The sequence below is a fragment of the Chlorocebus sabaeus genome, chromosome 5 (assembly GCF_047675955.1).
Source record: "Chlorocebus sabaeus isolate Y175 chromosome 5, mChlSab1.0.hap1, whole genome shotgun sequence".
NCBI lineage: Eukaryota > Metazoa > Chordata > Mammalia > Primates > Cercopithecidae > Chlorocebus > Chlorocebus sabaeus.
The window spans coordinates 21,142,188-21,714,699 of record NC_132908.1 but is presented as its reverse complement, the minus strand read 5'-3'; the positions used below and the strand labels follow the sequence as shown (position 1 = coordinate 21,714,699).

The 572,512-nt window shown below is 46.3% G+C and overlaps 11 protein-coding genes and 1 long non-coding RNA gene across 30 annotated transcripts; 6 read left to right on the top strand and 6 right to left on the bottom strand.

The window, feature by feature from the left end:
- Positions 1–40,395: 40,395 nt before the first annotated feature.
- CHP2 (calcineurin like EF-hand protein 2) lies at positions 40,396–44,540 on the bottom strand. The gene is made up of 7 exons (XM_007988063.3): positions 44,221–44,540; positions 43,607–43,679; positions 43,412–43,492; positions 43,144–43,274; positions 42,899–42,960; positions 42,019–42,141; positions 40,396–41,801 (listed from the first exon to the last, which is right to left on the bottom strand). Exons 1-7 carry the CDS (start codon positions 44,285–44,287, stop codon positions 41,748–41,750), a joined length of 591 nt encoding a protein of 196 aa, XP_007986254.2. The 5' UTR covers positions 44,288–44,540; the 3' UTR covers positions 40,396–41,747.
- A 40,660-nt stretch (positions 44,541–85,200) lies between these two features.
- On the top strand, positions 85,201–108,447 carry ERN2 (endoplasmic reticulum to nucleus signaling 2). The gene is made up of 22 exons (XM_007987977.3): positions 85,201–85,431; positions 87,500–87,605; positions 87,969–88,002; positions 88,268–88,340; positions 91,762–91,834; positions 91,981–92,088; positions 92,407–92,508; positions 93,654–93,918; positions 96,399–96,477; positions 96,564–96,711; positions 96,828–96,949; positions 98,003–98,158; positions 98,416–98,578; positions 103,109–103,193; positions 103,659–103,848; positions 103,926–104,025; positions 104,117–104,316; positions 106,758–106,905; positions 106,999–107,126; positions 107,668–107,791; positions 107,876–107,943; positions 108,030–108,447. Exons 1-22 carry the CDS (start codon positions 85,339–85,341, stop codon positions 108,240–108,242), a joined length of 2,778 nt encoding a protein of 925 aa, XP_007986168.3. The 5' UTR covers positions 85,201–85,338; the 3' UTR covers positions 108,243–108,447.
- A 276-nt stretch (positions 108,448–108,723) lies between these two features.
- Positions 108,724–127,826, bottom strand: PLK1 (polo like kinase 1). Its single transcript, XM_007988045.3, has 11 exons — positions 127,724–127,826; positions 120,688–121,506; positions 119,783–119,951; positions 118,885–119,029; positions 117,773–117,866; positions 115,822–116,041; positions 111,485–111,640; positions 110,373–110,450; positions 109,699–109,853; positions 109,414–109,596; positions 108,724–109,230 (listed from the first exon to the last, which is right to left on the bottom strand). Exons 2-11 carry the CDS (start codon positions 121,093–121,095, stop codon positions 109,027–109,029), a joined length of 1,812 nt encoding a protein of 603 aa, XP_007986236.2. The 5' UTR covers positions 121,096–121,506; positions 127,724–127,826; the 3' UTR covers positions 108,724–109,026.
- DCTN5 (dynactin subunit 5) lies at positions 122,820–159,092 on the bottom strand. Of its 4 annotated transcripts, none has more exons than XR_012092930.1 (7): positions 158,950–159,092; positions 157,517–157,585; positions 141,261–141,379; positions 138,650–138,761; positions 133,853–133,955; positions 127,724–132,544; positions 122,820–126,297 (listed from the first exon to the last, which is right to left on the bottom strand). XR_012092930.1 is itself a non-coding variant. In XM_007988057.3 (6 exons), exons 1-6 carry the CDS (start codon positions 158,995–158,997, stop codon positions 132,447–132,449), a joined length of 549 nt encoding a protein of 182 aa, XP_007986248.1. In that variant the 5' UTR covers positions 158,998–159,092; the 3' UTR covers positions 122,820–132,446. The 4 variants fall into 4 exon arrangements, 2 of the variants coding, with proteins under 2 accessions (XP_007986248.1, XP_072871342.1); XR_012092931.1 differs by having other exon boundaries at positions 122,820–126,232; XM_007988057.3 differs by having other exon boundaries at positions 122,820–132,544.
- A 115-nt stretch (positions 159,093–159,207) lies between these two features.
- On the top strand, positions 159,208–195,934 carry PALB2 (partner and localizer of BRCA2). 9 transcript variants are annotated; one of them, XM_037989743.2, is made up of 14 exons: positions 159,211–159,430; positions 162,002–162,135; positions 162,467–162,526; positions 162,648–162,750; positions 163,782–165,251; positions 169,344–170,170; positions 170,535–170,606; positions 173,094–173,255; positions 175,408–175,493; positions 176,256–176,417; positions 177,916–178,032; positions 184,669–184,756; positions 190,860–191,008; positions 195,432–195,934. In XM_037989743.2, the coding sequence occupies exons 2-14, from the start codon at positions 162,064–162,066 to the stop codon at positions 195,640–195,642; spliced, it is 3,579 nt and encodes a 1,192-aa protein (XP_037845671.2). In that variant the 5' UTR covers positions 159,211–159,430; positions 162,002–162,063; the 3' UTR covers positions 195,643–195,934. The 9 variants fall into 9 exon arrangements, with proteins under 9 accessions (XP_072871339.1, XP_037845675.2, XP_037845673.2 ...); XM_037989747.2 differs by lacking the exon at positions 190,860–191,008 and having other exon boundaries at positions 159,209–159,430; XM_037989745.2 differs by lacking the exon at positions 173,094–173,255 and having other exon boundaries at positions 159,210–159,430.
- Positions 195,935–201,421: 5,487 nt separating this feature from the next.
- On the top strand, positions 201,422–213,569 carry NDUFAB1 (NADH:ubiquinone oxidoreductase subunit AB1). Its single transcript, XM_037989749.2, has 5 exons — positions 201,422–201,634; positions 208,274–208,396; positions 210,359–210,446; positions 211,895–211,994; positions 213,408–213,569. The coding sequence occupies exons 1-4, from the start codon at positions 201,467–201,469 to the stop codon at positions 211,984–211,986; spliced, it is 471 nt and encodes a 156-aa protein (XP_037845677.1). The 5' UTR covers positions 201,422–201,466; the 3' UTR covers positions 211,987–211,994; positions 213,408–213,569.
- UBFD1 (ubiquitin family domain containing 1) lies at positions 204,359–237,045 on the bottom strand. Of its 5 annotated transcripts, none has more exons than XR_012092929.1 (8): positions 236,840–237,045; positions 236,328–236,657; positions 234,915–235,123; positions 232,346–232,411; positions 231,889–231,994; positions 230,509–230,579; positions 227,549–227,631; positions 204,812–204,918 (listed from the first exon to the last, which is right to left on the bottom strand). XR_012092929.1 is itself a non-coding variant. In XM_073015234.1 (7 exons), exons 1-7 carry the CDS (start codon positions 236,862–236,864, stop codon positions 204,835–204,837), a joined length of 903 nt encoding a protein of 300 aa, XP_072871335.1. In that variant the 5' UTR covers positions 236,865–237,043; the 3' UTR covers positions 204,359–204,834. The 5 variants fall into 5 exon arrangements, 3 of the variants coding, with proteins under 3 accessions (XP_072871335.1, XP_007986128.1, XP_072871336.1); XR_005237699.2 differs by lacking the exon at positions 204,812–204,918 and adding an exon at positions 224,282–224,389 and having other exon boundaries at positions 236,840–237,044; XM_073015234.1 differs by lacking the exon at positions 230,509–230,579 and having other exon boundaries at positions 204,359–204,918; positions 236,840–237,043.
- A 146-nt stretch (positions 237,046–237,191) lies between these two features.
- EARS2 (glutamyl-tRNA synthetase 2, mitochondrial) lies at positions 237,192–281,818 on the top strand. 3 transcript variants are annotated; one of them, XR_496311.3, is made up of 10 exons: positions 237,197–237,402; positions 240,995–241,150; positions 249,776–249,965; positions 258,207–258,679; positions 260,760–260,868; positions 263,592–263,745; positions 263,857–263,987; positions 267,779–267,914; positions 268,705–269,646; positions 269,740–281,818. XR_496311.3 is itself a non-coding variant. In XM_007987904.3 (9 exons), exons 1-9 carry the CDS (start codon positions 237,264–237,266, stop codon positions 268,786–268,788), a joined length of 1,572 nt encoding a protein of 523 aa, XP_007986095.1. In that variant the 5' UTR covers positions 237,197–237,263; the 3' UTR covers positions 268,789–281,818. The 3 variants fall into 3 exon arrangements, 2 of the variants coding, with proteins under 2 accessions (XP_007986088.1, XP_007986095.1); XM_007987904.3 differs by having other exon boundaries at positions 268,705–281,818; XM_007987897.3 differs by lacking the exons at positions 268,705–269,646; positions 269,740–281,818 and having other exon boundaries at positions 237,192–237,402; positions 267,779–268,138.
- Positions 281,819–282,818: 1,000 nt separating this feature from the next.
- Positions 282,819–329,853, top strand: GGA2 (golgi associated, gamma adaptin ear containing, ARF binding protein 2). 2 transcript variants are annotated; one of them, XM_007987896.3, is made up of 18 exons: positions 282,909–283,008; positions 291,013–291,122; positions 298,284–298,368; positions 299,671–299,746; positions 300,585–300,683; positions 302,236–302,359; positions 305,253–305,356; positions 307,028–307,108; positions 307,669–307,806; positions 310,813–310,894; positions 313,012–313,137; positions 313,919–314,041; positions 314,658–314,686; positions 315,069–315,202; positions 318,832–318,989; positions 323,983–324,152; positions 325,155–325,265; positions 326,495–329,853. In XM_007987896.3, exons 3-18 carry the CDS (start codon positions 298,304–298,306, stop codon positions 326,603–326,605), a joined length of 1,731 nt encoding a protein of 576 aa, XP_007986087.1. In that variant the 5' UTR covers positions 282,909–283,008; positions 291,013–291,122; positions 298,284–298,303; the 3' UTR covers positions 326,606–329,853. The 2 variants fall into 2 exon arrangements, with proteins under 2 accessions (XP_007986083.1, XP_007986087.1); XM_007987892.3 differs by lacking the exon at positions 291,013–291,122 and having other exon boundaries at positions 282,819–283,008.
- Positions 329,854–337,771: 7,918 nt separating this feature from the next.
- On the bottom strand, positions 337,772–340,436 carry LOC140711661 (uncharacterized). Its single transcript, XR_012092928.1, has 2 exons — positions 340,337–340,436; positions 337,772–337,877 (listed from the first exon to the last, which is right to left on the bottom strand). It is a non-coding gene; the product is annotated as an uncharacterized lncRNA (long non-coding RNA).
- COG7 (component of oligomeric golgi complex 7) lies at positions 340,275–403,981 on the top strand. Its single transcript, XM_037989750.2, has 17 exons — positions 340,275–340,638; positions 346,403–346,551; positions 347,188–347,304; positions 349,762–349,930; positions 357,561–357,643; positions 358,612–358,734; positions 367,325–367,523; positions 373,131–373,258; positions 374,854–375,008; positions 378,208–378,324; positions 381,411–381,476; positions 385,299–385,485; positions 387,726–387,866; positions 393,413–393,496; positions 398,534–398,648; positions 399,717–399,860; positions 403,386–403,981. Exons 1-17 carry the CDS (start codon positions 340,470–340,472, stop codon positions 403,550–403,552), a joined length of 2,313 nt encoding a protein of 770 aa, XP_037845678.1. The 5' UTR covers positions 340,275–340,469; the 3' UTR covers positions 403,553–403,981.
- A 6,904-nt stretch (positions 403,982–410,885) lies between these two features.
- SCNN1B (sodium channel epithelial 1 subunit beta) lies at positions 410,886–498,115 on the bottom strand. The gene is made up of 13 exons (XM_007987867.3): positions 497,982–498,115; positions 445,493–445,811; positions 441,471–441,744; positions 439,062–439,252; positions 426,613–426,716; positions 423,128–423,291; positions 422,720–422,827; positions 418,748–418,865; positions 417,389–417,464; positions 417,243–417,300; positions 415,750–415,811; positions 412,332–412,407; positions 410,886–412,081 (listed from the first exon to the last, which is right to left on the bottom strand). The coding sequence occupies exons 2-13, from the start codon at positions 445,801–445,803 to the stop codon at positions 411,701–411,703; spliced, it is 1,923 nt and encodes a 640-aa protein (XP_007986058.3). The 5' UTR covers positions 445,804–445,811; positions 497,982–498,115; the 3' UTR covers positions 410,886–411,700.
- Positions 498,116–572,512: the final 74,397 nt, after the last annotated feature.

Sequence of the window (572,512 nt, the reverse complement as noted above, 5' to 3'; positions counted from 1 at the left end):
GTATTGGCCTTAGGGTCACATCTACCTGAGTTCAAATTCCAGTTCTGCTACATACTAGTTTTGAAACTTTGACATGTGTTTGGGTTTCTTAGGGCTGCCTTAACAAAGTAACATAAACTGGGTGGTTTTTTAAAAATGAGCTGGGCAAGGCGCGGTGATTCACACCTGTAATCCCAGCACTTCGGGAGGACAAAGCAGGCCGATCACTTGAGGTCGAGAGTTCGAAACCAGCCTGGCCAATGTGGAGAAACTCGATCTCTACTAAAATTACAAAAATTAGCTGGGCGTAGTGGCGGGCACCTGGAATCTCAGCTACTTGAGAGGCTGAGGCAGGAGAATCGCTTGAGCCCAGGAGGCAGAGATTGCAGTAGGCTGAGATTGCACCACTGCACTCCAGCCTGGGCGACAGAGGGAGACTCCATTTCAAAAAAAAAAAAAAGAGCTGGGTGTGGTGGCTCACACCTGTAATCCCAGTGCTTTGGGAATTGGAGGCAGGAGGATCACTTGAGCCCAGGAATTCAAGACCAGCCTGGGCAACATAGCAAGACCCTATCTCTACCAAAAATAAATAAATAAATAAGTATTGTTTCAGTTTTGGAGGCAAGAAATCTGAAATCAAGGTGTCGGCCAAGTCATGCCTTCTCTGAAACCTGCAGGGACTCCTTTGCTTCTTCCCAGTTTCTGGTGGTTTCCAGCAATCTCTCCTTGGCTGTAGATGTATCACTTCAATCTTCCATCTTCACATGGCCTTCTCTCTGTGTCTCTTATGACATCTTCCTCCTATGCCTATCTCTTTTTGTGTCCACATTGCACCTTTTTATAAGCACGCCAGTCACATTGGATTACGGCCCACCCACTCCTGTACAACCTCATTTTAACTAATTACCTCAATGACTCTATTTCTAAATAAGCTCACATTGTGGGGTGCTGGAGGATAGAACATCAACATATCTTTTTGTGGGCACACAATGCAATTCAACAGCATAGTCCTTCACCTCCTAAGCCTTCATTTAGTCAAGTGTAAAATGAAAATAATTATAGCCAGCTCATAGGATTGAAATATTCTGACATAGAAAGACACCTGGGGCCAGGCGCGGTGGCTCACACCCGTAAACCCAGCACTTAGGGAGGCTAAGGCAGGCAGATCATGAAGTCAGGAGTTTGAGACCAGCCTAGTCAACATGGCAAAAGCCAGTCTCTACTAAAAATACAAAAATTAGCAGGGTGCTGTGGTGCACACCTGTAGTCCCAGCTACTTGGGAGACTGAGACACGAGAACAGCTTGAGCCCAGGAGGCAGAGGTTGCAGTGAGCCGAGATTGCACCACTGCACTCCAGCCTGGACGACAGAGCAAGACTCCATCTCAAAAAAAAAAAAAAAAAAAAAGGACATCTGAGATATGTCACTCATACTAATAGGAAGTTTCAGAGTAAAACACATGCCATGAAATGCCAGTACGGAGTCCATTTCCCAATGTGTTTGGATATGCACAAAAAATTTCTGGAAGGATATACGAGAAATGTATGGGTGTTATGTCTGGGGAGTTGCAGTAGTGAGATTGGAGGGAAAGGGGAGGACGTGCTTGGTCTTTCCCTTTAGGCTCCTTTGGTTCTGCTTGAATTGCTTTTACAGAGATACATTTTATTTTCATAATTTAATAAAAAGAAAAGGAAATAAACCACAATAGCATCTGCCTCTTTGGGTTGTTGTGAAGATGAAATAAATGCGGAATGGAGGCCACGCAGCACAGTAAGTGCTTGGTGAGCAGTGACAGTGGGCATTCTCATGGCAATTTTCACCGAAACATCAATTTTAATAGAGAGAAACTGGAAACAACCTAATTGTCCAGCTAATGGAAAAGATTTATTCAGGAAATTACAGTACATGCACTTCATATATTAGTAAGCAGCATTAAAAATGATATTGGCCAAAAATCTGTAATAATAATAAGGAATACTGATCACAATATAATGGAAATGGAAAAGTAAAAAGAAAGCAGGACAGAAAATATCAAGTTTTGTAGCATGGTTTGGTTTTGTTTTTGTTTTTGATTTTTTATTCCTGTTGCCCAGGCTGGAGTGCAATGGTGCAATCTCTCACTGCAACCTCCACCTCCTGGGTTCAAGCGATTCTCCTGCCTCAGCCTCCTGAGTAGCTGGGATTAAAGGCACGCGCCACCACACCCAGCTAATATTTGTATTTTCAGTAGAGACGGGTTTTGCTATGGTGGCCAGGCTGGTCTTGAACTCCTGGCCTCAAGTGATCTGCTCACCTCAGCCCCCAAAAGAACTGGGATTACAGGCCCAGCCTATGGCTTTAAAAATTATGTAAAATAAACATAATCAACATAGGAAGCGGCTTTGTTAGTGTAGCAGAAATATGAGTGATTTATTTTTCTTTTTTTTGTTGTACTTATACTTTCTACATTTTCTTTAAAGACATGCCCTAATTTTACAATGAGAGAAAAATATTATTATTGGAAGGAAAAAAAGATTAAATGTGACATTATCTCTCCTTTGGAAATATTTCGTATCCTGGTGAACAATTACCCTCCCACTTTACAGAAATCTTCATTTCCAGAGATATCACCTCTGAGAAGCAACGACTGCAAATCTGCAAGGGTCATCCCTTGAGCCACAACACCTTTCCCAACATTTCCTTCTTTCCTCTAGCTCCACCAAATCTATTTTAAACTGTTAATGTCACACACAGTGGATCACACCTGTAATACCAACACTTTGGGAAACTGAGGCAGAAGCATTGCTTGAACCCAGGAGTTCAAGACCAGCCTGAGCAACATAGCAAGGCCCCATCTCTACCAAAAAAAAAAAAAAAAAATAGTCCACTGTGATGAGGCACATCTGTATGCCCAGTTACTTGGAAGGTTGAGGATTGCTTGAACCCAAGAGTTCAAGGCTGCAGTAAGCTATGATTGCACTCCAGCCTGGATGACAGGCCAAGACCTGTCTCTAAAATAATAATAATCTTTTAAATTTCCCCTTTCCAGAATGTTCCAGAGAGTCTTTTTTTTTTTTCCCAGACGGAGTCTCACTCTGTCGCCCAGGCTGGAGTGCAATGGCACTGTCTTGGCTCACTGAAACCTCCGCCTCTCGGGTTCCAGCAATTCTCCTGCCTCAGCCTCCCAAGTAGCTGGGACTACAGGCATGTGCCACCACATCCTACTAATTTTTTTGTATTTTTAATAGAGACAGGGTTTCACCATGTTGGTCAGGCTAGTCTCAAACTCCTGACCTCAAATGACCTACCTGCCTCGGCCTCCCAGCAGCTAATTCCCTGCGGGGATTACATGTGTGAGCCACTGCACCCAGCCATGTTCCAGAGCCTCTTTTCTTTCTTTGACCCAGGAGCACTTGTATTGAGTGAATGTATTGACTGAGAGACAGAGTCCATTTCCCAAGCTGGGTTTTCCATGTGGATGGCAGGCAACCGGTCACACAACCTTGGTGTTCCTGGTGGTCTAGGTATTCTCCGAACAAACCCAGAGCTGTCTACTTCTTGAGTTATTATTTGAGATCAAAAAGGTCCTTACTGTTGGAAATCGAGAAGCATCCTTTTCTTCCCTCGGTAGTTTACCGAATCCTGAAGAGTGTCCATCTTTATTTACCCCTGACCACTTTTTTGCATCTCCTGTGACTGCTACTAAGACAGAGTTCTCCCAGGGGTAGCTCCTCAGGGCCCTCTCAAATGGGAGCTTTCACTAGAAATAACTCCCAGTTCCAGGCCCTTAAGCCCAGAGAGAGTTCAAGTGGCTTCTTTCACTCCAATCTCCCTTTCCACCCTGGATTGCTGGCTCACGTCTATTATTGTGAAAACATATAATTTATTAAGTGTTTACGATCCAAAACCTTAGTTCCAGCTTCCCTCCTTCCCTTTCAAGAATCATCTGCCTTTGAAATACTTGAGAAACATCAGTTTGTATCACATCCACTCTGTAATTAATTTATTAGCAGCTATTTCCCTGCATCATAAACTCCTCCCCCTCCCCTGAATCAATCAAAATATGTCTGGTTGCAAGTAACAACAACCAAGAAAAAAAAAACCCAACTAGCGAAGATTTAGACTGTGAAGACATTTCTGGTTTTCTCAGTGAGAACCTGGAGCTAGGTAATGAATCTAATCAGCAGTTTATGCACGGCTGCAGTCTCTGGGAGATCATCTGTAACCATTCGCTTGGCCTTTCTCTTAGGCTTATCACCTCAAGGTCACAAGATTGCTGCTGCACCTCCAGCCTTCATGCCCTCTCTCTTTTTGTCCCCAGCAGAAAAGAAGACAATGAAAATGCAAAAATGCTCATAAAAGACTCCAGAAAGATTTTCTTTTACATATCATTTCTCAGAACTGGGTCACACGGCCACCCTTATGTGCAAGGGAGGCTGAGAACATGGGTATCTGGCAAAGGGGAAAAGGATAGCAATGGTTGGCCTACACAAGTCATGACCCATTCTTGACAACTGGGCACATTACAATTCCCAGTGGAATGAAGAAAAAAGCCGGCCAGGCATGGTGGCTCATGCCTGTAATCCCAACACTTAGGGAAGCCAGGGCGGGAGGATCATTTGAGCCCAGGAGTTTGAGACCAGCCTGGGCGATATAATGAGACCCTGTCTCTACAAAAAAAAAAAAAAAAAAAATACAAAAATACAAAAATTAGTCGGGGGTGATGGCACTCGCCTGTAGTCCCAACTACTCTGGAGGCTGAGGTGGGAGGATTGCCTGAGCCCAGGTGGAAGAGGCTGCAGTGAGCTGTGATCATGCCAATGCACTACAATCTGGGTAACAGAGTGAGACCCTGGTTCAAAAAAAAAAAAAAAAAAAAAAAAAAGGACTGTGAGAGGCAGAGAGAAGACAGGCCAGTTAAGAACCTCAGGACTCAAGGAATGACATATTGCTGAGTTCTCTGGGTTTTCTTTTTGCCTGATATAGCCTAGACTTGGAGCTGGGGAAGCCAGCAACCCAGAAATGCCAAGAAGTGCAGATAAATATGCTCTTCCAAAAGTGTTCTCTCTAGCAAAGGGAGCAGGAAGAGGCAGCCTAGCAAGATAGAAAACTTTTAAATGATAATTACTCTTCTCCAGGAAATGCCACAGGGGAAAAAAAAACCGGAATGTACCCACACCCATGCAGCAAAGCTGAGTGAATAGCCTAGAATTCCGCCCTCCCTAGGCTGTAATGAGAGGTCTAGAAGTGGTGTCAGAGAAGGGCAGGTAGGGAGCTGGGGCTTTTATCTCCACAAGGCAGTAGCAAGGTCTTCTCCCTCTCTGCTGGGTGGGGTCATAGTAGGTCTTGTGGAAAGTTAGGATTTTTATGGCCTCCCAGCAGTCATGAGAACAAACCCACCCATCCCCCAACTTCCTATCCCCCCAACCCTCTACTCTCCTATCTCCCCACCCCACCCCTGGTCCACGATGTCAGTAAAAGCCATGTGGGAAGCAGTATGAAGCCATTCCTGCCCTTTCGAGGAAGGTATCCGTGGAGGCCTAGTGGGGAGCAAGAAATGCCCCTCTTGCCCAGAAGTAATGGGGATCCCCCAACTTTTGGTATCCATGCATCATTGCCTATCGGGCTCTTCCTGTGCACTGCACAGAAAAAAACAGTTCACTGAGACTGTGATATCGCAGTAAAGAAATGGTTGAATTAACGTGAGGTCGGCCATGTGGGAGAACTGGAGTTCTCACTCAAATCAGTCTCTCCACAGGCTCGGAGGTTAGGGTTTTTCAAGGATAGATTGGTGGGTTGGGGGTTAGGGAATGGGTCCTGTTGATGGGTTGGAAACGCAATCACAGGTGTGTGGAAAACGGCCCTCGTGCACTGAGTCTGTCTCTCGGTGGGGGTCACAGGACTAGTTGAGTCATGGGTCATGGGTTCAGTAGGAGTCAGTCCCTTCTTTACTCAGAATGTAAAAGCCTAAAAAACATCTCAAAAGATCAATCTTGGCCAGGTGCAGTGGCTCATGCCTGTAATTCCAGCACTTTGGAAGGCTGAGGCAGACTGATCACTTGAGGCTGGGAGTTCAAGACCTTCCTGACCAACATGGTAAAACCCCATCTCTACTTAAAAAAAAAAATATATATATATATATATAGCTGGGTGCAGTGGCACATGCCTATAGTCCCAGCTACTGGGGAGGCTGAAGCATGAGAATTGCTTGAGCCTAGGAGGCAGAGGTTGCAATGAGCCAAGATTGCACCACTATACTCTAGTTTAGGTGATGCAGTGAGACCCTGTCCCAAAAGGAAAAAAAAAAAAAAAAAATCAACCTTATATTCTACAAATAGTGTAGAGGAGCAATTAGCAAAGTCTCAAATCTCGTGGCCTCTGGTTACATGATACCAGAGCAGTAAAAGGATTATAAAAACTGTATCTACATTTTAAAATTTAGGCCCCTCCCATAATCTTAATCTTGTGGTGTTTTATTAACCTTACAAAGACGGTTTTAGCCCCTGAACAAGGAAAAGATCCATTTTAGGGTAAGACTATTTTCATCCTTGCTTCAAGGTTAAGCTGTAAATTAAACTCTTCCCATGGTTAGCTTGGCCTATGCCCAGGAATGAGCAGACATCCAGCCTGTGAGGATGGAGTCAGCCACGTTAGACTTCTCTCACTGTCTCATTGTCATAATCTACGCAGACTGAACATGAAACTACTCTGCAACCCAGCAATTGCATTCTTGAATATTCATCCAAGTGAAATAAAAATTTATATTCACACAAAAACCTCTACATGAATGTTTATCACAGCTTTACTCCTAATAGGCAATCACTGGAAACAACTTGTGATATTGTAAAATTATATTTGGTCTTGGACCCCATTTGCTGGCATACAACTCCTAAAATGCTTAGAATCCTTAGAGTACAGTGGCACGATCTCGGCTCACTGCAACCTCCACCTCCCAGAGTCAAACGATTCTTGTGCCTCAGCCTCCTGAGTAGCTGAGATTACGGAAGCCCACCACCACGCCTGGCTAATTTTTGTATTTTTAGTAAGAAATGCGGTTTTGCCATGTTGGCCAGGCTGGTCCTGGCCTCAAGGGATCCGCCCACCTCAGCATCCCAAAGTGCTGGCATTACAGGCTTGAGCCACTGTGCCCGGCCTATGTCTTTAGTTTTAAATACTGCAGTGAAAGAGCCATGTTTGGGTTGACCCACAGCTCACTATGAAATAATCACAAATGGTTATATGGGAGGCAGACACATACGGGGTTATTTCCAAGGGAACAGCCAGCCTGGTGGACTGGATAAAAGCCACTGTAGGCTGGATATTGTGCCTTATGCCTGTACTCCCAACACTTCGGGAGGCAGAGGTGGGTGGATCACTTGAGCCCAGGAGTTTGAGACCATCTTGGGCAATGTGGCCAGACTCCATGCCTTCCAAAAGAAAAAAGAAAATTAGCCAGGCATGGTGGTGCACACCTGAAGTCCAAGCTATTTGGGAGGCTGAGGTGCAAGGATCACTTGAGCCTAGGAGGCAGAGGTTACGGTATGCCAAGATCACGCCACTGCATCCAGCTTTGGTGGCAGAGTGAGACCCTGTCTCAAAAAGAAAAAAAAAAAAAGCCACTGTAAAGCAGCTGATGTGTTTCGTATGCAAGTCGTGTGGGCCTGGCTTTATGAGGATCAGGATATTCACCAGCTGAATGTGTTCACTGCCAAGGTCATAGTAAATGCTGTGGTTCAGGGCACCCCTCTAATGTGGATGCCCCGTATAACCTTGCTGCTGCAAAATCAAAACGTAGTTCAAGAAGCTTATCATGTTTTCTGGGCCAGTCACGGTGGCTTACGCCTGTAATCCCAGCACTTTGGGAGGCCTAAGTGAGCAAATCACTTGAGGTCAGGAGTTCAAGACCGGCCTGGCCAACATGGTGAAACCCCATCTCTACAAAGAAAATATAAAGAAAAATTAGCAGGGCGTGGTGGCACATGCCTGTAGTCCCACTACTCAGGAAGCTGATGCAGGAAAATCACTTGAACCTGGGAGGCAGAGGTTGCAGTGAGCCAAGATCACGCCACTGCACTCCAGCCTGGGTGACAGAGAGAGACTCGGTCTCAAAAAAAAAGGAAAAAAAAAAAAAAAAAAAAAAACCAGATTAATTAATAAGAGAATGGGGAAAGGCAGACAAGAGAGTCAAAGGATTATCCCAGAAGGTGGAAAACAAATTCATCCCAGGAAGGTGGAAAACTCGAAGACTCGAGTGATGTCAGAGAAACACCGGAATGAGTGTGACACTGCGCAGCGGAGATCCATGATGAAATGGAAACGGTTTAGCAGGATCATTCTCCCTGGGGAATGCGAGGAGGAAATATATACAGAGAGCCTCTTTTCCCCTCGGATAGACTTTGGAACGGTGGGAGGGGTTGCTGGATTCTATTGTCACTTGAATAGTGCCCTATGAACAGTTCTCAACTGACAGCTCCTTGGGGCTGGGCATAGTGGCTCACGCTGGTAATCCCAACACTTTGGGAGGCTGAGGCAGGAGATTGCTTGAGCCCAGAAGTTGGAGACCAGCCTGGGCAACATGGTGAGACCCTCTCTCTACAAACAATTTAAAAATTAACCAGGTGCATGCCTGTGGTCCCAGCTACTCAGAAGGCTGAGGTGGGAGGATCACTTGAGCCCAGGAGTTCAAGGTTGCAGTGAGCCATATTCATGCCACTGCACTCCAGCCTGGGTGTCTGGATGACAGAGTGAGACCCTGTCTCAAAAAGAAACAAACAAAAAAACACCGCATAGAGTGTGGGTGACAGTTCCACGTTCCAAGATGAATAGACAACATCGTATTTGGGAAGATGCCACTCTGATCAAAGAGGGTAAAAGCAAATCGGCTCAGTGGGCTGAATTGCATGGTGGTTTCTGAGCAGTGATGGAAAGATTGAACAGCGATAAAAAGTCTTTGTGTTGGGGTTTTTACTAACTCATGGGCAGTGGCCAGAGGCCTAGCCATACTCAGGTAGGAGGGCATGGAAACCTGGCCTGTTAAAGAGATGCCCTTCTAGGGCACAGCCGTATGGAAACGTGAGAGTGCATTAAAGTAAGACACGGGCTGCCCATCAGAAGAACCTCCTTCCGGGTTTGGAAGCTGATTGGAACCGACAAGCAGATATCCCCATGTGCTCCCTTGTAGGGGCCACCTGGGTCTCTGAGACAGGGGCACTGCAGCAGTGCAGAGAGGGGCTGAATCTAGACATGTTCCTCTTGTGCCCTCTGAGGTACAAAACGCCAGTGAGACTGTTCTGTTTGTCAGCAAGAGAGACAGAAGCTGCTGAGGGCTATGGGAAAGATTCCTTGGTGGGAAGACCCTGAACGTAGCTGGCAAGTGAGACCGATGCTGGTAGCCCTGGGGGACCACAAGTGGCTCTTGACAATAATAGACACTGACTCTGCACTGCGCCTTGCTTACCCAGTGGAAGATGCAACTGTTCACGATGCCATTAAAAGACAGGACCAAAAATAGTACATGGATTTGGGCAGCCAACTGTCATTTCTTCAGACCAAGGGGCACACTGTACAGGCTGGAGCGTCCAGCAATGGGGAAAGAGACATTCTCCTGGAGAAGTGGAACTGGCTATTAAAATTTATTAGGGCTGGACATGGTGGCTCACACCTATTATCCCAGCAATTTGAGAGGCCAAGGCAGGAGAATCGCTTGAACCCAGGAGTTCGATAAAAGCCTGGGAAACATAGTAAGACCTCGTCCCTATAAAAATAAGGGGAAAAATTAGCCGGGTGTGGTGGCATGTGCCTGTAGTCCCAGTTACTTGGCAGGCTGAGGCAGTAGGATTGCTTGAGCCCAGGAGGTGGAATCTATAATGAGCCATGATCACGCCACTACATTCCAGCCTGGGCAACACAGCAAGACTCTGTCTCCAAAAATAAAATTTAAAAATAAAAAACAACATTTATTGGTTGTCTAAAATGGGTTGAGGCTGGGCATGCTGGCTTATACCTATAATCCCAGCACTTTGGGAGGCCAAGGACCGCTTGAGGACAGGAGTTTAAGACCAGCCTGGGAAATATACAAAGACCCTCATCTGTACAAAAAGAAAAAAAAAATAGTCAAGTATGGTGGCACACATCATAGTCCCAGCTACTCAGGAGGCTGAGGCAGGAGGATCACTTGAGCCCAGGAATTCGAGGCTACAGTGAGCTACAGGCATGTCCCCACCACACCTGGCTAATTTTTGTATTTTCTTTGTGGAGACAAGGTTTCACCATGTTGCCCAGGCTGGTCTCAAACTCCTAGGCTCAAGCAATCTGGCTACCTCAGCCTCCCAAAGTGCTGGAATTACAGGCGTAAGCCACCACACTCAGCTTTGAAGAGAGAAAGGGCAGGTTGGGTTTTATGCCACACAAGCTCTTGTTACACAATAATCATGCATATTCAGCAGGTTTGGGAGAAAGCTATACATATTTATGAGAGGAGCCAAGTGCATGAGCAATGGGTAAACATTGGCAGCAGAAATAGGACCCCACATTTGCTTCACGGGCAATCATTAAGCACCTACCATGTCTGGGCTAGATTCTGGTTATTCAGGCAAAGCGCAGGAAGGGGAACCCGCAGTGGAATGAGCCACCGCACCCGGCCTATATGCTTGTTAACATTCTTAATCACACACACACGGGATGTAACATACATCCCATGTTCACTTCGGGGCCAGGTTTTAGCATTAAAATGAGGTGGAATTTTAACACCTGGGCTTTTAACCATTGTCTTATTGAGCTCTTACCCTGTGCCAAGCACTGCTCTAGGAGCACTCCCTTAATGTCTACAGCAGAATTAGGCCTAAGAAGTTCCCCTTCATAGGTCTTCTGTGACCTACCTTATCCTCCAGAATGTTCCTTCCAGCCAAAAAAAAAAAAAAAAAGTTGTGCCCACCCCAATTTTCTAGCCCCTTGGACAGAGGTCTGATCTTTGAAATTCTCATCAAAGTGAGACAGGAATAATACAGGTTGGTCACAGGAGAACAAAAAATTCCAGACAGCACTTTCACATGGCTAGGCAAAAGGCAAATGTTCAAATAGCTGCAGAAGCTAGCGGCTGATAAGACCCTAAAAAACCGGGTGTGGACCAAGCTGGCTAAAACCAATTGAACTTAATTGGCACTGGATTTGACCTAGGTTTCACCTAGAACCTCATTGTATGCTCATTAACTTTTTTTTTTTTTTTTTTTTTGAGATGGAGTTTCATTCTTGTCACTCAGGCTGGAGTGCAATGGCGTGATCTCAGCTCACTGCAGCCTCTGCCTCCTGGATTCAAGCGATTCTCCTGCTTCGGCCTCCCAAGTAGCTGGGATTACAGGCGCCCACCTTCACACCTGGCTAATTTTTGTATTTCTAGTAGAGACAGGGTTTCACCATGTCGGCCAGGCTGGGCTCGAACTCCTGACCTCAGGTGATCTGCCAGCCTCGGCCTCCCAAAGTGCTGGGATTACAAGCATGAGCCACTGCACCCAGCCTATATGCTCATTAACATTCTTAATCACACACCCACCAGTGCCAGGACAGTTTCAGGAGCACCCATATTTGATGTAAAAATTGGTGGCACCATAGCTCTGGAAAATCTCCACCTTTTTCCAGGATTTTCATGAATATTCCTTCTCTTGGTATGTCCACACTCCTCTCTCTTGAGTATGTACTCAAGACCCTACTACCATGTTTCTATGCTTCCCCCAGCCCATCGAGATTCCCTCCCCTCAATGAGAGAAGAGAGTGTGTGTAATAAACAGATTCTCCCAGCTCTTCAGATAACTACTTTTGCGTTCCTGTACTCTCGGGACCACAGTTTTCCCATCATAATGTCTTGATGGAGGAGTTTCTATCCACCTTCCAGCCCTTTGTTGAGATCCTGTATCCCCGGGAGTATATAGAGAAGCATTGAGGTGTGAGTGAGAAGGGAGGGGGATAAGCGAGTACAATTACTCCTGGGAACATTCCCTTTCTTTGGGGAGAGAAGTGGCATATCATTGACACTGCTGGATCTCATCAAACACCCAAGCATCCCTTAAAATAATTATTTGAATCTACAAAGCTAATGAGCAATTGCCAAAGCTCCTTTCCTGCTAATGGGGCCGCATTGTGTTCCCACTAATGAGTGCTGATTGGCACTCCAAGCAGATGCAAACCTCGGTCTTTGTTTCTTACAAATAGCCTTTTTTTTTTTTTTTCCTTTTAAAGGCATACTCTGGGGGTGCTGAGAGTTTCAGCTTGACTGCAAATCTAAAATGGGATTTGGGATTTGATTCCTTCAATTCCCATCCCAAATCTGCCTGCTAAGCCTCTTCCCAGTGTCATCAAAAACTGCTCTTTTGAAGACCTTATATTTAAAAGAGATGGTGGGCTTGAAATTGGATAGAAGAAGGTGCAGTTTCTATAACCACCTGGTGAGAGGAGGTAGTGTCTGCATCAGCACTGGTAAAGCAGCTGGTTATTATTAAGAGATGTCTTCTCCTCCCCTCTTCCCTACAAATCTCAAGGTCTTACTGTCTTGCAGCTTCTAAGTGCCTTTCATCTCAGTCTTTAATGTCCCTCATGTCAACATGTTCCCTTGTTGAAAACGTACTTTAGAGAGCAACTGTTCCCCGTCCTGCACTTTACTTGAATAACCACAATCTAGCCCAGATACATTAGGTGCTTAATGATTGCCCATGATGCAAATGTGGGGCCCTATTTCTGCTGCCATCCATTATCCTTTCCATCTATTTCCTACAGTCTATGGAATGAGATCTCCAATACAAATCTGAAGGTACAGAATCCAGTGCAATGGCAGAATTGTTCGATTCATGAGAATTATTCCCTTCAGCATTGCAAGGGCTGCTAAGTCCAGCTGGCTGCACAACCAATGGCTGGGCTCTATGATGAGTGGTCCCTGGAGGAGGCTGGTTAAGTGTCTCATCTCCCCTCTTCCTTGGGCTGAGACACAACAGTCCAGGTCTGAGGAAGGAAGCAATACAAGTAGCACAGGACTTAAGGCACAGGCTTCATCACCGTATAGACCTAAAGTTGAGGCTGCGCTCTGCCCTGTAGCAGCTGTGTGACCTGGAACAACATCCTTAACTTATCTAACCATCGCCAGTAAAATGAGGATAATAAGAGTATGCAGCTGGTTGTTTATAAGATGACTACTGTAATCCACCCCCACCCCGTGTCCATATCTTGAGAAGGTCACTTCTATGTATAATCTGATGTTAGTCATGTGACTTGCTTTGACCAATGGGACATTAACCAATGCGATGCAAGCAGAGGCTGGAAGTCTTCTTACACATTAGGATTTACTCTCTTGCTGCTGAGAACTTTCCTACCATCATGTGAACCAGTGTGGGCTGATACTGACAGACACATGGCTGTCGCCCCAACTAACATTGAGCCAATTGCCAGATACGTGAGCAAGATAATCCTAGGCCATTCAGTTGCAGCCAAGCTAGCCCAGATCAGAACAAACTCGCAGAAAATTCATAGAACTGTGAGAAATAATAACGTCTATTGCTTAGTCAATTGCAGTGGCTATGCTTATAGTCTCAACTACTCAGGAAGCTGAGAAGGGAGGATTGCTTGGGCCCAGGAATTCAAGACCAGCCAGGTCAATATAGCAAGTCCCCGTCTCTAAAAAATAGTAAAAAAATAAAAATTCAATAAAAAATAAAATAATGCCAGGCACAGAGGCTCATGCCTGAAAGCCCAGCACTTTGGGAGGCTGAGGTGGGAGATCACTTGAGCCCAGGAGTTCAAGACAGCCTGGGCAACATAGTGGAACCCTGTATCTACAAAAATTTAAAAATTATGTGGGCATGGTGGCATGTATCTGTGGTCCCAGCTACTCAGGAGGCCAAAGCAGGAGGATCACTTGAACCCAGGAGGTTGAGGCTGCAGTGAACCATGTTCACAGCACTGCACCCCAGCCTGGGCAACAGAGCAAGACTCTGTCTCAATAAAAATAAAATGATGTCTGTTGTTTTAAGACACTTAAACTTGGGGAGGTTTGTTACACAGCAAAAGCTAACTGATACACATTGCCCCAGTCATAGTGATGTTTGAGTTTTAAATGTATGTAAGGTGCTTCAACCAGTGCCTGATACATAATAAGTATTCAATCAATGTTGATCACATCATTTGATCTGTGAAGTCAGGATACTAGGAACCTTCCGGGGTGATCTCTGCTGAAGCAGAGCACATACAGAAAGAAATTATGCTTAATTTTGCCAGCCCATATTCTGGTTCCAAGTCTGGTTCCCTCCCCAAGGAAGGGACTCCAGACCTTGCAAAAGCACCATTAGTCATTGCTATTCTGCATAGATCATGAATATCTCATTCCAACACCATTTTAGTGAGCAACAGCTACTTCAGAGTTAGCCAGTGGGAAAGAAGCAATCCCTTCTACTGCAGTAACACCAGCAAAAACCTGTCACTGCTTATGCCAGACCCAGTGAGAAACATTCCCACCCACCCCAGGTGGCCCAGCCCCTTCCCCACTAGTCAGCAGGTCTATGGATTATTAGTTCCAGTGGATTGATATATGGAACATTTACATGTATTCCTGAATTACAATGCCTCTGGGCCTCCCACCTGCACCCCATTCCTACTTTCAAAAAGCAACCTCATATGCACTCACACACCAGTTTTCCACTGCAATCTAAAAACACAAAAATTGCCAAGTTCTTTCTCTCTCTGGCTTCAGATTGAGGTGCAGGAAGCCACATAAACTAGCCACAGCTGAGAGTGTCTCTTTTGAGGATGCCTGTGCTGGTATTGAGGTACCATCTCCCAGTGCCCACAAAGTGACCAGTTCCGGGGGTGCCCCCGTTGAGATGGATTCTGTACAGGACCACCTCTTCCCCATCGCGGCATCAATCTTCCCCATCAATCACAAAATCTCTCATCCAAATGGTTCTGCAGACAGCATTGTTTATAAAAGCCAAACGTTGGAAACAATGCAAATGAGTGTTTTTAATTGTCATTTATTCACACGATGGAATACCATAGAACAGTGAAAATGCACAAACAATCTACACAATAACAAGCCTGAATTTCACAGATATAAAGTTAAGTGAAAGAAAACCCTCATTTAAAAGTATTTTTGTTTGTTTGGCTTTGGGGATTTGGGTTTGTTTTTGTTGTTGTGGTTTTGTTTTATTTTGTGTTTTTGAGACAGAGTCTTGCTCTGCTGCCTGGTCTGGAGTACAGTGGCATGATCATAACACGATCATTCAGTCTCTACCTCCTATGCTCAAGTGATCCTCCTGCCTCAGCCTCCCAAGTCGCTGGAACTACAGGCATGCAACACCATGCCCAGGTGATTTTTAAATTGTTCATAGAGATGAGGTTTCACCATATTGGCCAGGCTGGTCTCCAACTCCTGACCTCAGGTGATCCACCCACCTTGGCCTCCCAAAGTGCTGGGATTACAGGCGTAAGTCACCTTTCCTAGCCAAAAAAAAAAAAAAAAAAATTTGAATCAACCTATATTATGTTTTAAAAACAAACAAACAAAAAAAACAGAGTAAGTCAAATGGCATGGTTTAGGGATGTATTCTAAGGTGATAAAAACATATTTAAAAAGCAAGAGAGTGATCACTAAATACTAGGAGCTTGGTTTCCTTTTGGGGTAAAGGAAAGGTTTTGAAAGTGAAGAAACATCCAATGGCTTCCTGGGGCCCTGATGATGTTCCCTTTCTTGGCTTGGGTGATGGTTACCTACAAGGATGTTTGCTTTATAGCAATTCTTTATGCTGTCCACTTATGTTTGATGCATTTTTCTATATAAATGTTATATACTCCCACCCACCTCCAAAAGAAAACATTTTTAGAAACAATTCTATAGTACCTGTCCTCTACACTTTTCTTTTCTTTTCTTTTTGTGACAAAGTCTCGCTCTGTCACCCAGGCTGGAGTGCAGTGGCAAGATGTCAGCTCACTGCAACCTCCACCTCCAGGATTCAAGCAATTCTCGTGCCTCAGCCTCCCAAGTAGCTGGGATTACAGGAATGTGCCACCAAGTCCAGCTAATTTTTGTAGTTTTAGTAGAGATGGGGTTTTGCCATGTTGGCCAGGTTGATCTCAAACTCCTTACCTCAAGTGATCCTCCCACCTTGGTCTCCAAGGTGCTGGGATTACAGGCATGAGCCACCATGCCCAACCCTGATACCTCCGTTCTATTCCAGTTATGCAACAATAGCTCCATGACCATCACTGGATGCAAATGCATATTGGTAATGGTGGTGGATGGAATGGAAAGTAGGTATTTATACTACGAAGTCTAATATCTACTTCTGCCAGCCAGCATGCGGGTAATAGTATTAGTCGTCACAGTAGTAGTTGTAGCATTCTGCTTGGATATTGACCCAGGTTGGAACAAATCTAGAATTTACTTATATGTCTTAAGCTGAACTTCCAGTCACCCTTGGTTCCTTCTCAGCCTTAGCTCAGAGGCAGGGTCTCACTCTGTCACCCAGGCTGGAGAGCAGTGGTATGAACACGGCTCACTGCAGCCTTGATCTCCTGGGTTCAAGCCATCCTCCTGCCTCAGCCTTCCAAGTAGCTGGGACCACAGGTGTGTGCCACCACCCCGGCTAACTTTTTAAATTTTCTGTAGAGACAGAGTCTCATGATGTTGCCCAGGCTGCTGTCAAATGCCCAGACCCAAGCAATCCTCCCACCTCAGCCTCCCAAAGTGTTGGGATTACAGGCACGAGCCACCGTGTACTGCCTGCTCAAAGCGTATTTCACTAGTAGACATGAGTTCTCAAGTCTAAAGAAGGGATGATTTGTTCTGTGTCTCATCAACCAAGAGTGATGAGAACAGAGCCCTGAGGAACACCAGCATTTAGGGGAGAAACAGATAAGAGAAAGCCTCCAAGGAAACGAGAAAGAGCATCCAGGGAATGGTGCTCAGGAAGCCTAGAAGGAGTCAAGTCTCAAAAGCAGTTTGGCCAGACTGGGCGACAGAGCAAGACTCTGTCTCAAAAAAAAAAAAAAAAAAAAATACAGTTTGGCCTTGGTCAGGCCCAGTGGCTCATGCCTGTAATCCCAGCACTTTGGGAGGCTAAGGCGGGCAGATCACTTGAGGTCAGGAGTTCAAGACCAACCTGGCCAACATGGTGAAACCCCATCTCCATTAAAAATACAAATATATATACATATATATAATCCAGATGTGATGGTGCACACCTATAGTCCCAGCTACTCAGGAGGCTGAGGCAAGAGAACTGCTTGAACCTGGGAGGCAGAGGGTTCAGTGAGCCAAGATTGCACCACTGCACTCCAGCCTGGGCAACAGAGCGAAGCTCCATCTCAAAAACAAAACAAAACAAAACAAAACAAACAAAACCAGTTTGGCCAATGTCGAAATGCAGCAAAGTCATATAAGATGTAGATCGATTGAATCAGCCCATTCCCAGAGATGGGATTTTCTGAATCCACCATTTTCTATAAATTATGCATATCAGCACTAAAACCCCATTAGTCCAAACTGAATTTTGCAAAATAGCTCTGGAAAGAGGAAAGCAAAACTACTAACAGTGGTTATTTCTGGGCACTGAGATGAGTTGAGCGAAGGAGGGATTCTCACCTTTTTACTTCGTGTACTTCTGAATTACTTTAATTTTTACAAGGAGCATGAATGCATTTGAAAATTTCAATTGAAGCAAATAAATGAAAATAGCTCAGAGTTAACCAATACTAGCATAATAACGTTGGGAGAAGGGAAAAGCGGTTTTTGTCGATGGAAGGGGAAAGAAAATCTATGGCGGGGGGGGAGTGGTGTTGATGACAGATGAGGGAATTTGGCAGGCAAGGACTGGGGATCGGTGAACTGACAATGTGGGAAGTGAGAACGTGGTAGGAGATGCTGTGGTCCAGTAATTGGGTAGGTAGGTGAAAATACAATAGCAGGAGCAGTTCCCAGTTAGAAGTTGTAACAGGCTCCTCCACTGACCAATGGTCAGGTAAAGATGGTCAGGAAAAAACAAGCGAAGGGAGGGGCGTGATATTTGGGGTCTCACTGGCCCTCCAGGCTAGGGAGGCACTTTTGTTGTCAACTCACTTGGGGCTGCCTTCCCCAAGAGTCAACTGGGTCACCAGTAGTCTTAGTTACTCAGGAGGCTGAAGTGCAAAGGATTGTTTCAGCCCAGAAGTTCAAGACCAGCCTGGGCAACATAGTGAGAACTCCGTTTCTAAATAAATAGATAATCATAAAAAAAAAAAAAAAAAAAAAGTCAGTGGCAAACAAAGAGGAAACTATCCCCCATCTACCCACCGATACCCCCAAGGCAAGACACACAGAGCAGAGCAGAAAATAGAGTTGGGGCCGGGCGTGGTGCCTTACGCCTGTAATCCCTGCACTTTGGAGGGTCGAGCTAGGTGGATCCACCTGAGCTCAGGAGTTCAAGACCAGCCTGGACAACATTGCAAAACCCCATTTCTACTAAAAAATTAGTCAGGCATGGTGGTGTGCACCTGTAGTCCCAGCAACTCGGGAGGCTGAGGCAGGAGAATTGCTTGAGCCCAGGAGGCAGAGGTTACAGTGAGCCAAGATTATGCCACTGTACTCCAGCGTGAGTGACAGAGCAAGACCCTGTCTCAGAAAGAAAAAAAAAAAAAAAAGAGAGAGAGAAAAAAGAAAAGACAAAGAAAACAGGGATGAAGATAACAGCACAGAGTTAAATGTAGTCAGGCTGGGTTCCAATTTACTTAACATCAGAAATCTACAAAGTGCCCTTTTCATCATGTCCTAACAAGCATTGATTGTATCTTTTGTTTTGTTTTTTAGTCTTTGCTAATCTGATTGGTGAAAAGGACTTTATTGTGACACAGGGGATGTCCTATCTAAATTGCTTGCTTACCCAAACCTTTGAGGGTGACACAGTGATTTTCATCTTTCCAGTCCCAGCATGTCACTTGACCTAGAATTAATGAATAAAAGTGCCGTAGCATGGCTGTTTTTATTTGTATAAAAATGTGATGAAGAAAGAGTTGGCTGGGCAGGCATGGTGGTTCACGCCTGCAAACCCAGCACTTTGGAAGGCTGAGGCAGGAGGATCACTTGAGCCCGGGAGTTCAAAACCAGCCTGGGCAACATAGTAAGACCTCGTATCTAGAAATAATTTTTTAAATCAGCCTGTATGGTGGCTTGCGCCTGTAGTTCCACCTACTTGGGAGGCTGAGGTGAAAGGCTCACCTGAACCCAGGAGGTCAAGGATTCAGTGAGCCATGTTCATGCCACTCCACTCCAGCATGGGTGACAGAGCGAGACTCTGTCTCAAAAAAAAAAAAAAGAGTCAAGCATTTTCCTCATCGGTTTAAGCACAAGGAAACCTTGGGGCTTTGTGGCTTACAATAATGCCAATCTAGGGATGAGATAATTGGTGGCTGGCTCTTGTCATCACGAAAGGTTTACCTAGGCTATTTCATTAATGTTGTAGCTGAAACCCTGCATTTGATACAACTGAACACTTAGTGCACTGTGGAGAAGTTACAGCATAAGGTAGTCAGTTTTTGGTCTGAGATGTCTCCAACTAGGAGGCGTCTCTATACCTCTAAGAAGGGTCGGATAAAATAAGTACAAAAAGGAGAGGATAGTGTTTCACAGTCAGATGCCTGTGATCAGTGAGCCAAATCTGCCTGCAGCTGTATAAACAAAAGATTTATTGGAACACAGCCAGGCTCATTCACTTTTATTTTGACTATGGCAGCTTTTGCCCTACAATGGTAAAGTTCAATAGCTGAAACACTAGCTTTATAGCTCTCAAAGTCAAAACTATTTACTATCTGCTTTTTTTTTTTTTTTTTTTTTTTGAGATGGAGTTTTGTTCTTGTCACCCAGGCTGGAGTGCAATGGCATGATCTCAGCTCACTGCAACCTCTGCCTCCCGGGTTCAAGTGATTCTCCTCCCTCAGCCCCACAAGTAGCTGGGATTACAGGCATGTGCTGCCATGACTGGCTAATTTTGTTTTATTGTTTTTTTGTTTTTTTGGTTTTTTTAGTAGAGACAGGGTTTCACCACGTTGGCCAGGCTGGTCTCGAACTCCTGACCTGAGGTGATCCTCCCGCCCCAGCCTTCCAACATGCTAGGATTACAAATATGAGCCACCACAGCCAGCCTACTCTTTGCTCTTTTACGGGTAAAGCTTGCCCGCCTTGTTCTAGACCCTACCCCTCTCCAGAAATGGTCTGTGGAAAGAACCCAACTTGAGGAAGGTTTACATCAATAGATATAGAGGAGCACAGAAAGGTGGGGGCTCATTTGATCCTCACAGCAACTCTATGAGGTAGGTACTATTATTATCTTCACTTTATAGATGGGGAAACTGAGGCACAGAGCAGTCAAACTAATTTCCCAGAGTCACATAACCAATGATTGTTGGAACTGAGATTTGAACCCAGGTAGTCTGGTTCTAGAGTTTGCACATTTAACTGCCACCAACAATGGCACCTAGAAGTTTTCAGAAGTGGAGGAAAGAAACAAAATAGGCATATACAAAAACTAATAATCTTCAAGAGCATCATAAGAAGCTAGAAGAAAAATGAAGCAATACTTTCCTTTTTTTTTTTTTTTTTTTTTGAGAGAAAGGATATTTTCAACCTAAAATTCTAGACCCTGACACCTAACCATCAAGCATAATGGCAGAATAAAGATATTATAAATCACGCAAGCTCTCAAATATTTTTCACCAATGCACTCTTTTTTTTTCTTTTTTCTTTTTCTTTTTTTTTTAAATGTAGTCTTGCTCTGTCACCCAGGCTGGAGTGCAGTGGTGCAATCATCTCAGCTCACTGCAACCTCCACCTCCCAGGTTCAAGCGATTCTCCTGCCTCAGCCTCCCATATAGCTGGGATTACAGGAACCTGCCACCATGCCTGACTAATTTTTGTGTTTTTAGTAGAGACAGAGTTTCACCATGTTGGCCAGGTTGGTCTTGAACTCCTGACCTCATGTGATCCACTCACCTCAGCCTCCCAAAGTGCTGGGATTACAGACGTGAGCCACCGCACCTAGTCACCAATGCATTCTTTCTTAGGAGGCTACTAGACAGTCTGCTCTATCAAAATGAGAAATTAAAGCTATAAAGAGGAAAACAGGGGGTCCAGGAAGCAGTGGAAGCAGGAGAAAGGAAAGGGAATCTCTAGGATGAGAGTAAAAAGTGGCCCAGAATGTACAGCAGGTCTGTTCAGACTGAAGCAATGAGATGGGATCCAAATAGGAGGTTGTATCAGTTAGCTATTGCTGTGTAACAAATGACACCCCAAAAGTTAGTAGCTTAAAACAACAAATAAATATCATCTCACACACTCTCTAAGGGTCAAAAATCAGGGAGCAGCCTCTGGTTCAGTCTTTTATGAAGTTGCACTCAAGTGGAGGCTGAAGTCATCTAAAGGCTTGACAGGGGCTGAAAGATCTATTCATTCACATAACTGCTGGCAAGATCCCTCAATTACTTACCACCTGGGCCTCTCCATAGGGCTGCTCCATATGGCAGTTGGCTCCCTCTAGAGTGAATAATCAGATAGAGATGGGGATGAAGCAAAGACCAAGACAGAAGTTACAATGTCTTTTATATTCTAATCTTAGAACTAATATGCCCTCACTTCTGATCTATTCTGCTGGTCAACAGAGATGAACCCTGGTACAAGGTTGGAGAGGACTACACAGGGTGTGAATAACAGGAAACAGGGATCTCTGGGGGGATCATCTTTGTGGCTGCCTACCACAAAGGTATTCCAGTTATTACAGCAGTGTAGCAAAACCTAGTGGTGAAATTGGCTGGATTGCAGTGGCTTATGCCTGTAATTCCAACACTTTGGGAAGCCAAGGCAGGAACATCACTTGAGGCCAGGAGTTCAAGACCAACCTGGGCAACATAGTGAGACCCCCATCTCTACAAAAATAAAATAAAAAATTAGCCAGGTGTGTTGGCATGTGCCTGTATTCCCAGCTACTCAGGAGGCTGAGACAAGAAGATCGCTTGAGCCTAGGAGCTTGAGGCTGCAGCGAGCCATGTTCACAACACTGCAGTCCAGCCTGGACAACAGAGCAAGACTCTGTCTCAAAAAACAAAACAAAACAAACAAACAAAAAACAAAACAAAACAAAAAAACCCTAGTGGTGAAAAACTATCACTTATTATGCTCATGGGTTTTGTGGGTCTGGAATTTAGGGTGCAGAAGGGATGGCTTGTCTCTGCTACCCAGTGTCTGGAACCTCAACTAGAAGACTCAAAGACTAGGGGCTGGAATCATCTGAAGGGTTGTTTACTCACAGGTCCGGTGGTTGATGCTGGCTGTCAGTTGGGGGCCTCAGTTCCTCACTGTGCACTCTGTCCATGTGGGCTAGTTTGGGCTTTCTCATAGCAGTGACTGGGTTCTAAGGTTAGGAGCCCTGAGAGAGAGAGAGACAGTCAAGTAGATGACACGCTATCTTTTATGTCCTCGCTTCAAAAATCACAGTATCATTTCCACCGCCTATTTGTTGAAGCATCACAAAATTCCACTGAGGTTCAAGGGAAGAAGAATAGTTTCTGCCTTTGTTTTTTATTTTATTTTATTTTATTTTATCTTTTGAGACAGAGTCTCACTCTGTAGCCCAGGCTGGAATATTGTGGCACGATCTCAGCTCACTGCAACCTCCACCTCCTAGGTTCAAGCAATTCTTGTGCCTCAACATCCCAAGTAGCTGACGATTACAGGTGTGCACCACCATGCCCAGCTAATTTTTGTATTTTTAGTAGAGACAGGGTTTCACCATGCTGTCCAGTCTGGTCTCAAAACTCCTGACTTCAAGTGATCCGCCTGCCTTGGCCTCCCAAAGTGCTGGGAATACAGGTGTGAGTCACTGCGCCCAACCAAAAAATGCATTTCTGTTGTTTATCAGCTACCCTGTCTATCATATCTTGGTTTTACTGCCCAAATAGACTAAGACAAATATGTGGAAAACTAATAAAGTAAAATAAAGGAATTATTCACTCGAGAAAACAAAAGCTTATGCAAGAAGGAAAGGTAATCATGATACACAACTTGGCTCAGCTTACATAGCATTTACAAAGTCACAGTAATGCAAACACTGAATATGGATTTAACCAAACCTTGTAATGTGGTTAGGTCTAAGATGAGAAAGGAAATTGGAAGACAGTGTGAAAGAGTTGAATTCTCACCTTCCATAGTAAGAAGTTAGCAAATAATGTCTGTAAGGGGAAAGATAGATGTATGTTTCTAAATATGGAGGTGACTTAGAGAAGAAATGGCTAAAAGAATTTATAGAGGTTGCAACCAGGCACACCTGTAATCCCAGCACTCTGGGAGGCCGAGGCGGGTGGATCACTTGAGGTCAGGAGTTTAAGACCAGCCTGGCCAATATGGCCAAATCCCGTCTCTACTGAAAATACAAAAATTAGCCAAGTGTGGAGGCGCACACCTGTAATCCCAGCTACTCAGGAGGCTGAGGCAGGAGAATCACTTGAACCAGGGCGGCAGAGGTTGCAGTGAGCCAAGATCATGCCACTGAACTCCAGCCTGCGCAACAGAGCAAGACTCTGTCTCAAGAAAAAAAAAAAAAAAATTATAGAGGTTGCCTCTCTAGGCTGGAACTGGGGAGGAAGAGAGTGTGGCAGGGACTGCTGGTTTCTGGGTTGAGTTTGAAGCATAACTGGGCTTTTGTATTCAGTCTCTGTCTGTCTTACCACACTTAGGCCTCTGCAATCTGTGGCCTTCAGGAGACTTGTCACTCTCTAATGCCTCTGATTAGACCCACTTAGACACCCTCAGGTCATAAGACATACTGTCCAGTTCAGCTATTCCAAGGGGCACAGCCCCCAGCCTCAGACTCCACATGCCGGGAGCTGGCCTCCCCCTCCCACTAGGCCCAGAAATTGCTTCCAGCCCCAAACTTGGAAAGAGAGCAAAAGTGTCCCCTATAAACATGGGATTTGTCCTTGCCTTGTCCCTGCCCAAAGCAAAAGAGCTCACCCAGATGGCCTTTCCCAAAAGAAAGGAACTGTGTACTCCAGGCACAAACCCAAGCCTCCACCCTCAATGACAGAACCCACATCTACTTTTTAAAAAATAAAAGTAATAATGAGCCAGGCACAGTGGCTCAGGCCTGTGGTCCCAGGACTTTGAGAGACCAAGGTCAGGAGTTCAAGACCAGCCTGGCCAACATGGTGAAACCCCATCTCTACTAAAAATACAAAAATTAGCCGGGCTTGATGCCAGGTGCCTATAGTCCCAGCTACTCAGGAGGCTGAAGCACAAGAATTGCTTGAACCCAGGAGGTAGAGGTTGCAGTGAGCAGAGATCCAACCACTGCACTCCAGCCTGGGTGACAGAATGAGACGTTGTCTCAGAAAAAAAAAAAAGTATCTGCATACAATGCTTATAACTTTTTAAGTGGCCATTTGTAGAGGTTTCAGAAAAATAATAACGTCCAGTCCCTACTAGACTCTCTGTTGTGTGAATACGAAAAATATCTACAGAATCCAACCATGTTTCCATCTGCACTGAAGGATTTCTGTCCTCAACATTGGAACAGAAACCAGTGTAATTCTTGGCACCTGGAGAACGATAATCAACCTCTTCCATGTTATCAGCTTTAGCTAATGTTAAAGGCATAGTGCTTAAAACATCAAAATTTAGGAGACTGCACAACAGTGACATACTAAAAATACAAATGCTTGTTTTATTTTGCTGACATATGTTGGTTGAGGATAATGGAACCAAAAGTAGATTCAGAAAATATTTTCTAATACACCGGATTTGCATACCACAGATAAATTATTTCTGGGCAACTTCTCCATGCTCTGCTTGGAGGAGAGTGGGAATGCAGGGACAAACTCTGGAAATTATAGCGTAATAATTTTTTTCTAGAATTGGTATGGTATCAGATAGGAATTGTATTCAACTACTAGTAACAGGGCTCCAATTATTATAGATTAAACAATTTAGGGTTTGTTCTCTGATATAAAAGGCTAGAACTGGCTGGGTGCAGTTGGATCACGCCTGTAATCCCAGCACTTTGGGAGGCTGAGGCGGGTGGATCACTTGAGGTCAGGAGTTTGAGAACAGCCTGGCTAACATGATGAAATCCTGTCTGTACCAAAAAGTACAAAAATTAGCCAGGTGTGGTGGTGTGCACCTGTAGCCCCAGCTATACAGGAGGCTGAGGCGGGAGAATCGCTTGAACCTGGGAGGCGGAGGTTACAGTGAGCTGAGATCATGCTACTGCACTTCAGCCTGGGTGAGAGGGTGAGACCCTGTCTCAAAAAGAAAAAAAAGATAAGATAAGAAAAAGAAAAAAGAAAAAAAAGGCTAGAACTGATATAGCAACTCCACAAAGTTATTTGGGATTCAGGCTCCTTCTCTTAGTCTAAGCATGTAATTTCAAAACTCAAGGTTATTCACGTTCACATTATGTATATGGAGCTCACGTAATGGAGAAGCAAAAGAGGTTAGCTACAAAGGAAACTAAGAAATGTTATCTTTTCACCAGACACTTTACCCCAAGTAAAATTGGCTTTCCTTTATTTAAAAAAAAAAAAAAAAGAGGGGAATGAATAGGCTACAGTAGACAACTAGCAGTCTCTGCAATGGGCACTCACTCAAAAAAAATTACTTTGCTTAATTAGGCACAAAACTCTTCATTTTTCCAAACATATTGATCCCTAGAAATCCCTAGCTCTAGAAATGCTACCATTCTCCAACCACATGCTCAAACCAAGAACCTACAAACCATCTCTGATTCTTCTTTTACTTTAGCCCCACGTGCAAACCATGAGCATGTTTTCTTGACTCTACCTCCAGAATATGTCCCATGTCTTTCTAAATCTAACCCCTGCTGTCACCACCCTCCTCCCTACCTAAACTATTGCCATAGCCTCCACCTAGTCTTCCTCATCCTGCTTTTTTAAAAAATAAATGTTATTTTCGTTTCATAGACAGAGTCTTGCTCTGCTGCCCGGGCTGGAGTGCCATGATGCAGTCATACTCACTGCGGCCTCCAACTCCTGGATTCAAGCCCTTCTTCCACCTCAACCTCCCAAGTGCCTAGGACCACAGATGTGTACCACCACACCCCGCTAATGTTTTTAATTTTTTGTAGAGACAGAGTCTCACTACGTTGCCCAGGCTGGTCTTGAATTCCTGGGCTCAAGCAATCCTCCCATCTCAGCCTCCCAAAACACTGGGATTACATGAGCCACTCTGTCCAGCCTGAACTGACTTCATCATACATTTATGTATTGTGTTATCTGCCTACCTCTCTAGAATATAAACTCCATGAGTGGGATTGTCTGTCTTGCTTATCCCTGTGATACCTGCTTTTATTTAGCTCCGTATCTGGCATGCCAAAGTGTTCATGAATATTAATTATGTATTAATGAATATTAATTATGTATTAATTAATCATTTGCTCAAAACAGAATCTGAAAATATTGCTCAGAGTTGGGAAAGAGTTTGGTAGGGCTTAAAATGAGAAGTTGATCATCCAAGTATTAAATTAAGTATCTTTTGTGAATTATTTTCATGCTAGGAAGCGACAAACAGACCTCTTAAATATCAAATTAGCATACACTGAAGTCTAATTATGAAAATTCATACACAAAATTGTGGGAAAATCAGAGGGAATGTTTAATTAAAAGAAAAATGTATGTGATTGGAAACCAGCAATTTCTCAACAGACTGAAAAGCTTAATGACTAAAAGCAAGCACTTCACCACTTACTGACTGCATGACCTTGAGAATATTACTTCATATTAATAATGTGGGGTTACTAAAAATACCTAACTCAAGGGTTTATTGTTAGAACTAAAGGAGGTTATGTTTGTGTAGGGTTTAGCTCAATAGGAAGTGGCCATTACCATTATGCCTTTATCATTAAAATTTGGTTAAAATACATACATACATACATATATATATTTCACATTTAAAATGGAACCATTTAAAGCAATAAAGCTATTTTAAAACTTTGGTCATCAGGCCAGGAGTGCCTGCAAGAGTTGATGGAAAGTCTGGAGACAGCAGTGTGTTGAACCTGTAAGTGGAAAGCAAGAGAGAAAGAGAGAGACCTGTGGGTCAAAGCCTTTATTAAGGTCCTCGGTACGGCCGGGCGCGGTGGCTCATGCCTGTAATCCCAGCACTTTGGGAGGCTGAGGTGGGCAGATCACGAGGTCAGGAGTTTGAGACCAGCCTGGCCAACGTGGGGAAACCCTGTCTCTGCTAAAAATACAAAAATTAGCTGGGCGTGGTGGTGGGTGCCTGTAATCCCAGTTACTCAGGAGGCTGAGGCAGGAGAATTGCTTAAAACCGGAAGGCAGAGGTTGTGGTGAGCTTAGATCATGCCACTGCACTCCAGCCCCGTCTCACACACACAAAAAAGGTCTTGGGTATTATCCCAGCAGATTTCCCACAAGAAGTTCTAATTGGTGGGTTTAGAGTAAGCAGGCAGGAGCTCTGCAAAGTCACACTGTGACTTAGAGGTAGTCACTGTAGCATATCTGTGCAACCTATGCAAGGTGTAGGGGCCAGAGGAGTGAGTCAAGTAGATGGGGTGAGACAAGTAGGTTGTATCTACACCAGGAGGAGATATAAGGCAGGTATCTGGATCAATCACATTGAGGAACTGGGAAGAGGTGAAGAACTGTGTCCAGGGTGACTGGGCCCTGCGTCTGATATAAGAAAGTCTAACTTATATTCAAAATGGGTACTAAAGCAACATAAAACTATGGAAATTCACCACACAACCTGTGGATCTCAGTCATATGCAGACAAGTCTATATTCAAAATAATATGCAGACTTGCAGGTCCTGCTTCTGGAAATTATAATGTAGAAGATCTATAGTGAAGCCCAAGTATCAGTATTTTTGTAAATTTCCCAGGTAATTTATTTTGATGTTCAAAATAATTAGTTTGGGGAACTATTGAGCTGCAAATCACTCAATAAAGCACTACCAGAAAATTATTATTGAATAATAAGGAGGAACTAATCAGGCAAAGGTTGGGGTGAAAGACGGTCTATCCAAAGAGAAAAGCCAGAGTCATTGAGAAACAGCAGAGCATAGAGAGGAAGAACCTCAAACAGCTGATGTTCCTAGAATATGAAATGACATGCACGTGGGAGTCAGAGATGAAACTGGAAAGACTGCATACGTCATCTACATTGCGGAGGACCTGGAAGCTATGAAAATACTTACATTTGATCAATTACGTGAAACTATTTAAGAATTTTTTTTTTTTTTTTTTTTTTTTTTTTGAGACGGAGTCTTGCTTTGTCACACAGGCTGGAGTGCAGTGGCGCGATCTCGGCTCACTGCAAGCTCCGCCTCCTGGGTTCACGCCATTCTCCTGCCTCAGCCTCCCGAGTAGCTGGGACTACAGGTGCCCACCACGCCCGGCTAACTTTTTGTATTTTTCAGTAGAGACGGGGTTTCACCGTGTTAGCCAGGATGGTCTCGATCTCCTGACCTCATGACCTGCCCGCCTCAGCCTCCCACAGTGCTGGGATTACAGGCGTGAGCCACCGCGTCCAGCCAGAATTTTTTTTTTTTTAATGGAGTACAATGGTGTGATCTCAGCTCATTGCAACCTCCACCTCCCGGGTTCAAGCGATTCTCCTGCCTCAGCCTCTTAAGTAGCTGGGATTACAGGCACCCGCCACCACGCCCAGCTAATTTTTGTATTTTTAGTAGAGATGGGGTTTCACCATGTTGGTCAGGCTGGTCTCAAACTCCTGACCTCAGGTGATCCACCCGCCTTGGCCTCCCAAAGTACTATTTAAGAATTTAAAGGAGATTAGGAAGGTTGAGGCAGGAGAATTACTTGAGACCAGGAAGTCAAGACCAACCTGAGCAACACAGCAAGACCCTATCTCTACAAAAAAAAAAAAAAAAAAAAAAGAATAGAAGAAAACTTAGCCCAGTATGGTGACACACACCCATAGTCCCAGATACTCGGGAGGCTGAGGTGGGAGGATTATTTGAGCCCAGGAGGTTGAGGTTGCTGTGAGCTGTATTGTGCCACTGCACTCCAGCCTGGCAGCAGAGTAAGACCCTGTCTCTAAAAAAAGAATTTAAAGAAGAGAAGTGCCCCAGATTGACTTGTTTTTACTTAAAAATATAACATCTTAGAACATAACCCCTCAAAATACTTTTCTTTATATGTTTATATACGTGTTTGCAAATTAGTTTATGTTGTTTATATTGTTTTCTTAACGATGATAATATTCATCTATGACATCATTTTAAATGGCTGAATACCATTTCATTTTATAAATATATCATTTTATTTTTAACCGATCCTATTGTGGTAGGTTTATTTAATTTTATTTAACTTAGCAAAACTGGAACGATATTTCCAAGAAATCCCTTCTCTATGGTCTATGTTATTGTTGGCCATGAGAAAAACGTATGCAAGATTTGACAGACTGGCTGGGTACAGTGGCTCAGGCCTGTAATCCCAACACTTTGGAAGGCTGAGGCTGGAGGATCACTTGAGCCCAGGAGTTCAAGACCAACCTGGGCAACATAACAAGATCCCCCATCTCTACAAAAGAATAAATAAGTAAATAAATATAAATAAATAAATAAATAAGCCAGGCATGGTGACATGGGCCTGTGGTTCCAGTTACTCAGGAGGCTGAGGCAGGAGGATAACCTGAGTCTAGGGGTTTGAGGCTGCTGTGAGCTATGATTACCACTTCACTCCAGCCTAGGTAACAGAGTGAGACTGTCGCTTAAAAAAAAAAAAAAAAAAAGGATTTGGCAGACGGGACTGAAGTTGCCGCAATTTCTATGCTCTGAGCATAGGTGCGTGGCATTCTTGACACACACAAGTTGCAGCTAAGCTGAAGCTTCACCTGTGGGTGTGAGGCAGCAGCCAGGCCTGTGGTGCCCCCCGCTCCTCCAGGTCTCCTTCAGCTTCTCCAAAGCCTAGACCAGGTGCCCGGTTCCTCCTGCCAGTCACTCACATCATCAAGATTGGAGGTGGCAACAGACTCAGGTTCCACATTGTCCTTGTAGGTTCCTGTTGGTCTTTGCATCCCCTACTTCATGTACATTTTTTCCTGCCCAGCTGCTGGCCCTGATGACTTCAGGTCCAACATTAGATTCAGAAGAGCCATCGCCTCGCATAGACTGATAACTTGCCCCCACAGTTGCATGAGGACTAATCCCTGCATGTAGTAAGTCTCTCATTGCATGTCAGCTATAGTGGTTCTGCCCTTCTGATCAAACTCCAACTGAACGCTAATGCAGTGTGTTAGTTGGGTTCTCTGGGGTAGTATCAGGTTTATTGGGAGTAACATCCATGAAAGATAAAATGGTGAAGAAGGAGGATTGGCCAGGGAGAACCTCAGATTGAGATGCAGATCTGGAAAACGTTCATCCAACGCAGTGGGGAGTTCTGGAGCAAAGATTTCCCACCAAAGGAATCCCACAGTGAGCTATAATCACTAGTCTCAGTGCCTTGCTCAGTCCTTCACTAGGGCTGCCTGAGAACAGCACAACCTCAGCTTAACAGGTGAGGCAGAGGCCAGGTGCAGTGGCTCACACCTGCAATCCCAGCACTTCGGGAGGCCGAGGTGGGAGGGTCACTTGAGCCCAGGAGTTCAACACCAGCCAGGGCAACATAGTGAGACATCATCTCTAATAAAAATTTAAAAAGTAAATTAGCTGAGTGTAGTGGTGCACACCTGTAGTCCCAGCTACTCAGGAGGCTGAGGTGGGAGGATCACTTGAGCCCAGGTCAAAGCTGCAGTGAGCTGTCATTGCACCACTGCACTCCAGCCTGGGCGACACAGCGAGGCCCATGCCTCAAAAATAGAAAAATAAAAATAGCTGGAATCTGTCAGCTCCCAGCATTCCTCACAGCTGAAGGGCAAGTTCCTTCTTGAAGGCAGACCCGAATGGCACACCCTAGAGCTGCCCCACCCGTGCTGGCGCACAGTTGGATGACTCTGATAATCCACTTTGTTTGTTATAAACAAGGCTTAAGGGAACAATCTGGTAGGTCATATCTTTTTGCACATCCTTAATTATTTGCTTAGGATACTTGCCTAGAAATGAGGATCTGGGTCAAGTAATCTCCCCATTTTTAGGGCTTTTGACATCTAAAACTAGACTGGGCCTCAGAAGAGGTGTGGTTTTAATCAGATTTTAATCAACATTGAGGTTGAATGTTTTCATATGCATTTAGACATTTATATTTCTTTCTTTCTTCTTTCTTTTTTTTTTTTGGAGATGGGGTCTCGCTCTGTTGTCCAGGCTGGAGTACAGTGGCACGATCTCGACTCACTGCAACCTCCGTCTGCTGGGTTCAAGCAATTCTCCTGCCTCAGTTTCCTGAGTAGCTGGGATTACAGGCGCCCATCACCAAGCCCAGCTAATTTTTTATTTTTCAGTAGAGACAGGGTTTTGCCATGTTGGCCAGGCTGGTCTTGAACTCCTGACCTCAGGTGAGCCACCTGCCTTGGCCTCCCAGAGTGCTGGGATTACAGACATGAGCCACAACGCCCTCGAAAGAGCTACTTATATGTAAAATATTGCAACCCATTGTCTGATGTGCATGATTCAAATAATTCTCCAGTTTGTCTTTTAACTTTAATTTTTTTTTTTTTTTTTTTTTTTTTTTTTTTTTTTTTTTTTTTTTTTTGAGACGGAGTCTCGCTCTTTCGCCCAGGCTGGAGTACAGTGGCCGGATCTCAGCTCACTGCAAGCTCCGCCTCCCGGGTTTACGCCATTCTCCTGCCTCAGCCTCCCAAGTAGCTGGGACTACAGGCGCCCGCCACCTCGCCCGGCTAGTTTTTTTGTATTTTTTTAGTAGAGACGGGGTTTCACCGTGTTAGCCAGGATGGTCTTGATCTCCTGACCTCGTGATCCGCCCGTCTCGGCCTCCCAAAGTGCTGGGATTACAGGCTTGAGCCACCGCACCCGGCCGACCTTTAATTTTTTTAATTTTTAAGTAGTCAACACTATTAATATTTTACTTTATGATTCTTCTTAGGGAAGCCTCCGCATCTCAGAATTACATTAATACATTAAAAATCACACTTTTTTTCTTTTTTTTTTTCTTTTTCTTTCTTTCTTTTTTTTTTTTTTTTTTTTTTTTTTAACAGGATCTCTCTCTGTTACCCAGGCTGGAGCGCAGTGGTGTGATTACAGCTCACTCCACGGCAGCCTCAACCCCCTGGGTTCAAGCAATTCTCCCGCCTCAGCCTCCTAAGTGTCTGGGACTATAGGTGTACACCACCACACTCAGCTAATTTTTGTATTTTTTGTAGAGACAGAGTCTCATTATGTTGTCCAGGCTAGTCTTGAACTCCTGAGCTCAAGTGATCCTCCCACTCAGCCTCCTAAAGTGCTGTTATACTCCTTTTCTTTTCCTTTTTTTTTTTTTTTTTTTTTTTTTTTTGAGACAGAGTCTCGCTCTGTCACCCAGGCTGGAGTGCAGTGGCGTGATCTTGGCTCACTGCAAGCTCCGCCTCCCAGGTTCTTGCCATTCTCCTGCCTCAGCCTCCCCAGTAGCTGGGACTACAGGTGCCCACCACCACGCCTGGCTGATTTTTTGTATTTTTAGTAGAGACAGGGTTTGACCATGTTAGCCAGGATGGTCTCGATCTCCTGACCTCGTGATCTGCCCACCCTGGCCTCCCGAAGTGTTGGGATTACAGGCGTGAGCCACCACACCCGGCCTAGAGATGGATTCTTACTCAGGCTGGAGTGCAAGGCATGATCACAGCTCACTGCAGCCTGGACCTCCTGGGCTCAAGTGATCCTCCTGCCTCAGTCTCCTAAGTAGCTAGGACTACAGGTGTGCACCACCAGCTAATTTTTTATTTTTTAGAGACATGATCTCACTATGTTGCCCAGCTGGTCTCAAACTCCTAGCCTCAAGCGATCCTCCCATCTCGACCTCCCAAAGTGTATATATTTTTTTAATACTGTAATAGTTAACTAGATACTTCACATTATTTATATACACAAAGCTCTTTTACATCTACCTATTTAGTGCTTTGCATTAATAAGTATGAGAAAAATCCATTCATAAAGCAGTCTACACAGAGTTGCCTAAACTTTAGAGGCTTCCCAAACCAACCATTTTATTTATTTTGGTTTCATGATAAATGATCGATGTTAACTGGTAAGATAACGCCCACATTATTATTCATTTTTTTAAATGTCTACTTTCCTTCCCTGCAAGAAAATTATGCACCCCCACCTGTAGCCACAATGTCAGATTAAAGATGACCATAAATTCATCAGTACTTCTGCCATCCAGAGATGGAGTGTAGATTTCCTCTTCTGTGTGCTCTAGGACTGTTTTGTCCCAATTCATTTTTTTTTTCTTTTGAGACAGAGTCTCACTTTGTCACCCAGGCTGGAGTGCAGTGGCCCAGTCTCAGCTCTCTGCAACCTCCATCTCCCATGTTCAAGCGATTCTCCTGCCTCAGCCTCCTGTGTAGCTGGGATTACAGGCACCTGCCACCATACCCGGGTAATTTTTGTATTTTTAGTAGAGACAGGGTTTCACCATGTTGGCCAGGCTGGTCTCGAACTCCTGACCTCGGCCTCCCAAAGTGCTGGGATCACAGGTGTGAGCCACCAGTCCTGGCCTGTTTTGTCTCAATACATTATAACAAAAGTGACATCGTGCCACTTTCTCAGGCTTTAAGACACTGGCATCTTCCACTTCCTGTTTCCCAGGACACTCTCTCTGGAAGCCTTTTCTAGACACTGTTCCTGTGAGGATGTGATGGCTAGAGCTATGGCAGTCATTTTGTAACCATGAGTCAATACACCTGAGCATTAAAAGCCAACATACTGAGGAATAGAAGGATAAAACATCTTGGAGTCTCAATTACATTGTTGAATCATTCAATAACTCTAAGACTGCCTACCACCAGAGACACCTTATAATGTGAGATAATTGTTTTAATTATTTAAGCCACTGTTAGCTGGTAATTCTGTTATTTGTAGCCAAAAACAAACTGACTAGTATATAGTTATCTGTTGATTTTGCCTGTTCAACATGCAGCCTCCTTCTTCCCATAACAACAATCTGATATTCCTTTAGGGTATCAACACACACACACACACACATATGCACGCACACACACACACACATTGCATTTGGTTCAAGTGGGATTGACTTCAGTCCGTAGTACTGGGACAAGCATGTGAACAGGTCTGGATAACCAGAGTGTTGCATTTACCTGGCTACAACGGATGGGCCAATGAGGTTTTGTTCTGGGACTTTTGACGGAACTGTTGGAAAAGAGAGACTCATTATCCTTAGCAAAGTAACACAGAAACAGAAAACCAAATACCACATGTTTCACTTATAAGTGGGAGCTAAATGATGAGAACACATGGACACACAGAGGGGAACACCACACACTGGGGTCTTTTAGAGGATGGAGGGTGGAAGGAGAGAGAGGATCAGGAAAAATAACTAATGGGTAGTAGGCTTAATACCTGGGTGACTAAATAATCTGTGCAGCCACCTCCCATTACACAAGTTTACCTGTGTAACAAACCTGCACTTGTACCCCTGAACTTAAGATAATTTTTTTTAAAAAAGAGAGAGAGGCTCTCTTTTTACTGGTATTTTATTTTACTGCTTAAGAATGAAACCAACACACTGGCTGGGCGCGATGGCTCACACCTGTAATCCCAGCACTTTAGGAGGCTGAGGTGGGTGGATCACTTGAGGTCAGGAGTTCAAGATCAGTGTGGCCAACATGGTGAAACCCCATCCCTAATAAAAAGACAAACATTAGCCCAGTGTGGTGGCACAGGCCTGTAATCTCAGCTACTTGGGAGACTGAGGCAAGAGGTTCCCTTGAACCCAGGAGGCAGAAGTTGCCGTGAGCCAACATCACACCACTGCCCTCCAGCCTGGGCAGCAGAATGAGACTTGTCTAAAGAAAAAAAAAATGAATGAATGAATGAATGAATGAATGAATGAATGAACGAATGAACCAACACAGAGGACAGCAGAGTTGAGAAATGAAAGACTTATTTCTGGTAATATCATTGAGCCTTTGGGACTCACCTTTGCCTGGTGTACCTTTGGACTTTTCTTTCAGCTATATGAACCAATAAATTTCTATTATTTTATTAGTCAGTTAACAACTGAAGAATCCTGACTGGTGCAGGCCAGAGTCCAGGCTTACAAATGAGGCCAAGGGCCTCAGCTAAAATAAGTAGGTTTGAGGGAGAGTGGGAGAGAGAAAGGATAAGATACAGCTCCAGAGGGCAGCTGCTAGTATCTCTCTCTGTCACAGATGACAGAAGCTAAGGCCCCGAGGGTTAAAATCACTTACCCAAGGTTGTACGCCAGCTCATTATAAGGGTCCAAATTCAAACCCAGGCCTAACAAAACTCAGCTATACCGTATCGCCAGTGTGGTTTTACTAAACCACACTAATTCTCAGGGTAGGGCTCTACCAGGAATCAAGACTGTATGTTGCCTCTTAAACATTAAGAGTTTTATTGGAGCTGGGTGTGGTGGCTCACGCCTGTAATCCCAGCACTTTAGGAGGCCAAGGCAGGTGGATCCCCTGAGGTCAGGAGTTCAAGACCAGCCTAGCCAACATGGTAAAACCCCATCTCTACTAAAAATACAAAAATTAGCCAGGCATGGTGGTGGGCGCCTGTAATCCCAGCTACTCAGTTGGCTGAGGCAGGAGAATTGCTTAAACCTGGGAGGCAGAGGTTTCAGTGAGCTGAGATCCCACCACTGCACTCCAGCCTGGGCAACAGAGTGAGACTCCATCTCAAAAAAAAAGAGTTTTATTGGTGTTGCTTAGGTAGGGCTGAGGACTAGGTCAGAATTCCTAACTATTTTCCTGATCAGTTAGCAAGGGGCAATGGCGGCATAGCCAGGTCTACCCAACATCACTACCTGAAGGGATAGAAAGTGAAGACTCAACCCAAGTTTATTTCCTCAGAGTGTCCTCCAGGCAGTGGTTCCCAAGGTATGGGAAGCGCACCACTCACATACACAAGATGATTCTGGGTAGTAACAACACAGCTCGATAACACTGAATCGCACAGTGAAAAGGTCATTTCTAACCAGGTGCAGTAGCTCACACTTGTAATTCCAGCCCAGGCAATATAGCAAGACCCCATCTCTACAAACAAAGAGCTAAATTAACCAGGTGTAGTGGCATGTACCTGTGATCCCAACTATTCAAGAGGCTAAGGTGAGAGGATCACTTGAGCACCGGAAGTAGAGGCTGCAGTGTGCCAAGATCACACCACTGCATTCCAGCCTTGGTGACACAGCAAGATCCAGTCTCAAAAAAGAAAAAAAATGTATACCCTTCTCAATTATTTTTTGCATTCTTCAGATCACCAAAGAGAAATCTCTGTTTTAGGCAGGTTTGTCTTTTAAAACTCTTTAACACTTGTTAAATCTTGTTTAACACTTGTTAAATTAACACTTGTTAATCTTCTCCCTGTAAAAAAAGTATTATTTTTGATTGACATATAATGATCATACATATTTACAGAATACAGTTGATGTTTTTGTTTTTGTTTGTGTTTGTATTTTGAGACAGAGTCTTGCTCTGTTGCCCAGGCTGGAGTGTAGTGGTGCAATCTCGGCTCACTGCAGCCTGGGCAGTGATTCTGGGTTCAAGCAATTCTCCTGCCTCAGCCGCCCAAGTAGCTGGGATTACAGGTGCCTGCCACCATGCCTGGCTAATTTTTGTCTTTTTAATAGAGATGGGGTCTCGCTATGTTGGCCAGGCCGGTCTCAAACTCCTGACCTCAGGTAATCTGCCCACCTCAGCCTCCCAAAGTGCTGGGATTAGAGGCATGAGCCACTGCGCCCAGCTCAGTGTGATATTTTGATACATATATACAATGTGTAATTCTCAAATGAGGGTAATTAGTATATTCTTCACCTCAAACATTTATCATTTATTTGTGTTGATATTCCCTTATATGTGTATTTTTTGTTTGTTTCTTTGCATGTACTATATTTGTGTAGTTATTTTATTTATAGTCATTGATGCTGCTTTTATTTTATAGGAGTGATAATGGATGATTGGATGCAGAAAATATACTTTAAAAAGAAAATAAAATTTATAGGAGTAAATACAATTTCCTTTATATGCTCAAATGTATAAATTTTAAGTGAGTCTGTTTATAGACAACGAGTAACAGTACAGGACACAGATGCTGTACAGCAACAATAATGAAGATGGTAAACAAATCACTAAAAATTGTCAACTGCTGCTCACAGGAGAGGGGCTCCTCATCAGGACCCCTCTAGAACAATCCACAGGCGTCTGCCAGACTTGACATCCAGAGGGTGGGGTTCAGCAGTTTCTGCCCAGCAGCCAGACTGCAGCCCCTCACCTGCATGGCAAAAGCCTCCCCTCCCGAGGTTGGGTGGGATCTGGGGCTTCCGTGCTGAGAGTGGTTTGTGCCTCCAACCACCAGAACAATGAGTGGACCCGTGGGGATCCCTCAGGCCCTCTAGTAACTCTTATGAGATGAGGAGCACTAGTGATTGGTACTGAGTTCCTAGAGAAGGTGTGGGCATGAATGGATGGGGAGACCTTTCTTTAGAGCCTATGGGCCCGGCGCTATGCTCAGTGCCTTATGGCTGTTGGAGACCTTCTTATAGATAGCAGTCACTAGGAGCCTGACTGGAAGCTTTAGGTCAATGTTTTCAAAAAATGTTTCCTTCATCTTCTGATATCAGAATCACTTATTTAAAAATATATAAATCTAGGTTGGGCACAGTGTCTCATGCCTATAATCCCAGTATTTTGGGAGGCCAAAAAAGGGGATTCAGGTCAGGTGTGATGGCTCATGCCTGTCATCCCAGCAATTTGAGAGGCCAAGGCAGGCGGATCACTTGAGGTCAGGAGTTCAAGAGCAGCCTGGCCAACATGGCGAAACCCTGTCTCTACTAAAAATACAAAAATTAACCCGGCATGGTGGTGTACGCCTGTAGTCCCAGCTACTCAGGAGGCTAAGGCAGGAGAATCATTTGAACCCAGAAGGCTGAGGTTGTAGTGAGCCGAGATCACACCACTGTACTCCAACCTTGGCGACAGAGCAAGACTCCATCTCCAAACAAACAAATAAACAAAAATTAGGCAGGCATGGTGGTGCACACCTTTAGTCCCAGCTACTCGGGAGGCTGATGCAGGAGAATTGCTTGAACCCAGGAGGCGGAGGTTGCAGTGAGCCAAGATCACACCACTGCACTCCAGCCTTGGTGACAGAGCAAGATTCCATCTCAAAAAAAAAAAAAAAAAAAAAAATTAGCTGGGTGTGGTGACACACACCTGTAGTCCCAGCTATTCAGGAGGCTGATGCAGGAGAATCGCTTGAACCCAGGAGGCAGAGGTTGCAGTGTGCTGAGAACACACCACTACATTCCAGCCTGGGCTACAAAGTGAGACCCCATCTCAAATAATAATAATAAATGTTAAAAGTTGAAATGTGGTTAATCCACATTTCACATTATGGTTAACCCCAAACAATTCCAGGTTCCTGGGGCCCCAAGGTGCATCATATTTACATGACCTCAAACTTCTAAAATCAGAAAGTGCCAGGAGCTGTGCAGCGCTTCCTCAAAATGTTCCACTGAGTACTCACAATAATGGATGAGTGTGAGCTTGTGTTCTGGAAGATCTAGTGTCTCTCTGGTTGGGTTTTGCCAGAAGCACCCTGAGGTTTGACAGTAAGTTTATTTGTGAGGTGATCCAGGAAGCATTAATAGGGAAGTACGCCCGTGAGACAGAAAAGGAAGGAAGCTAGGACAGGGTGGGTTTTTGTTGTTGTTGTTGTTGTTTGTTGTTTTGGGGTTTTTTTGTGTTTTTTGAGACAGAGTCTCACTGTTGCCTAGGCTGGAGTGTAGTGGCACAGTCTTGGCTCACTGCAACCCCTGCCTCCCAGGTTCAAGCAATTCTCCTTCCCCAGCCTCCCAAGTAGCAGGATTACAGGTGCATGTGACCACGCCTGAGTAATTTTTGTATTTTTAGTAGAGACAGGGTTTCACCATATTGGCCAAACTGGTCTCAAACTCCTGACCTCAGGTGATCTGCCCACCTTGGCTTCCCAAAGTGCTGGATGACAGGCCTGAGCCACTGCACCCGGCCAGGACAGGGTGATTTAACAAGCAAATCAATTAACGCTGTGAGCAATCCGGGCTCAAATCTGCTGGAAATTTCTGAGAATTAAGAAAACATGTATCTAAATTGTGCCACCTGAAGGATGAGGTAACTGGGTATTTATCCAACTGATTTCCATCTGTCACTAATTGAGAGCTACTCCTAATGTCATTAACTCCCTGGCACTTCCATCCTGCCCCTTGTACAGGCTGAATATGTGCAAAGCCCTCGGGCAAAGCAACACAGTGCTTCGAAAAAGAAGCCACTAGCATGTATGGCTGGGTGCGGTGGCTCACGCCTATAATCCCAGCAGTTTGGGAGCCTGAGATGGGCGAATCACTTGAGTTTAGGAGTTCAAGTCTAGCCTGGGCAACATGGTGAAACCCTATATCTTTAAAAAACAAAATTAGCTGGGCATGGTGGCATGTGCCTGTAGTCCCAGCTACTCAAGAGGCTGAGGTGGCAACATTGCTTGAGCCCAGGAGGCAGAGGTTGCAGTGAGCTGAGACTGTGCCACTGCACTCCAGCCTAGGTGACAAAGCTAGACTCTGTCTCAAAAAAGAAGAAAGAAGGGAAGAAAGAGAGAAAGAAAAGAAAACGAAAAGAAAAGAAAAGAAAAGAAAAGAAAAGAAAAGAAAAGAAAGAAAGAAAGAAAGAAAGAAAGAAAGAAAGAAAGAAAGAAAGAAAGAAAGAAAGAGAAAGAAAGAAAGAGAAAGAAAGGAGAGAGGGAGGGAGGGAAGGAAGGAAGGAAGGAAGGAAGGAAGGAAGGAAGGAAGGAAGGAAGGAAGGAAGGAAGGAAGGAAGGAAAGAAGGAAATAAGAAAGAAAGAGAAAGAAGAGAAAAGGAAAGAAACCATTGGCATGCTAAGTAATGGCAAATGTCTAGCAGGTGGTGTGCAGATAAATGTTTAACAACTGGCTTTCCAGGAGGAAAAAGCCTTAACTTGTCACGTTTACCAATGTCTGTGGTGTAAATATTCCCACTATAGCCAGTTTCAAGCTACTAACACATCATTGAAAGCAGAGTTGAGATGTTATGAGCACAACTGGTTCTCATGTGTTGATACAAGACAACCAAAGACCAGATCTGGGAGGAAGAAAAACAGCAAGGCAGTTACAGCGTCTCCCACAAGTGCAACCAGAGTGCTCTGCTGCAGACAGAGTCTCATGGTTTTATGGGACATCCTACTCCATTCCGTCTTATATCAATGTCTGAATGTCTTACCATGAAAACAAGCTTACTCTTAGACTCTTCGAACACATTCACACTCTAGGAAGGTATGTATTGTTTATTATTTTTACATCAACTCTTCCCTACCCCATCAAGCCCGATCATCCTAGCATGCACCCAGGAAATCAGCAAAAAACCCATTTAAGAGTCCAGACTTCAAGGGTCCCTCACAGTAATGGGCATCTCTTGTTTTGCCCAAGCAGAGCAAACTACTCATTTCCCCTTATTCTGCTAATTGTATTTCATTTTCCTTTAAGCAACCACTTTCACCCCATCCTGAATCCTCAGACCTTGTTTCCTTGGCTCTAGGAATTAGCACATGACACAGGCCTGGCCTGTGAACACTCACAGCATTCCATTCCCCTAGAAGTAGGGATGAGACCCCAACCGGGTTAATGACTCTCTCCACTTGGAATTACTGGAATAAGAAAATCTCTTCCCACTGGGTTACTAGGTTAGTAGGATAGAAGCCTGGAGCTGGTAGTGGTCATCTCCACCACTAGGAAAGAGCCTTCCTGAAAATGAGGCTTATGGACAGAAAAAGCTGAGCTGGGAGATGGAGAATAACTGGGGTCTGATGACATCGTTTGTGCCCTTGGGTCCAGCTGTGCCTAAAGTAAGATATTTCCAGACTTTTTAATTACATGAGCTCTCAAAATTTCTTTCTGACTTAAGTCACTTTGAGTTGGGTTTTCAGTGATTTGCAACCAAAAGATGGTTGGCTGATTCACAGCTCTGAGACCAAATGAGCTGGACCTGGCATCATGTCTGTGGTCCATTAGGAACCGGGCCGCACAGCACAAGGTGAGCGGCAGGCAAGCTGAAGCTTCATCTGTATTTACAGCCACTCCCCATTGCTCACATTACAGCCTGAGCTCTGCCTCCTGTCAGATCAGCAGTGGCATTAGATTCTCATAGGAGCCCAAATCCTACTGTGAACTTCACACCCAGGGGATCTAGGTTGTGCGCTCCCTGTGAGAATCTAATGCCTGATGATCTGTCACTGTCTCCCATCACTCCCAGATGGGACCATCTAGTTGCAGGAAAACAAGCTTGGGGCTCCCACTGATTCTTCATTATGGTGGGTTGTATAATTATTTCATTATATATTACAATGTAATCATAACAGAAATAAAGTGCACAATAAATGTAATGCACTTGAATCATCCCAAAACCATCCCCTGTCACCCATCCGTGGAAAAATTGTCCCCGATGCCAAAAAGGCTGGGGAATGCTGAGCTAGACTTTAGTACACATCCTTCCAGCTTTCTTCCCTTGGCCCTAAATAGAGTTAGAAGCAAGAATACAGTTTATTGGCGCCCTGAGTCCATGGGGGCTTTGGATGAATTCCAAGGAGATACTGGTTGCAGGAGCAAGCCCAAGGCACAAACGGAGTCACTTTAGGATCCTGATGCTCATTTTTTGCTCAACGTCCATCTTCTCTAAGGACTGAGGGAAAAACGAATGACAGGCAGACGAATGGAGACTCTCAACTCTCCATGCTCCCAACCTCCTCCCCCAGGATTCTACTCCTCTGGCGGGTCCAGAGACCCCATCATTCCCAGGGAGCCCCTATCTTTCCACCCTCCTCCGTTGAACATTTCCCGTGTCTGTCTGCCCCAAGGACTCCTGATCTCAACTCCCCAGTCCCCAAGGGCACTCTGACCTTGGTGAACTCCACGAAGGACACAGCCCCATCCCCATCTTCATCAGCCTCCTGCACCGTGCGGTCAGCGATGTTCTCCAGCTGCTCTTCTGTCACCTGTACCCCGACCATCAGACGGAGAACCTGGGAGACGAGTGAAGAGGCAGCCAAAAAGAGGGGGCATGAAGGCTGCTACTCCCCCATTCCCTAAACCTTGCCCACCTCATCCCAAAAGTTATTACTAATTTTATAATCCATCCTTCATCCATTTTTCACCATATCCCCCCCCAATAATTTTCCCTACTGCTTCAACAACCAATCTCCTGTCTCTCCCTCACCATCCCACGCTACCCTCAGAATATGCTCAAACTCATTACCCAACTTTATCACCCAACCTCCATCCATCCTCCACACCATTCTCCACCTCAGCCACTAAGGGTTTCTAATACCATCCTCATTCCATCACATCTGTTCCAGAGTTTCTCGATCTTGGCACTATTGACATTTGGAGCCAGATAACTCCTTGTTGGAGGAGGCTCTCCTGGGTGTTGCATGATATATAGCCACCTTCATGACCTCTACCCACTAGATGCCAGTAGCACACTCTCTCCCCTGTTGTGACAACAAAAAGCATCTCCAGATATTGCCAGATGTTCACTCAGGGAGCAAAATCACCCCCAGTTGAGAATCACTGATCTATTCCCAACCTCACAGTCAACTGCTCCCCACTTTGACTCCCAACAAACCCACACTCCAACTCCACCCATTCCCATTTCCCAAAGAATACCCCAATTATCTGCGCTCCAGTTCCCCAATCATCCCACCCCATCTCTCTCACACCACTGCATTTAACCATCCCATCCTTCACACATCACATCTCTTGCTCTCGCTTTCTGCCAACCTGCAGCATCTCATGCCTGGAGATCTTCCCATCGCGATCCAGGTCATAGAGCTGAAATGCATCTGGGGAGAGGGTGGGAGGGGGAAAGGAAGGTAGGTCTTCCCTGGCTCTCTTCCAGCAGAAGGCCACCCTGGAGGAGGGGGGAGGTTGTCAATGGGCTCAGGAAGGGAATGGGAGATTCCTGGAGCCTGTCCCTGGTGTGGGTACATCTGCGTTCTCACTTGGGCAGGTCCTCACAAACTCACAGTGAAGTTTGTTCCTTCTGCTGTTGAGAGGTTCCGGTTTCTTGGGGTCTTGGGTTTCTGTGTCCTCATCTTCTACAGGGCGAAAATGAGCCAGGACCCTGACAAAGCCTGGGAAATCAACTTGCTGGCTCCTGGGGAGACAGGGGGCAGAATGGAAAGAGGTGGTGGTCACCTTGGTCATCACTCTGCCTCAATCTCTAAACTCCCCTCCCACCCACTCACACGCCGGTTTTCCCGCCTCCACCTCCCGATGCCCAGCAGGCCTCACCCATCGGGGAAGAAGCTTTCTATAATGCGGTCTCCCAGGGGGTTCACGGCCAGCGCCCCTATCTGCTGGAGATCCATGCGGCTGCAAAGCCAAAGTTCAAAGAGGGTAAGGCAGAGATGCCAGATGGAGAGTCAAAGAGGGACACGGAGTCAGAGAGACAGAGGACAGAAGTCATGAGGTCAGCTCCCCCCTCACCTCAGGTAGCCCTTCTTGTTCCTGTCCAGTGCCCGGAACCGGTGGTGCAGGCGAAGCAGGCTGGCTTGGGAGACTGCGGGAAGGAGAAAGGGGTGGTGTGTGACCCTGCGGGGCCCGCTCCAGAAACCCGCCCCAATCGGCCGGGAAAATGGGCCAGGGACAGCGGGGCCTGCTGGAAGGGGCAATCATCCCGGGGAATCAGGGGTGAAGCTGGCCGGGGTGGAGGGAGAGTGACGCGACCCCGCGAAGATCCAGGTTGGAGACCTGGGCGGCTCGCAACCTCCCGAAAACCAAAGTACCAAAGCCATCCCTTCCATCCGCCGTCAGCTCTGCCTTCAGCTTCGATCCGGGCTCGAGGACACCTGGGTGCCTGGATTTCTCCGGACTCCAACCCCTTGAACCCGGATCCTCCCCAAACTTGGAGGCTGGGACCCCTAGGTTAACCCGCCCCGAGCCCAGAGATCCCAGGCACTGGGGACTTGGTCTTCCAGCTCCGGGGAGCCCCGGACCCCAGACTTGTAAGTTCGTCCATCCTTCAACTCAACCCCTTCCCTAGCCCCGGACGCCTGAGTTCGCCCGGTCCCTTCCGCAGCCGCCGGTGCAGGCGCACTCACAGCCGGTCTCTCGCCGAATACTGTCCGCATCGGGAATGACCGCGGCGTGGGAGCTGCGCGACCCCATGGCGGAGCTGGAGGCGGGAGGGCCGGAGCAGCCACCCAGACCCACGCGTTCTCTCCTCCTGCCGGAGAGGCGTGGCCGCCCCAGTGGCCCCAGGGGACGAAGGCCACAAGCCTGGCGCGCGGCCAAGCTCCAGAACCCCGGCGTGCCTCGCCTCCCACCCGCGACCCGGGCGAATGGAAAACAATGTCCAGGGTGGCGGGTCAGAGGGAAGCTGAGAACAACTGGCTGTTTCAGTTCCGAGATTTTGCCATCGGCGTGGGAGAGGCTGGTCGAGTCCCGCGCCCCGCCTTTCCACGCCCCCCGGGGCCGGTTCCCACGGTCTGCCCCGACTCCTGAGCCACCACCTCCTTCGCGCGCCCGGGCGCTCCCAACCTCAGGGCGCTCCCCGGCGGCGGCGTTGAAGCCTGGGAGACCTGACCTCCTCTGTAGAGACCACGCCCTGCTGGAAGGCGGGTGGCCTGTGAGGAGGAAATCCTCGGGGAGCGGGGAGAGGCGTCGAAGGACTTCCGAAGACGGAGAAGTGGGGAGGGGCGGTGAGATGAAGGGTGTGCGTTAGGTTAAGTAAAAAGAGCACTGGTTTGGGAGTCCTTATTGGAATCCCAGCCGTGCCCCTGACTCTGGGAAAGTCAGTAAATCTTGGTTTCATCCCTTTTGTTCCGTCCACATTGCCTTATCGTTGTTTAATTGAGCCACTGCTTAAAATTCAGGAGATTTAACCCAAAATCCATATTCTTGGCTTTTCCTGAGAAATCAGAAGTTCTGTCACTACCAGGCCCAGAGCTGTCTTCTGGCCACAGTCCCTCCAAGCCCAGTTCACTCCCTTAGGTACCTACTGACCCCCTAGAGCTCCAGACTGGGAATACTTAGTCCTCTGAGCAGCCCTCCAGAACCACGGGACTCCTTGGCCCCAGAGAGGGTTACAGACATCACTGGGACTGGGCTTAAAGCAAGAATGACAACAACAAGGGCTCTTGTTTACCACGCTTTGCTAAGCACTTTATGTGCATCCGTTCACACATTCCTTGTAGGCCCTGCTGGGCTGCCTTCTTCTGATTTTATGTGATGGAGGCTGCCGGGGGCAAGTTGTGAATTAATTATGTAAAGTGTGCATTCTCAGTGCGGTCTCTATCACACCCCAACGGGGCAAAAAATAAAACAAATTTTTTATGTGTAAAGCACAGCATACATACAGCACATAAACAGATATACAATATACTGTGATATTGAAATTTCAGGGCAGATGTGGTGGCTCATGCCTGTAATCCCAGTACTTTGGGAGGGAGAGGCAGGAGGATTGCTTGAGCCCAGGAGCTCAAGACCAGCCTAGGCAACATAGTGAGACCTTATCTCCACAAAAAAAAAAAAAAAAAAATTAACCAGGTGTCGTGGAGCATGCCTATGGTCCCACCTACTTGGGAGTCTGAGACAGGAGGATTACTTGAGCTCAGGAGGTTGAGGCTGCAGTGAGCCATGATCACGCCATTACACTCCAGCCTGGGTGACAGAGTGAGACCCTGTCTCAAAAAGGAAAGAAAAAAAGAAAAGAAAAGAGGTCGGGCATGGTGGCTCATGACTGTAATCCCAGCACTTTGGGAGGCCAAGACGGGCAGATCACCTGAGGTCGGGAGTTCAAGACCAGCCTGACCAACATCTAAAAAAACAAAATTAGCTGGACGTGGTGGTGCATGCCTGTAATTCCAGCTACTCAGGAGGCTGAGGCAGGAGAATCGCTTGAACCCAGGAGGTAGAGATTGAGGTGAGCCGAGATCGCGCCATTGCTCTCCAGCCTGGGCAACGAGATCGAAACTTGGTCTAAAAAAAACAAAAACAAGAAAAGAAAAGAAAATTTCATGGGTGAGGTGTGAGGGTGGGGAAATTAAAAAGACTCAGGGAGGTATTGATAATGAAAAAAAAAAAAACAGGTTGAGAAACACTTCTGGACAAACACCAGAAGTGTCCACTTTTGAAACTATCTTTAAACCCTTTCCCCCATCATAATTGCACTTACATACACAAATTTCCCAGGGGGAAAACATGCAAAGAGTTCATTAAAAGGACTTAAGTTCATATCCCCCCTGGAGAGAGAGCAGCTGGAGAAACAGTCTCTCCTCCAGCCCCAGGCAGAGGCCTGCATCAGATGAGCCTTGAAAATATTGATCTAAGAAGTGCTTGCTTCCCTTTCAGATACCCCCAAGGATTAAGCAACTGGCATGAGGAGTGCTTGATTCTCTTTCAGACTCCCCCCAAAGACTAAGCATGCGGGAAACCACACTCCTCCCTAATGAAGCCCAGCAATCATTGCAACCCACAGCTGTGAGTCAGGCTGTGCATGTAGTTTGGGTTCAGTTCTGAACCCAGAAGGAGATGAGAGCCCCTAAGAAGCTGTGATAAGCATGTCAGGCCAGCTTGGGATGCTGATCTTGGAAAGGGCTTCTGCAGCCTTAATCTTGGAGTCAGTGCTACACCAAAGGAAATGAGGCTGGAGAGTAATTAGGAACTCCCATGCGCATATCACACACAAGCTTTTAAGAGAGGGCTGGGCCAGGTGTGGTGGTTCACGCCTATCATCCAAACACTTTGGGAGGCCAAGGCGGGCAGATCACGAGGTCAGGAGATCAAAACCATCCTGGCTAACATGGTGAAACCCCGTATCTACTAAAAATACAAAATATTAGCTGGGTGTGGTGGTGGGAGCCTGTAATCCCAGCTATTTGGGAGGCTGAGGCAGGAGAATCGCTTGAACCCAGAAGGCAGATGTTGCAGTGAGCCAAGATCACACCACTGCACTTCACCCTGGGTAACAGAGCAAGATTCCATCTCAAAAAAAAAAAAACAAAAAAAAAAACAGAGAGAGAACGGGCTATGCTAGAGCTCATTTCTGTTTCATGTACACAAGTGAGATTTAAATCAACTTCACGGTTTTTTCAGGTCATTTAAGCAGGAAGATTCTTTGAGGAAAATTTTATCTGCAGAATCTGTTAGACTAGAGTCAGGGTGAGTATTTGGTTTTTGCTTTTTGGCTATGTAAAAGTTGCTAGTGATTTTTTTTTTCTTTTTTAATTTTTTGAGACAGAGTCTCACTCTGTTGCCCAGGCTGGAGTACAGTGCGCCATCTCAGATCACTGCAACCTCTGCCTCCTGGCCTCAAGCGATTCACCTGCCTCAGCCTCCCTAGTAGCTGGGATTATAGGTATGCACCACCACACCTGGCTAATTTTTGTATTTTTAGTAGAGACAGGGTTTCACCATGTTGGCCAGGCTGGTCTCGAACTCCTGACCTCAAGTGATCTGCCCTCTTCAGCCTCCCAAAGTGCTAGGATTATAGGCGTGAGCCACCATGCCTGGCTGCTAGTCATTCTTGACGAAGGTTCAACTAGAAAAATGAACATCCAGGAATAGTCAGGAAAATACAGAACAATTAGCACTCAATAATAAAAAGATAAATGACCCAACTTTTTAAATGGGCAAAGGACTTGAATAGACATTTCTCCAAAAAAACATATATGTTTAGCAAATAAGTACATGAAAAGATTCCCCACATCATTCGTCATCAGGGAAATACAAACCAACCACAATGAAATATCACTTCATACCCACTAGGATGGCTGGAATTAAAACAAACAAAAACAAGTCTCAATGAGGCTATGAAGAACTTGGAAGCCTCATTCATTGCTGGTGGAAATGTAAAACGGTGCAGTTGCTGTGGAAAATAGTTTGAAAGTTTCTCAATACATTGAACAAAGTTACCATGTGATCCAGCAATTCTGCTCCTAGGTATACACCCAAAAGAATTGAAAATAGGGTCTTAGGCCGGGCACAGTGGCTCACACCTGTAATCCCAGCTCTTTGGGAGGCGGAGGCAGGCAGATCACTTGAGGTCAGGAGTTCAAGACCAGCCTGGCCAACATAATGAAACACTGTCTCTGCTAAAAACACAAAAAAATTAGCCAGGCATGGTGGCATGTGTCTCTAATCCCAGCTACTTGGGAGGTTGAAGCAGGAGAATCAGTTGAACCCAGGAGGTGGAGGTTGCAGTGAGCCGAGATTGCGCCACTGCACTCCAACCTGGGCAACAGAGCAAAACTCAGGCCAAGAAAGGAAGGAAGGAAGGAAGGAAGGAAGGAAGGAAGGAAGGAAGGAAGGAAAGAAAGAAAGAAAATAGGGGCTCAAACAAAAATCTGTAGTGAATGTTCATAGTGACACTATTCATAATAGCCAAAAAGTGGAAATAAGCCAAATGTTTGACTGATGAATGCATAAGTAAAACATGGTATATTGATACAAAGGAATATCATTTGGCCATAAAAAGTAATGAAGTATTATATATGCCACAACATGGAAGAATCTTGAAAACACTATGCTAAGTAAAATAAACCAGTCACAAAAGATCACGTATTATATGATTGCACTTACATGAAATGTTAAGAATAGGCAAACCTGTAGGGACAGAAAGTAGATTAGTGATTGCCAAGGGCTAAGGGAGGTAGGTGGGAGTCAGGGATGATAGCTAAAGTGTACAGGGTTTCTTATTTTTTCTTTTTTTTTTCTTGAGACAGGGTCTCCTTCTGTCACCCAGGATGGAGTTCAGTGGAGTGATCATGGCTCACCACAGCCTCAACTTCCTGGGCTCAGATGATCCTCCCACCTCAGCCTCCTGAGTAGCTAGGACTATAGGCACATGCCATCTAAACAGGTCTTTTTTTTTTTTTTTTTTTTTTTTTTTTCTCCAGAGATGAGATCTCACTTTGCTCCCCAGGCTATCCTGGGCTCAAGTGATCCACCCGCCTCTGCTTCCCAAAGTGCTGGAATTACAGGTGTGAGCCACCGCACCTGGTCCCAGGATTTCTTTTTGAGGTGATGACTATGTTCTACAGTCGACTCTGGTGACAGTTTGGTCGCACGTATCTGTGAATGTAATAAAATCTATTGCATTGTAGGCTTTAAATAGGCAAATTGTATGGTATGTGAATTATATCTCATTAAAACTTTTTTCAAAAGAGAACAGCACAGAGAAGACAGTCAAACTTGACTCTCTAGAGGAAATAAAAGTTGCAACAAGATTTCTGTAGGTGAACCTACAGAGGGATCTTCTTGTCTTCTTAAAAACAAACTATAAAACAAAAAAATTTTGAAAGAAAAAAAGTAGGCAAACAAAAAAATTAAAAATTAAAAAGAGAATAACCAGGAAAACCCTTGGACAAAAAGTAATGAGGGTGGGTGACATCAACATCATTAGTCATCAGGGAAATACGAATTCCTCTACCAGGAATAGAGAGGTAAGAAACAAGGATAAAGGGCCAGGCGTGGTAATCCCAGCACTTTGAGAGGCTGAGGCAGGCGGATCATGAGGTCAGGAGTTCAAGACCAACCTGGCCAACATGGTGAAACCCTGTCTGTACTAAAAATATAAAAACTATCCAGGTGTGGTTGTGGGTGTGTGTAATCCCAGCTACTCAGGAGGCTGAGGCAGGAGAATTGCTTGCTTGAACCTGGGAGGCAGAGGTTGCAGTGAGCTGAGATCACACCACTGCACCCCAGCCTGGCAACAGAGCGAGATTCTATCTCAAAAAATAATAATAATAATACAGACAAGAGGCCTTGTGTAGTGGCTCACACCTGTAATCCAGGCACACTTTGGGAGGCTGAAGCAGGTGGATCACTTGAGCCCAGGGGTTCAAGACCAGCCTGGGCAACATGGCAAAATCCTGTCTCTATAAAAACTACAAAAATTAGCTGGGCATGATGGTGCACAGCCTGTAGTTCCAGCTACTCAGGAGGCTGAGGTGGGAGAATTCTTAGCCCAGGAGGTGGAGGTTGCAGTGAGCCGAGATCGCGCCACTACACTCCAGCCCGGATGACAGAGCCAGACCCTTTCCCATGTGAAAGAAAGAAAGAAGAAGGAAAGAAAGGAAGAAAGGAAGAAGGAGGAACGATGGAAGGAAGGAAGGAAAGAAGGAAGGAAGGAAGGAAGGAAGGAAGGAAGGAAGGAAGGAAGGAAGGAAGGAAGGAAGGAAGGAAGGAAGGGAGGGAGGGAGGGAGGGAGGAAGGAAGGGAGGAAGGAAGGAAGGGAAAGGAAAAGAAAGAAGCAGAAGCAGAAGAAGAAGAAGGAGGAGGAGCAGGAGGAGGAGGAAGGGGGGGGAGGAAGGAAGGAAGGAAGGGAGAAAGTCAGAAATAGACCCAAATATATATGGGAATTTGGCATTTGATAAAAGTAACATTTCAAATTAGTGACATTCGAAAATGTCATTTGGGTCCTCTGTCTTTTGGGAGAAAAAAATAAGGCTGTATTTTACCTTTTTATACCAAAATATAATAAATTCCAGATAGAATAGAGATTTAAATGCAAAATGAGACCACATAATTCAAGAAAAAATCTTGGGTAGCTGTTCTTATAATATTAAACAGAAGAAGGTCTTCTAAACATGAAACAGAACAAAGAAATCGTAAAGAAAAGATTGACATGGCCAGGCGCAGTGGCTCACACCTGTAATCCCAGTACTCTGGGAAGCCAAGGAGAGCGGATCACTTGAGCCCAAGAGTTCCAGACCATCCTGGGCAACATGGGGAGACCCTGTCTCTACAAAAAATACAAAAATTAGCCGAGGATGCTGGCACTCGCCTGTAGTTTCAGCTACTCGGGAGGCTGAGGCAGGAGGATCGCTTAAGCTGGAGAGTTTGAGGCTGCAGTGAGCTATGATCATACCACTGCACTCCAGCCTGAGTAATAGAGTGAGACCCTGTCTCAATTAATTCATTAATTAAAAGTTTGACAAATTTGAACTACATGAAAATTAAAACCCTTATATGGCTATGTATATATATACACACATATGTATATATACACATATGTATATATATACACATGTACATACATAAAAATATGTATATGTAAAAGATAAAAGACAACCCAGTAGGAAAAATAATTGGGATAAGATGTAAAAGAGAAACGGCCAATAAAGATAAAAAGATCCTTAACCATACAAAGTCTAAAATACAAACTGAAACAAGGGACTATTACTATCTTTGACATGCTCAAAACAAGCAAGCAAGAGTCATCTTGTAGGGTCTTTTAGACCAAGAGTGTGATAGGACACAGTAGTAGGGTTTTTGTTTGTTTGTTTGTTTTGTTTTTTGAGACTGAGTCTCGCTCCAGTCACCCAGGCTGGAGTGCAGTGGCGCTATCTCGGCTCACTGCAAGCTCCACCTCCCAGGTTCACACCATTCTCCTGCCTCAGCCTCCCGAGTAGCTGCGACTATAGGCACCCGCCACCACGCCCGGCTAATTTTTTGTATTTTTAATAGAGACGGGGTTTCACAGTGTTAGCCAGGATGGTCTCGATCTCCTGACCTCGTGATCCGCCTGCTTTGGAGGATGAGATAATGCAATTTCTGTTTCGCTGTTGTTATTGTGTTAGAGATGGGATTTCACTCTGTCATTCAGGCAGGAGTGCAGTGGAATCTTCTCAGCTCACTTGCAGCCTCAAACTCCTGGGCTCAAGTAATCCTCCTGTCTCAGCCTCCTGGGTAACTAGGACTACAGGTGCACACCACCACACCCAGCTAATTTTCTTATTTTTTGTAGAAATTGTGTCTTGTTATGTTGCCCAAGTTGATCTTGAATTCCTGGCCTCAAGCAATCCTCCTCCCCCAGCCTCTCAAAGTGTTGGGATTTGGGGCGTGAGTCACGGTGCCTGGCTCCAATTTCTGTTTTAATAGCATCACAAGAATCACACTGGCTGCTGTATGTAGACTTCACTGGGCAAGATGAAAGCTGGGAGACTATTGCAATAATTAAGCTGAAAGATGATGGTAGATTGGACGAGGGTGCCAGCAGTGGAGTGGTGAGAAATGGTCAAATATGGATCCTATTTTGAAAGAACAGCCCGCAAGATTTGTTTATATATGGAATGTAGGCTGTGAGAGAAAGAAATCAAGGATGACTCCAAGATTTTGGTCCTAAACAACTGGAAGTTGCCATTTGCTAAGATGGTGAAGAGAGCAGAAGGAGCACATTTCAAGGGGAGAGTTTTTTTAAAATCCTTGAGTTCCCTGTTACACATTCCAATAAAGGTATGAAGTAGATTATTGTATATGGGAGTATCGGCTTCAAGAGAGAAGTTGGAACAAGAGCTATATATTTTGTAAGTTGTGTTTTTGTTTTCATTTGTCTCAAAGTATTTTCTAATTTCCTTAAAACTTCTTCATTGATCCACTGGTTGTTTAAGAGTGTGTTGTTTAATTTCTACATATTTGTGGATTTTATACTTCTCCTTCTTTTGTTGATTTCTAATTGCATTCTATTGCAGAAAAGATACATTGTATGATCTCGTATTTTTAAATACATTGAGACTTATTTTGTGGTTTAACATATGGATTATTCTGGAGAATGTTCCATGTGCACTTGAGAAGAATGTATGTTCTGTTGTTGTTGGATAGCCTGTTTTATGTATTTTATATATGTCTGTTAGTTCTAGTAGGTTTGTAGTGTTGCACAAGCTCCCTATTTACTTATTGATTATTTTGTCTAGATGTTCTATTCAATTTTGAAAGTGGGACATTGAAGTCTCTAACCATTATTGTAGAGCTGTCTCTTCTTTCTCCCTTCAATACTGCCAATATTTGCTTCATAGATTTTGGGGCTCTGTTGTTTGGTGCACATATGTTTATAATTGTCATCTCTTCTTGGTGAATTGACAAGGCTATATACATGTGGGCGTTAACATTGTATAGTTGGTATTAAAACTATGGGACTGGACAAGATCACCTGGGATGTCAGTGAAGAGAGAAGTCCTAGGATTAAGTACTGATGACCCTCCAACATCAAAAAGTTGGGAAGAGGAGAAGGAGTTGCCAAAGGAGCCTGAGAAAAAATGGCCAGCGACAGGAGGAAAATCAGGTGTGTGGTTTTTCAGCTCAGTAAAGAACACCAGCCTGGTAATAAAAGTCAATACAAAATCCATAACTTGTAGTTTATGGCTCAAATATGAACAATTATGGTAATTTCTGGGATCATGTGTATGATGTGGTTTTCCAAATGAGGACTGAAAACATCCATCTCCCTTTCACTTACTAATGCCAAGCTGGGTGCTACAGGGCAGTGGTGGGGTTGGTTCCATTAAGAGTTGCATTCTCTGTAGGGCTGTGCTCAGTAAAAGACTGATACGTTTTCTCTTCAGAGCTCTCCAGGAAAGCTAGAATTTTGCATCAAGACTGGTATAAACCAGAACCCAGGGGGCATACTGTCCAGAGTGCCTCAAGGCCTAATAGGATGGCAACACACAAAAAAAAAACTGGCCATATCCCAGTAGTGCCAAGTCATAATTCTTCTAGATCTTCAGAACTTTGCCCATCTGGGAAGGAAAGGAATCCCTGAACTAAAATAAACTGGTTTTTTACGAAGAAGACTGGAGAATCAGGTTTGCAAAAAGCATGAACTAGGACAGTTTTGGGGGAGCTTGACAGCAGGAGTCGTCACAGGAACAGTGCAAGAATGACCTGGCTGACCCAGCAATTCCCTCTTAGGTATATAGAAAGAAATAAAAACATATAGTCACACAAAAACTTGTACACGGATGTTTACAGCAGCATTATTCATAACAGCCAACAGTGGAAATAACTAACAGCTTCCTCGAGTCTTTTTTATAAGGGCAAAAGTCTCATTCATGAGCACTCCACCTTCACAACCTAATTACCTCCCCAAAGCTCCACCTCCTGATAACACCACATTGGGGATTAGGCTTCAACATATGAGTTTTGCTGGGGGAACATGAACATTCAGACCACAGCAGATGCATTCCAGGTGAGGTGCCTATTAGACATCTAAATTGGGTTTAAGAACACCTCCAAGGCCGGCCGGGCACGGTGGTTCACACCTGTAAACCTAGCACTTTGGGAGGCCAAGGCAGGCAGATCACAAGGTCAGGAGTTTGAGACCAACCTGGCCAATGTGGTGAAACTCCATCTCTACTAAAGGTACAAAAAATTAGCCAGGCGTGGTGGTGCACACCTGTAATCCCAGCTACTCGGGAGGCTGAAGCAGGAGAATCACTTGAACCCGGGAGGCGGAGGTTGCAGTGAGCTGAGATCACACCGCTAAACTCCAGCCTGGGCGACAGAGCGAGACTCTGTCTCAAAAACAACAACAACAACAACAAAAAACCACCCCCAAACATTATCCCTTCCTTTCCCTTCCCTTCCCTTCCCTTGTCCTCTCTCTTCCCCTGTCTATTCTCCACAGGGCAGCCTGACAGCTTTCTAAAGAAGTGAAATCATTTCACAATGGCCAGTGGTTCTTAAGTTAGGAAACTTTTGGGTTCCAGAGGCAGAAACCAATCTCAACCTAGATTAAAGAAAGGAGAGCACGGATGAGCTCAAGTCAAAGGGAATTCTAGGGGGATGGACCTCAGGCACAGCTAGATGCAGGTGTTCAAACAACACCATCAGGTTGCTGTCTCACTTTCTTTCTCCATTGGCTGTGCTTTTCTCATCTTCAGACAGACTCTCCACCTGCCTATAAAGATGGTACCCAACATCTCCAGGCGAAACTGGTCCTCAGTACCTTGGATCTCAGAGAGTAAGAAGTGTCTCTCTCTCTCCCTCAGGATCGAAAGAGTCCCTGAAAAGGAACTCACATGCCCACGTCTAAACCCATCACTGAGGGGCCAGCTGGGGTCTTACATTCACCCTTGTGGTGGGGGAGGTGAAGTCTCCTTTTTTGCATCCTGTTTACCAATCCTCATTCCTATTGGAACCACTGTTGTCCCTTCTTTTTTTGTGCATCTTCCAGAGTTGTTCATACATATGCAAGAAAATATAAAAGGAGGCTGGGCACAATGACTCACTCCTGTAATCCCAACACTTTGGGAGGCTGAGGCGCACAGAACACTTGAGGTCAGGAGTTCGAGACCAGCATGGCCAACACGGCAAAACCCTGCCTCTACTACAAATACAAAAATTAGCCAGGCGTGTGTGGAGGAAAAGTTAAATATTGCATTTGAACTCAGTTGAAAGTGGACACAAACAATGGTTGCCAAGTCCCAGAACAGGTTGTATGAGCCCCTTGATGCATTCATCCAGCGCTGTTTCGGAAAAATCTCTATTTCAATCTAATCTTACATGTTAGTTATTGAAAAACAACAGAGAATCGCAAAAACAAGTTGATATTTCTGTGTTCCTTGAGTCCAGTCGCAAAGGGCCCTCGTGACTGGGCCTCATGCCAAACAACTCGTTACAAAAAGAGATAGGGTCCCAGACTGCACCGAAGCTTCTTGAGACCTCTACTCGTCGGTGCACAGATGGGTGGCCGACTCTGGAGCCCAGGCTGTTGCTTCCAGGTCTGGTGATGAATCCTCCATAATCTGGTGAGTGTAAATATATGTATCTTTTCCCTTCTCTTCTTCCCATTGCAATTTGCTTATTATATCAATTTGCTTATTATATCATTTGCTTATCATATCTGCATTGCCATTCATGTGGGGTAAAGGTTGTTTACCCTTAAAGGTACTGTGTGTGTCTTTTCTTTTCCCTTTGTGCGTTTCCCGCACAGAACAGCGTGGTGGCAGGCACCTGTAATCAATCCCAGTTACTTGGGAGACTGAGACACTTGAACCTGGGGGACAGATGTTGCAGTGAGCTGACATCACGCCACTGCACTCTAGCCTGGCCACAGAGCAAGACTCCATCTTAAAAAAAAAAAAAAAAAGAAGACAGAAAAAAAGAAAAAAGAAAAGAAAAAAAGAAAAAAGAAAAGAAAAACAGGAAATAAAATATATAGGGATGCTTCCTAAGAAAAAGGAATCTTTTCCAAAAGTCTCTCCCAAAAGACCTTCCCTTGCCCCTCATTTGCGGAGGTTTCCTTACACGCTCATGTAAAAAGCAATCATGAGCAAGAAAAATGTGCAACACGAGAATCACCTGGTATGTTTAAAAAATACGAGATATGGGAGCCCAATCTCAGACCAATTAAAGCAGAGGCTGAGTCAAAGGGTTCAGAGACAGTGACAATTAGCAGCAAGACCGAAAACTGAAACCAGGTCATCCCCTGCAGAAAAAGAAAAAGGGGGGCGGGGGAGAAGCGGAGTGGAAGAGAAGAACAAAACGGGTGGGGAAAGGGAGGAGGAGTGAGAGGATAGAAGGGAGAAAAAGTAACTATGTCGCCATCCTCTGGTGGATGTAAAGGGCAGGTCCTCAACGCTGTTCTTTCTACTTATTCATTTAAGAAACATGTATTGAAGGGGAATGTGCTGGACACCGAGATTAGAGCAATGGACAAAAGAGACAGGGTCCCAGACCCATAGAACTGAGTCCGATGGAGGAGGTAGACATTAAATACATTCAGTCATTTATTTATTCAACAAAGATTTACCAAGCACCTACTCTATGCCAGGCACCATCTTAAGAGCTGTGATATGAGCCTGGTGTGGTGGCTCATGCCTGTAGTCCCAGCACTTTGGGAGGCCACGGAGGGAGGATTGTTTGAGGCCAGGAGTTCAAGGCCAGTCTGGGTAACATAGCAAGACCTCATCTCTACAAAAAATGTTTAAAAATTAGCTGGGCATGGTGGTGTGCACCTATAGTCCCAGCTACTTGGGAGGCTAAAGTGGGAGGATCACTTGAGCCCAGGAGGTCAAGGCTGCAGTGAACTATGATCATGCTACTGTACTCCAGCCTGGGTTACAGAGAGAAACCCTGTCTCTTAAAAAAATATAGATAGATAGATAGATACAATAGTTTGCATTAGAAACAAAACCAATTATCAACATTCCACAATGTTATGGTGACTATACGGTTTTCATGAACTGGCATTTGTTAGTTCTTTGGAAAGAAAGAAATATTCACTCCAAGAATCTCCTCCAAAAGTACTCAGTGTCTCTAACCCTGGCACAAAACACATGGCAATTATCTCAACAACAGCAAAAAAAAAAAATATTAAACTTGAAGTTATTTTGCAATGGATATGCTACTATTTGTGAATTTGTTAGTATAAGACAGGGATCAGCGCACATTTTCTGCAAAGGGACAGATAGTAAATATTTTAAGCTTGCAGGCTGTATGGTCTGTATTACATCCACTCAGCTCTGCTTTGCAGGGCAAAAGTAACATAGACAATACACAAAGGAATGGGAGTTCCAACACAACTTTATTTACAGGCCCTGAAATCTGAATTTCATATAATTCTCACGTGTCACAAAATATCATTCTCCTTTTGTTTTTTTCTGATCATTAAAAAATGCAAACACTATCTTAGCCCACAGACCACACAAAAACAGGCAGCAGGCAGGCCACACTTCGCTGACTCCAGGCAAGACAGATGTTACTTGAGATTAAGGCATGAATTTCCCAATGTGCCTTGACAGGGAAACTGAAGAGACACCTGGAAACCTTTGATATCAATAAGGGATCACTCCAGGTATGACAGGTACATTTTTATTCTACAGAGATAGGGATGGAATTTATCCTTTTTTGGGGGGGGGAGGGAGGACTACAAATTGAGTTGTATTGATTCTAAATGGTATTTGAGGATAAAAAAAGATGTTTCCAGCCAAGCACGGTGGCTCACACCTGTAATCCCAGCACTTTGGGAGGTCAAGGTGGACGGGTCACCTGAGGTCAGGAGTTCGAGACCAGCCTGGCCAACATGGTGAAACCCCATCTGTACGAAAAACACAATGCTGCCAGGCATGGTGGCACACGCCTGTAATCCCAATACTGGGGAGGGTGAGGCAGGAGAATCACTTGAACCTGGGAGGTGGAGGTTGCAGCGAGTGGAGATTCCTACCACTGCACTCCACTCTGACCAACAGAGCAAGACTCCGTCTCACACCAAAAAAAAAAAAGAAAGAGAGAAAAGATGTTTCCATGTTGTACATAGTTGTTGTGTTAATTGTCTGTAATTGGCTGGGAGTGGTGGCTCACGCCTGTAATCCTAGCACTTTGGGAGGCTGAGACAGGCAGATTAGTTGAGGTCAGGAGTTAGAGACCAGCCTGGGAACATGGTGAACTCTCGTCTCTACTAAAAATACAAAAATTAGCTGGGCGTGGTGGTGCGTACCTGTAATCCCAGCTATTTGGGAGGCTGAAGCACGAGATTGGTTTAAATTCAGGAGCAGAGGTTGCAGTGAGCCAAGATCATGCCACTGCACTGCAGCCTGGGCAACAGAGAGTCTGTCTCAAAAATAAAAATAAAAAAATTGCCTGTAATTAATACGGTGTTGGTCCATATGTCATGTAGCCTTGGACAATTCACTAAATCTCTCTGAACTTTAGTTTCCTTAACAGTATCGTAAATGGAGGGGGAAAATAGTAGCTGGTACCTAAGAATGTGTTCAGGAGTAAATGACATAAATGCCTGTGACTGGCTTATCACAGCATCTGGTACACAGCATGCACTTAAATAACTAAAGCTGTCACTATGGCTGTTGTTTGATACCACTCTGCATTGCCTTTTTTTTTTTTTTTTTTTTTTGAGATAGAGTCTTGCTCTGTTGCCCAGGCTGGAATGCAAAGGCATGATCTCAACTCACTGCAACCTCCATCTCCCGGGTTCAAGCAATTCTCCTGCCTCAGCCTCCTGAGTAGCCAGGACTACAGGCACACCACCACGTCCCGCTAATTTTTGTATTTTTAGTAGAGATGGGGTTTCACCATGTTAGCCAGGCTGGTTTCTAACTCCTGACCTCAAGTGATCTGCCTGCCTTGCCTCCTAAAGTGCTGGGATTACAGGGGTGAGCCACTTCGCCCAGCCTGCATTGCTTTTCAATAGCAACCATCATGAAATATCAAACTGGAGAAGAGGATATAAGAGTTAACACATGTCAACAGTTTTGTACCTTAACCACTAATAAAATTTATTAAGGATTGTTAAAAATCATTCTCTTTTATATTTCTTTTTTTATTTGAATATCAGGTACGCACAATCGGATTATTCACAATAATGAATACCCTTGGCTCAAGGCATACTCTTCTCAGGGTTTTGTGTATGGCCTGCCTTTATGTTGTTAGTTAGCAGTTTTTAATAAGGTACTTAGCATCCCCAAAACCACTCACCCAAAACAAAAGCCAGGAACTTGGTAGTAGCCAACCTCTAACCACATGGTTCCCCCAAGTAGGGAGCCATCATCCTGAATCCCATATTCATCATTCGCTTGCTTTCCTATTTATGTTTAGTTCATTTTAGTTGTATTCCTTAGAAGTGCATATTTTAGACCAGGCATGGTGGCTCACACTTGTAATCCCAGCACTTTGGGAGGCTGAAGCAGGAAGATCCTTTAAGGTCAAGGGGTTCAAGAATAGACCAGACAACATAACGAGACCCCATCCATACCAAAAAAAAAAATCTAAAATTGACCAGGCATGGTGGTGTATGTACCCTTGGTTCCAGTGACTAGGGAAGCTGAGGTGAAACGATTGAGTTCTTGAGACCAGGAGTTTAAGGTTACAATGAGCTATGTTCACATCACTGCACTCCAGCCTGGGCGACAGAGTGAGACTGTCAAAAAAAAAAAACAAAAACAAAAACCACATTTTTATCTTGATTGCTTTTTTATTTTATTTGTTTGTTTGTTTGTTTTTTAAAGACAGAGTCTGGCTCTGTCGCTTGAGTGTAGTGGCACAATCTTGGCTCACTGCAGCCCTGCCTCCCAGGTTCAAGTGATTCTCCAGCCTCAGCCTCTCAAGTAACTGGAATTACAAGCATGAGCCACCACGCCCAGCTAATTTTTGTATTTTTAGTAGAGACAGGGTTTCACCATGTTGGCCAGGCTGGTTTCGAACTCCTGACCTCAAGTGATCCACTCACCTTGGCCTCCCAAAGTGCTGAGATTATAGGCCTGAGCCACCGCGCCTGACTTCTTTGTATTATTTTTTATTGTTGTTATTTTTTATGAGTTTTTTTTCCCAAATATTTTCAATCCAAGGTTGGTTGAAACCACAGATACAGAACCCACAGATAGGGAGGGTGGCTGTATTCAACTTGAAGAGACAATGCCCAACTGTTTTCCAAAGCATTTACATGATTTTACACTTCCACTAGCAATGTATATGCATGCCTTCTATATATTTCTCATCCAAATGCTGGGGATTTGTTGAAGGAAATGAAATACATTACAAAGAAGGTATTTTAGTATAAGGATCAGAGCAATTTCATGGAAACCTAGAGCAAGAAGTTCAGCTAACCAGCCACCTGGCACTCTGGCTCTCTCTTGTTCTGTCTCTCTCTCTCTCTCAGTCTCTCCCCCCACCCTTCTCTGTCTTTCGGCGCAGATCATCTCCCTCTCTGCTTCTCTCTTTCTGGGTATTTCTCTTTTTTCTCTGTAAGTCAGTGTCCTGTAAAAGGCTCCCAGAGGCCGGGCGCGGTGGCTCAAGCCTGTAATCCCAGCACTTTGGGAGGCCAAGACGGGCGAATCACGAGGTCAGGAGATCGAGACCATCCTGGCTAACACGGTGAAACCCCGTCTCTACTAAAAAATACAAAAAACTAGCCGGGCGAGGTGGCTGGCGCCTGTAGTCCCAGCTACTCGGGAGGCTGAGGCAGGAGAATGGCGTGAACCCGGGAGGCGGAGCTTGCAGTGAGCCGAGATCTGACCACTGCACTCCAGCCTGGGTGACAGAGCAAGACTCCGTCTCAAAAAAAAAAAAAAGGCTCCCAGAGTCTGTCTCCTCCGTAACTTGGACTTGCCCTTGACTTTGGGGCTGGGTGCAGTGGTTCATACCTATGATCCCAGTACTTTGGGAAGCCGAGGCAGGAGAATCCCTTGAGGCTAGGAGTTTGAGAACAGCCTGGGCGACAGTGAGATCCCATCTCTAAAAAAAAAAAAAAATAAGAGTTGCCCTTGACTTTGGGTTCCCCAGTGTCAGCTCTGACCCAGATCCTACAGTATCTTACAACTCCAGGCTTCCCAAACTCTCCTGCCATCAATTCAGATTTTAAAGAGAACAGATCTACTTGGCTTAGCTGGGGTCAAGTGTCCACACCTGGTCCAATCAGCGGAGTCCAGGAGTTCAAGACCAGCCTGGCCAACATAGCAAAACCCTGTCTCTACTAAAAATACAAAAAATTAGCTGGATGTGGTGGCGCACGCCTATAATCCCAACTAGTCAGGAGGCTAATGCACGAGAATCACTTGAACCCAGGAAGCAAAGGTTGCAGTTAGAAGAGATTGCACCAATGCATTCCAGCCTGGGTGATAGAGAAAGACTCTATCTCAAAAATAAATAAGTAAACAAATACATACATACATACATACATACATACATACGTACATACATACATAAAATGAAGCATCTAATTCGACTTCAGCCTTAAGAGAAACACAAACTAAAATTACACAGAGATACCATTTTTAATTTTTGAGAATAGGAAAAAAATTCTGAAGTTGGAAAAATACACTGGTAGTGAGTCTCTCAGGACCTAGGCACTCCCATTTCAGTTTCTCCCTGTAGAGGGATGTGTTCATTGGTATAACTCCTGCAGAGGTCATATGGATGCTATCCATTAAAATCCCAAATATATTATATGGACTCCTAGACTTAGCAATCCAACTTCTAAGAATTCACCCTACAGAAACACTTGCATGTTTGTAAAATGACGTGTGCACAGGGTTATCTGATGCAACATTGGTTTTTTACCTAGCAAAAAAAGAAAAAAATGAAACAGAAACCATCCAAGTGTCCATCAGGTTAAATAATGTACAGTACCATGAAACACAATGAAGCTGTAGGAAAGAGGGAGGGAGAGAGAAGGAAGGAAGGAAGGAAGGAAGGAAGGAAGGAAGGAAGGAAGGAAGGAAGGAAGGAAGGAAGGAAGGAAGGAAGGAGGGAGGGAGGGAGGGAGGGAGGGAGGGAGGGAGGGGGGGAGGGAAAGAAAGGCAGGAAAGAAGGAAGGCAGAAACCTTTCTACAAACTCATATAGGAAGATCTCCGAGACATATCACATGAAAAAAGCTAGTTGTAGAACAATATGCATGATTGTTCTACAACTAGCTTTTTCTGTTAAAAATACAACAGAATGTGGCCAGGTGTGGTGGCTCACACCTGTATTCCCAGCACTTTGGGAGGCCAGGGAAGGTGGATCACTTGAGGTCAGGAGTTCAAGACCAGCCTGGCCAACATGGTGAAACCCCATCTCTACTAAAAATACAAAAATTAGTTGGGCCTGATGGTGCACACTTGTAATCCCAGCTACTTGGGAGGCTGAGGCAGGAGAATCGCTTGAGCACGGGAGGTAAAGGCTGCAGTTACCCGGGATCACACCACTGCACTTGGTGACACAGTGAGATTCCATCTCAAAAAAAAAAAAGGCCGGGCACGGTGGCTCACGCCTGTAATCCCAGCACTTTGGGAGGCCAAGGCGGGCGGATCACAAGGTCAGGAGATGGAGACTATCCTGGTTAACATTGTGAAACCCCGTCTCTACTAAAAATTAAAAAAATTAGCCAGGCGTGGTGGCGGGCGCCTGTAGTCCCAGCTACTCAGGAGGCTAAGGCAGGAGAGTGGCGGGAACCCGGGAGGCGGAGCTTGCAGTGAGCCGAGGTCGCGCCACTGCATTCCAGCCTGGGTGACAGAGTGAGACTCCATCTCAGAAAAAAAAAAAAAAAAAAAAAAAAAAAAAACCCGGAGAATACAAGAAGAGAATACCAAGAAAGTGCATATCTATATATACATACATATGTGTATATATTTGCATAAATACATCCAGAAGATGCCTAAGAAACTTATTTTGAAATGTGGGAGGGCATGGTGCATTTATATGAATAGGGAGCAACAGTTAAAGGGTTTACACTTTATACGTTTTCATATGGTTAGGTTTGAAACCATGTGAATGTATTACTTACTTAAAAATTAAATTAGGCTGGGTGCGGTGGCTCACGCCTGTAATCCCAGCACTCTGGGGGTCGAGGTAGGTGAATCACGAGGTCAGGAGATGGAGACCATCCTGGCCAACATGGGGAAACCCCATCTCTACTAAAAATACAAAAATTTGCTGGGCGTAGTGGCGGGTGCCTGTAGTCCCAGCTACTCGGGAGGCTGAGGAGGGAGAATCGCTTGAACCCTGGAGGCAGAGAGCTTGCAGTGAGCCGAGATTGCGCCACTGCACTCCAGCCTGGCAACAGAGCGAGACTCCGTCAAAAAAAAAAAATTAATTAATTAAATTTTTAAAAATTAATCCAATGTAAAAGAAAAAAACTAGCATCCAGGACATAAAGACAAATCTCTATGTGCTGGGTGTGGTGGCATATGTGTGTGTGCGTGTGTATATATATATATATATATGTCAAAACTTCTCAAATCATGCTCTTTTATATGTGCAATTCATTGTCAATTATGCCTCAATAAAGCATTTTAAGAGTTAATTTTATTTTTTCATTTTTAATTTCAGTTTTGTTTTGTTTTATAACAAATAGGACCAGAATTATGCAAACAACTTATAAATAATTATATATATATGTATATATATTTGAAGGTGCAGGTTCAAAATTTTCTCACTAAAAGAGGCTTGTAGTTACAAATGCGTGGCAACTACTGGTTGAAGCCAGTTTCAAACCCAAATACAGAAGCGAAACCCACATGTTTAACTGCTACACTCTACTGCCCCCTGCTGGAAGCAGGTTTTGCATTAGGCCTTTAATTGGCTCCTCTGGGTTAATGTCACAAATTTAATGAGGAAAGATTTACCAAAGATCTACTTAGAACCAAACCCTTCTAAACCACACACACGTGTGCGCGCACACACACACACACACACACACACACACATAGCAGGAAGCAGCCCCAGATCTTTCTGCCACACCAGCCTCGAGAGAGAAGAGAGCAACCTTTCAAAGTTGTGAAAGAGAAAAAACAAAAACAAAATATCAGGCCAGAGTCCAAACTTTCCCTAACACCTAATGCCCCCTCAGGAGGCCATGGATGGAAAGGGGTCTTCCCTAGAGGCCAAGATTCCCCCTCACCCTTTCTCCAGGTAACTAAGAGACTTAACACCAAGCCTCTGGCCAGGAATGGTGGCTAATGCCTGTAATCCCAGCACTTTGGGAGGCCGAGGTGGGAGGATTGCTTGAGCCCAGGAGTTCGAGATCAGCCTGGGCAACATAGTGAGACCCTGCCTCTACCAAAAAATAACACAAAAATTAGCCAAGCCTGATGGTGTGCACCTGTAGTCTCAGCTACTTGGGAGGCTGAAGCAGGAGTATAGTTTGAGCCCAGGAGGTCGAGGCTGGAGTGAGGTGTGATCATCCCACTGCACTCCAGCCTATGGCACAAAGAGAGACCCTTTCTCAAAAAAAAAAAACAAAACAAGGCTGAGCACAGTGGCTTACGCCTGTAATCCCAGAACTTTGGGAGGCCGAGGCGGGCGGATCACCTGAGATCAGGAGTTCGAGACCAGCCTAGCCAACATGGTGAGACCCAATTTCTATTAAAAATACAAAAATTAGCAGGGCATGGTGGCAGGTGCCTGTAATTTCAGCTACTCAGCAGGCTGAGGCAAGAGAATCGCCTGAACTCAGGAGGCAGAGTTTGCAGTCAGCCAAGAGTGCAGTGCCACTGCACTCCAGCCTGGGTGACAGAACAAGACCCTGTCTCAAAACAAACAAAACAAAAGCCAAACCTCTTGTCAGCCAGAGAGCGAGAGTTGCAAGGAGGAGTTGCCAGAATAGAACTACTCTGGCCGTAGTCCAGAGAGCTACTGTGAGTTCTGACAAAACCCACAGGCAGACCCTTGAGGACCTTACAAATGTCTCTTTAGTGGGTTTTTTTGTGTTTTGTTTCATTTTCAGACGGAGTCTCACTCTGTCACCCAGGCTGGAGTGCAATGGCACAATCTTGGCTCACTGCAACCTCTGCCTCCCAAGTTGACACCATTCTCCTAACTCAGCCTCCTACGTAGCCGGAATTACAGGCGCTCGCCACCACACCTGGCTAATTTTTGTATTTTTGGTAATGACAGGGTTTCACCATGTTGGCCAGGCTGGTCTTGAACTCCTGACTTCAGGTGATCTGCCTGCCTCGACCTCCCAAAGTGCTAGGGTTACAGGTGTGAGCCACTGTGCCCAGCCATCTTTACGGTTGTTTCCAAAGACTTCTAAAGTAAGTGAGCTCATTGCTTCAGTTTCAGCCACACTATGACACATGGTCAAGAACTCCCCTCCAATCCAGTTCCCATTTCAAACAATGTTCTATGAGGGTATCCACCCAGACCTGGGATCTGGACTGCAGGATTAGGCAATACACCCAGGATAATCCCAGAGCGTAAGTAGACAATTCCATGATCCGAAATAAGTCACCACCCTGCAAATGTTACCACTATTATCATCAGTTTCCTGCTTCCACTGAGATCTAAAACTCACAGCAATATCATTCAGTCCTAGGGAAAAGAAAAAAAAAACAAAATGTGTCCAAAGGATTTTCTCTGAAACACAATATAGCACGGAGGTTAAAAACTTCGGATTTGAAGTCAGGCAAGGTTCAAAGCCTGGCTCTTTATTTTATTTATTTATTTATTTTTCTTTTTAAACACAAGGTCTTACCATGTTGCCCAGGCTAGTCTCGAACTACTGGGCTCAGGTAATCCTCCCCCCTCAGCCTCCCAAAGTGCTGGGATTACAGGTGTGAGCCACCATGCCAGGCCCTGGTACTTTTTTTTTTGAGACCAGGTCTGCCTGGTTTTATACTTTATTTTTTTGTTTGTTTGAGAAGGAGTCTCGTCCTGTCGCTAGGCTGGAGTGCAGAGGTGCTATTTTAGCTTCACTTCAATCTCTGCCTCCCAGGTTCAAATGATTCTCCTGCCTCAGTCTCCCAAGTAGCTGGGATTACAGGTGCACGCCACCACACCCAGCTAATTTTAGTACTTTTAGTAGAGACAGGGTTTCACCATGTTGGCCAGGGTGGTCTCAATCTCCTGACCTTGTGATTCGCCTGCCTCAGCCTCCCAAGTGCTGGGATTATAGGCATGAGCCACCGCGCCCAGCGCCTGGTTCTATAATTTAGCTTCTAAGTTGTGTGTCTAGGGAAAGTTAACTCTATACTTCTCTGAACCTTTTCTGTGACTCAATTTTGTCATAGATGAAATGGGGATAATAGTAGTAATTACCTTGTAGGATTGTTGTGAGAAATACATGACACTGTATATGCAAGGCTCTTTGTACAGTGCTTGGCTCATGTCAAACACCCTGTATCTTTACTCTTATTGTTGTTACTATTACTGTTACTGTTTTTGTTTTGTTTTGGGTTTTGGGTTTTTTGTTTTGTTTTTTTTTGTTTTGTTTTTGTTTTTGTTTTTGAGGTGGTGTCTCGCTTTCTCACCCAGGCTAGAGTGCAAGTGGCACAATCTCGGCTCACTGCAGCCTCCATCTCCTGGATTCGAACGGTTCTCCCTCCTTAGCCTCTCGAGTAGCTGGGATTACAGGCATGCACCACCACGCCCGGCTAATTTTTGTATTTTTCGTAGAGACAGGGTTTCGCCATGTTGGCCAGGCTGGTCTCAAACTCCTGACCTCAGGTGATTCACCCACCTTGGCCTCCCAAAGTGCTGGGATTACAGGCGTGAGCCACCACACACTTGGCCTGTTATTATTCTTCTCTACCGTCTGTCTTTCTTCACCATCTCAGTTTTTTCTTTTTTCTTTTTTTTTTTGAAACAGGGTCTCGCTCTGTTGCCCAGGCTGGAGTGTGATAGTGATCATTGTCCTTATGTCGGTCTTATCCTCTCCAGCTCAAGCAATCCTCCCACCTCAGCCCCCTGAGTAGCTGGGACCACAGGTGTGTACCTCCATGCTCAGCCATTTTTTTTTTTTTAAGCAGAGATGAGATCTTGCTATGTTGCCCAGGTTCGTCTTGAACTCCTGGGCTCAAGCAATCCTCCCATCTTGGCCTCCCAAAGTGCTGGGATTACAGGTGTGAGACACTGCACTTAGTCCATCTTGATAGACTGAAAGAGCTCACTCAGATAGGTCGGTGGATCATGTGGGTTCTTCAAGGCCTGAGAATTGGGTTATTTACTTCAACCAGAGTCGTGATGTCTCACCATTCCAAAGTTCTAGAAGTCAATAGAACTCACAAGGATATCTCAGGACCAGTTACACACCCCCAAATTTAGAAAATACAAGCAAATATCAGAACTAAAGATGACCATTGCAGCTGCTTAAAACCAAAGCACTGATGATTTCCTAAAATAGCATTTCCCAAGCCAATAGCAAGATTCAAGATCCCAAAGTCTAAAACCATGTCCCTACTGTCAGCCAAGGAAAAGTGTATAGATGGAGAAGGTAGAAGAGGGAAAAAAAGGCCAGGCACAGTGGCTCATGCCTGTAATCCCAGCACTTTGGGAGGTGGAGGTGGGCAGATCACTTGAGGTCAGGAGTTCAAGACCAACCTGGCCAACATAGGGAAACCCCATATCTATTAAAAATACAAAAATTAGCTGGGTGTAGTGGTTTGTATCTGTAATCCCAGCTACCGGGGAGGTTGAGGTGGGAGAATCACTTGAACCCAAGAGGCAGAGGTTGCAGTGAGCCAAGATCACACCACTGCACTCCAACCTGCGTGACAGAGTGAGACTCTGTCAAAAAAAAAAAAAAAAAAAAAAAAAACGGAGAAGAAACCATGTAGGGTAATAAATATTATTTTTAAAAAAGAAAAGAAAAGAAAAGAGGGAAAGCTTTCTGGCTTTCAGTTTTTCCAAGATGCCAATTGTCCTCATTTCCCCACCTGTGTACTTAAAACCCATGGGAGAATTCCTCCATCAAGAAGTTAACCCCCTCGTTCTAGGGGAGAAGTGGAGGGATATGTCTGTTGCCTGGGTGTTGCATCTCCCCGCTCAGAGAATACTATCTTATCACACTTAGACTGGTGGTTCTGCAACTCTAGGATGCATCAGAATAGCCTGGAGGATTTGCTAAGGCACAAATGGCTAGTTTCTGACTCAATAGATCTGGGGCGGGACCAGGAATTTGTAACAAGTTCCCAGGCTGTGCACCAGAAACAAGTCTCAGCCCTCATCAGCCAGAAGAGAAATGATTTGCAGAAACTCAGCCCACTTGAGATACAAGCTGACTCTCAAGTACAGGCTTAGTCTCAAGAAGTCCTTTGATTCTCTCAGGTTTGCTTCTCAAAGCCTGGGCATCCAGCACATTTTAAAAATTATTTTATTTTATTTTTATTTTGTGAGATGGAGTCTCGCTCTGTCGCCTAGGCTTAAGCACAGTGGTGCGATCTCAGCTCACTGTAACCTCTGCCTTCTGGGTTCAAGATATTGTCCCACCTCAGCCTCCTGAGTAGTTAGGATTACAGATGCCCGCCACCGTGCCCGGCACCATGCCTGGGTCATTTTATTTTATTTTATTTTATTTATTTTTGAGACGGAATCTTGCTCTTGTCACCCAGGCTGGAGTGCAATGGGACGATTTGGCTCACTGCAACCTCTGTCTCCCGAGTTCAAGCAATTATCCTGCCTCAGCCTCCCAAGTAGCTGGGATTACAGGCACATGCCACCATGCCCGGCTAATTTCTGTATTTTTAGTAGAGACTAGGTTTCACCATGTTGCCCAGGCTGGTCTCGAACTTCTGACCTTGTGATCCACCAGCCTTGGCCTCCCAAAGTGCTGGGATTACAGGCATGAGCCACCGCACTCCACCAAACCATGGTATTTTAGTTTGATTCCTCTGGAAGCAGAGCCTGAGACAGGGCTTCCGATGCATGGGGTTTATTCGTTTATTTCTTCTGGAAGCAAGTGTAAGGGAGTAAAAGGGAAACAAGGTAAGTCAGGGAGAGAGATGGAGCAAAGATGTAGTCTCAGGAAAAGTCTAGCCTTGGTCTGATCAGTGAGGGTTTCTAGGGCATAGGCTATAGTGCAGAAAGGTTCTTCCTGGAGAACAGGGGCGAAGCTTTTCTGAGGACCACAGGGTTGGGTAACTTCCAGGAGAGGCAGCTCGCATCATCCCAGGGCAGTGTTCTGAGGAAGGGAGACCACTATGGGCTGTAAACAGCCAACACTCACTGCAGTTGGGAAATACGGGTGGGATCCCACTGTGTCCACTATGCAAGGCAACTTACTTGACTCTGCAGACATTCTACTCAACAGGTTTGTTGCTCAGCAAGCTCGAGGCTGAGATGCAAGGTTTTGCTTGTTTTAGTAATTAGGTTTTCTTTTTCTTTTCTTTTGCGGCAAGATCTCTGTCATCCAGGTTGGTGTGCAGTGGTGTGATCACAGCTCACTGCAGCCTCCACTGCCTGGGCTCAAGCAATCCTCCCGCCTTAGACTCCCAAGCAGGTGGGACCACAGACATGTAGAACCATGGTTTGATTGTTTGTAGAGTGGAGTTCTCACTGTGTTGCCCAGGCTGGTCTCGAATGCCTGGGCTCAAGCAGTCCACCTGCCTCAGCCTCCCAAAGTGCTGGGATTACAGGCATGAGCCACTACACCCAGCCAGGTTTTCTTTTCAATGTTTGTATATTTTATTAAGAAAATTAAACAAAACCATTGTTTATGAAATCCATCATATTTTTACCATAAGGGCATAAATCTATGTGTCTGCTTCTTCACTGGTTTTTAACCTTTTATTTGAGTATCACGTATGATGTACTAATAGACTTTTAACAACTGACTCTCCAAGTGTAGCTCCGACATGCATGTTTGTTGATATTTTTGTTTACATAAACAACTAGGAAGAGAAAAGTGAAATGAAGTTTTTTTGGAACTTTACTCATTTTTCAATGATGAAAGGAACGTCTTTGTTGAGTCAGATAATAGATTTCAAACACAAGGAGAATATTTCCTTGATTTTTTATGTCATTAACAGATACAACACTTCTAAAAAATATTTTTGGCCGGGCGCGGTAGCTCACGCCTGTAATCCCAGCACTTTGGGAGGCCGAGACGGGCGGATCATCTGAGGTCAAGAGTTCAAGACCAGCCTGGCCAACGTGCTGAAACCCTGTCTCTACTGAAAATACAAAAATTAGCCAGGCGTACTGGTGCATGTCTGTAGTCCCAGCTACTCAGGAAGCTGAGGCAGGAGAATCGCTTGAACCTGGAAGGCAGAGATTGCAGTGAGCCAAGATCACACCACTGCACTCCAGCCTGGGAAAGAGAGTGAGACCCTGTCTCAAAAAAAAAAAAAAAAAAACAGTTTAGGGGGTCAACAAAATATAAATCAAGACCCAACTTGTAGCATCTGCTGACTTCCATGGTAAAAACACTTGCACCATAACTGATTCCAGGATGGTAATGTGATGTCACTGGCATGGAGTTGGGTTATAATTCTATGTAACCCACCATTCCATATTAATAGTATTTCCACCATACAGATACCATAGATAGAAAGAGTCCCAAGTGTGCTCAGAAGCAACAGTAAAAGAATTAGAAAATAAATTTTGAGTATTTATTACTTTCGTCTTTAATGTATTAAATTGTAAGTGTGTATACGTTCATTGTTAATGATGTCTGGACGTGATGGCGCCTGCCTGTAGTCCCAGCTACTGGACTTGGGAAGCTGAGGTGGGAGGATCGTTTGAGCCGGGGAGGTGGCGGTTGCAGTAAGACAAGATCGCACCACTGCACTCCAGCCTGGACGGCAGAATGCAACTGTCTTTAAATAAATAAATAAATAAATAAATAAATAAATAAATAAATAAATAAATAAAGTGTTCATGCCCCCTCCATCTGTATCAAGAGATACAATGCAGTTAGATCCCCCAGGAGCCTCCCTCCAGCCTCCGCAGGGTAGCTACCCCGTTTCTTTCCCCCTCTCTGGCTTCTCCGTGGGTAACCAATACTTCCAACAGCTTGGAACCCTTGACTTGCTTTTGTCATTCCAATGGAATCATGAGCCTGCAGTTTGAAATGTTACCACTAGAGGCCTCTCGTGAGGCAAAAACAGAAATTTACAGGACTCCGCCTCTGAAAAACCCAGTCCCGCAGGACTTCGGGCCTTCCTCAGACGGGAGGAGATGGTTACTCACGCCCGGGGCGGGGAGGAGAGTGAAATGACTGAGCTCTGACTGTGCGTGGGTGAGTCCTTGGAGGAGATATGCGGCCACAGTGTTCCCTGGGGGAGGTAAAGGGACCAACTTTGGCCTTAAACCCCAGTGTTGACCGGGACTGGTGGCTCAAACCTGTAATCCCAGCACTTTGGGAGGCCGAGGCGGGCGATCACCTGAGGTCAGGAGTTCAAGACCAGCCTGGCCAACATGGTGAAACCCCGTCTCTACTAAAAATACCAAAAAAAAAAAAAAAAAGAAAAAGAAAAATTAGGCGTGGTGGCGGCCACCTGTAATCCCAGCTACTCTGGAGGCTGAGGCAGGAGAATTGCTTGAACTTGGGAGGCGGAGGATGCAGTGAGCCAAGACTCCGTCATTGCACTCCAGCCTGGGCAACAAGAGTGAAACTCCGTCTCAAAAAAACAACAACAGGCCGGGCGCGGTGGCTCATGCCTGTAATCCCAGCACTTTGGGAGGCTGAGGCGGGCAGATCACAAGGTCAAGAGATCGAGCCCATCCTGACCAATATGGTGAGACCCTCGTCTCTACTAAAAATACAAAAAATTAGCCGGGCGTGGTGGCAGGCTCTTGTAATCCCAGCTACTTGGGAGGCTGAGGCAGGAGAATCGCTTGAACCCGGGAGGCGGAGATTGCAGTGAGCCGAGATCGCACCATTGCACCACTCCAGCCTGGGCAAAAACAGGGAAACTCCGTCTCAAAACAAAAACAAAAACAAAAACAAAACCGGGTGTTGTGCCAGCGAATTAGCATAGCCCAAATGAGCACCAAGGACTGCTTCTGCCCAGGCAACAGGAGCAGCTCCTTTATTTGAAGCCTAAACCTTAATCAGCTCATTAGTTCACACCACCCTGATCTAGAAGAAGCAAACCCATGGAAAAACATATCAAGGGGAAAATAGAGGTAAGGAAATAGAATGTAGAGATTAAGCTCGCAGACTCAGGAGTCCAACGGACCTACGTTTGAATCACAGCCGCATCACTCACTAGCTTTGTAAATCTGGACAAATTACTTAACTTCTATGAAACTTAGTTTGCTCATCTGTGAAATGGAGGCAAGAAAACCTTCCTTGCAAATTAGCGATTAAGTAAATCACATATGTGCAGCAACAGTGACTATTTTGAGGAGGATGAAAGGAAGACTGTCATTTGGTTTCCAAAGACATTCCAATCCACTGAATTTATGATGTGCAGAACTGGCAGGGTATGCGAACATGGGAATTAAAACTGCTCCAGGTCAGGGGCAGTGGCTCACGCCTGTAATCCCAGCACTTTGGGAGGCTGAGGCAGGAGAATTGCTGATTGCTTGAGACCTGGAGCTCTAGACCAGCCCGGGCACACTCCAGTCTGGGCAACAGAGAGAGACACTGTCCCCAAAATTATTTTTTAAAAAACATTTATGCATAATAGTATAAACAGCTCTTTCATTTGGTCAAGGACATATTTGCATATTAGTGCATACATGCATATCACATAGCTACATCTAATTTTATATAAATGGGATACATAATTAGAGTATTTTCTATTTTTAGTAGCTTTTTTCTTTATTTTTGCTGGTTTTACTCCTTTACTAGTATAATACTCCCTCCAGCCTACCACAAAACCCTTGTTAACAAACCAGTATATTACATTCTGTATTTTTCTCCATGCTCATATAAAATAACTTACAAACACATTGCAAAGTTTTACAAAAAGAAGTTCCTATAAGGCTGTTTTCTCATCTTGCAATTCTCAATGTGACTCAAAGAAATTCTTCTGAGTCAATGACTGTACTCTACTTTTTTTTTTTTTTTTTTTTTTTTTTTGAGACAGGGACTCGCTGTGTCACTCAGGCTGGAGTGCAGTAACACAAACGCAGCTCACTGCAGCTTTGACCTCCTGGGCTCAAGCCATCCTCCTGCCTCAGCTTCCCATGTAACTGGGACCACAGGTGCATGCCACTACACCTGGCTAATTTTTTAAATTTTTTGTAGAAACAGGTTATCACTTTGTTGCCCAGGCTGGTCTCAAACTCCTGGGCACAAGTAATCCTCCCTCCTCGGCCTCCCAAAGTGCTGGGATTATAGGTATGAGCCACCACACCCAGTCTCATATATATATGTTTCTTTTGGAGACAGAATCTCACTCTGTCGCCCAGGCTGGACTGCAGTGGCGCGATCTCAGCAGCTCACTGCAACCTCTGCCTCCTGGGTTCAAGCAATTCTCCTGCCTCAGTCTCCCAAGTAGCTAGGATTACAGGCACTGGCCACCACATCTGGCTAGTTTTGTATTTTTAGTAGAGCCAGGGTTTCACCATATTGGCAAGGCTGGTCTCAAACTCCTGACCTCAGGTGATCCGCCCACCTTGGCCTCCCAAAGTGCTGGGATTACAGGCATGAGCCACTGTGCCCGGCCTCCAATATGTTATTTTTAATGGCTGCATAATACTTCAAATTGCAGATGTTATACAGTTCAGGCAACTATGTCTCTTATTTATTTATTTATTTATTTATTTATTTATTTATTTATTTATTTATTTTTGAGACAGAGTCTCACTCTGTTGCCCAGGCTGGAGTGCAGTGGTGTAATCTCGGCTCACTGCAACCTCTGCCTTCCGGGTTCAGGTGATTCTCATGCCTCAGCCTCCCAAATAGCTGGGGCTACAGGTGTGCACTACCACACCCAGCTAATTTTTGTTTTGGTTTTTGTTTTAGTAGTGACAGGGTTTTGGCATGTTGGCCAGGCTGGTCTCGAACTCCTGGCCTCAAGTGATCCATCCACAACAGCCTTCAGTCAGCTATTTCTCAATTGAAGGATACTTTCATTGTTTCCACTTGTTTGTCACTAAGAACAACGCTACAGTAAGCACATTGATATTTCTACCATTATAAACCTGGTGCTTTTATTTTTGTGGAAAAGATCCCTGAGAGTGGGGTTTCCAGGTCAAAGGAGTTAGGCATTTTTTATTTTTACCAGTTGTTAACAGATGCCTTCAAATATGTAACAGGCCAGACATGGTGGCTCAGACCTGTAATCCCAGTACTTTGGGAGGCCGAGGCAGGAGGATCACTTGAGGCCAGGAGTTCGAGTTTCTTGCCTGGACAATATAGCAAGATCCCTGTCTCTACAAAACATTTTTTAAAAAACAAAAACAAAATAACCAAATAAGTCTGTAACAATTTACATTTCCACCAGTACTATGTGAGACTGTGTTCTTCCCCATATCCCTGACTGCAATAGGTTTAGCCTTCTTTTTGTTTGGGTTTCCTTTTCTTGTTCTTGTTACTTTTTTTTTTTTTTTTTTTTTTTTTTTGAGACAACATCTCACTCTGTCATCCAGGCTGGAGTGCAGTGACGCAATCATAGCTCACTGCAACCTTAAACTCCTGGGTTCAAGTGATCCTCCTGCTTCAGCCTCCCAAGTAGCTGGGACTACAGGCACATGCCACCGTGCTCGGCTAATTTTTTTCTTCTTTTCTTTATCTTATGGACATTTTCAAACATTTTGAATGCAAACAGAACAGTATGATGAACCTCCAAAAACGCATGGCTTAGCTTCAGCAATTTTCAATATTCTTTTATTCCCGCAGGCTTCTTTTTAATTTTTGCAAATTTATGGGCATAAAGTGATATACTTGCTGTTACTTTTTTAATCTTGTTTTTACATTTCTCTGACTGCTAGTGATTTTGAGCACATTTTTACATGTGTGGAGCTGATATTATATAAGAGCCTATTCATAGACTTTGCATATTTTTTGGTTGTTTGTCTTTTTCTTGTCGATTTATAGGAACAGTTTGTATTTAATAGATGTTAATCCTTTACTTATCTTCCATGTTGCCAATATTTTTTCTAATCCGATGTTTGTCTATGGTGTCTATTCTAAAGTTTTAAATTTTTATATATTTCATGTGTATCTGTTTTTTCTTAAAGCTTCTATATTTTCTGTATTGCATAAGAAATTCCCCACCACCACCACCAAGTGCAATCTGGTAGTTTAGAAAATTGTTTGGCAAAATGTACTGAAGCAGAACATACACATTTCCCATGACCCAGAAATTTTGCTGCTAAGTATATACCCAACAGAAATGCATAGATACATTCATGTACAGACATGTACAGCCGGGCACCGTGGCTCCTGCCTGTAATCCCAGCACTTTAGGAGGCTGAAGCAGAAAGATCACTTGAGGCCAGGAGTTTGAGACCAGCCTGGACAACATAGTGAGACCTCTGTCTCTACAAAACAATAAAATAATTAGCCAGGCATGGTGGTGGCACACACCTGTAATCCCAGCTTCTTAGGAGGCCAAGGCAGGAGGATCACTTGAGCTGAGGAGTTGGAGGCTGCAGTGAGCTATGATCAACATACTGCACTTCAGCCTGGGCAACAGAATGAGACTTTATCTCTAAAAATAAAATATAAAATAAAATAGGACAAGAATGCTCATAGAACTATTCATAAAAGCCAAAAACTGGTGGGAAAGAAAACTAATGCCCATCAACACTACAATGGTGCAGCCATAATAAAGAACAAGATCATCTCCTTTGCAGGGACATGGATGGAGCTGGAGGCCATTATCCTTAACAAACTAACACAGCAACAGAAAACCAAATACCGCATGTTCTCACTTATAAGTGAGAACAGATAGAGGGGAGCAACACACACTGGGGCCTTTTGGAGGATGGAGGTTGGGAGGAGGGAAAGGAAATAACTAATGGGTACTAGGCTCAATACCTAGGTGATGAAATAATCTGTACAGCAAATCCCCATGACATAAATTTACTTATGTAACAAACCTGCACTTGTACCCCTGAACTTAGGATAAAAGTTTAAAAAAATTAGAATGGATAAATAAATTGTGGCATAGTCATACAATGTGATGCTATACGGCAATGAGAATGAACTACAGCTACACATCTCACAAAAAATAATACTAAAAAGGAAGCCAGACATTGAAGAGCACATGCTGTATGATTCTATTTATATAAAGATCAAAACCAGACAAAAATAATCTATGGTGTGAGAAGTCCGGGTAGAGGTTACTCTTGAAATGGGGCACAAGGAACTTTCTGGGGGAGTTGGTCAAGTTCTGTTTGTTGATCTTTGCACAAAAAACAGAACACAAACAATCACAGTCAAACAGATGTGTTCACTGTAGGACCTGTGATTTGTGTACCTTCTGTAGGTATGCTGCACTTCAATAAAAAGTTTACTATAAAATACAAAATAAATTTCCCCATCTCCTAGCTCCTAGATCATTCACATAGTATTGTAAACCATCCTCAAAGATTTTTGTTGTCTTATTTTTCACATTTACTTTTAATCCATTAGAATGTATTTTGTATATTGTGGTAGGCAGGCTTCTAAGATGGCCCCAATGATTGTCACTTGCTGGTATTCATGACCTTGTGTCATCTCCTCTCTGTGAGTGGAGGCTGGAACTGTCTTCTGACAAATAAAATATATCAAAGTTAGACCAGGTGCAGTAGCTCATGCCTGTAATCCCAGCACTTTGGGAGGCCAAGGCAGGAGGATCACTTGAGATGGGTTTGAGACCAGCCTGACCAAAAGGGTGAAACCACATGTCTACTAAAAAAAAATACAAAAGTTAGCCAGGTGTGGTGGTGCGCACCTGTAAACCCAGCTACTTGGGAGGCTGAGGCATGAGAATCGCTTGAACCCGGGAGGCAGGAGTGGCAGTGAGCTGAGATCACACTGCTGCACTCCAGCGTGGGCAACAGAGCCAGACTCTGTTTCAAAAAAAAAAAAAAAAAAAGATGGGGGCTTAGAATATGTTAATAGGGTATCATTTCTGAGATTAGGTTACAAAAGACTGTGACTTCCACCTTGCCAGCATCTCTGCTTTCTCTATCATCTCTCTCTCTCTCTCTCTCTCTCTCTCTCTCTCTCTCTCTGATGAATTAACTTGCTATGTTATACACTGCCCTTTGGACAGGCCCACATGACAAGGAATCAAACAAGGGTGGACCAACACCTCTTAAGGAACTGAGGCCCTTAGTCCAACAGCCCACAAAGAAATGAATCCTGCTGTCAATCATGGAGTGAGCCTGGAAGTGAATCCTTCCCCAGTCCATCCTTAAGATGAGCACAGCCCAGGCAGACACCCCGAGGGCAGCCTTGCTAGACTTGCAGCACTGGGTCCTGCTAAGCCACGCCCACATTCCTGGCCCACAGAACCTGTGGAAGAAGAACTGCTGTTGTTTTCAGCCAGCAATTTTGGGGGTACTTTGCTCTGCAGCCATAGAAAACTAATGCACATGTGATATAAGAAAGAAATTTTATTTCTTCCTGATAGATAGACAATTCTGCCAAGGCATTCATCAAATAGTCCAATGAATTAAACTGTCGTCTGTAGCTGAGTGTGGTGGTGAGCACCAGCAGTCCCAGCTACTTGAGAAGCTGATGTGGGAGGATCAGGTGAGCCCAAATTTCAGGCTGCAGCGAGCTATGATCATGCCACTGCACTCCAGCCTGGGTGATAGAACAAGACCCTATCTCTAAATAAATAAATAAATAAATAATAAAAATATCATCTTTGACATTTATTCAATTATCACATACTGATATTTATTTCTGGATTCTTTGTTCAATCCAACTCATATATTTATTTATTTGTCAATTCCTGTGCTAAAATTATATTGATGCTGTGGTTTTGCAGTATGTTCTCATATCTAGTAAAAAATAAGCCCCTTTCCAACCAGACGTGGTGGCTCACACCTGTAATCCCAGTACTTTGGAGGCCGAGGCGGGCGTATCAGGAGGTCAGGAGATCGAGACCATCCTGGCTAACACGGTGAAACTGCGTCTTTACTAAAAATACAAAAAATTAACCGGGCATGGTGGCGGGCGCCTGTAGTCCCAGCTACTCCGGAGGCTGAGGTAGGAGAATGGCGTGAACCGGGGAGGCGGAGCTTGCAGTGAGTCGAGATTGCGCCACTGCACTCCAGCCTGGGCGACTGAGTGAGACTCCCCCACAAAAAAAAAAAGCCCCTTTCCCATTTTTCTTTATTCTCACACTTTTCTTGACTATTCTCAAGCATTTATTTTATTTCAAATTTTGCATCTTTAATTTTTGTGGGTACATGGTAGGTGTACATATTTATGATAGGGTACATGAGATGTTTGGATACAGGCATGCAATGCGAAATAAGCACATCAAGCATTCGTTCTTGCATATAATGTTTATTTTAGCCAATTTTTAAAACCTTGGATCAAAAAAATTACATTATACTTATATTTTAATTTGGGGAGAATTTGTTTTTTGGAGGGTTTTTTGTTTGTTTTGTTGGGGAGAAGTTTTTGTTTGTTTTTTGGGTTTTCTTGTTTTATTTTGTTTTGTTGTGCTTTGTTTTTGTTTTTAGAGACAGGGTCTCACTCTGTTACCCACGTTGGAGGGCAGTGATGCAATTATTGCTCACTGCAGCCTCAAACTCCTGGGCTCAAGTGATCCTCCCACTGCCACCACACCCAGCAATTTTTCAAATTTTTTTGTAGAAACGGAGTCTCGCTATGTTGCCCAGGCTGGTCTCAAACTCCTGGCCTCAAGCAATCCTCCTACCTTGGCCCCCCAAAATGTTGAGATTACAGATGTGAGCCACCACGCCCAACTTAATTCAGGGAGAATTAACATATTAATTATATAAAATCATCCCATGCAGGAACATCCCTTTATATTTGTTCACATTTTGTTTTATGTCTTTCATAAGATTTTAAGGTTTTCTTTCTGTAGGTCTTGTGCCTTTCTACTTAAATTTATTCCTAAGCGTTTTCCTTTCAGTGCTATTATGACTGGAGTATTTTTTGTTTTCTATTTCTTTTTTCTCTGCTCTGTTGCTAAAATAGGAGAAAAGCTATTGATGTGTGTATAGATCTAGAGATTTCAGAGCCCTTGAGCACACATTGAGGTGCAGGGAAGAAATAGAACTTTTTTCTTTTTAACTTTATAAAATTTATCAACTTTGTAAAATCTTATAGAACTTCATAGACTTTATAAAATGTAACTTTTATTTTAAGCTCCCTTTGTGCAAGGTGGAAGAAATTCAATCCCATCTGGCTCCTCCTAGCCTTTTTCAGGGTAGGTTTAAGTTCCGTGGAGCCTACACAGCACCAGCAGGCAAGAGGGCACGGGGGTCTGGTCACCATCTGTACCAGCGGGCAGCCCCTGAGATGCCAGTGGCCTCTGCTGCATCGCCTGTCCTTCCCCTCTGAAGTCTCCCTCCTCCCTCTTTCCCTCCCTCTCTCTCTCCCCCTCTCTCCTGCATGCTCTACCTCTCTCTCCATATATATATATACACACACACACACACATACACACACACATACATGTATATATGTATTGTGTACATGTATGTGTGTGTACATATACACACACACATGTATATTTGAGCACATGTGTTCTCTCTCTGCTTTTTTTTTTTGAGATGGACAGAGGGACTCTCACTCTGTCACCCAGGCTGGAGTGCAGTGGCGCAATCTTGGCTCACTGCAACCTCCGCCTCCCAGGTTCAAGCGATTCTCCCACCTCAGCCTCCCGAGTAGCTGGGATTACAGGCACCCGCCATCATGCTGGCTAATTTTTGTATTTTTGTAGAAATGGGGTTTCACCATATTGGCCAGGCTGGTCTCAAACTCCTGACCTCAGGTGATCCACCCTCCTCGGCCTCCCAAAGTGCTGAGATTACAGGCATGAGCCACCTCACGCGGCCTCTCTCTGCCTTTCTGTTTTGAGCACGCATGTTCTCTCTCCTCTTTTCTGAGCACGCATGCTCTCTCTCTTTACCTCTGTCTCACTCTTTGTTCCCTCTCTCTCTCTTTCTCTCTTTCTTTTAAGCATGCATGCTCTCTCTGTCTCTATCTCTATTTTGAGCACACATGTTCTTTCTCTTTACCCTTTACCTCTCTCTCTCTCCATACACATATATTTTTTGAGCACACGTGTTCTCTTTCTCTGTCTCTATTTTGAGCACACATATTCTACTTTTTTTTTCTTTTTTTTCTTTTTCTTTTTTTTTTTTTTTTTTTTTTGAGATGGAGTGTCGCTCTGTCACCCAGGCTGGAGTGCAGTGGCTCGATATCGTCTTACTGCAACCTTCACCTCCCAGGTTCAAGCGATTCTCCTGCCTCAGCCTCCCAAGTAACTGGGACTACAGGGATTACAGGCACCCGCCACCACACCTGGCTAATTTTTTTTGTATTTTTTGTAGAGATGGGGTTTCACCATGTTGGCCAGGCTGGTCTGGAACTCCTGACCTCAAGTGATCCACCTGCCTCAGCCTCCCAAAGTGCTGGGTTTATAAGCATGAGCCACCCTGCCCAGCCTCTATCTCTCTTTATCTCTATTTTGGGCGCACATGTTCTTTCCATCTCTCTCTACATATATATTTTTGGGCACACGTGTTCTCTGTGTGTGTGTCTATTTTCAGCATGCGTGTTCTCTGTCTCTATCTCCATCTCTATTCTGAGCACACATGTTCTCTCTCTCTAATTTCAACACACATGTTCTCCATCTCTATGTGAGCATGCATGTTTTCTCTTTATCTCTACCAAGCATCTCTCTCGCTCGCTCCCTCCTCCAAGCCACTCTCAGGCACTGAGGCACGTGATAAACATCCACCCACCCACCTCCATGTCACAGTGGACAGTGGGGACTCCTCTAATGGGCCCCTCTGCCCCAACACAGAATGCAGCTTCTCTTCTGGAGTCTTCCTGCTTTCCCAGGCTCTCCCCAGGAAGCAAAATGCAGAGCCCCTCTGCTCTTGGACCCCACAAACCTACATGGGGTCCCATCCTTGGATGAGGGACTGCAGGCCTGGGTCTCCCTTCCTCGGGGACCTGGAGCAGCTTCTCCCTGTTCCTTCCTATTCTCCTTCCTCTCCAAGTCTGGAAAATCTTTTCCAGCCTCATTTAGTGTCTGAAATCTCTTTTGGTTTTTTTTGTTTTTGTTTTTGTTTTTGTTTTTTTTTTTTTTTGAGACAGAGTCTCACTCTGTCACCCAGGCTGGAGTGCAGCTCACTGCAACCTCCGCCTCCAGAGTTCAAGCGATTCTTCTGCCTCAGCCTCCCAAGTAGCTGGGATTATAGGCACGCACTACCACACCCGGCTAATTTTTGTATTTTTAGTAGAGACGAGGTTTCACCATGTTGGCCAGGCTGGTTATTGTCTCAAATCTAGGCTCCTAACCTGAGTTTTCTGAAAACTCAAAAGCTAGAATTTTCATTTATCTTTCTGCTTCTCATCCATTTGCTGAGGTAACAAAATTTAGGGCTGACTTGCTTGAATGGAAGAAGGACTGTCCGGGTAAATGAAACTCTGGAGTGGAAAAAACATGTAAGTGTGTCAACATAGGATCCCATCATACATATAGGCACAGGGAGAAGAAACCATTGGCGGAAGTATGACAGAATGTTAAAGGGGTGCTGTTTTCAAACGGTGGACCCATGAATGGACTTTTTAAAAAATTTGTATTTATTATTATTAATTTTTTTTTTTTAATGGAGTGTTGCTCTGTTGCCCAGGCTGGAGTGCAATGGCGCAATCTCGGCTCACTGCAACCTCTGCCTCCAGGGTTCAAGAAATTCTCCTGCCTCAGCCTCCCGAGTAGCTGGGATTACAGGCGCCCACCACCACGCCTGGCTAATTTTTGTATTTTTAGTGGAGACAGGGTTTCACCATGTTGGCCAGGCTGGTCTCAAACTCCTGACCTCAAGTGATTTGCCCACCTCAGCCTCCCAAAGTGCTGGGATTACCGGATGAGCCACTGCATCCGGCTGATTATTATAAATATTTTTAAGATAATGTCTTGCTCTTTAGCCCATGCTGGAGTGCAGTGGTGCAGTCACAGCTAACTGCAGCCTCCAGCTTCTGGGCTCAAGTGATCCTCCCACCTAAGCCTCCTGAGTAGCCGGGACTACAGGTGTGAGCCACCACACCTGTCCAAATATTTTGTTATTTAAATTTTTCTGAATTTTACAAAGTTTCTAGAATGTATATTACTTTGATCATCACATAAACACACACACACACACACACACACACATTTATTCCAGTTCATTTGCAGTTTGTATTTTATGCAAGTCAAATTTTTTGCATGAGAAATGCCTGAATCCAAGCATAGTAAACACAATGTACATTTCAAAATAATGCAGAGTGTACAAAATATAGAGCAGAAAGGAGGGTTCGTTCACACACTCAATAGCTTGGGTTAGGTTCTACAGTGGCAAGCAATCACTTTTTTTTATAAAGTTAGGACTACTGGGCCAATTTAGGGATATTGGAACAGCTAAGCATGAAAGAGCAACCAAGTAGGGGCCGGGCGCGGTGGCTCAAGCCTGTAATCCCAGCACTTTGGGAGGCCGAGACGGGCGGATCACAAGGTCAGGAGATTGAGACCATCCTTGCTGACAGGGTGAAACCCCGTCTCTACTAAAAAATGCAAAAAAAAACTAGCCGGGCGAGATGGTGGGCGTCTGTAGTCCCAGCTACTCGGGAGGCTGAGGCAGGAGAATGGCGTAAACCCGGGAGGCGGAGCTTGCAGTGAGCTGAGATCCGGCCACTGCCCTCCAGCCTAGGCGACAGAGCGAGACTCCATCTCAAAAAAAGAAAGAGCAACCAAGTAAACCAAAGACGTCATGATGTACATATTTCTTTGTTTTTGTTTTGTTTTGTTTTTTATTTAATTATTTATTTTGAGACAAAGTCTCACTCTGTTGCCCAGGCTGGAGTGCAATGGCGCGATTGTGGCTCACTGCAACTTCCACCTCCTGGGTTCAAGAAATTCTCCTGCCTCAGTCTCCCAAGTAGCTGGAATTGTAGGCATGCACCATCATGCCTGGCTAATTTTGGTATTTTTAGTAGAGACAGGGTTTCACCATGTTGGCCAGGCTGGTCTCAAACTCCTGACTTCAGGTGATCCTCCCACCTCGACCTCCCAAAATGCTGAGATTACAGGTATGAGCCACCACGCCCAGCCTGTTTTGTTTTTTAGAGACAGGGTCTCACTCTGTTGCCCAGGCTGGAGAGCAGTGGTGCCACCTGCAGCCTGGAACTCTTGGGCTCAAGGGATCCTTCTACCTCAGCCTCCCAAGTAGCTGGGGCTACTAGTGCACACCAGCGTGCCTGGCTTATCTTTTACTTTTTGTAGAGACTGAGGTCTTGCTATGTTGCCCAGGCAGGTCTTGAACTCCTGAACCTGGCATGGCTTAGTGTGAAATAACTTTCATAAAAATCCCAACCTGTTCATAGGAAACCCAGCCTAAGACAGTGGTGTAGTTCCTTCAGATGGTCAGCTAGGAGGTCCAAGCTGGATAAGGACGAGGAAGGGGCTGACAGAGTGGGAAAGAGACCGAGGGATGAAGGTACCATATAGGTCAGGGCACAAGGATAAGGAGAATGAAAGGGTGAAACTGTTGCATGGAGAGCAGGCTGCAATCAGAGAAAGGGACGTTGGAACTAAGTGGTTCTGAGTGTGACAAGGGCCCAGGACATAACGTGCAATTGTGGCGTGAGAGATAAGGTCTCCAAAGAGGTACAGCCACTGAGAGGCTGCAGTGCTGGCTAGGCTGTACCTTGGACATTGAAGACACCAAGGAGAGTGACAGGATTTGGGGTGGAGATGAAGGCTAGGGGCCAAGCTACCAAGTTTTCAGTAACTGTGGGGATGATCAGGAGGGCCAAGGATGACAAAGAGGAGGGGGAGAAGGTGGCAGAGCTGGGCTGCATGACCCTCAAATCAGCAGGGATTTTTTTTTTTTTTTTTTTTAACATGAGGATGAAGGAGACATGAATGAGTCGAAACTTGCAAACAGGGTGGACCTTACCTTCAAGGACCCTGGCAGGCCCTCTCTGAACAAAATTGGAGACGTCTACTGGGAGCCCGGCCATTAGAAGGTGCCCTTCCGTGCCGCGTTGTCTTACATCTAAGGCATAGGCATCTCTAAGCTCTTTGAAGACAGGGGCCTCATCACTCTTGTTCACCAGGCAGGCATGTCATAGCTTATAATAAATACATATTTATTGGCTGGGCACAGTGGCTTACACCTGTAATCCCAGCGCTTTGGGAGGCCAAGGTGAGCGGATCAGTTGAGGTCAGGAGTTCAAGACCAGCCTGGCCAAAAGTGGTAAAACCCCATCTCTACTAAAAATACAAAAATTAGCCGGGCATGGTGGCCTGCATTTTTAATCCCAGCTACTTGCTAGGACCCAGGAGGCAGAGGTTGCAGTGAGCCGAGATTGTGCCATTGCACTCCAGCCTGGGTGACAAGATCGAAACTCTGTCTCAAAAAATACATACATACATACATACATACATACATACATACATATTTATTTATTTTATTTTCGGAGACTGGGTCTCTCTGTCCCCCAGGCTGGAGTGCAATGGCACAGTTATAGCTCACTGCAGCCTTGCCTTCCTGGCTCAAGTGATCCTCCCACCTCAGCCTCCCAAGTAGCTGGAACTACAGGTGGACATCACCACACCTGGCCAATTGTTTTTGTAGAGATGGGGTCTCACTATGTTGCTGTTCTCAAACTCCTGGCCTCAAGTGATCCTCCCTCCTAGGCCTCCCAAAGTGCTGGGATTACAGAGGTGAGCCACTTACTTGACCCATAATAAATATTTATTGAACGAATGACTGAATTCACCAGTTAATCTCTGTTTCCTGATAGCCCAGCGGGATCCGCTGGTGCAGTGATGAAGAGCGCAGGCTTTGAGATCAGGCGTATCTGTATTGGGACTGTGGCTCTGAGCCTCCGGTTGTATCTGCGGTGCAGTGAGGACTCCAGGAGCTGGTGATGAACCAGCACGGTCCTCGGCACGTGGTAAGTTCTCCACAGGTGGGCTCAGTAAAATCCCTCTCCCGGTAAAGCTCCCCGCAGTGTTTGGTGGGGTGCCTGGGACGCGAGGATGCGGCTGGGAGTGTGGTGAGAAGGGCGGGGACCGGCGAGGACTCCGGGCTGGGGTTGCAGGCCCAGCCAGGGGCGGAGTCTCCTCCGGGTCGGGAGGGGACCGAGCGCTCCCTGGGAGGCACCGAGGGACCTGGCCAACCGTGCGGCTGCCCAGGCACTATGGCGAGCGCGGCCAGGGGATCGAGGCCGTGGCCCCGGTTGGGGCTCCAGCTCCAGTTCGCGGCGCTGCTGCTCGGGACGCTGAGTCCACAGGTGAGAGCCAGGGACCAATGCCAAGTCCCCAAAGTCGGGTCGCAGGGCGCAGGGGGCGGGGTCGTGCTCAGGGCGAGGGCGCGGCGGGGCCACGGGGGCGCCTCACGCCTGGGTGGTCCCAACTCGGGCCCCGACCGAGTAAAAGCCTCCTTGGTTTGGGGAGCCGCCAGTTGCCCCCACCAAATACCTAGCTGGGGAGATATGCCAGCGTGGAAAGGCAAGAGTAGGCCGAGCACCCCGCCTCTTCTGCAGGGAGGGGTGTAGTCTCGGGGAGGGGGCACCCGGGCACGAAAACCAGGCCTCTTAAAACTTCTGGGGATCCTGGCTTCCTTTGAAAATATGATTGACTTCAGGGCCCTCTGCTGAGAAATGGGCCTGCACTCCCAGTTTTGCAATTTCAGAGGCTTTACAATGGGGTTCTCCTACCCATGGCTGCACCCCAGGTTCATGATAATAAACCTGGGATAAATGAGTTGGGAGTGTGAGTATCTGCTCCCACGTTGCCAGGAGTAGGAAAGTCTTAAAGAAATGCAGCCAGGAGGCAAAAGTCGCTTGGCCTAAGAATCCAGGTGTCCCGCCTGGAGCCCCTATGGGGCAAAAGCGATCAGGTAGAGTTAGGCACCCCTCATTCCCCGCTTCCACTTCATGGGTCCATCTCATGGTTGCCAGCTAAGAAGCAAGCCCAGTGTGGCCAGATCAGGTGTCTCAGAAAAATTAGAAATGAGAAAAATTTGAAATCTTGTTTTTTTTGTAGAAATCACCCAAGTTTTAAAAAAATTGGCAGCTAATTGAAAACAAATTTTTAAGCACTAGATGGTCAAACAAAATTCATTTGTGGGCAACCAATCTGCAGCCTCTTCTCCAGTCCGTTCTCCCTCCTGCCATGTGCTGCAGATGACAAAATTGAAGCCCAGAAAGAAAGAGGGGCTAGCAGATAATTTCTTGACCCTCCACTCAACACCAGTGGCTCAGCCCCAAACCCGAGGGTCCCGAAGCAGGATGTGGCCTTTGTAGGGGTGCGGCTGGGCGACCCGGATGTTAGGCCTCCTGCTGGGAGCTCAGCCTCACCCTGTTTGTTCAAGGAGGGGCTGGAGCAGGTGAGTGAGCCCAGGAGCACCAGATGTAAGTACGGGTGGCTCCAGCCCCCCTCCCACTGGCACCCTCCAGCCTTGGGTCAGGGGACCCACTGGAGCCTGGCACCAAAACCAACTGGGCTGGTTTGGGGAGGCAGAAAGGGCTATCCCAAAAGAGGCAGACATTGTGGCAGAGGAAAAAGAGGCCAGGCACAGGAATCAGAGGGATGGCAACTCAAGTCCTTAGTTTTGCCACTTATTATCTCTGTGGCTTTATGCCAATGACCTAACCAATGACCTAACTTTTCTAAGCCTCAGTCTCCCTCCCCTGTAGAATGGGTGCGGTGGCTCGTGCTTGTAATCCCAACATTTTGGGAGGCTGAGGCAGGAAGATCACTTGAGGCCAGGAGTTCCAGACCAGCCTAGACAACGTAGCAAGACCCCATCTTTACAAAAAATACAAAAATTAGCCAGGTGTGATGACACACACCTGTAGTCCCAACTACTTGGGAGGCTGAGGTGTGAGGATCAGCTGATCCCAGGGGTTTGAGGCTACAGTGAACTATGACTGTGCCACTTCATTCCAGCCTGGACAATAGAGCAAGACCCTATCTTAAATTAAAACAACAAGAACAATAACAAAAGAAAACAAAACAAACAATGGAGTCATTTTGTAAAGGCCTTTAGTCTTCTTTGGAAAACCTGAATGAATTGAGGGACGGGGTAAGGAATTGGGAATTTAGATACACTGGGAGCCAAAACCTTCCCTCAGAAACCCCTAGCTCCCACTATAACCCCTCTCTAGCTCCCACTATAACCCCTCTCTAGGATCAAAGAGATGATGGGTGACACCAGCATGTTCCCCAATCACCCTTCCTCCCCTGCTCTGTCCCCATCTGGGGGAAGGGGGAGTCATAGCCAGCCCTGCTTAGGACAGGAGCAAAGGGTGGTCCCAGACCCCTCAGAGAGCTGACTTTGTCTCTACCCCCTCGCAGGTTCATACTCTCAGGCCAGAGAGCCTCCTGCTGGTGTCCACCTTGGATGGAAGTCTTCATGCACTGAGCAAACAGACAGGGGACCTGAAGTGGACTCTGAGGGATGGTGAGCAAGAGATGGTCCCTCCTTCCTCCTTGAACCCATAGATTGGTGAAGGGGGAGTCACTGTGGCATAGAGAATAAGAACATGGGCTCTAGAATCCAATAAGCTGGTATCTACAGACAGCTTCACTGCTTACCAGCTGTGTGACCTTGAGAAACTCACTTTACCTCTCTGATCCTCAACATCCTCATCTGTAAAGTGGGGCAAAGGATATGACCCTATCTGAAAGAGTTTTTGGAAAGATGGCATTACATTCATGCCAAGTGCTTGACATTACAGTCATGCTATAGGTCAGTGAATATGAGCTGTGCTTTTCAGTGGAGTCTGGAGGGAGCTGCTTATGCTCTGTGTCCCTGTCCCTGCAGATCCCGTCATCCAAGGACCAATGTACGTCACAGAGTAAGTGAACCTGGGGCCTTTTAAGGAGGAGGCAGCTGGGAGATGGGGGACTCATAGTTGTAGAGAGTTTGTGTGTGGGATGGGGATGTGTTGGAGGTAAGGGAAGAGAATTGGCTCTGGATGTGATATGGGGAGGGTCTTGGAGCCCCAAGGTGTTTCCTCTAAGAACAGCTCCTAGTAGCAGGGAAGTTGGCGGGAATTTGGGGCCTTCATGAAACCGGGGGGCAAGCACCCACTGGTTTCCTTGTTCCTGTCTGCTCCACAGAATGGCCTTTCTCTCTGACCCAGCTGATGGCAGCCTGTACATCTTGGGGACCCAAAAACAACAGGGATTAATGGTTTGTATCCCATGGTGTTTGGGAATGGGTGAGGGCCAGGGCTTTCGTCAGGTGGAGCACTGAGAGGTGGAGAGGCAGTATGGTCAGTATTTCCTGTCCTGCAGAGGATGTAAGTCAGGACTCAGCACATTGTGAGAAGGCTGTCTGAGGGACCCATTGAAAGGGTGGTAAGGGGAGGTCTGGCTGTGTCTGCAGGGCAATCTGACTGTCAAACTGGGGGTATCCCAGGGGCTTCTCCAGGACTCTGAGGACTTTAAGGAGAAATGTATATACCAGTTAGCTTTTGCTAAATAAAAACCAACCCAAAACTCAAGAGCTTAAAACTCAAACATCACTTAAATTTATTCAACTCAGAATTTGGTGAGATTACAATTTAGACTGGGCTCAGCACAGTGGTTCTTCTGCTGGTCTTGACTGAACTTGTTCATGCATGTGTGGTCAGCTGCTAGTCAGCTGGATGGCTCTGTTTCTGAAAGTTGGTTGGTAGTTGGTTGGCTTTTGGCAGGGGTGGCTGGGCCATGTGTCTCTTTTTTTTTTTTTTTTGAGACGGAGTCTCGCTCTGCCGCCCAGGCTGGAGTACAGTGGCCGGATCTCAGCTCACTGCAAGCTCCGCCTCCCGGGTTTATGCCATTCTCCTGCCTCAGCCTCCCGAGTAGCTGGGACTACAGGCGTCCGCCACCTCGCCCGGCTAGTTTTTTTTTTTTTTTTTGTATTTTTTAGTAGAGACGGGTTTCACCGTGTTAGCCAGGATGGTCTCGATCTCCTGACCTCATGATCCGCCCGTCTCGGCCTCCCAAAGTGCTGAGATTACAGGCTTGAGCCACCGCGCCCGGCCGGCCATGTGTCTCTTATCCCTAGCAGGCAAGCCTAGGCTTGTTGACATGGTATCAACAAGGGACCCCAAAGCAGCAATACATAAGCACTTTTCAAGCTTCTGTTTGTGTCACATTTACTAATGGCTCATCAGCCAAAGCAGGTCACATAGCCAAGCTGAGAATCCAGTGGTGAAAAAACAGACCCCATCTCTTTATGGAAGGAACTGAAAACTCACCTTGTGAAGGGACACAGACACAGACATGAATACAAGATGAAAAGCAATCTGCAGTCATTTTTTGCAATCTTCCACATCAGGGCTCTGAATGGGGTGGAATGTGCTTTGTCAGAATCCCTTTTTTTTTAAATTTAAACAAATTTTTTAAAGACAGGGTCTCATTATGTGTTCAGGCTGGAGTGCAGTGGTATGATCACAAGGCTCACTGCAGCCTCGAACTCCTGGCCTCAAGTGATCCTTGCACCTCAGAATCCTGAGTGGCTGGGACTACAGGTGCACACCACCACACCCAGTTCTTTGTCAGAATTCTAACCATGTCAGGGGAAGCCTGCCAGAAAAGTCTTAAGTATATGATTTAGGAAGGTGAAGTGATAAGAAATTTTAGTGTGTGAATCAGGCAAGGTCTCAGCTGCAAACACATGGCATATTCAAATAGAATAGTTTGAGGACATTTTGTTAAACGTGTGAGCAGAGTATAGGAAACCACAATGGATAGTGCAGTATATTAGTTCATTCTTTCATTGCTATACTAAAAAAATTACCTGAGACTGGGTAATTTATAAGAAAGGAAGTTTCATTGACTCGTGGTTCTACAGGCTGTACAGGAAGTGTAGTAGCTTCTGCTTCTGGAGAGACCTCAGGAAATTTACAATCATGGCAGAAGGCATGAAGGGGAAGCAGGCACGTCTTACATGCCCAGAGCAGGAGCAAGAGAGAGAAAGGGAGGAGGTGCCACCCACTTTTAAACTACCAGATCTGGTGAGAACTCTATTACAAGAACAGCACCAGCTGGGCACAGTGGCTTAAGCCTATAATCCCAGCACTTTGGGAGGCCAAGGTAGGGAGATCACCTGAGGCTAGGAGTTTGAAACCAGCCTGGCCAACATGGTGAAACCCTGTCTCTACCAAAAAATACAAAAATTAGCCAGGTGTGGTGGCACATGCCTGCAGTCCCAACTGCTTGGGAGGCTGAGGCAGAAGAATCGCTTGCACCCGGGAGGCAGAGGCTGCAGCGAGCCAAGATCACACCACTGCACTCCAGCCTGGATGACAGAGTGATACCCTGTCTCCAAAAAAAAAAAAAAGAACAGCACCAAATGGAGAAATCTGTCCCCATGATCCAATCACCTCCCACCAGGCCCCACCTCTAACATTGGAGGGATTGCAATTCAACAATTTTTGTGGGGACGCAAATCCAAAGCATATCACACAGTATCCTTCGGTTTGTGACAGTGGGGTGACATTATCAGCCCTAATTCTGGAGGCTGGGGAGGGAGCAGCTACCACAGCCTGGAGCTGGAGAGAGCTGTCCCAAGAGCACCACCTGATGGGATCTCAGGGCTTCAGTGGAAGGACACAGCCAGCCCGTGAGGACTCTGTGGCAAGGACACCAGGGCATACTCTGATCTCACCCTGTCCCTATTATCCAAACCCAGCAGGAAGCCAGAGCACATGGTGCCCACAGACATAACCCAGACAAGTCCAGCTTTGGGGAGAAAGCAGAGTAGAGAAGGGTGAAGGATGGAGCTTCACTCCTAGCCAGCATCAGGCCATGGTCTCCTTTATTCTAGAACAACTCCTTCACTTCTCTGAGTCTCTCATGGCTGTTGACAGTTTTGAAGTATCCGTATCAGTTGTTTTGGTTTTTTGTAATTAAACTCCCCACTAGATGTGTGTGAGGTTTTTGTTTGTTTGTTTGTTTCATTTTATTTTGTTTAGAGACAGAGTCTCACCCTATCTCCTAGGCTGGAGTGCAGTGGCACAATCATAGCTCACTGCAGCCTTGAACTCCTGGGCTTAAGCAATCCTCCCACCTCAGCCGCACAAATAGCTGGGATTACAGGCACAAGTCACCATGCTCAGCAAATTTTTTTTATTTTTTATTTTTTATTTTTTTTTCTGTAGAGACGAGGTCTCACCGTGTTGCCCACGCTGGTCTTGAATTCCTGGGCTCAAGCAACCCTCCTGCCTCAGCCTCCCAATGTGCTGGGAGTACAAGCATGAGCCACCATGCCCGCCCCAGTGCAAGTTTTTGAGGAGGAGGTCAGGTCAGGCCAGGAGCAAGTGGTTCACATGGTACCTTGACACTGGGTATGGGAATTTCTGCATTTCCTCAAGAGGCTGTGTAGCACAATGATTCAGTGTGCTGGCTCTGGAGCCTGACTGCCTGGGTTCAAGCCCAGGCTCTGTCATTTAGTAGCTGTGCGACATTAGCCAAGTTACATGACCTCTCCAAACCCCAGGTTCCTTACCTAAAAAGTGGAAATGATAGTAATACCTGCTACTCGGTTGCTATGGAAATGGGCTCACCTGCACAGTGAACATTGTGTGTTTCTGCTCTTACTCCTTCCTGGAAATTTGCCCTCCTAGAAACTGCCATTCACCATCCCTGAGCTGGTTCATGCCTCTCCCTGCCGCAGCTCTGATGGGGTCTTCTACACAGGTGAGCATCTCTCCAGCCTGTGGGGTCCAGATGCAGCCAACAGAGGCAGGGATCTAAGTCATGACGGGCTAATTAGGCACAGGAGTGGCGGGACCACACCTCTTCCCATGCCAGCTTGAGAGCTAACACACTTTCCACCTCCACAGGCCGGAAGCAGGATGCCTGGTTTGTGGTGGACCCCGAGTCAGGGGAGACCCAGATGACACTGACCACAGCGGGTCCCTCCACCCCCCGCCTCTACATCGGCCGAACACGTGAGTCAGGCCCCAGCTATTCCTCAAGCTCTGGGCAGCCTCCCCTTTTGCTCTGCTGAGATCTGGCTGTGGCTAACCAAGTTGAATTCAAGACAGTCTGTTAGTCATCAACAAACATTCTACAAAGCTCTGAACTAGGAGCCAGGGATAGAGCTGTAAACAAGACAGCTCCAGTCTCTGCCACTGTGATGTTCACAGGCTTCCAGGTCTCTAGGCTGTGTGCTCAGGAAACCCCCACTCCTACAAGATAAATGGCCCCTGGGGTTGGAGGGAGCATCACATGGACGTTCCTGGTAATCTTGCTTCTGGGATCCCCAGAGTATACGGTCACCATGCATGACCCAAGAGCCCCAGCCCTGCGCTGGAACACCACCTACCGCCGCTACTCAGCGCCCCCCATGGATGGCTCACCCGGGAAATGTAAGTTCCATCTTTCTCTGGTCCCATCTTGGAGCAAGGTCCCCAGCCCAGGGAACCCTGAACAGCATCCACGACCAATTCCCAGCCACATTTTGACCCACTTGACCTCCCCAGGGACCCCATATACTAAATGGCACACCCCTGATGGCTGACCCTCAGTGACTCCCTCAACACCCAGACTGACCCTCCTGAACCCTGGCCAGTCTCTCAACCTCCTAACTCTTCTATACTCCAAGTGACCCCAATCAGGTAACCCTGGATGACTTCCCACATGCAGAGTGACCCCAAACAGCCCCTGAGCAATCTCTGTGTGTCCTAACTGACCCCTATATATAACCCCTGAAAGATGACCCTAAGTAGCCTCTTGCATAGACTGACTCCCTAGGCGACCCTGACCACTCCCCACCATTTTTTGTGAGATGGGGTCTCACTCTGTCGTCACCCAGGCTGGAGTGCAGTAGTGTGATCATAGCTTACCAAAGCCTCCAACTCCTGGGCTCAAGTGATCCTCTATCCTCAGCCTCCTGAATAGCTGGGACTGCAGGTGTGCACCACCAAGCCTGGCTCATCTTTTTTGTAGAGATGGGGTCTTGCTATGTTGCCCAGGCTGATCTCAAACTCCTGGGTACTGGGATTACAAGCATAGGCCACCATACCTGGCCTACCCTCTTGATATTATGACTGATACCCACCTGCCTGAGTGACCTTACAGGTGCCCCTAAGGCCCCCCCAAGCCCTGATTCCATCATTCTGCATGAGACCCGACCCTGGTCACCTCAGCAGAGGTGAGGTCACCTGCGCACCCCAGCTGACCCCTCTCACACTCTAAGTGACTCCCAAGTGATACACATGCCTCCAGGCCACCCTGATTGATCCATCCTAGGTGACCATCTGTTGACCGTGGGCAATACCCCACCATCCTAAGTGACTCCAACTGACTCTCACACATCTGAGTCACCTTTGAATGACCCTGACTGTTTGTCTCATTTTCAAAGTGACCCCATAAACTCCAACAAACCTTCTCATGTCCTGATAACCCTCCATGTGATCTCCACACACCAGAGTGACCCCCTCACCCAGAGGGCACCCTTGGACCCTCTTAGGAGAGCTTCCAATCACATCTCCCCAGCCACCTTTCTCGGCAGACATGAGCCACCTGGCGTCCTGTGGGATGGGCCTGCTGCTCACTGTGGACCCAGAAAGTGGGGCAGTGCTGTGGACACAAGACCTGGGCGTGCCTGTGATGGGCGTCTACACCTGGCACCAGGACGGCCTGCGCCAGCTGCCGCATCTCACCCTGGCTCGAGACACTCTGCATTTCCTCGCCCTCCGCTGGGGCCACATCCGACTGCCTGCCTCAGGCCCCCAGGACACAGCCACCCTCTTCTCTGCCTTGGATACCCAGCTGCTGTAGGTGTTCATGCCTGGGGCCTAGGGAGGGAACTGGCTGGGTCTGATGGCCAGGCGAGATGTTCAGCTGTGACACATCAGTACAGCTGAACCAGGGGTCAAAACATTTCAAATTGGTTACTTACCCAACTGGTGTCCTGTGCTGCCCTCCAAGCGTCCCCAGGACCCCCTGGGTAGCCCCCACTGTTCAGCACCTCATAGGGTAAGATCTGGCCTAGGAGGGTGTACTAGTCTGTTTCATGCTGCTGATAAAGACATACCCAAGACTGGGCAATTTACAAAATAAAGAGGCTTAATTGGACTTACAGTTCCATGTGGTTGGGGAAGCCTCACAACCATGGCAGAAAGCAAGGAGGAGCAAGTCACATCTTACGTGGATGGTGGCAGGCAAAGAGAGGAGCTTATGCAGGGAAAGTCTCCCTTATAAAACCATCAGATCTTGTGAGACGTATTCACTATATGAGAACAGCATGGGAAAGCCCTCGTGATTCAATTACCTCCCACTGGCTCCCTCCCACAACACATGGAAATTCAAGATGAGATTTTGGTGGGGACACAGCCAGACCATATCAGAGGGGGACTCCAGGTCTTAACCTGTTCTGGTTGGTAGGTGCTGTGCCTTATCGATTGTTGAATACTTTAAATAACAACCTTATTGCATCTAACACCTTCGTGTCCCCATCTTGAGAAACCAGTAGACAGCTTGGGAAAATCAGGGATCATCCATTCATTTCGATTCATTCTGCAAATATTAATTGAGCACTTACTGTGTGCCAGTCTCACTAGAGTCTGGGAGTACAATAGCAAATAACCCAGTCATTGTTCCTGCCTATAGGAACCCGAGTCTAATGTGAGAGACAGATATGTAAAGAGACTATTGCAACCTGATATGATAGAGGATGAGATAAGAGTAGTATAAGATGCCGTGGGAATGTATAGGAAGAGTACCCACATCAAGTCCGGGGACAAGAGGCAGTCATGGAAAGCTTCCTGGAGGAATGAATATCTAAATTGAAACCTAAAAAATGAATAGGAAATGAGAAAGAGGAGAGAGCATAGAACTCAGGGAACAGGAAAAAATTAAATAAGACTGAAATACAGACCTGGGAAAGGAGTAGGGTCTGAGATTATAAGCTAAGAAGAGATCTTGTAGGATCATTTAAAGGGCTTGGACGTTTTCTCCTAAAGTTAAAAAGTCACTGGAGAGTTTTAAGGTAGGAAGTGATTTGATCATATTTTCATTTTAGAAAGAATATCTTAGAGTGGTATATGGAAAGAAATGGACCATTCATGGAATATTGATTTGTTCAGGAAAGAAATGAAGATACTTTATCCTAGAGCAGAAACTCTAGAGACGAAAAGAAGTGGAGTGTGAGATACATTAGAAGGAAGAACCAGTGAAAATTTGGTGATTAGGGAGTTGCAAGAAGTCAAAGATCATGCTCAGGTTTCTAGAAGCACGTGGGTGCTGTCATTTTCAGAGGCAGGGAACACTAGAGGAGGTGGGGGAGAAGGAGGAGGAAGAGGTAAAGAATGATGTAATGAGTTTATACTTAGAAAATTGAGCTCAGCCGGGGGCGGTGGCTCACGCCTGTAATCCCAGCACTTTGGGAGACCAAGGCGGGCAGATTATGAGGTCAGGAGATCAGACCATCCTGGCTAACACGGTGAAACCCCATCTCTACTAAAAAATACACAAAATTAGCCAGGCATGGTGGCGGGTGCCTGTAGTCCCAGCTACTCAGGAGGCTGAGGCAGGAGAATGGTGTGAACCCCGGAGACGGAGCTTGCAGTGAGCTGAGATCACGCCACTGCACACCAGTCTGGGCAATAGAGCAAGACTCCATCTCAAAAAGAAAGAAAAGAAAAGGAAAGAAAAGAAAAGAAAAAAGAAAGAAAAGGAGGGAGGGAGGGAGGGAAGGAAGGAAAGAAAGAAAATTGTGCTCTTGAAAGAGGTCTCAGTTAGACATAGATTTGAAATCATGACTCTAGAACATGTATCAGCTAGCTTTAGCTGCATAACAAATTTCCCCAAAACAGATAACTTAAAAAACAACAATTTATTATTTTTTAAGATTCTGTGGGTCAGCTGGGGTGGGTGGGTGGTTTTTCTGCAGTCTGCTTGTGGCTTGGTTGAGTCTGGGGAATCTAGGATGGCCTCACTCACCTATCTCATAGTTGATGGACTATTTGTCCTATGGGGGATTAAAGAGGTCTCTCACGCCCCAGCAGGCTAGCCTGGGTTTTCTCCCATGGTAGTCTCAGGGTCTACAGAAAAATGCAGAAGGAAGCCTCAAGGCACAAGCACTTTTCAAGCCTCTACTTATGCCACATTTGCTGTTGTCTATTGATTAAAGCAAGTCTCATGGCTAAGCCGAGTCAATGTGAGAGGGAAATATACAAGGGCATGAGTACCCTGATAACGGAAACTACACATCACCAGCATTCATTCTTCTCTTCTTTTTCTTCTCTCCCGCTAGGATGACGCTGTATGTAGGGAAGGATGAAACTGGCTTCTATGTCTCTAAAGCACTGGTCCACACAGGAGTGGCCCTGGTGGTGAGAAGTGGTCTCTGAGTGGGCTGGAAAGAGGATGAACGGGAGAAGAACCTCCCTCACTCATGGCTCTCCATCTTCTGCCGTAGCCTCGTGGACTGACCCTGGCCCCTACAGATGGCCCCACCACAGATGAGGTGACACTCCAAGTCTCAGGAGAGCGAGAGGGCTCACCCAGCACTGCTGTTAGATACCCCTCAGGCAGTGTGGCCCTCCCAAGCCAGTGGCTGCTCATTGGTGAGATCCTCTGGGTAAAGTTGGGAGTAGATGAAGATAAAGAACCTGTGAGCCCAGCTTCTGAGCTGAAAAGCCAAGGTCCCCTTCAGCCCGATGACTTTTGCCCCCCACCTTAGGACACCATGAGCTACCCCCAGTCCTGCACACTACCATGCTGAGGGTCTATCCCACCCCGGGGAGTGGAACTGCAGAGACAAGACCCCCAGAGAACACCCAGGCCCCAGCCTTCTTCTTGGAGGTCAGTGCTGGCAGAGAGTAGGGGTAGGGAGGCCCCAGCAGATGGGGGAATAGTCCCTGGACCTTTTCCTCAGGCTGCTAAAAATAACAATCAGGGTGGGTCAATTGACCTCACACAATTTCCCAGAAGACAAACATTTTGTTGTCGTTGCTGTTGTTACGGCCAGAAACACGTTTGAAGTGTCAAAAAGTGGCTGGGCATGATGGCTTATTCTTATATTCTCAGCATTTTGGAAGGTCAGTGTGGGAGGATGGATGGCTTGAGGTCAGGAGCTTGAGCTCAGCCTTGGTAACATAGCAAGGCCCCATCTCTACAAAAAAAAAATTAAAAAATTAGTGGGGCATGGTGGTGTGTACCTGTAGTCCCAGCTACTCAGGGGGCTGAGGTGGGAGGATTGCTTGAGCCCAAGAGTTTGAGGCTGCCGTGAGCTATGGTCACACCACTGCACTGGATGACACAGTGAAACCCTGTCTCTTCCAAAAAAAAAAAGAAAAAAAAAGACACTGACTACCTAAATCATGAAACGTAGGTCATGTTTTCTTTATTCTTCTTCAGTGTAAAAACTGTAAAATATTCATTGAAAACAAAAACTATAAAAGCATGTGCCCCTGGGAGAGGGTTGGACCCAAATCACTAGTAAATAGCTCAAGGTTAGAAGGAACAGCCATGGCCTAGGGCAATAATTCTCAAATCCGGTTGCTCATCAGAATCACCTGGAAGCCAACTCCAGAGCTAACGCATTTAGAATCTCTGGGGGTGGATATCTATATTTTTCGTGACATTCCAAGGGTACCTGTGTTTTTTCGTGACATCTCATGAAATGCTGGTCATTGCGTAGAAATGAAACCATTCTTTTCTTAGAAACCATTCTTAGAAAACCATTCTTCTGGGCAACATGATGTTTCAGCACTGTGGAGAGTGCCACGTTTCCCACCATACACAGACCACTCACTGCCCCTTCAGCTAAGCCCAGCCCTGTGCGGGGTGATGAAGAAAGGTTAGGGGTTCCCCGGTGGAAGGAGGTGCTAAGAGTGATGGGCCCTTCATCCCCAGCTATTGAGCCTGAGTCGAGAGAAACTTTGGGACTCCGAGCTGCATCCAGAAGAAAAGATTCCGGACTCCTACCTGGGGCTGGGACCCCAAGACCTGCTGGCAGCTAGCCTCACTGCTGTCCTCCTGGGAGGGTGGATTCTATTTGTGATGAGGCAGGTAGGCCCATCGCCCTGACCTCAGGTCTGTCTTGGGGAAACGCTGCTCCTCTTCTCTGAGGCCACTCAGCAACTCTCTCCCTCTACCCAGCTCTGATTTTGCCCCTGCCTCCCTCCCAGCAGCTCCCCAGGCCCCTGTGATCTTGCTCTGTAAGTTCATTGCTGCCTGGTGAGGCCATCTCAGTCACAGATACTGGGCCCATCACAGGGCAGGGTGTGGCCAGGACAGAGCTCTCTTAGGCTCTCACGTTACAGCAGCAGCCGCAGGTGGTGGAGAAGCAGCAGGAGACCCCTCTGGTACCTGCAGACTCTGCTGACATCTCCCAGGATGCCCAGTCCCTGCACTCGGGGGTCACCCTGAGGAGCAAGAAGAGGCTTCAAAGTCCCTCGAAGCAAGCCCAGCCACTCGACGACCCTGAAGGTGAGCTTGAGTGAATGAGACAGGGCAGTCAGGAACAGAGAAAAGCAAGGGGCAGGTTTAACTGCAAAGCTGGTTTATTAAATGCCACTATAGTGGGGTGGTTAGGTCTACATGAATTAATAAGAGTGTTTTGAGTAGAGCCTGTTATGTAATTGAGCACTCTAGGAGTGTCTGCTGTCATTTTTTAATCACTATTTTTTTTGGAGACAGGATCTTGCTGTGTTGTCCAGGCTGGAGTGCAGTGGCACAATCATACCTCACTGCAGTCTCAAGCTCCTGGGCTCAAGAAATCCTCCCTCCTCAGCCTCTCAAGTAGCTGTGACTATAGGCATAAACCACCATGCAGAGCTAATTTTAAAGTTTTGTGGTTTTTTTTTTTTTTTGGTAGAGATTGGGTCTCGCTATGTTGCCCAGGCTGGTCTTGAACTGATGTCCTCTAGCGATCCTCCCACCTCAGCCTCCCAAAGTGCTGGGATTACAGGCATGAGTCACCATGCCCAGCTCATTATTGTATTATTATTTTCAAGGAACCTGGGTGTAGATAAAACTGGGTATAGATCTAAGGCTGCTCTCTGTTTACCTCCTTTGAGTTTAGTTTTTTCATTTGTCAAATGGGAATAATAACATCCAGCTCATTACATCATCTCACCATGAGAAGTCACAATCATTATCATTAAATAATACTTAGGTAATATTAATATTCATGTTAAAATGATGTTATATTTGGAAACAATAATAGTAAATGACCTTTGTGCAATTTAGTACCTTTTTTTTTTAAAACGCTTCTCTTATCTTTTCTCAGTTTTGGTCCTATAAGGACTAAAGCCCTTTTAGGTTGGGCACAGTGGCTCACACCTGTAATCCCAGAACTTTCAGAGGCCAAGGTGGAGATTGCTTAAGGACAGGAGTTCGAGACCAGCCTGGGAAACATAGGGAGACCCGTCTCTACAAATAATACAAACAATTCGCCAGGCGTGGTGGTGTGCACCTGTAGTCCCAGCTGCTCAGGAGGCTAAGGCAGGAGGATCACTTGAGTCCAGAAGGTCGAGGCTGCAGTGAGCTGTGAACCTTTCAAGGTTCCTCTGGCATCTGGAATGCTCCAGGGGCTTCTTGCATGCCTTTACCAATCAGCCCAGGCTACTTCTGCTTGATTGGCTCTGGGCTGGGCTCATGTATTTGGTTGTCTTTGTGAACTCGTGCTGGCTCCTTCTAGTCACTGCTCAAGCCACTTCCTCATATCTTGGTCCCACCCTGCCGTCACCTTCTCAGGCGGAAGTCTACGCTACACGTGGCTTGATGCTCCAGTGCTGTTCACAATGTCCGCCTCTGTGGTCACTGTGCCTTAGCCCAGAGGAAAACAGCTCCCCTTCCTCAGGGGTCAGCTCTTTCAGAGGGCCCTGCAGCAAGATTTCCTGAGCCCTGAGCTGTTGTAGTTTTTGTCATTTTACTGGTCCTGGGTGGGTCCAAGTAATACTCACCCCACTGTACCCCAAAACGCCCATCTCCCTGGACCTTCTGACTCGAGTTGAGTCTGGCTATTTACCTGGACAACCAGGACTCCATCTTTCCCCAGGGTCATTCTTGTCAAAGTCCTTATGGACTGTTTTATGGTTCACAAAACTACAGTGGAGTCATGGCCAACTTTCATTTAACTTGAATATATTTGGCCGAGCACGGTGGCTCATGCCTGTAATCCCAGCACTTTGGGAGGCTGAGGCAAGGGGATCACTTGAGGTCAGGAGTTCGAGACCAGCCTGGCTAACATGGTGAAACCACACCTCTACTAAAAATACAAAAATGAGCCTGGTGTGGTGGTAGGTGCCTGTAGTTCCAGCTACTGGGGGGTGACTGAGGTACAAGAATTGCTTGAACCCAAGAGGCAGAGGTTGCAGTGAGCCAAGATTGCGCCACTGCACTCCAGCCTGGGCAATAGGGCAAGACTACACCTCAAAACAAAACAAAAAACCCACAAAAAAACAAAAACAAAAACTTACAGAAATTCATCTACATATGCTTGGCTGGGCTCCCTCAGGACCTCTGGCTGCATCATGTATTCAATAACAACTGGATGCAATCCAGCCTGAACCAGAGATAACATTTATATAGCGCTTACTGTATACCAGGCTATACCAGGCACTGTTCTGAATCATTTGAATGCATTAACTCATGAGATAACATTCCTGTGAGGTGAATGTTATTATAGAATGCCCCTTTTATGGAAGAGGAAACTAAGGCAGAAAGGTCTAGTGACAATTCCCAACCCAACCCCGGCTTACAAAGCTAACAAGTGGCAGCTCAGGGGTCCAAATGCACGTGGCTGGCTCCAGCAGGTGCCCTAATTTCTGTGGGATGGTGCCCCTGCTTGAACAATACCCGGAAAATACCTGTGAAAGAATGTGACTGACTGTAAGTGTTCCCCAACCTGTGGAGAAGCAGCAGCAAAGTCCATCATGTGTATTCAGGATTTCCAGAGGTAATTCTGACTGTATGCCCTTTCTCCCTGACACGACAACTTTTGATTACTTTAGAGTTGAACTTGGGAGGCCGAGGTAGGAGGATTGCTTGAGCCCAGCCTGGGCAACATAGTGAAGCCCCATCTCTACAAAAATTAAAAATACAAAAAGATTAGCCAGGCATGGAGGCATATGCCTGTAATCCAGCTGCCTGGGGGGCTGAGGCAGGAGGATTGCTTGAGCCCAGGAGTCCGAGGTTGCAGTGAACCTAGATCACGCCAGTGCACTCCAGCCCGGGTGACAGAGTGAGCCCCTGTTTCTAAAAAAACAACAATGACAACAAAAGCTCCCACATTTGCTGCCTCTCCATTATAATTATGCAAAAGTCTGAGCAGAGTGATGGCAAATATCTGTGTGTGCAGACTGAGCCTCCCCAGCTCATTATATCTGCATTGAAGGCCTTTGTGGCCTTAAGTCTGGCATCTCTCTTCAAGGGTGCTTCTGAACATCTAACCCAGGAAACTCTAAGCAAGTGTTTACTCCATGCCGAGAGCACTAAGAGCAGACACACAAGAGCCTCTGAGTCCAGCAGAGCCAGTGACACAAAGAGGGCCCAGAAGGGTGACTGTCACCTGCAGTCAGATGAGCAGGGTTTGTTCAAGCAGCTCTGTCCCTGCTCGCTGATCTGCCTGTTTTTCCTATGTGTGGATGATGTGCTTCCAGCAAGGCCCTGCCTGAGCCCATTACTCCAGAAAGTTCAGTGTATACCAATGAAGGTACTGCCTGCATCTTGCTGACAGATGAGTGTGAACTCTAAGCAAATAATCCAGAGGAATGCTAAGGTGCAGCTTGGTGATTTTCTCACTGATCCCTAATGCTGATATTATTATTATTATTATTATTGAGATAGGGTCTTGCTGTGTCACTCAGGCTGAAATGTAGCTCACTGTAACCTCTGCTTCCCAGGCTCAAGCCAATCCTCCCACCTCAGCCTCCCAAGTAGCTGGACTACAGGCACACAACACCATGCCTGGCTAATTTTTTTTTTTTTTTTGTAAAGATGGGGTTTCACCATGTTGCCCAGTCTGGTCTTGAACTCAAGTGACCCACCTGCCCCGGCCTCCCAAAGTGCTGGGGTTACAGGTGTGAGCCACGGTGCCCAGACCTAATGCTGGTTTTCATTTACTCTTCCTAAAGCTGACTGTAAAAACTGAAGCTAGAAACTCTAAGTAGAATGTTCTCAGGACCACTGTACTGCACAACTCTAGGGGTGCCATATACGTTTTGCTATATGAATAGTACCCATTGGAGCTGAGCAGGACACAACCTGCCCAGATTTGCCAGGGTCAGAGTGAGACATCTCTCACAGACTGCCTAAAGGGAAGGGCAGTAACTGTCCCAACCTACAGATCTTTGCCCACCTGAGCCAACCCCACCCATCCTAATGGGAAACCAAGGACTCTGGGGGGCTCCCTGCTGCCCTGGAACTAACTCCGGGCAGGTTAGCATCCAATGCCCACTGCTTCTGTCCGGTCCAGTCTTTTTTCTGTGGCTACACTCACTCTCATCACTCTTCCAACTGCTGGAACTCACCTTCCCTTGAAATTGAAGCTGATTCAGTGTCAATTAAAAGGATTCAAGTTACAGCTGGTGGAGATGGTCAGAATGGCAGAGAATGTAAAGGGAAAATAAAACAAACCTGTGCAGAAGATGCTGCAAGAGGGAGAGAGATAAAAGAGGATAATATGGCAGACATCACCTCTACCCGTTCTTTCCATATATCCATTTAATCCTCACAATAATATTGTGTGGGCTCTTTAACCTTAGTTCACCGCTCTACAGATGAGAATACTGAGGGCACAGAAGTGAGGAATTTGCCTAAGTAGACAAAGAGTCAGTGGCAGCACCAGACATTGAACCCAGACAGTCTGGCACCTGGGCCCTTGCTCTTACCCACTGCACCAGGCTAAGCATGGGAGGGTGGGGGCGCAGAAAAGGTCAAGGTGAGTGTGGACTGGGCCAGTGGCAGGCAAAGGTAGGCAGAGGCTCCCTGAGTCACCACCCTCCTCTCCCCTAGCTGAGCAACTCACCGTAGTGGGGAAGATTTCCTTCAATCCCAAGGACGTGCTGGGCCGCGGGGCAGGCGGGACTTTCGTTTTCCGGTGAGTGGCAGCCAGGAGCCAAGCTGGGGACATGGCACTCACAGCCCTCGTGGGCACTGTCCCCAAGAGAGACATTCTTCCAAAGACTCCCCGAGGTGGGTACAGATTAATCCCTCACTCACCAGTCCTGCTCTTTCCTTTATCTGCTTTTTTTTTTTTTTTTTTGAGTCTTGTTCTGTTGCCCAGGCTGGAGGGCAGTGGTGCAATCTCAGCTCACTGCAACCTCCGCTTCCCAGGTTGAAGCAATTCCGGGCTTCAATCTTCCCAGTAGTTGGGATTACAGGTGTGTATCACCACGCCCGGCTAATTTTTATATTTTTTTTAGTAGAGACAGGGTTTCGCCATGTTGGCCAGGCTGGTCTCGAACTCCTGACCTCAAGTGATCCTCCCGCCTTGGCCTCCCAAAGTGCCCTTTATCTCGTTTCCCTGAATGCCCCCCTGCCCCCGCCATCACCCACTTTCCAGGGGACAGTTTGAGGGACGAGCAGTGGCTGTCAAGCGGCTCCTCCGCGAGTGCTTTGGCCTGGTTCGGCGGGAAGTTCAACTGCTGCAGGAGTCTGACAGGCACCCCAATGTGCTCCGCTACTTCTGCACCGAGCGGGGACCCCAGTTCCACTACATTGCCCTGGAGCTCTGCCGGGCCTCCTTGCAGGAGGTGAGTTGAGGGCTCAGGGAGGGTGGGTGGGAAGGTCCGGGCTGGAGATTGATGCTTTGGCCCTCACTGCTGCTCAGTACGTAGAAAACCCGGACCTGGATCGCGGAGGCCTGGAGCCCGAGGTGGTGCTGCAGCAGCTGATGTCTGGCCTGGCCCACCTGCATTCTTTACACATAGGTACCCGCACTACCCCTGCCTCCCGCTTCCTGTCCTTAGCGCCTGCCTTCCGCCCTCAGCAACCAGCTTTCTTTCTGCCCACCTCCCACAGTGCACCGGGACCTGAAGCCCGGCAATATTCTCATCACCGGGCCTGACACCCAGGGCCTGGGCAGAGTGGTGCTTTCAGACTTCGGCCTCTGCAAGAAGCTGCCTGCTGGCCGCTGTAGCTTCAGCCTCCACTCCGGCATCCCTGGCACGGAAGGCTGGATGGCGCCCGAGCTCCTGCAGCTCCTGCCACCAAACAGTCCTGTGAGTCTATCCACCAAGTCCTCCAGGCACACAGCTGCCCCAGGCTGCAGGAATCCGTCCCTGTCCCAGTTCCCCTCCTGAGGAGACTCCATGACACTTGCTGTGTGACTTTGAGCTGCTCCTCCAAGCTTGTTTCTTCTTAAAGAAGGGATAATTTGTCCTTCCTTCTACAGCAGTGTCAGGGACTGTTTTGCCACCCAGGGGACATTAGGCAATGTCTGGAGACATTTTTGACTGTCATGACTTGGGAGGGAGGGGCTACTGGCATCTGCTGGAAATGCTGCTAAATGTCTTACAGGACAGGACAGCACTCAACCCAAAGAATTAACACAAAGTCAGTGGTGCTGAGGTTGGAAAACCCTGAGCTAGAAAATGGTTTGCAATCCACTGTGCTTCACAACCGCTGCACAACTTAAAAAAACGATGCCCATTGCCGGGTGCGGTGGCTCACACCTGTAATCCCAGCACTTTGAGAGGCCGAGGCAGGCGGATTGCTTGAGCTCAGGAGTTCGAGACCAGCCTGGGTAACCTAGGGAGACCTCATCTGTACCAAAAGCACACACAATTTAGCTGGTGTGGGTGTGTGCATCTGTGGTCCCAGCTACTTGGGAGGCTGAGGTGGGAGGATCGCTTGAGCCTGGGAGGTGGAAGTTCCAGAGAGTCAAGATCAGGCCACTGCACTCTAGCCTGGACAACAGAGTGAGACTCTCTCTCTCAAAACACACACACCAAAAAAACAAAGAAAAAAACCCAGACCCCACACCCAGTGATTTTGACCTAATTGCCTGGGTCATTTTTATGCGGAGCTAAGTTCGAGAACCACTGGTGTCGAAGGTTTTGGAGGGCATCAGATGAGCTAATTAGTTGATACACAGAGCAGCATCTGACCCACACAGACAGACACTTGAGTTTGGGACCCCAGAATTACGGATTTTGAGTCACAGTGTGTGGGCGGAAGTTGAAGCCAGAGAAATAGATGCCAATCACACAAAAGGATAGTCACCAGGGAAGGCCGCCCCCAGTCCTAAAGTTGAGAGAAAGCTCAAAGTGGTGACTTGGGCTCAAGGACTAAATGCATGATGTCATGAGACTACAGTTTATTTTTAAATTAGTGGCCAATATGTATATATTTTTTTCTTTTTTTCTTTCTTTTTTTTTTCTGAGATGGAGTTTCGCTCTTGTTGCCCAAGCTGGAGTGCAGTGGCGTGATCTCAGCTCACTGCAACCTCCACCTCCTGGGTTCAAGTGATTCTCCTGCCTCAGCCTCCCTAGTAGCTGAGACTACAGGCAGGTGCCACCACGCCCAGTTAATTTTTATATTTTTAGTAGAGATGGGGTTTATGCCATGTTGGCCAGGCTGGTCTCGAACTCCCAACCCTCAGGTGATTCACCTACCTCGGCTTCCCAAAGTGCTGGGATTATAGGCGTGAGCCACTGTGCTTGGCCCTATATATATTTTTTTGAGACAGGGTCTTGCTCTGTCATGGAGTGCAGTGATACCATCACAGCTCACTGCAGCCTTAAACTCCTGAGCTCAAGGGATCCTCTCACCTCAGCCTCCCAAGTTGCTGGGACTACAGGCATGCAACATGGCACCCAGCTAATTTTTGTATTTTTTTGTAGAGGCAGGGTCTCACCGTGTTGCCCACGCTGGTCTTGAACTCTTGGCCTCAGGCAATCCTCCCACCTCGGCCTCCCAAAGTGCTGGGATTACAAGGTGTCAGCCACATGCCTGGCCCAATATTTTAACGTTTGAGAAGTTCCACATACAATTTGGATTTCTGGATTTTCTTTAAAAAATCAGAATCGCTTGAGGCCAAAAGTTCAAGATCAGCCTGGGTAACATAAGAAGACCCATCTCTACAAACAATTTTAAAATTGGTTGGGCATGGTGACACGTGCCTGTAGTCCCAGCTACTCAGGCCAAAGACTGCTTGAGCCCAGGAGTTTGAGGTTACAGTGAGCTGTGGTTGTACCACTGCACTCTAGCCTGGGCAACATGAGCAAGGCCCCAACTCACAAAAAACAAAATCAGCTCTGCCACCCTGGAGAGTCCCCTGGTGACAATGGGTTGGAGCTAAGGACCAGGTGCCCCTGCAGACAGAACCCATGCCAGGTCACCACAGTCCTCCTGATTGCCTTATTGCCTCATGTCTGGCACCCACATATGTTACCTGCCTACACCCTGCAGGAATGAAGCTTGGAAACCTGAACTAGCTTAGCAGGGGCAAAGGTTTTGCATGAAAACCATGGGACCCCTACAGTGGGGTGTGTGTGTGGGCAGGGAGCATCTAAGAGCCAAGGAGATGCTGCCCAGGAAGCTTCTTGAGTTCCATTCTGATCCAAACCCTTGGCTGCTCTATCAGCCCATGGGAGAATTTAGCCAGGCCGACTTCCTGGAAGCAGAGATTTCCTTCTTACGCCCATCTCTCTGGCCCCAGACCAGCGCTGTGGACATCTTCTCTGCAGGCTGCGTGTTCTACTACGTGCTTTCTGGTGGCAGCCACCCCTTTGGAGACAGTCTTTATCGCCAGGCAAACATCCTCACAGGGGTTCCCTGTCTGGCTCACCTGGAGGAAGAGGTCCACGGTGAGGGAGCCCTGGGCCGGGCAGAGAAGGGAGGAAGGGCAAGACACTAGGCAGGCCTGAAGCAGACTTTTCTCTTCCTCTTCCATCCTCCAGACAAGGTGGTTGCCCGGGACCTGGTTGCAGCCATGTTGAGCCTGCTGCCACAGGCACGCCCCTCTGCCCCCCAGGTGCTGGCCCACCCCTTCTTTTGGAGCAGAGCCAAGCAACTCCAGTTCTTCCAGGTCAGAAGGAAAGCTTGGGAATGGCCCCCAAAAGTCCTAAGTTTGGGTCCTGGGCAATTAGAAATGGGATATTAGATTCGCTGAGGGAAAACAGGAAGTGCTACCTCGTCCTGGCAGCCTGGCTCTTTCCCTAAACTGGGAGCCAGCCTGGACTCCTAAACTCCACCATCTTGGCACTCTCCGGTCCACTCACTGCCAGCTTCGCCAGCCCCAGCTTCCCTTTGTATGGGAATATAGCCCATTCCTTTCCACGTGAGTCGTCACTCATGCTGTGCCAGTAGCCCACTGCACTTGTGTGAACTTGAGCAAGAGACTTCGTGCCTCTGAACTGCAGTTTGCTCATCTGTAGAAAGGGGACAGCAGTACCAAGCTCATAGGTTGGTGGTAAATAACAGAGGCATGGCACAGAGAAGCTTCACACCCCCAGAGGCAATGATCCTTGTCAGTCACCCTAAATCACTCCCCTAAGTCAGACAACACACTCCTGGCTATGTGGCATTTGGCCCCAGTCACAAGGCTCAGGAGCTCTCTGGGGCCCCAGGATGTCAGTGACTGGCTGGAGAAGGAGTCTGAGCAGGAGCCCCTGATGAGGGCACTGGAGGCAGGAGGCTGCACGGTGGTCCGGGACAACTGGCACGAGCACATCTCCATGCCGCTGCAGATAGGTAGAGGCTACACTCAGGTGGGCCTGGGCGGTGGAGGGGAGCCCAGCAGGGACAGTTTCAGGACACTAAATTCCCTGTCCACAGACCTGAGAAAGTTCCGGTCCTATAAGGGGACATCAGTGCGAGACCTGCTCCGTGCTGTGAGGAACAAGGTATGTGTTGGGGCCTGGGTGGGCCTGGGTCTTGGGGAGGCATGGCTGCAGCTGAGCCAGGGTTCTCTTGCTCTACCTACCCCCAGAAGCACCACTACAGGGAGCTCCCAGTTGAGGTGCGACAGGCACTTGGCCAAGTCCCTGACGGCTTCGTCCAGTACTTCACAAACCGCTTCCCACAGCTGCTCCTCCACACGCACCGAGTCATGAGGAGTTGCGCCTCTGAGAGCCTCTTCCTGCCCTACTACCCACCAGACTCAGAGGCCAGGGGGCCGTGCCCTGGGGCTGCAGGGAGGTGAAGTGGGCCGGAGGCCACACAAATGGTCTCCATGCTGGCTAGCTGAAGAGCTGAGCCTGTGGCTGGCCTCAGAATCAGAATCAGAAAAGACTGCCAGGCTGGGTGCAGTGGCTCACGCCTATAATACCAGCATTTTGGGAGGCTGAGGTGAGAGGATCACTTGAGCTCAGGAATTCGAGACCAGCCTGGCCAACATGGCAAGACCCCACCTCTACAAAAAATTTGAAAAATTAGCCAGGCATGGTGGCGCACGCCTGTAGTCCCAGCTGCTTGGGAGGCTAAGGTGGGAGAATCGCTTGAGCCCAGGAGTTCCAGGCTGCAGAGAGCCAGGATCATGCCACTGCACTCCAGTCTGGTCCACAGAGACACTGTCACCCCCTACCCCCAACAAGACTGGCAGAGGCTGGGCAGCCTGGGGCTGATGAAGCAGAGATGTTCCCTGGATCCCAGGCCCTGGCACCCCTCAGGAAATACAAGAAAAAGAAGATTCACATCTGTTTAATGTGTATAAAGCCAAGGAAAGGACAGTTCCGAACTCAATAGAAATATTCTGTACAATTCATATGGTGGGGTTGAGGGGGAGGGGACGAGGCTGTAGAACCCACACCCGAACATGTACAAAAATAACTTACACAGCAACCCCCACCTGCAAGGATGATGCAGCTCTGCCCAGCCACCAGGGCTGGGGGGCACACTGCAGACATGGCACCGCAGGAGCCAACCAGTATGGGCCCCAGATGCAGGTGGGAGTGAGGAGGGCACCAGTCCGGAGGGGAGGGCGGCTATTAGGAGGCCTTGAGGCGGTTGCTGGCCGAGCGTGAGCTCAGCAGCTTGTCCACCATAGTGCGGGCATAGCGGAGCCGGCTGGCCAGCTCCTTGCAGCAGCCATACTCTTCCAGGAGACTCAGGCGGTACGTGCGGAAGTCCCGCTTCTCATCGATGTAGGTCACGGCTGCCATCAGTGGGCACAAGATGAGCTTGGTGTGATCCTGCAAGAGAAGAGGGGCAGGGATTGGTGATCCCAGACGCCAGTGTATGTTAGGGAGTAGAGGGAAGACACAACAGGTTATAGGTACCTGAGCCGCTCACTCCACACTCAACTCACATGGGCCACTGCCAAGCACGTGGAGCCTACCCCAGCTCTCTCCTGCCCCTGGTGACATCCAGCTCACCTGGAAGAAGTTGATCTGCACGCTGCCATTGCTGAGGTGCAGGATGATGGCACTGCGGGTGCGGAACCAGGTCCGCAGGTAGGGCAGCCGGGCGAGCTCATCACCTTCACGCGGCGTGATGTTGGCACCTGCCTTCAGCAAATGCTCACTCATGTAATTGCGGAAATATTTAAGGAGGGTGATCTGGATGAAAAGTAAGTGAGGGGTTCCAGAATTAAGAGTCTTGCCCTCCAGCACAGGTCCCACTCCCGCAACAGCACGCCCCATGGGCCGGACGGCACTTACCTTCTTCATCAAGGAGTTGGGATGGGAACTCACGGTGAGGTAGGACTCGGTGCCGTCACGCTCTATGTACTGCAGGCTGTCACCATCGTTGTAGAGGATGAGGCGTGTTGAGTCATTGAAGAGCACCCCCACGCTGTTATCACAGAGCTGATACCCTAGGGATCAGTGGAGAGAGGTCTCAGAAAGGGGGAATAGAAAGTGGGGAGTGGGGCTGGATGCGGTGGCACATGCCTGTGATTCCAGCACTTTGGGAGGCTGAGGGAGGAGGATTGTTTGAGCCTAGGAGTTTGAGACCAGTCTGGGCAACGTAATGAGACCTCATCTCTACAAACTATTTTAAAAATTAGCTGAGCGTGATGGTGCATGCCTGTAGTCCCAGCTACTTAGGAGGCTGAGCCCGGAGCCAGGCATAAGCCTGGAAGTTTGAGGCTGTAGTGAGTCATGACTGTGCCACTGCACTCCAGCCTGGGCGACAGAGTAGGACCCTGTCTCTGGGCAGTGGGGGAAAGAGGCTGGGAAGTCGGGGAGCACTGGGAGCTGGAATTGGGAGGCCTGGGATGGAGAAAGGAGGGCACTAAGAGTACCTGGGAGCTCAAAAAGGCCAGAGCCTGTAACAACTGAAAAGGTCACCTGGCTGTGCCTGAGTCACCCACCTGGTTCTGGAAGAAACCTACCAAGGCCGTACTTGTCCGAATAGTCCACCCACTTGCTGACCCAGAAGATGGGGATGCAGGCAGGATCCTCAGCCTCCTCTAAGACAGAAACAGACAATTGGTCAGGACCAGCCTCTTCTTCTCTGGTCCACACATGTGGCCCACACCAGGGAACAAGGAAGCCTGCTAGGCACACCACCTGGGCTCAGTTGAGAGGCCTAGGGCCCCAGAGAAGAGCAAAGCAGGGCCTCTGCTGCCAACAGGCTCAGACAAGCAGCAGCATAGACATCTCTACACAGAAAGTTTCAGCACAGCGCACCAAGTTTCACTCACTCCTTCATTCCACTGACCCATTTACTGAAGGCCTACTGTGCCAGGCACTGTTGCAGGTACAGTGAGCAACAGACAAAACCCCAGCCTCCACAGAGCTTACACTGTGGTTGCAGGGGCAAAGACTAATCAAATTAAGTATGGGGAAAATATCAGTGACTTCTATCATGGTAAGAGTCAGAGACATCTAGTTTTCCAGTTTGGAGTAATTAGGAAACTGTGAAGACAGAAGCCGGTTGCAAACACATTAAAATGTTATATTCAGTGCATGCAACAAACACCTTACTTTAAATCCAATCAAAGAAGAAGGACGTGTTGGACTATGTTGGGTGAGAAGTGTTATGGAAAACTATGCAGTGGGTAAGGGGATGAGAAGCACCAGCAGCGGGGCCAGGGAGATGCTCACAGAGGTGACACTGGAGCAGACACTTGAAGGAGGCCACAGTGTGAGCCATGTGGTGTCTGGAAGAAGTGCTTTCATGCCAGGGCCAGGGAGAAAGCCCTGAGGCTGCAGTACGTCTGGGTCTGTTATTTCAAGGGTCTTGAAGAAACAACAGGAACTTACTGAGCAAAAGAAACAGCGTGTGAAGGTGGCACATCGAGGTGCTAGAGTAAGAGACGGATCAGAAAAGGCAGCAGCAGCCACAGCAAGCAGGGCCTTGGATATCAGGAAATGGGGAAACCAATGGTCCTATGGAGACAGGGCCTGGACAAGTCACCAGTGCTTTGTTGGCCAAGGCTCCTCCTGCCTTATCCAGATGCCCCAAGCAATCCTGCCCCGCCCAGGGCCCCACAGTACCCACCTTGCCTGACCAGCCCACGCTCCGAGGGCTTGGAGGCATTGACACTGTGCAGCTGCTGCAGCATGTCACTGAGGTGGCAGTCGACCACCTCGCCTGTCTCTCGAACCACTGGTTCTTCCTTTTCCCGGGTACGCTCAGGCAGGGGGTTCTCCAAGCCTAGAAAGGTGACAAAAACAAGGATATTGGGAAGGGCATAGGACTCCCCTGCCACAGCTGAAACTCTTCCGAAAGAAAAATTCTCTTAGCTACCATTGCTTTGGGGAAACTGAGTCAGTGCCTGGTTATTAGAGCAGCAGCTGCCATGCTCAGGTGACAGGCACAAGTATTCACTGTGAGGCAACAGATCTTCAGATGCTCTGGCCTCTGACCCAACGATGTGGCCCTGCCCTGCAGGATACGACCTGCCACTCAGACAGACAGCTTGAAGGCAACAGCAGCTCAGAGCTGCCCAGCTTCGAGCAAAGAATTAAAAGCATCTTCAGCATCTGGGCAGATGGAAGGGCTGAGTAGTTCAGTTCATCCACAGAATGGATTCAGTTGGCATTTAAATAAAAACACAAGAAATTTTTTTCCACCCCAAAATTTGCTTTATATGCTTATTTATAACCAAAAAAAGCTTGAAAAGATACATGAAATTTTAATGCTGATTATATCTGGGCAGTAGAAACACAGATTATTTATGTTGTCTTTTTCCTTATTTATTTATTCCCCCACCAACATGTGGTAATTCTCCTTGCATAATATAAAATGTTTAAGTTTTCAATTACAAAACAATGCCATGATAGGGACTTAGGTATGAAATAATAAGATATTAGGGATTTGCTTTAAACACTCCAGCAAGGCCAGGCCCAGTGGCTCACACCTGTAATCCCAACACTATGAGAGGCCAAGGCAGGTAGACTGAGCTCAGGAGTTTGAGACCAGCCTGAGCAACATGGCAAAACCCTGTCTCTACTAAAAATACAGAAACTAGCTGGACATGGTGTCCCAGCTACTTGGGAAGCTGAGGTGGGAGAGTCACTTGAACGCAGGAGGCTGCTGTGAGTCATGATCTTGCCACTGCACTCCAGCCTGGGCAACAAAGCAAGACTGTCTCAAATAAATAATAAATAATAATAAATAGTACATAATAATTTTTTTAAACTCCAGTAACAAAAAAGGCAGGGAGGCTGGAATAAATAAAAAAAGTCTGTCCAAATGTTGATAAGTAGTAAAAATAGATGAAACATGGGACTCATCATACAGTTCTCTCCACCTTTGGGTAACTGAAAATTTCCTTAAGTTTTTAAAATGCTATATGAAAAATTAAAACTGAAAGAAAAAAAGTACGAAGCTGAGGCAGGAGGATCACTTGAGCTCAAGAGTTCGAGATCAGTGTGCGCAACAGGGCAAGACCTCATCTCTACAAAAAATTTAAAAATTGGTCAGACATGGTGGCACATGCCTAAAGTCCCAATTACTTGGGAGGCTGAGGGTGGAGGATCACTTGAGCCCAGGAGGTCAAAGCTACAGTGAGGTACAACTGTGCCACCGTGCTCCAGCCTGGGAAACAGAGCAAGACCCTATCTCAAATTAAAAACAATAAATGAAAACAGAGAAATAAGTAATCCTTTAAAATATAGCCCAAAGAATAAAATATCCATGAGTCTATTTCAGACATAACCAAATAAATAAATCAATGGGAGAGAAGGAACAGCTCTTCCTTACAGAAGAATTCCAATTATTAAATGTAGAGAAAGGAAAAGAAAAATTGCCATTAGAACATCACTGTAGGCAGGACACAGTGGCTCACGCTTGTAATCCTAACACTTTGGGAGGCAGAGGAGGATCACTTGAGGGCAGGAGTTTGAGATAAACCTAGTCAACATAGTGAGATCTTGTCTCTACAAAAAAAATTTTTTTTTTTTTTTTTTGAGACAGAGTCTTGCTCTGTTGCCCAGGCTGGAGTGCAGAGGTGAGATCTCGGCTTACTGCAACCTCCACCTCCCGGGTTCACGTGATTCTTGTGCCTCAGTCTCCTGAGTAGCTGAGATTACAGGTGCACACCACCATGCCTGGCTAATTTTTTGTACTTTTAGTAGAGATGGGGTTTTGCCATGTTGCCCAGGCTGATCTCAAACTCCTGAACTCAGGCAACCCGTCCACCTCGGCTTCCCAAAGAAAAAAATTTTTAATTAGCTGGGTATAGTGGCACATGCCTGTAGTCCTAGCTACTCTGGAGGGTGAGGCACGGGGACTGTTTGAGCCCAGGATGTTGAGGCTGCAGTGAGCTATGATTGAGCCACTGCATTCCAGCCTGGGTGACAGCAAGTCCTGAGACCTGTCTCAAAAAAAATTCCACTGTAGTAGCTGCAAGGTATGTGGAAACTCTGGGGAGTTTTTTGTTGTTGCAACTTTTCTGTATAAGCCTAAAATTATTCCAAAATGAAGTTTAAGAAAAACCAATACCTAAAAATTGAAAACTGAAAAATGAACTGAAGTTGTACATCAAATTGGTGATATATCCACAGAGCAAAAAAGTATTTCAAGTGACTTTTTAAAACTATGTATCCTTAGTGAAATATACTTTAAAGACAATTAGAAATGCAAGAAAATATCATTTAATAACAGGAACTCATATATGTTGAAAATTTTAAGCATATTAAATGTAAGGGAACAAGATTTTCAGTTTAAGAGAAAAGAAATATGAGTATAAACCAAACAAGTAAAAACAGATTAATATTGTGTCTGAATCAGACACTTAAAAATTACCAAAAGAAAAGCAGTAACTCCCCAGTGGAGGAGAAGAAAATCACTGTAAGACAGTATGTATCAATGTTAAATTTCCTGAACTTGGGAATTGTGCCAGGTATTATTGTTATGTAAAAGAATCTGTTTGTAGGAAGCATACACTGAAGCATTAAGGGTAAAGTGTAGGACGTATACAACTTTTGAATGTTCAGAAAAAAGAGGGCAATTGATAAATGCGAAAAAAAGTGTTAACTAGTGAATCTGGGCAAAAGGGGAGAATGGGAGTGTCTTTTTGGTCTCTGCTACGTTTTTCATAAGCTTACAATAATATAAAAAAATGTTTAAAAATGTGTGATTTGGAAATACCAACACAGACTCAATGTCAGTCTTCCCCCACTGCCACAAATGCAGTTCCTAATTCTGTTCTCTGAAGAGACGTAGAAGCAATGACAACCTAAGCAATGGCATGTGGTTTTTTGATTTTTAAGAAAATGTCCATCTTTTTTAAGAGAAGTATTCTGAAGTTTATACACGTATAAAAATGGCAAAGTGCCTGGGGTTAACTTTAATACTTCAAAGAAACAAAAATAAATGAATGAAGCAAACTTGACAAAATCCTGATAACTAATTATTGAATCTGATAAGTATGAGGGAATCCATTACATTATGCTCTATATGTGTACTTGAAAATTTTCATGCTGGCTGGGTGCAGTGGCTCACACTTGTAAACCCAGTACTTTGGAAGGCCAAGGCAGGCAGATTGCTTGAGCTTAGGAGTTTGAGAACAGCCTGGGCAACAAAGTGAGAATCTGTCTCTACAAAAAATATAAAAAATTAGCCAGGCATGGCAGCACACGCCTGTAGTCTCAGCGGAGATGAGAGGATGACTTGAGCCTGGGAGGCAGAAGTTGCAGTGAGCCAAGATCACACTACTACACTCCAGCCTAGGAGACAACCAGACCTGTCTCAAAAAAAAAAAAAAGGAAATTTTTATGTTTTTCAATGAATCATGAAAAAGTGTTAGAAATTTTTTTAAAGGCCAGGCGTAGCAGCTCATGCCTGTAATCCCAACACTTTGGGAGGTAGAGGTGGGAGGATCACTTGAGCCCAGGAGTTCCAAGACCAGCCTAGGCAACATGGCAAAACACTGTCTCTACAAAAACAAAAAAAAATTAGCCAGGCATGGTGGCTCATGCCTGACAGTCCCAACTACTTGGGAGGCTGAGATGGGAGGACTGATTGAACCCTAGAGTTGAAAGCTGCAGTGAGCTGTGATTGTGCCTCTACACTCCAACCTGGAAAACAGAGGAGAGACCCTGTCTCCAAAAAATTAAATTAATTAATTAAAGTGATTGGAAAGAATTTTTTAGGCTTGGTATTCAGTCCATTTTCTTCTTCTTGAGCATAGCAGGTTTATCCAGCCATGGTAAGGTCAGTCTTTCCCGGCAAGGCCAAGGAGCAGATGGGCATAGGAATCACGAATTTAAGGACAGAGGTCTGTCCTAAACCAAACCTGAGCTCTTGGGGCCAGGGACTAAGCCACACACACCCCTACAACCTGGGCTTTCTCTGGGGAGTCTGCTCTCTTACCCAGACCCTTGTTGTACCTTTATTGAGGACTGTGAGGGGCTTCCGGTTGCTGGGGTCCAGGCTGCTGGGAGCAATTGAAAACCTCGGTGGAATGGTCAGGCAGGTGATGGGGAGACGGGCAGGGATATAGCCAGAAGTAAAGAACTCGTCGTTAAGCAGCTCATTAATGGTTGGGCGGGCAGTGGGATCTGTCTGAAGCATCTTCTGGATGAGGGAGGCAGCCACGGGGTTGATGTGCTGGGGCAGAGAGAGGGACAGCCATAAGCAGAATGTGAAGGGGACCCGGAGTACAGTACGGCCTCAAAGGGGCTGCAGGCCAATAGACCACACGCAGTTCCCAGTCTCAAATACAGCCCAGGTTAGTGGTTCACAACTTGGTTCAATGCCAACTTCTCCACTGTCGGCTTTACTGAGCACCTTTGACAGAAGGGTCAATGGACTGTGGCCTAGCACCAACTCACTTTCCTGGCACTTACTATGTGCCAGGAAAGCATTCTAAGCACTCCTGTGCTTAGCTCACTTAGCCCTCACTAATACATCTAAGGGGTGGGGCTCTATTACCATCCCTTTTTTGCAGAGGAGGAAAGTGAGGCACAGAGAGGGTGAAGGCCTTGTCTAGTTGGCTTGATTCCATGCTGTCTCTGACAGTGAACTGACACTTTGTGATGGATTTACTATGTCCGTCCTTATGGTGACAGGCCTCTTGGCTTCACACAAGGACACTACACTTCAAACTGGCTGTGTGCTAGGCTTCTGCAGGAACCAGCTATTCCTTTAAATGCATTTCTGTTGGTGGTTGTGAAAATACACACCATGGCCAGGTGCGGTGGCTCACGCCTGTAATCCTAGCACTTAGGGAGGCTGAGGCGGGCAGATCACGAGGTCAGAAGATTGAGACCATCCTGGCTAACACAGTGAAACTCTCTTTCTACTAAAAATACAAAAAAAAGTAGCCGGGTGTGGTGGCGGGCACCTGTAGTCCCAGCTACTCAGGAGGCTGAGGCGGGAGAATGGCGTGAACCCGGGAGGGGGAACTTGCAGTGAGCCGAGATCGCATCACTGCATTCCAGCTTGGGCGATACAGTGAGACTCTGTCTCAAAAAAAAAAAAAAAAAAAGGAAATTGCACACCACTATGCCATTAGGAAGCCCTGGGATTCACAGTGATTCATAATTCTGTGAGCACTTACTACATGCAAGGCACTCTGTGAGGTGCTCCAAGGCAGGAACTCCACTTTATAGATGGGAACTATGGTTCAGAAGATGCAGGCCAGGCTGGGCATGGTGGCTCATGCCTGTAATCCCAGCACTCTGGGAGGCTGAGGTGGGTGGATCACCTGAGGTCAGGAGTTCGAGACCATCCTGGCCAACGTGGTGAAACCCCATCTCTACTAAAAATACAAAAAAAAAAAAAAAAAGCCAGGCGAGGTGGTGGGTACCTGTAATCCCAGTTACTTGGGAGGTTGAGGCAGGAGAATCGCTTGAACCTGGGAGGTGGAGGTTGCAGTGAGTCGAGAGTCGAGATCATGCCACTGCACTGGGGAACAAGAGTAAAACTCCACCTCAAAAAAAAAAAAAAAAAGAAAAAAAAGAAAAAAAGAAGATGCAGGCCATTTGCCCAATGTGATCTGGCTAAGTGGCAGAATCCATTTGAATTAAGATAATCCATTTCCAAAGCTTAAGCACTTTAGCCTCCTACTCCTTCCCACCTCCTTTGTTTTTTGCTTTTTACGCAACTTTTGGGCTACCCAATCTCTTGAGAATCTGCCAACTCTCTCCTCCTAGAAAAAATGCTTATGTGCACATACATGTCAAGTTCTGTATGTAATTTCAGACACAGGCCCTCGCAAGCTCTGTGGCTACCCTAGAGGTGGGATAGACCTATTTCTGGTCTTAGGATATTGCTGGGCTCCATAAACAGCTTTTGGGGAAAACAAAATAAATGTAAAGTTAAAGCATCACTAGTCACCTTGGGAATACTGTATTCATTCTTCTTGATCCGGAGGTAGGTCTCTTTTAGGCAAGAAGTCTCAAAAGGTGGTTTGCCCACTAACAAGGTATACCTGTAAGCACAAGGTAGGATTTGGCACCAGCCTCCCAGCCACAACCCAGACATAAGAGAAATCATCTCAGGGTCAGAACAAAGACCAGGCATCCTCTGGACACTCACTGTAACTCTGGGGCCCCTGAAGACAACCCCCAAGTCCATTGAGCAGCCCCAGGAGCCATGATATTGGCTAGAATGAGCCCTCAGCAGAATACACGTGGTGAGACTAGGATTCTTGGGGGCCAGTGATTTTTTAGCTGTGGCCTGTGGTCATCCAGGACTCTGTGCAAGGGCCTCAGAGGCTGCCTGTCATGCAAAACAGGTCAAAGGGCTACCTGCACTTACAGAAGCAGCTCTACCTTTAGCAATTCTGTACTTAAGTCTTCAAGTTTTCATTTGAAAAAACCCCACTGCGAAGATGTATGAAAGTCACTGCTACAACTCATTTCTAACTCTCCAGTACCTAGGCCCCAAACAAGAAAGGTAATACCTGAAAAGGCCCAAGCCTCTGCCTGCCACCAACCGCTGCTGATGGTCTCAATCCAGACAGACCACTGGCACGTCATCCTTCCATCTGTAACTCCTGGCCTAATTTCCCCCACCATGATCATGTTCATCAGTGTTTAAGACCTTATTGTGCACGGGAATTACCAAGTGACCTTGTTAAAAAATCCAGATTCTGACCCAGTCAGTAATCTGGGTCCTGAGATTCCGCATATAGGTTCCCAAATGATGGTGATGCTGCCCTGTGGACCACTCTAGCAAAGGACTAGAGTAAGGTTGTGGAGACGACTTCTCCTCCTCCTTCTCCTCCTCCTCCTCCTCCCCCATGTCCTAGGCTGCAGAAATCCAACAGGATACACCAGTGACAGGGAAAGATATGGCAGTTAGGCTTTGTTTGGGGGTAACCTGTCCCCTGCAGTAGGTTTGCTGTAAAGCAGGCTGAAAGGTCCACAGAAAAGGTCAGCCAGGTAGGATGTCCCAAAGTTGCCCCTGCTGAGACCAGGTAGGTCCAGAGATAACTCCCAACTTACATGATACACCCAATAGACCACACATCCACCTCGAAACTGTGCCCTTTCTTGCTCAGCACCTCGGGAGCTATGTAATTAGGAGTCCCGCACAGGGTCTTCTTCCTCTCCCCGTCATATTCGACTTTGGTTGCCAGTCCAAAATCCCCTGGGACAGAGGGAGGAAGAGCGGGTACTTAGATGCCAGCCTCTGCCATCTGTCAATGCAGAAGGCTAGTTAAGGTTTGACCATCAAGAACCAGGGCCATTTGATCCCATAAGCTTCTGCTCCTTGTACGCAGCAAGGCTTGTCCAGGAATCTTCCCGCCATGCTGACACCAGGGAGGTGCCTCCAGTGACCCTTCTCACCCCTCCCCTTAGAAAGGGGCTATGCTTCGAAACCGGAACTGGCAGGGATAGCAAAACTCCAGTGCCTTCAAGGATCAAGCAAGTTAACCTCCAAGACTTGGCAAGTCTGTGAAGAAGTAATAGGGAGGAGTAGAGACTGTGGCAAACAAGTCTGAAGGGGACAGCTGCTTTCCAGCCCAGCAAAGGGCTGCCCTAAGAAAATGCTGTCCTCGTATTACTGGAGCTTTCATGACTGTTTAAAAGGAGCTCTGAATCAAAATTTTTATGTCAAACCTTCCAATTTAAAAAATAAAAACAAATTCAAATTCTTTGTAAAAAAAGAAAAATGCTGTATTGGGGCACAAAAAAAATAATGCATCTGTAGGCAAGATACTGACTTGTGGGTTCTTTGTTTGAAATTTCTGGACTAAAGAGAGAATTCTAGAGGCAATCAACAGCCCAAACTTCCCACCATCTTCTTCCTTCCTCCTGGTCTCCTTCCTTTCTCCCAGCCTCCTCCAAATTCCAGCCTCTTGGAGTGATGTCAAGCACCCCTGCAGGCTCAGCAACTCACCTATTTTCACCTCCAGATCTTCATTCAGGAAAAGGTTGCCCAGCTTGAGGTCTCGGTGAATAACTCGGTTTCGGTGCAGGTACTGACAGCCAAGCACAATTTGCCTTAGGTAGTATCGGGCCTCAGGCTCAGTCAGGGCTTTCCTCCTCTTGTGCAGCTCCAGGAGAGACTGTGGATGGGAAGGAGAGGGCAGGAGGGATGGGGAGGTGGTATTGAGGCCGGTGGGGAAGGGAGAGGGTTACCAGGCAAAGGAAGCACAGGACTGGACTCTGGACTCCCAAAGGATGAAAGGGGGTCTTGGTGGGTTTCTCTCCTTCCCTATGCCCCCACCCCATTCCTTCTCCAGGACAACTGGCATCTGGACCCTGCCTTAACACTGTCCACAACCATTCACAGCACCCCTTCTCCTACTAGCTTTCTCCCTTACCTGGGGGTCCTCTCTCAGCCCCACTCTGGAAGTCCCCAGCAGCAGATCCCTTTCCTGACTCTTATCTCCCTCGGAAGGCCCGAAGTCTAGCTCCAACTACCCCCTCACTGACCCAGCTACACTCCGGAAGCTCCCAGTGCCCGGCATCACTAACCTGGGACTCCTCCCTGGCCACTCCAGGGCCCTAGCGTCCATTACCAGCACCCCTCCCCCCAAGTACCTCGCGTCCAGAAGCTGACCTCCCTATCAGCAACATGACTCAGACTCCACTTCACTGGAACCCCGTCCTCTAGCAGCTCCAAGAGCCAAGAAGCCCTTACCAAAGACACTTTCCATACCTAAGAGGGAGGCTCCCAGCACCCTTCTCTAGCAGCTCCAAGTCCCAGGTACTCCCTTCCTGGGCACTCTCCAGCAGCTCCAGGTCTGGGCGCTCCAACTGCCCCGCAGGCAGTTCCAGTTCCCCAGCAGCGACACTCACCCTCCGGCGGCAGAGCTCCAACACCACGAACACGAAGTCGTTGTCCTCGAAAAAGCCGTGGAATCCTACGACGTGCTGGTGGGCGAGGCTGCGGTGAATGGATATTTCCATGGACATCTTCTCCCTCTGGTGCGGCTTGAGCAGCAGAGACTTAGGCACAATCTTGCCCGCGAACACCTCCTTGGTGTCTGCGTCCGAGATCTCGAAGCACTTGGCAAAGCCACCCTTGCCCAAAAAGCGGCCCCGCACATAGCGCCGCCGGCTGCGTGGGTCCACTAGGACCTCCGGGATCTCTTTCGCCGGTGGGGCCGCCGCCGGAGCTCCAGGAGCTGCAACTCCGGGGACCCCGGCTTTCCCAGGGTCGGCCGGTGCCCGTGCCAGCTTCCCTGCAGTCACCGCCGCACTCATGCTCCCGGAGCTGCTCTGCTGACCTGGATCCGAGCAGACGCTCCGCACCGCTCCGCTCCTCCCTGAATTCAAACGCGGCGCTGGGAACGTTACAAAAGCCTGCGCGCCACTGATTGGCCGCGGGGATTTAAAATCCAAACCCGCCCGCCGCGCGGCACCATGGGAGCGCCCTGCGCAGCAGCTGCCTTTAAACCCGGACCCAGCCGGGGAAAAACTTGATTGACAGGGACGCCCGAACACGTGGGTGAGCCTGGGAAACGAAATCCGGCGTGGATGCGGAGACCCAGCCCCGAGAGGGGAGGAATTCCTTCGGGGTTTCTCCCTTTCTCGGGCGTCCGGGAAAGCTCCTGCAGTTTGCTGGCGCCTCCTCCAGGAAGCTTTTCCTTAAATCTTCCTCCACCTCCACCCCACCTAGAATATAAGCAATCTAAGAGTAGGGAACTGGCATGCCAGCAGGTCGTTTAAGAGAGCCTTAGCATCCGCCTCCCGATGCCGTCAGCTCTCAGCCAAGCCACTTTAGTTCACGAACTGAACTAAAATCTAAGTAAAAGTGTGCTTGCCAAACATACCTTCATGGCTAGTCTGCTCCTTCAAATAACTGCCGCTTCTGAGCTCCTCCGGATTACAAAGCAACGCTGCTTAAAGAAGGGGCCATGGAACAGCAGCATCGCCATCACCTGAGAGCTTGTTAGAACCGCAAAGGCAAACATTCAGGCCCTACCCCAGACCTCCTGAGTCAGTGTCCGCCTCTCAACAAGACTGCTCAGGTGATTCCTACACATCCTGAAGTTGGTGAAGCACAGTACCAGAGTCCTCCATGATGCAACGAAGCTGTCTGGCCTGCTCGCTACTGAATTTCCCAGGGCCTAAAATAGTGGACACTCAGTTTCTTGGTCAGAGGGACGGAAGGTTGGAAGAATGCCTAGCAAACTGGCAGGTCATAGCCAAATGTGTCTTGCAGGGTTTTGTTTGGCCTCCCACTTTTGTGTGTGTGTGTGTGTGTGACGGAGTCTTGCTCTGAAGCCCAGGCTGGAGTGCAGTGGCACGATCTCGGCTCACTGCAACCTCTGCTTCCCGGGTTCAAGCAGTCCTCCCGCCTCAGCCTCTCAAGTAGCTGGAATTACAAGCGTGCACCACCATGCCCGGCTAATTTTTGTAATTTTAGTAGAGAAGAGGTTTCCCCATGTTGGCCAGGCGGGTCTTGAACTCCTGACCTCAAGTGATCTGCCCACCTCGGCCTCCCAAAGTGCTGGGATTACAGGCATAAGCATCCATGCCTGGCCATTGTAAAACATTTACAGCATTTAAAAGAGGAGGTCATAAAAATTTGGATTTGTGGCCTTTCCTGAAAAAAATCAGCTCTAGCTACTTAACTCTGTGCCTACATGCTTTCAGTTTGCCACAGTTCCCAGCTACACCCCTTTGTTCTATAGGTGGCAACCCTGGAACAGCAAAATACCTAAGTTAGAAGCTCTTTCTCTGTGCCTCCTTAGCACCCTCTGATCCTTCATAGAGCCCAGCAAAAATCAACCATACTATAAGCATCCTTCACCTGCCTTGCAGCTAAGGGGAAGGGCAATGAAGCAATGATGCTGTCCTTTCCACCCCATGTCCCAAGCTCCCAGAGCAGTGCTTGGTAAAAAAAAAAAAAAAAAAGGGTACTTACTAAAATGTTGGCTGAATAAAAGGAAGACTTTGAAAAATTAAGTTATTTAGTACCCCTATGGTGTGAATAATTCTTTTTATTGGAATTTAATATACTTACAGAAAAAAATGTACATATCATAATTGTACACAGAGCTCAGTGAATTTTCACAAACTGAACACATCTGTAAACCACACCCAGATTGAGAAAGAGAACATGACAAACACCCTACAAGTCTCCCTTGTGCCCTGTGCCAGGGGTGCCACCACCACCTCCTAGTCTGATGATGTACTAGGAGATTCACAGACTCAGCCTGTAATCATACTTATGGCTATGATTTACTACAGCAAAAGGCTAGGAAGCAAAATCAGCAAAGGAAAAAAGTGCATGGGCAAAGTTCAGGGAAACCAAGTGCAAGCCTCCCATGGTCCTCTCCCAGCAGAGTCACACAGGACACAATTCCTCCAGCAATCAGCTGTGACAACCCATACACACTGTTGTGTACAAGGGAAGCTCATTACAGACTCAGTGTTCAGGGCTCTGATTGGGAGCTGGTCACCTCATCCTCTGCCTAACACATATGAAAATCCAAGACTCGCAGAAGGCAGGCAGATGTTGGGCATAATCCACATTGTTTGTACAAACAGTTTAGGCACAGTGAACCACTCTTATCATTTAGGGATTAATGAGAACCCTCCTGAAATCCAAGCTTTCAGATGCCAGCCAAGGGCCAGCCTTGCAAACAGGCCTGCTTTCTCATCTCTTTTCACACAGTCCATCTTCTTATTGAGGATTCTTTACAGCAAAATTATTATCAGTAGGACCCCATGCAAAAGGGTGAGACCAATCTGAAGTATGGACCTCAGTTCCTCCTGGTAGGGTCCTGGATTTAACCAGCTAAAATAAATCCCATTAACCATAAAGTCTATCTTAGAAATCCAGGTGGCTTCCTCCTTAATTCCTTTTTTTTTGAGATGGAATCTTGCTGTCACCCAGGTTGGAGTGCAGTGGCGTGATCCTGGCTTACTGTAACCTCCACCTCCTGGGTTAAAGCGATTCTCCTGCTTCAGCCTCCCAAGTAGCTGGGACTACAGGTACACACCACCACACCCAGCTAATTTTTTTATTTTTGTATTTTTACTAGAGACGGGGTTTCACCATGTTGGTCAGGCTGGTCTCAAACTCCTGACCTCAGGTGATCTGCCTGCCTCAGATTCCCCAAGTGCTGGGATTACAGGCATGAACCACTGTGCCCGGCCCTTAACTGCCATCTGAAACTTTTTTTTTTTTTTTTTTTTTAACCTGACCTGAGGCATCAATTCAGGCACAGTACAACTCTGGTCAGTAAGTGGAAGCTAACGCAAATGCTTTCCAGGGCTGAGGGGATATCATGAGAGTCATGGTCATGTACAGAAGCATAGTCCCAGGGGCACAGGTGGTACCCCTGGAAACAAAGAATTTGCAATATTAGGGCACCTCAAGCAGGACATCCATTAGTCAAGCCGTACAGGTGAACAGGCCTCCCACCAGGGGAGGTCTCCTGCCCTAGTGTTTCCAGTTCCATCTGAAAAGTTCCTGGAGTTCTTGGCTTCCAAGGGACTGCCTGAAGGCAGTGAGTCCCAAACAGTTTTGCTTGTTCAGGATACAAGTTGATCCATCTCATGAGCATGGATGACATTTGTGGGAGATCTTCATGGAAAGCATGGGAGCTGGACCCACTCTGTTGTCAGTCTGAACTCAAAGCACTCACAGCACATGGAAAGGCAGCAAGCATTGGGAATTTTCCTTCAGCAAGAGGTGGCTTCTAGGGATCGATCAAGCCTCCCCAGGTGCCAGGCTTTAATTATTTTCTCTAATGTTACAAAAACAGTCGTGCCCTGTTCAGCAATCATAACATTGCATTTTTTCAACCATCTCTTTCTCTCAGCCAGGCCTTTCCTCTGGAGGGTTTGTATGTAAGAGGCACAAAAGCATTTTTGTAGATAAACTTTTTTGTTTATTTTATTTTTCTTTGAGATAGGGTCTGGCTCTGTTGCCCAGGCTGGAGTGCAGTGGCACGATTTTGGCTCACTGCAAATCTCCGCCTCCTGGGCTCAAGCCATCCTCCTACCCTCAGCCTCCTAAGTAGCTGGCACTACCGGCACATGCCATCATCCCCAGCTAATTTTTGCATTTTTTGTAGACATAGGGTTTCGCCATGTTGCCCAGGCTGGTCTTGAACTCCTGAGCTCAAGCAATCTGCCCACCTCGGCCTCCTGAAGTGCTGGGATCATATGTGTCCATCAATGTGCCTGGCCAACTTTTTTTTTTTAATCATCATCCTAGAGTTCAAGTAGATAAATGTTTTTGTGCAACTTAACCAGAAAGACACATTCAGGAATTCGTAATGATGTGTGGAGGGTTGAACTGTGTCCCCACAAAAATTCATGCTGAAGCCCTAATCACCTGTACCTCAAAATGTGAGTATATTTGGAGATAGGCCCTGAAGAAGTAACTAAGTTAAAATGGGATTGTTAGGATGGGCCCTAATCCAACCTGACTGGTATCTTTCTTAAAAGAGACTATTAGGACACAGACACATAGACAGAGGGACCACACGAGAACACACTAAGAAGGCAGCCATCTGCAAGCCAAGCAGAGAGTCCTCAGAAGAATCCAAACCTGTCAACACCTTGTCCTGGACTTTCAGCCTCCAGAACTGCGGGAAAATAAGTTTCTATTGTGTAAGCCACTCGGTTTGTGGTACTTTATTATGGTATCCTTAGCAAATGAATAAAGGATGAAACTCTGAATTTTTTTAAATTTCAAAATGTGTTTACATAATCTTCCACCTCTTTTGTCCTGATTATTCAATGAGCAGCCTAAAAAAAGCCTAATACCTTTCTGGGGACAGCTACATTTCAATAATCCACCTACCTTACTAAGCTGTGTGTGCTGGGAGAAAAGTGAGGGAAGTAGAGTCAGGTTGTCAGTCCACTGTTGCAAGCTGCAACTAATCCCAAAAGCTGAATGCAACAAGTCAACAGCAGTGAGAGAAGCCCCAGAGAAGGTTCGAGTCTGATCTGTCAAAAGCAGGAGGAAGGGTCACAGTCCTTGTGATGTGCTCTTCCCCATCTTGCAGCTTTTGGCAAATATTAGAAGTTAGGACTGCAATTAGCCTCTGTATTAGAGTCAAACAGCCTATCAGCAACTTGATCTTAGATGGATCCCATTAAAGAATAAGCCCTTTTCAGCCAGGTTCCAGGATGTTTTCATAGTTTAGCACTCCACGGAGGGGGTCCTTAATCTCCAACGGCCCCAACGTCTAAGTCCTGGTCATTGAGCCTGTGTCTGCTTTCAGTTCAGCATAGCCCGCGTTGAGGCTCATGGCACACAGTAGCAGGTTTCAGCTTAGAGTCAGGGCCAGGCAATTAGGATCTGGGAATTTGAGATTCTGAACAAGCCAGCTTCTTTTCTTCAGCAGCAGTGAAGGCATGCTGTGTGGCCAGACAGCTGTGGTTCAAGTGACATGCAAGGCTGCCTTTTTATCTTGTTGGTCTTAGAATCCAATTAACCCACTCAAAAAAAACAATGCATATTAGACTAGACAATTATCAGCCTCTAAGGGTAGACATTTGATTTTGACAAGGGCTCATTAGCAATTTAACTGTATTTTCATTTTCCAAACAGATTGCTTCTCTTTACATGTTGTCTCCTTCCTTCCAGAGGCTCCAACAGGCATGAATCACAGCAAAAATCATCAGTTACAGGCCTGTTCTGGTTCCAATATCCGAAGAATTTAAATTCCAACCCATCCACTAGGGGCAAAAAACTAGAAAGCTGAATCCCACTAACACCTTTCGTATTTTATTTTTGAGAAGCTTTATTTGATTGGGGTGATTCCTCTAACATTTATGAAATTAACAAGCATAAAACTTTGTATTTAAGAGATGAGTAGCTGGGACTACAGGCGCATGCCACTGTGTCCGGCTAAGGTATGTTTTTTAAGCAATGAAATCAACCAGTAAAAACAAGTTTAAATATTTTTCATTCATACACTCAAGGCCTGCTGAGCACCCACTGCATGTATGTTTTACTTGTTCCATTAGAAATGTTTACTAAAAAATGGCCAGGCACAGTGGCTTATGACTGTAATCCCAGCACTTTGGGAGGCCAAGATCGCTTGAGCCCAGGAGTTCAAGACTAGTCTGGGCAACAGGGTAAAATGCTGTCTCTATTTAAAAAATGAACAAATACAAGAAAGTTAAAAAAAAAAAAAATGAGGATGTATTAAAGAAAATGCTCCTAATTCTCTTATGTCTTTTCATAGCTGTTTCCACATTCTCATATTCCCTTCTAATCCTTGTCAACATGGAATTTGTTTTATACAGTTGCAATTATGGTCCATTAATACAATCTATTTGTATGTTACCAGTAACAATAATACTAACAGTGAACCCTTATTGAGCATTTACTATGCGCCACACACAGGGCTAAAAGTTTTAGAGATGATCTCATTTACCTTGAGTTATTCACCCAAGGTTTATGGCCAGCAGACGGCAAAGCCTGAATTCCAACCCAGCTCTGCTGACTCCCAAGAACATCCACCTGCACACTGCCTCTTGGGCCTTGTTTATCTGGCAAGTCCTAAACCCCAGACTCATTTGTTCACTTGCTTGCTTCCTCCCTCCCTACCAAAACACAGTATGATCTATCGGTTAAACTCACAGACTGAAAACTCCGGGTTCAAATGCCAGCTCCTCTCTCACTAGCTGTAAGACCTTGAGAAAGTATTTAATCTCTTTGTGCCTCAATTTCCATGTTTATAAAATGGGGATAAAGTGCCCATTATAGTGCCCATTTCCTAGGATTCTATCCAGGAGATGATGTGCCTATTTCCTAAGGTTCTTGTAAGTACATTCTGCAAAGACAGCACTCGAAATAGTACAGGCACATGGGTTTGACACTTGTTTCTGTTATTATTGAAATAAAAAGAACCTGTACCTGTTCCCAGGAAGCTCAGAGTCTCTCACAGGCCTTTTCAGTTCCTGGGGCTCTCATATTTCCTCATTCTCCCAGACTCCTCTGACCCTACTCTTCCTCAGGCTCTTACTGCTCCTGTGGGAAATCAGAAAGAGCAGCCAGCAGACAACACCAACTGAGAAGAATGCAGCTGAAATGGCACAGGTCAGTACAGCCAAGAAACACCATGGGCTAATGTTCAGACCCACGGTCTGAAAGCCAGAGTGGGTGTGAATTTCACTCCCGTGTCTCTTTTCTTGGATGATTTTCATCTGCATGACCCATTTGCCCAATGCCCAGTGGATGTGAAGATACAGAAAAGTCCAGGTACTGCTTTCAGGGAAGTAAGATGTCCTGTGCCAACTCTTCTCACTTCAGGGTCCAAGTCAGAGTGCACAAGGAAAGCATGTGGGGCTGGCCCGCCAGCAAAAGCTTCAGGAGAGCAAAGGGTTGGCTGACTGGGCTGCAAGGGTAGTGTTCAGAGCCAGCTACCTTGGAGGCCAAGATACTGGAGGAGCTGCATAAAACATGGATTTTGCAGCCAAATAAGAACTGGCCTTGATTCCAGCTCAGCCATTTATTAGATGTATAACACTGGGCACATTTACTTAACCTCTCTGAATAGCAGTTTCCTCTGCTGTAAAACAGGCTGTGAAAATCCCTACTTTTTTGACAGTTGGGAGGATTAAATGTTTGCACCCCATAGATAACAAAACAAGGAAGGGTGATTTCTCCATCTCTTCTTTGTGGTGGACTGATTATAAAGATCAAGATGTTTTTACTTTTAAATTTTAAAAATATGTAAGAATATTATGCCTTATACTCTAAGGGGTTTTGCTCAAGGTTTATCACTTCCTAATAAAAGTAGGTATAACTACCATTTATTGAGCGCTGACCCTGAGCCAGTACTTATGCTTTACAAGTATAAATGCATTTCAATCCTTATAATAACCCTATCCAACTTCCCCGTTTTACGGAAGAGAAACCTGAGGTTCCATGAAGTAAGATAACTTGCTCAAAGTCACAAGGCTAGCCAATGGCAGGCTGGGATTTGATCAGCCCAACTCTAGCACTCACGCTCCTCACCACTATGATGGCTCTCAAAATGGGCCCCTCAGACCCTCTCTGTATTTTGATTCTTTGGCTTTCTCCCTCACTAAGCTGTGAGATCCCTATGGGCAAGAACTGGCTCCATCTCAGTCTCCACTGTATCCCCAGGACCTAGGCAGTGCTTGGCACCTAGTAGTGGCTTGGAAAGCATTTGTTAAATGAATAAATGAGTGATGGTGTCTCTTTTCTCTGTACAGAAAATGGTGAGGGGCCTACCTTCTTACCCCGAAATGCCAGCAAGCACATATTCTACTAAAAGCACAAGCCCATTGCTGGGGGGCTCTAGAAGTGTTTCAGTCATCATGTACTTGGGGGAACTGTAGAAGGTGGCAAGACATTTTGCTGAGACCGGTTCTGAAAAAAACAGGTCTTTGGACATGCTGTCCCAACACTGCCAGTATCATTTCAGGGGCCTTGCAGCTCCATAGAAGACCCCAGGAGACCAGCCAGCTGGATTTGACTACCTATAGTCACCATCCAGGTTGTCAGATGCCAATTTTTTTCAGGAGAATAGCTGAGGCTAGCCAGAATGTGGCTGGGCAGCACCCTCTAGGCTCTCACTGGATAGAACAGGATACGGAGAAAGGCCCCCTAGCCACCAAGACCTCTTCCTTATAGCTGAGAAACTTCCAAGGATATGTTAACTAGGAACAATGTTTGTCTGATTAATTTCAAGTCTGCCAGATGGGTGAGTGACTAAGAAAGGAACTGTGGCCTCAGATCCTGAGTGAACTGGTTCATGCAGAAGTGACTAATACAGAAGCTACCACCAACCCCAAACAACCACAAGGGTTCTGTGCAGCCATGTAAAACAGAATCAGTCAACAGGAGGCTCACAGGACAATCATTCACCTTTGTTTCCTGCACCAGGGGTCCTGCAATCTGAGACTTATCTGGAGCTGGAGTAAGGTCTGAGGCATGCTGGTGGGGTATGTGAGGGTTGGGGGTGAGGGTGGTCGCATCAAGGCAATCATTCTATTAAGGATGTGCTAGATGACCCACAGACTCAGGCCTGACTCCTCAGGAGCTCACAGCTAGTGGGGGTTCAGACAAGAACACAGGTACATAACTAAAACTCTATTGATAAGGGCCCCTCGGTAAGGTGCTATGGGCATCATAAGGAAGCAGTTCCATGGCCCAGTCAGCTCATCTGGAGGAAAAAAATAAAAAAAAAAGGAAGCAGTTCCAGACAGAAGACCATCTCCAAATGGTTCTTTATTGAACACCCACTTTGGCTAGGCAGTATTCTCCCCCTGCCCTCTAATCAGGTACCCCCAGTGGAGTATCCTCAGAAGGTACCTCCCAAGACCAGGAGTAATGAGAGACTGGGCAGAGGGTTAAGGGACAGCAGGGAGAGGGAGGAAAATGAAGATACCAGGGAAAGAGGAGAGGCCTGGACAGCTGACGCTTTTTCCTGCCCAGCACCCATTCGTCCCTTCAGGTAATATCATCTGCCACAACCACCAGCACCAACTCTCAGTCTCTGTGGGTACATGCCAGGCCTGTCCATTTGGTGTATTCCATCTTCCTGGCCACAATGATGACTTGAGGCTGGATACCTTCCTCGTCTGGACCAATGAGAACCAAATCCAGCAGTTCTGTCAGCAAAGGGGAGCTCTTTTTATCAAAAACTGGTGCTGTGGGGCCGGCCACACTGTGAAGCCCGAGAATAAAGCCAACTCAAATGAAAGCAGAGCTGAGAGCCAAAGAGACAGATCTCAGTTTGGAGTCCTGGGATGCAGCCTGAAGCCCAATCTAGCCCATCCTTTTCAGCTATATGAGCCATAAATTCTTTCTGCCCCAAGTGAACTGGAAAGAGTCCCAACCAAGGTCCTTCCCATCTGGCTGTTCTAGAAGTATTCTGAGGATAAGGAGATTTTCTTCTCTAGGGTTATAAAAGTAATTATGTGGTGACAGGCTGTTCCTAGGTCCCTGGGGTGAGAGCCACCATGGAGACAGAGTCCAGCTCGCCTTTCCTAGGATACACACTCACTACTGTCAACACATCTTCGAATACATCAGCACATAATTATAAACTCCTATTGTTTGTAGTAGCTACTGTTTTTGTCTTCCCACCATTTTGTTTCGGATGAAGAAAAGGTCATGACCCAGACTGGATTAATCATGTGGCCAAACACGCATGGCCATAGTGACTGACCCAAGAGGACATGGAACTCACAACAAACCACTGAGAACTTTGGGAATTTCCAAATTAGAACTGGAAGGGAAGAAACCTTTCATTCAGGGCCCCCAAGCTGGGAGGATGCAGGTCTGGAGCTGTCAGCTGTCGTGGCCCTAAATGCATGGAGAAGCTATTTATTTTGGTGGTTTTAATGTATAAACATTTAAAAAATGACAAGCTAGAAAGGAGTTCTAGATGGAACTAGTGGCAATGATTACATACAGCTATTCTGTTTTGCAACCCCCGCAACTGGATATTAAGTCAGGATAGCTCTTGCTAAATTCTAATCTTCAAGACTGAACTGTTCTGTGCTATTCACTTATGGATCAGAGCATTAAGCAAGGACAACCTGCTTAGCCTCTAACTTCTAAATCTTCTTTCTAAGCTAAGAGGTCAGAGCAGAACCAGGAAAGATTGTGCTATCTGGTCAGAAGGAGATGGTAAGAACAGCCCTAGCAACTTCATTTACTCCTGGGGCTCTGTGCCCACAAACTGATTTTACGAGCCCTTCATGTATATATGCGAATGGACTCAGAGTACAGACATTTTGGTGTGAATTGTGGAGTTTATAGCAAATACAGGGTGGGTTGAATGGTTCTAGGCCAGGGAGCAAGAGTTCACAAATGTGGTGTCTTCAATGAAATAAGGTAAGTACCTTGAGGCAAGCAGTAACTGCCTAATGCCTTCACATGAGAGACTCAAATCTAACACTTGGCAAAATTACAATCTGGGATGCTGAGGTCCCCACTTTTAGTGAAAGCCAAAGGCCCCAGGTCAAAATGCTAAAAAGTCTTTTACTAACTACCCTAGGACAGCTAAGGTCATTTTGGGAAGGAAAGAGAGAAACACTAATCACCCCTACCCTCAAGTTTTAAGAGCCAACAGGAATCTGGGCTCTGAAAAGTCACAAACACCTTTCCCAGGGTTATGAACAATTGCCAACAACTGGCCAAATGTGTTAGCAGCAGCAAAGCTGGGCATTACCTGTGTGAGAGGCTCTCAGCATGGGTAGTGTATGGCCGTGAGCAGCACACCAGCTACACAGCCTCCACACCGGAAGGGTGCTGCTGCTCTGCAGGTCCGTTTCAGGCAGGATCCAGCCATCCACAGGACCAAGGGGCTGGAGCGTTGGGAACAGATGATTCTGTGTTCCACAGATAATGGTACAAAGTGACTGTTCACAGATAAGGTGTAAGCACAGCATTTGAAGATAACTCCTCCAGATAGTCTGTCTGTTAGTAAATTCTTAAGAGGTTAGAGCCTTGAGGATTGAGAAATTCTAAAGAAATTTTTTAAAAGGAGGAGGGTGGTAGATGTCAAAGACAAGAGAGTTTTTTCTAGGTGCTGACTGGCTCACTTTGTCCTCAGGTTCATCTTAGAGCTCAAGCAGATTCAAGACATGAGGCAGAGATGCTAGACTTGTGTCAGCGGCAAAAACTTCTGGTAGTAGCTCTTGGTGACGTCAATCATCAGCTCCTGAGTGCACTCCGGGAGCTCCCCTGAGAAGAGTCCTGGGGAAAGAAAGACCCAGCTCTAAGAAGCTTAAAGAAGTTACAAGAGATTAAGATATTTCTCTGGCAATATCCCTCTCACTTCAATCAGATGCATGTCTGACAATCACTTAAACAATTGCTGGGGCTGTTCTGGTCCAGCGCTTGCTAAGAACAGCTAAACTTTTTCACAGCAGGACCCCAATATGGAGAAATTACTAAACAAAAGTCTTTCCTTCCTCCTCTGCAAAAGCAGAGATGTATGACACGGTAGAATGGCCAAATGCCTCCCCAAAGAATCTGAATGATGATTCTGTTCATCTTAGAAACTCAGATTCAATGATCTGAGAGATGAGATTTATTTTTTAATTGGAAAAACAATTAAACCACCCAGTGGTAGGTATCATATACTGTCAAATCTCTCTGTTCATATCATTTTCCATCTGTGAATTTATGACATGCTTCTGTATATGCTACATGATTTCAGCTGTGTAAAACAACATGGAGAAGAAGATACTGTCTTGGGGTAGGGCTAAGGCAATGTGAGGTTTTCTTCTTCCTTCTGCTTTTCAGTGTTTTCCAAGTTTTCTGAGAGAAGTATGTATCACTTTCGTTTCCTCACGTTTTATAATTTGGAACTCCAGGCTCCCGATGGGCTTTACTTGTGAGTATTCTATCAGCCAAGGTCTGGAGATAATGTATTAATATTTGCCCCTCTCAGGTATCCTCAAGGTATTGCTGGTCTTAGACCATGCTTTATACTAACTTTTCAGTCTGGGAATTCCTGGGCCATGTGGAATGTATAAATTAAACTCATGACCAATGTGAGGGTAAGCCCAGCATTAAAATTCTCTAGACAGACTTTTTCTACCCAGAGCCCAGGCCAGGCAAGAAATGTTTTCCTGTACATTCTCTGTGTTGGCAGCAGATTTGTTTCACATCGACTTTTCCTTGAGAGGGAATCCTTTAAGAGTTATCTGAGGATCTCTCTGTCATGTGTGGATCCAAAGCTTTATTTCCGTTCCAACATGAGTATCACCCCTGAAACCACTCTATGATGAAGAGAGCATTAACTCGTGCAATCTCACAGCCTGGGCTTAGTTTCCTCTTTGTGTTTGGCCCTTCATAATTTCCTTATTTTCTGGTGAACCTAATTATGCATTTAAACAGTTTAAATGTTAGGTAGCATTTCCAGGTACTTTGTACAGGTGAATTTCTAAGTTAGCTCTATCAACATATTGCCAGAGATAGGAATTGTATGCATTACTCTTGTGATGGAAAATATAATTGAGTTTTAGGAAGTTAAAATAAATCAACACACAAGGTTACCTGGGCAGCCTGAGAAGACAGTGAATGGTGGGACCACAGTTTCTGGAGGTAATACTGTGTTGTCAAGAATTTTGCAGCAGTCTTTCAACACACATCGGCGCCCCTGAAATTAAAATCTTGTTAATAGGAAATGGATCAGGAAATGGGAGTAAAAGTTGTCTAGTCTACTGTGTGAAAGGCTCCTTTCTATTTTCCCCATTCATGATATCATGTAATAGCCAGAGACAGTGACAAGAGGCTTGGTTGCAATTTCCTGCTTCAGGTGGTACCTGACGAGGAGGAGGCAGCAAGGTTGTGACAGTGTGTGTTTGTGTACATTTGCGGGGGAAGGCTGTATGCTAGAGACAGGACAAAATGTCTCAGGCATTACAGACTGAATTTCAGTCTTCCGTGAGCTCTGTTGAATTTTCCCTTTGATTTAGTGGACATTTGTGCTTTTGCTTGTCCACCATCCATTCCCCTTTCTTCTGGTAACAGAACCTGTATTTTCCTTGGTAACCCGCCCATCCCCATCTCATCCATGTGCTTCACCCCACAGCCCACACACCAAACCCCAAGCCTGGACACAGTAACAGGTGCTGGGGATCAGCATATGATCCCAATTAGTCTGATGGACCCCAACCTCAGGGTTTTTGCTGGGACTGCTGGGGAAAGCAGCACTTCCCACTGGGGTTTCCAGAGGACAGGCTGGAAGACTGGAATAGGCATCTTATTTCCATGAAGGAAGAACCTGTCTGAGAGTGAACCTCCCAGAGGAGAGCAGCACAGAGATAGACTAATTCTTACAACATGGACTGAAGCCCTGGAGCCATTTGGCCATGACATTAGGATCTACTCCTGTAGTCTTGGTTTACATTCACCACCCATTCCACTCTGCACCCACCAGCTTAAGGTTGGTTGGTTGGTTTGCTCCTTTGTCGATTCAAACTGGAAAAATCCTGACAAATTCATTTGGATATGAAACTATTAGTTCACTTGTTCTCCCACAGGTGAGTGATAGTCATGTGGATGTTTGAACCTCATCCCAGACTTTAACCACTGTCACCACTTTTCAATTCTGCCATGATCCACTGCATTTAGAGAGCAAGAAATAAGGTCTGAGAGACTCATCTGTTTCATGGGCTAAGGGAAAAGTAGGGCTTCTGTGTACAGTTTACAGCTGTACCTCAGACGCCTTGCTGAGGAAATGAAAGTTTTGGTCATTTTTGACTGCATTTACATCAGGACCTATTAGTTCACTGGTATCCTGGCTAGACAATCAGAAAATATACCTGACTGAGAGTGTGGAAATCTTTACAAATACCAGGACAATGCTAACCAGTCCAGATCTCAGATTTTAGCAAAGAACATGAAGAAGACACTTTGATTTGGTTGTGTTTAAATTTTTCCCCACTATTAAACACTTAAATCATATGTTTTTCTAGGAAAAGGTAGATTGCTAAATGAACTTCTTATGAAAGCATGTGAATTTCCCAAGTGGCTCTGAATTTCCCAAGTGGCTGATCTCTCTCCAGCGAGGTAGATAACAGCCCTGACGATACTTGACAACATCTTTAGCTCAAAAGCACATTATGACTATAGTTCTTCATTCTTCCTTGTAAAGTCCTCTTCCATGGGTTACCTGCTAGTGGCAATTTCAAAAATATGGCAACTAACTATCTTCCCTGGTGACCTCAAATTAACATAAACCCAAAGAATTTCTGTCATGACTAAGCTCCTACTAACTCAGATTAAGTTCATGAGGCACTGAGTAAAAGGACACCCAACGGGCTACGTGAGGCATGATATAGTCCCATGGAGGGATCCACACACAAAGGGCCCTGGAAAAGAAGACTAGTTGATGGGATATTTTCACTGTGTATACCAGCCACCATGCAGCCTGAAGGCACCTGCTCTGTCCACTGGTTGGCCATTTTGCCCACTTAAGAGAAATAATGCTTAACTGGGTTTCAGAAGCTGTCTGGGTAAACTGATCAATCAAATTAAACATTCAAAATGTAGGTATTTCTTAGGCATAAATGTACTGGCAATAGCTGAGGAGGTAAAAGTTGAAACCACTTTTTTTGGGATGTGGTGGTGGGGGGATGGAGTCTCACTCTGTTGCCCAGACTGGAGTGCAGTGGCATGATCTTGGCTCACTGCAACCTCCACTTCCTGGGTTCAAGCAATTCTCCTGTCTCAGCCTCCCAAGTAGGTGGGATTACAGGTGCCCGCCACCATGGCCAGTTAATTTTTTTGTATTTTTAGTAGAGACAGGGTTTCACCATGTTGGCCAGGCTGGTCTTGAACTCCTGGCCTCAAGTGATCCTCCTGCCTCGGCCTCCCCAAGTGCTGGGATTACAGGCATGAGCCACTGCGCCCGGCCTGAAACTACTTCTTTATTCTTCCCTAGAGAGTTTTCCAAGGAGTTAACAACTGCAGCCATGCTGCTAATACTACAGCTACCTATATATCCTGTGCAAGAAAGTTAGCATCTTGGAGCCTTGGTTTCCTCATCTGTGAAACAGAATGGAAAACCAATCTGTAGGGGGGTTGTCATAGAGAGAATAAATGTAAAACTCATAGTACAGCAACAGTGCCTATAAATATTGCTTGTTAAGCTTTTCCTTCAGGCATCTGGGCAATTCTGATGAACACCTCCATCTTCACATATCCAAACGGAAGTTAAGACTACCACATGGGATGTTATAGGAAGGATCTATGTGTGATGGGGATGGCTGGACTAAAAGAGTTACTTCCAGTGTTAAAGTTCTAGAATTCTAAAAGAATCTCTCCTGAGACTGAGTATTTGTCAAGGCTCAGCAAGTACTGCCAATATGGAACAATGACTATTATCATGAAGTGATGTATTAAAAAGTGGCATAAAAACAAGAGCACCTGACAACAGGATTAGAATTTCTTAAGCACTGGGAATAGAACTTGGATTTAACCTTTCAGACATTTTGCTCTGAGAATAAACGACAGGGTTATACGACTAGGCTACTGCGGTAATATCTTCACTTTGCTAAGGAAAATATCAGAAAACCCCAGCTGGAAGGCTAGTTTTTGCCAAGCAATTAGGGTGAGGGAAGAGGATGAACTTTACTAACTTTCCCCTTGTCCCAAAGACTTTCTGTTCACCTTTGCTGTACACTCATAGTTCCTGGAATGTGAACTGTTTGGTTTCTGCAAGTTTTTTGATATTTCAGGGTCTGAGTCTTATCCAGGGCAGAGAGCTGGCTCCATATTAATGGGAATGGTCATTAAAGAAACAGAGTCTTGGCTTTTCCTAGAATCTAGTCTGGAGTACAAATCTAAAATGCAGAAAACATTTTCCCTACACATGCTTCTCATAAATTCCATCTGAAATCAAGCTCATCATCTAAGAAATCACAGGAAATCCAACCTTGTTAAGCCTTGATTGGGTTAAATCAACCTATTCCTAGGCTCCAGTGGACCAGGGTCCTACAGATTCTGCTGAGCAAGGGGCCCGCTTGCACCCTGAATTACATGTAAATGCCTTTTGATGACTCGAACCCTTCCTTACGCATGCGAATCCCTTTCCTGAAATGCTTGTCCTCCCCCAATTTCAACTCACCCTTCAGATTTCCTTACTCCCATTAGACTGTAAGCTCCATGAAGTAAGGCAACAAGTAGGCCATACAGCAGCATAGCTAATAATCATATTGCCTGGGTTTAAATCCCAGGTCTACTGCTTTCTAGCCCTATCAAATCCCTTAACTTTTGTTTTTTTTAAAAAAGAAAGAATCTTGCTTTGTTGCCCAGGTTGGTCTTGAACTCCTGGGGTCAAGCGATCCTCCTGCCTTGGCCTCCCAAAGTGCTGGGATTACAGACGACAGTCATCACACCTGGCCCCAAATCCCTTAATATTTAAGGTCATCAGTCTTCTCATCTGCAAATAGGGATAACATGTAACACCTTTGAATGGTTGTGAGGGTTAAATGAAATCATCCAAGGAAAGCATTTAACATTATATAGAGGAGGCTTGATAAACGCTTGCCAGTATCAATGTCTAGAAAATATTCCAAATCTTTTTATTTATTTATTATTTTTAAGACAGTGTCTCGCTTTGTTGCCCAGACTGGAAAGCAGTGGTGCAATCTTGGCTCTTTGCAACCTCTGCCTCCTGGGTTCAAGTGATTTTCCTGCCTCAGCCTCCCGAGTAGCTGGGATTACAGGCATGCACCACCATGCCCAGCTAATTTTTGTATTTTTCTAGAGACAGGGTTTTACCATGTTGGCCAGACTGGTCTCAAACTCGTGACCTCAAGTGATCCACCCACCTCAACCTCCCAAAAAGCTGGAATTAAAGGCATGAGCCACTACGCCCGGCTGAAAAAAATTCCGTATCTGTCAAGAAAAATCCAACTTGGCCGGGCGCGGTGGCTCAAGCCTGTAATCCCAGCACTTTGGGAGGCCGAGGCGGGTGGATCCCAAGGTCAGGAGATCGAGACCATCCTGGCTAACATGGTGAAACCCCGTCTCTACTAAAAATACAAAAAACTAGCCGGGCGTGGTGGCGGGCGCCTGTAGTCCCAGCTACTCGGGAGGCTGAGGCAGGAGGATGGCGTAAACCCGGGAGGCGGAGCTTGCAGTGAGCCGAGATCGCACCACTGCACTCCAGCCTGGGTGACACAGCGAGACTCCGCCTCAAAAAAAAAAAAAAGAAAAATCCAACTATGGGAAGACGAAACCACTGCTACCCTGCTTGGTCACAGAAACAGGGTCCCATTGATGTGAGGGATAGGAGCTAGAGGGAAAGTGAGGCTGCTTTGCCAGCCAAGTCATCATACTCACAATCACACAGTTCTTCCCAACATGAACGTAGGAACCAATCTGAGCTGCGTTGACCACACAATCTTCCTCAATAAAGACATGGTCCCCAATATGTAAAGGAAAGAATGCAACACTAGAAGAGGAAAAGAAGATGAACAAAGAAAGGTCAAGATGATGTACTTTGGGTCAAGGTTTATAGAACTACAGATCCTAATCTGAACTTTATCATCTTAGCAAGACTGTCCCCAGCAAGGAAAGAAACCTCAGGCTAGAAAAATTATACAATATTGAAGAAAATCAATGTGATTACTAGTTCAAAATTGCAATAGTACACCAAAGAAATATGCAAGGAAAAACCAAGGCAGGAGGGGCAAGATCTTCAAAGCTAAAACAGCAGGTACCAAATAAAAATCAATGAACGTTTGTTCATTCCCACTTCCTTTGAAAATGCTCACAGATCACATTTTTACTAACCTGGCCTATAATGTTTCAGGGAATTGACATTAGGATCATGAGTTATAATTTCCACATTCAGCATTCTAAAAATTTATTCATTCACAGATTTCAGTGAGTGCCTACTATGTGCCAGACTCAATGCTAGAGATCAGGGCTACAACCATGACAAAAGAGATAGAACCCTGTCCACGAGCAGCTTACAATCAAGAAAAGAGATTAAATAGTAAGTAGTGACAACTATGATAAGGGATACAGAAACACAATATCAAGTTATGAGCACATATAACAAGGAGACGTTACCTAGTCCATGGCTTTAGGAAAAACTTAATTGACTTTGAGTAGGAGTCAGCAGGCTTTCTCCAGATATCTAACATCATTCCCATCCCATTCTCTAGGGTTCCTCAAATGTCACTGACAGTGGTTCTGTGATCACATTTGTACGTAATTTCTATACCTTGGGATGTAAAATATTTGGACTGGAATGAATATAAAGTGCTAGATGCTCATTAGCTCCTTCCAATTCTGTTCTATTCTGTTCAGAATATTTTTTCAGAGATGAGACCTGTCCTCTATGAACCTATAATTTGTTTAAATCTTCCTTAACCATTACTATTTTTGGTCTGTACCTCCTGTGCAGCAATGCATTCCTTGATCTCATCACGGTCTGTAGCAGTACTGACAGTTCTTTAATTTTTAAATTTAAGATTCCAAGTTTGATAGTATTATCTGATTCTGGTATGAAATGCAGGTAGAAAAAAATCCACATTCAGCTTCTATTCACGTTTTGCTATTTACACTTTCATATTTCTGCATTTCTCACATGTACTATTCCTACTTACACATCCCTTCATTCAGCAATAAAACCCTTGTTCACTCCTGGTGCTTTTCCTGCGCCATATCCAACCCAATAATGCTGTTAATCACCATCTCTAGTAGTGTTTCAGTCACACCGTATAAAACCATAAAAGGGTACCAGGAGGTTTTCTGGTTTCCCCCTAATAGCCTTCAAAGCTAATCATGTGAATTTTTTATAATGATTCCCTGATCCAGTTCTTGTATGTCATGGAAAGCCTAGAATCCAGTATCATTACTGGACATGTGGGATTATTTCTGCATGATATACTTCTAGGTATTATCATTAGTTTGAGTTAATTGCTCCCTTTTCTGTTCCTTCCTAACCGTGTTCATACCTCTGTGACAGGTGTATCACACCATATAGTAGCCGTCACATGTCACTATCTGATTATGTTAATTGTTTCTACAACTAGACTTTGGGAACTTTGAGGCAGGAATCTTATTTTATCTATCTTTATATATTCTCAGCTTATAACCCAGCTGCGGGCATGAAGAAGGTACTCAATAAATGCTTGCTGACTTATTGGATGAAATGCAGATGGGTGCCAGGAGGGCAATTAGCCAAGGAGGAGAGAGGTAAAGAGGCAAAGAGAATACTTTTAGCACCATATCAGCTATGGTGGTCAGTTTGCCTGCTCTGTCCATGCCTTTCTTGGATAGTCTTTATTCCCACTGAAGGATCAGTGGACCTGACTTGACTCCGCCCTTTGGGTCAAAGCTGTTCAGATCATGGATACTTAAGGTGAGCCAATCAGATTCTCTCTCTCAGGAGTTTGGAAATGACACATAAGGTCTCTAGTTGGTGTCTGCTGGAAGCCTAAATGGAGAAATGATATAAATTAGAATGTGAGTCAGCAAGGTAGTCTCCATGAACAAATGGGGCAGGTATCTGTGAGAGAGAAAATGGAAGTAGAAATGCAGAGAAGGGCAGTATAGAAGAAAAAATACAATTTCAGATACAGAGAGGGATAGGTAGACAAAACTGTCTTGATTCCAGCTAGCTGTCCAATTCCAGGTTCCGGTCCCTTGTGAGGCCTGGCTTGCTCCTTTTCCTGCTCTTAGGTTCCATTATATATGCCAGTCTGTTTGATCAGAAACCCCTTGCTTTTGCCAGTGTATAAGTGGATTCTGTTTGTGGCAACCAATCATCAACCAGACTGAGACAACCACCAGCAGAGTTGTGTTCATTATGGTGAACTCTTACTTAGTGCTTCAAACAACAGGATGGACCTAGTCATTATGCCACAACTTATGGTATATGGACCATACCACCAGTGGCAGCTTCTTGCCCAAGACTTGAACAAGTAATTAAATTACATACCCTTTGCTGAATTTCTTGAATGGTGGCCTTATGACACTACGACTTTTTACAACACAATGACGTCCAACTCTTACGTTTGCCAGATCCCCTCGGATAATACAGTCATTCATCACGATGGTCTGTAAGACAAAGCAAATTTTAAAAACTTAGCAACATAGTCTAAGACATAACAAAAAAGAGTAGATAACGAGATACTGATTCTGAGTTATGTTACAATCCACTCTGACAGAACGTTACAAATGTTCCGCCAAAAGGAGTAACTTGTAAGGTAAAAAGAGAACTGCCCTCATGACAGTGACTGCAGTTAGCGATGTTCCTAGTAAATCATAAGCTTTGCCCTTAATCCCCCATGAATAGAACTCACTGAATGAGCACTTAGTGAGAACACCTAAAGCAGATCTGGCTTATGTGTCTCTTTAGATTCACTCAGGTAGGTCCTTGTGCCTCCGAAGCCTTGGCTGCTTGCTTATCAAGAGTTCTGGCTGCTCTACCTTTGTCTTCTTTCTTAACAGTACTACCTCCAGCTCCATGCTCCAAGAGGTGGACCCAATGGAGTTCTGGTTCATCTCCCAACCTCTGAACTCAGATTCGAAGTGCTACACTGCAGCAGAGTGTAAGATGTGGCTTCCCCAGAAGTTGCTGAGAGGGCTGAGTAACACAACCTGTAAGTCTGGGAGGATTAATCCCTTATACTTGGTAAAGAGTAGGCACCCTCAAAATGCCTGCTGAATAAATAAATGGGGTTAAAAAGTGAATATGCTGGAGTTGTAACTGGAAAAAGTAAGCAAGGGACATGCAAGTAGATTATGAGGAATTATGTATGCTAAGCACAGAAGCTTAGGCATTTTTCCTAGAGGATATAAAGAGTCAACAAAATATTTTATTTCATTAAAAATTTTTTTCTGGCCAGGTGTGGTAGCTTACACCTGTAATCCCAACACTTTGGGAAGCTGAAGCAGGCAGATCGCCTGAGGTCAGGAGTTCGAGACCAGCCTGGCCAACATGGTGAAACCCCATCTCTACTAAAAATACAAAAATTAGCCAGGCATGGTGGCAGGTACCTGCAGTAATCCCAGCTACTTGGGAGGCTGAGGCATGAGAATCGCTTGAACCTGGGAGGCAGGGGTTGCAGTGAGCCGAGATCATGCCATTGCACTCCAGCCTGGGCAAAAAGAGTGAGATTTTGCCTCAAAAAAAAAAAATTTCTTTTTTTAAGACACAGGGTCTCACTCTATTGCCCAAGCTGTAGTGTAGTGGCACAATCATAGCTCACTGCAACCTTGAGTTGCTGGGCTGAAGGGATCCTCCCGCCTAAGCCTTCTGAGCAGCTGGTACTACAGGTGTATGCCACCACATCCCACTAATTTTTAAATGTTTTGTAGAGATGGGAGTCTCGCTATGTTGCCCACACTGGTCTTGAACCCCTAGGCTCATGCAATCAATCCTCCAACTCTGGTCTCCCAAAGTGCTGGGATTGCAGGCATTAGACACTGCAGTTGGCCCCAATATTTTAAACAGAGGATTAACATACATAAATTTCCATATTATTACTACTACTGTGGAAGCACCCTGGCATCTGCATGGGGGATACAGGTGAGAGACTTGAGGAAAACTGACCCTTTAGATGACTACAATGGATCAAGGTAAAAATAGATAATTAGTCTTTTTTTTTTTTTTGAGATGGAGTCTTGCTCTGTTACTCAGGCTGGAGTGCAGTGGCGTGATCTTGGGTCACTGCAACCCCACCTCCTAGGTTCAAGCAATTCTCCTGCCTCAGCCTCCCCAGTAGCTGGAATTACAGGCATCCGCCACCACGCCTGGCTCATTTTTATATTTTTAGTAGAGACAGGGTTTCACCATGTTGGCTAGGCTGGTCTTGAACTCCTGACCTCAAGTGATCCTCCCAAAGTGCTGGGATTATAGGCATGAGCCACTGCACCCAGCCTATGATGGATCTTATCTAAAGCAATAACTATACATATAGAAAGAAAAAATAAATCATAAAAATATATAATAATAAAAGTAAATTAATCTGATTAAGCCTCTAGATTTAATGACCAATTTCAAGGAAGGAGAGAGATAAGGACCTTATTAGGCAACTCCATATAGACATAATCAGCCAAATTCAGCAGCTGGAGAATTCAACTGGATAGTGATCCAGTTTCTGCAACATATAAATGGCATGGAAAGACAAAAAAAAGGGTTGGGAAAACAGAACTGTTACAGATTAAAAGAGACTTAAGAGACATATCAACCAAATACAATGTGTGCAGCATCATGTTTGGATTCTGCTTTGAACAAACCAACTGGAAAAAGATATCCTGAGATACTGGGAAGACTGAATATGGACTGAGGATTAGATGATATTAAGGAAGTACTGGAGTTTTTACAATATTAACATGATAACAGTGATACTCTACTCATTGTTGTTTGTTTATGGAGACAGGGTCTTGCTCTGTCACTCAGGCTGGAGTGCAGTGGCCTGATTATAGCTCACTGTAACCTTGAACTCCTGGGCTCAAGAGATCCTTCTGTCTCAGCCTCCAAGTAGCTGGGACTACAGGTGCATGCCACCAGATCTGGCTAATTTTTCTTTTCATTTTTTGTAGAGACATAGTCTTGCTATGTTGCCCAGGCTGGTCGCAAACGCCTGGCCTCAAGTAATTCTCTCACTTCAGCCTCCCAAGTGCTAGGATTGCAATTGTGAGCCACCATGCCCCACCTCTACCGAATTTTTAAGTCCTTAAGAATTAGTAAGACACATTGAAGTATTTGTGGGTGAAATAACATGACATTTGCAATTTGTTTTAAAATACTCCAGCCAGGAACAGTGGCTCATGCCTGTAATTCTAGTACCTTGGGAGGCTGATGCAGGGGGACTGCTTGAGCACAAGAGGTCGAGACCAGCCTGGGCAACATGGCAAAACCCTATCTTTACAAAAAATATAAAAATTAGCCAGATGTGGTGGTGCACACCTGTAGTCCCAGCTACTCAGGAGTCTGAGATGGGGGGATTGTCTGAGCATGAGGAGGTTGAGGCTGCAGTGAGCTGAGATCACGCCACTGCACTCCCATCCGGGTAACAGAGTGAGACCCTGTTTCAAAAAAAAAAAAAAAATTTAGCAGGGCATGGTGGCATGTGCCTATAGTCCCAGGTACACTGGAGGCTGAGGCGGGAGGATCACCAGGAATTCAAGGCTACAGTGAGCTATGATAGCGCCACTTGCTGCACTCCAGCCTGGGCAACAGAGTAAAACTCTGTCTCAGAAAAAGAAAAAATAAATAAATAAAAATAAATAAAAAACTCTAGCCTTCCCTACCCCACCCTAGTCAAACTAGGACTGAGTTTACAGGGTGAGTTTAGAGATGAAGCAAAGATGTCAGAATATTGCTAATTATGGAAGCTGGTAAACGACTTTATGGGAATTCATCATATCCACTCTACTTTGGTACATGTCTTAAAAGTTCCATAATGATAATGTTTAGCTATAAAAAGAAAAAAATAATAATCTGCTACTATACACAACAAGATGGATACATCTCAAAAACATTACGCTGCGTGAAAAAAGCTTGACATAAAAGAGCATATGATTCTAACCCAGATATCCATTAATGGGTGAATGGATAAAGAAAATGTGGTATACACTGCTTCTTGGCCTTTTGGCTAAGATCAAGTGAAGAAAATGTAGTATATATACATAATGGAATATTATTCAGTCATAAAAAAGAATGAAATCCTGTCACTTGCAGCAACATGGATGGAACTGGAGGTTATTATATTAAATAAGTCAAGCACAGAAAGACAAATATCACATGTTCTCACTCATATGTGGGCACTAAAAAAGTAGATTTCAAGATAGAGAGTAGAATGGTGGTTACCAGAGGCCAAGAAGGGTAGCGGGGAGGAGGGGTTGATTAAAGGGTACAAATATACAGCTTGATAGATGAAATAAGAAATAAGACCTAGTATTTGATAGGTCAGTAGGGTGACAATAGCTTACAGTAATCTATTATGTATTTCAAAATAGCTAGAAGGAATTTTTTTTTTTTTTACTTTTAAGTTCAGGGGTACATATGCAGGTTTGTTAAATAGGTAAACTTGTGTCATGGAGGTTTGTTGTACATATTATTTCATCACCCAGGTATTAAACCTAGTACCTATCAGTAATTTTTCCTGATCCTTTCCCTCCTGCACCCTCCCCACTCCCCGTTCCCATAGGCCCCAGTGTGTGTTGTTCCCCTCTATATGTCCATCATTTAGCCTCCAGTTCCATCCATATCCCTGCAAAAAACATGATCTCATTCTTTTTTATGGCTGCATTGTATTCCATGGTGTACGTACCACATTTTCTTTGTCCAGTCTATCATTGATGAGCATTTAGGTTGATCCCATGTCTTTGCTATTATGAATAGTGTTGCAATGAATATATATGTGTATATGTCTTTATAACAGAATGATTTATATTCCTTTGGGTATATAACCAGTAATGGGATTGCTGGGTCAAATGGTATTTCTGTCTTTAGGTCTCTGAGGAATCACCACACTGTCTTCCACAATGGTTACACTCCCACTAACAGTATGTAAACGTTTCTTTTTCTCCACAACCTTACCAGCATCTGTTATTTTTTTACTTTTTAACAACAGCTATTCTGACTGGTGTGAGATGGTAACTAGTGGTTTTGATTTGCACTTCTCTAATGATCAGTGATATTGAGCTTTTTGTCATGATTGTTGTATGTCTGCTTCTGAAAAGTGTCTGTTCATGTCTGTTGCCCACTTTTTAAATGGGATTGTTTTCTACTTGTAAATTTGTTTAATTCCTTTAGATGCTGGATATTAGACCTTTGTCAGACGCACAGTTTGCAAAAATTTTCTCCCATTCTGTAGGATGTCTGTTTACTCTGTTAATAGTTTCTTTTGCTGTGCAGAATCTCTTCAGTTTAATCAGATCTCATTTGTCAACTTTCGCTTTGTTGCAATCGCTTTTGGCATCTTCATCATGAAATCTCTGCCTGTGCCTATGTCCTGAATGGTATTGGTTAGGTTGTCTTCCAGGATTTTTACAGTTTTGGGTTTTACATTTAAGTCTTTAATCCATCTTGAGTTGATTTTTGTATATGGTGTAAGGAAGGGGTCCAGTTTTAATTTTCTCCATATGGCTAGCCAGTTATCCAAGCACCATTTATTGAATAGAGAATCCTTTCCTCATCGCTTGTTTTTGGCAGGTTTGATGAAGACCAGATAGTTGTAGGTGTATGGTCTTATTTCTGGGTTCTCTATTCTGTTCCATTGTTCTATGTGTCTGTTCTTGTACCAGCAACACGCTGTTTTGGTTACCATAGCCCTGTAGTACAGCTGGAAGTCAGGTAGCGTGATGCCTCCAACTTTGTTCTTTTTGCTCAAGATTGTCTTGGCTACCCTAGAGGGAAATAATTTTATTGTTTCTAGCATAAAGACAAATATTTAAGGTGATGAATATCCCAATTACACTGAGTTTTTATTTTTTTCATTTTTTGGGGGACAGGGTCTCACTCTGCCACCCAGGCTGGAGTACAGTGGTGCCATCATGGCTGACTGCAGCCTCGACCTCCAAGGCTTGAGTGATCCTCCCAGCTCAGCTTCCCAAGCAGCTGGGACCACAGGTGTACACCACCAAGCCCAGCTAATTTTTTTTATTTGTAGAGATGGGGGTCTCCCTATGTTGCCCAGTTTGGTTTTGAAATCCCGGGCTCAAGAGATCTTCCCACCATGGCCTCTGAAAGTGCTGGGATTACAGGTGTGGGCCACCACGTCTGACCAAAACTGATCGTATCTTTATAAATTTTATAAATGTATTATCATGTGCCCCCAAAATATGTACATCTATTATATATCCATAAAAAATTATTTTAAAAACGGGCTTGTGATTCTAATTATATGAAACTTCAGAAAATGCAAAACTAATCTATATTAATTTTATATTGGTGGTTGCCTGGGGCAAGGGTACAAGGGTAGAGGATTGACTGCAAAGGGGCACAAGGAAACTAGAGTAATAGAAATGTATTCTATATCTTGATTGTAGTAATGGTTGCACAGATGTACCCATCAGTCAAAACTTGTGCACACTCAAAATGGATACATTTATTGTATGCAAATTATACCTCAACAAAGATGATCGGTTTTAGTTCCATAATAAAATGTTTAAAAAGAAAAGAAAGAAGAGAATCTATATGACTTGGTGACTGTTCGGCTGTTGGGAGGTAAGACAAAGAGAATTTACCATAGGGTAAGCAATTATGAGGATTACCAATTAAATTTTGAAATATTGAATTTGAGACAGCTATGGGACGATCAACAGGCAGTTGTAAATAAACGTCTGAGGTCAAGGACAGAAGGTCAGGCTAGGGAGGTAGGTGGGGGAACTCCTGACATATAGGTGAATTTAGATTTATCACTAGCCTGAACACCTAACTCTGAAGGACACCAAAAAAGAAACAGACTCATACCTGGAAAAGCTTACTAATCTCAACTGCATATGTACCATCTACGAAACTTGTACTCATAAAAAAGAACTTCCACATCTGCTGCTGATTATGAACATTACAGTTCTTTTGGTTTTCTTTTTTAGTTTTATTTTTTGAGATGGAGTCTTACTCTGTTGCTCAGGCTGGGGCACAGTGGTGTGATCTCACCTCACTGCAACCTCTGCCTCCCAGGTTCAAGTGATTCTCCTGCCTCAGCCTCCTGAGTAGCTGGGATTATAGGCATGTGCCACCACACTCGGCTAATTTTTGTATTTTTAGTAGAGATGGGGTTTCACCATGTTGGCCAGGCTGCTCTCAAACTCCTGACCTCAGGTAATCCGCCCGCCTTGGTCTCGCAAATTGCTGGGATTACAGGCAGGAGCCACCATGCCCAGCCACTTTGGTTTTCAAAAGATGTACTCTTCAAGCTTAAACAGATTATCTATTTCTAGTATGAACTCCCTTCATCTAAGAGTCTTAATTTACTTCAATTATTGTTTTTACTTTCATGTTTCCACCTACGATCAGAGAAAATGGTTTCCTTTTCTTTTGGAGGAAAACAGAATTCCAAGAGTTCTGGGTATTTGGTGATGGTGGTTGTTTTATTGTGTTTTAAATAAGTACAACAAGCTTAATGTGGAAATAAAGAACATCCACGTAAGTCTGTTTGTCAGCCTAAACTATACACCAACTAAAGAAGCAAACACACACAAAGGAAGTAAATGGTATCGCAGGTGGTCAGAGAAATTTAGGAAGATGGACTCAAATCCTTTTCCTATTTCCTATTTCACAAGGAGTAGCGCTGAGGAAGAGAAGTCAGATTCAAAACAGAGGCAGTGGGGCGTTAAAATGAAAGAAGGTGACTGTCCTTCAGAGAAGCAAATGAAAGGAGATAGCTGCCCTTCACAGAAGCTAAGCAAAGAGTTAACTGAACTCAACAATGGGCAAGGCACAAGTAGCAAAGTGGAGGTTGAAGGACTATACTTGCAAATCTGTATTGTTTGGCTCATGCGGCATTTTTATTATTTATTTATTTTAACTTTTTTTTAGCTATCTTCTACAGGAAGGACATGTGGCATTTTAACAAATCATTTAAAATTAAACATTACTATTTGAGTAGTAGAACATCTTACATTTTAAAAATTGAGATTTCCAGTTGCTTTTGAAAAAGAATCAGAAGCTCTGGAAAGCTGATTGTTGCCACATGGGCCTGTATTCCCACACAGTAACAACCAGCTTGGGCTTAGATTGGTCACATTCTCCAGTTCACCAGGCCCCACCACTCCCTATTGTTCACACTCTTTCTATCCCTGCAGGCACTGTGACATCTGATTTATGGGCTCAGGAAAACAGAAATGACAAAGTTCTGAAAGAGAAGGGATAGAAATATAAATGGACTGTTCATAATAGCAAAAAACTAGAAACAAAATAACTTTCCACAAACAGGAGGGTGGATAAGTGGAACTGTACACAGCAGTGAAAATGCACAGACCGGCCGGGCACAGTGGCTCACGCCTATAATCCCAGCACTTTGGGAGGCCAAGGTGGTCAATCACCTGAGGTCAGGAGTTTGAGACCATCCTGGCCAACATGGTGAAACCCTGTCTCTACTAAAAACACACACACACAAAAAAGAAAAAAAAATTAGCTGGATGTGGTGGCAGCCACCTGTAATCCCAGCTACCCAGGAGGCTGAGGCAGGAGAATCGCTTGAACATGGGAGGTAGAGGTTGCAGTGAGTCAAGATCGTGCCATTGCACTCCAGCCTGGGCGATGAGAGCAAAACTACATCTAAAAAAAAAAAAAAGGAAAAAGGAAAAGAAAGAAAATGCACAGACCACAATGAATCTTAGAAATAAAAGCTGAGTACTGCCCAAAGCAGTCTGCAGACTCAATGCATTCTTAATAAATAGAAAAAATATCTCAAATTCACAAAGACTCTGAATAGCCAAAGTAATCCTGAACAAAAAGAACACAGCTGAAGGGGGTATCACACTGCCAGACTTACTGCGATGCTACAATAACCAAAATAGCATAATACTGGCATTAAAAAAAAGACACATAGGACAATGGAACAGAACAGAACCTAGAAATTAATCCACATATCTATAGCCACCTGATTTTTGACAAAGGTGACGAGAACATTCATCTGGAAAAGGACAGTCTCTTCAATAAATGGTGCTGGGAAAACAGCATATCCATAAGCAGAAGTAGACCCCACACCTGTCACCCTATACGAAAATCAACTCAAAATGAATTTTTTTTTCTTTTTTTTTTTTGAGACAGAGTCTCACTCTGTTGCCCAGGCTGGAGTGCAGTGACACCATCTCGACTCACTACAACCTCTGCCTCCTGGGTTCAAGTGATTCTCATGGCTCAGCCTCCTGAGTAGCTGGGATTACAAGCATGCACCACCACACACAGCTAATCTTTTTCTATTTTTAGTAAGGATGGGTTTCACCATGTTGGCCAGGCTGGTATTGAACTCCTGCCCTCAAGTGATCCGCCTGCCTCAGCCTCCCAAAGAGTTGTGATTATAGGTGTGAGCCACTGTGCCCGGTCTATAACTCAAAATGAATTGAAGATCTAAACGGAAGGCCTGGGACTATAAACTACTAGAAGAAAACATAGGGGAAATGCTTAAAGACACTGGTCTTGGAAAAGATGAATAAGACTTCAAAAGCAGAGACAACAAAAGCAAATAAATGGGATTATATCAAACTAAAATGATCCTGCACAGCATAGGAAACAATCAACACAATGAAAATATGGCAGAACATATCTTCAAACTATTCTTCAAAGACAGAATATCCAGAATATATTAATACAAGGAACTCAAACATCTCAACTGCAAAAAAACCCAAACAATCTGATTTTTAAATGGGCAAATGACTTGAATGGACATTTCTCAAAAGACAAACTAATGGCCAACAAATATATATTTTAAAATGTTCACTAAACATCACTAATCAGCCAGGCACAGTGGCTCACACCTTTAATCCCAGCAGTTTGGGAGGCTGAGGCAGGTGGATCACTCCCAAAGTGCTGTAATCCCAGCACTTTGGGAGGCTGAGGCGGGCAGATAACCTGAGGTCAGGAGTTCAAGGCCAGCCTGACTAATATGGTAAAACATCATCTCTACTAAAAATACAAAAATTAGCCAGGCGTGGTGGTGTCCGCCTGTAAACAGCAACTCAGGAGGCTGAGACAGGAGAATTGCTTGAACCTGGGAGGCAGAGGTTGCAGTAAGCTGACATCAGGCCACTGCACTCTAGCATGGGCAACGGAGCAGGACTCTGTCTGAAAAAACAAACAAACAAACAAACAAACAAAAAATCACTAATCATCAGGGAAAGGCAAATTAAGACCACAATGAGGTATCGTCTTACCGCAGTTAGGATGCTTATCATAAAGACAAAAAATATCAGATACTAGTGAGGATTTGGAGAAAAGTTAACTCTTATACACTGTTGGTGGGATGTAAACTAGTACAGCCACTATGGAGAACAGTATGAAGGTTCCTAAAAAACTACAAATACGGCCAGGTGTGGTGGCCCACACCTGTAATCCCAGCACTTTGGTAGAGGTCAGGAGTTCGAGACCAGCCTGACCAACATGGATAAACACCATCTCTATTAAACATACAAAAACTAGCCAGACATGGTGGTGTGCACCTGTAATCCCAGCTATTCAGGAGATTGAGGCATGAGAATCACTTCAACCAAGGACGCGGAGATTGCAGTGAGCTGAGATCACACCACTGTACTCTAGCCTGGGTAACAGTGAGATTGTCTCAAAAAAAAAAAAAAAAAAAAAAAAAAGAAAAACAAAATTAGCTGGCAATGGTGGTGTATGCCTGTAGTACAAGCTACTTGGGAAGCTGAGGTGGGAGGTTCGCCTGAGCCTGGCCTGGAAGGTCAAGACTGCAGTGAGCTATGACTGTGCCACTGCACTCTAGCCTGGGCAACAAAGTGAGACCCTGTCTCAAAAAAAGTAACAAATAAATAAATAAAATAAAGATTTTTAAAATAAAAATAAATCACAGGAAACCAAGTTAAACAATATATATTATTTAGGGATATGTGGAAAATTTGTTTAAATAATAAAGAATTTATGACGCAAAATCAGGACAGCAGTTTTCTCTTGGAGGGTGGCAAAAATAGGAATGGGGAGGAACATAAAAATAGTACTTACTGTACACCGATTATGTTCCAATTCTTCAGTTGGGTATAGGGTTCACTGGTGTTGATTTAATTTTATGCTTTATAACATATATGTCACATATATTCTTTTGTATACCCAAAATATTGCCAAAGTAAACATCTTTAAAAAGCAAAAGGCAGCCAGGCATGGTGGCTCACGCCTGTAATCCCAGCACTTTGGGAGGCTGAGGCGGGCAGATAACCTGAGGTCAGGAGTTCAAGACCAGCCTGGCCAATATGGTAAAACCCCGTCTCTACTAAAAATACAAAAATTATCCGGGCATGCAGGCACGCACCTGTAATCCCAAGTACTGGAGAGGCTGAAGCAGGACAATTGTTTGAACCTGGGAAGCAGAGGCTGCAGTGAGCCAAGATCCTGCCACTGCACTCCAGCCTGGGCAACAGGGCAATACTCTATCCACCCCCCTATCCAAAAAAAAAGCAAATAGCCCTCAATAGGCAAAACAATCTTATAAAAGTACAAACATGGAAGACTCATAATTCATGATTAAAAACTTATTATAGTAGGCCGAGCGCAGTGGTTCACACCTATAATCCCACTACTTTGGTAGGCCGAGGCGGGTGGATCACATGAGGTCAGGAGTTGGAGACCAGCCTGACCAAAACGGCAAAACCTGGTCTCTAGCATGGTGGCACATGCCTATAATCCCAGCTATTCAGGAGGCTGAGGCAAGAGAATCACTTGAACCTGAAAGACAGAAGTTGCAGTAAGCTGAGATCATGCCACTGCACTCCAGCCTGGGTGACAGAGTGAGACTCTGTCTCAAAAACAAAAACAAAAAAACAGAAAACTTATTACAAAGCTATAATAATCAAAACAGTGCAGTGTTCCATAAAGATAGTCATACAGACCAACCAAACAGAATTGAGAGTCCACAAATAAATCCATTCATCTATGACCAATTGATTTTCTAGAAGAGTGCCAAGACCATTCAACAGGGAAAGAATAATATTTTCAACAAACGGTGCCAGGATAACTGTATTTCTACATTCAAAAAAACTAAGTTAGACCCCTACCTCAAACCATATAAAAAAATTAACTCAAGCCGGGTACAGTGGTTCATGCCTGTAATTCCAGCACTTTGGGAGGCCGAGGCTAGCAGATCACCTGAGGTCGGGAGTTTGAGACCAGCCTGACCAATACGGAGAAATCCCATCTCTACTAAAAATATAAAATTAGCCAGGCGTGGCTGGGCGCAGTGGCTCAAGCCTGTAATCCCAGCACTTTGGGAGGCCAAGATGGGCGGATCACGAGGTCAGGAGATCAAGACCATCCTGGCTAACACGGTGAAACCCTGTCTCTACTAAAAAAAATACAAAAAACTAGCCAGGCGAGGTGGCGGACGCCTGTAGTCCCAGCTACTCGGGAGGCTGAGGCAGGAGAATGGCATGAACCCAGGAGGCGGAGCTTGCAGTGAGCTGAGAGCCGGCCACTGCACTCCAGCCTGGGCGACAGAGCGAGACTCCGTCTCAAAAAAAAAAAAAAAATTAGCCAGGCGTGATGGCACATGCCTGTAATCCCAGCTACTCGGGAGGCTGAGGCAGGAGAATCACTTGAACCCAGGAAGTGGAGGTTGCAGTGAGCCAAGATTGCCTGGACAATGAGAGGGAAACTCCATGTCATTTAAAAAAAAAAAAAAAAATGTAACTCAAAATGGATCAATGACCTAAACACAAACACTAAGACCACTAACACTGTTAGAAAAAAACACGGCAGTAAATCTTCACGGCCATAAATTTGGATTCTTAATATGACACCAAAAACAAGCAACAAAAGAAAAAACAGATAAACCAGACTTCAAAATTAAAAACTTTTGTGCATCAAGGGGATGCACAAAATCTACAGAAAGGAAGAAGGCATTTGCAAATCATATATCTGATAAGTGTTTAATATCCAGAATGTATAAAGAACTCCTAGAACTCAATAAGAAAAAGACAACACAATATAAAAATAGGAAAAGGACTGAACAGACATTTCTCTAAAGAAGATGTACAGATGACCAATAAGCAACATTCAAAGATGTTCAACATCATTAATCATTAAGGAAATACAAATCAAAACCACAAGGAGATACCATTTTATACCCCCTTGGATGGCCATAATCCAAAAAAAAAAAAAAAAAACAAAATAACTAGTGTTGGTAAAGATGTGGAGAAATTGGAACCCTGCACAATGCTGGTGGAAATGTAAAATGGTGTAGCCATTTCGGAAAAAAGTTTGGCAGTTTCCCAAAAAGTTTAACACAGACTCACCATTTGTCCCAGCAATCATACTCTTTTGTATATACCAAACATTGCCAAATTAAGTATTGAGTATTTACACTCCTAGGTATATACTCAAAAAACCTGAAGACTGGGACGCGAACAGATACCTGCACATCAGTGTTCACTGCAGCATTATTCACAATAGCCAAAGGGTAGAAACAATCCAAGTGCCTATCAACAGATGAACAGATAATGAAATGTGGTATATACAATGGAATATTACTCCACTATGGAAAGGAATGAAGTTCTGATGTGCTTTAACAAGGATGAACCTTGAAAACCTTACGCTAAGTGAAATAAGCCAGACAAAAAGGACAAATATTACATGATTCCACTTATATGAAATATCTAGAATAGGCAAATTCATAGAGACAGAAAGTAGATTCAGGCTATCAGCAATGGAAGGAAGTAGGGATGGGCATTTATTCCTTAATATGTAGAGTTTTTATTTGGGGTGATGAAAAAAGTTTTGGAAATGGATAGTGGAGATGGTTGCACAACATTGTGAATGTAATTAATGCCAATTAATTGTACACTTAAAAATTGCTAAGGCTGGGCGCAGTGGCTCACGCCTGTAATTCCAGCACTGTGGGAGGCTGAGGAGGGCAGATCATCTGAGGTCAGGAGTTCAAGACCAGCCTGACCAATGTGGAGAAACTCCGCCTGTATTAAAAATATAAAATTAGCTGGGTATGGTGGCACACGCCTGTAATCCCAGCTGCTGGGGAGTCTGAGGCACGAGAATCACTTGAACCTGGGAGGCGGAGGTTGTGGTGAGCCGAGATTGCACCATTGCACTCCAGCCTGGGCAACAAGAGGGAAACTCCGTATCAAAAAAAAAAAAAAAAAAAATATATATATATATATAAAGTTAGGCTGGGTGCAGTGGCTCACGCTTGCAATCCCAGCATTTTGGGAGGCCAACGCGGGTGGATCACTTGAGGCCAAGAGTTTGAGGCCAGCCTGGTCAACGTGGCAAAACCCTGTCTCTACTAAAAACACAAAAATCAGCCTAGTGTGGTGGCGTGTACCCGTAGTCCCAGCTACAGGGAGGCTGAGGCATGAGAATCCTTGAAGCCAAGAGGCGGAGGCTGTGGCGACTGAGATGGCACCACTTCACTCCAGCCTGGGTGACTTTCTCAAATAATAAATTTTTTTTTAAAATTGTTAAAATGGCAAATTTTGTTATATATAGTTAACCGTAACAAAAAAAGTCTTGGGCCGGGCGCGGTGGCTCATGCCTATAATCCCAGCACTTAGGGAGGGTGACGTGGATGGATCATCTGAGATCAGGAGTTCAAGACCAGCCTGGCCAACATGGTGAAACCCCGTCTCTACTAAAAATACAAAAATTAGGCCGGGCACAGTGGCTCACTCCTGTAATTCCAGCACTTTGGGAGGCCAAGGTGGGCAGATCACAAGGTCAGGAGATTGAAACCATCCTGGTAGTGAAACCCCGTCTCTACTAAAAATACAAAAAAATAGCTGGGCATGGTGGCAGGTGCCTGTAGTCCTAGCTACTCAGGAGGCTGAGGCAGGAGAATGACGTGAACCTGGGAGGCGGAGCCTGTAGTGAGCCGAGATCACACCACTGCACTCCAGCCTGGGCGACAGAGCCAGACTCTCTCTCAAAAAACAAAAATACAAAAATTCGGTGGGTGTGATGGCAGAAGCCTGTAATCCCAGCTACTCGGGAGGCTGAGGCAGGAGAATCACTTGACGCCAGGAGGTGGAGGTTGCAGTGAGCCAAGATCCCGCCACTGTACTCTGACCTGGGTGACAGAGCAAGACTCTGTCTCAAAAAAAAAAGAACCAAACAAACAAACAAAAAGAAACAGTATGTATGAGCAGCAATAACCAAATTATATTTCTTTTCCACTTAATTCCTTGGTATGACAGGCTTAACGGAGACTAATTGTCTTCTGAAAATATTTGTGATTTCTTGGTTATAATGAGACTATTTTCCTTCTGGAAGTTAGAGATGTAATATTTACAGAAACAGTAATTTCAAAATTGAGTGTTTCAGATGGCAGGAAAACAACTATGAACTTCACTGTTTGTCAAGCTCAAATATACCTTGTGATATTTTCTCTTCCACGTTTTTTTTTTTTTTTTTTTTTTTTTTTTTTTTTTTTGAGGCGGAGTCTCGCTCTGCCGCCCAGGCTGGAGTGCAGTGGCCGGATCTCAGCTCACTGCAAGCTCCGCCTCCCGGGTTCACGCCATTCTCCTGCCTCGAGACTCCCGAGTAGCTGGGACTACAGGCGCCCGCCACCTCGCCCGGCTAGATTTTTGTATTTTTTAGTAGAGACGGGGTTTCACCGGGTTACCCAGGATGGTCTTGATCTCCTGACCTCGTGATCCGCCCGTCTCGGCCTCCCAAAGTGCTGGGATTACAGGCTTGAGCCACCGCGCCCGGCCTCTTCCACGTTTATACTCGTCTCTTTGCTATTGTAATTTATTTGGATTACAAGATTCTCAGTCTTTCAGATTCCACTTTGCATATTTGTCTCATACTTTAATATCTTTTCTAATTGTCACATTCATTTTAAGAGTTTCAGTTAATAGTGAATTATTAATTTTTACTAAAGTGATAATTTTATAAGTATTACTTTAGTTTCTACCTTCAAATACTTCATTACCTATTACACTCTGTGCCTAGTAGTTTAACGCACACTACAATATCATAAAATAATGTCAGTTCTAGGTACCACTGTATTTTGTTCCTGGCATAAAAGAAAAAAGGTTTTCTGTTGCCTCTTATTGAACCTTTTTGCATTCAAGAGATCCAACTTAGGCCGGGTGCAGTGGCTCACGCCTATAATCCCAGCACTTTGGGAGGCCGAGATGGGTGGATCACTTGAGGGCAGGAGTTCAAGACCAGCCTGGACAACATGGTGAAACCCTGTCTCTACTAAAAATACAAAATATTAGCCAGGCTTGGTGGCAGGTGCCTGTAATCCCAGCTACTCGGGAGGCTGAGGCAGGAGAACTGGATGAACCTGGGAGGCGGAGGTTGCAGTGACCTGAGATGGGGCTACTGCACTCCAGCCTGGGTGACAGAGTGAGACTGTCTCAAAAAAAAAAAAAAAAAGGAAAAAAGGAGATCCAACATCCAACTTAGAGAATAAAAAATTTAAAAACAAGAGAATTAAAAATGTACAACAATAAATGGGCGATATGGCAACATTTTATCTGCCCTGCTATGGTGATAATTAGCAGAAAGCAAGCTAAAGTTTGCAGCCTGGAGCTGGCTTTGTCCCTTACCTTGCCATTGAGAACGATGTTCTGGCTTCCACACAACACTGACTGGCGACTGACTTTGTTCCCAGATGCCTAAAAGAAAACAACAGAAAACCGGGGACAGCAAACTTAATAGGTTTCTGGACTACAGGTTTCCGTCAAGAAAGCTCACATTTGAGAGAAAAAAACATAAAGTGGGGTGCTGTCCACAATGGAGTGAGTCCAGGATGTCAAAAAAGCAATGATGGATTAGGAAACTATGGCTGAGTGTGGTGGCTCACGGCTGTAATCTCTTTGAGAGGCTGAGGCAGACGGATCCCTTGAGGCCAGGAGTCCAAGACCAGCCTGGGCAACATAGTGAGACCCCCCTTCTCTAAAAAAAAAAATTTTTTTAATTAGCCGGGCATGGTGGCGCGTGTCTGTAGTCCCAGCTCCTCAGAAGGCTGAGGATGGAGGATCGCTTGAGCCTGGAAGGCCGAGGCTGCAATGAGCTATGATTGTACCACTGCACTCCAGCCTGGGCAATAGAGTGAGACCCTGTCTCAAAAAATAAAAAAAATAAAAGGAAACTAGGGACTCAAGGAATAAACTCAGAATTTGAACGTCTAGAGCTTAGTGGCATCAGCCCGACGTGGATTCAAATCCATTCACTTCCGCACTTGGGCTTTACGGCCTTAAAACGAGGATAATGACTGTATGAATATCGGAGTTGTCAGAATGCAAAGAAAACCAAAATAACAATAGTAACGTTAACTGACCACTTGCCCTGTTTCCAAGATTTTACAAACATGTCGTATACTGATAATAAAGAACCAAATCGGCAGGGTGCGGTGGCTCACGCCTGTAATCCCAGCACTTTGGGAGGCCGAGGCGGGTCGATTACCTGAGGTCGAGTTAGGGACCAGCCTGGCCAATGGTGAAACCCCGTCTCTACCAAAAAATACAAAAAATTAGCCGGGTGTGGTGGCGGGCGCCTGTAATCCCAGCTATTTGGGAGGCTGAGGCAGGAAAATCGCTTGAACCGGGGAGGCGGAGGTTGCAGTGAGCCGAGATCGCGCCACTGCACTGCGGCCTGGGCGACAGAGAGAGTCTCCGCCCCCCTCTCCCCCAAAAAAAGAACCGAATCGTTTTCGGCGCAAGTTACCACATTACAAAAGGCAACGTAAAAGGGCCCGAAGTTCGAGCTGTAATTCATATGAACAGGATGGTACTTGTCCTATCCTCCTGAAGGCACTTTATCCCTATGCGAAAATCAGGAATACATACAAAAGGCCTAAACTGGCCATGCGCGGAGTAAACAGCAAAAGCCAGACTGTACACGGGACGTCGCTAGATAATCCGGGACTAACGGCCAAAGGGACAGGGGTGGGTGGGGTAGGGGCAGATTGGGAACTCCGACCAGGCCTCAAAGGGACGCAGGCTTGAAAAGAGGAGGACAGATATCTGGACCCGCGCACCGTCTCGATGTACTCGGACTTGTTGTAGAGCAGCTCGCCCAACTCCATGGCCGCCGCCTCCTTCCCTCAGGCCCGGATCCTGTCAGAGTCAGTCGGTCAGTCTTTCTGAGGTTCCGGCTACTTCCGGCCGCTCCTCTACTTCCGCTCTAGATGGCCCACTGGGAGTCATCGACAGCTCGGCTCTCCTTTAGGCGGCCTCGCCCCACTGCTCGGCGGTCTCCGGCAGCGCGTGCGCAGGTCGAACGTTGGATTTAATTGGCCGGAGATTAGGGCGCGCCTGGCCCGCGTGGGTCAGCTGATCGCGCGCTGAGGGTGCGATCCCGGGCTCCCCATTCTTTCTTGGGGCGCCTCCCCGGCCCAGGGCCAACTGGGTCCCGGTGTCGGCAGGCCTGGGGTCGGCGACGGCTGCTCTTTTCGTTCTGTCGCCTGCCCGATGGAAGAGCCTACCGGGAAGCCCCTCAGCTGTGAGGAGAAGGAAAAGGTGCCACGGGGTGCGGGAAGGGCGGATGCAGGACTCTGACCTCGCTTTCCCAGGGTTTTAGGTCTAGCTTTGTGTCCTCGGCAGTCCGAGGGCAGCAGTATCGTCCGACGCCCCTCCCCCCGCTTAGGGCGGAGGGGGCACAAAAAATGAAAATGTGGAAATAGCGTGGTGCTCACGTGGTGGCGTTTAAAGAACAAATCTCATTACAGTAACAGTGCATTAATACAATGTGTAACACTTTATAGATAAAGCTGTATCGACACCGTTGCTCCTCCCCCGTCCCACACCCTCAATCTTCACTTCTCCCGCCGGACCTCCTCAAGTAAATCTTTTAAGTCTGGTACTTTCAGGTCCTTTCGTGTGTTAGTGTGTGTGGTGGAGGAGGGGCGTATCCCTAACCACCAAAAAGGAGTCCTATGTATTTTTTTTGAGAAGGGAATGTTCGTAAATGGTATGATCTGAATGGTTCTGTAGGTTCCGTTTTTCGTACCCCTGTTTAGCATTCCTGTCAGGACATGTTTATCTACCTTTCTTTTTTGAGTTCTAGACAGCATGTTGTAGTTTGGAAGTTTCTTTTCTTTTTTCTTCCTTTTCTTTTCTATTTTTCTTTTTTGAGACAGAGTCTCACTCTGCCACCCATGCTGGGGTGCAGTGGTGCGATCTCGGCTCACTGCAACCTCCGCCTCCCGGGATCAAGCGACTCTCTTGCCTCAGCCTCCCGAGTAGCTGGGATTGCAGGAACCTGCCACTGCGCCTGGCCTTGGAAGTGCCCTTGCTTCTTTAGACTGTACTTTACTGGTAGACTTTTAGTATGTTTCCAGTTTGTGCTGATGTTATTCTTATCCTGGCTTACCTTCTAGTGGAGGTGAGAAAGATCATTTGTAAGCAAACAAGATAATCCCCCAGACATTTATAAGATTGGTGGGTAGGCCAGTCTCCGTGGCTCACGCCTGTAATCCCAGCACTTTGGGAGGCTGGGATGGGCAGATCGTTTGAGCTCAGAGTTTGAGACCAGCCTAGGCAACGTAGTGAAACCCCGTCTCTACTAAAAATATAAAAATTAGTCAGGTGTGGTGACGCCAGCCTGTAGTCCCAGAGGCTCAGGCCTCAGAGGCTGATGCACGAGAATCGCTTGAACCAGGGGACGCTTAGGTTGCAGGGAGCCGCCGAGATCGCGCCGCTGCACTCCAGGCTGGACGACCAAGTGAGACTCTGTCTCAAAAAAAAAAAAAAAAGAAAAAAAAAGAAAATTCCAAGTAGCATGTTTTGCACATAGACTTTGTTTTTTTTTGTTTTGTTTTAGTTTTTTGAGACAGGGTCTTGCTCTGTCGCCCAGGCTGGAGTGCAGTGGTGCGATCTTGGCTCACTGCAACCTCCGCCTCTCAGGCTCAAGCGATTCTCCTGCCTCAGTCTCCTGTGTAGCTGGGATTACAGACGCCCAACACCGCGCCCAGCTGATTTTTGTATTTTTAGTAGAGATGGTGTTTCTCCATGTTGGCCAGGCTGGTTTCAAACTCCTGACCTCAGGTGATCCGCCCGCCTTGGCCTCCCAAAGTACTGGCATGACAGGCGTGATCCACCCCACCTGGCCTTTTTTTTTTTTTTTTTTTTTTTTCTGTTTTTTTTTTTTTTTTTTTTTTTTTTTTTTAGACAGAGTCTTGCTCTGTTGCCCAGGCCGGAGTGCAGTGGCACAATCTAGGCCCACCGCAACCTTCGCCTCCGGGTTCAAGCAATTCTCCTGCTTCAGCCTCCTACAGGTACCCACCACCACACCCAGCTTATTTTTGTATTTTTAATAGAGGCAGGGTTTCACCATGTTGGCCATGCTGGTCTCGAACACCTGACCTCAAATGATCCACCCATCTTGACCTCCCAAAGTGTTGGGATTACAGGTGTGAGCCACCGCTTCCAGCTGAGTAGGTCTTTTGTTTTTTTTAAAGGTATGTATGGAGGATGGAAATCTTGATGTTTTATTGGTTGAAAGATGAGTATAACTAAAGAGTTCCTAAAAAGCAGAAAAACCAGGGCTGGCTTTGCTGCTGAGATAATCCTTTGAACCAAAGAAGCCAGAGAGACAAGGGAATCTAGACTTTCAGAGAACAGTAATTTGATTCAGCCCAATTCACTTATTCATTTAATAAATATTTGTTAAATGCCTACTGTGTGCCTGGCTGGAGATTCAGCAGTGATAGCTCCAACCTCACTGGCCTGCATGTTCCTCAAACATATGTAGCCTATTCCACTGCAGAGCTTTTATATTTGTGGTTCCCTCTGCCTGGGGTACCGTTCCCTCTGATCTTCCCAAAACTAGCTCCTTCCTCATTTGGTCTTAGGCTCAAATGATAGTCCTCAAAAATGCCTCCCTGACCACTGTAACTAAAGTAGTCCCTATCAGTAGGCCAGTAACTCTCTTATATCACTCTGTTTATCTGTCTAGTTATTTATTACCTTGTAAAATCATCTTCCCTGTTTTCTTATTTATTATGTGTATCCCTCACTGTATGTAAATTGCATCTAGAATAGCTTCTGGAGCACTAATTGACACACAGTGGGTATCACTTATTATTCCAGGTACTAGAGATACCTGGACCATTAACTGATAAATAGAAGATTCATTTGTTGAGTGACTGAGGATGACAGTCCCTGCTACCTTCAAGGAACTGGATCATGGGGAGAAACAGAGAACACAGTGTGAGAATACTGTGGTAAGGAAAGTACAGAGGACTGATAGAGTGTCTAACCTAGATTTGGAGAAGGACCTAGAAGATCCTTCCCAGGGAAATGAAAATCTAAGCTAAGGCTTGAGGAGTCAGTAGGAATTGGCAAAGGAAGGAAATGTTCCAGATGATAGGAACAGGTTATACAAAGATCCTGAAATGGTCAAGAGCTTGGTGCTTTTTGAGAACCACAAGTAGATTGCCATGGACCAGTGCTACTCCCTGCCTCTTGCCAGGGGACCCCACCAAGCATTGCATCCCTTCCCTATGACTTCACCTTTCCGCTTGCCCAGTATTGTTGGTGTTTTTCTTCTTTCAGTTAAAGGAGAAATTAGCATTCTTGAAAAGGGAATACAGCAAGACACTAGCCCGCCTTCAGGTAAGTGAATCATGTTCTCAAATTAAGGTGTTACAGTACAAACAATTTAAAAACTGTTCTTGACTCTTTATATAAAGCTTTAAAGAAAACATATTTCTGGAGCTGTTTTTGTTTCCTCTAGCGTGCCCAAAGAGCTGAAAAGATTAAGCATTCTATTAAGAAAACAGTAGAAGAGCAAGATTGTTTGTCCCAGCAGGAGCTCTCACTGCAGCTAAACCACTCAGGTAAATCTAGACCATTCCCTTATGCCTGCTTTATTATTCATTTCCCAGGTATATTTTGGCTGTTGTTCTTTTTCCCACAGAGTGAAGATAGTGACTAGCAATAGACACTTTAATTTTAATTTAATTTTATTTTTTTGAGACAGAGTCTCACTCTGTCACCCAGGCTGGAATGTAGTGGCATAATCTTGGCTCACTGCAGCCTCTGCCTCCCGGGTTCAAGCAATTCTCCTGCCTCAGCCTTCCGAGTACCTGAGACTACAGGCACGTGCACTACCACGCCTGGCTAATTTTTGTATTTTTAGTAGAAACGGGGTTTCACCATGTTGGCCAGGCTGGTCTCGAACTCCTGACCTCATGATCTGCCTGCCTCAGCCTTCCAAAGTGCTGGGATTTACGTGAGCTACCATGCCCAGCAAAAGATTTTTTTTTTTTACTTTAAGTATATATGAACAGAGAAAAATTCTAGGTGAAAATATTCTAAAAACAATGGTCAATAAATTCAAGTAATTTATAATAATAAAATTAAGGGTTATTGAAATGGGAGTGTTATTAAAATTACTTGAGCCAAGATGGAAAATAAAGAAAGAAAGACATGGGCTAAAAAATTAGTTGAGATTTAAAAGTTAAGAGAAGAGATTGTGTGATAAAGAATACTCTGTTTAAAAAACATTTTTAGCACAATGCTATTTGTTTACATGTACTTAAAATTTCATAGATTGTTAGAATGTTTAAAATTAGAACTTTTAAAAATATGTACAGTATGGAGTATGTAGAGTTCCTTTACATATGCCTTCAGATAGTAGAAGTAGTCAGCACCTTGAACACCTTGAACCTAAAGGTAACAGTGACCTTACTACTCACAGCCTAAAAAATAGATTTATTTTACCTGTAAATTCATCTGCCTGAATGAAATGTCATTGATTCTTTCTTAAATAAATGTTTAGTAGTATTTATATGTAATAGGATAAAAATGAGTATTTTTTGTTTTATTTATAAGAAAAATATGTTATATACATTTTTTTTCTCCTCAGAACCTAAATATAAAATATGTGTTTATGACAAGTTACACATCAAAACCCATCTTGATGAAGAAACTGGAGAAAGGACATCTGTCACACTTGATGTTGGGCCTGAGTCCTTTAACCCTGGAGATGGCCCAGGAGGATTACCTATACACGGAACAGATGACACCCAAGAACATTTTCCCCACAGGGTCAGTGACCCTGATGGTGAGCAAAAGCAGAAGCTGCCAGGGAGAAGAAAGAAGCAGCAGAAGAGAACATTTATTTCACAAGAGAGAGACTGTGTCTTTGGCACTGATTCACTCAGACTGTCTGGGAAAAGACTAAAGGAACAGGAAGAAACCAGTAGCAAAAATCCTACTAGATCACCAGTAACTGAAATAAGAACTCATCTTTTAAGTCTGAAGTCTGAACTTCCAGATTCTCCAGAACCAGTTACAGAAACTAATGAAGACAGTATATTCATTCCACCAACTGCCCAACCAGAAAAAGGTGTGGATACACTCCTAAGAAAACCTGATTTCACCAGGGCAACTACAGTTCCTTTACAGACTCCAACAGATAGCAGTAGTAGTCAGCACCTTGAACACATTCCTCCCAAAGGCAGCAGTGAACTTACTACTCACGGCCTAGAAAACATTAGATTTACTTCACCTGTAAGTTTGGAGGCACAAGGCAAAAAAGTGACTATCCCTACAGATAGCCTCGTTGTAAACAAAGCTGTAAGTAAAAGTGGCCAACTGCCCACAAGTTCTAATTTAGAGGCAGATATTTCATGTTCTCTAAATGAACTTACTCACAATAACTTGCCAGCAAATGAAAATCAAAACTTAGAACAAAATCAAACAGAGAAATCTTTAAAATCTCCCAGTGACGCTCTTGATGGTAGAAATGAAAATCTTCAGGAAAACGAGATTCTAAGTCAACCTAAGAGTCTTAGCCTGGAAGCAACCTCTCTTCTTTCTGCAGAAAAACATTCTTGCACAATGCTTGAAGGCCTTCTGTTTCCTGCAGAATACTATGTTAGAACAACACGAAGCATGTCCAATTGCCAGAGAAAAGTAGCCCTGGAGGCTGTCATTCAGAGTCATTTGGATGTCAAGAAAAAAGGGTTTAAAAATAAAAATAAGGATGCAAGTAAAAATTTAAACTTTTCCAATGAGGAAACTGACCAAAGTGAAATTAGGGTGTCTGACATATGCACAGGACAACCAAGTTCAAGAACTTCTCAGAAACTTCTCTCATTAACTAAAGTCAGCTCTCGCGCTGGGCCCACTGAAGATGATGACTTGTCTAGGAAGGCAGTTGCCCAGGCACCTAGTAGAAGATACAGAGGAAAAAGAAAATCAGCCTGCACCCCAGCATCAGATCATTGTGAACCACTTTTGCCAGCTTGCAACCCATCGGTTATTAACAGGTCCAAAAAGGAAGTCACCTCACATAAATATCAGAACAAAAAAGCAGTTATTCGAGTGAAAGGTAAATCAAGATGTGTTTGATGATGATGATGATGATGATGAAAGCTAACACTATGTGCCTGGCACTTCCTTTTTTTTTTTTTTTTTTTTTTTTTCTTTTCTAAAATGGGGCAGGGTCGAGTGTGTTGTCCAGGCTGGAGTGCCATGGTGCGATCATGGCTCACTGCAGCCTCTATCTCCTAGGCTCAAATGTTCCTCCTGCCTCAGCCTCCCAACTAGCTGGGACTACTGGCATGTACCACCATGCCTGGCTAATGTTTTTAAATGTTTTGTAGAGGCGAGGTCTTGCCCTGTTGCCCAAGCTAATCCTGAACTCCTGACCTCAAACAGTCCTCCCACCATGGCCTCCCAAAGTGCTGGGATTACAGTCATGAGCCACTGTATCCAGCCTGCCTGGCACTTTCTAAATGTTGTACAGATACTAACTCATTGAATCATCACAGCAGTCCTACATGAGATAGAATCTATTTTCATTCTCACTTTACAGGTGAGGAAACTAAAGCACAGGGAGATTAAAATGACTTTACTTAATTTAATTAAAATCACAGAGCCAGGATTCAAACCTGGCATTGTGGTGCCAGAGTTCAGTGATAGAGCTGAAACAGTTCAACACTGAAAAGGAAAATGTATTGGTTGTTTCTGTAATATTACATATTCAGGTACAATACAATTCCTATCTATGGGTAGAAGCTTCACAGCTAATACAGAAAGTGTTTTTGAAGTAAAATGGAATGTGTACTAGAGTTAGACTATGTCGGGCTTGGTGGCTCACCCATGTAATCCCAACACTTCAGGAGGCCAAGGTGGGAGGATTGCTTGAGCCCAGGAGTTTGAGACTAGCTTGGGCAACATGACAAAACCCCATCCCTCCAGAAATATATAGAAAAATTAACCAGGTGTGGTGGTGTATGCCTGTGGTTTCAGCTACTTCAGAGGCTAAGGTGGGAGGATCGCTTGAGCCCAGGATGTCGAGGCTGCAGTGAGCTGTGATTGCACCACTGCACTCCAGCCTGGGTGATACAGCAAGACCCTCTTTCAAAAAAAAGAGAGAGAGAGAAAGAGTCCACTGACTATCTCTTTTAGAAGTCATCATGTAATGAAAAGGCCTAAGCAACTTTTTTGGATAAAATATCTAATGCAGTGTCTCTAAGGCCTCCATGGGACACAGGATTTTGGAGGCTGGGAAGCAAGGATACATTGTAATTTAAACTTTTAATTCATTTAACGAGAATTTAATCATATCTGATCAACTGAGCACAAAAACTGGGTAATTCATTGTGGCTCTAAATTAGGGATCAGCATACTTTCTAGAAGGGGCCAGATAGCACATATTTTAGTCTTTGTGCTCTGTCTCAACTACTCAGCTATGTGCCAAAGCAGCCAAAGTCAACTTGTAACTGTGACTGTGTTCCAACACATCTTTATGTGCATTTTACAGCCAAGTTCCTTAAAAAAAAACAACTTTATATGCAAAAATAGGTAGCAAGCTGCTCTGTACCATTGGACATGGACTTGGTCTATGAGCTATGACTAATTAATCCAAAAATTGTGATTTTTCATCTTTTAAGTGAACAAGAATGCATAGTCATCAAAAAGTAGGCAATCCAGTAATCTAGAAATATTGTTTTTTACACCATAGTTTTTTTCATTGTTGTCGAGACAGAGTTTCACCCTTGTCACCCCGAATGGAGTGCAATGGTGCTATCTCAGCTCACTGCAACCTCTGCCTCCCAGGTTCAAGCGATTCTCCCACCTCAGCCTCGTGAGTAGCTGAGATTATAGGTGCCCGCCACCACACCAAGCTAATTTTTATATTTTTAGTAGAGACGGGTTTTCGCCATATTGGCCAGGCTGGTCTCGATCTCCTGACCTCAGGTGATCTGCCCACCTCGACCTCCCAAAGTGCTGGGATTACAGGCGTGAGCCACCAGGCCCAGCCAGTGGTTTGAAATAGTCTGATATCATTTTAGTAACCTGCAGCTACATTTAAAAACTTTTTCTCAAGGTGACATTCACATGACAAAATTAACCATTTTAAATTAAGTGAACAAGTCAGTACATTTACAGTGTTGTCCAACCACCACCTCTATCTCATTCTAAAACATTTTTATCACCTCTAAACCCATTAATACCCATTAATACCCATTAAGCAGCTGCTACCCATTTCTTCTCCCCTCACCCCCTACTCCTTCCATGGACAACCACCAATCTGCATTCTATCTCTATGGATTTACCTGTTCTGGATATTTCATATATATAGATAGAATCATACAATATGTGACCTTTTGTGTCTGGCTGCTTAGCATAATGGGCTTGTTTGTTTTTGAGATAGAGTCTCTTACCAAGGCTGGAGTGCAGTGGCACAATCTCGGCTCACTGCAACCTCCGCCTCCCAGGTTCAGGTGATTCTCTTTCCTCAGCCTCCTGAGTAGCTGGGATTACAGGCTTCTGCCACCACACCTGGCTCATTTTTGTATTTTTACTAGAGGTGGGGGTTTCACCATGTTGTCCAGGCTGGCCTCGAACTCCTGACCTCAAGTGATCCACCTGCCTTCAGCCTCCCAAAGTGCTGGGATTATAGGTATGAGTCACTGAGCCTGGCCACTTAGCATAATGTTTTTAAGGTACGTTTCTGTTGTAACATGCATCAGTACTTTGTTCCTTTTTATGGCTGACTAGTATTCCATTATATTGTATATGCCACAGTTTGTTTATACATTCATCATAGAGGATATAGCAACATTTTGAATGGTGTGGGATACCATTTGCAATAAGAGCAATAAATTGCTACTCAGGAGGCTGATGTGGGAGGATTGCTTGAGCCTGGGAGGCAGAGGTTGCAGTGAGCCAAGATCTCCCCACTGCACTCCAGCCTGGGCAACAGAATGAGACCTTGTCTTGAAACAAGCAAACAAAAAGCAGTAAATTAACTCTTTGCTTCAAAAGGAGACTAAGTTTTCCATAGTGACAAGAGCCAGCATTTTATAGACCATACTCTGGCAGCCTGTTGAAATCACAGTTTTAGAGGTAGGAAAAAATGTGGATATTTTTAGTTCACTTCTCTTACGAGAGACAATGAGAAAAGGGAAAAGGAAATAAATCGATTTGCCTAAGGTTAAGCCGCAAATCAGTGGTTGAGCTGAGCCTTGTCCTCAGTCCCTTCTCCTAGTTAATATTTTTGGCCATACTCTGTTTTGTTTTGTTTGGATTTATTTGTTTATTCATTCATTCATTCTTTGAGACAGAATCTCGCTCTGTTGCCCAGGCTGGAGTGCAGTGGTACTGATGCAATTTCAGCCCACTGCAGCCTCCATCTCCTGGGTTCAAATGATTCTCCTACCTCAGCTTCCCGAGTAGCTGAGATCACAGGCGTGCACCACCAAGCCCAGCTAATTTTTTTTTTTTTTTTTTTTTTTTTTTTGGAGACGGAGTCTCGCTCTGTCACCCAGGCTGGAGTGCAGTGGTGCGATCTCAGCTCACTGCAAGCTCCGCCTCCTGGGTTCATGTGATTCTTCCACCTCAGGCTCCCGAGTAGCTAGGACTACAGGCGCCCACGACCATACCTGGCTCATTTTTGTTGTTTTTTTTTTTTTTTGTATTTTTAGTAAAGATGGAGTTTCACCATGTTGGTCAGGCTGGTCTTGAACTCCTGACCTCAAGTGATCTGCCTGCGTCGGCCTCTGAAGGTGCTGAGACTACGAGTATGAAGCACCGTACCTGGCCCTACTTTTTAAAATTTTTATTTATTTATTTATTGTTTTTAAAGACAGTCTCACTGTGTTGCTCAGCCTGGTCTCAAACTCCTGGGCTCAAGTGAGGAGTATATTTGAGTTTAGAAACTCACTCTTTGTTGGGTATTACATATATTTGCTAGTATATTTGAGTTTAGAAGCTCACTTTTTGTTAGGTATTATGTTTAAGAATGGTTTAACATGTTTCTTTGATAGGACTTCATTGTAAACATTAAGTTGATTCTGGGGAAATTATGTTTCTTTTAAATATGGGAGATCCTATTCTCTTTGTCATCAGTGAAACAGTTTGTCTGTTTTGTTGGGTTTTGTTACTATTTTTGTGACTTATTTTTCTTCTTTAGGGAAGAAAAGTCATCTAAAAGAAGATTCCCTTTCTTGGAGTAATAGTGCTTATTTATCCTTGGATGATGATGCTTTCACAGCTTCATTTCATAAGGATGGAATGCTGAGCTTAAAGCAACTACTGTCTTTTCTCAGCATCACAGACTTTCAGTTACCTGATGAAGACTTTGGACCTCTTAAGCTTGAAAAACTTAAGTCTTGCTCAGAAAAACCAGTGGAGCCCTTTGAATCAAACATGTTTAGAGAGAGACATCTTAAAGAGGGAAATTGTATTTTTCCAGAGGAACTGAGTCCTAAACGCATGGATACAGAAATGGAGGACTTAGAAGAGGACCTTATTGTTCTGCCAGGAAAATCACATCCCAAAAGGCCAAACCCACAAAGCCAGCATACAAAGACAGGCCTTTCTTCATCCATATTACTTTATACTCCTTTAAATACAGTTGCGCTTGATGATAATGACAGGCCTACTGCAGACATGTGTTCACCTCTTTTCCCCATCTTAGGTACTACTCCAGCGTTTGGCCCTCAAGGCTCCTATGAAAAAGCTTCCACAGAGGTCGCTGGACAAACTTGCCGCACACCCCAACTTGCTCATTTGAAAGACTCAGTCTGTCTTGCCAGTGATAGTAAACAATTCGACCGTTCAAGCAGTCCAGCAAAACCACATACCACCCTGCAGGTGTCAGGCAGGCAAGGACAACCTACCTGTGACTGTGACTCTGCCCTGCCAGGAACACCTCCACCCATTGAGTCATTCACTTTTAAAGAAAATCAGCTCTGTGGAAACACATGCCAGTGGTTGCATAAACATTCCATCGAACAGGTACAATCCATTTCCTTTGTGAAATTTTCTCTGAAGGAATGAAATGCCTTAGTGAATGTAAACAGCATGACTTGCTTATGCACTGGGCCTTCCACGTTTAAGAACGGTTTGACATGTTTCTTTGATATAACTTCATTGTAAACATTAAGTTCATTCTGGGGAAATTAAGGTTCATTAAAATGTTTCTTTAAAATTTGGGAGGTCCTATTCTCTTTGTCATCCGTGAAACAGTTTGCATTTGGAGCTTTGCTGCTGTTATAAGAGGAAATAAAGACAATATGAAGTAGACATTTTGATGAGTGGGTAATGCAAGCAGACATTATACACAAAGTGTAGACTAATGATGTGACTTTTGTTTTCACAGACTGAAACAGCAGAGCTTCCTGCTTCTGATAGCGTAAACCCAGGCAACCTACAATTGGTTTCAAAGTTAAAGGTCAGAAGAATATTCTCTTCCAGTGTCTTGTGTCTTACATATGAAAACTTTAATGAATTTAAAAGCATTCGGTCATATAGCTTCTTATTCTTTAATACTATTAAAGATATTGGTAAACAGATTCAGAAAAACAGATTTGGATTGTTTTTCCCAATATTTACCTCTGTTTATGTTTTGAGCTCTCCTTTTGAAGTTTCTATGCCAACTTGTTGGCCAGAATAACTTAGGCTAAGTAGCTGAACTTCATATCTAAATCTAAGTTAGGGAACTGGGCACAGTAGCCCACCTCTGTAATCTCAGCACTTTGGGAGGCTGAGGCGGGCGGATCACTTGAGGTCAGATGTTTGAGGCCAGCCTGGCCAACATGATGAAACCCCATCTCTACTAAAAATACAAAATTAGCCGGGCATGGTGGTGGGCGCCTATAATCCCAGCTACTACGGAGGCTGAGGGAAGAGAATACTTGAACCAGGAGGCAGACGTTGCAGTGAGCCAAGATCTCACCACTGCACTCCAGCCTGGGTGAGTGAGACTCCATCTCAAAAATAAAATAAAATAAATATAACTCAGGCATTTTGACAGAGAGTGAAATGAGAGTTATTCATGCCTCTCCTACTCAAATGGTGTAATGTTTCTAGAAGAATCACTTATGGTGATTTATAAGAAAATGGGGAGCAGTTCTAGTGGTTAATCTTTTCTATGCAGTGTGGTAACTGAAAATGTTGCATTACTAAATGTCCTAGGGGCAGGGGTGAAGATGGTGCAGATACTCTCCCAGAGAACCACTGGTGTGAAGGAAAGCACTTCAAATCCACATAAAGTTTTTCCCAGATCACTGGCTTTGTCACCTTGGACAAATTGTGTAACCTCTGAGCCCCAGATTACTGTTCTGTAAAGGATATGTGGTAATAACCTATGCTCTGTTTTGGAATTTATTCTTGAGTCAATTTTAATAACTTATTTTATTTTTATTTTATTTTTTGAGACAGTCTGTTGCCCAGGCTGGAGTGCAGTGGGGCAATTTCCAATCTCCACTCACTGCAACCTCAGCCTCACAGGTTCAAGTGATTCTCGTGCCTCAGCCTCTATAGTAGCTGGGATTACAAGCATGCGCCACCATGCCCTGCTGGTTTTTGTATTTTTAGTACAGATGGGGTTTTGCCACATTGGCCAGGCTGGTCTTGAACTCCTGACCTCAGGGGATCCGCCTGCCTTGGCCTCCCAAAGTGTTGGGATCACAGGCGTGAGACACCATGCCCAGTGTCCTAATAACTTAGTCTCTTAAAAAATCAACCATTTCATTCATATTTTCAAATTTGTAGGTAAAAAGTTACTTCTTATAGATTATTAAAATCTATGTATATGCAGTTAAGCCTCTCTTCCCCATTCTCCCATTTCTAAAATTATTGTTTTTCTACATTAGACTCAAGATGTGGCCATTACGTGGGTCTTCCAAACAAACTAGTTTGTGGTTGTATTAGTTATTAATTGGGTTGTGTTTTTTTGTTATTGTTGTTTGTTTTGTTTTCTAGTTCATTCTGTTTTTATAATAAACAAGATAACTGTAAATAATTCCTTTCTACTGTTTTTTTACTGTTCTTATTTTGTTCTTGTACTGACTTCCTGAGCTACATGCTTACTTGATTTTAATCTTTCTTGTTTTCTTATAAATGCCTTTGTCATTATGATTTTTACTGGACATTTCCAAATTTTCTTGGAAATACTGCTTTGGCCATGCTCTGTGGTTTGGATACATAGTGTTCCCATGGTCATAATAGTAGATAGTATAATGTATGTTGTTTCAATGTTATTCCCTCTGAGGAATAACATTGAAACCTGTGGTTTCAACCCATGAGTGGTTCATCAGGATGTTTAATTTTCAAATGGATAAGTTCTATGGAATATCTTTTTGTGGTTAAATCTGAATTTATTCCATCTGGACTATACATTTTAAAATCTTTCATGGGCTGGGCATGGTAGCTCACACCTGTAACCCTAGCACTTTTGGAGGCTGAGGTGGGTGGATCACTTGAGGTCAGGAATTCGAGACTAACCTGGCCAACATGGTGAAACCTTGTCTCTACTAAAAATACAAAAATTAGCTGGGTGTGGTGGCAGGCACCTGTAATCCTAGCTACTCGGAAGGCTGAGGCAGGATAATCGCTTGAATCCAGGAGGCAAAGGTTGCAGTGAACCGAGATTGCACCACTGCACTCCAGCCTGGGTGATAAAGTGAGACTCAGTCCCCCCCAAAAAATTACAATTAATAAATAAAATAAGAAATAAAATCTTTCATGATGTAAGTTTGATAGGCAACTTTTTAGGTACATAAGAACCACAAAGCTCTTTCTTTTCACCTGCATAAAACTTAAATTTTACATACCTACTGTTTCATTGAATTATAATTCATCACTTTGCATACTTATGCTTTGCATAAAACAGGCCCCCAGTACCACTTTAACAGAACTGTTGTTGCCATTGTATCAGAATCCTTCAGGTTCCTGTTCGGTAGATGTGAGTGCCATGTTTTGGGAAAGAGCCGGTTGTAAAGAGCCATGTATCGTAACTGCTTGCGAGGATGTAGTTTCTCTTTGGAAAGCTCTGGATGCTTGGCAGTGGGAAAAACTTTATACTTGGCACTTCACAGAGGTAAGTGAGAATCCCGAGCTGAAAAAGATCTTTGTAGCCATTTGCCTGATAATGTAGATAGGCAGCTTACCAAAATTGGGAGCTATGACCATGCAAGGCAGAACAGAGATGAGATTTTTTCCCCCAACATTTTATTATGAAAAGTTTCAAACATCCAGAAAAGTTGTATAGTGAGCACCCATATACCCACCATTCTGGACTCTACCATTAACATCCTGCTTTATTTGCTTTATCACAAATTTTCATTTGTTTGTTTGAGTCAGGGTCTCACTCTGTCACGCAGGCTGGAGTGCAGTGGCATGATCATGGCTCACTATAGCCTCAACCTCCCCAGGCTCGGTAATCCTCTCACCTCAGCCTCCCAGGTAGCTGGGACCACAGGCATGCACCACCATGTCTGGCTAATTTTTTATTGTTTTTTTTTTTTTTTCCTTCTTATTTTTGTTGAGACAGAGTCTTGCTCTGTCACCCAGGCTGGAGTGCAGTGGCACGATCTCTGCTTACTGTAAACCTCTGCTGCCCAGGTTCAAGGGATCCTTGTGCCTCAGCCTCCTGAGTAGCTGGGATTACAGGCACCCACCACCATGCCCGGCTCATTTTTTCGTATTTTTAGTGGAGACAGGGTTTCATCATGTGGCCCAGGCTGTTCTTGAACTCCTGACCTAAGGCAATCCGCCCGCCTCAGCCTCCCAAAGTGCTGGGATTACAGGTGTGAGCCACCGCATGCGGCCTATAGTTTTTATGCAGACGTGGTTTTGCCATGTTGCCTGGGCTGGTCTTGAACTCCTGGGCTTAAGCAGTCGGCCTGCCTCAGCCTCCTAGAGTGCTGGGGATTACAGGTGTGAACCACCATGCCCAGCCGATCCCAGTTTTATCTAGAGATGGGTTTTTTTTTTTGTTGTTGTTGTTTTTTCCGGAGACAGAGTCATACTTTGTCGCCCAGGCTGGAGTGCAGTAGGGCAATCTTGGCTCACTGCAATCTCCATTTCCTAGGTTCAAGCAATTCTCCTGCCTCAGCCTCCCGAGTAGCTACAGGCGCACACCACCACGTCCACCTAATTTTTGTATTTTCAGTAGAGACGGGGTTTTACCATGTTGGCCAGGATGGTCTCGAACTCCTGACCTCAAGTGATCCACCAGCCTCGGCTTCCCAAATTGCTGGGATTACAGGTGTGAGGCACTGCACCCAGCCTAGAGATGGGTTTTTACACTAGACCTGTTGGAGGAGCTTAGGATTTTATGTCTATTCTGACTTTGACACTTGCTGATATTTATACTCCTTGCCCTTCACCAAGGCATTATTTTGCTGCTTTTCTACGTGTATTTCCTTCTAGTCTTTTCCCACTATCATATACATCTTACATGCTTGCAATCTTAGTGTGCTTAAAAAATTTTTAGATCTGTCTTTTCTCACCATACGTATAAACATTTTTCTGGCCAGGCAAGGTGGCTCACACCTATAATCCCAGCACTTTGAGAGGCTGAGGTGGGTGGATCACCTGAGGTCAAGAGTTCAAGACCACCCTGACCAACATGGTGAAACCCCATCTCTACTAAAAATTAAAAAAATTAACCAGGTGTGGTGGTGCATGCCTGTAATCCCAGCTACTCGGGAGGCTGAAGCAGGAGAACTGCTTGAACCCAGGAGGTAGAGGTTGCAATGAACTGAGATCGTGCCATTACACTCAAGGCTGGGCAACAAGAGTGAAACTCCGTCTCAAAAAGAAAAAAAAAATTCCTTGTTTCTGTAGAGTCTTCATACTTGTATAAACCTCATTCTTGCTCTCCAAATATATACAACATCTAACACTGTGCTTTGCACAGAGGTGCCCAATAAATATTTGTTCAGTGAACATAGATATACTTTTAAATGGCTACATAAATATTCTTTTCATTCACATGCCAGAATATACCCCATTATTCCTCTATTGTTAGAATTATACATTGCGTTACATAAATGCTCAGTAAGCACTATTATGCATATAGTTTATTTAGATTTACAGCTAATAAAAAGTGTTTTCTGAGCCTTCAAATGATGAAAATTATTCTTGTACAGTGAGAATACAAAATAATGTGATAAATTTTGGAAAATCTGGATTAAACGAAAATGAAACAAACCAAGTATAATTTTTGGCTGCTTTGTTTTATTTAGGTTCCAGTATTACAGATAGTTCCAGTGCCTGATGTGTATAATCTTGTGTGTGTAGCTTTGGGAAATTTGGAAATCAGAGAGATCAGGTATGTAATTCCCAACGGGTGATTTGTTTTTCCTTCATCTTTGTTTCTGTCAGCTGGTTTTGAGTGCAGGTGATAACCTAGACTTGAGTCTTGAAAGAATCTGAAAGATCTGAAGAGAGAGAGATTTGTTTAAAAAAAAAAAAAAATCAGTAGAATGACATCACTGACTGAAGTTTCTATTTAAACTGTGAACCTAGGCTGGGTGCAGTGGCTCATGCCTGTAATCCCAGCACTTTGGGAGGCTGAGGTGTATGGATCAGCTGAGGTCAGGAGTTTGAGACCAGCCTGGCCAACGTGGTAAATCACTTGAGCCCAGGAAACAGGTTGCAGTGAGCTAAGATCGTGCCACTGCACTCCGCCTGGATGACAGAGTGAGACTTTGTCTCAAAAAAAAAAAAAAGGCTGGGCACGGTGGCTCACGCCTGTGATCCTAGCACTTTGGGAGGCCAAGGCGGGTGGATCACGAGGTCAGGAGTTCAAGACCAGCCTGACCAACATGGTGAAACCCCGTCTCTACTAAAAATACAGAAAAATTAGCCAGGCATGGTGGCTTGCGCCTGTAATCCCAGCTACTCAGGAGGCTGAAGCAGGAGAATCGCTTGAACCTGGGAGGCAGAGTTGCAGTGAACTGAGATTGTACCACTGTACTCCAGCCTGGGCTACAGAGCAAGACGCTGTCTCAAAAAAAAAGAGTGAACCTAGTCCTTTAATATTAAAAGATTACTCCTGACATCACCCTATTTTTCCTTATATTTGGCTTAGGACATTGCTTTGTTCCTCTGACGATGAAAGTGAAAAGCAAGTACTACTGAAGTCTGGAAATATAAAAGCTGTGCTTGGCCTGACAAAGAGGAGGCTAGTTAGTAGCAGTGGGACCCTTTCTGATCAACAAGTAGAAGTCATGACATTTGCGGAAGATGGAGGGTAAGAAAAGCATTGACTGATTTTTAACTATTAGATGAAGAATAATTTTCTCACAGGTTTCAGAGAAAGTTGGGTCACTAGGATCTTGTTTTTCTGTGCTGTGGGTATAATATAAGCATGTATGGCATCAAGGTTATGACATAGAAGCAGATTAGAGAGGTGGAAGCCAGACATGTCAGGGATGAAGTCAAAGAAGGGGAGAGGCTCAGCAAATGTAGTTTGTTCTTCAGTCTTCTTTGAAATCTCTGTGTGTCCCTTAAATGTTAGAAATACCTCTGCTGCGCACAGTGGCTCATGCCCATAATCCCAGCCCTTTGGGAGGCCAAGGCAGAAGTTTGAGCCCAGGAGTTCAAGACCAGTTGGGGCCACATAGCGGGGCCCCATCTTTACAAAAAATTTAAAAATTAGCTGGGTGTGGCAGAGCATGCCTATGGTCCCAGCTACTAGGGAGTCTGAGGTGGGAGGATCACTTGAGCTTAGGAGTTCAAGGGTGTAATACACTGTGATCACGCCACCACAGTCCACCTTGGGCAGCAGACTGAGACCTAATCTCAAACACACACATACACACAAACACACACAAATATTTTTAAAAATATATAGAAATACCTTAAGGCCCTAGACCCTTTCCTCATTCCACACACTTGGAGTCCATTGCTTCACTGACCATCTTGGTGCTGACTACTTGCAAACGTACATTTCTACCTCTGAGCTCTTTCTTGAGCTCTAGACCTGTAGGTTTATTTATTAGACATATTGGGAACACCTCGAATTCACAATGTTGCAAACTGAACTTAACAGCATCTTCTCTATCATATATTCATTATACTTTATTTTTATTTTTATTTTTCAATTACACTTCATTGTTATTATCCATCTGTCTTTTCTAAAAGTGGAGGGCAGGGAACTTTGGCTTATTTATTCATGATCTGTTGCAAGAGATGATAATTGTTTGCTTAAATTAGGAGTATGTTAGTGGAGATGGGAAGAAGCAGATAGATTTCTGAGAGATGAGAAGATAAAATTACTGGGACTTGGTGATTGACTAGATTAAGAGGAAGGAGAAAATATCAACATGGTAGAGTTGGTCACTTGAGTGGTGACCAAGCCCGAAATGTGGATATTTTCCTTGTCTCCTTCCTCCCAGTCTAGGTGGTCACTTGAGTGGTGACCAACCCTGAAACTTGGACATTATTAGATGGTGGTGCAATTCATTGAGATAGGAATGCAGAAAGAAACAAAAGGTTTAAAGAGAAACTTAAAAAGTTTAATTTTGAATATAATGAATTTGAGGTGCTTGCAGCATATCTAAGTAGATAATATGGAAGTAATGTATGTTCATTGTAGAAAGTTTAGTATACACGTTTTCTGGGTTAGATTTTTTTTTTTCCTGGTATTTGGTTAGTTTATATTATGCACAGTTCAACAATGTGGAGAAGGGCTACCTAGAAACTGCTTTAGTGCAAAGTACTGACTTTTCATACTATTTTAATTGCAGAGGCAAAGAAAACCAATTTTTGATGCCCCCTGAGGAGACTATATTAACTTTTGCCGAGGTCCAAGGGATGCAAGAAGCTCTCCTTGGTACTACTGTTATGAACAACATTGTTATTTGGTAAGTTTTCCCTCTAGGTCCTCAGTTCCATCATCTGTAGTATGAGGATACACCTCTCATTTTACAGGGGTGTTGTGAAGATTAAATAAGAGAGTATGTGTAAACACGATTGTGATTTTTTGTTGGTCTTGTTGTTTTTGTTGTGTTTTGAGACAGAGTCTCCTCCTGTTGCCCAGGCAGGAGTGCAGTGGTATGATCTCGGCTCACTGCAACCTCCGCCTCCTGAGTTCAAGCGATTCTCCTGCCTCAGCCTCCCGAGTAGCTGGGATTATAGGCATGTGCCACCACACCCAGCTAATTTTTGTATTTTTTAGTAGAGATAGGGTTTTATCATGTTGGCGACGTTAGTCTTGAACTCCTGGCCTCAAATTATCTGCCTGCCTCAGTCTCCCAAAATGCAGGGATTACAGGAGTGAGCCACCATGCCCGGCTAATTTTTGTATTTTTTAGTGGAGATGGGATTTCGCCATGTTGGCTAGGTTGGTCTTAAACTCCTGGCCTCAAGTGAACTCCCCGCCTTGGCCTCGCAAATTGCTGGGATTACAGGCGTGAGCCACTGTGTCTGGCCTGATTGTGGTTTTTTTGTATGATACTATATACTTGTCTTACCAACAACATCATATTAATTGAGATATACCAAAAAAGATCAGTCTGAGTAGACTATTTAAAAATAAATGGAATTCTGTTTTCAAAGATGTACACTTCTTTCTGCTTTTGGTTAGTGGTTGAGTAGCTTCTGTCAGACCAACTCTCTACCTTCAAATAACTATACACTCTGGACAAAATACAAAAAAAAACTTTCTAAAAGCACCAGAAAGCAAAAAAAAGAAGAAACATACTGGAGGGGTTTCTCCCTTTAGGTGAAGGGAATGGCACTAGGCAACATTCCTATTATGGCTTTAAGCTAGGAGGCAAGGCCCACTCTGCTCACTGGGTGACTGGAAGCCTAATAGAAGATCTGTCCCACTGGCTTAGAGAACTAAAGGACAGATAGAGTTCAGGATGATCACAGCTGCTAGAAAGGGAGGGGAAAAGTCCTAAAAAGGAGAGAGCAAAAAAAAAAAAAAAAAAAAAAAAAAAAAAAAAGAACCCTAACTTCTAGCTATAATGTTTACCTAAATATCTGGTTGACCCTTTAAACTGGATGTGCATAGGTCAGAGTCAAAGCAGCTCAGGTGAGACTGAAAGAACTGAACTTCACTTTCGGCATTTGGAGTTCGAGTTTAGCCAAGTTAACTGTTTACTGGGACAGACAAACTTACAACCAAAAAAATCAGGGCCGGGCGCAGTGGCTCATGCCTATAATCCCAGCACTTTGAGAGGCCAAGGCAGGCAGATCACTTGAGGCCAAGTGTCTGAGACCAGCCTGACCAACAAGGGAAAACCCCATCTCTACTAAAAATACAAAAATTAGCCAGGCATGGTGGTACACACCTGTAATCCCAGCTACTCAGGAGGCTGAGGCAGGAGAATGGCTTGAACCCAGGAGGCAGAGGTTGCAGTGAGTCAAGATTGCGCCACTGCACTCCAACCTGGGTGACAGAGCAAGATTCTGTCTCAAAAAACATAAATAATTTTAAAAAAATCAATAGAACTGTATTTAAAAAGTACTTACCATATTGTCTGGCACATAGGAGGTATTCAGTAAATGTTAAAATTTCTTTTCTAAAAATATTTTTAAAAACAAAAAACATCAGTGTTTTCCAGAGGAACCTAACAGAATACAAAGTTTTTGCAACATATTAATATCACTGGAACTAGGATACAGTCCAAAGTTACTCAGTATACAAAAAAAAGTGTGGCGTCTTAAGATACCCTGTCTCTAGTAAAGATACCCTGTCTCTACTAAAGATACAAAAATTAGCCAGGCGTGGTGGTGTGAGGCTCAGGCAGGAGAATCGCTGGAACCTGGGAGGCAGAGGTTGCAGTGAGCTGAGATCATGCCACTGCACTCTAGCCTGAGTGACAGAGTGAGACTCTGTCTCAAAAAAAGAAAAGAAAAAAGTGTGATCACACAGGAACCAAATTAACAAATTTGTGATAGGGAAACCATCACAGGAGTCCCCAGCCATCTCTTTTCTGACTACAGGGAGAACCATACCCAGCCACAGGCACTTGCAAGTTTAATTTGTATTAGGAGAATAGATTGATTTTGTTTCTTTTCTCAGAAGCCTTGTCTATTAACTGTTTCCTTGGGGCCAGAATGGGTCTTGGTAAGAGGAAGTTATGATATTAGTATGACCACTACTCTAGCTCTTCTGTACCATCCAACCCTAACCATTTTTTGTTTTTCTTTTTTAAATACTGTGGTAACTTACAACCCTAACCTTCTAGAAATAAACTAGAAAAGCATGGCCCCTGAGAGAAACAATGTGCCTTTCCCACCAGAAAGCCTCTGAAATTTGGCTGTGTTCTGATCTGCCAGAAGACCCTGTTTTCAGATGTCCTGATGTCTAGGGCGGCACTTGGCCACTTGGAGCACATTCACCAGGGTTTCTACCCAGAGGTGTTATTTGGGGACTGTGCTCTTTCAGAAGTTGTCTTTTCTGTTCTTTCTGTTATTCCCATAGTCCACACCTTCATTATGTGTCTCCTGAACTGTTAAAATAATTTAGTAGTTTGTCTCCTTGCCATTAATCAATATTCAAATTTCATTTTTTTTTTTTTAATTTTTTTAGAGACTGTGTCTTACTCTGTCACCTATACTAGAGTGCAGTGGCATGACCATAGCTCACGGCAACCTCAAATGCCTGGGCTCAAATGCAGGTCGTTTTTTATTCTACGACTTTGTAAATACTCTTTCTTCTAACCCTACCCTTATCCCTCAAAAGAAAACCTTTACAGGGGACCATGTTTGCTTTCCTTCAGCTTTTATTTCCCCTGTGCTCTAGTACAAAAATGTTCTCTCCAGCTCTGCCATTCTCCTTTCCTCCTTTTTTTCTTCCCATCCCTCAGTTCTACCCTTTTTCTATCGGTATCCTTTGTCGTTTTGTATATAAGAGGTCACAAAGGAATTTGAGGTTGGGGAGGGATTTCTTTCTGAAACAGCCTCACTCAATACCCAGGCTGGAGTGTATAGGCATGACCATAGCTCACTGCAACCTCAAAATTCTGGGCTCAAGGAATCCTCCCACCTCAGCCTCCTGAGTAGCTGGGACTACAGGCGCACACCATCATGTCCTGCTAATTTTTAAATTTTTTGTAGAGATGAGAACTTGGTATGTTACTCAGGCCGGTCTTGAACTCCTGGGCTCAAACAGTCCTCCCACTTTAGCCTCCCAAAGTGCTGAGACCACAGATATACACCACCATGCCTGGCTATTTTTCTTTTCCTTTGTAGAGACAGGGTCTTGCTATTTTTCCCAGGCTGGTCTTGAACTTTTGGACGTAAGCAACCCTCCCACCTTGGCCTTCTAGAGTACTGGGAAGTTTGGGAGGGATTTCTATGCTTGGCTTCTAAGTTCCCCTTAGGGGATATTTTCAGCCCTACAGTTATCTTGAGTTCTGTTGTACCATCCCAGCCTTCACTCATGTTTCCTTCTCCGAATTCATATTGCTTTGGTTGTTTTTTCGTTTTTGTTTTTTTGAGACAGGGTCTCAGTCTGTTGCCCATGCTGGAGTACGGTGGCATGATTATAGCTCACTGTCAGACTCAAGCAGTTCTCCTAACTCAACCTCCTGAGTAGCAGGACTACAGACTTGTGCCACCATGCCTGGCTAATTTTAAAAAAAAAAATTTTTTTTTTTTTACTTTTTTTTGTAGAGACAGGGTCTCTCCCCATGTTGCCTAGACTGGTCGAGAACTCCTCAATGCAAGTGATCCTCCCACCTCAGCCTCCCAAAGTGCTGAGATTATAGACATAAGCTGCAGCGGCTGGCCTGCCTTGATTTTTAATTTAGTATTTGCTGCTTTGTGTTGTTTATCCTCTCTGGTTTTTGAAGATAGGTACCGTTTCTCATATCTGTTCTTGGCACCTGCCTTAGCTTTATGTTTAGGGTAGTTACTCAAAGATGTATTAATCATATTGTCTGTCAAAAGCTATTACTTACCTTTTGGGCTCTGTATAATTTTATACTTACATGTAGTATTTGTTCTTATTTAACTCCTGATTTGTTAGATGTCTAAAGTGATTCATGTTATACTGAAACGTCAGGTGGGTTTTTTTGGAAACTATGCTGAAGGTCTAAATATTTCTTAAGTTTAATGTTTACAGTGAAGTCATACCAAATAAACATGTTAAAACATTCTTAAATGCTGAGGGGCCAGTGTGTAAGGAAGTCTTCCTGTCCATATTCACTGAGACATTTCATTTAATATCTTTCAAACATTCAGTAGATATCTGGGTCTCTACTTATGTCCCATTCTCTGTGAGAGATGCAGAGATGAATCAGATATGAATTCTGGTCCCAGGGCCCCTATAATCTAGTAGGTAAATAAGATGCCTTTACAATCAAATCCTACAATTTCACTAGAGTTCTTTTTACAATTCACACAAGGTCAAAGTGATAGATTTGGACAAAGTGATTTGGGATTTGAGGAAGGAACAATTACTAAATATAGACCATGTATGAAACTCTGTAGGACACCCATCTGGTGTCCCTGATAGGAGGAAAACCTTGCATATGCACATAAAAATTTAATTTTCCTTCTTCAGTTTTTATACACAGTGAGTGAATACATGATACAGTATTGCCAGTAGTATATTACATACCAAATGAGGTATATGGACAGAATTAAAGGAGAGGAGAAGACTGTGGACTGCTGCAGTCTCAAGTGAGTTCATGCAGCTTGGAGGGGGTGGGATATAACTAGGCCCTAAGAAATGGATGGGAATTCATCAGTAACAGGGACGGGAACTGTTCTGTAATGGGCAGCAGGGAGTTGGGGGAGCAGGGGTCATTGGAAGGCATAGCTTCAGCAAAGTCTAGAGTTAAGGAAATGCATAGTATGTTCTTCAGGCAGAAAAATTTTAGGAAATGGAGCAATGAGTGATAATGTAATATTGCACTACTGGATTCATGAGAGGTATAAATACCATTAAAATGAACCTGGGGGCTGGGCGCAGTGGCTCACGCCTGTAATTCCAGCACTTTGGGAGGCCAAGGCGGGTGGATCATCTGACGTCAGGAGTTCGAGACCAGCCTGGCCAACATGGTGTACCCCGTCTTGACTAAAAATACAAAAATTAGCTTGGCGTGGTGGTGCGTACCTGTAATCCCTGCTACTCAGGAGGCTGAGGCAGGAGAATTGCCTGAACCCAGGAGGCGGAGGTTGCAGTGAGCCGAGGCTGTGCCATTGCACGCCAGCCTAGGTAACAAGAACAAAACTCCATCTCAAAAAAACAAAAAACAAAAAAAAAAACACTTGGACTTTATACTGTGGCTAATGGGAGCCAACTGAAAGTTTTTCATCAACAGAGTAACATGAACTGGGTGCAGTCCCTTAAACCTGTAATCCCAGCACTTTGGGAGGCTGAGGTGGGAGGATTGCTTGAGCTCAGGAGTTTGAGACCAGCCTGGGCAATACAGTGAAACCCTGTCTCTACAAAAAATTAAAAAATTATTCAGGCATGGTGGCACGCACCTGTAGTCCCAACTACTTGGGGCAGTGAGGTGGAAGGATTGCTTGAGCCTGGGAGGTTGAGGCTACAGTGAGTCATGATCACACCACCACACTCCAGCCTGGGCAATGGAGCAAGACCCTAAGTTCCAAGAACAAAAAAGTAGAGTATCATGACAAAGCAGTTATCAATGTCACAAATCCTTAATAAAGCTGGGGAGTAGGTCAGGTGCAATGGCTCATGCCTGTAATCCAAGCACTTTGGGAGGCTGAGGCAGGCGGACCACCTACAGTCAGGAGTTCAAGACCAGCCTGGCCAACCTGGTGAAACCCTGCCTTTACTAAAAATACAGAAATTAGCCAGGCATGGTGGTGGGTGCCTGTAATCCCAGCTACTTGGAAGGCTGAGGTAGAAGAATTGCTGGAACACAGGAGGTGAAGATTGCAGTGAGCCAAGATGGTGCCACTGCACTCAGCCTGGGTGACAGAGTGAGACTCCATCTCAAAAAAAAAAAAAAAGAAAAAAAAAAACCGCTGGGGAGTGATTCCAACAAACTTTATCTTTTTTCTTCTTTATATGCACCCCTCTCTCTTGACTCCACCTCAGTCCTTCCTTCTATCCATTATTTTGGTCTAGCTGTAGTATAAATACATGTAATAGAGATATAATTATAAGTCTTTTTTAGGTGTAGTCTCTTGCCCTACCAAATTTGGTTTCCTGGCCATTGTCTTCCATGGAAAATTTAGACATAACAAGACGTATCACAAAATCATGATACTGCTATACCATGTGCCTGATTTCAATACCAGGTTGAATGAGATGATGAAACTTTCCTCATGGAATTTGGAGAGATTTATCCCTAGGGGCATAGTAGATTTAATCTATCAAATTAAACTATTAGCAAAATTAACCCACAGTTCTACTTTTACCTAAATCTATGACTGAACAAAACTAAGGAGCCCTTAGTTTTTTCCTTGGTCACCTCCTAAAGCATGCTATGATTAGTAAGAAAATATTTTCTGAAAACTGGTTTGTTGGAAGAATATGATCAGCTTATTTATTTTTGTTATCTAAGGAATTTAAAAACTGGTCAACTCTTGAAAAAGATGCACATTGATGATTCTTACCAAGCTTCAGTCTGTCACAAAGCCTATTCTGAAATGGTAAGTAATGACTGGTGGGACCACTTTGTGTTTACTTTGCGTGTTACTGTTGGTCTTATTAAGTGAGAGCGGTACGTCATAAGTAGTAATGAACAAGCCTTCCTGTGGCATCTTTTTTCAAAATTGGATAACGATGTTTGTCCGTTCTTGAAATTTAGGATGAAAATAAGTGTTGGTACAGTGATTGCTTAGTAAATTTTTTGGCTATAGGACCTGAGGGCAAGTATTTATTTCTAGCTGTGGATTTGAACTGAGAACTATTATGCCGGTTATCAGACTTGACTCCCAACCACATCACCGTGATTAAGTAGCCTTAGGAAGGATGATTAAATGATCCCAGAAATACTTTTTTTTTTTTTGAGACGGAGTTTCGCTCTTGTTGCCCAGGCTGGAGTGCAATGGCACGATCTCAGCTCACTGCAACCTCCGCCTTCCAGGTTCAATCAATTGTCCCGCCTCAGCCTTCCAAGTAGCTGGGATTACAGATGCCTGCCACCACGCCTGGCTAATTTTTGTATTTTTAGTAGAGATGGGGTTTCACCATGCTGGCCAGTCTGGTCTCAAACTCCTGACCTCAGGTAATCTGCCCACCTCAGCCTCCCAAAGTACTGGGATTACGGTGTGAGCCACAGTACCTGGCCAGTGTGCTTTACTCTTAGGCTTTAGTCTTTTCATACAGAAGCAAATACAGGTACTCAGCTGTTGTACAAATAGTCTTGGCTAGTGGGTACAAACATACAGTTAGAAATAAATAAGCTCCAAGATTCAGTAGCAGAGTAGGATGACTGTAGTTAGCAACAATGTACAATATATTTCAAAGTAGCTAGAAGAAAGGATTTGAAATGTTCCCAATACATAGAAATGATAGATTCTCGAGGTGATAGGTATCCCAGATACCCTGTCTTGATCACTATATACTTTGTGCACATAACAAATACATGTACCCCATAAATATATAAAATATTTTGTATTAATAAAAAAAAAACATTTTGGGAGGCCAAGGTGGGTGGATCACCTGAGGTCAAGAGTTTGAGACCAGCCTGGCCAATATGGTGAAAGCCCATTTCTACTAAAAATACAAAAATTAGCTGGGCGTGGTGGTGCACACCTGTAATCCCAGCTGCGTGGGAGGCTGAGGCAGGAGAATCGCTTGAACCTGGGAGGCAGAGGTTGCAGTGAGCCGAGATTGCACCATTGCACACCAGCCTGGGCGACAGAGCAAGACTCTGTCTCAAAAAAAAAAGAAAAAAAAAAATCTTAGCCTGGGCAACATGGCAAAACCCCATCACTATAAAAAATACAAAAATCGAGACCATCCTAGCTAACCCAGTGAAACCCCGTCTCTACTAAAAAAATACAAAAAAGTAGCCGGGCGAGGTGGCGGCGCCTGTAGTCCCAGCTACTCGGGAGGCTGAGGCAGGAGAATGGCGTAAACCCAGGAGGCGGAGCTTGCAGCGAGCTGAGATCCGGCCACTGCACTCCAGCCTGGGCGACAGAGCCAGACTCCGTCTCAAAAAAAAAAAAAAATACAAAAATTAGCCAGGCATGGTGGTGTGCAACTGTAGTCCCAGCTACTCAGGAGGCTGAGTTCAGGGCATTCCTGGAGCCCCGGAGGTCGAGGCTGTGGTGAGCCATGATCACACCACTGCACTCCAGCCTGGGCAACAAAGTGAGATCCTATCTCAAAAAAAAAAAAAAAAAGTCTTGGCCTGGAGCGGTGGCTCATGCCTGTAATCCCAGCACTTTGGGAGGCCGATGTGGGCGCATCATGTGAGGTCAGGAGTTGGAGACCAGCCTGGCCAACATGGTGAAACCCCATCTCTACTAAAACTACAACAATTAGCCAGATGTGGTATCATGCACCTGTAATCCCAGCTACTCAGGAGGCTGAGGCAGGGAGAATTGCTTGAACCCAGGAGGCAGAGGTTACAGTGAGCCAAGATCACACCACTGTACTCCAGCCTGGGCAACACAGTGAGACTCTGTCTCAAAAAAAAGCCTTGACTCACAGTCTAGTTACAATGGGAAAGTAGTTGTCTAGGAGTAATGAATAACTACTTGAGTATTCACCATTGAAGCTGTGAGCAGACAATAGCAGCAGGCTCAGCATTTGTGTAGAGACTGACTTGCCTGGTGATTATGGTGAGAGGATCAGCATCCAGAGGCTCTAAACACAAAGACTGCATCTTTCCCTAGCCTAGTAGGATCTGAGGAATTGAACTTAAAAATTGTGTGATCTTATGTAATCCATTACATAATCTTGAGCCTAACCTTTCTCCTCCTTTAAATGAGATACTTGTGGCCAGGTGTGGTGGCACATGCCTGTAATACCAGCTTCTCCAGAGGCTGAAGTGAGAGGATCACTGGAGCCCAGGAATTCAAGGCTGCAGTGAGCCATGATGGCACCACTGTACTCCAGCCTGGGCGATAGAGTGAGACCCTGTCTCAAAAATAATAGGCCAGGTGCAGTGGCTAATGCCTATAATCCCAATACTTTGGGAAGCCAAGGCGGGTGGATCACCTGAGGTTGGGAGTTCAAGACCAGCTTGGCCAACTTGGTGAAACCCCGTCTCTACTAAAAATACAAAATTTACCTGAGTGTGGTGGTGGCCGCCTGTAGTCCCAGCTACTAGGGAAGCTAAGGCAGGAGAATTGCTTGAACCCAGGAGGCGGAGGTTGCAGTGAGCCGAGATTGTGCCACTGCACTCCAGCCTGGGCGATGAGCAAAACTCTATCTCAAAAAATAATAATAATAATTAACTAGGCCAGGCATGGTGGCTCACGCCTGTAATCCCAGCACTTTGGGAGGCTGAGGCAGGTGGATCACCTGAGGTCAGGAGTTCGAGACCAGCCTGACCAACATGGTGAAACCCTGTCTCTACTAAAAAATACAAAAATTAGCCAGGCACGGTGGCGGGTGCTTATAATCCCAACTACTCAGGAGGCTCAGGCAGGAGAATCACTTGAACGTGGGAGGTGGAGGTTGCAGTGAGCCAAGATCGTGCCATTGTACTCCAGCCTGGGTGACAGGGCAAGACTGTGTCTCAAAACAAACAAACAAAAAAACAACAACAATAGATAGATAGATAGATAGATAGATAGATAGATAGATAGATAGACAGACAGACTGACTGACAGTTGAATTCATCAGACAGACAGACTGACTGACAGTTGAATTCATCTCTAGAATTCAACCTCCACCTCCCAGGTTCAAGCAATTCTGTGCTTCAGCCTCCTGAGTAGCTGGGATTACAAGTGTCTGCCACCACACCCAGCTAAGTTTTTTGTATTTTTAGTAGAGACAAGGTTTCACCAAGCTGGCCAGGCTGTTCTTGAACACCTGATCCACCTGCCTCAGTCTCCCAAAGTGCTGGGATTACAGGTGTGAGCCGCCACGCCTGGCCTAGAATTTACTTATTAAACATTTAAATAATGTTAAACCTTTTATATTACAACATTAATACCCACTTGATATTAAAACATTTCACATAGACGTGTAAGATAGTAAGTAAAAGTTCCCCATAAAGCCAGTCTTCAGAAATAATATTTTATGCTGGGCTCGGTGGCTCACACTTGTAATCCCAGCACTTCGGTAGGCCGAGGCAGGCATATAACGAGGTCAGGAGTTTGAGACCATCCTGGCCAATATGGTGAAACTCCGTCTCTACTAAAAATACAAAAATTAGCTGGGCATGGTGGTGCGTGCCTGTAGTCCCAGTTACTTGGGAGGCTGAGGCAGGAGAATTGCTTGAACCCAGGAGGCAGAGGTTGCAGTGAAACCACATCGTGCCACTGTACTCCAGCCTGGCGAAAGAGCAAGTCTCCATCTCAAAAAAAAAAAAAAAAAAAAGAACGTTTTATTATTCATTTCACTGTTTAGTGCAGGGATTGATAAACTTTTCCATATATGACCAGATAGCAAATATTTTCAGCTGTGCTGGCCTTACAATCTCTGTTATAAATACTCAACTCTGCCATTGTGGCCCCAAATCAGCCATAGACTGTATGCAAATGGCTGGATGTAGCTGTGTTCTAGTAAAACTTTATGGAGACTGAAACTTGAACTTCATACATTAATTTTCGCATGTCAGAAAATGTTATTCTTCTGATGTTTTTCAGCCATTTCAAAATTTGAAAAACATTCCTAGTTTATTGGCCATGGAAAAATAAGCACTGGGGCCAGGCATGGTGGCTCACAGCTGTAATTCCAGTGCATTGAGAGGCAAAGGAGGGAGGATTGCTTGAGGGCAGGAATTCGAGGCTGCAGTGAGCTGATTATGCCACTGCACTCCAGCCTAGGTGACAGTGAGACCCTGTCCCCCGCAAAAAAAGTGTTGGGCTAGATTTACTCAGTGGGCCATAGTTTGTCAGCCTCTTCTTAACTGTATAGCATTTAACGTTTTTAAATCGTCGGGTTTTTTTCCCTTTCAGAGATAGGTTCTCACTCTGTCATTCAGGCTGTAGATCAGTGGCTAACTTTTAATTTTTTTAGACAATGAGGTCTTCAGCTATGTTTCCCAGGCTGGTCTCAAGCTATCCTACTGCCTTGGCCTCCTGAGTCACCTCAGTTGTTTTCTAAATATAAAAATATTTTATTTTCATTAATAAATTCAGGGCCGGGCGCGGTGGCTCAAGCCTGTAATCCCAGCACTTTGGGAGGCCGAGACGGGCGGATCACGAGGTCAGGAGATCAAGACCATCGTGGCTAACACGGTGAAACCCTGTCTCTACTAAAAAATACAAAAAACTAGCCGGGCGAGGTGGCGGGCGCCTGTAGTCCCAGCTACTCGGGAGTCTGAGGCAGGAGAATGGCGTAAACCCGGGAGGCGGAGCTTGCAGTGAGCTGAGATCCGACCACTGCACTCCAGCCTGGGAGACAAAGCGAGACTCCGTCTCAAAAAAAAAATAAAAATAAAAAAAAAAATTAAAAAAAAAAATAAATTCAGTCATTCGGCTGGATGCCATGGCTCACGCATGTAATCCCAACACTTTGGGAGGCCGAGGCAGGCGAATCACGAGGTCAGGAGATCGAGACCATCCTGGCCTACATGGTGAAACCCTGTCTCTATTAAAAATACAAAAATGAGCCAGGTGTGGTGGTGCATGCCTGTAATCCCAGCTACTGGGGAGGCTGAGGCAGGAGAATCACTTGAACCCTGGAGGCGGAGGTTGCGGTGAGCTGAGATCGTGCCATAGAATTCCAGCCTGGGCAACAAGAGCGAAACTCCGTCTCAAAAAAAAAAAAAAAATCTGTAAATATATGTGTGTGTGTGTATATATATGTGTGTGTATATATACACACACACACACACACACACACACAGAGTAATATAATTATTAGAACCTATAATTTTAAAGCCAGGAGAGATCTTTAACACATTTTCCCACAGAAACAGCCACAGGTGATGGTATCTTTTTTTGGTCACCCTTACCCTTAATAGAGAGTAATAGTGTCAGGGTTTTAAATAGGCTATTGTGGGCTGGTCTGAGAAACCAGCCACCACATACAAGATTGTTTTTATGGGAAAACATGTTCTGAATGTTCAAAAACCAATTTACAAATGAATATTTCTAATTTGGGCACTCCCTGCACATGTATGTCCTCATTCTCTCTTTGCCAGTATTTCCCCAAATGATGAATGGCATGAAATGTAGTACTATCTAAGGGAAAGGAAATTGATGAATCAGATTCATGCCTGGCAGGACTGGCTAAAACAAACACTGGGAACCGGAAGCAGGAGAAGCTAAAGCTAGAAGTTGGCTGAGCGCAGTGGCTGACGTCTATAATCCCAACACTTTGGGAGGCTGAGTTGGGAGGATCCCTTGAGGCCAGGCATTCAACAACAGCCTGGGCAACACAGCAAGGCCCTGTCTCTAATTTAAAAAAGCAGCAGCAGCAGCAGCAGCCAGAAGTCCAGTCCAGTAATAATCTCAACAGTTCCTAGATGGCGGGGAAGAAAATGAAGCCAGTGGTTAAATCCTGGATACTTTAGAGCCTATTGATCATTGCTTTAAATGTTTGGTTTTTGTCTCTGCCAGATCTTTCTTTTTCCTGACATACTCTTGACGGTCTATTTGGATATTTATTTTTCTCCTAAATTAGGGGCTTCTGTTTATTGTCCTGAGTCATCCCTGTTCCAAAGAGAGTGAGTCGTTGCAAAGCCCTGTGTTTCGGCTGATTGTGATTAACCCTAAGACGACTCTCAGTGTGGGTGTGATGCTGTACTGTCTTCCTCCAGGGCAGGCTGGCAGGCAAGTGTGCATAACTGCTACTCTGTGGGTGGGACATTCTGAAAGGCACTGTGCAAACACAAAATTTAGATATTTTTGTGTCACTCGGAAGAATGGAAAACATGAAATACTATAGATCATGATAGGAATATTCAGAAGTAGGATGAAGGTTAATGGACTTAAGTCAAACACCAGATTCCCTGCATCCTGATCTCTACTAGTATGGGGTTATATCGGTTTTTAATAGTGTTTATTCAAGCCCTGTTTTTTCCCCTAAGGAAAATATTTTGGCAGGGCATGGTGGATCATGCCTGTAATCCCAGCACTTTGGGAGGTCAAGGTGGGAGGAGAGCTTGAGCCCAGGAGTTTGAGACCAACTTGGACAACAGAGCAAGACCCAGTCTCTACCAAAAAAAAAAAAAAAAAAAAATGAGCCAGACATGCTGGCATGCACCTGTAGTTCCAGCTACTCGGGAGGCTGAGGTGGGAGGATGATGTGAACCTGGGAGGTGGAGGTTGCAGTGAGCTGAAATCATGCCACTTCACTCAAGCCTGGCAACAGAGCAAGAGCCTGTCTAAAAAAAAAAAAAAGAAATAAGAAATAAAAGAAAAAAAAAATTTCATGTAAAGAGTAATGAATGTTCTGTATTTAAAAAACATGATTTATGTTCTTTCCCTAAACCTAAATTAAGGAAATTTTAACGTACCTTAGGAAGACATCTTTACGTTGAAATCTGACTGAGTTTGACTGAGCCTCTATCATGCAGGCAGTTTATATTTATCTACAGATAAGTGTTTATCTGGCCAGGCGGTGGCTCATGCCTGTAATCCCAGCACTTTGGGAGGCCGAGGCAGGCGGATCATGAGGTCAGGAGATCGAGACCATCCTGGCTAACATGGTGAAACCCCGTCTCTACTAAAAATATCAAAAATTAGCTGGACGTGGTGGCAGGCGCCTGTGGTCCCAGCTACTTGGGAGGCTGGGGCAGGAGAATGGTGTGAACCCGGGAGGCGGAGCTTGCAGTGAGCCGAGATCGCGCCACTGCACTCCAGCCTGAGTGACAAGAGCAAGACTCCGTCTAAAAAAAAAAAATACAAAAATTAGCTGGGCACGGTGGCAGGCGCCTGTAATCCTAGCTACTCGGGAGGCTGGGGTCGCTTGAACCCGGGAAGTGGAGGTTGCAGTGAGCCGAGATTGTGCCACTGCACTCTAGCCTGGGCAACAGAGCGAGACTCTGTCTCAAAAAAAAAAAAAAAAAAAAAAAAACCGGGTGCAGTGGCTCACGTCTGTAATCCCAGCACTTTGGGAGGCCAAGGCGGGCGGATCACAAGGTCAGGAGTTCAAGACCAGCCTGACCAACATGGTGAAACCCAGTCTCTACTAAAATACAAAAATTAGGTGGGTGCAGTAGTAGGATGTCTGTAATCCCAGCTACTCAGGAGGCTGAGGCAGGAGAATTGCTTGAACCCGGGAGGTGGAGGTTGCAGTGAGCCGAGATTGCACCACTGTATTCCAGCCTGGGCTGAAGTAAATCAAGAAAACAAGGTCGGGCTTTAATAACTCAAAAGGATAAAGGACCTTGACAGTTACAGTGCATGTTTTTTTGGACCTTATGCAAAGCTTATTTGATAAGTACATGTTCTAAAAGACATTCTCTGTCCCTGCACTTAGCCAGCTGTGGCACTTCTGCAGGGTCTTGATCTGTTGCCCGGGCTGGAGTGCAGTGGCACAATCTCAGCTCACTGCAACTCTGCCTCCCAGGTTCACGCCATCTTCCCACCTCAGGTTCCCAAGTAGTTGGGACTACAAGTACATGCCACCACGCTTGGCTATTTATTTATTTATTTATTTATTTATTTATTTATTTAAGAACCTCAGAACCTCAGAACATCTGCAGTATGTGCTTTCATGTACAACTTGCTTTCTTGGATTTGAGAGAACCATAGTCGTTGGCCCTAGAGATAAAAGATAAAGATAACTGCTTGGTCAAGCATTTCCTTTGTCACTTTTCAAACTCATCTGTTCAGGAATCCTTGAAAGCCTATTTGGTACCAATCATGTAGGAAGCATATCTTAGTCCTATCAGGCTGCTACAACATAATACCACAGACTGGGTAGCCTGTAAACAACAAAGTTTATTTCTTACCATTCTGTAGGCTGGGAAGTCCAAGATCAAGGTGCTGGCAGATTCAGTGTCTGGTGAGAGCCTATTTCCTGGTTCATAGATGGTACCTTTTCACTGTGTCCTCACATGGCAGAAGGCAGCTCTCTGGGGCCTCTTTTACAAAACCACCAATCACTTCTCAAAAGCCCCACCTCCTGATACTATCACATTGGTGATTAGGTTTCAACAGATTAATCTTGGGAGGACACAAGCATTCAGACCATAGCAAAACACTGCTATTTCTGGCCGGGTGCAGTGGTTCATGCCTGTATTCCCAGCACTTTGGGAGGCCAAGACAGGAAGATCACTTGAGGTCAGGAGTTCAAGACCAGCCTGGCTAACATGGTGAAACCCTGTCTCCACTAAAAATACAAAAATTAACTGGGTGCAGTGGTGTGCGCCTGTAATCTCAGCTACTGGGGAGGCTGAGACAGGAGAGTCGCCTGAATCCAGGGGGTGGAGGTTGCGGTGAGCTGAGATCTCACCATTGCACTTCAGCCTGGGTGATAGAGTGGGACTTTGTCTCAAAAAAAAAACAAAAAACAAAAACTGTTTCTAATTTCATGAGAACTAGAAGGGAAAACTAGTGACTGTTGTTCAGTGCACAAAATGCAATACGCGAAGCTTGCACTGTTTGAGAGCACAAGAGTGGAGAGGCAGGCACCTTAATTGGCAGTAGAGGGTTGGGGAGAGACTATCAAAGAAAACCTTAGCGAGTTTCCAAAGGTAAGTTAGGAGTTAGGTACACAGAGTCGGGTGGGAACCAGGGATAAAAAGTATCGTGCAGTTCATTCATACAATATTCTTTTGAGAGCTGGCCATGCCCCAGGCAGCAGTGATACAGCAGTGAATAATAATAATAGCTAATTTTTTTTTTTTTTTTGAGAGTCTCGCTCTGTTGCCCAGGCTGGAGTGCAGTAGCATGATCTCAGCTCACTGCAACCTCTGCCTCCTAGGTTCAAGCGATCCTCTTGCCTTAGTGCCCTAGTAGCTGGGATTACAGGCACATGCCACCATGCCCAGCTAATTTTTGTATTTTTAGTAGAGACGGGGCTTCGCCATGTTGGCCAGGCTGGTTGTGAACTCCTGACCTCAGGTGATCCACCTCCCTTGGCCTCCCAAAGTTCTGGGATTACAGGCATGAGCCACCAGGCCCGGCCACAATAATAGTTTTTTTGTTTTTTTTTTGAGACAGGGTCTCACTTTATCGCCCAGGTTGGAGTGCATTGGCGCAGTCTTGGCTCACTGCAACCTCTGCCTCCCAGGTTCAAGCAGTTCTTGTGCTTCAGCCTCCCAAGTAGCTGGGATTACAGGCTCATGCCACCACGCCTGGTAATTTTGTATTTTTAGTAGAGATGGGGTTTCTCCATGTTGGCCAAGCTGGTCTCAAACTCCCAACCTCAGGTGATCCACCCGCCTTGGCCTCCCAAATTGCTGGGATTACAGGTGTGAGCCACTGCACCCGGCTAATTATAGCTAATTTTTATTGAGCACCTCCTGTGTGCCAGGCACTGTGCTAAGCCTTTTATAGGAACTATTTCATTTAACCTCACCACAGTCCTGTGAAGTTTTGCTCTTAAAATCATCCCTACTGTACTGATAAAGTTAAATAATTTGCCCAAGGTTACACAGCTCTTACTTTGTAGAGTTAGCATTTAAACCCAGGTAGCTGACTGCAGAGCCCTTGTCTAAGTTAAAAAGGCAACCAGGTAGGTTTCTGCTTCATAGATGGCATCTTTTATGGGGGAAATACCCACTGAATATGGAAACAGGATAATCTCAAATAGTGAAAAATGCAATGAAGATAAAAACATATATGTCATAAAGATGGAACAGACTCCAGTATGCGTGTGCACTGCCTCAGATAGAGGATTAGGCATGACTTTTCTATAGACGTAACAGGCCTGAATGATGACAAGAACTCAGCCATGCTGAGAGCTGTGGCGAGAACCCGCCAGGGACAGAGAATGGCAAGAGCAATGACACTGAGTTGGGACTGAGTTTGGCCGGAGTGATGGAGAGTGGAAGGAAGGCCACTGTGAGCCTGCCTTCAAGTGGTACAAGATGCATCAGACAGATTGGCAGGAACTGGACATGTGATTCTGTCCAAAACTGCAACACAATAGCCAACAGACCTCTAAGACTGCAAATGTAGGCATTCATAGTTACAGGGATTTTTGCTCCTGTTGCTGGTTAGGGGAGCATGGTTTTGACCTTTTCTTTTTTTAATTGTTTTTTGGATATGTAATCTGAATTATATCTTCTTTGTATGCTATCAGGTTCCTGGAAGGTGACGTGAAAGATCATTGTGCAGCAGCAATCTTGACTTCTGGAACAATTGCCATTTGGGACTTACTTCTCGGTCAGTGTACTGCCCTCCTCCCACCTATCTCTGACCAACATTGGTCTTTTGTGAAGTGGTCAGGTACAGACTCTCATTTGCTGGCTGGACAAAAAGATGGAAATATATTTGTATACCACTACTCATAAGTTAGGGTAAAGCGAAAACACAATTTTCTGGATATATGGGGCCTCTTAGTATTTTTTGGAGTTTTAAATATAAAGGAGAATATCTGAATGACATTTAAAATAATTACTTGTATATGTCCAGACAGACTTATTTTTTATTCTGATGATGGTGGCACCACTGATCTTGGATGTACATTTATGTTTACTTTGAGAAAAAGGGTTTTAGGTTGATTTTTGTAATTCCCCACATTTGTACATGTGCTTTTAAAGGTGTACATAAAGCTTCAAATGGCAATAAATATTTATTTTTATACATTCTGCTTGGCATATTATTGTTTCCCATTCTTTCAAGATCACTTGCAGAAGCAAGAACTAATTATACAACTAGGATATTTAATCAATAGTGTTTGCCTAGTAAGTGTAAATTTCAGTCCAGTTAACTTACTACACTAATACGCAATATACTTTTTGTGCTATTTCTAATACTTTATTTTTACATACATACTAAAATAATATGAAACCTATTAAGATATCCAAATTTAGGAATACTCTTATTCTTTTTCATTCTCATGCATCCTTCATGCCAGTGCTGCATTATAACTAGAGTCACCTTTTTTTGAGATGGAGCCTCACTCTGTCATCCAGGCTGGAGTGCAGTGGCATGATCTCGGCTCACTGCAACCTCTGCCTCTTCAAGCGATTCCCCTGCCTCAGCCTCTCAAGTAAGTGGGATTACAGGCATCCACCACCACACCCAGCTAATTTTTGTATTTTTAGTAGAGACGGGGGTCTCACCATGTTGGTTAGGCAGGCCTTGAACTCCTGACCTCAAGTGATCCACCTGCCTCAGCCTCCCAAAGTGCTGGGATTACAGGCATGAACCACCACCACTTTTTTCTTTTTTGTTTTCAGAACGGAGTCTCCCTCTGTCACCCAGGCTGGAGTGCAGTGGGGTGATCTCAGCTCACTGCAACCTCTGCCTCCCGGGTTCAAGCAATGCTCATGCCTCAGCCTCCCAAGTAGCTGGGATTACAGGCGTGCTCCACCATACTCGGCTAATTTTTGTATTTTTTGTAGAGACAGGGTTTCACCATGTTGACCGGGGGGTCTGGAACTCCCGACCTCAGGTGATCTGCCTATGTCAGCCTCCCAAAGTATTGGGATTACAGGCATGAGCCACCATGCCCAGCCGAAGAAGTTTATATTTTTTAAAGACACATTTTTGGGCCGGGCACGGTGGATCATGCCTGTAATCCCAGCACTTTGGGAGGCCAAGGTGGGCAGATCACTAGGTAAGGAGATTGAGACCATCCTGGCTAACACAGTGAAACCCTGTCTCTACTAAAAATACAAAAAATTAGCCAGGCATGGTGGCACACTCCTGTAGTCCCAGCTACTCGGGAGGCTGAGGCAGGAGAATCGCTTGGACCCGGGAGGTGTAGGTACAGTGAGCTGAGATCACACCACTGCACTCCAGCCTGAAGGACAGAGCAAGACTCTGTCTCAAAAAAAAAAAAGACACATTTTTGGCCGGGCGCAGTGCTGTAATCCCAGCACTTTGGGAGGCTGAGGTGGGTGGATCATAAGAGGTGGGTGGTTTACACACACAAAAAAAGACACATTTTTATGATACTATAGTTTTTGCTCATTTACAAATTCTGTTTTTTTTTTTTTTTTAATTTTTTATTATCAAAGGATGACTATTATATTTTCTCTGAGACGGTCTCACTCTGTTGCCCAGGCTGGAGTGCAGTGGTGAGATCACAGCTCACTGCAGTCTTGACGTCCCCATGCTCAGGTGATCCTCCCACCTCAGCCTCCCCAGTAGCTGGGACTAAGGTATGGGCTACCATATCCAGCTAACTAAAAAAATTTTTTTTGTGTGAGACAGTCTCACTATGTGTCTCACTATGTTGCCCAGGCTGGTCTCGAACTCCTGGGCTCAAGCCATCTACCCACTGTGGCATCCCCTCCCAACATGCTAAGATTACAGGTGTGAGCCTCCACACCCAGCCTCCTTTACAAATTCTATACCCACAATTTTTAAACTCAAATTATTTGCTAGTGCATCATAGATACTAGAGAACTTTTTGTAAAGATTTAATTTACTCACGAACCTTGAGAAACCTGTATTATTATCTTGATAATAACAAGAGTTAACAAAACTAAGGTACAAAGTAATTCTAGGCAGTAATGGTTGCAGAAACTCTGAGCATCTACTTGACACAGTAGGTATGTAAATGATTGCTGTGAGACCTCTGTACTAGTAGGAGAGACTGTCACATAAAGCAGTCAGTACCGTATTTTTAATTTAAGGGGTATGTTTCAGACCCAGCACGGTGGCACACCCCTGTAATCCCAGCACTTTGGAGGCCGAGGTGGGCAGGTAATTGGAGGTTAGGAGTTTGAGACTGGCCTGGCCAACATGGTGAAAAATTCAAAAAGTAGCTGGGTGTGGTAGCACACACCTGTAATCCCAGCTACTCGAGAGGCTGAGGCAGGAGAATCGCTTGAACTTGGGAGGCAGACATTTATTGCAGTGAGCAGAGATTGTACCACTGCACTCCAGCCTGGGCAACAGAGTGAGACTCTGTCTCAACGTAAAAAAAGGAAGCTAAAAAAAAAAAAAAAAAATTTTAAGGGATATGTTCCAGGTGCTATTATGGAAGCTCAAAGGCCGAGCAGCTGGGACAACCCAGGAGTCCCAGAAAAGCTTCATGGAAGGTGGAAATTTAGCTGAGCCTTGTGGGATAAATAGATCAAAGCAGAAGCAAAGGATATTCTGAGCAGAAAGGACAGCCTGGATGAAATGGTGAAACCCAGTCTCTACTAAAAATACAAAAATTAGCCGGGTGTGGTGGAGGGCGCCTATAGTCTCAACTACTCGGGAGGTTGAGGCACAGAATCGCTTGAACCCAGGAGGCAGAGGTTGCAGTGAGCCAAGATCGTGCCATTGCACTCCAGCCTGGGCGACAGAGCAAGACTCTGTCTCAAACAGCGACAAAAAGAGAAAGTGTAGATGATTCCTTCAAACAGCTTGTCTATGAAAGGAAGGAGGAATGGTATTAGAGATCTATAAAAGGGTCAGTGGAGGGTCCTCTGACTTTGTTTTTAGGCTAAGAGAAACTCTGATGTGTTTATGGGCTCAGGAGAAAGAGCTAGAAGAGAGACCTTTGAGATGTAGGGAAGAAGAGCTAACTGGTGGCCCAAGATCCCATTGGGAACAGGAGGGGATGAAACTGCCATGCAGATGGGCGGGCAGAGGGAGGAAGAGATCATGGTGGGTTGGTCGGATAGTTTGTGCTGGGAAGCTGACAGCTTTTATGCTTATCCATCCTTTGATGGGAATGCCACTGAAAAGCACCGGTGTTGTCTTTTAACTCGTCTCCATCTGCTAAGGACATGATCTTAATATTGGGACTTTTTACCCTACAGGTCATGTAGGCTGATATTTTGTCTTTATTTGTTTGCTAAAGGGAAAAGCAGCTCTCCCAAATTATTTAAATAAGAGATGATTTGTTATGTTTGACCAAAAGGATTAAATGTAACATTGATGCCAGGCTCAGTGGCTCACGCCTGTAATCCCAGCACTTTGGGAGGCCGAGACAGGCAGATCACGAGGTCAGGAGTTTGAGACCATCCTGGCTAACACGGTGAAACCCTATCTCAATAAATACATATATACATACATGTAACACTGAAATACTAGATAGGTCATGGGAAGAGATGGCCCCAAGTGTGAACTTAGTAGGCTATTAGGTTCTTCCTAAGCTTAGAGCTACATTTTTTGGGAGACAGAGTCTCACTCTGTTGCCCAGGCTGGAGTGCAGTGGTACAATCATAGCTCACTGCAGCCTTGACCTCCTGGGCTCAACTGGTCCTCCTACCTCATCTTTCCCGAGCAGCTGGGACCACAGACATGCACCACCACGCCTGGCTAATTTTTTAAGTTTTTTGTGGAGACAGGGTCTCCCTATGTTGCCTAGGCTGGTCTCAATCTCCTGGGCTCAAGTGATCCACCTCCCTTGGCCTCCCAAAGTGCTGGGATTACAGAGGTGAGTCACTGAACCAGGCTTGCATGTCTGGCTTGCTCACTGTTGCAGCCTCAACAATGAGTACTTAACAGATATTCAATTTTCTTTTTTTTTTTTTTGAGATGGAGTTTCACTCTTGTTGCCCAGGCTAGAGTGCAACGGCGCAATCTCAGTTCCCTGCAACCTCCGCCTCCTGGGTACAAGCGATTCTCCTGTCTCAGCCTCCTGCCTCCTGAGTAGCTGGGATTACAGGCACCTGCCACCACACCGGCTAATTTTTGTATTTTTAGTGGAGACGGGGTTTCACCATGTTGTCCAGGATGATCTTGAACTCCTGACCTCAGGTGATCCACCTGCCTCAGCCTCCCAAAGTGCTGGGATTACAGGTGTGAGCCACCGCACCTGGCAGCATACCATTACATTTTATTTTACTTGGCTTTAACAAAAATAAAAAGAAATTGAGGTAAAACTGATGGCATTATTGGATTGTTCATTCAGGCAGATTTCAGAATTTGGAGTCACTATCCCATGTGTTTCAATTTCCATCAATATCCTTTGACTCCCTGCTTAAAAATAGGAATTCACCTACTTAAACTCCTCCCTCGCTTACCTATTTTTGTTAGCTATTGTAAGAAACATGGCTGTGCTTTGGTCAAGGATAGGCCAAGGTAAGATGTTTACATCCTGCATGACTCAGCAAGTTTAGACACAGGCATATAACTCCACTTGTTATCACAGCCATGTAGCCATAACATGGGAAGGCCATCACTTGGCTCTAAGCCACTATTTTCTGTAAAAGGTATAATTGCCCTGCTAATACTGTGTAGGCGTTCACGCCCAGAGAAAGAGTGAGAGAGCCAGAGCTGTCCATCTTTGCAGACAGACGTGGGGGAGCCAGAACACAGCTGAGAGAAAGAGTTAAGCTGCTGACCCTGAAGGCAAGGGAGAGCAGCCTCGCAGCTGTGTGTCGGAGCCACGGGACTAAGCAGCCGAGACAAGGTGGACAGTGTGAGAGAACTAGTGTAAGTAAGCTGCTGATGAGAGCTGCTGCTGAATAAAATCATCTTTCACCTGCCTACCGTCCCCTGAGTGTTCTTTTGCTATCTGCTCATCCACTCACTCACCTCAGAGCTCCATATGGGCTGGAACCTGGCTGTGGGCATGACAGTTGGCATAGTCGTGGACCTGACAGCTATATTATACACTGTCAAGTTTTAAAACATGTATTGTTTTAATCGTAATTCTCACATTTATTAGTCTTAGTTATGTATTGAAATTGATTATTTTTTCACATTATTTTTCATACATATATATATATAACCTATTCAATAAATGTTAATACTTGTGGAAGAATCGTGGAATCAAAACTTTGTCCTTTTTTTCTTTTAATCTTTTTTGTAACAGAGACAGAGTCTTGCCATGTTGGCCAGGTTAGTCTTGAACTCCTGAGCTCAAGCAGTCCTGCCACCTTGACCTTCCAAAGTGCTAGGATTAAAGGTGTAAGCCACCGCGCCCGGCCCCAGACGTTTAAATAGATGTATTTCAGAACTTTCAGATAAAAAATGAAAGTAGGTTTCTTGTGTCGTGTCGCTTAGGGAAAACGGCAACGTCTGCACAGTTCAGTTGTGGCACCAAGCAACTGTTCGTCCCGAACCTGGATGGGCTCCGAGGGCGCAGTGCCTCCAGGAGCCGCCAGGGGCCGCCACCGCCGGCGGTGCCCGACAGCGCTGCTCTGTGCGTCGCCTGCGCGCTGCCGGAGATGAACCCTGGGCCGGTGGCGGCGGCGCAGTGCATTCTGGGTCGGCGTAGCTATGGCTTCTCGTGTCCTTTCAGCCTATGTCCGCCGCCTGCCCGCGGCCTTTGCGCCGCTGCCCCGGGTCCCGATGCTGGCCGTGGCCCGGCCTCTCAGCACCGGTCTGTGCTCCGTGGGGACCCAGACGAGGCTCGGGCCTTTGCAGCCGGCCTTAAAGCTCGCGCAGGTGACTCGCGGTGACTTTTCTGGGGCTTGGCAGGGGTCAGGAATTGGGCCGGTGGGGGTGGGGGCCGGGCACCCCGGCCGCGCCAGCTGCCCTCAGGGGTGACCCGGGGGGCAGCCGGCTCGCTCCGCAGCCCCGCTGCCTAAAGGTGTTTAGTTGACCCCTGCTGGGAGGCCGGGTGACCTCGTAATAACTAGCAAGAGCACTAACTCGAGTCCAGCACCGCTGGACTGCCGCTTACCGAAACTTTGGACAAGTCTTCTAGCCTCGCTCACACTCACTTGCAAAATTGGGATCCTGGCCTCTACCTTGCGGAGTAGCAATGAGGATTAGATGAGTTAATGCGCATAGAGCATCTCGTACCGTCTTAAAATAGTGGTCACCGTATTGTAGTGAAAGCAATATGCAAAGGCAGCCACACTGGCCTACAGCCTTCTACAGAGCGGTTCTCTCTGCAGTTCTGTCCTTCCTTTTCCCTGCTGCACCTTCTGCCTGTGTCCAGGACTCCTGGAAGTAATTCTAGGAAACAAGTGCAGGTGACCTTTGAACAATAAGGATTTGAATTGCGTTGGTCCACTTGTATGCGGATTTTTTTCAACCAAACGCGGCCAGTATTTACGGGATGTGCCGCCCTGCGTGTAAGGAGGGCAGGCTCTTCCTATAAGGGGATTCTGCAAGGCTGATGGCGGGACATGAGTGTGCACGGATTTGGGTATAGTCAGGGGTCCTGGAACCAATCTCCTGCGCGAATACCAAAGAACGACTGTGTCTGTAGTATATAGCTTGAGCTGATGAAATCTGCGTGAGGCTGAAACGCCAGGAGGCAGTGCTTTTCAAACCTAGCTCCATATTCAAATTACGTGGGTAACTTGAAAAAACAGAAAAGCTTTTCCCCCTCCCCCTTCCTGCTGATTTATTCCTCTGGGATGCTGCCCTGCCATAGTGGTGGTGGTGTTATTGTTGTTGTTTTTGAGACAGAGTCTCGCTCTGTAGCCCAGGCTGGAGTGCAGGATCTCGGCTCACTGCAACCTCCGGTTCACGGCAACCTCCGCCTGTCAGGTTCAAGCGATTCTCCTCCCTCAGCCTCCCGAGTATTTGGGACTACAGGCGCCCACCACCATGCCCGGCTAATTTTTGTATGTTTAGTAGAGACGGGGTTTCCTCATATTGGCCAGGCTGGTCTCGAACTCCTGACCTTGCAGTCCACCCGACTTGGCCTCCCAAAGTGCTGCGATTACAGGCGTGAACCACCGCGCCCGGCCTGTTGTTGTTGTTCTAGGCTCTCCAGATGACTCTGAAGTGCAATTGAGAATAAAAATAACCTTCTTAAGGTAGGATAGACTCTCAAGGTCAAGTTATGAAACCCCTTTTCAAAGTCATAGACTTCAGGTAATAGGGTTTCAACCTTGACTGCATGTTAGTGTGAAAAATAAGCGTGTCTGGCCAGGTGCGGTGGCTCATGCCTGTAATCCCAGCACTTTGGGAGGCTGAGGTGGGCGGATCGCTTGAGCCCAGGAGTTTGAGACTTTCCTAGGCCACATGGTGGAACCCTGTCTCTACAAAAAAATACATAAATTAGGCCGGGCACGTTGGCTCACGCCTGTAAACCCAGCACTTTGGGATGCCGAGGCGGGCGGATCACAAGGTCAGGCGATGGAGACCATTCTGGCTAACACGGTGAAACCCCTTCTCTACTAAAAATAAAAAAAATTAGCCGGGCGTGGTGGCACGCGCCTGTAGTCCCAGCTACCCAGGAGTCTGAGGCAGGAGAATCGCTTGAACCCGGGAGGCGGAGGTTGCAGTGAGCTGAGATCGCCAGTGAGCCAAGATGCCAAGTCTGGCATCCTCCTTCCTGGCCACTCAAGGACTGAGTGACAACCTTTGTTATTGCATCAGCCTACAGATACTTCTGTCGCGGTGCTTGCCATATTTTTATTTCAGCTAAAATGATCTGTGGATTGGTCTTTTCCATTAGAGTGTAAGCTTCTCTGGGGGGAAGGTTGTGTCATAGTCATCTTTGCATTTCCAGCCCATTGCAGTTCTTGGCACACAGGTTAAGTTCCCAGGCTTCTGAGACAGTCATGTAAACAGATAAAGGCAAGACATTGTGAGAACAGGTGTGTGTAGTGCAGAAGCAAAAAGAGGTACTTGACCAACCTCTCAGCAAACGTGATCTTGAAGGCCTGTGCAGAGACCAGGAAGAGCCCTTGTGGTTGACTCTTAGGGTGTCTGGAAGGGAACATTGTTGGGGGGAAGAGAGTGAGCATATCATGAAGGGAGCTGTGTGCTGCAGTGAGGAATTGTGGATGTTCTCTGCCAAGGTCATAGGGAGTGAACATGAAGCAGGGCTTATTGAAGGAATAAGCCCCAGGTGGTGGAGAAGGAACAGACATCTATAAGCAGGAGTTTTGGAGACAGGTCAGGAGTTCATTTCCAAACTGTTGAGTTTGAGAGGTCTGGGCTGCCTATGTAGAGGGGACCAGTCGGCAGTTTGTAGTAAAGCCCTCTCCTTAGCCTCCTCTGAGTTTGCCTCAGGCAAAAGTGGGCCCCAGTGGAGTACCTGGATTCTGATGGAATCTCATCCATTTGAATTACTAGTCCAGAGGGCCGTCACTCTTTACCTGCAAACAGTACCTTCTCTGATGTCTGGGAGAGGTGGTTTATTTCCCATATAATTGTTAAGTGTAGATCTTGAGGAAGAACAATTAACACCAGAAACCTCACATGTTGGTTGTTGGGGAGGTGCTTGTCCATTTTGTATCCCTTTTATTTTTTCCCAGTCAACAGAGATCCAGCTAGAAGGAGCAACAAGACCTTCCAAGAGGCCATGCTGGAAGAACATGGGGGTGAGGGGGATAGCTAACCTCCCCCTGCCTCAGTTTCTCATCTGTAAAAAGGAGAGTGATAGTATCATGGATCTCACCAGATTACTGGAGCGCTAAAGGAAGATGATGTGTGTAAAGTGCTTAGGGCAATGTCATAGCTTGACTTGATAAGAAATCAGTGGAGGCCAGGCGTGGTAGTTTATGCCTGTAATCCCAGCACTTTGGGAGACTGAGGTGAGTGGATCACTTGAGACTAGGAGTTCAGGACCAGCCTGGCCAACATGGTGAAACCTCATCTCCACTAAAAATACAGAAATTAGCCAGGCATGGTGGAGCATGCCTGTAATCCCAGCTACTTGGGAGGCAGAGGCATAAGAATCACTTGAATCCAGAAGGCAGAGGTTGTAGTGAGCCGAGGTCACAACACTGCACTCCAGCCTGGGCAACACAGTGAGACTCTGTCTGGAAAAAAAAGAAAAGAAATCAATAGAGACCAGAGGCAGAAGCATGAGAGGGGAGTAGGATCAAGTATTCTGGGGCAACGCTACAGCCAAGGTATCAAACTAGCTGCTGCTGGTCATTGGTCTCAGGATCCTACTAAATAACCCAAAATAGCACTTACTGTGTAAGTGCCAGCCAATGTCCAAGCCCTTTACTTCATCTCTTCACAACAGTCCTGTGAGTATGGTACTGTTGTTTATCCCCATTTTACAGATGAGGAAACTGAGGTGTACAAGGTTAAGTAACCCACCCAAGGCCAAACAACTAGTGAGAGCCAGCACCATGGTGCAGGCATAGGCGGTCTAGTTTCAGAGTCTGAGCTCTTGCCCACTAACTTACTGCCTCATGCTGACCCTGATGCAGCACCCACTCTAGATGGCATGTGGCCTCCAGTCAGAGACTCATTTAATCACACGGTGCCCACCTGGCCCCTGTAGGTACTTGCCGGAGCTGCTGAGGACAATGCTGACAACCTAGTTGACCTCATAGGTAGCTGTGTACGAACATAGAATATACCCTCACCAGTCTCCCTGGGTCCAAGGTCTTGCTTTGTTGCCCAGGTTGGTCTGGAACTCCTGGGCTCAAGCAGTCCTTCCACTTTGGCCTCCCAAAGTGTTGGGATTACAGGCGTGAGCCACCACACCTGGCCTCGTACCATTTTTTTCTTTTTTTTCTTTTTTGGAGAAGGAGTCTCACCCTATCGCCCAGGCTGGAGTGTAGAGCCAAGATCTGAGTTCACTGCAACCTCTGCCTCCTAGGTTCAAGTGATCCTCCCACTTCAGCCTCCTGAGTAGCTGGGATTGTAGGCACACGTCACCATGCCCGGCTAATTTTTGTATTTTTAGTAGAGACGGGGTTTCACTATGTTGGGCAGGCTGGTCTTAAACTCCTGACCACAAGTGATCCGCCCACCTTGCCCTCCCAAAGTGCTGGGATTACAGGCGTGAGCCACCACACCTGGCCTCATACCATTTCTTGATAAGCACACAGCCTCTGTTGGGTCCCTCCACCTGAAACTTCTTTTCTGCCATTGCCATATTACCTCATTTCTCCCCCTTTCTCTTTATTCCTTTCTTCTCCATTTTATTTATGACTTGGAAACCTATTTGAGTCATTGTTAAGTAGGCCGGTGATGTGCCTGTATCAAAGGTCTCCTTAACCCATAATAGGAAAGGATACCATGTATAATAGGAAAGGAGACCAGACATTTAGACAAAGAAAAGTGCTCTAAAACTCTTGAAAGTACTCAGAAAGGCTCGGTTAGAATATCTATCATACTCTCCAACTCATCTCTTTAGCTTGCTGATTAAACCTGATTTTTTTTTTTTTTTTGAGAAGGAATCTCTGTCGCCCATGCTGGAGTGTAATAGTGTGATCTTGGCTCACCGTGTCCCAGGTTCAAGCGATTCTCCTGCTTCAGCCTCCTGAGTAGATGGGATTACAGGCACATGCTACCACGCTCAGCTAATTTTTATATTTTTAGTAGAGATGGGGTTTTACCACGTTGGTCAGGCTGGTCTCGAACTCCTGACCTCATGATCTGCCTGCCTCAGCTTCCCAAAGTGTTGGGATTACAGGTGTGAGCCACTGTGCCCAGCGTAAACCTGATTTTAATAACTGACTTCTTTTTCTTTTCTTTTCTTTTTTTTTTTTTTTGAGAGAGAGAGTCTCAGCTCTGTGGCCCAAGGTGGAGTACAGTGGCACGATCTCGGCTCACTGCAACCTCTCTCCTGGGTTCAAGCAATTCTCATGCCTCAGCCACCTGAATAGCTGGGATTACAGGCACACACCACCATGCCCGGCTAATTTTTGTATTTTTAGTAGAGACGAGGCTTCACCATGTTGGCCAGGCTGGTCTCGAACTCCTGGCCTCAAGTGATTGGCCCACCTCGGCCTCACAAAATACTGGGATTACAGGTGTGAGACACCACACCTGGCCCAATACCTGTTCTTTATGCAAGATGAATGTTTCTTATACAGAGGTTATACTGGTTTGGTTCCCTGGGCAGTATTTATTATGATTTTTCATGGACCTTTGTGAGTTTCAGGGACCTAAGCCCTAACAAGCAGCCCCACTTTCTATAGGGAAATGCCTTAAGAACTCCAAGCCTTGGACTTAAAATGAATTTCAGGAGGTAAACAAACCAACTTAGATTAGGGATTCCTTTTTTTTTTTTTTTTGAGACAGAGTCTTGCTCTGTCGCCCAGGCTGGAATGCAATGGCATCGTCTTGGCTCACTGCAACCTCTGCCTCCCACGTTCAAGCAATTCTCCTGTCTCAGTCTCCTGAGTAACTGGGATTACAGGCGCCCACCACCATGCCTGGCTGATTTTTGTATTTTTAGTAGAGATAGGGTTTCACCATGTTGGCCAGCTTGGTCTCGAACTCCTGACCTCAGATGATCTGCCCACCTTGGCCTCCCAAAGTGCTGTGATTATAGGCGTGAGCCACCATGACCAGCCAGATTAGGGATTTCTGTAGTGAGCAAAACTGCCAGATACCCTGTTTTGTTTTCTCTGGTTCTGTGTTGTACCTTCCACAGCATTAAACCCCCTGACCTGTAATTGCAGCTCATTCCACATTGGTTGAATGAAATCTGGTCAATACCCAAAATACCTAAACATCGAGCTGACTGATACCAGAGATACGTGAGAGATTGCTGTAACGTGGCAGAGGCCAGAAGGGCTCATGGTTTGGCTGGTGGCCACGAGGCAAGCCTTGCTGGAAGGGAAACAGATTGGAATATAATGACTGTAAGCTCCCTCATCCTCTCTTTGGGTGGGTGGCCAGCTTCCTTTGTCCTGGCTGAGGTCAGGGAGATACCTGCTGGAACCAAACTAGACCTTTCTGGTGTATGGTCCTCAGTTTGAATTGCCTTTGGGTTTACCATGACAGCCGTTTCCTTGTGGGTCTTTTGACTTGGGTCTGCCTATTAAAGGTGGCAGCACCCTATAGAGGCCTCGGGATGCTGAAGATGCCATGAGAAGACATAGGCATTCTGCAGACGCTAGACAATTTGAGTGGCAGTTAGTGTCGCAGAGCAGGATGAACGTCCAGAGCCTGAGGGTTGAACCCAGGAGGCAGAGGAGCCGGTCCTGGCTCCCAGGAAGGAGGCCTGAGATGCTGCCGAACTGTTGGGGCTTCTGCAATTACCCAGTCCTGCAACTTGGTGTGTCCTAACAGCCACAATGAGAATCAGATGCCGTGCGTTCTCTACAGCCCCAAAAGTTCTGTGAAAGTTACCTATAGGCTTGTGCATTGATTTAGAGGCATTTTCCGTTCAGTGACAGTGTTTCCTTCCTGCCCTCGCTCTAGGTTCCTGGTAGAGTTACACAGTTGTGCCGCCAGTATAGCGACATGCCCCCTTTGACGTTAGAGGGCATCCGGGACCGTGTTCTTTACGTATTGAAACTCTATGACAAGATTGACCCAGAGAAGGTAACTGATGGTGGTTTGAATTTTTTTCTTTAAATATAGAGTATTTAAATTACATGGTACAAAATGCAAAGGGAAAGATACTCAGTAAAAATCTCCCTGGCTGCCAGCCACCCAGGCCCATTCTGGGAGACAGCTAGCACTACCAGTTTCATGTATGTTTGCAAAGGTATTCAATGCATATGTTAAAGAAATATATGCATATGTGTGTACATTATGTGTATATTATATGTGTATCTCACCCTTTTTAAAAAACACAAGTGGCTGGGTACAGTGGCTCATGCCTGTAATCCCAGCACTTTGGGGAGGCTGAGGCGGGCAGATCACCTGAGGTTGGGAGTTCCAGAACAGCCTGACCAACATGGAAAAACCTCATCTCTACTAAAAATACAAAATTAGCCAGGCATGGTGGTGTATACCTGTAATCCCAGCTACTCGGGAGGCTGAGGCAGGAGAATCACTTGAACCCGGAAGGTGGAGGTTGCAATGAGCCGAGATAGCGCCATTGCCGTCCAGCCTAGGCAACAAGAGTGAAACTCCACCTCAAAAATAATAACAATAAATAATAAAAACACAAGTGGGGCTGGTCGTGGTGGCTCACGCCTGTAATCCCAGCACTTTGGGAGGCTGAGGCGAGTGGATCATGAGGTCAGGAATTCAAGACCAGCCTGGCCAAGTGGTGAAACCCCATCTCTACTAAAAATACAAAAATTAGCCAGGCGTGGTGGCAGACACCTGTAATCCCAGCCACTTGGGAGGATGAGGCAGAGAACTGCTTGAACCCGGGAGGCAGAGGGCGCAGTGAGCTAAGATCACGCCACTGCACACTGCAGCCTGGGCGGCAGGGTGAGACTCTGTGTAACAACAAAAATAAATGGAATCTGTTGTGTAGGTAAGGCAGTTTGTTTTTGATATGCATTTTTGAAGAATCATTCCTGGTGATCCTGAGGTCTAAATTAGAGTGATAGGGTGATAGTAAACACTTTGTAACATGAAGCTGCCTACAGTTTATAATCATAATGCCACTTAAGGTGTGGAGTCTAGGCCTTAGTTGTCAGTAAGGCAGCAAAAATACCCAAACTTCTTCAGATGTCATTCAGAGCAATGATCAGAGATCTCAGTAAAACATATAGAGTGGGCTGGGTGCGGGAGCTCACGCCTGTAATCGCAGCACTTTGGGAGGCTGAGGTGGGTGGATCACCCGAGATCAGGAGTTCAAGACCAGCCTGGCCAACATGGCAAAAACCCTGTCTCTACTAAAAATACAAAAAAATTACCTGGGCATCATGGTGGTGGGTGCCTGCAATCCCAGCTACTCAGGAGGCTGAGGCATGAGAATCGCTTGAACCTGGGAGGCTGAGTTTGTAGTGAGCCAAGATCGTGCCATTGCATTGCACTCCAGCCTGGGTGACAGAGCGAGACTCTCTCAAAAAACAAAAAACAAACAAAAAAAATACAGAGTGAAATTCTTCATTAGCTATGTATATATTGTTCACTTTAAAATAAAGTAGAATAAGATAAAGCAAACCATGTACATACCAGCACAGGTTACATATAAAATGTCAGCCATGGCCTCTGTATGTTAAAAAGAATTTGATATAGTCACAAGGACAGAAAACCAAACACTTCATGTTCTCACTCTTAGGTGGGAACTGAACAATGAGATCGGTTGGACACAGGGCAGGGAGCATCACGCACCGGGGCCTGTCAGCGGGTGGGGAGCTGGGGGAGGGATAGCATTAGGAGAAATACATAATGTAAATGATGAGTTGAGGGGTGCAGCAAGCCAACATGGCACATGTATACCTATGTATCAAACCTGCACGTTGTGCACATGTACCCTAGAACTTAAAGTATAATAAAAAAATTCGATATAGTGATTAAGTGGCATTGTACCACCCTGTTATCTTGGGAAGCAAATGCTTTCATGGATTAAATTTTGTGTTTGGTGCTCCTTTCTTGCAGCTTTCAGTAGATTCTCATTTTATGAAAGACCTGGGCTTAGACAGTTTGGACCAAGTGGAGATTATCATGGCCATGGAAGACGAATTTGGTAAGGCTCAGTCTTGTATCTATATACTGTGATTTTTGATTAAGGTGGATTAAACTGAAAGAAATGGTGGGAGGCTGAATTGGAGTTAGAATTAAATATTAGTAGAAACAGTAGTATCCACTGCCCTACACACACACCTTCCTGCCCACTTACCATCAGGTGAAGTAAGCTTTAGGGATGGTACATTTATTCAGAAAGCACCTTGCACCTCTTGGCCCAGTGTTGTGCCAAGAGCCGAATGACCAGAGATGGTTCCGGGGGACTGATTCTTCAGACAGAGTTCTAAGACAAAGGGCAAAAGCCTGCCCGGAACACATGCTGATGGCACGTCAGCCCCTCCTGAGCTCGGGTAACATGAACCAGGTAGAAGTAATGTGTGCCAGGACAAGAGATGCACCCAGAGCCTCTGGCCTTGGTCTCCTATCCTGGCTCACGTGCACACTCCAAGTTTGGGACGGTGTGTTGTGCAAGTGAGACCTTTCTAAGGCTCCATGGCTGTTTCTGCGTGAGTTAGTTGAATAGGAAATCAAACGACTTCTGTGCTATTCTGCAGAGCAGGGCCTAGTTAAAATTTCTCACAGATGATGCTGACTAGGATGGAATCCTTTGCCTAGTGCTTCACAGTACCAGGTCTGGAATTGAGCTTAGGTATAAGCCTGGACAAGTAACTATCTCTCAAAGCCTGTTTCTGCAGCTGTAAAGTGGGTGATAATAGTAGGATCCCCAGGATTGGGATTGCTGTGAGAATTAGAGATTATGTGTAAAATGCTCAACACAGCGTTTGGCCCAAAGTAAGCTAACTATCAAAACCCAGCCATTTATAAAAACCCAACCATCATGAAAAAAAAAAGGCATGGGTGACGTGTGTTACAGCACGATGACCCTCGAGAACGTGCTGAGTGAAAGAAGCCAGACACAGAAGATGACACGTTAAATACCATTTACATGAAATGTCAAGAAGAGGCAAATCAAGACAGAAAGTAGACGAGTGGTTGCCAGAACTAGGGAGGATGGGGAGTGACTGCTGATGGGCACTGGGTCTCTTTTACACAGTGGTGATGGCTGCACAATGTTGTGAATATACTAAAAACTACCAAATTTTATATATACACACACACACGCACATATACTAACAAATTTTATATATATACACACACACACACGCACATATACTACCAAATTTTATATATATATATACACACACACAAGGAGGAATTTGCTATTATATGAATTCTGTCTCAACAAACAAACAAACATACCTCCAAAGCATTGTACCCAACCTGCATGCATACTGTCTAGAAGCTAACTGGCCCACAACCTAAATGGCATTCAAGGTTGCTGAAAGTTTTGATATAGTTGTAGCTGTTGTAGAAGGGTCAGGTGTGTTCAGTTCTAAAGGATTTTTTTTTTTTTTAACTCTCTCACATTGTTGTGTATTTTTCTTTTAGGGTTTGAAATTCCTGATATAGATGCTGAAAAGTTAATGTGTCCACAAGAAATTGTAGATTACATTGCAGATAAGAAGGATGTGTATGAATAAAGTATCAGGTAAATAATTAGACTTCTAAAATGATGTTCACCCGTAGATTTAATTGTCTGTGGTTCTTCAATAAAGGAAACTCAAGAAGAAATAGAAAATGGAAATGCTTGACCAAGATTTTTCACTGCTTATAAAATGCAAGCCCTTTCCTGTTGTCTGCCACTCAAAGGGGCCCAGCTGTGGTGGTGATCTTTGAGAGGTTGAGAGCTATCATTCCTGGATAGAACTCCCTTGACTGTCAGCTCTCCTCACAAAAGCAGAGTTTTGTACAAAGCACTGAGCAGGGTAACCTGGAAACAGACCTCTCTCTCCCTCAATTACTCACCCAAGGCAAGCCCAGCCTGCTGGGTAAGACACTGAGGTGACCTGGCTCTTTTTTTTTTTTTGGAGACGGAGTCTCGCTCTGTCACCCAGGCTGGAGTGCAGTGGTGCGATCTTGGCTCACTGAAAGCTCCACCTCCTGGTTTCACGCCATTCTCCTGCCTCAGCCTCCCAAGTAGCTGTGACTACAGGCGCCTGCCACCACGCCCAGCTAATTTTTTGTATTTTTAGTAGAGACAGGGTTTCACCGTGTTAGCCAGGATGGTCTTCATCTCCTGACTTCATGATCTTCCCACCTCAGCCTCTCAAAGTGCTGGGATTACAGGCTTGAGCCACTAAGCCCGGCCTGACCTGGCTCTTAATTAGGCAAGAGAGGCCTCATGGGTAAGAGGATGGACTTTGGAGTCAGACACACCCAAGTTTATTTTCAGCTCTGCCACACTCTGTAAGCCTGGTGGTCTCAGGCAGACTGCTTAGCTCTGTAAGCCTCAGTTTCCTCGTATGTAATATGGGGGTAATGATAGGACCTACCTGGGGCTTTTGTGAAAGCAAAATTGCAGAGAGTGTATATATCACTTAATACAATGATGTAAAGAAGCCTCTCAGTAAATAGTAGCTCTTGTTACTTGGGCCCTAGAATAATCAAATAAGACTTTTTGCATTAAAACATTATATTAGTGTCTTTAGCTTTTAGTGACCCTGTCTTTTTGTTTGTTTGTTTGTTTGTTTAGATGGAATCTTGCTCTGTTGCCCAGGCTGGAGTGTAGTGGCATGATCTCGGCTTACTGTAACCTCCGCCTCCTGGGTTCAAGCGATTCTCCTGCCTCAGCCTCCTGGGTAACTGGGATTACAGGCGTGTACCTCCACGCCCAGCTAATTTTTATATTTTTAGTAGAGATGGGGTTTTACCATATTGGCCAGGTTGGTCTTGAACTCCTGACCTCAGGTGATCCGCCCACCTTGGTCTCCCCAAGGGCTGGGATTACGAGCATGAGCCACTGCACTCAGCCAGATGCTGCATTTTTAGCACCTGAAAGATGTCACTTACCATTAGTAAGAACACATCAAAAATAACATTGAACTTATTTTATCTTTTCCAGACCCTTTGGCTTTGGGGAGAGAGGACTCATATGATAGTGGCGAATGTCTGGCAGTGAGGACACATTTTCGCATTATTGCTGACTCTGACAGAGTGATTCTGATGGACGTGTATTTAAATTGTATAAGTGTTTTACTCTTTGAAAATAAATCTATAAAACCAACATTTTCCCCAGTCTTCAGTTTTTCAATGATGTCTATAAAGTGCTTTTTTATATTTTTATATTGACATTGCTTAATATTTTTAAAGGTCTGATTTGTCATTGGTATCAAGCATGTCAAAAACAATGGCTTCTCCAACCGTGTACTTGAAGTAAGGCTCTCTCCCCATCTTCATATCAGGAGTGAATATATTCATGGAAATGGACTTTCTGCTTCAAAAAAAAATTTGTTTTGGTTTCCATTAGCTTATTATCAGCTGACATCAGCAGGTGGGACTAGTTGTTCATCCCTGTCCTAAAGATCCCTTTCCAAATTAATACAGTTTAACAGTTTTGGAGAATGGGAGGCTCGCTTTCCTCCTGGAAGGTCAGTTTGACATTGCCACACATCATTATCAGTTCTGCCCCTTTTACTCTTTAGCACTGTGTTGGTTCATTGGGGTTGATGTAGATAATATGTACACATTGCCTAGCTCTTGATAAGGTTTAGTTTGAGAGTTACATCAAAATAATTGCTCTCCTTTTACTTGACATTTCTAGTACGGGGAGGGAAGAGGAACCAAAGGCCTACAGTAAGTAGTGTCTTTGAGGCAGAGGGACTAAGGTGAGGGGCCCTCAGCTAGCCGAGAATCTCATGGCTGAGAGATGAGGTGGTCGAAGGATGGGAGTCAGCTCTGGGATTGGGTCCACATTCATCTGCTTCCCTTCTTGCAGGTACCAATACGCTGGTTCCTTCTGGGTTGCTCTAGAGTTATTTCAGGCATGTTAGGCAGGCATATTCCTTTTTTTTTTTTTAAACTTTTATTTAGGTTCAAGGGTATATGTGCACGTTTGTTATATAGGTAAATTATGTCATGGGGTTTGGTGTACAGATTATTTCACCCAGGTAATAAGCATAACACTCCATGGGTTTTTTTTATTTGAGACGGAGTTTCACTCTTGTCGCCCAGGCTGGAGTGCAGTGGCCCGATCTTGGCTCACTGCAACCTCCGCCTCCCAGGTTCAAGTGATTCTCCCGCCTCAGCCTCCCAAGTAGCTGAGATTACACCCACTACCATGCACCTGCCACCACACCTGGCTAATTTTTTGTATTTTTAGTTGAGACGGGGTTTCACCATATTGGCCAGGCCAGTCATGAACTCCTGACCTCAGGTGATCCACCCACCTCAGCCTCCCAAAGTGCTGGGATTACAGGTGTGAGCCACTGTGCCCAGCCGCCAATGGGTCTTTTTTGGATCCTCACCCTCCACCCTCCAGTAGGCCCTGGTGCCTGTTGTTCCTGTCTGTCCATGTTTACTCAATGTTTAGCTCCGACTTACAAGTGAGAACGTGGTATTTGGTTTTCTGATCCTGTGTTAGTTCACTTAGGATACTGGTTCCAGCTGCATCCATGTTGCTGTAAAGGACATGATCTCATCATTTTTTATGGCTGCATAGTATTCCATGGTGTGTGTGTGTCTGTATGTGTATACACATTTTCTTTTTTTTTTTCAGACAGTCTCACTGTCGCCCAGGCTGGCGTGCAATGGCGCAATCTTGGCTAACTACAATCTCTGCTTCCCCAGTTCAAGTGATTCTCCTGCCTCAACCTCCTGAGTAGCTGGGATTATAGGCATCCGCCACTATGCCCAGATACTTATTTTGTATTTTTATTAGAGATGGGGTTTCACCATGTTGGCCAGATTGGTTTCGAACTCCTGACCTCAAGTGATCTGCCTGCCTCGGCCTCCCAGAGTGCTAGGATTACAGGTGAGAGCCACCACACCCAGCCTACACATTTTCTTTTTTTTTTTTTGAGACGGAGTCTGGCTCTGTCGCCCAGGCTGGAGTGCAGTGGCCCGATCTCAGCTCACTGCAAGCTCCGCCTCCTGGGTTTACGCCATTCTTCTGCCTCAGCCTCCCAAGTAGCTGGGACTACAGGCGCCGCCACCACGCCCGGCTAGTTTTTTGTATTTTTTTAGTAGAGACGGGGTTTCACCATGTTAGCCAGGATGGTCTCGATCTCCTGACCTCGTGATCCGCCCGTCTCGGCCTCCCAAAGTGCTGGGATTACAGGCTTGAGCCACCGCGCCCGGCAGCCTACACATTTTCTTTACCCAGTCTGCAGCTGATGGGCATTTAGGTTGATGTCATGCCTTCGATATTGTGAATAGTGTTGTAGTGAGTGAACACAGGCATGCATGTGTCTTTATGGTAGAATGATTTCTATTCCTTTATGTATATCCAGTAATGGGATTGCTGGGTCGAATGCAAACCTCATTTTCGTTTCTTTGAGACATTCACTCTGTCACTCAGTCTGAGTGCAGTGACACGATAGTGGCTTACCGCAGCCTCAACGTCCCAGGCTCAGGCCATCCTCCTCCCTCAGCCTCCCAAGTAGGCACACCACTACTAATTTTTTAAGTTATTTATAGAGATGGGGTCTCACTGTGTTACCCAGGCTGGTCTTGAACTTCTGGGCTCAAAAGATCCTCCCGCCTCTACTTCCCAAAGTACTGGGATTACAGGCGTGAGGCACTGAGCCTGGCCCCTTTTTAGCAATAGAAAGCATATCCTTTTCAGTCATGAAAATCATACATTGTTACACTAGACCTTTTTTATTTTTTTTCAATACTCAGCAACACATCTTGGAAAACTGCCAAATTGGAGACTAAGGTGCTTCTTCATTGTTTTTTTACAACTGTATTTATTTAACAATAGCTTGAGCACTTACTAAGCACTGGTGATCAAATCGGGAGTAAACAGGCTGTGTGTTATTCCTTTGATTGGAACGTCCGGTAGTTTAACACTGGGGATATTTTGGTGATAGTCCCCAAGTTGTTCTGGCTATTTTAAATCCCATGGCACCTGTACATTTTGCCAAAAAAAGCATCTGTGATTGTGTCTGCCTAAGATCACAAAGTCTGACTGTACTGCCACTTGAGTGCCTGCTTTGCTACTATCTTCAGCAGACGCCTGCAGTGAAACAGCCCATTCACGTCATCCAGTAGCTGGTGTAAGCCCCAAAGAAGCCAGAATGAGGGAAGATATTTACTGGATCTCACACACACAGATCATTCATCCCCAAGGCCATTTAGGGTCTGGTTGTTCAAGCAGTAGCAAAGGCCTTTCTGTTCTTTCTGCTCTAAGAGCTTATCAGAATGTTCTTCTGAGAGACTTCTGTGCCGCTATAGATAGGCAGCAAACTGGCCAAATGTAGCATTCCAAAGTGTGTGTGAATTCAAGAACAGGGTAAATGGAATTGTACGCATATGGTATTTAATAGCTGCTGAAGACACCTCTGAGGATCTGTGCCTGTTGTACACCGTTCCCACTAGGAAAGGGTGGCTTGTGAAGCCTGTCATGACCTGGTCCCAGCCCTGTCTCCAGCCATCCCCACCCTATCTCCAGTGGAGCTGCTTCTGTCTTCTCACTGTGTCCTCCACACAGCAAGTTCACTCACTCGCTCCACACACAAGGAAGTACCCATGGTGTGTTAAGCACTCCTGGAGCCTCAGTACAGTTTCACACCATATAGTTTGTCTCCCATCTCCAGGACCTCACCACCTTGTAAGGGAGATAGGTACAACCTAGGTGGAGGTTATCACACTCAGCATCACCAATGACCCAACAAGCCAACCTCCTACGCTGCTCCTGATGTGAGGCACCGAGGTCACGTCACCTCTGAGGCACTCCTGCGAAAATCATGGAACTTGAATCTGACTATGAGGAAACAAATCCGGAAGGTGGGACAGTTTATAAGGCCTGGACTTTAAAAAGTGTCATGAGAGGCCTGGCATGGTGGCTCATGCCTGTTCTGTTAATCCCAGCACTTTGAGGCCAGGAGTTTGAGACCAGCCTGGGCAATATCGTGAGACCCTGTCTCTTCAAAAAAATTAAAAATTAGCTGAGTGTGGTGTCACATGCCTATAGTACCAGTTAGTCCCAGATTTGGAGGTTGGGATAAAGAGAGATGGATTGGCAAGAGATTCTGGGAATAAAATGGCAGAACCTGGGAGGCTGGGTGGATCGATCACTTGAGTCAAGGAATTAGAGGCTACGGTGAGCTATGACTGCACCATGGCACTCCAGCCTGGGCAACAGAGGGAGACTCTCTCTCTAAAAAAGAATTGAAAAACAAATAGATGGGGTGCAGTGGCTCACATCTGAAATCCCAGCACTTTGGGAGGCTGAGGTGGGTGGATCACCTGAAGTCAGGAGTCCGAGACCAGCCCGGCCAACATGGCGAAACCTCTTCTCTACTAAAAACACAAAAATTAGTCAGGCATGGTGGCAGGTGCCTGTAATACCAACTACTTGGGAGGCAGAGGCAGGAGAATCGCTTGAACCCGGGAGGCAGAGGTTGCAGTGAGCCGCGATCACGCCACTGCACTCCAGCCTGAGTGACAGAGACTCCATCTCAAAACAAATAAAATAAAACAAATAAATGGCAGAATCTGATCAGTTGTGTCTAAGCTATCTCCCAACCTACCAGTACTGGGTGAGTTGTGGTCTAAAGCAGGGACCAGAGGATTGGATTTGATGCATTGAATTTGAGGTGTCTGTGGGATACCCGAGCAGGCAATGGATAATGAGCAAGAGCTCAAGAAAAATGTCAGGTTTGGAGTCTGAGCGCTGCTGAGGTGCTTCCCCAGTGCCGGCTCCCTCCTGCTAAGTTCTCACGGAGGAGTCCACTCACCCCACTCTAGGAAGTGGCTTAAGTGGGAATGATTGGTCCTCCGCCCCTGGGATGCACACTTAAGTACTTGAGCGTAATGTGAATTCTACTTCTTCAGGGATGATTTGGTGCTGGGGTTGAGAAGCTAGGAGAACTGAGTGAAAGACTTACCTATCACCTGAAATTCTTTATCAAGTGCATGCGTTACTGTTTTAATGTTTTAAGTGGTAGCCAGCTAATAAATAAAACCAATTAAACAAATTAACAAATTAACTTTATTAATACGCAAAGCTAATTAATAAAGCCAATAAACAAATGCCAAGGTTCAAAATTTTAAAAAGCAAGTCACGCACCCAGGTTAGTGCCCTTAGGACACACAGCAAAACCGAGGAAAGAAAAAATCTGAAAGCAAAATAAAGCAGCTGGGTTCTTTCCTAACTTCTCAAATACGAGGTAAGTATCTAAGAGCACAGACTTGAGCATCAGGCAAAGCTGGGTTCTGAATTGTAGCTTCACTTGGTAACAGGCATGTGGCGTTGGCTAAGCCATCTAATTGCTCTGAACCTAAGATTTCCTCTAGTGGCCGAAGCAGGGGTCACAGGAGGGATGTGGTGCGGTGTTGACTACATAATGCACATAACATTCTTCACACTAAGACATAAGAAAGGAGCTGATGTCACAGGACCTGAATGCAGAGTGTTTAGAGCAAGTACATGGTGGAAGAGCACCCAAAGGTGATGTCCACTCTTCTTCCCTCCAGGGCTGGACACCTCGAGAAGCAGCATTTGCCTGGCACATAGCAAGAGGTCAAAACATCCTGCTAGGTGTTTTTTTTTTTTTTTTTTTTTTTTTGAGATGGAGTTTCACTCTTGCTGCCCAGGCTGGAGTGCAATGGCGTGATCTCAGCTCACTGCAACCTCCACCTCCCGGGTTCAAGCAATTCTCCTGCCTCAGCCTCCTGAGTAGCTGGAATTACAGGCATGGGCCACCACGCCCGCCTAATTTTGTATTTTTAGTAGACATGGAATTTCTCCATGTTGGTCAAGCTGGTCTCGAACTCCCGACTTCAGGTATCTGCCCGCCTCAGCCTCCCAAGTGTTGGCATTACAGGCATGATCCACCACACCCATCCTAGAAGTGCCAGATAGCAGATACTCTACGTGGACCAGCCAATGTATAGCACGTGACATAATCCCACTGCTCCCCTTCCCCCATGTAGCAGTCAGATCCCTAAGCATCCAGCAGTGTTGTTTCAGGATTACGAGGCACTGGGAGAAAGTAAAGAGCTGACCCCCTCCCCCTGCCAGGAAGAAGTAAGACCAGCAGGGACAAACTCCATCATTCTTCATATACCAAGGATTCTGTTTTAGTCTCCGCCCTTTTTTTTTTGAGACAGAATCTCGTCTGCCACCCAGGCTGGAGTGCAGTGGCACAACCTCGGCTCACTGCAGCCTCTGCCTCCGGGGTTCAAGCGATTCTTGTGTCTCAACCTCCCAAGTAGCTGGGACTACAGGCACCTGACATCACATCTGGCTAATTTTTGTATTTTCTAGCAGAGGCGGGGTTTCACCATGTTGGCCAGTCCGGTCTCAAACTCCTGACCTCAGGTGATCCATCTGCCTCGGCCTCCCAAAGTGCTAGGATTACAGGTGTGGGTCACTGTGTCCGGCCGATATCTGTATTTTTTGTAGAGATGGGGCTCTTGCTATGTTGCCCAGGCTGGTCTCAAACTCCTGGGCTCAAGGGATCCTCCCACCTTGGTGTCCAAAGTGCTGGGATTACATGTGTAAGCCACTGAGCCTGGCCCATTTTTTGGTAACAGATTTTCTTCCTCCCGACTCCTGGGTCTTTATAGCTTGGGGCTAAACCTGTAGCTCCAATCTCAGTGTTTTCTAAAACATGTCCTCGAAGGCTAAATGGCCAGGTGGGGTTGCCCATGGCACTAGTCGGGAGGTGTGAGTACAGAGAGGCAGCTTCTCTTCCAACATGTGGAGGCCAGGACCGACCAGGGAGCAGACCATGCTACTGTAACAGGAGTGTGGCTCACTGGCACGCCAGTCACTTTCACCATTTTGCAGAGTAAACGTCAACTGTTTCAGCAGAGAATACATTTGAATATACTTAAAGCCAAGTAAGACCACAACTGGCAAAGAAATAGCTCTGGGCCCAATTCCAAATGTTGGTTAATCCCCAGTATGAATTAGGCGCATGAAGAATTGGAAGGAAAAAGAGACGCAATTAATTATCAAACTTTAATCAATAGACTAATCTTACAGGATAAACAATAAGACAGCTAGTCAAGGTTACACTTTAAAAAAAAAATCCAGCAGCGCAAATCTAATAGACTAAATACGTTCATCTCCTCCCAAACAGGCATTTCATTTAAAAACAGAAACGAGAACAGAGCGTACACCACAAGGAAACATGGTACTTACAAATATTGTCAAATAATTCTGCAGAACTCTTTAAGGAAAAAAAAAAAAAGGTTCTTAGAAATTGAGAAAGCAGTAGAACCACCCAGCCTGGCAGGTCAATCTACCAGATGCTCTGCACGTGAGAGGGCTCCCAACCACCTGTAACTTCAGAAAGGCTGCCAGGCACTATGATGAAGGAAACAGGTGCCGATCCTAACTGGAGACGACTTTATCACAAAGCCTTAAGACAAAGGGACCATCCTTTTCCAAGACAACAGGCGTGAACAGAGGCAAGGAGCAAGAGGCGAGGGTTCCCTCAGCAGATGGGTGGAAAGCAAGCCTGCCCTTGCACGGCCCTTGGCACACTCAATCTACCCCCTTTCCCTTCTCTGCCCCTGGCAAAGAAAGGTTGGGCAAGTGCAAGAGCCCAGAACGGCTCCTCCAGGCACATGGTTAAAGTAAGAGTAAAAGGAAAACGAGCCCCTTCTGGGTGAAATATGGCAACTTTTCTGAAACATGGCAATGAGGCAGAGTTAATCTCTTTGGCCCTCATTAGGTAAAGCAGCAACTAAGGAGCCTACTCAGGGCCTCACGTGGGCCCCTTCTATGCCCACAAGAAAGTGCATCCTTAGCTCAGTTCAACATTTAAAAAGAGCTAACGCTACTTGCAAAAGGCCCATCATGGATTCAAACACTTAATACCAAAGAGGTCCAGCAACTAGCGAGTCTGTCTGCATTCTGTGATCTGAAGCAGAGCTGAGGGGGCCTGGCTCACAGGGTCATGTTCTTCTGCCAAGGCGCCTCAGGGAGCGAAAGAAAAGCATGATGATGTCTGTGAGCCAGAACCTGCAGGAGGACCACTGGTACAGATTCTAGAAGACCAAGAAGCCCTCAGGGGGTTCTGAGAGGTGTTCAGTGTGTAAGAGATGGCCACCCCCTCCATCTCTGGCTTCAAGTCAATGGTGTTATGGTCACTCTCTGGAAACCAGCTCTTCCTTTATCCACCTGCACGACCCCTGCCACAGTGAGGGAAAGATCTGATCCCTCTGACAGTGAGGAAATTGTATAGAAATTATCCTGAGGGAAAAAAAACCACTGTGACGCTACCTAAGAGAAAGAGTATTTCAATTTGCTTACACAGATTTAGTCAGTACACTCCAGACTGTAAGAAATGTATGAAGAGACTGCTCACAGAACTCAATGACTGAACAGTGAATACTACCGTGACTCAGACACGATCGAAAACACTTCTCCCAGTGGCTTCTGGTGTTATGTCTGCTCTCCCGAGAGCTTCCAGCAAGGTCTTCCATGCAGACAGGGTGAGGAGCCACAGAGCTCAAGATTGCTGAAGCTGATTTAGTAAGCTCTGTAAAGCAATACTCAAACAGCTCCATACGAAAAGGTGTCATTTACATTATTATTTATATATAGTATCTCGAAGTAAGGAAAAAAGCACCATTTTACTGAAAATAAAAACACTCACGCAGGCTTTGGTCCTCCTGAAACGACACCAGCCTGAGTGAGAAGCAGTTGGCCCTTGGGCAGCAGGGAGATGATGGAAATGCTTGCTGTCACTGGCAAGAGGGGAGGCCAAGTGGCCTGGCAAGCCACAAGAATGGGGCAATAAGGGGAGCAAGTGAAGAGGCCTCCAAGAGCAGCCAGGCCAGCCTGGGGATGGAGCCGCCTGCTCTGAGAGATCAAAAGTAGGTGTGCGGCACTGTCAGGACAAGTCTCTAGGACTGGGGCATTGGCAAACAAAAGGGGCAGTGTCTGACCCGAGATGACGGTCTACTTAATGCATCTCATTTCCCCGAAACCTGTCACCTGCAGACAGAGGCTTGCACAAGTAGCTCAGATGCACTCTTTTCCTCAGGAACTGCAGGCCGACAAGGACAGAAAAGCTGCAATGACTGCTCCTTTCTCAAGGGATGAAAAACAGGCTGTTTCTTGGATGCTGCACTTCACAAATGTACGAATTGCCCCCAAAAAAGCAAAGAGTAGATTTTCCTGCCTAGATGCATTACTTGGCATTGAACACACCATGGAAAGCAAGAGTCTATGTGGGCTGGATTCCTGAACTACAGCTTAGAAGGGAAGGGCGTACAATATCATCATTAACTGGCTCACAAGAAATAGTCATCTTGGGCGAACACATGCTAATACGTTTCACAGAATGAGGGATGACAGCCTAGAATCCAAAATGTGACGTTTGGAACATTTCTCGCCAAACCTTACTATGAGAGCCTGCAACCAGTGAGAGGAGAACTGCAAAGACAGCAGCAGAGAAACAGCAAACAGCACAAAGGAGATCATTTACCAAGAGACTTTCCCTCCTTTCAGAGGCAACCAAGCCAGACGGAGATGACAGAAGTTCACGTGTACAAAGAACAGAAGGGCAGAAGGGCTAAAACCAGAAGAGGGTGAGCTAATCATGAAAGCAACTTATCCCATTTTTGTTGTTCAATAGCATTGGCCAACCTGCTAGGGTCAGATGTCTTCTTGAGAAAGGCAGCATCTCTGAACCTGGGATAAAGGACACTTGAACTGAACGCATGAGCAGAAGGACCCAATGGAGAAGCATAATTGAAATCATCCTTGGACTGCTTAAGAATTTCTTGAAAACTTCCAAAGAAAGAAGTTTATATCTGGATCTGCAGCTATATGGCTGTATAGTCTATCTTCTACCTGGCTCCTCCTGGAAGAGGCCTTTGTCTGCTTGGGAGCTGGGGTTTTTGAGTAGCACAGCCCAGGCACAACCATGCCAGGCTGGGCCTCTAGGCCAAGCTCAGAGAGGGGTGCAGACAATCATCCAATCAGCAATGGAACTCCTCGGAGATGGGGCCCAAAGGGCAAGACGTTTAAACAGGAGCCACTGGGAGATACTCTGCTGCTCAACGAACACCACAGCAAGTGTGAGAGCTCCCTGCCCAAGACCGAGCAGCTCTTCCTCTCCCACCGTGCGTTCACAGGCAGCAGCAGCACGGCGGGAGGGAGCCCAGGAAAGGAAGCGTTGATGAGGTACCAAAAGAGGAACTGACATCTTTGGGTTCTTAAAACAAAAACTCAAATCAAGGAAGCGAGAGAATGAAAAAGGGAAAGAATTAAATCTGAATCAATGGACAGAAATATATGGCTTACTAACCCCCCTCCATTTTGCATACAATTTTATACAAAAAAGGAAAAAAAAAACACCCCAACTCATTGCAATGCAGTCCAAATGTTTGCAACCAAAGATGTATGAAAATATTTCAATTGAAACCGCCTTTTTTTTAAAAAAAAAAAAAAAAAAAACAAAGCTTTTGATCATTCCCTTGTCAACATAATTGGCAGATCTACTCTCAAACACATTTAAGAGTATTCCACACAACATGTTCGGAATTCAGATTTATTGATTTCCATCGTATTGAGTTTAAAAATGGTATGAAGCTGACTACAAGAAAGGGAACTGGTCATTTTAAGTTAAAATTAAGCTAATGGTGAAAGTACATCACCTCTGGCTTCAGTCACCACATCACCTCAGACTGAATATAGATTTTTTGTGAACAAAGTTCCAGAACTCTGAAATCCAGGGATGCTGCAGGCCTCTCCCGGCAATGTCCTTCACTTTGGGTCAGTCTCCTGGGCCAGAGGTGAAAGTGCTTTCAAAAATACTGCCATTTCCCCAGCACAGTGTCTTTGATTGCATCCACATATTGAGTTGGAACCCAGTACACCCAGTAGTAAGAGGCTTCCGTGGGGCCCAACTGAAACGCCTGGAAGGGAAAAAGGAAAACCAAGCGGTACTTCAGAGGTCGGGAGACCAATCAGGCAGGACAAACATGGGGGAGGGTTGGGATATGAGTTAATTAAAAAGGGAAGAAAAACCAAACAGAACTTTGCACGTGGGGAGCGTTCTCCCAACCAAAAACCAAAACAGGCAGGGTAAGGGTTAAGCTGGGCCAACCCTAAAGCAGTGGTTCTCAAACCTAAGTGGCCATCAGAGCCATCCAGAGGGCTTGTTGGAACACAGATCCGCAGGCTCCACCCCTGTGAAGTTTCTAATTTGGGGAGGTCTGGGGTGGGGCCTGAGAAACTAGCAAGCTCCCAGGTGATGCAACACGACTGATCCAGGGACCACAGTTTGAGAAACACTGCCCTAGAAAACCTGTCACACACGCTCAAGAAAACAGGTATGAATGTTCATTGCAGCACTGTCTGAAACCACAAAAACCTGGCAACAACCTACATATCCATCAGTAAGGGAATGTAGAATTCAAAGTGACAAGGCTTAATCACACCAATACTGGAGTTCTTTTTAAAGAGGTATCAACTGGGTCCACAAGGATCTACAGTTAATACTGACAGATTCTTATGTTGAACCAAAGAAAAGCAAGTTGTACCACAATACATGATACCATTTACGAAAACTGGAAGCACAAAACAATACTCCATCTTGTTCGTGGATACACGTGTAAATAAAAGAATGGATAGATGGGAAGGATGCACGTGACACATGACAATGGTAATGGGGGGAGGGGAAGACAGTGGGGCCATCACTGCTGTGAATAAACTTTATTTCTTTTATTTAAAAAAAAAATTAAAGCAAATTACAAAATATTTATAATTGCCACTTCTCAGTGACGGATATATGGGCTTGTGACAGTTATTCTCTTTCTTTTCTGTATTTTATTTGTATTTTTTCTGAGCTGGAGTCTCGCTCTGTCACCCAGGCTGGAGTGCAGCGGTGCAATCTCGGCTCACTGCAACCTCCGCCTCCCACGTTCAAGCGATTTTCCTCCCTTAGCCTCCCAAGTAGCTGGGATTACAGGTGTGCGCCACCATGCCCGGCTAATTTTTCTATTTTCAGTAGAGACAGGGTTTCACCATGTTGGCCAGGCTAGTCTTGAACTCCTGACCTCAAGTGATTCACCTGCCTCGGCCTCCCAAAGTGCTGGGATTACAGGTGTGAAACACTGCGCCCGGCCTCTTTCCTGTATTTTAAAAACATTTCTCTAAAAATGAAAAAGCACAGCCACAGTTTTCCAACTGTGAATGATGACATGTTAATTTAGTTAAAGAAATGGCATCTGCACAAAGAGATAACTAAGTACTTTCATTAGGACAAAGGTAAAAGTGTTTGGAAAAGAGAAGGGGGCTATCAGAGCTATCCTCTGCCGGAAATAACTCGCGAGAAATGAACTTTTCAATGAAATACTAAGTCATTACCCATCCACACCAATTCCTCCAAAGAAGTCCAAAACAGTCCACTCAACTTCCTTGTACTTCCTACCACCAGGCCGCTTGAAAACTCAGGCTACAAACCCTACAGGGTGCGACTGGTAACACAAATTATTCAAAAAGGAGTGATGGGGCCCAGTTAAAAATATTCAACTCCAACTTTTTTTCTTTCTTTCTTTTTTTTTTCTTTCTTTCTTTGCGCCTGGCCCAACTGTTAAAACAGAAAAAAATAACCGACCAGGCCAAACCAATCTGTTTGCAATCTTTGTAATAAAGACTACAGACAGAGGGCTGGGCACAGTGGTTTACGCCTGTAACCCCAGCACTTTGGGAGGCTGAGGCGGGCAGATCACAAGGTCAAGAGATTGAGACCATCTTGGCCAACATGGTGAAACCCCGTCTCTACTAAAAATACAAAAATTAGCTGGGCGTAACGGCATGCGCCTATAGTCCCAGCTACTCGGGAGGCTGAGGCAGGAGAATCGCTTGAACCTGGGAGGCAGAGGATGCAGTGAGCCGAGATAGCGCTACTGCACTCCAGCCTGGTGACAGAGCAAGGTTCTGTCTCAAAAAAAAAAAAAAAATAAGACCACAGAAAGAGTAGGGTGGAAGGGCTGCCGGAGGCCTGAGAGAAGCCCCAGTGACATCATCATCACTTCCAGAAGACAAAACCCCATGAGTCCCACAGCCTACAGACTGCACTCCCAGCTACGGCCTTGCTATAGCAGCACTGGGCAGGATGCCGACAGGGCTGCCTCCCTTGTCCACCATACTTTAAGCCCCTTTGATTTTTTTCCTATAGCAAGAGGATCTTCCAACACCTGTCTCTGCCTGGGACTTGGTACCCCAATCCACAGGCCAAACCACTAGTTCCTTCTTCCTGGGATGGGGCGGATGTGGCTTCATCACTATGGAATGGACATTGAAAGGCCTGCCTCCTTGGATGAACAATGGCAGGAGGCCCTACCCTCACACGACAGCTGCTCAGGCCAGGACCCTGATGGGCAACTGCAGAATCAACTTCGTTGTCAATGTGGCCCCTCCAAAGAGTGCTGGGAAAATTCTGGAAACTTTGCCCAAGCTGCTCATTTTATGGGAGGAATGAATTTTTTGCTTTGTTCTGCAGACTTGTGGACCATGTCCAAACATTCTGTCTTCCTGCAGGAAGCCTGCTCTCTGCAGAGTGGCCTCTATGCAGAATAGATGCTCCACAGAGCCCGTCCTCCCCACAAGGCCCTCAGCCACTGGGCCTGGCAAGAGCGGCATCATTATTACAGAAAAGAGGCTGCCTGGTGCCCTCACCAACACCAAGGCTGGGGCAAGTCTTGTTTTATACGCAAGACAAAACTTATAATGAAAATCCACAAGCCATTCCTCCTCTTTATATTTGTTTTCCTGATCTAGAAACAACACATGACAAGAGGGAGGCAAAAGAGACTTTTCTAAAAGAGGTAAGAGAAAATATATCCCCTTTAAACCGATGGAAGGTGTGTGTTGGGGGGTACAAAATAAACAGAACTAGGAATAGAGGCCATGAATTAAGTTCTAAGTGGATGAAGAAAACATAAGGGTCTTAAAAAAGTGCGTCTTCTGGAGACTGAGTTTGCTTCCATTAAACAAGCTCAGTTAAAACTGTTTCCTGCCAGGTGAAGCAGGAGTCTAGTGAGAGGCTGGACTCAGCCAGCGCTACTTACCATCATGTGGTAGTCTTCATGTCCTTCGATAGGTTCACTGACCACATTTTTTATGGAGCCCATGGGCAATTTCTCAGTCCGCTCTAAGTTGAGAGGGATTACAGTGATTATTCAAAGGCCCTCCTGTTCTAACTCCTCTGACTCAGCAGTCCCTCATCAGGTCTGGTGGCTGTGGGATCTACGGTAAACTTAAGTGACTGGCACCATGCACTCAGGGGACAACATGACAGGGTCTTCTGACCAGTGCACATAAGGCCTTGTGTGGGAGCTGGGAACTCCGCAGGAGCAAGTGGGAAACTGGGTTTGGCAATGGTATAGTAAAGGTCTCTGAGGGCAGAGATGTATCTTCCCTGGGATTACTTTTTAAAGTCTGATGGTTAATAAATATCCAAGAAAGGCCAGGTGCAGTGGCTCACACCTGTAATCCTAACATTTTGGGAGTTAGGATTTGGCCAAGGCAGGTGGATCACCTGAGATCAGGAGTTCGAGACCAGCCTGGCCAAAATGGTGAAACCCTGTCTCTACTAAAAATACAAAAAATTAGCCAGGCTTGGTGGTGGGCGCCTATAATCCCAGCTACTTGGGAGGCAGAGGCAGGAGAATCGCTTGAACCTGGGGGGCGGAGGTTGCAGTGAGCCGAGATGGTGCCACTTCACCCTGGGCCAAAAAGCGAAACTCTGTCTCAACAAAAAAATAATAATAAATAAATAAATAAATAAATACCCAAGAAATTCCTTTGTAACCTTATGCAAGCCCAGCATTGGCTAAAGTATTGGGCAGTAGGGAGAGTCAAAAGGCCTACAAACAAAGAGGAAACACATTCCCCTGTGGCTCTCACAAGGGCAGGGGACTGCCTGGGTTTTAGGGCTAGATTCTACACCACGACCCTGCTTCCTTCTCCCGCCTCCCTCCTCAAGTCCTCCCCACTCCATATTCACACACTTTTATGAAGTTCTCTTAAAACATTTATAACCTCTTATGATTAACACTTGAGATACCACTGGTCACATGGGGTCAGAAGACATTGAGGTGAGTTTAAGAGGATGGCAGGTAAGAGAGGGGGGCAGCAACGGATGCCTGGAGTGAGATGACACCGCCGGGAGTGAGCCAAGTGAAGCGGAACTGGGTGAGGTCGGGGGAGGCGTGGTGCACCTGCACAACAGGACACAGCCACCCCAGAGCAGCAGACACCTTAGGGACCGGGGCGCGGAGGAAGGCGGGCGGGGAGGCTCAGCAAACAGCTAAACCAGGTGGAAAAAAACTTGCAGCCTTTGCAGAAAGAAAAATCTGGAAAGGTAGAGTCTAAAAATAGGTAAGTTGGCCAAACAGACTAGGAATTTAGAGACCACGGTTCTGGTCTAGTTGGGGACTTAAGACATTTTACTTCAGTTCTGTGGGCCTCAGTCTCTGAACACTGGGGGCTGGGGAGAAGAAACCTGAAGATGTTCATTTAGGTTTGGACTTCTAGTGGCTCTACAACAGTGGGCCCTAAAGCAGGACCTGGGCAGCAGTTGTCTTTAAGATGGAAACTTTTAAAATACCTTTCATCCTGAAATGTCTGGAGATATCACAAAAATATACGACAGATTTCTGGCTTCTCTTGAAAACTCCGAAAATTGGGCAATTCTGGACATATACTCCTGATCACTACATCAGACCTTCAGCCAGATTCAACTTTCCTACAAGCAGGGCACATGCTCTCCCCCAGCGGCTTCCAGTTTCCTGCCTGGAGCTTGTTCTCATTCTTTTGAGGCTGTTAGCACTGCCTCCTCCTACACAAGCTAGCAGAGTTTAGTCAAGAGTAGCAGCCCTTAAGGGTCACTTACTCAGCAAAACGCCCCATGGAGAGGCCAACTCGCTGCTGGGATGGTCATTCCATAGCCGCTTCTTCTTGCCAGCAGAAAGACGAAGCCAGTGGCTAGTAGCCAACTCCCAGAACAAGCTGTCCTCTTATGGGTGCTTATGACACTAAGGTGACAGGACTCCTGGGCAAGTGGGAAGAGTGCCTGCCCCTTGGGCTCCAGAGGTACAGTGTTATGGGTGGGAATGAAAATCTTAGCCTTGTTCAACCCTAGAAAACATGAGTAGTTCATGGCCACACTCCTTGACAGGGCTGATAAGGAGGCTTTCAAGGGCTCAGAAGCCCCAACATATTGAGCTTCTTCTAGAGTTCTGCCTTTAGGTCAAAGCAGGAAGGCAGCTGCTCCTACTAGCAAAAAGAAAACTCCAATACAGGGTCAGGAAGTTCTTGTTCTATCAGTTCCTACAGTTATGATGTGTTCCCTATACAAACTTCCTGACACAGAAATATTCCCTGAGGAACCAACGAGCACTTAAAGACTTAGTTCTCATCCAGACTTCTCTGCCTGCACATATCCTCATGGCAGGGTCTTTCCAGATCAGCCTTAGCAACTGCCTTCAGTGAGGCTGCCCACAAGCAAAAGTAGAGGTCCGGCAAGAGACAGGAAGTCTATGCACTTCAGCAAGTGAATGCGATGGGACAGAACTAAGCAAAATCACTTGCAAAGTCAACAGAGGCTGGGCAGCTAACTACTGACAAGGGGAAGATGGACAGGCTCTGCAGAAGAGAATGATGTAGCAGAGGGTTCAAAGGCCCTTACAAAAACTGGGGGGAACCCTCAGATATTCTGCAAAACTTGCTTTGACCATGCAGTTAGAGTTGAATGTGAAATGAAGAAAACAGCGAGTTATCATAAAATTGACAGAAAACTCAAGCATTTTTGGCATTTCAATTTTTGTTCATTTTAACAATCAGTATAGGGTTGAACACTGATTTTTGTGTTTTAGATGATTAAAAACTCTCTCTCCCCACCACCCCTGCCCCGATTATTCTCCATAAAACTTGGTTCCATGTTAAGTGGAGTCTCACTAAATGGTCTGTCCCTGAAACCAGTGAACGTCAGATGATGGGACCCCCTATACTTCTCTTTAGCATTTACCTCGAACACTGAATACCTACAGTGCTGGCCAGAAACAGGTGATTTAGGCATGTTCGGTTCCCTCCAGGAATCTAACAGGGGGACAGACAAGTCAGAGAGTAATGAGTGCTCTGGGGATATAAACGAAGCGCTCTATGAACAGAAGCGGCAGCAAGTCATTTGGAGGGTGGGGGGTGAATCAAGGAAGGCTTCATTCGGAGAGAACATTTAAGTAGGGCCTTGGAAGATTTTATTAGTAACAAGGAATGGGAAGAAGGCATTCCAGGTAAGGGCACAGCATGAGCAAAGACAAGGAGCTGTGCAAAGCACACTGGGAGTTTCACAGAGAGATGCGGCTGAAATACACAGGGGACCACAGGGCAAACGGGCCTGAAGCTGGAACCAAAATTTAAACTAAGGCCCAGTGCTGAGAACACTGAACGCTATGGTTACACATTTGAATGTGTCCTTAGAGAGCCAAAGGTCCTTGAGCACAGGTACCCAGGATAAAAAGCAGTAGGTAAGATGGACAGGACAGAAGAAAACACAGATGCGGCAGTGAAACAGGGTAACTTGCTTTGAACAGACCAAGTTTAAAGATGCTTGGGAACTTTAACTGGCACAACAGTGTGGCAAAGAAAGGGACAGACAGTTCTGCAGTGTAACTGACAAGACTTCGTAAACATCTAGGGGAAGGAAGAGGGAGGACAGTCAGAGACACTTCCCAGCAAACAGCAAGGCTGATCCAGACACCGTGCACAGGCGAGGGTGGGGCAGGCAGAGGGCAAGCAGGCGGGGAGGGAGAGGCAGATTCCTAGGCAGCGGTTAGGAAAACTTCACCTACTATAGGGTCAAACTCTGACCTACAGGGGCCAGGCAGGTGACAAACGAACAAAGCTGGCTACTTCTAAGATAAATGGGACCGTGAGGACTATAGCATGGCCCACTGGAAACCACTACTCGGCTCTAGTGGATCGATGCCATGTGAGAATGCAGGCCCCAAAGGACCAGATCATTGGATTTTTCAAGAGAAGCCAAAAATTTTTTAAAAATCAGATTAAGTGAAATCTCCCAATTTTTACAGATTGCGTGTCATCCCACAAAATCTTTTTCTGTGGACCAGATTTGGCCTTTGAGCCATGTGTTTGGGGCCTCTGAATCTGTGTGCAACTGAAGAGCCAATGTTTGGTGGATCAGCCCTGAGATCAGAACGAAAACAATGAGGGAAAAGGGTCCAAACAAAAGGCGAGCGTCTAAAAGCAAATTTAAAAGCCAGAAGCACGCAAAGCACAGTGGAGAGAGAGGTTTCAGAAGGAGGGGCGGAATCGTACTCCACAACGTGAGTGCTGCTGGGTGTCAGAGGCAGGCAGTGGGCCAGCAGGGAAGCAAGGAAGAACATACCTTTAGTGCCAATCCACAGCTGGTCTTGTTCTAGTTTAAAGGTGAGTCTCACTTTTCCTCCAGACTTATTGTACATGCCCGACAGCGGTACCGTTGGCAGGCGTTCCTGGAGGCACAAGAGCATGGTAAGAGATAGAGGGACGGTCTGAAAAAAAGAGAAGGGGGCCAAGCGCAGTGGCTCACACCCGTAATCCCAGCACACTGGGAGGCCAAGGCGGGTGGACCACCTGAGGTCAGGAGTTCAATACTAGCCTGGGCAACATGGTAAAACCCCGTCTCTACTAAAAATACAAAAATTAGCCACGTGTAGTGGTGCACCCCAGCCTGGGCGACACAGCAAGACTCTGTCTCAAAATTAAAAAAAGGGAAAAAAGAGAAGGGACAGGATTGGAGGAACCTCAAGTCAGATGGTGGGGCTGGCTCATTTTCAGAATGCTCACAAAGAAATCCGCCTTACCTGGGCACCCTTAACAGATGGCATCACATCTTCGGGTTTTCCTTTATCCAACACTTTCCTGTGTTGCTATAAGTCAGAAGAGAGAATGAAATGAAACAGCTGACTATATTTAGTCGTGTTACTATTCCTTTGAAAGACAGGATGAAGCAAGCCTTAGTGTTTTGGCTCAAAAGCTTTTAATGACAACAGACTATGGATCCTTTAAAACTATAGCACAGTGTTGTTCAGCAGAACTTTCTGGGAGGACAAAGATGTTCGTACCTGTGCTAGCCACTACCTACTGCTGTGACTATTGTGCACTTGAAATGCAGCTACTGTGACTGAGGGACTGAATTCTTAATTTCATTTTAACCAGCCACATGTAGCTACTTACCATATTAGCTATCAAAGTTCTAGAGCAAACGGGATTTCCAGATTGCCCTTCTCCCCTCAAAAAAAACCACCACTTAAATGATTAAACCGTCAAGCTAAAGAGGGCAACAAAGGGTGTTGCTCTCCTAGCAGACAAAAAAATGGCACCCACTTTTTTCAACTTAAACTCCCAGAGAACCCTATAAGATGTTGGTAATCTGTCTAACTGCCTAGAAGGAGCAGTTCTTCAACAAATGGAGACCCAGCCCATCGCCGAAGTTTTCCCCACTGCCCTACCCTTAACTCCAGCTAAACAGGAACCTAGAAGAGCCACCTTTTGTAAAGAAATGCTGATTACTCTATAACCTGACATTAAGAAGCCTCTAAACTCCACCCCTACCAGCCTGCCCCAAGAACCCTGAGGCAGCTCTTTAAGGATTCTAAGTTCAGGGCCTCTTAAACAGCTCTCCTGCCTGGCCCACCTGAGTCTTATTTCTTCTCCATCTGTGGCCTTATAGGCACAGCCACTGCTTGGAAAAGCTGGAACTATGGGACAATGAATGGATAGAAGGTAACAATTTAATCAAATGTAAGTACCAGGCAGCCACAAGCCAGCCCAAATCCTCACTGGCATAGTGGAATCCCTCTGGGAGGAATAAACACAGCACTGTCAGACTGTTAGCAAAAAGTCACTCCAGACATCAGCCCCAGACCCCTTAACAAGCTGATAAAAAGGCAAGGGACTATATCCCTCTCATTAGGTCATGTGATGCATCATAATTGGCATCAATGAAACACAGCAGCACGGGCTGCAAGTGCAATTCCAGTCACACCTTTCAAGCACCTTTTGAACAAGAGTTCAAACAGTTCTGTGCAGAACAGTTCTAGGCCTGTTAAGCTACCATTAGTAACTAAAAACCTGTATTTAAGAGGCATGTTATGCTCCAAGGGTGTGACCAGTGGGACCACTCCTATCTGACGCTCACATTTCACTATTTCATACATGTGGAAGAGGAAAACAGGACTATGAGAAGAAACTCAATCAGTTTCGAGACAGTGCGACCCCGTATGTGGGGGTGAAGTCTCCAAATCAACATCTTTTAGATAATTAAGACAATATAGGTTTACAACCCCTTATGTGAAACCCTAGCGTTCTGAACTTTAAGGGTTTTCAAAGTCTTATAGAGATAATATTGCTTTAAAATACGTAACAATCTTCTCTGTGGAGTCTGGGGCAGCAAAGAGGAAAATTCACACTAATTCTGGTCCTGTTAAATTTATAAAAACACTTTTCATTTTTAGACTTCTTTGGGGTTTTGGAAGCACACAAGTGATTACGGATCTGTAACAGAAACTGTGTCCTTCTCTTACTGTTGGTCATACACCTTAGTGTCTATGGTCACTAAATAATGTTGATTCAAGTCGATCTACTCTACTGTGGACACAGTTAAGAATACCTGTTTTCCTTGGAACGCTAGGAAGAATGATCAGGAGGCTACACAGCAATCAGTAGAATTTGCCAGGTAAAAAGATACCAAGTGATGATTCTCACAACCTGTTCCTTCTACAGTAAAATCATCTCACTTGTCTTCATTCATATAAGAATGTTAATGGCTATGATGAGCACGAGACAAGGCAGGATCTCTTGCAGTCAAAAGAACAAAGAATGTAAAAAAATCAATCTCCTATTTCACACATCAGGACAAAAAATAAATAAATAAATCCATCAGTGTAGTTGTCTTCCTACTCAGCTTCATTCAGCTTCCTGAAACGATCAGTTTTAGAGGAACTTCCGAGAGTTGTTGATTTCCATGCCTAACCAGGCTTGTTGACTTGGGAAAAGCCACAAACCAAAAAGCCAAATGTAAGCACTTGTGCAAAATGAGGGCTTACTTCTAGTACTGGTATCTTTCTCTGGCACTAAATAGGAGAGAGAAACCCAGGTCTGATTCCTTTCAACACATGGTCTGAAGCCTTCCTTTACCAAGGTCTTATCCTAAAGTAGGTAGACTTGAGACACACTGACCCGCCAGATGAGACAAAGTTGCAAATCTCAGGTAGTTGTCACCTCCACTCTGCGGCACCCAACTGCTGCCATAAATTTCCATCATGGGCCCTGTCCAAAAAGGAGCTTATTCTAGGGAGAATATAACCAGCCAAGGCTCGAGAGGACAAAGCCTCAAATTTCTCAGGACCAAGAAGCACAAGATGGACTCACTTTCTGCCTGCAGAGAGGCTCCTTCTTGTTCTCTTCGGCCTTTGCATCCTGCTGCGCAGCATCTTTGGGTGTGTTTACTGCTAAAACATCATTGATGGTGGAGCCAACCACCATGATCTTGGCCCCACTGGTCACTTTTATTTCTCTCAATGTTTTATCCTCGGGGACGAGTCCCTTATACATGACTTTCTGCATGGCAGGCGGGAGACCTTGGGAAAAGGTAGAAGGTGGACAGTGAAAGGAAGGAAGGAAAGAAAAATGTATGGATACTACACAACTCTTTGGTTAACAGACCAAAAAGTGTATACTGATTCCACCACCTATTAGCTTTCTTGGGAGATTTACAACCTCTGAACCTCAGTTTCTAGAACTGTGGAAGACTTATGAGAGTAGGTCCTTCTATACAGAATTGTTTCAAGGATTAAGAGATGAGACCAATGTGGGGCATTTAGTACGGTGCCTAGCATTCAGTAACTGTTCAATAAATATTAGCTCTCATTCTTTCCAAGTTGTTCCTCAATCATCTAAATCATTCAAATATTAAGTGAGAATCCACAAGCATCAGAGTTACAGAAGCCGACAGGGACAAAACTCCTGTTCTTAATGGCGTTTACAAGGGTACATGTAGAAAGCTTTAAAAAAAAAAAAAAAAAAAAAGTTCAAGGCCAGGAGTGGTGGCTCATGCCTGTGTAATCCCAGCACTTTGTGAGGCCGAGGCGGGCAGATAAAACAAACAAACTAGCCCTGCGTGGTGGGGTGGCGGGCACCTGTAATCCCAGCCACTCGGGAGGCCGAGGCAGGAGAATCGTTTGAACCTGGGAGGCGGAGGTTGCAGTGAGTCGAGATCGCGCCAGTGCACTCCACCTTGGGCAACAGAGCGAGACTCCGTCTCAAAAAAAAAAAAAAAAAAAAGAAAAACAAAAAAAATTTCAGATGGTAAAGCACTATAAACAAGGTAAAATCAAGAAACAGAATCAACTGTGAAGAACCAGCATCAAAGTCAATAGCAGTGTTTCCTCAACTTCACTTAGAAGAATTACCTAAGATATTTGCTAAAAATAAATTCCTGGCTACATACCAGACCCACTGAATCAGAATCTCCTGGGAAAGGGCCCGGAAGCTGTAAAACAAGTGCCTTAGGTGATTTCTTAATTAGAGATGTTAGGGCAACATTAATGAGAAACCGGGGTTTAAACGTCAGACTTCGGCTTGAATCCCAGTTGTGCAACTTACTAGCTCTATAAACTTGAGTCTCTTTCCCCAGCTGAATAATGGGCATCCAAATATTCTTCGGAAGACTGCTGTGAGGATGGGGGTGCCTGATGCAAGGAAAGCCACCAGGTGCCTAGCACGGTGCAAGGGCCATCAGGAGGCGGGGTGGGGAAGACTGGCTGTCAGCGCCGCAGGAATTACCTGTAATCGAGTGGATCTTCTGTTTCAGCTCGGAGCCTGTGCTGTCCAGGGGGAACTTCACGTCATGCTTGGTCTTGTTCCAGATGATCTTCAAGTCCACCAGCTCCCTGCCCGCGCCGCCGCCCGCGTCTTCGCCGTTGCTGACCGAGGCCTGGGCTGCGGGGTCCCCAGGGGGCTGGGCCGGGGCCGGCTGCAGGCTACCTCGTGCGGCGCCGGAGTCCTCGGCCGCCGCCCCCGCCGCGGCTTCAGCCTCCACGCAGTTGAGGGGCCGCGCGGGCGCCTCAGTCGCCACGGTCTCGGCCTCCGTGTCCATGCCAGGTTCCTCCATGCCTGCAAGGGGGTTAGGGGGTGGGCGCTTGCCGCGGGCTGGGCTTGGGAACGGATGCTGTCCGGGCGCCGCCGGACCTCCGTTCCCGAGCCGCGCTTCTACCCCCCGGGCCGGGCTGCATCCCCCAGAGAAGCGCCCGCAACCTCGGCCCGGGCCCGGCGCCCGCCACCCCCGCCGCACTCACCATCCGGGGCCCCGGCCGCCGCCATGATGATTGTGTACAACACCCACCGCTCCCGCAGAGGCCGCTGGGAAGAGGCGAGCTGGCTGAGATTGGCCCCCGCAGCAGCCCCTAATCTCTCACAGCACAGCCGGAAACAGGTGGAGGTTTCTATGGAGACCCGCCTCCTCCGCTTTCCCGGTCCGGCCCCTGCCACGCTTTAGCTTTCCCAAGCCGAAGGGGGCGGGTCCGGGAAATAGCCCTTTCTCTGGGCTCTGCCCCCTGGTGGCTAGTGCGGCCGCAGCCGTCCAGGGGGGCGTGGACTTTCGCGCTAGGAGGCCTGTGACTTTAAGGGGCAGGGCTGCGCTTGCTGTGGCGGAGGCCGATTGGCTGGAAGCAGTCCCCGGAAGTGACGCAGGAGAAGCCCACGTGTGCGATTCCATCCCACATGGCGGCGCTCCTGAGGAGATTGCTGCAGCGCGGGAGGCCCTCAGCGGCCTCTGGCCGCCCCGTAGGACGGCGCGAGGCCAGCCTGGGCACTGGTCCCGGGGTTGCGGTGCGAGTGCGGTTCGCTCCCAGCCCCACAGGTAACCTTGGCGGACGTGACACTACAGGCCGAGGCCCCCTGTCTCGTCTCCGCCCCCCGAATGTTCCCGAATGAATCCTTTCCGGTGGTGTCAAGTGGGCGGGCGGAGGAGGGTTAAGGCAGCGCTAGCCCATTCTACAGAGGCGGAAACTGAGGTGCAGGAACAGAAATATTTCAAATTGCCGGGAATTTCTTTGTGTTTTTTTGTGCCATGCCAACTCTTTCGATCTTTCATGCATTCCGTACATGTGTATTGATGACAAACTGTGCCAGGTGTTGTAGACACTGGGATACAGTGATCATTGAGAAAGGTAGGGGCCCTGCTCTCTAGAAGTCTGCACTCCAGTGGCTGCCGCAGACACCTATAAAAATAAATGTAATTTTAGAGTCACATGTGCCATACGGGAAGTGAAACAGGATAGGAGACTGGGAGTTAACAAGGGCGCTCCAGAAGGCTTTACTGAGCGGCTAACATTTGAGCTGAGATCCAAATGACAAGAAGGAGCACGCTACGTGAAGCCTATAGAAGGAACCTTCTGGAGGCCGGGTGGGGTGGCTCAAGCCTGTAATCCCAGCACTTTGGGAGGCCGAGGCGGGTGGATCACTTGAGATCAAGTGGCTCACTTGAGACCAGTCTGACCAACATGGTGAAACCCCGTCTGTACTGAAAGTACAAAACTATCCGGGCATGGTGGCGCATGCCTCTAATCCCAGCTACTTGGGAGGCTGAGGCAGGAGAATCACTTGAACCCGGGAGGTGGAGGTTGCAGTGAGCCAAGATCTCGCCATTGCACTCCAGCCTGGGCAACAAGAGGGAAACTCCGTCTCAGAAACAAAAAAGAAGGAATCTTCTTGGTAGAGGAAATCGCAGATACCAAGGCACTGTGCTAGTGTTGTTGGGATCTTAGCAAGCTAGAGGGTGACAGAGGCCCATTTTATAGCCTGTTGGAGATCTTGTCAGGGCCTTCTGGTTCCCACCAGTAAGGTTACCTTCTACCTTCTCTACACTGAGTATGCCTCTCATCCCAAATGCCGGGATGAACATACAAGGATCTTTGTGGCAAAGTCCCAGCTGTACATGATAGGATCTTTCTGGTGGTCAGTATAGCGTAGAGCAGTGCCTTTCAAACCATCTGTGGTAGAAGTGCTGGTTTTAAATTTCCAATCCATTGTGTCAGTATTTCCACAAAATTAATATAAATTAATGACCAGAAAAATAAAATTTTGAAACCATCCAAAATACAAACCCATTTCTTTTTATTTGGGTTAGCAGAGGTAAAACCATGCTGTCAGGTTGCTATGTAAGTTTCTGCAGCCTGGCCAACATGGCAAAACCTCGTCTCTACTAAAATACAAGAATTAGCCGGGCATGTGGCCCAGGCCTGTAATCCCAGCTACTCAGGAGGCTGACGCACGAGAATCGTTTGAATTGTAGAATGCCAAAGCCTGGGATTGCCTGGATACAAATTTCTGTCTTTGCCATTTGTTAGATATGTAACTTACTAGATGTGCAAATTATTATTATTATTTGGAGACAGGGTCTGGCTCTGTCGCCCAGGCTGGAGTGCAGTGGCGCAATCTCGGCTCACTGCAACCTCAGCCTCCGGGGCTCAAGTGATCCTCCCACCTCAGCCTCCTGAGTAGCTGGGACTACAAGTGTGTGAGCACTACGCCCAGCTAATTTTTGTATTTTCTTGTAGAGATGGGGTTTTGCCATGTTGTCCAGGCTGGTCTCGAACTCCTGAGCTCAAGTGATCTACCTGTCTCGGCCTCCGAAAGTGCTGGGATTATAGGTGTGAGCCACCGCACCTGGCCTAGATGTGCAAATTATTTAATGAATCTGAGCCTCAGTTTTACTATTTGTGAAAACAGGGCTAATAGTGTCTGTCTTACGGGGTTAAGCTCATGCAGCTGAACCAATTAGCAAGGTCTAACCCAGAAAGCACTTAATAAACATCCTCTATTATGATGATTATAATTTTTATTTTCTTGCTCATTTGCGGGAAAAGCCCATGTGGGAAAGGCTTTTGACTATAAACAGATAAAAGAATTATCAGGCACAGATCATTACGGTAGCTGAAATTAATTGAGGGTTTAACTTTGGTCAGCATTTAGACCTCAGAGCAACCCTATAATGAGGAAAATTCTTATTTTTTTGCTCTTAATCCCTCTTGACAGTTGAGGAAATAGAAGCTCATAAAAGTTGAGTTCCTTCCAAAGGGGTAGCAACTAATAAATGGTGGATGAAGAATTTGACTCCAGGTGTGCTTAATGTAAGAGGCTTTGTTTTTAGCAGCTGGGTCCCTCTTTTGTCTTGGGGACTCTTGGGACCCAGTGCCACTGAATACCACTGGTTTTCTGGTGTCCTTGCAGTAACTATCCGAAGGTTACACACATCAGTGTTGAAGCAGGGTCGGCCTGGTCCCAGAAGAGCTTTTCCTCTCCTCTGCTGCCTCTTGTACCTGTAAATGTAGATGAGCTGGTTGTGGAGACTTAGGGCTGTGGGCTGGACCAAAGAAGGTAGGGTAAGAGGTAATGACAACCCTGGAAAAACTGTTAACTTTCAGTTTTCAGACAGGAATGATGAAAAAGGAAAATCTTACGAGTTTAAAGTGATGAAAAGAAATATAGTGGAATCAAACACTACTGTTGGTTAGTGTGTAAAACCAGCAATTAGGGTGAATATCTTGGCAAGGTTTGGTGGCTCATGCCGGTAATCCCAGCACTTTGGCAGGTTGAGGTGGAAGGATTGCTTGAGCCCAGGAGTTCGAGACCAGCCTGGGCAACATAGTGAGACTTTGCCTCTAGAAAAAAAAAGTAAAAATATTAGCCAGGCGTGGTGGTGTACACTTGTAGTTCCAGCTACTCAGGAGGCTGACGTGGGAGGATTGATTGAGCCTGGGAGGTTGAGGCTGCAGTGAGCCATGATTGTACCACTGCACCTGGCCCACAGTGTGATTGTACAGTATTTTAAATTTCTAGTTCGTTTGTAATTAATTTTTTTCCCAGCACACATCACTGAATTTCTGTAAGTTAAATGTATGTGATATGGCCTCAATGAATAACCCCGCTTCTCTTTCAGGCAAAACTTGGCCTTGAGACAAATATCAAAATAGAGTGGTGGATGCGGTTGGTGGATCCCAGCACTTGGGAGGCCAAGACTGGGGGATCACTTGCGGTCAGGAGTTCAAGACCAGCCTGGCCAACATGGTGAATGCCTGTCTCTACCAAAAATACAAACATTAGCTGGGTATGATGGCATGCACCTGTAGTCCCAGCTACTTGGGAGACTGGGCATGAGAATTGCCTAAACCCGAGAGGCAGAGGTTGCAGTGAGCCAAGATTGTGCCACTGCACTCCAGCCTGGGTGATAGAGCGAGACTCTGTCTTAAAAAACCTACAAAAACCTCCTGGGCTCAAGTGATCCCCCTGACTTTGGCCTCCCAAAGTGATAGGATTACAGGCGTGAGCCAACGCATCCTGCTGGTCTTTGAAATTTAGTGCAACGTTCTGTCACAGTAGTGCTTACTTGCCCTTTGCTGAGGCCTATTAGCTCATCTTCCCTGTCTTATCTGAGCTGTTCTCTTCTCCAGGCTTCTTGCACCTGGGTGGCCTCCGCACTGCCCTGTACAACTACATCTTTGCTAAGAAGTACCAGGGGAGCTTCATCCTGAGGCTGGAGGACACAGATCAGACTCGCTTTGTGCCCGGGGCAGCGGAGAATATTGAGGACATGCTGGAGTGGGCAGGTGAGCCTGGCAGAGAAAGGATCTTTCTGCAGGGGAGGAACAGGAAGCAGGAAAAGGAGCCTGTGGGTCTTCTCATGGAGCTCAGGGTGGAAAATCAGGAGTTCCTGGAGAAATAACATGTTTGTACTGCCCGGGGTGGCAGATGCCACCTGAAAAAATTGCTGCAGCTCTCTGAAACACAGCTCCAAGACTGGTTTCTTTATTTTTTAATTTTTTAGAGTCAGGGTCTCATTCTGTTGGCTAGAGTTCCATGGCACAATCATAGCTTACTGTAGCCTTGACCTGGGCTCAAGTGATCCTCCCACCTTAGCCTCCCAAGTAGATGGGACTACAGGCACGCACCACGACCCCTGGCTAATTTTTAGTTTTTAATTTTTTTGTAGAGTTGAGATCTCGCTGTGTTGCCCAAGCTATTCTCAGACTGCTGGGCTCAAGCAATCCTCCTGCTACGGCCTCCCAAATAGCTGGGATAACAGGTGTGAGCCACTGACAAGGCTGTTTTGAGATTCCTATTTTCACCTCAGAATCTCAAGTCCATTCCCTACAGGGGCCAGGCAGGAATCACAGGCCAAGTGGGAATTGGAGGAGCTGGGCTGGTGCTGAGCTGTGGAAACCACATCTCATCCAGAGGAGGGAGTGCCTCTGAGCTCCAGCTCCTTGTACCTATGCGGGAATGCTGGCCCAGCTTGTCCAGTCTTCTGAGTTCCAAGAAGAGCCAGAAATACAGTTTTTCTGGGTGAATACTTATCGTTATTAAATCTGGGCTCAGATTTTTTTTTAACCACATTGTATAAGCTACGCAAAACACGTACAGCTTCTGAAGTTGGTCTTGTGGAAAGTTTAATCCTGAGGACAGCTAAGGTTAGGGAGAACAAAGAGGAGTGTGTTTTCTTTTCCTGGGTTGACAGTTGTCTACCTATATGGACAGGTGTGACTAGGAAAGGGGAGATTCCCAAGGAAAAAATACCAAGACTTTGCTAGTCTAGAGATTGGAAAAAAAAAGAAAAAAGAAAAATCCCAAGACTGTTTTGAGATAAATTTATCCAATCTCAGATAAATTACTCACTAGACTCTGGATTCCTAAAGAGTACAAAATGATTTCATATCTTTTATTGTAAAAGGCTTTAGCAGGTGTTCAGTCAAGGTCCGTTGAATAAAGGATTCTATACAAGATCACATACTGTGATCAAGGGACCATTCTAGGTGCTAGAGACATTTAACAAAGACCCTGCACATGGCCAGGTACGGTGGCTCGTGCCTGTAATCCCAGCACTTTGGGAAGCCAAGACGTGTGCATCACTTGAGGTCAGGAGTTTGAGGCCAGCCTGGCCAATATGGCAAAAACCCCATCTTTACTAAAAATACAAAAATTAGCTGGTATGGTATGGTGTGCCTGTATTTCCAGGTACTTGGGAGGCCGAGGCACAAGAATTGCTTGAACCCAGGAGGCAGAGGTTGCAGTGAACTGAGATCGCGCTGCCGTACTCCAGCCTGGGTGACAGAGTGAGACTGTCTTAAAAAAAAAAAAAAAAAAAAAAAGGTCCGTATGTGGTGGCTCACACCTGTAATCCTGTAATCTCAGCACTTTGGGAGGCCAAAGCAGGCGGATCACAAGGTCAGGAGATTGAGACCATCCTGGCTAACATGCTGAAACGCCATCTCTACTAAAAATACAAAAAACTAGCCAGGCGTGGTGGCAGGCACCTGTAGTCCCAGCTACTCGGGAGGCTGAAGCAGGAGAATGGCGTAAACCCGGGAGGCAGAGCTTGCAGTGAACCTAGATCACACCACTGCACTCCAGCTTAGGCAACAGAGCGAGACTCCGTCTCAAAAAAAAAAAAAAAAAAAAACCCTGTGCTCAGTGACAAGGGGAAAGACAGATAAGTGGATTAGTTATTTCTCTTTTTTAAAATTTTTTTAACAAACAAAGTCTTACTCTGTTGCCCAGGCTAGAGTGCGGTGGTTCAAACATAGCTCACTATAATCTCAAATTCCTGAGCTCAGGGGATCCTCTCACCTTAGCCTCCTGGGTAGCTGGAACTATAGCTGTGTGTCACCATGCCCGGCTAATTTTATTAATTTATGTTTTTGTAGAGATCGGGTCTCGCTATGTTACCCAGGCTGCTGTTGAACCCCTGACCTCAAGTAATTCTACCTCGGCCTCCCAAAGTGCTGGCATCACGGTCATGAACCATCACTCCTGGCTCCTAATTCATTCTTCATAGGATATTAAATGATAATAACCAGTATGGAGAAAAGAGTAACAGGCTTAGAAACTGGGGCGAGGGATGCCCTTGTAGATAGGGTGGTCTCCTCTTAGGAGGTGACGCTGGAGCAGAGACCTGCATGAAGTGAGGAGCCAGCCCCGTGGTGACCTGGGGGAAGAATGTTCAAAGCAAAAAGAATAGCCAATGGAGAGGCCCCATGGAAAGAAAGTTCTGGATGTATTTGAGGAGCATCAAAAAGACCAGCTTGGTCTAACCATAGTGAGCAGAATGACCAGGGATGTGAGGATAGAAGGCTTGCCAGGCCGGGCACAGGGGTTCCTGCCTGGAATCCCAGCACTTTGGGAGGCCAAGGAGAGAGGATCACTTGGACTCAGGAGTCCAAGACCAACCTGGGCCACGTAGTGAGACCTTGTCTCTATAAAAAATTATCCGGAGGTAGTGGTGTACTCCTATAGTCCCAGCTACTTGGGAGGCCAAGGTGGGAGCATCACCTGAGCCTGGGGAAGTTGAGGTTGTAAGCTGTGATCATGTTACAGGATTCCTTCAGTGCCACTTTGCCAGCCAGAAATCTCTGCAGCTGCCGTCACCTCTGTTGGGCCTCTCTTGGGCCTTCTGGGCCCACTTGGCCCAGCAGGCCGCACTTGGCTCATGCCCACTTGGATCCCACACCTGCTGTGGCCCCACACTCAGCCCATGGCTGGACTGGGTGTGCCACTGGGTGGCTTCTTTGTTGGGTGCTGGCATCTAGATGAGGGGAACATGGTGGCACCCAAAAACTTGGGAGATGCCAGCAGTTGTGGAGCTCCAAGGGGTGTTACAGCTCTTGTCTGGGGAGTCCTAAGGTCCGAGCCCCCAGGTCCGAGCCCCCAGCACTGTCTCAGCTCTTCACTCCTTTAGCTTGGTGAGCAGGAGCATGTTACAGCTCTCTTTCTCCCGCAGTCCTTTGAGCGGAAGCATGTTACAGCTCTCTTTCTCCCATAGTCCAGTGAGCTGGAGCGTGTTACAGCTCTCTTTCTCCCTAGTCCGGTGAGCGGGAGTGTGTTACAGCTCTTTTATTCCCATCACCCGCAGCTTGGCGAGTTTTGGGTTCTTGTCCTGCAACCAAGAGGAAGAGGTGTGCAGGTACTGTAGAGTGAGTACGGCAGAGAAGAATTTTATTGAGTGACAGAAGGAAAACTCTCCACTGCGATAGTGGGCCCTGAAAGTGGTAGCCATCTGTGAGGCTGAGTCTAGTGTTTTTATGGGCTTAGAGTTGGGGAGTGCCTGCCGATTGGTCCATGAGTGGTCTTGGAAAAAGGACCATTCAGTTGGTTAAGACATATCATCCAGAAGGAACCAATCAAGAGAGAGTGGGTGAGACAGAGAAAGAAGTTCTCACTCCAGTCATGGACTCTATCCTGAACTGACAGTTTGGTTTTCAGGCTTTGGGCTGTCTTTGGCTTAGAGGTCAGATTTCACCAGGGATTGTCCGTGACTGCATAGGAATTCGTCTGTCTCCTGTCAGTCATGCCATTACACTCCAGTCTGAGGTGACAGAGTGAGACGCTGTCTCAAAAAAAAAAAAAAAAAAAAAAGAAGGCTTTCCAGGAGCCAAATTACCTGGTGCTTCACAGACCGAGATGAAGGCTTCACTTTCACAGAGGATCTGCTACTTATCAGGTACCATGCCAGGCATGAGGGGGATACAGTGATGAACAGCGCTGATGATGCCGGGCCCCACCCTCCTGGAACTCCTGTGGCAGCATCATTGTGAGAATGAGGCTTGCAACCCAGACCTTGTCCCCCACCCTGCTATTTTGTCGAGGCAGAGGACAGGTATTCAGGCACCCTGTGGTAGCTGACTTCTAGAGCACCTTGCTTTGGGAGTCATTCTTTCTTTTCTTATGTTTTTCATTTTATTGATTGATTGATTGAGATGGAGTTGCTCTGTCGCCCCGGCTGGAGTGCAGTGGCGCCATCTCAGCTCATTGCAAGCTCCACGTCCCGGGTTCACGCCATTCTCCTGCCTCAGCCTCCTGAGTAGCTGGGACTACAGGCGCCCGCCACCACACGCAGCTAATTTTTTTTTTTTATTTTTCGTAGAGACGGGGTTTCACCATGTTGGTCCGGATGGTCTCGATCTCCTGACCTCGCGATCTGCCTGCCTCAGCCTCCCAAAGTGCTGGGATTACAGGTGTGAGCCACCACGCCCGGCTATTATTATTATTTTTTTAGAGGCGGTGTTTCACCGTCTAGATGGTGGTTTTGAACTCCTGGGTTCAAATGAGCCACCTACCTCGGCCTCCCAAAGTCCTGGGATTACAGGTATGACCCAGCATGCCCGGCCTTTTTAAAAAATTGAGATACCAAGCCTGTAATCTCAGCACTTTGGGAGGCCGAGATGGGCGAATCATGAGGTGGGGAGATCGAGACCATCCTGGCGAACACGGTAAAACCCCGTCTCTACTAAAAAAGTACAAAAAACTAGCTGGGTGAGGTGGCAGGTACCTGTAGTCCCAGCTACTAGGGAGGCTGAGGCAGGAGAATGTTGTAAACCGAGGAGGCGGAACTTGCAGTGAGCTGAGATCTGGCCACTGCTCTCCAGCCTGGGCGACAGAGCGAGACTCTGTCTCAAAAAAGAAAAAAAAAATTGACATACAAGCCAGGTGCAGTGGCTCTTGCCTGGCTCTCACCTGGGGTGGCTCTCCCAGCACTTTGGGAGGCCAGAGCAGGTGGATCACAAGGTCAGGAGTTCGAGACCAGCCTGGCCAACATGGTGAAACCTGTCTCTAATAAAAATACAAAAACTGGTTGGGCGTGGTTGGTGGCGCATGCTTGTAATCCCAGCTACTCGGGAGGCTGAGGCAGGAGAATTGCTTGAACCGGGTGTTGGAGGTTGCAGTGAGCCGAGATTGTGCCACTGCACTCCAGCCTGGGTGACAGAGCTAGACTCTGTTGTGGGGGAAGAAAAAAAAATGACATATAATTCCCATAATATGAAATTTCTCATATCAAAGTGTACAGTTCAGTGGTTTTCAGTGTATTCACTGTGTTGTGTGACCATCACCACTAATTCCAGAACATTTCCATCACCCCTAAAAGAAACTCTTCCTTATTAGCAGTCGCTCTCCATTCTACCCTCTCCTACCGCCTGGCAACTATCAATCTCTTTCTGCCTTCCAACTACCAATCTGTTTCTGCCTTCATGGATTTGCCTCTTCTGGACGTTTCATATGATTGAGATCATACAACATTTGTCCTTCTGTGACTGGCTTCCTTCACTTACCATAAGCTCATCTGTGGTCTGTCAGTGCTTCATTTCTTTTTATATCCAAATAATATTCATTGTATGGATATACTACACTTTGTTTATTCATCAGTAGTGAATGAACATTTTGGTTACCTCTGGTTTTTGGCTGTCGAATAAAACTCTATGAACATTTACTTGCCAGTTTTTAAATTAACATGTTTTCCGTTCTCCTAGGGGAGTCCCTCTTAAACCCTGGGGCATTCCAAGATACCACATTAAAGAGACTTGTTTAGCATTAGATCAAGAAGGGACCCCCCCAAGTTTACCCGATTCAGCCCTCCTTTCTGACAAATGAAGAAATGGAGGTCCCGTGAGAGGGAGCCAAGTAACATGATAATCACAGCTGGCTGGGTGCCGTGGCTCATGCCTGTAATTCCAGCACTGGGACGCTGAGGCAGGAGGATCACTTGAGCCCAGGAGTTTGAGACCAGCCTGGGCAACATAGGCAGACCTTGTCTCTCTAGAAAACTTAAAAAAAGTTAGCCAGGCCTGGTGGCATGTACCTGTAGTCTCAGCTACTTGGGAGGCTAAGGTGGGAGGATCGCGTGAGCCTGAAAGGTTGAGGCTTCAATGAGCTGAGATCATGCCACTGCACTCCAGCCTGGGCAACAGAGTGAGACCCTGTCTCAAATAAATAAATAAATACCAAAGCACAGAGAGCACTGAGCACAGGCCACATGATGAGTACTTTACTTACATCGTCGTATTCTAGTCTCATGATGATCGTCATGAGAAAGTTACTACTTATTTCCTTCTTTGACAAATGAGTACCCAGAGCCCAGAAAGATGACTTTCCCAAGGTGTCTGAGCTATCTGGTACATTTGAACCCAGGCACACTCAGCTCAGTTTGTGTTAGCATTGAGGGTAGCAGGGTGAACAATGTCCTTATTTTCCCAATTCATTTGAAAGCTCTTTGAGGGCAGAAACACCATCTTCCGGTTCTCGTCTCCCTGTGCCCTCTCCTGAAACCATTCATAATGAAATTTATCCTACGTAACCAGAGGGAATTGGACTTTGGATTGGGAGTTTGGCTTACAGTAGATCATATTTAGTCTATAGCATATATTGAAACTGTCCTAAATATACACCACTGGGCTAAGCACTTGTAAGCTCTGACACATTTATTCTCACAGTTCCCTCTGCACAGGAGGCTGCTAGCTCCACTTTTCAAAACAGGAAACTGAGGCTTAGAAAGACTAAGTCTAGCTGGGCATGGTGGCATATGCCTATAATCCCAGCTACTTGAGAGGCTGAGGTGGAAGGATCACTTGAGCCTAGAAATTGGATACTGTAGTGAGCTATGATTGCACTACTGCACCCTAGCCTGAGTGACACAGCAAGACTCGCTTTCTACTAAAAAATTAGCCAGATGTGGTAATGTGCACCCGTAGTCCTAGCTACTCGGGAGGCTGAGGCGGGAGGGTGGCTTGAGCCTGGAAGTTCAAGCCTGCAGTGTGCTATGATCACAGCACTGCACTTCAGCTGTGTGATAGAGTGCGACCCCATCTCTTAGAAAAAGAAAGGCTAAGTACCAAAAACAGCAGTGTGATGAGTGGTTGAGTGTTGGCTCCGGTGCCCATTAGTCTAGGTTTGAAGCTGATCGTGCCCCTTCTACTCGGCCAGGTGACAAAGCACCTCTGTGCCTCAGTGTCCTCCTTACAGAATGGGGAAATAACTGCACCTACCTGCTAGGGTGGGTTTGAGGCTTCAGGGAAAAGTGTCTTTTTTTTTTTTTTTTTTTTTCTGAGACAGAGTCTTGCTCTGTCGCCCAGGCTGGAGTGCAGTGGCGCGATCTCCGCTCACTGCAAGCTCCGCCTCCCGGGTTCACGCCATTCTCCTGCCTCAGCCTCCCAAGTAGCTGGGACTACAGATGCCCGCCTCCACGCCTGGCTAATTTTTTGTATTTTTAGTAGAGACGGGGTTTCACCGTGTTAGGCAGGATGGTCTCGATCTCCTGACCTCGTGATCTGCCTGCCTCGGCCTCCCGAAGTGATAGGATTACAGGCGTGAACCACCGCGCCCAGCCAAAAGTGTCTTTTATGGCACTCAGCACCCTGGTACTCACACATTGGTAGCACCTCGGGATCCCTTGTCACAACTACTAAGTGGCAGAACCAGGAGTCCAACCAGGGCCTGATGGGCTGTTCTCTGAACCACAATTTTTTTCTCCTAAGTCAGCTGTTCCCAGGCCTGGGCTTGTTTCTCCTTCTCCAGGGAAGCAATGGATTGAGAGGACATACAATTGGGGGTGTGGACTTCGGAGCCCGTACACCTCTGTTTGCTCCTTAGTCCACGAGCCCATGCAACTTTCAGTGCTTTACCTCTTTGTGTTTTAACTTTTCATCTCCAAAAGGGACATTGGGCCGGGCGCAGTGGCTCACACCTATAATCCGAGCACTTTGAGAGGCCGAGGTGGGTGGATCACCTGAGGTCGGGAGTTCAAGACCAGCCTGGCCAATGTGGTGAAACCCTGTCTCTGCTAAAAATACAAAAATTAGCTGGGTGAGGTGGCACATGCTTGTAATCCCAGCTATTCTGGTGGCTAAGGCAGGAGATTTGCTTGAACTTGGGAGATAGAGGTTCATGTGAGCCAAGATTGCACCACTGCACTCCAGTCTGGGCAACAGAGCAAGACTCTGCCTCAAAAAGAAGGGGGGTCGACGAGGGGTAGGGCTGGGAGCGGTGGGTCACCTGTAATCCCAGCACTTTGGGAGGCCGAGGTGGGCGGATCACCTGAGGTCGGGAGTTCAAGACCAGCCTGACCAACATGGAGAAACTCCATCTCTATTAAAAATACAAAAATTAGCCAGGCATGGTGGCACATGCCTGTAATCCCAGCTACTCAGGAGGCTGAGGTAGGAGAATTGCTTGAACCCAGGAGGCAGAGGTTGCCGTGAGCTGAGATCGCGCCACTGCACTCCAGCATGAGCAACAAGAGTGAAACTCTGCCTCAAATAGAAAAGTCGGGGGGGGGGGTCATTGTACTCATGCCAACCTTATGGATTGTTATAAGGATTAAAGCTTTAATATATGCATAAAGCACTTAGAGCAATGCCTGGGAACAAGTGCTGTGTGCACCTTAGCTGTCATTATGGCCTGTGTTCCAGGCATCCCCCCTGATGAGAGCCCCCGCCGGGGTGGTCCTGCTGGGCCCTATCAGCAATCTCAGCGATTGGAACTGTACGCCCAGGCCACAGAGGCGCTGCTGAAGACCGGAGCTGCTTATCCCTGTTTCTGCTCACCCCAGCGACTGGGGCTCCTGAAGAAGGAGGCCTTGCGGAACCACCAGATGCCCCGGTAAGAACCCCAACTTGTTGCATATGCCTCGCCGACATTGGGTGTGTTTGCTACCTGGTGCTGCATAAGAAATTTCCCTAAATGTGTATTATCTCTCAGTTTCTTTGGGTCAGGCATCTGAGTGTGGCCTCACCAGTTCCTTTGGCTCAGGGATTCTCAAAGCCACAGGCAACTACAGGTCCTAGCCAGTCCTGGAGTTCTCTTAAGGCTTAGCTTGGGGAGGATCTACTTCCGTCTCCTCTCACAAGGCTATTGGCCAGCCTCAGGTCCTCGCTAGCTGTTGCCTGGAGACATCAGTTCTTTGCCATGTGGGCCTCTCCATAGCGCAGCTCACAGCATGGCAGCCAGCATTCCTCAAAGCCAGCCAAGGAGAGAGTGAGCAGGTACAAGCTGGAGTCCACCTAGTTGTGGAAGCGACTTCTCACCACTTTTACAGGCTATGTATTCCTTATCTGGAATGCTTGGGACCAGAAGTGTTTTGGATTTTGGATTTTTTGCATATTGAGATAGCTGCATAGATATGAAATACCTTGGGGATGGGACCCAAGTCTAAACATGAGATTCTTTTATGTTTCATGTACGCCTTATACACATAGGCTGAAGGTGACTTTAGGCAATATTTTAAATAATTTTGTGCATGAAACAAAGTTTTGACTATTTTGACTATAGCCTGTCACATGTGTTTGGGTGGTCAATTTTCTACTTATGGCATCATGTCAGCACTCAAAAGGTTTCAAATGTCAGATCAGTTGTGGCTTTTTTTTTTTTTTTTTTTTTTTGAGGCAGAGTCTCACTCTGTTGCCCAGGCTGGAGTGCAGTGGTGCCATCTTGGCTTACTGCAACCTCTGCCTCCCAGCTTCAAGCAATTCTGCCTCAGCCTCCTGTATAGCTGGGACTACAGGTGCATGCCACCACAACTGGCTCATTTTTGTGTTTTTAATAGAGATGGGATTTTGTCATGTTGCCCAAGCTGTTCTCAAACTCCTGAACTCAAGCAGTCTTCCCACCTCAGCCTCTCAAAGTGCTGGGATTGCAGGCATGAACCATTGCACCTGGACCATTGTAGCATTTCAGATTAGACATACTTGGCGTTATTTTTGTTCATTAGACAGAAGTCACTAGGCCCAGCCCACATACAAGGGGAGGGGACTACACAAGGACAGAAACACCAGAAGGTGAGAATGACTGGGGGCCATGTTAGAAGCTGCCTGACACATTGGGTCTCAGAAAGTAATGTGTAAAGTAATTTTAATTACTTGTTATTTTGAATGGGCAAAATGTTCTATATTTAAAAGGTCCACAGGGCGGACATGGTGGCTCACGCCTGTAATCCCAGCACTTTGGGAGGCTGAGGTGGGTGGATCATGAGGTCAGGAGTTCAGGATCAGCCTGGCCAATGTAATGAAACTCCATCTCTACTAAAAATACAAAAATTAGCTGGGCATGGTGGTATGCCTGTAGTCCCAGCTGCTCAAGAGGCTGAGGCAGGAGAATAGCTTGAACCTGGAGAGTGAAGGTTACAGTGAGCCGAGATCGTGCCATTGCACTCCAGCCTAGGTGACAGAACAAGACTCCGTCTCAGAAAAAAATTAGCTGAGCTTTGTGGTGCACGCCTGTAATCCTAGCTACCTTGGAGGTTGAGGTACTAGAATCACATGAACCCAGAAGGTGGAGGTTACAGTGAGCTGAGATTGTGCCATTGTACTGCAGCCTGGGTGACAGAGGGAAGCTGTCTCAAAAAAAAAAAAAGGTCCATAAAGACATATATTGAAAGAACTCTCTTCCAGTCTTGACTGCGGCCACTCGGTTCTGCAGAGACAACCAATGTTAAAATTTTCTTATGTCTCCTCCAGAGACATTCAGTACATATACCAATAAAGGCGTATATTTTCTCTTTTTCCTTATTCACATGGTAGCACACAATGTGCTATGTACATGCTATGTGGGGCAATTTACCATGTCCACTTACTATCTTGAGGATCAGATATCAGTCCATAATAATGCATAATATTCCGTTTATGGATATAACTTCATTTACTTAATCAGTTTCATCTTAACCTTTATTTTTAATTTATTTCATTTCATTCCTTTCCCCTCCCCCTTCCCCTCCCCACCCCTTTTCCCTTTCCCTTGCTCTATTCCCCAGGTTGGAGTGCAATGGCGCGATCTTGGCTCACTGCAGTCTCCGTCTCCTGGGTTCAAGTGATTCTCTGGCCTCAGCTTCCCGAGTAGCTGGGATTACAGGTGCCCGCCACTACACCTGGCTAATGTTTGTATTTTTTTAGTAGAGACGAGGTTTTACCATGTTGGTCAGGCTGGTCTCAAACTCCTGACCTCTAGTGATCTGCCCAAGTGATCTTCAAGTGGCCTCCCAAAGTGCTGGGATTACAGGCGTGAGCTACCATGCCCGGCCTTAACAAATCTTTATGTTATTATTTTTTTTTTTTGGAGAAGGATTCTTGCTCTGTTGCCCAGGCTGGAGTGCAGTGGTGTGATCTTGGCTCACTGCAACCTCCACCTCCTGGATTTAAGCAATTCTCCTGTCTCAGCCTCCCGAGGAGCTGGGACTAGAGGTGCATGCTGCCACACTTGGCTAATTTAATTTTGTTTTGTATTTAGTAGAGACAGGGTTTCACCATGTTGCCTAGGCTGGTCTCTAACTCTTGAGCTCAGGCAATCTGCCTGCCTCAGCCTCCCAGAGTGCTAGGATTACAGGCGTGAGCCACTGCATCCGGCCCAAACCTTTATGTTATTTCTAATATTTGGTTATAAAAGAAGAGAGCTGTGATGACTAATGTTGACATATGTCATTTTGCACTTGTGCAGTGTGTTTGCTGAATACCGTCCTAGAGGTAGAATTCCTGGGTCGAGTTGTAGCTTTAATGGATATCGCCAAGTGGCTGGCCCTTTACTTGTTCATACTCCCATCCACAATAGCATCATCACATTTACATTGCAATGCCAGTGAACTATTTGGTCAAGGGCTCAGCTCTTTGGCCAAGGTCATGACATTTATGGTGACATTGCCTTTTTATTATAAACAGTCTATTTATTGATAGAAGATTTTTTTTTCCCCATCTCATTCTGTGACCCAGGCTGGAGTACAGCAGCATGATCACAGCTCATTGCAGCCTTGAATCTCCTGGGTTCAAGCAATCCTACAACCTCAGCCTCCCAAGTAGCTGTGACCACAGCCACGTACCACCACTCAGAGCTAGTGTTTTGTTTTTTTTAGTTTTGTTTTGAGATGGGGTCTCACTCTGTCCCTCAGGTTGGAGTGCAGCGATGTGATCTTGGCTCAAGGCAACCTCTGCCTCCTGGGCTCAAGCAGTCTTCCCATCTCAGCCTCCCAAACAGCTGGAACCACAGGTGTATGCCGCCATGCCCGGCAATTTTTTTTTTTGTATTTTTGGTAGAGGCAGGGTTTCTCCATGTTGCCTAGGCTGGTCTCAAACTCCTGAGTACAGGAGATCCACCCACCTCAGCCTCCCAAAGTGCTGGGATTATAGGCATGAGCCACCATGCCTGGCCAACAGATTATTATTATTTTTTTAAGTTATGGTCATGCCCTGTTGTGGAATCCATGCAGCCATGTATTTATTTATTTACTTATTTATTTATTTATTTTAAGCTTTCAGGATTTGTATTAAATCCTAGTCTAGTTTAACGGTATCTGATGTTATACACATCATCTCATGGTGAACGTGTTTAATAAGTGAAAGCAAATCAGACAGCTCATCTAAGTCGTTATTTTTTGCAGACTAAACAGTAAGGTAATAATGATGGACACTTGCTCAGTGTTCATACAAGCTGTGTTGGTTATCAAAGTATATCTGCTAATGTTTAATAAAGAGAGTGAAATGTCATTGGGGTGGAAAAGTCAAATAAGCCTAGACATTTGGTTGGAAAAGAACAGATCCAGTATGGATTTCACAAACCAAAAGTTGGTGAAAACTCAGTGCAATACAAATCCTTTTTATCGTAAAAGCTTAGTTGAAACTAAAAGATCTGTAAAAAACTATTACTTTGGGCCTTAAACAGTACCAGCTCTTAGGATCAAAAAAGACCACAACTCCAGCCTGGGCAAGATGGTGAAACCCCATCTATATTAAAGTACAAAAATTAGCTGGGTGTGGTGGCGTGTGCCTGTAATCTCAGCTACTTAGGAGACTGAGGCAGGAGAATCTCCTGAACCAGGGAGATGGAGGTTGCCCTGAGCTGAGATTGTGCCATGGCACTCTAGCCTGGGAGACAGAATGAGACCCTGTCTCAAAAAAAAAAAAGGGCCACAACTGTTGAGATTGTATTACTTGATTTTATTTTACACTAGGTGCTAGGTACAAAGCAATCCTCCTTAATAAAGTTGACAGCGTCCCTGAAAACTTTTGTTTTCAGACAGGGTCTTGCTCTGTCACCCAGACTGGAGCGATGCAGTCATGACTCACCACAGCCTTGACTTCCTGGGCTCAAGCAATCCTCCTGCTTCAGCCTCCCAAGTAGGTGGAACCGCACATGTACCCACCATGCCCGGCTAATTCTTTTTTTTTTTTTTTTTTTTTTTAATTTCTAGTAGAGACAAGGTCTCGTTACACAGGCTGGTTTTGAACTCCCGGACTCAAGCAGTTCTCCTGCCCCTTATCCTCCCAAAATGCTGGGATTACAGGAGTGAGCCACTGCACTTGGACAGAACATATTTAATAATGCACATTTAAAACAAGTATTCATCTTACAAGTTGTTCTGTAATCCAAACACGACAGCTTGGAGAACAGGATTTAGAAAACAAAAGTCAATGTAAAAAGACAGATTAAAACAACTAGAAGCCAGGCACAGTGGCTCATGCCTGTAATTCCAGCACTTAGCGAGGCTGAGGTAGGCAGATCACCTGAGGTCAGGAGTTCGAGACCAGCCTGGCCAGCATGGTGAAACCCCATCTCTACTGAAATTAGCCTGGCATGGTGGGGTGCACCTGTAATCCCAGCTACTTGGGAGCCTGGGAGGCAGAGGCTACAGTGAGCCAAGATCACGCTGCTGCACTCCAGCCTGGGTGACAAAGTGAGACTCCATCTCAAAAACAAACTCGAAAAAACCCAGCTAGGACAGTATAGGTTTTATATGGCTCAGACTTTGTAGTTTTCTTACTGCATCATCAATGTATCGATGTAGAATATCTGTTTCAGGTAGGCACGGTGGCTCATGCCTGTAATCCCAGCACTTTGGGAGGCCAAAGCGGGTAGCTTGCTTGAGCCCAGGAATTCAAACTCAGCTTTTGCAACATGGTGAGCCCCCATTTCTACTACAAAAAATACAAAAATTAGCCAGGCATGGTGATGCATGCCTGTAGTCCCAGCTATGTGGGAGGCTGAGGTGGGAGAATCACTTTACCCTTGGGAAGGTCTAGGCTGCAGTGAGCTGTGATCACACTACTGTACTCCAGCCTGGGTGACAGAGTGAGACCCTGACTCAAAAAAAAAAAAAAAAGAAAGAAAAAATAAAAGAAAAGAAATAAACCCTGTCTCTATTAAAAATACAAAAAATTAGCTGGGTATAGTTGTGCATACCTATAGTCCCAGCTGCTCAGGAGGCTGAGATGGGAGAATCACCTGAACCCAGGAAGTCAAGACTGCAGTGAGCCATGATTGCACCGCTGCATTCAAGCCTGATCAACGGGAGTGAAACCTTGTCTGCTGTCTCAATGAATGAATGAATGAATGAATGAATGAATGAATGAATGTTTCTTCAGCTGGCCCTTTGCTCTGGATTTAAAGAAATACCTTTTCTTCTTGGTTTTATTTAACCTTTGAGATCCATCCAATAATCTCTAATATCATCAATTAGCACTTCCCCTTTAACATTCCAAACACTAAGGTACTTCATTTTCCCAATCTGAAACATGTTATCAGCCGGGCACAGTGGCCTGTAATCTAACCACAGCACTTTGGGAGACCGAGGAGGGTGGATCACTTGAGACCAGGAGTTCGAGACCAGACCGGGCAACATGGTGAAACGCCATCTCTATATGAAATTTAAAAAAGAAAAGAAACATTATTTTTGCTGCCGCTGCTCTGTTTGGAAGATGACAGAGCTCCCGAAGTTTTGCCAGTCTTTTCTATTACGAGTTTTTCTGAAGCAACTTACTTTTTCTTCCTTTTTTTTTTTTTTTTTGGAGACAGAGTCTTGCTCTGTCGCCCGGGCTGGAGTGCAGTGGCTGGATCTCAGCTCACTGCAAGCTCCGCCTCCCGGGTTCACGCCATTCTCCTGCCTCAGCCTCCTGTGTAGCTGGGACTACAGGCGCCTGCCACCTCGCCCGGCTAGTTTTTTTGTATTTTTTAGTAGAGACAGGGTTTCACCGTGTTAGCCAGGATGGTCTTGATCTCCTGACCTCGTGATCCGCCCGTCTCGGCCTCCCAAAGTGCTGGGATTACAGGCTTTAGCCACCGCGCCCGGCCTTCTTCTTTAACTTTTTGTCAACCTCACTGTCAGAATTGCTGCCAGAAGAGCTTGAAGAAGCAAATTCCTTTGATTTAGACATTGCGCTGCCCTGCTCCTGCAGCTGAACACCCTCCTGTTCACTCATGTGCAACTGACTCATTTTTAAAAACTTTTTTTTGGCTGGTTATAGTGGCTCACACCTGTAATCCCAGCACTTTGGGAGGCCAAGGCAGGCAGTTCACAAGGTTAGGAGTTCGAGACCAGCCTTACCAACTTGGTGAAACCCATTTCTACTAAAAATACAAAACTTAGCCGGGCGTGGTCACAGGCACCTGTAATCCTAGCTACCCTGAGACAGAGTACTGAGTACAGAGTACTGAGGCTGAGACAGGAGAATTGCTTGAACCCGGGAGGCGGAGGTTGTGGTGAGCCGAGGTCACGCCACTGCACTCCAGCCTGGGCGACAGAGTGAGACTCCATCTCAAAAAAAAAAAGGCCAACTTTTTTTTTTTGAGATAGGGTCTCACTGTATCACCCAGGCTAGAGTGCAGTGGCGCCATCATAGTTTACTGCGGCCTCAACATCCTGGGCTCCAGTGATTCTTCTACCTTGGTCTCCCACGGATCTTGGACTACAGGAATGCACCACCATGCCTGGCTGATTTTGTTTCATTTTGTTTTGTAGAGACCGAGTCTCACTATGTTGCCCAGGCTGGTATTTTAAATTTTTAAATAAGAGACAGGATTTTGCTATGTTACCCAGGCTGGTCTTAAACTCTAGAGGTCAGGCTGTCCTCCTACCTTGACCTCCCAAAACACTGGGATTACAGACATGGGCAAAGGTATCTAGTCCCATGCACCATTTATTGATTGATTGAACACTTAGCTGTGTCAAAGACTAACCTTACAAGCATTCAGTCTGTGTCTCAGAACACTTTTGGGTAGTTAGCGGAATACCCTGTTAGAAGGGACAAACGATACTTTAACTCACAGATGAATCACCTGGGGACCTAGTTAATGTGCGGATTCTGACTCAGTAGGTCTGGGGTGGAGCCTGAGGACCTGCATTTCTGACTGACTCCCAGGAGGCTGATGCTAGGGTCCCACAGACCACACTTTGAGTAGCCAGGACATCAATCATAGACATTTGTCTTTCAATTCTGCGCAAGGCTGGAGGTGGGTGGCTCCAGGATGAGACTAGCAGCGTAGGGATGCCAGGGCTCTATTTTGGCTTTTCTCTGCCTTCATTTCTTTCCCTCCCACAACTGCAAGTAGCTGCGGCAGATCTAAGCATGCTCCCCTCACAGGACAACATCCAAAGAGGACAGAAGTGGGGTAGTGGGAAATTTTAAGAAGGGATTTTCCTCCTGTGGCTGTCTCTCCTTGTCCTTTGGAGAGAAAAACCTTTCCCAGAACCTTAATTCTTCCTTACCCCCAAGGTGTGCTTTTCTTCACATCCTAGTGACTAGGATGGGGTTACATTCCTGCCTGGACTGGTCACTGGCATGGGGCAATAGGATCGCAAGATTGGCTATACCAATCAGGATTCAACCCCTCAGACTAAGCATTTCGCTATTTTCTTGTTAGCAAGGAAGAAGCATGGAATGGCTGGTAGATAGGCAGACATTCGTGTCTGCTACACCATGTTATCTCAGTTTTCCACACAACTGTATTATTATCCCCATTCTAGACTGAGGAAGCAGCTTGCAGCAGTAACTGACTTGCTTAAGGTCACACAGCTATGACAAAGATAGGACTCTTGTCCATCATCCTGTCCATCAGCAGTACTCACGCTGCTCTGCTCCCTATCAGGTATGACAATAGGTGCCGGAACATGAGCCAGGAGCAGGTGGCCCAGAAGCTGGCCAAGGACCCCAAGCCTGCGATCCGCTTCCGCCTGGAGCAGGCAGCGCCGGCCTTCGAGGACCTGGTGTATGGCTGGAATAGGCATGACGTGGCCAGCACGGAGGGAGACCCAGTCATCATGAAGAGCGACGGCTTCCCCACATACCACCTGGCCTGTGTGGTGGACGACCACCACATGGGCATCAGCCACGTGCTGCGAGGCTCCGAGTGGCTCGTCTCCACTGCCAAGCACCTGCTTCTCTACCAGGCCCTGGGCTGGCACCCACCCCACTTCGCCCACCTGCCACTGCTCCTCAACAGGGATGGCAGCAAGCTCTCCAAGAGGCAAGGGGACATTTTCCTGGAGCACTTTGCTGCTGAAGGCTTCCTGCCTGATTCCTTGTTGGACATCATCACCAACTGTGGCTCAGGTTTTGCAGGTACCTGTCCACCTGAGCGGTCCCAGCAGCAGAGAGCGTGGCCAGGAGGAGCAGGGCTTTGGCTCAGATAGTCCTGCTCTTTGGTCCCAGCTTTGCCATCTACCAGCCGGGTGACCTTGGACAAGTTTATTCTTTTATTCAACAGATGTTTATTTTGCCAGACACCGCATTAAGTGCTGGGGCTACAATAGTGAGCACGATAGACATGATCCCTGCCCTCAAGGGGCTTATAGTCTCTGAGCCTCAGTTGCATATCTGGAAAATGGGGATAAGTGTCTACTTCATAGGGTTAGGATTCACTGAGCTTAGGAGTGTAAGGTACCGAGCCCAGCACCTGTCACACAATAAGCACAAAAAATGACAGACCCTATGATTATGACAATTATTGCTACTATTACAAGCATGTATGCTAACAGTATGACTAGAACTAATATGGATCTACTTTCTTTTTTTCCTTCTTCATTTTACTGCCAGATGAATCTAGTTTATTTCAAGCTGAGCACTTATCCATGGTCCAAGACTTAGACCTAAACCTTGAAGAAGCAAGCATCAGATAGGATGACCTGAAGGATTTCTGAAAATGTGTCCAGAATAGTCTGCCTGCTGGTCTCACTTCATTTAATACCACATACTGTTAAGGGGTAGATACATGTCTCCACTGTTCGTAAGAGGATTGTGAAGCTCAGAGAAGCTGAGTAACTTGCCAAAGTCACGCACCTAGTGAGGGATATAGCGCTTTAGGCCTATGCCTGGTCACGGTGCCTGCTGACTCACAAGAAGCAGCTCCCAGCACCATGGTTCTTAACTTTTTTTTTTTTGAAACAGAGTTTCGCTCTTGTACCCCAGGCTGGAGTGCAATGGTGCGATCTCGGCTCACTGCAACCTCCGCCCCCCGGGTTCAAGCGATTGTCCTGCCTCAGCCTCCCGAGTAGCTGGGATTACAGGCACCTGCCACCACGCCTGGCTGATTTTTGTATTTTTAGTAGAGATGAGGTTTCACCATGTTGTCTAGGCTGTTCTCGAACTCCTGACCTCAGGTGATCTGCCCACCTTGATGCTTGAGCCATTGCACCCGGCCTGGTTCTTAACTCTTGACTGTGCTTTGGAATCAACTAGGAAGCTTGTAAAATATGCTCAGACCCCAACCAAACCCAGTTGACTCAGACTCTCTGGTACAACCAGGCAATGAGTGTACTGTTATGTAGCTCGTGTCTTGAGAGTAATGGAAATGGGTTTAGCCTGATTGTTTTCAGACCCTTTTTTCCTTAAAGACAGAACCCTTTCTGAAAATGAAAACCTATTCAGGCTCTAGATATATAAATAGCTAGAAGTTAAATCCCTTTGGGCAAAGTGGAATCGGGGGCCCAGGGCTTGCTTACTCAGTCTTCATTATGTTTGAAAGTAGAAGAAGGATGGGTGCAGTGGCTCATGCCTGTAATCCCAGCACTTTGGGAGGCCAATGCAGGAGGATCATTTGAACCTGGGAGTTTGAGACCAACCCAGGCAATATAGTGAAACTCCATCTCTACAGAAAAATTTATTTATGTGTTTATTTATTTGATGGAGTCTTACTCTGTTGCCCAGGCTGGAGTGCAATGGCACAATCTTAGCTTACTACAACTTCCGCCTCTCAGGTTCAAGTTATTTTCCTGCTTCAGCCTCTTGAGTAGCTGGGATTACAGGCGTGCACCACTACGCCTGGCTAATTTTTGTATTTTTAGTAGAGATGGGTTTCACCATGTTAGCCAGGCTAGTGTCGAACTCCTGACCTCATGATCTGCCCACCTCTGCCTCCCAAAATGCTGGTATTATAGGTGTGAGCCACCATGCCTGACCCTACAGAAAAATTTAAAAATTAGTCGGATGTGGCAGTATGTGCCTGTAGTTCCAGCTACTTGGAAGACAGGCTGGAGGATCGCTTAAGCCTGAGAGTTTGAGGTTACAGTGAGCTATGATTGTACCATTGCACTCCAGCCTGAGCAGCAGAGCAAGATCCTGTCTCTTAAAAAAAAAAAGAGAGGTAAAGTGGAAGGAGGAAGGGAGGGAGGAAGCTGAATGGCTGGGCCTCTCTTCTTTGCAGAGAACCAAATGGGCAGGACCCTGCCGGAACTGATCACGCAGTTCAACCTGACCCGGGTCACCTGTCACTCAGCCCTGCTGGACCTGGAGAAGCTCCCAGAATTCAATAGGTAAGTGGGGATCATGGAGATCCCCTGGTGGGAAAGGGCTTTCTTGCTCAAGACAGTCCCTACAGCAGAGGGTATAATGGACTCTGGTACCTAATTCTGTGTGACCACGGCTAAATCACCTAACCTCTTTGAGCCTCTGTTTCCTCTTCTCTAAAATGGGATTAATAACAGTACCAATCTTATATGATTGTTCTATGAAAGTATGTTGTATAGCCCTGGCACATACATAGTGCTCAGTAAATGGTATACATATATATATATATATATATATATATATTTTTTTTTTTTTTTTTTTTTTTTTTAATTTTTATTTTTATTTTGAGACGGAGTCTCACTCTGTTGCCCAGGCTGAAGTGCAATGGCACAATCTCAGCTCACTGCAACCTCTGCCTCCCGGGTTCAAGCGATTCTCCTGCCTCAGCCTCCAAAGTAGCTGGGATTATAGGTGCCCACCACTACACCTGGCTGATTTTTTTGTATTTTCAGTAGGGATGGGGTTTCACCGTGTTAGTCAGGCAGGTCTCAAACTCCTGACCTCAGGTGATCCACCCGCCTTGGCCTCCCAAAGTGCTGGGATTACAGGCGTGAGCCACCGTGCCCGGCAGTACATATATATTTATCATTAGCATTGTATTCCTAGCCACCCCTTGTGTGGACTCTGTTAACAACTAAAGCCTGGAGAGGGGTATCTTCATTTTAGACTCACCTCCCCCCATCAACCTTTCACCCAGCCAACACAGTGAGTGAGCACTGTCCCATGGCATCTACTTTATATTTCATGTATTTGATATTGCAAGTAGCTCTTCACTTGGAAACCTCCAAATATCGTTCCAACTCAAATCATTGTTAACATGTCTGAGTCAAAGGGTATTAGTGTTGTCCAGGCATGGTGGCTCACACCTTTAATTCCAGCACTTTGGGAGGCCAAGGTTGGCAGATCACCTGAGGTCAGGAGTTTGAGACCAGCCTGGCCAACATGGTGAAACCCTATCTCTACTAAAAATACAAAAATTAGCTGGACGTGGCACATGCTTGTAGTCCCAGCTACTTGGGAGGCTGAGGCAGGAGGATCACTTGAACCTGGGAGGCAGAGGTTGCAGTGAGACAGGATCACACCACTGCACTCCAGCCTGGGCAACAAAGTGAGATTCTGTCATTAAGAAAAGTTATTAGTGGTTAAGACTATCAGCCAGGTGTGCACCTGGGGTGAGGGTCTTACTGATACTTTGCCTAGAGCACTTGTTTGGGGACACAATATCCTCAGTGCATTTACTTGCATGAGCCCAGATAATTAACATCAGTTGCAGATATTTTAGGGCTGTTTATTTACTTCTTCCATCAGACTTATGATGAGGTCAGTTGCATGATTTTGCCCTGTTTTACATATGAGGAACCCAGGACATAGAGAGGTTAAGAAACTAGCCAAAGTTCACACAGTAAACAGTGGGCATCTTTTGAATGGGGCATTCAAGAGTGGATGTAGGCTGGGTGTGGTGGCTCACACTTGTAATCCCAGCACTTTGGGAGGCCGAGGCAGGTGGATCACCTGAGGTGAGGAGTTTGAGGAGAGCCCGATGTGGTGGTGGGTGCCTGTAGTCCCAGCTACTCAGGAGGCTGACACAGGAGAATCACTTGAACGGTGGAGGTTGCAGTGAGCCGAGATTGCACCATTACACTCCAGCCTAGGCAACAAGAGCGAAACTCTGTCTCAAAAAAAAAATGCCACTTTCTATATATTTTAGAGGCTGGGTCTTGCCCTGTCACCCAGGTTGGAATGTAATGGTGACATCTCAGTTCACTGCAGCCTCAAACTCCCAGGCTGAAGTGATCCTTCCGCCTCAGCCTCCGGAGTAGCTGTCTACAGGTGTGTACCACCATGCCAGGCTAAGTTTATTATTTTTAATATTTTTTTTGTAGAGATGGCATCTCACTATTGTTGCCCAGGTTGGTCTCAAACTCCTGGCCTCAAGTGATCCTCCCTTCTCGGCCTCCCAAAGTTCTGGGATTAAGTGAGTCACTGCACCTGGCCAAAAGCTTCTCCAGGTCCAATAGGGCTGAGTGGCAGGTGACCCGGGAAGCCGAGGTTGCAGTGAGCAGAGATTGCACCACTGCACTCCAGCCTGGGCAACACAGTGAGGCTCCATCTCAAAAATAAATAAATAAAAATAAAATGTCAGCTACTATTTTGAAAACACTGAAAACCTGGCTGGGCACGGTGGCCCACACCTGTAATCGTGGCACTTTGGGAGGCCAAGCTGGGTGGATTGCTTGTTGCCCAGCCTGGGCAACATAGCAAGACCCTCTCTCTACAAAAAATTAAGACATTAGCCGAGCATGGTGATGTGTGTCTGTGGGCCCAGCTACTTGGGAGGGTGAGGTGGGAAGATCACTTGTGCCTCGGAGGTCTAGGCTGTAGTGAGCCATGATTGTGGTACTGCACTCCAGTCTGGGCAACAGAGCAAGACTCTCAAACAAAAACAAAAGCAAAACCCCTGAAAACAAAGCATGTCTCCGAGTTGCTTGGGACTTTCAGGCTATTTGTGACCTTAGTCACATCCCTTTCTTTTTATAAATGTAAAGAGAATTCTACTTCTAGCTTGCGAAAGGGAGGGCTCATGGAACCTGATATGTCATTCTTCCAACTTCACCCTCTCCCCGGGGGAGAGACGGTTTGGGTGGGTTGGGGTGTTGACAGTAGGGCAGCCCCTTGATTTCTTCCGCAGGCTGCACCTCCGGCGGCTGGTGAACAATGAGAGCCAGAGGCGCCAGCTGGTGGAGAAGCTGCAGGCCCTTGTGGAGGAGGCCTTTGGGAGCCAACTGCAAAATAGGGATGTCCTCAACCCAATCTACGTGGAGAGGATCCTCCTGCTGAGACAGGTGTGGTGTCAGGGGTCTGGGAGGCTGAGGGAGGGGTTACTGGGTGCTTCAATTCCTCCTCCCTTCCAGAGCCCTGTTGCTAGTGCATTCAATGACTGCCTCCTTCCCTAGGGTCACATTTGCCGCCTGCAGGACTTGGTGTCCCCAGTGTACTCTTATCTGTGGACTCGCCCTGCGGTGGGTCGAGCACAGCTGGACGCCATCTCGGAGGAGGTGGATGTGATTGCCAAGCGTGTGCTGGGGTGAGTACCCGCAGGCTGAGCTCAGGATTCCACACCCTCCTTCCCCCTCTCCCTCCCATGGCTCCCTTTCCTTCAAGGTTAGGCTGTTGGGCCCCCAGCGCAACCCCATGGCCAGTGAAAACGTGACCCTTCACTGGCTTTCATTGGTGGGAGGGCTTACCCAGAGGACCAGGCTTTCCCTGTACATAGGCCTGTGTTCACTGCTTGCACCAACCTGGTTGCATCCCAGCTCTGCCATGTACTCACCAGATATGTCACCTTGCTCAGGCGGTTTCACTTTGGCAAAGTTACTGTACCTATTTGAGCTTCCTTTTCCTTCTTGGTAAGAGAGAGATGATGCTAATTCCTACTGTTAACAGTAATAACTTTCAATTACAAATGCAACCAAAGTTGACTTAGGCAATGGGGAATGATTGCTTATGTAGCTGCAGATGCTAGAAGAAGGGCTGCTGGAGGCACAGCTTAATACAGGAGTCAGTACTCCATTACCAAGATTCGCTTTCTCTCTCTGCCTTTCCCCTTCTGCCCCTCCTCCCCGATGCTGACCACTTTCCCTGCAGAGGCTCTGTATCAGGTAACTAGAGGGCAAGTTTCTCTACCAGACAAAAGAAATGACAGCACATGTCCCCTGTGGAATTACATTTCTCTCTTATGTAGCAATCTGCAGGAAGTGGCTCAGGGCTCATCCTCCCACCTCAGCCTCTTGAGAAGCTGGGACTACAGGCACAGGTCACTACGCCCAGCTAATTTTTTTACTTTTTGTAGAGACAAGGTCTTGCCATGTTGCCCAGGCTGGTCTCAAACTCCTAGGCTCAAGAGATCTTCACGCCTCAGCCTCGCAGAGTACTAGGATTACAGGCATGAGCCATGTGCCTGGCCGGGGCCTATTAGTTCTAATTCACTAGGATTCAGTGTCATAACTGCCTGTCTCCACCATGAGGCTGGATTTCAGATTTGCTCTGGGACTCCCTCTCAAGTCAGGAAAGCTGATATCCAAATGTTCAGGAGCTGCCAGATCACTAGACATCCCTTCTATTCCCATGCCAAGCTCTGGGCCAGCTCTAGCGGGTCTGGAATTGCCATTGTTCCTGGCCTGCGGCCTGTCATTCTTTCATCACCTCCTCGGCAGCCTGCTTCCCTGCAGTGCCACTGGGGAGAGTGTCTGCTTTTTTCCCACATTATATTTTATATCTTCAGTATTTCATCTTCTGGATTTTGTAAATAGCAGTACTCATGTGACCCAGTTAATAATTGTCTCAGTCCATGGGGTTACTATAGCAAAATAACATAGACTGATGGCTTCAACAACAGACATTTCTTTCTCACAGGTCTAGAGGCTAGAAGTCCAGGGTCAAGGTGCTGCTGATTCGATGTCTGGTGAGGGCCTTCTTCCTGGGCCCTTCCTTTTTCTGGCCCTTTGCTGTGTCCTCACATGGTGGAGGGATGGGAGACCTCTCTGGGGTGTCTTTTGTAAAGGCACTCATCTGTGCATGAGGGCTCTGCCCACATGACCTGATCACCTCCCAAAGCCCACACCTCTGAATACTGTCCCCTTGGGGGTTAAAATTTCAACATATGAATTTAGGGGAACACAAACATTCAGAACATAGAGATGATGCAGTAAGAATGATCACCCTTGTCTGAAATTGAAACTCATCTGCTTCAGTGCTGACAGTTAGTAAGGAAATCTGGCTGCACTGAAAGGCTGTTTCTTCAAATCACTTATGAACCCAGTTCCCTGAGACAGTAGTGGTCCATACTGAGTTGACTTTGGAATGCAGTTGCCTGGACCATGTTTGAGCAGGCAGGGTCAGAATTGCCATCACAGATCATCTGCACCAGGAAGATGTCCAGCCTCAGTTCCTCTTCAGTGTCTCCGCTTTGGAATCTCTAGTAATAACTGAGGAGAGGCTGGGTGCTGTGGCTCATGCCTATAATCCCAGTATTCTGGGAGGGTGAATGGGAGGATCACTTGAAGCCAGGAGTTTGAGACCAGCCTCGGCAACATAGCTTGACCCCATCTCTACAAAAAGTAAAAATAAAATTAGCCAGGTATGGTGGTGGGCGCCTGTGGTCCAAGCTGCTCAGGAGGCTGAGGTGGAAGGATCGTTTGAGCCCAGGAGTTTGAGGCTGCAGTGAGCTGTGATTGTACTACTGCATTCCAGCCTACGTGACAGAGCAAGATCCTGTCCCTTAAAAAAAAAAAAAAAAAAAAATTAATTTTTTTGAAAAATGAGAGGAACTGGGAAGTTGCAGTGAAATATACTCATCCCCAGCCTATTCCCATCTCTTGACTAAGAATCAGGGCCAGGGCAAATTTTTGCAAGTCCAGCTCTAACTGATTGGAGAATTTCTCCTGAAACTAAAGCTTTTGGGGAGAGCATCTTGCTCAGCTGGACTGCCAGGATGTGGGGGTTGGTTGCTGGCCCGTTGGAATCCTAGAGGCTTCAATTTGTGGAAGAACAGCCATAGCAAGTTGGTGGCAGGGCCGTTGCTGGAGCTGGGTGGGGACTTCTGATTTCTTCTCTTCTTGGCTACGTCTCCAAAGAAGTCTCCCTCTACCAATCTTAAAGCTATATTTCAGATAATTTCCCAGAAATTATCCATTCTATGTCAAATCTATTCCTAAGTTTCTTTTTTGTCGTGCCTACAAGCAGACCTGTTTCTTTTAAGATCATTTTGTAATGTCTCAAAGCTCTTGAATGTACTTAACTAATTTCTTAAATTTTTAAATTCAAATATAAAATGTAATACTAGGCCAGGCATGGTGGCCCATGCCTATAATCCCAGCACTTTGGGGGGCCAGGGTGGGTGGATCACCTGAGGTTAGGAGTTTGAGACCAGCCTGATCAACATGGTAAAACCCTGTCTCTACTAAAAATACAAAATAAGCCGGGCAGGGTGGCACACGCCTGTAATCCCAGCTACTCAGGAGGCTAAGGCAGGAGAATCACTTGAACCCGGAAGGTGGAAGTTGCAGTGAGCTGAGATCGTGCCATTGCACTCCAGCCTGGGCAACAGAGTGAGACTCCATCTCAAAAAAAAAAAAAAAAAAAAAGTACTATTTCTGAGTATTTATCATGTGTTCAGGCACTTGGTGCTTTATAACTCTTTTTAACCCTCTAGGATATCCCTGTGCAGGACAGATACTATTATTTATTTATTTTTTTATTTTGAGACAAAGTCTCACTCTTGTCACCCAGGCTGGAGTGCAATGGTGCAATCTCGGCTCACTGCAACCTCCTCCTGGGTTCAAGCAATTCTCCTGCCTCAGCCTCCTGAGTAGCTGGGACTACAGGCGCCCACCACCACCCTTGGCTAATATTTTTGTATTTTTAGTAGAAATGGGGTTTTACCATGTTGGCCAGGTTGGTCTCGAACTCCTGACGTCAAGTGATCTGCCCACCTCAGCCTCCCAAACTGCTGGGATTACAGGCGTGAGCCACTGTGCCAGCCTCAGATACTATTATTCTCCCCACTTTACAGATGAGAAAACTGAGGCATAAAGATTGAATGACACAGAGGTAGCAATGAGTAAAGCCTCTTATGGCACCTCTTACCTCCCTGCATTGTGACCACCGGCTTCTCTGTGTGTGGTCCCTTGGTAGTTTTTCCTTCCCGACCTGGATAAGGGAGAAAGTGGTCAATATCTTCCTCATCTCCCTCAAAACAGGCTTGAACATTGGTTGTGCTGCTTGTACTGTAGCTGATCAATAACCTTCTGAAGCCCTTCCTCGCACCCACTTGCCATTGGCCCATGCAGACCCTGTAAACTGGCCCTCTTCTTCTAGGCTTCTAGAAAGATCTGGTATGAGCTTAACTCAGGATATGCTGAGTGGAGAACTGAAGAAGCTGTCAGAAGGTCTGGAAGGCACCAAGCACAGTAATGTGATGAAGCTCCTCCGGGTAGCCCTCAGTGGACAGCAGGTGAGGCAGGGACGCAGGTTGGATTGTTCCCTGGAGCCCCTCATTGATCCTTTGAACTTATGTTTCCTGGCAGGCACTGAGCTCAATGTTCAAGATACAGAGATGAAAGAAATATGATCACTCCCCTCATTCAGTCAATCGACAGACACTATTGAGTACCTACTATGTGCAAGCATTGTGTTAGGTACAGTGGATACAGTATAGAATGAAACACACATTCATAATCTCTGCCTTCATGGGGTTTGCAGTTTATTGGGGATAACAGACCTAACAACAGCTTACTTAATATGGGAAAAACAGGCCAGGCATGGTGGCTCACACCTGTAATCCCAGCACTTTGGGAGGCCTAGGCAGGTGGATCACCTGAGGTCAGGAGTTTGAGACCAGCCTGGGCAACATGGTGAAACCTTGTCTCTACTAAAATTACAAAAAATTAGCTGGGTGTGGTGGTGCGCCTGCAATCCCAGCTACTTGGGAGGGTGAGGCATGAGAATTGCCTGAATCTGGGAGGCAGAGGTTGCAGTGAGCCAAGATCGTATCATTGTATTCCAGCCTGGGCGATAGAGTGAGACTCCCATCTCAAAAAAAAAAAAAAAAAAGGCGGTGGTTGCGGGAGAAACAGGCTCCTAGGACCCATCCTTGTCCAGAGAAATAACACAAGCATTGATCCTCAGAACACAGGCAGCAGTGTGGGGGCTGGCCTGGGAATAATTTCTGCAGACTGAGGCTAAGCATCAGTTCTTTAGGCAGTTTAAGGTAGTAAAGCAATATTTGCTCTTTTTGTTCTCAGCAAGGACCTCCTGTAGCTGAGATGATGTTGTCCTTGGGACCAAAGGAAGTGCGGGAACGGATCCAGAAGGTGGTTTCCAGCTAGGGAGAGGATGTGTCGGGCAATGGAGATCGCCCTGAGAACCTGTGAGTTTAGAAACAGCTTTCAGAGACCAGAAGGAGGCCTGGGGCTTGTTGGGAAGTTTGCCGAAGGAACTAAGAGTAGAAACAATCTCTGACTGCAGACAAGTGCATTTATGGATCCACCACAGGCCCGTCCTTGTCAGCTGGCTGGGGAAGCCCAACCCATCTAACCTTCTTGACTCTGGAAAGGCATTCTCTGGGTCTGGTTTCTCACACATTACACAGCAGAGGTTCGGAGTTAGTTCATAGAAAAGCTAACATCCCGGAACAATGCAGAAGCCCTGGGTTTCAGTTTGCTAGGGTCTGCATAACAAAATGCCACAGAACCAGGTGGTTTAAACAATGGGGATTTATTTTCTTACATTTCCGGAGGCTAGAGGTTCAAGATCAAGGTGGCAGGCCTGGTTTTTCCTGAAGGCCTCTTTTCTTGACTTGCAGACAGCTGTCTTCTCACTGTGTCCTTGTGCGGTCTTCCCTCCATGCATACACATCTCTGGTTTCATTATGTGCCCAACGTTCCTCTTCTAAGAATACCAGTTGCACTGGATTTTAACTTTAACCAGCCTCATTTTAACTTAATCACTTCTTTAAATGCTCATTCTCCAAGTAAAGTCTCATTCTGAGGTGCTGGGGATTTCTCAACGTAAGAATTTAGAGGGACACAATTCAGCCTGTAGAAGCTGGGCAGCGGGACTCATGGGTCCCAGTTCTCAGGCCCCAAGGACTCAGAGCAGTAAAGGATACGTGACACAAGCAGGGCTGAACTGGATGCCAGCCTTTCTTTGGGGTTGTAAAAGGAGAAGTGACTCCACTGCCAAGGGTAAGCGCTCTTGTCTTATGCTTCCCTGTATTCTTGAGCCTTGGGGCAGCCTGTGTCTCCCTTCCCTAAACGTCATATGTTCCGTTTTTCCAGTCTTCCAGACCTGGTCCTTGGACTGGAGATCTCCACCCTGCCTATTTTGTGGCTTTCTCTTCAAATCCACCTCTTCCTTCCTCCATGACTTATAAGTCATCATCTCTGCTGGTTTCTGAAATGAGATATGCTTCTTGGGGTCTTCAGTGAAGAGGAGTAGCAAGTGAAAGGAGGATGGTGGCAGGGTAGACAAACCCCTACAAGGCTTGTAGGCTTCCCCTGCATGGCAGCCAGCCTCTAAGTTGGCCCCCAACCATCCCTGCCTTTTTCTATTCACCCTTGTGTGGTTCCCTCCCCCATTGAATAGGCCTGACTTGTGTAACCACTACACTATTGAAGAAATGGAGAGTTTGGCTTCTGAGGGTAAGTCGTGAAATACATCATGGCTTCTGTCTTGTTCTCTTTGATTGCTTGCTTTGGGGGAAGCCAGCTTCCAGGTCATGAAAATACTTAAGCAGCCTTATGGGGTGCTCCACATGACAAGGGATCGAGCCTCCCACCAACAGCCATGGAAGTGCGCCATCTTGGAATCGGGTCCTCCAATTCCAGTCAAGCAGCCACATGACTGTAGTCCTGGCTGATCTCGCTTGTGACTCTGAGCCAGAACAACTCAGAGAAGCTGCCCTGGAATTTTCAGACACATATGAACTGTGAGATAGTAAATGTTTATTGTTTAAAGCTACTTGGTTTGGGGATAATTTGCGCTCCAGCAGTAGACAATTAATATATTTATTTTGTCCAGGGGAGTGGAAAGGTGATTACAGAGTTTGTTGAGCCCCATAGAGTCCTAGTCTTTGCTTAAAGAATATACCAGTTCTTTCTGATACAGCATCCATTAAGTCCGTTGGTTGCAAACAATAGAAACCAGCTCTGCCTCACTTACATTTATTGGAGGCCCTAAGAGAGCCACAGCATCTACAGAAAAGCCAAAAATCCAGGTCTTGGAATAGACAGGAACTGGCTACAGGAGCTAATGGCCAGTCTTGTCTGAGTTCTTTGGTGGCAACACATGAACTACAACCGTTTTGTTGTTGTTAATTTCTCCGTGTTTTCCCGTCAGTTTTGTATAACTCTGCTCAAGGTTCAGATTCTGAGGAGCGAGTATCTGTTGGAGTAGCTGAGGTCTTGCTACCATTCCTTGGCCAGTAATAGGTAGTTTCACAGGGATTATATCCAATGGACGAAAAGTTGTTCCCAAGGAAAACTAGGGAGCTTTCTCCAGAAGAAGATGTAATGGCAGAAACAACAGGTGGTTGACCACAGAAGGGGACAATAATAACAATATTTTAATTTATCATCCACTTATATGAGCCTCACCCACTCCCAGGTGTCAGATAATGCTCATAAATGCCTTAGTCCATCCTGAGATACTTTCTATCTCAGTAAATTTTTTTTATAACACTATGAGAGAAGCAGTATTTTTATTTTTCTGTTACAGATATGGAAACCGAGGCTCTGAAAAGTTAACTAAAGCTTCCGAGGTTATAGTACGAGGCAAAAACCAAGACTTAAACTCAGATCTGTGCCGATCTAGAGTCCAAGCTTAACTCTGATCTACTAAGTGTTGTCAGAGCATGTGTTTCTAAGACATTAAGAATGGTTGCAGGCCGGGCACGGTGGCTCAAGCCTGTAATCCCAGCACTTTGGGAGGCCGAGACGGGCGGATCACGAGGTCAGGAGATCAAGACCATTCTGGCTAACACGGTGAAACCCCGTCTCTACTAAAAAAATACAAAAAACTAGCCGAGTGAGGTAGTGGGCGCCTGTAGTCCCAGCTACTCGGGAGGCTGAGGCAGGAGAATGGCATAAACCCGGGAGGCGGAGCTTGCAGTGAGCTGAGATCCGGTCACTGCACTCCAGCCTGGGCGACAGAGCGAGACTCCGTCTCAAAAAAAAAAAAAAAAAGAATGGTTACAAGGAGCTCCTTGACTCACAGTCAAGAGAGAGTTTTTAACAAAGTGAGTGGTCAAAATACTAAGTCAATTCTGGTATATCTATAACATGGATGAACCTCTAGGACTTTATGCTAAATGAAATGTTAGTCACAAAAGGACAAATACTTCCTAACGCTTTGTGAGGCAAAGGTGGCAGGCTTGTCAAAGGCCAGGAGTTTGAGACCAGCCTGGGCAACATAGTGAGATCCTGTCTCTACAAAAAACTTAAAACTTAGCCAGGTGAGGTGACATATGCCTGTAGTCCCAGCTACTTGGGAGACTAAGGTAGGAGGATCATGTGAGCTGAGGAGTTAAGGCTGCCGTGAGCTATGAATGCACCACTGCACTCTAGCCTGGGCAACAGAGCAAGATCCTATGTCTAAAAAAAAATGAATAGGCCAGACCTGGTGGCTCACACCTGTAATCCCAGCACTTTGGGAGGCCGAGGCAGACAGATCACAAGGTCAGGAGATCGAGACCATCGTGGCTAACATGGTGAAACCCCCTCTCTGCTAAAAAATACAAAAAATTAGTTGGGCATGGTGGCAGGCTTCTGTAGTCCCAGCTACTCGGGAGGCTGAGGCAGGAGAATGGCATGAACCCAGGAGGCGGAGCTTGCAGTGAGTGGAGATCGCACCACTGGACTCCAGCCTGGGCGACAGAGTGAGACTCCATCTCAAAGAAAAAAAAAATGAATAAAATAAAGATAAAAGGATAGATACTGTAAGATTCTACTTATTTGAAGTACTTAAAATAATCAAAATTATAGAGGCAGAAAGAATGGTGGTTGTCAGACTTGGGGAGGCAGAAATGGGAAGTTACTGTTTAGGGTAAAGAGTTTCAGTTTTACAAGATGAAAAGTTACGGGGGTGGATGGTGATAATTGCACAACATTATAAAGATATGTAACGCCACTGAACTGTATACTTAAAAATGACTGAGATGGTAAATTTTATGTTTTTCTGTATTTTACCATAATTTTTTAAAAATACTAAATTAGAGCTGGGCATGGTGACTCACACCTATAATCCCAACGTTTTGGGAGGCCAAGGCAGGTAGATACTTGAGGCTGGGAGTTCAAGACCAGCCTGGCCAACATGGTAAAACCCTCTCTCTACTAAAAGTACAAAAATTAGCCAAGTGTGGTGGCTCATACCTATAATCCCAGCTACTTGGGTGGCTGAGGCACAAGAATCTCTTGAACCCCCCAGAAGGGGAGGTTGCAGCGAGCCAAGATCACACCATTGTACTCCAGCCTGTAGAACAGAGCGACACTCTGTCTCAAAAAAAAAAAAAAATTTAATAAAAAAGCGAAATTAATAAAGCTGCTGCTACTTCTTCCTCACGTGGAGTGTGCTGTGCTACGCTGAAAGCAGCTCCAGATGTCTTGTCTTCTGTTTGGGGGTTTTGCTCAGGATCAGTAAGACTAGTTTATTGTTTTGTTTTGTTTTTTTAAGAGAGAGGATGTTGCTCTCTTGTCCAGACTGGAATGCAGTGGCACAATTATAGCTCACTGCAGCTCTAACTCCTGGGCTCAAGAGATCCTCCCATCTCAGCTTTCTGAGTAGCTGAAATCACAGGTGTATGCTACCACACCTGGCTAAGTAAAAGTGTTTGAAGGAATTTCATACTTTTTAAATAACCTCAAGCCCATCCCTGGTGTTTTGAGAGTATACTGCAGCGGTGAAGGGCACAGAGGCTGTCTAGATTCAGAAACATTCTGCCCCTTATTCACGTGTGACTTTCTGTACCTCAGTTTCCTTGTTTGCAAAATAGGGATAAGAATTGTACCTGTCTCAAAGAGTTGTAAGGATTGGAATAGATAATATATATGAAGTTCTTTTGGTTTTTTTTTTTTTGAGATGGAGTTTCACTCCTGTTGCTCAGGCTGGCATGCAATGGCACGATCTCGGCTCACTGCAACCTCCGCCTCCCAGGTTCAAGTGATTCTCCTGCCTCAGCCTTCCAGGTAGCTGGGATTACAGGCATGTGCCATGTGCTGCCATAGCCAGCTAATTTTGTATTTTTAGTAGAGATGGGGTTTCTCCATGTTGGTCAGGCTGGTCTCGAACTCCCGACCTCAGGTGATCCTCCCGCCTCAGTCTTCCAAAGTGCTGGGATTACATGCATGAGCCACGATGCCTGGCAACATATATGAAGTTCTTAGAACATTGCATGGCATTTAATAAATGTTAGGTATCACTATCACCATTATTTTCATCCTTAGAAACAGTGATCTTGGTGGCAATGCATATAAACACACTCAGACTAACCGAAACCATGAAAGGAATTTATTGGAAGAATTAGGACTCTCACAGATATAAAGGGCAGGACTTCCAAGTGGACCTCACAAGAGAATGGAATCTGTACCTAGAAACCTGTTGGGACCAAAGGCAGCCACTCGGCCGGCCCTCTGAGATGGCACATTTTCTAACATTCAACCCCTCTTGTGTGTCTGCTCTTCCTCTGAGATGGCACAGTTTCTAACATTCACCCCTCTGTGTGTGTCTGCTCCCCTTGTTTTCCCTCTGCAGGCTGCCTCTCTCTTTATCTCTGCACTTGGCCAACAAATGCCCCAGCCCTGAAGCTAAATCATCTCTCTTCTCCTACACTACCAATTAAATAACCAGTATTCCACATACAAACTCGCAGGGGAGTATCTGATTGACGTAGCCTGCGTCAGGTGTCTACCCCTGGTCCAATCAGCTATGGTCAGTGGGAGTCACATTCTATGATCATGGCTGCAGGGGACTCACTTTAGTGAGTGGGAAACCAGTTCCTTGCTCTGAGCATGTTCTTTTTCAGTGTTGTTTAGAGAGTATCCTTTCCAGGGCTGGGCATGGTGGCTCACGCATGTAATCCCAGCACATTGGGAGGCCGAGGCCGGTGGATCACTTGAGCCCAGGAGTTCGAGACCAACCTAGAAAACATGGTGAAACCCCGTTTCTACAAAAAAAAAAAAAAAACAAAAATTAGTGGTGTGTAGTGATGCACACCTGTAATCCCAGCTACTGGAGTGGCTGAGGTGGGAGGATCACCTGAGCCCAGGGAGGTGGAGGCTGCAGTGAGCCAGGATAGTGCCATTGTACTCCAGGCAGGGTGACAGAGCAAGACTGTCTCAACAAAAGAAAAAAAAAAAAGTGTCCTTTCCCCTTTCCAGAAAATTACATATTTATAGCCAAATTTGGAATTCCATTCATACTGCCTTTATCCTACTTTATTTTTGCCCTCATAGTACTCTTTACTATATGAAATTACATATTGTATTTGTATGTGTTTACTGTCTATCTTACTCAAAAGAATATGAGATTATGGCAGTAAGGAAGTCAGTCTTTTAGTATAACCACAGCACCTGGCATGTTGTCAGATACATAGTAAGGGTCAAGATCTCATGAGGAAAAATATGTTAGAGGACTATATTAGTAAGATGAGTTTCTTCAGAAGTGGCACTCATCAGCTGGTCTAACTGCCAGACTCTCAACAGTTACTAGTATCACTTCCATCTAAGTGAGGAAATCTTTCCTCTTTCGCAAGATTTGCCGTTATAATTAGCAGTCCAGTCTGTGGCCTGTAATTTGCATTGAATCCAGCTGTCTGGGAGAGACTACCTTTGACAAAGCTTGGAAGTGAAGGGTGGGGACAGATGACGGACATACGTTTAGTGGGTACTAAAATTAGAAGTTGTTGGCTGGGTGTGGTGCCTCACTCCTGTAATCCCAGCACTTTGGGAGGCCAATGGGGGAGGATCGCTTGAGCACAGGAGTTTGAGACCAGCCTAGGCAACATGGTGAAACCCCCCCATCTCTACAAAAAAAATACAGAAATTAGCTGAGCATTGTGAGCACTTGTGGTCCCAGCTACTTGAGAGGCTGAGGTGGGAGGATAGCTGGGCCTTTACAGACTAAGTGACCTTTGAACTGGGTTCTGAGGGATGAGTAGGAGTTTCCCAGGTAGATGGGAGTTGGAAGGATATTCCAAGGAGAGGGATGAAAAATAACGCTTCACAAAGTTGGTCAGGACTGGACCAAGGGTAGGAGTTGGGAGAGAGGTAGAAGTGGCTGCTGAGAAACCAGGCAGACGTGAGATCCAAATGGCTCTTCTTTGACTGGTTAAAGGTATAAGTGTTTCATCCCATGCAAATAATAAAACCCAGATTCAATAGAAAAAAAATTGGCTGGGCATGGTGGCATGTGCCTATAGTCTCACCTACTAGGGAGGCTGAGGCGGGAGGATCACTTGAGCCCAGGAAGTCAAGACTGCAGTGAGCTGTGATTGCACCACTGCACTCCAGCCTGGGCAACAGAGCAATAAATCTTAAATAAGATTTATTATCCTACTTAGCAGGAAGTTCATGGGTAAGGCAGGCTGCAGGGTTGGTTAATTACACATGTGGTGACATAAGTGAGGGCCCAGGGTCCTTCTTTCTCTCCGCCCTCCTGGCCACAGCGTCTGCGGCAGCCACAGTTGGCTGCCTGCAGCAGTCAGGCCTGTGCACTTCCTCCTTCATGTCGGCTGGGGAGAGGGTGGCTTTCTATGACTCTCTTCCAACAGCAAGGAAACTCCTAAGTACCCTCCCTCTACTCAACTTCCAAATTGTTAGCCATCCCTGCTGGGGCAGTGAGGGTCTCCATAAATCAGTCAGACCCAGAGCTGGAGATGCAGGGGGTCTGTGTGTCCCTGAGGTGCATGGCTGGGTGGGGAGTGGTGGATACCTCAGCAAAGTTGGGGTTCAGTTAATGAAGGCAAGAAGTTGGGTCTTCATAAGGTGGGAGGTGCAGAGCCATTGAAATGTTTTAGCCATTGACGTGTTTAGCCATTGAATGAGCAGATTTGTGGTTTTTGAAAGGTCATTCTGGCATATATGCTGAAGAGAGACTTAAGCAGGAGCAGATGGAAGCAAGGAGCCCTGGTAGGAGAAGATTGGAAAATGAGGCACAGAAAAGGGCTATTTTCACTATAAAGCCATGTTCTCTCATCACAGCCTCTAAGGGCCTATGTTAGGGTTCTCCAGAGAAATAGAACCAACAGGATATATACCTAGGAAGAGAGATTTACTATTAGGTAGTGCCTCATCAAATTATAGAAGCTGAAAAGGCCGAGTGTGGTGGCTCATGCCTGTAATCCGAGCACTTTGGGAAGCCGAGGCAAGAGGATTGCTTGAACCCAGGAGTTCGAGACCAGTCTGGGCAACATAGTAAGACCCCATCTTTATAAAAAAATAGAAAAAAAAAAATTGGGCATGGTGGTGTGTGCCTATAGTCCTACCTATTAGGGAGGCTGAGGTGGGAAGATCACTTGAGCCCAGGAAGTCGAGGCTGTAGTGGGCTGTGATTGTACCACTGCACTCTAGCCTGGGCAACAGAGCAAGACCATGTCTCAAAAAAAAAAAAAAAAAAAATAGGTCGGTGATGATGGCTTATGCCTGTAATTGTAATCCCAGCACTTTGGGAGGCTGAGGTGGGAGGGCTGCTTGAGCCCAGGAGTGCAAGACCAGCCTGGGCAACATGGGGGGACCCCATCTCTACAAAAAATTTAGAAAGTAGCTGGGCATGGTGACACATACCTATAGACCTGGCTACTTGGGAGGCTAAAGGGGGAGGATACTTGAACCAAGGAGTTGGAGGCTGCAAGTGACCTATCATGGTGCCACTGCACTCCAGCATGGGCAACAGAGCTAGACTGTGTCTCCAGAAAAAATAAAAATTGAGAAGCTGAAAAGTCATCTGATCTGCTTGTGCAACCTGGAAACCCAGGAAAGCCAGTGGTGTAGTTGAAGGGCCTGAAAGCTAGAGAGCCAGTGGTGTAGATTCTAATCAAAACCTGAAGACCTAAAATCCAGGAGTGCCAAGGACAGAAGATTGGTATTTCAGCTTAAGCTATGTGTTAATGTGTCATTGTGTTGCTGTAAAGAAATATCAGAGACTGGGTAATTTATTTTTGTTCAATTTTTATTTTTTATTTTTTATTTTTTTGCAGGCTGGAGAGCAGTGGTGCAATCTCAGCTCACTGAAGTCTCCACCTCCTGGGTTCAAGCGATTCTCTGGTCTCAGCCTCCTGAATAGCTGGGATTACAGGCACACACCACCACGCCCGGCTAATTTTTGTATTTTTAGTAGAGAAGGGGTTTCGTCATGTTGGCCAGGCTGATCTTGAACTCCTGACCTCAGATAATCCATCTGCCTTGGCCTCCCAAAGTGCTGGGATTACAGGCATGAGCCACCATGCCCGGCCTTTTAATTTCTTTTTTTTTTGTTTTTTTTGTTTTTTTTGTAGAGATGGGCGTCATTATGTTGCCCAGGTTGATCTTGAACTCCTGGGCTCAAGCAATCTTCCTATCTCACCCTCCCAAGTAGCTGAGACTATAGGCATTTGCACCACCACACCCAGCTGATGCATATTTATATATATATTATCTCTCTTAGATTAAGAAAAAAACCCCATGAAGTAGGCACTTACCCTTATTTCTTAGATGAAAACAACATAGTTCTAATTACAATGCCTGCACACCCAGCCACTACATTAAACTCCTCAACCACTTCCTACCCGCTTAGCCTTTATCGTTTCTGTTGTGGTCTCCAGACCATCAGCATCAATGTCAGCTGGAGATTTATTACGAAGACAAATTCTGGGGCCTCATCCCAGACCTGCTAGATCTGAAACCGTGCGCTGGGGCCCTGCAATTTGCAACAAACCCTTCAGGTGATTCTGACACATGCCAGTTTGAAAACCATTGATCTAGATGTTGTGGGACATCTATACCTTACACCTTTCCTTACCTCTCTGAAGGGTCGTGGCCAACACTCCTATAACAAAAGATGGGTTAAGACCAGGTATGGTGGCTCACGCCTGTAATCCCAGCACTTTGGGAGGATTGCTTGAGCCCAGGAGTTGAGACCAGCCTGGGCAATATGGTGAGACCTTATCTCTACAAAACTAAATAAATTAGCTGGGAGTGGTGGCATGTGTGCCTGTCGTCCCAGCTACTCTCTGAGGACTGAGGTTGGGAAGATCATTTGAGCCTGGGAGGTCGAGGCTGCAGTGAGCTCTGGTGGTGCCACGGAACTCCGGCCTGGTTGACAGCAAGACCCTGTCTCAAAAAAAAAAAGGGCTAACAAGAGAAAAGCATAACAGATTTATTTAATTAAAGTTTTACAGGCCGGGCACAGTGGCTTTACACCTGTAATCTCAGTATTTTGGAAGGCTGAGGTGGGCAGACCATTTGAGGTCAGGAGTTCAAGACCAGCCTGGCCAACATGGTGAAATCCCATGTCTACAAAAAAATTACAAAATTAGCCAGGCATGGTGGCAGTTGCCTGTAATCCCAGCTACTAGGGAGACTGAGGCAGGAGAATCAATTGAATCTGGGAGGCAAAGGTTACAGTGAGCCAAGATCAAGCCACTAGCACTCCAGCCTGGGTGACAGAGTAAGACTTCGTCAAAAAAAAAAAAAAAAAAAAGTTTTCTGTTGACATGGGAGCTTTCAGAAATAAAGACTGAGGGAAGGCTGTCTACTTTTATGCTTAGGTTTGATGACCAACAGCCAGGTAGACATAGGATTGAACAAAAGGGTATGATTGATCTATTGGTAATAGACTTTGGTGGGAGGACCCAGCAAGGTCTGTCGAAATTCTTCTTGGCTTACCTGTATATCATTCCTTCCTCCTAGGTGTAGGGCAGGAATAAGGGGGCATTACCACCTATTATCAGACAAAGTAACTCAGATAATTTCTTTTTTTTTTTTTTTCTCCGTGCCCAGGCTGGAGTGCAGTGGTGTTATCTTGGTTCACTGCAACCTCCACCTCCCAGGCTCAAGTGGTCCTCCTGCCTCAGCCTCCTGAGTAGCTGGGACTACAAGTACACACCAGCACACCCAGCTAATTTTTGTATTTTTTTGTAGAGATGGGGTTTCACCGTGTTGCCCAGGCTGGTCTTCAACACCTGGACCCAAGTGGTCTGCCTGCCTCGGCCTCCCAAAGTGCTGGGATTACAGGTGTGAGCCACCGTGCCCAACTGAAAATTTATTTATGGCCAACTCTTAAACAGAAATAGGGGAAGGTTGGAGTAATATGTCTAGGTTTTATGGCTGGCTTTAGGGGAGGGGGTTTGAGTTTCCCTGACCCATCTTAGGAAAGAGGAATTGGAGTTTCCGTGGCTTGACTTGGAAGAAGAAAGATGGGCAGGAGGTCAGAGAGCCTTTGCTCTAAGGCTGCTTCTGAGGCTTTCCAGTCTCTTTGAGTTCAACGTACTTGCTATGCCAAAACACCATACTCTGGGATATGGTTTTCTGAGCTCCAGCAATGTAAAAATGTTAAAGGATTGTGGGTGCTTACAATAAGTAAAGTTTCAAGAGTTGAAGGATGGTCCTTGGCAAACTCTAGAGCTCATGCCCCCTCTAACATACATAGACTCTAGTCATGTCCAGGTTTTTGTTGCAGTGTAGAAAGCCGGGTTCAGTGTTGCCAGATGTTTAGAATCTTCAAGAGATAAATATGTGTTAAAGATTTTATTTAGGCTGGCCTAAATAAAAGTGGCTTATGCCTATAATTCCAACACTGTGGGAGGCCGAGGTGGGCGGATCACCTGAGGTCAGGAGTTCGAGACCAGCCTGGCCAACGTGGTGAAACCCTGTCTCTACTAAAAATACAAAAATTATCTGGGTGTGGTGGTCGGCGCCTGTATTCCCGGCTGCTCGGGAGGCTGAGGCAGGAGAATTGCTTGAACCCAGGAGGCAGAGGTTGCAGTGAACCGAGATTGCACCATTGCACTCTAGCCTGGGCAACAGAGCAAGACTCCGTCTCAAAAAAAAAAAAAAAAGATTTTCTTTAACTCCTTAATGAGGAAACTGGTGAGATGTTCAAACCAGTCAAAAGAATGGACGCATTCTTTCATATAGATCAGGAATGTTGAAATGGATGTGCAAGTGGGGGCAGAACTGGTTTTTCCACAGGAATAAGTTTGTGTGTTCCCAGGACAGTATTCATCTGCATGTGTGTGGACAAGAATCATCGCCCATTGCTATTCAGTTATCTACAAGGAAGAATTTTTGCTTCTGTATGGCATATGTACCTGAGAATGACCCTATGGTCTAAGAAGAATGTGTGTTCTGAGTTCCAAGCCACGGAATCACAGAGTGGCCAGCCTGGAGGTTCACTCTTTTTTTTGAGACGGAGTCTAGCTCTGTTGCCCAGGCTGGAGTGCAGTGACACGATCTCGGCTCACTGCAAGCTCTGCCTCCCAGGTTCATGCCATTCTCCTCCCTCAGCCTCCCAAGCAGCTGGGACTGCAGGCGCCAGCCACCATGCTCGGCTAATTTTTTTGCATTTTTGGTAGGATTTCGCCGTGTTAGCCAGGATGGTCTCAATCTCCTGACCTCGTGATCCGCCCACCTTGGCCTCCCAAAGTGCTGGGATTACAGGCGTGAGCCACTGCGCCTGGCTGGTTCACTCTTTGTGAGGAACATCTGAACCCTTGGCCCCATCCTGTGGTACGCAGGCCATATGGGGGATCAAGGCCCTTTGGGGTTAAATTGAGGTTGCCAGATGGAGGTTGCTAAGGGAAGGGTGCCATTTGAAAATACTATATAAACTGATGCTTTTAACAAATGGTAGTGGTCCTCCTGTCCAGCCCACTACCACTACCCGTAAGTCCCCTCAGTAAACCTGCCTCATTCAGTGACTCTGGGTCTCTTCCGCCTCTCAAACATGGTGCCATCCCTACTGAAGTTAATAGGGGTGCGGCACAACAGCTTCAATGGAAAATTATGCGTTGTCTAGACAGCACAACCTTCCAGGTTCCAGCCTTTGTCTTTGAGAAGTCTTATATAATTCTGTTAAGTTGTAGACACCTGATAGCAACTCAAAATAATTCTTGCCTATAAATAGGTAAATTAATTCTGCCCACTGGAGGGACAGCTCTCACGCCGATGGAACAACCAGTTTTGTGTCCATTTGCACATTCATTTTACATTCCTTTTTTTCCAGATAAATTTGCCATTCTTTGACTTCACTTTTGGATTGATTCTAACATCTGCTTGGTTCACTCGTAATTAAATAAAATGTTTAACATGTGTTCATTTCATAATTATGAGAACATGACATACGTTTTTGGGAAAATTATCTTTTAATAAAATAAGCAAGTAAATAATATATCGATGGTGTACTGTGTGATGCAGAAAATGAAGCAGAGTGTTGAGGAATGCAGGACATGTTATTTTAGAAGTGTTCCAGGAAACCAGGGAGGCGGAGGTTGCAGTGAGCTGAGATAGCGCCACTGCACTCCAGCCTGGGCGACAGAGCGAGACTCCATCAAAAAAAAGAAGTGTTCCGGGAAAACCCTTCTGTGAATAAAAATGCAAGCACATAGGCGGGGCGCAGTGGCTCACGCCTGTAATCCCAGCACTTTGGGAGGGCGAAGCGGGCAGATCATGAGGTCAGTTCAAGACCAGCCTGGCCAACATAGTGAACCTTCGTCTCTAAAAATACAAAAAAATTAGCTGGGCGTGGTGGCACGCGCCAATAGTCCCAGCTACTTGGGAGGCTGAGGCAGGAGAATCGCTTGAACCCGGGAAGCAGAGGTTGCAGTGAGCCAAGATGGCGCCACTGCACTCCAGCCTAGGCGACAGAGTGAGACTCCATCTCGAAAAACATAAAAAATAATTTTAAAAAATGCAAGCACTGTGGAAGGTCAAGGTAAGAGGATCTTTTGTAGCCCAGGAGTTTGAGACGACCCTGGGCAACATGGTGAAATCCAGTGTCTACCAAAAACACACAAATTAGCCAGGCGTGGTGGTACCCGCCCGTTGTCCCAGCTCCTCAGGAGGCTGAGGCGGGAGGATCGCTTGAGCCCGGGAGGTGGAGGCTACAGTGAGCCATGATCGCGCCTTTGGACTCCAGCCTGAGTGACAGAGCAATACCCCATCTCTTAAAAAATAAAAATGCTAAAAGAATTATTCACGTTCTTCTGAAAATCAAATTTAACTGGGTGTCCTGTATTTTATCTAGCAACCGTATGGTGAGTGGTCTCAGAAGACCCGCGCTGGGTAGAGGGATCTGGGCTGAGAAATATCCCGGCCCGCCCCGCGTGGAGGCGGGGCCTGGGAAGTGGGCGTGGCACCAGCGGCTCCGCTCCGTCACGTGCCCACCGCGCCTGCAGCGCAGTCAGCCGAGTAGAGCGCCAGGCGGCTACGGCAGCTAAGGAGGCGGTGGCGCCCGCGGCCGCCGCGTCCGGGCTGAGGCGATGGCGGCGACTGCGGTGGCGGCGGGGGCGGGGGCTGTGGCGGGAACCGAGTCGGCCCAGGGTCCCCCGGGCCCGGCAGCGGCGCTGGAGCTGTGGCTCAGTGAGTAGCCTGGCAGGCCCTCGGCGCGGCCGCTGCGCCGCACGTGAGGCCTCGCTTCCCGCCTCCCGGGGCCTTGCTTCTGGGCGGGCGGCCGCAGGGGAGGCTGGCGGCCGGGTAGGGGGTCTGGGCCCTGCGCGGTGGGGAGGATCGCCCAGAGGTCCGCGGAGAGAAGCCCCAACCATCCGCCGGGGCTGCGGCCCCCGTCTGCGCTCTGCCCCTCCCCCTCCGCCCACCCCTCCCTTAGCCGCAGAACAGGACCCGGACCCCGACCCCAATACCAATGGCTACGTGACCTGCGCTTTCCTCTGTGCCAGGCACTGTGCTCACAGCGCCTGAGCCCTGCTTATCCTCGTTCCCACCCCGAGCTGGCTTCTATTATTAACCCCACTAGGGAAGCGGGGACGTTGAGGCTTAAGGAGACGCAGTCGTGCAAGACACGCAGTCTGTTTGGAGCTGAGAAAGATCTCTATCTGGCTACCGCGTCAAAAAGAGCTTTTTTACCTCTTGTGTTTACTTCGGCCAGACTTTTTTTAAAAAACGCATATATATATGTGTTTTTCCCCCCCCTCTAAGAGACGGGGTCTCATTATGTTACCCTGGTTAGGCTCAAATCCCTTGGCCGGAATTCTTCTGCATGTCTCCTGTAAGCTTCACAGTAATCTTAGGGGCTATTATTATCTCCGTTTTACCAATGAGGGATTGAGGATAAAGAGGTTAAATAATATTCCCCTTGTACCCAGCCCTGCTAGGTGCCGGGAACACTGAGAGGCATAACACAGGGTCCTTGCTCACAAAAACACTTTTTAGTGGGTACAGGCCGGCAGTCATATCACCTTACTAACGGGATTGGCGAGGAGGAGGAGGGCGTTCGTTTCACCTGTTGTGGTAGAAGTTGGTTTACCTGGGGGTCGTCACAGCCGACCGCATTCCAGGCAGAAGAAGCTGCATGTGCAAAACCTGGGGACAAGAGAATGTGGAGCACTTCGGGAACAAGTAGGTCAGTCCGCTGGAGTGCAAGCCTAAAGCGCAGGAATCCGGGAAAGGCTGCACGGCTAATTGGGGCGAGATCTTCATGAGCCTTGTGTGCTGCAGAAAGGAGTTTGTTTTTTCCGAGGGCGGGGGAGCTGTTTGGGAGTTTTCAGCCAGAGAATCTGATCAAGGAAGCCTGTTAAAGGCGTCACTTGCAGACATATGGTGCTAAATTGGGCGGAGAGGGTGAGACTTAAGGCAGGGAGAGCAGCTAAAAAGCTCTTTTGGTGGTGGTTGGGGGTCGCAGGAGGACTAAGGCAGTGGGGAGAGGGAGAAGTAATGAGCAGGCGCAGTCAGCAGCCTCGGTGCCTTGGATTGGAGACAGGGGACAAGGAGAAATCTAGGCTAGATCGCAGATTTCAGGCTCGAGGAACTGGTGGGTTACAGATGTCTCCCCTGTGAGGAGGAGCTGGTGTAGACAGAGAAGGTTGAGATGTGGAGTTTGAGGTGCTGTGGCATAGTCAAAAAAGAGATGCCCTCTAGGCAGCTGGTTGGCACCGGAGAGGGCAAGTGTGGGATGTACGGTTTGGGAGTCTGGTTCATTGGCAGTCCGCTTGCGGGAGAAGCTTGTGTATATTAAGAGCAGAGGTTTGGAGAGAGAGCGTGGGGAGCCCCAGCATTGAAGAGGCAGATGGGAAGAGAAGACTGAAGGCTGAGCAGAAACAGGCAGGGGGAGACCTGCAGGGGCACCCACTGATAGCAAAGGAGGGATGTGGTTGTAAGGTAGTTTTGCTGCTTAAAAATGGGGTAGAATGAGGAAGGAGAAGAGGGAACTTTGAATTTGGTAACCAACCAGTTATTTAATGAGACGTCCTTGAGTTAAACAGTAAAGACAGAAGGTAGTAGTTTTAGGAGGCAATGGAGAACAGAAGGCTTAGACTGGAGTTGCAGGAAAAAAAAAAAAAAAAAAGACTGCTCATGCCTGTAATCCCAGCACTTTGGGAGGCTGAGGTGGCGTGATCCTTTGAGCCCAGGAGTTTAAGACCGGCCTGGGCAACAGGGTAAAACCCCATCTCTACTAAGACACAAAAAATAGTCATGTGTGGTTGCATACACCTGTAATTCCAGCTACTTGGGAGGCTGAGCTGAGAGGATCGCTTGAACCCTTGGGGCAGAGGTTGTGGAAGTGGAGCCGAGATTGCACCACGGACTCCAGCCTAGGCAATAAGGCGAGTCTGTCTCAAAAAAAAAAAAAAAAAAAAATGCAGCTGGAGTAAGAGAAAGTAGCTGCCTCAGGTGGAGGAGATAAAAGGAGAGCTTGGGCTTGGAACTGCTCAAGGACACGGTTCTTCAACTCCAACTTTTTTTGAAACAGAGTCTCACTCTGTTACCCAGGCTGGAGTGCAGTGGCACGATCTCAGCTCACTGCAGCTTACCCCTCCTGGGTTCAAGCATTTTTTCCACATCAGCCTCCCCAGTTCTAGCTTTTTTAAAAATTTATTTATTTATTTATTTATTGAGATGGAGTCTCACTGTGTTGCCCAGGCTGGAGTGCAGTAGTGCCATTTCGGCTCACTGCAACCTCCGCCTCCTGGGTTCAAGCAGTTCTCCTGCCTCAGCCTCCCGAGTAGCTGGGATTACGGGCACATGCCACCACAACGGGCTAATGTGTGTGTGTGTGTGTGTGTGTGTGTGATGGAGTTTCGTTCCTGTCCAGGCTGGAGTACAATGGCATGATCTTGGCTTACTGCAGTGTCCACCTCCCAGGTTCAACAAGTGATTCTCCTGCCTCAGCCTTCCAAATAGCTGAGATTACAGGTGTTAGCCACCACATCCGGCTAATTTTTGTATTTTTAGTAGTGATGGGGTTTCACCATGTTTGTCAGGCTGGTCTCGAACTCCTGACCTCAGGTGATCCGCCTGCCTTGACCTCCCAAAGTACTGGGGTTACAGGCATGAGCCACTGCGCCCAGCCCAGGCTAATTTTTAATATTTTTTGGTAGAGATGGCGTTTTACCATGTTGGCCAGGCTGGTCTCAAACTCCTGACCTCAAGTTATCTGCCAGTCTTGGCCTCCCAAAGTGCTGGGATTACAGGTGTGAGCCACTGTGCCCGGCCTAATTTATTTTTTATTATTATGGTTTTTTTAATCGCATATACATTGTGTTAAGCTCCAGCTTTTGGGGGCAATGTCCCAAAGTTGCTAGATCTTCCTGTTTTTCAGGAACGTCTAGAACCTATACTCTTAAGTGAAATCTCTTGGGTTTTCAGAAGTTGGCGCCGACTTTGGGCCATAATTTGGGGAAGGCCAGGCAGAATAAATGTGTGGGGAGGGTGCAGCCAGTGGCCTCCTCAGCCGTTTTTCATGAGGCTTGAATGTAGAAGGAGGGAGAAAGGGTAGCAAGAGGGAATTTAGGGGTAAAGGAGATTGTTTTAGTAGGAGAGGGGGACATGTGAGCCCCCCTTCATGTTGATGTTCCTTTGGGGAACTGCCCCTCCCCAATTCTGGGTCCAGTGTCCCATCCATTGCAGAGGGGCCTGAAGGTGCTCAGAGCCAGAGCAAAAAGGGGGGGCCTAGGCCGGGCGCGGATCACAAAGTCAGGAGATCGAGACCACGGTGAAACCCCGTCTCTACTAAAAACACAAAAAATTAGCCGGGCGCGGTAGTGGGCGCCTGTAGTCCCAGCTACTCAGGAGGCTGAGGCAGGAGAATGGCGTGAACCCAGGAGGTGAGGCTTGCAGTGAGCCGAGATCGCGCCACTGCACTCCAGCCTGGGGGACACAGCGAGACTCCGTCTCAAAAAAAAAAAAAAAAAAAGGGGGGGGGGCCTGGCCTTACAGAGAGGAAGGACACCTTTTGTTTTTCCGACTGTCTGGGGAAGGAGATCAAGATGATTGCACATGCAAACAAGTTTGTCCGTGCCACCATCGCCACCCGAGTATTAGGTGCTCAAGTGGAACAGGGGACTTGAGGAAGGTGGGGAAGCGTGGGGGAGTGGCTGGTGAGGCAAACCGAAGGGGGCCCACCCGGACAGAGAGCTGGGTTTCTCAACCTTTGCATGAGTGACATCTTGGTCCCAATAATTCTGTGTTGTGGGGGCTGACCTGTGCACTATAGGATGTTTAGTGGCATCCCTGGCCTAAACCCACTGGATACCAAAGCTCACACCCTTCCTCTCAGTCATGACAGCCAAAAATGTCACCAGATACTGCCATGTTTCCCCAGGGTTGAGTGGGATGGGATCACTCCTACCCATCTCCCTGCTGAGATCCTGCGTTAGGACTGTGGAGTGCTGACTGGACATCAGGAATGTGGGTTGCAGTCTTCATAGGCTGTATTTTTTGTTGTTGTTTTTCTTCTGGGAATAGGAGCAGAGAAGAAGTGAACGATGGGTTAAGCCAGGTTTGTTGGGGATGGCGGGGCATTGGTGCTGCAATGGAGTGGATAAGGGGGTCGTGGGATTGATGATATGGCCAAGACGTGGGTGTAGTTGAAGGCAAATGCGCATGGGTCTGAGCTGGATGAACTCACCAGGGGGTGGTGTTTGAGGAATGGCCAAGCTCAGGTCACTGGCCAAGCTCAGGTCCCTGCAAACAAGGCAGCTGTATCTTTAAGATGGGAAGAGAGTAATAAAACCTGTTCTTAGGGTTATTGAAAGAATCGAAGACTTTGGTACACAGAAAGCACTTAAAATAGTGCCTTACTATGCTTGTAGTAAGTGCTCAAGAAGAGCCAGCTATTATTATCATTAGGCTTTTATAGCTGGAAGTAATCGAAACTAACTCATACCCATACTCACTTACCAAAAAAAGGAAAGTAAAGAAAGTCCCAGAGTAGGGGTAGGCCTACCAGGAGCTCCATGGTTCACTTCTTTGATTGAATTTTCTCTGCTTTGCTCTTGTCCGTACTGCAATCCCAGCAGAATTCATTTCTTTTCTCCATTGATTTGCAAGTTATTGCTCTTCTGCCTGTCGGCTTGGGTTTAGTGTCCACCTTGGAGTCAGCATGACCCGGGGTCATGAAATATGAAGATGGCCAGACCTGGGGTGGGGTGGGGTGGGGTACAGTACCCAACCCACAGCCAAGGGTGGGAAAGGTGAATGGGGGACCTAGAATTGAGGAGAGGGGTTGTTCCCAGAGGAATATCAGGAAGCTGTTACCAGAATCTCATGCCTTAAAAATACAAAGGCAGCGCCTGTGCATTCTGTCATTCGGTTCTGCAGCCTTTTTTTCCACTTCATGTATTTTGGTCATTGTTCCACATGACTGCAGATGTAGTCACCTTGTTCTTTTAAATGAAAAGCCTTAGATGCCCTGTTGTATGGGTGTCCTAGGATCCCTTTAACCGGGTCCCTGTTGGTGGACATCTGAGGTGTTGCTAGCCTTGCGCTATTAAAAACAGGACTCCTTTTGGACTCTGGGATTCTAGCTCTGGTAGTGCTGCCAGGGAGGCCATGGCTTAGTAAAAGTTGGGTGCTCAGTAAATCTGTTTCTTCCTTCCACTTGGAATGATGTGTAGGACATTCCCATGCTGGGTCTTGGAGGTTTTCACACGTGCTGAATTGGATGATTGCCGGACTCTTGGGGTCCACATGTTCCTCCTGGGGAAGGAGTCCCCCTGCAGCGTGGACTGCTGAAGGATTGCATTCTGCTCCTTGGGGTGACCGCTTCCACACGGCGTTGGGGCTCTCCTTGCTAGCACAGGCAGCTGCTGGTGCCAGTCATGACCCTGGTGGTTGGTTGGCAGCTGACTTGGGATGGTTTGGCTTCTGAATTAGTCAATCTTGGATGAGCCATTTCACTCACAGCTGGAGGTCTCAGCTGTTTTCTTAACACCTCTGGCCCTGTAGCATGCTTGAAATGAATCATACAAACACTGCTTTTAGTGAGGAAATACATGGCAGCAGTGTTATTTCTCAGCACCCCTCTGTCCTGCTCAAGTGCCAGCTATAAATAAACCGCCTTGGAGTCTGGGATAGCCCAAAACAGAGAAGGCATCCTTTGAATTTCTCCCTGGCCATGCCCTGTCTGGCCCCTAGCTAGTCCTTGGAGCAGATTGGTATCAAACCGATCTGCAGGGGTTGCTGTGGCCTGGTCAGACTCAGCTGCTGGCCCCCTGGGGGTCACTTTTTGGATTTGCGCAAGTCCTCTGAAATAGTTTGTGCAGGCTGGGATTATGTGTTTAGGGGCCCAGTTATTTCAGACTGAGATAGCCACTGATCTCCCCGTATTATCAGTATGTCCAGCCAGCTGGCCAAACACTGTCTAGGAAAAGAGGAATCATTCATTCAGTAGGTACCTGCCAGCATCTCTTCTAGGTGCTGGAGCCTATGAGAGTGAATGAGACAGGCCTCCTTTTTGCCTTCAAGGAGTTTATGAGTACAAAGATCAAGCTGGCTTCCAAGAGAGGCCCTAACTTTGTCAAGGAACTGAAGACCTCACCTCAAGAGTGGTTAGAAACGCATCCAGGCTGTGGAGCTGGGCCAGCCTGCAACTGAATTTTTGTTTCTGCCCTTCCCTTGCTTTGTGGCTGGGTAGGTTTCTTCATCTGTAAAATGGTGTAGATGTTTGTGCCACCCTGGGTTCTGAGGACATCTGGCATGGTACCTGGCCCATAGTCGGTACTTTTTCTTTTTTTCTTTTTTTTTTTTGAGACAGAGTTTTTTTTTGTTGCCCAGGCTAGAGTGCAATGGCGTGATCTCAGCTCACCGCAACCTCCGCCTCCCGGGTTCAAGCAGTTCTGCTTTAGCCTCCCAAGTAGCTGGGACAACAGGCATGCAGCACCACGCCTGGCTAATTTTGTATTTTTAGTAGAGATGAGGTTTCTCCATGTTGGTCAGGCTGGTCTTGAACTCCCAACCTCAGGTGATCTGCCCACCTCAGCCTCCCAAAATGCTGGGATTACAGGCATGAGCCACCGTGCCTGGCCTCATAGTAGGTACTTTTTAAAATGACAATGATCACCGTGACTTTTGAGCCCTGATTAATCTTTTTGTTTTCTTCCCCGCCGCAGGAGAATCCATTTTCCTTTTATTCATTATGCAGTGGGGCTAAAGTGCAGGGCACAAAGGCTTTTACACAAAATTTTAAGTTTTTATGTATAGGTTTTCATGGAAATTTAAACATTTAACAGTGATAGGGATAATAACCCATCATAAGTACATTATCACTAGGTTTCAGCAACTCTTTATTTTGCCATTTATTTTCAACTATCAATCCAAATATTCTGGAAGTATTTTAAATCAAATATACAATATCATTAATTTTAGAAAAAAGTAACTATTATCTGACAAGTAAAGATAAAAAAGAAAATACCATTATCACAACTAATACAATTTTCAATATATAAAATAGATCAAATTGTGTATTCACCAAAGAGTAGACTCTACAACCACTGAAGGCTTTGCATGAAATGTTTTGACATGGTTCATCTAATATTTCATCTTCAGACACAAAAAATCAATACATGAAAATATTTAATTACGTATAAAGGGCCATCGACTATGATTGTAGGAGGAAATTGCAAATCAACAGTGGGATATTCCAAACCACTGTATTGTGAAAGGAAACGCAAGAAAGAAAATAGGAATTCCTATTGTTCCCAATAAAAGGAAAGGAAAGGTAACTCCTAGAGAGCCACTCCCTCACTTTGCCATATTCAGATGTCTAGAACATGGCACAGGTCTGGCCATATCCAAGGGAAGATGAGGATTCAGGGTATAATAAAAGATAGCAGAGATCATGGGGTGTCTTAGGATTCTGTCCCCCACATCCACCCTTGCACAAAAACTTAATCTAACATCTCACATTGGTGGGGATCTGGTGTTCTTGTAAGAAAAAAAGTCTCAGAAAATGTTTCCCTTGTAGACTCTGGGGCAGTTGATCCTCAGCACTTTCTATTTTGGAAGCCAGAAAATTCTTTCTTGATTGAGAAGCGGGGCAGTCCTGTGCACCATAGGATTCCCATTGTTGACTGCATGTCAGTGGGTGCCACCAGTTATTAAAACCAGAAATATCTGGGCAAACTTCCTCAGGATGCAGAAGCTGCTCCCGTGAGAACCGCTGCTCCTCTCCATATGTGAACAGACTGACAGATGCAGGCAGCACCAGCAATCTCTTGAACCACTGAGGTGCACTGGAAAATGTGAGTCGCAGTGTGTCCCTGTGTTAGAATTATTAAGAGGCTTTTGTTTTGTTGACAAGTGCTGAGACCATACAATGCACCATGGCAAGATTAACTGGGAAAATTATCTTTTCATAAAGTTTTGAACCCAGATGTTGCTCCTTTGTTGTTTTCCTGGAACTGGGTAAATTCAGTTTTCACTTCCATAGCTCCCCTAACAATCCCAAGGCCAGGTCTTTTACTGCTTCCCTAGGTGGCGTGACCATTATCAGCCTGGGGGAAGATGAGCTGATTTCATCTCTTATCGGCCTGGGGGAAGATAAGCTGATTCATCTCTTCCTTTATAACCATGACATGGGGGCCTCATTTCACATGCACAGATACCCTCCAAAGACTAGATGAGCAGGCCTGAGCCACCCTGGTGCTTGGAGTAGTGACAGCTTTGCCCCGATGCCACTCTCTTCCCACCATTGTTGAGTTTTGGGCCATCATGCATTCAGTGCCTCAGTGGACAGAGAGCCAAACGCAGGTGCTCTCACAAATCTGGAGCCAATTAAAGTTTTTTGGACTCCAGCTCAGCTCAGACCACTGTCACCAGCTGGGGACTGTGGACACCACTGGCACTTGAGACTGTGGGTGACTCTGGGCTCTGAGCAGGGATGTGCTGTGTCCATGTGACACTCCTTCTCCCCAACAGTTGTTCAAGAAAGTGGTGCCCTAGGAATGCCATCTGGACCCAGTGGAACAAGAAGGGCAGAAAGCACCTGGCACCCACTGTTCATACCACTGTCACCCAGTTCCACAGTGTGGCTAAAGTGAAGATGTTTCCTCTCGATGAAAATCTAAACAACAACAAGAAAAAAAATCCTAATTTTGTTGTTTCTCTCAGCAGAAGTGATATTTTTCTAGTCTTTACAGTTGAGAAGTTCAGGATTTTATAATGTTAATTTCTCTCTTTAAGATGGCATTAGTGCACCGAATACCAATGAAATTCATGCTGATAGCCCTTGTCATAGCAGCGGCATGGCATGTCGATGCAAGTCTTTGTATTCACATGGCGGCGTTGACACAGCCTCCAGTTCCTGTGCTTTATCTTTGTGAAGAAAACTAAATAGAAAATACAGGTCACGGTCATTTGCCAAGGCATGCAGGTCGAAGTAATATTTTGTATAAACACTGGCAGACACATGAATATTAAACTCAAGTGGCTCCAAAAAACACTTCTCCATCTTGCTCATGTTCTCAACTGCCATGTCCTTGGGATTCTGGCTGTCATCCACACTCCACAGACCACGAGTTCTCCAAACCTTGGAGGCAAGAAGCATGGCTTCGAGGACAATCTTTTTCCAATTAGTAGGACAAAGATCGATGTTAGCATTAGTTAAAAGTCATTGGATGTACACCAAAGCAACGACTGCACATGGAGCTGTAAGTTTTATGACTTGAAAAAGAGTACAGAAATATCTGAAAGTACAGTTGCGTTTGGGATCATGCTCGAAGGATTTGCCTGGAACCTTCTCTTGTGAAAGTAGATATATTGGCTTGTCAAAAATAGCCACAGATCTATTTGCGTATCTGTGCTTTGTGTTGTAATATATTGCCAAAGTCACACTTTCTAATGTGTGTCTAAGATCAGGCTGGCTGACTGTGCTGTCATCTAGCAGTATGGTGGAACAAGAGCTGTGTTTTCTATCAAGATGCTATGGAGGTATATAATATAGGTGAGAGCTCCTCCTCTTTTCTTGCACACTCATTTGATACTTTCTTAAAAAGAGTGTGCTTTCCCTTGGATGGTCAGAAGCAAAATATTTGAACATCTCCTGGTCGCCGATGTGCTGCAGGTCATGGCCCTCGGGGGCTCCTAAATCTGGCTAGGCAGGCTCCACAGCAGTGGGGTGTGGCACTACTGCCACCTCCGCCTCCACGATGTTGTTATAGCTGCAGGGCAGTTCCTCCCACTGCACCCTGCACTGGCTTTGCTTGGGGCTGGCATTGGGGAGCAGCGTGTTCCATCTGTTGCACCTCTGCTCCTCTCTGCCTTGGCCTGCAGCTTTGCTTGACGCCGCCTCATAGATGTCAGCACTGCAGGACAGCTCCCCAGACCCCCTGTGCTGGCCCCGCTTGGGGCTGGCATTGGGAAACAGCATGTTCCATCTACTGCACCTCTGCTCCTCTCTGCCTTGGCCTGCACCTCTGCTTGCCACCACCTCATAGATGTCAGAGCCGCAGTACAGCTCCGCAGACCCCCTGGGCAGACCCTGCCTGGGGCTGGCGTTGGCACACAAGCAACAGCTCAGTGTGTTCCCCATGAGGCAGCTCGGCTCCTGGCTCCTCTCCTCTCCAGCAACTTGGGCCTTCCCTTGCTTCCAAGTCTGCAGAGCTCAGCACTTCCACCTCTTCCCAGCAAAGGCACGCTGGCAGGGCTAGCCCCTGGCTATGGGGCTGCACCCCACCAGCAGCGCGCACCCCCCCTCAGCCGCCTCCCCGAGGTGACTTGTCTACAAGGGTCTCTTGGGAACCTGTTTTGTTTCTTTGGAATGGGTCTAGATGCAGCAAGCCTGAGAGCTGTGATTGCAGAGAAGAGAGCACAGAGGGAGCTCCTCCTCCTGCCACTGCTTCCCACCAACTGAAGGAGGTTGCCCTGCCAACTGCCAGAACTCCCTCCTGGTTCCCAGGAACCAATCAGGCCCAGAGTCCCCTCCATGCGCCCCCGCCCCCATTGTGATGTGGGAGCCTAGGCACTGGCTCACCAGGCCCCGCCCTGCCGGCAGCCCTGCCCCTACCTTTCATTCAATTGCTGGCTGCTGGGAGCTTTCAGGTTTCTCCAACGTGAGGAACATCTTAACGGTTTCAGCAAACGAAGAGGCTTATGTAAAAGAAAACCAAGCCAGGCACGGTGGCTCACATCTGTAATCCTAACACTTTGGGAGGCTGAGGCGGGTGGATCACAAGTTCAGGAGATCAAGACTATCCTGGCTAACATGGTGAAACCCTGTCCCTACTCAGGTGATCCACCTGCCTCGGCCTCTCCAAAGTGCTGGGGTTACTGATAAATCTTGATTGAGTCCTCATGATACAAGTTCTAGCAAATAAGAAAGAAACCTCCTTATGTTTTGTAAATTATTTTGCTGTTTGGCCTTGGTTAAGGGTTTGGAACATAATTTAACCTCAGAGATTTTTTCTTTCTTTAAGAAAGCTGGGGCCGGGCGCGGTGGCTCAAGCCTGTAATCCCAGCACTTTGGGAGGCCAAGACGGGTGGATCACGAGGTCAGGAGATCGAGACCATCCTGGCTAACACGGTGAAACCCCGTCTCTACTAAGAAATACAAAAAACTAGCCGGGCGAGGTGGCGGGCGCCTGTAGTCCCAGCTACTCAGGAGGCTGAGGCCGGAGAATGGCGTGAACCCGGGAGGCGGAGCTTGCAGTGAGCTGAGATCCGGCCACTGCACTCCAGCCTGGGCTACAGAGCGAGACTCCGTCTCAAAAAAAAAAAAAAAAGAAAAAAAAGAAAGCTGGTGTCGTCTGGGCACGGTGGCTCACGCCGGTAATCCCAGCACTTTGGGAGGCCGAGGCAGGCAGATCACGAGGTCAGTAGTTCGAGACTAGCCTGGCCAATATAGTGAAACCACGTCTCTACTAAAAATACAAAAAATTAGCCAGGCGTGGTGGCGGGCACTTGTAATCCTAGCTACTCGGGAGGCTGAGGCAGGAGAATCACTTGAACCCAGGAGGCGAAGGTTGCAGGGAGCCAAGATCGTGCCACTGCATACCAGCCCAAGTGACAGAGCGAGACTCCATATTAAAAAACAAAAACAAAAACGCTGGTGCCCATCAGTGCTGTGTCTCTTTTACTTGGCAGCCAGGGAGGAGGGAGAAGGCTGGATTCTATGAGGGGAGTTTGGGCCATGCCTCCTGTTCTCTGCTTCTCCCGTTCTCTCCCTGCCTCCACCTGTGCTCTCCCTGCCTCTCCTGTTCTCTCCCTCCAGGTCCAGTCACATGCGAAGTCAGAATTCTTTTGAAGTGTCAGCTTTGACCTTGTAGTGAACTGAAACAGAAGCTTAAATGGTATAGACTTTAGGTGATTCAGACATAATCGCTGAGTGTCACTACTTTAAATGATTTATTTGATGAGTTTCTATTTTGTACCTATGGGTAAGGCACTGTAAGGAAGATATGGTTTCTGCCCTCAAGGTTTCATTCTCTTTAGGTAGGACAAGGCATGTGTACATATTACAGTAAAATCCAGAGACTGTACATAATAATGAACAATTATCTTTTATAGACCTCTTAACTGCATGCTGCTGTACTAAGCATTTTAGACACTTTCTCCTTTAAATCATGACAGTCCCGTGAGGAAGGTACTATTTTCCCCATTTTATTTTTTCATTTGGAGAGATGGGGCCTCACTATGTTGCCCAGGTTTGTCACGAACTCCTGGGCTCAGGCGATCCTCCTACCTTAGCCTCCCAAAGTTCTGGGATTACAGGCATGAGACACTGTGCCCAGACTGTTTTTATTATTATTTTTGAGACAGGGTCTCATTTTGTCCTCCCAGGCTGGAGTGCAGTGGCACAATCATAGGTCACTGCAGCCTCGACCTCCTGGGCTCAAGTGATCCTCCTGAGTAGCTGGGACTGCAGATGTGTGCCACCATGCCTGGCCTTTTTTTTTTTTTTTTTTTTTTTGGAGACGGAGTCTCGCCCTGTCGCCCAGGCTAAAGTGCAGTGTCGTGATCTTAGCTCACTGCAACCTCCGCCTCCCAGGTTCAAGCGATTCTCCTGCCTAACCCTACTGAGTAGCTGGGACTACAGATGCATGCCACCATTCCCAGCTAATTATTTGTATTTTGGTAGAGACAGGGTTTCACCGTGTTGCCCGGACTGATCTCCAAGTCCTGAGTTCAGGCAATCCGCCCCCCTGGGCCTCCCAAAGTGCTAGGATTAAGGCGTGAGCCACTGTGCCCAGCTGTCTTATTTTTTAAAAAAATTTCTGTGGAAATTGGGTCTCGTTATGTTGCTCAGGCTGATCTCAACCTTCTAGACTCAAGCAGTCCTCCTGTCTTGGCTTCCCAGAGTGCTGGGATCATAGGCATGAGCTCCGGCGCCTACCCCTATTTTATTTTATATTTGAGGAACTGAGGCTCAGAGAGTCCAAGTACCTGTGACTAATAAGGGGTGTAGCTGGAGATCCCTATCGGAGAAGGGGCAGATAAAATACCTGTTCAGAGGAGGAGGAGGCAGCTTTTGTTTTATGGGGACAGGAGATAAAAAGATCAGAGAAGTCTTTAGGGTGGAATGTGAATTGGGACTCAAGGGTAGATAGGATTTTAAGGTACTGAACATAGGGAGAGAGCTTTGGGGGAGTGGGGAGGAGAATATAGGAATCACTGATCCTTCCCTCGCCCTTGTGTTCTCTCTTCACTTAGAATGGAGTCAGTGGGCAGGAAGATGGTAATTACCTGTCCGATGAGTCTCCCTATCTGGATACATGACTTCCACGTGACATAAATGTGACTGCAGTCAGGAAAAGTTCAACTCTGGGCTGTGTTGAGTAATCAGAGGGAGAAGCAGTGGGGCTGTTGTAGCGGGAGGGAGTTTTCTGCAGGAGCTGGAAGTTCAGATGGGTCTGGAAGAATGTGGATAGGGCACCGAGAGGCATAGAGCAGACATTCCGGCCAGGAGAATAATGGTATCAGAAGTACTGCCCTGAGAAGCAACACCTCATTTCCAGAGCCTAAAAGAGCTGCTCTGTCAGAACTAGTACGGTTTCTCATCGGAGCAGCTGGTCAGGCCAGGACTGGATGGCCAGAGGGGAATTGGAAGGGTGGTTGTTTTGTTTTTTTGTTTTTGAGGCAGGGCCTTGCTCTGCCGCCCAGGTTGGAGTGCAGTGGCCTGATGTCGGCTCACTGCAGCCTCAACCTCCCAGGCTCATGCAGTCTTTCCACTTCAGCTTCCTGAGTAGCTGTGACTGCAGTCACATGCCACCATGCCCAGCTAATTTTTTTTTTTTTTTTTTTTTCTGAGATAGAGTCTCGCTCTGTTGCCCATGCTGAGTGCAGTGGTGCCATCTCAGCTCACTGCAACCTCCACCTCCCGGGTTCAAGCAATTTTCCTGCCTCAGCCACCTGAGTAGCTGGGATTACAGGAACACTCCACCACGCCCAGCTAATTTTTGTATTTTTAGTAGACACAGGGTTTCACCATGTTGGCAAGGCTGGTCTCAAACTCCTGAACTCGAGTGATCTACCTGCCTCGGCTTCCCAAAGTGCTGGGATTACAGGTGTGCGCCATCGTGCCTGGTCTTAGTTTTTTTAAATGTTAGTAGATACGTGATTTCCTCATGTTGTCCACGCTGGTCTCAAACTCCTGGGCTCAAGTGATGCACCTCAGTCCCATGAAGTGCTAGGATTACAGGTATGAGCCACCGCGCTGCCACTAGAAGTTTTATGAACGGGCAGGATTGTATTCCTTCTGGTGGCGTGTTCTTGTCTTCCTGTTACACAGTTGAGACACTTCCAGGTGGCCTCTCCTGTCTCCGCTGGTCGCAGGCCAGGTGGGGACATCCCAACTCGGGTGTGAAGACAACACCCGGGCCAACCTCTGCACTAAAAGTGAAGCCGCTTTCAGGGGAATAACTTGTCAGGTAATTTTTTTTGAGACAGAGGCTCCCTCTTGTCTCCCAGGCTGGAGTGCAGTGGCGCGATCTCGGCTCGCTGCAACCTCCACCTCCCAAGTTCAAGTGATTCTCCTGCCTCAGCCTCCCAAATAGCTGGGATTACAGGCATGCATCACCACGCCGGCTAATTTTTTTGTATTTTTAGCAGAGACAGGGTTTCATCATGTTGGTCAGGCTAGTCTCAAACTCCTGACCTCAAATGATCCCCCCACAGCCTCCCAAAATGTAGGGATTACACACATGAGCCACTGCGCCCAGCCAGCTTGTTCTTTAATTTGCTGGTTCGTTCAATCAGCAAATACTCAGTAAGGGCATACCTACCATGTGCCCAACGCTGTGCTGGATGGTGGTGGGCAGCGCAGGCACAATTCCTCTCCTTCCAGCTGTCTGCCCACTGGTCTGATCCTATAGATCTGTGATAAGACAGCCCTTGGCCACCGTGTGTATGGGGAGGGATGTAAATGTCTTCTTCTTATGCATTCTCTAACTTTATTATTTATTTGACAGACAAAGCCACAGACCCAAGCATGTCGGAACAGGATTGGTCAGCTATCCAGAATTTCTGTGAGCAGGTGAACACTGACCCCAATGGGTAAGGTGACTTACACATAGTTGTCTCTGAGGGCACCCCACACTGAGTGTAGGCCTTTGTCTCTCAAGACTGTTTTAGGGTTAAGCTCTCTAGGCAAGGCTTGGTGGCTCATGCCTGTAATCCCAGCACTTTGGGAGACCAAGGCGGGAGGATGGCTTGAGCCCAGGAGTTTGAGACCAGCCTGGGTGACAGAGCAAGACCCTGTCTCAAAAAAATAGAAATACAGTCAGGCCGGCATTCATGCTCTCATTTTCCCCCATAATCCTGAGAATGTTATTTTTCTAAAATTAGCAAATTCATGTGGGGGAAAAAAAACACAGGATAGCTCATTTGCAATTAGCAGTTATTAATTTTAAATAGTGTTATAAAACACTAATGCTGAGAAGAACTCTGAATGTTACTGATAGAATATAGACACGTTACCTAATTAAAAGAGATCTGTGTATTCTCCACCATTTAAATGTAATCTTAAGAAAACGGAAAGGGGGAAAGTTTTATTGGATTCTGTTTCCACAGCATCTGGATAGGACCTGAAGACTCAGAATCAAGTGAGTCATCCAGATGTTTTGTTTTTGTTTTGTTTTGTTTTGTTTTCTTGAGACAGAGTCTCACTCTGTCACCCAGGCTGGAGTGCAATGGCACGATCTCAGCTCACTGCAACCTCCACCTCCTGGGTTGAAGCGATTCTCCTGCATCAGCCTCCTAAGTAGCTGGGATTGTAGGCACGTGCCACCACACCTGGCTAATTTTTGTATTTTTTTAGTGGAGATGAGGTTTCACCATTTTTGCCAGGCTGGTCTCAAACTCCTGACCTCAGGTGATCCACCTGCCCTGGCCTCCCAAAGTGCTGAGATTACAGATGTGAGCCACTGTGCCTGGCCCATCCAGATGTTTAATCTGTGTGGTGTCGCATATTTGGCCAGTTTGAACCGAGAGTTTGATCACACTTTCTGCTCTAGCATTTCCTGGGCATTTATCACAGCCATACAGGGCCTGTGCTGCTCTGGCTATGCATAGGACTGGGCTGGGACTGGAAGCTTGGAGTTTGGGGGCTGGGGGTTGGCTGAGGGGAAGGCAGTATGCCCTGGGCAGGAGGAGGACCTTGCATGCTGTAGGTGCAACCAGGGTGGGTGGGAGGTGGCCCTCTCCAGGGCCCCCGCAAGGGCTGTTTGTCAGGCACGCTCCACCTCTGCTTTTGGACACCAGCCCCTGGAAGAAAAGTGACTTTACTGAGCATGCTCAGCCACTTGGGTTAGTTTCTTCTTGCCTGCCCAGAGTCTAGGTCTTTTTGTTTCCCTGTAGCCCCACACATGCGCCCTGGCTACTGGCCCACAAGATCCAGTCTCCACAAGAGAAGGAAGCTCTTTATGCCTTAACGGTGAGTTTGACTTGCCTTGTAGCCAAGCTTTCCTGTCCTTGTGCTATAGAGAGCTGAGAGGCACTTTGCTTCCACCCAGATCCTTTCCATTGGGGCAGGGAGCTCCTCTGAGAGGTTCACCTTCACAGCAGGTTGGAGGAGGGAGTTCTGGGCCAGGGTCCCCACCCTTCTTCTCTTTCTCATCTGTTTCTTCAGGGCAGCATTGAGTCTACTGTGGGATAAGGAAAGGATGGTTTTATTTCATTTGCCCTTCTTAGACCAGGGCTGGCAAGTTCACGTGCCCTATCTAAAGAGGGCAGCTCTAGCACAGGGCCCACTGTCTGTTGGCAGGTATGAATATGGGCTCAGGATTGCTAGTTTAGGTCTTTGTGTATGTTTGAGAGTTTAGATGTTGGTGACTAATTTGCAGTGTTGAAAGCCACAGTATGGACCAGAGGAGGGGTCTGCAGGCCCAGCTTGCCTCTTGAGTGCCAGTGGGTGACGTCTGGCTGGTCTTGGGCACTGGATACCAGATTTCTGCCTCTGGGGAGGAATTGGTTCTTGAGCCACTTTCACCTCTCAAGGGGTCTCCTTAAAGGTGGGGTGACCTCAGGGTTTGACATACACCACTAAACTCTTTCCTGGGCATAAACCTCAGGCAGTTATAGCAAAATTGAACGGGGGACATTTTTTTCTTGATCTGAAAATGTCCTCTTCATCAAAACTTCAGTGTCCTCATAGGCTTGAGGCAGGGTTAGCCGTGGTTCCAGTGCAGTCTCCAGCAAGTGGTTACCAGCCTGGAGGGGAGCCTGGGACCACTGGCTTTCCACCTTCTCACGGGGGTCCTGTGTCTATGCAGGTGCTGGAGATGTGCATGAACCACTGTGGGGAGAAGTTCCACAGCGAGGTGGCCAAATTTCGTTTCCTGAACGAACTGATCAAAGTGTTGTCCCCAAAGGTGAGTACCTGGGCTTGGCTCTGCCCACTGTGCCACACCTACGCCCGCCGTCAAACTCCTGGTGCCCTCCTCAGGCCAGAGGCAGGCCCACACATGGACAAAACCTGCTCCTGCCTGTGAAAGCGCTCTTCTCTCCAAGCTCTAGGAAGAGGCTCTGCTCATCAGCTGACCTGTGCCCCTCACTGTTAGCGTTTTCACATTTCCCCTGTAAGAAGGCCACGGAGACGTGTGGCCTAGAGGAGATGAGGAACTCCAGCTTGGAGGCACAGGTTCCTGGTAAAGACAGTGAGAGATCCCAGGGGTGGCCTGAAGTTATCCTATCACCTCCTGCCTTGTCCTCTGCACCTGTCCTCCTGGCCCCTGTCTTAGCTCAGCTAGTCTCAGGTAACCAACATTGAGCCCTGCCTTGCTGTGTTCCCACAACAGTGCTGACACTGACTGTGGGTCCCACAGTTCATTTCAGTTCTGACACTCCTCAGAGCTGCATGCTACCCGGACCCCACGCGGTGAGGGCTCGGTGCTGCTCGGGCTTCCCGTGTTTCAGCTGCCAGCCATGAGTCTCATGTGTCCTCAAACTGCTGCACTTCTGCATCCCCAGCTGCAGATTCAGGGGTTCCCATGAACGCCCCCCCTCCCGCCGCCACACAGATTCCATAATTCCCTAGAATTATTCATGTATACAGGAAAGCACTATACTTTCTATCCCTGTTTTATTATAAAGGATACAAATGGAAGCAATGCATAGGCAAGGTCTTGGTGGGGCAAGAGGGGACAGATCTGCTGTCCCTCTCCTGGACTCTGAGCTTGCCGTCCTCCCATCGTAGGTTCAACTGAGAGGTTCTCTGAGCTTCCTTGTTTCAGTGTTTTTTTCTGTTTTTTTTTTTTTACACATCATTGTTGGCTTGAACTAGCTCTAGGTTTTATTACCTAGGCATGATCGGTCGAATCATTGGCCACGTAGTTGAACTCAATCTCTAGTTCACACCCCCCTGCCTGCCCCTGCCACTTCCGTCGGTGGGGATGTGAGGGCACAGGTCAGGGGATGGGGCTGAAAGTTTCAGCCCTCTGATCACAGGGTTGATCTCTTTGGAGTGGCCAGCCCTTGAAACTCTCTAGGCACTCACTGTAAGTCATTAGTGAAAACTCAGGTGCGCCCTGTGAGTGTGTCTCTTGAATAACAAGACACTCTTGCGATTCAGGAAATTCCGAGGGTTTCTGAAGTTCTGTGCCAGGAACTGAAACAAAGACCAAGTTGTTTTATTATATTCTTGTCTGTGGCAAAAAAAATGACTGTCTCCAGTGGTGTAGAACAGGCTCTGACCTAGGCCTCTGCATGGTGGGGTTTAGTGTGAGTATTGTGGAGATCAATTCCTTGAATCCCGGGAAGGACTCCGGGGCTGGGCGCCAGATGGGGTGGCCTCTAGTCTCTCCTCACACTCGTACCATTCCTGGGTGCTCGTGTCTCTGGGCCTCAGCAGCTACCTCTTCAGTTAAAGTGTCGGTCTCCCAAGTACCTTCCAGCTCTAGAATTCTCTTTCCTTTTTACTTTCAGTACCTGGGGTCCTGGGCCACAGAAAAAGTTAAAGGAAGAGTCATTGAAATACTCTTTAGTTGGACAGTCTGGTTTCCGGAAGACATCAAGATCCGAGATGCCTATCAGATGCTGAAGAAACAAGGTCTGACTTGCGTTACTGTGTCGTATTTCCTCTTGGCTCGGCCTGTATCTTCCTGTTTTTTCTTCTGCCTTATAATTTTTGTTGAAAGCTGGACTTCTTATGTAGGACCATAGACACTGAGTTTTGATTTTTTTTTTTTTACACAATAAATCTTTTATCTACTTACCTTTAAAAGCCATAGTGCAAACCTAGAAAGATGATGTAAGGCTTGCTTTTTTCTCTGTTGCCTGGATCATAGGAAACCACAGCGTGACAAAGGTCAAAATACAAGCTACGTATGTCACTAAAGCACTTATCTTTTAAAATTCTTGGTTGCTTAAAAACTAACTTTTTTTTTTTTTTTTTTTTTTTTGAGACAAGGTGTTGCCCCATCACCTAGGCTGGAGCACAGTGGTGGAGTCATGGCTCACTGCAGCCTCGACCTCCGGGACTCCAGCCATTCTCCTGCCTCAGCCTCCCAAGTAGCTGGGACTACAGACGTGTGCCACCATACCCAGCTGATTTATTTACTTATTACTCTCCCACCCGCACCCCAACACACACACACACACACACACACACACACTCACACTCACTCTCCCTCTCTCTCTCTATCTCTATCTCTGTCTCTGTCTCACTTGCTCTCTTACTTACACCAAATATTTTTATTTTTTGTAGAGACAAGGTCTTGCAATGTTGCCCACGCTGGTCTCAAACTCCTGGGCTCAAATCCGATCCTCCCACCTCAGCCTCCCAGGCGTGAGCCGCCATGTCCATCTTTAATCTCTTTTCCTGAAATAGTGGAACCTTACTGTGAAGTACAGATAAATGCTACCTATGAGCCAGAGTGTGAAAAATGCTATTGTGATGAAAGTAACAACGTGCAGACAGATCTTTCAGTACTTTTTTTTTGAGACAGTGTCTTACTCTGTCGCCCAGGCGGGAGTGCAGTGGGACGATCTCCATTCACGCGACCTCTGCCTCCTGGGTTCAGGAGGCACGAGAAGTAGCTGGGATTATAGGCACCTGCCACCATGCGTGGCTAATTTTTGTATTTTTAGTAGAGATGGGGTTTTACCATGTTGCTCAGGCTGGTCTTGAACTCCCGACCTCAAATGATCCGCCTGCCTCAGCCTCCCAAAGTGCTTGGATTACAGGCGTGAGCCACTGTGCCCAGCCGTGGATTTATTTTTAATTGACACATACTTATACACATTTTTTGGAGACAATGTGATATTTTGGTTCATGCATACAATGTGTAGTGATCAAATCAGGGTAATTGGCATATCCATCAGTGAGGTAAGGAGTTTTTAATCCCTGGAATTGGGTAGAGCTTTCCTTTTGGTAGGCAGGATTTGAACTGGGTGTGAGATTTGTTGTTGCTGTAGTTATATCAGACTTCAGATTCCTCTAGTGTTAGCCTGTATTTAGGTTGGGGGCTAGTTTGTTAGTTTTTTCAGGATCTGTTCTCTCAGCTGTAGGTCTTCACTTTCCTCTGCACCTCAGAGAGAGCCTTTCTCCTTGTTCTTGCCACTCGTAGCAGTAGACAGCTGTCCCTTGTCAGAGGGATAGGGTGGTGGGCAGGGCCAGTCTTTGTTCTGGTTCAGCCTGGTTCTTAGGCAGGCACTGCATCCTGGGTCTTGGTAGGATCTGTTTGTGATCCTGCCTCACGCCAGTGTAGATCTGGGCCCAGGACATAATTCCTGCTCCTCCTCCTAGGGTACTAGGGTTTGTTTTTGTTTTTTCTCCCCTATTTCTTCTCTAGCTGCAGTGGGTTCCACCAGTGCTCTAAGGCTGCAGCGTTTGTTCCTCTTCTCCCTGTAATCCTGCCTTCAGGCCTTCCCGCTATTTTTGTGAGCCTCTGGAGAAGAGCTTATTTTCTTTGTGTTGCAGCCTCCAGAAATTCTGTATTCTCTTGGCAGCTCACACTGGCCTGTAAACAATTTTAAAATAATTCTAGCTTAGTTGTTACTATTGGTATTGCCTTTTGTCAATCCTTGGAAGTTGTTTTTTTCCTTAGATTTCAAGTTACTTGGTTGTTGCCCTGTGATCTGAGCTCTCTGATGGATTCAAGGAAGTTGTAGGCTGGGCATGGTGGCTCACGCCTATGATCCCAGCACTTTGGTAGTTTGAGGTGAGGAATCTCTTGAGGCCAGGAGTTTCAGACCAGCCTGGGCAACATAGCGAGACCCCATCTCTACAAAAAAATTTTTAAAAAATTATCTGGGTGTGGTGGTACCCACCTGTAGTCCCAGCTACTTGGAAGGCCGAGGTGGGAGGACTGCTTGAGCCCAGGAGTTTGAGGCTGCAGCAAGCTGTGATCATACCACTGCACTCTAGCCTGGGAGACAGAGCAAGAATCTGTCTCAAAAACAACAAAAATGTTGTGAATTTGCGCACTTTCCAGTGTTTTGTTGTTGTCACAGTGGGGGTAATAGTTCCCACCCTTGTGTGTCCTGTTTGGAAGATGGGAATCTGAATTCCTTTTTATATTGGACTCTTAAAAAAAGGAACCTGCGTTCAGAATGGACTGTTGTTCCCTGTCACATGCACTCAGCATTTTCAGGAGCTTCATCAGGGACCCTCCAGAGACTTTTGATCCCTGGGAAGTTATGTAGCTGGATAAACTGATCCATGTTTTTATAGCATAGGGCCCACAGACTGCAGGCCCTCAGGACTGGCTCTTCTCTGACATAATTGGCTCTGATGTCCTGGGCACCATGGTGGTCCCTTGGATTCTCCTAAGAGATGATGTAAAACTTCATTCATAGACTGGGTGTTGTCTTTGAAGGCTGTTGACAGTGCTTTCCTAGCATGGTATCAGGAACCAGGGGTTTCTGGACTTTATACTGGATTCTGACTGAAGTTTCTGGGTACCATATTGGTGTCTTAATTTTGTAAATTGCATTTTTAGGAATTATAAAACAAGACCCTAAACTACCAGTGGATAAAATCTTACCCCCACCATCTCCCTGGCCCAAGAGCTCCATCTTCGATGCTGATGAAGAAAAGTCCAAGGTAAGGAACCAGACCTACATGGTGTCTGATCAGACCTTTTCCCTTAGGGACTGTAAATGCCCTTTGATGCTTGAATCAGAGTGTGAAGGGGGGCAGGTTACATGGATTCTCCTCTCCAGACAGGCCCTTAGGAGTGAGGTAGCAGAAGATTTGGGTGCATTCTTTACGGATAAGCCGACTAATAAGGTGCTGGGCTCTTTGTGCCCTCTCCCTTTTCTGCACAGCCTTCCTTGGGGAAAGAAGGTGCAGAAGGCTAGCTCATGAGAAGTGTGGGTGATGGGTCATGTCCTCTATGGGTGTGGTATTGGGGTGGGGACAGTGGAAGGACTTGCTGCTGTGTGTTGGTTCAGCTCTTTCTCAGTGCCAGTGAGCCCGGCCCTATCCATTTTTCATCCACTATGAACTCCCCAAATCATTGTTCCTTGGACATCAGTATCTAGAGGGACAAGAAGAGTAAGGTGGCCAAGACCCAGGGATAACTCTATGATGCCTGTGAGTGGGGAACCCTTTGGCCTAGTGCTGGCAGTGTTTTCGGTCATGACTGTTCTTGATCAGTCACAGGTCTAGTTCATGGAGCGTCGGAAGGCTACACGCTATGTACTCACTTCTGCGTGGTATGGTCTGCCTGCCAACGGCACCCCCTCCCTGTACCCACTCCTTGGGCCTAGATACTCTGTGGCCATCAGGTCCCTGTTGTTAGAATGAACAAGACTAGTCTAGGCTCCGGGCCGCCTTTCTCCCTGGCTTTCCTCCTGCTTGGTGCCTTGAGTTTGCAGAGGGTGGGAGGAGCTAGAAAGGAGGTATGGTGTGACTTTTGAGAAAGAATCCTGTGTTACTAGCCCTCATTATCCCCACTTTTCCTGCCATCCGTTCCATGAAGATTGAGTGACTTCTCTGTGCCAGGCGTCCTGCTTGGCATTGGAAATGAAGGGATGAACAGGATCACCAGGGTCTGTTGCATCGTAAAGCACATGGTCCAGGGCAACTGCAGACCTAGCCCCTTTTGGGCCAGAGAATTCCCTGTCGTTGGGGACTGTCCTGTGCACTGTAGGATGTTCACGGCATTCCCGACTCTACCCACAAGCTGCCAGTAGCACCCCTTCTAGTTGTGACAACCAAATTTCTCCAGACTTGGCCAGACATCCCCTGGGAGAAGTAATCCCCCACATCCCCCTATCCCACTGAAAACCAGTGGCGGGCTGGGCACAGTGTCTCATGCCTGTAATCCCAGCACTTTGGAAGGCCGAGGCAGGCGGACCACGAGGTCAAGAGATTGAGACCACCCTGGCCAACATGGTGAAACCCCGTCTCTACTAAAAACACAAAAATTCGCTGGACATGGTGGCACGCGCCTATAGTCCCAGCTACTTGGAAGGCTGAGGCAGGAGAATGGTGTCAACCTGGGAGGCAGAGGTTGCAGTGAGCCAAGATCACGCCACTGCACTCCAGCCTGACAACAGAGCAAGGCCCGGTCTCAAAAAAAAAAAAAAAAACCAGTGGTGTATTGGGATAGTCAGAGTGCCTGCATCATAGTGTCCTTGGGACCATTTGGTGAGACAGTGCATGTAAAATGTATGCTGTTGTTAGTGTTAACTCTTCTGTAGCTGTTGCTTCTGCTCTGGTCCTGAGGGAGTTGTGGTCTCACTTACTCTTCCTGTTCACTCTCTCCAGCTTCTGACAAGGCTTCTAAAGAGCAACCACCCTGAGGACCTTCAGGCCGCAAACCGATTAATCAAGAATTTGGTCAAGGAGGTGGGCATTCTTCCAGTTGGTTCAGTAGAAGCAGCATTTGACAGAGGCTGAAGGACAGTGTGCATGAGCCTATGCTTGAGGGGTAGAGGAATGGTTGCCTGGGAGAAAGAGTGGCTCCTAGCCCTGAACTCTGGGGAACAGCCATAGGCTCCCTCGAGGGCAGCAAGGTGGTGATTGGAAGCAGAAAGCCCACTGCTGCCGTACTTCTCAGCTGCTTTCATCCATGCTGCTCAAAGCATTTCCTAGACACCAGCTTCGGTCCCAGCAACAGGTATTGGTATGGACAAAGTCCAGGTTTAGAAAACTGCTTTTCAAAAGGCTTGAGGCTGGTGGCACAGAGGCAGAGGTCACGGTCACCATTCCCCTAACTGCAGTTTCCTCCCCAGGAATTCTGGGCTTTTGAGTATTTTTTCATCCACCGTGTGAGCTCTCCCATGCACTTAACGTCCTGGTGACTCCCCTGAGTGAGCTCTCTCAATAGTGACTCTTTCCCATCCCTTGTTCAGGCTTCAACCAGAGTTTCTGCTCCTTCACTCCTATCCTATTCTTTTTCCCAAAAGGAACAAGAAAAATCGGAGAAGGTGTCCAAGAGGGTCAGTGCGGTGGAGGAAGTGCGAAGCCATGTGAAGGTGCTGCAGGAGATGCTGAGCATGTACCGCAGGCCAGGGCAGGCCCTGCCCGACCAGGAGGCCCTGCAGGTAATCTTCAGGTGTAACACAGGGGGCTGCACGTGTTTACTAAAGTGAGTTCACAGTGCTTTCACCTGTGTGCACCCATGAAGCCATCTCAGAGTCAAGATGGTAAACATATCTGACACCTCCCCAGATGTACTTGTGCTGCTTTGTCCTCCCTTCCTGTCTCCCCTACTCCCCAATCCCCGGGCAGCTACTGATTTGCTTTCTCTTCTGATTTGCTGACAACTCCCAGACTCTTGTATAAATGGAATGATGCAGTACATAACCCTCTATTTTTGCCTGGCTTCTCGATCTCACTCTAGATCCATTCACGTTGCTGTGTGTAGCAGTAGCTTGTTTCTTCTTATTGCCAGGTACTGTCCCATCACCTGGATGTACCACAGCGTGTACCTATTGATGGGCCTTGCGTTGTTTCCATCTTTGGGTGATTATGAGTCACACTGCTATAAACAGTTGTGTACACGGGATTTTGTGTGAACATCTATTTTCATTTCTTGTGGGTAAATGTCTGGAATTACTAGGTCATATGCTAAGTATATATTTAACTTGTTAGGAAACAAAGTGGCTAAGCTATCTTCCAGGGTAATTGCACCATTTTACAATCCTAACAGCAGCATATGCAAGTTCTAGCTCCTCCACATCTTGAGATCTTAGTTTTTATATAGCATCTTTATTGAGATAATTAACATACCATAAAAGCAAACATCATATCTACCTAGTTATAGAATATCTTAATCACCCCCAAAAGAATCCTTGTACCCATTAACAGTCATTCCCCCTTTCCCAAACTCCCCTTTCCCCAGTCTTTGGCAACCACTAATCCACTTTCTGTCTCTCTGGATTTGCCTGTTTGGATCCTTTGTCCAAGTGCGGTTACACAATACATGGGCTTTCGTGTCTGGCTTCCTTTACGTAGCCTAATGCCTGCAGGTGCATCCATCTGGTAACTTGTGTCACTGCTCCATTTCTGTTCATGCCCGAATAGTGTTCCATTGTTTGGCTATGCCACATTTTGTTTCTCCATTTATCAGCTGATGGGCATTTGGTTTGTTCCTACTTTTTGGCTATTATGAATGATGCCTTTGAATTATTCATTACGATTAATGACTTTGAACTTTGTCTAAGTTTTTATGTGAACATAGGTTTTAAATTCTTTTGGGTATATACCTAGAAATGGAATTGCTAGATCTTGAGGTAACTCCATATTAACATTTTGAGAAACTGCCAAACTGTTTTCCAAAGTGGCTGTGCCATTTTACATTCCCAGCAGCAATGTATTGGTTCCAGTTCTCTGCATCCTGCCAACATTTGTTGTTATCTTTTTGATCGGAGCCCTCCTGGAGGGTGTGAAGTGCTGTCTCGTTGCAACTTTCTGTTTCTTAATGGCTTGTTTATTTTCTATGCTTATTGGCAGCTTGTACATCTTAGAAGAAATGTCTGCAAATCCGTTGCCCATCTTTTGGAGTGTCTTTTTGAGTTACAAGCATTTTTTATGTATTCTGGATACAAGTTCCTTATCAGACAGTTTTCTCCCATCCTTTTCACTGTTTTGATAGCATCTTTTGAAGCAGGAAAGTTTTGTTTTGTTTTGTTTTTTGAGACAAAGTCTCGCTCTATCGCCCAGGCTGGAGTGCAATTGCGTGATCTCAGCTCCCTACAACCTCCTCCTCCTGGGTTCAAGCGATTCTCCTGCCTCAGCCTCCCAAGTGCTAGGATTACAGGAATGTGCCAGCACACCTGGCTAATTTTGTATTTTTTTTTTTTTAGTAAAGACAGGGTTTCTCTATGTTGGTTAGGCTGGTCTCGAACTCCTGACCTCAGGTGATCCGCCCACCTCAGTCTCCCAAAGTGCTGGGATTACAGGTGTGAGCCACTGTGCCTGACCAATAGAGACAGGGTTTCACCATGTTGGCCAGGCTGGTCTCGAACCCTGACCTCAGGTGATCCACCTGCCTTGGCCTCCCAAAGTGCTGGGATTACAGGCATGAGCCACCATGCCTGGCCTTCTTTTTTTTTTTTTTTCTTTTTTTTTAAATGTCTTGCTGGTGCTTTTGTTGTCACATCTAAGAAACTACAGTCCAGCTGGGCGCAGTGGCTCACACCTGTAATCCCAGCACTTTGGGAGGCCGAGGCAGGTGGATCACCTGAGTTCAGGAGTTCGAGACCAGCCTGACCAACATGGAGAAACCCCATCTCTACTAAAAATACAATATCAGCCGAGCATAGTGGCGTATGCCTGTAATCCCAGCTACTCGGAAGGCTGAGGCAGGGGAATCATTTGAACCCGGGAGGCGGAGGTTGTGGTGAGCCAAGATCACACCATTGCACTCCAGCCTGGGCAACAACAGCGAAACTCCATCTCAAAAACAAACAAACAATCAAAAAGAAACCACAGCCTTTCTGTGGCAGGTTCGAGGCAGCCATGCTCTTGGTCTCCCTTGGAGCTCTGTTCTCCACCTCCTTCTGCAGGTCTGTTTCAGCCATCTCCCTCTGCATTCCAGTTTTTTTTTTTTTTTTTTTTAATGTTTCTCTGCACAGGAGAGCCAGCCCCCACATAACTCCTTCCACTTTATAAGATTAGTAGAAATGAACTACTGTCTTTCCAAATTCCTAAGAGAAAGCCTCCTGAGTAGCTGGGATTACAGGCACCCACTAACTTTTATATTTTTAGTAGAGACTGGGTTTCACCATGTTGGCCAGGCTGGTCTTGAACTCCTGACCTCAGGTGATCTGCCCACCTCAGTCTCCCAAAGTGCTGGGATTATAGATGTGAGCCACCCTGCCCAGTCAGATTCTTTTATTTTCAAAAATCATACACTTGTAGCCTGTAATCTTTTTCTGAAACTCTGCCATGTTACTTCAAACCTGCACTCTCGGAGTTAGGACCAACAGGAGGCTTCCTGAAGCCCCAGACTCTGCCACCTGCCTGATCAGAGGTTCCTGGGGCCCTGAAGGGGGGCGCTGTGGGGTGCCTGGGCATGTGTCATGAACCACGTTGTGCTCTTTCAGGTCGTGTATGAGAGGTGTGAAAAGCTGCGGCCCACGCTGTTCCGGCTGGCGAGTGACACCACTGATGACGATGATGCACTCGGTAAGTTTTCTTTCCTTGGGTGTAGCTAGCAGCACGGGTGCAAGACAGATTCGGTCCCTCCTGTCACGCTGCTGTGCCAGGAACAAGACAGAGTGGACTTGATGTTCCGTGGAGCTTGTGCTTAGGTAGGGTGTGACTTGAGTTGCCTCAGAACTGACTTCCAGCAGGATCCAGGCTTCAGTAAGAAATCAGCAGCAGGTCTAAAGCCTGAAAAGGGGTGGAAATTGACCATGGAGATTGGGGTGTGAGAGGTAGAAGAAAGATCCCTCTGGAGGCTTCAGGAAAAGCTGACCAATCGCAGGGGCCAGAGAAACAGCTGTGGGTGGTGTCTCAAAGGGATCACCAGCTTTTGTACCTTCAGGGGCCAGGTAGGTCACCTAAGAGAGCCTGGCCGATTGGAAAATGGAAGGGACATCCGTAGGGACGTGAAAAATTGTCCACAGTTACTAAAAAAAAAATTTAACTCTTTATTATGGAAAATCTCAAAACATGAGAGACGGGAATAGTAAAATAAATCCTATGTATTCTTCACTCATCTTTAATGATTACCAGCTCATAGCTGATTTTTTAAGTCTTGTTTCATCTGTACCTCTTTTTGTACCCACCCATTCCCTAGTCTGTTTTGAAGCAAATTCTAGACATTCCTTTTTCTTTTAATTTTTTTTTTGAGATGGAGTCTCGTTCTGTCGTCCAGGCTGGAGTGCAGTGGTGTAATCTTGGTTCACTGCAACCTCCACCTCCCGGGTTCAAGCCATTCACCTACCTCAGCCTCCCAAGTAGCTGGGATTACAGGCAACCACCATCATACCAGGCTAATTTTTGTATTTTTGTAGAGATGACGTTTCACCAATTTGGCCAGGCTGGTTTTAAACTGTGGCGTGAGCCACAATCTCCAGCCTCTGGACATTTCAAAATAATCAAAGATTCAGTCAGTGTTCAGATTTCCCTGATAAAATTTCTCTTTAATCATCTCTTGCTAACTTAAAAAAAAATTGTTCTAAATCAGACGCAGAAGAAAAGCCATACTGTATAATTGGTTTATATTTCTTTAGTCTCTCTTAGTGGATAGCATGTGCATGCCCTCTGCAATCCTTTTTCGTTTTTTTGAGACAGTCTCACTCTGTTGCTCAGGCTGAAGTCCAATGGCGTAATCTCAGTTCACTGCAGCCTCTACAGCCTCTATCTCCTGGGTTCAAGCAGTTCTCATGCCTCAGCCTCCTGAGTAGCTAGAACTACAGTTGCGCACCACCATACCTGGCTAATTTTTGTACTTTTCGTAGAGGTGGAGTTTTGTCATGTTGGCCAGGCTGGTTGCAAACTCCTGGGCTCAAGTGATTTGCCCGCCTTGGCTTCCCAAAGTGCTGGGATTACAGGCATGAATCACCACGCACAGCCTTTTTTCCTTGCATGAAAATAGGCCCTCTGAATTGAGAGTATTCTCAATCTCAGTTCTGCTCATCGCATCCCCCATGATGCTGTTAATGTTTCTATTTCTGATATTTCTTTTTTTCTTGAGATAGAGTTTCGCTCTTGTTGCCCCGGCTGGAGTGCAATGACGTGATCTCAGCTCGCTGCAACCTCCCTCTCCTGGGTTCAAGCAATTCTCCCACCTCAGCCTCCCGAATAGCTGGGATTACAGGCACCCGCCACCACGCCCGGCTAACTTTTTGTATTTTTAGTAGAAACTGGATTTCACCATGTTGGCCAGGATGGTCTTGAACTCCTGACCTCAGGTGATCCGCCCACCTCAGCCTCCCAAAGTCCTGGGATTGCAGGCCTGAGCCACTGCACCCAGCCAACAGCTTCTGAGTTAAAGTTAAAAGTTTGTTATTTAAAGGGCCTTAATTTGAGTGCTTACTGCTGGCCAGTACTCTGGACAGTACAGGTGTAGAAGGTAAACAGATTTGCTTCCTTCTGCATTGAGAACTACTAACATGTTAGGACTCGGGTTAACTGACCAGGCCTGATAGGGTCCGATGATACAATCTGGGGGCTGGAGGTGTGGATAAACTGAACATAGTCGAGCCATATGAAGGCTGTTTTATGGAAACACTTAGAAAGGATTGAGATTGTTGGTCACCAAACCAGGGGGTTCTGATTCTTCCCTCATTCTTCAGCGGAAATTCTCCAGGCAAATGACCTCCTCACCCAAGGAGTTCTGCTGTACAAACAGGTGATGGAGGGCCGGGTCACCTTTGGAAACAGAGTGACCAGCTCAGTGGGAGACATCCCTGTCTCCAGAGGTATGTTTGAAAGGCTCTCCTTGCCTTCTGCCTCAGGGCAACCTGCAATTCCCAGGAAAAAAAAAAAAAAAAAAAAATGGGTCCTAAACATAGTCTGGGTTAAGGAATAGAAATGAGAGAACTTGCCCTTTGTTCCCCTTCCTGTGAAAGCGGGTTTCATGTTGCCATGCCCAGCCACAGGAATCGTCATGAGCTGGTTGCCGGGCTGGACCCCAGCTTTGACTACACACGGAAGCAAATAGCTAAGCTGTGCCTGGGTTTGAATTCTCATAAATGCTTGCATATGGGAGCTAGAGACAAAAGAAATGGTCTTCCTCAGTGGTTCCTAGTGCCAGGTCAGCTGTATCAGAATCACCTGGAGCACTGGTTGAACTGCCACTGCTTAGGTCCCTGGCTTGGACCTTCTGAATCAAGACTGCTTGGAGCTGGGCCTGGAGGTCTGCGTCTTTCAAGCACTGCAGGTGATTTTGATCAGCTGTGGTCAGAAGCCTCGGAATGGCCTGAGCTGGAGAAGGCCGAATCTGCTCTTCTCCAGGGTGATGGGACCTTTGCATGATGGCCTGTGATCCCTGGGGTAGGAAGGCAGACCTTGGCTCCCTATGGTCCCAGATGCCAGCTCAGCTTGTGTGTCAGGACACTCACCTGAGTGGAAGGTTCTTGGAAGGGCAGGGAGGGCATTACCATTTGATTAGGAGGTGGCCTGAGGGAAGCTGATTGGATTTATGTGGAGACTTTACTCTCATGTCCAACTGATTTCTCTTCCTAACCCTGGGCTTTCTAGTCTTTCAGAATCCAACAGGCTGCATGAAGACCTGCCCCCTGATTGACTTGGAGGTGGACAATGGACCTGCGCAGGCGGAGACTGTGGCACCATCTTTGCTTCATCAAGACCTGGCAGCCTTGGGTGAGGGCAGGTCCTTGTGGGGAGCAGGCACAGGATGGGTGCCAGTAGGGAAGCGAACTGGTTCCCTTCGCGGAGCACGTGCCTGCTGCTGAGGGGGTCGAGATGGTTGTGAATAGGAAGAATGAGCTGGTTCCCTCTGGGGGCACGTACCTGCTGCTGAGGGAGTGAGTAGGGGAGTGAGTTGGTCCCTTCGGGAAGCACGTGTCTGCTACTGAGCGAGTCAGGATGAGTGTGAGTAGGGGAGTGAGCTGGACCCTCGGGGAACACGTGTCTTCTGCTGAAGGAGTCAGGATGGTTGTGAGGAGAGTGAGCTGGTCCCCTCAGGAAGCACATACCTGCTGCTGAGGGAATCAAGGTGGTTGTGAGTAGGGGAGTGAGCTGGTTCCCTCAGGGAGCACATACCTGCTGCCGAGGGAATCAGGTGTTCTGGGCAGTTGAGCGGGTCTCCCTTGCATATTAGTCACAGATTGGCCATGGATGAGTCGCATGACCTTCAGTAAGTTGCTTATTTGTCTAGACTTTCTGGATGTCCTAGAAAGGGTGTGTGTGGCATTACTTACCATCTTGAAGCAGGTGGAGTTAATGTCATGCATCTCACTCCACTCCTTTCTTACAGGAATCAGTGATGCTCCTGTTACAGGCACGGTGAGGATGCTCTTCCCAGGGCCCAGAGAGAGAAGGGGAGGGTCTCAGACCTGCCCTTGTGAGGCAGCACTGCCTGGCGAGCAGAGAGATGCTCCTGCACTGTCCTGGGGGAATCATGGCCTTGGAGGTCCAAAGCCTCTTCCTCACCCATACTATCTGGCTGGTACCCCAGGGGAGACAGGTTACACCAGACTCCTGCTTCCTGGAGGTCTGCCCAGGAGCCAAGTGTGATCTTGCCCTTTCTTTCCCCTCTTGCCCCAAGAAATGTCACCAGCCTGGGCCACAGCAGCTTGGGTGGGTTCAGGAGAACTGTGCCTTGGTTTTACTGTGGCTGATGGTCACTCATACCCTGGTCTTACTTTAGCCATTCCTGATTTGACAGGTTGCTGGTCAGAATTGCTGTGAGGAAAAGAGGAATCCCTCCTCCAGCACACTGCCAGGCAGTGGTGTTCAGAACCCTTCTGCAGACAGGAATTTGCTGGACCTCCTCTCACCACAGCCAGCTCCGGGCCCTCTGTGAGTCTTCTGGGCAAGGGGAGTGGGAGAGTGTGGCTCCTGAGTGCAGTTCCTTCTCATGGGACAAGGGCCAAAGAATGGTGCTCTAAGACAGCCTCTCGCCCTGGAGAAACATCTTTCTTTTTTTTTTTCTTTTTTTTTGAGACAGGGTCTCGCTCTATTGCCCAGGCTAGAGTGCAGTGGCACAATCTGGGCTCATTACAACCTTTACCTCCTGAGTTCAAGCGATTCTCCTGCCTCAGCCTCCCGAGTAACTGGGATTACAGGCACATGCCACCATGCCCAGCTAATTTTTTTTTAAGTTTTAGTAGAGATGGGATTTCACCATGTTGGCCAGGCTGATCTCAAACTCCTGACCTCAGGTGATCCGTCTGCCTGGCCGAGAATCATCTTTCTGTTGAAAGTTTAGGCCAGGTGCGGTGGCTCATGCCTTGTATGAATTCGTTTTCACACTGCTGATAAAGACATACCCGAGACTGTGTAATTTAAAAACAAAAAGAGGTTTAATGGACTCATAGTTTCACGTGGCTGAGGAGGCCTCCCAATCATGGCGGAAGGCAAAAGGCATGTTTTCTTTCTTTTTTTTTTTTGAGACAGAGTCTCGCTCTGTCACCGTAGGTGGAGTGCAGTGGTGCAGTCTCAGCTCACTGCCACCTCTGCCTCCCGGGTTCAAGCGATTCTCTTGCCTCAGCCTCCTGAGTAGCTAGGATTAAGGCGTATGCCACCACACCTGGTTAATTTTTTGTGTTTTTTTAGTAGAGATGGGGTTTCACCATGTTAGCCAGGATGGTCTTGATCTCCTGACCTCATAATCTGCCTGCCTCTGCCTCCCAAAGTGCTGGGATTACAGGCATGAGCCACTGCACTCAGCCAAAAGGCGTGTCTTATGTGGCAGCAGACGAGAGAATGAGAGCCAAATGAAAAAGGGTTTCCCCTTATAAAACCGTCAGATCTCATGAGACTCACTACCATGAGAACAGTGTGAGGAAACTGCACCCATGATTCCGTTCTCTCCTACAGGGTCCCTGCCAGGACATGTGGGAATTGTGGGTGCTACAGTTCAAGATGAGATTTAGGTGGGGACACAGCCAAACCATATCATACCTGTAATCCCAGCTCTTTGGGAGGCCAAGGCAGGTGGATCGCTTGAGCCCTGGAGTTCAAGACTAGCCTGGGATATATGGCAAAACCCCATCTCTACAAAAAACACAAAAATTAGCCAGGCGTAGTAGCTCATGCCTGTAGTCCCAGCTCCTCAGGAGGCTGAGGTGGGAGGATGACTTGAGCCTGGAAAGTCGAGGCTGCAGTGAGCCATTACCATGCCACTGCATTCCAGCCTGGACAACAGAATGAGACCCTGTCTCGACAAAAGTTTAATATGCTGCTTCCCTTTTCTCATTTTACTTTCTTTCCTAAGTCGTTGGAAAATACCTGCTTTGGCCAAGACATCTGAAAGGGGGTTTATTTAAGGACTAGGAATAATAGAACATGAGGTTTTTGCTGTTTGTTTTTGTTTTCCCTTCTAATAACCATGTAATTGAAGTTAAGTAAAATTTGATCCATAGAGAAATATACAACAAAGTGCAAAGTACCACTCCCTAAAAGCAAGGTTGAATGTTCCGTCTTTGCTTTTTTTCTGTACAAGTAGTGGTGCATTCTTGTGGCTTGTTACACAAACAGGATTTTTTTTTTTTTTTTTTTTTTTTTGAGACGGAGTCTTGCTCTGTCGCCCAGGCTGGAGTGCAGTAGCCGCATCTCAGCACACTGCAAGCTCCACCTCCCGGGTTCACACCATTCTCCTGCCTCAGCCTCCCGAGTAGCTGGGACTACAGGCGCCCACCACCACGCCTGGCTAATTTTTTGTATTTTTTAGTAGAGCCGGGGTTTCACCGTGTTAGCCAGAATGGTCTCGATCTCCTGACCTTGTGATCCGCCCGTCTCGGCCTCCCAAAGTGCTGGGATTACAGGCTTGAGCCACCGTGCCCGGCCAGAAACAGGATTTTAATTTACAAACTGCACTCCAGCATGACCTTTTCATATCATATCTGTGATGCATTTCATATCAGTTTCTATAAATATGCCTCAGTCTTCTTAATAGCTACATTATAATTCATTGCATGGATGTATTTGATCATTTCCCTTTTGTGCACATTTACATAATTTCCAGTTTGGAGATGCTTAGGGGAGTGCCTTATAGTACAGATCCCTGAAGGGAGAGGTTCTCTAAGGTGTGAATGTAACAACATTTTCATAGATCCTGTCCCTTTGTCTCTGGAAAAGTGCAGCTTACCTTCACCCAAACAGCCTGAAAGTGCCTATGTTCCTAATAGAAACCACCTGGCTCTGGCAGAAGTGGGATGTCCTGGGAGTTCATTCCCATTTGCCACCCAGAGGTCATTTCTTGCAGTCTTCTTTTTTTCAGCCACTTGGGCAGGGTGGGTTATTTCTTCTCGCGGGACTTTAGTTTTCTAAAACGTTTTCAGTTTGTGCCCCAAATGGACAAAATCATGGAGTGGATAATAGCTGGTGTAATTTGTGTATCATCTGCCTGGCTCACGTCCCTCTGTGATCACACCTGGAAAACAACCTGCCTGAGCTACTTATTGTCAGGGACTGCCTGACAGGTACAACATGAACAACCCTCATAACAAAGGCTCTAGGTTATTGGGTTCTTAATATGTGTGGACATTTTAAGTGCTTTTGTTTCTTTCTTTCTTTTTCTTTTTTTCCTGAGACGGAGTCTCGCCCTGTTGCCCAGGCTGGAGTGCAGTGGTATGATAGCTCACCACAAGCACGCGCCACCACCACCTGGCTCATTTTTAATTTTTTTTTTTTTAAATTTTTGTACTTTTAGTAGAAACTGGGTTTCACCATGTCGGCCAGGCTGGTCTTGAACTCCTGACCTCAAATGACCCACCTGCCTCAGCCTCCCAGAGTGCTGGGATTACAGGCATGAGCCACCGCACCCAGCCTCTAAGTGCTTTTCACACATTGTCTCGTTTGAATCTTGTAACAGCCTACAAGGTAAATTACTTCTGTTATTTCCATTTAACAGATGAGGAAGCTGAGGTATGAGTTTGATTACTTGACAAAAGTCATGTAACATCTGGTACATTAGCTCACACCTGTAATCCCAGTACTTTGGGAGGCCGAGGTGGGCAAATCACCTGAGATCAAGAGTTCAAGACCAGCACGGCCAATGTGGTGAAACCTTGTGTCTAGTAAAAATACAAAAATCAGCCGGGCGTGGTGGCAGGTGCCTGTAATCCCAGTTACTCGGGAGGCTGAGGCAGGAGAATCGCTTGAGCCTGGGAGGCAGAGGTTGCAGTGAGCCGAGGCAGTTCCACTACACTCCAGCCTGGGCAACAGAGCGAGACACTGTATCATCAAAAAGAAAAAAAAAAAAAGGCATATAACATCTAACTGTGTGTGTGTGTGTGTGTGTGTGTGTGTGTGTGTGTGTGTGTGTGATTTTTTTCCCTTGTTCTGTAATAAGCCTTGTGTGTATGTGTGTGTGTGTGTGTGTGTGTGTGTGATTTTTTTTCCCTTGTTCTGTAATAAGCCTAACCCAAATTCCAGGAAATCGCTACAATTTTTGCTAGTCTTTGATATTTTTTATTTTTTTGTAGGAATTATGTTTCGCAGAAAAGTGTCCCCAAGGAAGTGCCCCCAGGTACTAAGTCCTCTCCAGGTTGGTCCTGGGAGGCTGGCCCGTTGGCTCCTTCCCCATCTTCACAGAATACACCTCTGGCTCAAGTGTTTGTCCCTTTGGAGTCTGTTAAGCCCAGTAAGTACAATTTTACTCCCCACCTTTTTTTTTTTCCTGGGAATCTATTAGACTCCCAGCTTTTTCCATTCCAGTTTGGTAGAGGTAGCCCTTAAATTTGGTTGATGAATGGGAGAGATTTTGCATGAGGGCAAAAAGTAAGAGGTTGTGGCCAGGTATGGTGACTCATGCCTGTAATCCCAGCACTTTGGGAGGCTGAGGTGGGAGGATCACTTGAGGCCAGGAGTTTTGAGACCCGCCTGGGCAAGATAGCCTTGTCTCTATTTCGGGGGGGGGGGAAGAAAAAAATGGGGAGGCCAAGGCAGGTGATCACTTGAGGCCAGGAGTTTGAGACCAGCCTGGCCAACATAGTGAAGCCCTGTCTCTACAAAAAATACAAACATTAGCTGGGCGTGGTGGTGCATGCCTGTAGTCCCAGCTACTTGGGAGGCTGAGGCAGGAGAATTGCTTGAACCCAGGAGGTGGAGGTTGCAGTGAGCCAAGATCATGCCACCACACTCTAGCCTGAGTGACAAAGTGAGACTCCGTCTCCCAAAAAAAAAAAAAGTTTGCTTCTTTGTCTTTTAGCTAATTTTCTTAGCCTTCCTTAGTATTGACACTGTCAAGGATATGGGCAAGCCTTTAGGCACATAATGTTCATTGATTTGGGATTCAAGAAGGGAATGTTTAATGTGGCCTGAAATGACTGGCAAGAGGTAGAATTCAAATGAGTGGAAGAATTTGTCTAGTGATCCTCCTTCTCTAGGGATCCTCATTAAAGCAGAAAAGTGGATATTACCTATGTTACAAAGGGAAGGAAATGGAAGGCTCAGCTAATCAAGGTGCCTACGGTCTCTACACTAGTATGCACAGCAGGACACAACTCAGGTCGTCTGTTCCAGGGCCTGGGCTCTTTAGCACAGAGCCCTCCTATGGCTCTTTGTGATGAGGTTAGATTGCAGAGAGCCCTGAAAGCCAGGCAGACAAATTTATAAATAAACAGAGTTGGTAAACAGTGGGAGCTCTTTGTACATTTCTTTATTGATTTTTGATTTAAGAAATAATACATGTTCAGTGTTAATTTTCTGAATTCAATAATTGTACTGTAGTTATGATGTTAACATCTGGGGAAGCTACATGAAGGGTATATAGAAATTTTTGTATTAGTTTTATAACTTCTTATAAGTCTGAAATTATTACAAAGCAAACTTTAAAAAGTAAAAAAGTTAAAAATACATGTTCAAAATGTAGAGTTTTATTAAAGATAGAATAGGCTGGACTCAGTGGCTCACGCCTATAATGCCAGCACTTTGGGAGGACAAGGCAGGCAGATCACTTGAGGTCAGGAGTTCGAGACCAGCCTGGCCAAAATGGTGAAACCCTAAAAATACAAAAAGTAGCTGGGTGTGGTAGTATGCCCCTGTAATCCCCAGCTACTCAGGAGCCTGAGTCAGGAGAATCACCTGAACCCAGACGCCAGAGGTTGCAGTGAGCTGAGATCGTGCCACTGTGCTTCAATCTGAGCAACAAAGAAGACTCTGTCTCAAAAAAAAAAAAGATGGACTAGAAAAGTAAAATCATCTATACCATTACCAGCCAGAGATGGAAATTCTGTTCATGTCTTGATAGATTTTCTTCTTGTCTTATCATGTACGTATATTTGTACATACACAGTTCTTAATAATTTTATACCATAGTGTGTACAGAATGTTACTCTATTTACTGTTACTTTATAAGTCTATACCATTTTTATGCCCTTAGTTCTTTAAAAACGTGATTTTTAATGAACTTCTATATAGATATATGCACCATTAAATAGAGGTACTGTAATCTGTTTATTCAGTATTTTATTTTATTTTATTTTATTTTTTATTTTATTTTATTGTTGAGACAAGGTCTGGCCCTGTCATCCAGGCTGTAGTGCAGTGGTGCCATCTCAGCTTACTACAACCTCCGTCCTCCAGGCTCAAGCCATCCTCTCACCTTGGCCTCCCAAGTAGCTGGGACTACAGGCGTGCGCCACTATGTCCGGCTTATTCAGTCCTTCTCTGAAGGTCAATTTCTTTCTACCTGTTTGCTGTTAAAAACAGGGCTACAGGCCAGGTGTGGTGGCTCACGCCTGTAATCCCAGCACTTTGGGAGGCCAAGGCGGGTGGAGCACCTGAGGTCAGGAGTTCAAGACCAACCTGGCCAACATAGTGAAACCCTGTCTCTACTAAAAAATACAAAAAAAATTAGCCAGGCATGGTGGTGGGCACCTGTAGTCCCAGCTACTTGGGAGGGTGAGGCAAGAGAATCACTTGAACCTGGGAGGCAGAGGTTGCAGTGAGCTGAGATTGCGCCATTATACTCCAGCCTGGGTGACACAGTGAGACTCTGTCTTTAAAAAAAAAAAACAGGGCTACAAAGAACATCTTTGGATGCCTTTCTTTATACCTTTCTTTTATACCTTCCTGATTATTAGGCGATCATAATACCAGTGAAATGCCACATGTAGACATTTAAAATTTTGATCTGTATTACCAATTTCCCTTCTGAAAAGGTTGCTTTTTTCCCCATACTCTTGCCACCATACCCCACTGATGTTTTCAGTCTCTTAAATCTTTGGTAGTTTCATTGTTAAACTGTGTTTTAATTTTTTTTTTTTTTTTTTTTTTTTTTTTTTTTTGAGATGGAGTCTCACTCTGTCGCCCAGGCTGGAGTGCAGTGGCACAACCTCAGCTCACTGCAAGCTCTGCCTCCCGGGTTCACGCCATTCTCCTGCCTCAGCCTCCTGAGTAGCTGGGACTACAGGCGCCTGCCACCACACCCGGCTAATTTTTTTGTATTTTTAGTAGAGATGGGGTTTTACCGTGTTAGCCAGGATGATCTCAATCTCCTGACCTCACGATCCGCCCACCTCGGCCTCCCAAAGTGCTGGGATTACAGGTGTGAGCCACCTTACCCGGCTGTTTTAATTTCTTTAAATTTTTTTGTTTTTTTAGAGATGGGGCCTCGCTCCATTACCTAGGCAGGAGTGCAGTGGCACATTCATAGCTCACTGCAGCCTCAAATTCCTCTTGGGCTCAAGCAATCCTCCTGCCTCAGACTCCCAGGTAGCTAGCATGACAGGCATGCACCACCACGCCCAGCAAATTTTTATTGTCTTTTTGGGGATGGGAGGCAGATCTCACTATATTGCCCAGGCTGGTCTTGAACTTCTGACCTCAAGCAATTTTCTTATCTCAGCCACCTGAGTAGCTGGGATTACAGGCATGAGACACCATACCCAGATCTAAGCTATATTTTAGTAATGTATATTTTGATATTAAAGTGTTTTCCCAGCTGATTAACCAGTCTGAGTGCCATTCATTGAGCCAGCCCTGATTTTTGAAGGATATGTTATGTTACAGTCTCATTTAGATCTGTTCTACATGTTCTGTTTTATGCCACTTTACTTGAATTGTAATTTTATCTGAGTATTTGCTATAGCCCTGCCCCCCTTTTTAAATTTATTGGTTAGTCTTACATAGTTTTTCCCTTTCAAATAAACATTAGAGTCACTCCTGAGCTAAATTAAAAGTATCTTTAGAATTTCCATTGGAATGCTATTAAACTTATTAATTTGAGGTGATTTGGTGTCTACAGTTTTGTACAATTAAATATAAGGTGGTGTGTGTGTGTGAGCATGTGCGTGTGTTTGTATTCACACAAAAGAGACTAGAAGGAAATAAGTGCTTATTTCTGGGTAGAATTAAGAGTGCATTGGCTGGGCACGGTGGCTCATGCCTGTAATCCCAGCACTTTGGGAGGCCGAGGTGGGCAGATCACCTGAGGTTGGGAGTTTGAGGCCTGACCTCCCCCAGCCTGACCAACATGGAGAAACCCTGTCTCTACTAAAAACACAAAAACTAGCTGGGCGTGGTGGCGCATTCCTAGCTACTCTGGAGGCTGAAGTAGGAGAATCATTTGAACCCGGGAGGCGGAGGTTGTGGTGAGCCAAGATCATGCCGTTGCACTCCAGCCTGGGCAACAAAAGTGAAAGTCCGTCTCAAAAAAAAGAGCATTTATTTTATTTTTTAATGATTGTGTGTGTGTATGTGGTTTTTTTGTTTGTTTTTTGGTTTGTTTGTGAGACAGAGTCTCGCTCTGTCACCCAGGCTAGAGTGCAGTGGTGCAATCTCGGCTCACTGCAACTTCTGCCTCCCGAGTTCAAGTGATTTTCGTGCCTCAGCCTCTCAGATGGCTGGGATTACAGGCGTGCACCACCATGCCCAGCTAATTTTTGTATTTTTAGTAGAGATGGGGTTTTGCCATGTTGTCCAGGCTGGTCACGAACTCTTAGCCTCAAGTGATCCACCCTCCTCGGCCTCCCAAAATGCTGGGATTACAGGCATGAGCCCCCACCCCTGGCTGATAATTCTCTGTTTTCTCTAGTGTTCATGCATGATTTTAATCATGATCATATCTTCCTCAAAAATGTGATTTGTTTTTTTTTTTTGAGATGGAGTCTCTGTCGCCCAGGCTGGAGTGCAGTGGCCGGGTCTCAGGTCACTGCAAGCCCTGCCCCCTGGGTTTACGCCATTCTCCTGCCTCAGCCTCCCGAGTAGCTGGGACTACAGGCGTCCGCTGCCTCGCCCAGCTAGTTTTTTTGTATTTTTTAGTAGAGACGGGGTTTCACCATGTTAGCCAGAATGGTCTCGATCTCCTGACCTCATGATCTGCCCGTCTCGGTCTCCCAAAGTGCTGGGATTACAGGCTTGAGCCACCGCACCTGGCCAAAAAATGTGATTTTTAATAACTGGTGATGTGTCTGATGGTTGAATGGTGGGGAGAGGTCAGTTTGGAGGGTCATAGGAGTCCAGCTGGAGTCATGGGGACTTGGATTATTGTAGTGCAGAGGAATTCAGTCCTGGACATGTTCTGCATGGAGAAGCAGTAGCATCTGGGGATAACATGTATATCTCTTTCCAGCCTGACTGTCGGGGGGGTTTTGTAGTGGTGTTAACCCTTCTGCTCGCGCCCTCTCTACCAGGCAGCCTGCCACCTCTCATCGTGTATGACCGGAACGGATTCAGAATTCTGCTCCACTTCTCCCAGACGGGAGCCCCTGGGCACCCAGAGGTACAGGTGCTGCTCTTGACCATGATGAGCACGGCTCCCCAGCCTGTCTGGGATATCATGTTTCAAGTGGCTGTGCCAAAGGTGAGTCATCTGTTATGGATTTCTCAGTAATGGCTGTCGTTTTTGAGTGCCAGGTTCTTTGCTGGGACTTATCTGTTGAGTGTCAAGGAAAGAATCTTCACTCAAACTAACTGAAGATAAAGTGGGAATGTAATGGCTTACCTGACTGGGGATTCCTGAATATCTGGCTTCAGATATGAGTGGATCCAGATAGGTTCTTAAACAATGCCTTAAGAGTCTGTCTGTATCTCTTGACTCTGCTTTTCTTTGTCTCCATTCTGACAGTTTCTCCACAAAGCAGGAAAGTGGCTACCCACAGCTCCAGGGTTGCGTGGTCCTTAACCCTCTTTATCTCAGAAACTCTCACCAGGCATGAAGCATGTATACTGATGACCCAGGAAAGGGCTCTGATTGGCCTTGTTGGTATTACTTCCATACCTTGGACCAGGAACTTGTGTCCTGGGATATGAGGCACTTGGCCAATGTGAGATAACATATCCAGCCCTTTTCAAAGGAAGTGGGGCCCTACTGCTTAACAGCCACCCCACAGTCACAGGGGAAGGGGCCCATCCTGAAAGGAAAAGATTCAAGACAGACAAAAATATGACATGCAGTCTCTACTTCTCATGGTAGTCCTGTAGGGAATGTTCTGCTACTACCTGTTGTATAAGTTAACCCAAGGCTCAGAAATTAAATATTTTACTCAAGGTCACAGAGCTAGTGAGAAACAGTTAGAATTCAACCCAAGATGTGCCCTGGCTGTTGATGCTGTTTCTCAGATGCCAGTTATTGACCACACAACTCCAGATCCATTCTGCATGTGGAAGGAAAGGCCTCTTAGATCCTTTTAACAATTAGCGGGAGTCTGTCTGCTTGGGCTCCCATAGGTGCCTCGGGGTACCACGTCTAAGAGGGCCATTTCCTCTTGGGGGGTGTTGGGGAGGTCCAGCTCCCCCTCACCTGATCTTCATCCTGGAAGCTGTGGTTAGGAATGAGTTACATGTTGGTTTTCTTCCCCTATAGTCAATGAGAGTGAAGCTACAGCCGGCATCCAGCTCCAAGCTTCCTGCATTCAGTCCTTTGATGCCTCCAGCTGTGATATCTCAGATGCTGCTGCTTGACAATCCACACAAAGTATGTTCCAGTGTCTCTGGTAGCAGGGAGATGGGAGCCCCCGAACTGTAAGGGGAGGTAACTTTGTGGGTAGAGAGAGGCACATTGAGGCCTTGCTCTAAAGTCTCTGGTTTGCCGGGCGCAGTGGTTCACCCAAGTAACCCCAGCACTTTGGGAGGCTGAAGCAGGTGGACACCCTGAGGTCAGGAGTTTGAGACCGGCCTGGCCAACATGGTGAAACCCCATCTCTACTAAAAATACAAAAATTTGCTGGGTGTGATGGCACGTGCCTTTAGTCCTAGCTACTCAGGAGGCTGAGGCAGGAGAGTCGCTTGAACCCGGGAGGTGGACGTTGCAGTGAGCCAAGATTGCACTACTGCACTCCTGGGCAACAGAGCAAGACTCCATCTCAAAAATAAAATAACGTCGGCCGGGTGCAGTGGCTCATGCCTGTAATCCCAGCACTTTGGGAGGCTGAGGCAGATGGATCACGAGGGTCAAGAAATCGAGACCATCCTGGCCAACATGGTGAAACCCCATCTCTACTGAAAATACAAAAATTAGCTGGGCATGGTGTCACACGCCTGTAGTCTCAGCTACTCGGGAGGCTGAGGCAGGAGAATTGCTTGAACCCAGGAGGCAGAGGTTGCAGTGAGCCGAGATCGCGCCATTGCACTCCAGTCTGGTGACAGAGTGAGACTCCATCAGATAGATAGATAGATAGATAGATAGATAGATAGATAGATAGATAGATAGATAGATAGATAGATAGATGAGAGAGAGAGAAAAGAAGAAAAGGAGAGAGGAAAAAAAGAAAAGAAAAAAGAGGAAAGAGAAAGAAGAAAGTAAGTCAGTCTCTGATTTGGTTGGGTGGTAGGGGTATATGTGGAATATCCCTCACTGGAGTCTGTCTTTGGGGCTCATTGAAGGAAGATCAGATGGATTGTCATAGCTGGGGACCAAGGGAGGGACACATGAACTCTCCCTAATCCTCTGAAATCCTCTGAAAGGGCAAGGCCTGTCTTCCTAAGCTGATCTCTGAATTGCAGCCCATCTCAGGATTTCAGGACTGCACAAGTATCAAAGGGTTCCCAGGATATGTGCCTATTTCCCCTTGTTTGTAGTCCCAAAGACAGTATCCTAGGTATTTTGTGTCAGAATTGCTTGAAGCACTCACTTGACTTAACATGGTCACCCTGTTCCTGGGTTGCTCTCCACTGATTTAACATCTTCTGTCTCTTCTATCCCAGGAACCTATCCGCTTACGGTACAAGCTGACATTCAACCAAGGTGGACAGCCTTTCAGCGAAGTAGGAGAAGTGAAAGATTTTCCAGACCTGGCTGTCTTGGGTGCAGCCTAACTTTTCACAAAACGGACCCTTCATTTCAAGCTTAGGCTGGCGTTACTTTTGCTGTCAAGTCGGGACTAATGGTGTTTCAGTGCAGAGTGCCAAGAGTCCTATCCTGACATCAGGCTCTGGGTGTCAACCTCTGACTTATTCTGCAGATGCTGTGTGTGTGTGTGTGTGTGTGTGTCTGTGTGTGTTTGGGGAGAGGGTGGTAGCGCAGGGCTTGGGATATTGGCAGTGTGGGAAATGCGATGCATTTCTCATCATCATCATCTCTGCTACAGTCATGTTTCTGCATGTCAGCGAGCGACACTGTCCCTGCCTCAGGTTGGAGGTTTTATCAGCCAAAGTGTTTTTTTTCATGTATTGTTCGTTCCATTCATCCACTCTGTGCCTTGTCAGCCTTTGAAAGTCTTGGTTGCTCCCAGGCTGCTGTTCTCAGGGACCTTAAAAGGGACCTGGTTAGTCTTGGGGCAGAGAGTATCTTCTTGGGCACTCTCTTCCAAGAAAGACCTTGTCTCCATTTTCATTAGACAATGCTTCTTGTGTGTGTTCTGGAAGATCTTCTAAATGGAATGCTTGTTGCACTGTTCCCAGGCAAGTGGGTGCCATGAGACCTGAGGACCACACTTGGGGGACCAATCATGTCCTTCACCACTGTGCCTTAGAATCGCCCCTGGACAGGCCTCCTGGGCAGAGGGGAAAGCAGCTCCCAGGCCTTATTCAGGCCTCAGGTCCATGGGTTGGGCAGCCAGTCTGGGCCCTTCTCAGGATCCTCATCTCCATCCTCATCCTCTTCCTTCACGGCATTTACTTGGAGCTCTTTGTGACACACCATGTCGGTCATGGTGAATCGGCCAACAGCCAGCCCTTCCCAGCTGACGTCACAGTCTAAGATGGGGAACTGTGGTACAGATAGACATGAAGAGAGCTTAGCAATGATCGAGGTGGTGACTAAATATACAGTCATTAAATAAATACTATGTAGCAAATGTACTTTGTGGAGTGTTGAGTAAGTGGAAAATGGAAAGCCAGTTGCATTTAGAGATGATAGGCCTAAAGGGAACTGTCTTCTGTCGAGAAGTAAAGGAAACTTCCTGAAGGATGTAGAAACTTAACTGCCTCAGTGAAGAAAACCTGAAGATCTGAGGCAAGCTGGACAGGAGAGGTGGATATTTGTTGAAGGAAAAATTCAAGTTTATAATCAGTTCCCACTTAGTGAGCACCTACTGTGTGCTAGGAACTTGAATGTGTATTTTTGACAAGTCCTGCTTGGCCTGATGGGTGAGAGAAGGAAGCTGAGCCTGGCTGGGATGGCCAGGCGGAGGGCTTTGAAGTCCAAGCAGCTGAACTGGCTGGGTGGGTTTCTGCCTCTGAAACTGCAAGGCTTGTTTGGAGCTCTTAATCACAATATCTGATATTTTTACAATCTGATCTTTTGGCTTCTACATATAGTAGAAATCTGCCAACACTAATTAGTGGAGGTGGAAACTGTAAAAGATCAAGTATGCTAATTTTAAGCAGATGTAAAAACTCATAAAACAGATAAACAGTGGGGTGATTTCATTTGCCGTAATTCACATAAGACAAATTTTAATCTAAAACTACTTGCTTGTGTTCTGTGTGGCCTTTTTTTTTTTTTTCCTGTTTTTTGAGGCCACTCTGTCACCCAGGCTGGAGTACAGTGGTACGATCTCAGCTCACTGCGATCTCTGCCTACCAGGTTCAAGCGATTCTCGTGCCTCAGCCTCCCAAGTAGCTGGGACTACAGGCGTGAGCCACCACGCCCAGCTAATTTTTGTATTTTTAGTAGAGATGGGGTTTCACCACGTTGGCCAGGCTGTTCTCAAACTCCTGACCTTAGGTGATCTGCCCACCTCGGCCTCCCAGAGTGCTGGGATTACAGGCATGAGCCACCACACCCGGCCTCTGTGTAGTTTTTATAGGCTCTGTTGCTGTTGCATAGTCTTGAAGAGGTACCCATCATAATGACAGCATCTCCCTCTGAAGGGTTTTGGTCAAAATGGGTGAATGAGACTTACACATAAAGACAGGCTTTCTCCCCTGTAGTTCAGAGGTGAACTCACACGTGTGTACCTGAACATTCTTGCTTTTGAGGAGACAGACTCCCAGTGGTACTTACTGTGCTTAGGTGTTGGACAGGATAAGGTGTGGGAGGAGAGAAGGCAGGCTGCTGTCCTGAAAGTGGCTGTGGTTTATGTTATCACTCCCTTCTAATCAGCAAGTCCAGTGGCCACTCACAGCCCAGCTCCTACCTCTTCATTCACTCAACAAGTAGTGGCTGACGCCTATAATCCCAGCATTTTGGGAGGCTGAGTGGGATGACCGCTTGAGCCCAGGATTTCAAGTCCAGCCTGGGCTACATAGTGACACCTCGTCTCTGTTTGTTAAAAAACTAGTAGTTGACCAGCTACCCTGAGCCAAGGCACCACCCTGAAGGAGCTTCTCTTCCTCTGGGGAGAAGCAAATTCATGATGTGTGTGCTGGAGATCTGGCACTCATGGCCAGTGCTTTCCAGTATCCTGAACTCTTCAGGGGTCCTGTTGACCCCTATTTCGTGACCTACCTCCGTGACTGCTCTTTTTCCTCTGTCTTGTAAGTGGTAGTTTTCCAGAGTCCAGTCCTCAGGACTTTCCCGTCCACACAGAGGCCTGGTAGTCAGGTGACTCTAAACCATTAGATGGATTGTAGACCTCTCTCAAGCTGCCACCTCCTTGCTGTCCCCAGATCATATTTCAGTCTGTCAGTGGATATCTGTATCTGGAGGTTCCACTGTTGCTTCAATCTCAGTTACTTAGAATGGAACACAGAGTCCTGCCCCTTTCCACCTACATGCTCTTACTTGAAAGCACCTGAGACTTATTGGGTCCCTGATTCCTGCTTCATCTGTATCTGCGGAGTAGTTGTATGTCAAGTGGCCTGTTTTCTAAATAATCCACATCACGTCCTCCCTGCACTTACGTTGCCACTGCTCTGGTTTGGACTTTTTTGGCGGGGGGGATGGGGGAGACGATGCCTCTGTCCCAATTCTGAGTACCAGCTCTGGTTCTTGCCACTACCAGAGTTCTCTAGCAAATCTGAGCATCTGACCGGGTGAAAAATTCTGAATGGCTTCCTGATGCCTAACTTTATGGGATCAAATTCAAGTTGCACGCTGACACTCAGTGCCCTTCTGGTATCTGCCAAGACCAGGGCCTGCTTCACCACAGCCACAATAAAGTCCTTTCAAGCCCTGATAATGCCATGTTTTGTCATAACCTTTTGCCTACATATGCTGCAGTTAATTACTCTCCCTGTTATCTTCCACGGACTGGGCAAAATGTTTCCTTATCTGTGAGCCGCTCAGAACACAAATAGGTCATGAAAATAGTGTTGAAAACAGAATAAATGACAACCAAAAGAAAAGCGAATATTACCTAGTACAAATAGTGTAAATTAAGACAGCAAATGTTAAAGGTAGAAAGCAAAGGCAATATTCTAGAATACAAATAGTGCTTGCCTACTACAATATTAATCCCAAATCCTTTAAATATACCCATTATAGAAGATGCTTACCGAGCGTCAAGAGTGTGAAAGTGGGTTGGTTTGTTTTCTTGAGACAGAGCTTTGCTCTTTTGCCCAGGCTGGAGTGCAGTGGCACGATTGTAGCTCAGTGTAGCCTTGAATTCCTGTGCTCAGGCGATCCTCCAGCTTCAGCCTCTGGAGTAGCTGGGACTACAGGTACATGCTGCCACGCCCAGGTAATGTTTCAGTTTTTGGTAAAGACTGGATCTCTTGTGTTGCCCAGGCTGGTCTCCTGGGCTCAAGCGTTCCTCCTGCCTTGACCTGCCAAAGTGCTGGGATTACAGGCATGAGTCACCATGTCCTGACCCCAGTTTGTTTTAAAGCCAAGCGATGCACCAAGATGTTTGTGTGCACATGTCACAGTGGTAATCTTTGGGTCGTGGAATTATAAAATTTCTTTCAATTTTATCTGAGCTTTCTAAAATCTAAGCTGAAAATAAAACCTTATTTTTTATGCTCAGTGTTGGCTTTTTTTAAGACAAAGACATTGGCATGATTCAAAATTACGAAAGGTGAAAATTCTTCCCACCCAGTTACCACCCTCCTCTGTCTTTTCAGAGGGATTCTAGGCATGTTCAAGAAAACATAGTATACTGTTCTGTGTTTTGTTCTTTTCATGTAACACTATAGATAGCTTGGAGATAATGCCATTATCAGTATGAATTACTTAGAAACGTAACCCCACTCTCTTCCCTGAGCTCATATGGTACAAATCAAGCATTTATGTGTTGAAAGTGCTGCATGTTAAAACTCGGTAGCAATTCCCTCATTGTTTCTTGTATCCTCTCCCTCCCACTGGCAGCATTCCCAGGCGCCCAAGCAGACTGGACTTTTCCCGGGCAACCCTCTCTTGTCTCGATTCTGGCAGCCCTGTGCGCTAGAGTGAACCAAGTATGGGCTGGGGAGCCAGGTTCAATTTCTAGTTTTTTGCCACCTGGGTCTCTGGGTCTCAGTTTTTATATCTGTAAATGGTAAAAATGTTAGAAGTCTACTTCACACATTTTGGTGAGAATTTAATGAGGTGTACAAAATAGCAGATACAATAGATAGTCTATAAATTTAGGTGCTGTTTCTCAAATCACCTTCACATCTGAGATTTTTTTAACCATTGTAACAGTGGTGACTTCCATTTCATCACTTCATTTCACAGCCTCTCCTCATAAAACCACAGAAATTGTGCTAAGAATACTGATAACTTATGAATATTTTTATAGGCAGCAGAAAAGGTTGATAATAAAATCTGACCATACCAGCTGGGTGTGGTGGCTCACGCCTGTAATCCTAGCAGTTTGGGAGGCCAAGGCGAAGGATCACGAGGTTAGGAGTTCGAGACCAGCCTGGCCAACATGGTGAAACCCTGTCTATTAAAAGTACAAAAATTAGCTGGAAATCGCTTGAACCCAGAAGGTGGACTTGCAGTGAGCCTAGATCATGCCACTGCACTCCAGCCTGGGCAACAGAGCAAGACTCCATCTCAAAAAACAAACAAAAAAAAATCTGACCATACCCTTTGTTAAGATCAGGATCAGCTGCAATAAACAAACCCAAAGTAACAGTCAAAATGTTTATTTTTCTCTGTATTAGTTCATTAGAACTGCTATGACAATGTACCGCAAGCTGGGTGGTTTAAGTCAACAGATGTGTTGTCTGAGTTCTGCAGGGTGGGAGTCTAATATTGGGGCCATGGTTCTCCCTCTTGGTTGTTGCTGGCGTCCACCATCTTTGACTTCCTTAGCCTGCAGCTGCGTAACTCCAGCCTTTGCCTTCATTGTCATATGGTGTTCTTGTGCCTTCTTTACATGACCAGTTTTTCTTAAGAGACATGCTGGAGTGCAGTGGCATGGTCATAGCTCACTGCAGCCTCAAGCTCCTGGGCTCTAGGGATCCTCCCAGTTTGGCCTCCCAAGTAGCTAAGACCACAGATAGATGCATGCTGCCACACCTGACGTTTTAAATTTTTGTAGAGATGAAGGCCTCACCATGTTGCCCAGGCTAGTCTTGGACTCCTGGCCGCTCAAAGTGCTGGGATTACAGGCATGAGCCACCATGCCTAGCCTGACCCTACTACATCTCTAATCATATATAATTAGTACTGCATATCTTCTTGGATTAAGTAAAATCAATTGCCCTAGCATTCAAGTTTCTCTACAGCATAGCCTCATCTCAGCTTCAGTTCCCTCTTTTGGAAATAGAAATACTACCTGCCTTAACTTGTGAGGAAACCATGTGGTGGCCCGAGCCTGTAATCCCAGCACTTTGGGAAGCTGAGATGGGAGGATTGCTTGAGCCCGGGAGTTTGAGACCACCCTGGGCAACATAGTGAAACCCCTGTCTCTACAGAAAATTACCTGGGAATGGTGGCATGTGCCTGTAGTCCCAGCTACTCAGGAGGCTGAGGTGGGAGGTTGGCTTGAGCCCAGGAGGCAGAGGTTGCAGAGGAGGCAGTGGTGAGACAAGATGACATCACTGCACTCCAGCCTGGGTGGCAGAGCCAGACCCTGTCTCCAGAAAGGCAGAAACTGTCATACTGGATTGAAAACACCACCATCACCAAATGCCAACTCTATGCTGTCTGCAAAAGTTACACTTAGGTTCACAAATCAGAAGTAAAGGATAAAAAATTAGCCATGCAAGTAGTAATCATAAGCAAGCTGGAGTGGCTATGTTAATATCACACACAAAATAGCGTTTTTTTTTTTGAGACAGAGTCTTGCTCTGTCTTCCAGGCTGCAGTGCAGTGGTGTGTTCTCACCTCACTGCAACCTCCACCTCCTGGATTCAAGCGATTCTCCTGCCTCAGCCTCCCAAGTAGCTGGGATTACAGGCGCCCACCACCACACCTGGCTAATTTTTGTATTTTTAGTAGAAACAAGGTTTCACCATATTGGCCAGGCTGGTCTTGAACTGACCTCAAGTGATTCGGCCTCCCAAAGGGCTGGGATTACAGGTGTGAGCCACCGCACCTGGCACAAAGATAGACTTTAAGACAGAAATATTACTGGAGACAAAAAACATTTAATAATGATAAAAGATCAATATACCAGGAAGACATAAAATTATAAAATGTATATGCACCTCACATCAAAGCCCCAAAATACCTAATGCAAAAAGTAATACAATCGAGTGTAAAAATTGACAATTCAATCATAATTGGAGGCCAGTCACGGTGGCTCATGCCTGTAATCCTAACATTTTGGGAGGCTGAGGTGGGTGGATCACCTGAGGTTGGGAGTTCATGACCAGTCTGACCAACATTGAGAAACCCTCTCTACTAAAAATACAAAATTAGCCGGGTGTGATGGTGCATGCCTGTAATCCCAGCTACTCGGGAGGCTAAGGCAGGAGAATAACTTGAATCTGGGAGGCGGAGGTAGCAGTGAGCCAAGATCGCACCATTGTACTCCAGCCTGGCCAAGAAGAGCGAAACTCCGTCTCCAAAAAATATAAATAAATAATAGGGCCGGGGACAGTGACTCACGCTTGTAATCCCAGCACTTTGGGAGGCCAAGGCGGGTGGATCACGAGGTCAGGAGTTTGAGACCAGTCTGACCAACATGGTGAAACACCATCTCTACTAAAAAATACAAAAATTAGCTGGGCGTGGTGGCACACGCCTGTAATCCCAGCTACTCAGGAGGCTGAGGCAGGAGAATCACTTGAACCCGGGAGGTGAGTTTGCAGTGAGCCGAGATCGTGCCACTGCACTCCAGCCTGGGTGACAGAGCAAGACTGTCTCAAAAATAATAATAATTGGAGATTTCAATACCTTACCTTCAGTAATGACAGAACAACTATATAGAAAATCAGCAAGGATATAAAATAGTTGAACAACACTATTAATGTAGCTAAAATATATACCACACTCCACCCAATGACTGCAGATACATATTTTCAAGTGCACATGGAACAGTCTTCAGGATAGACCAATGCTAGGCCATTAAACAAGTCTCAATAAATTTAAAAGAATTTAAGGGCTAGGCACAGTGGCTCATGCCTGCAATCTCAGCACCTTGGGAAGCTGAGACGGGATTGCTTGAATCCCTGGGGGATTCTGAAACCAGCCTTGGCAGCAAAGCATGATGCCATCTCTACAAATAATAAAAGAACATAAACCAGCCGGGCGCGGTGGCTCACACCTGTAATCCCAGCACTTTGGGAGGCCGAGGCGGGTGGATCATGAGGTCAGAAGATTGAGACCATTCTGGCTAACACGGTGAAACCCTGTCTCTACTAAAAATACAAAAAATTAGCCGGGCATGGGCGCCTGTAGTCGCAGTTACTCGGGAGGCTGAGGCAGGAGAACTGCGTGAACCCGGGAGGCGGAACTTGCAGTGAGCGGATATCGCGCCACTACACTCCAGCCTGGGCAACAGAGCAAGACTCCGTTTCAAAAAAAAAAAATTAGCCAAGTGTAGTGGCAGGTGCCTGTAGTCCCAGCTACTTGAGAGGCTGAGGCAGGAGAATAGCTTGAGCCTGGGAGGTGGAGGTTGCAGTGAGCCGAGATCGTGTCACTGCACTCCAGTCCAGAGACGGACTGAGACTCCGTCTCAAAAAAAAAAAAAAAAAAAAAAAAACGTATAAATCATACCAAGTATGTTTTCTAATCACATGGAATTGAATTAGAAATCAACAACAGGAAATCCAAGAAATACCCAACTATTTGGAAATTAACATGCTTCTAAATAACCCATGGGTTAAATGAGTCACAAGAAAAATTTAAAAACATTTAGAATCAAATAAAAATGAAAACGTTAAAATTTATGAATTACAGCTAGAGCAATGCTTCAGAGGATTTTTTTTTTTTTTAATGGAGTCTTGCTTTGTCACTGCAATGGCATGCATGATCTTGGCTCACTGCAACCTCCGCCTCCTGGGTTCAAGTGATTCTCCAGTCTCAGCCTCCTGAATAGATGGGACTACAGGCGCCCACCACCATGGCCGGCTAGTTTGTGTGTTTTTAGTAGAGACGGGGTTTCACCATATTGGTCAGGCTGGTCATGAACTCCTGACATCAGGTGATCCACCCGTTTCGGCCTCCCAAAGTGCTAGGATTACAGGCATGAGTCACCGCGCCCGGCCTCAGAGGAAAGTTTTTTTAGAGATGCTCTCACACTGTCACCCAGGCTGGAGTGCAGTGGCACTATTATAGCTCACTGCAGCCTCGGATTCCTGGGCTCAGATGATCTCTGGCCTCTCAGGCTTTTGAGTAGCTGGGACTACAGGTGCAAACCACCATGGCTAGATAATTTTTTAAAGTTTTTTGTAGAGACAGTGTCTTGCTTTATCATTTTATTTTTTGTTTTTATTTTTTCCTAGCCATTAGACTATGAGGGAAAAATTAGTAATTTTAGATGCTTATATGAGAAAAGAAAGTATTTCAAATCAGTAACCTAAGATTCTACTTTAATATACCAAAGAGCAAACTAAATTCAAAGAAAGAAAGGAGACTGATTAGCACAGAGATCAGTAATAGAAAATGAAAAATAGAAAAAAAATTAACAAAGTTGAATAGAAAAAAATTAACAAAGTCAAAGTTGATTCTTTTGTTTTATTTTGTTTTGTTTTGTTGAGACAGAGTCTTGCTCTGTCACCCAGGCTAGAGTGCAGTGGCCTGATCTTGGCTGACTGCAACCTCTGCCTCCCAGGTTCAAGCAATTCTCCTGCCTCAGCCTCCCGAGTAGCTGGGATTACAGGCGCCCACGACCATGGCTGGCTACTTTTTGTATTTTTAGTAGGGACAGGGTTTCACCATGTTGGCCAGGCTGGTCTTGAACTCCTGACCTCAGATGATCTGCCCGTATTGGCCTCCTAAAGTGCTGGGATTATAGGCGTGAGCCACCGCACCTGGCCTGCAGCCAGTTCTTTTAAAAGAGCAACAGAATTCACAAATTTCAGCAGACTGACCAAGGGAAAAAAAATAGGATACCAAAGTCAGGAAAGAACAGGCAGACGTCACCACAATTCTACGGATGAGAAAAGACTATATGAGAATCCTTTGAACAATTTTATGCCAACAAATACAACTCGGATGAAATGGACAATTATTTTTGAGATAGAGTCTTGCTCTGTTGCCCTGGCTGGAGTGCAGTGGTACGATCACGGCTCCCTCCAACCTTTGCTTCCCAGGCTCAAGCGATCCTGCCTCAGCCTCCCTAGCAGCTGAGACTACCAAAAAAAAAAAAAAAAAAAAAAAAAAAAAAAAAAAAAAAAAAAAATTAGCCATGCAAGAATCATAAGAAAGCTGGAGTGGCCATGTTAATATCACATAAAATAGACTTTCTTTTTTTTAGACAAAGTCTTGCTCTGTCTCCCAGGCTGCAGTGCAGTGGCGCAATCTCACCTCACTGCAACCTCCACCTCCCGGATTCAAGCGATTCTCCTGCCTCTGTCTCCCAAGTAGCTGGGATTACAGGCGCCCACCACCATGCCCGGCTAATTTCTGTATTTTTAGTAGAGATGAGGTTTCACCCTGTTGGCCAGCCTGGTCTTGAACTCCTGACCTCAAGTGATTCGGCCTCCCAAAGTGCTGGGATTACAGGTGTGAGCCACCGTGCCTGGCCTCAAAACCGACTCTCTCTCTCTCTCTCTCTCTCTCTCTATATATATATATATATATATTTTTTTTTTTTTTTTTTGAGATGGAGTCTTGCTCTGTCGCCCAGGCTGGAGTACAATGGCTCGATCTCCACCGACTGCAACCTCTACCTCCTGGGTTCAAGCAATTCTCCTGCCTCAGCCTCTTAAGTAGATGGGATTATGGGTGTCTGCCACCATACCCAGCTAAACGGCTAATTTTTTGTATTTTTCGTAGAGACAGTGTTTCACCATGTTGGCTGATCTCGAACTCCTGAGCTAGTAATCTGCCTGCCTCGGCATCTCAAAGTGCTGAGATTACAGGGGTGAGTCACTGCGCCCAGCCCAAAATGGACAATTTTTAATAAGGGCCCATGTATTTTTAAACTTTTAGGTTTAGGGGTACAATTGCAGGTTTGTTATACAGTTAAACTCATTATTAACAACTGATTCACGCTGGGAACCGTGGCTCATGACTGTAATTCCAGCACTTTGGGAGGCCCGGTGGGTGGATCACCTGAGGTCAGAAGTTTGAGACCAGCCAGACCAACATGGCAAAAACCCGTCTCTACTAAAAATGCAAAATTAGCCGGGCTTGGTGGCACATGCCTGTGATCCCAGCTACTTGGAAGGCTGAGGTGGGAGAATTGCTTGAATCTGGGAGACGGAGGTTGCAGTGAGCTGAGATTGCCCTGCTGTACTCCAGCCTGTGTGACAAAGCGAGACTCTGACACACACACACACACACACAAAAGTCGTTTTTCTGTAACAAGAAACTATGAAAATTAAGAAAATTCCATTCACAGTAGCATTAAAAGGAAACACTTATTTTATTTTATTTATTTTTTGAGACGGAGTCTCACTCTGTCACCCAGGCTGGATTACAGTGGCGCTGGATTAGAGTTTGCTCACTGCAACCTCTGTCTCCTGGGTTCAAGCAGTTTTCTTGCCTCAGCCTCCTGAGTAGCTGGGATTACAGACACACACCACCACGCCAGGCTATTTTTGTATTTTCAGTAGAGATGGGGTTTCACCATGTTGGGCAGGCTGGTCTCCTGTCGAACTCCTGACCTTGTGATCCACCTGCCTCGGCCTCCCAAAGTGCTGGGATTACAGGTATGAGCCACTGTGCCCGGCAAAGGAAATACTTATAAATAAACAAACAAAATAAGCACAAGACTTGTATTATACAATGAAAACTACAAAATATTGCTGAGAGAAATTAAAGAAAATCTAAATCAGATCTAAATTCCCAGGGGTGATTCCCACTAGGGGACACTTGGCACTGTGTGGACAGATTTTGGTTGTCACAACTTGGAGGAGAGGATGTTGCTCCCAATGGGTAGCAGCCAGGGATGCTGCAAAATATCTTACAATGCATAGGACACTCCCATAACCAAAAATTATCTGGCCTCAATTGTGCCAAGGCTAAAAAATTCCAATCTAAATAAATGAACAGGCGTTTCACGTTATGGATTCGAAGAGTCAATATTGTCACGATGGGAATTCTCCTAAAATTAATCCATCAGTTCAACAATTCAACATAATCCCTATGAAAATTCCAGCAGGAATTTTTTTTTTTTTTTTTTTTTTTTTGAGATGGAGTCTGGCTCTGTTGCCCAGGCTGGAATGCAGTGGCGGATCTCGGCTCACTGTAACCTCCGCCTTCCAGGTTCAAGCGATTCTCCTGCCTCTGCCTCCTGAGTGGCTGGGATTACAGGTGTGTGCCACCATGCCCGGCTAATTTTTGCATTATTAGTAGAGACGGGGTTTGACATGTTGGTCAGGCTGATCTCAAACTCCTGACCTCGTGATCCGCCCGCCTCCGCCTAACAAAGTGCTGGGATTACAGGCGTAAACCACTGCACCCGGCCTAAATTTTTAACAAGAACAAAGTAAGAGGACTTACACTATCAGATTGCTCCCCTCGCCTCCCCTCCTCTCCCCTCCACGCATTGCTCCCCTCCTGTCTCCTTCCCTCCTCTCCCCTCCCCCCAAATAATTGGGACTCCTAGCAGAAGGGTTACCCCAGTTAAAACCTACTCAACCCAGAAGAATGAGACAAACCAAGGGAGATGCCAATGAAAAACCAGTGGCTATCAGGCATGGAGATGGCAGCCAGCCACTCATACCCCAACGACAGGCCACCCTGGAAAACTCCCCTGTAGGGTTTCCAAGGATGACATCTTGTTCTCCCCCTTGAGTTCGTCCCACTCTTGAAACAACATAAAACTTTAGAACCTAAAGAATACCCTCATACCTTCCCCTACCTTTTCTTATTTTCTTTTCGAGACAGAGTCTCGCTCTGTCACCCAGGCTGGAGTGCAGTGGCATGATCACAACTCACTGCAGCCTCGACTTCCTGGGCTCAGGCAATCCTCTCACCCCAGCTTCTTGAGTAGCTGAGACTACAGGCGCACGCCACCACACCCGGCTAATTTTTAAATTTTTTGCAGAGACGGGGTCTTCCTACGTTGCCCAGGCTGAGAAATTGTTTATGACTGTGGGTTATGCACAGATTTCTCAGTTGCAACACCAAAAGCATGATCCATAAAAGAAAAGGCGATAAGGAACTTAATCAAACTTTAAAAGGTCTGCACCTAAAAACACATCAAAGAAAATAATTAGGCCGGACGAGGTGACTCACGCCTGTGATCCCAGCACTTTGGGAGGCCGAGGCGGGCGGATCACCTGAGGTTGGGAGTCCGAGGCCAGCCTGGCCTACATGGTGAAACCCCATCTCTACTAATAATACAAAAAGTAGCCGGGCGTGGTGGCACGCGCCTGTAATCCCAGCTACTCTGGAGGCTGAGGCAAGAGACTCGCTTAAACCCGGGAGGCGGAGGTTGCAGTGAGCCGAGATTGCGTTACCTGACTCCAACCTGGGCGACAGAGCAAGACTCCGGTCACAACTTGGAGGAGAGAGGGGAGAGGAGGGGAGGGGAGGGGAGGGGAGGGGGAGAGGAGGAGGAGGGGGAGGGGAGGAGAGGCAGAGGCAGAAGGAGAGGGAGAGGGAGAGGGAGAGGGAGAGGGAGAGGGAGAGGGATAGCTGGGCGTGTGGTCGCGCGCCTGTAGTCCCAGCTACTCTAGAGGCGGAGGTGGGAGGATCGCTTGAGCCCAGGAATTTGAGGCTACAGTGAGCTGAGATCGTTCAGTTGCCCTGGAATTTGAGGCTGCAGTGAGCAGAGATCGTTCAATCGCACTCCATTGCTGCCCAATGCGCTCCACTGTTGCCCAGGCTGTCCTCGAATTCCTGGCCTCAAGCGATTCTCCCGCGTCAGCTTCCTAAAGAGCTGGGATTACAGGCGCAAGTCACCGCATACATGCGCTAATCTATGTCAGGGCTTTATAGTAAGCACATAGTTTAGTCCTCGGCAAATGGTAGCTGACGTGGGATGTTTGTCGGTGCCGGGAGCTCTCAGTCCGGGGCGTTCTTCCCACACCCAGCTCTGCTCAGCGCTCCGGACGCCCGCAGTCGCTATGGTAACAGCCAACGATTTCCGGAAGAAGAACGGCGGGCGGCGAGGGTCATTCCCAGCCGCAACCTGAGTGGGCTGAACAGAGAAGCGCAAAGGGGCAAGTTACCCGTCCTGGAGTTTCTGGGGTTCGTCTCAGAGGCTAGCCTCGGTGCTCTCTCAGGCTCGCTCGCTTCTGCATCCTCGTTGCCGCCCGAAGCCAACTGTTAAGTCCTGGACGCCAGGCCTTACACAGTGCCGCCATGGACTTCTCCAAGTTCCTGGCAGACGACTTCGACGTGAAGGAGTGGATCAATGCGGCCTTCAGGGCCGGCTCCAAGGAGGCGGCGTCCGGGAAGGCGGATGGCCACGCAGCCACCCTGGTGATGAAGCTGCAGCTGTTCATCCAAGAGGTGAACCACGCCGTGGAGGGTGAGCCGCGCGGGGCCCTGGCCGCGAGATCCTCCCCTGCTCTTGGCTGGGCAGAGGTCACCGAACTTGCGTGGGGCACTCGGGTGGGCGGTGCACGCATGGACAGCAAATACCCTCGGCGAGAGAGCAAGCCCGGAAGTCCTGATCACATCAGCGGGAGTCTCAGCTGGGAGCCGGGCTGTCTTGCACATTTACTAACTTTGGGTGTTGCTTTTCCTCCTCTGGCTGGGCTATAAGTTTCCTTTTTCTTTTCTTTCTGTTTTTTCTTTTGAAACAGGGTCTCGCTCTGTTGCCCAGGCTGGAGTGCAGTGGCTCGATCATAGCTCACTGCAGCCTCGAACTCCTGCACTCAAGCGATCCTTTCGCCTCCTGAGTCGCTGGGACTACAGGCGCGAGCCACCACGCCCGCAAATTCTGTTTAAAAAAAAAAAATGTAGAGATGGGATCTCACTGTGTTTCCCAGGCTGGTCTCAAATTCAAATTCCTGGGCACAATGGGTTTTCCAGTCTTGGCCTCCCAAAGTGCTGGTGATTATACCTGTGAGCCACCACATCTGGCCTCAAGTTTCCTTTTGGAACTTAAAAGAGTGGATCTTATTGCAGTTGTCCTTCTCTAACTCAATAGCAGATCTCTGGGATTCCCTTTTTGTTATTATCCATAGGCACTGGAAGACAAGATGGATCTTTTTAAATGCTACAAGTTTTAACCAGTTCTTAACATGTCTTGTTGAGGCACCTTCCAGAACGTAAGATAGAACAGCTCCGGTTTCTGTTATGGTGACTTGAATGTCAGAGTCAAGGGCCCAGTGTCAAAGAAAATTGGCTTTGACTTTTTGTAATCTAGGAGCACGAGTCTATGAGATGTTTATTCAAAGAGTTAAGGAGCCTGTTTTTGTACCAAACAATAAACTGTAAAAAGAAAAAAAATGAATTTTGAGAGTATGAAGGAATAGCCAACAGATCCTTATATCTGGAAAAAAACGTATTATAGTCTAGGTGTAAGGGAATGACACAGATCTGGAAAACATTGTTTTGGTGGATTTTATGTCAGCTGAGGAAGATAGGCTGGTCTCAGTAGAGACTTAAACCATTTTTTTTTTTGAGACAGAGTCTCATTCCTCATTCTGCTGCCCAAGCTGGAATGCAGCGATACCATTATAGCTCACTGCAGCCTCAAACTCTGGGTTCAAGCAATCCTCTTGCCTTAACCTCCCAAGTAACTGGGACTATAGGCATGTGCCACCTTGCCTGGCTAATTAAAAAAAAATAAAATTGTTTTTAGAGACAAGGTCGCACTATGTTGCCCAGGTTGATCTCAAATTTCTGACCTCAAGTGATCCTCCCATCTTGGCTTCCCAAAGTGCTAGGATTACTAGTGTGAGCCACCACACCTGGCCTAAACCATTTTTTGAGGATAAGTTAAATTATAAAAAATAACATGCACTGGCAACCATTTCATATAACTCCTCGACTTGACTTTTATTCACTGCATGTTGATTCAGTACATACTGCACACAAGTCTTTCTCTCAGGCTCAGATGGAAAGACCAAACAGACTGCTTCCACTGGGAGTGGATGGTCCAAGAGATATTCCCATTTTTGTTTGTTTGTTTGAGACGAAGTCTTGCTGTATCCCCCTGGCTGGAGTGCAGTGGCACCATCTCAGCTCACTGCAACCTCCACCTCCTGGGTTCAAGTGATTCTCCTGCCTCAACCCCCTGAGTAGCTGGGATTACAGGAGCCTGCCACCACACCGGGCTAATTTTTGTATTTTTAGTAGAGACAGGGTTTCATCATGTTGGCCAGACTGGTCTCAAACTCCTGACCTCAAGTGATCCACCCACCTCGGCCACCCAAAGTGCTGGGATTACAGGCGTGAGCCACTGCGCCTGGCCAGATATGTCCATTGTTTAAGAAAAGGTAGGGAGGGGGCTTTATTTCACTGCAGATTGTTTCTTTCTTTCTTCTTTCTTTCTTTCTTTCTTTCTTTCTTTCTTTCTTTCTTTCTTTCTTTCTCTCTTTCTCTCTCTCTTTCTCTTTCTCTCTCTCTCTCTCTCCTTCTTTCCTTCCTTTTTTTTTTTTTTTTTTTTTTTTTTTTCAGGATCTCACTTTGTCAACCAGGCCACAGTGCAGTGGTGTGATCAGTGCTCACTGCAGCTTCACCTCTCAGGCTCAATGAATTCTCCTGCTTTGGCCTCCTAAATAACTGGGACCACAGGCATGTGCCACCATGCCAAGCTTATTTTTTGATTTTTTTGTAGAGATGGGGTCTCACTATGTTGTCCAGGCTGGTCTCAAACTCCCGAGCTCAGGCGATCCTCCAGCCTTTGCCTCCCAAAGTGCTGGGATTACGGGTGTGAGCCACTGCGCCCAGCCCATATTCTTTTTTTTTGAGACACAGTCTCACTCTGTTGCCCAGGCTGGAGTGTAGTGGCACGATCTCGGCTCACTGCAAGCTCCGCCTCCCGGGTTCACGCCATTCTCCTGCCTCAGCCTTCCAAGTAGCTGGGACTACAGGCACCCGCTACCACGCCCAGCTAATTTTTTGTATTTTTAGTAGAGACGGGGTTTGACCATGTTAGCCAGGATGGTCTTGATTTCCTGACCTCGTGATCCCCAGCCCATATTCTTTATTGTACCTTGCATCTTTTACTAATTACTGAGCATCAACTATGCATGTGTCCAGAAATGGGCAGTGGGGAGGAAAAGTTTATCTTGCTGGAGCTTGCTGCCTATGGGGAAGATAGAAACACAGTAAATTACAGTGAGGGGTGGCTTTACTCAGAATAGAATCTGGAGTTGTGAGAGTTGGCAGGAGGGTGCAGTTACGTCTTGTTTAGGAGAATCGTAAAGCACTTCCCTTGTGTTGGACCTTGAAGGAAAACTTTGTAGGACAAAGAGGAAAGGACATTAATAATAATATAATGGCAAATTGGGCACAGTGGCTTGTGCCTGTAATCCCAGCACTTTGGAAGGCCGAGGTGAGTGAATCACCTGAGGTCGGGAGTTTGAGACTAGCCTGGCCAACATGGTGAAACCCCATCTCTACTAAATATACAAAATTAGAGGTGGGTGTGGTGACATACACTGTACTCCCAGATACTCGGGTGGCTGAGTCAGGAGAATCGCTTGAACACAGGAGGCAGAGGTTGCAGTGAGCAGAGATCCCACCGCTGCACTCCAGCCTGGGTGACAGAGCAAGATACTGTCTCAAACATCATAATAATAATAATAATGGTGTGATAGCACATATACGAAGTTTGGTACATGTCAGACACTCTTTTTAGCGCTCTATATGTATTAACCAAGTGATTCTCAAACATGGGTTGTAATGCCCTCCTTGCCTCCCCTTATCCTTGTTCCTGTCCTCAGGAACAGGGAATATTTGGAAATTGGTGGGAGCTTTTTTTCTTGTTTCTTTTTGAGATGGAGTTTTACTCTTGTTGCCCAGGCTGGAGTGCAAGGGCATGATGTCGGCTCACTGCAACCTCTGCCTCCCGGGTTCAAGCAGTTCTCCTGCCTCAGCCTCCCGAGTAGATGGGTTTACAGGCATGCGCCACCATGCCTGGCTAATTTTGTATTTTTGGAAGAGATGGGGTTTCTCCATGTTGGTCAGGCTGGTCTCGAGCTCTTGACCTCAGGTGATCCACCCGCCTCAGCCTCCCAAAGTGCTGGGATTACAGGCTTGAGCCACCACGCCCGGCCTGGCCTTGATCTCTTGACCTCATGATCTTCCTGCCTTGGCCTCCCAAACTGCTGGGATTACAGGTGTGAGCCACCACGCCTGGCCAGGGATTTTATTTTATTTCTTTATTTTTAAGAAACAGGGTTGGCCGGGCGCGGTGGCTCAAGCCTGTAATCCCAGCACTTTGGGAGGCTGAGACGGGCGGATCATGAGGTCAGGAGATCGAGACCATCCTGGCTAACACGGTGAAACCCCATCTCTACTAAAAAAATACAAAAAACTAGCCGGGCGAAGTGGTGGGTGCCTGTAGTCCCAGCTACTCGGGAGGCTGAGGCAGGAGAATGGCATGAACCCGGGAGGCGGAGCTTGCAGTGAGCTGAGATCCGGCCACTGCACTCCAGCCTGGGCGACAGAGCGAGACTCCGTATCAAAAAAAAAAAAAAAAAAAGAAACAGGGTCTTGTTCTGTCACCCAGGTTAGAGTGGTATGCAGGGATTTCAGTGTCACATTAAAGAGTTTGAATTTAAGGCCGGGTGCAGTGGCTCATGCCTATAATCCTAGCACTTTGGGAGGCTGAGGTGGGTGGATCACCCGAGACCAGGAGTTTGAGACTAGCGTGACCTACGCAGCAAAACCCCATCTCTACTAAAAATATAAAAATTAGCTGGACGTGGTGGTGCACAACTGTAATGCCAGCTACTTGGGAGGCTGAGGCAGGAGAATCGCTTGAACCTAGGAGGCAGAGGTTGCAGTGAGCTGAGATTGTGCCACTGCACTCCAGTCTGGGCGACAGAGGGAGACTCTGTCCCAATAAATAAATAAATAGAGTTCGAATTTAATTTTAAAATAAGGCATTGTAGGATTTTTAAGCAGCGGAGTAACATGGTTCAGGAGGCTATTGCTGAGGTCCAGAAAAGAGATGATAGTGGCTTCAACTGGGGTGATGGCGGTGAAGATGATGAGTAATGGGTAGATTTAAGATATTTTTAGGCTTGACGTTGTGGCTCACACTTGTAATCCCAGCATTTTGGGAAGTCTAGCCAGGCAGGTCCCTTGAGCCCAAGAGTTTGAGACCAGCCTGGGCGACATGGCGAAACTCTGTCTCTACAAAATATATAAAAATTATTCAGTCCTGGTGGTGTGTGTCTGTAGCTACTCGGGAGACTGAAGTGGAAGGGTCACCTGAGACCAGGAGGCTGAGGTTGCAGCCAGGAGGTTGAGCTGTGATTTCGCCACTGCACTCCAGTCTGGGCAACTGAGTGAGACCCTGTATCAAAAATAATTTTAAAATAGGCCAGGCGTGGTGGCCACACCTGTTTTCCCAGCACTTTGGGAGGCCGAGGCGGGTGGATCACCTGAGGTCAGGAGTTTGTGACCTGGCCAACATGGTGAAACCCAGTCTCTACCCAATCTCTACTAAAAATACAAAAAATTAGCCAGATGTGGTGGCGGGCGCCTATAATCCCAGCTACTCGGGAGGCTGAGGCAGGAAAATCACTTGAACCCTGGAGGCAGAGGTTGCAGTGAGCTGAAATTGCACCACTGCACTCCAGCTTGGGTGACACAGTGAAACTCTATCAAAAAAAAAAAAAAAAAAAAAGATCATGGAAAGCAGGCATTGGGGCCAGACCCATGTGAGGCTTAGTTTTAGCTCTATAAGATCCTGCGCAAGTTACTTTAACCTCTCTGAGTTTTCTTATCAGTAGGAAGTGGCTGCTACTGACAGCCATGGACATTAAGTAATACAGTGTATGCAAAGCCCCTGGGGCATGCCTTCTTGCAAATGGAGTTATGATTTCACTGGTGGTGGCAAGTTGGTGTTGGGACAGGTTGATTGTTCATTCCTTGTGAAATCAAAGGCCCTTTCCCATCAGTCTGGGGATGTGATCCTGGCAGGGGCCACCTCACTGCCCATCTCGTCTCCTGCCCCATATTTTCTACAGGCTCCAAAAACCGTTTGGTTGGTCGTGTGTTTCCTTTCTGTTGTCTGATTTGTTTTCTATTTTTTACTGGTGACTGGTCCAGCTTTCACCTTTTGTGGCTATCACTGTTCTTGATTTTTTTTTTTTTTTTAACTACAGAAACAAGTCACCAAGCTCTCCAGAACATGCCCAAAGTGCTCCGTGATGTTGAAGCCCTAAAACAGGAGGCATCTTTCCTGAAAGAACAGATGATTCTTGTCAAGGAGGACATTAAAAAATTTGAACAGGATACATCTCAATCCATGCAGGTATTTTGGCTCCTGTCGTAAATGGTGATTCTTGTTTTGGGAAGGTGGTCACTCTCGTAGAGGGTTTAGAACAGCACGGTGTTTTGGGAGGCCAGCCATCACTCAAGATTCTGCCCAGCACTCAAACTATGCTCTTTTTTTTGAGACAGAGTCTCGCTCTGTTGCTGGAGTGCAGGCTGCAGTACAGTGGTGTGATCTCGGCTCATGGCAACCTCCGCCTCCCAGGTTCAAGTGATTCTCGTGTCTCAGCCTTCTGAGTAGCTGGGATCACAGACGTGCAACACCATGCCTGACTGATTTTTGTATTTTTAGTAGAGACAGAGTTTCACCATGTTGCCGAGGCTGGTCTCGAACTCCTGGTCTCAAGTGATCCTCTCATCTCGGCCTCCCAAAGTGCTGGGATTACAGGCGTGAGCCACTGTGCCCGGCCCCCCGAAACTATGCTTTTGCTTGGGTCTTTCAGCTGATTCATCTCTTCAGCACTGCTGAATAAATTTAGCCAGATGATTGGTGTTTTGGGAGACAGAAGCTCCCTAAAGACAGGAGCAAGCCACCATACTTACATTTCAAGTCCCTGGTGGCAGATGGAGAAAAAGGACCTACCCCTTCATTTTTCACCCCTTACGTCTCTTTCAGGTGTTGGTAGAAATTGACCAGGTGAAGTCCAGAATGCAACTTGCTGCCGAATCTCTTCAGGAAGCAGATAAGTGGAGCACGTTGAGCGCTGATATTGAGGAGACGTTTAAGACTCAGGTAGGTTTCTTGTTTAGGGGATGTTATGAAAGGTATTTAAGCAAGAATTTGAGGTTTGGAGAAAGCAAAAGAGATAGCATTCATTGAAACCGTAAGGGAGAGTTGATAGCCAGTAGCAGCATTCAGAAACCTTCAGACTCAGGGTGGGGAAGATCTGAAGCTGCTCGGTGTGTTTCCAGCCTCTTTAGCTTGCACCCTCTGTGTGACTGAAGCCTCTTAGTCACAGAGTGAGTTCAGGAGAAGTCTCGATAAAGATGTACAGGCACCAGGCACAGTAGCTCATGCCTGGAATCCCAGCTCTTTGGGATGCTGAGGTGGAAGGATCACTTGAGGCCAGGAGTTTGAGACCAGCCTGGGCAACATAATGAGACCCCATCTCTACAAAAAAAATTTTAAAAATTAGCCAAGTGTGGTGCTGCACACTTGTAGTTCCAACTACTCAGAAGGCTGAGGCGGGAAGATCTTGAGCCCAGGAGTTGAAGGCTACAGTAAACTATGATCATACCACTGTGCTGAGGGACAGAGCAAGACCCTGTCTCAAAAAAAAAAAAAAAAAAAAAAGGAAAAAAAGAAAAACCATCAAAGGCAGAGAAGTTTGGGAGTAAATGAATGAGAGGGTGGAACATGGGGAGCGGGGAGCCTTATATACCATGGGGACTTGGTGGGTTATTGACCCCTTCTGAGGCTGCAAAGTGTGGAAAATAGTAATATTTTTGACCTGGGATATAAGGATGAAGTAAGATGATGTCTTATGAAGAACTCTTACTCAATTGTAAAGCAAAATGAATGATTTATCAGTCAGTTTTTTAAAAAAGTTACAAATGCACATGGGAACAAATTTATTAAACATGAATAAACTGCAAAAATAAGTTTTTTTCCTAACCCTGACCCCCACCTTAATCCTTGAATTTTTCTTTTTTTTTCTTTTGAAACGGAGTCTCATTCTGAAGCTCAGGCTGGAGTACGGTGGCATGATGCCTCCACCTCCCAGGTTAAAGTGATTCTCCTGCCTCAGCTTCCTGTGTACTTGGGATTATAGGCGCGCACTACCATGCCCAACTAATTTTTGTATTTTTAGTAGAGATGGAGTTTCACCATGTTGGCCAGGCTGGTCTTGAACTACTGACCTCAGGTGATCTGCCCTCCTCGGCCTCCCAAAGTGCAGGGATTCCAGGCGTGAGTCACTACGCCTGGCCAGGGGCCAATTTTTCTTGTACATACTAGCCCTGTTACCAGCTTTATGCCTATCCTTCCAGATACACACATGCATATTTATGTTCCCTGCCCCTTTTTTCTCACAAAGCTCATTATGAACACTGCTTTGCACTTTATTTTTTCACTCAACAATATATCTATTTTTATTTATTTGTTTGTTTGTTTGTTTATTTATTTATTTTTGAGACAGAGTCTTGCTCTGTCACCCAGGCTGGAGTCCAGTGACATGATCTCGGCTCACTGCAAACTTCTGCCTTCCAGGTTCAAGTGATTCTCTTGCCTCAGCCTCCCGAGTAGCTGGGATTACGGGTGGGTACTACCACGCCTGGCTAATTTTTATATTTTTAGCAGAGACAGAGTTTCACCATGTGGGCCAGGCTGGTCTCAAACTCCTGACCTCAGGTGATCCTTCAGCCTCCGCCTCCCAAAGTGCTGGGATTCCAGGCGTGAGCCACCCTGCCTGGCTGCCTGGCCAGTTTCTTAAAACGTTTTGTAAAGACAAGGGCTTGCTATATTGGTCAGGCTGATCTCGAACTCCTGGCCTCATGCAATCCTCCTGCCTCAGCCTCTGGAAATGCTGGGATTTTTAGGTGTAAGCCATTGTGCCCTGCCTGGATGTGAATGTTTTTAAAACTCTTAGCACATATTGCTAAATAGCCTTCCAGAAAGACAGTATAAATTTAAATTTATGATACCAGACAGATGATCTTTTTTCTTTGTACCCTCACTAACAATTCCTATTATGATTTTTCAAACACTTTTCCAATTTGTTAGCAGGAAAATGGCACTTTCTTGTTTAATTTAATTTGCATTTGTTTGAGTACAGTTTTTTTTTTGTTTTGTTTTGTTTTGTTTTTTGAGACAGGGTCTTTGTTGCCCAGGCTGGAGTGCAGTGGTGTGATCTTGGCTAACTGCAGTCTCCACCTTCCAGGCTCAAGTGATCCTCCTGCTTTAACTTCCTGAGTAGCTGGGACTACAGGTGCGCACCACCACACCCAGCTAATTTTTACTATTTGTAGAGACTGGATCTTGCCATGTTAACCAGGCTGGTCTTGAACTCCTGGCTTCAAGGGATCCTCTTGCCTCAATCTCCCAAAGTGCTGGGATTACAGACATGAGCCACCACCATGCCCAGCCCCATTTTCTTGCTTGATGAGTTGCCTTTTCATGTATTTTATCTATTCCCAGTTGAGGCAGTAGGGATCTTTTAAAATAAATATCCTCTATTCTGGTCTTTTCTAGGACATAGCTGTGATTTCTGCCAAGCTAACAGGTATGCAGAACAGCTTAATGATGCTTGTTGATACACCAGACTACTCAGAAAAGTGTGTGCACTTGGAGGCACTGAAGAACAGGCTGGAGGCCCTAGCCAGTCCGCAGATTGTAGCAGCATTCACCTCTCAGGCTGTAGGTGAGTGCTAGCTGCTTCTCCTCTCTGTGTATATCTCTATAAAGATAAGGCCTTGTAAGTCTTCAGTTTTTAGAATGTCTTAATGGTGATTGAATTATATAGATTAGAAGGAACTCTGTAATTTTTTTTTTTTTTTTTTTGAGATAGAGTCTTGCTCTGTCACCCACCACCATCACCGAGGCTAGAGTGTAGAGTGGTGGGATCCCGGCTCACTGCAACCTCTACCTCCCGGGTTCAAGCGATTCTCCTGCCTCAGCCTCCCAAGTAGCTGGGATGACAGGCGTGCACTGCCACGCCCAGGTAATTTTTGTATTTTGAGTAGAAATGGGCTTTCACCATGTTGGCCAGGCTGCTCTCGAGCTCCTGACCTCAGGTGATCCACTCGCCTCAGCCTCCCAAAGGGCTGGGATTAACAGACGTGAGCCACCGCACCTGGCCAGGAGTGTCTTTCGATTGCCTTTACGTGTAGAAAGCAATAACTGATTTTCGAATTCTTGGGCCACATGCTTTCTCCTTCAGACTTCTTCATTGTCTTCTGCCATCTATATTTATTTTCTTTTTCTTTTTCCCCAGAATGTCTCACAAAACAGCCAAATATACTTCTGTAAAGACAAAAGGTGAAATGCTACTTCTGTGAATTCTGTCTTCTAGTGTGAATGCATTTCCCTCTATATTCTGATAAGTATGAGATTGGCCTGCTTCTTCTTCCTATTTTTTTTTGTATGTATGTAGCTTGTTTCTTTTCCCTGAATAGTTATAACAGAGACTGACAAACATTTCTTGTAAAGGGCTGGATCATAAATATTAGGATTTGGGGGCCATATGACCTCTCTCACAGATACCTCTGCAGTTGTGGCACAAAAACCCACTCATAAATGGATGGGCTTTGCTGTGTTTTTTTTGTTTTTGTTTTTTTGAGATGAAATCTCGTTGTGTTCCCCAGGTTGGAGTGCAGTGGCGTGACCTCAGCTCAATGCAGCCTCCGCCTCCCAGGCTCAAGCGACTTTCCTGTCTCAGTCTCCCGAGTAGCTGGGATTACAGACGTGTGCCACCACACCTGGCTAATTTTTATATTTTCAGCAGAGATGGGGTTTCACTATGTCGTCCAGGCTGGTCTTAAACTCCTGACCTCAAGTGATCTGCCCACCTCGGCCTCCCAAAGTGTTGGGCTTAGAGGCGCGAGCCACCACGCCTGGCCAAGTAAAACTTCATTTACAAAAACAGATGGCATTTTGGCCTGCTGGTGCATAGTTTGCCAAACTATGGCTTATAAGATTCTTTTACCTTGTAGTTTAGTAACTTCTCTAGGTTCTTTTTCAGTTTTGAAAATTTTTAAACTTTTCCAGGAACCCAGTGTCACCCCTTTTCACCTACCAATTCATATCTTCATTTACAGAAAATCGCCTTCCTTAAAATTTTTTTTTTCTGTTTTATTTGTTCTCTGTTTTATTACATTGATGTTTGAGAACATCAACTATCTGTTCATTAGCTCTCCCTTTTCAAAACCTCTCCGTATATATCGTATTTTCTCTGGTTTCGTTTGGATGTTTGCCTACTCCCTCTCAGTCCCCTCCTGCCTTGTGTCATTTTTCTAAAGCTTGTTTTTCATTTGGCTGATGGGGTTTTCCGAAGTGTCTGTTCTGGAGCATATATGCAGGGCAACGTGAATCCATGACCCTGATATGCAGTCCTCAAACTTCACCCAAATAAACTCTCTACTTATTTTTAAAAATAAAATATCTGTTCTCTGCCGGGTGCAGTGGCTCACGCCTGTAATCCCAGCACTTTGGGAGGTCAAGGCGGGAGGATCACCTGAGCCCAGGTGTTTGAGACAAACCTAGGTAGCATAGCAAGACCCCGTCTCTACAAAAAATAAAAAATTAGCCAGGCATGGTGGCGCACACTTGTAGTCTCAGCTAATTGGGAGGTTGGGGCAGAAGGATTGCTTGAGCCCAGGAGTGACAGAGTGAGACCTTGTCTCAAAAATAAAAAGTTTTGTTATCTTTGTTCTTCTAGTTAATTTTTAATTTTTGTTATGTCATGATTTACTTCCTAATTTTTCCCTTAGCTCTGCCAACCTCCCTTTTTATCTCATTGTAATACCTTAGATTCTTTTTTTTTTTGAGATGGAGTCTCATTCTGTCACCCAAGGTGGAGTACAGTGGCATGATGTCTGCCTCCTGGGTTCAAGCGATTCTCCTGCCTCACCTCCCAAGTAGCTGGGATTACAGGCATGTGCTACCACACCCAGCTAATTTTTTGTATTTTTAGTGGAGATGGAGTTTTACCATGTTGGCCAGGCTGGTCTTGAACTCCTGACCTCAGGTGATCTGCCCGCCTTGGCCTCCCTAAGTGCAGGTATTAGGCATGAGCCACCATGCCCAGCCTACTTTTTTTTTAAATAGATGGGGTCTTGCTATATTGCCCAGGTTGGTCTTGAACTCCTGGCCTAAAGCGATCCTCACATCTCACCTTCCTGAAGCCTTAGATCCTATTAAAGAAAGGATATGTAATTTGTTTGAGAGTGTGAAGCAATTATTGCCTAAAATTTTCTTCTCTTTCTTAGGGAAAATCTTTGGAAGTGTTCTCTTTTTTTTAGAAAAAAATTTTAAAAATTGTGGCAAAATACACGTAACAAAATCTACCATTTTAGTAATTTTTAAGTGTGCATTTTAGTGGCATTAAGTACATTCACATTGCTCTGCAAACATCACCATTTTCCATCTCCAGAACTTTTTTCATCTCTGAACTGAAATTTCATACCCATTAAATAGTAACTGTCCATTCCTCCTACCCTCACCTGCCAGCAATCATCATTCTACTTCTGTCCCTATGAATTTGACTACTCTATATGTCTCCTATAAATGGATTCACATAGTATTTTTCCTTTTATGGCTTAGCATAACATCTTCAAGGCTCATCCATGGTGTAGCATGTGTTAGAATTTCCTTTCTTCTTAAGGCTGAGTAATACTCCATCTCATATATATACCACATTTTCTCTATCCATCTGTTGATGGACATGTAGGTTATTTCTACCTTTTGGCTATTATGAAGAATGCTACAATGATCATGGGTGTACAAGTGTCTGTTTGAGTTCCAGCTTTCAATTCCTTTAGGTATCTGCTCAGAAGTGGAATTGCTGGATCATATGCTTATCTTTTTTTTTTTTTGGAGACACAGTTTAACTCTGTTGCCCAGGCTGGAGTGCAGTGGCATGATCTTGGCTCACTGTAATCTCTGCCTCCCAGATTCAAGTGATTCTTGTGCCTCAGCCTCCCGAGTAGCTGGGATTAAAGGTGTGCACCACCACACCCAGCTAATTTTTGTATGTTTTGTAGAGACGGGGTTTTGCCATGTTGGCCAGGCTGGTCTCGAACTCCTGGCCTCAAGTGATCTGCCCATCTTGGCCTTCCAAAGTGCTGGGATTACAGGTGTGAGCCACCACACCCGGCCCGTATGGTAATCTGATGTTTAATTTTTTGAGTAACTGTCATACTGTTCTCCATAGTGACTGCACCATTTTACACTATCACCAGCAATGCACAAGAGTTCCAGTTTCTCCATACCTTTCGAACCCTTGTCATTTTTTGTGTTTTTGGATTATAGCCATACTAATGAGTATGAAATGGTATCTTGTGTTTTTGATTTTCATTCCTCTAATGATTAATGATATTGAGTGTATTTTCATTTGCTTATTGACTGTTTGTATATTTTTGGAAAAATGTCTATTCAAATCCTTTCCCCATTTTTGTTTTGTTTTGTTGTTTTGTGAGAGAGGGTCTTGCACTGTCACCCAGGCTGGAATGCAGTGGTGCAATCATGGCTCACTGCAGCTTTGACCTCCCGAGCTCAAGTGATCCTCCCACCTCAGCCTCCCAAGTAGCTGGGACTACAGGTGTGCACCGCCATACCCAGCTAATTTTTTGTTTTTTGTAAAGATAGGGTCTTGCTATGCTGCTTAGGCTGGTCTTAAACTCCTGGGCTCAAACAATCCTCCCTCCTCAACCTCTCAAAGTCCTGAGATTACAGGCATAAGCCAGGGTGCCTGGCCCTTTACCCAATTTTATATTGGGTTATTTGTTTTTTTGCTGGTGAGTTGTAGAAATTCTTCATGTATTCTGGATATTATTCTTTTATTGAATATATCTTGCAAATATTTTCCCCCGTTCCATGGATTGTCTTTTCATTCTCTTATTGGTGAAATCTTTTGATGCCCAAGTTTTTAATTTTTTTTTTTTTTTTTTTATTGGAGACAGAGTCTTGCTCTGTCTCCAGGCTGGAGTGCAGTGGTGTGATCTCGGCTCACTGCAACCTCTGCCTTCCGGGTTCAAGCGATTCTCCTGCCTCAGCTTCCTGAGTAGCTTGGACTACAGGTGCGTGCCACCACGCTCAGCTAATTTTTGTATTTTTAGTAGAGATGGAGTTTCACCATGTTGGCCAGGATGGTCTCAATCTCTTGACCTCGTGATCCGCCTGCTTCAGCCTCCCCAATTGCTGGGATTACAGGTGTGAGCCACGGGACCAGGCCCCAAGTTTTTAATTTTGTTGTAGTCCAATTTATTGAGTGCATAGGTACTGTGGTGGAGTTTTCTTTGTTTCTACTGATTCATGTTTGTGTGTGATAGTGCTTTTGTTCTGGGCGTGGTATTTACTGAAAAATAGTGGAATTTCCTTGGAAGCCCTTCCTTGTTTACCTGGGTTTTGTTGAAAGCGTTCCTTTAGTGAAAAGTTACATTCTCCGCTGTGCTCTTCAGTTACCTAGAGAAAAAGACCTCAGTACTCATCTCCAGCCCTCTAATTCCCTGTCTTCCCCATTTGTTAATTCTTTATTTTGAGTCTTTTCTTCCTTCACAGGATTCTAAGGCTGGAGCTGGGGGGTTGGAAAGTCGCCGGCTAGGAGCTTGGGTTCCTCACATTCTCTAGTAAATTTGTTGCTACTACAGAGCTCACTTTTCTGGTTGGGGTTACATCCAGTTATGTGGGGTGGGGGGAGTGGGAGTGGGGATGGAGAGGTGGTGGCTCCATGCATTTAAGGTTTTTTGTTTGTTTCCTTCTGAGTGAGCTGGCTCCTGGGAACTGGTGCTGGATTTGAGTGATGCCTGGTGGTTCAGCATCATGGGTTTGCTTTTGGAGATAAGCACTTTTTGACAGTTTTCGTGCACAAATTTGAATCAGGCTTGACTCTAGGCAGGACGCGGATTCAGAAGGGGAAAATGGAGCTTTTGAGCCCAGTGGGCTGCCGCCTCAGCTGAGCCGCGGAGGAAACAGCCCTCCATCCCAGCCCGACCCAAGCCCCCTTGGCCCCTAGTCTTTGGCCCTTTGTACTGCGCTGCGCCACCCTTACCACCCAGACTTTTACCAGCTTCCTCGCCCATTGTGGCCCGAAGTGATTGGATATCTGGTTGGGATTCTCTGAAGTATGTAGTACAGATATTTTCCTGGCTTCAATGCAGATAAAACGTTGTTTTTCTTTTAGCGATTAATCTTAATTTTGGCAAGTATCAGGAAGGGTTCCCCCCGCCCCACAGGCAATGTGCTGTTTATCAGCCATGTTTCATAGAAGGCTGAGGTGGTTCTTTATCTAACGGTTTTTACTTTTTTATTTTTTTTTTGAGATGGAGTCTCGTTCTGTTTGCCCAGGCTGGACTGCAGTGGTGTGATCTCGGCTCACGGCAACCTCTGCCTCCCGGGTTCAAGCGCCTCAGCCTCTGGAGTAGCTGGGATTACAGGCGTGCACCACCACGCCTGGTTAATTTTTTATATTTTTCGTAGAGACGGGGTTTCACCATATTGGCCAGGCTGGTCTTGAGCTCCTGACCCCAAGTGATCTGCCCACTTCAGCCTCTCAAAGTACTCGGATTATAGTTCTAAGCCACCTCGCCCAGCCTATCTAACAGTTTTTAAAGGGAATTCTCTGATAAATTTGTTCATCCCCAACATGTTCCCCTTTCCCATCTCTCTCCTAAAGTGACAATGTGGGTATAGCCAAGTATACATGCCCAGTTCGTTTTATATAACCAATGAATTCAGCTGATACACTGAAGCAACTTTTTATAGAATTATTTTAATTAATTTTTTTGCCTCTCACTGGTCAAACCCAATTTATAGAATTTTGTTTTTTGAGCTAGAATCTTGCTCTGTCACCCAGGCTGAAGTGCAGTGATGTGATCTCAGTTCACTGCAGCCTTGTCCTCCCGGGCTCAAGTGATACTCCCAGCTTAGCCTCCCGGGGTTTACAGGTGTGCACCACGCCCGGCTAATTTTCTGTTTTTTTGTAGAGAGGTCCTGTGTTGCCTAGGACATTTTTGAACCCCTGGGCTCAAGCAGTCCTCCCACCTCAGCCTCCCAAAATGCTGGGATTATAGGTGTGAGCCACCACACCTGGCCTATGGAATAATTTTAAATGTAGCAGGAAGATTCATTTATTTAAGTGTTCTTATGAAAATAATAAGCATTTTAAAGGCAAATATTTGTTTTCTAACTCATGGATTTCTGCCCATTAAGTCGACCGGCAGGTCTCCAGCGCTTAGCTGGGCGTCCCACAGTGGTTGCTGTTACATTTCCTTCACAGCAGTTTAATGGGCTTTCCAGAAGTGAAGGGGAACAAAGCAAATATAAGAAGTCTGGGGACCTGTTAGCTCAGGGTTTTTTTTTTTGTCCTTCCTTTTGATACAGTTCTAAGGTTGTGACATGTACGTTTTGGCCAGAAGGGGGCAGACAGGAGCCAAAAGTGGCGCTGCTGTGCACACTAGTCAGAGACTGCACGGAAACCCACCTTCCTGTCTGTCCAGTGGTGAGCCTGGAAGCAAGTGCTTTGCCCAGTCGTTTCCTCTGCCCTTAGGGAAATGTGTAAGAAACTACTTGATATTAAGCCCATAACTTGGGTCTTAGAATCCATTGTTATGTGTGGAATGCTGATAGTTACCAAATTTTTTGATTTTATGGGTTTTTTTTGTTTGTTTTGTTTTGTTTTAGACGGAGTCTTGCTCTGTCGGCCAGGTTGGAGTGCAGTGGCACGATCTTGGCTCACTGCAACCTCCACCTCCTGGGTTCAACCAATTCTCCTGCCTCAGCCTCTCAAGGAGCTGGGATTTCAGGTGTGCACCACCACGCTCAGCCTTTTTTTTTTTTTTTTTTTTTTTTAGTAGAGATGGGGTTTCACCATGTTGGCCAGGCTGGTCTTGAACTCCTGACCTCAGGTGATCTGCCTGCCTTGGCCTCCCAAAGTGCTGGGATTACAGGCATGAGCCACCGCGACTGGCCCGAATTATTTACTTATTCCTCAAACCACCAGATATGTTGACATATAGAAGTTCAGTGTGTTTGCTTTTTTAAAGTTCCCATTGGGTATAATCGAAGTAGGAATTTTCAAAGACATAACTAACCTGTCAATATTATGTTAAAATATGAATTCTGTGAGGAACAGTGGGGAGAATACCTTACAGTATCTGGTTTTCAAGCCATGCTTATTTTTCAAATTTATGATCCCCATGCATGAGTTAATTCAGTATCTAGGCAGGAACTTGTGAATCCTAGCTTCCATATATCCATCTTCATCCTGGTGACTTTTTTCTCATGTCTACACCAGAAAGGCTGGTAACAATATATACACATTGTATATTCTTTAGATCAGTCCAAAGTGTTTGTGAAGGTGTTTACTGAAATTGACCGGATGCCCCAGCTCCTGGCCTACTACTACAAGTGTCACAAGGTAAGAAGCTGTGCCCCATGACAGTTGTGCAGTTGTGGAATGCTCATAACTCTGAATCACAGAATCGCAGGTTCAAAATTTAGAAGGTAAAGACATTTGCCTCCTTGCCCTCTGGCTGTTTTTCTCTTAATTAGCCAGTAGGGGGTGCTCTTGGTCCAGCATATGGATTTATTTAATTGCCAGTTGAAAAAAGAGTTATCTGTTTTCATTCTCTTTTCTGTTTACAGCTGGATTCATTATAGACTCGAAACATTGTTTTAATTTATTCTCATTTTTGTCTTTTAAGGGAGATTTATGTCTTAAGCTTTATTACACCCTTAGGAAGCAGTAAGAATTTCCCTTTTTTTTTTTTTCATTAGAGATAGGGTTTCACTATTTTGCCCAGGCTGGAGTGCGGTGGCTATTCACAGATGCGATCATGGTGCACTACAGCTTCGAACCCCTGGGCTCAAGTGATCCTCCCATCTCAGTCTTGTGAGGGGTTGGGACTACAGGCACGTGCCACTCACCTGGCTTGGAATTTTATGTTTTCTAGGTTTGCTGAAGTTAGGTTGCCAAAACACTTGACAGCTTCCTGAGCTGACCTTAATTCCTTCAAGTCCAGTGCTCTGTGTCTTTTAAGCAGTGATATTAGGACATGAAGCTTAAACACACACGTCCACCCGCTCTTGCCCCAAGGTCTATTCAGAAGAGTGATGGTGTGCCACGTGGTTACATGTTACATGCTTTTAGGGCAGGATAAATGGAGAGGGGATCACATCTGCAGGACAGATTAAAGCTGTGAATCAGTGCAGGTAACTGCACGTAGTTTTTTTCCCTACCTTTCTTTGAAGTGGATGGACCTCGCTGGGCTGCCCAGTGAGCCCATTGAGCAATCTGTGATTGCTGTGGGTAGCAGGGCAGGGCGGTGTTAGCAGGCAACCTTTGTTGACGTACCCAGTAAGGTTCCCTTTGTTCTGTCTCTGCAGGTGCAGCTTTTAGCAGCCTGGCAAGAGCTGTGTCAAAGTGACCTACCCCTGGACCGGCAGCTTGCCGGACTCTATGACGCCTTACTTGGGGCTTGGCACACACAAATCCAGTGGGCTACACAGGTAACAGCTCATTTTTTTTCTAGGAAGAGCAGAGCCTATGGTGACAAGGGAACGGGTGACTGCCTCCGGAGTGGCCACCCTCAACTGCAGAGTACTGCTCAAAGAACTTCCCTGTTTGTTGCCGTCATTCAAGGGGTTAAAAAATAACCAGTTAGGCTGGGTGTGGTGGCTCACACTTGTAATCACCACACTTTGGAAGGTCGAAGCAGGCGGATCGTTTGAGCCTAGGAGTTCGAGACCAGCCTGGCCGACACGGTGAAACCCCAGCTCTACAAAAAATGCAAAAGTTAGCCAGGTGTGCTGGCACAATTACTCAGGAGGCTGAGGCAGAAAGTTTGCCTACGTCCAGGAGGTTGAGGCCACAGTGACTATGATTGCACCACTACACTTCAGCCTGGACAGCAAAGCAAGCAAGACCCTGTCTCAAAAAAACAAACAGACAAAAAAAAAAAAAAAAAAAGATAACCAGTTAAATGTTTAAGTTTAAAAATAAAAGATAAGCTTAGAAGCCCACGTCAGTGAAATCTTTAGGTCTCCACTGAAACTCTTCTTACCACTCTTATCTATAACTTAAATAGGACCTAATGTGACAATACCACCTGTTGTCTAGCAAGGGAGCCTGTGGAATTCCTAAAGGCTGTTTTCTTCCCATCTAAAAGCAGGAGGCCCCTGGTCAGGTGGTGTTTGAGTGAACAGGAATGTTTTTATCTTTACTTCAGGTAAAATTTACCTACCTTAAGTGAGTCTCCCTTGTTCTTTTGATACACCAAGAATTGGGGGAAGAGATAATTTTAAAGGTACCCCTTGACTAAGAGTCAGGAGAGACAGAGGAACTTTGTTTCAAGTGGCAACTTTCCATCATTTACTTTCCTAAAGTCTCTAGGCATTTCTAGCCATAAAGGGTTTAAACCATTGTTCTGTTGCCTTGAGACAGGAGGCACAGTAGAATCTCTTCTAAGCAGGGGAAGAGCCTGTCTTACTTTGCAGTAATGACTTACTGGGCCTGTTTCTGGTGTGGCTTATTTTATTTGTTTATTTTTTTCTTCTTTCTTTCTTTTTTTTTCCAAACCCTTGTGCTGAGGGCCGATTTTCAGTAGCACTCAGATAGAGAGCTATTGAAATAGATTGCAGTGAGGGAGCTGCTCTGCTACGTACGAAACCCCAACCTAGAAGCAGGTCATCTACAACTGGTTTAGTGCCAGGTTCCCCATATTTTATTTTTTACAATAGTTGTGAATCACTCTTCAGATGTTCATCAGTCATTTGCTGGAATGAACTTGACTATGGTTGGAGAGAATTCCTTATACAAGGGTCATATCAGTCAAGTTGTTGGTTAAAGCGCTTTTTTCCATCCTTGTTCTTTTTCCTTGAACTAACCTAATTCATTCTTATGATTTTGTTTTGTTTTGTTTGAGACAGGGTCTTGCTCTGTCATGCAGGCTAGAGTGCAGTGGCATGATCCTGGCTCACTGTAGCCTCAGCCTCCTGGGCTCAAGCCATCCTCCTGCCTTAGCCTGCAAGTATCTAGGAATACAGGTTTGTGCCACCATGCCTGACTAATTAAAAAAAAACATTTTTTTTGTAGAGATAAGGATCTTAGTGTGTTGCCCAGGCTGGTCTCCAAATCCTGGCCTCAAGTGATCCTCCCACTTTGGCCTCCGAAAGTGCTGGGATTACAGGCGTGAGCCACCACGCCTGGCTCTATTTTATTTTTCTTAAGAAGAATATTTCTTTTTTTTTGTTTTTTCAGACAGAGTCTTGCTCTGTCGCCCAGGCTGCACTGCAGGGACACAATCTCTGCTCACTGCAATCTCCGCCTCCCGGGTTCAAGCAATTCTCCTGCCTCAGCCTCCTGAGTAGCTGGGATTACAGGCACCCACCACCATGCCCAGCTAATTTTCGTATTTTTAATAGAGATAGGGTTTCACCATGTTGGCCGGGCTGGTCTCGAACTCCTGACCTCAAATGATCTGCCCACCTCGGCCTCCCAAAGTGCTGGGATTACAGGCATGAGCCACTGTGCCTGGCCAAGAAAAAAAATATTCATGTGTTCTTGCTGCTTCTACTACTTCTTGTATCACAAGAATAAAAACAGCTCGTGTTCATACATACAAAAGCCTTTCGTCGTGTAAGAAAAAGAACTTAGACTTCTCAGACTTCCCTTGGGGCCTCATCCTAGACCTTGGGAGACATGAGTTTCTGCTGATTTATTCTGTTGGCCCGTCACCCATTTTCTTTTCAGGATGTAAGTATAATAGCTGGGCTGTCACCTCCTGAAGGTCGATATAGCACACAGGAGCCAGGGCACATATGTCTCCTTCAGATTTTTCCCCCTAGCATTTTCATATGAAAAACTTCCAATATATAAAAATGTTGAAGGAATTGTCCAGTGAGTACCCGTGTAGCCAGCTCCTAGGTTGTGCAGTGAGCATTTTGCTCTATTTGCTTTATTGCACATCTGCCCCTCTATCCCTGTCTCTGTCTGTTCATTAATCCATCTTATTTTTTACAATTATTTTTATTTGTATTCTTTTTTATATAAAAATATTAAATTAAACAGAGATGCGGTCTCACTATGTTGCCCAGGCTGGTGTCGAACTCCTGGGCTCAAGTGATCCTCCTACCTCAGCCTCCCAAAGTGCTAGGATTACAGACATGAGCAAAGTGTCCAGTCAATCATCTTATTTTTTTAACTCATTTCAAAGTAAGTTGCAAGGCCGGGCGTGGTGTCTCACACCCGTAATCCCAGCACTTTGGGAGGCAGAGATGGGAAGATCACCTGAGGTCAGGAGTTCGAGACCAGCCTGGCTAACATGACGAAACCCCATCTCTACTAAAAATACAAAATTAGCCAGCTGTGGTGGCAGGCGCCTATAATCCCAGCTACTCGGGAGGCTGAGGCAGGAGAATCGCTTGAACCTGGGAGGTGGAGGTTGCAGTGAGCTGAGATTGTGCCACTGCACTCCAACCTAGGTAACAGAGCGAGACTCCGTCTCAAAAAAAAAAAAAACAGAGTAAGTTGCAAACTTCATTCACTTTAGACCATACATATTATTAACTAAAGGTCAATGTTTACTTATATTTTTTGAGGTAAAATTTGAAATATAATCTTTTTTTTTTTTTTTTGGTAAACGGGGTCTTGCCCTATTGTCCCCACTGGAGTACGGTGGCATGATCATGGCTCACTGCAGCCTTGACCTCCCTGGGCTGAGGTGATCCTCCCCTCTCAGCCTCCTGAGTACTGGGACTATAGGCGTGTGCCACCACACCCAGCTAATTTTTGTGTTTTTTGTGGAGACAGGGTTTTGCCATGTTGCCCAAGCTGGTCTCGAACTCCTGGGCTCAAGCGATCCTCCCACTGTTGGGTCGCAGGCCTCCCAAAGTGCTGGGATTACAGGTGTGAACTACTGCACCCAGCCACAGTGATCTTAAATATGCCATCCCATTCATTTGACAACTACAAATACCTGGGTAGCATAATCCCCTTTGAGGATCCAGAACATCCATATCACCATCGCCCTGGAAAGTTCCCTCATGCTCCTTCCCAGTTGGTCTGTGCACCAACACCCTTAAGGCAACCACTGCCCTGATTTTTTCCATCATAAGTTAGTTCAACGTGTTCTAGAATTTCACCTAGATGGAATCAGACAGCTTCTTTCACTCAGCATGTTTTTGAGATTTGCTCGTGTTGTGTGTATCACTAGTTCGTTCCTTTCTGTTGCTGAATACATGGTGTGTATATACCTGTTTGTTTATACTTTTTAAAAAAATTTTTGAGATGGAGTTTCACTCTTGTCACCCAGGCTAGAATGCAGTGGCACGATCTCGTCTCACTGCAACCTCTACCTCCCAGGTTCAAGTGATTGTCCTGCCTCAGCCCTGTGAGTAGCTGGGATTATAGGCATACACCACCATGCCCAGCTAATTTTTGTATTTTTAGTAGAGATGGGGTTTCTTCATGTTGGCCAGGCTGGTCTCGAACTCCTGACCTCAGGTGATCCACCTGCCTCGGCCTCCCAAAGGTGGTGGGATTACAAGCCTGAGCCACTGCACCCAGCCTGTTGATACTTCTTATTGGTAGATACTTGGTATGTTTCCAGTGTTGGGCAATTATGAATAAAGATACTTTGAATATTGTTCTGTAGGTTTTTTTGTAGACATGTGTTCCCATCTCTTGAGTAAATACCTAGGAATGGAATTGCAGGGTCAAATCATAGGTGTATGTTTTGGTTTATAAGGAACTCCCCAGCCAGGCATGGTGGCTCACACCTGTAATCTCAGCACTTTGGGAGGCCAAGGCAGGAGGATTGCTTGAGCCCAGAAGTTTGAGACCCACCTGGGCAACATGGCAAAATCTTGTCTCTACAGAAAGTACAAAAATTAGCTGGGCGTGGTGGCACATGCCTGTAGTCTCAGCAACTCAGGAGGCTGAGGTGGGAGGATCACCTGAGCCTGGGAAGTTGAGGCTTCAGTGAGCCATGATTGCTCTACTGCACTCCAGTCTGGGCAACAGAGTGAGACTCTGTCTCAAAAAAAAGAAAGATGGCTGGGCGTGGTGGCTCATGCCTGTAATCCCAGCACTTTGGGAGGCAGAGTTGGGTGGATCACCTGAGGTCAGGAGTTTGAGAACAGCCTGGCCAACATGGTAAAAACCTGTCTCTACCAAAAATACCAAAAGTTAGCTGACTGTAGTGGCACATGCCTGTAATCCCAGCTACTCGGGAGGCTGAGGCAGGAGAATCGCTTGAACCTGGGAGGTGGAGGTTGCAGTGAGCCGAGATCGCACCACTGCACTCCAGCCTGGGCGGCAGAGTGAGACTCCATCTCAAAAAATAATAATAATAATAAGTAAATAAAAGGAAAGAAACAACCACTTTGCTCAAAGTGGTTGTACTTTTTCCACTCCTACACAGTGTGTGAGAGTTCTGGTTGTTCCACATCTTTGCCAAAATTAGGTGTTGACATTCTCTTTATTTTTAGCCATACTGGTGGGTGTGTAGTAGTATCTCATCATGGTTTTTATTTGCATTTTCCTGATGACTAAGGATGTTGAGGAACTTTTCACGAGCTTATTGGCCATTTGTGCATCTTCTTTTGCGAAATGTCTATTCAAGTCTTTTGTCCTTTAAAAAAAAAAAAAAGAAAGGTGATTTGCCTTTTTATTATTGAGTTGTAGCAGTTTTTTGTTTTTTGTTTTTTTTGAGATGGAGTCTCGCTCTGTTGCCCAGATTGGAGTGCAATGGCATGATCTTGGCTCACTGCAACCTCCGCCTCCTGGGTTCAAGCAATTCTCCTGCCTCAGCCTCCTGAGTAGCTGGGATTACAGGAGTGTGCCACCACATCCAGCTAATTTTTTTTTTTTTTTTTTTTTTGTATTTTTAGTAGATATGGGGTTTCACTATGTTGTTCAGGCTGGAGGGCAGTGGCACAATCTGGGCTCACTGCAAACTCCTCCTCCCCAGTTCAAGTGATTCTCATGCCGCAGCCTCCAAAGTAGCTGGAACTGCAGGCACATGCCACCATGTCTGGCTAATTTTTGTATTTTGCGCAGGCTGGTCTCGAACCCCTGGCCTCAAGCGCTCTGCCCACGTCAGCCTCCCAAAGTGGTAGGATTACAGGTGTCAGCCACTGTGCCAGGCCTTGCATTTTTAAAATAACATTTAAAAATAATGAATTTGGTGGTGGTCTAGAGGGTGAACTGATGAGGCTGTGTTGGAGACAGGTGAGAACCTTTGGTAGAGGAGGATGATGGAAATGCTGAAGTTCAAGAAGAATGAGCAGTTGTTAGGACCTGGTAACAGATGAATGGACCACAAGAACGGAGAGTCAGAGGGCGGTTTTCATCCTGGTTGAATGGAAACGTTACTGACGGGAACAGAGAAGTTGAAGGAAACAGGTCCCGGGAGGTCACTGGCAAAAGAATGAATTCCAATTTTGACTGCTTTTAAATTCCAAGTGAGAGTGATGCATCCTAATGGTGACCTCTGGTAGGTGGTTAGAAGAAGCACAAATTGGAGAGTCCTCAGCAGTTTAGCTATTTTTTTTTTTCTTTTGAGACGGAGTTTCACTCTGTCGCCCAGGCTGGAGTGCAGTGGCGCTCACTGAGTCTCGGCTCACTGCAACCTCCACCTCCTGGGTTCAAGCAGTTCTCTGCCTCAGCCTCCCAAGTAACTGGGATTACAGGTGCCCACCACCACATTTTTAGTAGAGATGGGGTTTCACCATCTTGGCCAGGCTGGTCTTGAACTCCTGACCTCGTGATCCACCCGCCTTGGCCTCCCAAAGTACTGTTATTACAGGCATGAGCCACCATGCCTGGCCTGTTTTTTGTTTGTTTGTTTGCAACAGAGTTTTGCTCTATCGCCCAGGCTGGAGTGCAGTGGTGCAATCTCAGCTCACTGCCCCCTCCACTTCCCGGGATCAGGTGATTGTCCCACCTCAGCGTCCCAAGTAGCTGGGACTACAGGTTCACACCACCACACCTGGCTAATTTTTAAACATTTTTTGTGAGACAGGATCTTGCTTTGTTGCCCAGGTGGTCTCAAACTCCTAGACTCAAGCGATCTTCCCACCTTAGCCTCCCAAAGTGTTGAGATTACAGGCATGAGCCACTCTGCACCTGTCCTGAATTTGTTTATTAACTCTAAAAGTATTTTGTGGATTAAGATTTTCTACACATAAAATAATGTCATCTGTGAACCGAGATATCTCTGTTTTCAATTCGGATGCCTTTTATTTCTTTTTTTTTTTTTTAGCCAGTTGCTCTGGCTAGGACTTTGGGTTCTTTGCTGAATAGAGTGGCAAAAGCAGGCATCCTTATCATCTTCCTGTTCTTAGGTGAAAAGCTTTCAATCTCTCACCATCAGGTATCACATTAGCTGTGGGTTTTCATATGTGGTCTTTATTATGTGGAGGAAGTTTCCTTCTATTCCTAGTTTAGTGTTTTTCTCATGAAGGGTATGGAATTTTATCAAATATATTTTCTGCATTAATTGCGATGATCATGTATTTTTCCCTTCATTCTGTTAATGTGTTATATTACATTGATTGGTTTTTAAAAATTAGAGATTAATAATATTTTTATTTTTTGAGGTTGGTCTCAAATTCCTGTCTTCATGTGATCCTCCTGTTTTGGCCTCCCAGGTGCTGGGATTACAGGGCTGAGCCACCACCGTGCCCGGCCTTGATTCATTTTTGTTTAGTTTAACCATTCTCCCATTGCTGGGTGAATCCTGCTTGGTCATGGTGTACGATGTTCTTTAACATGCTGCTAAACTCAGTTTACTAGTGTTTTGTTGAAGATGTTTGCATGTGTATTCATAAGGCATGTTGGTTTATAGTTCTTTTCTTTCTTTTTTTCTTTTTTTTTGGTCACCTAGGCTGGAGTGCAGTGGCACCATCTCAGCTCACTACAACCTCCGCCTCCCAGGTTCAAGCAGTCCTCCTGCCTTAGCCTCTCATGTAGCAGGGATCCCAGCTAATTTTTTTGTATTTTTAGTAGAGACACAGTTTCACCATGTTGGTCAGGCTGGTCTCCAACTCATGACCTCAAGTGAGCCACCCACCTAGGCCTCCCAAAGTGCTGGGATTACAGGCATGAGCCCCCACACCTGGCCCATAGTTGTCTTTCTAGTTAATTTTTGGTGACCATCAAAAAAATGCTACATGAATGCATTCGTTAGATTTGAAAATAGCCAGACACTTGGGGCCGCTGATAGACATGAACTCGCCAGTTGTTCTGGGCAAGTTGCAAGTTCCAAGTCTTGCCAGTTTACTTTCTGAGCATGTTCACATTTGCCATGAGAAAAACTTTGGGATTATAGCTCTAAACTAGACCTCTTTTCATCGATCAGGGGAGATCCTTTTGAGATGACCCAGGAGACAGCTTCTTTAAAAGTTATACTTCTTTAAAAGGTGCCGTGGCTCACACCTGTAATCCCAACACTTTGGGAAGTTGAGGAAGGAGGATAGCTTGAGGCTAGGAGTTTGAGACCAGCCTGGGCAACATAGTGAGACCCCGTCTCTACAAAAAATAAAATAAAATAAAAAATTAGCCAGGTGTGGTAGTGTGCCTGTAGTATCAGCTACTTGGGAGGCTAAGGTGGGAAGATTACTTGAGCCTGGGAGTTAAAGACTGCAGTGAGCTATGATTATGCCACTGCACTTCAGCCTGGGTGGCAGAGTGAGACCCTGTCTTAAAAATGTTTTTAATTTTTATTTTTATTTTTTTGAGACAGAGTCTCGCTCTGTCACCCAGGCTAGAATGCAGTGGTGCAATCTTGGCTCACTGCAACCTGCACCTCCCGGGTTCAAGTGATTCTCCTGCCCCTGCCTCTCGAATAGGTGGGATTACAGGCATGTGCCATCACACCCAGCTAATTTTTGTATTTTTAGTAGAGACGGTCTCGCCATGTTGGCCAAACTGGTCTTGAACTCCTGGCCTCAAGTGATCCACCTGCCTTGGCCTCCCAAGGTGCTGAGATTACAGGCATGAGACACCGTGCCTGGCATCTCAGAAAAGTTTTTTTAAAAAGGTGGGCTCCTACTTGGCTCCATGTGCTAAGGCAGGTACACCTCTCTCTCACTGCAGGTTTTCCAGAAGCCCCACGAGGTGGTAATGGTGCTGCTGATTCAGACCCTGGGGGCCCTCATGCCCTCGCTGCCCTCCTGCCTCAGCAACGGTGTGGAGAGGGCAGGGCCCGAGCAGGAGCTCACTAGGCTGCTGGAGTTCTACGACGCCACTGCCCACTTCGCCAAGGGCTTGGAGATGGCACTGCTCCCCCACCTACGTAAACATTCCTTCCTGCCAGTTCTCCAGCTTGTCTTTACTCGCTCTTTGTGAAGCTTCTGGGGCCTGGATGTTTGCCTTTTCAGATGACTGATTTTACAGAAATGGAAGGGATCGGTGTTTTCCTTCTCAGCAGATGTGGAGGGCTTTTCCACGAAAACGTTGCCATCAGGGAAATAGTTGTTTAATATATTTGCCTGGCTCCAGTGCTGCCTGGGTGCCTTACATGCTCCGGGGAAGTGATGGACACCTCTGCGGGGGCTTGGGATATAAAAGAGGCATCACAGTGAGGCAGGTAGATGTTATGGCAAAGAGTTGGCAGCAGATTACACCAGGAGGCAAGTGTGCTCATCCTTCAAAGTCATCACGAAGCCTCAGACAGTTCACCCTCAAAAGTCAGTTTTAGAGAACAAATAGGCTACAGGGGCTTTTTGTAGGAGCAACAGCAAGTGTCCTAGGGCAGGGGAGCTGTGTTAGGAGTACAGGTGGTTGTAGAGAAAATGGGCTTTCCCCGGTGGCCGCCTGAGAGCAGAGCACCCCTTACTCCCATTTGGGTAAACAGCACCTGGTGTGTGACGCTCTCCAAGCTCTTTCCCATCTATGTTAAAAGCTTCATAAATTTTTAAAGAACACAGATCCTGTGACGTATGTTGCTGTCAAATCAGGAAATCGCTTCAGGAAGGCCTTGTTCTGCTGTTTGGCGGCTGTGTGTCACTGACTTGGTTTATTTAATAGTTACTCTCTTTAATTACATTTGTGTATAATTGCATCGTACATTCCAGGGAGTGTGTTTATTGTTCGGATTCCTGATGACTCATCGGTGTTTTTGGCATGCTCACAGGTCAGGCCTTAGTTATGGGAAAGGCCTGGTGGATGGGGAAGCTTCCAAGAGACCGTGATGCCTTTGTGGAAGTGGCTAAAAAGAATTGAGAGAGCTGGGCTAAGGCGAGTTACCGCAGCACAGTGGGACGAAGGTGGAGCAAGGAACGACCGTATCCTTCCCCTGGGGATGGATGTAGTGGGGAAGAGAACCACCCTTGAGACAGATCTAGAAGTGCTTTGCTAGTCAGCCATGGGACGAGTCTCAGTCTCGCCCAGGCTGGAGTGCAGTGGCGCGATCTCCACTCACTACAAGCTCCACCTCCTGGGTTCAAGCAATTCTCCTGCCTCAGCCTCCTGACTAGTTGGGATTACAGGTGTGTGCCACCACACCCAGTTCATTTTTGTATTTTTTAGTAGAGATGGGGCTTAGCCACGTTGGCCAGGCTGGTCTCGAACTCGTGACCTCAGGTGATGATCGACCCGCCTCAGCCTCCTGAAGTGCTGGGATTAGAGCAGGTGTGAGCCACCATGCCCAGCTGGGACTTTAGATTTCTTTTACTTTTTTTTCTTTTTTTTTGAGACAGAGACTTGCTTTGTCGCCCAGGCTGGAGTGCAGTGGCGCGATCTTGGCTCACTGCAACCTCCGCCTCCCAGGTTCAAGCAATTCTCCTGCCTCAGCCTTCCAAGTAGCTGGGACTACAGGCACACACTACCACATCTAGCTATTTTTTTTGTATTTTTAGTAGAGACAGGGTTTCACCATGTTGGCCAGGCTGGGCTCGAACTCCTTACCTCAAGTGATCCGCCCATCTTGGCCTCCCAAAGTGCTGGGATTACAGGCATGAGCCACCACACCTGACCTAGATTACTAATGATTCTCCCTGAGGTTTTCCAAAAGAGTTTTGGGTTTTCTTTTAACTTTAAAATTCTTTGGAAACATACACAAAAATAAAAAGAGAGCAAGAACAATCCATAAACTCATCAGTCAGAGCCACCAACAACATTATTTGCTTCCAGTAATACAAATATAAATATACATTGTTCACAAATATTAATATAAATACTTAATGTCTACCATATAAATATAATAAATACATAATATATATTTAACATATACTTCTATGTATTTACATGTAATAATGTTATATAATATATACAAAATATCTTAAAATATTGGTTGTAGACCGTCTTATATTTTCATTTTTTGAAATGCTCAATATAATGGGCATTTTTCTTATGTCGTTAAATGTTTTCCTAAGACATAGTTTTGTTGTTTTTGTTGTTTTTTGAGACAAGGTCTTGCTCTCTTGCCCAGGTTAGTGTGCAGTGACACTATCACAGCTCACTGTAGCCTTGAACCTTCTGGGCTCAAGTGATTCTCTGAACTCAGCCTCCTGAGTAGTTGGGACCACAGGCACATGCCACCAAGGCTGACTCATTTTTAAAAATTTTTTGTAGAGACAGGTCTCCTTGTTTTGCTCAGGCTGGTCTCAAACTCCTAGACTCAAGCGATTCTCCTGCCTTGGCCTCTCAAAGTGCTGGGATTACAGGTGTGAGATACCACACCTGGCCAATTTACTACCATTTTTTAATCACTATGATATATGAAACTATTATGAACTGTTTTATACATTAGTTTTTGAGCTAGCTCTGATTATTCCTTAGGATAAGTTTAAATTTGCAGTTGCTCAGAAATGAAAAATTTGAAGATACTTGTCACATTTTGTTCCCTTTTTTTTTTTTTTTTTTTTTTTTTTTTTTTTTTTTTTTGAGATGGAGTCTCGCTCTCTTGCCCAGGCTGGAGTGCAGTGGTGTGATCTCCGCTCACTGCAGCCTCCACCTCCCGGGTTTACACCATTCTCCTGCCTCAGCATCTCAACACATTTCGTTCTTTAGACCTATTTTTGTATCTATCAGTAGTGAACAAAGGTGCCTGTGTTCCCATGCCCTCACTAGCACTAGACTCTTTTTTTCTCCTGTCATTGCCAGGTTCTTAGACAATTACTGATATATCATTTTAGTTTTTCACTTTGGTTATTAGCAAGTTTGAAAGTTACATTATAAAAAGTATCTTTTCTCTTTTGAATTGCTTATTCTTTAGCCTGTTATTCTGTTTGGGAGTTTAACCGATTTCTGGTTAATTTGTAAGAGCAATTTATTTAAAATAATATATTATTAACTATATTATAAAAAACAACAAAAGTATGTATTATAAGAATTAATGATATAGAAATCTGTGACACAGAATAACTCTCCTATAATCCCACTTTAACCACTGTTACATATTTGGTGCATATACCTGAAAGATCCTTATATAGTCAGGAAGTTTTACCATTGTTTATCAAATATGTTGTAAATATATTGCCTAACTTTTAGTTTTACCTTTAACATTTTCTCTATTATTTTAATAATTAATACATGTACCTAATCAATTCAAAATATAAAAGATTATGCAATATAGAGTAAATTTTAAAAATTTAGATTGACTTTATCATTATAGAAAAATCTAGAAAATACAAGGATGGAAAAAAAAATCATTCTCAACCCACCATTCAGAAACAGCATTTTGGGTCAGGCATGGGGGCTTGCACCTGTAATCTCAGCACTTTGGGAGGCCAAGGTGGGGGAATCATTTGAGTCCAGGAGTTCAAGATGAGCCCTGGCAACATAGTGAGACCCCATCTCTACAAAAAACAAAAAAATTCAGCCAGGTATAGTGGCACGCACCTGTAGTACTAGCTACTCAGGAGGCTAGGGTGGGGAGGTCTCTTGAGCCTGGGAGGCCAAAGCAGTAGTGACCTGTGGTTGGACCACTGCACCTTAGTCTGGAGAACTGAGTGAGACCCTGTCTCGAAGAAAAAAGAAAAGAAAAAAGGAAATAACACTTTGGATTCTATACACATGCAGATTTGATTATTACCACGTTAGACCCACATTACTTCACCTAATCTCTATAAAACCTTGTAAAATTGGTGCCAGAAATCAAGACCAGCAGACTTTAGCTGAGTGAGTATTAAAGGAGAAGTAGGAGTTAACTAGATGAAGAGGGGAAGGGACGAAGCCGGTCCTTCCAGACAGAGGATCAGCATGTGAACAGAAGGAAGCTTTTAGGAACTGAGAGAAGGCTAGGAGCTAGAGGAAGAGGGAAGGAGGATGAGGCTGTAGAAGTAATAATAAAACTATCTGGAGGAGGGGACCAGAAGGAGGTGAGGACACCAGTAAGTAGGCAATTACTTTTACTAATGCCCTGTTGAGACTGTGTCCAAAGCTTTCTGATTCTGAGCCATGTTTCCATGAACATCCTTCTATCTCTGTGTATTTGTTGATTTCTTTGAGATGATTTTCAGGAACTGAATTACTGTGTTGTAGAATATGCACATTTACATTTTGATACAGCATGTTTTACATTTTTATGTGGTTGAACGTAGGAATTTTTGGAATGCCTGGGCTATGGGGTATCCTTTTGTTTTTCGTTTTTGTTTGGAGACAGAGTCTTGCTCTGTCGCCCAGGCTGGAGTGCAGTGGTGTAATCTCTGCTTCCCGGGTTCAAGCTGTTCTCTTGCCTCAGCCTCCCAGGTAACTGGGGCCACAGGTGCGTGCTACCATGCCCAGCTAAATTTTTTTTTTGTATTTTTAGTAGGGACGCATTTCACAATATTGGCCAGGACTGGTCTCAAACTCCTGACCTCAAGTAATCCGCTCACCTCAGCCTCCCAAAGTGCTGGGATTACACGCGTGAGCCACGACGCCCTGGCAGTGGGGGTATCCTGTTCTGTGAAGTCCTAGGAATATGTGGCATGGGAATTGTTCTTCCTGTATTGCCTTTTCTCTGTGGCAATTCTTTTCTTTTTTTTTTTTTTTATGAGATGGAGTCTTACTCTGTCGCCCAGGGTGGAGTGCAGTGACACGATCTTGGCTCACTACAACCTCCGCCTCCTGGGTTCAAGCAATTCTCCTGCCTCAGCCTCCCGAGTAGCTGGAATTACAGGTGCCCGCCACCATGCTCGGCTAATTTTTGTATTTTTAGTAGAGATGGGGTTTCACCATAATGGATAGGCTGGTCTCAAACTCCCGACTTCAGGTGATCCACCTGCCTCGGCTTTCCAAAGTGCTGGGATTACAAGCATGAGCCACCATGCCCGGCCTCTGGCAATTCTTGAACCTGACCTTGACGAGGGTTATGTTTTTTTTTTTTCCTTTTGGAGACGGAGTCTCGCTCTTATTGCCCAGGGTGGAGTGCAATGGCGTGATCTCAGCTCACCACAACCTCCGCTTCCCAGATTCAACCGATTCTCCTTCCTCAGCCTCCTGAGTAGCTGGGATTACAGGCATGTGCCACCATGCCCGGCTAATTTTGTATTTTTAGTAGAGACAGGGTTTCGATTTCTCCATATTGGTCAGGCTGGTCTCGAACTTCTGACCTCAGTTGATCTGCCTGCCTTGGCCTCCCAAAGTGTTGGGATTACAGGCGTGAGCCACCGCGCCCAGCCAATGAGGGTCATCTTTTGAAGGGATTTTTATCCGTGATGGGCCATGGGATTCAGGGGGCTGGTGTCTTTAATAGTGCTTTAGGCAGACCATGTGCAAAGCCCAAATTTATCCAGATATTTGCTGAACTGATTGTAGCAGAAGCTTCCATAAATGATAAAAGCTGCTTAACAAAATGTATTCCCCTCTGGAGAGCAAGTGGGGAAAGTTCTAGTAGAGCGCCTCTTGATTGTTGCTTTCCCATAGTTAATTTCAGTTTCTTTATTCATGATCGTTTTACATTTCTGATTCTGTAAAGATGAACACAATCTGGTAAAAGTCACGGAGCTGGTGGATGCCGTGTATGATCCATACAAACCCTACCAGCTGAAGTATGGCGACATGGAAGAGAGCAACCTCCTCATCCAGATGAGCACCGTGCCTTTGGTAAAGTCGCAGTGCGTCCTGGGGCCACTGAGGAAGCATTCTGTTAGCCAGGCTCTTGGCCACGTCTGGGAGAGGGCTGGGGGTTGGGATAGGGGGTGCTGAAATATGGGATTTAAGCACTCGTGGGCTCTTGTAATCCCAATGTAAAATGAGTCCATATATTTGCTACCAATTTTCTGTTGATTGATGGATTGAAACAGGGTCTCCATCTGTCGCTCAGGCTGGAATGTAGTAGTGCAATAACAGCTCATTGCAGCCTCGACCTCCTGGGCTCAAGTGATCCTCCTGCCTCAGCCTCCTGAGTAGCTGAGCCTCCAGGCATGTACCATCACGCCTGGCTCATTTTTGTGTATGTTTTATAGAGACAGGTTTTGCCATGTTGCCCAGGCTGGTCTCAAACTCCTGGGCTCAAGCAATCCACCCACCTGGGGCTTCCAAACTACTGGAATTACAGGCGTGTGACAACCTACCGGGCCCTAGTTTTCTATTTAAAATCCCCAGTGAAGGTTTAAAGAAAATGAGAGGCTTAAATCTTTTGGGGATAAGTTGATTATCTCCCTGGTTTAGTAATTTCTTATTAAGGCTGTCTTTTGTTTAAGGAAGACATGCAAATGGGCACAGGAGCTTAGCACTCATGGGCAATGTTGCAGGGGCAGGTTCACTATGTGGGCATGAAGGGTGGAACTGAGGCCATTTCCATTTCAAATATTATTCTGTTTTCAAGTCATAAGGTTGTCTAGCATGAGGTGCATTGACATTTCAGAACTGATCTTACAGTAGTTCAAATCTACTGCCTCTTACCATTTTCTCGTTTTCTGGGGATATACCTAGAAAGTCTGTTGCACTTCAGTGCCATACTTGCCCCTGAAGGAAGGAAGCATTTTCCTTTTGCCTTATTTATTTATTTATTTATTTATTTTTTATTTTTTATTTTTTTGAGAGGGTCTTGCTCTGTTACCCAGGTTGGAGTCCAGTGGTGCCCAGGTTGATGTGCAGTGGCACAGTCACAGCTCACTGCAACCTTGATCTCCCAGGCTCAAGCGATCCTCCCACCTCAGCTTCCCAGTAGCTGGGACTACAGGTGCACGTCACCACGCCAGGCTAATTTTTTGTAGAGATGGATTTTCGCCATGTTGCCCAGGCTGGTCTCAAACTCCTGGGCTCGAATAATCTGCCCACCTCTGCCATCCAAAGTACTGGGATTACAGGCTTGAGCCACCGCACCCAGCCCCCTTTTGCTACATTCTTTGGAGCTTCTGATACGGAGAATTTGAATCCTAGCTCGAGAGCCAGGGGGAGAGATATCATCTTAATAATCACAGAAAAAGAGGAAAGCAATGAAAAACATTAGGATGAAGTAGACAGACATTTGATCGTGCTTTTCTGCTAGGAGTGAATTTCCATGATCCCACTGATGACTTAGACTGTTCTCCCTTGATTCAGGTTCTAGAGGAGCGTTCAAAGGTTGGGACTATATTTCTAACATCGTTATTAAGTGATTTTACTACAGATGAGTGGGCTTGGGGGCCTTCCCCTATCTCAACGTCTGTTCTAAAGCCTGACATAGCTTTTGTTTGTCTGTATTTGCTCACCAGGAGCATGGGGAAGTGATTGACTGTGTGCAGGAGCTGAGCCACTCTGTGAACAAGCTGTTTGGTCTGGCGTCTGCAGCCGTTGACAGATGCGTCAGATTCACCAATGGCCTGGGGACCTGCGGCCTGCTGTCAGCCCTGAAATCCCTCTTTGCCAAGTAAGGCTGGGGGACTGGGGACCAGATGGGCCACATTGGAGCACTGTCTGTCCCAGTTAAAAATGCACGTGTTCTTTATTCGTTCTCTGAACCCTGGAAAACCCTTGCACCTGAGCCCAAGAAGATGTTGTTAAGGATATTCACAGTGGCATTGTTTGTAATGGTGGAACATTTGAAACAACGTAAATGTCTACCCATTGGGGAAGGCTACATAAGATGTGACATATTCATATGAGGGAAACTTGTGCAGCAGTTAAAGTATGTTAAGAAAAAAAAAAGAAACCTCAGACAAGTTAAATTTAACAAAGTTTATTTGAGCAAGAAAAAGGATCTATAACCTGGTGTGGTGAGTCACACCTGTAATCCCAGTACTTTGGGAGGCCAAGACAGGTGGATTGCTTAAGCTTAGGAGTTCGAGACCAGCCTGGCCAACATGGTGAAGCCCTGTCTCTGATTGTTCCAGAAATACCGAGCATGCCTCTGTGAACTGTGGAGGCTCCTTGGACCCAGAGCTCTCTGGCATTGCCATCGGGCATCCAGCGTCTCAAAAGTAGTTCCTCGTAGACATTTCTATAGGACCACATCATCTGGTGTGGCTAGATGAGCCCGGATGTGTTCCTACAGAAAAAGAAACATCAGACTAGGTGCAGTGGCTCACCCTTGTAATCCCAGCACTTCAGGAGGCTGAGGCGGGTGGATCACTTGAGGTCAGGAGTTCGAATCCAGCCTGGTCAACGTGGCGAAACTCATCTCTACTAAAAATGCAAAAATTAGCTAGGCATGGTGGTGGATGCCTGTAATCCCAGCTACTTAGGAAGCTGAGACATAAAAATCGCTTAAATCCAGGAGGCAGAGCTTGCAGTGAGCCAAGACTGCGCCATTGCACTCCAGCCTGTGTAACAAGAACGAAACTCAGTCTCAAAAAATAAAAAATAAATAAAAATAATACATTTCCATATTAAGCATTCAAACTGTGCAAAAGTATTCCTGGCAAACCCAGGCCATCTTCTCTAAAAGGGAAGATTTTGAAGTTACCAATATAGCTGATGCTTATAAAATTAGGGAAATCAGGTTGAAGCTAACTCGAGCAGGGTTCAAATGGCACATTGTTCAGTAGTGAGGAGGTTTGGGGAAGGGCATTAAGGGAGGCCGGGGCAAGGAGGACAGGGCCTGCAGGGAAGGCAGGAGTAGGTTGACCTAACTTGAACTAGGATGAAGCATAGAGTATAGTGGCCAACTGGTGGTTCAAGAAGGAGGGGTATTAAGACTATGATGGGCACGGGAGCTCTGGACACTTACTAGTGGGGACCTTGGAGATGATAGTGCTCCTCTCTGAGTAAACTGATGATGACGATATCTCCTTTCCAAGGAGGTTGTGAATATTCACCAAAAACATACTATTAAAGCCCCTAACACAGTGACGCTGACGTGGTTGACAACTGGAAATGTGTATTGTGAGAAACAGCTGGAGGGTTTGAGGACAAAGATGATATGATGAAAGCGATGCTTTCCTCTGAGATTTTTCATGACACACCCATTTAGAATTCTGGATCGACAGATACTGAACTAGAGAAAGCATTTGCTTATAGCCATACCTGAGAATAGTGGCTAAACACAACTCCTCGTGCAGGGTGCGTCTGCTCTTTCTGCAGAGCACATGGATGTTTGCCATAGTTTCGGGGGTGGTGACACGGTTGTTTAACCTCCCATGGCTAAAGCACAATCGTGTTCCTTAACATTCCCCTGTCGGTTTGTCCTTGAGGCCAGCCCCTCTGCCTCCTGGGACTTATAACCCTAGGAAGCTTTCACCTCTGTTGATGCCAGGGGAAGGTGTTGTCAGTGGGACTCTGTGTTTTGTAGCTTTCCGCCTGAAAGCCGTTTCTTCCACTTGGTGGCCTATGTCTCCACTGCATGGACTGACCTTTCGGGACTGTGCCTTGGGTCCTCACATTTCACTTTCCTCATTTAGAGCTTCTGTTTGGGAGGGGCAAGCAGCAAGGCCTCTTGTGATGCATGCAAATGTCCCAGGTTTCTTAGCTTTCAGAGGACATGGGGGTATAAGTATGGGGCACACACTCTGTTCTCCTAGAGCTTAAAGTCTAGCAGCAGCAATAAGCATCACACAGGCTATTTCTTTATCTGGAAACAAGGTCTTGCTCTGCCACCCAGGCTGGAGTGCAGTGGTGTGCTCATGGCGCACTGCAGCCTTGACCTCCTAGGCTGACGCCGTCTTTCCACCTCAGCCTCCCAAGTAGCTTGGACTACAGGCACATGCCACCATGCCCAGCTAATTTTTGTATTCTTTGTAGAGACAAAGTTTTGCCATGTCAGCCAGTGTGGTCTTGAACTCCTAGGCACAAGTGGTCCTCCCACCTTGGCCTCCCAAACTGCTATGATTACAGGCATGAGCTACCACACCCGCCTAATTTTTTTTTTTTTTTGGAGATGGGTTCTCACTGTATTGCCCAGGCAGGTCTTAAACTCCTTGAGCTCAAGTGATCCTCCCTCCTCAGCCTCCCAAAGTGCTGGGATTACAGGTGTGAGCCACCACGCCCTGTCTAAACAAGCTGTTTAACTACAGTGTTTTAGATGCTGTGAGGGAAAAGTATGTGTGTACAGTGAGAGCAAACAGCGTAGCCTGTGAGGGAGGATCTCCTGGCTTTGAATCCACTTTCATGCTTCTGTCCCATTAAAGTCAGACCCTTGCCAGCCGTGAAACTTTAATCTCTGTGCCACAGGTATTTAAATTTAGAGGATGAGAATGATGCAGAGGTACCTTCGATGTCATGACCTTCCTTACATCATCCCAAGTCACAGTCCGTTATTACCTTGGGACTGTGATGTTTAAATAGTTCTTCAAACCTGCTTTCACAGAAATGTACTTATCTGGATGAGGGGGGATTTATCAGCATCATCTCTCACCTGGTTGCTCCCTGGAGTCAACTTCACGATTATTCCTTCCTTCTCCTCTTGGGCATCTCTCTTAGAAACTGCTCAACCAGGTGGTGAAGACAGTCTTGCCACATAGAGAAGACCTTTTGTGGTCAGAGGTTTACAGGCAGTTTCCCTCCTCGGTGGGAGCCTCTAAAGATGCTCTCAAGGCCATTAGCAGTTTGTCCAGAGCTGTAGAATTCCAGGTCTCTTTAGAGTTGGGGAATCGATGGTGACCTCCCTACCATTTTCTTCCCTTTCCCGGCAGGTATGTGTCTGATTTCACCAGCACTCTCCAGTCCATACGAAAGAAGTGCAAACTGGACGACATTCCTCCCGACTCCCTCTTCCAGGAAGATTGGACGGCTTTTCAGAACTCCATCAGGTAAACCGGGGGTTGTAATTCACGCTTGTTCCTAATGTAGTCAGCATAAACATGCATGATATAGTATATAGAAATGACAAATGTGTTTGGAAGGGGTTCATTTTTTTTTTCTTTCACTGCCTTTTTAAAAAGCAAATACTCCAGACTCTAAACACACACCAATAAATAAAAACCCAACCCAAACTAACCAACAAAAAGACCCCTCCAGCTCTTAAGATATTTTTTAAAGTTCTTTACAAATGCCTCATCTCCTTTAATGACTTAAATTTTTTGTGTTTGATGTGAGATGTTTTACCCCCCCTTAGCCTATAGTTTTTATAGACCTAAAATAACTTAGGGCTTATGTATTAGAAAATGCACAGGTGTTTGGATCCTGTTTCTGGATCTGAGAACCATGGTACATGGTAGTAAATGGTTCCAGGCAATGCTATTTGGCCTGGAAAAGGCCATTTAAGAGTTCAGTGAAAGGGCTGGGCTTGGTGGCTCATGCTTTTCATCCCAGCACTTTGGGAGGCTGAGGCAGGCAGATCACTTGAGGTCAGTAGTTCGAGACCAACCTGGCCAACATGGTGAAACCCCATCTCTACTAAAAATACAAAAATTAGCTGGGTGTGGTGGCGCATGCCTGTAATCCCAGCTACTCGGGAGGCTGAGGCAGGGGAATTGCTTGAACCTGGGAGGCAGAGGTTACAGTAAGCCGAGATCCTGCTGCTGCACTCCAGCCTGGGTGACAGGGTGAAACCCTGGCTAAAAAAAAAAAAAGCGTTCAGTGAAAGGAATTGAAGTGACCCTCTCAAGTGTTTGTTGATGGCCAGATTCTGGAATAGCCTGTGTGACCTATGGGCCACTAGGTAGACACCCTATTTTGCCCCAGGCCCTGAGGCTTGATGGAGGTTCCATCAGCAGTTGCCTGAGAAGATTTGGTCCTTGACATGTCCAGCTGGAGAGCATGGACTGTTGGCCTATGGCCAGGTTTGACCTATGGACATGTTTGATCATTGCAGTTTTTAACAAGTGGATTTGTTGCCAATATTTAAAAGCTAGATTTAACATGATCTGGATTTCTAATGTCACCTAAAAAATGAGACACTCAGGCAACACTGGGCCTGCATTGTCATAGCCACTGGGTCTGGCACCAGGGGTCCCTGAGAAATGGCACGAGTTCCCTGTTGTGCGATGCTTCTCTCCTCTCCCAAGTAGGCTAACAGCGATACAATTAGGCTCTCAGACCACTTGGGAGAGAAGAGAAGCACCATACAACAGATGAAAAGCAGGCTGGGCACGGTGGCTCACACCCGTAATCCCAGCACTTTGGGAGGTCGAGGCAGGTGGATCATCTGAAGTCAGGAGTTCAAGACCAGCCTGGCCAACATGGTGAAACCCCGTCTCTACTAAAAATAGAAAAATTAGCTGGGCATGGTGGCCCATGCCTGTAATACCAGCTACTTGGGAGCCTGAGGCAGGAGAATTGCTTGAACCTGGGAGGTGGAGGTTGCAGTGAGCCAAGATTGTGCCATTGCACTTCAGCCTGGGGGACAGAGCAAGACCTCGTCTCAAAAAAAAAAGCAATCTGGAAGTTTCTTTTTCTTAAAACCATTCCTCCTGGATATATTTTCCCAAGAGAGAAATGGCCGTTCACCTGGCACACTTCACCCACTTTCATGTCTTACCTGACCCTTGCCCGTGGCACATGTAGTTCTCAATGCGGTGGCCCATGCCAGAGCAGACCCAGACCCACCCAAGGCTGTTGGGTAGATCCAGGACCACTCAGGACCATTTTAGATTATTACCTCACCTCACAGGCTCTGTTCTGGATTTTATTTTGATGAAATTTAATGTTCTATGGGTTGATAGCTGCAGCAAACCACGATGACACACATTTACCTATGTAACAATCCTACACATCCTACACATGTCTCCCGGAACTTAAAATAAAATTAAATTTAAAAAATGTAATGTTCTAGATGCTAACTGTATCTCTTCTCACCCGTGGTGGTTTGGTATTCTGGAAAATATTATGCACAAGTTTGTTCTGTTGCACTTAAGGGAAGTGGCATATTTTACTTTCTCATAAACCTTTCTTATGATGGAATGCCTAGATACCCTGGTGATGATGGGCAGTTTTAGAGAAAGTTAAAAGTTAACTAGACTTAAGATATTTTTAATCCTTGGATTTGTCCTGATATTATGAGTTTGGTGTTGAAGGACTCAGCAGCTGGGAGTTTGAGGCTTGGCATAAAATGACTTGAAAATTAAAGGATCATTCAATACGGATATGATGGTCATTTGGGCTTATCTCTGAGAAACAAATGGATTCATCTTCATCTGCCTTTCATATCATCAGGGAAAGATACTTCTAATACCAACACATTTTCTGGCAACTAACAGGCATCTAACAAATATTAAGTAATGCATTTAAAATTTTTTTTTTTATTTTAGATACAGGCGGGGTGTGGTGACTCACTCCTATAATCCCAGCATTTTGGGAGGCCAAGGCAGGCGGATCACTTAAGGTCGGGAGTTTGAGACCAGCCTGGCCAACATAGTGAAACCCCATCTCTACTAAAAATACAAAAATTAGCCAGGCGTGGTGGCCGGTGCCTATAATCCCAGCTACTTGGGAGACTGAGGCAGGAGAATCACTTGAACCTGGGAGGCAGAGGTTGCGGTGAGCCGAGATCACGCCATTGCACTCCAGCCTGGGTGACAAGAGCGAGAGTCAGTTGCAAAAATAAGTAAATAAATAATAAATTTTAGATATAAAGTATCTCTACCCTGTTTTTCTCAAGGACAAAGCTGAGTATTTTGGAAATGTAAAATTATTTGAGGGGCCCATGGATAGAATTGTGCTTTTGTAGCAGAGATGCCATTGACAGTGGAGGTTATTGGAAGGGACCAGCATTTTCTTTTTACATTAATGACTAACGAATGAAACATTTCAGGCCAGCAAATGTTTAACGGCTTTCCCAGAACGAGAACTACCCAAAGGAGCAAATAGCTAGGATTTTTATGAATAAGACAATGTTTGTCCTGTAAAGGTCGGCATTCCAGATACTTGAACTTGAAGTGCTTTTTGTTTTGTTTAGGATAATAGCCACCTGTGGAGAGCTTTTGCGGCATTGTGGGGACTTCGAGCAACAGCTAGCCAACAGGTAGGAGAGAGGAGTCATTGTCCTCTAGGCCCTGGGGTTCCTGATCAGCACGAACTTGGTCTAGTACACAGTACAGCAAGGACAGCATATGGCAGATCTGAAGGCCACAGGGCTGGAGGGCTGTCTGTACCTAGATACAGCGTGTCATCATTAAACTTTACTGAGCACCTAAAAAGGGCAAGGCTTTGTCCTATTTGGCAGGGGTCACGTAATTTTGGTTTGATATGTTGGTTTCAGCCTAAATGAGGAAACAGGACATCTTGTCTCCAAATTAGGAATGGGCCGGGTTCCGACTGTGTGTTTATAAATTAGTTGTTGGGACTGAAAATAAATTTCCATATAGAAACGGTGTGACAAGTGGTGGTGAAGTCCCTTGGGCCAGCCTTCAGGATCGGGGTGAACTTAGGCAGCCTGCCTTCTGGGTCCTGCAGTCAAATTCGTGCTGCCGAAGGGCTGTTTGTTGAAGGGGAGTCTCTGGGGTCTGCCCTGGAAAAGCTTGTTCTACTCTCTTCCTCTCATCTCATACCTGCCAGGGCTTTTATGTTGCCCTGAGGTGACCTCCTTCAGACAGTTTTTCCCTTCAAGGGGCTCTGGCTTCCCACATTTCTTTCTTTCTTCCTTTCAATGAAATCTCTCGATTCCCTTGGTATGGCTGATGCCTTCGTTCCTTAGGAGTAAAGGGGAAGAAGTCTGTTTGATATAGTTGTTTAAGGGACCAGCAGCAATTCCTTAACCTCCTTCTTGGGTGATTCTTTATTGCCCTAAAGTAATCTCTGGGTGATGGAATTTTTAGCAGTGGTACAAAGTGAAATGAAAGCACCACTGTTCCAAAAGTAGGTAGTGGGCCCTAGGAAAATACAGAGGAGCCACAGCAACCTCCCTATATCTTGCCCAAGCTGCCCAGGATGAGAGAAATCTCTCAGATGAGATTTCAGCTCGGCCTTGCTTTACTCAGCCCATAAATCACAAAATGATTCCTTTCTGCAAATAAGTGATCATAAGAGCTGGGTGGCCAATGTCAATCTTGTCACTGGAGCAGCCCAGCGTGTTCTGACCTGTTGCCTCTGCCACCCGCCTGTTGGTGGGGAGTGGTCCTTGGTAGGAGTCTAGGTGCTGCAGGTGAGACTGATGGGGAGATAAGATAAGCTTTACAGGCGCCTGCCACACACACTGCGCAGCCTTTCAGCCAGGAACACAGATGGTGACTGTCCCTTTCCAGGCTTAGTGCTTCCAGGATGACATCATCTCCTTCAGGAACTCCCTTGGATACACCCAGGCTGTTCTTGACTTGAAGCTCAGCCAGGCTTTCAGCCTCTCTGGGCTGCAAAATGCAGCCGAGAGAGGCCCATCTTTTACCTATTGTGTCCCCATTCATGCTCCTAACCAGTCTCTCCTTACCTTTCAGAATGTAATACTTGACTTCATTAAGAGATTGAGGAAACTCTGTGTCCTAGGAATTACCATTTACTTCATTTACATTATTTACACATACTCCATTGTATGCCTGTGGCACTTCAGTTTTATTCACTCCTGAAAGTCACACAATTTCTGTGCTGGGCATTCAGGAGCGAGTTAGGAACAGCAGCAGCTGCTCCCACTCTATCCTGCTGTGAGCCTTTCCCCATAAGGAGAGCCATCACAAAAAGTCTTGGACTAAAGACAGCTGGTGGTCTCAGAAATGACGGAAAACAAAGAATCGTGAGAAGAAATGGCCAACGAAGAGCACAGACTTTCCTCAGCAACTTGCCCCTACCTCCTGCCCCACCTCCTACCCCACTTGCCTCTACCTTCTGCCTCGCTCACCCCCTGCCTCCTGCCCCACTCGCTCCTACCTCCCGCCCCACTCGCCCCCTATCTCCCGCCCACTCGGCCCCTACCTCCTGCCCCACTCGGCCCCTACCTCCCGTCCCACTCGCCACCTACCTCCCACCCCACTCGCCACCTACTTCCCACCCCACTCACCCCTATCTCTCGCCCCACTCACCTCTGTCTCCCACTTTACTTATTCCTACCTCCCTTCCCACTGGGCCACAGCTTCCCTGGGCTCTAAGCTAGGTCTTGGGGATATCAGATAATTAGACTCAATCCTTGTCCTCAGAGAGCTTAGAGATTAATGGGAGCATCCAGCATGTGCCGATATGCTGATTGCTGTGCCAAGAGAACGCAGTGTGCACAGAGGAGGGAGCATTACAATTCCATTGGTTCCCTCAACTGTGACAAGTTATTGCCCACTTCTCAGCCATGGAACTTGTAAATTTATACTAGATTTCCAAAACCTGTCTCATTGAACTGTCCCCCGAAGACCTGGTCACCAAAGCCCGGGTCACCCGTCCTTCAACAGCTGTGGAGCTCCTGCCACATACTAGGCGCCGTGCTAGTGCTAGTAATTCACAGATGAAGAACACTCCATGTTTTGCCCTCACCATCCAGTTGGAGGGAAATGAGACAGCGTGTGTTAAATGCAGAACAGAAGCAAGAGCCCTTTGGGAGCTCTGCCATTGGTTGATGGGGCAGAGGGCTGAAACCTCCCGGGGTACCTAAGGCCTCTCCTCTGCCATGCCTTTCTAATGCCCCTGTGATGCTCTATCTTTGGGAAAAAGCCAAAATCAGATTTGCCTTCTGGGAAGATCATTCTGCTGACCCTTAGGAGGACAGATTAAGTAGAACTTCGAGGACTAGAGGAAGGGAAACCAGTTAGTTGGAAGCCTGCTGCGATCCAGGCAAGAACTAGTGAAGATTAGAAGTAAAGCAATGGCAGAGACAGGCCACAGTTTGACAGATAAGAGACCCAACCAAAGTTACTGGTTGGCTCAAGCAACAGGAAGAATTAACTTGACCTTAATGGCAGAGGCAGGTAGCTGCTTATGTCAGCAGTGGCTCCTGAGGAAGATCCTATCACTGGGATTTATTTGCAAGTACAGGCATTTCTTGACCAACTCAAGGATCTGTTTTTGAAATAGTGAGTGCACTCTAAAAACTGGTATGTCCAAAGCAATGTTTTCATAAGAAATTACAGTAAAGGAGAAGGCAGGGAATTAGCCACATTTGGGATATGTCTTAATGCAGTTCTCCTAGTTACACATGTTCATGTAATTCTGTACATATTTAGACAGGTAGGATGGGTGGTAAAGTTGGGCTCAGGAAAACAGGGTGGAGGTTAAGATTCCACTTCCCCAGCAGTATAAGGGGTGGATTATCATATGGAAACTCCTCTAGGCGTTTGTCTTTCTCAAAGAGTTTGGAAAGTGCCAGCCTCAATAGATCTCTCTGTAACACCTAAACCACAAAAATAAACCTCCCTGTGCCACCGAACACAAACACCATGCAAGCTCGGCATGTAGGACAGGTGGGTCCCATGGGTAAAGAGGCGTGCAACGAGCTGCTGTCACTGTTCTCCAGGAGCCAGCCGGCTGCTATCCTGCCCGGCGGTCTCTCTGATGGTGGTGCTGGTGGCCCACCCTGGCATTTGACTGTTCTACACCCTGATGCTCATATAGCAAGAAAAGTCTCCACAGAAGGTGCACAGTGTTCCAGACTAAACTGAGAGCTGCCCCTATGTAGGCTGTTGGTCATATTAGGGAGATGGCATGTTCTGGCACTGTGAGTGTTAAGCAGGAATAAAAACACTGGGTTTTTTATTGTGCACCTGAGGTCCAGCTCACTCCTCAGTGATGAAGGACATCCTTTCATTGCCTTATAAACTAGACCTTAATTCAGTCTGTCTCATGAGGATATCTTAGAATTTAGTAAGGGCAATCTGACTGCTCCAAGAAGAAAGTTCCATGCATATAGCTCAGGCAATGGTCATTCCTTTCATTACAGGATTTTGTCCACCGCTGGGAAGTATCTATCTGATTCCTGCAGCCCCCGGAGCCTGGCTGGTTTTCAGGAGAGCATCCTGACAGACAAGAAGAGCTCTGCCAAGAACCCATGGCAAGAATATAATTACCTCCAGAAAGATAACCCTGCTGAATATGCCAGTTTAATGGAAATACTTTATACCCTCAAGGTATGAGACCAAATGGATGGTATTCTTGCAAATGAAAGGCTTCCTCTCATCACTCACCTTCTCCCTTTCCAGGATACAGGCGGGCCCTGTGTGTGGCCCTGGGCTGTGATGTACCCTGCTGCTACTTCTCTGTCTCATTTATGTTGGGATTTTAAGGAGCTAATATATTAAACTTGAAACCTATTGTGATACAGATGTAGAAGTTAGAAGAGATGCATCTTTATTACTGATAAAAGCCGGGTTAGAGAGTGTGGCTTTAGGCCGGATGCAGGGGCTCACACCTGTAATCCCAGCACTTTGGGAGGCCGAGGTGGGTGGATCACCTGAGGTCAGGAGTTTGAGGCCAGTCTGGCCAACATGGTGGAACCCAGTCTCTATGAAAAATACAAAAATTAGCCAGGTGTGGTGGCATGCGCCTGTAGTTCCAGCTACTTGGGAGGCAGTGGTGGGAGAATCACTTGAACCAGGGAGGCACAGGTTACAGTGAGCTAATATGGTGCCACTACACTCCAGCGTGGGTGACAGAGTGAGACTCCATCTCAAAAAAAAGGAAAAAAGAGAATATGGGTTTAGATCTGTGGCTAGGGGGACTTGCTGTAATTCACTCCAGAATGAAACTTGTCAGCCAGTCAGGCAGAGCTGGATAGCCCCTGGCCCTGTTCAGGGTCACCCTCCTGAGAGGGAACCAGATGTGTACTGCTTGCAGGCAGGCAGACCTGTAATAGAGGACCCCAACCCAGGATACCAGGAGGAGCAAGAGAAGTCACTCCTCTTTCCCAAGGGAGGAGCCAGGCTGCAGAGTGACCAGGAGTCTACCCAAGTACAAGTTCTTCCACATGGAACCATGAGGACGTGGGGATTGGTGTTCCCTCCTGGTGTTTTTCTTTAAACTCTTAGTTTGCCTGCCATAAAGCTGCCCTTGACTTTGAGCTTTGGGCCCCTTGGGGTCCAGGGACAGGACAACTTCCTAACAAATGGAGTGAGTCACACAACTCCCCGGGAGTGGCCTCCAGGGTTGTAAGAAGACCATGGGCATCCTTTGAAGAACCGTCCCCCTCCCTCACTGGTCTGGCTTTAACTTCCCTCTTGGTGATAGACAGAGGAGACATTGCTGTTCCTGGAGCACCAGATGCAGTAGAAAAAAAATTTTTTTTGAAATGGAGTCTCACTCTGTCGCCTAGGCTGGAGTGCAGTGGCACGATCTTGGATCACTGCAACCTCCGCCTCCCAGCTTCAAGCATTTCTCCTGCCTCAGCCTCCTGAGTAGCTGGGTTTATAGGCGTGCGCCACCACACCTGGCTAATTTTTGTATTTTTAGTAGAGACAGGGTTTCACTATATTGGCCAGGCTAGCCTCGAGCTCCTGACCTCAAGTGATGTGCCCGTCTCAGCCTCCCAAAGTGCTGGGATTACAGGTGTGAGCCAGCCTGCCCAGCCAGATGCAGTAGAAAATTATCCAGGGCCTAGAGCTCTGGAATGAACTGCACAGGGGGCCTGGACATGTGTGAGGCTTCAGTGCTGTTCTCCCAGGTCTCCTCATCTCTTTGCACCTTGACCCATCAACTGGCTGCATTGAGCTTGACAAACACTTCTTAAAGCAATTCTGTAAACTCATTCATCCATGCTTCTGTGATTAGGTTAAAACAACTCTGTTTATCTTTATTGCTAATCTGATTTATGTCTGTTGTAATCGGTTCATTTATAATAGCAAAACTAAGGTTACACTTTCCATCTCTGTATTTTCTCAGGCTATTTGGAATTCCTTGGGACTCATGGAGGTTGTACATACTCTGGCTTTCAGCCAAGTGTATTTGACCTGACCTCCCCGGGAATTAGGGCTCTGTTCATCACTCTGATTTATATGTGAAGCTTCTGATCTTGTTTCCCCCCTCTTTCCTACCTCCTCTATCCCTGAGGGATGGTCACAGGTGAACTTTTCCTAAACTGAGAGTCTGTGAGCTCATGTTAGCCCAAATGCATCAGAATCACCTGGGAAAGTGAATTTAAAATATAGATTCCTGGGCTCCAACCCCAGTGAACTCTGATGCAGTAGTTCTGGGGTGGAGCTTGGGAATCTGTAATTCAGCATGTTCCCTAGGGGGGCCTGGGGCACAGCCCGGTTTGGGAACCACTATTGCATAGAAGCCCCAATTCTCCTGTGAGTTTTCAAAATGGTTAACTAGCTAATACTTGGGTTGGGTTTCGGGCCTAACAACTGCCTTTTGCATTTTCTTGTCTTAGGAAAAGGGGTCAAGCAACCACAACCTGCTGGCTGCACCTCGAGCAGCGCTGACTCGGCTTAACCAGCAGGCCCATCAGCTGGCTTTCGATTCCGTGTTCCTGCGCATCAAACAACAGCTCTTGCTCATTTCCAAGATGGACGTGAGTTTCCCACTGACCGCATCCATTTCCCCCGGGTCCTGCCTCCAACTCAAGCATATTGAGTGTGGGCTTAACCCTCCCTGTTCCAAGAGCTTTGGGAAGATCCCGCTTTAACTCTCCCAAGCCGGAAAGAGCCACTTTCCAATTTCACCTCATTGCTTAACATGAATTTCTTATCTTTATTGTAGTTACTCTGATACTTTATTCACAGACGGTTCTCAGGATTATTAAAATTGCTTGATTAACTTTCCCCATTTGGAGCAGCAGAGAAGTAAGAGAGATTATGTGCCCCTTCGTAGGTTAGACCAGGTCAGAAGAGCTAATTGTCTTTTGAGATTGAATTATTTTCACACCACGCGAAACATTTCTGGAGAATTGGTTCTGGAACTTTACTCAGGGGAGTGCCTTATCAGAATGGATCTTGTATTTTTGAGGGGGCTTTGGAGGGCTCTGTTCCTTTCTTTCCTTGATACCTTTTCTGTTTGGCTGTTTCTACAATCGACTCACCTTCCTTTCCTCACACCCTCTTCTCTTTTCTGGTTGCCCGAATTATTTTTCAAGGCATTGCCTATTAATTCTATTTTCTTTTCCCTTGCTCCAGATCTTGTTACTTTCTTTTTGGATTACTGGGCGGGACAGTCCCCTGGTTAATGTATCTTACTGACCCTTCAAGGTCATTTGGATTCCAGTTATGGGCCTTTAATAACCAAGAGATCTTTTTACAAAATGACAAGAACTCATCTGGCAATATCAAACGTGCTCTGCTTTCTGCCACCGTCTAGAAAGCCAGCAAGGCTGGGAGTCCAGGGCTCCTGCATGGTCTCAGTCAGGCCTCACCCCCTCACTGGGAGTCAGGATTCCCATCTGTAAAAGGACTCAGTTAAACGACATGATCATGAGGTTTCTTCCACCCTTGAAGTTTGTGATTTTCACTCTTTATGATTTTTCTGTGCATAATGCCATGAGATCTATTTCAATCAGATTTTGTATTAGTAGGGCAGAAGGGGATATAAAGTGGAGGAGAGATGTAGTACAAATGAGGCGGGTGCCATCACGTGGCTGAGTTATTCCTTCCTCTCTGAGCCTCCGTTTCCTCATCTGTGTGATGGGGATATAGTAATTCTCATATAGATTGGTGAGGATTAAATTAGATTTTGTATATTGATATAATTTAGCATCACACTGGCTACAGAGTAGATGTATAATAAGTGGTAGTTTTCTTCCTTTCCGTGATTCTCATTTTTTAGGAAGAATGACTTACTTGATTTTTTTTAAAATAAAAATTGTATAGGTATTTATTTTTAGAAACTCAAGCAATACAAGAAAAAAAAAAATCTAATAAATACCTTCAAGATCCCACCATCAAGAAATAATCAGTGTCAGCAATTTGATGTCCAGCAACCCAGACATCTCTCTCTGCATGCCTATACATGTTAAAGGCTGAGTGGCCATCAGCAGATAGATCTATAGGAAGAAATGGAATTATACTATAGTGCTGTTTTTAAGAAAAACAAGATATGCACCATATAATTTTATTTGAATTTAACCAGAAAAAAAGAGACACTAAATGAAACGAAAGGAATTATTGAACTTGAGACATTTTTTTTTTCTTTTTTTTCCTTTTTTTTTTTTTCCCGAGACTGAGTCTCACTCTGTCACCCGGGCTGGAGTGCAGTGGCATGATCTTGGCTCACTACAACCTCTGCCTCCTGGGTTCAAGTGATCCTCCTGCCTCAGCCTCCCGAGTAGCTGGGACTACAGGCACCTGCCACCACTGCGGGCTAATTTTTATACTTTTTGGTAGAGACGGGGTTTCGCCAGGTTGCCCAGGCTGGTCTTGAACGCCTGACCTCAAGTGATCCACCCACCTCGGACTCCCAAAGTGCTGGGATTACAGGCATGAGCCACCAAGCCTGGTCGAGATTTTTTTTCCCTCTCCACAAAAGATACTCATTTCCCAGAAGCTCTCTCCAAGGTTATGAAAAAAAGATTATGAAAACTATGAAGAGATTGGAGTTGCCATTGCTTTTTGTTAATCCTGTTTCCGTTGCAGACAGATACTGATATGTATGATCCACTGAAAGACGAGGGGATTAGCTTTCCTTGTCCCTCTCTTGTCCCCTCCCCGGCCTCCAGATTGGGTTGTTTGTATTATTTTTATTTTGTCAAAGCTGACGGTACTGACTTTCTGTTCTGAAACCTCAGTGCTTCCCGGTTTAGTTCTACATTTAAACACAGCTGGTGCTTCCCCCGTCCTTTTCCCCCTACTTCTACATTCCAGAGTTCATTATGATGGAGTTCCTGGGTGCTTGGTCCTACCTTTTCGTTCCGGCTTCACCGCAGCACCCCGGGCCCTTGGGAATGGGCGCAGGCGGCTTTGGAGATTAGGAGGAGCGCTCCGAGAGCGCCAGCACACAATACCAAGGCAAACACTCCGGCCTTAAGGATTTGAAAATTAAACCCTGGTCATCAAATGTTTGTTTTCAGCATTTGCTGGTAAATTCTATTGCCCTTTTATATTCCAAGACTACAAACCAACGCTTTATTTGATTTCAAAATAGATTATTGAAGTTTACCTATTTTACCTGGTGACAGATGGATAGAAAAGCTCATTTGAAGGATGCTTTAAATAAATTTTGAACAATTAAAAAATGACCTGCAGCATTTCCCTATTGCCCTCAAGTGACATTCTCTGCTGCCTTCCCTCCCCCTGCCTTTTTTTTTCCGAGACAAAGTCTCACTCTGTTGCCCAGGCTGGAGTGCAGTGGTGTGATCTCTACTCACTGCAACCTCTGCCTCCTGGGTTCAAACACTTCTCATGCCTCAGCCTCCCGAGTATCTGGGACTACAGGCAAGCGTCACCACACCCGGCTAATTTTTGTATTTTTAGTAGAGATGGGGTTTCACCATGTTGGCCAGGCTGGTCTCAAACTCCTGGCTTCAAGTGATCCGCCCACCTCAGCCTCTCAAAAGTGTTGGGATGACAGGCATGAGCCACCGCACCCAGCCCTCTGCTGCTTTTTAAGCACCCCCTATTTCAAGCCACTCTGTCTTGCCCTTCTTCCAAACTTCTTTCCCACTCTGGCTGTTCTTTCCTTCTCTCCTCCGCCTGTTCATGTTTTGAACAGGCTCCTCCTGCCTCCTCTCCGACACCTTTCCTGGGGCCTCCAGGCTGCAGTCCCTGGGATGGATGGCGGCATTGCTTGTCTTTGCCCTGCACATCGGTACCTGCTCTTGGTCTCCTGGAAGCAATTGCTTCTCCCCACACTGTGCTTCCCAGCCTGTCAACATCTCGGCTCCCTGCTGCACCCCTTTGCCAACAAACCACCAAGGATTGCTGTCCTTTCCTTTTCTCTGTGTCCCCCACCTGTTTCCACAGGGGGTTCTCATCATCTCTGTTTATCAGCTTTCCATCTGCCCCCCACCCCAATTTTCTGCAGAGCTGCTGTATTTACCTTCACAAACTTTGTTTTGGTTTTATCTCTCCTCATTCAAAACCCTCCCCAGGGTAAATCTGATTGTCTGTTTTTAGAAACCTTTTCATGCATACACAGTAGGGAGAAGAGTATAAGGAACTCTATATACTCATCACCTGCTCCAACCATGATCCACTCCTAGCCATCCTGTTTCATACATACCCCCTTATCTGAAATAGGACTCTAAAAATAATCACAGTACCACAATCAACCCTAAAAAAGAAAAAGAAAAGGAATTCCTAATGTCATCAGTGTTCAAATTTCCAGTTGATTTATAAATGGCATAATTTATTTTAACCCTTTGGTCAGGATCTAGGATCCAGGATCCTGCACATTGAGATTTATTGGGATGTCTTTTGTGTCTTTTTTGAATGGTAAGTTTCCTCTCTCTCTCTCTCTCTCTCTTTTTCCCTTGCAATTTACTTGTTGAAGGTAAAGCCTTTACTTAGCCTGGTGTTTAAAGCTGTGCCTTCTCCCTCCAGCCTCTTTCTGCCTCTGTGTACCACATACATCCTATGGCCAGCCGCTTCTCTCATCGCCCTGAGCTCTTGCTCCTTGCCTCCAACACTGAGAGCTCTAGAAGTGGGAGGCAGCACTCATGTGTCTTCAGGGGGAAGACAGGAGGGCCCAGAACAGGATGGGAGGTGTGGGGGTGTACAGGGTGGGAGTATGTAGGGGGGCCTTGCTTCCCCAAGTTGCTCCCTTCTAGAGAGCAAGGAGCAAATCTTACATTTCTTTGTCACTTCTCTGCAAAGCCTAGCACAAGACACTCGACATCCTGGGTACTTGGTAAATGTGGATGGTTGGCGTGTGCCTTCTTGGTGGATTGGGAGTTAGCTGGAAAAAAAAGTAGGCTCTTTTGAGACAAAAGAGCATTCTCAGGCAAGAACAAAGAGTCTAGAAAACTGTAGGACAGGGGTTGGGGGCACCTGGGGTGGGGAAGAAAAGAGCTCATTTACATCAAAGAAAATGAGACCGAATGGAGTGGGCACTAGTGAGCGTGGGGAGGGCTGCCGAGGCTGAGCCTGGGCTGGGAGCCCAGGGGTGGACGTGGTCATTCCTTTCCCGGAATGCTACTTAAAGGATCAGGCAACCGGATCCGGCATCAGGTGGCTGCAGACAGCAGTTCCTACATGACCGCCGGAGTCACTCCCAGAGTTCAGCCAGAAAGGGCCTTGTGTTCCAGGCTGGCTTTAGAGTGGCTCAGGTTGGAGGTAAGAAGCGAGATTTCTGTGTGAAGGTGTGCCACGCTGAAGTCTGTGAGCACATGTGCACGGGTACTTTCCCCAACTCTGTACAGACTGCTGGCAAGACTCCCACAGCAACACGGAAGACGTGTTCACTCCAAATGGCAAGAAACGCATGTTGGTGCCGAGGTTCTCCTCACACAGGGGGACCACAGAGAGGCCAGAGGGGCAGCTGTTGGGGTTTGGAAGTGCCATCCCATGCCCGTCCCTCTGAGTTCTGATCAGTTGAGAAACAGATCCAGAAGGTGGTGAGAAATAAAGCAGCAGCTTTAGTTGAGGTAAAGCAGTATTGCCAATGAGGCTTGGCTCTTCCTGCAGCCAGAGAGGCTTCTTAGGCCTCCCTCCCAGATCAGGGATTGACGCGTGGCCTCTGTGGGGGGCCTCAGGGAGCCCTGTTCTCCTTAGTGTGCTAAGGACCCATGAAGTAGTGAGGCTGCCTGCACCCAGCGCCTCTCTACACAGTGGCCCCGCTACGGAGAGAAACTTGGACCAAAAATATCCGACTTTCTCCTGTCACAATCTCAGCGAGATAAATAAAAGGGATCAGTTCCTATCCCACAGTTCAGCCAATGTGGCAGTTCCTGTTTTATGGACCTGCAGGAATGCAGAGAGAGAAACCATTGCCTCTGTTTGGCGGGCTTCCAGGTGAAGCTTTGAAGAAGAGAAGCCCCTGCCTGCTGAGTGGTGGAGGCTCCAGCGGTCAGTTCTGACCAAAGACGGTGCCTCTGGGGAAGGCCACGCTCTTCTTTGTGTATTTCTGGGTGGCGTCTTCACGGCTGCCTGGCTGCTAGGTACTGATTGTGTCCTCTCCTTCCACCCCTAGAGCTGGAACACGGCTGGCATCGGAGAAACCCTCACGGATGACCTGCCTGCCTTTAGTCTCACCCCTCTCGAGTACATCAGCAACGTAAGAGCTTCTGTGTGCTTCTCCGGGGTAGTCCAAGCCTTTCAGACCTTCCTTGTCTTTTGATTCTTGCCCTTATAGATAGTCATTTCCTCATAGGTGTTATCTGACCCTTTTGGATAGCCTGTGCTTTAGGGTAGTCTGCACCCAGATCCTGGACTTTAAGAAGATGCAGCAGAGCCACATGGCGATTGCAGACCCCAGCACATTCTCACCCCTTCACCATCTCCCTATATGAGATGTGGCCGGTACCTAAGGGTGCCAGAGTTGAGAGTCTAATAGGAAATTCTGACGTGGGAAGTCAAGAGGCAGGTGGCCACATTCTTCTCTGTGGCTTTCAGAAGAGTAGTGTGTGTTTGTGGTTGTGAATTCAAATTCAGGCAGCTTTTAGTGATCACCTACTATGTGCCAGGCTCTGTGTGGAGTGCTTTCATGTTTAACTTCATAGTAACAAACAAATCTCTTCGGAAGAATTGCAGTTATAGAGACTGAATATTAAAAGAGAACAGAATAAACCGTGCAGGGGAGTGGGGGCATGTGGAGTCCTTGCTGCCCTCCCCATTCACCCCTGGGAATTGACAGTCACCCAGACACCTGCATATGGCCTTTCTTTCCGTTCCTTCCTGCAGTCTAGCTCAGATGCTCTTAAATGTCAGTGCACACAAGAAACACTATAGAGGAGTAATATGTGCCAAACCACACTCACCTCACACAATAGGGGATTTCTGGGATTTTTCAAGGTGATTTCTGCCTTACGCTCTTGCCTTAGAATCCAACCCCTATGTGTAAGTTGTGACTCTGCTGAAATAATTAGAAAAGAATTTTAAAAGTATTATAAATATTAGGCTGGGCCTGGTGGCTCATGCTTATAGTCACAGCACTTTGGGAGGTGGAAGCAAGAGAATTGCTTGAGCCCAAAAGTTTGAAACCAGTCTGGGCAACATAGGGAGACCCCGCCTCTACAGAAAAGTAAAAAATTATCCAGGCATGGTGGTGTGTCCTGTGGTCCCAGCTACTTGTGGTGCTGAGGTGGGAGGATCGCTTGAGCCCAGGAGGTCAAAGCTGCAGTGAGCTGTGATTGCACCACTACACTCCAGCCTGGGTGACACAGCAACCCCCTGCCTCAGAAAAAAAAAAAAAAAGTACATGTTGTATAATTGCAAGAAGTGCATGGCAGTCCAAATGGCAGGCAGTGAGGTGGCTGGCTCTCTGCTCTCTGTTCATTTGGGGCAATATCAAGTCTAAAACAACAGTCATTTCCCTTCTATTTCCCAGGGCACCTGATACCCTCTACTGATGAAACTGTTAAGATGTGGGTTGGTCTTTACAACCCATGGGAATAATCTGATTTTATTTTTATTTATTTATTTATTTATTATTGAGATGGAGTCTCGCTCTGTCACCCAGGCTGGAGTGCAGTGGCACTATCTTGGCTCACTGCAACTTTCACTTCCTGGATTCAAGTGATTCTCCTGCCTCAGCCTTCCGAGTAGCTGGGATTACAGGCGCCCACCACCACACCTGGCTAATTTTTGTATTTTTAGTAGAGACGGGGTTTCACCATGTTGACCAGGCTGGTCTCAAACTCCTGACCTCAAGTGATCCACCTACCTTGGCCTCCCAAAGTGCTGAGTTTATAGGCATGAGCCACCGTGCCTGGCTGAATGATCTGATTTTAGAACGGAGATAGTACGCTTGCAATCTAAATTGATTCAGAAAATGATAGTGCTGGAAGGGACCTGAGAGTCTACTAAGTTGATTCTAAGGTTGAAGAAACTGGGGTCTAGAAAGGGAAGGAGGGCTAGGAGGCATTTCCAGTCCTAGGCCCTTCCCTGCCTGCTGCTGTCCTCCTGGGTTGTACGGAGGCTGACGACCTGAACCCAGGAAAGGAAAGGAACACCTAATTGAACACGTACCGTGTGCAAGGACAGTGCCAGGTTGGTTAGTGGCTGGGCCAGATCGTGTCTGTGAGACGGGTGTGGCAGCCCTCCTTCACAGTGGGAGTAGGGCTGGGAGGAAGCAGCGACTTACCCAGTGGCTGCTCTGTTAGGACACCAGCTGCTTTACGTGCATGGCACACGTATTAATTCTACCCTCACCACAACCTTTTGAAGTAATATGAGGTCATCCTCATTTCAGCAATGATGATCCAAGGTCCTGACAGATTAAGTTGCCCAGGTTCTCACAGTGGTAGAGCCAGAACTCCAACCCAAGTCTGTCTGACCTCAAAACTTTTCATTTTTCCCAAGTCACTGAGTTAACCCAACTAGAATATCAAGAAATATTGATTGCATATGTGAGAATAGTAGACAAATATCCACAGGTGGGATGATAAGCAGCCCTTTCCATGTTGATTTCCATATTGATTTCCGAAGAGTGAATAGAGCCAAGACCCCTGAGAGAAACATGCCCTGTGAGATCCATCTAGGAACCCCAGCAGTCCCTACAGTCTAAGGCTAATTGATTGAAGTTAGAGGTGTCAGATTGTTGAAATTTTTCACCTAAATGACACTTTGCCTTATTGGTGAAAGCCCTCACCCACACAGAATCATGTGAGCATTATAAAGAAATGAAACAGGAGAAAATGCTTTGAAATTTAAAAACAATGTATATGCAAGGTAAAGCTGAGTCTGTGTACTTAGCCAAAAGCTTATGGCTACAGATGAAAAGTATACCAAATATAGGAGTATGTCTGGGGTCTTTGTATATAGTAGGTGTTCAGGAAGGGCTTGTTGAGAGGAATTATTATAGTGTGGAGAAATTCCAACACCAGAAATCAGCATCCTTCTCTTCCCCTAGCCTTGGTGAAAAATGATGAATTTGTTAACACTTCAAGCTGAAATTTACAGTAGTTGTTATTAGTGAGGTAAGTGGCCACTTGCTTACTTTGGGTGAAAGATTATGCTGAGTACATCAAATAAAAAAATGATTTGTAAGAGATACTGTGTATCTCTTACAAAGGGACACCAGGCCGGGCGCAGTGGCTTACGCCTGTAATCCCAGCACTTTGGGAGGCCGAGGCGGGCAGATCACCTGAGGTCAGGAGTTGGAGACCAGCCTGGCCAACGTGGTGAAACCCCGTCTCTACTGAAAATACAAAAAAAATTAGCCAGGTGTGGTGGTAGGCACTTGTAATCCCAGCTACTCGGGAGGCTGAGGCAGGAGAATTGCTTGAACCCAGGAGGCGGAGGTTGCAGTGAGCCGAGATTGCACCATTGCACTCCAGCCTGGGCAACAAGAGCAAAACTCTGTCTCAAAAAAAAAAAAAAAAGGAAGGGACACCAAACTAATCATGAATGTTTACACTCACACAGCCAAACCATATTGAATGTTTGGAAACAAGGGCATGATCATCCTGTAGTTCTCCGGGCTGGGTAGATTTTTGAGTCTCTGTTAACTTCTGGACACCACACCCTGAAAGGAGCCCGCTGTTACGTAGACATGTGTGAGGCCAGACTGAGAAGATCTTGCTTCGATAGTCCCCTGACTTTTAGCTTACAGAATTAATTATCAGTGGCAGGAATGTCATGGAATGAATATGTAGCCGGAAAAAAAAAGCAACAACAGGCTCAAAGACCTTTTAAAAACATATATTATCTTTTTGAAACCTGAAAAGTCAGCCCCCTTATTTTGAAACAAAACGTATACTTAACCTTAATGAATGATAATAGAAATAGGAAACAAATGATTGAATGAATGATAAAAACAATGAATGATAATAGAAATAGGAAATAGTGGTCTGAAATACACTCTTGGCATCACATGGGTATCTGACAAACACATAACCAAGACTGCTAATTGTGGGCATGTCCTAAATGTCTTTTAGGACAATTGCAAATGACCTTTTGCAATTCCCCACCAGCCAGGGTTTTGTCTATCTTTAGTTTCAAGAGTTTATATTATGAAAACAATATAGTTTTTTCTTCAAATTAATTTATAGTTATAAATGGCTTTTTTTCCAAACAGAATTCCTTTCTTCTTCTGGTTAAATTATCTAGGAGGGAGAGAATCAAATCCAAATCCAGAAGACAGGATTTTTTTTTTTTTTTGAGACAGAGTCTGCCCAGGCTGCAGTGCAATGGCATTATCTCGGCTCACTGCAACCTCTGCCGCTGCCGAGTTCGAGTGATTTTCCTGCCTCAGTCTCCCGAGTAGCTGGGATTACAGGCGCCTGCCACCATGCCCAGCTAATTTTTGTACTTTTAGTAGGACAAGGCTTCACCATGTTGGCCAGGCTGGTCTTGAACTCCTGACCTCAGGTGATCCATCCACCTCGGCCTCCCAAGGTGCTGAGATTACAGGCATGAGCCACTGTGTCTGGCCTCAGAAGACAGGATTTGAATTCTTGCTTGGCCTCACACTTTCTGACACTAGTATCTTATTGGTTTTTCACCTATGAACAGTAATAATATATTTATAGAGTGCTTCAAATTTTACAAAGCATTTTGATATCCATTAGTTCATTTGAAATACAGATTGTGTTGAATGCATTTCAAAAATACTGGGGCCATTATAAGAAGGACGAATCTGGCTGGGCGCGGTGGCTCAAGCCTGTAATCCCAGCACTTTGGGAGGCCGAGACGGGTGGATCACGAGGTCAGGAGATCGAGACCATCCTGGCGAACATGGTGAAACCCCATCTCTACTAAAAAATACAAAAAAAAAAGAACTAGCCGGGCAAGGTGGCGGCGCCTGTAGTCCCAGCTACTCGGGTGGCTGAGGCAGGAGAATGGCGTGAACCCGGGAGGCAGAGCTTGCAGTGAGCTGAGATCCGGCCACTGCACTCCAGCCCAGGAGACAGAGCGAGACTCCGTCTCAGAAAAAAAAAAAAAGAAGGATGAATCTATAATCTATATGCAAACTACCAGTGATTCTTTTTTAGGGTACTGCCATAACAAGCATCACCACATACTAGAAAGATCAGACTTGGGATCACCTGAGGTCTAGCAATTTTGTCTCTCTGCCTTTACACAAATGTACCCATAAAGTAATAACCCGTATGTATCAATATCAGGCTAACAGCACTTTCTTTTGTTTCAGATCGGGCAGTACATCATGTCCCTCCCCCTGAATCTTGAGCCATTTGTGACTCAGGAGGACTCTGCCTTAGAGTTGGCATTGCACGCTGGAAAGCTGCCATTTCCTCCTGAGCAGGGTGAGCGGGGATGGTTTCTGGCGATGTTACAAGTCAAGTTGTCAGTTTCCAGGGTAGAAACCCCAGATGACACCTTATCCTTGGGCTCATTTGTCACCAAGCCCTGTTTTTTTTTTTTTTTTTTTTTTTTTTTTTTTTTTGAGACGGAGTCTTGCTGTGTCACCCAGGCTGGAGTGCAGTGGCCGGATCTCAGCTCACTGCAAGCTCCTCCTCTTGGGTTCACGCCATTCTCCTGCCTCAGCCTCCCGAGTAGCTGGGACTACAGGCACCCGCCACTTCGCCCGGCTAGTTTTTTGTATGTTTAGTAGAGACGGGGTTTCACCGTGTTAGCCAGGATGGTCTCGATCTCCTGACCTCATGATCCGCCCGTCTCGGCCTCCCAAAGTGCTGGGATTACAGGCTTGAGCCACCGCGCCCGGCTGTTTTTTTTTTTTTTTAAACCTTCTAACTTGTACTTTTTGTACAGATGCTGTATCTACAACAATATCACAACTTGAAAAAATCTATAACCACATCCCACTGTGGAACACACTGGTATTTCCACTTTCGCTTGTGCCCTCTGGCTCTGCTCTGTAAGCAGATGGTATTTTGTGTGTAACTTTATATTCTGTATTATTATATTATTATTATTATTATTATTATTAAGACAGAGTCTTGCTGTGTCACCCAGGCTGGAATGTTGTGGCGCGATCTCAACTCACTGTAACCTCCGCCTCCTGGGTTCAAGCAATTCTCCTGCCTTAGCCTCCTGAGTAGCTGGGACTACAGGCACGCACCACCACGCCTGGCTAAGTTTTGTATTTTTAGCAGAGACGGAGTTTCGCCACGTTGGCCAGGCTGGTCTCAAACTTCTGACCTCAAATGATCCGCCCACCTCAGCCTCCCAAAGTGCTGGGATTACAGGCATGAGCTACTACACCTGGCCCTAAGATGTAACTGTTCTTGGTTTCCTGTGTTTCCCATTGAGACCGGAAGCTTCCTGGCACTTTGGTGCATTCAGGCAGCTACTGCAGGCCAGGTCACCCAGCAGGTTCTGCGTTTTCCTTGGTGACCTCCTTTTCTTTTCAGGGGATGAATTGCCTGAGCTGGACAACATGGCTGACAACTGGCTGGGCTCGATTGCCAGAGCCACGATGCAGACCTACTGCGATGCGATCCTGCAGATCCCCGAGCTGAGCCCGCACTCTGCCAAGCAGCTGGCCACCGACATCGGTGGGTCCTCAGGGGACAGGCGGTGGCAGGGACAACTCTTGCCCACTGCATCTGTCAGTTTCTCCTTTGCCCTCCAGGAATCTCATCCCAAGTCTCCCCTTAGCTTCAGCTGTGGATTTGGCTCTGAAGCTGGTTGCAAATTCAGATTCTGCAGGCCCCGCCCCAGAGATTCTGACTTAGCAAGGCCGGGTTGAAGCTCAGACATCTGTGTTTTCAAAGGACTTGAGAACCATTGAGGGGAGCTTCAGTGAGATAAGCTTCAGCAAGTCCTGCAGCCTGGCCTCACCTGGCCTGCTCCATTTGTACCATAATTCCCAACCCGTGTTTAATGAGCTCTTACTGCATACCAGGCATGCCTGGCGCTGGACCAAACACTCGCACCCATCATCTTATGAAATTCCAAACTCCCCTATGAGGTGGGTGCTCTCTTCTCCATCATACCGATAGGGAACAGAGGCCCAGGGCAGTTGCATAACAAGGCTACGTGGCCAGGGTCACTCTGTGGTCTCCATCCAGATAGCATCCTGCCTCCCAAGTCAGTGGGCGTGTCCCCTCTGCTCCTGCCTGCCCTCTTCACTGGAGGGCCTCACTGCCCAGGTGTGCTCTGAGCGTAGGGCTACTGCTGGCAGGTAGCAGGGAATCTCCCCAGTCTCTTGATACCATTCCATTGCCTTGCCTGCTCTTTAGCATAACACAGCTCTCGGGGTGGTCAGGAGAGTGGGTGGTAGACGCCTGAAAGATCAGCTCCCTGGGGACCCAGCCAGAGCTTCGTCCTCAGTGACCACAGGGCGGAGCCAGGCTCAACCGGCTTCTGGCTCTTGTTTTGCAGAAGAAGAACTAGAAGGGAGGTGCTTTTCTCCGGGTCCCAGAGCTGTTAGTGATGGAGCCAGGCCTGGGATCCAGCTGTCCTGAGTTCCTGACCCCTGCTCATTTCATAGTCCGCTCTCGGCACTTACCAGAGGCATAGGCAGCCTTTTGGCTGTTTCCCATCAGAAAGAGGAGAGAATTCAGTTGCGTGTTGGTGTTCCCTGTTAGTACAGGCAGCAGCAGGGGAAGAACTGGAACTAGTGAGTGGAGTGAGATCTAGGGATTGCCCCTCAGTTTAGTTGTTCTTGTTATTCCTCCCTGTTAAGCTCCCCCTGCAGATTCATTTCTTCACTCATTCAGCATTGCTCCAGCATCTGTGGGCCAGCCATAGTTCTAGGAGATAGAGACAACAGAACTTTAGGCAGCTCCCATGCTTACTGAGCTTACACTGTAAGGATGTGAGGTTAGGGGCAGGGAAGGTAAGGCTAGTATATGAAACTGACAGGGTGTACGGCGATAGAGTTGGTGAGGTCTGTGGCAAAGCATGTGCACCTGAAAGACATTCAAATTAAGCATGAGCACAAACAGAAAAAAAACCACTGCAAACCAAAGAAAAGTGTCCTAGTAGACTGTGGGCCCGCTGTTTGCAGCTCTTGGCTGACAGTCAAGTGAAGCTCACGGTTTTATGGATAAACTTGTAAAGGAGTAGGTACCTGCCTTGCAGCACCTTTGCTGGGAAGCAGCTCTTCCTGAGTCAGCCAGGACAGAGTAGGCACCACCTCCCTGCCCTGCCCTGCCCTGAGTTGGGCCTCTAAAAGACAACACAGGGGGCCGGGCACCATGGCTCGTGCCTGTAAACCCAGCACTTTGGGAGGCCAAGGCAGGAGGATTGCTTGAGCCTAGGAGTTTGAGGCCAGCCTGGGCAACATAGCCAGACCCTGTCTCTACAAAATGTTAAAAAAAAAAAAAAAAAAAAAAAGACACAGGGAAGGTTGAGGCCTTGCCTGGAGCTCCACTGTAGTCAAGGAGAAGACATGAACCCAAGATCAGAAAGTAGCCAGGGGGGCCGGGCGCAGTGGTTCACGCCTGTAATCCCAGCACTTTGGGAGGCCGAGGTAGGTGGATCACGTCAGATCAGAAGTTTGAGACCAGCCTGGCCAATATGGCAAAACTCTGTCTCTACTAAAAATACAAAAAATTAGCTGGGCATGGTGGTGGGTGACTGTAATCCCATCTACTCGGGAGGCTGAGGCAGGAGAATTGCTTGAACCTGGGAGGCGGAGGTTGCAGTGAGCCGAGATCGCGCTGTTGCACTCCAGCCTGGGCAACAAGAGTGAAACTCGGAAAAGAAAAAAAAAAAAACAAGAAAGTAGCCAGGGGTGTACTGGGTGGTGCTGTCTTCTAGTCTTTCCAAGCATGAACTGGGAGGAGCTGGAGAAGGCTTTGCAAGACTTCCCTTGGGTTGGGTTGCACTGCCCAGGCTGGAGGGAAAGGCAGCGTTGATCTACTGATCACCTGCGACACATCGGGTGCTCTCATGTTCGTTTCCCGCTTTATGCCCTATCCATGCTGCCTGATGGGTGGTAACTGTGTGGACAGATGGAAGCAGAGACTCAGGGAGGTGGAAGGGCTTCTCTGAGGTCACACCTGGCTGCACCTGGTTTGCTCCCCCATGCTGTCAGTGTTGCCCAAGCTTGCCTGGTGTTTAGAACCACTGGGGTCGGCCGGGCGCGGTGGCTCAGGCCTGTAATCCCAACACTTTGGGAGGCCGAGACGGGTGGATCACGAGGTCAGGAGATCGAGACCATCCTGGCTAACATGGTGAAACCCCGTCTCTACTAAAAATATACAAAAAACTAGCCAGGCGTGGTGGCGGGCACCTGTAGTCCCAGCTACTCGGGAGGCTGAGGCAGGAGAATGGCGTAAACCCAGGAGGCGGAGCTTGCAGTGAGCTGAGATCCGGCCACTGCACTCCAGCCTGGGCGACAGAGCGAGACTCCGTCTCAAAAAAAAAAAAAAAAAAAAGAACCACTGGGGTCACTTTGTAGAATGACAGAACCCTAGAATCCTCTCTTGGGATGCTCATTGACCTAGTCTGGGGGTAGGCTCAGAAATCTGTATCTGGCTGTATCCCCAGGGCCTCAGGGGTCATCTGGGAAATGTGGAAACCTACATTATACCAGGGTCCCACCCTAGACACTGTCCTTGTCTTCACTTCGGGGTTCTGACAGGAGGTCTTTGGTAGCTGCTCAGACAAGCTCGTGTGTCTCCTGACCCTCTGGGTTTCCCAAGTGGTCGGTCGGTGGATACATTGGGGTCCAGGGCTGGGAACCCAGGAGTCCCCAGAACAGAGCTTTGGGTGAGGTCAGCTGGTCCTTCAGACTGGTGCTGAAGGCGGGTATGTGCATGGCAGTGTGGATGTGAGAGTGTGTGTGCATGTGAGTGTGGATGTGTGTGTGCGGGTGTGGATGGGAGTGATGTTGGTTAGTTCTTTATTGGAGTTCCTAGACTCAAGCCAAGCTCACAGTTTAGTCTGACACTGTGGGAAGAACCTGGTGAGTAAAGGGTACTGCCTATTGAGGGCAGGGTGGGCGCCCCGCATCTAGGGACTTGGCAGGGCGGCTTCTCTGTTTCGTATTCAGCGGAGGCCTTGTGGGGCTCTCTCGTGCTTGGTGCTGAGTCTGTGGAGCTCTGTCTTTCTCCTCTCCGCCCCCACAGACTATCTGATCAACGTGATGGATGCCCTGGGCCTGCAGCCGTCCCGCACCCTCCAGCACATCGTGACACTCCTGAAGACCAGGCCTGAGGACTATAGACAGGTCAGCAAAGGCCTGCCCCGTCGCCTGGCCACCACCGTGGCCACCATGCGGAGTGTGAATTACTGACCCCACCGCACACCCGACCACCAAGAGAGCCAGGGGTGCTGTTCTGTGACTCGCCAGCACAGATTTGCTCAGAAACTCTGCCCAATCTTGGGCAAAGTTACTTGAAAAAGACTTAATTCAACCATGCGCAGTGGCTCACACCTGTAATCCCAGCACTTTGGGAGGCCAAGGCAGGCGGATCACGAGGTCAGGAGTTCGAGACCAGCCTGACCAACATGGTGAAACCCCATCTCTACTAAAAATACAAAAATTAATGATAGAGTGAGACTCTGTCTCAAAAAAAAAAAAAAAAAAAAAGCCTTGGTTCATTTGTATAATCAAAAAGGATTTGTAAATTAAAGATGTATTATTTATCAGAGAAGACTTTTTAGATACTTTTTTAAAGGATCAGATCTTGAAAATGGAATAAATAACTACTGTGAAATGCAAGAAGACTGTTTCCTTCCTTCTTTTTTTTTCCCACCGTCACTCTTTCACCCAGACTGGAGTGCAGTGGTGTGATCTCGGCTCACTGCAGCCTCTGCCTCCTGGGCTCAAGTGATTCTCCCCCTTCAGCCTCCTGAGTAGGTGAGATTACAGGCACCCGCCACCACGCCCGGCTAATTTTTGTATTTTTAGTAGAGACAGGGTTTTGCCGTGTTGGCCAGGCTGGTCTCCAACTCCTGACCTTAAGTGATCCGCCTGCCTCATCCTCCCAAAGTGCTGGGATTACAGGTGTGAGCCAGCGCACCCAGCCTCTTCCTTCTTCAATGCATTTTTTAGTGCTTCCCACATGCCTGCCGTGCTGTGTGCACTGGGGATGTCTGGGGATACGGGTCCTCCCCTGTAGCTTATACTCGGTGGGAGAGGGAGGGAGGGAGAAGAAGGTAAATAGGGATAATTTCGGAGGTAAGTGCTAACGGTAAAGCGGGTGTCAGGGTGGAAGCTGGCACTGCATAAAGTGGGCAGCCCAATAGTCTTGATTGACGTTGATCAGATAGTCTTACAGAGTAAGAGCTATGTGGCGGAGAGTGAAGGAAGAGGCGCGTTCAGGCCCAGAGAGTGGTGCAGACTGGACCCTGAGGCATGTCCAAGGGCAGCTCGGGCAGGAGAGGAGGGGCTACGTGGAGGAAAGGGGAAAGCAGTATCCCTGGAGAAACTGGGGGCCGGATCATATGGGGGCTCATCAGCCATGGTAAGGAATTTGGCTTTCACTTTTTTCCTTTTTTTTTTTTTTTTGAGACAAGTTTTCACTCTGTCACCCGGGCTAGAGTGTGGTGGCACAATCGAAGTTCACTGCAGCCTCGAACTCTTGGGCTCAAGCGATTCCCCTGCCTCAGCCCGTTAAGTAGCTGGGACCGCAGATGGGGATCACCATACCTGGCTAATTTTTAAAAACATTTTTTGTAGGAACGGGATCTTGCTTTGTTGCCCAGGGTGGTCTCGAACTCCTAGGCCCAAGTGATTCTCCTGCCTTGGCCTTCCAAAGTGCTAGGACTACAGGCGTGAGCCACTGTGCCTGGCCCACATTTTTTCTTTTTTAAAATGTATGGTGTATGAACTTCAGCGTTTTTCATTAATAGCGTCTATCTGTTAAGATTATATTTGGCTATAAGTAATGGAATAACGTAATTTGAGTGACTTAAACAGAAATTAATTTTTCTTGATAACAGGAAGTAAAAAGTGGCTGGGCACGGTGGCTCTCGCCTGTAATTCCAGCACTTTGGGAGGCTGAGGCAGGCGGATCGCCTGAGGTCAGGAGTTGGAGACCAGCCTGGCCAACATGGCAAAACCCTGTCTCTACTAAAAATACAAAAATTAGCTGGGCATGGTGGTGCGTGCCTGCAATCCCAGCTACTCTGGAGGCTGAGGCAGAAGAATTGCTTGAACCTAGGAGGCGGAGGTTGCAGTGAGCCCAGATCGTGCCACAGCACTGCAGCCTGTGTGACAGAGTGAGACTCCATCTCAAAAAAAAAAAAAAAAAAGAGGTGGTGGCTACAAGCACTGATGTAGTGGCTGGCTGGAGTCAGGCCCAAAGCCAGCCTTTCTGTGATTTGAAACTTTGCCCCATGTGCTAGAGGCCTCATCGTGGAAGGTGACTCTTGCAACTGCAGGTGCTGCATCTGCATTCAGGGAAGAAGAGAGCAGAGACGGTAGAGCAGCAATTCTGGCCCTTCTATCAGGCAAGTGGCAGCTTCCCTGGAAGCCGTGGCCAACCTTCTCCTAGCCCTCACTGGCCATTTCTCAGTCATGAGGCGTCCCCGCTACACAGGAGGTGGGAAAGCCCAGGCTGGCTTCCACCAGCGTTTCTCAGCCTTGGCTATGGACATTTTGGGCTGGACAGCTGTGTGTTTGACGCTGTTCTGTGCAGTACAGGCCATTTACCTTTCCTGACCCACTAGGTGCCAGTAATATTTTCCTAGTTGTGAAGCCAAAAATGTCTCCAGAAATTTCCTTCAGTTGAGAAACACTGGCTTAGACCAATCAGGACTTACAGCCTGAGCTGGGCTTATTGCCTGCCTTGATTGGGTTTCTGTTAACCAGAAAGAAAGGGGATGGCAGTTGTGTCTGTCACAGGGGCTGTCATTGGAATCGAGCCCTGCCTGGGTCTCAGGGGCTGGGCTGAGCTCTGCCTATCTCTGGGATGTCTCACTTAAACCTCACCACAGACTGGGCATGGTGGTTCACGCCTGTAATCCTTGGGAGGCTGAGGCGGGAGGATCGCTTGGGGCCACGAGTTTGAGACCAGTCTGGCCAACATAGTGAGACCCTGTCTCTACAAAAAAAAAAACAGCCTGCGGTGTTGTGCACCTGTGGTTTCAGCTACTTGGGAGGCTGAGGTGGGAGGATCACTTGTGCTTGGGAGTTTGAGGCTACAGTGAGCCAAGATTGCACCACTACACTCCAGCCTGGGTGACAGAACAAGACTCATCTCCACAAAAAATTTTTAAAAATTATCTGGGCTTGGTGGTGGGCACCTGTAGTCCCAGCTACTCAAGAGGGTGAGACAGGAGGCTCACTAGAGCCCAGGAATTGGAGGTTGCAGTGAACTATGATCTCAACACTGCCCTCCAGCCTGGGTGACAGTGAGACCCTGTGTCAGTCAATCAATATATAAATAAATAAACAGACCTCACTCTAGCCTTGGGAGGCAGGGGGTCTTATCCGCAGTATGGCGAGGTTTAAGGACTTTCCTAGAACCACTCAACTACCACGTGGCAGGGCCGGAGTTCAGTGACCATGGTACCTGTACTCCTGCCTGGCTGCCAGGCAGCCTTCCTCCTGTGGGACACGGTGGGCACGCGGCAGGACACGTCATCCCAGCGGGCAGGCAGGTCACCCAGGCCAGCCCTCTGGAGTGACCCTGCCATGCCCAAGGCCGTTCTTTTTTTTTTTTTTTTTTTGAGATGGAGTCTTGTTCTGTCGCCTAGGCTGGAGTGCAGTGGGGTGATGTCAGCTCACTGCAACTTCCGCCTCCTGGGTTCAAGTGATTCTCGTGCCTCAGTCCCCCGAGTAGCTGGGATTACAGGCACATGCCACCATGTCTGGCTAATTTTTGTATTTTTAGTAGAGACAGCGTTTCATCGTGTTGGCTAGGCTGGTCTTGAACTCCTGACCTCAGGTGACTTGCCTGCCTTGGCCTCCCAAAGTGCTGGGGTTACAGGCGTTAAGCCACTGCGGCCAGCCTCCAAGGCCACTCTTGAACCAGTCCCACTGGGCTGCCAGGGCCCGTGTCCCACCGGCTCTGTCCTCCCAGGGCTTCCCACACATGCCATCCTCACATCCTCAGAACCAGTTTGGCTGGCCCCGACAGCATCTGCTTCAAACCCACACGAAGAAAAATATTTTGGTTTCTCATGTGGTAGATCACAGGCTGTTCCTGGCAGATTTGAGCCTGGCTATTGCCTCGAAGAAGCGAGAGCCAAAAACCTGGAAGGTGACACGTGCTGCTCGAAAGTGGAAGTGGAAGCTTTGTGGTGAGCTTTGTGCTGGGCTCATGAGAGCTACTAGGCTGTGGAGTGGGACAGGCTTGGGCTTGATTCAACGCTTCGCCACCTCCCAGCTGCTGTGTGACCTTGGAAAAGTCACCTCACCTCTTCGAGCCTCATTTCCTAATCTGAAAACTGGGAGTCAAAATGGTACCTAATTCATAGGGTTATTTGAAGAGCCACTGAAATGCAGTGGTGGTGGCCACATGTACACAATGTTAATTTCCTGCCTTCTTTTTTTTTTTTTTTTTGGAGACAAAGTCTTACTTTGTGGCCCAGGCTGGAGTGCAGTGCCGTGATCTTGGCTCACTGCAACTTCTGCCTCGCAGGTTCAAGCGATTCTCCTGCCTCAGCCTCCCGAGTAGCTGGGATTACAGGCATGCGCCACCGTGTCTGGCTAATTTTTGTATTTTAGTAGAGATGGGATTTTACCATGTTGGCCAGACTGGTCTTGAACTCCTGACCCCTAGTGATTCGCCCACCTCAGCCTCCCAAAGTGCTGGGATTACAAGCATGGGCCACTGCGCCCAGCCCACAGTGTTAATTTCATAGTCGTCTGGCATCTGTAACCCACCTTCCCTTTTGGGGTAGAGTTAGGATTTACAGATTGCTGTTTTCTGGGCAATTTGGTCTCCGCAGCCTAAGTTTCCAGCCATGAAAAAGGAATCTCAGAGTAGGAGCAGGACAGCATTTCTCTCCGCTAGATCCAGAGGGCAGGGGAATGACTTGGAGCCCGCTTTTAGCAATGAGGCCATTGCACCACGGCCTGGCCCTCACAGCCCCCCTGACAGCAGGGATGGCAAGCTGATGCTCACCCTCAGCCTGGTCCTGACCTCACAATCTACAGGCAGCTCCAAGATGTCTCTGAACAGGACCTCTCACAGGTGTCTGTAAAGGACCACCCTCCATAGATTCACTCAGGGCCGGCCAGGCAGTATCTCCATCCATTCCCTGTTGCCATGGCCTGTTCAGGACGATCATGGGCCCTGGGCGGGTCCAAATGAGCCTCATTCCTGGGGCTATTGCTGGGAAAATGCACAGGAAGAACCTTCTTCCCCCTGGAGTTGCTGTGCTGAGGGGACAGGGCTGCAACTGCAGGTGTAAAGAGATATTCAGAAAGAACAGCACATGGAGGAAACCTCTCTAAGAAGGACAGCAACATAGAATCACCTGATAGGGCCAGGCGTGGTGGCTTATGCTTGTAATCTCAGCACTTTGGGAGGCCGAGGCTGGTGGATCGCGTGAACCAGGAGTTCAAGACCAGCCTGGGCTACATGGGAAGACCCTGTCTCTCCAAAAAATACAAAAATTAGCCAGGCGTGGTGGTGCATGCCTGTAGTCCCAGCTACTCAGGGAGGCTGAGGTGGGAGGATTGCTTGAGCCCAGGAGGTTCAGATTGCAGTGAGCCGTGATTGTGCCACTGCACTGCAGCCTGGGCAACAGAGTGAGACCCTGTCTCAAAACAAGAAAAAAAGAAACCTTAGGCCAGGCATCGTGGCTCATGCCTGTAATCCTAGCACTTTGGGAGGCCAAGGTGGGTGGATCACCTGGGGTCAGGAGTTCGAGACCAGCCTGGCCAACATAGTGAAATCCCGTCTCTACTAAAACATAAAAATTAGCCAGGCATGGTGGTGGGCAGCTGTAATCTCAGCTACTCGGGAAGCTGAGGCAGGAGACTCGCTTGAATCCAGGACGCAGTGGTTGCAGTGAGCTGAGATCGCACCACTGCATGCCAGCCTGGGCAACAAAAGCAAAACTCCATCTCAGAAAAAAGAAAAAAGAAACCCCAGATCTGGGCGAGCCCCTGCATACAGCCATGCCTGAAACCCTTTTCCTACAAGAGCTAATGAATTCCCTTTGTAGCTTAAACCTGTTCAAATTGACCTGTGACTGAAGAGCTGCCACACGGGCTAGATAATAATGCCCCCTAGCTTCAAATGAGAGAATAGATACGAAAGCTCTGGGCTCCTGTAAGGAACTGGTATTGTTATGACCATTGGCACCCAAAGGGTGAGGCTGGGGTCTCAGCTTTGTCACTTACAAACCTCGAGTACCTTACTTCACCTCTTAAGCCTCAGTGTACTTACCTGTGCAATGGGATGCTATTGTACTATTTCTCAGTGGTTATGAGAATGAAATAAGATTTAAAAAGTTTTTGGCATGGTGCCTGGCATATGATAAGTACTTGATCCAATGTAGTCCTTGTTTAATAACAACAAATGGTAACAGTGAGTGTGGCCACAACTACTACTGCTAGTAATAAAAGCAGTAATCACAGTAGTGAGGGTGGTAACCACCAAGAGTGGTGGGCCCAGCCTGTGGACTAGCCAGGCCCCAGGCTGGGAAACCCAGTTTCCTACTCAGCCCTCCCTACTCAGCCCCTAGCAACGTTGCCTTTGACTGAGGTGGCGCCGACTCTGCGGCACCTCCTTCTTCCAATAGGTGCCATCCTGAGCACTTGATGGGAGGCCAGCTTGTTTACCTTCCAGACCAAGGGACGCAGGTGACCTAGGCCAGGAAGGCTGGGCCCTCAGAGGCTCAGGCTTTAAGCCAGCCTCTCCTTCATCACCAGGGGCCCGGTAGGTGATAGCAGGGTGCTGCAGTGCTGTGTGTGCACCTGCCAGACCGTACTCTTCTTTGGTGACAGCTCCCTGATCTCTCTTTGGGGACCTTAAGATTCTGGGGGACTGTATTTGGCAATTAAAAATACAGAATGAAAAAAATTTAAATTTAAATTTAATTTAAAAAAAATTAGCCAGGCATGGTAGGGCACACCTGTAATTCCAGCAGCTTAGGAGGCTGAAGTGGGAGGATGGCTTGAGCCCAGGAGTTTGAGGCTACAGTGAGCTATGATCATGCCATTGCACTCCCACCTGGGCGACCCCGAGCCACCACGACACCCCATCTCTATAAAAATATATATATATAAAATGCTCAAGAAAAACAACAAATGATTTGTATCTGTCTCTAGTATTGTATGGATGTACATATACTAAAAAATCAGTTTTTCAGCTGGGGTTGGTGGCTCACGCCTGTAATCCCAGCACTTTGAGAGGCTGAGGTGGGTGGATCACCTGAGGTCAGGAGTTTGAGACCTGGCCAACATGGTGAAACCCCGTCTATTAAAAACATAAAAATTAGCTGGGTGTGGTGGCGCGCACCTGTAATTCCAACTACTCGGGAGGCTGAGGCACGAGAATCACTTGAACCCAGGAGGCAGAGGTTGCAGTGAGCCGAGATCACGCCACTGTACTCCAGCCTGGGCGGTGAGAGTGAGACTCCGTCTCAAAAAAATAATAATAAAAATTCAGGTTGTATATCTGAAATTCAGATTCAACCAAGCAGCCTGATTGTTATCTGGCAACCCTGGGAACTGTGCCCCCGCCACCCTTGGACCATGTGATTCTCCTGGGGGCCAAACTGGCTTCAGGTCTGGGCAGATGAATTCAGGTGTGACCAATCAGAGCAGCTTATCTAGCTGGCCACACTGACTGGGTCAGAGATGGGCACACAACCCAGGCAGGGACTAATGAGTGTTGCCCTGGGAGCTGGCAGTGGAAGGAGGGGCTTGAGACCCTTTCCCTTAAACCAATTTTGGTCTCTCTCAAGCCATTATGGATGCCCTTCTGCCATCAGGGCACCCCAGCTGCCCAGTCAAACGAAGAACACAGCTGGACTCAGTGTTTTCTGCGTTTATTTTCTAGAGTAAATTAGGTGCCACCTGGCAGGGTCCCCACACCTGATGCCCTTCCATCTCTCCACCACCCCTGCCCCAACGGCCAGCCAAGGCCGGGAAGGAGAAGACCATATGGCCCGCCTGCCTGTTCCTCTCTGGGGTGGACGGAGACTGGCACTGGGAGGGAAGTGGCCTGCCACCAGGAGAAGGTGTTCTGAGGGGTCTCCAGGGCCTGGCTGGGACCAGGATCAGGACAGGTAGGGACGAGGGTAGGAACCAGGTGAAGATACAACTAATTCCTGCATCCTGCACCAGCACTGTGATCCTACGGAGCCCTTGGCCAGGAACGGGCCAGTTGCTGCTGGCCTCTCTGTTGAAGGACACAAGCTCTGGCCTGGAGAGCTACCCTCTCGACCCTTTGGAGAGGGCACCATAGAGTGAGGCCTCGGGCAACAGTCTCGGCTGCTCAGTAAGTTCAAGTTGCTGGGGTGGGCAGGGGCAGGGTTAGATGGCATCACCCTCACTGTCAGACTCGATGACGTCCAGTGGCTGCAGACGCAGGGAGTCGTAGTTGGGGGGCGGGGTGCCCGGGATGGGCAGGGCCTGCTCACTGGGGTAGGGCCTGGTGTTGGGGCTGCGGGGGGCCGTGTCAGGCTGGAAGCCGAAGTTGGTGTGGGCCTCCACCAGCTCAGCCACCGTGGGCGGTGGGCCGGAGTAGCTGGCTTGGGCTCGCCGCTGCCGTAGGCTCTTGGCCAAGGCCACCAGCTTGATGATGGTGATCCACACAAAGTCGATGATGATCTCCCCAAACTCGATGAGGCACAGCACAGAGCCCCCCATCCAGAAGCCAAACTGGCCACCCAGATTCGAGAGCAGCCAGACGAGCTGTGGGGAACGGGGAGCTCGGGTGGGCTCAGGCCACACATTCTTGCCTCTAGCCCAGACTCACAGGTTCCTGGGAGGTGATTCTTGGGTGGGAATGGGAGGCGGTGACCATCTTGGCCCAGGGGAATAACTTGGGACTGCTTTGGGGATCTCCTAATCCCTTCATAGGGCTCAGAACCCTTCCCCCACCTTCAGGGTGCAGGGGTCAGGGGAGGGCAGTGCTGGGGTATCAGGAGCCTCCTAAACTCACGTTATTGGCTGCTGATTCTTCAATGGTGCGATAGTTAAATTCTTGGAAGTAGATGTTGAGCTTGACAATTCCCTTCCTGCAGGAGGCAGCGAGAAGGGCCAGGACTAATGTATCCCCCTTCCAGACAGACAGACAGACACATGCGTGTACACAGACACATGCACACACATGCATGTGCACACACACCCACATGTATGCACATACACCCACATGCACCCACACACCCATGCTCACATGCACACGTGAACACACACAGGAAGGCAGCCAAGGAATGGCCGCCCCAGCCCTCCTCTATCCTGAGCTTCTCTCATGCATGCTCCCATGAGTGGTGAAGTCCAAACAAGAATTGCAAGTGCAGCCCTTCCCAGCCCCTCTGGGCATCTCCACCCAGCACCCATCCTATGGCCCCCTTCCTCCACCCCTTGCCTACCAGTTCCCTACAGGACACTCTGGCCTGGGACAGCCCCAAAGATCTGCTCCGAGCTCCCCACTTTGTACCCTCAGGGTGGCCCGGGTTACATGCAGTGACTCTGCACAGAGCTCTTCACTGAGCCATGAGCACCTTCACTGCACCTGGGACAGAAAGGGGTGGCTGTGTGGGCTTCCCCTCCCACGTGGTGGTCCTCAGAAAGGCTGTGCTATCTCGTGTCTCCAGGGTTCCAAGCTTTGTCTTCTGCCTGGACATTGGTGCCTCTTCTTATTTGAACAGCACTTACTCCTCCTTGGAGAGTTCACTCAAAGCCACCTCCCTACGCAGACCTCCCTTATCTCTCAGGCAGACTAAGGCTCCTTCCCTGCTGTACTCAGACCCTCCTCTCCTTAAGCCCTTTTTGCATATATTTGCCCCCTGAACTCCTGCTAGCTTGGACTGTGTGTCTTTCTTGTGCTCAACTAATGTTTTTGTTGAGTGGATGGAGAGATCCATGAATAAATGGAGGATGGCTGGGTACGTGGGTGGGAGAATGGAGGGGTGGATGATGGAGGATGCATGGGTGGAGGATGGCTGGGTGCGTGGGTGGGAGAATGGATGATGAATGGGTGGAGGATGCTGGGTGTGTGGGTGCGAGTCTGGAGGATGAATGGGTAGAGGATGGCTGGATGCGTGGGTGGATGATGGAGGATGAATGGGTGAAGGATGCTGGGTGTGTGGGTGGAGGATGGAGGATGAATGGGTGGAGGATGACTGGGTGCATGGGTGGGAGAATGGAGGATGAATGGGTGGAGGATGGCTGGGTGCGTGGGTGGATGGAGGATGAATGGGTGGAGGATGACTGGGTGTGTGGGTGGAAGATGGAGGATGAATGGGTGGAGGATGGCTGGGTGTGTGGGTGGGAGAATGGAGGATGAACGGGTGGAGGATGCTGGGTGCGTGGGTGGAGGATGGAGGATGAATGGGTGGAGGATGGCTGGGTGTGTGGGTGGAGGATGGAGGATGAATGGGTGGAGGATGGCTGGGTGTGTGAGTGGGAGAATGGAGGATGAATGGGTGGAGGATGGCTCGGTGCATGGGTGGATGATAGAGGATGAATGGGTGAAGGATGCTGGGTGTGTGGGTGAAGGATGGAGGATGAATGGGTGGAGGATGCTGGGTGTGTTGGTGGAAGATGGAGGATGAATGGGTGGAGGATGCTGGGTGCGTGGGTGGGAGAATGGAGGATGAATGGGTGGAGGATGCTGGGTGTGTGGGTGGAGGATGGAGGATGAATGGGTGGAGGATGCTGGGTGTGTCGGTGGGAGAATGGATGATGAATGGGTGGAGGATGGCTGGGTGCGTGGGTGGATGATGGAGGATGAATGGGTGGAGGATGCTGGGTGTGTGAGTGGAGGATGTAGGATGAATGGGTGGAGAATGGCTGGGTGTGTGGGTGGATGATGGAGGATGAATGGGTGGAGGATGCTGGGTGTGTGGGTGGATGATGGAGGATGAATAGGTGGAGGATGGCTGGGTGTGTGGGTGGATGATGGAGGATGAATGGGTGGAGAATGGCTGGGTGCGTGGGTGGATGATGGAGGATGAATGGGTGGAGGATGCTGGGTGTGTGAGTGGAGGATGGAGGATGAATGGGTGGAGAATGGCTGGGTGTGTGGGTGGATGATGGAGGATGAATGGGTGGAGGATGGCTGGATGCGTGGGTGGATGATGGAGGATGAATGGGTGGAGAATGGCTGGGTGTGTGAGTGGAGGATGTAGGATGAATGGGTGGAGGATGCTGGGTGTGTGGGTGGATGATGGAGGATGAATGGGTGGAGGATGCTGGGTGTGTGGGTGGATGATGGAGGATGAATGGGTGGAGAATGGCTGGGTGCGTGGGTGGATGATGGAGGATGAATGGGTGAAGGATGCTGGGTGTGTGGGTGGAGGATGAAGGATGAATGGGTGGAGGATGGCTCGGTGCATGGGTGGATGATGGAGGATGAATGGGTGGAGGATGGCTGGGTGTGTGAGTGGAGGATGTAGGATGAATGGGTGGAGGATGCTGGGTGTGTGGGTGGAAGATGGAAGATGAATGGGTGGATGATGGCTGGGTGCGTGGGTGGAAGAATGGAGGATGAATGGGTGGAGGATGCTGGGTGTGTGGGTGGAGGATGGAGGATGAATGGGTGGAGGATACTGGGTGTGTGGGTGGGAGAATGGATGATGAATGGGTGGAGGATGGCTGGGTGCGTGGGTGGATGATGGAGGATGAATGGGTGGAGGATGCTGGGTGTGTGGGTGGAGCATGGAGGATGAATGGGTGGAGGATGCTGGGTGTGTGGGTGGAGAATGGATGATGAATGGGTGGAGGATGGCTGGGTGTGTGGATGGGAGTCTGGAGGATGAATGGGTGGAGGATGCTGGGTGTGTGGATGGGAGTCTGGAGGATGAATGGGTGGAGGATGCTGGGTGCGTGGGTGGATGATGGAGGATGAATGGGTGGAGGATGCTGGGTGTGTGGATGGGAGTCTGGAGGATGAATGGGTGGAGGATGCTGGGTGCATGGGTGGATGATGGAGGATGAATGGGTGGAGGATACTGGGTGTGTGAGTGGAGGATGGATGATGAATGGGGGGAGAATGGCTGGGTGTGTGGGTGGATGATGGAGGATGAATGGGTGGAGGATGCTGGGTGTGTGGATGGGAGTCTGGAGGATAAATGGGTAGAGGATGCTGGGTGCGTGGGTGGATGATGGAGGATGATTGGATGGCTGGGTGGACAGTGACAGAAGGAAACACAGGCTCCTCCTTAGCAGCTGGTAGACTCAGAGTCCCCGAGGCTGCTTTTCCTCTCTCTCACTCCTAGTGCCTCCTCCTGGAGACTTGCTCCTGGGTCTGACCCATGTGAGAAGGTGTCTGAGGAGCTGTCCTGTGTCCAAACTCCTGCCCTGAGTTTCTGGACCCTCTTCCCTGCTTCCCCAGCCCCGCCCAGGCTCAGGCTCACCTGCTCAGGGTGATATTGGTGCTTTGGTCCCGCTCCTGAGACAAGACGTGGAAAATCCAGTCCTGGAACCCAAGAAGGCGGCTGCAAAAGTTGCCATCTGCAGCATCCCTCCCAGTCATGGCCCTGCTCCCTGGGGGAGGTAGACCACAGCCCTGTCCCTTCCCAAGGCCCCTGGGGGAATCACAATTTGGATGGGGAGCAGGAGGAAGGGTGTAGTGGAAGCTGTGGCTGCTGTTCTGGGGAAGAAGGGACTCAGGTCTCCAGACTCTTCCCCAGCAGGCCTGGCCACCCTGCCCGGCTCTTTCCCACCTCTGGTTCTCACGCTTCCTGCTCCCTCTGCCTGGAATCCTCCTCAGCTCTGCCCATGTTGACTCAGCCTCTGCCTCCAGGTGTCAGCTCCAATGTCACCTTCTTAGAGAGGCCTTCCTTGACCACTCTATCTAACGTGCTTTCCCAGAGGTTGGGCATGGTGGCTCATGCCTGTAATCCCAGTATTTTGGGAGAGCTGGTGTGGGAGGATTGCCTAAGGCCAGGAGTTCAAGACCAGCCTGGGCAACATAGCGAGACTCCATCTCTTTAAAAAGTTTAACAATTAGCCAGGCCTGGTGGCATATGCCTGTGGTCCCAGCTGAGGACCACAGCTGAAGCAGGAGGATCACTTAAGCCCAGGAGTTGGAGGCTTCAGTGAGCTGTGATCATACCACTGCACTCCAGCCTGGGCGACAGAGCAAGCCCCTGTCTCCGAAAATAAAAAATAAAGTAAAAATACAAAAATAAAGTAGTTTCCCCCAGTTACTCTCTCCCATCACCTGTTTGTTTATTTCACAGCCATAATCACACTTTGAAATGATTTTATTTCTGTTTGTGATCTTGGCCTTCTCCTATTAAAAGGATTATGTCTGTCTAATTCTGTGTTGTGTACATAGCACACTGCCTGGGAGAATATTGGTGGAAGGAAAGAAGGAAAGAAGGAAGCAGGGAGGGACGAAGAAAGGGAGGAAGGAAGAAAAGAGGAAGGAAGGAAGGAATGAAGGAATGAAGGAAACAGGGAAGGAGGGAGGGAGAAGGAAGGAAGAAAAGAGGGAAGGAAGAAAGGAAGGAAGGACAGAAGGAAGGAAGGAAATGAGAAGGGAGGGAGAAAGAAAGGAAGGAAAGAAGGAAGGGAGAAGGGAGGGAGAAAGGAAAGAAGGAAGAAGGGAAGGAGAAGGAATGAAGGAAGGAAGAAGGGACAAAGGAAGGAAGAAGGAAGGGAGAAGCGAGGGAGGGAGGAAGGAAGGGAGAAGGAAGGAAGTGAAAAGGAAGGGAGGAAGGAAGGAAGGAAGATGGAAGGAAGAAATAAAGCAGACAAAGAAGGAAGGAGGGAAAGAGAGAAGGAGGGAAGGAGGGAGGGAAAAAGGCACCCCCTCCAAATTTCCAAATAACCCACATCTTATGCCCAGACTTGTCCCCAGCCCAAAGCTGAGGGCCAGGAACTCGGCCCCCAACTGTCTCACCTCAGAGGCCTCAGAAGGCCAGTCAGCCATGGAGATAGTCATCTTGTACTGGGTGTCACTGAAAGAGAAGGTCAGGCCTGTTGCGGTCCCTGCCAGTGATGCCCCTCCATGCCCGCCTGCTGCCGTGCCCGCCCACCCGCACTCACTTGCAGGACTCCTTGCACATGCCAATGCAGGTCTCTCTCTGCGCCACGCTCATCTGCAGATCTGAGTAGCAATGGGCTGCGCAGGAGACAGAGAGGCAGCCAAGAGGTTGGAAGGGGCTTTCTAGCCCCGGTCCCCTGCCGAGCCTCTGGCTGGCCCCTCTGCTCTCCTGGCCCTGTGGTTAGGTGGCGGGAGGAGGTGTCATGAACAATCACCGCTCCCTACCCAGCCCCCGACCTCCAGCATTTCACCCGTCTGGCCTGGGTCCCAGCTCAGGCGGGTCAGAGCAGCTTTCCTTTTGCCAGCCATCCCCATCCCTGCCTGGGGGACGGGGTTATGGGGTCATGAACAAAGGGTGGGTGACTGGAAGGAATAACGTTTTCCCGTTTAGTTTGTGTTGGTTGTAAGTGGTGAGTCTCCTGCTGACAGCATTCTTTTTATTCTCTCTTTTACTTTTCTCTTTTCTTTTTTTTTTTAAGAGACGGGGTTTTGCCATGTTGGCCAGGCTGGTCTCGAACTCCTGGCCTCAATTGATCATCTTGTCGCAGCCTCCCAAAGTGTTGGGATTACAAGCATGAGCCACCGCACCCTGCTGACAACATTCATCGGTGGTTGGACTCCAGACCGCCAGGGCTCCCAGGCCCCAGCTCCAGTGGGTTGTGAGCCCAGCAAGGCTCTTCTTCCCACTGTGATTTAGGTTTCGAGTCCTTGGAGGCCACCATCATGCTAATGGCTTCCTCACCCTCCCCTCCCACCCAGCGCCTTGCAGAGACCCAGTGAGCCCACACAGACATGAACACACATGCTAAAGAGGGACGCATGGCCTTATCCATACATGCACGTGCACATACACACACACACACACACGAGTGCACTAAAGCCAGAGTGCACAAATGCAGACCCTGGAAGTGATTTGTGCCTGTGCATAAACCTACACACAGCAACCCACTGCAGTCACGAACGGCTCCTGTGCATTTGGACGCAAGCATGGAAATGCCTTTGCACATGCGCACTTGAAAACATGAGTGCAGGCACACACTCGCCAGCAGCCACATGCCAAGGGTTGCGCGTGTGCGAGCATTTGTGTGGCACACAGACACAGGCCCACAAGGACACATGCACCCTATGCCTATGCGTTTCAAGCCCATGCCTCATGAAATTGAGGAGCAGAGAGAAGGCTGGGTTCCTGCAGAAAGGAGGCCTGGGAAGGGATTGTAGGAGGGACCTCAGACTGCGGAGGAGCCACCCTGGGCACATCTCTGGACTCTGCTGAGGGCACTGAGCTCTGCCCCCTCCTCTATGGTTAGAGCCTCTGTGGCCCCAGGTGGCTGGAGTGCCGATCCCCCTGTGTCCCCGCTCACCCCAGTCTGGGAAGTCCCGGTTGTTGCAGTATTTCTCCCCATAGGGCAGTGGGTAGAGGTAGTGCCCACACTTGCAGCTACGGATCATGTGGTCTTGGAAGCAGGAGCGAAGACAGGCCTGTAGGGGGTAGGGGGTTCATAAGGTGAGAACACAGGCACGGTCAGTGATGTCCCCATCCCAGCACCGGGGTGTCCAGAGAAGTGATGCCCAGGTTAAGGGAGCTGGGGGAGCTGGCAGAGGTGCTCCAGGGCTGAGAAACTGTGCTGAGATGACTGGCTGCAGCTACAGACCCCACAGTCCTGGACGCTTTTGGGCTTCCCAGCAGGTCCCTGGACCCCGCAGAGGGACCTAGGCCAGACCCCAGTATCCCAGGTCTCACCATTCACAGCTGGGGTCCTCACCCTTCACCATGGGGAAGAGCAGCTTGCTCCTAATAATAAAGCCAATGCTCAGAGAGCTCTCATTATGAGGATGCCAGCCTCCGTCCAAGCACTTGACACAGATGCACCCTGACAGGCCACCGAGGAAGCCAGGCAGGCTGGCTCTGCGCTCCTTCCTCCCAGAGGGAATTGCCCAGGGAAAGCCAGGAGAAGGATGATCTCTGAGCGTCCTGATGCACAGTCAATGACAGAGGAAGCGAGCGGCCCACTGGTCTGCAGAATGTCTCCTGGTGGGGCAGGGAAGAAGAGGGCTCCCGGGCAGCCTCCGGGAGGCTGGATGTGATGAGTCTCAACTCACTCGGCCCCAACATACTGGGCTTTCAGGTCATTCTGACCTGGTTTCAGTCCACTCAGAGACCAGCTATGTGTCCTAGGGCGAGTCATGACCCTCTGGGGCTCGGTTTACTCATAGATGAAACAGGGTGCTGAGGACACCTGTCTCCTGAGGTTGGGAGGATTCAGGGCCACATCAGGTTCTCGGGAAGCGCTGCACGGATGGAGGCAGCGGTTCTTGGTGTTTCATTGCCTATCCAGTTTCTTAGGTCCTGACTACCCTGGGCTCCTGGATACAGCCCTGGCCAGCTCCTCCTTACCTCTCTCCACTCGGCCCCGCCCTCCACACCTGCGCCCCTGAGTCCTCTTCTGCTCCTCCTGCGTCTCTGTCTCAGGTCCCTATGTGCTGCCTTTCTATTGCCCCTAACAAGTCTGTGGTTTCCTGAGGGCAGGAAATCGGGGCTGGATGGCAGATTAAATGGCATGGCCAGGAGGAGCCAGAGCTGGGTTTCCAGCAAGTGTTTTACATTCTTTTTTTTTTTGAGATGGAGTCTTGCTCTGTCGCTCAGGCTGGAGTGCTGTGGCATGGTCTCGGCTCACTGCAACCTCAACCTCCAGGGTTCAAGTGATTGTCCCGCCTCAGCCTCCCGAGTAGCTGGGATTATAAGCACATGCCACTACACCTGGCTAATTTTTGTATTTTTAGCAGAGACCAACTTTCACTATGTTGGCCAGGCTGATCTCAAACTCCTGACCTCAGGGGATCCACCCACCTTGACATCCCAAAGTGCTGGGATTACAGGCGTGAGCCACTGTGCCCGGCCTCTTTTTTTACATTTTATTTTATTTTGTATCTTTCCTGAGACAGGGTCTCACTCTGTCGCCCAGGCTGGAGTGCAGTGGCGTGATGATAACTCTCTGCATCCTCAAACTCCTGGGCTCAAGCAATCCTCCCGCCTCAGCCTCTGAGTAGCTGGGACTACAGGTGTGCATCACCGTGCCCCACCAAAGTGTCTTATATTCTTGTAGACCTCTCTGTCTCATCTGGAAAGCAGGAGTCCTTCCCAGGCCCTGTGATGGAGGCTGGGGTGGGCTCAAGCCGGCTCCTGGTTGGGGTGGCCATGGGGATGGGCAGAGCTTCCGATCAGGACCTGGCTCTTGGCTAAGTTTTCTGGCCTGGGTGGCTACCACACCGGAAGAAACGAGAGGCGCAGTTTTCCTGGAATGAAGTTTCTGGGGCTGGCGCCTTCTTCTCCATGTTTCCCACCTCCCTGTACTGCTCTGTCTGTCTGTCTGTCTGTCCCTCCAGAGGCTCAGATGACGGCTAGAGTTCTCCATAATGGGCAGAAGTTCCTCTAGACGCGAGGTGGCCAAACCAGCCAAGCAATGGGCGGGCAGGTGGGCACCAGGAGGGTCATTTCCTGTGACTACAGGGAAAGGCAAACCATGCCATGCTCGGGCACCCAGACACTGAGACAGGCATTGGGCTGCCCTCTTGTTATGCCTCAGTGCACTGATCTGCCAACGCAGACTGGGCTGGAGAGGAAGTATCAGCGAGTAGTCATTTTTGTCACCTCTGCAAGGATTCAATCTGCCCTCTCCAAGGGGGCCAGGACTAGGGGCAGGTCTGGGTTAACTCTGGAGATCAGGACAAGAAGGAAGCCGCCAGCTACAGCAAAGAGGATTGAGGGCAGATACAAAGAGGGACTTCCAGTGGGTGCAGTGGCTCATGCCTATAATCCCAGCATTTTGGGAGGCCAGAGTGGGAGGACTGCTTGAGCCCAGGAGTTCAAGACTAGTCTGGGCAACATAGCAAGACTCTGTCTCTGCAAAAAATTTTAAAAATTAAGAAATTAGCCAGGCACAGTAGCTCATGCCTGTGGTCCTGGCTACTAGGGAGGCTAAGGCAGGAGGATCACTTGAATCCAAGAGTTCAAGGCTGCAGTGAACTATGATGGCACCGCTGCACTTCAGCCTGGGTGACAGAGCAAGACCCTGTCTCTCATTTTTATTTTATTATTTTATTTTTTGAGACAAGGGTCTCGCTCTGTCACTCAGGCTGGAGTGCAGTGGCATGATCTCAGCTCACTGCAACCTCCGCCTCCCAGGTTCAAGCAATTCTCTTGCCTCAGCCCCCTGCGTAGCTGGGACTACAGTTGCGTGCCACCACGCCTGGCTAAATTTTTTTTTTTTTGTCTTTTTTAGTAGAGACAGGGTTTTACCATGTTGGCCAGGCTGGTCTTGAACTCTTGACCTCAAGTGTGATCCACCTGCTTTGGCTTCCCAAAGTGCTGGGATTACAGGCGTGAGCCAGCATTCCTGGCAATCTCTTTAAAAATAATAATAATAAAGACCGGGCATGGTGGCTCACGCCTGTAATCCCAGGACTTTGGGAGGCCAAGGCGGGTGGATCACGAGGTCAGGAGTTCAAGACCAGCTGGCCAACTTGGTGAAACCCCGTCTCTACTAAAAATACAGAAAAATTAGCCGGTGTGGTGGCGGGCGCCTGTAATCCCAGCTTCTCAGGAGGCTGAGGCAGAGAATTGCTTGAACCTGATGCGGAGGTTGCAGTGAGCTGAGATCATGCCACTGCACTCCAGCCTGAGTGACAGAGCGAGACTCCATCTTAAGAAAAAAAAGTGGGGGGGACTTCTTAGGTAAATTGATGATGCATTTGAACTGGGGTCTGCCAATCCCAATTTCCTCATTCCTAGAATGGGAATGATAATAGCATCTACATCTTAGGGTTGTTGTGAAAGTTAAATGATGTAATGTATGTAAATTACTTACAACAGTGACTGCCTAACACATGGTAAGCCTGCTATTATTAGTTTATCAATAAATGCTGCTGTCATTAGTATATTATGGATTCATTGGGGGAGGGGGTTGAAGGACTAAACGATGATGGAATGTGTTCCAGCCCTTAGCACAGCATTTCACACACAATGAAAGCTTGATGGTGTTAGCTGCTATTTTTTGTTTTCATCTCGGGAAACCCCAGAGTAAGATCCCTATATTCCCCGGGCGTCCCCAAGGGCACACCTGCTCAAGTGGGGATGAGAAGTGGCCAGCCCTAGGCCCTGTTGAGAGAGCCCAGGAAGGTGACTGGTCCCACAGGCCCAGGGGTGCCCCGTGGCCACCTACAAAAGCCCAGCAGAGCCAGCCTTGCTGGGGCCAGTTCTCCCGGAGGACTGAGGCCTCCACCCCATAAACCCGGACAGGGGCCCCGGGCGCCTGAGGCGTGCGCCGCCTTCCCACCTGAATGGAGTAGGTCGTGTTGTAGTCACTGTAGAAGTTTTGGACGGGGACCTCGGAGCCATTCACGGTGCACGGACTGTAGGGCTCCCCCATGCGCTGAAGCTTGTCCTGGGTTTAGAGGGGTTGCTTGAGTGGGGCCCTGGTCGCTCCAGAAAACCCTTTCTGCACCTGCCTTCCATCAAGCATGCGGGGATAGAGGGCTGTGGACCCCTGCAGGTGCCAGAGGGGGCGCCAGAGGGCTCATCTTCCCCTAAAGCTTGGCCAACCTGGGGGGGTTCCAGCCAAAAGGAAGGCAGGCCAGGGCTGGGGGACCCGGATCCCCTCCTCCCAGGCCAAGGGAAGTTGGCCCTGGACAGGTGGGCCCCCACCCTCAGACCTTCTAGGACTGCCCTTGAGCTCCGGACATACCACGAGTACCCCGATGGACGTCTCTGTCCCCGACATGGCATAGATGCCCTCGTCTCTGATGAAGGGGTATGACCTCTGCTCGTGAAGCATCAGCCTGACCCCGGCCGTGGACGCGAGGAAGGGGACGTAGTCTTCCTGGCCTATGTCCAGGATCAACTTCAGGCCTGTGGGGAGGGTGAGGTGAGGGCTGCCTGAACTTGTTCCTGAGGCAGAAAGTAGACCCCACTACCCACTTCTCCAAGCTCCCTCCAGCCAGGGGACCTCCAGGGACCGCCAAGGAGGCTGGCTCCACTTTGCAAAAACTCAGTACTCAAATATTGCTTGCCTTCTGCAAAGCCCCCATCATCTCCAAGGCAGGCTCTGACGTAGCCTCCTCCCTGGGTGTCTCTTGCCTCTCCAGGATCTCTTTTCTGATCAGGAGGTAGATCTGGAGGCACGGCATGGCCATGGCCCACCCACCACCCCGCCTCACACCACAGGTGCCCTCGCTGTCACCATTCAACGCCTCTGAGCTTCTGCACGCCTTCCTCCTGCTGTGCCTTTGCAAATGCTGTTCCCTCACTCTGGAGTGCTGTTCCCTCACCTGGAATGCTGTTTCTTGCTCTGGAATGCTGTTCTCTCACCTGGAATGCTGTTCCTCAATCTGGAGTGCTATTCCCTCGCTCTGGAATGCTGTCTCTGCCCCTTCCCTTCCCCCTAGAAACACGTGCTCTTCCTTCAGATCTCAACCAGCATCACTTCCTCCAGAAACCTTCCCTGATGGCTCAGACGAGGTGTCAGGGTCTTGGTTGTACGCTCTCCTTAGCCCCGGAACTTTCCTTCCTGCCTCATTTGTGTGATTCTTCTTTTATTGTCTTGTCTTCCTTCCCCACTTGACTGTTATCAAGGGAAGGGACTGGACCCAGTCTCCCATGCACCACAGTCCTGAGCTATGTGGAGCTGAGTGTCTGGTTAGGACAATAAGGGCTGGTTGAGTACTTGCTGTCTGCTGGGTGCTTTGCTAAGGGCTTCAATAAATGTGAGCTCCTTGGCCAGGCACGGTGGCTCACACCTGTAATCCCAGCACTTTGGGAGGTTGAAGCAGGCAGATCACTTGAGGTCAGGAGTTCAAGACCAGCCTGGCTAACATTGTGAAACCCCATCTCTACTAAAAATACAAAAATTAGCCAGGCATGGTGGCAGGCTCCTGAAATCCCAGCTACTTGGGAGGCTGAGGCAGGAGAATTGCTTGAACCTGGGAGACAGAAGTTGTAGTGAATTGAGATTGCACCACTGCACTTCAGCCGGGATGACAGAGTAAAACTCCATATCAAAATAGAGAAGAAAAAATACAAAAATTAGCTGGACATTGTGGCGCATGCCTGTAATCCCAGTTACTTGGGAGGCTGAGGCAGAATCGCTTGAACCCGGGAGGCGGAGGTTGCAGTGAGCCAAGATCACACCACTGCACTCCAACCTGAGTGTGAGCGAGACTCCATCTCCAAAAATAAAATAAAATAAATATGAGTTCCTTGGATGCTCACGAGGGCCACATGATGGAGGTACTACTAGTATTGTCCCCATTTTACAGATGGAGAAACTGAGGCCCAGAGAAATGAAAGGACTTGTCTGAGGTCTTCCAGTGAGGAAGTGCTTTTGCTGGGCTTCTTACACAGCAGCTGGCTGCCTGGCTATAACCATCTGCCTCTGGAAGTAAGTTGACTGGCACCTCTGTGACAGTGCTCTCAGCAGCACGGGAGCTAAGTGAAAGGCACTCAGCTCACCTGCCCCACTCTTGGCCAGTGGCCCTGATGGTTGCTGAATGACAGCCTGCCTCTTGGTGGCTGCAGAGATCAGAACCTGAGAGATGAGATGAGGGATCCACTCCCACCTGTGCCTGGCTCACAAGCCCAAAAACTACAGCCAGCCTGAGTCCACCAACCTTTCTTCAGGGGTCAATGCAACACCTGAGCCCCAAGGGAGGGGGATCTGTCATCCCCCATGCCCTATTTCCTCACTTCCATGGACTCCTTCAGCTTCTGTGTGTCTCTGTCTTTCTTTAAGAATTGTACAGCCGGGCATGGTGGATCACATCTGTAATCCCAGTACTTTGAGAGGCCAAAGAGGGCAGATTGCTTGAGCCCAGGAATTCGAGACCAGCCTGGGCAACAGGAGGAAACCTCATCTCTACAAAAAATTAGCCACCTGCAGTCCTAGCTCCTCAGGAGGCTGAGGAAGGAGGATCACCTGAGACCAGGAGGTCGAGGCTGCAGTGAGCCGTGACCATGTCATTGCACTCCAGCTTGGGCGACAGAGCGAGACCCTGTCACAAACAAACAAACAAAAAACCAAAACTGTACACCAGAGGGGCAGAGGGACTAAGAGACTAAGTGTTATGTGTTTCTTTTCTTTTTCTAATTTGTATAAATGTGAGTGGTACAAGCACACTTTTGTTACATGGAGTTATTGTACAGTGGTGAAGTCTAGGCTTTTAGTGTAACCTTCACTGGAATCCTATATACTGTACTCATTAATTTCTTGCCCCTCACCTGCCTCCTACCCTCCCATGCTCTAAGTCTCCGATGTCCATCCTTCCACACTGTGTGTCCACCTGTGCACATCATTTAGCTCCCACTTACAGGTAAGAACATGCAATGTCTTTTGGTCCATGTATTAACTGCATGATCCTGGACAAGTCATTTAAAAACTGCTCAGAATACTCAGCCTACATGAAGCATTTCCTACTTCCTAGGCAGTTGAAACAATTTACCACATTGCATCATAATGACTCACAAGGCATATACTATTTACTCATCATAATGGCTCACAAGGTAGATTCGATTTACTATACTAAATGCTCTGCTCTGCTACTATATACTGATCTATGAATGGGGAGACTAAGGCTTTGAGAAGGTTGCTCTGGAGCTCAGGAACACCCTGCAAATAAATGGTGGAGCTGCAGTGGTGCGATCATGGCTCACTGCTGTCTTGACCTCCCTAGCTCAAGCGATCTTCCTGCCTCAGCCTCCTGAGTAGCTGGGACTACAGGTACGTGTCATCATGCCTCACTAATTTTTGTACTTTTTTTAAGAGATGGGGTTTCACCTTGTTGCCCAGGCTGGTCTCGAACTCCTGGGCTTAAACAATCCTCCCACCTCGGCCTCCCAAAGCGTTGGGATTACAGGCATCAGCCACCATGCCTGGCTGAACCTTGAGCTCTTGACCACGAAGCTGTGCTGCTTCCAAATCCTCACTTTGCTCATCAGCAAAACGGGAACACCAGTTGCTACCCCAGGGATTCTGAGCATTGCAGGAGGGAATGGCTGAGGAAGCGCCTGGACTGGCCTCCCCTGGCACACAGCAGAGCCTCAGTAGTGGTCACTCCGCTGGATGCCGCATTGGTACCCCCTCAGGCCCACCCTGCAAGAGCTGATGGTATTTCAGTCCCACCTCATAGGGGTGGTTAAAGCCTCTTGACTCTGGCCCCAGGATAAACCAAAACTCACCAAATTCAGTTCCAGGGTTGGCCGAAGGAAGTGCCTTCTCTGTCATACCCCAGTTGAAGATGTAACAGTTGCCATAGTGAGGGTAGAAGATGGACGTGAAGTTCCTAAAAGAAACAGCATCAGCTGCAGGGTAGGTTCCACCATAGACAATGCCTCCCCCGACTGTCTGCTTTCTACCCTTTGTTTCCTCCTTGGAGGGGCTCTGAAAGGGAGAGGCGAGCAACAGGTCATTCTGTCCATCCTCTTGCACAAACCAGAGAGGGGAATTCCCAGGCTCCCTTGGGAAAACAGGGGAAGGGAATTTCTCTGGAGTTGGGGCTCAGGCTTTCTGGTTTAGCCATGAGTTATGAAAAAGAACTTTCTGGCTGAGCGTGGTGGCTCACGTCTGTAATCCCAGCACTTTGGAAGGCCGAGGTGGGAGGATCGCTTGAGCCCAGGAGTTTTTTTTGTTTGTTTTGAGACAGAGTCTCGGTATGTTGCCCAGGCTGGAGTGCAGTGGTGTGATCTCACTCCAGGCTGAGGAGAATCTCAGCGATTCGCCTGCCTCAGCCTCCTGAGTAGCTGGGATTACAGGCACCTGCCACCACGCCTGGCTAATTTGTGTTTTTTTAAATATATATATTTTTTGAGACGGAGTCTCGCTCTGTCGCCCAGGCTGGAGTGCAGTGGCTGGATCTCAGCTCACTGCAAGCTCCGCCTCCCGGGTTTATGCCATTGTCCTGCCTCAGCCTCCCAAGTAGCTGGGACTACAGGCGCCTGCCACTTCGCCTGGCTAGTTTTTTGTATTTTTTTTAGTAGAGACAGGGTTTCACCGGGTTAACCAGGATGGTCTCGATCTCCTGACTTTGTGATCTGCCCGTCTTGGCCTCTCAAAGTGCTGGGATTACAGGCTTGAGTCACTGCGCCGGGCCTAATTTGTGTATTTTTAGTACAGACGGGGTTTCATCATGTTGGCCAGGCTGCTCTTGAACTCCTGACCTCAGGTGATCCACCCACCTTGGCTTCCCAAAGTGCTGCAATTACAGGCATGAGCCACTGCGCCCGACTGAGCCCAGGAGTTCGAGACCAGCCTGGCCAACGAATTGAGACCCTGTCTCTTAAAAAAAAAAAAAAAAAAAAAAAAAAAAGCCAGGCGTGGTAGCGAGTGTCTGTAGTCCCAGCTACTTGGTACTTGGGAGGCTGATGTGGGAGGATCACCTGAGCCTGGGGAGTTTGAGGCTGTAGTGAGCTGTGATTGCACCACTGCACTCCAGCCTGGGCAACAGAGTGAGACCCTGTATCAAAAAACAATAATAAATTGTAAAAAATTAAAAATAAAAACCAGAAGGAATGAGAGTAAGTACATCAAATAACACATACACACAAAAGGTCACCTGCCATGCTTCTTTGAAGCCCTTATGCTCCACAGCAAACTTTCACTGAGTGACTTTTATGGACCAGGCCTGTGCTGAATCTTTCTGTGTACATGATCTCGTTTAATTCTCAAAATAACCCCACGAGGGCAGGTGTTATTTTCCCATGTTTTCAGATAAGAAAGCCATTTCCTGTATCTTTTGTCTCGGTCCGTGGCCTTGCAGAATGACTTGGGTCCAGGGCAGGCTGTGAAACGGGATATGGGGGCTGCCCCAAGCTCTGCCACTGTCAACAGATTTCAGCTGCTTACTCAACCTCTGAGCTTGGGTTTCCTCCGTGGTGTGAGGGGAAGCAGGAAGAAACCACATTTTTCCACTCAATAAATGTTTGTTGAGGTGGGTGCTGGGCTAAGGACACCAAGCAAAACAAGACAGGGCTGCCTTTTGTAGCTTCCAGTGTGGCTGAGGACAGAGAGTGGAATCCTATCAACCCCCCTTTCCTTCCAAGATGTGATTTTCCTATTTATTTTTTCTCTTCTCTTTTCTTTCTTTCCTTCTTTCCTTCCTTCCTTCTTTTTGTTTCTTTCTTTCTTTTTCTTTCTTTCTCTTTTCTTTCTTTCTCTTTCTTTCTTTCCTTTTTCTTTTTCTTCTTTCTCTCTCCTTCCTTTCTCTTTTTCTTTTCTTTCTCTTTCCTTCCTTTCCTTCCTTTTCTTTCTTTCTTTCTTCTCTCTTTTCCTTTCTTTTCTTTTCCTTCCTTTCTCCCTTCTCCCTTTCTCTTTCTCTCTTTTCTTTTCTCCCTCTTTCCTTCCTTCCTTTTCTTTTTCTTTCTTTCTTTCTTTTCTTTTCTCTCTTTCTTTCTTTCTTTCTCGACAAAGTCTTACTCTGTAACCCAGGCTGGAGTGCAGTGGCATGATCTTGGTTCACTGCAACTTCTGCCTCCTGGGTTCAAGCAATTCTTCTGCCTCAGCCTCCTGGGTAGCTGGGATTACAGGCGGGCACCACCACGCTCGGCTATATATTTTTTGAGATGGAGCTTCACTCTTTCACCCAGGCTGGAATAAAGTGGTGACATTTCAGCTCACTGCAACTTCTGCCTTCCGGGTTCAAGCGATTCTCCTGCCTCAGCCTCCCGAGTAGCTGGGATTATAGGTGCCTGCCACCACAACCAGCTAATTTTTGTATTTTCAGTAAAGACGGGGTTTCACTATGTTGGCCAGGCTGGTCTTGAACTCCTGACCGCAGGTGATTTGCCCACCTCAGCCTCCCAAAGTGCTGATATTACAGGTGTGAGCCACCAGGCCGGGCTCCAAGATGTGACTTTAGTCTGTCCACCTGTCTCCACCTCAGACACACCCACCCTGATCCAAGCCACCAGCACCTCACGTCTGGATTCTTGCTGGAGCCTCTGCTCAACCTTAAGGTCTTCCTTCTGCACAGCGGTCAGGGCGATTGTTTAAATTTGCAAGTCAGACCATGGCACTTCCTTTCTGAGAACCCTCCAAAGGCTTCTTGTCACTCACAGAATAAAGTGCAAAGTCCCTATGCTGGCCTTCTATGTCTCATTCCTTACACTCCAGCAACACTCTCGATGTTTCCAAGCTCAAGGCTTTTGCCGCTGTTGTCTTTTGTGCCTCGAATATTCTCTAACCAGCTCTGCAGACGCTGGCTTCTCCCCATCCTTCAGCTTTTATCTGCTCTAAGGCCTCCCCTGAACCCCTATGCAAAATGATGGACTTGAACTATTAGTTAATAGTACTTTATTACTAATAGTGATAGACTTTTCTACCTAGTTACTCTAGATCTTTTCCACCAGTTTATTTATATGTATGTATTTATTTATTTTGAGATGGAGTTTCACTCTTGTTGCCCAGGCTGGAGTGTAGTGGCACGATCTTGGCTCATTACAACCTCTGCCTCCCCGTTCAAGCGACTCTCCTGCCTCAGCCTCCTGAGTAGCTGGGATTACAGGCAGGCACCACCACACCCAGCTACTTTTTTTGTTTTGTTTTTTTTTTTGAGATGGAGTTTCACTCTTTCACCCAGGCTGGAGTGAAGTGTTGCCATCTCAGCTCACAGCAACTTCTGCCCTCCGGGTTCAAGTGATTCTCATGCCTCACCCTCCCGAGTAGCTGGGATTACAGGCATGTGCCACCACAACCAGCTAATTTTTGTATTTTTAGTAGAGACAGGGTGTCACCATGTTGGCCAGGCTGGTCTCGAACTCCTGACCTCAGATGATCCACCCTCCTTGGCCTCCCAAAGTGCTAGGATTTCAGGCGTGAGTCACTGCACCTGGCCCTTCCACCAGTTGATTATCTTCTTTATCAGATACATCAGAATCTGAAATCATCTCCCCCCTGCTTTTTTTTTCTTGGTAGAGACAGGGTCTTCCTCTGTTACCCAGGCTGGAGTGCAATGGTGTGATCATAGCTTACTGCAGCCTCAAACTCCTGGCCTCAAGATATTCTCCTGCCTCAACCTCCTGAGTAGCTGGGACTACAGGCATGTGCCACCATAGCCCGCTAATTTGTAAAATTTTTTGTAGAGATAGAGTCTTGCTATGTTGCCCAGGCTGGTCTTGAACTCCTGGCCTCAAGGGATCCTCTGGCCTCAGCCACCCCAAATGCTGGGATTACAGGCATCTACCACTGTGCCTGGCCTGATATTATCTTCTTGACTTAATTGCTCACTTAGCTGTCTCCTGCTTAGAACATAAGCCCGGGGAGGGAGCATGACTTTGTCTGTCTAGAAGGCGAAGAGCTCAGAGGTCAAGAGCACAGACCACAGAGCCAGCCTGGTTGATTTCAATTCTGGCTGTGTCCCTTAGGCAACTGGTGAGCTTGGGGATGGTGACTTCACCTCTCTGTGCCTCACTTTCCCCATTTATAACACCAGATAATACTGGCACTCACCCTACATGACCGTGGCAAGGGGTGGATGCCTAGCATACTGTAATACTCAAAAAATCTTGGCTGCTGCTGTTCACAGTTCTGTGCCCAGGGTGTGATACAGAGCACACAGACACTCAGTAAATATTTGATGAATAAATTACAATAGGCGATAAGAGCATCTATAGAGATAAGCGACAGGTAAGTCGCAGTGGAGAGCGGGGAGTGGGTCAGGGAAGGTTTCTTGGAGGAGGCGAGGCCTGAGCTGAGACTTTATGAACAAGTAAGCGATAGCTAAGTCTACAGGGTGGGGAGGAGAAAGGGCTCACCAGGCAGGGACACAACGCGGGCAAAGCCCCAGAGGGAAGAAATAGCTCTGGGCAGGCACCGTGGAGTCTATAAACTGTGTGGGATCAGGGCTGTGGCCACAGGAAAAGAACAGAGCAGAGCAAACCGGCTCAATCCAGGCACTGCTCTTGAAGGAGAGACCTCACCCCAGGGCGTGGGGACACAGTGTTCCCAAGAAGCTATCGTGGTCAGATGCAGCCTAGGAGCAGGAGGCTGCATGGGGTGTGGCCGGATCCCCTCCTGCCCGCACGAGGTGCTCTTGGTCTCCACGTGCGTGCCAACCATTTGCTTGCTGATAATACTTTTCACCTGGAGAGGCTGCTCCCAGAACTGGCTGCCGCGGGTTCCAGAGCCAGGTGTTTCCCTACAGAAATCTCTGCTGGGCCAGGGGCCAGGAATGCAGACAGAGACCAGCAAGCCTCCAGAAAAGACTGGGAAATAGAGCATCCTAGCAGGAAGCAGTAAAACAACAGTGGTACTGTGTGGTCAGAGGTCAGGGAAGACTTTCCAGGGCAGAAACTAGTTGGATAATCCCCGAATCAACCACCACCATAGTAATAACAATGCTTCAATATGCCCAGATCTTGGTTCCTTTATTTTTAAATTTTCTTTTTCTTTTTTTCTTTTTTTCTTTTTTGAGATTGCCCAGGCTGGAGTGCAGTGGCATGATCTTGGCTCACTACAATCTCTGCCTCCCAGGTTCAAGTGATTCTCCTGCCTCAGCCTCCCTAGTAGCTGGGATTACAGGTGCGTGCCACCACACCAGGCTAATTTTTGTATTTTTAGTAGAGATGGGGTTTTACCATGTTGGCCAGGCTGGTGTCAAACTCCTGGGCTTAGGCAATCCTTTCACCTCGGCCTCCCAAAGTGCTAGGATTACAGACATGAGCCACCTGGCCCAGCCCAGCTCTTGGTTTCTAAATACCATTCTTCAATTTAAAAAACCAGAGCTTGGGCGAAGCATGTTGGCTCTCTCCGAGCCAGGGGTTTGAGACCAGCTTGGACAACACAGGGAGACCCCACCTCTATAAAATAAAAAAAAATTAGTCAGGCTTGTGATTGTGCTCCTGCACTCCAGCATGGGCAACAGAATGAGACCCCATCTCACAAAAAAACAAACAAACAAAAAACAACAAAAAATAAACCCCAAAAACCAAACAGAGCTCTTTTAGAGAAATGGCTGATTCTAGGGCAGGAGTATCCTGTAGTGCCAGAAAGTAGGCAAAAGTTAAAAAAAACCCACGCAGGTGAGGACATATCAAAGGCATACAGGCGCCAACTGACAGAGTGGCCAAAGCTAGAAGAATTTAAGCAAGAGAATAGATAACATGGAACTGGATTACAACCTAAATCTATAGGAGTCCATACTGTGTCAATAAATGATGGAATAAATAAGTAAATGGAGGAGAAGAGACAAGTCTTCCTTTACAGAATTCCAAACAATATATATTCTTTTCTCTCGGAGGGGTGGAGTTCGGTGCTCCTTTCCCCCGGCCACTCTCTTCTCCTTCCCCTGAGCATAGTCTGAATTTGGTGACTCCTTTCCAAAGCACAGAGCAAAAGCCAGCACGGTGGCTCACATCTGCAATCCTAGCACTTTTGGAGGCTGAGGAAGAGGATCACTTGAGCCCAGGAGTTGGAGGCTGTGGTTTTTCTGTAAATCTAAAACTATTCATCAATAAAAAGTCTCTCTAGGCCAGGTGCGGTGCTCATGCCTGTAATCCCAGCACTTTGGGAGGCTATGGTGGCGGACGACCTGAGGCCAGAAGTTTGAGACAAGCCTGGCCAACGTGGTGAAACCCTGTCTCTACTAAAAATGCAAAAATTACGCCAGGCGCGGTGGCTCACGCCTGTAATCCCAGCACTTTGGAAGGCCGAGGCAGGTGGATCACAAGGTCAGGAGATCAAGACCATCCTGGCTAACACAGTGAAAACCCATCTCTAGTAAAAATACAAAAAATCAGCTGGGCGTGGTGGCAGGTGCCTGTAGTCCCAGCTACTCAGGAGACTGAGGCAGGAGAATGGCGTGAACCCGGGGGGTGGAGCTTGCAGTGAGCCGAGGTAGTGCCACAGCACTTCAGCCTGGGCGACAGAGTGAGACTCTGTCTCAAAAAAACAAAAACAAAAGCAAACAAAAAACAACAAAAAAAGCAAAAATTAGCCAGGTGTGGTGGTGCATGCCTGTCATCCCAGCTACTTGGGGGGCTGAGACACGATAATCACTTGAACCCAGGAGGCGGAGGTTGCAGTGAGTGGAGATCACGCCATTGTACTCCAGCCTGGGTGGCAAGAGCAAAACTCTGTCTCAAAAATAAATAAACAAACAAACAAAAAACCCAGTCTCTCTCTCTATATATTTTAGTCTCACTCTGTCACCCAGGCTGGAATATAGTGGTGTGATCTTGGTTCACTGCAGCCTCAAACTCCCAGGCTCAAGTGATCCTTCCCCCTCAGCCTCGGAGTAGCTGAGTCTACAGGTGTGTACCACCATGTCAGGCTAATTTTGTTATTTAAATTTTTTTTTTGTAGAGATGGGGGTCTCACTATGTTGCTCAGGTTGGCCTTAAACTCCTGGCCTCAAGTGATTCTCCCTCCCCGGCCTCCCAAAGTGCTGGGATTAAGCGAGCCACCGCACCTGGCCAAAAGCCTTTTTATTTATTTATTTATTTATTTATTTATTTATTTATTTATTTATGAATGATGGAGTCTCACTCTGTCTGCCAGGCTGGAGTGCAGTGGCACGATCTCGGCTCACTGCAACCTCTGCCTCCTGGGTTCAGCCTCTTACCTCAGCCTCCTGAGTAGCTGGGATTACAGGCATGAGCCACAGCTAATTTTTTGTATTTTTAGTAGAGATGGGGTTTCACCATGTTGGCCAGGCTGGTCTCGAACTCCTGACCTCAGGTGATCTACTTGCCTTGGCTTCCCAAAGTGCTGGGATTATAGGCGTGAGCCACCGCGCCCAACCCAAAAACCTTTTTTTAAAAAAGTGCTCCTATAATGTTTAGTACATGCCAGGCATTGCACTAGGTACTTTCCATACGTTAACTCATTTAATCCCCCAATAATGCTATGTGGTTATTTCACTGTCCCCACTTTCCAGATGAGGAAACTGAGGCACAGAAAGGCTAAGTAGCATACCCAGCCACATACTGAGCTGACATTCAAGTCCAGTCAGTTTGGTGTTGGGGTCCACATGCGGCTCGCATTTTCCAAATTCTGCAGCTGCTGCTTCTGGAGCGTTTGTCATGTTAGGAGCGGGACGGGATGCAGTCAGAGAGAGAGGGAGGAATCTAAGGCCACAGTGTCTGGGACCCAGCACCGGGAGGGCAGAGAGAGGCACCTTCCCATAGTTGTGTCCAAGGCTGACTCAGGAAGGTAGGTGACCAGTCAACTGTGGGAGTGAGGAAGAGCTCAGAGGGCGGTTGGCTGAGATCTCTATGCTAAGGTACCTGGGTGGTGCCTTTCACTGGGACCTGCCGAGGGCTGGGGAAACAGGCTTGGGAGAGGTGGGCAGGGAGGGAAGTGACGATCACCATTTCTGATGAGGCAATAAGAGTGACGTGGGGTGGGCCTGGCCTACACTGCTGGCTCTGCCACTCACCAACGGTGACTTCAGAGATGTTACTTAACCTCTCTGGGTAGGTTACAGCAACTATAAAATGAGAGGGAAGGCTGGGCACGGTGGCTCATGCCTGTAATCCCAGCATTTTGGGAGGCTGGGGTGGGAGGATTACTTGAGGCCAGGAGTTTAAGACCAGCCTGGGCAACTAGTGATACTCCGTCTCTTAAAAAAATAAAATAAGGGGAAAATAACAGTTCCTTTCTCATGGCTTTGTTGCCAGGGTTAAAGCAATTTTAACGTGCAGAGTGCTGAGAATAGTGCCTGACACATACAGGGATGAGAAAGGCCCAGTAAATGTTGGCATAATTATTGAATTTGCATTCCTTGTCAAATGTGTGTTTTTGTTTTCGTTGCTGTTTTTTAAGAGAGTCTCCCTCTGTCGCCCAGGCGGGAGTGCAGTGGCACAATCTCGGCTCACTGCAACCTCCGCCTTCCGGTTCAAGTGATTCTTGTGCCTTGGTCACCTGAGGAGGTGGGATTACAGGCACACGCCACCACACCTGGCTAATTTTTGCATATTTAGTAGAGATGGGGTTTTGCCTTGTTGTCCAGGCTGGTCTCGAACCCCTGGCCTCAAGTGATCCGCCCACTTCGGCCTCCCAAAGTGCTAGGATTACATGCATGAGCCACTGGGCCTGGCCTAAAATGTGGGTTATAAAGCTATTATAAAAATAGTAGTTGGGCTGGGCACAGAGGCTCACTCCTGTAATCCCAGCACTTTTGAGGCCGAGACAGGTGGATCACGAGGTCAGGAGATCGAGACCATCCTGGCTAACACAGTGAAATCCCGTCTCTACTAAAAATACAAAAAAATTAGCCGGGCATGGTGGTGGGTGCCTGTAGTCCCAGCTACTCGGGCAGCTGAGGCAGGAGAATGGCATGAACTTGGGAGGTGGAGCTTGCAGTGAGCCGAGATCGCACCACTGCACTCCAGCCTGGGTGACAGAGTGAGGCTCCGTCCCCCAAAAATAAAAATAAAAATAAAAATAAAATAGTTATAACTATTATTTATTGAGCCTAGCAGTAGGGTCAGTTACTCATGCATATTAATTCACTTAAGATTCAAAGTAACCCTGTGGGGTAGGTACTGTTCTCTCCCCTATTTTACAGAGGAGAGAAACCGAAGTACGGCAAGCTAAGAAATTTGTTCAAGGTCACACAGCTTGTAAGATGGAGCCAGGATTTGAGTCCGGGTGGTCTAACCCCAGACCCCACGCCTTGACCCCTTCACTACACTTATCCCCTACCCCTTGCCACGGCCACAAGGCAGAAGTTATGTGGCCGATAGTTGGGGGTTTTACTGGCCCATCAGCCATCTGTTTTCCCTGTTTCTACTAACAGTTCTTCAGCTTCCCTTGGGGAACCACCCGTCCCTCACCCTCAGCCCGTATGACCCAAATGGGGCTTCCTTTGGAGGGCTCCATGTTGACAACAGGCCAGCTATACCAAGCCCAGCCCAGCTACCCACAAGGTGGCCAGCACAGTTTTCGGGGCTGGGCTGTATGTGGAACACAGGCCCTTGAACACCAGGATCCCATTCGATGGGGAGGGAGTTGACAGCAGGTTCACTTTCCTGCCTCACTGTCACTCCTGGGCATGTTCTCACTGAGCAGATGGGCCATGCATTTGAAGCTGCAGTATTACAGCTCTCTTTCAGCTGAGTGGGTGACATGAATGGGCTCGTGGACGTTACGGTAGTCTGTTTGGTATCCCCAGCCTTATGGCAGGTGTGGTTGGCGGGTGTGCCCTGAGCAAAGGACCCTGGCCAAGAGAGTGAGGTTGAAACACAGACTGCGACCAGCTAGCCATGGGGTGGCCCTCAAGGAAGAGGGGGGCGCCATCAGTCAAATCTTCCACCTACGGGGACCACCTTTTGCTAATCTGTACAATGGAACATATGTGCTGCTCTGCCCTGCTTAGTGGCCTTGAATTATTTGACATCATGTGCAAGAACCCCGCCCATGTATGCCTGTGCATTTATTTTTTTCTTTTTGAGACAGAGTCTCGCTCTGCCGCCCAGGCTGAAGTGCAGTGGTGCAATCTCTGCTCACTACAACCTCCGCCAACGGGGTTGAAGTGATTCTCCTGCCTCAGTCTCCCAAGTAGCTGGGATTATAGATGTGCATCACCACTCCAGGTTAATTTTTGTATTTTTAGTAGAGACGGGTTTCGCCATGTTGGCCAGGCTGGTCTCGAACTCCTGACCTCAGGTGATCCACCCACCTTGGCCTCCCAAAGTGCTGGGCTTATAGGCGTGAGCCACATGTCCGGCTGTACCTGTGCATTTTGTGGCAACAGAGGCCCCAGAGCTTTCTGAAGATTCTCAGTAGAGATTCTGGAAGGTTCTGAGTTCAGAGAGCTGCCTGCAACCACAGTCCCTGGGAGGTGAGCCTGGAAGCCTGTCACGTATCCATAGCATTAAGATTCAGCTAAAAGCTCCTTTCCACAGAGGCCTGAAGTGTGAGCATTGGAGGCCCCAGGTCAAGGAGGATACCACTGAATCTCAGAAACAGGACTGGCTGAAACCCGGGGTGGGGCCGAGGTGGGTGTGGTATACCCCACACCTGGAGGCTGGGTCAGGAGGCCCACAAGGAGCTCTGAGGCCTCAGCAGTGCTCCTGTCCATGCTCAGGCCTCCTTCCCACGTGCTTCTGGAGCTCTCTGGAGGCTGTTAGGGGGGGATAGAATGGAGACGCCCACTTTCTGGTTGTCCTAGAGACTGGGACAACACCTGATGTTCAGGCCCAGGGGTGGTTTACCAGGAGCTGGGAGGCCGAGGAGGTAGGAATCTGTGGGTCAATTGCAAGAAGACCTAGACCTCCGGTTACCATTACCCTCATTCCGCCAGTCTCTCACATTAAAAGTCATTAGGGAAAAATAATATTTACAGGAAATACTTATATAACCTTGTTTTTTTTGTTTGTTTTTTTTTTGTTTGTTTGTTTTTGTTTTTTTTTTTTTGAGACAGTATCTCATTCTGTCACCCAGACTGGAGTGCAGCAGCATGATCATAGCTCACTGTAGCCTCGACCTCCTGGACTCAAGGATCCTCCCTCCTCAGCCTCCTGAGTAGTTGGGATTACAGGTGAGCACCACCACATCTGGCTGGTTTTTGATTTTTTGTAGAGATGGGGTCTCGCTATGTTGCCCAGGCTGTTCTTGAACTCCTGGCCTCAAGCGATCTTCCTGCCTTAGCCTCCCAAAGTGCTGGGATTCCAGACATGAGCCACCACGCCCGGCCTCATAGCCTTGTCCTAGGTGCTGCCATGAACCTACTCATTTACTCTTCTTATTGACTCTATGAAGAAGCTACGATTATTGTTCCTGCTTCAGAGATGAGAAAACTGAGGGCAACAGATGCCCGGGTGCCCACCCTGATCCCCTCACTGGGCTGGTGCACCTACCCCCAGCTGCTAGGAGTGAGGTCTGGGAGGTTAGGAGACCCCACGCCAACCTCTTGGAAATGACCCACAGCCCAAGCTGGTCTCATGTCACTGTAACACACGTCCATCCCAGCTCCGAACCCCATATACATAGATTCACACAAGTGGCCGCAACATTTATGCTCATGTGGACACACACACACACACACACCCCCACACACACAGCCAGTTACCAACTCACTGGGCATGCAGAAAGGCCGGTCCCCTCCTTCAAGGGAGGATGACTCTATGGTTCAGTTTATGCTCCAGATCCTCCTACAGATCAAGCTGAGCCTAGACTTGACCTGAGACCACATCCTTGCTTAACTTTCTCCTCCCTCCTTTGAAAATTTAATTTATTTTACTTTTTTCTAGAGGCGGGGTCTCACTGTATTACCCAGGCTGGTCTTGAACTCCTGCTCTCAAGTGATCCTCCCGTCTCCGCCTCACAAAGTGTTGGGATTACAGGGGTAAGCCACCCACTCACCACGCCTGGCCTTTCCTTTTTCTTTTTCTTTTTCTATTTTCTCCTTTTCCTACATGTTCCAAATCCTCCTTCCTTATCCCACTTTCCCTGCAGACATTTCCTAACACAATCCTCTCAATGCTTCCTGAACAATTCAGCGCATCCCTGCCTCAGGATCTGCCTTCAGGAAACCGGACCTAAAAGACACCGAGGCACAGGAAACTGTGCTGCAGCCAGCCAGTAAGTGGCCAGGCAGGATTTGAATGCTGGCAGGCCGTACTCCCAACCGTAACACGCCACTGCCTTTCGGAGCAGGGGCCTGGCCAGGTGGGCTTGGGGTGGCTCTCACCGGTAGTTGCAGGGCTCAGCTCCAAACAGGCAGGCCAGGATCATCTGCTCGCCGGGGTAGCTCATCTCCACCAGCTCCTGCTGCGGCACCTGTGCAAAGATGTTGGTGGCCTGCAGGCTGTACCACTCTGTCACTGCCTGGGTAGCGCTGGTGAAGTTCCGGAAGGTGCACTGGGTCCCGTTGAGGCTACACTGTGGAGGCCAAGAGGGGTTTTTGTGGGTGGCGTGGGAGCTGCTAGCAGGACCTCAGCCACTGCTTGAGGGCCCTAGCAGGGCAAGAGCTGTGCTTTGCCAGCCGTCTTTCTGGCTGCAGCTTGGTGGTGGGAAACGTGTTCATACTCATGCTCACACATACTCAAGGGCTGCCGCCTCATACACAGCTGCGTGCCAATCACAAGATCCCCTCATCAGGCTGGTGCACCCACCCCCAGCTGCTGAGAGTGAGGCCTGGGAGGTTAGGAGACCCCTCAGCAACCTCTTGGGAGTGACCCACAGTCAGTGACCAACTCATGGGCATGCACAGAGGCTGGTCCCCTCCTTCAAGGTAGGGTGACTCAGTGACTCAGTTTACAGCCACCAGCCTCACCTCACTGATACCATTATGCATGAGCAAAAACACACATGTGGTCATGTGTGCAGAGGCATGCACAGAAGACGTCCTCTCTCTGACCTCCACAGCCTCATGTCACTGTAACACATGTCCCTCCTAGCCCCAAACCCCATATACACAGATTCACACAAGTGGCTGCAACACTTATGCTCATGCGGACACACACACACAGTTCTGATTCCTTTTCCAGCCTCTGCCAGAGACTTTCAGATGCAGCTCCCCTGGAGGCCATGAAGACCAAGAAGAAACTCAACACACAGGAAACGGTGCCTCTCATCTGTCCTGGGAAAGACACAGATCCAGTCACCCTGAGTCCAACATGGGGTGCAGAGCACCCTTCCACCCAGTCACAGCCGGCTTCTCATGACATCTAAGTCATCGCACAGGCATGGGACAGACTTGGCCCTCAGACTCTGGCCTTGGCCACGAGGCTGCTGCTGGTTCTCCCTGCTGGAACCTGGGAGGCCCGATAGAGAAGCTTCCCCTGGCATTCTTACACCACCCTTCCCAACATGCCCGGCCAGCCCACTCCTGGGGGCCTCCCTGCCTCCCCTTGGGGAGGTAATGGCAGCCCTTAATCCTCACTCTGTTCCGGGCTCTGTTCCCAGTGTCTTACATCTATAATCCCATTGAAGCTTTGCAGCAATGCCAGGTGGTAAGTATCATTGTTATCCCCATCATCATGAAGAAATTGAGGCCCAGGAGGTTAAGGAAGGTGTGACCACAGCGGATCCCCCATGTGATGTTGGCTAGTTTGTGTGGAGAGGGGGGGACAAAGCAGTTGTGGAAGTCATAATGTCATGAGTGTGAACAGCAAGGCAGTGGCTCCCCCTCTGGGGAGTGTATGGTTCCCTCCTGGATCCCCATCCAAGACTGACCATCGGAATCACCAGGGAGCCTGTTGTCAATACAGATTCCTGGGCCTGGGCCCAGAACTGCTCACTCAGATTCTCCAGGAGCGGGGCCTCGGGATGTGCATTGTGACAGAGCTCCCATGGGATCCTGAGACACAGACAGGGGACCTTCTCCCCACTTCTAGGCTTAAGAACTAATGGCATCCCAGCTTCCCAGCACAGGGCAGTTGTTTCTTGGCATCTGACTGTACTGCACAACTGTGGGTTTTCACCTGCCCAATATTTATGCTCCTATCTTTTGATAACAAGACTTGGTTCCTCCCTCAGGGAACCACCCTCCCCCTCGCTCAGTCCATGTGGTCTCACAGAGGCTGACATCACTCCCAACTCCAGGGCACATGGCCCAGGACTGGCCAATCATGAGAGCCCCTGCTGTAGCCCACAGTGATTGGTTTAGGGGTGAGCATGTGACCTAATGAGTCTTCTCAGGACCTTTGCTGGGACAGTAGGGAAAGAGCTCTTTTTCTGGGATGACTGCTAAGCAAGGGCACTGAAGGGACCCTCCACATGGAGAGATCTTGCCTGAGATTGAAGTCGCCTGAGAGAAAAGTGGAACCAAGATGGAGAAAGATTCTTGATGACCTCATTAGAATACCTGGATCCAGCCTTGCCTGAATGCAGTATACCTCTGGACTTCTTAGTTATGTGAGCCAATGAATTGCCTGTTTTGCTTAAGCTAGTGTGAACTGGATCACTTATACCAAAAGAGTCTTGACTAACATGCCAACAATTTCTATTTTTAAAAAATCTCTGCTAACAAGCAAAACAGGCTCTGGCTTCCATCTTATCTTTCCCCTAGCAAGACTCAAATTATTACAGAAAAGAAACACCCACCAGCCTCAATGGGTGGGGCCCATTGCTTGACATGTGCCTAGGGACCACTTACTAGTCTCATGGCCATTTTGCACCCATGGGCATTACAGATCTTTTCTGATGCTGAGCTGTTTGTTAAGCCATTGTGGTTATCTCCAAAGAGATCGAGGACCACGGGGTGGTGGGGGTTCCGTTCATCAATAAGGACCAGGGGTGTGTGGTTCCAGATGGAGGAGTTCAGGGTCCTGGTGGCATTGGCATGGCTTAGCTCAGGAGCCAGGATTCTCTCCAGGACAGCTTCCATCAGCTCATCCAGGTCCTTCAGCAAATGCTTGACTTTGGAATACCTGGATAGGGAGAGGGCTGGTTAGGGGGAGGAATGAACATCTGTAAAGCAGAGCAACTGAAATCTAGGACCCACTCTGTAGCAGTCTGTTTTCACACTGCTATAAAGATACTACCTGAGACTGGGTAATTTATAAACAGAAGAGGTGTAATTGACTCACAGTTCCGCATGGCTGGAGAGAGGTCTCAGGAAACTTACAACTATGGCAGAAGGTGAAGAGGAAGCAAGGCACGTCTTACAGGGCAGCAGGATGGGGGTGGGGAGAGAGAGAGAGAGAGAGAGCATGCACAGGGGAGACTGCCACTTTAAAACCATCAGATTTTGTGAGAACTCACTCGCTATCACGAGGACGGCATGGGGAAGCCACCGCTATGATCTAATCACCCACACCAGGTCCCTCCCTCGACACATGGGGGTTACAATTCGATATGAGATTTGGGTGGAGACATTGAGCCAAACCATCTCACGCTGTTACTCCAGCATGGCTGCCACTATGTATGAGAACACCACCCCACCTAAACACCTACCTCTCCATCCACCCACCCACGCACTCATTCATTCACAACTTTTCATGAGCACCTACTATGTGCCAGGCACTGTGCAAGGCACAGACGGTACAGCAGCAAACAAGAGGGACCTGGTCTCTTTCCTCATGAAATTCACATTCAAGTGAGGAAGAACTGTAACGGCTCATGGTTATTGATAGCTTACCCTGTGCCAGGTGCTAGATGCTTTCCAGGTCTTATTCACTATCTGCCACAAGTCTGTTACCGTCCCCATATATAGATCAGGAAACTGAGGCTCCAGGAATTGGTGTGATTCTGCAAGCTCACTCCACTGATAAAGGGCAGAGCTGAACTTAGAATCCGGGGTTGCTGGGCTCCAGTGGGTATGTTTACGGGGGTTCTGAGATCTCCCTCCCAGGAGGGAGCAACTTTGGGAACAGGAACCCGTTTCAGGAGAGAGAAAATGGATGGGACTGTGAGGCTGGCTCCAATGTCTTCCCTCAGCCCTCTGGAGCTCCCATGTTGGACATGGTGGCCAGTGAGAGATGGATCTATCAAGGAGTATCTCTGCCAGGCCCCATGGGGACCCAAGCCCTGCACCCCAGTCACTTCATATCCAATTTCCCAAGACCCTGCCTCAGAGTGGGGCATTGAGGCCACAAGTGCCAACTCTGGCTGGAGGACTTCCTACAGGAACATTAAATGCTGGACAGAGGCCAAGGTCCTGGTACAAAGGTATACAGCAGCTGGAGCTAACATTGGCCTTCTATGCCAGTTCCCTGACCATTAAATCTGTGTACACAGGAAGAGGAGGATCGGGAAGGGCGGCGTCTGTGCAGGCGGCGGTGTTATTACAGCCCAGATGTCCACAGCTGCTGGGAAGCTTGGTGGGTCACTCTGTGGGCTCCAGGTTTGAATCCTGGCATGCCACTTAATATCTTGGGCAACTTAACCTCCCCGAGGCTCCGTTCTCTCATCTACAAAACAGGGGGATATAAATAAGTACTCCAGAGAATCGTTGGGAAGATTCAGTGAGGTGCTGCTTGTAAAGTGCATGGATCAGGGCCCAGATGGAGTGCTGTTGTTCCTATTATTATTAAAGGTTCTCTTGAGCAGTTCTAAGAAACCACCAAGGCAGGGAGAACCCCATTAATAGAAAGAAGGGACTTTCTGATAATTGGGAAAGTAATCACTCCCTCCCCCTCTCCCCTCCCTCCCTCCCTCCTTCCCTCCCTCCCTCCCTCCCTTCCTTCCTTCCTTCCTTCCTTCCTTCTGGGTCTTGCTCTGTTGCCTAGGCTGGAGTGCAGTGGTGAGAGCTCGGCTGACTGCAACTTCCACCTCCCAAGTTCAAGTGATTTTCTTGACTCAGCCTCCTGAGTAGCTAGGATTACAGGGGTGTGCCACCACGCCCAGCTAACTTTTGTATTTTTAGTAGAGATGGAGTTTCACCATGTTGGTCAGGCTGGTCTCGAACTCCTGACCTCAGGTGATCCACCCGCCTTGGCCTCCCAAAATGCTAGGATTGTAGGCATGAGCCATTGTGCTGGGTCAGGACTCTCTTTTGGATAAAAATGTTTTCTGTGACTCAGCCCTTCTTTCAGTTCCTTGAATGCACCAAACTTCTCACCAGCTGCACCTGCTGTGTCCACCACCGGGGGCACTCTCTTCGCTCTACCTGGCCAACTTCTACTCATTCCTTAGGGCACTTTGTTTTGTTTTTGTTTGTTTGTTTGTTTGTTTTTGGACTGACTCCTTGTCGCTCCACAACCCTGACTAGGTTGGGTCTCCTCATGTGTCCCCTTCACAGGCCTTGCTATCAAGCGGAGGACTGGCAACCTGGAAGAATGGTTAAAAAGTAGCAGCTCTGGGATCACGTCTGACCTGGGTTCAAATCCCACAGTCGCCCACTGTGTGTCTCCAGGCAAGCTCACTTCTCTGAACCTCCATCTCCTCACCTGTAAACTGGGGCTGCGACAGGAGTTCCCAATCCTAGGGTGCTTGTGTGGATTAGAATGACACCAGTGCCTGGCATATCATAACCATTTGTTGAAGAGTTGTTTTATTTATTTATTTATTTTAATTTTTGAGACAGGGTCTCGTTCTGTTGCCCAGGCTGGAGTGCAGTGATGTGATCTCAGCTCAATATAACCTCTGCCTCTCAGAGTCAAGCAATTCTTGTGCCTCAGCCTCCTAAATGGCTCAGATTACAGTAATTTTAGTAGAGATGAGGTTTCACCATGTTGGCCAGACTGGTCTCGAACTCCTGACCTCAAGTGATCTGCCCACCTCGTTCTCTCAAAGTGCTAGGATTACAGGTGTGACCCATGGTGCCCAGCCGAGTTGTTTTATTTTTTATCATCATAATGATAATGAATTCGATATTTGTGAGGACAACTCTGTGGGGCCTGTTTTCTCTGGCAGGCTGTGAAGAGGACAAGGACTCTGTTTTGTTCACTGCTGTATTTGTGTTGCCTAGAACAGTGCCTGGCATGTAGTAGGTGCTCCATAAACACATGCGGAATCGATAAATAGGCACTGGCCTGCCTGACCAGAGGGTGCCCAAGGTTCTCTCTAAGCCTAGGAAACTTATGATTTTTTATTTTTAAGAGATAGGATCTGGCTCTGTTACCCAGGTTGGAGTGCAGTGGCATGTTCTTTTTATTTTTAATTAATTATTTTTTATTAGCCTTGACTTGAAACTCAAGTGGGGCCTTCTCAGCCCACTGCACCCTCGAGCTCTTGGGCTCAAGCAATTCTCCCACCTCTGCTTCCTAAGCAACTGAGACCACAGGCATATGCCACCATGTCTGGCTAATTAAAAAAAAAATTATTTTTTTTTTAGAAGTGGGATGTTGCTATGTTGCCCAGGCTATTCTCCAATTCCTGGCCTCAAGGGATCCTTCTGTCTTGGCCTCTCAAAGTGTTGTCATTACAGACCACTGCACCTGGCCAAAAGTTTACGAAGTTTGAATCTTAGTTGCTGCAAAAGGATGAAAGCAAATGGAAAGACAGAGAGGAGGAGAAAGAGAATGAAGAAAGAAAGAAAAGGAAAAAAGAATAAGGAAGAGAAATGAAAGAAGGAAAAGTAATAAAGAGAGAAAGGAAGGAAGAAAGGGGAGAAAGAAAGAGAGGGAGAGAAAGGAGAAGAAAGGAAAGGAAGGAAAGGAAAAGTGGAAGGGAACAAAAGAGAGAAAGGGAACTGCCCGTCTGCTGAGGCCAGCTGTGCGCTCAGGGGCCACCTACTTGAAGGGGCTAGCATTGCAGATGGTGACGGCGGGGAAGTCCATGGTCTTGAAGCCTACGGAGAGGGAGACGCTGACCTCCCAGCTCAAGTAGGTCCTGATGAAGATGCCCCACTGCCAGCAGACGAGAGCAGTGAAGAGCAGGGTGAGCAGGAACCACACGGCTTTCTTCTTGGGCCCCTCGCAGATGATACGCTTGGGGCCGTGGGTGTTGGTGTTATCGCAGTACCACACCAGCAGCTCCTTGTACGTGTAGCCGGGGCCCTTCTGCAGCCGGTGCAGGCACTTCAGCAGGTACTTCTTCATGTGCATGGTGGCACCTGCAGAGAGGCATGGGGACGCACATCAGTTGGGACACCAGCCTTGCCTGCGATGATGTCCCAGTCACGTCCAGGAACTGGGCGGCGGCACATCCCCGTTCTTCCTCCCTCTTTACCTTCCTCCCTCCCTCCCTTTTTACCTTCTTTGCTTCCTTCCTTTGGCTGTCCATCATCAATCCATCCATCTAATCAATCAAAATGCATTTATTGAATGCCTACTATATGCCAGGCACTCAAATGGTCCTTCTGGACTCAATGAGCAAAATGGACAAGGTTTTTTGCCCTTTGGGAGTTCATAACCTAGTGAGCAAGTGACTTAAACTCTCAACTCAGGTTCTCTGTGCATAAAATGTGGTAGAGCAAGTCCTCACACGGCATCGTTTTGTTCAATGCTTCATTGCAACGTTGATGAAAAAGAAAGTAGACTCCCAGCCAGGGCCACGGTCTATATGGAGTGTACATGTCCTCCCCATGATGTGGCTGCATGGTGCCAGGTGAGTGAGCGTGACTGTGTGTGAGTGCTCTGCAGTGGAACGTGTCCTGTCTAGGATGGGTTCCCACCTGAGCTGCAGAGATAGGCTCTGGCCACTATGACCTTGAACTAAGTGGGTAAATAATGATCTTGGTTTTACTAATCTTTCTTTTTCTTTTTTGAGAAAGGGTCTCACACTCTTACCCAGGCTGGAGTGCAGTGGTGCAATCATGGCTCACTGCAATCTCTACCTCTTAGGCTCAAGTGATCCTCCCACCTCAGACTCCTAAGTAGCTGGGATTACAGGCATGCACCACCATACCGGTGAAGTTTTTGTTTGTTTGTTTGTTTGTTTTTAAAGACAGAGTCTGGCTCTGTCACCAGGCTGGAGTGATCTCGGCTCACTGCAACCTCTGCCTCCCTGGTTCAAGCGATTCTTCTGCCTCAGCCTCCCGAGTAGCTGGGACTATAGACACGTGTCACCATGCCCAGCTAATTTTTGTATTTTTAGTACACCATGTTGGCCAGGATGGTGTCAATCTCTTGACCTCATGATCTGCCCGCCTCGGCCTCCCAAAGTGCTGGGATTTTGGGCGTGAGCCACCGTGCTGGGCTGAATTTTTGTATTTTTAGTAGAGTCGGGTTTCATAATGTTGCCCAAGCTGGTCTCAAACTCCTGAGCTCAAGTGATCCCCCTACCTCAGCATTCCAAAGTGCTGGCATTACAGGCGTGAACCTCCGCACCCAGTCTTAATCTTTCTTAAATGTATGTATAACTCATATTTATTTCAATGTTTAATATTAGAAGCATTTTAGTCTTTACTTAGAAATTTGGTGACTTTTTTTGTGACCAGAAATAGGCCTAGGAGCTTAACTCTTGTTGATATCAATTAGACTATGGTGGCATTGATTTCACTATACATCGTTTCACCTAGAGTTGCAGTTCCCAAGAACATATCAACCATGTTAAGTGAAGACTTACTGTAATACTTACATCTAACTTACAGGATTGCTGAGAGGGTGAAATTCGGGGATGAACAAAAAGTGCTATGTACTGAGTCTAGCACAGACCAAGTCCTCAGTATACCAGTTTCCATGGTCACTAGCTGTCAGTGGGTAAGACAGATGTTAAGCAAAGAATCCATCAAAAATGCAGAGCTATGAAACATAACAGGAAAGACTGGGACCCCATGCCCTGAGATGCTAGAGGCATTAAAGGGTGGTGGTTTAGAAAAAGGATTCTGTAACCAAATTTTCTGGTTTGTTTGTTTGTTTGAGACAGGGTCTCACTCTATCACCCAGGCTGGAGTGCAGCGGCATGATCATGGCTCACTGCAACCTCGAACTCCTGGCAAATGTCTGGCTTTGACTCTCAGCACTGCTGCTTTCTAGCTGTGTGACTTTGAGCAAATCTCCTTCTCAGTCTTTCAGTTTCCTCATCCATAAAATGGGGATAATCACAGCTTCCGCCCGACAATGGTGTCATGGAGGCTGGCTGCATGGAAATATGGAGAGGGCGGATTCATGCCTGGCACCTGTCAGCGATTTTTATTAGAAAATGCAGGCCTGACCAGGTCTGAGAGTCCTTGGAGAAAGAAAGAAAAAAGAAAAAAAAGGGTGTTCTATGGATATAAATTAGAATGGGGTGAGGTTGTGTCCAGAGCATTGAGGTTGGAGGGTATGGGTCATGAGGAGGAATGCCAGAGCTTTCTGAGACTCTGTTTCCCATAGGCATGAGGGGGTAGGATTCTTGTGAAGACCACCAGGTACTTGTTACAGCACATGGGGTTTCTAAGGACATTCCTGCTTCCCCCTCCTTTCTCTCTGGACACAGAGCAGGAATCTGCAGCAGGAGCATCCCAGCTGTATTCCTGGAGCCCCAGTTGTATTTGATCTTCAAGGTCCAGACCAAAGGCCACCTCCTCCATGAAGCTCTCCTGACTCCAGGCTGGACCCTCGCCCTGTTCTGAAAGCCTTTCCCTTCTGGGGGCACCATGCTGGGCAGTGTGGTTCCTATGTGCCCAGCATCCTCTTCCCTTTGCTCTGATGTTTCAGGTGACGGTATCTCGCTGTCCCCTTCATCTCAGTTGGTGTGAGTTGCCAGGCTGATCTCTCCTCTTAGCTCTGGGAGATGTGCATATGACCCAGACTGGAACATTAGGACTCAATTCTATCAGTTTATATTGGAATAACTAAAGGAGAGACCTCATTTTTAACTAAGCCTACTAAGCTGAGATGGAGAGAAAATTTCTGACATCACCATTTGAACACCTGGATCCAGCCATGCCTGAAATCATTCATTCCTGGCCTTATCAGATAGGGGAACCAACACATTTTCTTTCTTACTTATGCATATTCAAATTGGATGCCTGACATTTGCACCTATAAGCAGCTTCACAGTAAAATAAATTGACCCTCGTTTTATCCTGTGTTCTAGTTTCTTGTGCCTGTGGCTTCTCCCAGGAGATCGAAAGTCCCCTGAGGGTAGCAGCTCTATATCCCTGACAAGGCCCAGCACGGTGCCTGGCACTCCACCGAATATCCAGATGTAGAAAATAGAGATGTTAAATCTGCCCAAGCATGTTCACTCCTGATCCAATTATCTGACACAGTAACATCTCTCACTTTCCTTCCCCAAAAGGGGTCTTGGCCAAAGCATGAAGTGCTTTCTTCTCCAACTCTGCTTTCTTCTCCAACTCTTTTCTCTCTCTCGCTCTCTCTCTCTCTCTCTCTCTCTCTCTCTCTGTCTCCTCCCTCTCCTCTCTCGACAGGCTCTTGGTGTCACCCAGGCTGAAATGCAGTGGCATGATCTTGACTCCCTGCAACCTCCACCTCCTGGGCTCAGGTGATCCTCCCACCTTAGCCACCTGAATAGCTGACACTACATGCGCATGGCACCATGCCCAGCTAATTTTTGCATTTTCAGTAGAGCCAAGGTTTCGCCACGTTGCCCAGACTGGTCTCGAACTCCTGGGCTCAAACGATCCACCCGCCTCGGCTTCCCAAACTGCTTAGATTACAGGTACATGTGAGCTACTGTGCCCCACCTCCAATTCTATTCTGATAGGAATCAAACTCTATGTGCCTGCGCAGGCCATCATGGCTTTAAGAGGATGTTCACAGACAAACCCCACTCCCAACTTTCCCCAGAAGGTCTATTCCCTGCTCTGAAATAATAAAGTAGTAATAGTTATTATAATAACAACTACAAGAGCAACATCAAAGTACTAAATGTTTGCCATGACCCAGGCATGTGTAAAGAACCAGGGCTTCGTCTGCCTTGTATAGTCTAACACCCTAAAGCCACATAGGTGAACATCACATTAGGTTCTGACAGGTAGTCGTAGAAGAAATAAGGGCCTCTAGAATGTTTATCTTTTTCTATTCTCATGTAATTATTCTGATTTAGTCAAGGAGAAAGTCTTGGGTCCAGAATTGGTGGGTTCTTGGTCTCGCTGACTTCAAGAACGAAGACACTCGCGGCAAGTATTACAGCTCTTAAAGTTGGTGTGTTGGGAGTTTGTTCCTTCAGATGTTCAGATGTGTCCGCAGTTTCTTCTTTCTGGTGGGTTTGTGGTCTCACTGACTTCAGGAGTGAAGCTGCAAACCTTCGTGGTGAGTGTTACAGCTCATAAAGTCTGGGTGTTAATCCAAAGAGTAAACAGTGGCAAGATTTTATGGCAAAGAGTGAAAACACAACATATGTGGAAAGTAATCCCAGCGTGTTGCCTCTGTCTCTGGCCGCTTTATTCCCTTATCTGACCCCACCCACATCCGGCTGATTGGTCCACTTTACAGAGAACTGATTGGTCTATTTTACAGAGAACTGATTGGTCCATTTTGACAGGGTGCTGACTGGTGTGTTTACAATCCCTGAGCTAGACACGGAGTGCTGATTGGTGCATTTACAATCCTTTAGCTAGACACAGAGTTCTAGACAGAAGAGTTCTCCAAGTCCCCACTAGATTAGCTAGATACAGAGTACTGATTGGCGTATTTACAAACCTTGAGCTAGACACAGGGTGCTGATTGGTGTATTTACAATCCCTTAGCTAGACATAAAGGTTCTCCAAGTCCCCACTAGACCCAGGAGCCCAGCTGGCTTCACCTGGTGGATCCCGCAACAGGGCCACAGGTGGAGCTGTCTGACAGTCCAGTGCCATGCGTCCACACTCCTCAGCCCTTGGGTGGTTGAGCAGGTGCCATGGAGCAGGGGGCCATGCTCATCGGGGAAGCTTGGGCCTCACAGCAGCCCATGGCACAGGGGAGAGGCTCAGGCATGGCAGGCTGCGGGTCCCGAGCCCTGCCCCATGGGGAGGCAGCTGAGGCCAGGCGAGAATTTGAGCGTAGCGCCTGTGGGCCAGCACTGCTGGGGGACCCAGTGCACCCTCTGCAGCTGCTGGCCTGGGTGCTAAGCCCCTCACCGGCTGGCTACTCCGAGTGAGGGGCCCACCAAGCCCACGCCTACCCGGAACTCGCACTGGCGTCCACAGGCACCTCTCCCTCCACACCTCCCTGCAAGTAGAGGGGGCTGGATCTGGCCTAGGCCAGCCTAGATAGGGGCTCCCACAGTGCAGCAGCGGGCTGAAGAGCCCCTCAAGCATGGCCAGAGTGGGTGCCGAGGCCGAGGAGGTGCTGAGAGTGAGGGCCGCCAACACGTTGTCACCTCTCAGTCTCAGGTTGGTACCAACAGGTCCTAACACCTCTCCAACCCTTCTAATCTCCAGGTTTAACAATGAGGCCTCAGGCTCAGACAACAGTATCTAGTTAGAATGGGCAACACTCTGTTTTCACAGAATGTTTCACATAAGTAATGTTTTACATAAGTAAAATGTTTTACATAATGTTTTACATAAGTAAAATGTTTTACATAAGTTTTACATATGTAATGTTTTACATAAGTAAAACGTTTTACATATGTAATGTTTTACATATGTAAAACGTTTTACAAATGTAATGTTTTACATAAGTAAAACGTTTTACAAATGTAATGTTTTACATATGTAATGTTTTACATAAGTAAAATGTTTTACTTATTTTTAAGAGCCACCTTCTACTTATGGCAAGAGGCACTGACTTTTGCTTTCTGTTCATAAATGCGCTTAAGTAAAAAAAGGAAGATTGATTTAAAGAAAAATGTTTAAACAGTATTATCTGTAGCAAAAGTTGTTACAACGGTAGGCAAATAGCAGAAGTGTGTTGAGTATTGGCTGAGTGTCAAACTAGTCTGGCCCCTTGGGTCATTAGCCAAATAAAAGTAAGTGCTGCAAACAACTTTATGATGTTCTGGTCAGATTTCACCCTCAAGGTGATAGATGGTCTGTGTTTGGAATGTATACACCGTTTATGGAGAAGGGATTGAATCAGCGTACAGCTTAACCCAATCCAAGCAAGTCAAGTAGAGACTGAGTCCATGTGTGCATGCAGAAAGAGACACACCAGTTGTCATGCTTCAGTGTCACAGGTTGCTGACTATACATTGGCCCTGAACTCATGGCAAATGTTCCTGGTAGTAAATGCAAAAACAATAAATGTGGGAAACTATTTCAGTTTTCTTTCTTTCTTTTTTTTTTTTTTTGAGACGGAGTTTTGCTCTTGTTGCCCAGGCTGCAGTGCAATGGTGCGATCTCGGCCTACTGCCACCTTCATCTCCTGGATTCAAGCAATTCTCCTGCTTCAGCCTCCTGAGTAGCTAGGGTTACAGGCACGCGCCACCATGCCCAGCTAATTTTGTATTATTAGTAGAGACGGGATTTCTCCATGTTGGTCAGGCTGGTCTCAAACTCCCAACCTCAGGAGATCTGCCCGCCTCAGCCTCCCAAAGTGCTGGGATTACAGGCGTGAGCCACTGCATCCGGCCCTGTTTCGGTTTTCTTATGAGACAAAACATCTGCTCACTCTCAGGGGCAATTTTTTTCCTGAGATTGGCTCATATAGCCCAGAGTCCTTGTGATAATTGAGAGCGCAGCCCTGTGTGTGCCTCTACTTACTGTTTTGACAAAAGACACATAAATGCTATTCATATGTCCAATTCTTAACATCCCCCTTCTGAATAAGAGGTTGCAAAAGGCTGACTCATCAGCTGTATGGGGTGTGCAAAACTTCTTTGTGGTTCTTAGCACAGTATTGCTTTTTTTGGTTTGTTTGGTTTTTTTTGAGACAGAGTCTTGCTCTGTTGTCCAGGCTGGAGTGCAGTGGCATGATCTTAGCTCACTGCAACTTCTTTCTCCTGGGTTCAAGTGATTCTCTTGCCTCAGGCTCCCCAGTGGCTGGCATTACAAGTGTGTGCCACCATGCCCAGCTAATTTTTGTGTTTTCAGTAGAGACGGGGTTTCACCATGTTGACCAGGCTGGTCTCCAACTCCTGACCTCTAGTGATCCGCCCACCTTAGCCCCCCAAAATGCTGTTACAGGCGTGAGCCACCGTGCCTGGCCCAGTATTGCTTTTTGTTTGCTCAGGCTGGAGTGCTGTGGCAAGATGATAGTTCACTGCAGCCTTGACCTCCCGCACTCAAGTGATCCTCCCACCTTAGCCTGCTGAGTAACTGGGACCACAGGTGCACACCACCATGCCTAACTAATTTATTTTATTTTTTGTCAAAACCAGGATGGTGGGGGTGGGGGAGGGGTGGTCTCACTATGTTGTCCAGGCTGGTCTCAAACTTCTGGGCTCAAGCAATCCTCCTGCCTCGGCCTCCCAAAGTGTTGGGATTACAGGTGTGAGCCACCATGCCCAGCACAATTCCTCCTTTTAATTAACAGTTTCAGTGAGATATAGTTCACATGTCATATAATCCATCCATTTAAAGTGTAGAATTCACTGGATTTCAGTATATTCACATTGTTCAACTATCATCACAATCAATTTTAAAACATCTTTATTTCCCCTAAAGAAAACTCCATGCCCATTAGGAGTTATTTCTCATTCCTCTCTCCACCCTCCTCCTCCCCATCAGAAACCACTTATGTATTCTCTTTCTCTCTAGATTTGCCTATTTTGGATGCTTCATATAGGCTTTTCCATCCTGTGGCTCACAGGCCACAGGCAGCCCGGGATGGCTTTGTATGTGGCCCAACACAAATTCATAAACTTTCTTAAAACACTATGAGATTTTTTTTTTTTTCTTAGCTCATCAGCTATTGTTAGTGTTAGTCTACTTTATGAGTGGCCCAAGACAATTCTTCTTCTTCCAATGTGGTCCAGGGAAGCCAAAAGATTGGACACTCCTAATAAAAGCAGAATTGCAGACTGGGCACAGCGGCTCATGCCTGTAATTCCAGCCATTTGGGAGGGTGAGGTGGGCAGGTCGCTTGAGGTCAAGAGTTCAAGGCCAGCCTGGCCAACATAGTGAAACCCTGTCTCTACTAAAAATACAAAATTAGCTGGGCGTGGTGGTGCGTGCCTGTAATCCCTGCTACTTGGGAGGCTGAGGCCGGAGAATTGCTTGATGTCGAGAGGTAGAGTTTGCAGTGAGCAGAGATCGTGCCACTGAACTCCAGCCTGGGTGAGAAGAGTGAAACTCAGTCTCGACAAACAAACAAAAAATGGAATTTCACAATATGCGGTCTTTTCTGACTGGCTTCTTTTACTTAGTGTGTTTTCAAGGTATGTTGCAGCATGTATTAGTGCTTCATTTCTTTCTATTGCTAAATAATATCCCATATTATGTTGAGACTACATTTTATTTATCCATTCATCAGTTGATGGATAGTTTGGTTGTTTTTACTTTTTGGCTGTTATGATAATACTGCTGTGAATGATCATGTATAAGTTTTGTGTAGAAATAGGTTTCATTTCTCTTGGGTATATACCTAGAAGTGGTCTCGAACTCCTGACCTGGGTCCGATGGTAATTCTGTGTTTAACGTTTTGAGGAATTGCAAGACTGTTTTCCAAAATGGCTGCACTACTTAACCATTTCACCCATTGTATAAGGGTTCTAATTTCTCCATATCCTCTCCAAAACTTATTATCCATTTTAAAAAAATTATTACAGCTACCTTAGTGGGGTGTAAAGTGATATCTTATGTTGGTTTCAATTTGCATTTTCCTGATAGCTAATGATGTTGAACATCGTCTCATAGGCTTATATATTGGCCATTAGATCCATTATATGGCCACTATATCTTCTTTGGAGAAATGTTTATTCAGATCCTTCACCATTTTTTAACTGGGCTATTTATCTTTTTACTACTAAGTTGCAAGAGTTATTTATATATTCTGTACACAAGTCCCTTATCAGGCGGGACTTGCAAACATTTTCTTTCCTTCTCCCTGTGTGGTCTTTTTATTTTCTTGATGGTGTCCTTTGAAGAACAAAAGTTTTTACGTTTGATGACGCCAAATTTGTCTATATTTCTTTTGTGTGTGTGTGCGCTTTGGTTTCATATCTAAGACTCTATTGCCTAATCCAAGGTCCTGAAGATTTGTTTCTATGTTTTACTCTAAGGACTTTATAGTTCCAGCTCTATATTTAGGTCTTTGATTAATTTTGAATTAATTTATGTATGTAGTGTGAGATAGGAATCCAACTTCATTGTTTTTCATGTAGATATCCAATTGTCCCAGCGCCCAGACTATTCTTTCTCCCATTTAATTGTCTTGGCACCTTGTCTGATTTTTAAGCATTTCAATGAAAAGAAAGTTGAAATAAATGGAGAGCTATACCATGCTCATGGATTAGAAGACTCAATATTGTTAAGATGTCAGTTAACCTCTAGAGTCAACTCACTCCTAATCTCTAGAGTCTACTCAATTTCAACCAAAATCCCAGTAGAATTTTTGTTGAAATTGACAAACTGATTCTAAAATTTATGTGGAAAAGCAAAAGAGCTAAAACAGCAAAAACAAAACAGAATCAGACACACATGCATGTGTACACGTGCACACACATACACATGTCAAAACAAAATTTTTAAAAACTTAACGAAGAATAAAAACAAGTTGAAAGACATTTGTATGTGATATCAATACTTACTGTAAGTTGCATTTATCAGGACAGTGTGGTATTGGTGTAATGATAGATTTACTGATCATTGGATTAGGGAGCTCTGATAGACCTACACATTTGCCAAGGTAATTCAATGAAGAAAGTGTAGTCTTGGCTGGGCATGGTGGCTCACACCTGTACTTCCAGTTCTTTGTGCCAACAAAGTACTGGGATCACTTGAGCCCAGGAGTTTGAGACCAGCCTGGGCAACACAGTGAGAACCTGTCTCTATTTAAAAGAAAGATTAAAACGTAAAAAAAAAAAAAAAAAAGTGTAATTTTTTTCAACAAAAAATGCTTAAACAAATAGTTGTCCATATTTTTTTGAAGGGAATCTTAACTCCTACCCCACACTATATGCAAAAACTAACTTCAAATGGTTCATAGACCTAATAAACTATAAAACACCCAGAAGAAAGCATAGAAGAAAATCTGTGGAACCTTAGGATATGCAAAGATCTTCAGATAGGACACTAAAATCATGTATCATAAAAAACTTATAAGTTGTGCTTTATTAGAATTAAAATCTGCTTTTCAAAAGACATGGTTGAGAGAACGAGACAGCAAGCTCCTGGGAGAAAATACTTGAAATACATATATCTGACAAAGAATTTCTATGCGGGATATATAAAGAACTCTTACAACTAAATAATAAGACAAACAGTTCAGCAAAAAGATGGGCCAATGATTTGAATAGACAACATAAAAGAGGAAATATGAATGGCCCATAAGCACACGAAAAAATGCTCACCATCATTAGTCACTGGAGAAATGCGGATCAAAACCACGATGAGATATCACTTCACACCCACTACAAGGACTGATAGTATCTAGTGTTGGTGAGGATATGTAGCAACTGGAATTCTCCTACACAGCTGGTTGGAATGCAAAATGGTACAGTCACTTTGGAAGGCAGTTTGATATAGTTTCTTATAAAGTTGCCAGACGCGGTGGCTCACACCTGTAATCCCAGAACTTTGGGAGGTCAAGGTGGGTGGATCACTTGACGTCAGGAGTTTGAGACCCTGTGGCCAACATGATGAAACCCTGTCTCTACTAAAATACAAAAAAAATTAGCTGAGAGTGGTGCCGCATGCCTGTAATCCCAGCTAGTTGGGAGGCTGAGACAGGAGAATCGCTTGAACCAGGAGGTGGAGGTTGCAGTGAGCCGAGATTGTGCCATTGAACTCCAGCCTGGGTGACAGAGTGAGACTCCATCTCAGAATAATAATAATAATAATAATAATAATAATAATAATAATAAAGTTAAGGAGGCCAGGTGCAGTGACTCATGCCTGTAATCCCAGCACTTTCAGAGGCCAAGCCAGGAGGATTGCTTGAACCCGGGAGTTTGAGGCCAGCCTTGGTAACATAGTAAGACCCTATCTCTATATTAAAAAATAAAAGTTAAATGGACACTTATCATATGACCCAGCAATTCCACTTTTACTTATCCAGGAGAAAAACATATGTTCACACACAGACTTGTACATATATGTTCACTTATTCATAATAGCCCCCACCTAAAAGCAATCCACACGTCCACAAACAGGGGAAGAAATAAATTACAGCATATCCATAATGGGATTCTATTCAACAATAAAAGGGAACCAACTACTGATACATAAAACATGGACGTATATAAAAAATATGTTGAGTAAAAAGCTAAACACATAAGAATACATACTACAGAATTCCATTATATGAACCCCTAGAAAAGATGAATTAATCTATTGTGACAGAAAGCAGATCAGTAAGTATCTGGGCCTTGGGTGAGTTGGGTTGACTAAAAGTTGTACAGGGAGCCTTTTGGAGACGATGAAAATATTCTAGATCTTGAATGGGATGGTGGTTCATTAAATGCATACACTCGTGAAAACTCATCAAACAATATACTTAAAATGGATGCATTCTATTATATGTAAATTATGTCTCAGTATTAAGTTTTAACAAAAGACTTTAATCCATTGCCATTTCAAAATGATGAGATTTCGCATTTTTTTAAAATGTGGATTTTCTTCATCTTTGGAAAAGTCAGAAAGATGTGACAGTTGTCCCTGCGTGACCATGTTCTGCTAGAGTTGACTAGCAGCTGCTCTCCTTGGAAGGCTAACGTGTTCCCAGTTCACCCCGATTCTTCCCATTCCATGCTGTCTTATACCCAGCCCTCTTTACTCATTTTCATTAGCTGCTCTGGCTCATGTGGTATCAGACTTTGTGACTCCTGTAAATTGCAGGTCAGATTCTTTCATTAAAATCCCCTATACTTATTTTTGTAGCAAAACCTCAATTAGCCAAGATTACCGGGGAATATGGTTTCTGGTAACTGGATTTTTAGTTAATTGAAGGTTAACCTGAAAGTGGATTTGACTCTGGGTATTGAAAAATCTTGCATGTTTCTGCCTCTGCAAAGGCAACCAGAGGACATGACTGACTCTTTATTCTCAAGCACCTGGCCAGGTGTAGGAGCCACAGGTGAGGTTTAGTGTCCAGGCCAGAAAAAATGAAGAAGTGTTTTAGGGGAGCTGTCAGGATCTCTAGAGCAGCCAGGGCATACTTTGGACACAATTTCTATTTATAAATTCAAATATTATGTGCATTTCCAGCACCAAGATTTTGGTCTCTAAATACCATTCTTGACTAAAAGAACCAGGGCTTCTTAGAAAAATGGTTGCTACCAGCTTTGGTGCAGGAAAATGTATAAAATGAGCCTTTCTCTTTTTAAATTTTTATTTATTATTATTATTATTATTTTTGACACAGGGTCTCACTCTGTCATCCAGGCTGAAGTGCAGTGGCACAATCACAGCTCACTGCAGCCTCAGCCTTCTGGACTCCAGCTATCCTCCCACCTCAGCCTCCTAAGTAGCTGGGACTGCAGGTGCACGCCACCGTGCCTGGCTAATTTTTGTTATTTTTGTTATTTTTTTTATTTTTTGGTAGAAATGGGGTTTTGCCATGTTGCCCAGCTGGTCTTGAACTCCTGGGTTCAAGTGATCCTCCTGCCTTGGCCTCCCAAAGTGCTGCATGAGCCACTGTGCCTGGCCTATATGTTTTAAATGTTTAAATATTAACCATCTGGTACTTTAAAGAATTTTGCTGATCTCTGATTTACTATGTGATATATATTTGCACTAAATAAGAAGAAACCTGGGGCCAAGCACAGTGGCTCAAGCCTGTAATCTTCTAGCAGTTTGGGAGGCTGAGGCAGGTTGATCACCTGAGGTCAGGAGTTCGAGACCAGCCTGGCCAACATGGTGAAACTCTGTCTCTACTAAAAATATAAAAATTAGCCAGGCATGATGATGGGTGCCTGTAATTCCAGCTACTCAGAGGCTGAGGCAGGAGAATCACTTGAACCTGGTAGGGAGGCGGAGGTTGCAGTGAGCCGAGATCACACCACTGCACTCCAGCCTGGATGACAAGAATGAAACCCCACCCCCCCCCCCAAAAAAAAAAAAAAAAAAAAAAGAAGTAAGGAAGAAGAGAAAAGAAGAGACAGAAAAAGAAAGGAAACCTTGCCACACGTGGTGGCTCATGCCTGTAATCCCAGTGTTTGGGAGACTGAAGCAGGAGGATCCCTGGAGTCCAGGAGTTTGAAACCAGCCCAGGTAACATATTAAGAGCCTCACCTCTACAAAAAACCTACAAAATTAGCTGATTGTGGTGGCATGTGCCTGTGGTCTCAGCTACTGGGGATGCTGAGGTGGGAGGATTGCTTGAGCCCAGGAACTGGAGGTTGCAATGAGCTATGATGGTATCATTGCAAGTTTAGCCTGGGTGACAGAGCAAGACACTGTCTAAAAAAATAATAAATAGTAAAAAGAAATATTTCAAATGGGTATTTCAAATAAATATTTATAAACTTGATTTTGTTATTTCCCTCTAACTACCTGCTAATTCGAAGTTTTCCTAAGCATTGATCATTTGTATACCACTTTTGCAATTTTTGCTAAATCCATGTAGCACTTGTACCATTATTTACTTAATAGATAACACCACATCATCTCACTTTTTTATTTTTGGCTAAAATAAACTCAACTTCCTCCTAGGCACTACTGTGAATTCAAAGCCATATTACACCTATGAAATAACAGGTTTGATGTGCTGAGCCATTTTTTCCTAATGCACATTAACATACTTTCTTAACTGTTCAGAAAAAGGTTCCTGTGAGAATCATTTAAAAAAAAAATCATCTTGGCCAGGTGCAGTGGCTCACACTTGTAATCCCAGCACTTTGGGAGGCTGAGGTGGGTGGATCACAAGGTTGAGGGATCGAGACCATTCTGGCCAACATGGTGAAACCCCGTCTCTACTAAAAATACAAAAATTAACTGGGCATGGTGGCACGCGCCTGTGGTCTCAGCTACTTGGGAGGCTGAGGCAGGAGAATCGCTTGAACCCGGGAGGTAGAGGCTGCAGTGAGCCGAGATTGTGCCACTGCACTCCAGCCTAGAGACAGAGCAAGATTCTGTCCCCCCTAAAAAAAAAAAAAAAAAAAAAAAAAATTCATCTTGTTTACCACTGTTTGGGAAATGCCCTGTTAATTGTCTTTTATGGGCTGAAGCACGTAATGGTCCAAGGACATACGTTCTCTTTCAAGGCATTTCCTGGTGTGGCTTCATGCAGTTCTTTTAAGTATATTGGGATAGGCATAATTATGCCCATTACACAGAGAACTGAGAGCACAGAAGGACTCAGAGGGACTTACCCCCGGTCATGGTGAGTCAATGGGCAGGTCTGAAAATAGAAACCAGATTGCCTGGCTTCCGGCCACCTCTCACCTACTCGCTCAGACGGGACACCTGACACCTTGCACCTGTTCTGGTGGGTGCTGGGGAAATGTGAAGTGGAGCAATGCAGCTGGCTGTGTCCTCCATGTGCACCTATGAATCTCCTTTGCCCAATGCTGTGGTTTCCTGACATCTAGGGGTGCTCCCAGAAAGCCAAACTCAGCATGACTAATGGAGACAATAGGAAAAGTGGCTTCCTCCACAACCCTCTAAGAGGGGGAGACATAAAGGTCTTATTTAAGCTGATCAGAGACAGTGGATGTTGTCAACATATATAGTTAAGTGAGAGCAAAGAAAGGGTAGAACAGTATATGAAGCCCACATGCATTTATGTTAAAAAAATATATATACAGGCTGGGCATGGTGGCTCACGCCTGTAATCCCAGCACTTTGGGAGGCTGAGGCAGGTGGATCACCTGAGGTCAGGAGTTCGAGACTAGTCTGGCCAACATGGCAAAACCCTGTCTCCACTAAAAATAAAAATATTAGCTGGGCATGATGGCGTACAACTGTAATCCCAGCTATTGGGAGGCTGAGGCAGGAGAATCGCTTGAACCCGGGAGGCGGAGGTTGCAGTGAGCCGAGCCCGCCCTCCGGACTGGGCGACAGAGAGAGACTCCGTCTAAAAAAATAATAATAACAATACAGGCAGGTTGGCACGGTGGCTCACTTCTGTAATTCCAGCACTTTGGGAGGCTGAGGCAGGAGGATCTTCGAGCCCACAAGTTTGAGGCCAGCTTAGGCAACATAGAGGTATTTCCTTGTGTCTGTGCAGTCCTTCTACCAGGTCACACAAGAAAGTAGTAATATGAGTTGCCCTCAAGAAAGGAACTGAGTGACTGGGGGAACAGGCAGAACAGGAGACTTAAAAAAAAATTTACTCCTTTTGCACCTTTTGAATTTTGCAGCATATCAATATTTAATCTATTTATTCAGTCAGCGAATACTGATTAATCATTCATTGTGTACTCCGCACCATTCTAGGTGCTGGGCATTTATCAGTGAACAAAACAGGCAATGAATCCCTGCCTTTGTGTAGCTTACATGTCCACAGGAAAGAGAAAAAAAATATTGAAAAGAGCAATTAACATTTTAAATGTGGACTGATTGGAGTTAGATCCAAAAAATTTGTAGAGCAGTTATTAGATTTGCAAAGATTGAACTGTTCCGTAATACTAAGTATGGGCCGAGCTCTGGGGAAAAAAACACGTTTATGTGCTGATAGGGTTGAAATTGGTGCCGTCATTTGGACAGCAATCTGGCAGTCCCTACTACATTTAAAATGTGACAGCCCATGACTCCACAGTTCCACTTCATGTAGTAAGTGTGCTTTGGTGCTGCATGCACGCACGTGTGCACAGTTTAAGGATGCTGATTGCAACGCCGTAATACTCTCAAATGGGAAACACCTCCACCACTTATAATGAGAAGGTTGCAGAGGAGTGGATGGGGTGCAAACAGCTGCACCACAGGAACTGTGGAAGCAAAGCAAGGAAGAACAACTACTGCAGGTTAAGGCAGGACTAGGGCAGTCTGGACGGGTGTGCCTCAGGGTTTCAGGTGAGCTGAAGTGTTGACGTTCTAGACCTCTGGGCGGCTGGACCACCCCCCTGTCCCCCACTGCCTGCCCTCCTCTGCCACTGGTCATGTGCTACCTTGTCTCTTTACTGTAATGTGAATTCTGTGCATACAGTATGCACGTAACGTATATACTCCATGACTCGAAAAAGTCTGGAAAGCACTGGTTTGGAAACACTTTATCATTCATTCCAGCCCTGAAATGTTAAGATTTTACAGCAACGTCGTGCTGATGTCAACTCCGAGTTCTCCAGGGTGGGTCATGGAGGTTCACTGTAAGGCAGTGTCGAGGTGGTGGCCACACTCCCACACCATGTGGAGATGTCCTCTGGGGTTGCCGCCCCTCGTGTTGGGTGGTGTCTGGGGGATGTGGCTGTGCACACTGTTGGGGGCATGTTGGTGGCTGTCCCACGGTTTCATTCCATGGTGTGGCAATGGCAGAGTCACCCTCTTATTCTATGGGGCAGGGAGCACCCTTACGTGATAATGAGTCATTCCCATCCACATCGCAGGCAAGCACAGCCCATCTGGGCGTTAAGGACCTGGATGTGGCTAGCATTCCCATTCAAGGGCAAACAGGGTAGGGTTTGGGAATTAGGCCCCAGTCAGGGTCTGGTTCTGCCATCTCCTTGAGGAAGGGGCTCAATCCATGACATAAATAGGTTGGTCTCTCTGAGTCTTTATTTTTAAATTTTAATTTAATTTTTAAATTAGAGATGGGGTCTTGCTGTATTGCCCAGGCTGGTCTCAAACTCCTGGGCTGAAGCAATCCCCCTACCTTGACCTCCCAAAGTGCTGGGATTACAAGTGCGAGCCATTGCATCCAGCCATGAGCCTTAATTTTATAATCTGCAAATGGGAATAGTAGTACATGTGCCTTCTAGGTTGTTGTCAGGATTCAATAAGATAAGGCGTGGGAAGCAGTTTGCACAGTGCCTGTCACAAAGTAAGTGTTCATAAATGGCAACTATTGTTACTTTTAAAAATTATTATTCTTGTTATTAACATTTTATGGAAGGTGTAGAATTATTCAAAATGGCCCTGGGTGTTTACCATGGGTGGTTGGAGCTGTCATTCACAGAGAAATGACCAAGCGGAGAAGAGGTCTCCAGGCACTGCTTCTCGTGGGACTGCGTCACTCCCTGGCAGCGAAATCCCACACTCCCCAAGGTCTCTAGTTGTCCCAGAGTCCCCAATGGCTGGCAGCTGGCTTTCCCAGACAACAACTGCAAACAGCTGCACCTAAACCCAGCCTGCCTGGCCCTGGTGGCCATCTATGCTTCAGTAGTAAGGCCACTTTCTTTCTTTTTCTTTTTTCTTTTGAGACCAAATTTCACTCTGTTGCCCAGGCTGGAGTGCAATGGGGCAATCTCGGCTCACTGCAACCTCTGCCCCCCGGGTTCAAGTGATTCTCCTGCCTCGACCTCCCGAGTAGCTGGGATTACAGGCACCTGCCGCCACGTCCGGCTGTTTTTGTATTTTTAGTAGAGACAGGGATTCGCCATTTTGGCCAGGCTGGTCTTGAACTCCTGACCTCGTAATCCACTGCCTTGACCTCCCAAAGTGCTGAGATGACAGGCATGAGCCACCACACCCAGCCAACAAGGTCACTTCCTACACTTGGCTCCTATGAAGGAAGACCTGTGAGACTGGGGTCACCCCACTAGGATGGAATCCTCACCATGTCAGCAGGTGCCCTGGCCCTGGCAATGCCTATTTGTGGGATTACAGGGAGCCTAGGAGACAAAAAACATCTCTGCCAGGCATGGTGGCTCATGCTTGTAATCTTAGCACCATGGGAAGCCGAAGCAGGAGGATCACTTGAGCTTAGGAGTTCAAGATCAGCCTGGCAACATAGTGAGATCCCGTCTCTACAAAAAATAAAAAATGAGGCCAAGTGCTGTGCTTCACTCCTGTAATTCCAGCACTTTGGGAGGCCGAGGCAGGTGGATTACCTGAGTTTAGGAGTTCAAGACCAGCCTGATCAACATGGTGAAACCTTGTCTGGACTAAATATACAAAAAACTAGCTGGGCATGGTGGCGGGCACCTGTAATCCCAGCTACTCGGGAGGCTGAGGCAGGAGAATTGCTTGATCTCGGGAGGCAGAGGTTGCAGTGAGTCGAGATCACGCCACTGCACTCCAGCCTGGGCAAGAGAGTGAGACTCCATATCAAAAAAAAAAAAAAAAAAAAAGAGCTGGGCATGGTGGCATGTGCCTGTGGTCTTAGCTGCTCAGGAGGCTGAACTGGGAGGATCATCTGAGCCCAAGAGATTGAGGCTGCAGTGAGCTGTGATTGCACCACTGCAATCTAGCTTGGGCAATAGAGCAGGACCCTGTCTCTAAAAACAACCCAAAAAACAGAAAGATGAGCGATCCCATTCCTCAGAGCTCAGCACACTTTATCACAAACAAACAAAAACCCACCCCCACACAGAACATTTCTGTGTTGCTGACTTTGGCCTTGTGGGTTTCCTTATAATGCCCTGTCCTTAGCTCACACTTCATGGTGGTGTAAATTCATCCCACCCCTCTACATGGCCAGTGTTGATCCTACAGAGGCCCCTGTTGAGGCAGAACTTAGACCTGGAATAGATGTCCCTCCTCCTGTGCTAATTCTGAGCTATGATGGTGCTGTGGTCTGAATGAATGTGTTCCCCCACCAAATTCATATTTTAAAACGAATTCATATGTTGAAACGAGGCTAGCTTTAGGAGATGTTGAGTCATGAATCATGAGTGGGATTAGTGCACTTATAAAAGTGACCAGGAGGCTGGGCGTGGTGGCTCATGCCTGTAATCCCAGCACTTTGGGAGGCCAAGGCAGGTGGATCACCTGAAGTCAAGAGTTCGAGACCAGCCTGGCCAACATGGCGAATCTACTAAAAAAATACAAAAATTAGTTGGGCATGGTGGTGGGTACCTGTAATGGCAGCTATTTGGGAGGCTGACACAGGAGAATCACTTGAACCCAGGAGGCAGAGGTTGCAGTGAGTAGAGATTGGACCACTACACTCCAGCCTGGATGACAAAGTGAGACTCTGTCTCAAAGAAAAAAAAAGTGATTAGGAAAAGCTCCCTGGCCCCTTCCATCATGTGAAGACACAGCAAGAAGGTGCCATCTACGACCCAGCAAGTTGGCCCTCACCAGACACTGAATCTGCCAGTGCCTTGATTTTGGACTTCCCAGCCTCCAGAACCATGAAAAATAAACATCTGTTGTTTATCACTCACTCAGTTTATGACATTTTGTTATAGCAGCCTGGATGGACTAAGATAGTGGTGTGGGTTTCCTGTAAAAGGCTGGTTGCAACAAGCTGAGGGGCAGGAGGACCCCAACCTGTGTGCACTCCTCCCTGTACCTTTTTTTTTTTTTTTTTTTTTAAACCTCAGGACATCCTGCAGATGACTCAGGTGCTGGCACTTTTTCTTCATCCCGCAAGCAAAGAGAAACCATTTCTCCTGAGAGAAACCTTGAACTTTGTCATCTGGGCTGTTGGGAAAAGAAGGGAGTGCTTTAGGCCAAAATTGCTGGTGCTAAACACCACCCAGGAGGGCTGAGAAAGAAGGGAGTGATTCTGACAGGAGCCAGTGGGGCGGGTGAGTAAGTTGTGTGGGGCAGAGACCTGCCACCCTCTGCAACCCAGCCCTGCCCTCCTGTGGGCTCAACGCAGCCCTGCTGTGCCCATCTGGCTGGTTCTGAAATGGAAGATGAATCATGGCAAGTATCAGATAAGAGCTCAGACGAAAGCTGCTGGCTGGCGATAAAGAACGCTGGCCACACCTTTCAGGGAGCATGTGCCAGGGTCCTTGGAAAACCTTGTCTGGTCTCCAGATGTGAAGCTATAACCCAGGTTCTCTCCATCTCCTGCAGCTAGCTCCAGGGAAGCCTCGACTGCCCTTAATAGATCTCGACCGGGCATGGTGACTCATGTCTGTAATCCCAGCAGTTTTGGAGGCTGCAGCAGGAGGATCACTTGAGGCCAGGGATTAAAAACCTGGGCAACATAGCAAGACCTCATCTCTAGAAAAAATTTACAAATTAGCCAGGTGTGGTGGTGCATGACTATAGTCCCAACTGTTCAGGACGCTGAGGAGGGAGGATCACTTGAGCCCAGGAGTTGGAGGCTGCAGTGAACTATGATCGTGCCACTGCACTCCAGCCTGGGCACCACAGCAGGACCCTGTCTCTAAAAACAACCCAAAAAACCAAAAGACAAGAGATCCCATTTTTCAGAGCTCAGCACAGCACACTTCCCTGCTCCTTAGGCACTGCACAGAGAGCAGGCTGCAGGATCTGAAAGTGAAGCACTGGGGAAAATGCCCCTCAGAATCCTGTTTGGCCTCTTCCCTGTTCCTTCCAAGGCCCTCATCTCTCTCAGCCTGCTTTTGTCAACCCCAACCCCACGCATGGACCAATGCTCTGAGCAGAACCGCTATAGCCTCAGAACAGCTGCTTGTGCCTGCTTTTCTTCCTAACCATCAAGGGACCAAGGGGATTGTTCAGGTTGGGCCCATCCAGGTTGGAGGATGCCGGATAAGAGCTGAAGTCCAGCGTGCTCCACCTGCCAAGTCGGGGTCCCCGGGGACTATAGCCACACAAAGAAGTAACTTTTCCTAAGGCCCTCAAAGGCGACACATGGGTTGCTGCAAAACATGGGCTTCTGCCTGGAGCCACAGTCAACAATGTTTGGCTTAGCTGGGCTATATTTTCTTTTCTCTTTTTCGCTCTCTTCTTTTTTTTTTTTTTTTTTTTTTTTTGAGATAGGGTCTCACTCTGTCACACAGGCTGGAGTGCAGTGGTGCAGTCATGGCTCACTGCAGCCTCCAACTCCCTGGGCTCAAGTGATTCTCCTGCCTCAGTCTCCCATGTAGCTGAGACCACAGGCACATGCCATCACGCCCAACTAATTTTAAAAATATTTTGTAGAGACAGAGTCTCACCAAGTTGCCCAGGCTGGTATATTTTCAAAAGAAGAAAGTCTCCTATCGCTTGGTTAGAATGTGAGTGTGCATGACGCCCCGTGTGGAAAAAAGATGCCATAAAGATACAGTTTGAAGGAAAGGCTTTACCATGATTCCCCTTACTGGGGAGTTGGTCAGGGCTTGGTTGCTGGAGCCAGGCCTTGGGTGTGCTCAGCAGTGCCAGGCAACCTTGAACAAGCTACATGGTATCTCTGTGTCTCTGTCTCCTCATTTGCATAGAGAGGACAGTACGACACCTGCCTCCCAGGGTGCTTAAAACAATGTGTAGTTCACAGCATTATGGGTGCATCAGCTCTGATTAGCTGTGGTTCGCTTCATTATGCAAGTAGAAAAATTACTGTCTTCTAAATACAGAAGGAAAACTGTAGCGTTTAAAATAAACAGGCTGGATACAGTGGTTCCCAACTGTAATCCCAGTACTTTGGGAGGCCGAGGTGGGAGGATCGCTCGGGCCCAGGAGTTTGAGACCAGCCTGGGCAACACGGTGAAACCATGTTGGTGAAACAAAAAATACAAAAATTAGCCAGATTTGGGGGCACACACCTGTAGTCCCAGCTACTCAGGAGGCTGAGGTGAGAGGATCCCTTGACCCCAAACCAATGAGGTTGCAGTAAGCCATGATTGCACCACTGCACTCCAGCCCGGGCAACAGAGCGAGACCCTGTCACTGATAATAATAATGATGATGATAATAAACAGGCTAGGCATGGTGGCTCATGCCTGTGATCCCAGCACTTTGGGAGGCCAAGGTCGGAAGATCACTTGAGCCTGGGGGTTCAAGACCAGCCTGGGCAAGACGGCGTGACCGTTTCTCTACAAAAAAAAATCTTAAAAAATGAACTGGATATGGTGGCATGCGCCTGTAGTCTCAACTACTCAGGAGGCTGAGGTGGGAGGATCACTTGAGTCCAGGAATTCAAGGCTGCAGTGAGCCATGATCACACCACTGCCCTCCAGCCTGGGTGACAGAGCGAGACCCTATCTCAAAAAACAAACAAAAACTCACTTCAAAAATAAATGCTCAAGGTATAGCATGGGTGGCGAAACCCCGTCCACGATCCAGAGGCATTTAACCAAATTGCTGCAGGACAGGACTTCCATGTTTGAAACTGACCTGACCCACTTCCGGATTTTAGGAACTCAGATGTTCCATTTGTGCTGACTGCCTGTTTCCAGTACCTCTTGGGTTCTTGAGTCCAGCTCATGCTTGTTAAGAAGCTCTGAGAAGCTGTCTCTGAAAACAGAGGCCTCTTGTAGCAAAGGCAGACCAAGGATTGGAGCGAAAGATTGCTGGCTGTCTTTCTATTCTCAGGGACTAAGTACTTAATGCACAAGGGCTGACTTTGAGATGTACAAGGATGGACTTTGTGCCCATCATGATCTGGGCTGTCCTTGGGAACCAATTACACTATCATTTACTTAATATTTTTCTTTAAGTTGACTCACTCTTGTTTTTGACTTAAATACCTACTTTAGTTTTGTCCTAAGCAAGAATGTCCACAAAATCACAGGTTGGATGCTACTAATTATATATGTTTCCTAATACCTCTCAACATAAATAATTACTAATGAGATGAAAAGCAATTGTCTGTGCACTATCTAAAAGCCATCTGCACGTGCCAGTCTGCATGGGGTGACAGATTCAGCAAAGATCCTTTCTTGTCGTGTAAACTCACCAGATTAGATAAAACACCTTCCCACTTGTGACTCAAAGACAGCTGGCCTGACTGACCCCTTGGCCCCAGTTGCCATGCCTGGCGGCTTCCTTACAAGACTGGTTCTGTGGGTTTCTCCACTGCTGGCTCTAAGACGATACAGGCCTCCATCCCAGCAGCCTGACACAAGTCTTGCTGACCGATCCGGAAGACCCCAGACTCTAAGACAGAAGATGTGGTCATAGCTGCGAGGAAAACCTTCCCGTTTATTCTTTTCTTTGTGAATGTTCTTTTCAAGGAAAAACAAGTATGTATCTGGCCTTTGGAGGACTCATCTTGTCATGAGGCCGGAGGGGCTCCTGGTTTGTCATTTTCTTGTTCACCGGCTGGCCAAGCACCACATTTTGATTTGAGAGGTGACCACATTTTGCGATGGCTAAATCCTCTCTGCCTGGCTTCTCTGTATGGATACAGACACGCATGGCAAGGAACCTTAAACATACAAGAGCAGAAGGGTTCCACAAACTACGATACAGGCACACAATGAGGTATTGGGAAGCCATTAAGAAAAATGGTTAGTTATTATTATTATTATTATTATCATTTTTGAAAGGGAGTCTCGCTCTTCCTCCCAGGCTGGAGTGCAATGGCGCAATCTTGGCTCACTGCAACCTCTGCCTCCTGGGTTCAAGTGATTCTCTCTGCTTCAGCCTCCTGAGTAGCTGGGATTATAGGCGTGTACCACCATGCCCAACTAATTTTTGTATTCTTAGTAGAGATGGAGGTTTCACCATGTTGGCCAGGCTGGTCTTGAACTCCTGACCTCAGGTGATCCGCCTGCCTTGGCCTCCCAAAGTGCTGGGATTGCAGGCATGAGCCACCTTTCCCAGCCAATTATTTTTGTTTTTTAAAAAAGACTATGTTAGGCCAGGCATGGTGGTTCCTGTCTGTAATCCCAGCACTTTGAGAGGTCAAGGTGGCAGGATCGCTTGAGGCCAGGAGTTTGAGACCATCCAGGGCAATATAGCGAGATCCCATCTGTACAAAAAACAAAAACATTAGCTGAGCATAGTGATGCATGCCTGTAGTCCCAGCTTCTTGGAAGGCTGAGGCAGGAAGATTGCTTGAGTCTGGGAGTTTGAGGCTGCAATAAGCTACGATTGCACCACTGCACTCCAGCCTGGGCAATAGCAATAAAAGAACATAATAATCACTGGAGACTTGGGAGAGTAGGAGAGGGGTTAGGAAGGAGGAATTACCTAATGGGTACGCTGTACACTATTGGGGTGACGGTTACACTGAAAACCCAGACGTCACCACTAGGCAGTATATCCATATAGTGAAACTGCATTTGTTCCCCATAAATTTGTAAAAATAAAAAATAATGACTGGGTGTGGTGGCTCACACCTGTAATCCTAGCACTTTGGGAGGCCCAGGCAGGTGGATCACTTGAGGCCAGGAATTTGAAACCAGGCTGGCCAACATGATGAAACCCTGTCTCTACTAAAAATACAAAAAAATTAGCCGGGTGTGGTGGCGCACACCTATAATCCCAGCTACTCGGGAGGCTGAGGCAGGAAAATTGCCTGAACCTGGGAAGCGGAGGTTGCAGTGAGCCGAGATCACGCCACGGCACTCCAGCCTGGGTGACAGAGTGAGACTCTGTCTCAAAACAAAGAAACAAAACAAAAAACAAAAAACCACGTGGGTTTATATGCATCTATGCGCATAGGAAAAATAATACAGATGGCATTAACCAGAGGTTTATAATGATTATCTCTGGGTAGCAGGATCTTGAGTTATTTTTTAAAAATTGTTTTTAGTTTATCTGTGCTTTTGAACTTTCCTACAATGAACATATATTGCTTGCATCATAAAAATAATAGAAGATAATTTTTAATAGCAAAATGGAAAAAAGCTTATAATAGAATGCTGCGTGAAAAGACCAAGATTCTAAGTATATGAAAAAATCAATAGTTAGGCAAAGATTATTGTAGGGAAGCAGGAAATACAGACTTAAAAAAAAAGGTTAAGCTTCCAGGAATTTTTTTGTTTTGTTTATTTAAGAGACAAGGTCTTGCTGTGTTGCCCTGGCTGGAGTGCAGTGGTGCAATCATAGCTCATTGTGGCCTCAAACCCCCTGGCTCAAGAAATCTTCCCACTTCAGTCTCCTGAGTGGCTAAGTAGCTGAGACTACAGGTGTGTGGCATTTACTTATTTATTTATTTATTTATTTATGTATTTATTTATTTATTTGAGACAGGGTCTCACTATGTTGCCTAAGCTGGTCTCAAACTCATGGTCTAAAGAAATCCTTCCGCCTCGACCTCTCAAAGTGTTGAGATTGCAGGTGTGAGCCTCCTTGTTCAGCCTCCTTCCTTGAATTTAGGTACAACCCTGGTGTAAGGATCTGGGGAGATGCTGGATGGGTTGGAATTAAGTTTCTACTATTTGGCAGAACAGGGGTTTGTATAAGAAGTTAAGATCAGATGCACACTTCGACCTGCAGTTTGATATTTGTACCTGTTTTCCAAAATTGTGTTTATAGTTTTAAAAAAATTCAAAAAAGAGGCTGGGCATGGTGGCTCATACCTGTAATCCCAGCACTTTGGGAGGCTAAGGTGAGCGGATCACTTGAGGTCAGGAGTTTGAGACCAGCCTGGCCAACATGGTGAAATCCCATCTCTACTAAAAATGCAAAAATTAGCCGGGCATAGTGGTGCAGGAAGGTAATCCCAGCAACTCGGGAGACTGAGGCAGGAGAATTGCTTGAACCTGGGAGGCAGAGGTTGCAATGAACTGAGATCACACCCCTGTACTCCAGCCAGGGCGACAAAGTGAGACTCCAGTCTCAAAAAAAAAAAAAAAAAAAAAAAAAAAGAAAGAAAAAGAAAAATTCATAAAAGTCACCAAAACAGAGAGTGTTCAATCAACTAGAAAAATCTGCCTTGGGTCTCTAGCAGCCTGAAAACTCTTTTCATAATTTCTGGACCTGTTCTGCTGGGGACGGAGTGAACCAAAGAGGGATTTCAGAGGAGGTGTCTGCAACAGAGCTTGCATTTCCTGGATGGCTCCTTTCTCCCATACCTTTGTTGACAGAGTCTTATTGCTGTGTTTGCTTTCCTTATTGCCAGAGCACTCAGCTGCACCAGGCTTTATCCTGTACACTTAAAATTACACGGGAAAACACCCCGCCCACCAGGCCCCATGCCAGGAGCCATGTCATTGTGTCCCAATGGACACAGAGGACTGGGGGGGGTGCCAACAGTGAGCACCTAAGCCCATGGTCCTTCCCTTCCCCAGTAATGGAAGTGGCCACTTGCCCAGGATGGGTGGTGTGTGTTGACAGCCAGCAGGGAAGAGTGTGGTCAGTTTCATCTGCTCCCTCCCTGCCAATGCTGGAGGCAACTTGGAGAGGGTAGTTTCTGCCAAAGCTTGGAAGATGCCAGGGGTGTGTGGGGGGGGTGGGGTGGGATGGGTAGGGGTGGAGAAGGGAGGCAGTTATTCCACTGGGAATAAAATGTGGTGTCCCAGAATAGAGTCAGAAAAATAAGGTCAACCTGATAATGTTTGGAGGCTCATGTAGGAGGATAAGCTATAGTTTCTCTTTCTCTGTTTCACTTTGGGAAACAGGAGTGATCCTATTATTATTAAAAATGTACCAGGGGCCAGTGGCTCAGGCCTGTAATTCCAGCACTTTGAGAGGCCGATGTGGGTGGATTGCTTGAAGCCAGGAGTTCCAGACCAGCCTGGGCAATACAGTGATACCACTGTCTCTAAAAACAACAACAACAACAACAACAACAACAACAAATTAGCTGGGTGAAGTGGTGCAGGCCTGTGGTCCCAGCTACTTGGGAGGCTGAGGCGAGGGGTTTGCTGGAGCCCAGGAGTTCCAGGCTGCAGTGATCTATTGATCTATGATTGTATCACTGCACTCCACCCTAGACAACACAGTGAGACCCTGTCTCCAAAAAAAAAAAAAAGTGAGTTTTTGAGTTAGACAGACTTGAGTGGCATCTTCTTCCCATCCCTTACTGGCTGGGTGGCTGGGTGATCTTGGCAAAATTGCATCACCTCTCTGAGCCTCAGTTGTCTCATTTGCAAATGAGGCCAGCAATAGTACCACCCTCCTTGGGTTTTTGTTTTGTTTTCAGTGAGGGTTAAAATGCATATAAAGCTCTTGGCATGGTGTTGAATGAAGGTTGGCTACTGTAATTCATTAGGGAAAAAGAAGGATGAAATGTGTAGGTGGTTGCTGAGTTTAGATACTTAATTGCAAGGCTGCCTTAGAAAGGACTGGTGCTGGAAGGGGAATTTCCCAGCTTGCTAAAAGAAAGATTCAGTCTTTGGCCTGCACTTCCTTGAGGCTTAGCTATCTATGTCACGCTCCTGTCAGAAACTTTCAAGGGTTACTGGTGTCTATAGAATAAAGGCCCCTCAACCCTTAGCTGCCTTCCAAGACACCTTGCAACCTGGTCCCAGCCTAGATGTCTCCTTTAATTCCTTGCACTTTGCTTTACAATGGGGTAGTGGTTAAGAAGTTGGGTTCGAACCCCAGCTTGGTCACTGACTGTGTGATCTTGTGGAATTTACTCACCCTCTCTGTGCCCTGGTTTCCCCATCTGTAAAATGAGGGGAAAATAGTACTGACTTCATTGGGTTGATGTGAAGATTAAATCGTAAATATGAAGCACTTAGCACCGTGTCTGGCATAGAGAGAGGTCAGTGCCTATGAGAGGCTTCTCAATTGCATCCCATACCCATGCTACCACACACTGGAGCCCATGGGTACCCTGGGAATTCCCACCACCACACTTTGACTCATGCTGTTACTCAGTCCAGGAGTGCAAAACCTTTACCTCTACCCTCATATCCTCTACGTTTTTCCAGGCCCAGCTCCAGTGCCACCTCCTCCAAGAAGTCCTCTGTGAATGGAGGTCATCCTCCCTCCTCCGTAGCCCCAGTTTTTTTTTTTTTTTTTTTTTTAATTGAGATGGAGTTTCACTCTTGTCACCCAGGCTGGAGTGCAGTGCCGTGATCTCAGCTCACTGCAACCTCTGCCTCCCAGATTCAAGCGGTTCTCCTGTCTCAGCCTCCTGAGTAGCTGGGATTACAGGCATGAGCCTGGACTAAGCCCAGCTAATTTTTTTTTTTTTTTTTTTTTTTTTGTATTTTTAGTAGAGATGGGATTTCACCATGTTGGCCAGGCTGGTCTCGAACCCCTGACCTCAGGTGATCTGCCCACTTCGGCCTCCCAAAGTGCTGGGATTACAGATTACAGGCATGAGCCACCGTGCCCAGCCCCCAGAATGTTTTCTGAGGACCAATAATGTGGATGGAGTTAAGACCACTGAACTGTACACTTAAAAATGATCACAGTGTAAATTTTGTTATACATATGTATTTTCCACAATTAAATATTTTAAAAGACACATTGAATATTTTAAAACTCACAAATAATTTTTAATATTGATTATATGTTGAAGTAATATTTTGGATATATGGGTTCAATGAAATATATTAATAAGATTAGTTTGATCTGTTTGTTTTTACTTTTAAAATGTGGCTATGATAATTTTACATTGCTGGGCTGGGCACAGTGGCTCATGCCTGTAATCCCAGCACTTTGGGAGGCCCAGGCAGGAGGATCACTTGAGGCCAGGAATTCAAGATTAGTCTGGGCAACATAGCGAGACCCTGTCCCTACAAAACATACAAATTAAAAAAAAAAAAATTAACCAAGCATGGTGGCGTGCACCTGCAGTCCCAGCTGCTCGGGAGGCTGAGGTGGAAGGATCGCTGGAGCCCGGGAGGTGGAGGCTGCAGTGGCCCATGATCCCGTCACTGCACTGTAGCCTAGGTGATAGCGTGAGACCTTGTCTCAAAAGAGGAAATAAAAAAAATTTTCAGTTGCTTATGCCATTCCGATCTGTGGCTTGTGTTGTATGTATGTTGGATAGTGCTGACCCAGATCAATGGCTGGCACACTGTAGGCACTTAGATGTGGGTTTAATATGGGAATGAATACAGTTTTGCAGCCAAATAGGTGCTTTTCAGGCATAAAACAAACAAAAACTGTTGTATCTGGAAGGCTGCAAGGGAATGGGAGAGAGTTTGTGTCGGGGCAGTTTACATAACTAAATCATCATAATTAATATCAAGCGATTCTCTTGCTTCGGCCTCCCAAAGCGCTGGGATTACAAGTGTGAGGCACTGCGTCTGGCCAGTATCTATTATTATGCTGATGTAGCAGCCACCATCCGCAGAGTACCTAACGTGCCAGGAACTGTCACAGCACTTTAAGCCATCATCTCATTTAATCCTTGAGTCAACGCTCCGGGGGATCATTGCCTCTGCAGCATAGATAGCTGCCCGAGGTCACCCCACTGGAGAGCGAAGAGCAAGGGTTTGCCTGAGGGCCGGTCCAGGCCTCCTAATACCCCTGCCTTTCCCAGGGTCCAGGCTCTGTGTGCTGTCTTGTCCTATGGGACTTCATGGCCCTGCTTGGGATGGACAGCAGACACCAGCCCTGCTCACATCCCCACCCACAGGCGGGGTCTTCAGAGGAACAGGGAGCCCCAGTGAGAGGCAAGACGATGCTGTTGAGAATCCAGGAAAAAGGTCGGGCACCATGGCTTGTGCCTGTAATCACAGCATTTTGGGAGGCTGAGGCAGGTGGATCATTGAGGGTAAGAGTTCGAGACCAGCCTGGCCAACGCGGCAAAACCCCGTCTCTAGTAAAAATTCAAAAATTAGCTGGGCATGGTGGCACATGCCTGTAGTCCCACCTACACAGGAGGCTGAGGCAGGAGAATAATCGCTTGAACCCGGGAGGCGGAGGTTACAGTGAGCTGAGCTTACACCACTGCGCTCCAGTCTGGGCGACAGAGTGAGACTCTGTCTCAAAAAAATAAAATAAAGTCCAGGAAGAGAATTCAGGAATTCATACTCTCTGAGCTCCTTAAGCTCACGCCTCCAGATCTGGCCACCAGCACTCTCAAGTTCAAGGACTCCGGGAAACCGGCTGGGACTTAGGTGGTCATTCTTGTTCAAGGCAGTTGAGGCGATGGCTCTGGGCCCAGCCTGACCCAAGAGAGGGCCCTGCCCTTATCCCTGATGCTGCAGCAGCCACAGCTCTCTGGTGGGGGGCGGGGGGGGGGGGGCGGGTGTGGTCTTCCCCTCCCATCCCTGGGGCTCCAGGCCTGAAGCTGAAGGCCAGGGCCTACCCAAGACCTCCTACCTGGGGCTCAAATTCGTTTGTGTAGAGGCCCACGGTGGTGTCTAATGTGAGAGCTCCTCAGGGGGGCCTCAGCTGTAAACTGCATGGATCAGAACCCCCTGGAATGGGGAAGAGGTTTGCAACACATGGACGAGAACTTCCGCTGTCTCCCAATTCCAATCATGTCTGTAAGTCATGGGTTGAACTTGAGGAAACCGCTTGAGTCTGGTCAGAGACAGTTGACTGAAGAAGCCAACTGAGACCTAATTCCCTCGGTGAGAACTGGGTGTCAAGGAGTCTGGCCTCAGAGAGAGTAAAAAATCCCACCTTCTGTGGACTGCGGGGCTCCCCCACCCTAGGGGAGAGTCAGTGCGGAGCTGGGAGCAGGGGTTCTCCAAGTCTGGTCCCCAGGCTGGCTGAAACAGCATCACCTGAGAGCTTGATAGAAAGGCAAATCCTCAGTCTCCCCTGGAGGCCTCTGGGTTTTAACTAGCAGTCTGGGTTTTAACAGCCTTCCAGGAGGCTCTGACCATGCTAAAGTTTGAGAACCTCCGGCCCACCACCTTACTCTTCCAAGTAGGGCACCAGAACCAGCAGCACTGGCATCATCGGCTTGTTAGAGACACAAAAGCTGGGTCCCACTTGACCTACTGAATCAGAATCCACATTTTAACAAGACCCCTAGCGACTCGTGTGCATGTTAACATTTGAGACGTGGCCAGGCAAGGTGGCTCACGCCTATAATCTGAGCACTTTGGGAGGCTGAGGTGGGAGGATCACTTGAACCCAGGAATTTGAGACCCCTGTCACTACAAAAAAATACAAAAATTAGTTGGGTGTGGTGGCGTGCACCTGTAATCCCAGCTACTCAGGAGGCTGAGGCAGGAGAATCGTCTGAACCCAGGAGGCGGAGGTTGCAGTGAGTTAAGATTACGCCACTGCACTCCAGCCTGGGCGACAGAGCGAGACCCTGTCTCAAAAAAAATAAAAAAATAAAATGTTTCCTAGATAATTTGATAATACGTGCAGCAGAGTTTGGGAGCCACAAAGCTAGAGCAAGAGTCAGCAAACTTTTTCGGGAAAGGGCCAGGCCAGGCAGCAGTGTTTTAGGCTTTGTGTGCCATACAGTCTACGTCGTGGCCACTCAGTGCTGCCATCATAGTGCAAAAGCAGCCGTAGATAACATGTAAATGACTGGGCATGGCTATGTTTCAACCACACTTCACTTATGAACACTGAATTTTGAATTTCATTTGATTTGCATGTGTCATGAAATGTGATTTTTTTTTCCAACCATGTAAACCATTCTTAACTCACAAGCTGCACAAAAAACAACTGGTGGGCCAAACATTGGCCTTTGGGCCATAGTATGCAGACCCCTAGGTTGGAGGAATTAATTGAGGGCAAAGAAGCCCAGATTGGGCTGGGTGCAATGGCTCACACCTGTAATCCCAGCGCTTTGGAAGGCCGAGGCAGGTGGATCACGAGGTCAGGAGATTGAGACTGAGACCATCTTGGCTAACACGGTGAAACCCTGTCTCTACTAAAAATACAAAAAATTAGCCGGGTGTGGTGGCACGTGCCTGTAGTCCCAGTTACTCAGGAGGCTGAGGCAGGAGAATTGCTTGAACCCAGGAGGCGGAGGTTGCAGTGAGCCGAGATCGCGCCATTGCACTCCAGCCTGGGTGACAGAATAAGACTCTGTCTCAAAGCAAAACAAAACAAAACAACCAGATTGCAGGCCTCCTCCTCCTTCCTGGTGTTTGCACACAGAATCGCCCCTGCACAATCTCAGAAGCCTTAGTAGCACTTGATTATGAAAAAGTTATGTTGACAAGGCCCAATCAAGAACGAACTTGATCTGGCCCTAGACCAAAGACTTCAGGTTGGGCCTCAAATCCTCCATCATGCTGGCAGGATTTCAGGGAGCTGCCTTCCTATGGTTGACTCTGTGCCCCAGCTTTCTGGCTGGCAATTTTGTTGGCCCTTAGTGGTCATTGACTGTGCAGCAGGCACTGTGCTTAGCTTTACTCACATGATCTCATCTCCTTCTCACAGCCACTCCGCAAGACAGGGAAAGCTAGAATACACTCATGTATATTATTATAGTCTTTATTTTTATTTTTTCATTCTTTAGACGAAGTCTCGCTCTGTCACCCCTACTGGAGTGCAGTGGCGCAATCTAGGCTCACTGCGACCTCTGCCTCCCAGGTTCAAGCAATTCTCCTGTCTCAGCCTCCTGAGTAGCTGGGATTACAGGCACCCGCAACCATGTCTGGCCAATTTTAGTATTTTTAGTAGAGACGGGTTTCACTGTGTTGGCCAGGCTGGTCTCAAACTCCTGACCTCAGGTGATCTGCCAGCCTCGGCCTCTCAAAGTGCTGGGATTACAGGCGTGAGCCACTGCGCCCGGCCGCATATTACTATATACCTGTTTTTTAGGCGAGCACAGAGCGGAAGCACAGAAAGGTCAGGTGATTTGCCCGAATCACACAGTGAGAGTAAGTAGCAGAGCAAAATTGAAACTGTGTCTGTTTGCTCCAGAGCCTGCTCTCTAACCACTTCACTGTATTGCCTCCTGATAATCTATATTAAGGACAATCGATAATCCACCACCATCACCAGTCACCACAATGCCCAGACACAATCTTCTCCAGAACAAGACTTGGGCAGCAAACCTGGGCCGTTTGCATCTTGATTGGCATTTACACTCAACCTTTCTCTGCCTTGAGTTGCAGCTGGAGCTGAGGCACTCAAGACAGTTCTGCACCTTCTGCAGGAAGAAGGAGGCTGGCAGGGCAGCCCTGTATGGTTGTGCAGGCTGTGCACTCTACAACTCCAGGGAGCATCCTTCATCATGTATGTAGTCTGCGTGATTGACAATGACATCCCTGGAGTTGGCAGCGCACATACCCCACCGGCATTTGTGGCAGCCCTAGAGGCTGGAGGCAACACACTCAGGTACTTGGGAACTACCAACCAGATGCTCTGAGCAATTCCCTTAACTGCTGCCCCCTTTGCAGTGTTTGTTTTTTCCTTTTGTGATTTCAGCCAGGCCCTGTGTCAGGGCCTCACAGGCATTAGCTCATGTATCTCTCACCACAGCCCTGTGAGGAGGAACTGTGATCATCACCATTTTACAGACAAGGCGGCTGAGGTTCAGAGAGGTTAGGTCAATTACCTGAAGTCACACAGGTCAAAAGCGGCAGAGCTAGAAATCAAATTTAGGTCTTTCAGGCTTTAGAGCCCAAATTCTTCGCCAACTTTCTAGGAGACGACACGTCATCATGTCCTTAGGGTCTATTACCCCATCTGTGGGCTGGGTCTTGGGTCTGGGAAGCCATGTGGGTGACCATAATGTTGCTGCTGGTGGTGATGGTGATGACGGTGAGAATGGTGATGGTGATAGTGATAATGGAGGTGATGGTGAGGGTGATGGTGGTCATGATGCTGATGATGGTGATGATAATGGTGATGGTGCTGAGGATGGGATGGTGATGATGGAGGTGATGGTGAGGGTGATGGTGGTGATGGTGATCATGATGGTGATGATGGTGATGGTGGTGAGGATGGTGATGGTGATGGGGATGATGGTGAGGATGGTGAGGATGGTGATGGTGATGGGGATGATGGTGAGGATGGTGAGGATGGTGATAATGGTTGTGATGATGGTGGTGATGGTGAGGATGGGATGGTGATGACGGAGGAGATGGTGAGGGTGATGGTGGTGATGGTGATCATGATGGTGATGGTGAGGATGGTGATGGTGATGGTGATGATGGTGAGGATGGTGATAATGGTTGTGATGATGGTGATGACGGTGGTGATGGTGAGGATGGAGGAGATGGTGAGGGTGATGGTGGTGATGGGGATGATGGTGAGGATGGTGATAATGGTGAGGATGGTGATAATGGTGGTGGTGATGGTGATTCTGATGGTGATGGTGAGGATGGTGGTGATGATGGTGGTGATGGTGATCATGATGGTGATGATGGTGATGGTGGTGAGGATGGTGATGGTGATGGGGATGATGGTGAGGATGGTGATAATGGTTGTGATGATGGTGGTGATGGTGAGGATGGTGAAGGTGAGGATGGAGGAGATGGTGAGAGTGATAGTGGTGATGGTGATGGTGATCATGATGGTGATGGTGGTGAGGATGATGATGATGATGGGGATGATGGTGAGGATGGTGATAATGGTGGTGGTGATGGTGAGGATGGAGGAGATGGTGAGGGTGATGGTGGTGATGGTGATCATGATGGTGATGGTGATGGGGATGATGGTGAGGATGGTGATAATGGTTGTGATGATGGTGGTGATGGTGAGGATGGTGAAGGTGAGGATGGAGGAGATGGTGAGGGTGATAGTGGTGATGGTGATGGTGATCATGATGGTGATGGTGGTGAGGATGATGATGATGGGGATGATGGTGAGGATGGTGATAATGGTTGTGATGATGGTGGTGATGGTGAGGATGGTGAAGGTGAGGATGGAGGAGATGGTGAGGGTGATAGTGGTGATGATGATGGTGATCATGATGGTGATGGTGGTGAGGATGGTGAAGGTGAGGATGGAGGAGATGGTGAGGGTGATAGTGGTGATGGTGATGGTGATCATGATGGTGATGGTGGTGAGGATGATGATGATGGGGATGATGGTGAGGATGGTGATAATGGTGGTGGTGATGGTGAGGATGGTGATGGTGAGGATGGAGGAGATGGTGAGGGTGATGGTGGTGATGGTGGTGATGGTGATCATGATGGTGATGGTGGTGAGGATGATGATGGTGATGGGATGATGGTGAGGATGGTGATAATGGTGGTGGTGATGGTGATTCTGATAGTGGTGACGGTGAGGATGGTGGTGATGATGATGGTGGTGGTGACGGTGAGGATGGTGATGGTGATGGTAATGAAGGGGATGGTGGCGATGGTGACCATGATGATGGTGATGGTAAGGATGTACCTACTTGATAGTTGTGTGCAGATTAAATGAGAGGTTCAGGCAAAACATTGCTTCCTATGCCTGTACTTTGTTTGTGTAAGAGACAGGGTCTCACTCTGTCACCAAGGCTGGAGTGCAGTGGCACAATCACAGCTTACTGCAGCCTTGAATTCCTGTGCTCAAGTGATCCTCCCACCTCAGCCTCCCAAGTAGCTGAGATTATAGGTGCCACTACATGTGGCTAATTAAAAAAAAAAATTTTTATAGAGACAGAGTCTCTCTATGTTGCCCAGGCAGGCTGGTCTCAAACTCCTGGGCTCGAGCAATCCTCCCATCTTGGCCTCCCAAAGTGCAGGGATTACAGGCGTGAGCCACTGCAGGAGGTTCCCATGCCTGTTCTATAGTAAGTGCTTATACATGCTGGGTCAGCTGGGATCCCTGTACCCTCGACCTCCAGAATGGGTTCCATGGCATTGTAGTTTGTTAAATAAACACATTATTTACCAAACACCAGGTGAAAGGCATGAATCAGAGACTTTCAAGAAAGGGAAAGAATGGTGACTTTTTTTTTTAATTTTATTTTTGAGACGGAGTTTCACTGTTGTAACCCAGGCTGGAATTCATCGGCGCGATCTAGGCTCACCACAACCTCCGCCTGCCGGGTTCAAGCGATTCTCCTGCCTCAGCCTCCTGAGTATCTGGGACTACAGGCATGCCTAGCTAATTTTATATTTTTAGTAGAGACGGGGTTTCTCCATGTTGGTCAGGCTGATCTCAAACTTCTGACCTCAGGTGATCCGCCTGCCTCAGCCTCCCAAAGTGCTGGGATTACAGGCTTGAGCCACCGCACCAGGCCGGTGACATTTTTTTCTCTTAACCCCTTCTGTTTCCTGCTCTGTCTCCATCTCCTGCCAACCTCTGAAATCCAGCTTTGCCTTTCCAGGCTCTGGTCTGGGCCACGCGTTCCCCACCTTGTGCCAGGGTCAGGCTGGCATAGTAACTGGCCTTGGATCCAAAACGTTGGGAGAGTGGCGCAGGGTCCACAACCCCCTCATCCCCTAGGAAGGCCATCTGGCTGGAGAAAGCCAGGCTTCCAGGGAAATTTGAAGGCTGGGAATGCGGTGCCCTGAAGGCAAGGGCTGAGTACGCTCTTTGTTGGGGGAGATTAGAATCTTCACCGGCACAGTGACCCAAGGTGGTTCCTGGCATTGTGAAAAGCTGAAACCTTACACTTGGCTGTGGGTGAACCAAAGGCTTCGAGAGCCATGTCACATAGAAAAAAATTCCCCATCTCCTCCACAGTCACCTCTCAGATGACACCAAGAAGCCGAGGAGAGGCAGGCTGGGGTGAACAGAATGGGATCTGCAGTCAAACTGCTTGGGTTTGAATCCCAGACACACCATTTGCTAGCTCTGTGTGACCTTGGGCAAGTTACTTAAGCTCTCTGAGCCTATTTTATTTTCTATGAAATGCAGACAATTACATTACCTGTTTCTCAGGATTGTTGCAAAGATACATTGAAATCCTGCAGTGAGAGAGCTCAGTTTCTCTGTGTGTAAAAGTGGGATAATAATTCACGCCTATAATCCCAGCACTTTGGGAGGCCAAGGTGGGAAGAATGCTTGAGCCCAGGAGTTCGAGACCGGCCTGGACAACATGGCCAAACCCTGTCTCTACAAAAACAAACAAAATAGAAAAGTTAGCTGGCCGTAGTGGTGTGCACCTGCAGTCCCAGCTACTGGAGAGACTGAGGTGGGAGGATCGCTTCAGCCTGGGACGTTGAGGCTGCAGTGAGCTATGATTGAGCCACTGAACTCCAGCCTGGGTAACAGAGTGAGACCCTGTCTCAACAAACAAGGAAAATGTAAAAATAATATTAATAATTAAAAAACTGTACCTACCCCATATGGTTGCTGAAAGAATTCAAGGAAAGAAAACACATGCCTGGCACATAGTGATACTTAAAAAATTCTGCTGGTCAGGCGGGCTGGCTCATGCCTGGAATCCCAGCACTTTGGGAGGCTAAGGTGGGCAGATCACGAGGTCAAGAGATCAAGGCCACCCTGGCCAACATGGTGAAACTCTGTCTCTACTAAAAATACAAAAATTAGCTGGGCATGGTGGTGCGTGCCTATAGTCCCAGCTACTTGGGAGGCTGAGGCAGGAGAATCGCTTGAACCCAAGAGGTAGTGGTTGCAGTGAGCCGAGATCGTGCCACTGCACCCCAGCCTGGTGACAGAGCGAGATTTCATTTCAAAAACAAACAAAACCACCCACAAAAAAACGGTGCTTATTTTTATTATTATTACTGTAGAGGAGAGAGTCATTTGGGCCCCATCAGAGTTGATTTGGTAAACGATATCATGTGTTGAAAAAGAAACTGAGTCCAGTTCAGTCCTTGTACGTAAGGCAAATAAAATAACAGGGTTCCCAGACAAGGTGGCCACACCTCCTCAAGTGAATGAGATCCTTTGTAGAGGGGTCTTCAGGGTAGGGTTTTTAGCCAGCTGGATCATAAGATCCAACAAGAATACAGCCCTGCCCATTTCAGGCCCAGCCACCATTAGTGGGGCCCTACTGGGAGTTCAAGATTAGGAGTGAAGATGGGGAGGGGACCAGAGAATGGGGGGTCCATGGAGTTTCCTGGGGGATGAGAGATGTGGCTGGGTCACCACTGTATATTCAGTGTCTAGCCCAATGGTGGTATGCATCCATCCGTCCATCCATCATTGATTGATTGATTGATTGATTCATTCATTCATTCAATAAATGTTCACTGAGTATCTACTAGGAACTTGGACAATAGCAGTAAACAAAACACATAAAACCTTGCCTCTGAGTGTTTTGGTTCTTGTGAACTAGTGTTATAGCACTCAGGAAACACTCCCTAAACATGAATGAATGAATGAATGAGTTGCAAAGAAAACTGCTTTGTATTGGGAAAGAAAGCGTCTTCTCCCTTTCCACTCAAATGTAGGAAAATGTGCAGCCTCCTTCCCTTCCACCACGGCTCTCCTCCAGGTTCTGCTTTCTGTGAGGGTTGGGGAGGGGAATCTGCCCAGTGGGTTCACCATCCTGTGGCCAGGATGGCACCACTCTCTCTATCATCTGGTGCCAAAGGATAGGGGGAGGTGAGGCCTGGCTAGGCTCCCGTTGCAACAGCCAACGACTTGTAACCAACCAGATTGTCATCCACTCAGGCATCCACCCTCCCTCCACTCACCCAAGGCCCTGACTCTGAGATTTCAATTTTCCCTGAATTCTGCAGATAAAACTGTTTCTGGCTTCTCCGCCCAGAGCTCTCCCATCATTGCCCTACCCTCGTCCCTTCTCCAAGCAGGGCAGGAGCAGCATAGCAACCATTTGGAGGTTATCAGAGCAATAGCCAGGGTGGGTCCAGTGCCTGAGGGTCAGCATGCTGTGCACTTGGCTTGCTAATGCCTCACGATCCCCCTAAATTCCCCCCACCAAGTTATCCCGTGGACAGGTGGGAGTCCACCTGTCCCACAGCTGAGCTCCAACTCCAGCCTGCTTGACTCCCAAACTCTTAACTGTTAAACAAACAGCCTGTCCAGGTACAGCTAAAGAGAGCGGGAGACTTCAGCACCCAAATCTTGCCCTTAATGCTTTAAGGAGCCAGGTGAGGTGGCTCACGGCTATACTCCCAACACTTTGTAAGCTCGAGGTGGGAGGATTGCTTGAGCCCAGGAGTTTGAGACCGGCCTGGGCAACATAGCGAGACCCCGTCTCTATAAAAATGAAAGAAAAGAAAGAAAATGTTTTAAGGACAGGAATCGGCTCCCCAGACAGCCTGGGGTAAACCAGAACTCGCCTGGGCCCTTCTCCTGGGGCAGGCAAAGCTCTGCCTCCAAGGTAGTGGGATAATGAAGGCCTCCCCCTCCCTACATCAGCCTCTGCTCCCCCACCACACCCCCAAATGCAACCAGGGCGGGAGGGTAGGTGTTGGGTGCTGGAGGCAGGGGTCTCTGCCCTGTGCAGGCCCATGGCCATCTCTTGGGGCTTTCTCTCTCTTCCTAAATCTCCCCCTCTTCTCTATCTCCTTTCCTCTCCCACACTCCCCTCCTGGCCCCATTAATGAGCCAGGCATGTACCAGGCATGCTTCTAAACATTTCATATTCCTCCCCGCCACCCTCCAATCTCTAAAACAATCCTTGAAAGCCTGTCTTGAAGTCCACGGCCTCAGATCCCAAGCTTCCTCGTGGTCTCTCTCCCTAACCCAGTCCGCCAAAGCCTCTCTCCAACTCCTTCTTGCTGCGTTGTGAACTTTGTTCCTGAGAAAGACAAAGGTAATCCCTCCTGGGGTGGGGGTAAGGTAGCGGGTGGTGGTGTTTTCCAATCAGGATTCAAACTTGAGCTCAATTAGAGAATCAACAGCCTCCACATGTAGACATAGGTGAGACACCCACCGAGGAATTTCAGGAATCAGCCGGCAGGTGAGACAAAGCTAGTTTTGGGAGGGTGCAACCCAGCCCCTGCTTAAGGTCTTCAAATGAGTCCAATCAGGAGTAGCTCTTGAGAGAGGCTACAGAAGACTCCAGATCTCAGTCCTCCTTCCAGACCTTGGCTCAGGAATGAGCTCCCTAGCATGTGGAGGGGAACAAGGTGGCCTACATTGGTCCTGGGGATCTGAAAGGAAAGAGCCACATTTGCCAAGGGGCCACCAGTGGCCCCCAGACCTGCAGCCCCCAATCATCAAGATTTTCCAGCCAGTGGGAGGCTGAGGCGGGCGGATCACTTGAGATCAGGAGTTTGAGACCAGCCTAGCCAACACAGTGAAACCCCATCTCTACAAAAAATACATGAATTAACCAGGCATTGTGGTGCACACCTGTAATCCCAGCTATTCGGGAGGCTGAGGCAGGGGAATTGCTTGAACCCAGGATGCAGAGTTTGCAGTGAGCTGAGATCATGCCACTCCAGCCTGGCAATAGAGCGAGACTCTGTCTCAAAAAAAAAAAAAAAAAAAAAAAAATTCCCAATCAGGGAGGCACTGGGGAAGAGAGAGTTGGGGTTGAAACTCAGGTTCTGTTATTGCTGTGTGTCCCCAGGGTAAGTTTCTCAACCTCTCTGAGCCTCAGTGTCTTACAGCCTCACCCCATCAGTTGAGCATCCTTTCCCTGTTTTTGGCCTCCTGAAGCCACTTTTCGTCAAACCTACCCCAGGAAACTCCTCCAAATTCATTTCAGCCCCATGACTGTATTTTGGCTAGGACACTGTTTTCTTCATGTAAAAAATAAATCCCCGTTTTTAAAACACAAATGCTAAGACTTTCAGGGTTGGCCAAGTGCACTGGCTCATGCCTGTAATCCCAATACTTTTTGAGGCCGAGACAGGCAGATCAGTTGAGGACAGGAGATTGAGACCAGCCTGGCCAATGAGGTGAAATCCCATCTCTACTAAAAATACAAAACTAGCCTGGTGCAGTGGTGGACGCCTGTAATCCCAGCTATTGGGGAGGTTGAGGCATGAGAACTGCTTGAACCCAGGAGGCAAATGTTGCAGTGAGCTGAGATTGTGCCACTGCCTTCCAGCATGGGCGATAGAGTGAGACTCTGTCTCGAAAAGAAAAGAAAAAAAAAAAAAAAGCCTCAGCTTAGGCCAGGCGAGGTGGCTCACGCCTGTAATCACGGCACTTGAGGAGGCCAAGGCAGGCAGAGGTCTGGAGTTCAAGACCAGCCTGGCCAGCATGGTGAAACCCAGTCTCTACTAAAAATATAAAAATGAGCCGGGCATGGTGGCACGTGCCTGGAATCCCAGCTACTTGGGAAGCTGAGACCTGAGAATCACTTGAACTAGAGAGGTGGAGGTTGCAGTGAGCCAAGATTGTGCCACTGCACTCCAGCGTGGGCAACAGAGCAAGACTTTGTCTCAAACAAAAACAAAAAGACTTTCAGGTTTATTTGAAGTTCAATTATTTAACACACGTATTCAGGCCTTACTGTTTGCTGGGCAGTGTTTTAAGCACTTGACACATTTAATCCTCATAACATTCCTTATGAAGGGAGAATCTTATCATCTCCCATTTACAGATGAGAAAATTGAAGGACAGAGAAATTAAGTAACTTGCCTGAGGTCACCCAGCTAATAAGTGGCAGAGCCAGCAGTCCAGGTTAGTAGCCCCCAGGTAAAGAATCGCTGCATCTTTTATGTACTCCCATCAGCCAACAAGATTTTGTTCGAATCTACATTTTGCAGTTTACATTATGGAAACACAATTTCTTTTTAATTTTGCAAATGCAAAATGATATAAAAATCCAGACTTGATTTTTTTTTTTGGACACCGGGTTTTTAACTTCTGTTACCCAGGCTGGAGTGTAGCAGCATGATCTTGGCTCACTGCAACCTCTGCCCCTGGGGTTCAAGTGATCCTCCTACCTCAGCCTGCCAAGTAGCTGGGACTACAAGCACATGCCACTCCACCTGGCTAATTTTTGTATTTTTTGTAGAAACTGGGTTTTGCCATGTTGCCCAGGCTTGTCTTGAACTCTTGGGTGCAAGAGACCCATCCACTGCAGCCTCCTAAGTGCTGGGATTACAGGTGTGAGCCACCGCGCCCAGCCCAGACCTGAAGCTTTTACAAATTCCCTAGGTCCCTGCTCCACTCGAATCTGCTGCTTTTAGTATTTGGTCCAATTGCTGATTCCAGCCTCCCTACTCTCCTAATCCTGACCTCCTACAAGAGCCTCAGGCATGCAGAGAGAGTATTTTGTATGGATGAAGTAATTGAATCCCTGCAGGATTTTTGTGAGGCCAGCACTGTTAGGCAGCCCCATTTCACAGATGGGAAAACTGAGGCTTAACGAGTTAGAGCCACTTGATCAAGTAAACACAGCTGAGAAGTGATAGAACCAAAGACGAGAGCCCAAGCATTCTGATGTCAAAGCCCCTAGTTTCTTTTTTTTTTTTTTTGCATCCCCCAATTTTTGTTACTGTGGCAAAATATATAACATAAAATTTATCATTTTAACCAACTGCAAGCATACACTTCAGTGGCATTAAGTACACTACAACCACTATCAGTATCCATTTCCAGAACTTTTATTTTTTTGTTTTTTTTGAGATAAGGTCTCACTCTGTGACCCAGGCTGGAGTGCAATGGTGCTATCATGGCACACTGCAGCCTCAACCTCCTAGGTTCAAGCGATCCTCCCACCTCAGTCTCCCAAGTGGCTGGAACTATAGGTGCACACCATCACACCCAGCTAATTTTTTTGTACTTTTTTGCAGAGATGAGGTTTCACCATATTGTCCGGGCTGATCTTGAACTCCTGGCTCAAGCGATCCGCCCACCTTGGCCTCCCAGAGTGCTGGGATTACAGGTGTGCATTTCCAGAACTTTTTAATCGTCCCAAACAGAATGAGACTCTGTACCCATTAAGCGATAACCCCCCATCCCCCAGTCCTCGTAACCTCTATTCTATTTTCTGTCTCTACAAATTTTCCTATTCTAGTTACTTCATATAAGTAGAATCATATATTTGTCTTTTTGTGATGAAAGCCTCTACTTTTGAAAACAGATAATATTTTTTAAATTTGAAAGCATAATGTATAATTTGGTTGGTGTCAAAAGGAATTCAGCTTATTTCTTTTGTCTTTTTTTTTTTTTTTTTTTTAAGACACAGTCTCACCATGTTGCCCAGGCTGTTCTCAAATTCCTGGCCTCAAGCAATCTCCCCTCTTTGGCCTCCCAAAGTTTATTGAGATTATAGGCGTCAGCCACTGCACTCAGCCACCTTGTTTCAACATTATGCTTGTTTTATTTTTACTTATTTTTTTAATTTTTTTGAGATGGAGTTTTGCTCTTGTTGCCCAGGCTGGAGTACTGGTGTGATCTCAGCTCACTGCAACCTCCACTTCCTGGGTTCAAGCAATTCTCCCAAGTAGCTGGGATTGCAGGCCCCTACCACCCGCCCGGCTAATTTTTGTATTTTTAGTAGAGATGAGTTTTCACCATGTTGGTCAGGGTGGTCTCGAACTCCTGACCTCAGGTGATCCACCCACCTCGACCTCCCAGAACCACTGCACCTGGCCATTATGCTTGTTTTAAATAAGAAGGCGTGTGGCTATAATTTGTAACTATAATATAATAAATGTATGGGGCAAAAAAAAAAAAAAGTGAAGAATGCCAAATTCTATGTAATGAAAGATTATTCTCCTTTTCACCTAAGACCCACAGTTTCACCTCCGATAAAGGAAACAGTATTACTAGCTTCCAGTGTGCACTCTAGATTTTAATGTGCATGTATATATACACATTCTCTTTTAGCAATACATCTGGAAGATTGTTTCACATCACTTTTTTTTTTTTGTTTTTTGAGACAGTATTTCATCTGTCGCCCAGGCTGGAGTGCAGTGGCACGATCTCAGTTCACTGCAACCTCCGCCTCCCTGGTTCAAGCAATTCTCCTACCTCACTCTCCCAAGGAGCTGGGATGACAGGCACCCACAACCACGCCTGGCTAATTTTTGTATTTTTAGTAGAGACGGGGGTTCCACTATGTTGATCAGGCTAGTCTCGAACTGCTGACCTCAGGTGATCCACCTGTCTGGGCCTCCCAAAGTGCTGGGATTACAGGCATGAGCCACCTGGCCCGGCCTCACATCCCTTTATAGAGAGCTACTGTTTTCTTTTTAATGGCTGCCTCCCAGTCTTTTATGTGGCTGTTCCAACACTTACAGAACTTAGTTCCTTTCTGATGGACATTTTAAATAGTTCCAATCACTTGTTCTCACAGTGCTGAATATCCTTGTTCTAACACGTTGTGTCCAATGCAGAGATAACCACAGGATCAATTCCTGCAGGTGAAATGTCAGATTCATAGCGTATGTGCACCCTCAGTGTTGACATGTTTGCCTAACTGCCCTCAGAGTTAGGCCAAGAGCTTGCACCAATTTGCACCCTGACCACCGGCCTAGGCCATTCACTCCCTGGGCTCCCTCATCTGAGGCTGGGCCATGGTGTGACTCAGGCCAGGAACTTGCACCAATTTGTACCCTCACCCACTGAATTTGAGAGTCTTGGTTTTCCTGCATCTTCATCAACACTGAGTGTTACTCGACAACCTGACAGGTTGAAAACAATCATTGTGGTTTTCTTTTCTTGGAGTGCAGTTGAGAATTTTTTCATCTGTGTGAATTCAATGTATGCTTCTTTTCCTATGATCAACCACATTATAGCCTTTGCTCTTTAACTTTTTGGGTGGGGTATTTAGTCTTTGATTTGCAAGAACACATTTCTTTTTCTCCTGAGACAGGGTCTTGCTGTGTTGCCCAAGTTGGAGTGCAGTGGTGCAATCATAGCTTGCTGCAGCCTCCAATGCCCAGGCACAAGCCATCTTCCTGCCTCAGCCTCCCAAGTAGCTGGGACTACAGGCATGTGCCATTATGCCTGGCTAATCATTCTTTTTTATAGAGATGGGGTCTCACTATATTGCCCAGGCTGGTCTCAAACTCCTGGCCTCAAACAAACAATCCTCCCACGTTGGTCTTCCAAAGTGCTGGGATTACAGCCATGAGTCACTGCGCTCAGCCTGCAAGAACCCTATCCATAAAATAATTCTTGGTCATAACAGTGGCAAATATTTTAACTAGCTTGGAATGCCTGAGTTTAATGTGGGGTTTTTTTTTTTTTTTTTTTTTTTGGTCATGCAGAGCATATTAACTTTTATGTAGTCAGACCCAGCAATCTTGAAGGTAAAGCCTTAAAAATAAAATTATTGTTTTTATTTTTAAAATACAGACAGGGTCTCACTATGCTGCCCAGGTTGGTCTCAAGCTCCTGGCCTCAAGCAGTCCTCTTAGCTCAGCCTCCCTGAGTGCTGGGATTATGGGTGTGAGCCACCACGCCTTGTCCTTCTGATTCTTAATCAGTGCTTCACAGAGGATGTGTGGAGGGGCCTGCTTCTTGATTTGAGATCATCTGCAGGATATGACTGTCCCCAGCCTGAGCTTGACCTGGGACCTCCTTAATAGTCCTCTTGTAGAGTTGAGATCATTTCCTACTGCCTGGGACTTGTGCCTTGGACCATGTTTTTATGGGGGCCAAGAGAGAAGGCCCACAGGCACAGAGGAGCCTCTAAGAACAGGCTCTTTATAAGGTGGTTGTGATGGTTAACACTGAGTGTCAACTTGATTGGATTGAAGGATGCAAAGTATTGATCCTGGGTGTGTCTGTGAGGGTGCTGCCAAAGGAGATTAACATTTAACATTTGAGTCAGTGGGCTGGGAAAGGCAGACCCACTCTTAATCTGAGTGGGCACCATCTAATCAGCTGCCAGAGCAGCTAGAATATAAAGCAGGGAGAAAAATGTAAAAAGACTAGACTGGCCTAGCCTCCCAGCCTACGTTTTCCTCCCATGCTGTACCCTTCCTGCTCTCAAACATCGGACTCCAAGTTCTGTTTTGGGACTCGGACTGGCTTCCTTGCTCCTCAGCTTGCTGACAGCCTATTGTGGGACCTTGTGATCATGTGAGTTAATACTTAATAAACTCCCCTTTATCTATCTATCTGTCTGTCTGTCTGTCTGTCCGTCCGTCCGTCCGTCCGTCCGTCCATCCATCCTATGAGTTCTATCCCTCTAGAGAGCCCTAACTAATACAGTTGCAGTGGGGTGGGGGCAGGTCTTCAGCTGTCAGGGGCAGTCCTCACTAGGAAGCAGCTCCTCTAAAAGTCAAGTTTGCCCCAGGCCCTCAAGGAGGGGCAGACTGGAAGCTGTAAGTCTAGGATGTTGAGCAAATTTGGAAGAATAATAGTTCTAGGAACTCCACCAGCTCCCTTAGCAATTTTTCTATCTGTAAAATAAAATGGTTTCTTCCAAGCTCCAGGGCCGAGAGGGACATGCCTTTATCTTTTGACATACCCTCCAGATTATGTCTTTGCTGAGGACAGAACTCTGCACCATCCACCCTCCCTTCTATTTTGAGGCAGATACAGGTGGCTGGAGGAGATCTCATTTGAAGTTTTACTCTAGGCCAGTGGTTCTCAAACTTGAATGTCCATCAGAATCACTGAGAGAGCTTATTAAAATACAGATTGTGGCCAGGAGTGGTGGTTCATGCCTGTAATCCCAGCACTTTGGGAGGCCGAGGCAGGTGAATCACTTGAGGTTAGGAGTTCGAGCCCAGCCGGGCCAACATGGTGAAACCCCATCTCTACAAAAAAAAATACAAGAATTAGCTGGGTGTCAGGGCGGGCACCTGTAGTCCCAGCTACTTGGGAGGCTGAGGCAGGAGAATCGCTTGAACCCGGGAGGCAGAGGTTGCAGTGAGCCAAGTTTGTGCCACTGCACTCCAACCTAGGTGACAGAGCAAGATTCTGTCTCAAAATAAATAAACAAATAAGAGAAGATAAAATAAAATAAAATAAAATAAAATACAGATTTTGAGAGTCTCTGATGTGGGAAGTCTGGGATGGGTGTGAGAATCTGCATTTCTGTTTTTTAGAGACAGGGCCTTATTCTGTCACCTGGGCTGGAGTACAATGGCATGATCATGCCTCACTACAGCCTCAAACTCCTGAGCTCAAGCAACCCTTCTGCCTCAGCCTCCAGAGTAGCTAGGGCTACAGGTGTGCACCACCATGCCTGGCTAATTTTTCATTTTGTGCAGAGATGGAGTCTTGCTACGTTGTTCAGTCTTGTCTTCAACTCCTGGCCTCAATTGGTCCTCTCACCTCAGCCTCCCTAAGTGCTGGGATTCCAGGTGGGAGCCACTGCACCTGGCTTGTACTCTGCATGTCTTTCTTTCTTTTTACTTTTTTAGAGACAGAGTCTTGCTCTGTCACCCAGGCTGGAGTCTAGCCCAGTGATCACAGCTCACTGCACCTTCAAACTCCTGGGCTCAAGCAATCCTTCCACTTCAGCCTTGTGAGTAGCTGGGACTACAGGCATGCGCCACCACACCTGACTGAGAATTTGCCATTTCTTTCTATCTTTTCAATGAATTCATTACGTTTTGAGCAAAGGTCTCGGTCTCTGTTGCCCAGGCTGGGGTGCCATCAGGTGATCATAGCTCATTGCAGCCTCAACCTCCTGGTCTCCAGCAATCCTCTCACCTCAGCCTCCCAAAGTAACTGGGACTACTGGCATGTGCCACTACACCCGGCTAATTTTTGAATTTTTTTGTAGAGTCTTGCTGTGTTGCTTAGGCTGGTCTCAAACTCCTGGGTTCAAGTGGTCCTCCTGCCTCAGCCTTGCAAGCAGTTGGGATTACAGGCGATAGCCACTGCGCCTGGCATTTCCAATAAGCTCAGGTGAAGATTATGCTGCTGGTGAGGGGACTACACTTTGAGGCCCACTGGCCTAGGTCATTCACTCCCTGGGTTCCCCCATCGGAGGTTGGTCCACCATGTGAGGCCAAGGGGTTTAAAGGAGCACAGGCGGCCGGGCGTGGCGGCTCACCCCTGTAATCCCAGCACTTTGGGAGGCCGAGGTGGGTGAATCACCTGAAGTCAGGAGTTTGAGACCAGCCTGGCCAACATGGTGAAACCTTGTCTTTACTAAAAATACAAAAATTAGCTGGGCATGGTGGCGGGCTCCTGTAATCCTGCTACTTGGGAGGCTGAGGCAGGAGCATTGCTTGAACCCGGGAAGTGGAGGTTGCAATGAGCCAAGATCACACCATTGCACCCTAGCCTGGGTGACAAGAATGAAACTCTGTCTCCCCCTGCCCCCGCAAAAAGGAGCACAGGCTTCATTCCAGTCAAAATAATGGTAGCAGTTGCTGTGTGCTAGGGACTATGCATTCATTCTGTCATTGAACCCTCCCAGCACACCCGTGGAGTGGGTTTTACTGGTACTAGTTCCACTTTACAGTAAGAAAACTGAGGTTCAGCAAGGGCTCACGGGTTTTGAATCAGACAGATTTGGTGTCCAACTCCAGCTCTACCACTGACCCACTGCAAGATTTTGGGCAAGTGGTTTACTCTTCTTGAGCCTCAGTCTAACTCATCTGTAGAATGGAGATCACAAAACGCGACTCCCAGGGCATTATGACTACAGGGGTGATGACTACAAGAGCACCTGCACACAGTAGTCACTCAAGAAATGCTCATCCCTATTCCTGCCTCACGCCCCATCACGGCCTCAAGTTCCTTTTCTCACTTTTCAGATACATCTTCCTGTCTTTCCTCCTACTCACCCTACTACAAAGTGACAATAGACTACATCACTTCTTAAACATACTTCCTTTCGTCATGCCTCTAGGCTTTTGTAAAGGCTGTTTCCTCTGTGTGGAATGCTTCTCTCACTCCACTGCTCCAGAAGAACTCCTATTCATCCTTTAAAACCCACCTTAAAAAGCCCTTCTCTTTGAACCGTTCCTTGAAATGTTCCTTTCTTGTCCTTGGCCAGAAAAGGTATTGCAGCATCTTATTTGAAGAAGGGACTCAAAGTGTTACTTTCCTTCCTTCCTCCCTTACTATGTTCCTACCACATTTTATAAGGAATATAATTGGAGTATAAATCCACTGTTACAGGGGCCAGGCAGGCAGGCACCGTTATCAGCCATTATCAGCATCAGCATCAGCATCAGCAATGGTTAGACAGTGCTTACTCGAGTCAGGCACTGTGCTAAGGGGTTCATGTGTGTTGACTCATTTAATGCCCAGCATAACCGTTTGAGGCAAATGCTATTTATTATGCCTGTTTTACACGTAAGGAAATGGAGTTGCAAAAAATGCTAAACAATTTGCCTGAAACATGGGTTGCTTTCTTTCTTTTCTTTCTTTCTTTCTTTTTTTTTGTTTTTTGTTTTTTGTTTTTGACAGAGTTTCGCTCTTTTCTCCCAGGCTGGAGTGCAATGGTGCAGTCTTGGCTCACTGCAATCTCTGCCTCCTGGGTTCAAGTGATTCTCCCACCTCAGCTTCCCAAGTAGCTGGGATTACAGGCACCCACCACCATGCCCAGCTAATTTCTGTATTTTTAGTAGAGACAGGGTTTCACCATGTTGGCCAGGCTGGTCTCGAACTCCTGAACTCAGGTGATCCACCTGCCTCAGCCTCCCAAAGTGTTGGGATTACAGGTGTGAGCCACTGCGCCTGGCCTGAAACTTGTAATTAATCCACTGCATAGCTGGGAGATAGAGACTGGCTGTGGAGTCTGTGGTGTTACCTTTTATATTAGCTGCCCTTTATGAATGAGGGGTGGGCCAGGTAGTGACTGTCATGCCCTGCAAGGTGCCTGCTCCACGTAAGGGGGCAGCTGAATGTCCGGCCTGGAGTTGCCAGCTTTTCTTTTCTTTCTTTCTTTTCCTTTTCTGAGGCAGGGTCTCACTCTGTTGGCCAAGCTGGAGTATAATTATGTGATCACAGATCACTATAGTCTCAACCTCCTGGGCTCAGGAGAGCCTCTCACCTCAGCTTCCCCCGTAGCTGGGACTGTAGGTACATGCCGTCATACCCAGCCTATATATATATACACACACAGCATATATATAGATAGATAGATATAGATATAGATATAGATATAGATATAGATATAGATATAGATATAGATATAGTAGAGACGGGTTTTTGCCATGTTGCCCAAGCTGGTCTTGATCTCCTAAGCTTAAGCAACCCACCCTCCTTGGTCTCCCAAAGTGCTGGGATTACAGGTATGAGCCACCATGCCTGGCCGTTGCCAGCTTTACTGATATCTCAAGAGGATCCAGAAATATGGAGTCTTACATGAACTGATTTTTAAAATCTTGGGAATAATCTAAAAATTTGAAAGTCCACAGGCCTTCTTTGTGACTTTTGCTGTCTCCTATATTCCAAAGGGGAGCACCTCAGCTCACTTTGTTTCTGTGTCTTAACTCAGGACCAGGCACACCTTAGACCCTTTGTAAGTAACATGACACTTCTGGACTCCACAGTGAGCTGGGCTTGGCTCTCAACAAGCAGAAATCTCTTCTTTGGTTCAGGACTCAGTGCTCAGGACCCTCTGGTCTGCACTTGGGATGTGGATGAAGTCACAAACAGTGGCTGTAGGCATCACCCCTGCCCCAGGGCCATCTCCAGGTCTCCCCTGTTCAGGAAAAGACTTCCTGCTCACTGATGCTGATGAGTTGCTACGTTTTGTTTACATCATCCCACTCATCCACCTAACAGTTTGGGGAGGGTGCCATTATCATCATGCCCATTTTACAGATGTGAAAACTATGGCTCAGGGAGGGGAAGGGAATTGCCTGAAGTAGAAAGTGGTGAAGCTGGGATTATAACGTAGTGTCTCTGATTCTAGGTTTTCATCAACCCGGATCATGGGTTCCACCAAAGTTTTAAGGGTCCTGTCATACAGTCTACAGAAAACACACTCTCTTCACACCACAGCCTGGACCTACAAGGTTTGTGGTACATGAATGGGACCCTGGACAGTCCAATCTGCCAGTCTGTGGTTCTCAACTCTCCTTTTGTCTGCTATTGGAGGGTGACTTTGGCTTTGGGGGGCATCTATAGAGAAACCCTGGAGGTAGCCCTGATGGAACCTCTGCCCACTGGGGCATGGCCAGGCAGAGCCAGTGGCCTGACTGAGTCCCAGCCTTTGGGACCAGCAGAGACTGCAGCTAGAGTTTGTCCTTGGCCATAGACAGAATAGAGGTGTGTGCACACACCTGTGTATGTGTATGCATGCATGTACACATGCTTGTGTGTATGTCTCACGTATGTGTGCATATGTGTGCTTGTGTGTGAACATACATATGTACCCATATATGTGCGCGCGTGTGTATGTGTGTGTGTGCGTGCATGTATGGGTCTGTATGTGAGCAGTGGAAAAGAGAGGACCTCTTCCCCTAAATTCAGATCCTGTGAAGTTAGTTTAGGATAAAGAACAGGACATTGAACTTAACCCCGAGATAACAATTTATAGAAGACACTTAAAAAAAAACCAACCTGAACATTTTTGTCACCTAAATTCCCATCGGTAGGAATTATCCATGGTGGGGATCCATGCAGCAATTTAAATAACTAAGCTGGGTTTATATGCAGCAGCATGAATAACTGGAGATGAGAGGGCTTAGGGTGCAGAATGACATAGGTGGGTTATACCATTTCTACTTCTAGTTCTATTTTTTTTGAAACAGAGTCTTGTTCTTTCACTCAGGCTAGAGTGCAATGGTGCCATCTCAGCGCACTGCAACCTCCACCTCCCGGGTTCAAGCAATTCTCCTGCCTCAGCCTCCTGAGTAACTGGGATTACAGGCACATGCCACCATGCCCGGCTTCTTTTTTTTTTTATTTTTTAGAGATGGGGTTTCACCATGTAGGCCAGGCTGGTCTCAAACTCTTGACCTCGAGTGATCCGCCTGCCTGAGCCTCCCAAGGGTTGTACCATTTCCATTAAACATCCGCCTTCAACATTACTAAGTATTTTACATATTTTCTATGGCTCTGTATATATGACTGTGTAGGTGGAGGAAAACGTCTAGAAGGAAACACCCCAAATTATGAAGGTGGTTCTCTTTGGGGAGCTGGGAGGGCAGGGGTGGAGGATTACAGAGGAGGAAGAATGGATCCCTGTGTTCTGCATGGAATTACACAGTTCAATGGGTAGGCAGGTTGGGTCACTCATGGATGCTGGGATCTGAGACACGGATGCTCAGGTCTCTGGGAGCTTTCAGACCCATTCACCGGGCTTTGTGAGAGCTGGGCTGCCAGGGACCAAAGCCAGTCTTGGTTGTGTGAGTGGGAAGATGTGCCTTTTGTGGACTGGAGCTCTCTGCTGCTTCCTCCCTAAACTCTGTGCCTCAGTTTCCTCCTCCATGCTAGAGTGAGAATGTCCCTGTACCCTCTCCCTCCACAGCACACCTAAGCCATATTACATTCTCCAGACATCAACTTAGCGCTGCAGAGTGCTCAGCGCCGACAACTGCAGGGCGTTCGGATCTGGCCGCCTCCACAGCATCACCCCAAATGGGACGCTTAGAGAAGAAACGCACATTCCCCCGGTCGCAACTGACAGCCCACGAGGTAGGCTCCAGGGTCGGACTGCCTGGGTTCAAATCTGAGCTCAGCAACTTGTTCCTGGGACCTAGGGAAGCTTTCCCACCCTCTGACCCTCAGTTTGCACCTCTGCAAAATGGGGACAGGAAGAGAACCAACCCACAGGGATGCCCTGTGGGCGAAGTAAGGTCGTTTGAGCGAGGCGCTCTGCTGCGCTGCGCCCAGCACGTAGAAAGCGCTCTCGAGTTTCATTGTTGTCACCTCTTGAACAACCTCTCACTCCGCCCACTCCGTGCCAGGACTTTGCCGCCGTCTCTGAGGTCCCAGACACACCGGGGACCCTCGCCCGGTCCCGCCTTTCGCACCCTGGGGGTTTTTCCCAGACTCCAGCTCTCCCCTCCGCCCCCAATCGGTTCAGTCCCCAGGCCGGGTCCCCGGCGCCGCAGATAGGCACCCAAGCGCCCTCCCGTGGGAAACTGAGGCCGGGACAGGAGCGCGCTGGCCGGGGTTGGGCGGGAGAAGGTGCGGCGCGCAGGACTCTGGGCAGCGCGCGAGAGACCGGGTGCGAACCTGGGGTCGCCGTCATACCTGCTCGGGCGGCAGAGCGGGGACACGGAGGATGCGTGCTGTCGGCGGTGGCGGAGGCGGCGGTGCGCGCTAAGCTGGCGGCCGCGGCCAAGAGGTGGTGACACTGGGACACCCGGCGAGCGCGGCGAGATCGAAGGGGAGGGAGCAGGCTCAGGGGCGGGGAAGCACCGGGAGCGCCCGCGGGCGGAGCATACCGGGCGCTACCGGCCTGGCCACACGCAAGGTCCTTGCTCCCCCGGCCACCTCCCTCGCCTCCCAATAAGCTCCAGCCCCCAGACGCCACGTTCAGGGACACTAAACGCCCCCTGCACGCACACGCTCCGCATTCTCCCTCCTCACCTTGGGACATCAGCGATACCCACATGCACCACGAATATGTCCACAGACCCCTCATCCGAGTGTCCCCCACGTCCCCTCAGTACATATCACATGCCACATATATGAACACTCCATCCCACCCCACGCGTGTACCTGTCGCGTTCACCTCGGCGAAGCATCCCGCTCACCTGTACAGTCGCGCCCCCATCACGTCCACACCGCCGCAGACACAGTGTCCTTTGGGCAAGTTGGTGATTTTAGGGGGACCCGTGCAGTCACTTTTTCCAGGAACGTTCTTCCCTCTGCCTCTTCCACCTCCACCAAGGTGGAGACCTTCCAGATCTCAGTCATCCCCTATAGGTCCGATCTTTGCGTTAGAAATTCAAACAGCCCACCCAGAGTTTGGGACCTCTGGCCCCCTCTGGAGCGCCCGCTACACCTGTGCTCCAGCGTCAGGGCACTGGCGGGCCTTGCGCATTTCCTCGAATCTTCTCTTCCGTTTCTTTTCTCTCCTCATCAAGTCAAGGTTTCAGGACTATCATTTCAGTCACTTTTTTGCCAATATCCTTAACACTTCGTTTCCTGTATATTTCTCCATAGATTGTCCTAATGCAGTCATTCTCAAAATTTTTGTCTTAAGCATCTTTTGTATTTTTTTCTTTTTTTTGACAGAGTCTCACTCTGTTGCCCAGGCTGGAGTGCAGTGGTGTGATCTCAGCTCACCTCAACCTCCGCCTCCCGGAATCAAGCCATTCTTCTACCTCAGCCACCCTAGTAGCTGGGATTACAGGCACTCACCACCATGCCCGGCTAATTTGTTTGTATTTTTTTGTAGAGATGGGGTTTCTTCTTGTTGGCCAGGCTGGTCTGGAACTCCTGGACTCAAGAGATCCACCTGCCTAGGACTCCCAAAGTGTTGGGTTTACAGGCGTGAGCCACCGTGCCCAGCCAGGAATCTTCTGTACTTTTAAAAATTATAGAATACCCGAGACTTTTTGTTTATATGGGACACACACGCACACACACACATAAACATATGTGTGTTTTCAACACATGTATGTTGTTTTGTTTATATAATGATAGTTTCCGTATGAGACATTAAAACTCATACCTAAAAATATTTATTAATGCATTACACTCTAACTAATAAGCCCACTACTTGTTGACATAAATGAAAGGCTTTTTATGATTTTTTTCTTTTCTTTTTTTTTTTTTGGTAAAGGGAGACAGGGTCTCAATTTGTTGCCCAGGCTAGAGTGCAGTGGTATGATTATAGCCCCCTGCAGTCTCCAACTCTTGGGCTGAAGCCATCTTCCCACCTTAGCTGGGACTACAAGGTGCGTGCCACTGCTTCTGGCTAATTAGAAAAAGTTTTTTTGTTTTTTTTTTTTCTTCTAGAGACAGAGTCTTACTATGTTACCCAAGCTGGTCTCAAATCCCTGGCCTCAAGCAATCTTCCCACTTCAGCCTCCCAAAGAGCTGAGATAACAGGTGTGAGCCATCATGCCTGGCTGAAAAAATATTTTTCAAAAAAAAAGTCAGTGGGAAGAAGGGCACTGTTAAGCATTTTTGCAAATCTCTTTAATGCTTGGCTTAAAAAGAGATAGCAGGATTCTTGTATTCAGTTGGCTGCAATCTGTTGTTTTAGTTGAAGTAAATGAAGTAAATTCAGCTTCATGTAACTTGACCCACCATTGCTTTTTTTTTTTTCTTTTTTTATTATTATACTTTAAGTTCTGGTGTACATGTGCAGAACATGCAGGTTTGTTACACAGGTATACAGGTGCCATGGTGGTTTGCTGCACCCATCAACCCGTCATCTACATTAGGTATTTCTCCTAATGCTCTCCCTTCCCTAGCCCTCCACTCCCGACAGGCTCCGGTGTGTGATGTTCCCCTCCCTGTGTCCATGGGTTCTCATTGTTCAGCTCCCACTTATGAGTGAGAACATGCAGTGTTTGGTTTTCTGTTCCTATGTTAGTTTGCTGAGAATGACGGTTTCCAGCTTCATCCATGTTCCTGCATAGGACATGAACTTATCCTTTTTTATGGCTGCATAGTATTTCATGGTGTATATGTGCCACATTTTCTTTATCCAGTCTATCATTGATGGGCATTTGGGTTGGTTCCACATCTTTGCTATTGTGTATAGTGCCACAATAAACATACGTGTGCATGCATCTTTATAGCAGAATGATTTATAATCCTTTGGGTATATACCCAGTAATGGGACTGCTGGGTCAAATGGTATTTCTGGTTCTAGATCCTTGAGGAATCGCCACACTGTCTTCCACAATGGTTGAACTAATTTACACTCCAACCAACAGTGTAAAAGCGTTCCTATTTCTCCACATCCTCTCCAGCATCTGTTATTTCCTGACTTTTTGATGATCGCCTTTCTAACTGGAGTGAGATGGGATCTCATTGTGGTTTTGATTTGCATTTCTCTAATGACCAGTGATGACCTACTATTGCTTTTGCACTGTTAGGGAAAATGTCCATATGTGAAAAAGGCAAATAACATCCTAGGATTATTATGAAAGTGAGTATGACTTCACAGTTCCTCCTGAAAGGATCTCTGGGACCTCCCAGGGGTCCGTGGACCTCACTTTGAAAACCAATGCTTCCCAGGTGTATTTGGTTGTGACCATATAAAATTGTTGATATTTGACTATTATTGACGTATGAAAATAGCAATTTTGGCTGGGCAGGGTGGTTAATGCCTGTAATCCCAGCACTTTGGGAGGCCAAGGTGGGCGGATTGCCTGAGCTCAGGAGTTTGAGACCAGCCTGGGCAACATGGTGAAGCCCCATCTCTACTAAAATACAAAAAATTAGCTAAGCATGGTGGTGCGCACCTGTAGTCCCAGCTACTCAGGAGGCTGAGGTGGGAGAATCACTTGAACCTGGGAGGTGGAGGCTGCAGTGAGCCAAGATTGTGCCACTGCACTCCAGCCTGGGTGACAGAGTGAGACTCCATCTCAAAAAAGAAAAAAAGAAAAAAATAGCAATTTCATATGGTTCAACCCAATACGTTATTTTTGAAGGTTTTCCTTTGGGGCCTGTTGGACATTTTTAGAATGAGTGCCCTGTGAAACTGTCCTGTTGTGACCAGCTTTATACAACTGACATCTTCATTTTGTGTCATGATTTCCATTGTTGGAGAGTTGGAATTTTGGGATGTTTGGGAACTCCAGACTGGTTGATGTTAGGCTGGCAACTTTTAAGGCATCAATGTTTAAGCAACTATGAAGAAAGAGTGTTGTGCTCTGTAGTTAACTTGGCCTCCTGAGGAGAAAACCAACTTCTTTCCTCTTTTTGTTAGGGTCTATAGTCTGACAGCATTAGACAGCGCCCACATGGACTTTAGCACTGTGGATCGTTTTGAAGTAGGAAGTAGGCAAAACTTGACTCCGGACCAGTTTGAAGACTGGCCAAACACGGAAGAGACACCAACAGCACCTCTCCGTAAAACAGGGCCATCAGTGCCATTACAGTTTACCATTGTCATGGCAACACCCAGAAGTTACCGCCCGTTTTCTAGCTATCTCTGAATAACCTGCCCCCTTAATTAGCATGTCATTAAAAGTGGGTATAAATATGACTGCTAGGCTGCTCTGGCCGTCATGGGGTAGCCCTGCTCTGCAGGAGCAGGGACAGAGCCCTAACACTGCTGCTGCCTTCAATAAGGCTGTTTTCTTCCACCACCAGCTAGCTGGCTCTTGAATTTCTTCCTGAGTGAAGCCAAGAACCTGCCCTGCGTTAATTTGGCCAAATTTTTAAAAATCTCTTTTTATGGATTAAGATTTGTGGGTTGAATTATGGCAGAGTCAGATGAATTCATGCCTGAAAGGATTTATGACTGGTTTGGGAGGTATCTCAGGGCCAAAAAAATGTTCTGTTGAATATTTTTGTAGTATTGTGGAAAGACAGCCCTTTTGCTTTCTTTGGGTTAGTGCAATTTTAGGAGATGAGGTCTGAGAGGGGATCCAAGATCAGCCAATCTAGCCCTAGAAATCAGAGGAGTGTTAGATGTTGAAACCATATTACCCTTTATAACCACCATCTATCACAATACTTTACATGGAAGACAAGGTGAATATTCTTTTGGGGGTGTGGGAGAGTTGGGGACACCAAATATCCATTCATTTTACTTCAGGAACTGCAGTTGGTTTAGCTCCGGGGTCACCACTCCTTTTTCACTGCTAGTCTGTATTTTCATCTTAGGGGTATTGACTTCATTCATTACCACCCCATTCAGGGTGGATATGGCCCAGGCCTATTAATTAGCATTTTGTATTCCTCTTGGGATAGTAATTTGTTCATATGTGGGACATGACCCAAGTCAGATCAACTCTGATTGGTGAAACTCTATACAAGGACTCTTTCATTGAGCTCTCAGGGAGTTTCACTGGCTTGGGAGTTTTTCAGATGGGGAGCTATATTTTGGAATAGGCTGTATAATAATGGATTCCACCCAGAAAGATGACAAAGAGAAACTAGATCCCGATATCATTGTTTGACCCAACTAAAAACATACCAGAGGTTAGCCTTACCTCCTGGACATTTCAGATGCATAAGGCTATAAATTTCCTTTTTGCTAAGCAATCTTGGGGTATCTGTTGCTTGCAACCAAAAGACTCCTGGCCGATTCTGGTGAAAATTGTATCCAAATTGCAAAAGAAGGAAGTGAGGAGGAAGAGCTAATACATCTATTTGCAGAATCTTGACAGACTAGAATGTCTGGCTCTAAACTGAGAATGTAAACAACACCAAGTACAAATGTTAAGTCTAACAGTGAGTGAGGCTCAGATAGGCAACTGCCTGCCTAAGTCCTGAAAGGGAAGCCAGGGCTTGGGGCATGTGCAGCCCCCTGAGACAGAGGGTTAAGGAGACTCCCAGAGATGCAGTGCCACCTACAGGTCCGGAGGCCCCCGGGCGCTGGGTCTCTGGCTGGGTTGGTGGAATCCTTATTTCATTCCATTGATCAAAGACAGATCCCTGATCTTCAATCTCTCTCTCCTTTTTTAAATTTTGAGACGGATTCTTGCTCTGTGGCCAGGCTGGAGTACAGTGGCGTGATCTTGGCTAACTGCAACCTCCGCCTCCCGGGTTCAAGCGATTCCCCTGCCTCAGCCTCCTGAGTTGCTGGGACTACAGGCGTGCCCCACCACACCCAGCTAACTTTTTGTATTTTAGTAGAGATGGGGCTTCACCATGTTGGCCAGGGTGCTCTTGATCTCCTGACTTCGTGATCTGCCTGCCTCGACCTCCCAAAGGGCTGGGATTACAGGCGTGAGGCACTGCGCCTGTCCCCTGATCCTCAATCTCAATGCCCCAGACCACAGCAAGCTCCAGGTGCTTCCCTGCCTGTGACCACAACATACCAGCTGACACAATCCATATCCTTTTTGTTATCCCTCTTTCTGTCTCCAATATTCCCCAGCCCTTTAAATTTTTGTTCCCATTTCACAGACCTGGAGGTGTCAAGGAACTTGCCCAAACAGCCACGAAACCCAAAGAACAAGAACGAAGTCCATGTTCCGAAATGTTTTGCTAACCTGCAGAGTTGCACACTGACAGCCCTCGAGTGGGGTGGGTAGAGGACGGGAGAGATCCAGCTTTTGTCAACCTGCCATGTTTTAGATTTTCGAACCAATGTTTAAAAACCAGAAAATCACATACAAATGTCAATTTCCTGGTTTTCTGGAAAATAAGCAGTCAGGAGACTTGGTGAGACAAGAGTCTCCTATTCCTGCTTGGCTTGGATGGCCTCAGTTCTCTGGATTCCTGTGGCACCCCCTCTCCCTGTGTCCCATACCCAGCCTGGGCCTCTTGTTTCTGCCCCAAGGGGAACTGAGTGTGGGGCCTCTACTCCCGGTATGTCCAGGTCACCTCAGCCTGACCTTTCCCTCAGCCTGGCCAGTCGGCCACAAGAATCGGCCACTACCAAGCCTGGCAGTTTTTTCACATTGTTCCCAGAAATCCAACCACAAAGCCTCAGATCGCACAGGGCGCAGCCAGTCTGACGCTCAGGACTCACCTGGCAGCTCAGAGCACATACTTTTCCATTTTTCTCTTCCCACTTGCTCAGACTAAAAATTTAATCAGCTCCTAGGGCCTTGACCTGGGGAAGAGGAGGATCTGGGAACAAACTGTGATTTTGCCACAGAGGTTTTCAGTTGCACCCGGAAACCCTGAGAAAGTTCAGGTTGAGGCTTGGAGACTTTAAAAGGCTCTAACACTGTACTACGCTAAGAACTTCCTAAACGTGCAGGGGTGAAATGAATGATAAGATATATTCTGTCATTTTCAAGCTGCTGAATTCTCTGAGGTCATAAAAAAGAATGAAGTAAGGCCAGGGCTGGGTGCGGTGGCTTACGCCTGTAATCTCAGCACTTTATGAGGCTGAGGTGGAAGGATTGCTTGAGGCCAGGAGTTCGAGACCAGCCTGGGCAACAAAGTGAGACTCCCCTATCTCTACGAAAATTTAAAAAATTAGCTAGGCATGGTGGCATGTGCCTGTAGTCCCAGCTACTTGGGAGGCAGATATAGGAGGATTGCTTGAGCCCAGAAGTTAGACCAGCCTGGGCAACACAGCAAGATCCCACCTCTATAAAAAATAAATTCGCTGGGCATGGTGGCACACTCCTACAGTCCCAGCTACTCAGGAAGCTGAGGTGGGAGGATTGCTTGAGCCCAGGAGTTGGAAGCTGCAGTGAGTTATGATCACACCACTGCACTCCAGCCTGGGTAACAGAGTGAGACCCGGTCTCAAAAAACAATGAAGGCCAAATATTAATGATCACTGATTATGTGTTCTGGGCACTAGAGATACACTGGTCAGCAAGGCAAAAACTCCTGCCCTCGTGGAGCTTGCATTCTAGTGAGAGAAGACAGACAAAACACAAGTAAGATAAAGAATGTCTAGATGGTAATAATGGCTATGCAGAAAAACAGATGCAGGCCTGAGGAGATGAGTGGAGTTTGAGGGGTTTTTTTTGTTTGTTTTGCTTATTTGTTTGTTTTGAGACAGTCTTGCCCTGTTGCCCAGGATGGAGTGCAGCAGTGTGATCTCTGCTCACTGCCACCTCCGCCTCCCGGGTTCAAGTGATTCTCCTGCCTCAGCCTCCCGAGTAGCTGGGATTCCAGGCACCTGCCACCACGCCTGGGTAATTTTTGTATTTTTAGTAGAGATGAGGATTCACCATGTTGGTCAGGCTGATTTCGAGCTCCTGACCTAAAGTGATCCACCCTCCTCGGCCTCCCAAAGTGATGAGGTAACAGGCATGAGCCACCGTGCCTGACTGAGGTTGAGCTTTAAATAGGATGATCAGAGAAGGGGACTCACGAACAGGAACCTAAAGGAGGTATGGAAGTTGGCTCTGCAGATGTCTGGGAGAAGAATGTACCAAGCAGAGGGAATAGCAAGGGCAGTGGGGTGTGTGCTGGGTGTGTTTGAGGAGTAGCAAGGAGACCGGTGTGTCCAGATAGGAAGTGAACAAAGAGAAGAGACTAAGGGGGGGTTCAGAGAGGTAATGGGGGGATGGGAGCAAACCTTGTGGGAGAGTCTTGTAGGCCAGTGTAGGGACTTTGGCCTCATTGTTTGTTTTTTGAGACAGGGTCTCACTCTGTTGCCCAGGCTGAAGTGCAGTGGTACAATCTCAGCTCACTGCAAACTTCGCCTCCCTGGTTCAAGTGATTCTCGTGATTCAAGTGATTTTTAGTAGAGACTAAAAATACAAAAATACTCTGTCTTTTAGTAGAGATGGGGTTTTGTTATGTTGGCCAGGCTGGGCTTGAACCCCTGGCCTCAAATGACCCACCAGCCTTGGCCTCCCAAAGTGCTGGGATTACAGTCATGAGCCACCATAGCTGGCCAGGACTTTAGTCTTGAATCAGAGTGAAGTAGGATCCTTGAGAAGGTTTGGGGTGATATAATCTCACTGGAAAATTTTTTATGTATTTTTTTATTGTGGCAAAATATACATATATGCATGACATAAAATTTGCCATTTAACCATTTTTCTGTTTTTTAAGACACGGTTTCACTCTGTTGCCCAGGCTAGAGTACACTGGCAAGATCACGACTCACTGCAGCCTTCACTTCCTGGGCTCAAGAGATCCTCCTGCCTCAACCTCCTAAGTAGTTGGGGACTACAGGTGCATGCCACCATGCCAGGCTAATTTTTTTTTTTAATTTTTAATTTTTTTTGTAGAGAAGGGGTCTCCCTATGTTGCCCAGGCTGATTTCAAACTCCTGCACTCAAGTGATCCTCATGTCTCAGCCTCCCAAAGTGCTGGGATCACAGGCATGAACCATCACGCCCAGCACATTTAGCCATTCTTAAGTGTACATCTCAGTGGCATTAAATGCATTTACATGGTTGTGTAACCATCACCACTCTCCATCTCCAGGATTTTTTCTTCTTTCCAAATTGAAACTTTATACCCATTCAACAATAACGCCCCAGCTCTTGGCAGTCATTCTACTTCCCGTCTCTATGATTTTGACTACCTTAGGGACCTCGTATAAGTGGAGTCAAACTCGTTTTTGTTACTTTGTATATGGCTGATTTTACTTTGCATAATTTCTTCAGGGTCCACCATGTTGTGGCATGTGTCAGAATTTTCTTCTTTTTAAAAGGCTAAATAATATTCCATTGTGTGTAGAGACCACACGATCTGTTTGTTCATTTATCTGTTGATGGACATTTAGGTTGTTTCTACTTTTTGGTGATTGTGAATAACGCTGCTATGAGTATGGGTGTTCACTGTTTGAGTCACTGGTTTCGATGCTTTTGGGTAGATCTGACTGAAAGATTTTAAGTCTCACTTTTTTTTTTTTTTTTTTTTTGAGAATGAGTCTCCCTCTGTTGCCCAGTCTGGAGAGCCGTGGTGTAATCTCGGCTCGCTGCAAGCTTCATCTCCTGGGTTCAAGCGATTCTCATGCTTCAGCCTCCTGAGTAGCTGGGATTACAGGCACCTGCCACCACGCCTCACTAATTTTTGTATTTTTAGTAGAGACGGGGTTTCACCATGTTAGCTGGGCTGGTCTCGAACTCCTGACCTCAAGGGATCCACCCACCTCAGGCTCCCAAAGTGCTAGGATTACAGGCATGAGCCACTGCACCCAGACATTATAAGTCTCACTCTATTAGAATTGCTGGCCGGGCACAGTGGCTCATGCCCGTAATCTTAGCACTTTGGGAGGCCAAGGTGGGCAGATCAGTTGAGCCCAGGAGTTTGAGACCAGCCTTGGCAACATGGCGAAAACGCATCTCAACAAAAAATTAAAAAATTAGCCAGGCGTAGTAGAGTGTGCCTGTAGTCCCAGCTACTCAGGAGGCTGACAGATGGAAGGATTGCCTGAGCCGGGGAGAGTCACTGCAGTGAACTATGATTGCACCTTTGCATTCCAGCCTGGGCAACAGAGTGAGACCCTGTCTCAAATAAATAAAAAATAAAAGGGATTGGCTGGGCGCGGTGGCTCATGCCTGTAATCCCAGCACTTTGGAAGGCTGAGGCAGGCAGATCATAAGGTCAGGAGATTGAGAACATCCTGACTAACACGGTGAAACCCCGTCTCTACTAAAAATACAAAAACAAAATTAGCTGGGCGTGGTAGCGGGCGTCTGTAGCCCAGCTACTCAGGAGGCTGAGGGGGGAGAATGGTGTGAACCCAGGAGGAGGAGTTTGCAGTGAGCCAACATTGCACCACTGCACTCCAGCCTGGGTGACAGAGCGAGACTCTGTCTCAAAAAAATAATAATAATAAATAAAATAAAATAAAATAAAATACAAAAATAAAAAGGATTGCTGAGAATGAACTAAGATGAACTAAGGGTGCCAAGGGCAGAGCAGTGGGCAGGGTGAAAGCTGTGGAGGTGCCCAGGTTCTGGATACAGTGCTCAGGAAGAGTTGACGTAATTTGCTGAGGAATTGGATGTGGGATGTGAGAGAAAAAAACAAGTTGCAGAACAACGGCTACAATGTAACATTACAGTATTTACACAAAACCTTGTAAAACAATAGAATACGTTTAAATGGGCATATATATTTGTTTATGTAAATGCAGGCACAAAGGTTGGGCGCGGTAGCTCACGCCTGTAATCCCAGCACTTTGGGAGGCCAGAGCGGGAGGATGGATTGAGTCCAGGAGTTCGAGACCAGCCTGGGCAACATGGTGAAACCGTCTCCACTAAAAAAAAAAAAAAAGAAAAGAAAAGAAAAGAAAAAAGAATTAGCTGGGTGGTGGTGGTGCTTGCCTGTGGTTTCAGCTATTTGAGAGGCTGAGGTAAGAGGATCGCCTGAACCTCGGAGGTTGTGGGCGCAGCAAGCTGTGATCTCACAACTAAACTCCAGCCTGCGAAGCAGAGTGAGACCCTATCTCAAAAAATATAATAAAAATTAAATAAAATAAATACAGAGACAATGTTTTAGAAGGATACAAACCAAATATTTAATGGGTATATATACCTACACACACACACACACATATGGATCTATAGGAAAACACAGAGATAAAAATTATGGTAGGATACATATCAAATTCTGCAAAGAAAGGGAGGGAACGGGGATAAATACGTGTTCAGGCTGGGCGCAGTGGCTCACACCTATAATCTCAGCACTTTGGGAGGTTGAGGCAGGTGGATTACTTGAGGTCAGGAGATCCAGATCAGGCTGGCCAAGATGGTGAAACCCTGTCTCTACTAAAAATACAAGAAATTAGCTGGGGATGGTGGATACACCTGTAGTCCCAACTGCTTGGGCTGCTGAAGCAGGAGAATTGCTTGAACGTGGGAGGTGGAGGTTGTAGTAAGCCGAGATTACACCAATGCACTACAGCCTGGGTGATGCAGCAAGACGCTGTCTCAAAAAAAAAAAAAAAAAAAAGGGTGGTGAAGAATTTGATCCTTAGATGTATGAATTTTTTTTTAAGGAGTATGCTCAGATATCACTTATGTAATTAAAAAAATTTAAAACCCTAATAAACAGTGCTTATGTCTTTAAAAAGAATAGGAGGGACTTGCTTTAATTTATGACCCAGTCTTTCAATTGTATGCTTAATGCGTCAGATTCACTTTCGAAACTATTTAATTGCTACTTAAGTGACCTGAAATCACTGGTTCATGCTGGGAAGGAAAATAAGAGACCTTCACTAGGTTTGGTCTACTAAAAGAGAACCCCTTTCTAACTAGTGTGGGTTTACAACTGAAAATGAGCCAGAAAGTTTTATTTTTTTAAAATTAAAATTAAATTTTTATTTTTTACACATAGGGGTTTAGAAATAAATAGTCTTAAAGAAGTTGACAATTATGGGGCCTTAAAAGCTAGAGTTTAGGAGGGGTGCAATGGCTCATGCCTGTAATCCCGGCACTTGGAAGGCCAAGGCAAGAGGATTGCTTGAGTCCAGGAGTTTGAGAACAGCCTGAGCAACGTAGCAAGACCCGGTCTCTACAACAAACAGAAAAGTAGCTCGGCATGGTGGTGCACACCTGTAGTCCCAGCTACTCGGGAGGCTGAGGTAGGAGAATCACTTGAGCCCAGGAGGTTGAGGCTGCAATGCGCCATGATCGGCACCACTGCACTCCAGCCTGGTGACAGAGCGAAACCCTGACTCCAAAAGAAACAAAACCTAGAGTTTGATCACATAAGTGTTGCTAATAATAATTTCAACAACAATAACAGTAGCAGCAGCAAGTGCTTACACTTAGGTAGCACTTACTGTGCCAACCATTGTCTTAAACATTTTCTATCTACTGACTCTCTTAATCCTCACGATAGCCCAGTGAAACAGAGACTATCATCCTCATTTTATAGGGGAAAAAACAGAGATGTGCAGATTTCTACTGGGTGCATTTTCTAAAGGTCAAATCCATTGTCTGTTGTTTCCCCCCAGCCTGTTTCTTGCCTTTTTACTTCATTTGTGAGGTTTTGATCATATTGAAATGTTAAATATTGGGTCGAGTGCAGTGCCTTACGCCTGTAATCCCAGCACTTTGGAGGAGGCTGAGGCGGGTAGATCATTTGAGGTCGGGAGTTCGAGACCAGCCCGGCCAACATGGTGAAACCCTGTCTCTACTAAAAATATAAAACATTAACCAGGCGTGGTGGCACATGCCTTTAATCCCAGCTACTCGGGAGGCTGAGGCAGGAGAGTCGCTTGAACCCCGGAGGCAGAGGTTGCAGTGAGCCGAGATTGTACCACTGCACTCCAGCCTAGGTGACAGAGTGAGATCCTGCCTCGAAAAAAAAAAAGTTAAATATTGGAGTAGTAAACAATAAAGCTGTGGGATGCCTGTAGCAGGTCCATTTGATTCTGTAGTTTCTCCCCTGGCTCTGTCTTTGAGGTTGGGGAGGGATTTCTTTTTTTTTTTTTTCCTTTGAGACAGGGTCTCAGGCTGTCACTAAAGCTAGAGTGCAGTGGTGTGATCATAGCTCAGTGCAGCCTCAAACTCCTGGGCTTCATCGATCCTCTGGCTTCAGCCTCCTGAGTATCCAGGACTACACACCACCGTGCCCAGTTAATTTTAAAAAATATTTTGTAGAGATGGGATCCTGCTATGTTGCCTGGGCTGTTCTCAAGCTCCTGGCCTCATGCAATCCCCCTATCTTAGCCTCCCAAAGCGCTGGGATTACAGGTGTGAGCTACCACATGCAGACTCCGCTGGTTTAGAGTCTCCACACATAGCCAGAATAATCCTTCTATGACTCAAGCCATATTAAAGAAACAGAGTGACACTCCTCAGTCATCTTAGAAGGATGCTAGGTGTGGCCGGTAGGCTCTAAGGTGCTCCCGGTGATTCCACCTGCTGGTGTGAACACTCCTGTGTGGGGAGGCTGATCTGGTGGCTTGCTTCTAATCATTGAAGATGGCAAGGGTGATGGGATGTCATTTCTGTGATTAGGCTGAAGTTGCTCGCTGCTGTCTTGCTAGCACCCTGCCTTGCTGGCCTTGATGAAGAAGCAAGTTACTATGCTGGGAGGGTCATGAGGCAAGAAACTGAGAGTGGCTTCTGGGCAAAAACCAGACAGGAACTGAGGCCCCCAGTCCAACAACTCTTGAGGAACTGAATCCTGCTGGCAACCACCTTTCCCCAGTCGAGCCTTTAAATGAGACCCAAGTCCTGGCAGATATTCACTCTATCACCCAGGCTAGAGTGCAGTGGCGTGATCAGAGCTCACTGGAGCCTTGACCTCCCCATCTCAAGCAATCCTCCTACCTCAGCCTCCTGAGTAGCTGGACCACAGATGGGTACCACCACAACTAGCTCATTTTTTATAATTATTTTTTGTAGAGGCACGATTTCGCCATGTTGCTCAGGCTGGTCTCGAACTCCTGGGCTCAAAGAGTCCTCCCACCTTGGCCTCCCAAAGTGCTGAGATTTACAGGTGTGAGCCACCGTGCCTGGCCCCTGTCAGACACCTTGATCACAGCCCCATGAGACACCACGAAGCAGTGCTCACAGTAAGCCTTGCTAGGGTTCCCACCTGGCAGAAACTGTCACGTAATAAATGAGTAATGTTTTAAGCCACTAAGTGTGGTAATTTGCTGTGTGGCAATAGTCAGCTAATACACTAGGGAACTGACTTATTATTTTGAAAATTTGTAATGAAAATGAGAGAGTCAAGCATGTATTCCGGTTGTCCTATACAAATGGAATCTGAGGATAGTCATATAACTGATATTGGAGCAGTTTTCTTTTATAGATATATCTTAGCTAATAAAAGAAAAAATATCAATACTTTGCAACTTTTTTGTTTTTTGAGACAGGGTCTGGACAGGGTCTCACTTTGTCACACAGGCTGGAGTGCAGTGGCACAATGTCAGCTCACTGCAGCCTCAACCAGGGCTCAAGCGATGCTCCTGCCTCAGCCCGCCAAGCAGCTGGGACTACAGGCACACACCACCATGCCCAGCTAATTTTTTTTTTTTTTTTTTGTAGCCATGGAGTTTCGCCATGTTGCCCAGGATAGTCCTGAACTCCTGGGCTCAAGCAATCAGCATACTTCGGCTTCCAAAGTGCTGGGATTACAGGTGTGAGTCACTGTTTCAACCCAGGAGTTCGGAGACCAGCCTGGGCAACATAGTGAGACCCCATCTCTTAAAAAAATAAACACTACTCAGTCACAATATCATCATGACACAAAACAGAATGAGCCCCAGATCTTTTCTATTTTTAGACCAAGTTTCACTCTGTCATTCAGACTGGAGTGTGGTGGCATAATCACGGCTCACTGCAGCCTCAACCTCCCCGGGCTCAGGTGCTCCCCACTCCACATCCTCCAGGAGGTGGATCTGTAGGTCACCCCCTGGGAATACAGGTGCATGCCATCATGACTGGCTAATTTTTGTAGTATTATTTTTTATTTTTTGTAGTGACAAGGATTTACTGTATTGCCCAGGCCGGTCTGGAACTCCCAGGCTCAAATGATCCCCCCGCCTCAGCCTTCCAAAGTGCTGGGATTACAGAATCTTTATTAACATGTAATTCCCCATATTTGCATTTCCCCAGTTGCCCTCAAAATGTCTTTTACCATTGGTTTAAACCGAGACCCAGTCAATGTTCACAAGTCGCATTTTATCGTATCTCTCTCTCTTTTTTAAAATTAATTTTTGGTCAGGCACGGTGGCTCATGCCTGTAATCCCAGCACTTTGGGAGGCTGAGGCACGCAGGTCACCTGAGGTCAGGAGTTCGAGACCAGCCTGGCTAACATGGCGAAACCCCATCACTACTAAAAATACAAAAATTAGCCAGGTGTGGTGGTGGGCGCCTGTAATCCCAGCTACTCGGGAGGCTGAGGCAGGAGAAACACTTGAACCCTGGAGGCAGAGGTTGCAGTGAGTGGAGATCACCCCATTGTACTCCAGCCTGGGCGACAAGAGCAAAGCTCTGTCTCAAAACAACAATAACAACAGAAATTAAATAAACTTTACTTTTAATAGAAACAGGCTCTTTCTATGTTGCCAGGGCTGGTCTTGAACTCCTGGGTTCAAGCAATCAGCCTGCCTCAGCCTCCCAAAGTGCTGGGATTACATGTGTGAGCCACTTATAATCAGGCTCCTGGCCTGATTCCATCTCTTAAGTCTTTTTAAATTTAGACTCCCGTTCTCCCTCCTTTTTCCAGGTCATTGGGTTGTTGAAGCAACTAGGACCATTGTCTTGCTGGTAGAATGGTCTATCTTCTAGACTTTGATGTCTTGTGGTGTATTTAATTTGACCTTCTATCTCCTGTATTTCCTATAAACCAGAAGCTAAATCTATGGTTTGATCAGATTTTGGCTACACATTATTGGCAAGAATTCTTCCTAGGTGGTGTTATAAGTATGCTCTTGCATCACACCAGAAAGCTCAAAATGAAAGGCTGTCTCATTAGTGAAGCTAAGATTGATTCATGGGTTCAGGTGGTGACAACCTGATCCTTCCATTGTGAAGTCGTTTCTTCTCAGAACCAGTAAGTTCTCTATGGCCTGATGACTTGGCTGCTTCTGAATCGCAGGAACCCAGGAGGCGGAGGTTAAAAATCCAGCCTCCCTTGAACCTTTCACCTTGCAGTTTCAGCATCTATTGATGATAATTGTCTGAGTCAATTATTTTGTTCTGAGTTGCAAAGTTCTAATGCTCATTCTTTTGACATTTGTGAGCTGGCGTTCTTCCTTAAAGAAGAGCTTCTTTCCCTCACTGACTAGGGCAGAATAAATTTTTTCCTTGTTATCACTACTATTTTTAGAGTAAGGACTTGATGCAACAGCTGCCTCCGATGATGACGAATAGTTCTTTCTTTTTTGTTTTATCTTTCTCTTTTTAAAATATCATTATGAATTCATTGATCTTTCAAAATAGATTTAATGTGTTTCATTCAATAGTAGATTATTATTATTATTATTATTTTAAGACAGTGTCTCACTCTGTTGCCCAGGTTGGAGTGCAGTGACTTGATCTTGGCTCACTGCAACCTCTGCCTCCTGGGTTCAAGCGATTCTCATTCCTCACCCTCCTGAGTAGCTGGGATTATAGGCATGCACCAGCTTGAACCCAGGAGGAAGAGATTGCAGTGAGCAGAGATGGTGTCACTGCACTCCAGCCTGGGTAACAGAGCAAGACTCTGTCTCTAATAAATAAATAAATAAAAATAAATTAATAAAATAAAATAAAATGGCAGAGAATGGATCTAAGATCAAACAGGTCAACAACCCACATGTTGGTCTTGTTAGAACTCCAGCACCTCACATAGTGTGTAGCACAACGAAGGCACTCCATAAATAGAAAGAAAGCTAGGAGGCAGAGGGAAGGGCAAACACTAAAGTCTGTGTTCTTAACCCAGAGGGAGCAACCTCAGATGCCTACAGGAGCCGGACAGATCATACAAAGGCATGGAGTGAACCTGTTTTAGGGAGAGGCATGCACCATGCCCAGCTAATTTGTGTGTTTTTAGTAGAGATGGAGTTTTTTGCCATGTTGCCCAGCCTGGTCTCGAACTCCTGATCTCAAATGATCCACCTGCCTTGGCCTCCCAAAGTGTTGGGATTACAGGAGTGAGCCACTGTGCCCAAACTATTATTATTATTTACTTTTGCTAATTAAAAATTTTCTGTACAGACAGAATCTTGATATGTTGGCCAGGCTGTTCTTCAACTCCTGGACTCAAGTGATTCTCCTGCTTTGGCCTGCCCAAGTGCTAGGATTACATGTATAAGCCACCATGCCTGGCCCATTTATTATTTTTTAAAATAATTTTTTTTAGGCTGGGTGCACTGGTTCATGTCTGTAATCTCAGCACTTTGGGAGCCCGAGGCAGAAGGATCACTTGAGGCCATGAGTTTGAGACCAGCCTGGACAACACAGGGAGACCCTATCTCTACAAAAAATAAAAAATTAGCTGTGTGTGGTGGTGCACACCTGTAGTCCCAGCTACTGGGGAGTCTGAGACAAGAGGATAGCTTGAGCCCAGGAGACTGAGGATGCAGTGAGCAATGATCATACCACAGCACTCTAGCCTGGTGACAGAGTGAGAGTCTTAACTTCTTAACATCTTACATAACCACATGGTACCTTTGACAAAAGTGAAAAACCAGTGTTCATACATTACTATTAACCAAACTCTAGACTTTATTTAAATGTTACCAGTTTCTCCACTAATGTGGTTTTTCCGTTCCAGGATTATTCATTCTCTTTTTGATACTAAAAAATGGTCCAATTTGAGCAAGTGGGAGCCCTGCCAGGCTACCTCTGTGTCCTTCTGATGGGACCGTGACCTCGCATAGTCTTTGATAAGCTTCTCTGCTTTCCAGCCCAACAAGATGCCCCAGGCTCATTTGGATTTGATTTGCTTGCCAACATTGAAAAAGTAGCAGTTTGAACTTGAAAATCAGGATTTTCTATTTCTCCTGAGAAGTCAGCAGCTCTGGCAACACTGAACTTGCATTCCTTGGCAGAGATTGGTTGAAGGTTACTTAGTAGGGCTGTCCCATTTAGACACGGGGTGTGCTCTCCCGTTTGACATGGTCCTCACCTCTCCCTAGAACAGGTTCACTCCATGCCTTTGTATGATCTGTCCAGCTCCTGTAGGCATCTGAGGTTGCTCCCTCTGGGTTAAGAAAACAGACTTTAGTGTTTGTCTGCCCTTCCCTCTGCCTCCTAGCTTTCTTTCTATTTATGGAGTGCCTTCGTTGTGCCACACACTATGTGAGGTGCTGGAGTTCTAACAAGACCAACATGTGGGTTGTTGACCTGTTTGATCTTAGACCCATTCTCTGCCATTTTATTTTATTTTATTTTATTTTCTTAATTTATTTTAATTAATTTTTTTTTGAGGCGGAGTCTTGCTCTGTTGCCCAAGCTGGAGTGCAGTGGCACCGTCTCTGCTCACTGCAATCTCCTCCTGGGTTCAAACAATTCTCCTACCTCAGCCTCCCGAGTATCTGGGATTACAGGCACGTGCCACCATACCTGGCTAATTTTTGTATTTTTAGTAGGCACAGGGTTTCACCATGTTGGCCAGGCTAGTCTTGAGCTCCTGACCTCAGGTGATCCGCCCACCTCAGCCATCCCAAGTGCTGGGATTACAGGTGTGAGTCGCCGCACCTGGCCATCCCTAACATTTTTAATGCAAAGTACATTTCCCAAGCTCTACTATAAACTGGTCAATTGGCTTCTAGCTAAATTGGGCCAAAAAGAGGCACTGGCAGGAGATTGGATGGTGGGACAAGGGGTGGAGCCAGGGCGGTCCTTTGTTCCCCAAGTTCAGAGAACCTTTCCCAACAGAGGCTGCACCTCCTCCATGGTTTAGCTTCTCACTGGGCAGCTCCTGCTGTGGTTCTAACTCCTTCTAGGTGGACCAAACTCTGGGCATGACCCAACTCTGGGCATTGGTAACACCACATCCTCCCTGTGTCCCTCCAGCCATAACTGTGAGGGTAGCTTCCTGATGTTGCTGAGTCCAGGATTGCTTCACCATCTCCGGCTTGGCTTCTCAGCTGTTGAATCATTTGTGTAATTAATTTCTTGAATCAAATTCCCTCTATTTGAATTGCTTAGAATGGTTTTGTTTTTCAGGGACGACACAGACAATCCCTGATTTACAACGGTTCAATTTAGGATTTTCTGACTTTACCATGGTGCAAATGAGATATATATTCAGTAGAAATTGTACCTGGAGTACCCATACGACCATTCTGTTTTTCACTTTCAGTGTAGTATTCAATACATTACACAAGATATTCAACACCTTCTTATAAATTAGGCTTGGTGTTAGGTGATTTTTCCCAACTGTAGGCTAATGTAAGAGTCCTTTTTTTGTTTTGTTTTGTTTTGTTTTTTTGGAGATGGAGTCTTGCTGTGTCACCCAGGCTGGAGTGCAGTGGCACAATCTTAGGTCACTGCAACGTCTGCCTCCCAAGTTCAAGAGATCCTCATGTCTCAGCCTCTCAAGTAGCAGGGACTATAGGCATATGCCACCGCAACCAGCTAATTTTTGTATTTTTAGTAGAGGTGGGGTTTCACCATGTTGGCCAGGCTGGTCTTGAACTCCTGACCTCAAGTGATCCACCTGCCTCAGCCTTCCAAAGTGCTGGGATTACAGGCGTGAGCCACTGTGCCCAGCCTAAAGTAAGTGTTCTGAACTTAAGGTGGGCTAGGCTAAGCTATGATGTTTGGTAGGTCAGGTATATCAAATGCATTTCAACTTGATGCAGGATAGGCAAGTCCCCAAGTTGGGGCTTAGTCTAGGAGGGTTCTTGGCTTTGCCCAGGAGAGAATTCAAGGTCAAGCTGGTAGTGTTAAACAGCAACTTTTATTGAAGCCACAGTGCACAGTAGCAGCAGAGGGACTGCCCCTTGCACAGCAGGGCTACCCCATAGGCAGTGTGCCCAGAATAGCAGCTCAGAGGCAGGGCTGCACCCATATTTACACCCACTTTTAATTATATACAAATCAAGAGGCAGTTTATGCAGACGTTTCTAGGAAAAGGGGTGGTAACTTCTGGGTTGTCAGGTTGTTGCCATGGAAGGGGGCAGGCGTTGCCATGGCAATGGTAAACTGACATGGTACACTAGTGAGCGTGTCTTATGGAAAGTTGCTTCTGCTCTGGCCCTGTTTTAGCTAGTTCTCAATTTGGTCCAGTGGCCAAGCCCCACCTCTGGAGTGGAGTCATGCCTCCTACCTCAATTAAGATATTTTCAACTCATGATGGGTTTATCGGATGTAACCCCATCGTAAACCAAGGAGGAGTATCCATAGATTCCTTTCTTTGTCTATACTTATTTGCTTTGTGAATCTTGGCAAGTTACTTAATCTCTCTTAGCCTCAGTCTTTGTATCAGGAAAATGGGATAATAATAGTGCCTATCTCATATTATTGTTGTAAAGGTTAAATTCCAAGATGCATAGGAGATGTTTAGCTCAGTTCTTGGCACTTAATAAATGTTTGAAAGCCCTATCTGTTGTTCCCCCTCATTTGGGGGGTACTAATTCCATCATTGTTTTTATTTACTGAAATTAAATTTTCTATTTTTATGGATTTATGGGTACAAGTGCAGTCGTGGTACAGGGATATAGTGTGTAGTGCTGAAATCTGGGTTTTTAATGTACCCATCACCCAAATAGCGTATATTGTACCTAATAGGCAGTGTTCCATCCTTCACCCCTTTCCCACCCTCCCACCTTTTGGAGTCTCCATGCCAGGCTAATTTTTGTATTTTTTCGATAGAGATGAGATTTCCCCATGTTGCCCAGTCTGGTCTGGAACTCCTGGGCTCAAGCAATTCACCCACCTCGGCCTCCCAAAGTGCTGGGATTACAGGCATGAGCCACTGCACCCGGCCAGTAAGTAACTATTATGATCCCCAGTTTTCCACGTATAAACAAGCACAGAGAGGTTAAGTGATTTGCCCAAGGTCATACAGCATTTAAATGAATAATCAGGAGGTAAACTCGAATATGTCTGATTTTCATACAGTCCATACAGCAATTAAATGAAGAATCAGGAGGCAACCTTAACCATGTCTGCTTTTCAAGTCTTGTGTTTTGGAGGAATAAAACCAGGACATGTCAAAAACTTCCTCCTCTGTATGTCCATGTGTACCTATTGTCTAGCTACCACTTACGAGTGAGAATATGTAAAAACCTTTATCTATTCTTATTCTAGGTTACAGAGTGCCAACTGTACCTGACCCCACCAGGGACAGCCAGGGACTTCTTTCTCTGTGCCTCCATGGACACACAGCTAATGTTTACTGAACAGCTGTTATGTACCAGAGTCTTAACTTATTCAATCGTTTTTTTGTTTGTTTGTTTGTTTTGAGACAGAGTCTTGCTCTGTCACCCAGGCTGGAGTGCAATGGCATGATCTCGGCTCACTGCAACCTCCCACTCCCGAGTTCAAGTGATTCTCCTGCCTCAACCTCCCGAATAGCTGGGATTACAGGTGCCAGCCACCACACCCAGCTAATTTTCCTATTTTTAGTAGCGATGGGGTTTCACCATGTTAGCCAGGCTGGTCTCGAACTCTTGACCTCAGATGATCCACCCACTTCGGCCTCCCAAAGTGTTGGGATTACAGGCGTGGGCCACTGCCTTATTTAATCTTAATAAAAATATTTATAGAGTAGCTATTACTATTCTTCCCATTTTCCAGATGAGAAAATCAAAGCACTGGGTCTCATGGCTTGTACAGAAGAGGAGGCACAATTTGCACCTATGCAGTCCACCTCCAGCTTCCATGCGTTTTAACCTGTACTCCAAATTTTTCTGGCATGTTGGACATCATTGTTACAGGATGTAAGGAAGTGTCTGTCTCCTCCAGTAGCCCACAGCCTGAGCTGGCTCATTAATTACTAAGCACAATGCAATGTGATACTTGCAGATCTTTTGTGTGCTTGTTCATTTATTCAGTCATTCATCCATTTATTCATTCAGGAAGCTCTGAACACCAATTATGTGCCAATCCTTTGCTAAGGGCTGGTGAGGAGGCACATGGTCACTTGGGGGACCCAGACCACACCTTCTCTAGCCACTGACTGCATAGTGGTGAAAGAGGAAGCTTCTGACATTTCCTGGTTTTATTCTTCCAAAGCACAAGACTAAAAAGTCAGACATATTTGAGTCCACCTCCTGATTCTTCATTTACTTGCTGTGTGCCCTTGGGAAAATCGCTTAACCTCTCTGCACTTGTTTAATACGTGGAAAACTGGAGCTCATAATAATAATACCTACTGGCCAGGCGTGGTGGCTCACGCCTATAATCCCAGCACTTTGGGAGGCCAAGGTGGGTAGATTGCTTGATCCCAGGAGTTCCAGCCTGGGCAACATGGGGAAATCCCCTCTCTACCAAAAAGACAAAAATTAGTCTGTGTGGCGACTCATGCCTGTGGTCCCAGCTACTTGAGAGGCTGAGATGGGAGGATCACTGGAGCCTGGGAAGTTGAGGCTGCAGTGAACTGTGATCGTACCACTGCACTCCAGCCTGGGTGACAGAGTGAGACTCTGTCTCAAAAAAAAAAAAAAAAATTAAAATTAAAAAATAAAAATAAAAATGATACCTCCTTCTCAAGCTTCATGTAAGAGCAAAACAAGATGATGAACGCAAAGCCCTTGGTGGAGTGCTGGGCACACAGGAAGGACTGAATCCATTGTTACTACTATTTGTTGCTGATGGTTGTTAACTTGCACGACCACCAACAGTGGAAGATTGTTGTTCTAAAAACTGCATCCCTTAGTTTGGCAAAATTTTGGTGGTGCTAGCAAACCAGGTGCATTCCTTCTGGCTTTTCAACCGACAAGTCTCAGCAGGATGAAAACAGTGCTAGTAGGCATGACAGATGCATCTTTATTGAATACACAAAGTCAGCTGTTGTTCTCCAGGGGCTCTGCAGAAACACTGGGGAGAGCTCAGAGCTCTGCAGGCTTCCTCCGCCCTCCCAGCAAGCCTGGCCTTGCCTGGCTCCAGATCAGTCATGCCTGGCTGGGTTTCAAGAGCTGCAACCCATCTGAATGTAGAAGGTACGAGTTTCAGTCCACAATCTTGGACGTGCAACACATAAAACTGTTTACTTTTCTGCTACAAAGTAATTACTATTTCTGTCTTGTTCATAAAAAAAGCAGAAACTTAAATATCAGCCAATTCTAAGCCTAAAGATATGCTGAGGACTCCCAAATTTCTTCAGCATTTTCCCTGAAACCCAAGCACATCTATCTGTGTCCTTGACGATCTCACTTGGATGTTCATTAGACATCTCCAAATTAAGAATCATCCAGCACTGAACACAGGAACCTTCTCCCTCACCCTCCTCCTTCTGTAGGTTTTCTCCATCTCAGTAAATGGCAACCCCATTCTTTTAAGTTTTCAGACCAAGGCTGGGCATGGTGGCTCACGCCTGTAATCCCAGTACTTTGGGAGGCTGAGGTGGGCAGATCACTTGAGCCCAGGAGTTCAGGACCAGCCTGGCCAACATGGTGAAACCCCGTCTCTACTAAAAATACAAAAATTAGCCAGGCGTGGTGGTGGGCGCCTGTAATTCCAGCTACTTGGGAGGCTGAGGCAGGAGAATTGCTTGAACCTGGGAGGCAGAGGTTGCAGTAAGCCGAGATCGCTCCACTGCACTCCAGCCTGGGTGACAGAGTGAGACTCTGTGACACACACACACACACACACACACAGTTTCTTTTTTTTTTTTAAGGTGAGATTCATGGAACATAAAATTAGCCATTTTGTTTTATTTTTTATTTTTTTAGAGGCGAGTTCTCACTCTGTCATCCAGGCTGGAGTGCAGTGGTACGATCATAGCTCACTGCAGCCCCCAACTCCTGTGCTCAAGTGATCCTTCCACTTCAGCCTCCCAAGTAGCTGGGACTACAGGTGCATGCAATCAAGCTGGGCTAATTTTTTATTTTTTTGTGGAGATGGGGCGGGTCTCACTATGTTGCCCAGGCTGGTGTTGAGCTCCTGGCCTCAAGCAATAAAATTAACCATTTTTAAATGAACAATCCAGTACCACTGAGTGCACTCAAAAGTTATGCAACCATCACCTCTAATCCCAAAACATTTGTATCACCCTGTAAGAAAACCTCATACTCATTAAGCAGTTACCCACCTCCCGTCTCCCACTACCCCCTGCCAATCGCCAGTCTGCCTTCCATCTGCATGGATTTATCTATTCTGGACATTTCACATGAATTGAATCATACAATATGTGGATGGACTATCCAGCCTGGGTGACAGTGTGAGACTCTGTCTCAAAATAAAACAAAACTGCAGACCATCACTCTCTAAATGTCCCATAGGCACCACAAACTTGACAAGCCCAAAGCGAAACTCACCCCACTCCCAAATAGCCGAGGTTGTTGTCCTTCTTGGCAACAACTTAGAGGACCTGACTTCTTCCACTTAGCCAAATGTTTTGAGGTTCAAGCATGTTTTAGCCTGCATCAGCACTTCATTCCACTTTAGGGTGGATACTACTCTATTACAACCCACAGCCAATCAGCCAGTGAATCCAGCTGAGTCTACCTTCAAAGTATCTCTAGAATGGATTCACTTCTCACCATTTCCACTGTTGGCACTTCATTCCCCCCCCCAACACAGCATCACCTGTCACCTAGATTTTCTTACTTCTGTCCTTCATGCTTCCCCCTCCCTCCCCACCCTTCCTGGTCCAATTTTTTTTTTTTTTTTTTTTTTTTTTTTTTTGCGATGGAGTCTCACTCACTCTGTTGCCCAGACTGGAGTGCAGTAGCACGATCTCGGCTCACTGCAGCCTCCACCTCCTGGGTTCAAGCGATTCTCCTCCCTCAGCCTCCTGAGTAGCTGGGATTACAGGTGTGTGTCACCCTGCCGTGGTAATTTTTGTATTTTTAGTAGAGACAGAGTTTCACCATGTTAGCCAACTGGCCTCAAACTCCTGGCCTCAAGTAACCTGCCTGCCTCAGCTTCCCAAAGTGCTGGAATTACAGGCATGAGCCACCACGCCTGGCCCAATTAAAAAAAAAAAATTTTTTTTAAGATAGAGTCTCACTCTGTTTCCCAGGCTGGAGTGCAGTGGCTCCATCATGGCGCACTGCAGCCTCAAACTCCTGGACTCAAGCATTACTCTTACTTCAGCCTCCCCAGCAGCTGGGACCGCAAGCATGCATCATCATGCCTGGCTAATTGTTAAATTTTTTTTGTACAGACTGGATCTCCCTATGTTGCTCAGGTTGGTTTTGAACTCCTGGGCTCAAGCAATCCTCCCGCCTCAGCCTTCCAAAGTGGTAGGATTATAGGTGTGAGCCACCATGCCCGGCCACGCCCAGCCCAATCTTTTCTCTACACAGAATCCAGAGTGACTTTGTTAAAACCTAAGTCACATAATGTCCCCTCTGCTCAAAGCTCTCCAGTGCTCTCCAGCTCATCTCATTCATAAAGTTGAAGTCCCGACAGCGTCCCCCAAGGCCCGACATCCGGCCTCTGGCCATTTCTCTGACTTCACTTCTGCCATTATCTCTTCACTCTGTTGAAGGCCAGTTGGGTTGGATTCCTTGCTGTCAGTACATTTGACCATTTCTCTCCTACCTCAAGCCCTTGGTACTCAAGCTCTTTCTGGAACATTCCTCTTGCAAATATAGTTCAGTGGTTCGCCTCATTTCCTTCAGGTCGTTGTCTAAATGTCCCCTCAGTGAGGCCTTCCCTGGTGATTCTTATAAAATTGCACCCCTCCCAGCCCTTTCTCTGATTTATTTTTCTCCACAACAACTGTTGTCATCATCCAACGTACTTATTGTGTGTTTAACCACTGTCCCCGCTATTGGAATGCAGGCTCAACAGAGCTAAGAATTTAGGGATATTTAGAGCACTGCAATATTCACATTTGCCTAAACTACAGCAGGTGCTTGTCTGTCACATAGTAAGTGCTTAATAAATATTGGTTAAGGCCGGGCATGGTGGCTCATGCCTGTAATCCCAGCACTTTGGGAGTCCGAGGTGGGCGGATCACCTGAGGTCAGGAGTTCAACACCAGCCAACATAGTGAAACCCCGTCTCTATTAAAAATTCCAAAAATTAGGCTGGGTGCGGTGGCTCATGCCGGAAATCCCAGCACTTTGGGAAGCTGAGGCGGGTGGATCATGAGGTCAGGAGATCAAGACCATCCTGGTTAACATGGTGAAACCCCATCTCTACGAAAAATACAAAAAATTAGCCGGGCGTGGTGGCAGGCACCTGTAGTCCCAGCTGCTCGGGAGGCTGAGGTAGGAGAATGGCGCGAACCCAGGAGGTGGAGGTTGCAGTGAGCCGAGATCGAGCCACAGCACTCCAGCCTGGACGACACAGACTCCATCTCAAAAAAACACAAAAAAACAAAAATTAGTCTGTATGGTGAGACATGCCTATAATCCTAGCTACTCCGGAGGCTGAGGCAGGAGGATGGCTTGAACCCAGGAGGTGGAGGTTGCAGTGAGCTGAGATTGCACCGCTGCACTCACTCCAGCCTGGGCAGCAGAGCATCTCAAAAAAAAAATATATATATATATATTTATATAATATATATTTGTTATATATATAAATAATATATATATTTGTTCAATTAATGAATTTTGGGGTCTTCACTCTTTTCTCTTTGATGGTGTCTAAGTTCCAAAGGGCTTACAAAGTGACAAGATGACAAGGAAAGGTGTCTTCTATTTTTTTTTTTTTTTTGAAGCAGTCTTGCTCTGTTGCCCAGGCTGGAGTCCAGTGGAGTGATCTTCATTCACTGCAACCTCTGCCTCCTGAGTTCAAGCAAATCTCATGCCTCAGTCTCCCAAGTAGCTGGGATCATAGGTGCGTGCCACCATGCCTGGCTAACTATTGCATTTTTAGTAGAGACAGGATTTCACCATGTTGCCCAGGCTGGTCTCGAACTCCTGGCTTCAAGTGATCCACCCGCCTCAGCCTTCCAAAGTGATGAGATTACAGGTGTGAGCCACTGCGCCCGGCTGCATCTTCTATCTTAAAATGCGGAATACCTTGCATGGACACACTAAATTCTCCTCTGACACTGTTCCGAATTCTTTCATTCCTTCACAGCAATGCTCCCGATTGAGCAGTCTTCATCAACCTTCCTCGTCAATCCAGGGCAATCTGGCTCTTACCAACATCATCAACTTCCTTTCTGTCCAGAACTGATGGACGGTTTTCAGTCCTTGATTTAGTTTGCCTCTCTGCAAGTTTTATGCTGTTGCCTGCACATGCTTTCGTGAAATTGTCTCTTTCCTTGATCTTCATGATGTCATGCTCTCATTGTCTTTTGTCCTCACAGGCTACACTGCTTTGTGTGAGATGCTTCTGTGAGCTCCATTTCCTCTGCTCACTCCTTAAATGTTGGCATTCCACAGGGTTTCAGCCCAGGCCTCGTTCTTTCTCATGTTTCTCTCCTTCCTCCTCTCCCTGGAATGAACTTATCGACTCTCATGACTGTATCCTCAGCCTGAATCTTTTTCTTGATCTCTAGGCCCATATACAATTGACTACAAGGCTGGGTCCAGCTTACATCTCTAATCTCAGCACTTTGGTATGCCAAGCAGGAGGATTGCTTGAGGCCACCAGTTCAAGGCCAGCCTGAGCAACATAGTTGGGACCCTTTCAAAAATTAAAAAAAAATTAACTGGGCATGGGGTAGCACCTACCTGTAGTCTCAACTGTTTGGGAGGCTGAGGCAGGAGGATCGCTTGAGCCCAGGAGTTCGAGGCTGCAGTGAGCTATGATTATACCACTGCACTCCAGCCTGAGCGATGGAGTGACACCCTTTCTCTTAAAAAGAAGAAAGAAGCCAGGCACGGTGGCTGATGCTTGTAATCCCAGCACTTTGGGAGGCCAAGGTGGGTGGATCATGAACGAATTCAGGAGTTTGAGACCAGCCTGGCCAACACGGTGAAACCCCATCTCTACTAAAAATACAAAAATCAGCTGGGCGTGTTCGCGGGCATCTGTAATCCCAGCTACTCAAGAAGCTGAGGCAGGAGAATCACTTGAACCCTGGGAGGTGGAGGTTGCACTAAGGTGAGATTGTGCCATTGCACTCCAGCCTGGGTGACATAGCGAGATTCTGTCCCCCCCACAAAAAAAAAAGAAAGAAGGAAGAAAGGAAGGAAGGAAAGAAAGGAAAGGAAAGGAGGAAGGGAGGAAGGAAGGAAGGAAGGAAGGAAGGAAGGAAGGAAGGAAGGAAGGAAGGAAGGAAGGAAGGAAGGAAGGAAGGAAGATTGACTACAGAGCAACGCTCTCTAAATGTCCTGTAGGTACCACAAACCTAACAAGTCCGAAGTGAAAATAATCCCACCCCCCAAATTGCTGGAGTTGTTGTCTTTCTTGGCTAATGGAATCACCAGCCATTCAGTTATCCCACAGGTAAACTCAGCCCTCATCCTTGTTCATCTCTTTTGCTTAGTTGCACATCCCATCCATTATGAATCCTCTAACCCCATTTCCTGATAACTGGAACTCTCACTGCCCTCTGCAGTCACTCCTATAGTTTAGACTGTCATCTTTTCTCACCTTGACAGCTGGTCTCCTGCCATCTTCTCTGCTTTTTCCCTCCAATTTATTCTCCATATACAAATGAGATACATTTTTCTGGAACGCAAATTTATCCTGAATTTCAAATCCTTCCATGACTTTGATCATTATTGGGATAAATTCCTTGAACCAGCTTATAACACCCTGCCTGGTCTACCCCCTGTGGTTGCTCCACCATCATGGCTTGTCTTCTGCTCTCTGGACAGACAGAACAGACTTCTTGTCTTCAACATACCATGATTTTCAATGCTTTTCATTTTTGCTTACATTGATCTATTTGTTGTCAACATTGCCTTTCCCTTCCTCCCTTTCCTTCATCCTGATAACTCTTACATATCTTCCAGGTATCAGCTTAGAAACCATTTTTCCAGGGAGTTTCCCCATCTTCCCAAGTCTGGCACAGCACAGACTGCTATGTGTTTACCAAACCCTGGTTCTTCTTCTTCTTGGGCTCATAGTTGGACTACATTTCCCAGGCTCCCGTGCAGATGGGTGAGACCAAGTGACTGAATTCTGGCCAATGGAAAGTGGGTAGAATGATGTATATCTATTCAAGGTCTGTCCTATGAAAACCTCCCATGTTATCTTCCACAGTGTTCTTTCCCTCCCCCAGGTGGATGCAGAGGATCTGACAGGGAACACTCTTACGGGAGGGCAGTGGAGCCATTAGATAGAAGGAGCCTGGGTCACTGAATGACTATGTGGAGCAGAGTCCCACCTACCCTTTCCTCAACCAGCATTAGATTGTAACAAAGTGAAAAATAAACTTTATTATATTAAGCCACTGAGATTTGAAGGTTGTCTGCTATAGCAATTAGCCTACCCTGATAAATATATCTGGATTATTTGTTCTCTCCTTCCTCACCCCCATTATCCCAAAGAATTATTTCCTCCCCAACTACAGCACTGACTATATTGATAGCAACAGTCTCTCTACCTGTTTATCTCTCTACCTGACCATGAAGGTGTGGGAGGACCTGGATCAGGCCTGTCTCATCCTAGATAGAAACCAGCATTCAGCTCAGCACCTGACCAGTAGCAGCCACTAAGTAAATATTTGTGGAATTGTTTCTGTGGTTGTTGATCTGTTCCTGACTGCCTGTTTTGGTAACTTCCCTAGGACCAGATTCCTCCTACCTCTCACCATTCCTTTCCAAACACCCAGGTCCTGCCCTTGAACCTGCCCAGTAGCTGGAGCTCTCTGATATCACAGCTCCTGCAATTGATCCACCTCTTGGAATTCCAAATAGTGCCAGGGTTCCTAGGCCTGGGCCTCCACCCACCTGTTAGTATCCCTGACATGGCCTGATTTTCTAGCACCTGCTGTCTGAATGTTACATTTTTTTTCCTGCTACACTGGACTTCTTTTCAAGTCCTGTAACTTCATTGGTTAAGGCTCTGGCAATGGGATAATTACTAAGATATGTTGTTAAATGAAACGAAATCAGGGACAGGAAGCAGGGTATATACTATGCTGTCATTTGTAAAAATATAACAAACACAAATATCTACTGGAGTTTACGTAAAATATTAGAACGGGGTGTCCAATCTTTTGGCTTCCCTGGGCCATAGTGGAAGAAGAATTGTCTTGAGCCACACATAAAATACACTAATGATAACTGATGAGGAAAAAAAAAAATTCGCAAAAAGATCTCATAATGTTTTTAAAAAGTTTATGAATTTGTGTTGGGCTGCATTCAAAGCTGCTCTGGGCTGCATGCAGCCCATGGGTGGTGGGTAGAACAAGCTCGCATTGGAAGAACACATCGGAAATCGGAAATAATGGGTGGGTGGAGGATTAAAGTCCTCGGAGTCGTTGAGGGAGGGAGATTTATCTTTTATTCATTTGCACTTTGTATAAGGTGAATAATGACCCCCCAAAGATGTGTACACCCCAATTCCTTGAGTTGTAAAGTATTACCTTACATTGCAAAAGGGACTTTGCAGATATGATTTTTAAGAATCTTGGAATGGGAACATCTTCTCGGATTATCTAAGCAAGCTCAATATAATCACAAGGTTGGCTGCAAGAATGCAATGCAGGCAGCCTTAGGGCTGGAAAAGTCCAGGAACAGTTTCTCACTAGAGCTTCCAGGAGCAACGCAGCCATGCCCACCCCTCAATTTTAGGACTTCTCATCTCCAACACTCTAAATAATAAATATGTGCTGCTTTTTTAAAAAAAGTATTTTTACTTTTGTTTAATTTTAGGACTTCTCATCTCCAACACTGTAAATGATAAATATGTGCTGCTTTTTTAAAAAAAGTATTTTTACTTTTGTTTAATTTTAGGACTTCTCATCTCCAACACTGTAAATGATAAATATGTGCTGCTTTTTTAAAAAAAGTATTTTTACTTTTGTTTAATTTTAGGACTTCTCATCTCCAACACTGTAAATAATAAATATGTGCTGCTTTTTTTAAAAAAAAAGTATTTTTACTTTTTTAAATATTTTATTTTATATATTTATTAATTTTTGAGATGGAGTTTCACTCTTGTTGCCCAGGCTGGAGTGCAATGGCATGATCTCGGTTTACAGCAATCTCCACCTCCCGGGTTCAAGCGATTCTCCTGCCTCAGCCTCCCAAATAGCTGGGATTACAGGCATGTGCCACCACGCCCAGCAAATTTTGTATGTTTTAGTACCGATGGGGTTTCACCATGTTGGTCAGGCTGGTCTCGAACTCCTGACCTCAAGTGATCCACCCGCTTCAGCCTCCTAAAGTGCTGGGATTACAGACATGAGCCATTTTGCTCAGCCTTTTGTTTATATTTTAGCAACAGTGCTTTGCTATGTTTCCCAGGCTGGTCTTGAACTCCTGGGCTGAAGCGGTCCTGCCACCTCGGGCTCCCAAAGTGCTGGAATTACAGGCATGAGCAAACACACCCCGCAACTTGTGCTGTTTTAAACCACCACATTAGTCACATTTGTGGTAATTTGTTGTAGCAGCAATGGGGAATTAATATTTGGAATTGTAATACTTGGAAAATTATGCTCAGAATTTTTTTTCTATGTATTCAGAATTTTAATGAAAATATATATTCAATCCAATCCTACCCTTTAGGCTTCGTCCCCTAGAAAGAAAAGCATCAGGACCCAAAGACATGAGTATCAGGAAGTTACGGCAGCATTGTTTGTGACAAAATGCAGAAACAGTGACTGCCCATCAATACAGAGTGGGAGAACGCATACTGGTGCATTCATTATGCACCATTATTGTACCATGGAATGTTATGCTACCACCAAATGTTACGCTGCCATTACAATATTGGATTAGAGTCACACTGGATCATCTGAAGGATTTCCACAAGGCATCGAGTGCAAAAAGCAAGAAAGGAAAAAATGTGTATAAGATGAATCTATATTTTTGTTTAAAAAAGACAAAATTACAAAAAACTTATGTATGTATATGCAATGTGTGTGTATGCGTATGCATATGTGTAGGCATGTGCGTATGTGCTAGAGAGAAACAGAGAGAGGGAGAGGTGTTGGGGGGATGAGAAGAGAATAGAATTACATAAGAATTAAGAAAAATGGCCGGGAATGGTGGCTCATGCCTGTAATCCCAGTGCTTTGGGAGGCCAAGGCGGGCAGATAATCTGAGGTCAGGAGTGCAAGACCAGCCTGGCCAACATGGTGAAACCCTGTCTCCACTAAAAATACAAAATTAGCCAGGTGTGGTGGTACATGCCTGTAATCCCAGCTACTTGGGAAGCTGAGGCAGGAGGATTGCTTGAACCCAGGAAGCAGAGGTTGCAGTGAGCTGAGATCGTGCCACTGCACTCCAGCCTGGGCAACGAGTGAGACTCTATCTCAGAAAAGAAAGAAAGAAAGAAAGAAAAGAAAGAAAAGAAAGAAAGAAAGAAAGAAAGAAAGAAAGAAAGAAAGAAAGAAAGAAAGAAAGAAAGAAAGAGAGAAAGAGAGAAAGAAAGAGAGAGAGAGAGAGAGAGAAAGAGAGAAAGAGAGAAGGAAAGAAAGGAAAGAAAGGAAAGAAAGGAAAGAAAGGGAAAAATAAGCCAGACACTGGCATTGTGGCTCACTCCTGTAATCACAACACTTTGGGAGGCCGAGGCAGGTGGATCACTTGAGGTCAGGAGTTTGAGACATGGCGAAATCCCATCTCTACTAAAAATACAAAAATTAGCCAGGCGGGGTGGTGCACGCCTGTAGTCCTAGCTACTTGGGAGGCTGAGGCAGGAGAATCGCTTGAACCTGGGAGATGGAGGTTGCAGTGAGCCAAGATCCTGCCACTGCACTCCAGCCTGGGTGATAGAGTGAGATCCTGTCTTAAAAAAAAAGAAAGAAAGAAAAGAAAAATATAGTAGGTCATGCACTTGATTTTTATTAGTTATCTGGGAGGGACCCATGGGAAGAGGAGGAATGAGAGAGGGAGGGGGAGCCAAGAAAATAAGGAAAAAAAAAAGTGTGCTCTAAAAAAGCACTCATAGCATTACACTTCTGAACTATGTACAATGATGCAAGAATATGAATATACATATTGAGGGAAAAGATTCACTTGCAAGAGAGCCTACCAAAACAAACAAGACCACAACAACCATAAGATGTTTACCTTGCGTGCAGGATAAAGAAAAACCCAAAAGACCACAACAGTTTAAAAACTCAGGTATGTAAATCACAGTTCAGCTACTGTGGAAAGCAGTCTGGAGATTTCCCAAAGAACTTAAAACAGAATTACCATTTCACTCAGCAATCCCATTGCTAGGTAAATACCCAAAGTAATATAAATCATTCTACCAAAAAGACACACCCATGTGTATGTTCATTGCAGCACTATCCACAATGGCAAACACATAGCATCAACCTAGATGCCCATCAACAGTGGAGTAGATAAAGAAAATGAGGTATATATACACCATGGAATACTATGCAGCCATAAAAAAGAATGAAATCATATCCTTTGTAGCAACATGGATGCAGCTGGAGGCCATTATCCTAAGCAAATGAACACAGGAACAGAAAACCAAACACTGTATGTTCGTACTTAGACGGTGTGATCTAAACACGAAGTACACATGGACACAAAGAGGGAAGACAACAGACTCTGGGGCCTGCTTGAGGGTGGAGGGTGGGAGGAGGGTGAGGGTTGAAAAACTACCTCTTGGTACTATGCTCACTACCTAAGTGATGAAATCATTTGTACATCAAACCCCAGCGACCGCAATTTACCCATGTAACAAACCTGCACACATACCTGCTGAACCTAAAAGTTGGAAAAAAAAAAAAATAGAAACTCAGACTCCAGAAGACAGACTGGGATTATTATCTGGTTCTGTCTATGCCTTTCCTACTGGGAGATTCTGGACGAGTTCTGTAATTTCTCTGAACCTCAACTCCTTCCTCTTCTGTAAAATACGGATCATGGCTGGGTGTGGTGGCTCATGCCTGTAATACCAGCACTTTGGGAGGCTGAGGCAGGTGGATCACCTGAGGTCAGGAGTTTGAGATCAGCCTGGCCAACATGGCAAGACCTATCTCTACTAAAAATACAAAAATTAACTGGGCACGGTGGTGGGCGCCCGTAACCCCAGCCACTTGGGAGGCTGAGGCAGGAGAATCGCTTGAGCCCGGGAGGTGGAGATTGCAGTGAGCCTGAGATTGCCTCATTGTACTCCAACCTGGGCGACAAGAGCGAGACTCCATCTCAAAAAAAAAAACACAAAAACAACAAAAACAACAAAAAACCAGATCATAGCAGTATCTTCTCCAGAGAGTTGCTGAAAGGAGTGAATATGAAATGAGACTGTATCTGTAAAGCACTTAGCTCCATGCCTGATTGGCCATAAGTGGGCAATAAATTGGGGTCATAAACGTCTCAGTGCTGGTCTGACAAGAATGCACCAACATAGCATGGGGGTGATTTGACCAGTGGACAGGAACCTGGAAGCATAGCTTACCCTGTTCATGCTAAGGACCAACATGTGATCAGTGAGGACGTGGGTGGGAAAAACACAATGTCCCCACCAGCTACCGGCTGAGCCAAAGGTTTGGGCAGAGCAGGTGTGGGGCTGAGTTGTTGGGAGGGGATACTGGATCTTAAGGGAGGCACCAGATCCTGCCCTGGTGGTTCTCTGTGACTGGTGCCTCTGGCTGGGAAGTCCTGGTCATAGATTAGTCTTCACTCTGTTTCAGATGATGCAACCTGGGTTCACAGTGAGGAAACCTCCTCGGAGGCAACATCACATATAAGGGCCAATCCAGCAAGTCTGGACACAGGAGAAAGAGCCTGCTTGTCACACTGCATGGGACAAACTAGGACAAATTTAGGAACAGCTCAGTGGACAGTGTGAGGCTTCTGTTGGCTTAGTATTATTCCTATCAAGCTTTTAACATCCACATTGGTCTCCTTTCTTGTCTTCTCGTAACTGGATTCACTGATATTCCCCAACCCAGAACCGGATCCACCCCCATTCCTGTACCAATCCTGATCTCAATCTCATTTGCTTTCATTTTCTTAGCATTTGCCTGATACTTTTCCCATCCTTTTATTTTCAAAACTTCTTTTATTTTAAAAAGTGTATCTCAGCAGGGTGTGCTGGCTCATGCTTATAATCCCAGTGCTTTGGAAGGCCAAAGCAAGAGGATCACTTGAGTCCAGGAGTTCAAAACCAGCCTATGTAACACAGTGAGTTCCTGTCTCTACAAAAATAAAAATAAAAATAAAAATATTAGCAGGATGTGGTGGCATACACCAGTAGTCCCAGCTGTTCGGTATGCCAAGGCAGGAGGATCGTTTGAGCCTAGGAGTTCAAGGTTGCAGGGAGCTACGATCACACCACTGTACTCTAGCCTGGGTGACAAAGTAAGATTCTATCTCTAATTTAAAAAATGGAACAAAACAAATGTGTGTGTGTGTGTGTGTTTGTGTGTGTGTATATATATATATCTTGCAAGTAATATGTAGCTGATTTTGCTTTTATAAAGCAAAAGTCAGAGCATCTCCAAGAGTCTTTGACTTCACATGAGGGAATTTAACCCATTCACATATACTGTAACCATTAACCATTGATAAGTTTCATGGTGTCCTTGCCATCCTATTTTATGTTTTCTATTTATTTTGCATAATTGATTTTTATCCCTTTTCTAGCCACTTGGAAGTTCCACATCTTATTTTAATTCTATTAGTGATTATTATTATTATTTTTTGAGACAGGGTCTCACTCTGTCACCCAGGCTGGGGTGTAGTGCCGTAATCATGGCTCACTGCAGATTCAACCTCCCAGACTTAAGCAATCCTCTCACCTTTCAGCCTCCTGAGTAGCTGAAACTACAAGTGCACGCCACCACGCCCAGCTAATTTTTTTTATTTTTTTATTTTTTTATTTTTCATAGAGATGAGGTTTCGCCATGTTACTCAGGCTGGGCTCAGTACAATGATGCAATCTCGGCTCACTGCAATCTCCACCTCCCGGGCTCAAGCGATTCTCCTGCCTCAGACTCCCAAGTGGCTGGGATTACAGGCGCCCACCACTGTGCCCAGCTAATTTTTGTATTTTTAGTAGAGATAGGTCTTGCCATGTTGGCCAGGCTGGTCTCAAACTCCTGACCTCAGGTGATCCACCTGCCTCAGCCTCCCAAAGTGCTGGTATTACAGGCATGAGCCACCACACCCAGCCATGATCCGTATTTTACAGAAGAGGAAGGAGTTGAGGTTCAGAGAAATTACAGAACTTGTCCAGAATCTCCCAGTAGGAAAGGCATAGATAGAACCAGGTAATAATCCCAATCCGTCTTCTGGTGTCTGAGTTTCTATTTTTTTTTTTTTTTCCAACTTTTAGGTTCAGCGGGTATGTGTGCAGGTGTGTTACATGGGTAAATTACTCCTGGGCTCAGGTGATCCTCCTGCATTGGCCTCCCGAAGTGCTGGGATTAAAGACATGCACCACCACACCTGGACAGTGATCATTAACCTTAAATTCTTTTTTTTTTTTTGAGTTGGTGTCTCACTCTGTTGCCCAGATTGGAGTGCAGTGGCACTATCTCGGCTCACTGCAGCCTCCATCTCCTGGGTTCAAGCGATTCTCCCACTTCAGCCTCCCAAAAAGCTAGAACTACGGGCATGCACCATCACGCCCAGCTAATTTTTGTATTTTTAGTAGAGACTGGGTTTTGCCATGTTGCCTAGGCTGGTCTCAAACTCCTGGCCTCATGTGATCCTCCCACCTCAACCTCCCCAGATGGCATTACAAGTGTGAGCCACTGCACCTGGCCAGACTTCTGTCTTCATCTCTATTGTTTCCTTAGTTTTCTCAGGCTTCCTAGCTGGGACAGGAGCAATGGCCCAGACTCGTCCCCAGTGAAGAGAGACCTGCCGACCTCAAGAAGGTCTCCTGTAATATGAAATGTGGACTCTGGAACAAGATCGTTCCACCAATCTATAGGCAATTGGACAAGTACCAGACTTCTTTGAGCCTCAGATTCTTCACCTGTAAAAATAAATAATCATGGCTGTTGCTTATTACAAGATGCAAGGAGGATCAAATGCATATGAAGTGCTTAGCACAGTCCCTGACACATAGTAGTGTTTATTAAGTAGTAACTACAACTGTATAGTATTGTGACAGGCACCGCTCTCAGTATTCTGTAGCTGAGTCAAACCTCAGCTATAGGTCCAGGGACCAAGCAGTTTCAAGATGCTGCTCATAATGCCTCATACTTAGATATCAACTATCACAAAAGCTTCTTTATGACTCTTCCAATTTCCCAAACTGAGAAATCTGGATTGGCTGAAACCCACAGCCAAGTCACGGAATCCCTGAAATCAGCCCTGAAATTCATCTGTACTTGCAGCGGGTAGTGCTTTTCCTTTAAAATAATGTTCCCATTTTTGGCCAGCATGGTGGTGTACACCTGTAGTCCCAGCTACTCGGGAGGCCAAAGAGGGAGGATTGCTTGAGCCAAGGAGCTCAAGACCAGCCTGGGATCCCTTCTTTACAAAAAATATTTTCCGTTCCTTTTTAAAAGCTATTTTCTGGTCTTATTTGTGATAATTAACAGTCTATAACAAATTATCTGCAATAATCTGTAACAATCTATCTGGAATTCATTTTAGAAGAAGGTAAAAAAAAAGGATCTAACTTTTTTTTTGTAAATAGATAACCATTTCCTCAATATCACTTATTAAGTAATTCCTCCTCTCTGATTCTTAATGCCAAATTTATCACATGATAAATTTTAAAATCTATTTGTGTCTGTTTCTGGGCTATCTTCTCAGTTACATTGATATTTATTTATTTATTTATTTATTTATTTATTTATTTATTTAGAGACGGAGTCTTGCTCTGTCGTCCAGGCTGGAGTGCAGTGGCACCATCTCGGCTCACAGCAAGCTCTGCCTCCCGGATTCACACCATTCTCCTGCCTCAGCCTCCCAAGTAGTGGGATTACAGGTGCCCACCACCATGCCCAGCTAAGTTTTTTGTATTTTTAGTAGAGATGGGGTTTCACCGTGTTAGCCAGGATGGTCTCAGTCTCCTGACCTCGTGATCCGCCCGCCTTGGCCTCCCAAAGTGCTGGGATTAAAGGCGTGAGCCACCGTACCCGGCTGATTTTTATTTTTATTTTTTATTTTATTACTTTTTTTTTGAGACGAAGTTTCGCTCTTGTTGCCCGGGCTGGAGTGCAATGGCGCGATCTCGGCTCACCACAACCTCCGCCTCTTGGGTTCAAGTGATTCTCCTGCCTCAGTCTCCCGAGTAGCTGGGATTACAGGCATGTGCTACCATACCCAGCTAATTTTGTATTGATTTTTATTTTTTAAACTAATGCCACAATTTTTAATTATTGTACTTCATAGTACTTTTTTACATCTGGTAGAGCAAAGCTTCTTTTACAACTCTTATTTTTAAAGGTTTTAAAGTTTATGTTTGTCTTTTTGTTCTTCCAGATAAACTTTAAACCCTTGGTCAAATCTCTATCTCTAAAGCTCCACAAATAAAAATTCCTTTGGAGTTTTGTTTGAATATCAGTAAGTTTGTACAGTATTCACAGTTTATCAATTCTTGGCTTCCTGTTCGGGAAGATAGATTGTGTCTCCATCAAGCATTATTTAATCCCCCTTTATACATTTCTTTATTTCTTTATTTTTTTTTTTTAGATGGAGTCTCCCTCTGTCTCCAGGCTGGAGTGCAATGGCACAGTCTCGGCTCACGGCAACCTCTGCCTCCCGGGTTCAAGCGATTCTCCTGCCTCAGCCTCCCAAGTAGCTGGGACTATAGGCGTGCACAACCACCCCCAGCTAGTTTTTGTATTTTTAGTAGAGACAGGGTTTCACCATGCTGGCCAGAATGGTCTCGATCTCGACCTCATGATCTGCCTGCCTCGGCCTCCTGAAGTGTTGGGATTACAGGCATGCATCAACGTGCCTGGCCTCTTTAGCTTTTTAAAACAGATAATTTCTTTACAGTTTTGCTAGTAAGTTATAAAAAAATTGGAGTTTCCAGGCAGCACTGATTTTCCCTACACAAAAATTACAACCTTCCTCATGGTAAAAACAAAAAAAAAAAAAAGAAAGAAAAGAAAAAAAATCATCACCAAAATCGAATGACTTTGGAAGCAACACTGGCAAAAAAATATTAGCAGCATATTTGACAAAAATGGTTAATATCCTTTAATTACAAAGGTAAGAGCTCTTATGAATAGGAAAAAGAGGTGCGTTCTTACATAAAAATGGGAAAAGTATGTGAATAGATGATTCACAAAGGAATAAATACAAGTAGCTAATAATCCATGAAAAACCTACCTCAAAAGTGTACATTAAACCATAAAAAATAACTTTTTCATCTGCCAAATTAGCAGAGATTTGAAAGAATGATATTACCTTCCATTGTCCAGTGCTGGGGAAACAGGCACAGAAACTGGTGAGATTGCTCAACCTTTTGGCAAGATGGGTGGAAAACCTTAAACAGATTCATGCTCTAATAAAGGAAATAGGTGGGGTGCCATGGCTCACCCTTGTAATCCCAGCACTTTGGGAGGCCGAGGCAGGTGGATCCCTTGAGGTCAGGAGTTCGACACCAGCCTGACCAACACAGTGAAACCCTGTCTCTACTAAAAATACAAAAATCAGTTGGACGTGGTGGTGTGCACCTGAAAACCCAGCTACTCTGGAGGCTGAGGCAGGAGAATCGCTTGAATCCGGGAGTCGGAGGTTGCAGTGAGCCAAGATAGTGCCACTGTACTCCAGCCTGGGTGACAGAGTGAGACTCTGTCTCAAAAAAAGAGAAATACTGATATGTGTCCAGTTATTAATCTAGAAGTGTGCTTATGTATAATAGCAATACATTTGAAACAAGCTGTTTGTCAAAATAGTAGGGTATTGTTTAAATGGATCGTGGTACCATAAACTGAAATACAATATCACATTAAAAATTATGGCGCTGAGCCCTCATGCTGGCACTTTTGGAGATTGACATGGAAGGATCACTTGAGGCCAGGAGTTTGAGACCAGCCTGGGCAACATAGCAAGACCCCTAAAAAATAGCTGGGCGTGGTGATGCATGCCTGTAGTTCTAGTTACTTGGGAGGCTGAGGTGGGAGGATTGCTTGAGTTTCAAACTGCAGTGAGCCATAATTGTGCCACTGCACTCCAGCCTGGGTAACAGAGTGAGACTCTATCTCAAAAACAAACAAACAAAACACCCAAAATTATGGTACAAAAGAAGTATTTGACCTGGGAAAAGATTGATCATGTGTCACTAGATCAGTGGCTGTCAATTCTGGTTGTACATCAGAATCACCCGAGGAACTTTACTAAAATGCTAATACCTAGGACCCACAACCAGAGATTCTAATTTCATTGTTCTGAGTGAGGCCCCAGGTACCAGTGTTTTAAAAAATTAAAGTTTTAACTTTGAGACAACTGTAGATTTACATGTAGTTATTCAAAATAATAAAGAGAAATCCAAGTTTCCTCTGATGGTAATACCTTACAAAATGACCACACAGTACAAGCACCACTCCTGACTAATCTCTTGGCATTTTTGTAGAGATAGGAGTCTCACTATGTTGCCCAGGCTGGTCTTGAACTCCTGGACTCAAATGATCACCCTCCTCCGCCTCCCAAAGTGCTAGGATTACATGTGTGAGCCTCCATGCCTGGCCTTCTCTCCCTCTTGGTTTATGTCAGTTTTGCTATAGGTTTGTCAATTTTACTGACCTTTCAAAACTCTGTTTTGTTTATTTTCTCTATTGTGTTTCTAATTTCACTTTCACTGACTTCCACTCTTTATTATTTCCTTCTGTTTGCTTTCAGTTTTTCTCTTTTTTTTTTTTTTTTTTTTCCTGATTTTGAGGTGGGAGCTTAAATTGTTGACTTGTGACTTTCCTTCATTTCTAATTACACATTGAGTGGTATAAACTTCCCTCTCAACACTGTGTTAGCAGTTTCACAAATTTTGATATGTAGTATTTTCATTTTCATTCAGTTCAATGTACCTTTAAGTTTTTCTTGAGAGTTCCTCTCTGACCCACGGATTATTTAGAAGTGTATTGTTTGGACGGGCACCGTGGCTCACACCTGTAATCCCAGCACTTCGGGAGGCCGAAGCGGGTGGATGACTTGAGGTCAGGCGTTCGAGACCAGCCTGGTTAACATGGTGAAACCCCATCTCTACTAAAAATACAAAAATTAGCCAGGCATGGTAGCACACGCCTTTAGTCCCAGCTATTTGGGAGGCTGAGGCAGAAGAATTGCTTGAACCCAAGACATGAAGGTTGTAGTGAGCCAAGATCACACCACTGCACACCAGCTTGGGTGACAAAGTGAGACTTCATCTCACCAAAAAAAAAAAAGGATGTTGTTTAGTTTACAGTATTTGAATATTTTCCTATTGTCTTTCTGTTGCTGATATCCAGCTTTTGAGTCCCCTGTATTGTTTCAATTCTTTCAATTTGTCAGGGTTTGTTTTATCACTCAGGATACAGTGTCTTGTAGAATATGTTCCGTGGGCACTGAAAAGAATGTGTATTCTGCTGTTGTTGAGTGGAGTGTTTTGTGAATGTCAATCAGATTCTGCTGATTGATGGTGTCATTTAACTGAACTTCTATCTAGTTCTTTAACAGCTAGATAGAACAAGTGGCGAGAGGGACGTTGATGTCTCCAACTATAATTGTGGATTAGTCTATTTCTTCTTTCAGTTCTACCAGATTTTATTTCACGTATTTTGCATCTCTGTTGTTTTGTGCGTACACATTTAGGATTGCTATGTGTTTTTGGTGGATTGACCTCATTATCATTATATAACGTCCCACTCTGTCTCTGGTAATTTTCTATGCTCTGAGGTCTACTTTATCTGGTATTAATCTAGCCAATCTTGCTTTCTTAAAAAAATTTTTTTTTCTCTTGCTTTCTCTTGATTAGTGTTTAAATGATACTTCTTTTTTCTATCTTTTTACTTTCACCTTACCTATATCACTATATTTAAAGTGAGTTTTTGGTAGACAAAGTGTAGTTGGTTCATATTTCCACTCTGCCAGCCTGTGTTTTTAATTGGTGTATCTAGACCATTTACATTTAATATAATTATTGCTGTGTTGGGGCCTAAGATTGTTATTTTATTTTATTTTTTGTTTTCTATTTGTTATCTCTGTTTTTCATTTCTTTGTTTTCTTTTTCCATCTTTTCTGTGAATTATCTGAACATTTCTGAGAATTCTATTTTGATTTATCTATGTTTTTTTAATGCATCTCTTTATATAGCTTTTTAAAAAGTTGTTCTAGGTATTACCTTATATATACATGGTCTACTTGCATAGAAGCTTTACCAGTTTAAGTGAAGTATAAAAACTTTACCTCCTTTTCCTTTCCTTTCCCTTGTTTAATACACTTATCTTAAATATTTAAAACCACATTTAGAACCACATCAAACAGTGTCAAAAATTTTGCTTCAACTGTCCAACGTAAGTTTTAAAACTCAAGAGAAGAAGAAGGGTCCATTCTACTTACTCAAATTTTCCTTCACTGTGTTCTTTCTTCCTTCCTGATATTTCAAGATTCCTTCTTTTATTGTTTCATTCATTTAAATAACTACTTTAGCCATTCTTTTAGGGTAGGTCTGCTGGCGATAAATTTTCTTGATTTTCCTTCATCTGAGAATGTCTTGATTTCCATGGCATCCCTAGAGGACATTTTCACTGGGTATAGGATTCTGGGTTGGCTTTCAAGCTTCTTTCAGAGCTTGAAAAGCACTGTGCCACTTCCTTTGGCCTCCATAGTTTTTGAAGCAAAATTCATTATCATTCCCATGGTCTTTTTGCCCTACCCATAAAGTATCATTTTTCTCTGACTGCTTTCAAGATGTTTTCTTTATCTTTAGTTTTCAGAAGTTTAATTACAGTGTGTTTTGGCATAAATTTATTTGGGTTTATCATGTTTGGAGTTTGCCTGGCTTCTTGGATCTGTAGATTTATGTTTCTCCAAATCTGGAAAGTTTTCAGTTGTTACTTCTTTAAGTACTTTGTTAGTGACTGGGCACAGTGGCTCATGCCTATAATCCCAGCACTTTGGGAAGCCGAGGCAGGCACATTACTTGAGGTCAGGAGTTTGAGACCAGCCAGGCCAACATGGTGAAACCTCATCTCTACTAAAAATGCAAAAATTAGCTGGGTATGGTGGTGCGTACCTGTAATCCCAGCTACTCAGGAGCCTGAGGCAAAAGAATCACCTGAACCAGGGAGGCGGAGTTTGTAGTGAGCTGAGACTGCACCACACCACTTCACTCCAGCCTGTGCCACAGAGTGAAACTCTGTCTCAAAAACAAAACAAAGACAAAAACAAAGCTTTTAGCCCTAATCTGTTCTTTGTCTCCTTCCAGACTCCAATGACGTGAATGTTAGATCTCTTGTTATAAGCTCTGGAAACTCTGTTCATTTTTTTTTTCAGTCTATTTATTCTCTTTTTTTCAGATTGGGCAATTTCTATCATTCTATCTTCCAACTCAATAATTCTTTCCTCTCTCCCCTCCATTCTACTGCTGAGCTCATCCACTGAGCTTTTCATTTCTGTTATTGTATTTTTCAGTTCTAAAATTTTCATTTGGTTCTTCTTTATGTCTTCTGTTTCTTTTGTGAGGCTTTCTATTTTTTGTTTCTGTCATGCTTGTAATTGTTGGAACATTTTTGTCATGGCTGCTTTAAAATCTTTTTCAGATAATTTTAACATCTCTGTCATTTCATTAATCAATCTGTTGTCTTTTATTTTTTTCATTCAGTTTGGGATCTTTCTGGTTTCTGGTTTAATCAATCTGTTGTCTTATTTTTCTTTTTTTCCATTTAGTTTGGGGTCTTTCTGGTTTGGGGGATGAAGGGTGGTTTTCAATAGAAACCTACCTGTACAGTTTCATATGTTATGTTATATAATCCTGGGATTTATTGAAACCTTTTGTTTTAGGTGGTGTTCTCTAACAATGACCCAACAAGGGGAAGTGTAGGGACCAGCCTGTTATTGCCAGGTGAGGGTAGAAGTCTAGGCAGAAGTCCCCACTCAGCCTCCACTGACCCCTGAGGAAAGAGGGCTCCCTGTTACTGCTGAGGGGTGGTGGAAATGTGAGTTCCAGCTCTCCACGTCGTCTCCATTAACATCACAAAGGGGTGGCCTTGATATCACCGGGTGATGGTAAAAGACCCAACTTTCCACTAGACCTTCTCTGACATCACCCCACTTAGGAACATTTTATTACTGCCAGGCATGAGTAGAAATTATGGCTGTCTACCTGGCCTTTGCTGGAGTGGTGTGGGTGGGTCCACAGCTTTTTCTGTAGCATTTGGCTAGAGTAAATCAGTTATTGTCTAAAGTTTTCTGTCTTGCTAGGCTGCCACTTTCTTTTTCTGCTGGCTGGAGAGAGAAAGCTTTTGTTGCGGTATATATAGATATATCCCTATATATCTGTGACAGAGTCTCACTCTGTTGCCCAGGCTGGAGGGCAGTGGCGTGATCTCGGCTCACTGCAAACTCCGCCTCCCAGGTTCAAGCAATTCTCTACGCCTCTTGAGTAGCTGGAATTACAGGGGCCCGCCACCACACCCACCTAATTTTTGTATTTTTAGTAGAGATGGCCATGTAGGGCAGGCTGGTCTCAAACTCCTGACCTCAAGTGATCCACTTGCCTCAGCCTCCCAAAGTGCTGGGATTACAGGTGTGAGTTACCACGCCAAGTCTGATGGGGAGTGGGGGATATCTTTTTGTCTGTGCCTGTTTACATTTTCAGGTTTCAAGCTTTTCAGCTCCAAGTCTGGAATATATGAAGCAAAAGACAACCCAGGGAAGTCAAACACTGTGTCATTTCCCAGGTCCTGATGTCCCTAGCTTGTCTGGTTTCTTCTCTCCACCTGACAGAGTCTTCTAAAGTTGGTGTTATAGATAATGTCCTAAGTTTTAAATTGTACTTGGTAGGAGGAATAGAGAGACGTTCTATTTTCTACTCCATCTTTTTGGAAGTGGAAGTCATCAGTATTTATTTATAAGGCTTACCAGGTGATTCTAATGTATAGTGTTAAGAACCACTGAGCAACGTGGAAAAAAAAAAGTTGATTTCAAAACAGCATATACAGACTGAGCACAGTGAAACGCTGTCTCTACTGAAAATACAAAAATTAGCTGGGCGTGATGGCATGCGCCCATAATTCCAGCTACTTGGGAGGTTGAGGCAGGAGAATCGATTGAACCCAGGAGGCAGAGATTGCAGTGAGCCGAGGTTGTGCCATTGCACTCCAACCTTGGCAACAAGAGTGAAACTCCATCTCAAAAAGCAAACCAGCCGGGCGCGGTGGCTCACGCCTGTAATCCCAGCACTTTGGGAGGCCAAGGCGGGTGGATCACGAGGTCAGGAGATCGAGACCATCCTGGCTAACACGGTGAAACCCTGTCTCTACTAAAAATACAAAAAAAAAAAAAAACTAGCCGGGCGAGGTGACGGCGCCTGTAGTCCCAGCTACTCCGGAGGCTGAGGCAGGAGAATGGCGGGAACCCGGGAGGGGGAGCTTGCAGTGAGTGGAGATGGCGCCACCGCACTGGGTGACAGAGCGAGACTCCGTCTCAAAAAAAAAAAAAAAAAAAAAAAAGGCAAACCAAAAACCAAAAAACCAGCATGTAGAATATAATTTACAAATCATGAATATTTGTGCATAGGAAGATTCTGGATGGAAAAATGACAAAATGTTAATAAGAGTTATCTTGGGGGGACAGGATTAAAAGCCGTTTTTTATTATAACATTTTGTTTTGAAATAGTTTGGTACTCACAATATTCATGCTTATAATCCTAGCACTTTGAGAGGCTGAGGTGGGAGGATTGCTTGAGGCCAGGAGTTTGAGACCAACCTGGCCAACATAATGAGTCCTTGTCTCTGTATTAAAAAAAAAAAGACTCACAATAAATTGCCAAAATAGTACAGAGAGGCTCCATACACACCTCCTCAGCTTCTCTCAGTGATAATATCTTATGCTTTACTACTATTACTACACAGGTACAAACATTATTCAGATTTCACCAGTTTTTATGTTATAGGCAATTATTATTTTCCCTTTTTGTACTATTTGAAAATATCACCCAGGCAATAACAAAACATTTTGAAAACATTGACTCCTCCTTTAGTAGTGTCTGTGAACTCTCTTCCCTCTGCCTCCTGAAATCTCTCTAATGTTTTTATTTCATTTTTCCACCCAAATTATACTATTAATTTATTTATGAGATGGAGTCTCACTCTGTCTTGCCCAGGCTGGAGTGCAGTGGCGCTATCTCTGCTCACTTCAGCCTCCGCCTCCTGGGTTCAAATGATTCTCCTATCTCAGCCTCCTGAGTAGCTGGGACTACAGGTGTCGGCCAGGCTGATCTTGAACTCCTGACCTCAGGTGATCTACCCACCTTGGCCTCCCAAAGTGCTGGGATTACAGGCGTGAGTCACCCCGTGCCTGATCCAAATTATACAATTTATTAATTCATTAATTCAACAAATATTTATTGCATACCTACTATGGGTCAGGAATCAATGGGAGAGTAAATCCTAATGCAGCTTTATATTCTGTGCGTTTGATTTTCTGAATATGATGGTGTTTTGACATCTTAAAAACCTTCCGGCTTTGGACGGACTTCCCTTTCCTGGGTCTAGCTAGTTCTTAGAGGTAGCAAAGGACTCAGCTGGGAGTATGCTTTTAATGTGCAAACTAACCAATCTAGATCCATAAGTCCTTTATCCAGCCCGAAGGCAATGTTCCTCTGTTCTAATCATCCCAGGGTCAGGCACCAGGTTACTAGGGACCACCCCCCAAAGTTTAGGTCAAACCCCTTAGGTTTTGGTTTCTTAACAGATTTTGCTGTTGGACAGAGCAGACTGGATAGAGCAAAATGTCAAAAGACCCATTGCCAAGTGAAAAAGGAGCTGGGGATGGTGGCTCACGCCTGTAATCCCAGTACTTTGAAGGCCAAAGAGGGAGGATTGCCTGCGCCCAGGAGTTCGAGACCAACCTGGCAACATGACAAAACCCCATCTCTACAAAGAATATAAAATTAGCCAGGCATGGTGGTGCCTGCCTGTAGTTTCAGCTATTTGGGAGGCTGAGGTGGGAGGATCATTTGAGCCCAGGAAGCCGAGGCTGCAGGGAGCTAAGATTGTGCCATTGCACTCCAGCTTGGGTAACACAGCTAGACCCTATCGAAAGTAAATACATAAATAAAAACCCCCCAAAACCTAGCCAATCTTAAACTGTTTACCCTGCTCCCTTTTGCCTGTCCTGAGGGAACCCTTACTCCTGCCTTCTGTCTCCTGACCACCCTGAGACTTCCCCATGTGGCCGTGTGTGACAAGCCTTGCCTCTTGTTTCTAGAACTTGAGAGTATAATAAACTTTGTTCTCCTGGACCTCCACTATTCCCCTTCTTGTGGCTGCACCTGACTGACCAGCACATAAAAGAACACAGAACAACCTTCCTTCACAGGAGCACTGACTCAAGCACATAAGATAGACATCGATAAACTATTATATAACTAAACATAAAATTATAACCACGTGGAAATTCTATGAAGATGAGGTTCATGGTGCACCAAGTGTTTGAACAGGGAGATGTGATCTGGGGGTGGGAGGTCAGGGAAGGCTTCCTTGAGGAAATGACACGTGGGCAAGATCTGAAAGGATAAGCATTAGAAATTAACCAGACAGAAAGGTGGCCAGATACAGTAGCTCAAGCCTGCAATCCCAGAACTTTGGGAAGCCAAATTGAGGGGATCACTTGAGCCCAGGTGGTCAAGGGGCAGTGAACTATGATTCTACCATGGCACTCCATCCTGGGTGACAGAGGGAGATCCTGTCTCAAAAAAAGAAAAAAAGAAAAAAAGAAAAGAAAAGAAAAGAAAAAAAAAGTGCTGGAAGATTTCCCAGGGAGAAGAAACAGTGTGTGCACAGCTTCGAAGCTGGAGGGGGCATGTAGGGTGATCAACCATCCCAGTTTTCCTGAGGCTAAGTGGGTAGTATGGGTTCTGGGCACTAGATTTTCAGTTTGTTTTTTTTTTTTTTTTTGAGACTGAGTCTCGTTCTCTAGTCCAGGCTGTAGTGCAGTGGTGCAGTTTCGGCTCACTGCAACCTCCACCTCCTGGATTCAAGCAATTCCCCCTGCCTCAGCCTCCCGAGTAGCTGGGATTACAGGTGTGCACCACCACACTCGGCTAATTTTTGTATTTTTAGTAGAGACAGGGTTTCGCCATGTTGGCCAGGATGGTCTTGAACTTCTGACCTCAGGTGATCCGCTCGCCCCAGCCTCCCAAAGTGCTGGAATTACAGGAGTGAGCCACTGCACCTGACCTAGATTTTCAGTTTTATTTTATTTTTAATTAAATTAAATTAATTTATTTATTAGAGGTGGAGTCTCACTCTGTTGCCCAGGCTGCAGTGTAGTGGCGTGATCTCAGCTCACTGCAACCTCCACTTCTGGGGTTCAGGTGATTCTCCTGCCTCAGCCTCCCAAGTAGCTAGGATTACAGGCACACACCACCATGACTGGCTAATTTTTGTATTTTTAGTAGAGATGGGGTTTTGCCATGTTGACCAGGCTAGTCTCAAACTCCTGACTTCAGGTGATCCATATATATATATATATATGACAGGGTCTTGCACTGTTGCCCAGGCTGGAGTACAGTGGCTATTCACAAGCGTCAGGCACTGATGGTGGTAGCTGGGAGAATGGAGAGAAGACAGGAAGACAGACTCTAGGGACATCCAGGGGACTAAAGCAACAGAGCTTGGTTATTGATCTGAGGTATCCACGATATTGGCAGTGGAGTGAAGGAGGGTATTGAAGCCAGCCTCCCTCCAGGAACCCTTGGACTTGTTTTAAAGACTTTTTCTTTGGATAGCTGGTGCCCTGATGTGGACCAAACAGCCTAGAAAGTTGCCTGCAACCAGTTTGGCCACAAAAATGACCTTAAGCTGATCTTGCCTCCTGGCTCACCTGTTTCCACATCCTAAGTTGCTTATTGCATAACCATAAGTCTTTTGTTGAAAATACAGCTGGAAGATACAAGGCAAATGGAGGGTAACTATGCAAAATATTCCTCTGATCTGTTAGCATGAGAGCATGTCTTGTAACAAGACCAGGGGTGGTGTGAGGCTGAGAAATCAGATGCCCCGAGCTTGTCACCTTGAAACAAACACCCTGATCCTCATGACTAAGCTGTCCCAAACATCGGATGTTCCTTACATTTCCACCTGCTTTTTGTGTCATATTTTGTTTAGTCCACTGTGTGGAACAAAGGATGGATTTGCTTACTCTGTGAAGGGAAAGGATTAGGGAGGGGTGGAAGAGCAATGCCACACTAGGACTTTGCCAGTTGTCCTTGGTTTTAAGAAGGCAGGAGTAAACCGAAAGCACCAGATGGTGGTGGCGTAGTTTTGTGAAACTGGAACTTCCCCACCCCTGCCCCCAGCATCATGACAGTCTCCCTCTGGAGGGGACTTTGGCCCCCATGGTAAGCAAGAAGATGGGGAAAAGTCATTATGACCAGACCGTGCGAGTGACTAGAAAACCAAATTGAGCTTTAATTTCCATTGGTATCTCTGAGCTCAAGCTATAGCATTTCTCATTGTCATCTCCAAACAAATGCTCAAACTGGAAGTCTCAGTGGAGTTGTGGATGGTGCCCAATGGCCCGTGCCTCCTGGCATCCATGTCCTTGGGTGGTCTCCTCCCAATTGGTCCGTGTGGGCCGGGTGCCGTGGCTCATGCCTGTAATCCTAGCATTTTGGGAGGCTGAGACAGGCAGATCACTTGAGGTTAGGAGTTTGAGACCAGCCTGGCGATGGAACCTTGTCTCTACTAAAGATACAAAAATTAGCCGGGCATGGTGATGGATGCTTGTAAAGCCAGCTACTTGGAAGGCTGAGGTGGGTGGATCAATTGAACCTGGAGGTGGAGGTTGCAGTGAGCTGAGATTGTGCCACTGTACTCCAGCCTGGGTGACAGATCAAGACTCTCAAACAAACAAACAATTGGTCTGTGTGGCAGGCACAATAATGGGTCCCAGTGATGTCCACGTCCTAATCCTGGGAACCTGTGAATATGTTCTGTTCCATAGCAAGGAGGAATTAAGGTTGCAGATGGAATTAAGGTTGCTAATCAGTTGATCTGGAGATGGAAGATTTTCCTAGATTATCTGGGTGAGCCCCATATGATCACAAGAGTCCTTAAATGGGGACAAGGGAGGTGAAGGGGTTATCGCCAGAGGAATAGCATCATTAGAAAGACTCAATGGGGGAATTTCTAGCTTTGAACATGGAGGGGGCCAAAGCCTCTAGAACCGGGAAAAGCAAGAAAATGAATTCTCCTCTAAAGCCCCCAGAAAAGATGCAGCCTGGTTGACACCTTGGTTTTTAACCCAGTGTGACCCATTTCAGACTTCTGACCTCCAGAACTTAAGAAATAAATAAATAAAGCTGTGTTGTTTTAAGTCACTAAGCCTATGGAAGCTTATTCCAGCAGCAATAGGAAACTAATTCAGCAGGGGCTAGTCCACGAATATTTGTCACATTGAACGAATAAAAGATCTCTCCTGCTCCAATCTATCTCTGCCTTGTTACAGTGATATCTTTCTAAAATGAGGCTCGAATCTCATCATCTCCCAGTTCATGTGAATTTAACTGTCTCCCTTTAACCAAAGGGATGAGTTGAAGCCCCTTCAAGACCCTCTCAACCCTCAGTCCATCATTCCAGCCTCATCTGCTTCCCTACTTATGAGAGTCCATTTGGACATTTTGCTTCACCACAAGCTGGCCATGTCCTTCTGTGCCTACGTGCATTTTATTTTAAATGATTTTTTTTTTGGTAGAGATGGAGTCTTGCTACATTGCCCAGGCTGGTCGTGAACTCCTGGACTCAAGAAATTCTCCCACTTCGGCCTCCTAAAGTGCTAGAATTACAGGCGTGAGCCACTGTGCTTGGCTCCTGTGTGCATTTTCATATGCCGTCTCCTCTTCCTGGGCTCTCATGCCTCACACCTGGTGAATGTCTCATCATCCTTCAAGATTCAGCTCAAATGTGACCTCTGGAAGACTTTCTCTAGTGACTCAGGTGAGAAGGAGAAAAGGAAATGTTATTAAGAAAATCATGAGGGTCTGGGTGTGGTGGCTCATCCCTGTAATCCCAGCACTTTGGGAGGCTGAGGTGGGCGGATCACCTGAAGTCAGGAGTTCGAGACCAGGCTGGCCAACATGGTGAAACCCAGTCTCTACTAAAAATACAAAAATTAGCTGGGGGTGGTGGCGGGCACCAGTTGGCGGGAGGCTGAGGCAGGAGAATGGCTTGAACCTGGGAGGTGGAGGTTGCAGTGAGCCGAGATCACACCACTGCACTCCAGTCTGAGTGAAAGAGTGAGACTCCATCTCAAGGAAAAACAAAACAAAACAAAAAAACATAAGGAAGAGAAAATCTGTTTATTATTCATTAAGTGGGAGTGGATCATCATAAAGGTCTTCACCTTTGTCATCTTCACATTGAGAAGGCTGAAGAGGAAGAGAAGGGGTTGGTTTTGCTGTCTCACAGGTGGCAGAGGTGGAAGGGGGGAGGAGGTGGAAGTGGAGGCAGGAGAGGCAGGCATACTCCATGTAACTTTTATTGAAAAAAATTTGTGTGTAAGTGGAACAACACAGTTCAAACCCATGTTGTTTAAGGGTCAACTATACATAATCTATCTGTTTTTATATATATACATATCACGTATCTATATCTTGATGATCTAGGTTGTATCATAAATCTTCCCCTTTACCCCACTGCCCATATCCCAGATCAATAACCACAGTAATTTCCAGCAGTCACCTATGCCCTGAATTGATCGGCCTGCACTATACTAAACCTCCTGCCTGTCTGCCTCCAATACCATTGGAATAGAAGGCGAACCACTCTCACGTAGGGCTGGTGTCTTAGTTGTCCTTACATGCACCTGGGGTAAGGACCTTGGGAAGGAAATATCATCATTCCCAAAGATTAAGGACGAGCCCAGACATCCTAGTTTTATCCTCCTTTGGTCTCTCCTCTAGAGACTTTTTTTTTTTTTGAGACAAAGTCTCGCTCTGTTGCCCAGACTGGAGTGCAGTGGCATGATCTCGACTCACTGCAACCTCCACCTCCTGGATTCTTGTGCCTCAGCCTGCCAAGTAGCTGGGATTACAGGCGTGCACCACCACGCCCAGCTAACTTTTGTATTTCTGGTAGAGACAAGGTTTCCCCATATTGGCCAGACTGGTCTTGATCTCCTGACCTCAGGTGATCTACCCGCCTCAGTCTCCCAAAGTGCTGGGATTACACGCATGAGCCACTGCATCTGGTCCCAGAGATTGTTAAACCTCTGAGTCACCTCTTTAAATTAAAAAAAAAAAAAAAAAAGACAAAATGTAAATCACCTTTTCTTGATTATAATAGTAATAGCTCATCCTTGTCCAGTATTTGGGAAATGTAGACATCTATGCAGAAAAAAATAAACTCCCACCCAGACCACCACCACAGTCCATCAACCTATCTCCTACGGTAATGGATAGCTAACATTAACCCTACATACAGATGGAGAAATTGAGGCTCTGCGGGGTTAGGCGAGAGAACCACAGTTTATAAACTTGTGTCCTTCTAGGTCCAAGCCTGATGTCTAATAGACAACAGGACTTATCTATATGCTACAGGACTTATCTGTATGTTACATCTGTTTGTTATTTTTTTGTTTTTGTTTTTGTTTTTCCTGTTTCTGATGATCATGAACTGGACTTAAAAGGGTGATTTGTATTACAGGATGCACACTTAGAGGCCTGCAGGGGACAGGTGTGTTCCTTAATGGGCAAAGGGGCCTGGGAGGCTCTGATAAATATACTTTCCCCAGTTTACAGCTTAGCTTTTAATCACTTTGTTTATGGTATCTTTTATCAGGTGTAAGTTGGAGTTTTCATGTCATCAAATCTAGGCTCTTTGTCCTTTATGGCTTTGGAACTTCCTGGAAAGCTTTGCAAAGCCTTCCTTTCCCCTGGGTTATAAGATTACCTTCCTCTACTTTCCTCTAGCTCTTTCATGTTTTTATAGATTTTTTAATGTAAAACTTTAAATCTGACTGGTCTTTTAAAATATTTGAGGGTGGGATTTTTTTTCTTTCTAAACAAAAAGTCAAGTATCTCTATACTTTTATATAGCATTTTACCACTGATGTGAAAAACCACTGGTTATAAGAAAAGCTTTTTAATTATGAGAAATATCGAATTATACAAAAGTAGCATAACGGTATAATGATCTTCTGACTTCAACACTTACCAGTGTAGGACCAACCTTTTTATTTAAATTGTGGGAAAATGAAACATATAAAATTTGTCATCTTAACTATTCAGGTATACAATTGAGTAGTGTTAAACCCATTCACATTATTGTATAACCGGTCTCCCGAAAAGCCATTTTTATTCCCTTTGTTTTTTGAAATGGAGTCTTGCTCTTTCGTCCAGGTTGGAGTGCAGTGGCATGATCTCGGCTCACTGCAACCTCTGCTTCCCGGGTTCAAGCAATTTCCGGCCAATTTTTGTATTTTTAGTAGAGATGGATTTTCACCATGTTGGCCAGGCTGGTGTTGAACTCCTGACCTCAAGTGATCCACCCACCTTGGCCTTCCAAAGTGCTAAGATTACAGGTGTGAGCCACCACTTCTGGCCCCATTTTTATTTCCTAATAGCCTTATGCATACAGACTAGTTCTGCTTTTAAAGATTCTATTTGTTTACTATTATATTACCACTAAACTGCTTTGTGCATTTTATTTTTAAGATTATCATGTAATAAAATTAACTACATATATTTCCATGAATTTTAACACATGTATGTATTTGTATAACTACTACCACAGTTATCACCTCCAAAATCTCCCGCAGGCCACCCCTACATAGCCACATCCTCCCTCCGTAACCCTGGTAACTGATCTGTCATCTATTAATATAGTTTCTTTTTTTCCACAATGCCATATAAATGGAGTCATATAATTGGTAACCTTTCCAGATTGGCTTCAAGTACTCAGTGTAATGTCTTTGAGATTCCTCTAAGTTGTTGGGTATATCAGTAATTTGCTCCCTTGACAGTGCATGGTGGCTCACAGCTGTAATTCCAGCACTTTGGGAGGCTGAGGCAGGAGGATTGCTTGAGCCCAGGAGTTTGAAACCAGCCTGGGCAGCATAGCAAGACTCTGTCTCTACAAAAAATACAAAAATTAGCTGGGCATGGTGGGGTGCATGGCTGGGCTTAGCTACTCAGGAGGCTGAGATGGGAGGATCACTTGAGTCTGGTAAGTCGAGGCTGCAGTCAGCCGTGATCATGCTGCTATACTCCAGCCTGGGCGACAGAGTGAGACCCTGTCTCAAAAAAAAAAAAAAAAAAAAAAAAAGGTTTGCTTCCTTTTATTGCTAAGTGGTATCTCACTGAATGACTGTACCACATACAGCTGCTGTATGACACTGTCTTACTGACTGTGACTTTATAGTGGATTTCTCTGTTGGGTATGGTAAGTTTCCCACCCACCAACATTGCTCCCATTTGTTTCCCAAAAGTGTCTTGGCCACCCCAGTGTACTGATTCCTAGGTATTTTGTAGCCTTGGTTGCTATTGTGAGTGATTCCTTTATCCACCTAGTTTTCTAAGCTGGAAAACTCAAAGATACATCAGGAACAATTGTAACAAAAAACTGTGTAAGACCCTTCTGAAGAAAACTATAAACCTATACAGAAAGGCTTGAAGAAAGACTTCAATGCTTAGGACATGTTCCTGAATGTGGCAATTCACTACTGGAAAGATGTTTATTCTCTCCAAATTAATTGAGATACTTTGTAAGTTTGATTGATTTTGATCTCTTTCTTTCCCCTTCCCTTCCCTTCCCTTCCCTTCCCTTCCCTTCCCTTCCCTTCCCTTCCCTTCCCTTCCCTTCCCTGCCCTTCCCTGCCCCTCCCCGTCCCACTCCTCCCCTCCCCTCCCTTCCCTTCCCTTCTCTTCCCTTCTTTCTTTCTCTTTCTTTCTTTCTTTCTTTCTTTCTTTCTTTCTTTCTTTCTTTCTTTCTTTCTTTCTTTCTTTCTTTCTTTCTTTCTTTCTTTCTTTTTCTTTTTGACAGAGTCTCACTCTGTCACCCAGGGTGGAATACACTGGTGCTACTGTGGCTCATGGCAGCCTCCACCTCTTGGGCTCAAACAATCCTCTAGCCTCAGCCTCCCGAGAAGCTGGGACCACAGGTGCAAGCCACCACACCCAGCTACTTTTTGTATTTTTTTTAGATGTGGGGTTTCACCGTGTTGCCCAGGCTCGTCTCGAACTCCTGGGCTCAAGCAATCCTCCCACTTCAGCCTCTCAAAGTGCTGGGATTAGAGGCATAAGCCACCGTGCCTGACAGGTCTTTCCTTTTTATCAAGTCCGCCCTTTTCCCCCTTTCCCTTCTCCAGCTTCTGTTTCTAATTTTACACATTTTCTCCTTCTACTCTCTTTTGATTTCTTTTGTTTTACTTTTCCTAATTTCTTGAGTTGAATGCATAGTCCACTTACTTTAGAATTGTTTTTTAATTAACAAAAGCATTTACGGCTAAGCGTTTTCCTCTGAATACCACCTTGGCAGCATTCTCCAAAACAGTTGATGTGCACTTGAATGGCATTACTTGAGGTCAGGAGTTCGAGAACAGCCTGGCCAACATTGTGAAACCCTGTCTCTACCAAAAACATACAAAAAGGTGGACGTCTGTAATCCTAGATACTCGGGAGGCTGAGGCAGGAGAATTGCTTGAGCCCAGGAGGCGGAGGTTGCAGTGAATCAAGATCGCACCACTGAACTCCAGCCTGGGCGACAGAACAAGACTCTGTCTCAAAACAAAACAAAACAAAAATCCCCATACATTCTGTATGAATGGGAACTCATTCATTTAATGTGACAAAAACCTGACTCAATCCAGCTCAAGCCAGAAAAAGGAAACCTATTGGAATTAATTATATTTATCATCATAGGGAATACTGGTATCCATGGTGTCCACCGGATCCGGCACTATGCTGATGTCCGCAGAAGCTGTTCCTCCTGTCTCCACCTGCTGGCTCTGTTCTCTGAGCTGCCCTTCCCTCCAGCCAGCGTGCAGCTCTGCAAACCTCTTTCCCAACCTCTCCAAGGAAAGCCCCAGCCCTGACTCTCCTTTGTCTGGCAATCATCAGGCCTGGGGAAACAGGGCCAGGTGCGGTGGCTCATCCATGTAATCCCAGCACTTTGGGAAGCTGAGGTGGGGGGATGGCTTGAGGCCAGGAGTTTGAGACCAGCCTGAACAACATAGTGAGACCCCATCTCTACAATGTGTGTGTGTGTGTGTGTGTGTGTGTGTGTGTGTGTGTGTGTGAGTGAGTGAGAGAGAGAGAAAGAGAGAGAGAGAGAAACAGGATGATCTGGTTAGGGTTGTGGATGCTGGGCTGACAGAAACCTGGTGTCTAGTACCTGGTTTATGTGGCCACCCTCTTCCTAAACACCTCTCTAATCATGGCCAGGCCCATCTCAAAATTTTACTGTCTCCTTAACAGGGTATAAAATGTGCTTTGTCACTTCACCCCAGCCTCTCTTTACAGCCTTGGCTTCCCGCTGTCTTCCTTTCTCCCACACCCTGTGTTCTAGCCATAGCAAACTACTCCTCATTTCCAAACAAATGTGTACTTTCTTTCTCTGCCTTTGTACATGCTGTTCCTTTGGCTAGGAATACCCTTTTCCCCCTTAGTCATCCTTTAAGATCCTAAGTCACGCCCGAGAATCACTTGGGCACAGTTGGGGCACCTCCTCTCTGAGCTCCTACCTGCTGCTGCTGTTGCACATTGCATCCTGAAGAAGACTTACCCATAGGCAATTGTTTCCCCTTCAAGACATCAGGACCTGGCCAGGCATGGTGGCTCCTGCCTGTGATCCCAACACTTTGGGAGGCCAAGGCAGGAGGATTTCTTGAGCCCAGGAGTCCAAGGCTGAAGTGAGCTGTGATCACACCACTGCACTCCAGCCTGGGCAACAGAGTGAGATCCTGACTATGGAAAAAAAAAAAAAAAAAAAGACATCAGGACTGGATCCCTGAAGGCAAAGACTGTGCCTCGACAATTTCCATGCAGCATCTATAATGTAATAGATATTCAGTAAAAGCCTGTTGAAAGAATGTGCAGATGCTCTCAGCTCTCCTGCGCTCTGAATTATTTTACCATTTTTTTGCACTGTAGGTTTCTGTGTACTTTCCCTCCCAGTGGCCAATACCTTTGGCCTTCACTGGAGGGCTGCCCATAGGCTGCTAGGACCTGCTTTTCCTGCATGTTCAAGAAAACCAGAAATACCTGAAAGTTTTCATGCCCCCGGGGACAGCCCTTAACTCATGACTGACAGTGTGGGAATAGAAATCCTCCAGTTCCTTTGCCCTAATGATCCACAGTGTCCCAAAGCTCCCCTGGAGGGTCAAGCCTCAATTACCCTCTGTGTGACTTTACTTGATAACACACATTTGTCCAACCTTCTTTCTCACCCCATTCCCCTTCTCCACTTCTCTACCGATTTTCTCTGGGAACACTTATAAATCACTTTCACACAGCCTGGCATTGTGGTGTCCACCTGCTGCCCAAGCTACTAGGCTGAAGTAGGAAGATCCCTTGAGCCAAGGAGTTTGAGGCCAGCATGGGCAACATAGCAAGATCCCATCTCTGAAAAAAAAAAAAAACCCACAAAACCAAAAACCAAACAACAACAACAACAACAACATGACTTTCATATAAATTCTCTATCTCAGATCCCCAGATCTGCTTTTGGGGAACCAAATCTAAAACAGAGCTAATGATTCAATGAACAGAAAGAAAAGAATAATAATTGAGTGTGGCAGCTCACATCTGTAATCCCGGCACTTTGGGAGGCTGAGGCGGGAGGATAGCTTGAGCCCAGGAGTTGGAGGCTGCAGTGAGCTAGGATTGTGCCACTGCATTCCAACCTGGGTGACAGAACAAGACCCTATCTAAAAAAAAAAAAAAAAAAAAAGAAAACAAAAAAGAAAAGAAAGAAGAAAGAAAGAAGGAAAGAAAGAAGAAAAGAATAATGAATCCAGAAACCCATAAATATTTATTGATCACCAACTGCATTGGAAGAAACAGGAGCAGGAGGAGGTTCTTTGCTGGGATTTATCTTCTGAAAGAGACAAGATTTGCACATTTAGAAAATGAATCTACAATTTACTCTATAAATACATATTTAGTACATGAAATGAAATGTGAAGAGGAAGCAGGTGGTGGAGGGTGGTCAACATTTATTTCTTCATTCAACAAACATTTATTGAGAGTCTATAACTTGTGGCACACCCAGACAGGAACACGGTGTACTCTTAGAAGGGTGTTCCTTAAGTGAACTGCCTGTTCTGGCCACAAGAATCTTGACTGTATTTGTTTGTAGGATCCACCTATAATTCCTGGAGAGACTTTTTTTCTTACACACACAGTTTCATATCAGGTGTGTATCTATTCTTCTGATTATAGGGAAAAGATCATCATTATCATTACAAAAATTTAAATATTTGGAGAGCTCTGCACTATGGAAAAGGGATGTCTTCTATTCAAGAGAGAGGACTAGATACCTTTTATCTATGTTTCAAATACTTTTTATTTTCTCAGATAGAACCTTACTTGATAGTATTATTCGATTCCATGCTAATGTAATATTTTATTTTATTTTTATTATATATATATTTAAGACAAAGTCTGATTCTGTCGCCCAGACTGGAGTGCAGTGGCATGATCTTGGCTCTGCAAGATCTGCCTCCCACCGTCCTCCCACCTCAGCCTTCCAAGTAGCTGGGACTACAGGCATGAGCCACAACACCTAGTCAATTTTTGCATTTTTGTTTTTAGAGGCAGGGTTTCACCATGTTGCCCAGGTTGGTCTCGAACTCCTAGGCTCAAGGGATCTGCCTGCCTCAGCTTCCGAAAGTGCTGGGATTACAGGTGTGAGCCACATGCCTGGCCAGGCTTATATAGTATTTTTATTTATATCTTTATTATTATTATTATTATTATTTAAGTGGGAGTCCACTCTGTTGCCTAGGCTGGAGTGCAGTGGTACAATCTCGGCTCACTGCAACCTTTGCCTCCTGGGTTCAAGCAATTCTCCTGCCTCAGCCTCCCGAGTAGCTGGGATTACAGGCGTACACCATCATGCCTAGCTAATTTTTGTATTTTTACTAGAGATGAGGTTTCACCATGTTGGCCAGGCTGGTCTTGAACCCCTGACCTCAGGCGATCCGCCCACCTTGGCCTCCCAAAGTACTGGGATTACAGGTATGAACCACCACACCTGGCCTTATATAGTATTTTAAAAGTATTTGTAGTATGTTATTGTTTTATTCTTTTTTTTTTTTTTTTTTTTTTAATTTGGCCAGGCATGGTGGCTCATGCCTGTAATCCCAGCACTTTGGGAGGCTGAGGCAGGTGGATCACTTGAGGTCAAAAGTTTGAGACCAGCCTGGCCAACATGGTGAAACCCCATCTCTACTAAAAACAAAAACACAAAAACTAGCCAGGTGTGGTGGCGTGCACCTATAATCCCAGTTACTAGGGAGGCTGAGGTAGGAGAATCGCTTGAACTGGGGAGGTGGAGGTTGCAATCACGCCACTGCACTCCAGCCTGAGGGACAGAGTGAGACTCAGTCTCAAAAAAAAAAATCAACTTTTATTTTAGATTTAGGGGATACATGTGCAGGTTTGTTACATGGGTATGTGGCTTGATGCCGAGCCTTGGGTATGATTGAACCCATTGCCCACGTAGTGAGCATAGTACCCAATAGGTAGTTTTTCAACCCCTTGCCCCACTCCCTCCCTTCCCACTCTTAGAGTCTCTAGTGTCTGTTGTTCCTGTCAACAGTGGATTCGATAAAGAAAATGTGGTACATACTCACCATGGAATACTACACAGCCACAGCCATAAAAAAGAATGAAATCATGTCCTTTGCAGTAACAGGGATGCATCTAGAGGCCATTGTCCTAAGGGAATTAGTGCAGAAACAGAAAACCAAATACTGCATGTTCTCACTTATAAGTGGGAGCTAAGTATTGGTATACATGGAAATTTTCTTGAATGCAGCTGGGCTCTCCCTTACCCTGTGGAAACCTGATGGGAAGTAGAAAATCTGAGGTTGGTTTCGGGCTTGTGGCCCCCAGGAATAATTACCTGCAGGAACTGTGTCAGCCAACGTCTACCCTGTATTTCTGTTTTCTCTCAAGCCTTCAGTTAAATTTGGCTCAATACCTTCATTATGCTTCCAAAGGGGGTTAAAGTGAAGTTTAAGCCTGTGTCTATAATTGGAATGGTGTGGGGACCACAGAGCCGACGACTCAAGGTGAACTGCAAAGTCCTGAGCAGCCACAGTTCAGAGCAAGGCTGGGGGCACTGGCAGGTGACGTGGGAATGGAACGTCTAAGCATTCCTTGGAGAGTCACATATGTCACAGGGCAGACTGTACTTTCTACTCTCTGGGAAAGCTGGGGATTGTAGTCATTACAGCTTGAACATTTTAAAAAATGCAGCTTTATTTGGTAGACATGGTCTGGTGATGTCTGGAAAGCCCCTCATCTCATATATTATACATTTTCATAGCGAATGTGAGGAGCCCTCCACAAAGGTTTTACCCATTTATAAAAACACCAACAGCTAACCAGAGAGACTGTTCCTCTTTATCCTCTCAAATAACTGTGCATTACCAAATTTTATTCTTTGCCAATCCAATAGGTGAAATTTAATGAAAAAATTATTGTTTGTTCTAACTGGCATGTATTTAATCATTAGTTAAGTTTTAGCATCTCTTATATATACAGTTTGAGTATCCCATATATAGCATATAATATGTATTACATATATTATATACAATATGTATTAATATGTTATATATATTACATATATAATATATGTATTACATATACAATATATAATAATGTATTTATATATTATAATTAATATATGATCTTGGCTCTGCAAGATCTGCCTCCCACTATCCTCCCACCTCAGCCTTCCAAGTAGCTAGGACTACAGGTGTGAGCTACAACACCTAGCCAATTGTTGTAGTTTTTTGTAGAGACGGGGTTTCACCATGTTGCCCAGGCTGGTCTCAGACTCCTAGGCTCAAGTGATCTGCCTGCCTCAGCTTCCCAAAGTGCTGGGATTACAGGTGTGAGCCATCATTATAATATAGTCCCCAGTGTTTATCGTTCCTATCAAGTTTATCAAGATACTAGTTTATCGTTCCTTTCCTATTGTTCCTAGTATAAATATATAACTGTATATTATTAATATAATAATAAAATTAACATATTATATTATTAATATAATGATATAATTGATATATTATAATTAGTGTATAATATAGTATATAATAATGTATTTTATATATTATATAATGCATTACACATATATAATATGTATTACACATTATATATAATATGTATTACACATATACTATATATAATATTTAGTACATATATATAATATCACATATATTATAGATAATATGCATTACATATATTATATATAATATGTATCTTTTATATATAATATATATATTTTGGAGACGGGGTCTCACACTGTTGGCCAGGCTGGAAGGCAGTGGCATAATCACAGCTCACTGCAGCCTCAAACTCCTGGGTTCAAGAGATCCTCTCACCTCAGACTCCTGAGTAACTAGGACTGCAGACGTTAGGAACCATGCCCAGCTAATTTTGTTTTTGTTTGTTTGTTTTTGTAAAGACAGGTTCTCACTATGTTGCCCAGGCTGATCTCAAACTCCTGTGCTGAAGTGATCCTCCCACCTTAGCCTCCCAAAGTGCTAAGATTACAGGTGTGAGCCACCACACCCAGCCTTTTAGTATATTTTTTAGTCATTTTTATTTCTTCTGGAGTTGACTGGTCATGGTCTTGACAGTTTTGGTCCCTATTTGTTTGTACTTTTCTCATTGACTTGTAAGAGCTCTTGATATATAAACAATATCATCTATTTTGCTTGACATATCCTGCAGGTGATGTTCCCAGTGGAATGTAATTAATGATCACGAGAGTGTTTCTTTCAGTTTTTATAACATTTACTGCACCTTACTTTTTTAGCTGTAGTTTTAAGTCCTAACCTTCATTCTCTTTAGACCTAGTTCTGGGCTTACTGGGGCATAGCACTCACTGCCAGACCTGTCACATTAGATATGCATTTGATCTTTATTTTGGTTCATTTTCCAACTGGCCACATTACATCTTCAGGTAGATTTTTCTAGATGAGTGATAGTGTTCTGATACTTGAATTCTACATTTGAGAATGTTTTTTCAGTTCTCTTTACATATGAACAATATTCTAACTGTATACATAATTCAGCAATCTATTGATATTGCTCTTACATTCCAGATGGATGTAACAGTGGGGGGATGAGGAATAGAGGGAGTGAACTGTGTGAATCAGAAATGAATGGAAGATATGACCAGGTGTGGTGGCTCACGCCTATAATGCCAGCACATTGGGAAGCTGAAACAGGTGGATCACTTGAGGTCAGGAGTTCAAGACCAACCTGGCTAACATGGTGAAACCCTGTCTCTACTGAAAACAGAAAAAGTAGCCAGGCATGGTGGTGCCTATAATCCCACCTACTTGGGAGGCTGAGATGGGAGGATCGCTTGAACCTGGGAGGTGGAGGTTGCAGTGAGTGGAGACTACGTCACTGCACTCCAGCCCGGGCAACAAAGCGAGACTCCAACCCAAAACTAAATAGATAAATAAAAAATAAGAAGATTAAGAAAATGAATGGAAGACAGAGTTGGAGACAGAGGCTGTGGACAGGTTTTGGAGGCCCTTGAAAGTCAGCACAGAGGGCACTGAAGGCCTCTGGTCACAGGGAGGACATACGCACAGACAGGTTTTGGGAAGGTTAGGCTGGCAAATGTAATGCCAAGATTTAGGGGAGAGATAAGGGACTTATCAGTTAGGAATAAACTTGGCTACAAGATATAGAAAGCTGTAAATAGAGATTCACTTATATCGCATATTAAGAAGTAAAAAAATAGCAGGCACTAGTTGGTGTAGCTGCTCATGGCTGTTGGGGCTGATGTCATTGTGCTGCCCTTGACCTTTTCCTGATGGTAACAAGATGGCTGCTGCAGCTCCATACATCTCATATGCTTTCAAAGCACATGGTGGAGGGAAGGGGAAGAATGGCCACAACTCACTCATTTTATTAGAAGAGCAAAAATTCCCCAAAACTCCTGCACACACCTCAGGCTTCTGTTTATGTTTTATTCACCAGAACTGTGTCATATAGCCATTGTATCTATAAGGGAGGCTAGGAAGGCAAGTTATTTAGCCAAGCACATTCTAAAGGAAAAATGAGGAATGGATGTTTACAGATAACTTAAAGTATCTTCTTGGACACAAAGAGCAGCAGAACCAGCACCACCAAACGAGAACAAAACAAACAAAAAGCAAGATAAACTGGACTATGTTAAAACTAAGAACATCCATCTGTTCACCAAATAACATCATAAAGAGAATTAAAGGGGCCAGGCATGGTGGCTCATGCCTATAATCTCAGCACTTTGGGAGGCCAAGGTAGGAGAATCGCTTGAGCCCAGGAGTTTGGGACCAGCCTAGGCAACATGGTGAAACCCCATCTCTACAAAAATTACAAAAATTAGCCTGGCGTGATGGTGTGCACCTGTAGTCCCAGCTACTCAGGAGGTAGAGTTGGGAAGATTGCTTGAGACTCGGGGGCAGAGGTTGCAGTGAGCCGTGATCATGCCACTGCACTCCAACCTGGGTGACAAAGGGAGACCCTGTCCTCCCCCCCACAAAAAAAATAAAATAAAAGGGCAAATAGGTGGGGGGAAGAAGCATGTTGACAAAGGAAATGTATCCAAAATATACAAAGATCCACAAATCAATAAATGAAAGAGCCAATGGAAGAACACAATAGAAAAACAGGCAAATTGCGTGCACGCACACACACACACACACAGTCATTTCACAAAAGAGAGTATCCAAATGATCTCTAGACATTTGATAATGTACTCACCATCATTAGTCTTCAGGGAAATCCATAAAAAAACACAAAAATTACCATCATTCATCTACCAGTATGGCTAAAATGAAAGATGGAAATGACCAAGTGTTGATAAGGCTGTGAAGCAACTGGAACACTCAGACTCTGCTGGTAGGAGTTAAAAGGGGTACAGTCACTTTAGAAAACTGGTAGTATCTACTAAAGCTGAACTTACGCATACTCTATGACGTAGCAGTTCCACTTCCAGCAGAAATAGCCAGCAACAGGAAAAAAATGCATATGAATATACATTTGTGTTTATTGATGTATTCAACAAAAGACATGTGCTGGAATCTTCACAGCTGCACTATCTGTAATAACCCAAACTGAAAGCTATTATATTACAGGAGAATGGGTAAATAAATTGTGATACATGGGAATACTACATACTAGTGAGAATGAACATCGTACAAGCAAATGCAACAACATGTATAAATCCTAAACTTACTGTTGAGCAAAAGAAGCTGTATATATAGTCTGTATGCTTCCATGTATATAAAATACAGCAACAGGAGAAACCAATCAATCTGCTAAAAGTCAGGATAGTGATGATCCTTGGTGAGGGTCAGGCAGGGAAGGAAGATGGGTGTCAGTGACCAGAAAGAGGATGTGAGGCTGACTTCTGGGGCATTGCTTGTGATATTCTCTTTCTTGATCTGGGAGTTGGTTAAACAGTTGTGTTCAGTCTGTCACAATTCATTATGCTGTACATTTAATTTTTTACAAAAAAAAATTTTTTTGAGACAGGATCTTACGTTGTCACCCAGCCTGGAGTGCAGTGGTGCAATCATGGCTCACTACAGCCTTCACCTTCCCCAGCAGGTGAACCTCCTGCCTCAGCCTCCTGAGTAGCTGGGACTACAGATGCATGCCACTGTGCCCACCTAATTTTTGTATTTTTTATAGAGACAAAGTTCCACCATGTTGCCCAGGCTGGTCCTGAACTACTAGACTCAAGTAATCTGCCCACCTTGGCCTCCCAAAGTGCTAGGATTACAGGTGTGAGCCACCATGCCTGGCCTATGCTTTCTAATAAGCACTCTTTGACATGTATATTACACTTGAATAAAGAAAAATGAGATTTTTAATTTAAATTTATATGTGTATATATACACATACATTATACATTATATATATACACACACACACATACTATATACATATATATATATATATAGTTTTTTTTTTTTCTTTTGGTAGAGATGGGGGGGCTTGCTATGTTGCCGAGGCTGGTCCTGGACTCCTGGTCACAAACGATTCTCCCGCATTGACCTCCCAAAGAGCTGGATTACAAGCGTGGGCCCTGGTGCCTGGCCAAAAAATAAGATTTTTTTAAAAAGTGGTTGCCATGCCAGGTGTGGGATTATGAAAGAGGTCCTCTTCATCACCTTTTCCCCTAACTATGAAAGGCTGTGCCCATTGCACCTATACTCTTCAAGTACATGGTTCTGATGTAGGGATACAGGAAGACCTCCTGCCTCCGCCCCAACTCACCAAACTGTTCCTAGTTCAACTGGAAGAGCAGAAGTATGGGACAGTTTCGCAATAACCATTAAGTATCACCGGGGTCCCACAGTCAAATGCCGAGAGGTGCCAGGCAGGTTACATGAGTGGGTGAGATGGTCACACATCCCAGTAAGAAGTGGTGGGACAGTGATCAGTTGCCTTTGAAGAGGGCAGTCGGTGTGTGGTTCCAGCTGATTAACACCCGCTAGAATTCAGGCCAGTAAAGTCACAGTTTCTGAATTTTTAGAAAAGAAGCCGGAAATCCAAATTGCTCTATGAAGCCTTTCAGTTTTCAAATTTTGGCAATTCCTTGGAGTGAAATGAGCCAATCAAAACATGCCCTTGGGCCAGATTTGGCCAACAGGTTTGCAACCTCTGGTTTAATGATTGAATGAGTCATTCTAGAAGCACTGTCTGCCTGAGCTGCAAGAAAAAAACAATAGCTACTCTTTGTTGGGCACTTACTGAGCCCTTTACCTAATGTATTTCCTCGGTTCTAAGATGCCATCCATACCATTTATGTAACAACAGCTTTCCAGGAAAAGAAGATAAAAAATAAAAGGAAAAGAAAATAAACTACCATGTTCAATGTACTCATCTATTAAAAGACGCCGACTTCAGAAACATTAACATGTAAAACAAACAAAAACAAATGTATGCCTTAGAAGTAAAGTAAATAGGGGACACTTTCTCATTTAGTTCTTACAAAAATGTTATGTGGTAAGTGTGGTTGTTAGACCCGTTTTAAAGTGTGAGAGTTGGTGAGGTTAACTAACTATCCCAAGGGTATGTGTCCAGCAAGCAGCTGAGCTGGGATGTAAACACGGATCTGCTGCACACCCAGCTTCGCACTTTTTTTTTCTTTTTTTTTCTGAGATGTTGCTCTATTACCCAGGCTGGAGTGCAGTAGTGTGATCTCAGCTCACTGCAACCTCCGCCTCCCCGGTTCAAGCAATTCTCCCTGCCTCAGCCTCCCGAGTAGCTGGGATTACAGATGTGTACCATCAAACCCGGCTAATTTTTGTGTTTTTAGTAGAGACAGGGTTTCGCCATGTTGGCCAGGCAGGTCTCCAACTCCTGACCTCAAGTGATCTGCCCACTTCGGCCTCCCAAGTGCCGGGGTTACAGGTGTGAGCCACCATGCCTGGCCCCAACTTCACACTCTTAATCATTGCAATCCATAACTCCCTAAAATGTGGAATGAATATTGTGGGAAGCAAAGCTTGTAGTTTTTGGTGAGCATTATATAGCAGACTAAGCAGCTGTAATAAATGGACCCAGACATGTAGTGGTACAAATGAAATAAAAATGCATCTCTTGCTCATTTAATAATCTTTGATGGCTGTTCAGGGGTAGAGGCAGTTCTCTTCCATGCAGTCCTTCAGGGTGGTAGGTTACTCTGCCATCTTCAGTGTGGCTTTCAGTGTGTCACTAGCTCAGTGAACTGGAAGAGGAAAGGGCATGGAGGGGTGTGTTAGCCCATCTTTGTTGCTATAAAGGAATTCCTGAAGCTGGGTAACTTATAAAGACAAGAGGTTTATTTGGCTCACAGTTCTTTAGGCTCTGCAAGAAGCATCACACTGGTATGTGCTTCTAATGAGGGCTTCGGGAAGTTTCCAATCATGGCTGAAGGCCTAGGAGGAGCAGGTATGTCACATGGTAAAGAGGGAGCAAGAGAGTGAGGGAGGAGGCACCCGGTGCTTTTAAACAACCAGATCTCAAGTGAATTCATAGAGCGAGAACTCACTCATTACCATGAGTTAGGACTATAGCTTTCCCTTTACCATTAATGTGTTTAAATGGAAAAAAGGTCCGTAGATGTTTTTAATGTTAAATAATTATGCAGTGGCATGCGGATATGATACACAGTTACAAGGGTGCTTTGCAAATGACCGATCTCTGGTAAATAGAGCCCCATGCTGCAGACACCAGGCAGCGTTCCTGAAGCTGGGGGAAGAGTCCCAGGATGGTGGGATGGCCAAGTAGCTTGCTAGCATGGTGTGGCTCAGGCTGAGAACAGAGGGGTCCTGCTTGAGGCCTGGGCTGGTCTCAGAGCCCAGCTCCGAGGGAAATCCAAGGCCAGGTGCTATTTCTGTGTTCCCTCTGGCCAGTCTTCAGGGCATGAGCAGGAGCATGTAGTCCTAGCCCATGCCCAAAGTGGAGGTTGAGAAGTTTGCTGATGTCTCCTCTCTCTACTTTCCTCTTTGCCCCACTGTGATGCTCCCCAGAAGGTTGAAATATTGGGTGCTTTTTCTGGAAGACTGTACCCTGGCTAAGGTCCCAGCCGGCTGGTAGCTGCCCCTTGTCGTTTGTTGCCACACTTCCTAAGGGCAAGGGAGAGGGTGGAGCTGGGCTTCCATCCTGGAACAACTGGGTGAGTCTGGACCGCGGTCTGGAGCCCACATTCTTCCTGAAAATGGTTAACCAACTGAGGCGTTTCCAGGTATTCCACCAGGCCAGTGACAAGGAACCCAATTTGCCCAAGGGATGGAGGATCATGGGAGATTCCTTGGGAGATGAAGAGCTGAAGAACCCTGGAGTATCCAATGAGCTTTGCATCCATTACTGCATAGGGTTCTGGATGGCCAGATAGTGTGGGGATATTCACTGGTTATCAGGGAAATGCAAATTAGAACAGCAAGATGCTTTTCACTCTTTGGCGTGGCAACAAGTTTGAGAGTCTGAAAATATCAGTGCTTTTAGGGATGTGGGGGGAATGCTACTCTCAAATACACCTAGTGGGAACTTTCTTGGGATATTTACTTTGGAGAACAAATTAGCACTATCCAGAAAAACCTTGATATGTTGCCCAAAAAGCTGTTATTCACATGCACAACTCTGTTCGTTGTGGCACAGTTCGTAATTTAAAAAACCCAGGAGACCACCTAGAAGTCCAACAATAAGGGAATAGATAAATAAAATGTGGCTGTGGCCATTAGCATAAATAACCCAATCTATGCATATCAATATGAGAAAGCCAAGCAACACAATATCTAGTGAAAAAAGCATGATGCAAAATTATATGTGTATTAATTATCTATTGCCATATAACAAAGTATCCCGACACTTAGTGGCTTTAAGCAAAAAGGCACATTTATTATCTTCATTGTTTCTGTGATTAATGAATTCAGATGTAGCTTAGTTGGGAGGTTCTGGTTGGGGGTTTCTCATGAAGTTGCCATGAAGATGTCAGCTGGGGCTACTGTCATCTGAAGACTTGACTGGGGCTGGAGGATCCATTTCTCAGTTGCCTTATACAGAAGACTGTCAAGTTGATGCTGATTATTTGTGGGAGGTTTGGGTTCCTCTTCATGTGGACCTCCTCCAAAGAGCTACTTGCATATCCTCATGACATAGCAGCTGACTACCCCCAGAGTAAGCAGTCTGAAAGAGTGAAAGGTGAAAGTGGCAATGTTTTTTAATGACCTAACCTTGGAAGTCATACACCACCAATTCTACCATATTCTATTCATTAAGAATAAGTCACTAAGTTTGGTCCACATTTAAGGGAAGAGGAACTAGACTCCTCCTTTGAAAGAAAAGAATGTCAAAGAATTTGTGGACATAATTTAAAGCTTGCGTATGTATGGTTTGATACTATGTATGTAGTTAAAAATGGTATACACACATGCCTGGCTAATCAGAGCTCTTCACCAATCTAGCTATGGTGATTACTTTAGGAATGGATTCAGCATTTGGGTACTGGAGATTCTTTGTTGGGGATACCAAGCTTTCAGAATATGAGTCTTGGGCTGCATAGGGTCATCTTGTTCACTGAAATTAAGAGAGACTTTCTGAAGCACTGAGAGAGAGAGATAGCCCTTACAAGATCATTTGACCCCCTGGATTAAGGCATGCCTAAAGGCTGATCCATCTTTCTCTGAAATTTTTAGTTATACAGTACAAAAATTTACCTTTTTAGCATATAATGGTTTGGATTGGATTGCTGTCTCTTGTCACTATAGCACTTTTGAATACAATAGTTATGGCGTTGGTGTTGGAGTTTGGGTCAAGACCAAGGTTGAGGTTAGGTCTGAGGTATGGGAGAGATTTGCAAGGAGAATTAACACTTAGATTTTGTTTGTTTGTTTGGAGACAGGGTCTCATTCTGTCACCTAGGCTGAAGTGCAGTGGTGCAATCATAGCTCACTGCAGCCTCAAACTCTTGGCCTCAAGTCATCCTCTGCCTTATCCTTCCAAGTAGCTGGTACTACGGGTGCATGCCATTATGCCTGGCTAGTTAGAAAAAAAGTTTTTAGGCCAGGTGCAGTCATTCATGCCTGTAATCTCAGCACTTTGGGAAGCCAAGGTAGGAGGATTGCTTGAGGCCAGGAGTTTGTGATCAGCCTGGGCAACACGGTGAGACCTTTTCTCTAGAAAAAAACAAAAACAACCATCACAACAAAAAATTTTTTTAGAGATGGGGTCTCCCTATGTTGCCCAGGCTGGTCTCAAACTCCTGGCCTCAAATGATCCTTCTGACTCAGCTTCCTAAAGTGCTGAGATTATAAGCATAAGCCACTGCACTTGGTCAACACTTGGTTTTGACTTTGGCTTTTTTGGCTCTCACTTGGAAATCTCTCATGAAGATATTACTGCCTCTCTACTCCTACTGTCACTGATCTAGTTCAGACCCTCATAAACTCTTGCTTGGATCATTGCAGTAGTCTTCTAACTGATCCTCTGCTGCCACTGTCTTCCTTTGTCTCTTATGTGCCACACTGCTCATAGATTGTGGGTTTGAAACCAATATTGTCATATTGCTCCAATGCTCAAAAACCTTCCATGACACCAACTGTCTGGAGAACCAGACTCAAATGCATTAGTCTGACATTCAAGTTGCTCATTATTTGGCCTTCAGTTCCTTTCCCAGCACCATGTCCCAGTGCACGTCACCACACACATGCGCATGTACACACACGCGCGCACACACACACGCCACATTTCATTTCCCACTTAGACTGAGGTTTCAGGGGTTAAGCATAGCATTGGATTTAGGGTTGAGTCTAAGTCTGGGTTTGTGCTAATAGCCTTCAGGATGATCCTCAGTGATTCCTGCCTCCTGGTATTTATGTCGTTGTATAATCCTCTCCTACAATGAATAGGGCCAATCTGTGTAACCAACAGGACATTGTGGAAATGTTGGACTGTGTGCGATAGTTCATTTTATTGATAACTTTGACTCAACCATGGGGTGCCCAGAAATTTGGCTAGACATTATTTCTGGGTGTGTCTGGGAGGATGTTTCCCAATGAGATGAGCATTTGAATTCATGGACTCACTATAGTAGATTTCTCACTGCCCCACCACTGTGGATGGAGCATCATCTAATCCATTGAAGGCCTGAATAGAACAAAAAGGTGGAGGAAGGGAAAATGTAATCTCTCTGCCTGACTGTTTGAGCTGGAACATTGGTCTTCTCCTGCCTTTGGATTGGGACTTAGGCGATTAGTGCTCCTGGTTCTCAGGCCTTCAGACTTGGACTGGAACTTAAACTATTGGTTCTTCTTCTGGAACTCAAACTGGAACTACTATAGCTTTCCTGGGTCTCCAGTTTGCAGACACATGTCATAAAACTTCTTAGCCTCCAAAATCATGTGAGCCAATTCTTTACAATAAATCTCTAATGCTCCTGTTCTATTCTTTTAGGGGACCAATTGTATGCACATCCATCCCTTGAATCTCTTCTCCAATCTGCTAATCTTTTTATTTCTCATTCATTCTCTGAGTTTTAGAATTTTTTTTTTTCTTCCTCTTTATTTTTTGTTGTTTAGAGATAGGATCTCACTCTATTACCCAGGCTGGAGTGCAGTGGTGTGATCATAGCTCACTGCAGCCTTGGGCTCTTGGGCTCAAGCAATCCTCCCACCTCAGCCTCTTGTGTAGCTAGGACTACAGGCATGCACCACCATGTTCAGTTAGTTTATATATTTTAAATTTTTGTAAAGACAGAGTCTCACTATGTTGTCCAGACTAGTCTCAAACTCCTGCTCTCAAGTGATCCTCCCACTTTAGCCTTCCAAACTGCTAGGATTACAGGCATGAGCTACTGATCGAGGCATAGAATAATTTTTCAATCATTTCTTCAGACTGACTGACCTAATTTCATGCAACATCCAATCTTCTGTTAGACACCTCTGTTGCCCTTTTAGACTCCATAGATATATTTTTATCTGTGGAATATTTTTATGTTCTAGGATTATTTTCTAAGAATGTTTTAGACCCTCTAATCTTGTGAATATTACAAAGTAGCCATTTTTTTTCTTTTCAGTTTTGGCCTCTGGGCAGCAAAGGTGAGATATCCAGGGACATTTGCTCTAATTCTTCATGTCAATATCCTTTTGACCTGCTAGATCTTTATATATGTTCAGTCATTATTCTCTATTTGTTCATTTTTACAGAAGGAGATCTTTATTTGTTCAACATTGAGTGTTAAGATGGGTTAAACAGTCTGTCTACATATTTTTGGCCCAGACAAAGAGAGAAGGGGAAGGTTTCTATTTACTATACCTTTACTTTGCCTTAGTAAAGAGTCAGCAATCTGTGGCATTAGTGGGGAAGTGTCAGCCCAGGGCAGATGTGGTCGTGTATCTCTCCTTTGTGTCAGATGTCTTTCTGTGTGTCCACATTTGTTTTAGCAGTCAGATTTAACTGAAGAAATGATACCTTATTTAACAAGCCCAGATGGCCTTATCAGGGGGCTGTGCTTGGGAGTGAACCTGCTTAATTGAGCACATCTCCTGGTGTGAAGAGACGTTGGTGGATACTCCAGCAGGCTTAAGCTTTGTTTCCTTATAAACTGCACCCATGGTCCACTGCTGTCTCCTTGAAACTGGCAGGGACCATAATGAATGTTTGGTTCCTTCTACCTCCAACTTGAATGGGCTTTTCTCTTGCTTGGAATAGACCAGGGTTCGGCAGGTCTACTCTTAATCTGGTTTAAACTCAGTGTATCTTGCAGAAATTCCTAAATGTTTCTGGACTGGTCTAAAGGGCACTCTTCCCTATTTTCCATCTGTGGGGCAGAGGTTTTTTTCTCTTTTGATAAACCTGGTTCTCCCTTTCCCTTATCCTCCTTCATTTGGGCAACCAAGTCATGCCTCAGGTCTCAGCTTAAACCCTACTTTCTCCAGGAAATGGCCCTGGAAGTTTCCCCAAGTAGACACCCTATGCTGTGCTCTTAGAATTTCTCATATTCTGTCTGTCATAGAGCTCATCTTCTGGAATTCTGACCCTGTCTTCCCCTGTAGATTGTAGTCTACAGAGCAAGGACACTGCTCATTCATTCATTCATTCAAAACCGGAGACAAGTATATGTGAGGCACAGTACTAACACTGTTTTTCTCTCTTGCCCAGTGCCTGTCACAGATTATTTAGTTAATATTCACTGGAAGGATTTATGGCCAGCTTCAGGGGACCAGGCCTGAGATGGTGGCTGGGTGAGCAGGAAGAATGCTGGAACACCAGTGGGTGGGGCTTCACCGCAGGCCCAGGGAGCAAGAGAGTCATAGGTGGAGGGAGCTGAGCCCTGCTAATCTGGGCTGGTGCCCGGGGTTGGCCTACAGTGGGAACTGCCTGACAGGGATCATTGGGCAAAGAGTGAGCTAGGGCTGGTCATTGGGCAGATCCTCTGATGTTGTGCTAAGAAATTTCAGAGAGTCGAAGGAAGACAGTGTCTGTGGCTAAGACCTCCATGGCTAGAGTTTTACACCAGTGAACCATTATTCTGGAATGCAGTGAAGTGTTTATGCCTATAAACTTTGCAGTCAGCCTGGGAGACTCAAGAAGGTTACACAAAAGTTCTCAGAAGGCAGGCGTGGTGGCTCACACTTGTAATCCCAGCACTTTGGAAGACCAAGGCAGGCAGATCACTTGAGCTCAGGAGTCTGGGACTAGCCTGGGAAATATGGCAAAACCCCATCTCTGCAAGAAATACAAAAATTAGCCAGGCAAGGTGGTGTGTACCTGTGGTCCCAGCTACTCGAGAGGCTGAGGTAGGAGGATCACTTGAGCCTGGGAGGTTGAGGCTGCAGTGGGTTGTGATTGCACCACTGCACTCCAGCCTGGACAACAGAGCAAGACCCTGTTTCCAAAAACAAAAAATTCTTAAAGCCTCAGTTTCCTTTTCTTTAAAATGGAGATATGACTAGTACCTACCTCATAGGGGCATTGTGATAATAATAATAATTATTATTATTAGTTTGTGATAATAATAATTATTATTAGTTTTTGAGACAGTCTTGCTCTGTTGCATATTGCGCTAATTAAATGAGATTATGTGTGTAGCATGTGAGCCTGCCGTTTGGCTTAGAGTAAAAGTTTAATAAATGGGAATTATTATTATCCTGTAGTATTGCTGGTTGATGCCGTTTGGCTGTGTCCCCACCCAAATCTCATCTTGAATTGTAGTTTCCATAATCCTCACGTGTCGTGGGAGGGACCCGGTGGGAAGTAGTTGAATCATGGGGGCAGTTATCCCCATGTTGCTCTTCTTATGATAATGAGTTCTCATGAGATCTGATGGCTTTTTAAAGGGCTTTTTCCCCTTTGGCTTGGCACTTCTTGATGCCACCCTGTGATTGCTTCCCCGTCCACCATGAATGACTGTAAGTTTCCCGAAGCCTCCTCAGCTATGCTGAACTGTGAGTCAAATAAACCTCTTTCCTTTATAAATTACCCAGTCTTGGTTATGTCTTTATTAGCAGTGTGAGAACAGACTAATACCCTGGAATTATTTGCAGTGCATCTAAAGGGGATGAGAGGAGCAAAGTTTTGCTTCCTTTTAGAGGACATCTTCCACTATCTCTTAGAACTCCTGGTTATGCCAGCCCCTTGTGAAAGGCCCCTTCCTGGGCCAGCACCCACCCAGACTTCTTTTTTTTTTTTTTTTTTTTTTTGAGATGGAGGCTCACTTTGTCGCCTAGCCTAGAGTGCGGTGGCATAATCTCGGCTCACTGCAACTTCCACCTCCTAGGTTCAAGCAATTCTCCTGCCTCAGTCTCCCAAGTAGCTGGGATTACAGATGCCCACCACCACATCCAGCTAATTTTTGTGTTTTTAATAGAGACAGGATTTCACCATGTTGGCC

Excerpts from the sequence above, each read along its gene's own strand:
- CHP2 (XM_007988063.3), bottom strand. The coding sequence starts at position 44,287 with ATGGGGTCGCGCAGCTCCCACGCCGCGGTCATTCCCGATGCGGACAGT. Across the intron at positions 42,961-43,143 it reads CAGAAGGAACAAACTTCACT|ATGCATTTCAGCTCTATGAC; the intron begins GTGAGTTTGTGA and ends CCCTCTCCCCAG. Across the intron at positions 41,802-42,018 it reads CCTTCGTGGAGTTCACCAAG|TCCTTAGAGAAGATGGACGT; the intron begins GTCAGAGTGCCC and ends TTTTTCCCTCAG.
- ERN2 (XM_007987977.3), top strand. The coding sequence starts at position 85,339 with ATGGCGAGCGCGGCCAGGGGATCGAGGCCGTGGCCCCGGTTGGGGCTC. Across the intron at positions 88,003-88,267 it reads GGACCAATGTACGTCACAGA|AATGGCCTTTCTCTCTGACC; the intron begins GTAAGTGAACCT and ends TCTGCTCCACAG. Across the intron at positions 96,712-96,827 it reads AAGCCAGTGGCTGCTCATTG|GACACCATGAGCTACCCCCA; the intron begins GTGAGATCCTCT and ends CCCCCACCTTAG.
- PLK1 (XM_007988045.3), bottom strand. The coding sequence starts at position 121,095 with ATGAGTGCGGCGGTGACTGCAGGGAAGCTGGCACGGGCACCGGCCGAC. Across the intron at positions 117,867-118,884 it reads TGGTCTATTGGGTGTATCAT|GTATACCTTGTTAGTGGGCA; the intron begins GTAAGTTGGGAG and ends TTGTGCTTACAG. Across the intron at positions 116,042-117,772 it reads ATGAATACAGTATTCCCAAG|CACATCAACCCCGTGGCTGC; the intron begins GTGACTAGTGAT and ends TCTCTGCCCCAG.
- DCTN5 (XM_007988057.3), bottom strand. The coding sequence starts at position 158,997 with ATGGAGTTGGGCGAGCTGCTCTACAACAAGTCCGAGTACATCGAGACG. Across the intron at positions 141,380-157,516 it reads ACATCGTTCTCAATGGCAAG|ACCATCGTGATGAATGACTG; the intron begins GTAAGGGACAAA and ends TTTGTCTTACAG. Across the intron at positions 132,545-133,852 it reads TGTCTTCTCAGGCTGCCCAG|GACTCTTCTCAGGGGAGCTC; the intron begins GTAACCTTGTGT and ends TTCTTTCCCCAG.
- PALB2 (XM_037989743.2), top strand. The coding sequence starts at position 162,064 with ATGACAGTCCCTGCTACCTTCAAGGAACTGGATCATGGGGAGAAACAG. Across the intron at positions 178,033-184,668 it reads ATGAACAACATTGTTATTTG|GAATTTAAAAACTGGTCAAC; the intron begins GTAAGTTTTCCC and ends TTGTTATCTAAG. Across the intron at positions 191,009-195,431 it reads CCTCCAGGGCAGGCTGGCAG|GTTCCTGGAAGGTGACGTGA; the intron begins GCAAGTGTGCAT and ends GTATGCTATCAG.
- NDUFAB1 (XM_037989749.2), top strand. The coding sequence starts at position 201,467 with ATGGCTTCTCGTGTCCTTTCAGCCTATGTCCGCCGCCTGCCCGCGGCC. Across the intron at positions 201,635-208,273 it reads CGGCCTTAAAGCTCGCGCAG|GTTCCTGGTAGAGTTACACA; the intron begins GTGACTCGCGGT and ends CCCTCGCTCTAG. Across the intron at positions 208,397-210,358 it reads ACAAGATTGACCCAGAGAAG|CTTTCAGTAGATTCTCATTT; the intron begins GTAACTGATGGT and ends CCTTTCTTGCAG.
- UBFD1 (XM_007987937.3), bottom strand. The coding sequence starts at position 236,864 with ATGGCGGCGGCCGGGGCCCCGGATG. Across the intron at positions 232,412-234,914 it reads AGCCTCTCTGCAGGCAGAAA|CAACACAGGAAAGTGTTGGA; the intron begins GTGAGTCCATCT and ends TCTGACTTATAG. Across the intron at positions 227,632-231,888 it reads GCTGTGGATTGGCACTAAAG|AGCGGACTGAGAAATTGCCC; the intron begins GTATGTTCTTCC and ends CTCTCAACTTAG.
- EARS2 (XM_007987897.3), top strand. The coding sequence starts at position 237,264 with ATGGCGGCGCTCCTGAGGAGATTGCTGCAGCGCGGGAGGCCCTCAGCG. Across the intron at positions 258,680-260,759 it reads CTGTGGCTCAGGTTTTGCAG|AGAACCAAATGGGCAGGACC; the intron begins GTACCTGTCCAC and ends TCTTCTTTGCAG. Across the intron at positions 263,746-263,856 it reads GGATCCTCCTGCTGAGACAG|GGTCACATTTGCCGCCTGCA; the intron begins GTGTGGTGTCAG and ends CTCCTTCCCTAG.
- GGA2 (XM_007987892.3), top strand. The coding sequence starts at position 282,909 with ATGGCGGCGACTGCGGTGGCGGCGGGGGCGGGGGCTGTGGCGGGAACC. Across the intron at positions 302,360-305,252 it reads TCAGATGCTGAAGAAACAAG|GAATTATAAAACAAGACCCT; the intron begins GTCTGACTTGCG and ends TTGCATTTTTAG. Across the intron at positions 305,357-307,027 it reads CTGATGAAGAAAAGTCCAAG|CTTCTGACAAGGCTTCTAAA; the intron begins GTAAGGAACCAG and ends CACTCTCTCCAG.
- COG7 (XM_037989750.2), top strand. The coding sequence starts at position 340,470 with ATGGACTTCTCCAAGTTCCTGGCAGACGACTTCGACGTGAAGGAGTGG. Across the intron at positions 385,486-387,725 it reads AAATACTTTATACCCTCAAG|GAAAAGGGGTCAAGCAACCA; the intron begins GTATGAGACCAA and ends TTCTTGTCTTAG. Across the intron at positions 399,861-403,385 it reads GCAGCTGGCCACCGACATCG|ACTATCTGATCAACGTGATG; the intron begins GTGGGTCCTCAG and ends CCGCCCCCACAG.
- SCNN1B (XM_007987867.3), bottom strand. The coding sequence starts at position 445,803 with ATGCACATGAAGAAGTACCTGCTGAAGTGCCTGCACCGGCTGCAGAAG. Across the intron at positions 426,717-439,061 it reads GCTGAGCCCTGCAACTACCG|GAACTTCACGTCCATCTTCT; the intron begins GTGAGAGCCACC and ends TGTTTCTTTTAG. Across the intron at positions 423,292-426,612 it reads CAACCCTGGAACTGAATTTG|GCCTGAAGTTGATCCTGGAC; the intron begins GTGAGTTTTGGT and ends CCCTCCCCACAG.